Source organism: Aquarana catesbeiana, linkage group LG02 (assembly GCF_042186555.1).
Source record: "Aquarana catesbeiana isolate 2022-GZ linkage group LG02, ASM4218655v1, whole genome shotgun sequence".
Lineage (NCBI taxonomy): Eukaryota > Metazoa > Chordata > Amphibia > Anura > Ranidae > Aquarana > Aquarana catesbeiana.
In genome coordinates this window covers 694,743,045-695,319,760 of record NC_133325.1, presented here as the reverse complement: position 1 = coordinate 695,319,760, position 576,716 = coordinate 694,743,045, and the positions used below count along the sequence as shown (strand labels likewise).

The 576,716-nt window shown below is 43.2% G+C and overlaps 3 protein-coding genes across 5 annotated transcripts; 2 read left to right on the top strand and 1 right to left on the bottom strand.

The window, feature by feature from the left end:
- The first annotated feature begins 71,614 nt into the window (after positions 1 to 71,614).
- On the top strand, positions 71,615 to 162,039 carry EFCAB5 (EF-hand calcium binding domain 5). The gene is made up of 22 exons (XM_073616850.1): positions 71,615 to 71,768; positions 81,401 to 81,941; positions 89,323 to 89,479; positions 90,340 to 90,403; positions 96,301 to 96,365; positions 98,955 to 99,110; positions 103,899 to 104,001; positions 104,751 to 104,927; positions 105,831 to 105,923; positions 107,781 to 107,873; positions 111,564 to 111,656; positions 133,828 to 134,039; positions 136,503 to 136,659; positions 137,509 to 137,795; positions 137,886 to 138,055; positions 140,723 to 140,951; positions 149,443 to 149,595; positions 151,155 to 151,261; positions 151,883 to 152,139; positions 155,550 to 155,779; positions 158,437 to 158,533; positions 161,858 to 162,039. The coding sequence occupies exons 2-22, from the start codon at positions 81,433 to 81,435 to the stop codon at positions 162,007 to 162,009; spliced, it is 3,561 nt and encodes a 1,186-aa protein (XP_073472951.1). The 5' UTR covers positions 71,615 to 71,768; positions 81,401 to 81,432; the 3' UTR covers positions 162,010 to 162,039.
- A 50,828-nt stretch (positions 162,040 to 212,867) lies between these two features.
- On the top strand, positions 212,868 to 354,765 carry NSRP1 (nuclear speckle splicing regulatory protein 1). 3 transcript variants are annotated; one of them, XM_073616848.1, is made up of 8 exons: positions 212,868 to 212,987; positions 216,498 to 216,542; positions 227,060 to 227,147; positions 305,939 to 305,995; positions 311,077 to 311,205; positions 346,895 to 347,102; positions 350,694 to 350,802; positions 353,450 to 354,765. In XM_073616848.1, the coding sequence occupies exons 2-8, from the start codon at positions 216,523 to 216,525 to the stop codon at positions 354,537 to 354,539; spliced, it is 1,701 nt and encodes a 566-aa protein (XP_073472949.1). In that variant the 5' UTR covers positions 212,868 to 212,987; positions 216,498 to 216,522; the 3' UTR covers positions 354,540 to 354,765. The 3 variants fall into 3 exon arrangements, with proteins under 3 accessions (XP_073472949.1, XP_073472948.1, XP_073472950.1); XM_073616847.1 differs by having other exon boundaries at positions 212,872 to 212,987; positions 216,495 to 216,542; XM_073616849.1 differs by lacking the exons at positions 212,868 to 212,987; positions 216,498 to 216,542; positions 227,060 to 227,147 and adding an exon at positions 272,442 to 272,492.
- A 1,113-nt stretch (positions 354,766 to 355,878) lies between these two features.
- On the bottom strand, positions 355,879 to 535,558 carry SLC6A4 (solute carrier family 6 member 4). The gene is made up of 14 exons (XM_073616846.1): positions 535,276 to 535,558; positions 478,639 to 479,188; positions 449,940 to 450,074; positions 446,256 to 446,475; positions 442,216 to 442,354; positions 439,931 to 440,065; positions 433,240 to 433,343; positions 429,521 to 429,648; positions 413,688 to 413,800; positions 410,592 to 410,723; positions 397,766 to 397,865; positions 390,607 to 390,707; positions 371,880 to 372,047; positions 355,879 to 366,706 (listed from the first exon to the last, which is right to left on the bottom strand). The coding sequence occupies exons 2-14, from the start codon at positions 479,081 to 479,083 to the stop codon at positions 366,632 to 366,634; spliced, it is 1,995 nt and encodes a 664-aa protein (XP_073472947.1). The 5' UTR covers positions 479,084 to 479,188; positions 535,276 to 535,558; the 3' UTR covers positions 355,879 to 366,631.
- Between the last annotated feature and the right edge of the window lie 41,158 nt (positions 535,559 to 576,716).

The following is a 576,716-nucleotide window of genomic DNA, read 5'->3' as shown; positions in this document are numbered from 1 at the left end:
CATTTGCCTAGGCCTGGAGACCAGGAAGTAACTGAAGAAATGTAATCAAAACTTTAAAACAAATAAATATGATATACTTTCCTATATTTACTGATGGCTAGCAGCATGAAGATTGCAAATAATCAATGTTGATTGAGAGAGTGCAGTTCCACTTTAAGGATACATTGCAGAGTTCAGTGGCTTTGATAAACGCATTAAATCTATGGTCTTCCTATCATTTACAGCAGGAAATAACCATCCTATATTATAAATGCACTTGTACTGTACTATACTCGTGTATTTATAAAAAGCAGAAAATACCAAACACAGCCCTGAATGTACTGATGGTTCATCATTTGCTTACAGTCACACTTTTCCTCATGTGTGTACAATTTTATATCTATACCATACTTGTACAGAGACACGCTGGAGAACCAAAACAGGGTAATCTACAGGGAACAGGGAGGAAACCCACACAAAGACAGAAAATACCAATCCCGTGCAAACCTCATCCTGATGGGAAGCAATGCAAAGCAATAACAATAACCACTAAGCCATGCAAACTACCTGCTATGATAGTCTCACAAGAGTCAGACACTATTCATGTCAGCACCATCTTCATAAGACCTCCACAAACAAAAGCTGACATATCGTACATATTGCCCCATATCAAATGTTATCCTACCAATTCTACCCAACTCCACTCCTCAGTGGCTGTTATAGGACAAGTTAGACTCATAATCACTGGGCTGGACAGATTCAGAAGGTCAGGTAGTCAATGTCACCAAGAAATGACTGCTGCTCCATTTGGAGCCTCCACTATGATCAGTGAGGACACAATGGTGTCCCCCCCCCCCCCAACATTATGCTGTGCCCCACTATGTGTCCCCCCCCCCCAATTAAATTTTTTTTTTTTACAAAAAATCAATGTCTAAGAGGGAGAGAGTCCCCAGTCAGCTCCTGCGGGTGATTCCTCCCCCCTCCCTCTGCTTGCTGACACTGCGTAATGCGAGCGATCGCACAACCACGGCCGCCCGATCTTCCCCTGCATCCTCATTAGCAGGGAGAAGAACAAGTTGCAGGAAGGACTCCACCAGGACTCTTAGTTACTGAAAAAACAGACTGATTTCTCCCATCCTTAGGACAGGAGAACCAGCCTGTAAATTCCTAGAGATGCCAGACCAGAGCTGTCAATAGCAGGGGCAGGACAGCAAGAGGAGGCTGGGGAACCCCACAGTGGCAGAACACCAGGGCCCGGAGGCAAGACAACCTTTGCAACCCTGATAGTTCTCCCACTGCTTTGGATCCTTATATTTTCTTGGTATGCTGGTGACATATATATCTTGTTTTCTGCCACCCTGGGGGACCCCAATACAGTAGGAAGGGAGCTCACTGCAGAACATGTGACAGGGCCGTTGTGGGGTCGATGTAAAGGGCCCCAGTATATATTTATATATCTATAGATATATATCTATCTATATATAACCTGTTTCCCTGAAAATAAGACAGCGTGATTGTCAGTGATGGCTGCAATATAGGCCCTACCCCCCAAATAAGCCCTACCCTGAAAATAAGACCTACAAGGACTTTAACTAGGGCTTATTTGGGGGGTAGGGCTTATATTGCAGCCATCATCAACAATCACGCTAGGTCTTATTTTCAGGTAAACAGGGTATATATAGATATCTATATATATGCATTTTATAGTTGCCCCCTACTTTTGTCCCTGCCCCCCCTAAATATGAAAGCTGGAGACGCCACTGTGAGGACATGAGAACTTAAAGCCATTGCTTGCTGAAACTGAGCTGTTTCCCAACCTCACCACATTCTCTACATCCATTAGCCGAACAAACGTAGATTATTAATGAATGGCTGACTGCCTCTGAAAATTTCATGCATGCCACTTTCTATTTCACTTGTGACCAGAGAGATGCAGAAAACATACAAGAGAAGATGGTAAAGTGACACAAAAAAAACTCACATTTTTTATGAAATAAAACACAATATGTTTAAATATAAGTAGAATGTACATTCTCTTTCTTTGTGTCATCTCTCAAATGCAAGCTTTTTGTTCTACTATTCTCAGACTTCCTGTTCTAGGGTGGCTACATCTGTTCTCCATTCCCCACTCATGTAGCCACCCTCTCCTGCTCATCCCAGAGATTGGAAAAATGGGGAAAAGACTGCGCTACCAATTAAATAAGAGAGTATGTAGCGAAAAAAGAGCTGCTAACACTCGCACAAACAAAATTTAACGTGTGTGGTAAATCAAAAAGTGTAGCGCTAATGTGCACACTGAAACAGTATAGTGTATGTGCTATAAATGTGATACATAAAATTAAATGTGATAAGTGAAATCAAAAAGTAGCTGTGCTTAAATGCACAAGGTGTAAACATTAAAACAAAATGAAACAACAGTCCACATGAATAAAAAGAGAAAGGCTCTTCTTTTTGGGGTAACACACTTTTTATGATGTCATTGTTAACCCATGACATATCTAAATAAACCATCTGGTTTGACCTGCACCATCCGGAGTCTTCCCTCTTCTTTTTTCATATGTTTGGTCCCTGGAGCCAAAGATGAAACCATATCTGGGTAACATCTACTTGGACACCAGACCGTCCGTGGAGCTCGGAAACCAGGAGTTGAGGATAACGTGTTGGACCCGCCCAACTCTTTCCTGGGCACAACATCAAGACCGTACAGGAGTCTGAGCCTTTTTGACCCACTGTCGTACGACATGTGTGTCCATCTCAGTCGGTAAGAGTATTTAATTACTTACTGGTTGGGTGTCACCCCAACAAGAAGAGCCTTTCTCTTTTTAATTCATGTGGACTGTTTCATTTTGTTTTGATGTTTACACCTTGTGCATTTAAGCACAGCTACTTTTTGATTTCACTTATCACATTTAAATTTTATGTATTACATTTATAGCACATACACTATACTGTTTCAGTATGCACATTAGCGCTACACTTTTTGATTTACCCCATCCCAGAGATGGACTAAATATCTACCTGCAGACCCCATTTAGCTCTATGGGAATTGTAGTACACAGAGCGGCGCATGAAACCAGAAATACTGGCACTGCTCGCTCTATGCTAGTTGTAGCGTAGAGGTACATCAGTGGAGAATAAGGAGTGAGCATAGGACAAACTAAAAGAAGTATGGGAATGGCTTTTTTTTAATCAAACTTGACTAGCTGGATGCAGCATCTGTCCAATGCTGCATCTGTCACCCGCTGGCTTTAATGCCAAGAACTGAGCGATATAACACCACCAATCGCTCGGTTCTCTGAGCTCCATGAGCAGAGAGCTGGTGACTGTCATTCCCGCTCTATGCTCATGGCCTGCACACTGGGCTGGGTACACACTTAGTTTTTTTTTTCCCATTCAACCAGCGGGCTGAACAAAAAAATAAAAATAAAAAAAACAGATTCCCACACCTACACAATGGAGGTGGATGCAGGAATTCCCCCACCTACTGTGCTATTGTATTCTGACAACAGAGACTCCTCCGTTGTCAGATTGCACTGATCATAGCTGCAGCCAATGAGGTGCAGCCGCTGATCGATGAAGGTTTTCAAGCAGGACCGATAGGCTTCTGTAGAACAGGGAGGGCGCTACACAGATCAATATTTGGATGGTCCCTGCTGCTCCGGCTGACTTTCAATCCATGTGTATCCAGCTTTACGCTGAGGTGATTTGCATGCCCCAGGATAGCCCCTCCAACTTTAAAACTCAATATCTGTAAAAAGGTCAGACTGCCAGAGGCAATAGAAAGAGCAAAATTATGACTACAGAAGAGGCAAGAAAAGATTTTTGTTCTTTTTGCAAGAGTAGTTTTTCTCTTTTTTTTTTTTTTTTTTACAACTGTAACTGGCAATAGGCAATTGTAAAAGGCATTTACCTTTCCCCTGGCAGTATAACTGGCTGTTGAAGTATACTTATAGCTGTACTTTAAATTCCATTCAACAGGCACAAAATGTACTGAAAAATGTCAGTGGGCCATACACCCAGCTCGATTCTACAAATCTATAGTTTATAGAGATGCCTTAAAGATGAACTCCAGGATACAATTACATTTCCTTCAATACCTTACTTTCCTCATCGTAATAAAAACTGATTTATTTTTGTTTGAATCAATTACATTTATTTTGTGACATGTTTTATTGAAAAGTCCCCTGATATCAGCTTTAAAAAAAGAAAAAAAAAAAAAAGGCAAAGATGCCCTGCCACCAGCAGGAGAGAGGAGGCAGGCACCAACGCAACTTCCTATGCAAACGCATAATCTGCCAATTGTATGGATGAAGAAATAGACCTGGGACAGACCGGGAGTCTCTTCGCTGTCAATTAACGCTTACCGAAGGACAGATTGGGAACCTAAGCAGCCCTGGTCCTCCCATTATGTCGCTGCTCATAGAAGAAAATTACATGGATTGCTGGCCATGGACTAGAGAGGGCATTGAAGCAACCGTTCCTATGAAAAAAAGAATCAGGTGAGCCCTGGAAATGAGACTATGAGGAAGGAATCCGTTCATGGCTGCAACAACTGAAAATAGGTCTATAGAATCCTGCAAGCTAAGATATTTAATTTACATTTTTGCCTGGATTAAAGCTTTAGGTATAATGCCATCTATCAACATTACAAATTCTCATTCCACACAATGCACCATGCAGTCACTAAAAACGTAATAAATGATTCAGCTACAAATACAGACGTTTGCAGTAAATGGCTGGATTCAGTAGCCGTTCTCAGGAGATTGTAGGAATTTGTTTTCATGGAAGTGGAAGAAGAAACAGCCATCCTGATCTCCAACACGTCTTGCCGTTACAGGTTATCACTAGTCTGGTCACATGACACTACACAATAGGATGGGTGAATATATGACTGAAGGATAGGAAAGGTTTTTGCAGCAGTTGATTAATATAAAAAGAACTTTAGTGCCTAAATTGCCAATATATACACTGTATATTGCAGGTTTCACTTAGCCTTAACCGCAACTGGTAAACTATTTGCGGACGCGTTTGACTGCTAGAGGGAAACATTTCACAGAAGCCATATATTGCTGTGAAAAAAAAAATTAAAAAGGAAATTTTGCCTAAAGCTTTTATTTAGTGGGAGGGATAGTTGGCAGGGCCATAGGTGTATTAAAAAATAAAAATAAAAGCAGGCTTACTTGGGGCACCAAAAACTTCTCAGGCATCTAAAGGCAATGTTATGTGAAACACTACTGGCTCATCTAGAGAACACTGTGGATTGGCCAAAACCTATCCAGCATAACAGGTCAACTTCCTGAGGATTATGGTGCCAAGTGATTTATCTACTTTTACCAAAGTGTGATTGAGTAGAAAATATTGGGATACAGCACAGCCCAAAGAGCCCCGTGACAATCATGTAAGAAATAATAAACATGTAAGCAATAAAAGCCTGGGTAAAATAAAAAAAATGGATTTTCCATAGATAGAAGCAGTGCCATAGACAGTGGACATGTAGGTCTTTGTATAACGAGAGAAAGCTGGTAGGTGGAAATCAGTGTTGGGTGCATCTGAGAGGAAAATGCCAAAATATAATGACTACTGAGGGCAAGATCAGGTATGAAAACCTACATACGTGACTCATGATAAATTGAGCTTTGAACAATATTTTCGGGAGGATGAGAAGAAATTATTATAGTAGGCAAGAAGAGGCTAGGATGCGAAGATGACAAGTTAGAACCACCCCTAAAGCTTCATGCAGGTTAGCTGCACTTTTCCATAGACTTCAATGGAAATCTTGTGATTTTGGTGGGGTTAGAGAAAGTGCACCAAAGATGCAGCATGCAAGAGTTTTGGTGCACTTTCCAAAACCGGGGGATCTCAGTCTAAGGGAAAGCACAGCTAACCTGCACAAAAACCTCAAGGTAATGTGAAGCTGCCCTAAGAGATCCAAAGTCAATGGAGAAGATCAGGCCCCTTTTAGGATTATAGGCAGACTTGATGGAAGTTCCATGTTAGTTTGTGGGTGGGCAGATGTAAATGGACTTGTGATTACCTCCAAGTCTGTCAAGAACTGGGGGAAAAAAAAAAAAAAAAATGAAAGGCCTGTGTACCTTTCCACATATTCAAACCTAAATATAATAGCTCTAGGGTAGCCTGATGTAAACAGACACAAGTCTGTTTACATCCAGCTGCAATCCAGATCTAACTTGGGTTCAGAAAGCTTTGGTTTTTAAATGCAGCAGAAAAACAGCAGAAAGAGTAGCCCAAAGATCTAACATGGGTTCAGAAAGCTCAGATTTAAAAATGCAGAAGAAAAAAAAAAAAAAAAAAACACTGAATGGACACGTCATAAAATTGGCATCCATTCTGTTCCGCTCAGATATAAGCGGCGGATCTGTTTCTGGATCCCCTGCTGACTGGACGCAAAAGGGAAAAAAAAGACCAAAACAAGACGCATAGGAGAAATAAAAGTTATGTAACGAAGGGGTGGGAGTGATCGGATAAAAAGAAAGCAAAAGGGAGAAAGGAGAAGGTAAGGAGAGGTCCCCCCAGGGACTGCCAGGAAGGAGGAAAGTCAAAGGGTTGGAGGGTAAGGGCCCCGAAGACAAACTGCAGAATATGGAGTAGAGTAGCCACAAGGTGTGTGGAATGAGTAGGGAATAATTAGGCCATGGCTGCCAAATCAAAAAGGAATCTAATTATGAGTGGTATTCTGTATGGCAATGAATTTGTCATCGGGGAATACATCTTATAATTATTTTACCATATATACTGCCTGGCGGCTGTTAGTCAATCATTAATCATTCAAGTATATAAGAAACTTCTGTGTTTTATTATATACATTGATTTTGTATCCTACTAATCTCCTTGTCTATACAGGATTTTAGAAATCTACAAAATACCGAATATGCTGACCAATGACTATCATAAAATACAAGGCTACACGTTGAGTAGGGCATCAGTTGGAAAATGCATTAGCAAATCCCAGGGCTCTCATCTGAATTACAATCACCCAATGATACAAACAATATGGAGACCGCAGTCGTCAGTGTTACAAAAAGTACATAGCAATACTCTTCCAGATACACATACGGCCGCACACGTCATTGCACTTTGCATAGAAGCAAGCACAATCGCTTGAATATGTACACTTCAAAAAGGAAGCCTTATGTAAACTAGTTGGTGATTACATTATCTACAAAGCAAAGCACGAAAAAAGCTCATCAAGAGATATTATACAGCAAAGGGCAGAATACGAGAGCAGGAAGAAATCTTCACTTTTTGCCTCTTGACCAGCACTAAGCCATTTGGCAAAAACCATTTCCCTTCAAACTGCAAATATTTACAGTAAGCCAGTTTAATTAAGACACGCAACAACATAGATGAAGTAACAAAGCAGAAGTTTTTAATGAGAATACAAAAGGTCTTTATTTAATACAGAGCAAATACCCAAAGACAGCAACCAATCAGAAACCAGCATTTCACAGGCCACCTACAAAAAAATCTGTAGAAAACTGATACCCGACTTGTTGGTGTTGTGTGCCACACAACAGGATGCTTCGTACTATAATTAAACCCCAATAAAGAAGGGTGCGAAAAAATGCTTGCCATGCCCCTTTCCCACAGGCAGGGGCGTTGCTAGGGGGTGGCTATTGGGGCTATAGCCCCGAATCTGGGGCCCATAGCCCCGAGTCTCTTTCCGCAGGGTCCCTGCCTAACCAGCGGGTTGCGGCTGCTGCGGCAGGCGGGCTGACTGCATGGGAGAGGCGGAGTAGAGGAAAGAAGCAAGCTCTTCACAGCCGGGCCTCTTCAATTTTTGAGCGAGGTGCGGCGAGCAGCAGAGAGATGACATAATCTCTCACTGTTCGCCACAAATCGGCGCTCTTCCGCCCTCACAGCACGGTCATCGTGGAGCTCCACTTTGCAGCCAGACCCCCTTGCTTCAATGTCGGAGGTGCAGCGGGGAGCAGCGAGTTGACATCATCTCTCACTGCCAGCCCTGCATCACTGCTCTCCTGCCCTCACTAAAGTAAGTGACAATCTGCAAATGGAGGCAGGAGACGTGGCAAGTGACAATCCACATCTAGTGGCAGGTGATGGCGGCAAGTAATACGCTGCATCTGGTGACAGGAGATGTGGCAAGTGACACGCCCAGGGCTCCCACTGATTCTGCAGTATGGTGAGTTGAACCACTTCATTAGAATGTAACAATAGAAATAATGCACTTCAATCACCCTGACACCATATCAACCATTATGCCATGATGATTGAAGCGCCAACACCAGCCATCGCCCATGAAAAATTGCTTACCACTGGTGGTGTCGTTCCCCCCCCCCCCCCTGCGGGCATGCAAAAAGGTTGGTGACCGCTGCTATGGGCTCTAGCCCCAGATCTTTTGCAGACCTAGCAACTCCCCTGCCCACAGGTGATCCAATCAGATGACTTTGTCAGTTTTTCAGGCAGATCTGATAAGCTTAGGTTACCTTCAGCTAAAATTCTCAGCAAATTCACTGCGTGTGTGGTTTTCTGATTTGTTCTCTGTACAAACCAATAGTCAAAGCCACCACTGTTCACATGTAACTGCTCTACTGGAGAGCTACAGTGGCTAAAACCAAGGGTCTCAAACAGGCGGCCCTCCAGCTGTTGCGAAACTACAAGTCCCATGATGCATTGCAAGGCTGACAGTTACAAGCATGACTCACACAGGCAGAGGCATGATGGGACTTTTAGCTTTGCAACAGCTGGAGGGCCGCCAGTTTGAGACCCCTGGCCGCTAAACAATGTCTAGCATCTGATTCTGGGTGTGATGGACGCTTGGTTCCTCACTGTGGTTTCAGGTACCAGCCCCTATGTCACTACATGACTTTCCCCCCATGGATCATAGGAATGCAGTTAGTTCTGCACTCGTGATCCGTTTTCAGCCAATAGTGAGCTGATGCCCGTTGTTGGACGGATGATGTTACAGAGTCGGTCCAGGCTCTGGAAAGACCCCAATCATATCCCCACCCAGAATAAAATGGCGAGACCCGCCACTCCATGTGAGCAAGATCAGCCTAATGGACTCCATACATGGATGCTCGCCTCCATAATATATGTATTCCAAGAAGAAACGGCTGAACACCACAGCCAGTCTTTGTACCATTTATTGTAAAATCTTCAAACACAAGTGGGACGACCAGGACACAAAGAAGCTGTTCCTAGTTGACACGTTTCACACAAACTGAAGCACAAAGCTTGTGAGAAATGTGTGAACTAGCAACAGCTTGTGTCACTTGTGTTTGAAGAGGTGTGCAACCATTTCTTCTTGGATTACATATCCACCCAGAGGCCTGGATTGGCACCAGGCTCAGCCTCTTGGCAATCAGCAGAGAGCTTGTGCCAGCCCCTCTACAGCCCAGCACTAGAGTGAGCGCTGGAGGAGAGCAGAGAGCCGGAGACTGACAGTCATAGCTCTGCTCAGAGCGAAGGGGGAATACTGAGCGATTAGCAGTGTATGTTCACTCAGATCTCACTGCAGAGCCGGCAGGGGGACAGATGTCCACCTAGTATAAGTTTTTTTTGTTTGTTTCAGAAAGCCCTACTTCTCTTTTGAGCTTTGCCCTAAAAATTTTGGATGAACCCTTTGCACAAAAACGGGGATTTCTGTATGTATTGCAACCATTGCAATACATGCTTAAGCTGGCCAACTGCATCAAAGTAATCCCTTTCTGGCCAGTCCCTACTCTGCTCTACAAAAATAGGCCTTTAAAGAGGAACTGCAGTCTGCTCACATAATTTGTAATAAAAACATCTTTGCCATTGTGAAGCTTCCCTCCAACCACTTTGCATATTATTTTATATATACTGCAATTCTGTACTTGCCAAATATGCTGCAGAAATCTCCCTCCACCAAGTCTGGCTGCAGTCAATTTAACTGGGGGCAGCTGAAGCTTCTGCCTGTTCACTTTCTGGATTTACACAGAGGCACACCTTCAGCTCTGCAGCTCTCATTGGCCCTCTTATGACTCATCCCCCCTCCCTTCCTGGCAAACTCTCAGTGAGAGAGCTGTGCATGATGTCATTAGCCTAGGCGTATTACCAGACAAGAAACAGGAAGTGGGTTGTATAAGGTATTTACTGGCAGAACAAACAAAAATATGTTACTGTAAAAAGATTAAAAAAAAAAAAAAAAAAGAAGGGCAGAATATTTAATAGATGTAAAGTTAAAAAAAATTACTGAAGGTCAACTTTAATATAATGGCCTCATTAACCAATAGGGAGGGTTTCAAAGGGGGAGGTTGGGGCCAAGTTGGACGTTAAAAAGGAAAAAAAAAAAAAAACAATGTCAAAAGCGAATATTTCTAAATTAGCCTGGTGCATAACTTTAAAAAGGAAAAAAAAAAAAAAAAAAACCACGCACACAAACTGTTAACCTTGATACTCACAGGTTTATGAAAATATTCCCATCCATGCAGAAGCTGGCAGAACAATCCAGCATAAAAAAAAAAATGCTTGTTTATTCTAACCACTAGAATGAATTTATATGCATGCTTACGTAGGTTTTGTATGTGTAAATTATGGCAGCAGTAAATTCCTGTACAAATGCAGGTTTGCTGTTTTTTTTTTTTTAATGTCCCTGAACACTTCCCTAACATATGAATCTAAACACCACAATATGCATGGAAATAGAACATTGTTCATAGGCACTACAAGTGCCATGAGGCATTGCACGAGTGACATCCACAGGAATCAATCCCAGAGGCATGATGGGATTTGTAGTTTCACCACTGCTGGAGTGCAAAGGTTGCGCGGGGGGTGGGGGTGGGGGGGACTACTAGGGTATTATACTTATCACACAGTTAAGCTTTAAAAAGGCACCTAATAAGGTATGCATTTATTTACATTTGTTTAATGGGTATTTGATCAATATTATATATGACTGGAGATCAGCCAACCCTGCCTGCTAAGCTCTAATCTTATGCAGGATGTTAAAGAAGAGCTTGTCGATTACACTAAATAAAACCTTAAGACACTTTTGTGTCCTCTCCTTACAGTAAAATATTGGCTCATATGCAAGCCAGTGTGTGATACCCGGGACCATGTGTCAGTGCCCACCCATCCCAATATATAATGACTTACATTACAGAAGACATCGAGCAGGAAATGAGAAGCTCCTACAGGTCCAAAGGCTGCCTATAGAAGATTGTTAATAAAATAAAATAAAATAAAATAAAATAAAAATAAAAATCAACCAGAGAGCTAATCGACAAAAAACAAGCCGATTCCGCCAGCCACACAAGCAAGGTGGATGGAGGAATCCTCCCTGCTGTACTACTGTTTTCTGACAGTGGGGACTATTTTTTTTTTTTTTGCCAGAATACACCAATTGACTGCAGCTGATGTTTACATAAAACATTTTCCATCAGTCCTGTTTGACAGAAGTCGATCCTTAGATCGACCTCTTGAGGGGAAACGGCCATAGATGGTTTGAGATTTGCCTGCTTCCTGCTGAACTGGCTGGATTTCAGTGAAACTATGGCCAGCTTAAAAGGAGAAGTTCACCTGTTTAAAAAACACATAAATAAATGCACATCTTTTTGCAGGTAAAAAAAAAAAAAAAAAAAAAATGTATTTTTTATTTTTTTTTACTTGGAGCCTGGAAAGCAAATTCTTTCCAGATCGCCGGTGGCATGCAGGACTCCTGCAGACTTCTCAGTGCATCTGTGTTTATACTGCGTACTACCAGGAAAAATGAATGAACTACTAGAGCGATCAACAGCATTATGGTATTTTATAAAAACTACAAGCCGACAACCACAAAGGCAGTCAGGACCTGCAGTTTCCCATTTGCAGAGAAGTGTAAATGAATGATGTGGCCAGGCGGAATATTCGACATGTTCCAAAAGGTGAACTTATCCTTTAAGGCACCAGCCATGTAATCCCTACCAGAGGAACTTGATGTACAGGCAGAACCAGCCAGCCTTTAAACAAGCCCACAAGCCCATACCTTTTCTCAAAAAAAAGTGTAATACAACTGGGGTCCCAAATTGGAATCTGCACTATTGGCATGGAGTTGCATGGGGTTTCCTTGGGGTACTCAGGTTTTCTCCCACACTCCAAACGGCATGCTCCTGTCCAAAGACACTAGTATGCATGTGAGGTAGGGACCTTAAATTGTAAGCTCCTTGGGGGCACAGACTGATATGAATGTGCAAAAGAGAGGGGGTTATTTACTAAAGGCAAATCCACTTTGCACTACAAGTGCAAAGTGCACTTGAAATTACACTGAAAGTGCACTTGGAAGTTCAGTCGCTGTAGATCCGAGGGGGACATGCAAGGAAAATAAAAAAACAGCATTTTAGCTTGCACATGATTGGATAATAAAATCAGCAGAGCTTCCCCTCATTTCAGATCTACCCCTCAGATTTACAGCGACTGTACTTTCAAGTGCACTTTCAGTGCAATTTCAAGTGCACTTTGCACTTGTAGTGCAAAGTGGATTTGCCTTTCGTAAATAACCCCCAAAGTGTTGTATAAATGGCCGGCACTGTATAAATACCTGCAATATTTACCTAATCTGTAAAACAATGAACTACCAGTGAGGTGACGCCACCACACTTGTGCCCAATTGCCGCAGTGGAATGGAACTTGTAGTCTTTCCATTCACAGATCCATGTGAACAGATCCGTGAATGGATGATGCAGCTGGGTGGAGCCATGCTCATCCACACCAAATTCCAAAACAGACAGAAGCACCCTAATAGTAGGCAGTTAAAGCTTCAAAGTCATTTTTTTTCTTAAATGAAAATAACAAACATGTTATACTCGCCTGCTCTGTGCAATGGCATTGCACAGAGCGGCCCTGATCCTCCTCTTCTTGGGTCCCCCCGCTTGCAATCTTGGCTCTTCCTCTTCTTCGTGTCTCCCCCCATAGCAAGCCGTTTGCTATGGAGGCCAATGGTGTCTGTTCACTCCCGAGCGGTGTGTCTAAGGAGCCGCGCTCTATAGACACACACAGCAGGACTTAGCCCCTGTCCCCCACTTCCCATCACTGCATTTGATTGACAGCAGCAGGAGACATTATCTCCTGCTGCTCTTCAAGTACCTGTGTGAAGAGAAAGAATAGAGAGCAATAAAATGTTTAACCTTAATGCAAGGAATGCATTAAGGTAAAAATGTTTTTGGCTTTAGTATCACTTTAACCAAAGCCGCCAGCTGTCAGAATACAATAGCACAGCAGGGGAGATCCCTCCATTCACATCACTTATGGGAATTTGGGGATCTGGCAGGTCTTTTTTGTTGTTCAACCCGCTGGTTGAATGAAAAAAATAAATAAAAAAAATAAAAACAATGTTCATGTATGCTTAAGAGACAGTTCTTAGCCTTTCCAGGATAACTATACTGTGGGAAAGCCACACACATTTATCACGATACTTAAGAAGAAGACAGCGTGCAAAACGAACAAGTCACAAGACTGTTCCAATGATCCCTGAAATAAAATTTCTTGCACAGAAAATACAATGAAGGCATTCTGAGGAATCATCAGAAACTATTTTTATTCCCATAAAGCATTACAACTGAAAAATAAGACATGCAGAGAGTTGGTTCTATACCACCCATTGGCCAGAGCTTGGCAATTTTACTCATATGCAGGGCTTTTTTTCAGCAGGAGCGCGGGGGAACGCAGCTCTGAATGTATGTAATGGCAAGGGGTGCTGGGGTTTACTGGAAGGTCTATTGATGCTGGCTGCTGGGGGATCTATTGTTGCTGGAGGGAATATATTTTTTACAGGGGAGAGTCTATTATAGCTGGGGAGGTCAGTTGTCACTGGTGGGGGATCTATTGTTGCTGGGGGGGGGGCTCTTATGCTACTGGGAGACAATCGTTTCTGGAAGACATCTACTGTTAAGGGAGAGGTCTATTGTTGCTAGCTGTTCAGAGTCTATTGTTGCTGGGGGTGCTCCATTGTTGCTGGCTACAAGGGATCTATTTTATGTCCTATCATTAACAAATTACATACAAATTACTTTGCACCACAAATTGACACTTGGCTCTGTATCCATTACTGAGAGGTGGGTAGGGAGTGGAACCAAGGAATGGTGCTTGGAGGTGGGTAGGGAGTGGAACCAAGGAATGGTGCTTGGAGATGGGTAGGGAGTGGAACCAAGGAATGGTGCTCGGAGGTGGGTAGGGAATGGAACCAAGGAATGGTGCTCGGAGGTGGGTAGGGAGTGGAACCAAGGAATGGTGGTAGGCGGTGGAACCAAGGATTGGCGCTCAGAGGTGGACACAAAAAGGTGATTTGGAAGGAGGGAGTTCCTGCACCTATTCTCCGAGAAAAAAAGCCCTGCTCATATGAAATCTCACAATTTTATCTTAGAATGCCTACAAATGAAAAGGGTAAATACAAAGTCATAAGTCTACTTTGGTCATAATTTGAGAAAACGGAACACACACACACGATCATGTGACAATCTCACCCCATATATGCAGCAAACCATTGCATCAGGAGCCATCTACTCAGAGGTGATGGCTTTAGGAGTTTCATCCTACTTTTTTTTTTAATCAGAGTTTAAGTTTTTTTTATACTGCACAGCAGTCATAGTATACTATACACACTATATTGGAGGAAAGGGAAGCTTAGGTTTAAAACAAAAATAGTTACACAATTGCTGCAAAAACACAACGAGAAGCCTTCCACCGGATACTGAATAGCAAAAGTAAACAAAGAACGTATTGGCCTACCTGCTCTAATGATACATCAGAAAAGAATAAAAATAGATAAGCCAGTACTGGATGTCACTTTGCCACAGACATCAATGGGAAATTGCCTGACATGCGTGCATAGTCAGGGGAATAGGAGAGATCTGATAATTCGGGTATGAACACATACATATACAGCCGTGGCTAAAGTTTTGAGAAGGACACAAATATTAAAGTTTCACAAAGCTGCTGCCTCCGTTTTTATGATGGCAATTTGCATATACTCCAGAATGTTATGAAGAGTGATCAGATGAATTGCAATTAATTGCAAAGTCCCCCCATGGCAGATTTGCCATGAAAATTAACTTAATCCCATAAAAAAACATTTCCACTGCATTTGTGAAGAAGGCTTCAGGGCACCCAAGAAAATCCAGCAAGCGCCAGGACCGTCTCCTACAATTGATTCAGCTGAGGGATCGGGGCACCACCAGTGCAGATCTTGCTCAGGAATGGCAGCAGGCAGGTGGGAGAGCATCTGAACACACAGTGAGGTGAAGACTTTTGGAGGATTGCTGGGGTGTCAAGAAGGGCAGCAAAGAAGCCACTTCTCTCAGGAAAAAACATCAGGGACAGACTGGCATTCTGCAAATGGTACAGGAATTAGACTGCTGAGGACTGAGGTAGTCATTTTATCTGCAGAATTCCCTTTCCGATTGTTTGGGGCATCTGGAAAAAAAAGGTCATTGCTACCATCAGTCATGTGTAATGCCAACAGCAAAGCACCCTGAGACCATTCATGTGTGGGGTTCTTCTCAGCCAACGGAGTGGGCTCACTCACAATTTTGCCTAAAAACACAGCCATGGAGAATGGTACAAAAACATCCTTCAAGATCAACTTCTCCCAACCTACCAAGAACAGTAGAACAGTTTGGTGATGAACAATGTCTTTTCTATCATGATGGAGCACCTTGCCATAAAGGCAAAAGTGATAACTACGTGGCTTGGAGAACAAATCAACAACATGATGGGTCCCTAGCCAGGAAACTGTACAGACCTTAATCCCACTGAGAACTTGAGGTCAATCCTCAAGAGGCGGGTGAAAAAAAAAAAAAAAAACACAAATTCTGACAAACTCCAAGCATTGATTATGCAAGGATGGGCTGTCATCAGTCAGAATGTGGCCCAGAAGTTGGTTGCCAGCATGCCAGGGTGAATTTCAGGAGGTCTTCAAAATAAGGTTTAACAATGCAAATATTGACTCTTTGTATAAACTTAATGTATTTGTCAATAAAAGCCTTTGACATTTATGAAATGCTTGTAATTATACTTCAGTATGCCATAGTAACATCTGACAAAAAGGATCTAAAAACACTGAAGCAGCAGACTTTGTGTAAATTAAGATTTGTGTCACTCAAAACTTTTGGCCACGGCTGTAAATTATTATTATTACATCTGATTGTCGCAGATTGTGGAAGGTCCTATGACTAAAAGAAGGACTGTCTATCTCGGGCAGTTCAGAAACTAGAATAGAGACTGGATTAGCTGCTAGGGATGGCAATGACAGTTCCTCTTTTGGACACTCGCAGTGAAGAGGTCCTGAGCACACTTCACTCTGCAGGCCAACAGTGATATAATGTAATCTGATAAAAAACAAGGTCACCATGCACATTGTGTCAGCCTTAAAGTGATTGTAAAGCTTTAGTTAAAAAAATAAAACAACAAACACGTCATACTTACCTCCACTGTGCAGCTCATTTTGCACAGAGTGGCCCCCAAACCTCCTCTTCTGGAGTCCCTCAGTGGCTCTTCCCCACATCAGATAACCCCCTAGGAGAAGCTCTCTCCCGTGCGGGAGGGGGGTTACTTTGCGTGTGCGCTCCCGAGTCCATCATACGGCGTCCATAGCCGCCGAATGTATGACGCGGCCCCAGCGCCAACGTCATTGGATTTGATTGACAGCAGAGGGAGCCAATGGCTGCGCTGCTATCAATCCAATCAAGAGCCGAGAACCACGGGCAGAGGAAGAGTGCACCCCTGCCAGATGAAGTTCCAGGACTAAGTAAAACGGGGGGGGGCGGTCACATAACTGGGTGGGCTCGGGGCGCAGTGCTCACCATTTTTTAAGCCAATTCGAAGCCTCAGGCTCCAAAACAAAAAAAAAAAAAACACCCCATTGAAATCCATGCGTCTGGCACCCTGCATGTAGATTATGGGCCGGGCGCATGGATTTGGGGGGCGGCGCCCCTGCGCTCCGTATGAGCGGCCACCACTGCATTCTGCTAGGGAGCTTGTTCTGAAAAACAACAGATTTACCGGCCAGATTACTAGAAGACAGACAGACTAAAAAAAGTAAAACCAACTCAGCCATCACATCTAAATTTGGTAGGCCAAAATATAATAAAATGTTTGCTTTTGGGTTTAACACTTTCTTAAAGCACACCACCTCTCAAAAGTGAAAGTACCGCTCATCCTCCTCACTACCGACACTAAAGCTGGCCAAACATTATACAAATTTTCTTATTCAATCTCCTTTAAATTTACCTTCAACTATTTAGTATAAGGGACTGTCTGATTGCATGCAAATTGAAACTGTTTAGGTTTGACCTCATTATATGGTTTTGGTAAATCTAAAAAGGGAAATTGTATAATGTATGGCCAGCCTAATGCCGCGTACACATGGTCGGACTTTTCGACCGGACTTGTCCGACGGACAAAATCCGGCGGACAATCCGATCGTGTGTGGGCTTCACCGGACCTTCAGCGGACTTTTCCAGTGGCAAATCTGATGGACTTTAGATTTGGAACATGCTTCAAATCTTTACGTCGTAACTCCGCCGGACCCAGAAATCCGCTCGTCTGTATGCTAGTCCGACGGACAAAAACCGACGCTAGGGCAACTATTGGCTACTGGCTATCAACTTCCTTATTTTAGTCCGGTGTACGTCATCACATACGAATCCGCCGGACTTTGGTGTGATCGTGTGTAGGCAAGTCCGGTCGTTAGAAAGTCTGTTGAAAGTCCGCCAAAAGTCCGTCGAAAGTCTGTCGAAAGTCTGTTGAACGGGCTGTCGGACTTTTGTAGCTGAAAGGTCCGACCGTGTGTACGCGGCATAAAACTTTTAAGTTGTTTTATTTATTTTTTACGAGGCGCCAGTACCTTTATTGACAGGTACCCACTCCCTCTTCCTCACGATGCTGCAGGACCAATCTCACAGCACTGTGCAGCCTTGTGCATGCGTGGTAGGATGGCTGTGATTCAGCAGGAAGTCACATCTGGCTCCCAAATCAAAAATGGCAAAACTGGGTACCCCAGCAGTAAAAAGAACTAGCTATGTTAAAACAGCACTGGACTCCATGAACTAAGTACCTGATTTTTAAAAGTCAGCAGCTAAAGTATTTGTAGCTGCTGACTATTAATTATCGAATTAAAAAAAAAAAAGAAGTAAAGTTCCTCTTTTTGTAACTGGAGTTCTGGTTTAGGAATCCTCCCAGAACAGACATTGCTTTGTAAAGCAGACTTGGACAGAAGATCCTTCTTGTTGGTACCCAGCTGGACTATTTTCTTACAAGTAAAAAATTAGTCATATTCACCAGTTTTTTCTAAACGGCAACATGTCACGACAGGAAGCTGGTTTATGAATTTTATATTTGTATTATAAATGCTTTGGCTGTCAACCTTTTTGAATAATGCAGGTACTATAAAAACAGGTCAAATGCACAGAAACAGCTTTTTATTTTTTAAAAGGAGTTTATTTTCAGGTAAAGTTAGCCCAGATCTTAAACAAAAAGCATAAAGCTGGCCATAGACCAATCAAAATTTCCATTAGTGTGTAGACATCCATGCTCGACAGAAAGCGATTGTTTGAAGTCAATTCTCAATCGGGGGATGCAGCCGCTGATCGGTGTGGGGGAAGGGAATCCTCGATCTAACTTGTTTGTGTGGATGGGGGAACCTCTAAGTTTTTTTTTTTTTTTTTTTATTCTGTCCACCGGCTAAACAAAAAAATAATCAATAGTCTATGGCCAGCTTTATCCTTCAGCATCACTGTAAGCAAATATTACAGAAAATGAGCAATAAAGCCAGAGTAGAACACAAACAACTGACAGGCGACTCCCAAGAGGTTCTACAGCAGTTCAAGGTCCTTCAGCAGTCCTCACCGCTGACAAGTAACGTGTTCCCAAATGATTTCTTTGCATATCTGTCATCCCGATTCCATTCACAGTGGAAACAGAGCTTGCATTTGCTTTTCTCGCCTTCAACCCAACTGCAATGTCTTAGGTTGAATGTTATTTGAAGTCAAAGTGTTAGATCACCCGTACAGAAAACCTGTAAAGGTGACCTGAACCCAGACCCCCTCCACGGTCCCAGCTGAACTTACCTCCCGCAAGCCACTCCACTGGTCAGAGAATTTGAAATCCCTGCTGCATCCTTTCCTTTCTGCCCAGAGCTGCCAGGATGGACCAGATGAATTCTAATTGGTCAGCACCGTCACATGGATGCCTCTGACCAATTAGAATTCTTCTGGTCCATCCTTGCAACACTAGGCAGAAAGGAGCAAAAGCAGCAGGGATCTCAAATTCCTGGACTAGTGAAGCGTCTTGCGGGAGCACCGACAGCTCGGGATCGAGGGAGGTAAGTACAGTGGGAGGGGGTGGAGGATTTAGGTCACCGTTACAGATTTTCTGTAAAGGTGAACTAACCCTTTAAAGAAGAGCTCTGCCTCCAAAACATGAAAAAGAGAGCAGTAGGCAGATGATCAGTTATAGGCACTGTGCCAAGAGTACAGAGCAACTGAGCATGTACAGAGCAGTATGAGTGTGTCTTACTGGATTTTAAACAGTGAAGGCACTTTACATAGGTATACCTGCAAAAGGGGCCAGCCTGAAGTGATCTGGTAGAACTTTATTCTCTGAGAAAAGTTTCACTTTAAGGTAAAAAAAGACTTCTACTTTTACAACCATATTAAAGCCTCACAAACCATGGAGTTGTCCAGAGTATGTACATAGGCTGGGATCACCAATCTGTCTAATACACAAGCATTCCAGAGGGCCAATAATGGTGAAAACCAGTATACACAGACGGATTCCCAGATAAACCAGCATACACAGATGGATTGCCAGATAAACCAGTATACACAGATGGATTTGGTTGTGTTTGAGCACAGTCACTGGTACATTACAACGCTCTGTAGTGACCATGGCTCCATGACACATACCTTGTTTACTGTACAGGGGTCTCCCTGAATCCAGCTAGTTATAAGTCCTGTCACTAAAAGTTACCAATGGGAACTATAGAAATGTTCTCTGAAAATGAACAATTGAAATTCTCACATACAGATACTGCCATATAAGCGCATGGCAAAAGCTTGGAGCATGAAGAAAAAAAAAAGAAAACTTAGCCAGTAAAAACAGGACCACCAGCATTCAATCAGTCCAGGGTATTATTTAATCCAAAGTCACCCCAGCTGACCAGGGCCAGGCAATAAATTCCATTGCGTTACAACATATCGAAGCATAAAAGGCTCCCCCCCCCCCCCCCCCCGAGTACACAGACAGGCCATAATGCAAGTGGGTACACAGAGACAGAACCTGATTCATACAAAGCCGTACCCCAAGTACGCAGAGATGGGCCCCGACATACAAGGCTGTACCCCAAGTACGCAGAGACGGGCCCCAACATACAAAGCCATACCCCAAGTACGCAGGGACAGCCCCCGACATACAAAGCTGTACCCCAAGTACGCAGAGACGGGCCCCAACATACAAGGCCGTACCCCAAGTACGCAGGGACAGCCCCCGACATACAAAGCCGTACCCCAAGTACGCAGAGACGGGCCCCTACATACAAAGCCGTACCCCAAGTACGCAGAGACGGGCCCCCAACATACAAGGCCGTACCCCAAGTACGCAGAGACGGGCCCCCAACATACAAGGCCGTACCCCAAGTATGCAGAGACGGGCCCCTACATACAAAGCCGTACCCCAAGTACGCAGAGACAGGCCCCCGACATACAAGGCTGTACCCCAAGTACACAGAGACAGGCCCTGACATAAACAAGGTGCTACCCCAAAACTACACAGTGACAGGCCCTGACATAGAAGGCTGTACCCCAAATACATAGAAACAGGCCCTAACACATACAAGGTGTACCCCCTAAAATATACAGTGACAGGCCCTGGGACATAGAAGGCTGTACCCCCAGAGTACACAGTGACAGGCCCTGACATATAAGGCTGTACCGCTGGGGTACACAGAAGGGAGAAGCAGCCAAGGAAGGAAGGAAGGATGGATGGATGGCGAGCAGACAGCAGCGGCCGCGCATGCGCACAGAGGCGCCGGTGGCCAGGCAGGAAGAGCTGGCAGTAGCAGACAATGGGAAGGAACACAGGGGACCATCATCATCCTCATCACTCACCGACACACAGGGGCTGGAGGTGGTGCTGGGGGTGGGGGATCGCTGCACCGTAACAAGAGCCATCTAGTTGCCGGAGGAGCTCCACCACCGGGCTGTCATTCTTATCCCGGGAAAGAAGAATGGAGGGAGCCCGGGCTTCCCGATCCGCCACAGCCCAACGAGACGGCTGTGCTGTGCTAATTTGTCCCGGCCAAGTGACAGTCCGATCACCGTCCCCTCCTCCTCCTCCTCCTCCGCTGCCGCCGCTGAGATCCGCACTGAGAGGAGCGGCGGCAGCTGTACCAGGACTGTGTCTGTGTGTATGGGAGAAGTGAGCATGCGCAGATTGTCAGCCGTCACTTAGCCACACCTACTGCACCCTGTCACTGCCGAAGAGCAGATGTGTCATGACTGCCCCGATCATGTCATCGTTCACCTGTACGATCATCCCACACACCTCTCACCTGTACGATCATCCCACACACCTCTCACCTGTACGATCATCCCACACACAGCTCACCTGTACGATCATCCCACACACCTCTCACCTGTACGATCATCCCACACACCCTTCACCTGTACGATCATCCCACACACCTCTCACCTGTACGATCATCCCACACACCTCTCACCTGTACGATCATCCCCCACACACCTCTCACCTGTACGATCATCCTCCACACACCTCTCACCTGTACGATCATCCTCCACACACCGCTCACCTGTACGATCATCCCCCACACGCCTCTCACCTGTACGATCATCCCCCACACACCTCTCACCTGTACGATCATCCCACACACCTCTCACCTGTACGATCATCCCACACACCTCTCACCTGTACGATCATCCCACACACCTCTCACCTGTACGATCATCCTCCACACACCTCTCACCTGTACGATCATCCTCCACACACCTCTCACCTGTACGATCATCCCACACACCTCTCACCTGTACGATCATCCCACACACCTCTCACCTGTACGATCATCCTCCACACACCGCTCACCTGTACGATCATCCCCCACACACCTCTCACCTGTACGATCATCCCACACACCTCTCACCTGTACGATCATCCCACACACCTCTCACCTGTACGATCATCCCACACACCGCTCACCTGTACGATCATCCCACACACCTCTCACCTGTACGATCATCCCACACACCCCTCACCTGTACGATCATCCCACACACCGCTCACCTGTACGATCATCCCACACACCTCTCACCTGTACGATCATCCCCCACACACCTCTCACCTGTACGATCATCCCTCACACCTCTCACCTGTACGATCATCCCACACACCCTTCACCTGTACGATCATCCCACACACCTCTCACCTGTATGATCATCCCACACACCCTTCACCTGTACGATCATCCCCCACACCTCTCACCTGTACAATCATCCCCCACACACCTCTCACCTGTACGATCATCCCCCACACCTCTCACCTGTACGATCATCCCCCACACACCTCTCACCTGTACGATCATCCCGCACACCTCTCACCTATACGATCATCCCGCACACCTCTCACCTGTACGATCATCCCGCACACCTCTCACCTGTACGATTATCCCACACACACCTCTCACCTGTACGATCATCCCACACACACCTCTCACCTGTACGATCATCCCACACACCGCTCACCTGTACGATCATCCTCCACACACCGCTCACCTGTACGATCATCCCACACACCTCTCACCTGTACGATCATCCTCCACACACCGCTCACCTGTACGATCATCCCACACACCTCTCACCTGTACGATCATCCCACACACCTCTCCCCTGTACGATCATCCCACACACCGCTCACCTGTACGATCATCCTCCACACACCGCTCACCTGTACGATCATCCCACACACCTCTCACCTGTACGATCATCCTCCACACACCGCTCACCTGTACGATCATCCCACACACCTCTCACCTGTACGATCATCCCACACACCGCTCACCTGTACGATCATCCTCCACACACCGCTCACCTGTACGATCATCCCACACACCTCTCACCTGTACGATCATCCCACACACCTCTCACCTGTACGATCATCCCACACACCTCTCACCTGTACGATCATCCCACACACCGCTCACCTGTACGATCATCCTCCACACACCGCTCACCTGTACGATCATCCCACACACCTCTCACCTGTACGATCATCCCCCACACCTCTCACCTGTACGATCATCCCACACACCTCTCACCTGTATGATCATCCCACACACCTCTCACCTGTACGATCATCCCCCACACACCTCTCACCTGTACGATCATCCCACACACACCTCTCACCTGTACGATCATCCCCCACACCTCTCACCTGTACGATCATCCCACACACCTCTCACCTGTACGATCATCCCACACACCTCTCACCTGTACGATCATCCCCACACCTCTCACCTGTACGATCATCCCCACACCTCTCACCTGTACGATTATCCCGCGCACACATCTCACCTGTACGATCATCCCCCACACCTCTCACCTGTACGATCATCCCCACACCTCTCACCTGTACGATTATCCCGCATACACCTCTCACCTGTACGATCATCCCCCACACCTCTCACCTGTACGATCATCCCCCACACCTCTCACCTGTACGATCATCCCCACACACCTCTCACCTGTACGATCATCTCCCACACCTCTCACCTGTACGATCATCCCCCACACTTCTCACCTGTACGATCATCCCACACACCCTTCACCTGTACGATCATCCCACACACCTCTCACCTGTACGATCATCCCACACACCCTTCACCTGTACGATCATCCCACACACCTCTCACCTGTACGATCATCCCACACACCCTTCACCTGTACGATCATCCCACACACCCTTCACCTGTACGATCATCCCACACACCTCTCACCTGTACGATCATCCCCCACACACCTCTCACCTGTACGATCATCCCCCACACACCTCTCACCTGTATGATCATCCCCCACACCTCTCACCTGTACGATCATCCCCCACACACCTCTCACCTGTACGATCATCCCCCACACACCTCTCACCTGTACGATCATCCCCCACACACCTCTCACCTGTACGATCATCCCCCACACACCTCTCACCTGTACGATCATCCCCCACACCTCTCACCTGTACGATCATCCCGCACACCTCTCACCTGTACGATCATCCCGCACACCTCTCACCCGTACGATCATCCCACACACCTCTGATCTGTACGATCATCCCACACACCTCTCATCTGTACGATCATCCCCCACACACCTCTCACCTGTACGATCATCCCCCACACACCTCTCACCTGTACAATCATCCCACACACCTCTCACCTGTACGATCATCCCACACACCTCTCATTTGTACGATCATCCCCCACACACCTCTCACCCGTACGATCATCTCCCACACCTCTCACCTGTACGATCACCGCACACACCTCTCACCTGTATGATCATCCCCCACACACCTCTCACCTGTACGATCATCCCACACACCTCTCACCTGTATGATCATCCCCACACCTCTCACCTGTACGATCATCACCCACACACCTCTCACTGTACTATCATCCCCACACCTCTCACCTGTACAATCATCCCCCACACCTCTCACCTGTACAATCATCCCCCACACCTCTCACCTGTATGATCAACCCACACACCTCTCACCTGTACGATCATCCCCCACACCTCTCACCTATACGATCATCCCGCACACCTCTTACCTGTACGCAATCCACACAATCTAATTTCTATTCATCTTCAGCCTAGAACCAGCCTCCCCTTCTCCTTTGCCGTTTGGAATGCCCGCTCTGTTTGTACCAAACTCACCACCGTGCATGACCTATTTATCACAAACTCCCTGAACCTACTTGCAATTACTGAGACCTGGATTCAAGAATCTGACCTTCCTTCTCCTGCTTCTCTCTCCTATGGTTCCTATGGTGGCCTCCTGTGGACTCACTCTCCCAGGCCTAGTGGACGGAAAGGAGGTGGTGTTGGAATCCTCCTATCCCCTCAAAGCACTTTTCAAGTTCTTCATCCACCCCCCTCTCTGTCCCTCTCCTCATTTGAAGCTCACTGTATTTGTCTATTTTCTCCAGTTTCATTGAGAATTGCTGTGATCTAACCGCCCCTGGACCGGTATCAAACTTCCTTGACGGCTATTCTGCCTGGCTATCTTACTTTCTCTCTTCTGAAAGTCCAACAATAATTCTTGGTGACTTCAACATCCCTGTTAATCTTAACACTCCCGCTACTTCTAAGCTGCTGAGCCTAACCTCCTCTTTTGACCTAAAACAATGGACAAGCGCCTCTACTCACTCTGTTGGCAACTGCCTTGACCTCATATTCTCCTACCTATGCACTCCACACAACCTCTCCAATATTCCTTTTCCTCTCTCTGATCACCACCTTATTAGTTTCACCCTCTCCTTGTCTGCCTCCTCCTTGCCTTCCAACTACCAAACTATTACCAATAGAAACCTTCGCCATCTTAACCAATCTCTTCTTTTTTCTGCTACAGATTGTCTCTACCACAAAATCTCATCCTTGTCCTGCCCCAACTTGGCCACTTCTGTCTACAACAGTTCATTGTCATCCATCTGGATACCTTCGCCCCCCCCCCCCACCCCCACTACGCACAGAATCAGGCCCCGACCGCTACAACCCTGGCAGACAGACAATACCGGAAGCCTCAAAAAATGTAGCCGCGCTCTTGAGCGTCTGTGGCGTAAAACTAAGTCACAGCAAGATTTCAGCCAATATAAATCTGCCCTCCAAAAATACCATTCCGGCCTGCACACTGCCAAACAGACCTACTTCTCAACAACCTCTCACGCAGTCCCCGTCAACTCTTTTCTACCTTTACCACTCTACTTCGTCCTCCATTACCCCCAACCACTAACTTACTGCACAGGAGATTGCTAATCACTTCAAAAATAAGACTGAGACAATTCGTCTCGAGATCTCCGCTCCACAGATATCTACCTCACTTTACACTCCTTGTCTTCCTGCACAATCAATATTTCCCTCTTTTAACCCAGGTACTATAGAGGAAGTCACTAAACTTTTTTCTAATACCCACCTAACCTCTTGCCCCCTGGACCTTGTTCCTTCTCAAATACTACGGTCACCATCTGACTCAATCCTACACTCCTTAACTCATATCTTCAACCTCTCACTCTCTACTGGCATCTTCCCCAACCCTCTAAAACATGCGCTAGTCACTCCCATACCAAAAAAGGCCTCAGACCCCACCAATCTTAACAACCTAAGACCCATCTCTTTACTCCCTTTTACCTCCAAACTCCTTGATCATTTAGTCTACAACCGACTGAGCGACCACCTCATCGAGAATAACCTTCTTGATCCCTTTCAGTCTGGATTTCGCCCACAGCACTCCACAGAAACTGCCCTCCTAAAACTCACAAACAACTTACTAACAGCCAAAACCAACGGTCATAATTCCGTACTCTTACTCTTGGACCTTTCCTCTGCCTTTGATACAGTTGACCACCCCCTCCTCCTCAAAAAACTCAATTTGCTTGGTCTCCATGGCTGCACTCTCTGTTGGTTCGAAACTTACATATCTCATCGCACCTTCAGTGTCACTTACAAGTCCACTTCCTCTTTTCCAACTCCTCTTACCGTTGGGGTCCCCCAAGGTTCTGTCCTTGGACCTCTACTATTCTCGATCTACACGTCCTCCCTGGGTCAGCTGATAGCCTCCCATGGCTTTAACTACCATTTATATGCTGATGACACCCAAATCTATCTCTCTGCCCGTCAGCTCACCCCATCAATCTCCTCATGCATCACTGATTTACTAACAGACATATTAGCCTGGATGTCAAACCACTTCCTCAAACTGAATCTATCTAAAACTGAGCTCTTAATATTTCCTCCCCCACGTGCTCCCTCCCCTGACTTCTCTGTCAAGATCAATGGCACATCTATCAGTCCGTCCCCACATGCCAGGGTGCTAGGGGTAACCTTAGACTCTGAACTGTCCTTTCAGGCCCACATCCAATCCCTGTCCAAATAATGCCGCCTTAGCCTCCGCAACTTTTCCAGAATACGCCCCTTTTTAACTAATGACACCACCAAGCTTCTAATTCACTCCCTGGTTATCTCTTGCCTCGACTACTGCAACTCTCTGCTCATTGGATTACCTTTACATACACTGTCCATAATGAATGCCGCTGCAAGACTCATCCACCTTACCAACCATTCAGTGTCCTCCACCCCTCTCTGCCAATCCCTCCACTGGCTTCCACTCACCCAACGAATAAAATTCAAAGTACTAACAATAATTTACAAAGCCATCTATAACTCTGCCCCCAGGTACATCACTAACCTAGTCCCAAAATACCAACCAAGCCGCTCTCTTCGGTCATCCCAAGACCTCCTGTTCTCTACCTCCCTTGTCACTTCCTCCCATGCTCGCCTCCAGGATTTCTCCAGAGCTTCTCCCATCCTCTGGAACTCCCTACCCCAATCTGTCCGACTGTCCCCTAATCTATCAATCTTTAGGCGATCCCTGAAAACCCTTCTCTTCGAAGAAGCTTATCCTGCTTCTAACTAACACTGTTTTACTTCCTCCATCAGCTCATCCCCCCACAGCTATTACCTTTTGTATCAATTGACCCTTCCTTTTTAGATTGTAATAATAATAAACCAACACTAAGTGGCACATAATTGTGAAGTGGAAGGAAAATGATAAATGGTTTTCAACATTTTTTACAAATAAATACCCGTATTTATCGGCGTATAACACGCACAGGCGTATAACACGCACATTCATTTTAAGAGGGAAGTTTCAGGAAAAAAACATAAATTATAAATAAGAAACTTTGAAGCAAAATAAGGGTCAGTGCCCATCTGCAGCCTCACCATTGCCATCAATGCTGCCTGATCAGTGCCCATCTGTGACTTCACAAGTGCCATCAATGCAGCCTCATCAATCCACATCAATGCAGCCTCACTGTTGCCATCAATGCAGCAGCCTCACCACTGCCATCAATGCAGCAGCCTTTACCATTGCCATCAGTGCAGTCTGATCGATGCCCATCTGCAGCCTAGAGGGGACAGGGAGGGGGGCAGGACGAGCGCCGACAGATTACATACAGTGAGAATTTCCTATGATAGACAGAACAGTGGTCCAATGGCGGCCCAGGAGATGGGACTTCCTGTTAAAGAGGCCGCCAAGTAAACAGGAGATTCTCACTGTATGTAACCTGACGGCGCTCGTCCCACCCCCCTCCCTGTCCCCTCCGAGGCAGCTAAAATTGAAGTATTGGCGTATAACACGCACACTCTATTTGCAGCCGATTTTCATGGTGAAAAAGTGAGTGTTATACGCCAATAAATACTGTATGTGAAAATGTGGCGTGTATTTGTATTCAGCCACTTAGAAGAAAAAAAGACTGGACAGGCACACTCTTATGCAATTTCTTTATTCACACCCTCCACCTGGAATAGAGGCTTTTTTTGGAGCAGCAGGGTAAGAGAAACTACCTTAGAGAGATGTACATGTACATTTGTATTCAGCCCCCTTTACTCTAATACCCCTAACTAAAATCTAGTGAAACCAGTTGCCTTCAGAAGTCAGCTAATTAGTAAATAGAGTCCACCTGTGTGTAATTTAATCTCAGTATACATACAACTGTTCTGTGAAGCCCGCAGAGGTTTGTTAGAGAACCTTAGTGAACAAGCAGCATCATGAAGAGCAAGGAAGACACCAGACACGTTGGGGATAAAGTTGTGGAGAAGTTTAAAGCAGGGTTAGGTTATAAAAAATACCAAGCTTTGAACATCTCACGGAGCACTGTTCAATCCATCATCTGAAAATGGAAAGAGTATGGCACAACTGCAAACCTACCAAGACATGGCCGTCCACCTAAACTGACAGGCTAGGCAAGAAGAGCATTAATCAGAGAAGCAGCCAAGAGGCCCATGGCAACTCTGGAGGAGCTGCAGAGATCCACAGCTCAGGTGGGAGAATCTGTCCACAGGACAACTATTAGTCATGCAATCCACAAATCTGGCCTTTATGGAAAAGTGGCAAGAAGAAAGCCATTGTTGAAAGAAAGCCATAAGAAGTTACATGTAGCCATGTGGGGAGCACAGCAAACATGTGGAAGAAGGTGCTCTGGTCAGATGAGAACAAAATTGAACTTTTTGGCCTTAAAGCAAATGTTATGTGTGGCAGAAAAACTAACACTGCACATCACTCTGAACACACCATCCCCACCGTGAAACATGGTGGTGGCAGCATCATGTTCAGGGGATGCTTTTCTTCATCAGGGACAGGGAAGCTGGTCAGAGTTGATGGGAAGATGGATGGAGCCAAATACAGGGCAATCTTAGAAGAAAACCTTTTAGAGTCTGCAAAAGACTTAAGACTAGGGTGGAGGTTCACCTTCCAGTAGGACATCGACCCTAAACATACAGCCAGAGCTACAATGCAAGGATTTTTTAGATCAAAGAATATTCATGTGTTAGAATGGCCCAGTCAAAGTCCAGACCTAAATCCAATTGAGAATCTGTGGCAGGACTTGAAAATTGCTGTTCACAGACACTTTCCATCCAATCTGACAGAGCTTGAGCTATTTTGCTCATGATGTGCAAAGCTGGTAGAGTCATCCCCAAATGACTTGCAGTTGTAATTGCAGCGAAAGGTGCTTCTACAAAGTATTGACTCAGGGGGGCTGAATACAAATGCACGCCACACTTTTCACATATTTATTTGTAAAAAAATGTGAAAAACATTTATCATTTTCTTTCCACTTCACAATTATGTGCCACTTTGTGTTGGTCTATCACATAAAATCCCAATAAACTACATTTACATTTTTGGTTGTAACATGACAAAATGTGGAAAATTTTAAGGGGTATGAATACTTTTTCAAGGCACTGTATACAGTGTATGATGAGTCACATGTACACACATAGACGAGGCATGGCAGAAAGGGTCCAAGTGCCCCATGGAGTCTCACACTTTTCTTGGCTTGCTTTTCAGAGGGTGATTGACAGGCAGCCAGAGGACACTATGCAAAAGTTTTAGGCAGGTGTAAAAAATACCGGAAAAGTAAGAATGCTTTCAGAAGTGTTAATAGCTTAATTTTATAAATACAATGGAAAGTACCGTAAATGAACAGAGGAAAACATCAAATCAATATTTGGTGTGACCATCCTTTGTCTTTCAAAACACCATCAATTCTTCTAAGTACACTTGCACACAGTTTTTGAAGGAACTCGACAGGTAGGTTGTTCCAATCATCCTGGAGAATTAATCACAGAACTTCTGTGGATATAGACTGCCTCAAATCCTTCTGTCTCTTCATGTAATCACAGACAGACTCCATGATGATGAGATCAGGGCTCCGTGGGGGCCAAATCATCACTTCCAGGATTCGTTGTTCTTCTTTACACTGAACGTAGTTCTTAAAGTGGTAGTAAATGCTGTTTTACCACTTATACCTACAGGTAAGCCTATAACAATGCTTACCTGTAGATACTGTGAATATCTTCTAAACTTGCAGTGTTCAGGAGATATTCAGAGTGCATGCAGCCGGTGATGACACCAGTTGCAAACTGAAAGTTTTTTTGGCCGGGAGGGTTTTCGGCCTACAGGTATAAAATATAAAATAAAATGAAGATGTAACAAAGCTGCACAGTTTTTTAATATCTACTGGGGCCCTTTGATTGCTAAGGCTATTTTCTGCAAAAAGGGAACCTAGTCTTTAAGGCTGAACACACACACAGACTTCTACACTGGCAGCACTGCATTGTATGCCCACCAGGCTACCCGTCTGAATGATGTCAGCAGTTCCTCCCCCTCTGCACTGCCTATTTTTCTCAGTATCAGCACATAGACAATCAACATGCAGCACACAGGTACTCTTTGTAGAGTACAGGGCTCACTGTGGGCTGCCTGGCACAGAAAGTGGGCATTTAAGGGGAGCAGTGAGAGATGCCTCAGTAGACGATTGACTACGCCCAGCCAGGGGTCTGGCTGCCAATATTTTATTACTGATAGTCAATCTCTGCCTAACATATCCCCAATTAAAACCAAGATTACACCACACTCATTACACAATCTCCTGGACTGACTCTGATCATGACCTTTGACCCTAACACTGACCTAGATCAAACTCTGGTCTAGCTTTATTTATTTTTTGTACACACATCTTTATTTACTTTTTCCTCTTCTATTACAATGTATCATGTAGTATCATTAGGGCTCATGCACAATGCATCTCCAAGCTGCTCCTACAGGCTTTGGAGCTTTTTGAGCTCTCATTTTTTTCTGTCTGGAAACTCCCCTCTATGTAAAGCTACTTTCACACTGAGGCGCTTTAAAGGCGTTTTAGCACTTAAAATAGTGCCTGCAAAGCGCCTGCAAAGCGCCTGTAAAGCGCCACTCCTGTCACTCCAGTGTGAAAGCCTGAGTGCTGGACGTTAAAAAAAGTACTGCAAGCAGCATCTTTGGGGTTCTTTAAGAGCGGTGTATATACCGCTCCTAAAGCACCCCTGCCCATTAAAATCAATGGGCAGCAAGGCCGAAGCACCTGCAAAGCACTTCCTCAGCGGAGCTACAACAGGGGCGCTATTAACCTCTTCATCGGCTGCTAGCGGGGGTTAAAAGCGGTGCTAAATCGACAGTAAAGCACTGCTAAAAATAGTGGCGCTTTGCCGCGACGCCCCCACCGACTCAGTGTGAAAGTGCCCTTAGGGCAGTATTGTCCATAACCCCATCAGGTACAGTGTTTTAGGAATTTTATGTGGCATTTTAATTTTTTTAAAATAACATTTAATATTTTGTTATATTTAAATAGATATGTGGGCATGTGCTAGGAGTACGCATGTGTGGTTTTGTTGAGAAGTGTTTTATTGCAGCTGTAAAGAGTATCCAGATAAATTTTGTTGTATGTATACAATGACAATAAAGTATATATATCTATATCTATCTATCTATGTTAGCCAATGTGTCCATGCACACTATGGCTGTTTCAGACATTTACAGGCATATGCTTTTATAGGCAGAAAAAACCCCTCCAAACTTGCGTTTTTGAGAGGAGCTTCCGAGCAGAAAAGATGCAAAAAAAGATAAGATGAGCTGGGGGGGTTGTGAAAAAAAAGCGCCTATGCTCGAAAAAGCTCAAAGGAGCTTGAAGAAGCTAAAAAAAACACATAAAAGAGCACAAAAAAAACTCAAGCTTCTTCAAGCTTTCAGATAAATAAAAGCTCTTTTTTTGTTTGCAGTATGCATGAGCCCTTAGTGTGAGACGCAGGGCTCTTGGTGAACTCCCATGAAAAACACTGGTACAAATATATTCAGCCTCACAAATAAAGACCCACCACCATAAGATCACATACAGTATCTCACAAAAGTGAGTACACCCCTCACATTTTTGTAAATATTTTTTTCTATCTTTTCATGTGACAACACTGAAGAAATGACACTTTGCTACAATGTAAAATAGTGAGTGTACAGCTTGTATAACAGTGCTGTCCCCTCAAAATAACTCAACACACAGCCATTAATGTCTAAACCGCTGGCAACAAAAACAAGTACACCCCTAAGGGAAAATGTCCAAATTGGGCCCAATTAGCAAATTTTCCCTCCCCGATGTCATGTGACTCGTTAGTGTTACCAGGTCTCAGGTGTGAATGGGGAGCAGGTGTGTTAAATTTGGTGTTATCGCTCTCACTCTCTCATACTGGTCACTAGAAGTTCAACATGGCACTTCATGGCAAAGAACTCTCTGAGGATCTGAAAAAAAGAATTGTTGCTCTACATAAAGATGGCCTAGGCTATAAGAAGATTGCCAAGACCCTGAAACTGAGCTGCAGCACGGTGGCCAAGACCATACAGTGGTTTAACAGGACACGTTCCACTCAGAACAGGCCTCGTCATGGTGGACCAAAGCAGTTGAGTGCACTGCTCAGCATCATATCCAGCGGTTGTCTTTGGGAAATAGACGTATGAGTGCTGCCAGCATTGCTGCAGAGGTTGAAGGGGTGGGGGGGGGGGGTCAGCCTGTCAGTGCTCAGACCATATGCTACACACTGCATCAAATTGGTCTGCATGGCTGTCGTCCCAGAAGGAAAACTCTTTTAAAGATGATGCACAAGAAAGCCTGCAACAGTTTGCTGAAGACAAACTAAGGACATGGATTACTGGAACCATGTCCTGTGGTCTGATGAGACCAAGATAAACTTATTTGGTTCAGATGGTGTCAAGCGCATGTGGTGGCAACCAGGTGAGGAGTACAAAGACAAGTGTGTCTTACCTACAGTCAAGCATGGTGGTTGGAATGTCATGGTCTGGGGCTGCATGAGTGCTGCCGACACTGGGGAGCTACAGTTCATTGAGGGAACCATGAATGCCAACATGTACTGTGACATACTGAAACACAGCATGATCCCCTCCCTTTGGAGACTTGGCCACAGGGCAGTATTCCAATATGATAATGACACCAAACACACCACCAGGACGACCACTGCCTTGCTAAAGAAGCTGAGGGTAAAAGTGATGGACTGGCCAAGCATGTCTCCAGACCTAAACCCTATTGAGCATCTGTGGGGCATCCTCAAACGGAAGGTGAAGGAGCGCAAGGTCTCTAACATCCACCAGCTCCGTGATGTCGTCGAAGAGGAGAAGAAGAGGCCTCCAGTGGCAACCTGTGAAGCTCTGGTGAACTCCATGCCCAAGAGGGTTAAGGCAGTGCTGGAAAATAATGGTGGCCACACAAAATATTGACACTTTGGGCCCAATTTGGACATTTTCACTTAGGGGTGTACTCACTTTTGTTGCCAGCGGTTTAGACATTAATGGCTGTGTGTTGAGTTATTTTGAGGGGACAGCAAATTTACACTGTTTTACAAGCTGTACACTCCCATTACATTGTAGCAAAGTGTCATTTCTTCAGTGTTGTCACATGAAAAGATATAATAAAATATTTACAAAAATGTGAGGGGTGTACTCACTTTTTTGAGATACTGTATATGTGTACAAGCAGTGGGAAGGGGATAACCTCTGTTCCTGACCTGGTTTCTCTTGCAGGTTAAAAGTTTATCATATATTTGCCTTCAAATTATACAGTTTAGAAGGAACCTGTTAAAAAATAGAAATATGGAAGCTAGCGCTGACTTTTTTTTTTTTTAAGGTCCATGTCCTTATCATACCATTAGTGAAGTCACTTACGTGGAACAAACATATACATATAAAGTGTGCTAACTCTCTACTGGCTGCATGTTTATATTGGGTCATTGACCGACTGAGGACTTGAGTAAGGAAAAAATGATGACTCCGGAACATGCAACTTCAAAACCAAGTCACTTTTGTCAATAGCAAATTACATATTTCTGCCTTAACAGGTTTTTGCATGTGTATCAAACTTCAAGTTTTTATTTCTTGGGCTGGGCAAAGGGAGGAGACCAGTTCTATGGGAGGAGAGGAATGTTTCCGGCACAAAAATGCATGCAAAGAAAAAATATGCAAGAATGCGTATGTTGCTCCTTTACAGGTACACCCAGGACCCCGCATTCACTATATCTGGTCTCCAACAGTACACAGAACATGGAAATGCAATTATTTTAGTAAATATAATATATAAATACATTTCTCATCAGCAGTATATAGCAGTCTTGTGACTTCCTTCAGTGTCTGGCTGAGCACTGGTTAAAGCTTGTAGGAGGAGTTTTCATTCTTATCTGACTGGCTTCAGGAGTCCTGACCCTCTGTCTGGACAGTGCTGATTGGCCCTGTGCTGATCACATGCACCCCCCCTCCTCCCCAAAAAAAAAACTTTTTAGCAATACACAATAAACTCAGCATGTGCAAAATGCCCCCAAGACTCTGTTCGATTAGCAGATTCATTGAGGACTGTAAAAGAAGGGGGTAAATCAGAGAAGACAGGATCAAAGAGCCTTTTTATACAATGTGGAGGATTAACCCATTAGGTTCTACAGTGAGTATAACACGCATGCTTTACTGCATATACAGACTGATTTTACTGTTGTGGGTTTAGTAACACTTTAAGCCAGCATCACCCTATAGCAGGGGTAGGCAGCCTCGGCACTTCAGCTGCAGTGAAACTACAAATCCCATCATGCCTCTGCCTCTAAGAGTCATGCCTATGATTGTCAGTCAGGGTCTTGCAATGTTACATAGTTACATATAGTTACATAGTAGGTGAGGTTAAAAAAAGATCAAGTCCAACCTATGTGTGTGATTATATATCAGTATTACATTGTATATCCCTGTATGTTGTGGTCGTTCAGGTGCTTATCTAATAGTTTTTTGAAACTATTGATGCTCCCCTCTGAAACCACCGCCTGTGGAAGGGAATTCCACATCCTTGCCACTCTTACAGTAAAGAACCCTCTACGTAGTTTAAGGTTAAACCTCTTTTCTTCCAATTTTAATGAGTGGCCACGAGTATTGCTAAACTACCTTCCGCAAAAAAGTTTTATCCCTATTGTGGGATCACCAGTACGGTATATAGATTATAAATCAACTCCAGAGATATCCACTCTCAAGCATCTCTTCTCCAGAGAGAATAAGTTCAGTGCTCGCAACCTTTCTTCATAACTAAGATCCTCCAGACCCTTTATTAGCTTTGTTACCCTTCTTTGTACTTGCTCCATTTCCAGTACATCCTTCCTGAGGACTGGTGCCCAGAACTGGACACCATACTCCAGGTGCAGCCGGACCAGTGGGATAATTATCATTTTATCTCTGGAGTTGATCCCCTTTTTAATGCATGCCAATATTCTGTTTGCTTTGTTAGCAGCAGCTTGGCATTGCATGCCATTGCTGAGCCTATCATCTACTAGGACCCCCAGGTCCTTTTCCATCCTAGATGTCTCATGGAACTTGTAGTTTCACCACAGCTGGAGGGCCGAGGTTGCCTACTCCTGCCCTATAGCATGGGTAAGAACCTGTGTATAATTTGTTTACACTGAAAAAAACTCCATACTATAATGGGTCACAAAAGATTCCAACTGAGACAAACACAACTCTTGTATCCCCTCTTACTCCTGGTACCACAATATTTAAAAAGATTACCCAACAATGTTATTAGCCAACTGATATGCTTTTTTTTTATAGAGAACCAATCATAGCCCGTTCAAGAAATCTTGATGTAAAATAAAAAATAAAAATAAAATTTCTATAGTCATTGCAAACTCCGAAGACGTAGCACTCTTCCCTTCACCATATAGAAACATTGAAGTGCCACATCTTTGGAGACAGTAACCCCCATCAAACAGAAAATAATTTTTTGTCCACAAATAACTCACCCCCAGGATTAAATTGTATCAGTACACTCAAGATGATGCCCACAGCCCTAGACTACAGAGAATACAAAAGTATAAAAATGTACTGTCACAGGTTAACCGGCTACTGTTAACATTGCATCTCCTGTGTAATTTTTTAGTTTCCCAGAATTTAAGTTTAAATGAAGTCTCATCTAGGACTGTCAGACCCAATCACTGTAGTCCAATCCTTCCTGAAATTACCATGCAGTATTTAACTTAAAATAAGGGACTTTTTTTATTCTAACGCCCTGTACACACGGTCGGACATTGATCGGACATTCCGACAACAAAGTCCATGGATTTTTTCCAACAGATGTTGGCTCAAACTTGTCTTGCCTACACACGGTCACACAAAGTTGTCGGAAAATCCAATAGTTCTGAACGCGGTGACGTAAAACACGTACGTCGGGACTATAAACGGGGCAGTAGCCAATAGCTTTCGTCTATTAATTTATTCTGAGCATGCGTGGCACTTTGTGCGTCGGATTTGTGTACACACGATCGGAATTTCCGACAACGGATTTTGTTGTCGGAAAATTTTATAGCAAGCTCTCAAACTTTGTGTGTCGGAAATTCCGATGGAAAATGTGTGATGGAGCCTACACACGGTCGGAATTTCCGACAACAAGGTCCTATCACACATTTTCCATCGGAAAATCCGACCGTGTGTACAGGGCATGCGTTTCTGTTTCAATAATTTTTAATCGAGTTTAACCTTTTAGGTAGCCAATGTGCAATAGTTACACCCACATAGGGGCTAGCATTGACGGTTATCACACAAGTTAGCCAAAAAAAAAAAAAACATAACATGTAAACATAAAGGAAAAAATGAGAAAATAGGGACATTTTTTAATCATGAAGCCTCTGAGCATCCTCTTTTATTTTAAATATTCAGTAAATGAAGTTATATCCCACCATTAACACATCTCCTTACTATGTAAACGTTTCCAGAAAAAAAATCTGCAAATCTTCTTCTTATCCAAACATTTAGCTTCAAATTATTATTGGCTTTTGGAAATCCTATTATTGGCTCTGTCCACAGTTCTAAGTGATCTAATGGTCTGAGGCTGGGACTGTGCCATAATTTCAAAGTAAAATCGCTTTAGGACAAATTCATATAAAAGTGTACTTTCAAAAAAAAAACTTTTGCAAGTATCAGCACAGAATAAGTTTAGGAAGAGTGCAGCTCAGTGGGATTTCTCTATAAATTGTCTGACACTGCTGCTGATACTGAGCTACAACTGCATGGCATACAGTCAAAAAATGTGTACAAAGTCTAGCAACCAATCCTCTGTAGTGGTCATGCGGGGCTATTGCTATATACATAATTCTTGGAATTCATAAAGACTGGTGCAGACAGATTTTGTGAATGTGTCCCAAATGCGTTCTAAAAGTGGCGCATTTACGTGTTGCAGTCAGCTGATTGCAGCTGAGAAAACTTCATTGGTCTGTGTTTAGAGTGTGTTCGGGGAGCAAGCGATGCGCTCACACTCTACAATGATTTGCCCCTGAGGGCTCCTGTGCTTTTTTTCATTGGCGCAGTCCGGAGGACGGTGGGTGGTGCTTTTTGCGTCACTTCGGCGTCACTTCCGGTTTCCCACCACTCACTGTGCTGTGGACTGTGGTGGAATGAGCAAGGCCTGAGCGGCGTCCCTGCCCCCTCTGTGATTCCTCCTTCAGTAAGCTAGCTAAGCAGAAGTGTGGGTGCTGTGGGCCTAAGACAAATATATTTACTGACAGCCACTGTCACCTTTCCGTCCATCTCCTGTCTCAAAATATTGAGCACCAGCCGCCACTGTACCTGTCTAAAATTTGTACTTGAATTTAGCGCATCCTGCATTACTTTAAAAACGCATGGGATACACTTTTGCAAAATTTCTCTGTACGCCATAAGAAAGTTGGTCCTAATTAGTTCTACTTTTGTAAGATGCCAACTATCGGTATTTTGTTTTATTTTGAAATCGGATCAGGTATTGTGGCACAATGTACAAGTGGAGTAAATTAGATCCACTCGAATTAGGCGCACAAGACACTGTCAGAACCAAAACCGTTGCAGATGTTTTTTGAATATTTAACCGCTTGCCGACCAGCTGCCATCATTATATGGCTCTCCGGCGCTCGTGGCCGCTGCATGCTGCGGTAGCGTGCCTGCGTGGCGGGTGGACTCGATGTCCGCCAGCAACGCACGATCGCCTATTACAGAGGCAGGACAGGGGACTGCCTTTGTAAACAAGGCGATTCCCCGTTCTGACAGGTGACATGTGGTAATGTTGTTTGTGTTAAAGCAATGGAACTATGGAAGGCGGATGTAGGCTCTATGGTAGAGGACATATGTGAAACTTCTCTGGAAACAATGTGTTCCTACCCTTTGATGCCGGGTTCACACATACTGCAGGCGCGGCTCACAGCATGGGGTCTGGTGCGTCCCTTTTCACGGATTTTTCCCTGAATTCGCACCTGAATCGGAACCAAAGACGCACATCACTTTTTGAAAGGGGAACCGGGCTGCCCCGGAGCTGTGTGAATCGGCCCCATTAAGAGCTGGTCACACTCTGCTGTCATGCGAATTGGATGCAGTGAAATCTGCATCCTATTCACATATATGTGAACCCAGCCTAAATTTCTCTCAGAGACTCTATCAATTATATATATATGTATAGTGTTACGCATCCACTACACTCTCATTAAACTCCATAAAATGGGCATATTGCGAGGCAGGATATGCAGGAAATGCCGCAGAGACCATGGTCACCTCATTCATATGCTGTGGCACTGCCCTAAGCTCCACAGATATTGGGCCACGGTTGTAGATACCATTAACAGAGCTTTTCAGACTGCAGTTAAATTGGAACTGAAACAATGTCTATTAGGTATATTGGATGATACTCAGATGCAAATCCAATACCAGAGAACCAGTGTCTAGAGAGCCATTCCAGGCCTGTAAGTTAATCATACTGAGCTGGAAATCCGAGACTCCTCCAACTTCTCAGGATTGGGTTAGACATGTGGGGACCACCCTTCACTAACAGTGACTTATCTATTAACATAATGAATGCCCAGATCCTTTTTTTCTTTTTGTAGCACCCTGGAGTTAAGGCAGGGTTGCTCCTCACAAATTTACCTGCCAGGAATAACTATCCTGGTCAATTGTTAGAGATCTATTGATTTCTCCTTAAGTTTGGCCTCGTTGCACTTTTCTCTTCTACCACTAGGTGGCTGGGTACTTGGTGGTACTAGATATGAGAAGGGCAACACAAGGTCAGGTTATGGGTATATAGGGTATCTCAGCCAATGGGCAGAGGTTTTCTTGAATTCCTTGGCCTGCTGGGAGAGCCTATATATTCGGGTGGAGTCAGGTGATCTAGGTTCTGTGCCACCTGGACGGCTGTCTGGGTGGACGTGTGTTGTATTGCCCTGGCTGCTAGGCTGGAGATTGGGCCTATCCCAGGCACATCTGGCTACTAGGCTGTCTGAGGGCCTATACAGAAGCAAGAGAGCAGTGCAGGGTTGGGACTGCGGCTTGCAGTCCAACCAAAAGTGACGGTTCTGCTGGCCGGAGAACCTGTCGTGGTCAGAGGTAGAGGAGAAGCTGCTGCCAGTAAGGGACTATCCGCCTAATTACCAGGGACCACAGTGAGTAACTGAAGCAAGTACTGGAGCAGCATTCTCACCAACCGGGGACGGTGAAGAATCAGGAAACTTCAGTGGGTATCAAGCCAGGGACCCAGCAAGCAGAGGTGATGCTTGCAGAGCAGCCTTGTGTGTCAAGCCAGGGACCGAGCAGACCAGCGGGGGTGAAGCTTGAGAAGTATCTTGAGTGCCAAGTTAGGGACAGAGAAGAGGGGATGACACTTGAAGAAGATACTACCGTGAAGATTGGAGGAGCTCAAGGGATTCAGTGGCAGTGAATAAGTGGGTCTAGTGAAAGATAGGGAGCTCAGTGGGCTGAAGAACTACAAGGTGTGATTGTAATGCAATAGAAAGGAACTGTTAAAGTGGTTGTAAACCCACTTTTTGGACTTCTACCTATAGGTAAGCCTAGAATAATAAACTAAGTGCCGTTTCTTCCCTAGCCTGTGCCGTTAAACGCGGCTCCCATGCGCATGCGCGGGAGTGACATCACGAGCCAATGGAGAATCACAGAGCCGGAGTCCGTGGCCGGGAAGGAAGAGGGGTCAGAAGATGGATGCTGCCTACACAGGGGACATTGCTGGATTCTTTTGCAGGTAAGTGACACATAATAGGCTAGTATGCAATGCATACTAGCCCATTATGCTTTTCATTTGCAGGCTTTGCAGCGAGCAAAAGAGCAAGTAAAACCCATCAGGGTTTACTTTCTCTTTAAGCTTTGTGTTAGGAACTCATAAGACTGTTGCCATAGGAGACAGCATTCCTGCACATGCAGATGTGGTGTCTTGCTGGATGCCTTTCCATGCATGGTTGTCCTCCTATTGAAGTCTCGGAGTCTGCCAATTGAACTTGCAACTACCTAAGGATGTCCTGGCCCTAACCCTCTCTCCCCCTAAAGTTTGTTAAGAGAAATAAACTCTCTTTTGCATTCAAGAAGTGTCTGGCACCCAATGACTTTAATCATCTTGCACCCACCATGCCTCACAACCCACTACATACAGAAGGATGTCAGCTATCTCTGGCCCTGGAGGTTCTCATTAGACCGAAGGAGGCCTGGGACCTTGCTACATAAACTAACTTCTCCTGTCACTGTTTCTTTAATTGCAGTATCATACTAAATCAACATTAGCGACAGCATTGCTGTAACACTACTTCGATACCTGTATCTGCATTCTTGAATTGTACTTAATTCTGTCTATGACTTTTGTAGCGCTGGTAGATTTTTCAATCTACTGCTTATAGGTAAATTTAGTGGGTTACTTGTTCATACATAGTCAGATTTAGCCTCTGTTCCAGTTTGGCTGAGTTGCATGTAGTTTCACACTGTGCCTGTGGGTGTCATTGTCACTATGGGTCGGTGTTGGAAAGGCAACACGTTGAAGTGTATGAGTGCTCCTCTGTCCCGGAGATAACTCGGTGGAGGTGGTCCTCCGAGTTGCATTCTGGGAGAGGGTATTTATGGGACAGACGCCATGTTCTAGGGGTTCTTTCATTCCACCTGCTGGCCCTCCTGGCCGACAGGTATGTGTTAGGAGTACTACCACGTGGTCCTCCGTCCGGGAGGCCCACGTTGCTGCAGCGTGTGGGTGGGCCCAGAAGCCTGTCTGGGGCCTACCACAGCGGCAGAGGAATGGTCCTGGCCTGTCTGTCCTATGGGAAGAAGCTGGTCAACTGAGAAGATCCCAGGGGAGGACCCGTCGTGGAAGGATCATGCTGGTCTGGAGAGGGGCCTGGTGACTCAGTTGGAAGACGTATCCTAAAGTTATCCTACCGCATAGTACTGCCGGGTCGGCTTAAAGGTTCTAGTGCTGTGTTTGCTATTCATCGTAAACCATTACATCCTGTGGCAAACGATCGTACAGGTTTCTATTCCATTCAAGTCTGTGGCAGAGACATTTTGTTCGTGCTGCATACTGGCTGCTAGGTTAGTGAGAGAAACCTATCCAGGTGGGCAAAGATTCAGCTCTAAGAGGAAAGTACATTCCTCTACAAGATTCCAATTTCTAATACTACACTAAGAAAAGGTATTTGAACTTCCCTGCAACTCTCCTTCTACCTATTTCCTGCTACTTCCTTCAGTTACGTTTATTAAAGCATTGGAAAAGATACTCAAGTGTCCGGTGCCTACATTGTCTGGTATTAAACTCAACGGGACCTTAGACCTGGTTCTGGTGAAATTGAGGTAACGAAGGTGACGGTAACAGCCCGCTATAAACCAGCGGCTGCACCGAGAGTTATTGCTACACTTTTTTTTAGGATAATGTTATATGTTGTGGTATATATGACTGTCCTTGGCTATTTGTCTTTACTGAAACGATTTAAATACGTTTATGAAAATTTTTTTCTGACAAAGAAAAAAAAATGCTGTTTGCCTTTAGGCACTTTACATTAACAAGAGCAATTAATACCAGAAAAGTGCAGCTTTATTGAATTCCCTCCAATATATGCACAATGTGCTCACACCTTCCAGAGGTAATATGTCCTTTCAAAGAGTCTTTTTCCAATGTCAGTAGGCTACTCAATGGGAGATCCCTTCAAAAATTTCCTGGGACTGCTGCTGCTTTAGATGATAGTGAGCAGCAAAAGCATAACATGCAATAGAAATATTCAAATGGTGTGTATAGGCTGGCAAACCAACCCCCTCTAGTGATCATTTAGCGTTAGTGCTGTTTAAACAATACAAATGCAAGACATGTGCTGACAACTCGCAGAAGTATCGGGGAATATTTACTAAAACTGGTGCACACAGAATCTGGTGCAGCTGTGCATAGTAATCAATAGCAGCTCAACTTTAATTTAACCATGTCCCATTAAGCTCCTCCCGCTCATAGCACAATTTAGCCACACCCACAACTCTTTCTTTTTTACATCAATTTATTTTTGTGTCTATGTTGGGGGGGGGGGGGGGGGGTATGTATTAAAAAAACGATCGGCCTTGGGTAAAAGATATACAAGGTATGCCACTGGTTACACCATGTCTGGATGTTGATGGCCCTGATGAAGGAAGTGATTTCCTTTAGCTTCTGTCCTGCAGGGGTGTGCAGATCCTGATATTCAATATTCATGGCAAGCAATGCTTTATACACTTCTACCAATAGTCCTGTCAGCATGCTTACATAGTACAGTTAAGGTTACTCAGTGGGGTTGATTGACTAAAACTGAAGAGAGCCAAATCTGGTGCAGATCTACATAGAAACCAATCAACTTCCAGTTTTTTTAGTCAAAACCTAATTGTACCAGCTGAAGTTAGAAGCTGATTGGTTACCATGCACAGCTGCCCCAGATTTTGCACTCTCCAGTTTTATCAAATCAACCCCAGTGTGTTTATGCGCATGTAAATCACATATAAAATGCATGTTCAAAATTCATTTTCCAGTCTCCCACAAAAAAATTAATGAAACATGAAAACGCATCAAAAGCATGTGTAAAAATTTGCACAAAAAAATCTGAATGAATTATCGGCACACTGCTATACACCCTTTCTAACAAGCTTTGCACAAAAACAGGGATTTTTTGTTCACATACATTGCAATATATCTTTAAGCCAACCAACTACATCAAAGTAATCCCTCTCTGGCCCGTCCCTACTCTGCTCTGCAAAATGCAAATGCGCCAGTGGATATAGTGCCAATATGGGGCATATAGACACAACTTGTAGGACGGATACAAGGTTCAGGTCTGGTCACTGAACTGCACTACCATTGAAATATGATATACTTGTGCTCAAATCCCAATAGCTTATACATATATTTAAACCATTAGGTGCTAAAGGGATGTAACCACATGTTAACACTAAAAATTCTAGATGACCCCTCTGCACACTGCTATACACCCTTTCTAACAAACTTTGCACAAAAACAGGGATTTTTTGTTCGCATACATTGCAATATATGTTTAAGCTGGCCAACTGCGTCAAAGTAATCCCTCTCTGGCCAGTTCCCACTCTGCTCTGCAAAATGTAAATGCTCCAGTGGATATAGGGCGTGCTACAAAGCACGCTACAAAAACACACTGAAAAAAAGCATGATTATGCAGCAGAATTAATGTGAACCTAGGCTTAGTGCAGCCCAGTCCTGTGGTGATCATGGGCAATATTAAGAAGCATAGGAAAAAGCAGGCAAAAGTAGGAGGCTGGAGTTAGTAGGATCATAAAACCGTAATCTTGGACAAAGTGGGAAGGGTCTCCTGAAACGCGTAGCGGCCTGCCCATTCCCTGCATTACAGCCAGAATCTGACAGGCCAAAATCTTCTTCAAGCTCCCACCTCTATGTCTAAGCCCTGGTGGGTGGGCTGAAACACGTCAGGGACATGGTTTGTAGAGAAGCATAGGCTGAGGCTGCTCTTTATCTTCATCTCACATGGGCTGGCTGGGAGTGTGGCGTCCATCTTACTCTATCGCGTGAGCTGTCTTGGATAAATACTGCACCCTATCTCCTAGGATTAAAAGGAAGAATCCTCCCTCTGGCTTGAGCGGCGCTCCAAGTTTAGTATCTAGGTCACAGATGGCTCTCTTTACTGTGCAGCTGTAGACGCCGTTGGCTTTACCTGCTTTGTCCCATTCATTTTGCCGTAATCCACCATTAGGCTGCTGCATGATCGGCTCCTACACCTACTGCCAATGTGGGTAATGTTGCCTGCTGTCCTTTCTTGGATATTAAGTTGAACACCACAAATCTGATATGTAACTGTGCTGTTTTTAATAAAATTATGATCCTACTTACTCCAGCGTCCTACTTAGGCTTTTTCCTATACGTTGTGTGGAGATTCATCCCAGGTCTGTCCTCAAAAGCAGCAGGAATTTTTTCTGGATCAGCCTTTCCCGTCTCCCTTTGGACTTTTGATATAAGGACTTAGGGACATTTGAGGAGCGCTGAGTAAGCAGTGCATACTACGGGTCCACATTTTTTGCGTACTGCTTCCCAATGTTAAGAAACAGCTAGCCTAAAGTGTGCAATCTCTACTCAGACTGGCTGCAAAATGTTATTGTGGAGATCATGTATAGAGATAGTCTCTGTGATGTTACCAAGGCGAAGGCAGAGATCATCTGGGCTGGACAGCTTAAGTAGGCAGGACTGATGAGCAGGATATCAACAGGTCAGTCAGTGTGGAGAGATAGGAGCTGGAAATTAGCCGACAGTTGAGTGGCCAGCTCAGAGAAGGCAGGGCTGAGCCCAGCCCTGTCAGTACCCCCCTCCTTAATGACCCCTCCCCCTTCAGAGGCTTGAGGGGAAAACATCTATGGGAATCACAGAGGAGGAAAAGGGCATGTACGTTCAAGGACAAAACCCAAGAGCGTTCCTCCGGACTGTACCCTTTCCAATGCACCAGGTACTGTATGCGCCCATGAAACCACGGGAGTCAACAATGGATTGAACTTCACACTCCTCATGGTTCTCAACCTGTACAGGGTGAGGACGTGGCACCGAGGTGGTAAAGTGGTTGAAGACCAAAAGTTTTAATAAGGAGACATAAAATACATTTGAGATACGCATATTAGAATTAAGGTCTAAAGCGTACTGGGTTAATCCACTGGGTTAATCCTGCGAAGAATACGGAAAGGCCCAATAAACCGAGGTGCGAGCTTCAAAGCGGGAACATGAAGTCGGAGGTTGTGAGATAACAGCCAGACCCTGTCCCCAACCTGGTAGGAATGCACAGGCAGGCGTCTGCGGTCAGCATGGAGTCTGTACCTATCATTAGCATGTGGCAAAGCCTCCTGGACTTGTGCCCAAGTGGAACGAAGACCACGGAGATGCTCCTCTAAAGCAGGAATACTCTGCGGAACAAATGAGTCAGGCAACATGGAAGGTTGGAAATCATAGTTCGCCATAAACGGGGACAATTGAGAAACAGAATTCAAGGCACTATTTTGAGCAAACTCCGCCCACGGTAAGAGATCTGACCAGTTATTATGATGGTCAAAAATATAGCAACGTAGGAATTGCCAGTTACTAATTAGCTCGTTCTGCAGCCCCATTAGACTGCGGGTGATACGCAGAGGAGAAAACAAGAGTTCCTAACTGTGCACAAAAGGCTCGCCAGAACCGGGACACAAACTGACTACCCCTGCCCGAGACAATCCCCTTGGGTAGCCCATGTAAGCGAAAGATCTCCCAAGCAAAAATGGAAGCCAGTTCCTTAGAAGTGGGCAACTTCTTAAGTGGAATACAATGAGATATTTTCGAGAACTGGTCAGCCACCATAAGGATAACTGTGTTGCCCTGGGAGTTGGGCAACTCCACAATGAAATCCATAGACAGGTGGGTCCAGGGCCTCTCTCCATTCGGTATGGGTTGTAGGAGGCCCAGTGGAAGGTGTCAAGGAGTCTTATTCTGAGCACACACAGAACAGGCAGCTACAAAGGCGATTACATCAGCAGGTAGACTAGGCCACCAGAATTGTTGTGAAATGGCCCAAAAGAGTTGATTCTTTCCAGGGTGGCCAGCAGCCTTGGGAAAATGGTAAGTCTGGAGCACGGCAGTACGGAGACTCTCTGGGACAAAGCAGCGGTCACAAGGTTTCTCAGGAGGAGCATGGACCTGAGCAGCAAGAATTTTGTCACCCAAAGTGAGACTGATGCGAACCGTAGCCAGAATACGATCAGTAGGAATGACAGGAAACGGAACTGACTCCATCTTGTAAGTGGAGGAAAATTGTTGTGACAAAGCGTCAACGTTTACTTTCTTAGTACCGGATAAGAATGAGACAAAGTATTTGAAACTTAAGAAAAGAGCCAATCGCGCCCTTCTGGGAGAGAGGCGTCTAGCCTCGGACAGATGATCTGTCTCTACTCCCCTGACAGAACCGGGATTTGTGTGTTTACACACACACATCCTCGTTCTCGTTCTGTAACGAGCAATCGCGGGTGCCCGGCAGTCATCGCGCCCTCCAGGCACTCGCAACCGGCTCCGGGGACATGCTTTGGGTGCGCGTGCCACCAGAGGCGTCTTAAAGAACCGACGTGCAGCTACGACGGCTCACACAGGGGAGCCAACCTGCTGCAGTATAAATGCAGCGGCTGGTCCAGAAGCGGTTAAAAGAGAGACTTTCTCTGAGTCTGGAGTCAATGAGGATGGCAAACGTGATCAATTTCTCCAGCTCGTGGGTATATCTAGGGCTGCTATCTCATCCTTGATGGTATCCGAGAGACCATGAGAAAAAGCAGCCACGAGGGCCTCATTATTCCAATCAACCTCTGCTGCCAGAGTACGGAATTCAGTGGCGTAGTCGGCAACAGCTCTTGTACTCTGTTTGATGGACATGAGGCACTTCGCAGCAGAGGCGGAGTGTGCGGAAACGTCAAATACCCTTTTAGAAGAAGCCACAAACTCTGGGTAACTCAAGACAACAGGTTTTTGCATCTCCCATAGAGGGTTTGCTCAGGAAGTGCCTGGGGCAGCATCTCAAAGTATATCTCAACTTGGGTGAGAAACCCTCTGCATTGGACTGGATCGCCCCCGAATCGCTGGGGAAGCGGAGCGAAACCAGACATACCTCTTATAGAGGTAATACTCGAGGTGTGTGCCTGCACAAAGACTGGAGCAGCAGCAGGGACGGCCTGCAACACAGGTTGTACCGGAGCAGCCACAGTGGGAGATTCCAGGTGAGCCGTGCGACTCAGGAGCCTTTGTAATGCCATGGCAAACTGATCAGTGAAAAATATTACCAACAAGTGGATTGACTGCATCTTCTGAATTCGTGGTCTTCGTCTACTGTCAAAAACCATGAATCAGATCGAGACAGAAGTACGGTTAAATCACACTTGTTTAATAATAAAAGTAAATAGAACAAACATAGTCAAAACATAGCCAAGGTTCGGTAACCGAAACGGATAGTCAGACAAACCAGAAAGTTAGGGATCAGTGTAGTGGAACAGCAAGCAGGATCTGAAGCCAGAAGGAATATCAGCCAAGCAAGTCTTTAACAGGAACGCAGGAGATAGTCTCTCTGATGTTGACCAAGGTGAAGGCAGAGATCATCTGGGCTGGACGGCTTAAGTAGTCAGGACTGACGAGCAGGAAATCAACAACAGGTGAGTCACTGTGGAGAGATAGGTGCTGGCAATTAGCCGACAGCTGAGCGGCCAGCTCAGAGAAGGAAGGGCTGACCCCGGCCCTGACACTGATGGGATGAGGTTTTCCCCTGTAGAAATTCCCTCCATCTGTGCTGCCCTGGGCCCCTACCTTGGCTGCTACACTGCACACAAATGGCTGGGGAGCTGCCCCCTGCCCTGCCTCTACATGCTGCTCACTGACTGACCTGCCACTACATACTGCTCACTGACTGTCTTGTCACTACATACTGCTCACAAACTTCCCTGACACAACATACTGCTCACCGACTGCCCTGACACTACATACTGCTCACTGACTGCCCTATCACTACATACTGCTCACCAACTGCCCTGCCAGTACATAATGCTCACTGACTGCCCTATCACTACATACTGATCACTAACTGCCCTACCGCTACATAATGCTCATTGACTGCTGTGCAGCTACATACTGCTCACCAACTGTCCTGCCACTATATACTGCTCACTGACTGCCCTTTCACTACATGCTGCTCACTGACTGCCCTGCCACTACATACTGCTCAGTCAGTGCTCAGTCATACTGCTCACTAGGGCAGTCAGTGGGCAGTATGTAGTGGCAGGGAAGTTAGTAAGTCGGTTCTCCTTCACTCTGTTCCTATGTCTCTATTCCCCTTTCTCCTTCCATTCACCCTTTACCCTACCCATTCCACTTCTTCCCTCATCCTCCCTTTTTCTTCCTCCCTCTGTCCCAATGCATCAGTGATAGATCAGTGTATCAGTGTTTTCAGCCGGCATTGCTGAACAAAGTGAAAGCAATCCAAGGGGCTAAATAGCCGATTGATTGCTTTTATGTGCAGCGGAAAGGAGACCCCCCTTCTGCCGCCTTCCCAGGTTCTCCCAACGAGGAGACTGGAACTGAAGCTGGCAGTTCAGATGGCTTACTAGAGGGATGACCAAGGACTGTAACTTCCCTGATCATCTCTATGATCTAAGAAACTGGAAGTGATGAGTCACTTCCCGTTTTGGTCTAATGTAAACAGGCAGTTACGGGCCTGTGAAAGCACCTTATCAAACTGATCTGATCTGGTCTCAGAAGAGAGAAACTGTCAATGCCCATGCTATCACCAGGGATATTGTTCAAGGGACTGCAATGCAGTGACATGCAGTAACATTCAGTGAGCTCTGAAAAAAGGCAGCATTTTTCCACACTGCACTGCAAAGCACATGAGTGTCCCATCAGTGCGGCATTAGGATCCTAAAGGGAAATAATTGACATTTTTTTAAAATGTTAATTAAAAAAAAATGAGCTTATCCAAAACAGTAATTTAAAAATCCTTTCACCATAAACAACATCCTTTATTCAGCAATAGTAACAGAAAGCTGTTTTGGGGGAAAAGGCTGACAGACTTTTGATACCTACCCTCTCAGGCTGAGGGATCGTTGCTTGGCATAAGGACAAACCCTTCTTTCCTGCATTTACATTGTGATGCAAGCAGAGTGTAAGAGGTGGGAGCAGGGTAATCTGGTAGTTCCTACTCCCTCTTCCAAATCCTCTAGGCCAGGGGTAGGCAACCTTTCAAAGGTTGAGATCTACCTAGACAACATGGAGGAAAGCCAAGGTCCTTGGGAGAAAGGGGAAGGGGGTACTAGGTGGCGCCCTTTAATTGTTTATGTGCAGTGGCCGGGTGGGAGCTTCCCCGTTCTGACTGGACGTACCTGTCCAAAAAAAGAAGTATAGTGTTCCAAAAAAACAAGAGATGTTTTTTGACAAGTACTTTAATAAATATGAAGAATGTCCTCCGTCATAACTCCGGTTCCGCCACCGATGTCTTCTTCCTCCGTTCTTCTCCCTGATGTTTTCTCCCTCTTCTGATGTCTTCCTTCCTCCGGTCTTCTCACTCCGCTGATGTCTTCTCCCTCCGGTGATGTCTTCTGCCACAATAAAATGGTCCTCCTCCAACTCTGGCTCCCGACCTTGTGTTTGCTCTGTTGTCTTCCACTTATTATATAGCTATGGGGCATGGCCATCTGGTGACATCACCTGGAGACCCCACCCCCTTGTGATGTCACTGACCCATGGCCCCTTTTCTTGGCGTGGGGTTCCCCCCAAAATCAACATTTAAAAAAAAAAAAATTGACATGCGGTTGCCCTTTAAGAACCATACTAGACTCAAAGGGCCTGGTATGTATCTAAGGGGGACCCCATTTTCATTAATAAATCTGGCATGAGATTTCCTCCATACCAAAAGCTAAGGAATTGTTTTTATTGGTCAAAGGACAAGTCTGTATGTATCCCGTTCATTAAAGTCGCATGGAAGTCAGACATGAAGTGGCAGGGCAAAGTTGGATCGTAAGTCCTGCGACTTCCCTGACGGTAGCAATGTGAACATAGCCTGTAGACTCTATAACTTTCACACAGACTAAATAATATCTATTAATTTGGGTTATTTTTACCAAAATAAATGTAGCAGTATAAATTTTGGTCAAAATATATGAAGAAAAGTTACCTATTTGCGAAATTTAAAACAAATTTAAAAAAATTAAAAAAAAAACCCAAGTGGTGATTAAATACCACCAAAAGAAAGCTCTATTTGTCTCAAAAAAATGATAAAAATGTCATAAGGGTACAGTGTTGCATGACAGAGTAATTATCATTCAAAGTGCGGCAGTAGGGATGAGCACCCCCCGGTTCGGTTTGCGGCAGAACATGCGAACATGCGAACGTGAAAAATCTAAAGTGCTAATTTTAAAGGCTAATATGCAAGTTATTGTGATAAAAAGTGTTTGGGGACCTGGGTCCTGCCCCAGGGGACATGTATAAATGCAAAAAAAAGTTTTAAAAAACGGACGTTTTTTCGGGAGCAGTGATTTTAATAATGCCTAAAGTGAAACAATAAAAGTGAAATATTCCTTTAAATATCATGCCTGGGGGGTGACTCTAGTATGCCTGTAAAGTGGCGCATTTTTCCCGTGTTTAGAACAGTCCCTGCACAAACTGACATTTCTAAAGAATAAAAGACATTTAAAACTGCTTGCGGCTGTAATGTAATGTTGCCCCCCCCCCAGCCCATTACCAGGCCCCTTGGGTCTGGTATGGATATTAAGGGGGAACCCTGAACCCAAATTTTAAAAAAATAGGCGTGGGGCCTCCAGGCCCTATATACTCTGAACAGCAGCAGTATACAGGCGGCCCCCGGATTACAAACAAGATAGGGACTGTAGGTTTGTATATAAGTTGAATCTGTTTGTAATTTGGAAAAGGTACATTTTGTAAGTGTAGCTTCAGCCAAAAAATCTATTTTTAAGCTTTTTGGATAACATAGGGAAGGCTTATCATCACCCCTGTAACATTTGTTTTGCTGTCTGTACCCCTCTTCAGAAGATTTCACCTCACTTTCTGTCCCAATGACAACTGGATTTAGAAAATTTTGGGTTATTAGGGAAACAAGGATTGGTGATAAAGCATCTGTGGAGACACCTTTTCCCCATATGAACTCTTACAGGAGAGAATTTTGCTTCCTAGGGGTAGATTTCCTCTCACTTCCTGTTGTCTCCCTCCGTTTCTAAGTAGGAGTCGTTTGTAAGTCGGATGTTTGAAAATAGAGGACCGCCTGTATATACTATACGGCCTGCCCTATGCACTCTGCGGAAAATTGAGCCTTAGGTGTTGGTGGTACCAGAACACTGTAAGCCCTCACAGTTACTCTTGGTGGGCGCTGGAATGGGCCCTGCTGTGAAATATTATATCAAGAATTGTAATTACGCGCCCCTGTTAAACAGGGGCATAAAAATTGGGCCTTAGGCGGTGGTGGTGGTGGCACAACACTGTAAAGCCTCACAGATACTTTTGTTGAGCGCAGGAACAGGCCCTGCTGTGAAATATTAGATCAAAAATTGTAATTACACGCCCCTGTTAAACAGGGGCAGAAAAATTGGGCCTTAGGCAGTGGTGGTGGTGCCCTGAACCGAAAATATTCCTAGATGCTATCATCATGAAGATTGAGGAGGAATAGGATGGTCACTCAGCATAATAGGATAGTCACTCAGCATATGCAGTCCTCAAGGGATCCCACATACATAGAAAAATCAATCGGTTACATCAGCATCAGGTGCTTGGTAGCTGGTGATCCAAGACTGATTCATTTTTATGAATGTGAGCCGATCAACAGAGTCTGTGAACAGGCGTACTCTGGGATTGGTTACAAAGCCTCCAGCAGCACTGAATGTGCATTCAGAAAGAACGCTGGATGCAGGACAGGCCAGTAGCTCAATTGCATATTGAGCAAGCTCTGGCCAGTGGTCCATCCTCAAGACCCAGTAACCCAGTGGATGTTCTGGTGGAAAGGTCTCCAAGTCTGATCTTGCCCCTAGATATTCCTGCACCATGTAATTTAGACTCTGGCAATGGTTGCTGGAACCGAGCAGACTTGGGCACTGAGGACTGAAGAATTGTCTGAAGGCATCGGTCAGCCGGCCACCTTCTCCACTGCTCTTTCTGTGACTGAACGAAGCCTCAGCAACACGTTGTCCAGCAGCAGGAAATTGTAACCTCCCAGGCTCTGGAACGCATTGCACAAACCTTTCTGCAAGGCCTCCCGAAGATGTTTCATCCTCTGCTCCCTCTTTGCGAATGCTGGATAAGTTCTGCAACCTTACCCTTGTATAACATAGATCAAGAAGGGTTGCCAGCCAGTAATGATCCCTCTCCTTGATACCATGAATCCTAGGGTCCTTTCGCAGGCTTAGGGAGGCCATGCAGCATAAGTTTGCAGAGGCATTCGATCCTGAGGCCTCTGGGTCACCAAGGATCACATGATCCTCAACCAACTCCTCCTAGCCAATTACAACTCCATGGGTTTCTGGGGACTGCAAACAATCACTTGAAGACTGCTGCTGATGCTGAGTGTTATCCTCCACCTCCATGCTGACACAATCCTCCTCCTCCTCTTCTTCTTCTTCCTGTGTGATCAGCGGGCCTGCAGGAATTCTAGTATCTGGATAAAGGGGGCCTTGAGAGGCAAGGAAATCCTCCTCTTCCTCCCACTGTTCTGCCTCAAGTGCCCTGCCCATTATTCCACCAAGCGTGTGCCCCAACAGGAAGACAAGAGGGACAGTATCACTGATGCATGCACTGTCACTGCTCACCATCCTTGTGGCCTCCTCAAATGGTGACACAGTGCATGCATCCTTGATCAGTAGCCACTGGCGTGATGAAAAAAAAAGCCAAGCTCCCCTGACCCTGTCCTGGTGCCATACTCACACATGTACTCATTGATGGCCCTCTGCTGCATGTGCAGCCGCTGCAGCATTGCCAACGTTGAGTTCCACCTGGTGGGAATGTCACAAATGAGGTGGTTCTTGGGCAGGTTGCATTCTCTTTGAATGTCAGCCAGCCGAGCACTGGAATTATATGACCGGCGGAAATGACCACAGACTTTCCTGGCCTTTCCAGGGTACCTGCTCAAGAACTGCTGTACCACCAAATTCAGGACGTGAGCCAAACAGGGAACATGGGTCAAGTGTCCCTGTCGGAGGGCGGAGAGGAGGTAGGTGCCATTGACGCATACAACCATTCCTGACTGAAGCTGGTGTGGCGTCAACCACTTCTGAGCCTGCCCCTGCAGAGCTGACAGAATCTCTGCCCCAGTGTGGCTCCTGTCCCCTAAGCAGACCAACTCAAGCGCCACATGGCATCTTTTAGTCTGAGTGCTTGCGTAGCCCCTTGAACGCCTACGGAACACCGCTGGTTCAGAGGAGAAATCTGCAGAAGAAGAGGCCATAGAGGAAGAAGAAGAGGAGGGGGTGGAGGAGAGAGCTGTGGCAGAATAACCACTAGCATTTTGGAGGCGTGGTGGTGGAACAAGCTCCAACAATACTGAACCCTGTCCTGCATCCTTCCCAGCTGCCAGCAGAGTTACCCAGTGCGCCGTGAAAGAAAGGTAACATCCCTGTCCATGCCTGCTGGACCATGAGTCAGCAGTAATTTGCACTTTACTGTTGATCGCCCTGTCCAATAAGGCCAAGACATTGCCTTCCACATGCTGGTAGAGAGCCAGAATGGCCTTCCGTGAACAGAAATGGTGTTTGGGAACCTGCCACTGAGGTACTGCACATCCCACAAATTCACGAAAGGGGGCAAAGTCTACCAGCTGAAAAGGCAGCAGTTGCAGTGCTAGCAATTTGACCAAGCTAGCATTCAGACGCTGAGCATGTGGATGGCTGGGACCGAATTTCTTTCAAGGGGGTTAGCAACTGGGGTAGGGAAATTTGCCTGCTAAAATCCGATGTTGGTGTACCGCTAGCAGATTGGCCGCAAGTACTTGGGACACTTATTTCTATACCTTCATTTCTCTCAGTGCAGGTTTCTGAGAGGACGTCATATGTCGTCATATGTCTGGTCAAGCATGTGGTGCCCAAGAGGCTGCTGTTTTGGCCATGCTTGTTACGCTTCAGATATATGTTGCAAACAGCAACAGTGCAATCTGCTGCACACATGTCAAAAAAGGCCCACACCAAAGAACTTTTCAGAATATGTGGGGAGTCAGCAGCACCCTGCACCTGCTTAGCTCTGCGGTGTGATGCAATAGGGTGGCTGCCCTTTAGCTGCCCCCTGGAGGGCATCCTGCCTCGTTGGAGATGTGCCTCCTCTTCCTCCTCTCTTCTATCAGGCACCCAAGTAGAGTCAGTGACCTCATCATCCCCTCCCTCCTCGTCACTGGAGCAAACTTGGCAGTATGCTGCAGCTCAGGGAACATGACTGTCAGTTTCTTGACCTTCTTGGGCACCCCCTCTCTCTAGGCTCATGTTACTCCTTTCCTCAACCCGGGTACCATCATCGGAGCCTTCAAACTGTTTGTGCATCCTCCTGCAGCATGTACCCGACACTGTGGTCGAATAGTTCGGGGGACTCCTCCATGCATGATGGTGGGGCTAGGGAAGGAGTGACTGTTGACATGGAGCCGATGGAATAGGCCGCTTTGGCAGCTGCCTTGGCAGGCAAACTACTCTGAACCTGGGTGACAGAGGATGAGGAGGGCTTTGTTATCCATTCCACCAACTCTTCTGCATGTTGTGGCTCAATAACACGGCCAGCTGCAGAAAAAAAGGACAAGCGTGCCCCACGGCCACGTGCTGAGGATGCACCGTGTCCACGACCAGCACTGTCGACTGTAGACACAGAGCCTGCTTCTGCTCTTTTAGTGGCCTGTGAGCGTCTGCCTCTCCTTGGTGGCCTTCCGGACATGCTGTAAATTTTGTTTAGCAAAACCACACTACACTGTATTGTGTACTGTGTACACCACCAGAAAAGTAGTAGCAACTGCACTAGGGGTGCACGGTACTGTGTACACCAAGAGAAGTTTAATAACAACTATGGGTGCACTGTATGTATTGTGTACTGTGTACACCACCAGAAAAGTAGTAGCACTAGCAACTGTACTACGGGTGCTTGGTACTGTGTATATCAACAGAAGTGTAATAACAACTATGGGTGTACTGTATGTATTGTGTACTGTGTACACCACCAGAAAAGTAGTAGCAACTGCACTAGGGGTGCACGGTACTGTGTACACTAACAGAAGTTTAATAACAACTATGGGTGCACTGTATGTATTGTGTACTGTGTACACCACCAGAAAAGTAGTAGCACTAGCAACTGTACTACGGGTGCACGGTACTGTGTACACCAACAGAAGTGTAATAACAACTATGGGTGTACTGTATGTATTGTGTACTGTGTACACCACCAGAAAAGTAGTAGCAACTGCACTAGGGGTGCACGGTACTGTGTACAGAAACAGAAGTTTAATAACAACTATGGGTGCACTGTATGTATTGTGTACACCACCAGGAAAGTAGTAGTAACTGCACTACGGTTGCTTGGTACTGTGTACACCAACAGAAGTGTAATAACAACTATGGGTGTACTGTATGTATTGTGTACTGTGTACACCACCAGAAAAGTAGTAGCAACTGCACTAGGGGTGCACGGTACTGTGTACACCAACAGAAGTGGGGTCCATTGTTGCTGGGGGAGTCTATTGTTGTGTGAGGGATCTATTGTTGCTGGGGTGGGGTCTATTATTGCTGAGAGGGAAATTTTTGTTGCTTGGGAGGACCTATTGTTGTTGGGGTGGGGTCTATTATTGGTGGGAGGGGAATCTTTTGTTGCTTGGGAGGATCTATTATTACTGGGGTGGGGTCTATTGTTGCTGGCTCCAGTGCATCTATTTTTACTGCTTTTCTTGTTATTAGACAAGAACAAATTCCATACAAATTATTTAGCAAATGATACTTGGGGCAGTACTGGGAGGTGGGTAGGGGGTGGAATCAAGGGACGGTGCTTGGAGGTGGGTAGGGGGCGGAGACAAGAGGGGGGACTCCGTAGGGGGGGGTCCTGCACCTATTCTCTGAGAAAAAAAGCCCTGGGTGTACTGTATGTATTGTGTACTGTGTACACCACCAGAAATATAGTAGAAACTGCACTAGGGGTGCACGGTACTGTGTACACCAACAGAAGTGTAATAACAACTATGGGTGTACTGTGTGTATTGTGTACTGTGTACACCACCAGAAAAGTAGTAGCAACTGCACTAGGGGTGCACGGTACTGTGTACACCAACAGACGTATAAAAACAACTATGGGTGCACTGTATGTATTGTGTACACCACCAGGAAAGTAGTAGCAACTGCCCTGGGGGTGCACGGTACTGTGTACACCAACAGAAGTGTAATAGCAACTATGGTTGTACTGTATTGTGTACACCACCAGAAAAGTAGTAGCAACTGCACTATGGGTGCACGGTAGTGTGTACACCAACAGAAGTGTAATTACAACTATGGGTGTACAGTATTGTGTACACCACCAGAAAAGTAGTAGCAACTTCACTATGGGTGCACAGTACTGTGTACTGTGTACACCGCCTGAAGTATATTAGAAAAAGTACACCAGGAACGGCCTGCAGTCAGATATAGCTAAACTGGATACAGTGGATATATATGCAGCTAACTGAATAACCTGCCTGCCTGCTCAATCTAAATGACACTCTCTCTTTGTCCACGTCAACAACATACTACACAGGGCCGACGTGCAAGCAGCCTTATATAGTGTGGGGCATGGACTTAGTCCCCCTGAGCCATGATTGGCCAAAGGCACCCTGCCTTTGACTAATTATGGCTCTCTTAGCTGAGGGTGCTGGGATTGGCCAAAGCATGCAGGTCATGGTGCATGCTTTGGCCGATCATCATACAGCAATGCACTGCGCTGCCGCAGTGTATTATGGGTCGTTACGCGCCGCTCAAGTTTGGTGCGAATGGCCCATAATGTTCGGTCGACGAACGGGCGAACAGCCACTGTTTGAGTCAAACTCATGTTCGACCCGAACAGAAAGCTCACCCCTATGGGGCAGCAGTAAAAGCTGAAAATTGGCCTGGGCAGGAAGGGGGTAAAAGTGCCCTGTATTGAGGTGGTTAAAAAAAAAAACAAAAAAAAACAAATCAAGCTTCCAATAAAAAGATGGCATTAAGAACACATAGTTTGTCACAGCAGTGTCCTCTGCCATCCTTCACATCATCTCCCACTGTAATATCCTCTGCCCCCCCCATAGCTGTGCCCTCTTTCCCCATCACATCACCCCCCCACCCCCCCACTGTAGTGCCTTCTGTCCCCCTTCCCCACAACATAGCTCCCAACTGTCCCTGATTTGGAACAATGTCCCTCTGTCCCTCATACCTCCTCATTTGTCCCTCATTTTGGTCTGATCTATATAGATGTATATAAAATGCACTTTTTATCTATCAAAAAGTGTTTTCCAGCGCCAAACCTTTCATCTGATTTTTAAATTGCTGCATTTGTAATCTCCAAAAGCCAATATAACGGGAATAGTAGTGGTAAAAAAAAAGCCCTTGTGGGTTTAACCAATCTTGTTTTTTTTTTTTTTTTTAAATTCTCCTTTAAGGGGGCGTGACAAGGGGTGTGTACTAAGCCTGCATACTTTTGCTGATAGGTGTCCCTCATTCCCATCTCAAAAAGTTGGAAGGTATGCCACAGTAGTGTCCTGTAACTCCCAATGCTGTGTCCTCTGCCCCCTTCACAGCACCCCCCCCCCCACTGTAGTATCCTCTGCACCCCATAGCAGATTCCTCTGAACCCCCCCCCCCACTCCCACAGTAGTGTCCTCTGCCCTCCTTCACATCATCTCCCACTGTAATATCCTCTGACCCCCCCCCCCCATAGCTGTACCCTCTGTCCCATTTGCATCACCCCCCCCCCCCGTTCACTGTAGTGTCCTCTGCCCCCTTCCCCACCAGTGGTGTCCTGTACCCCCCCCCCCCAACCAAAACAGCGTCCTCCGTAGTCACGATCCACCTGTCCCCCCGGTCGACCAGTTGATCGCAATCCATGACTCTCAACATGGTTGCCCCTAATCGGGGAACAATTTCTCTCTCTCTGGTTGGAATAGGCTTGAGAAGCAAGTGGTTAACTTTTTTGAAACGTCACACAGTGACACATCATTCACTATCTGCACAGCAGTGGGGTGCATTGCGCTGTCATGCAGTGATGTGCAGTAACGTTCAGTGCGTTGTGATAATAGGCAGAGCACATCATACTAGCACTGTGGTGTTGAATAAGGTACATAGAAAACAATTGTTTTTTATGTGTCCTAGTATTGGCCTGCGTTTATCCAGTGTAAAAAAATGCAGGTTACCGCAGCAGTTTTGTGATACAGCGGTAGGGGGCTGCGTGATGTGCGTTTCACTGCTCCCTTTTTTTTCTTTTTTGTGTGCATTTTATGTGAAGTGCATAAAGTGACACTTCATTCATGTCACCATACAGGAGTATGGTGCGTTGTCCTGCTGTACAGTGACATGCGGTGGCTTCTTGTGTGCTGCGATAAAATGCCGCATGTTTGAACTTATCACAGCTTACTGCACCTCAGCTGCGATTGTTTTCTGTGTGTTCTGGAAGCGACTTTTTTGTTTAGTGTCTTCCTTTCCTCTTTTCCTCTCTCCTTCCCCATTAGCGCTTTTCAGGGCTGTGGGGGGAAAATAACGCTTAAATGCGGCTCTCCATTTGTCAAGGTGTAGGTAAATGTGTACTATACCAGTATGCCTGCATACTTTTGCTAATAGGTGTCCCTCATTCCCATCTCAAAAAGTTTGGAGGTATGCCACAGTAGTGTCCTGTAACTCCCAATGCTGTGTCCTTTGCCCCTTCACAGCACCTACCCCCCCCCCCCCCCACTGTAGTATCCTCTGCACCACATAGCAGAGTCCTCTGAACCCCCCTCCCCCCCACAGTAGTGTCCTCTGCCCCCCTTCACATCATCTCCCACTGTAATATCCTCTACCCCCCCATAGCTGTATCCTCTGTCCCATTCACATCACCCCCCCCATTCACTCTAGTGTCCTCTGCCCCCCTTCCCACCAGTGGTGTCCTGTACCCCCAAAACAGTGTCCTCCGTAGTCACGATCCACCTGTCAAGGTGTAGGTAAATGTGAATTATGCCTGCATACTTTTGCTGATAGGTGTCCCTCATTCCCATCTCAAAAAGTTGAGAGGTATGCCACAGTAGTGTACTGTATCTCCCAATGCTGTTTCCTCTGCCCCTTCACAGCACCCCCCCCCACTGTAGTATCCTCTGCACCCCATAGCAGAGTCCTCTGAAACCCCCCCCCCCACTGTAGTATCCTCTGCACCCCATAGCAGAGTCCTCTGAAACCCCCCCCCCACTGTAGTATCCTCTGCACCCCATAGCAGAGTCCTCTGAAACCCCCCCCCCACTGTAGTATCCCGTGTACCCTATAGCAGAGTCCTCTGAAACCCCCCCCCCCACTGTAGTATCCTCTGCACCCCATAGCAGAGTCCTCTGAAACCCCCCCCCCCACTGTAGTATCCTCTGCACCCCATAGCAGAGTCCTCTGAAACCCCCCCCCCCCACTGTAGTATCCCGTGTACCCTATAGCAGAGTCCTCTGAACCCCCCCCCCCCACTGTAGTATCCTCTGCACCCCATAGCAGAGTCCTCTGAAACCCCCCCCCACTGTAGTATCCTCTGCACCCCATAGCAGAGTCCTCTGAAACCCCCCCCCCCCACTGTAGTATCCTCTGCACCCCATAGCAGAGTCCTCTGAAACCCCCCCCCACTGTAGTATCCTGTGTACCCTATAGCAGAGTCCTCTGAAACCCCCCCCCCCCCCCACTGTAGTATCCTCTGCACCCCATAGCAGAGTCCTCTGAAACCCCCCCCCCACTGTAGTATCCTCTGCACCCCATAGCAGAGTCCTCTGAAACCCCCCCCCCACTGTAGTATCCCGTGTACCCTATAGCAGAGTCCTCTGAAACCCCCCCCCCCCACTGTAGTATCCTCTGCACCCCATAGCAGAGTCCTCTGAAACCCCCCCCCCACTGTAGTATCCTCTGCACCCCATAGCAGAGTCCTCTGAACCCCCCCCCCACTGTAGTATCCTCTGCACCCCATAGCAGAGTCCTCTGAACCCCCCCCCCACTGTAGTATCCTCTGCACCCCATAGCAGAGTCCTCTGAAACCCCCCCCCCACTGTAGTATCCTCTGCACCCCATAGCAGAGTCCTCTGAAACCCCCCCCCCCACTGTAGTATCCCGTGTACCCTATAGCAGAGTCCTCTGAAACCCCCCCCCCCCCCACTGTAGTATCCTCTGCACCCCATAGCAGAGTCCTCTGAAACCCCCCCCCCACTGTAGTATCCTCTGCACCCCATAGCAGAGTCCTCTGAAACCCCCCCCCCCACTGTAGTATCCCGTGTACCCTATAGCAGAGTCCTCTGAAACCCCCCCCCCCCACTGTAGTATCCTCTGCACCCCATAGCAGAGTCCTCTGAAACCCCCCCCCCACTGTAGTATCCTCTGCACCCCATAATAGAGTCCTCTGAACCCCCCCCCCCCCCACATTAGTATCCTCTGCCCTCCTTCACATCATCTCCCACTGTAATATCCTCTGCCCCCCCATAGCTGTACCCTCTGTCCCATTCACATCACCCCCCATTCACTATATGCGTGCGTTGTGCTGCTGTACAGTGAAATGCGGTGCCTTCTTGTGTGCTGCGATAAAATGCCGCATGTTTGATCTTATCACAGCTTACTGCACCTCAGCGGCGATTGTTTTCTGTGTGTCCTGGAAGCGACTGGCATCCTTCACTTCCTTTTCTTCATCCTTTCCTCCTATCTCCTTTTTTATTTAGTGTCTTCCTTTCCTCTTTTCCTCTCTTCTTCCCCATCAGCGCTTTTTAGGGCTGTGGGGGGAAAACAACGCTTAAATGCGGCTCTCCATTTGTCAAGTTGAAGGTTAATGATGGATTTCGTGCGAAGAAACTGGCATGACCACGGATGGTCAACACTCCGTATCCTGGCACCATGGCTTCGTAGTGAATCATCGGTCCAACATTAGGATCCTAAGGGGAAATAATTGACATTTTTTAATAATTTGCTAAGGAAAATTAGCTTATCCAAAACAGTGATTTCTAAAACCTTTCACCAAAAACAACCTCCTTTACTCAGTAATAGTAACAGGAAGCTGTTTTGGGGCAAAAGGCTGACAGACATATGATACTTACCCTTCCAGGCTGAGGGATCGTTGCTCGGCATAAGGGACAAACTCTATTTGTCTGCATCCACGTTGTGATGCAGTTAGAGTGAAAGAGGTGGGAGCAGGGTAATCTGGTAGTCCCTACTCCCTCTTCAAAATGCTCTAGGCATATACAGCAGATAGGAGGCTCCTCCTGCTGTTGGTTACCCACTGGGGGTCCCTGGGGATTCTCCGGTTCTGGGCGGTTCTCAGCACGGTTGTCTCTAATTGGGGAACGACTTCTCTCCCTTTGGCCGGCGTCAGAGTTCTGTCGTCTCCGTCTTCTAAAAATCTGCGGCACCTGTTGTCTCCTTCTTCCAGATCTCAGCGGAAGTTGCTGGTCAGGTGCGTTGCCTGCATTCCCTGCAATAACAACGACATATTAAAAAACATGTTTTCTCATAGAGTTTTCAACCATAGCAGTCCTATGGCTATGTTAAAAAAATAAATAAATAAATTCAGCCTCAATAAGAAGAATCAATGTCCCCTATAATTGCTTCCACAGATGGGCAGACCTGTGAACACCAGTGCAGAGAGAGATCTCCTCCTGGAGTCCGTAAGGGCTTGTTTACACTAGCCTGCCCTCACCACTGTGCCCAATTGTGGTGCGGCCCCATTCACTTGAGTTGGTCAAGTTTACTGGGCGGTACTGTCCACTGAACACAACAGGGAGTAGCAAGTATACAACACCATCAGCAAGTATAAACGTAGGCCTGGTTGACACCTATGCATGTTGCGGTTGACGCGTTTTCCCAGTGCATTTTGCGTTTTTTTTCACATGCATTTTTAATGCATTTTGACTTATTTTTGGGAGGTGTCTGTTGTTATGCAGGAGAAACCAGCAAAAATGCAGCAGAAACACATAAAAAACACAAGCACTGCGTTTTTTATGCATTTCCGCTGCGTTTCTATTGATGTCTATAGAACCAAAACCGCAACCTGATGCAAGAAAAAAAAAGTCCTTGCCTCTTTCCATAAAATGCAATGGTGGAAAACGCAGAGATGTGAACATGACCCATAGAAAACCATGTTAAATGGACTGTAGTGCGTTTCTGAAAAATCGAAAACACTCTGAAAAAATGCATAGGTGTGAACCAGATCATAGTGCAGTCCAGTTTATTTTTACAGTCATTTGCTGCTTTAACCAGCTTTCATCTCCAATACTATCAGCCCTGGTTCACATATATGCGGTGTGAGAAACGTAGCGAATCCTGAGCGTTTCCCACACCACATTGAAATCGCACTCTGTTCATTCGATCTGCCAACAGTGTCAATGTTAAATTTAAGCGGTGCGATTCCTATCTGAATCACATGCGGTGTCCTGCACCACACAGGCTGATACAGATCAAGATCAGAACCATTAGGAATGAGCAAATCTGTTAAGGGTCAGTTTGTTGACAGTTTCACGAAACGTCCTCATAATTTTTTACAATTATGATTAATTTCATTAATTTTTAATTATTAATAAATTAATCATTAATTTATAAATTAATGAATAATTTAATTAGGATTCTTTTATTTGAACTTTCCCCTGAACTCTATTGAATGTCTTTGTCTATTGGGGGCAAATCTTGATATTTAGTTGGTTCCTTTTGTGGGGCTAATAAACTATTATTATTGGAAGTCAGGGACTGCTATAGGGGAAATAAACAATTGCTTTTAATGTTGCTTCCAGGGCTACATTGAAGGTATACACATCCCTTACAAATGGAAATAAAATTGAAAAAGAAAAAATGTGAACAGACGGCTCTTTATTGCAGAAAAGACATCCAATGTCTCTTCTTCAATAAAATACACTTATCTGCGTTTTCGCAATCTTCTGTAGAATGTACACTGAGCTGCGCATGCAGCCGCAAAGCAAAGTATCTCGTGGAAAAAGCAAACTTTTTCCATTAGCTTTAGAAATATAAACTCATATTTCCTAATTATTAGAAATGATCTGGAGCTCTTTGACGGTAATAATGTTAAGGTGACCATACAGTTACAATCTGATGGTGCAATCTTTATACCTGCCAAAACTATGTAAAATTCAGACCTACTTAAACTAGCCAATCAATATGTATCTACTTAGGCAAGCCCTTGAATGTCTAGTTGCTGGTAGATCTACAGTATGTACAGATAGATTGTAATGGGTGTGATGAGTCTAAAATAATCCTTTTATTAAAACTTTTGCTTACTTGTTAATGGGCTTTCCTCATCATTGGAACGACGATTACGTCGTTGTAAACGACCACCTTCATATACTGACATCTTGGTAGTAATGAACGTCTCCTCTATGAATAATCTCACTAAAAACAATAGTAATCTATAGATCGCAGGGAAAAACGCTTCAGAGATGTGCACACTATCACTGCTCCTCAGCTAATGATAAACAACTGTAGCACTGCCCTTTATAATCGCCTCACACACTATGACATCATCAATGACTTTTTTTTTTTGAACAACAAAAACTTTACAAATCTGTAAACATCAGTCTTTTTCTTTTAAATTTAAATACTCAAGGCTCAAATCACACATCAGAAAAAGAAATCCTATTTTTAAACATGTGACTGTCCAATGAAATATGAAAATAGCTTGTCACATGGCTTAAAATTTTTATTTTGCATTGTTTGTGTTCTCAACCAAACTGTCAAGCCATCAAATGACTGGTGCCATAACCGGTCACCATGGCAACAGCAAACCAAACAGAGGCTGAGATGGCAGCTTCCTGGGCTGTAAAGCAGAGGAGGGTTTAGTTCCAGTTTAAAGGTAAGTTCTTCTATTGAAGAAAAGAACCTATGCAGTCAGGTTACCCTAGTAGATAAAAAAAAAAAAAAAAAAATTTTTGTGAAATATTGATCAGTACTGCTGTGCCTCCCCCTATAGATGCATATACAAAATAAAATCTTCCAGTGAAAAAATAAATATGAATGTGAATTCATATTGCTATTTCCATACAGTGGTGAATTAATATTTAACTGGTGCCATAACCGGTCAACATGGCAACAGCAAACCAAACAGAGGCTGAGATGGCAGCTTCCTTGGCTGTAAAGCAGAGGAGGGTTTAGTTCCATCTTAAAGGTAAGTTCTCCTATTGAAGAAAAGAACCTATGCAGTCAGGTTACCCTAGTAGATAATAAAAAAAGCATTTTTTGTAAAATATTGATCAGTACTGCTGTGCCTCCCCCTATAGATGCATATACAAAATAAAATCTTCCAGTGAAAAAATACATATGAATGTGAATTTATATTGCTATTTCCATACAGTGGTGAATTCATACATAAAGTGCTTTAAGTGCAGTTTACCTCTACTTTTCTTTTGTGACATATAAAGTTATATAAAAAACTTTTCTAATGTCCCTTTTGAAGATACAGTGTCACAGTTGATTTATCGATCCACTCCATGTGCCACGGTAAACGTGATCAGTGTCTCTCACCACCATTCAAGGGTACGGTCACCTCCAAGTTAGACCTGTATCTCCCAGGTCAAACTGCACTTTCCCCACTCTGGGGGGTACAAATCAGACTCCACTTTACTCCTCCACTTTACTCCTCCTCCACCATTGGCATCCGTCACCTGGTTTGATCTCGTTCTCCACATCTGAATAACAAAAAAAAAAAAGATAAAACACACAAGCCCAAATACTAAAACAGACCATTTAAGTGTGCAACTGTTGTGAATGAAGCCTAAAGTTTGGCTTCTGTCAATTTATTACAGTCTATGTTTACACATGCGACAAGAAATGCTGCACCACTGAAAAGCGATCCACAATTTGATCACATTTCAGAGGCATTTGGCAGGCAGTGAATAGGCAATGTATCACGTTCTCATTGTGTGTTTTACCCTTGCAAATGCTGTACCACCACACTGCAACTGCGTGCATTGCACACAATTGCACCCCTGGCCTTATTCATTAGAAAAGGTCATGTTCAGCTGGTAATAGTGCCTGCTGAACGTGGCAGGGGGCTTAATTCTTGCCGCAAAGCATTATGGCGGCGGCATGTGTGCAAAACCTCTGTCCATTGCCTTTGCAGCTTTAAGGGATATTAACCACTTCAATACAGGGCACTTATACATCTTCCTGCCCAGACCAATTTTCAGCTTTCAGCGCTGTCGCACTTTGAATGACAATTGCGCGGTCATCCAACACTGTACCCATACTAAATTTTTATCATTTTGTTCCCACAAATAGAGCTTTCTTTTGGTGGTATTTGATCACCTCTGCGGTTTTTTTTTTTGCAAAACAAATAAAAAAAGACTTTTGAAAAAAATAAAAGTTTTGCTTTTGTTTCTGTTAAAAAATGTTGTAACCTTTGTGTTGAGACTCTTTACCTAGATCGGTGTTGTGGGGTGTCTGACTGGCGGTGCGCAGTGGCTCAATAGCCTGAGGACATCATATGATGCCTAGTCATGATATTGAAACCACTTTGCCACCGTCATTCTGCTATATGGTGGGCGGCAAGTGGTTAAAGGTTTTTTTTTTAAAAAATAACAAATGTTATATTTGCTTGCTCTGTGTAGTGGTTTTGCACAGAGCAGCCCTGATCCTCCTCTTCTTGGCCCCTCCCTCCTGCCCCCAGAGCAAGCAGCTTGCAATGGGGGCACCCAAGCAGGTTCATTCATGAGCCGCGGCTCTGCGTGTCCATTCTTTCTCCTCATTGGCTCACTGGCTTGTGATTGATATTTTTTTCTTACAGGATTTAGCCATTTCCTCCTGTTTCTAAGGCAGTCCATAGACTACTTTAGTCCGACTTTAATGCAACTTGAGGATAATAGACTTCAATGTAAAACCTCAAATGTCCCATAAAAGTTGCACCTGCATGATATATCATATATGGATCTCAAAAAGGTTTAGACTCTTTTCTTACAGGATTTAGCCGTTTCCTCCTGTTTCTAAGGCAGGACATAGGCAGTGAAAATTCCAAAACCACGCTTTGCAGGAAAGAAACTTTAACTATTCCCCCATCAACACGGAGAGTGCTGACAGGAGAAGACACTGATTATTGCTAGCATCTATAGCAGCTGCTAGCAATAATCGCAAGTGAATCTAACAGGCTGGTTGTACCAAAAGTGATCTTCGCACACACTGTTCAAATCTCAGCCTGTTCATTAGAACCATCTATGGCTGGCCTAGGCTTTAGTAGCACTGATAATATGTTTGGCCTGCTTTTGTTTGTTGCTAAATACTTCTCTATCAGCTACACTTTCTGGAGGAGAGTGGGTACCTGGTTTTGACAGGTACCTGGTCCCACTTCCGGATGGAATGCCACGGTGATTCACCAGAAGTTCTCCCCTTCCGCAAGCTTCTGGGACATGTCATAGGTCCCAGAAGATTGCGGGACCATTCACGAAGCTCAGCATGTCTTGCGCATGTGCAGTGGGCAACTGGCTTGGGAGCCGCAAGGAGACACAGTAAACAGCGGTTCGTTTGAGCATGGTGTTGGATCCCTGGACAGGTAAGAGCCAGTATTTGTAGCTGCTTTTACATTTTTTTTTCTTCTGTTTACCCCTTCTAATTTGTCTGACATACAGTATAATCTAGTTGTCTCTAGTATGGTAGATTTTAACAGTGTCCATTGGTTACTGACTTCTGCCATTTTACTCAGAACTCTCAATTAATTTTTTTAGAAATTCGCCCGTTTTATATTTTTTTTAATCTAAAACTTTGGTTTGTAAATATGATTTTTTAAATTTATGTTCTCCTATAATAAGCACAGATGTTGGTGATCACTAGAACCTACCTCAACCTTAGACAATTGATCAGTGGCGGCCTGTCTTTACGGGGCGCCGCCCCCCTAATCAATGCATCCGGCCTCTAATCTACATGCAGGGCACCAGATGCATGGATTCCAATGCGCCCTGAGCCCACCCGGTTGTGTGTCCATAGCGAATATTCGCTATTGTCTTTCTGATTCTCCTCCCAGCCAAGCAGGAAGCAGCTCCTGAGACCCGATTGGCTGGGAGGAGAAACAATCCTATTGGCCGCCGAGGAGGAGTAGCAGAAGAAATCGCCATGAAGCAGAGGAGGAGAAGACACTGCCTGCTGCCCAGAGGAAGCGCTGCCCGCGACCTAGATGGGGTAAGTGTGGGGCTTGTGACGGTCCAACCGACCGGGGGGTGTTTGGTGCAGGTGAACAGACGGACCAGGGGGCGGCAAACAATCCACCTGCCAACTCGACCCCCACCCCCCCAAAAAAATATACCACCAGCTGCCACTTCAATTGATCCCCATTTGTCAGTATCAGACAGCTCTGTTTCTATGTACTGTGTGGAATGGAGGAAGTGGGTGTTCCTTCCCTCAAATCAGCTTTTAGAGCTCTCATCGCTGAGCTCTGCAGTGTTTAATTTCAGCTTTCTGCCCCCTGTTTTTTAAAAAAGCTCAGACAATCTATATACATTCTGGACTTTGAGTGGCTGTAGAAAAGAGAAGACTGCAGATAAATGGGTATAACTTGTGTAGGAGGATTTGATTAATCTCTGTGTTTCCACTGAGGTCAATCACTTTACTGCTTATATGTAAGGCCCCATTCACCAAATGTTTCCGAATGAGTACTGTTCATATCTGTGTGATTTAAAGTTGCAGCGACCTTAAAGTAGTTTCTGCACTACTTTATTCTGACTTTAATGCAACTTGAGGATCATAGACTTCAATGTAAACCCTCAAAATCCCCATGAAAGTTGCACCTGCATGATATATGGATCTCAAAAAGGTTTTGTCTTCTTTCTTACAGGATTTAGCCACTTCTTCCTGTTTCTAAGGCAGCATAGACAGTGCAAATTTCTTTTCTGCAACCACGGGTTGCAGGAAAGAAATTTGAACTATTCCCCCATCAACAAAGACAGTGCTGACAGGATTATTGCTAGTGGCTTGCTAGTAGCTTCTCATATAATAAGCAAAGATGTTGGTGATCTGTAGAACCCACCAAAACTTGACAATTGGTCCTCATTTGCCAATACCAGACAGCTCTGTTCCTGTATTGTGTGGAGGGGGGTGTGTTCCTTCCCTCCAATCCGATATACACGCGACTTGTGCGACTTTGTAGAGCAAAAACAATCACTTTGGTCAAAGCCAGATTGGTAACAGTCAAGCTGATCCAAAGTCGCATCAAAGCCACACTGTAAAGTTGCAATGAAAATCGCACAACGCACTCTAAAGGTTTGCAACCACTTTAACCACTTGCCGACCAGCCGCCGTCATTATACTGTGGCAGGTCGGCACGTTCCCACTTGCCGTCGTAGCTATACGTCGGCTCCTTTAAGCGGGATAGTCAGTTAAAGTGAGGCAGTGCCGTATCGCAAAAAATGCTCTGGTCATCGAGCAGCCAAATCTTCCGGGGCTGAAGTGGTTAAGCAACCATCATGTCCTCCTACATGCATCCAGTTAGCCACATTCACCAGATTCCAGCGGCAAGAATCAATGGATTCTTGCCGCTGGAATGATAGGTGCATGTGAATAGCAGCTGACGCTCAGCTTATACAAAGTATTGACAGGCTGACGGCAGGCATCGCTGTTCGCATATAGCCGCACACCAAGCGGTTACCTGTGGTTAGGGACAAGCGTCCAAGCCTGGATGCAGTTAGAGGATATGGGATTTGTAATGAGTGTAGACATGACCACGACTAATGTGCACTGATCATGCCAAACAAATGGGAGTAAGGGGAAAAGGAGAGTGTCAGGAGCTCATGGAAAATGTTACAAGGAGTCAGAAAAACACAAACTGAAAATATTTTATGAAAGATTACAGGTCATTACATAGAGGATGTGCATGGATTATTTTTAAGGATATGGTTTAGTGTCACTTGGAAGTTATTTGATGTAACTTTAATATGAAAAGCTTTATTGTATATTACATTTTTTATTTTACATTTTTTTACCAAAACATTACAAACACAAGTAAAGCCAAACTAATTCATGATAAGAAATTTACATTTTTATAATTGTGTTAAAGTATAACTAAAAGGCAAGTTTTTTAGTTTTAGATAAAGTGTACAGGGATTGGAACACCTGTCAGGTTTTTATTGACGTCTGTTTCCCCGTTGGGGAGATCCATGTCCTGTTTACCATTATCATTGAAAGTAAAAGAAAATCCCAAATTTTGGGTTGTCCCCAGAAAGGTAATAGGGGACATTAGTTCTGGTAAAATTCCCTCAATTTGCTGGGATTTTCTCTCACTTCCTGTTTGGCTATGGGACAGGAAGTGTAGGGAAATCTCCGTAATGGAACATAGCTGGAGAAAAAAAAAATCTGACAGGGGTTCTAACCCTCCCTTGCTCTATTCAAAATTAAAAAAAAGTTTTGCCTATAGTTTTACTTTAACTTTACTGAAAGTTATTTTTGACTGTCGCTGTGGTGCTTCTGTGACTATGTCTGTTTTTTTGACTGTGTTGCTTATAGTAATAGGCTATAGTGGGGGTTATTTAAATTAACCACTTGCCGCAAACCGCCGTAGCTGTACTTTGATGCTAAATGCCATTGTTATGGCAGCAGCTAGCCATAACCCCAGTATTTTCAGAAATGACAGGTGGTCCTCTTTAAGATAAAAGTGGTATCTGCGGTGGATTCGCCCCAAGATGACTTTTATGGGGGGTGGGAAAAGAACCCCCCCTCCCGCTGCGCTCCGGTCGTCTCCACCGCTTACCGGAGCCGTCGGTAGCGGCGGAGACGATTGCGTCCTCTCCCCTGACAGGCTGGATGCCGAGTGAGGGAAAACTGGCCCCCTCTCGGCTCCATAATATTGGATCATGGAAGCAACGTGAAACGTCACTTCCGCCCAATGGTCTTTTTTTTATTGCAATTAAGTGTAAATCTCACATTTAAGAGGTCCTGTCATGCTTTTTTTTCTATTAGGGCCGGTTCACACTGGTGTGATGTCAGAGATCAGATGAGATTCGCACCGCACTGCAGTGAAAATCACATGCAATCTCTGTGCAATGCGATTTCAGCCATAAAGATTGTATGGCTGAATTTGCATCAAACTCACACAGGACCCTTTTTTCTTGTCCAAAGCAGAATTGGATCGCATGGGTGTTCACACCTATATGATCCGATTCCTGTCTGAGTTTGCAGATCACACTGCGATATGCAAACTGATTTGAGGGTGTCATTAACTTTTACCTGACGCTCCCAGCAGTAACATGCGATGCGGGAACCGGCAGTGGATTCGCACGGCAGCAGTGTGAACCGGCCCTCACAAGGGATGTTTACATTTCTTGTAATAGGAATAAAAGTGACCCAATTTTTTTTTTTAAAAGGACAGTGTAAAAAAAAAAAATAAAAAAAAAAAGCACCCCGTCCCGCTGAGTTCACGCGCAGAAGCAAACACATATTTAAGCCTCGCCCGCATATTAAAACGGTGTTCAAACCACACATGTGAGGTATCACCACGATTGTTAGAGTATGAGCAATAATTCTAATTCTAGATCATCTCTGTAACTCAAAATTGGTAACCTGTAGAAATTTTTAAACATCGCTTATGGAGATTTTTAAGGGTCACAGTTTGTCGCCATTCCACGAGCGGGCAAAATTTTGAAGCATGACATGTTGGGTGTCAATTTACTCGGTGTAATGTTATCTATTACAATATAAAAAAATTGGGCTAATTTTACTATTGTTATACTATTATACTCTTGTTTAATTAAAAAAAAAAGTGTATTTTTTCCCAAAAAAGTGTATTTTTTCCCAAAAAATTGTGCTTATAAGATCGCTGAGCAAATACAGTATGACATAAAGTATTGCAATGACCGCCATTTTATTCTTTAGGGTGCCTGAAAATATATATATATGTTTGGGGGTTCTAAGTAATTTTCTAGCAAAAAAAAAGCTAATTGTAAACAACAAGTGTCAAAAAGAGGCTCGGTCCTTAAGTGGTTAATATGGATTTATGTGGCCATTCATCATGAATAGCCAATGAAAACATAGCGTGCTTGCTTCCAATCCTGATGAAGCAGGAACTTGGACACAGCTCAGACAGACTACATGCTGAATGGTCTCTTAGCAACTAGACCAAGCTAAACACAGTGGACACACACACAGAGCCCACACTACAGATAGGGGAAAGGTCTTCTATTAGATCAGCCAATCTACACGTGATTTGACCTGAATAGGCAACCTGCATGGAGTGATTAATAAAGGTAAGATATGACATTTTCATTAAACTGTATTTAGACAAAAATGTTTCACCACCACCCAGTTCTGTGCTTTTTTTCATTTCTATTTTACTTTCATACATGGTTATCAGCTGGACAATTCAGCATTTTCAGGCCTCATTCACACAGGCGAACCTATCCATACCTCTGTGTGAAGGGCTGTCTTTGCCCACATAGGATGCACAGGTGCCCCATGCATCCGCATGCAGTCAGTCCCATTCATGCCTATTGGGTCTCTGTCCCAATGTGAAAATCAGGAGGGTGCGTGTCCCCAAAAGCAGACAGTGTGCGTTCAAAGACACACACCAGTACACACCAGTACACACCAGTACCCGCAAATTAGTGTGACTGTGTGAATGAAGCATAAAGGATTGGCTCTAGGACTTTTCTTCAGGGAAATATTCTGGGTTTTTGGTAACAAACTGCACCACCAAATCCCCCATCGTCTGCAGATTAAAGCAGTATGAAACCCAAAAGCAAACACCTATTATATTGCAGTTTACTAATTCTTAGATGTGATGGCTGCATTTGTTTTCTTTTTTAGGATTTCCTCTGTTTTCATCCGGTGATCTGCACAGCAAGTCTGTTTTTCAAAAACACAAGCTGTCCAACAGAATGCATAGCTCCCAACTGTCCCTGATTTCGAGGGATTGTCCCTGATTTGGAGCAATGTCCCTCTGTCCCTCTTTCCTCCTCATTTGTCCCTCATTTTGGTCTGATCTGTATAGATGTATATCAAATGCACTTTCAAAAAGTGTTTTTCAGTGCTAAACCTTTCATCTGATTTCTAAATTGCTGCATTTGTAAATTCCAAAAGCCAATATAAAGGAATAGTAGTGGTAAAAAAGCACTTGTGGGTTTAATCTTGTTTTTTTTTGTTCAATTCTCCTTTAAGGGGGCGTGGCAAGGGGTGTGTCCTATGCCTGCATACTTTTGCTGGTAGGTGTCCCACATTCCCATCTCAAAAAATTGGGAGGTATGAGAATGTATCAGTTTACATCAGGGGTCCGCGGGCTGTTGATGACCGGGCCGTATGGCAGGAGATGAGCGGCAACCACGGTCCGCACAGGGCCATCACAGACCTCGGCTGCCACTCACCTCCTGCCGTGTGGCCATGCCTGTGTGTCCTCTCCTGGCTCCTCTGCGGTTTACTATCGCTTTAAGGTATTAACTATGGCAGTGGCAAATATTAAATTTATGGCCACAGCATACATTTTCATTTCATAACATCAGCATTATAATAAAAATACAAACAATATTTTATCTTTGACAATCCAAAACAAGCCTACTTGAAACTCTCCTTTCATCTACAACTTCCTGGATTCCCTTCATGCTTTGCAGCTTTTCTTCCGCTGTTTGCTTTCAATCTCTAAGGACTACATAAGGTACCCATGGTACCTTGCTACTTGCAATCAGAAATTCCTGTACTGACTCCGCCTCCTGAAACTCCTACTCTTAGCACCTCTGTAGTTCAGAAGGCAGATGTGCCGTCAGATTAGGCGACCCGTCAGATTTCGTAATGGAAGTGATGTTCCGTCGCAGCCATCTTGGTACACCCTGCATTCGGCCACACTAATGCTCCGTACACACGGTCGGATTTTCCGATGGAAAATGTCCGATCGGAGCGTGTTGTGGGAAATTCCGACCGTGTGTGGGCTCCATCGGACATTTTCCAATCGGATTTTCCGACACACAAAGTTGGAGAGCAGGAGATAAAATTTTCCGACAACAAAATCCGTTGTCGGAAATTCCGATCGTGTGTACACAAATCCGACGGACAAAGTGCCAGGCATGCTCAGAATAAATAAAGAGATTAAAGCTATTGGCCACTGCCCCATTTATAGTCCCGACGTACGTGTTTTACGTCACCGCGTTCAGAACGATCGGATTTTCCGACAACTTTGTGTGACCGTGTGTATGCAAGACAAGTTTGAGCCAACATCCGTCGGAAAAAATCCTAGGATTTTGTTTTCGGAATGTCCGAACAAAGTCCGGCCGTGTGTACTGGGCATAAGCCTACAGTCCGAAGTCGCCAAGCGAACATCTAGTTACACCCACCGAAGTCTTGCATTTCACACTTATTTTTACCACTAAACTGAGCTTATATCGTGAAATACAATATTTAGAACTCAGTGACGCTGTTTTGATGTTGAATTTTAGAAGCAGCGGGAGCCTACTTATCTCACACTTTTGCTAATCTGACGGAACACCACTGCTTTTAAAAATCAACATCAAAACAGTGTCACGGACTTCTAAATCCTGTATGTGATGATATAAGCTCAGTTTAGTGGTAAAAATAAGTGTGAAATGCAAGACATCTGTGGGTGTAACAAGATGTCTGCTTGGCGACTTCAGACTGTTGGCTTAGTGCGGCTGGGTGCGGGGTGTACCTAAATAGCCGCAACGGAACGTCACTTCCGTTACAAGTTTTGACGGTCGCCTAATCTGATGGAACACAGGTTCTGTGAAATGTGTGACACAGCAGTGCTGATTAAAAGGACACAGTGAATGTGTGTCACAGAAACTGAATTTAAATATGTGAGGATCATCACAATGTAAGTTTACACATTTTAAGATCATTCTGATTAATAGTGGGCTAAAAATAATTGAAATACAATGTGGAAATAAATTTTATGTTTTGACCATAGATACACTCTAATGTACTCATTTGATAAATATGAAAAATTATTTGTTATTTCTCTTTAAGGCGCCTTTCACACGGATGGCTATTCTGCCGCAGTTAAAAGCTTGTTTTTTTTCTGTGAAATTCAAGACACCAGGCACTGCGATCAGTTGCATTTGTACAGTGCGATTAGCTGCGGTTGCGTTTAGCTGCAGTTTGCCATTTCCATAGCAACCCGACAGGGTACCGACTCATATTGAACGGGGATCCGACTTGGATCCCCGCCAATACCAGGCACTGTGTTTGGTATGAATCTTGAGGGGGAACTCCACGCCAAATTTTAAATAAAAAACCGGCATGGGTTCCCCTCCAAGAGCATACCAGGCCCTTCGGTCTGGTATGGATTCCAAGGGGCACCCCCTACGCCGAAAAAACTCCTCCCCAAATCGATACCAGACCTTTATCCGAGCACGCAGCCTGGTCAGTCAGGAAAGGGGGTGGGGACGAGTGAGCGCCCCCCCCTCCTGAACTGTACCAGGCCGCATGCCTTCAACGTGGGGGGGTTGGTGCTTTGGGGCAAGGGGGGGCGCCCTGTCCCCATGTTGATGAGGACAAGGGCCTCTTCCCGACAACCCTGGCCTTGGTTGTCGGGGTCTGCGGGCGGGGGGCTTATCGGAATCCGGGAGCCCCCTTTAACAAGGGGGCCCCCAGATCCCGGCCCCTCACCCTATGTGAATGAGTATGGGGTACATGGTACCCCTACCCATTCATTTGGGGAAAAAAAGTGTCAATAAAAAAGACAGACTGGACAGGTTTTAAAAGTAATTTATTAGGCAGCTCTGGGGGTCTTCTTCCGACTTCTCTCAGGCCTCTTCTCCCTCTCTTTCCGGTGTCGTCTCTGCGCTCTCTGGTTCTTCTCTAGTGCCTTCTTCCTTCTGCCGGGCTCCTCCCCTATCTTTTGCTCTTTTGCCACTCTTTTGCTAGCAGAGGAGCCCGGTCTTTTGAGACGTCTTCTTCCCTCTTCTCTTCCAGAGATGTTGACACGACGCTCCCTCTCGCTGTAATGCCGTGAGCGAGGTCCGCAACCAATTATATAGGCATGGGGCGTGGCCACCGGGTGTTGTCACCCGGTGACCCCGCCCCCTTATGACGTCACAGTCCCATCATGCCCCGGGGCTGTGACGTCATAAGAGGGCGGGGTCACCGGGTGACATCACCCGGTGGCCACGCCCCATGCCTATATAATTGGTTGCGGACCTCGCTCACGGCATTACAGCGAGAGGGAGCGTCGTGTCAACATCTCTGGAAGAGAAGAGGGAAGAAGACGTCTCAAAAGACCGGGCTCCTCTGCTAGCAAAAGAGTGGCAAAAGAGCAGAAGATAGCGGAGGAGCCCTGTAGAAGATAAGCCCCCCCGCCTGCAGACCCCGACAACCAACGGCCAGGGTTGTCGGGAAGAGGCCCTTATCCTCATTGACATGGGGACAAGGTGCTTTGGGGTGGGGGACCCCTCAAAATTCATACCAAACACAGTGCCTGGTATTGGCGGGGATCCAAGTCGGATCCCCATGCTGCTTGTCGCTCATTGGGAAAGGAAAAAACATTTTTCCTTTCCCGAAGAGCGAGCCAGCTCGGTGCTGATATCCGCAGCTGACACAGTGCACTGCGATTACCTGCGGTTATGTGCGGATAGCTGCGCTCCTGGACGCAGTCAATTCTATTTTTTCTATTCGCACGGAACCGCATGTAACTAAATCGCAGCTAAACACAGTGTGTGTGAATGGGGTCATAGGAAAGCATTGTGTGCTTTTAGCTGCGGTAGAAAACTAGAAAATCCGCAGCTAAAAGCACCATTCTATCCATCCATGTGAAAGGGGCCTTAGGTAGAGTAGTCCTTTAACAACAAAATATGATAACTGAAAGCAGGGAGATTGGATTTTTCACTGAAATGGCTACAGTAAAATGAACTTTGATTGCTATGGGATGTTACATTAGGTACTGTAAATCATCATTGTGCTTGCACCTAATAAATAATACTGTGGGAGGCCTTAAAGTGTTACTAAACCCACAACAGTAAAATCAGTCTGTATATGCAGTAATGCATGCTTGTTATACTCTCTGTGGAACCTAAGGGGTTAATCCTCCACATTGTGTAAAAAGGGTGTTTGATCCTGTCTTCTCTGATCCTCCCTTTCTTCCACAGTCCTAAATCTATCTGCTGATAGAACAGAGCCTTGGAGACAAGCCGCACATGCTCAGTTTGCTAGAGAGTTTTTTTTTTCTTGGGAGAGTGCATGTGATCAGCACAGGGCCAATCAGCACTGTCCAGACAGAGGGTCAGGGGTCCTGCAGCCTCATATGACAATCAGGGGCGAATGAAATCTCCTCCTACAAGCTTTAACCAGACACTGAGAAGTCACAAGACTGCTCTAACTGCTGATGAGAAAAGATATTTAGCATTTTATATTTACTAAAATAATTGCATTCTTCATGTTCAGTGTACTGTGGGAGACCAGATATAGTGAATGGAGGGTCCTGGGTTTAGTAACACTTTAACCCCTTCCCAACCAGCCGCGGCAGTTATACTGCAGCAGGTTGGCTCCCCTGGGTGAACGGACGTAGCTGTACCACTAGGGGGCGGCTCGACACCAGAGCTGATGCGCGTGCCCGCCGGTCGCGATGACCCCTTGATCGCCCCCTATTGTTAACCCCTTCCCTGCCAATGACATTTACACAGTAATCAGTGCATTTTTATAGCACTGATCGCTGTATAAATGCCAATGGTCCCAAAAATGTGTCATAAGTGTCTCATCTGTCCGCCATAATGTTGCAGTCCCGATAAAAAAAAAAAAAAAAAAAAAAAAATCGCTGATCACCGCCATTGCTAGTAAAAAAATAATAATAATAAAAATGCCATAAATCTTTCCCCTATTTTGTAGACACTATAAGTTTTGCGCAAACCAATCAATATACGCTTATTGCGATTTTTATTACAATAAATATGTAGAAGAATACATATTGTCCTAAACTGAGGAAAAAAAAATAGCTTTTTCTAAAAAAAATTGGGGATATTTATTATAGCAAAAAGTACAAAATATTTTGTTTTGTTTTTTTCAAAATGGTCGGTCTTTTTTTGTTTATAGTGCAAAAAATAAAAAACGCAGACATGATCAAATGCCATTGGCTGGTCATTGAGCAGCCAAATCTTCTGGGGCTGAACTGATTAAAGAACATCTGTACTTTATATGGGCCCACTCTTTCCACCCAGCTGCTCCATTCATAGAAACCATACTACAGCTACTATGAATGAAAGATCTATGAATGGACAGGGCAGAGCTATCAATCATCCACCCATCCTCTATTCATAGATCCTGCTGCAGTACGGCTTCCATGAATGGAGGAGCTGGGCAGAAAAGGCAGGCATAGTCAGGCTTTCTTGATGAGAGCCTGTGACAGCCTGTTAGTTGTAATAACCATAGGCGTTCGCACAGGGTGTGCCAGGTGTGCCTGGGCACACCCTAATCGCCTTGTGTGGTGCATATTCCCCCGTTTAGACCACTGATATTTCATCCACAAAACAAAATGTTACAAAATACATTAATTGATTTAAAAAAAAAATAGAACTAATGACACTGTCCACTGCCCTACTGACACCATCAGTACATATACACATGCATATGTATTTGAGCTTTGGGGTGCACACCCTAATGCAAGAGACTGCACACACCTATGGTAATAACCACCGCCGCACAGGCAGATTACGGCAAATCTCGGAGGTAGGTGGAAGGATGGAGGAGCATTTTCACTGACTAAAGAGATTGAATCAGCACAAGGGACACATCCTAATGACTGTGTGGTTTGTCCTTTGTGCCGCATTTTCTGTTTCCAATTTTGGCTGCACTTAGGCTTTAATTTCTGTGGCTGAATGGAGCAGAAGGGGGAGAAAAGGAAAGAACCAATTAAAGCAAATCATGCTTTGCTTTGAATGGGAAAAGAAAATGTGTGCTTTACTTTGAAAACATTACCAAAAATATTTCACACAGTGGTATAATTATGCCTGTGTAACTAAATAAAATGTGCACCCATATATTATTCCAGTGCTTGCATACATTTCAGAGAAGCTAACAGTGCAGACTCCAAATAAGCATTATCGAGAAGAAGCTGGAAGCTGGCTCCTTTGAATTGTAGCTCTGCCTCTGCAAGCAGGTTAGAATAAAATAGAAGGTGAAGTGTATGTGTGGTCAAATCAAAACTCTATATATAGTAGTCTGCCCACGCATGCACATTGTCCTGTTATTTATCTACAGAACACCATTAAAAGTAAAAGATATCTTGTGATCCTGCTAGAAATACTAGCAGTACCTAACTTCTCTTTGTGGACTATTAACACTGGCCCTGCTGAAAAGGTAAGTAGTGTGGTGAGCACTCAGCATGGTTTGCGAAGCTCATGGCTTGACTACTAGACAGGTGGTGACATTACCCAAGTTGGTATGGTACCCTCTGCTCATCTATACAACTCCAATGCTCATTCAAGTGTGAGGCTGGGTTCACACTGCAGTACGGAGCGGCTCACAGCAGGGGACCAGTTAGGGTTGCCACCTTTTCTTCAAACCCGAACACTTTTTTTTGTTGTATAAACGATACATATGTTTTGCTATTGAATAATATTTCTAATCATAAGAAGTTAATAACAAGAGTCCCCCTTTACATCAGAGTCCACAGAGTTCCCGTTTTACATCTGAATCCACAGAGTTTCCTTTCACTGTAAGGGGGACTCTGCAGACTCTGATGTAAGGGAGAACTCTGGGAACCCTGATTTCAGGGGGAACCCTGAGAACTCTGATGTATGGAGAGGACTCGGGGATTGGAGTGTGGGAAGACACAGAGGGGTAGGGGTGGGGGGAAGAGGTGCAGATCGAGCCCTCTCTCCTCTACCATCTGTGTTTGGATGGAGGAACTGTTAGTGCTGGCTTTGTGCAGTGTGAAAGAGTGGAACAGACACTCTCAGCTTAGACAACTGCGGCCAGCAACCCTGCTGGGAAGCCATAGTCCAGTCTAAATAATGTGTCCGGGTTTCCAAACCCAAACTGTCCAGGTGAATCCTGAACAGGTGGCAACCCTAGGTCCAGTGCATCCCTGTTCACCATTTCAGGTCCGATTTCAGTCTGAATTTTTGGCTGAATTCGGACCTGAAATGGACCAGAAGACACACAGGACTCCGGTGCAATTCGCACTGGAGCCGCTCTGGAGATGTGTGAACCAGCTCCATTGAGAGCCGGTCACAATCTCCTGACATGCGAATTGAATGCAGGTTTCCCTGCATCCGATTCTCGATAGTGTGAACCCAAAAGTGTAGCTGCCAACTGAAAAGGTGGCACCGAAAAGTCCTATAAAACTGTTGATACGCTTTAGGTAGGGGCAATTATTTAAAGTGGTTGTAAACTCTGGAAAAAAAACAACCTGCAAGACAAAGGCATAATGAGCTAGTATGCATTTTATACTAGCTCATTATGAAATACTCACCATAGAACGATGCTGTTGCGGTGTTCCCCGTACACCACTGACGGGTGACATGTCTCCGCAGTGTTACTTCCGGGTTCGCGGGCTCTGGCGCTGTGATTGGCCAGAGCCGCAATGACGTCACATGCGTGCGGGAGCCACCGGTCACGGCACAGCAGCTGAAGAAACAGCACATACGAGCTGTTTCTTCAGTGCAAGTGCAAGCTTAGGAGAAATTCATGGTACCTACAGGTAAGCCTTGTTATAGAAGATTTACAACCACTTTAAAGACACTTTGAATGCAAATGAGGAACACTGGAGGAAAGCAGATATGGCATTTGTATTTGTATGCAAGGTAACATGCTGCATGTGAAAACTGTTAAAAAGAATTTGTATCTACTTTAAAGCTATATACACATGTGGTTGGGTGCAGTGTGGAGTGGTGGCAATAAATACTTAGAGCCAAGTTGCAAAAATCAGAACTGTATTTGAACTGAAGTTCAGTAATGCATAACAAGCGCGGCGGGAGGATAACCCAACCGGGTGCACTCACAGGATGTTATGCGATGAGTAATAGCATTAGGTCTCAGGTGTGCCAGCAGTGTCTGTCTCGAAGGGCGGAGTGCAGCTTGGCTGGTTCATACCCAAGTGGGGAGGCTTCCAGGAAGGATGGGGTGTCCCTGCATTTTCCCTACTCGCCTGGAACCTCTCCTTGACGCTAAGCACTGTCCCTGACAGGCGGGTGACCTATCCCTACTCTATCAACACGTAGAATGCGCACCAATCCCAGGAGCCAGGGTCTTAAATAGACTCAGCGTAGCCCAAGATGGCCGCCAAAGTCACACGAGATGCCAGCATCCCTTTGAATGCTGCCTCCCTTTGACTGAGGAGATTATACTAGAGCGAGGCTCCTCTTGACATCCTCCTTCACTTGCATTGCCACTATGGATGAGCGCCACCTACAGTGGAGAAAATAACGAACCTGCCTATATACATGCTAGGGTTATATAGCTAATCAAACCTCAATCTTACACAGTAATGTAAAGGGTAATGCATAAAGTGCACTAACCAATAGAAACCTATCATGTGTACCATTTTTATAGATCAGCTGTATCTGTGTAGCTGTAAAACTGTATTGCAACTGATATCTATTTGGTTGCAGTGGGTTACTACTATTTGTAGTACTTAACGGACAATCCATCTGTGTTGGGAGGTCATCTCATCCCTCTTAAAAAGCCCCATACACACTATCAGATTTTCTGCTGATTTTTGTCTTCAGATTTACCAAAACCATGTAGTGCAAGGGCCTGCCTGATTGCATACAAATTGAAACTCCTAAGGTTTGACCTCATATTATATGGTTTTGGTAAATCTGAAGGAAAAAATCTGCAGAAAATCTGATAGTGTGTATGGGGCTTAACAGTCACTTTTTGTTTAATAGGCAAGTGTCATATATTTTAATCTAATTATAGATTCTTTGTTTTTCTAATAATTTAGTTACAGAATTAGGAGTTTTTCAGTCATCAGTCATGGAAACTCCTACAACAAACGCTACATTCACCTATAACAGCATGGACAATACACAGTTACCCCATTCCACAGAAACTGATAAAGACTATAGAGGAATATTCTCTAACAAAATGCATGAAAGAGGCTTAAAACTGCAACAAAAAACATTAGCGAATATAAAAAAACAAAGTGAACAAGAGAAGAAAATTGAAGAAATTGTTCCTGCTGATGAATTGGCAAAGGAATGGTACAGCCAAGACAAATTAACTGTGGGTACGCGAGCTTATCTGCTTGAGAGTATAATGCCCTCTGTTGTTCACGGGGTTGAGGCCATGCTCCAAGAGGTCGACAAAAAAAAAGTTCTTGAAGAGGACTCAGTAAAATTTGATCCAGTTAATTATCTTGGAGAATACCTTATGAGACATAATCCTGGGTTCTTTCCCGGCTCTGAAAAATCTGCTTATGTTCGAGGCCTAAAACAAGTAGTTGCTGATCTGAAAAATAACGTTTTTGACTTAGAATTCAACAGGTAAGCTAAAATGTAGTAAATAGCGTTGACTGTTCAAGGTCCTTGTAGAAGAAGCTGATTAAGTATTCCTTTGAGGTTCATTGTTGTTCTTTTATTGTATGTACATTCTTTCTTATCATGGTGGTACCTTGTGGTTTGCCATGGTGGTTTGTCACAAACACGTGAGGCACCTAAAATCTGTTATGTATGGAAATTGGTGTCCCAACTGATTGGTGTCCTCAGCACCGCTGCAATTACTCGCTATAATATTACCACCAACAATTGACTGAGTTTAATACTATTTTTATACATTCGCAGTGGAAGACAATACCCTTCTCCATGCTAACCATCTGGCCCTCACGTAGTTCCACTTGTTTGTGTTTGATGGGTCTCTTTCTCCTTTTAATACTGATACAAAAGGAATAGGCATGAGACACCAAGAGATAACATACATATATACAGAGGAAGAATATACTGCGCTACCCTAAAGAAAAAACAGCAGCTAACACGGCCAACAAGATATATGCCAAGTAAAAAGAAAACAAAATAAGTGTAGCGCTAAAAGGGTTTTAAAATGTCCAATGTCAAAAATAAAAACAGTAAACCAACAGTTCAAAATGTGGAATATGGGAGGAAATCATCTATATATTATATATATATATATATATAAACACACATTAATCCCAATGATAGGAAGTCCTCAGGAACTGTATGACTTCAAACACAGAGTACATCAATAGGTGTATGACATCTGAAGTGGAGACAGACACACCACCACCAACAATGAAGAGGCTTACCAGATCAAATGGACCCAAAGGGGCATACGCCGAGTTGGGTCAGACAAGGCTTAGGTGGTCAGTGGCTGTAGGTGGCCCGGAGGGGTGATGTTTATGGGATGAACCATAGGTTGCATAATGCAGAATCAGTGGGAGCCCTGAGCGTGTCACTAGCCACGTCGCCTGCCACCAGATGCCATCAGGTGTCCCCAGCGGAGTCCATCCTTACATCAGGTGCCCCCAGCGGAGTCCGTCCTTACATCAGGTGCCCTTAGCGGAGTCCGTCCTTACATCAGGTGCCCCCAGCGGAGTCCGTCCTTACATGCAGCCTTTTTGCTCTCCTTTTTGCTCTTTTTGCCAAGAGCCTGGGATACTCAGACAACTTCTGTGTAGGAGAGCAAAAAGGCTGCACTGATTGACTGCACAGGGCTCCCACTGATTCTGCATTATGCAACCTATGGTTCATCCCATAAACATCACCCCTCCGGGCCACCTACAGCCACTGACCACCTAAGCGTTGTCTGACCCAACTCGGCGTATGCCCCTTTGGGTCCATTTGATCTGGTAAGCCTCTTCATTGTTGGTGGTGGTGTGTCTGTCTCCACTTCAGATGTCATACACCTATTGATGTACTCTGTGTTTGAAGTCATACAGTTTCTGAGGACTTCCTATCATTGGGATTAATGTATATATATATATATATATATATATATATATATATATAATTTCCTCCCATATTCCACATTTTGAACTGTTGGTTTACTTTTTTTATTTTTGACATTGGACATTTTAAAACCCTTTTAGCGCTACACTTATTTTGTTTTCAACATACATATATACAAATTACTCAGTTAACATATTATTCATAAAATTGCCTAATGATGAAGCCACACGTAATATAGCTTATTCAGCCAGCACTTCCCACCTACACCTCACTCCAATGTGTTTCACCTATACAAGGTGAATCATATGGGTGAAACGTGTTAGATGGGGCAGTTTGTAGATAGGGCCCCTCTGTGTGTTTGTGCTGCTGATTAAATTGTATCACATGCAGCATAATCAGTGTACAACTCAGTATCTGGTTGTGATGGTGGGACAGAGCAGAGACAGGCTCTCTTGATCACCTATTTTGCTCAAGACTGCAAAGGATTGATGGGTATGGAGCAGTACTTCTTTTTGGGAGACTAGAAAAATTGCATAGGTGCACATTTACTAAAAAATCTCCAATAGAGATGTGCACAATGGAAAAATTTGTTTCATTTCTAATTCGTTCATTAAGCTAATAATTTATTCTCGTCATATTCGTTATGTTAGAATGATTTGTTTTGGAAGTTAGTTTTGTATATTCAGATTCAATTAGTATAATTGTTTTGTTTTGCAAATCGATTCAAATTTGAGAAGACACCTATTTTCGTTCTATTTTATTCTATTCTATGCTATTCTTTTCCATTCTATTCTTTTACTTTCTATTCTATTAATTTTCTATTCTATTCTGTTTTAATTTTTTATTTTATATTCTTTTCTGTTTTATTCTATTGTGTTCTTTTATTTTCTATTATATTGTATGCTGTTCTATTTTATTCTATTCTATTTTTTCTATGCTATTATATTCTGTTTATTTCAATTCTATTCTATTCTATTACATTCTATTTCTTTTATATATTTCTATTCTATATTTTTCTATTCTATTCTATTCTATTCTATAAAGCAGCCTAAATAGGATTCATCATCTTATTTCACTTTTATACATTAGTGGGGATTATTTACGAAAGGCAAATCCACTTTGCACTACAAGTGCAAACTACAAGTACAAGTGCACTTCAAATTGCACTGAAAGTGCACTTGGAAGTAAAGTCGCTGTAGATCCGAGGGGGACATGCAAGGATAATAAAAAACAGCATTTTAGCTCAAAAATGATTGGATAATAAAATTAGCAGAGCTTCCCCTCATTTCAGATCTACCCCTTAGATTTACAGCGACTGCACTTCCAAGTGCACTTTCAGTGCAATTTCAAGTGCACTTTGCACTTGTAGTTTGCACTTGTAGTGCAAAGTAGATTTGCCTTTCGTAAATAACCCCCAATGCATCTATTGCAATATGTTTCCATTTCGAGTTTGAATTCTGATAATTTGTTATTTCACTATGTCATTTCGTTTCGTTATAATTTATTTGGGATTCAATGAAATTCATTACTTTTGTGATACTTTGACCGAATTTTGATTCGTAACGCAACAAATCGCACATGTCTAATCTCTAAGCCACCTACCCCCAGCCCTCCTTTTCTGAACTGTGCCAACCCCTCACCCCAGCTGCTTATTAGTTGTAAGTGCAGTTTAGTTTAGGGGGCTGTAGGGTGCAGGTTAGCAAATGAGTACTGAAAGGCACAACTGTACTTTTAAGTAAGACTTTAGAAAAAAATATGCTGCCATCTTTGCTGACCTCCTTTAAAAAAATTCTATACATACATGGATGTTTATTTCTAGTAACAGATTAACTTGATTATTAAACTGATGACTTTTCAGTTTACTGAGAATGCTTGGTTAATCAGAATATATCATATCCAGTGGCTATCATGGTTATACATTGCTTCCCAGGAATCCATATAGTATCTTATGTATCTACGGTTCATCAGAAAGACTGTTGCACTGAGAATCGGGTATCTTAAAATTGTAAAATTTGGATATAACTTCGCTCCCATTACCAGTCACATTGGCGATCAGGAAAATTGAAAAAAGTGAATCTCCCTAGAGGGGACACAGACAGAAATAAAGAACAGATGGATTATCTGTTAAAAAAAAAAACAGACAGGGGTTCTATCTTCTCACTACTCCATCCAATAATAATAATAATAATAATAATAATAATAAAAAAAAGTTTTGCCTTTAGTTATAGTTTAAGTCAAGATCTGATATTTTACCATTATCATCTATTTGTAGATTACAGTGAATGTTTAGAGAACTTTCCTTTTTAAACTTGTGCACTTCACTTGCAGTGCTTTTCAGGCTGGCTTCAGTAACATGCAATAAAAAGGTGAGATTTACCATGTGTTACGGCAGTGCATGGTAATGAATAAAGTACAGTGCAATGCCTTTCAATGTGAATTCGTTTTTTAGCACACCACAACGCACAAATGGGAATCATCCTTGTGTTGTGCAGTGCCCTAAGTCTGGGTTCACACATATGTGGCCGTGGTTTCAGTGTGGGTGTCTGGTGCGGTTCTGATCACCGGTCCAGGTGCGATTCAGGTGCAAATTTTTACCTGAAATCGCAGGTGAACTGGACCCAAAAATCGCATAGGACACTTTTTAAAACTGCACCACGGCCGACAGGTATGAACCGGCTCCATTGAAAGCAGGTCCGATTCACATGTTATGCAAGTTGGATGTGGTTAAAAACGCATCCAATTCACATATATGTGAACCGAGCCTTAAAGTGGAATTAAACCTCCGCCAATTTTTTCTTTTTATTGGGCCCCAGGAGCTGTTCGCCCATAAATGTGCTAGTATGCACAGAATCTAAGCATATTATGGAAGACTTACCTGTCAAGCAAACCCCTCCAGCAATGCTCTGGCAGCACTCCTGCTGGACACAGGTGCTGTAATCTTCTCCCTGTCATCCTTCTGGATTCAAAAACCTTAGCCGTTTGGTTTGCCAGGCCCCGCTGCCATTGCAAATTGAGGTCTGGTTCACACCACAAAAACGCACTCCAGAGCCGTTCCGGATGCTTTTCTGCATACACATTTTTAACATGTTTTTGATGCATTCCAGATTCTTTTTTTATTCTTTTTTTCCTGTTTTTTTACACTATACTGGGGTATGGTGCATTTTGATGCGTTCCAGTGCGTTTTTTTAATGTGTTTTACCATGTTCCAGTGCAGAAAAAATGCATGCAGCATGTTCTACTTTTTTTTTTTTTTTCTGGAACTGGACTGCCCTTTGGGTTGCCACCTCATCCCTTTAAACCTGAACACATGTTAATTACACAGGTTCTGTGATTGATTAAGGTGGTAATTATACTCACTTGGTGCCTTATCTGCAATAAATTAGCCTCAGAACCTGTGTAATTCATATGTGTTCGGGTTTAAACTATGGTGTGAACTATGATATTGGAAACCATATAACCTACTTTCCATGCATTTTTGATGCAGAAAAGAACAGACTGGACTGCATGTGGTGTGAACTGTCCCTAAATGACCATGTGTGACAGTTACATATTATGCCTCACAAATATTGCACATAATGTAAAGATCACCCCAGGTAGAATATGCAGTTAATCCCAGTAGGCCAAAGGGGTGTGATTAGCTTCATTGTTTATAATGTAGCTCAGATATGCAGGCAGATGGTGGTGGCACCCACTAATAACCCTTTTGCCTCAATATGGTGATTCAAAAAGTATGGTACAAAAGTAAAGCTGATTTATTCTTAACGGAATGAACCTAACACAACTGTATTAACATGAAAAGACACATTAACTGTCCAACTTTTATCTCTGCCTTACAATTCTTCGATGTGAGCCCCATTGGTGACACAACAGATGATTTCCGTTTACCATTGTTGTCACTTTCGCTACAAGTTTGTCCTTTTGCATTTTGCACAATGGTAAAAAGCCAATTGTTGAAAATTATGCAGGCGAAAAATCTCAAGTTATTTTCTGTTTATTTGCTTGTTCATGTCACCACCACCAGAGCTGTAGCATAGCTCAGTTGTCCCTGATTTCGAGGGACTGTCCCTGATTTGGAGCAATGTCCCTCTGTCCCTCTTTCCTCCTCATTTGTCCTTCATTTTGGTCTGATCTATATAGATGTATATAAAATGCACTTTTTATACATCAAAAAGTGTTTCCCAGTACTAAACCTTTCATCTGATTTATAAGCTGCATTTGTAAATTCCAAAAGCCAATATAAGGGAATAGTAGTGGTAAAAAAATCACTTGTAGGTTTAACCAATCTTGTTTTTTTGTACAATTCTCCTTTAAGGGGGCGTGACAAGGGGTGTGTCCTATGCCTGCATACTTTTGCTGATAGGTGTCCCTCATTCCCATCTCAAACAGTTGAGAGATGGCGACTTTGAAGTAAGAGAAGGCTTTTTGTGTGTTGGAATTTGCACAAACGAGGGCTGTTGCTATGCAGGAAAGAACGATTCACTGATGTCGCTCTGGTCTCTGCGATTGCCAGGCCCTGCACCCTGTAACTTCTTTCTGTGGGGGTACACCAAGGACTTGGTGTATGTCCTCTCCCCCCATGCCACAGGACCTGAACGTCCTGAGACGAGGCATCACAGAAACAGTGAAGTCAATATCCGAGGACATGCTGGCATGGGTCGGACGGAACTGGAGTACTGTCTCGAAATGGGGCTCACATCGAACATTTGTAGTGCAGAGGTAAAACTTGGATAGCTAACGTGTCTTTTCATGTTAATTTAGTTGTGTTGCTTCCATTATGAATAAATTGGCTTTAATTTTGCGCCATAATTTTTGAATCACACTGTATATTGCACTAAGGACCTGGAACATATATTCAGAAAAGAATTGTCTTTGCTCTGACTTTTCTGACCTGCTTATCTGTTTCAGGTCAGAAAGTCAGAAAGTACCGCTCTATAGCAGTTTTACTGCTACAGGGTGGCCGTTGCGCATCAGATCGATTCTGCACTTCTGGGCAGCGGCACGAGTGGTCGCCGCCGGCAGCTCGCTCCCGCTGTGATTATGTACAGCAGGAGCCGATCAGTGGGTACCCTGGAGTCGGTGTCCGCTGGCACCCACTGATTGTTCATGACAGAGTCAAAATGACAGTCTACCTATGTAAACAAGGCAGATTGCCTTTCTGTCAGTAGTAAAGGCATGGATCCTGTGTTCCTAGAAAGCAGGGACAGGGATCCATGTCTTCCCTTAGTAAAAGCACCTCCCACACAGTACACAAACACTGGCTAAGTACAGAGTTAACCCTTTTATCGCCCCGTCCCAGCCAGTGTCATTAGTACAGTGACAGTACATATTGTTATCACTGTTAACTGTATTAGTGTCACTGGTTCCCAAAAAAGTGTAATTTAGTGTCTGATTTGTCCACCGCAACATCACAGTCTCGCTGTAAGTCGCTGATCGCTGCCATTACTAGTAAAAATAAATAAAAATTTCATAAATATATGCCATAGTTTGTAGATGCTATAACTTTTGCACAAACCAATCAATATACGCTTACTGGGATTTTTTTTTTACCAAAAATATGTAGCAGAATAGATATTGGCCTAAATTGATGAAGAAATGTGATTTTTACATATTTTTAATTGGATATGTTTTATAGCAGAAAGTAAAAAAAAAAAATATTTTTATTTCAAAATTGTCTTTTTCCCTTTATAGCACAAAAAATGAAAAATGCAGAGATGATCAAATACCATGAAAAGAAATCTCTGTTTGCGGGAAAAAGGGACATACATTTTAATTGGGTACAGTGCCAGTTAAAGTGACTCAGTACCGTATCTGAAAAAATGGCCTGGTCATGAAGGGGGGTAAACCTTCCAGAGCTGAAGTGGCTAATACTCAGTAAAAAGTAATGTAGTACTGAGATACGTGATTATGTGGTAGATATATTATACACAATATACGTTATGCATGACACACTTTTTGACGGCAGACTAGGACAGCTGAAAGAAGAGCTGAAGGAAAACCAAGAGAACCGGGGACAGGTGGAAAGTATCAACAGCCAGGTAATGCAGAAGAGAAAGGAAGCTTTGTCCTTGCAGTTCCAAGAATGGACACTAGATGTCACCGGGAGGATCCCTCTTGCACTGGTAAGTTCAAGGACTGTCATCAGTTCTACTAAATTTCTAAAGGGGTCTATCTACAGAGTGTTAGATCAAATTCACCATAATGTCACAGAAATTAGCCAACACTAATTAGATCTGTTTTTTGTTTTCATGCTTAATACTGTATGTAGCCTAACTAAAGCTGAAGTTAGAAGATAATGGGTTGCCATGCACTGCTGCTCCAGATTCTGTCGTTTTCAGTTTTGATTAACTCCCCCCATAGTAGCATGCTCCTAGTTGCATATTGGACCTGATTTACTAAATGCACGTGCCGGTGCATCAGTAATTTTCATGGAACAAACTACTGTATATCCTCACATTATTTACTAGGCAGCCACAATGCATATAGCCACAATACATATAAATGTACATATAAATGAGGTTTGCTACGGAGTATATGCTACAGTGTCGTAGCCGGAGCAGTTCCCACATCAGTGTTTGATTTTTATACAGGTTCAGAGATTGGGGTTGATTTACTAAAGGCAAATCCACTCTGCACTACAAGTGCACTTGTAAGTGCAGTCGCTGTAGATCTGAGGGGAAGCTCTGAAATGAGGGGAAGCTCTGCTGATTTTATCATCCAATCATGTGCAAGCAAAAATGCTGATTTTTAAATTTCCTTGCATGTCCCCCTCAGATCTACAGCGACTGCACTTTCAAGTGCACTTGTAGTGCAAAGTGGATTTGTCTTTAGTAAATAACCCCCCCATTGTGTTCACTATTCATGCCTACATCAGTGCCAATGCAAGCTCAAGGTGCAAGCATACCATACCATTGTGATTTATCCCTGCTCTTGTCCAAATATTTTAGTAAATCAATCCCACTGTCATTTTGTGTCATTGTAGGTACAAAGTGCTTTAAAATCATTCTTTGAGCTTGTCTCTGAAAATACAGCAGGGCCCAAACCAGGTAGGAACCACTAATGTTAGTATGCCCTCCTGTATGACTATATTAATGAGTAGAGATTAGCTATTTTCTAAAATGTATTTCACCTTCATTTTAAAGTATATCTAAAAGCAAAGCTTCTTCCTGGTGCCTCAATGGCAGCATACATGTGATAGTAGCCCCACCTACTTCCGCCTAAAGGGCCAGTGCATAGCTATAAGCCCCCTTTCACACTGGGGCGGTGGGTGCGTCGGTGGTAGAGCGCCGCTATTTTTAGCGGCGCTTTACCATCAATTTCGTGGCGCTATTCGGCCACTAACTTTTACCCCCCGCTAGCAGCCGAGAAAGGGTTAAAGCCACCCGCAAAGCACTGCTGCAGCAAGCTTTGCCTGTGGTACAGCCACGCTGCCCATTGATATCAATGGGCAGGAGCGGTGGAGGAGCGGTATACACACCGCTCCTTCACCGCTCCAAAGATGCTGCTAGCAGGACTTTTTTTAGCGTCCTGCCAGCGCACTCCAGTGTGAAAGCCCTCGGGCTTTCACATTGGAGACACAGGAGAGGCTCTTTCAGGGCGCTTTGCAGGCGTTATTTTTAGTGCTGTAGCGCCTGCAAAGCGCCCCAGTGTGAAAGGGGTCTAAAGTGTTAACGCGCACACGACAGCCCATTCCGAAAGTTAATTCGAAGGTCCCACTATATGGCTGGGCTGCAACCACTGAAAGCAATTGCTGTACGTTCCTCCAGCAGCATCTGGACATCGTGGGCACCATGTGCAGAGATGTCAGCCAACACGACAGGCAGGAGAGCCAATCAGATTCTGTTATGGCGAATTCTTTCATCACTACTGATGGTCTTAGCATAGTTGCCAACATTGAAAAAAATGTATAGGGACACTTTTGTCTGTAGGCGGAGTCTTGCGATAATTAGGGGGCGGGGCATCCGTTTGAAGGCGGTGCGTTGAGAAAAAAAAGTGGTGCGCAGCGGCGAGAAATGGGTGTGGTTTAAGTGGGGGAATGGGTGTGACTTAAATGGGGCATGGCTCAAAGGGTGTGGTTAGAGTCTGAGATGAACGAGGGATGGAGAAAGACAGAAAAAAAGAAAAGAACTAACAGCAGGCCCAAATCCTATACTACAATAGCAATATGTGTATTCCAGAAAGTTTTACAATCAGCAGATAAAGATACTCCAAACACTGGTGTTAACGCTTCAATCATCACAGCACCATGGTTGTTATGGTGTCAGGATGATTGAAGTGCATTATTTCTATTACTACATTGTAATATAAAATGAAATAGTTCAACTTACCATAATGCAGAATCAGTGGGAGCCCTGAGCATTTCACTTGTCACATCGCCTGCCACCAGATGCCATCAGGTGTCCCCAGCAGAGTCCCTTCTTACACCAAGTGTCTCCAACAGAGTCCCTCCTTACACCAGGCATCCCCAGCAGAGTCCCTCCTTACACCAGACGTCCCCAGCAGAGTCCCTCCTTACACCAGACGTCCCCAGCAGAGTCCCTCCTTACACCAGGTGTCCCCAGCAGGGACCCTCCTTACACCAGGTGTCCCCAGCAGAGTCCCTCCTTACACCAGGTTTCCCCAGCAGGGTCCCTCCTTACACCAGGTGTCCCCAGTAGAGTCCCTCATTACACCAGGTGTCCCCAGTTACCAGTGGCGTCACTAGGGTTGATGTCACCCGGTGCATAAAAACATGGTGACACACCCCCCACCCACTATAGTCCTCCCTCAGTATAGACCCCCCTCCTGCAGTACAGACCCCCTCCAGCAGTATAGATCCCCCTCACTAAGTGCAGACCCTCCTCCCATAGTGCAGACCTCCCTCAGTACAGACCCCCCCGGACAAACCATCCCCCCTCCATCTGTTCCGACCCCCCCCCATTAGAACAGACCCCCAGGACAACCCACCCCCCCATATGTACAGACCCCACCAGGACAGACCACCCCCACATATGTACAGACCCCCCAGGACAACCCATCCCCCCATAGGTACAGACTTCCAGGACAACCCACCCCCCATATGTACAGACCCCCAGAACAACCCACCCCCCCATATGTACAGACCTCCCCAGGACAAACCATCCCCCATATGTACAGACCCCCCAGAACAACCCACCCCTCATATGTACAGACCACTCCTTGGACAAACCACCCCCCATATGTACAGACCCCCCGGGACAACCCACCCCCTCCCCTCATGCACTGGGCGATGAGTGGAGGATTCAATGTGCAGCCGCCCGGAGAGTTGCTTGCTCAGACTGTCACTCTCCGGGTGGCACGCTTGTGACAGTCTCACTCAGCGCGGCGCTGGGAACCAGGGCTCCCCATCACAGGAGAAAAGCTTGTGGATGCCGAAGGGGAAGAACCAAGAGGCGAAGCCCGGGTGGCAATGAAAGCGGCTGCCAATAGAAATGGAGCTCCATTTCTATTGGCAGCCGCATTCATTGCCACCTGGGCTTTGCCTCTTGTTTCTTCATCACGAGCTGGACTTTGGTAAAATGGCCACGACGGAGAAAGCATTACCCAGTGCCGGCCGCAGACCTCTAGCGGAGGCAACGGCAGGGAAAAATCGGGAAAACTGAGATTTTCCAGGAAACGATAAGACCGGGACGAAGGTCTAAATCCCGGGAATGTCCCTGAAAATTCGGGACAGTTGGCAAATATGGCTTAGTAGTCCTCACTACAGCCGTCTTTGGCATGAAGCCAGTAGCTTACTCACTTTCTTATATGATAGGATTTGCTGAAGATTCCCACTCTGTTAGCTGGTTATTAATCTATCACATGTATGCTGCCATGGAGGCACCAGGAAAATAGAAAATTATGGTAAGTATGTTCTGTTTTTTTATTCATTTTGGACAGAGAAGGGGAGTGGTGACACGTCTGTCAGATTTTTGCCATCTCTGTCTCATTAGTGAGATTTCTCTTCACTTCCTGTCCTGTAGGCTCAACATGAAGTTAAGGGATATCTTTCCAATGTGAGAAAATTCTCTTCTTAGACACTTGTCATAGGAACAAGTGTCCCATCAGACAATTTTCCCTCTATTTAGGTTCTGGTGGCGATTTAAAATTTTGGATATAACCTCACTCTCATTCCTGGTGACATTGGTGATCAGGACATTTAGAAAAAGTGAATCTCCCTAAAGGGGAGATATAAAGAAGAAATAAGATCAGACAGGGGTTGTCTGTTTTAAAAAAAAAAAAGGACAGGGGTTCTTTTCACTACGCCATCCAAAGTTAAAAAAAAAAGCTTTGCCTTTAGTTAAATCTTAAGTCAAGATCTGATTATAGGTATTTTGCCATTATCATCTATTGGTAGATTAGAGCGAATGTCTAGAAATCGTTTAATTTGCGCAGTTCACTTGCAGTGCTTTGGAAGTACATTCGATCATGCATGCTCGATCAGCTGGATAAAGAGGGAGTGGGTAATTAGAACTCTTTCACATCGAGTTCATGTGGAGGGGTACATTTATGGTACAAGGACAGTTGGAGTGTTCTTAGATAAGCTGACTGTAGATGGCTGCCAGCTCGTGACAGTCTAGAAGTAACTCTGTAGAAGGCAAAGACAGAAGGATAGCAGCACCATCTAAGTGCAGCATTGAGACATTTTATTCCATAAAAGACAATTGGTAACTCACAAGAAGTATGAGATGTCAGCGCATGTGGGATTAATAATGTGGTTCATTCGCTTGTGGGAAAGACGATCTTCCCACTGGTGAAGAGGCAGCTGATGGGTCCAGGGATGCCGGTGGTTCCCAGCTCTTCCAAACACTCAGGACAGAGTGAGACACTTCAGGATGAAGGAGGGCGCATGCTCTGAATGCACTCTCCTCCCCGCTCTCTCTCCAACCGGAAGTAATGTACACCGCTGTCTGTGAGCCGTCCTGAGTGTCTGGTAGACATCTACTTGATCTGCATGCGCAATTGGACCCCCTCTTTCTTGCCAAATGGGAAAGGGACTTGGAGGTCACTTTTACAGTACAACAAAAAGACAGGATTCTCTTTTTTGCTTATTAAAAACAAAAATCCAGGCACACAGACCAGAGGCCAAGTGAAAAGTCAAAAAGAAAAATTAAAAATAGCTGTGGCCGCTGCTGTGCAACTCATAGACAACTGAGGACAGAAAATATAATCAAAGGGGTGAACAGCTCTGATCAGCAGACATAAATAGGACCCTCATAGGCAAAGTAAAAACTTTTTATTATTGTAAAAAAATAATAAAATATTCACCAAGGCATACAGCAGTCAATTGATGGTCATGCAGAGACTTGGATTAAAAAACTAACAGTACCTGGAGGCTGGAGCCGCATGGATGACACTGGGGCTTAGGGAAACCCAGCACAATGCCGTTGGACAATGGACAAAGAACACAGGAGCACCGCTGATAAAAAATAAATAAATAAAAAATAAAAACAACAATAATAATAATCCTAATAATACACATGCATAAAAAAATCTTTCAAATATATATGTGCATTTTCTATAATATACACACAATCCTGGGCACCGCTGTGCTGCCTGGGGTTGTGTGTATATTATACAAAATACACATATATATTTGAAAGATTTTTTTATGCTTGTGTATTATTAGGATTATTATTATTGTTGTTTTTATTTTATTTTATTTTTTTTTCTTATTTTTCTTATTATTAATATTATTACTTTTCAACAGTATATTTTTAAGATATGCAATTGTTGATAAAGTATTGTGCACTGGGTATTGTTACCATCCACTCGGGATTTTTTACTTTGCCTCTGAGGGTCATATTTATGTCTGCTGATCAGCACTGTTCACCCATTTGATTATATCTTTTTTGCTTATAAAGCTTCATTATGCATAAAGTAGCAGGACATAGCCTACCAAATTGTGACGAGGTGGTACAGGACACCATCTGTGCTAGCCAAACTATTCCTACAATTGGATAACTGCTGCTGGAGATGCTGCTCTCACACGGGCACACTTTTGCACATTTTTTGGGAGTGTCCTGCCATCTGTCCATTCTGGCAGCAAGTCCTTTAATTCATTACAAATTCACAGATATCTCACTGTTCGATGACCCCAAAGCGGTCCTTCTCAATCTGACCCCCCCTTTCAGGAAAAAGTACCCTAAATCTTTGCTTAAATATTTACTTAACTCAGCTAGAGCTTGTATTTCTGCCATGTGGAAACAACATTCTCCTTCTACGCTTGCCCAATTGTTCGCCAGAGTGAATGATATAGAAAAGCATGAAGCGTCTGACCGCTGCTCAGCAAATCGGAAGAACATAAGACCAGATGGTTTTACTGTGACCAGTTTAGTTTCTCTGATAAATATCCTCAGTATCTACAGTATGAATCATCTTACGTCTATCTCTGATCACGTGGTTGTGGCCGCCTTGGCACTACTCGCAACCTCTGTAGTTACCCTTTTCTACCCTTTCCTTCACTCCTCCATGTCATCCCCTCCGCACTTTTTTTGTTCTTTCTTTCCCTTACTACTTTTTTCTTTCATTCTCCCCTTTCCTCTCTTTTACAACTCTTTTAAGATCAAAAAGGTTGATGCACATTGATCCAGCTTGTTGCCGATTGTTAGATTCAGTCATTGTAAGATCCTATTTTGTCAGATATCTTGACTGAGGTTCGACACAAAAAGCAGGCACAATGGTCTTTTGATTGCGTAAATAGTCATTGTAGACATCACATGTCAGCCTTCTGCCAGTCCTATTTGCATGCACTGTATTGTCGGTATTTAGGATGACTGTTATTATCCTGTTGACTGTATTGTTTTCTGGTACACAATCTGCTTGACATTTACTCTTAATTGTCATCTTTTGTGCATCTTTAAATAATAATAAAAAAAAAGAATAATGTTTAGCAAGAATTACTGAATTAGCAATATTTTGTAATAGAACATATCTTGTTTGTCAGGAATCAAAGAACTTGAGACAGTGGACACACTGGAACAGAAGCTTAGTAAAGAAGAGTTTGTAGAGGTTAGAATTCATTTTTTTTCCTGTCTAACAATTATCTTTTCATAATATGTGCATTCTTTTTATGTAAACCATATGGTTTTGTTCCCATACATGAACTGGTGACCCACCAAATTTGACCTTATTTCATTGTCTCGTGTACCAATGTTACAGCTGGAAAAAAAACTGAGCATGAAAGTGGGGATGTTGCCCAAAGTAACCTATAAAAGTTACTGATCATTTTTTCCATGAAACAAACGGTGATACCTGGTTAGTTGCTATTGGTAATATCTTTTGGTTCATTTTCCTTTGTCCAGTTTAACATTCAAACTTCTTTTAACTACCTTATATATATATATTTTATAGTTTCTGATTACAATATGCGTCTCTGTTCTTAAATAAAGCCCAAGTTTAATAAAAAAAATTTAATTAATCAACACAAGGGACATTACTTACATTAGTTTGAGGTGTCCCTTGTACTGCTGGCTCCTGCTTTACTTGAAATGTTTCTTCTCCGACCTCCCCCTGAATGGATGTTGCAGGCGGAAATGGCAGGGATAGGCATTCTTGATGAGTGTGTAGGGAAGGTGCAGCGTGGTAAACACTCTGAGTCCAGTTGCAGATCTGTATTGAAGTTAAGGACAGTAAAGTACAACTACCCTGCAGAAAGACAACCCGACCAGTCGCACTCCCAGAATGTTGGAGCAAAGAGTATAACAGTAGGTCTTGGGTGCACCGACGGTGTCTCTCTTGAGGGGCGAAATGCAGCCTGGTCGGTCAGTACCCAAACGGAAGGCATCCAGAAAGGATGGCATGTCCCTGCTCTTTCCCTATTAATCTGGAGCCTCTCTCTACGGCTATTACTGTCCCTGACAGACCTGTCCCTACACTACCCACACACTAAGCCTGGGAGCCGGGGTCTTAAAAAGACTCTGCCAGACCCAAGATGGCTGCCAGGGTCACATGGAGTGTCAGCATCCAATAAGATAGCTCCCACAATGACCCAGGAAACCATAGAGAAACCATGTTCCTATTGACTTCCTCTGCCTCTGCAATGCCACTGCGGTTGAGCACCACCTTCAGTGGAGAAAGTAGACTGCACCTGCCTACAAGTGTATATGGCAGATCCTTTGGCTGTATTAACCGCCAGAGCACCAGGAGGTTATGATAGCTGGGGTTAATAGAGCTGAGAGTGAGAGAATGCTGACTATGCCTGCCCTATCTGCCTACCTCCTCCATTCATAGAAGACATGCTATAGCTCCTATAACTGAAAAACTATCTATAAATAGAGGACAGGCAGATGAATGAAGGGTCCACCTCTTCCATTCACTGACCATTTTTCATTAATGGTAGCTATAATACAGCTTCTATGAATAGAGGAGAGGAGCAGAAAGGGTTGGCATAGTTGGCATTTTTGGTGAGTGCATATGACAGGTCTCTTTCTTGGCTCTATTAACCCCTTTCGCACTGGAGGATTGAGGCCGCGAGAGTAGGGGGTTTGGAGGTGGAAGATTTCAACTAAAGCAGGAGTCAGCAGAGACACTTCACATTGATAGTAGGTAATGTCCCTTATGCTGATTTTTTTTCTATTTTTGACTAATACATGATCATGATGAGTAACCCATAGCAAGATTTTGCTTACTGTGACCAAAATTCTTTAGACAGCACAGGTGTCATTGTATAGCATTGCACAAGCTGTGATCACTACATAAATCCTGTATAAAAATAATATAATTGTAGGTTACTATAGGTTACTACACTTTGTAGTACTTTGTAGTACACTTTAATCTACTCATAACCTAAGATTAAAGTATTGTATTCTGTACACCCTGTCACTTTTTTTTTGCTATCGGTGTCCCATTTGGGATTTTTTTTTTCTTTACCCCTTATAGCAGAAAAAGATTCCTCCAAACTTTTAGACAGTTGTAAAAGGAACAGGTATCCCCTTACCTCTTGTTCTGATGACAACTGTAATATTTTGAATTTCCCTTCACTTTCTGCTTAACTTAACTCACCAGGACAAATAGAGATGGTGAATGTCCCCTGCAGGGACATCGGCAGCAATTAAAGCCTAATGGGGGCTCTAACCCTTCCTTATTCTATTAAAACTAAAAAAACACTTTAAGGTTTTGTCTTTCTCTAGGACCTTTAGAAATATCAGTGTCAGTAGAAATGAAAGACTGATATAGGGCTTAACCTTAAAAATGTCTGCCTTTGCTGCTAAGTCCCTATTTACACCTGTGCCATTTATCATGCTTTGGCTGTCATGTGACAACGTAGAAGTGGAATCCAATTATTTTCTATGGGGTCTGTTCACACCTATGTTTTGTGCTTTTTGTGTGACTTGGACAAAGGTGCTTCTTTTGGTTCAAATTTTTGTCTTGTTTTTGGCCCAATGAAAAATGAAAAAATTATGAAAGCTCATCAAAAATGCATACAAAAACGCATGAAAATTCAGCACACAACTGTGTTTAGTTTCAGAGCTGTAGTAAGCACGGTTTGTCACTAAAATGACCAAACCTAGTATATAGGTTGTTTTATTAGGTTGCTTTGTAAAACATACTCATCATTGATAAAATCTGCTAATAATAATTTTTTATATCCCCTTTCAGTATGTATATCCATTCATCAGTCACATCAACACAGACTTCTTTCAGGAATTTCTGCATCACATGGCACAATGTGCGGACATGTTCCGTGAGACAATCCGCCACGATATTTGGAGACAGAGGTTTTCTGAACTCTTTTTTGCATGTGATGCCGGAAAGGTTGGTCCATTCTCAGATGTTTTTTTTTTTATTTTTACAAAATTGAATAAAATGAATTAAATCACAAACCCTAGTGCCTTGAAGAACAATTTTATTATATAAATTTGGTAGATGTTATCACAGACTAGGTTTGCTTATGTCTGTTGTAGTGTGTACGTTTCTAAATTCGGTTCCTGCTTTTCTCCCTTAAAGCTGAGCCAAAGGCAGAAAGAAAAGACACAGATTAATGCAGCTCAGTTTTAATTAATACATGGACATTTTTTTTTTTAATACAAGCATTGTAAGTACCCAAATTTGACTCAGTATCAGATTCTTGCATCACCCTATGCAGAGCTCAGACTGGGAGAGGAAAAAGCAGCCAAAGGAGCCTATCTGTTTATGTGGTAAAAAAACAACATGCTGTTGGAAAGAGACAGCAGAGTGATGGGGAATTGAGCACATCAGCCTACTGCTTCTTATTAGTGAGAGAATCAAGCTTTATAATCCCATAGGGGGTTATTTACAAAAGGCAAATCCACTTTGCACTACATATGCAAAGTGCATTTGGAAGTGCAGTTGCTGTAAATCTGAGAGGTAGATCTGAAAAGAGGGGAAGCTCTGCTGATTTTATTATCCAATCATGTGCAAGCTAAAATGCATTTTTGTTATTTTCCTTGCATGTCCCCCTCGGATCTACAGCGACTGCACTTCCAAGTGCAGTTTCAGTGCATTTTCAAGTGGACTTTGCACTTGTAGTGCAAAGTGGAGTTGCCTTTAGTAAATAACCCCCATAGAGTAGATAGAGAAAGGTCTGCTTAGGGTCTCAACCATCACTGCCATGTTTGCAATTACACAGAAAAGAGCATATCAGCCATAACAAATCTATTATATAAAATTTTTATTTTTAGCACCATTTATATCTATATGGATGTCACTTTTTTTTTTTTTTGCCAAAGTAGTAAGCAGGGGACTGCAGTCAGCCTATCAGTACCTCAGCAGGAGAAGTAAATAAGGTAGTAGCGCACTGCCTCCTACGGATAGAAATAAATAGTGTACAGCTACTGCAATCACTAAATGCGTTCCCACATCCACATATGAAAAAGCGTGATCGCGCTGCCTCAATAACAAGATAAGGTATTCACTGAAATGTGACAATAAATACAGTAACTATAAATATAGACATTTCATATATGAAAAGTGCCAGTGCAAAATATATCCGTGAACATACATAAAAATAAATGAAAAAGTCCACTTAAATTGAATATAAATAACAAATCTTCTTCACAGAAAAAACACCAGTGTTTCAACAATTTCCAACTCGTGCTCCTTTCACCAGGTGAAGTGCAAGCTCACTGTCATTATAGACCACAAAAGGGTCAACTAAGCATGTAGGCAAATCAATCTGATGGACCAAACACTGGTTTTCAGGTTCCATTAAGAGCGATAGGGTTCCCTCTTCATAATGGCCCCACACAGCTCACAAGCAGGTCATAGGCAACAAACAGAAAAGAACAGCCTCCAATAGTGCAGTACCTGGGTTAATACGTTCAACAAACCGCACAGACCCTGCTTCATAAAATACACTCACATTTATTTGGTACAAACAGGCATGTAATAATCACCTAGGAAAGTTTTCCTCCAGAGGAAGCCACATGCGTTGGTGGCGTGACGCATAGCAGTTGAGCCTGGCGGCAGGAGTATTCACTGGATTACATGAGATGCTGGATGTTTATTACGTGCTTGTTTTTACCAAATAAATGTGAGCGTATTTTATGAAGCGTAGTTTGTGCGGTTTGATGAACGTATTAACTCAGGTACAGCACTATTGGAGGCTGTTCTTTTCTGTTTGTTGCCTATGACCTGCTTGTGAGCTGTGTGGAGCTATTTTGGAGAGGGAACCCTATCGCTCTTAAAATAACCTGAACACCAGTGTTTGGTCCATCAGATTGATTTGTCTACATGCTTAGTTGACCCTTTTGGGGTCTAAAATTAAGGTGAGCTTGCACTTCATCTGGTGAAAGGAGCACAAGTTGGAAATTGTTGAAACACCGTGGTGTTTTTTCTGTGAAGCATTTTTTTTGCATTGACTTTCTCAATTGCACAATTCATAAGAAGATTTATTATTTATTTTCAATTCAAGTGGACTTTTTTGCACTATTTATTTTTATGTATTTTTTTTACAGATATATTTTGCACTGGCACTTTATATGTATATAATGTCTATCTTTTTAGTTATTTATTGTCACGTTTTAGTCAATACCTTACCTTGTTATTGAGGCAGTGCGATCACACATTTTCATATTGACCTCAGCAACAGAGATCTCTATACATAGAGTGTGCTTTCTCAGAGACTTGTTGTTTGAGCTTGCACCAGAAGGGTGTGCTGGAGAGGTATTATTCTGTGTTATGGATGCTTGATGGCCTAATAAGCAGGCTTGGGGGAGCTTGGTGATGTATGGAGGGAGAACTGTTAAATGTGTGGTCCTGCTCTTTTTCTTTCCTTAAGGGCTTTTGCCCTGGGAGGATTTTACCATAAGATTTGTCTCTTTTCCGAGGCCTTGGGCCTGAGGATGAAAGAATACAGGAATCTTGCCCTTTCGGGGAAGGGGGGCTAAAAAATAATGTAAGGAGATGTTGTGAGTAACTGGTTGAATAGGAAGTATACACAGAAATCGTTTTATGTTGCCCTACCTTGGAATGTAAAGACCCAGATACCCCTTAAATCTCAAATGCTATGGTGCCAGAGCTCTGCAAGAGTCCAGAGAGAGCCTTTGAAAGAGATTATACCCATCTCCAGGGAAAAGAAAAGTCTTTCATTGCAGTTGGGTTGCCCCTGCAAAGTTTAAATGCCTGGTTAGTTCTAGGGGCTGCTCTCCTCTACTCCCCTATGCTCTGTCAGTGGATTGTCCCTCAGTGTCCTCATGTCCAATGCAGGGATCTGTATCGGGCTTAAGGATGTCACAGGACCTGCAACCAACAGAGCATAGAGAAGAAGAGGATGAGAGGCAGGGTTGCCAACCATCAGTAAATTTATTGACAGTTTGTAAAAATCAGTGATTTTTTACAGCTGTCAGTAAATGTCCATTAGAGAATTTTTATTTCAGAAAATGATTGTGAAATGAAATAACAAACATAGAATTCAACCTAGTACATAGACCGTTTCAATTTTATACTAAACTTCTATTTATGTGAAGTAGCACTATTGGTGCTCACTTTCAATAATTATAACTAAATATTGATCTTCGGCTGACCAACAGCTGCATTGCGAATGTCCTAAGCACTCTTAAGCCTCGTTCACATAGGGAGATTTGATCTGTGCCCCATGCGGAGCGTGTTATACTGGCACGGGGATGCCCAGGTGTCACATGCATCCTCAAATCCCATCCGCAGTCCCATAGCTGTCTATTGGGATACAGTGGCTGCACAGACTCAGTCGTTGATCCCAATGTGGCTCCCGTGAAGGTGTGGGTGCATGGCTCCAAATGCAGTCAAAGTGAGTTCAGGGACATACCCCTGCACCCACATAGATGTCATATTGGGAGTAATGGCTGTGTCTATCAATGGGACTGCCTGCACAGGAATGCACAGAACACCTGCGTATTCACGTGCGGGTAAACAGGGCCCTGCACAAGGCACAGATCAAATCGCCCTCTGTAAATAAAGCCTTACTACAAAAAGATGTCATACACATTGAATTTCAGGCGTGGTTATTTTCTTAGGGTGTAAAAAGAATAGGTGCCAGTCACTTTGAAAAGTTTAAAATAGAATCTGGTTTATTGTATAGGGCAATATGGGAGGAGGGTGTGGAGTAAATCAGGATATCCTCAGACGTAGTTTATCACATACTTCAAACTAGGCCTTAAAGCTGAACTCATGGGAAAGGAAAACTGCTCCCTTGATTACAGTAGAATCTCTCTCCTCCAGACTACAGTTCCCACAGTGCAGTGTTGCCTGACTCAGTCTATTGAACTCTTCCTACTCAGAAGCTTCCTCCTCTTGCTGATAAAGCTGGTAACCAGTTCAGCACTGCAGGCCAGAAGCTACAGAGCAGCTGCTGCAGCCAGTGTCTTTCCCTCTCCAATAGCCAAGCACCTGGCTACAGAACATTTCCTCTCACTCTATTATCTGGTGACAACTGCAAAGGTTTGGGTTTTCTATAATTTGCTGACCACAAAAAAAATAGTGTCTAGGGCAGATAAAGAGGGTAAATCTCCCCAGCAGGCATACAGACAGCAAAAAAAAAAAAAAAAACACCTGGTGGCGTTCTAACCTTCACCACTCCACCTGAAACTACAAAAAATGTTTTGGGTTTAGATACATTATACCATTCTGGGCAGAGGGGGGAGGAGCTTGCTTACAACTCATGGTAGATAGTGAAAAGGATCAATGGTGTCAGTGGGAACTTATCTGACAGGCAGAAATTACTCATTGCTCAAGGAACCCCTAGCAACATCTGGAGGAACCCTTGGGTTCCAAGAAACCCAGGTTGGGAAACCCTGCCCTAAACCAATGTATGTAACAGTTATGTGAAATTAAAGTAACACAATCAAGGCAGGCTGACTCAAAGTATGTACCTACATGAGACAATGGTGCTCAGCCCCTAAAACACCCAGATTTGGAAACACACATTTTGTGACTCCATATGCCTCTGTGCACTGTCACACTATATATACATACTCATACTTTCACATCTCAGCTTGGATTTTAGGGCTGCGTTTTTTTTACTGCTGCGTAACGTGTTCAGCAATAACAATGTTTTTTGAAAGCAATGAAACAGATTCCAGTTATTAATTTTATCTTTTGTTCCAGGTTGGTTTCCTGGATAGACAGCGGGTTTTGGCCCTTTTGGAAATATTCTTTGACATAATAAGCACTGAAGGAGAAGAGTGGCAGCCACGAAACCCTCGTCAATGTGAGTACCCTTCTACATTCCACGTATTAACATTTGTCAGGATCATCAAGACAATGGACTTATTCAGTAATCCAGTCCGATCTTTAGAATACCAATTTTGTGCAAAATGTATTTTTTATAATGGGGGGGGGGGGGGGGGTGGTTGTTAAAACTCAACTCTAGCCAAAAATGTTTTTTTTTGGATAAAAGAAGAAAGCATTAGAGCCTCTGTCAGATTTTCCCTGTTGTGTTTCCTTATTCTCCTTACTCTCTGTCAGAACATGATGTTATGGAAAATTTCTCCAATGGGGAAAAAACATCACACACATTAAGGCCTCATTGGCCTTAGTACACATGCACTTACACCCATAGTCCGTGATTGGGCCATGTCTTTAAGCGGCTGAGGCTGCCAGGTGTGTGCATGTAGGTAGCCCATTTATGTGTTCGGGAATGTAGCAGCTGCATGAACACAGCAGCTTGTCCCAATTTGACAGCTGTGTGGATGCCGGTGTGTAGCCTTAAATGTAGCAACTTGAAGACCACCTCCCATTCATGGACTATGGGTGTAAGCTTCTGTGTCAATGAGGCCTTAAATAGTGCCAAATACATATAGACGATAAAAGGCCAACTGATAATTACACAAGCTGAGCACTAATACATATCAAACACACCAATCATCAGACTTTTACAAATACATTTTTTTCTGATCTCAGTTTTGTTTGTTTGTCTGCAAGTGTTCATTTGCTTAAATGGATATACTTCTATTTCAGGGCCAGTAATTGAAATAGGAGAAATGGATCCAACAGATTTCTGGGTTGATTTCCAGGAAATGGTTAACCCAATAGAAGAGAAAGAAGAAGAGCAAACTACTGCAACCTCCATTATAACAACTGAGTCTGTACCTGCAGTGGAAGACCTGAAGAACAGTGTGGATGGTAGAGGAGAAGGTAGGCTGGAAATACTAAGAGCTGGAAACATGTTTGGTTGATAGCAGATGGTTGACCATTCGCTTAGTACTTCTCCCATTAAGAAAATTCTGATGTGAAAAAGGAACAGCGCTAACATATTCCACATTGATTAATAAGGCAGTGCAACAAGCACTGAGGACATGTGCATGGCAGTAATCCACAGCAACCAATCAGAATCATGTCTTAAAGTTGAGCTTCAGGCAAACAGCTAAATACAAAGATTAAATACATATGGGAGAGCTGTTTTTCCTACCAAAGGGTTTCTTATTTCTGCCCATCCAATCCTGATTTTTACACAGCCCAGGCACACACACAGACCCTTCTGGCAGAGAAGAAGACCTGTTTTTTCTCTGCTGCAGTTTGTTCAAAACTTACAGGTCTCCTCATCACCCCAAACCATGACTGGACTGTGAAAGGTAGACTATTTGCAATCCCAGAGGGAGTAATGAGATCATTGCAGGTTGCTTGCTCGGCATACAAGAATTGCTTTTCAATTAATGTAAGGCACACTGTGATTGGAGGAGGTGTGGATGAATGTCACTATAGTCTCTTCTTCAATCACAGAATGCCTTGCCATTTATTGAAAAGAATCATTGATGCTGAGCGAGTGACCCACAATAATCTCAGTACTCCCAGGAGCGCTGTACGTTTCAGTGCCAGACTTACAGCTAGGTGTGGGGTTAAGGGAAGTAAAGGTTTTAAACAACAAAGCAGCAGCCAGACAAATGTATTATACAAAGTACCTTTCCTTGGCATGGTTTTGGATATTATGCTTTGCGCACATGTTGATGTGTTGAAGTTCTAATTGTTTTACTCACAATGTGTATGAAAGCCCAATTACTACTGTAATCGATTTTTGTTTAATGTTATTGATTTTTATAGGTACAACAGATACAACAGAGAATGGACAAGCCCCACAAGCTGAAGATAATGGCAGCATAGACTCACACTTTATTGAGGGAAAACCTTGGTCAGGTATCTATTTGCTACCCTCACACCTTAAAATCGAACTAATTGACTAGCTTGAGCTCACTAACTTGTTAGGGGCTAGAGATCAGTTATTGTCAGTTTATGCTTTGTTTTTATACTTCCTTGCAAGTTAGGCATGGGAAAATACAATGTATAAGAGAAGCATCTGAAGGTACTGTGTGCACTATTTGTAGTCCACTAGTCCACTATAAACAACCAGCGTTCATCTATATCTGATGGATACTGGTAGACATTACATAATTAAGACTTGCAATTGTGTATGGGAGATTGAAAGGGCTTCTATACAAGCCATGCTTTTCAATAAACAAATTCAAGGCGCACTGTGATTGGAGGAGGTGTGGATGAACCTCACCATCTCCTCTTTTCCAATCACAGAGCACCTTGCTATTCTGTGAAGAGAATCAGGGATGCCGAGCGAGTGTCCCACAATAATCTCAGTATTTCCATCAGCACCACTGTAAATTTCACCGTCAGAAGACCAGTACTTACAGCTCTGTGTGGGGTTAAGGGAAGTAAAGGTTTTAAACAACAAAGCAACAGACAGACAAGTGTATTATACAAATGTAGCACCCCCTAGCTGTGTTGCTAGAGTGCTAGAGTTTTGTGCAGTGTAGGTCAATTTATGCAGGCTTGGCTGGTGGCTAAGCCTGTCTCTTTTTTTCCTGGTTGGGCAGAGATCCAGGGAGAGCTGGATGACTCACAGGCAGCATCACTGAGACCCCCACCCCCTTATTTCTAGAATGTGCTGGAACCTTCTAGAAAGATAGGAAGGGAAGTGAGGTGGAGCTGCCTGGAGTATTCTGGGGAGGAGCTGTTTGGGTGGAAGCTGGAGATGAAGTGTTAGGCTGTCGTGGCTTTTTGAGGGAACTCACCATTCTGGGGGGGGGGGTGACCTTGGGCCTGGGCTTGTGTGTGGGCAGGACCCTCTCAAGACACATAGAGGTGTCCTGGACAGGAGGCACTGGGAGCAAGAAGGACAGTGGGAGAACACTGAAGGGCAAGTCTCCAGGAGCATCAGGAACAGCAAAGAGGGCTGGTGAGTGACACACAGTCAGGAGGACTGGGAGGCACGTCTGAGAGGACTGGGATGGAGTAGTCTGGGATGAGTGCAGAGCCAGTCAGGAGAACTGTGGTGGCACGGGCAGTGTAAAGGGGTAGCTGAAGCCAGGAGGGCTGGCAGTGCCTGAAGAGGTGGTACTGGGAGCAGTAGCCACATGTGGGACAGCCAGCACAAAGGACTACCATTTTTGCTACACTATAGGGGCCCGCGGTCCAAGAATGCAAAGGGCATTTGCTTTGGGCCTGACAGAGTCAATGTTAGGTCCCCACAACAGTTCTAGCTAGTCCTGGGAGTGATAGTCTGCAAGCAAGTGTTTGTGCTGAAGGTTGAGGAGAAGAGATTGTATATACCAGAGTGTATATAGTTCAATCCCAATGTATATTTCTTCAATCAAGTGGGCATCCCATATGTACCCCACCCCCATCCAAGTTTAATTCTTCTAATAAAACAAAAAAAACAAAGTGCAAGGCCTTCTTTTTGACTTGGTGTGTTTGGAAATTCGTGTGACTGGCTGTACAGGGTGGGAGACGAACCACAACCACCAGCGGCTGCTACGGGGGTAGCACTGCACAAAGTACCTTTCCTTGGCATGTTTTTGGATATTATGCTTTGCACGCATGTTGATGTGTAGAAGTTCTAATTGTTTTAGTCCCAATGTGTATGAAAACTCTAATACTACTGTATCCATAAGACCAATTGGATGTGGTTCTGTTAGCTATAATCCCAGATGTCCCGTGAACATTGCAATGGATTTTTGTTTAATATTAATGATTTTTATATAGGTACAGCAGATACAACAGAGAATGGACAAGCCCCACAAGCCGAAGACAATGGCAGCAGAGACTCACACTTTATTGAGGGAAAACCTTGGTCAGGTAACTCTATGATCCCCTCACAACTTAAAGTCCAACTAATTGACTAGAATAAAGCTCATTAACTTAGGGGCAAGTGTGCATGGCCTTTTGAGATTTGATATTATCAGTTTATGCTTTTATACTTCCCTACAAATTAGACATGGGAAAACGTATGATTTATACACTGACAGATGTGGTAATCCTCATATATGTCATGCTGCTGAGTCTTGCATTTACTAATAACAGGTTCATGTGTAGAATTGTTTCCTTTCGTAATTTTGTTTCATAGTTACATAGTTGGTAAGGTTGAAAAAAGACACGAGTCCATCAAGTCCAACCTGTGTGTGTACACTTTTATGTCAATATTACATTGTATATCCCTGTATGTTGTGGTCGTTTATGTGACTATCTAATAGTTTTGTAAATTATCCATGCTCCCTGCTGAAACCACTGATTGTGGCAGAAACCACTCTTACCATAAAGAACCTTCTACCCAGTTTCCGGTTAAATCGTTTTTCCTCTAATTTTAGTGAATACCCGCGGGTCTTTTTAAATGCCCTTTCGCAAAAAAGTTTCATCCCTATTGTAGGGTCACCAGTACGGTATTTGTACACTGAAATCATATTCCCTCTCAAGCGTCTCTTCTCCAGAGAGAATAAGTTCAGTGCTCATAATCTTTCCTCATAACTAATGTCCTCCAGCCCCTTTATTAGCTTTGTTGCCCTTCTCTGTACTCTCTCCATTTCCAGCACATCCTTCCTGAGGACTGGTGCCAATGTCTTGTAGAGTGGGAGAATTATTGTTTTATCTCTGGAGTTAATTCCTTTTTTAATGCATGCCAATATTCTATTGGCTTTGCTTGCAGCAGCTTGGCATTGCATGCCGTTGCTGAGCCTGTCATCTACTAGGACCCCCAGGTCCTTTTCCATCCTAGATTCCCCCAGAGGTTCTCCCCTCAGTAGATCGCATTCATGTTTTTGCAACCTAAATGCATTATTTTACATTATTCTACATTAAACCTCATTTGTCATGGAGTTGCCCACCCCATTAATTTGTTCAGATCTTCTTGCAAGGTTTCCACATCCTGCAGAGAAGCTATTGCCCTGCTTAGCTTAGTATCGTCCGCAAATACTGAGATTGAGCTGTTTATCCCATCCTAAAGATCATTTCTGAATAAATTAAATAGGATTGGTCCCAGGACAGAACCCTGAGGTACCCCACTTTCCACATTAGAACATTCCGAGTACTCCCCATTTATCACTACCCTCTGAACTCGCCCTTGTAGCCAGTTTTCAATCCAGGTACTCACCCTTTGGTCCATGCTGACAGACCTTAGCTTGTACAGTAGATGTTTATGGGGAACTGTGTCAAATGCCTTTGCAAAATCCAGATAAATTACGTCTATGGGCCTTCCATCATCTAGATGGCAGCTCACCTCTTCATAGAAGGTAAATAGATTTGTTTGGCAAGAATGATTTTTCATGAATCCATACTGATTACTGCTAATGATACCGTTTTCATTACTAAAATCTTGTATATAGTCCCTTATCATCCCTTCCAAGAGCTTGCCATACTATTGATGTTAGGCTAACTGGTCTGTAGTTCCCAGGGATATATCTTAGTCCTTTTTTAAAGATTAGTGCTACATTGGCTTTTCTCCAATCAGCTGGTACCATACCAGTCAGTAGACTGTTCGTAAAAATTAGGAACAATGGTCTGGCAATTACTTGACTGAGTTCCCTAAAGTATTTGTTAAGTCTAATGTTTTATTCACTGCTAGCCCCTCTATTAGAGGCTGGCATACCACACTATGCAAGTCCTTTGTAAAAATGAGCGTTCTAAATATCTCTAATATCTTCTAATACCTTTAATAGAGGGCTGGCAGTGACCAATGTAGGGTTTTTATTTTTAATAGTATCGGCGGGGGGGACAGACACCGCGAGAGCGCTGACAGGCAGAAAGGAGGGGGGAGGGGGAGAGAGGAGAGCAGAGAGGACAGCTACATATGACGGAGGGCCACGGTGGTCAGGGCTGAGCAGCCCTTGTTATCGTGGTCAGTATAGAGAGGGCATACAGAAAGTGGCAGGTTCAGGGAGTTTTTTTACAGTTTAAAGGGGGGAAGATTACACAGCACAAGCACCACACTGTGTAATTGTTTTAAGGGACCAGAATCTGAATTTTTTTTTTTTAGGTTAACAAACACTTTAAGGACCCTCGGGTGCAAGCCATCTGGTCCCGGTGACTTCTTTATGATAAGTTTTTCAAGTCTGTTTCTAATTTTATCCTCTGTTAACCATGAGAGTACTTCCTGTGACGTGTCATGAGGATAAACATTGCAGTTTTGGTTACTGAAGCCCCCCCCGATTCCCTTGTGAAGACTTAGGAGAAGAATACAGTCAAAACCTTCGCCATCTCACCATCCTTAGTGACCAGATTCCCTTCATCATTCTTTATGGGGCCAAAATGATCTGTCCTCCCTCTCTTACTATTTATTTATGAATTTCTTGGGATTTTTTTTATTCTCCTCCGCTATGTGTCTTTCGTGTTCTATCTTAGCCACCCTGATTATATATGCTTAAAACAGTCTCTATTGTCAAACAAGCTGAACACTGTTATTGTTAAATTAAGCAACACCTATCTCCATTCCACACTCTACCAGCCATTAACTGACATTTTGTGTGAAAGTAGATAGCATTTTATTGGCACATGCTTACAATCATAAAGGATATTTATTTATTTATTTATCATTTTATCATATTCTTATCGCCATCAATTTACGCAGCGCTTTACATATACATTGTACATTCACATCAGTCCCTACTCTCAAGGAGCTTACAATCTAAGGTCCCTAACTCACATTCATACATACTAGGGACAATTTAGACAGGATCCAATTAACCTATCAGCATGTCTTTGGATATTGGTCCCTTACCATTGATGTCTGTCCATCTGTGATTTTATAGCTGTCTGTAAGTCTGTATTAGCAAAGTCTGTGGCTGTCCATCAATGTCTGTGGATCCGTTCATCTACTGTCCTCTTTGTTCCTTTTGGTGGACAAATCTATCCATGCACAAATGCAAATTCTGTAAAATGTCATGCAATGGTAGACTTTTGGGCTAATTTACTAAAGGAATTGAGAATTTTTACACAATAAATTGTATGAATAGTATTTTTAATTGTTTAGTCATATGCAGATGAAATAAGTAAACAGGAATTTGCTTTTCACATGATTGAATAATTGAAAATTAATGTTCACACAATACCTCCTTTAGTAAACTAGCCTCAGTGCGCATGTGTATGTCAACAGTAATATAGTAAATATTTGTTATTTTTGTAAAATAGAAAACTATTGTGTGTGAGTGTTTGTATATACCATCTCTCTCTCTCTCTCTCTCTCTCTCTCTCTCTCTCTCTCTCTCTCTCTCTCTCTCTCTCTCTCTCTCTCTCTAGATATAGATATATAGATATATAGATAGATATATCTATCTATCTATATATCTATATCTATCTATCTATATATCTCTATCTATCTATTTATCTATCTATCTATCTATCTATCTATCTATCTATCTATCTATCTATCTATCTATCTATCTATCTATCTATCTATCTATCTATCTAGAGAGAGATCTGTCTATCTATCTTTATATATATATATATATATATATATATACACACACATACACGATTATTCCTTGTTTATTTTTATAGGTGATCTGCTGACTTCAGATCTGGCTATCCAGTACAGTTCATATGGTGACAGAAGTCAAGATGAGTGTCATGACACAGTCTCCAAATTCACAGGTAATTATAGTGAGCTAGAAAATAAGGCCAGGGAGATGGTGTGACTAGGGAGGTCAAATAGAAGGGAGACGCTGTAATGTGGGGGTGAAGTAGGTGGGGTGAACGTGCTGTGACCAGGGGGGTTGGTGATAAGGATGGGAGCAGACACTGTAAGCAAAGGGGGGGGGGTATTATGGGTGGAAGAGAGCTGTTGTGACCAGAGGAGCAGGAGAGGTAAGGTGGATAGGAGAAAGGCTACCTAAGGAAGTCAAGTGGGAGGAAGGTACTGTGATTGGTAGGAAGGTAAGCTGGGTGGGAGCAGGGTTACTGGGGTGATTGGGAGGTGTTGCAAGTGTATGGAGCTTGGGTGCAAGCAGCACTGATCTGAAGTCTGCATGCGGGTAATTAGTACATTTTAACGTGGAGGTGTGGGTGAGAGGTTGTTCTGTTGGATCGGTATAGTGTGTGTGTGGGGGGGGATATGACATGCAGGCCTGGCATAGCAGATTTGGGGGTCCAGGGGGGACAAGGGGTATTTTTATTATTGTCTGTGCCCTTTTGTTCTAGTGACACCCTCTATTTCTTGTACAGGTGTAAGGGACAGATAGTGAGTGACAATCTCCCTAATGGGGGTCACAAACAGAAATAAAATCCTGACAGGAAGTGTACATTTTCCCCATTCTATCCCCCCCAAAAAAGTGCTGTTATTGACTTTAGTAAAAGCAGAAGAGTGACACTTGTCCAAATGTCAAGGTCAGAAACTATAGTTAGCAAGTGTTGCTTCACCTTTAGCTGCCCCCATTCCCTTAAGGCAGGGCCTCCAAACTTTTTAAACAAAGGGCCAGTTTACTCTCCTTCAGATTTTAGGGGGGCCGGACTATGACCGGTAGGAGTAGAAATTGTCCTGGCGACAGTGGGAGAAAACAATGCATCTTTGGTATCAGTGGGAGGATTAGTGACCCACCTATGATCAGTGGGAGGATTAGTGACCAGTCATTGACCAGCCATTGGTATTAGTGGGAGAAATAGTGACCCACCATTGGTATCAGTGGGAGGAATACCTCCCCATTATTGGTATCAGTTTGAGGAATAGTGCCCCATCATTAGTGCCAGTGGGACAAACAGTGCCCCATTGTTGATGTTAGTAAAGAGAATTATGCCCCATTGTTGGTGTTAGTGGGAGAAATAGTATCTTTTATCAGTGGGATGAAAAGTGCTCCAAGGGGCCGGATAAAGGCAAGCCAAGGGCCACATCTGGCCCGCGGCCGTAGTTTGGAAACCACCACCTTAGGGAAGCAGGCCTAACGGTATTTGGTTGCCCCAGGTCTTGGTACACAGCGCTATAGTTTCTAGCCTATTGGTACAAAAGACAGAGCATAGGTAACAAAAAAAAGTACCTGTGATATTTAGGAGGATGTTTACTGAGTTAAAGCACAGCACAATATTATTGTTGTAAATATTAATATTAGTAAATATTATTAATCAGAAAAATTATGCACAGTTGTCATAACTTACAACAAGTATCTGTACGAAAGTCCAAAGACTGTTGGCGGTCAGGTCAGGTGGTAGACAGTTATGGTTATCCAGAGACTACCAAAGGTCAGGGCAGGCAGCAGCATAGTGTAAAATAGGCAGAGAAGTGTAATCAGTCCAAGATCAAAAGGTTGGCAGCAATCTGAAAGAGTAAGCCATATTCCAGGCAAAGGGTCAGATGAATCCAAATGGCAGGGCAAAACAGACAGGAACTAACTAGGCAATGGTTAGGAGATTGTTATCCAAATGCTATCACAAGTTCAGAGCCTTAACAGGGATATGGACTTCCCACAACACACTTGGAGTCCTTACTGTTAGCTGTACCACCAGACATCTCTTCTCCCTATATCCAGAAGTGGGAATCAGCACTGAGATGCTCCTTTTTCTAGACCAAAATAGAAAAAAATAATTTATTTTGTGCGCTTATAGGCATTAATAATCTGTAAAACTGAAGAATTGGGCTTTAAAGTGGAACTTCACTCTTTCATTCAACATTGACTATTTTTAATCCTTATGCTGCTAGCATTAGAAAATAGATAGTAAAGTATATCATATTTACTTGTTTGAAACTTTTTTTTTACATCTCTTCAGTTACCTCCTGGTTTCCAGGCCTAGGTAAATGATGTCTTACATCCCAGGAGTCTTCAGAAGGGGAGGAAGGGTTTCCTCAGCTAAGCACACCTCCTGCCTGCGTGCCTGAGTTAAGGGCAGATGCATTCCAGGAAGTAAATGCTACATTAATCAACTGCCCTTACTCAAGATGGCCACAGCCAGAAATGCTAGGGGGTGTTTTTCAAAGTGTATTCTCAGTAAAATAAAAAAGGAGACATGGATGGAGGGGTGGGCTTGCTTTGAATATTAAAAATAAATTTAATAGTGTTTTTGGTTTGTGGTGCTCAAATGCAGTGTAGTTCCACTTTAACCACTTATGGACAGAGCCTCTTTTTTACATTTGTTGTTTACAAGTTAAAACCATTTTTTTCTCTAGAAAATTACTTAGAACCCCTAAGCATTATATATTATTTTTTCAGACACCCTAAAGAATAAAATGATGGTCGTTGTAATACTTTATGTTACACCGTATTTGATGCAGCGGTCTTACAAATACATTTTTTTTTTGAAAAAATACACTTTTTTGACTTAAAAAGTAAGACAAAAGTAAAGTTATGCCGCGTACACACGAGTGGACGTTTCGACCGGACTGGTCTGACGGACCAAGTCCGTCAGACAATTCGACGGTGTGTGGGCTTCATCAGACCTGCAGTGGACGTTTTCTGTCGAAAATCTGACGGACTTTAGATTTGGAACATGTTTCAAATCTTTCAGATGGACTCAAGTCCAGTCGAAAAATCCGCTCTTCTGTATGCTAGTCCGACGGACGAAAACCGACGCTAGGGCAGCTATTGGCTACTGGCTATAAACTTCCTTATTTTAGTCCGGTCGTACGTCATCACGGTCAGATCCGTTGGACTTTGGTATGATTGTATGTAGACAAGTCCGGTTGGACGGAAGTCCGTCGAAACTCCGCCGGAAGTCCGTCGAAAAGTCAGGCGTGAATCAGTCCGTCAAAAGTCCGGCCGTGTGTACACGGCATTAGACCAATTTCTGTGAAGGATAATGTTACACCGAGTAAATTGATACCCAACATGTCATGCTTCAAAATTGCTCCCGCTTGTTGAATGGCGACAAACTTTAACCTTCAAAAGTTCCATAGGCGATGTTTGAAAATGGCTGCAGGTTACCAGTTTTAAGCTTGGCAGGACATTTAAAATATTTTTTTCTTATTTATTTTACTTTTTATTTTTTATTTTTACACTGTCTTTTTAAGAAAAAAAAATGGGTCACTTTTATTCCTATTACAAGGAATGTAAACATCCCTTGTAATAGAAAAAAAGCATGACAGGACCTCTTAAATGTGAGATCTGGGGTCAAAAAGACCTCAGAGCTCACATTTACACTTAAATGCAAAAAAAAAAAAAAAATTTCCCCTTTAAGTCCATTGGGCGGAAGTGACGTTTGACGTTTGACATCGCTTCCGCCATCTAATGTTATGATGCCGAGTGGGGGCTATCTTTCCCTCACTCGGCTCCAGGCCTGTCAGGGGAGAGGACGCCATCATCTCCGCTGCTACCGACGTCTCCGGTAAGCAGCGGAGACGACCGGAGCACGGTGGGCCCTCTCCTGCCCCCGACCCCCCGAAAGTGATCTTGCGGTGAACCCACCACAGAAACCACTTTTATCTAAAAAAAAATGTTTGCCGTTTCTGAAAATACTGGGGTTATGGCAGCTACAGCGATTTGCGGTAAGTGGTTACATAACTTTTTATGGAGTACAACGTTACCACCTACTGTAAAGCATTTCTGGTCCAAGGTAAAATCGGTTATCATGGACCTCACAATAATAGAGCTGGGGGATGATCCAGCAGCATTCCTACTACACTTCAATCAGTTATCACAATGTTCATATGAACAACCTGTACTCATTCACCTTGTAAATACAGCTCCCTCCTGCATCCCTTTGTGCTGGAAACAGATGAATCCCCAGCCAGTTTTTCCTTGGTTGTATAAAGTATCAGAAACTTAAAGGATGGAGGACCTGACATCCTCCCTGCACCACCGTGTGGAACTCCGCAAGTATTCTTGGTTTTATTGGCACCAGTATACTTCCGTTTGCTTATCATGGAGTGAGGGGAATCACATCTATCCCACTAGAATTCCCAACTTGCTCTCTCTGCTGACAACCTTGTCCTGACAGAGTTCCCGCTACTACAGATGTCTCTGTGTAATCAGGACATACAGTGCCTTGAAAAAGTATTCATACCCCTTGAAATTTTCCACATTTTGTCATGTTGCAACCAAAAACGTAAATGGATTTTATTGGGATTTTATGTGATAAACCAACACAATGTGGCACATAATTGTGAAATAGAAGGAAAATGATAAATGGTTTTCAAATTTTTTTACAAATAAATATGTGAAGTGTGGTGTGCATTTGTATTCAGCCCCCCTGCGTCAATACTCTGTAGAACCAACTTTTGCTGCAATTACAGCTCCAAGTCTTTTTGGGTATGTCTCTACCAGCTTTGCACATCTAGAGAGTGACATTTTTTGCCCATTCTTCTTTGCAAAATAGCTCAAGCTCTGTCAGATTGGAGAGCATCTGTGAACAGCATTTTTTTTTCTTAATTGGATTTAGGTCTGTACTTTGACTGGGCCATTCTAACACATGAATATGCTTTGATCTAAACCAATCTATTGTAGCTCTGGCAGTATGTTTAGGGTATTTGTCCTGCTGGAAGGTGAACCTCCGACCCAGTCTCAAGTCTTTTGCAGACCTTTGAAGACTTTAGCAGGTTTTCGTCTAAGATTGCCCTGTATTTGGCTCCATCCATCTTCCCATCAACTCTGACCAGCTTCCCTGTCCCTGTTGAAGAAAAGCATCCGCACAACATGATGCTGCAGCCACCATGTTTCACGGTGGGGATGGTGTGTTCAGGGTGATGTGCAATGTTAATTTTTAGCCACATAGCATTTTGCTTTTAGGCCAAAAAGTTCAGTTTTGGTCTCATTTGACCAGAGCACCTTCTTACACATGTTGTTATTATTATTATTATACAGGATTTATATAGCGCCAACAGTTTACGTAGCGCTTTACAACTTGAGGGTAGACAGTACAAATACAATACACTTTAATACAGTAGAAATCAGAGGGCCCTGCTCCTTAGAGCTTACAATCTAAGAGGGAAGGTCAAGAGATACAAGAGGTAATAACTGTGGGTGATGTGCTGATTGAGAAGATAAATGTTAGGTGGGGGCCAGATAGGCTTCTCTGAAGAGATGAGTTTTCGGGGATCGTCTGAAAGTGGATAAAGTAGGAGAAGATCGGATGGATTGGGGTAGAGCATTCCAGAGGATGGGAGAGGCTCTGGAGAAGTCCTGAAGGCGAGCATGGGATGAGGTGACAAGGGAGTTTGAGAGCAGGAGGTCTTGGGAGGAGCGAAAAAAATGATTAGGTTGGTATTTTTAGACTAGGTTAGAGATGTAGCTGGGGGCCAGGTTGTGGATGGCTTTGTAAGTTATAGTTAGTATCTTGAATTTAATTCGGTGACTGAGTGGCAGCCAATGGAGGGATTGGCAGAGGGGTGTAGCAGACGCTGAGTGGTTTGTGAGGTGGATGAGCCTGGCAGCAGCGTTCATGATGGACTGAAGTGGGGATAGCCTATTTAGAGGTAAGCCAATGAGGAGGGAGTTGCAGTAGTCGAGGTGGGAGATGACCAGGGAGTGGATTAGAAGCTTTGTGGTGACATTGTTTAGGAAGGGGCGTATCTTGGAGATGTTACGGAGATTGAGGAGGCAAATTTTGTATAGTGATAGAATGTGGGGTCGAAAGGTTAGTTCAGAGTCCAGGATTACACCTAGGACCTTGGCGTGGGGAGATGGGTTGATATTCGAGCCGTTGATATTGACAGAGAAATCAGGGGAAGTGGCACCTGAGGGAGGAAATATCATGAGCTCGGCTTTGGATAGGTTGAGTTTGAGGAAGTGATGTGACGTCCAGGCTGATATGTCTGCCAGTAAGTTGGTAATGCGTGAGGAGACAGATGGAGAGAGCTGGGGGGTGGAGAGATAGATTTGGGTGTCATCAGCATAGAGATTATATTTAAAGCTGTGAGAGGCAATCAACTGACCCAGGGAGGTGGTGTAGATTGAGAAAAGGAGAGGTCCAAGAACAGAACCTTGGGGGACCCCAACGGAGAAGGGAAGAGGAGAGGAGGAAGTAGAGTTGTAAGTGACACTGAAGGAGTGGTGGGAAAGGTAGGATGAGAACCAGCGAAGAGTACAGTCATGGAGACCAAAGGAGTGGAGTTTATTGAGGAGGAGGGGGTGGTCCATTGTGTCAAAGGCAGCAGAGAGATCCAGGAGAAGTAGTACAGAATTGTGTCCATTGGTTTTAGCCGTTAGTAGGTCATTTGAGAGTTTAAGGAGAGCAATTTCCCTGGAGTGTTTAGGGCGAAATCCGGACTGAAGGGGATCAAGAAGTTTATTCATGGTCAGATGGTCGCTTAGTCGGTTGTAGACCAGTCTTTCAATAAGTTTGGAGGAGAAGGCGAGTAAGGAGATGGGACGTAGGTTGTTGAGACTGGTGGGGTCCAGTGAGGGCTTTTTAAGTATGGGTGTGACTAAAGCATGTTTTAGAGAGTTTGGGAAGATGCCACAAGAGAGGGGAGGTTGAAAATGTGAGTTAGAGAGTGTAGAATCAAAGGTGAGCGTAGCATTTGCGAGGGAGCAGGATCCAGGGGGCAGGTGGTTAGATGAGTGTTAGATAAAAGTTTAGCAACCTCAGTAATAGTAGCAGGGTTGAATGAGGGAAGTAATGATTGTATCTGTGGACATGGGGTGTTGCATGGGGGAGGTTTTTGCGCAGTGGCGATCTCCTCATGAATTGTATCAATCTTAGTTTTGAAGTGATTGGCGATCTCCTGGGCAGTGAGTGAGTTGGTGGGTGGAGGCAGTGGAGGACAGATTAGAGTGTTGAAGGTAGAAAAGAGTTGACGTGGACTGGATGAAAAGGTGTTAATGAGTGTGATAAAGTAGGTCTGTTTGGCAGTGTGAAGGCAAGAATAGTATTTGAGGAGGGCAGATTTATATTGTGTGAAGTCTTCCTGGATCTTAGTCTTATGCCACAGGCGCTCAAGAGTGCAGCTACGTTTTCTGAGACTTCTGGTGTCATCTGTTTGCCAGGGTTGTAGCAGTCAGGGCCTAATTCTGCGTGTAGTGAGGGGGACAAGCTTGTCTAGGGAGGAAGACAGTGAGCTGTTGTAGATGAAAGTGGCTAGGTTGGGGCAGGACAGAGGTGAGATTTTGTCATAGAGGTGATCAGTAGCAGAGTAGAGAAGAGAAGGGTTGAGGTGGCGAAGGTTTCTACATGTAACTGTTAGGCGGTTAGAGGGAGAGGAGGTGGAAGACAGGGAGAGAGCAAAACTAATAAGGTGGTGATCAGAGAGTGGGAGAGAATTGTTGGAAAGGTTGCACGGAGTGCACAGATAGGAGTAGACAAAGTCAAGGGTGTTGCCGTTGGAGTGAGTAGGAGCCTGTATCCATTGCTTCAGGTCAATTTATGAGGTTAGACTGAGAAGTTTAGAAGTAATAGTAGTGTTAGTGTTAACAGGGATGTTAAAGTCGCCGAGAATAATTGCGGGGATTTCAGAAGAGAGAAAGTAGGGTAGCCAGGCAGAGAAGTTATCAAGGAGGGCTGATACTGGTCCAGGGGGCCGGCAGATGATGTCCCTCAAAAGATGAGAGTATCAGAGAGGGAGGTGGGTGAAGTACCTGATAGGTACTGCATGGGGCTAGAAGGATTCCCACTCCGTCCACTTGGTCTGGGGTAGTGAGTCCAGAGAAGGCCCCCATGGGAGAGGGAAGCAGGAGAAGTAGTATCTGATTCATGAAGCCAGGTTTCAGTAATGGCAAGTAGGTTAAAGGAATTTGTGATAAAGAGGTCGTGAAGGGCGGTGAGTTTGTTACAGACAGAGCGTGCATTCCAAAGGGCACAGGAAAAGAGGGTGCTGGTTTTGGAAAGAGGAATAGAGACCAAGTTCTGTGGGTTGCGGCTCCTGCCAGAGGGTGTAGGGGGATGGGAGTGTTGGGCAAAGACAGATGATGGTGGCCCAGGGTTTGGGGATATGTCACCAGAGGTTAGGAGAAGCAGGAGGGTGAGGGAGGTAATGTGGGAATGTGATTTATGTGAAGGGGCAGTATTGGAGGTTTTATCAGTATATGGATGTAGAATGAGCAAGTAGGAGCAGTAGTAGGGAGAGGACAGAAGGCAGGGTGATATGTATAAGCAGGCAGGTGGAGAGCGCATGTTACAGAGTGTTACACATGTTTGCTGTGTCCCCCACATGGCGTCTCGCAAACTGCAAACAGGACTTCTTATGGCTTTTTTTCAACAATGGCTTTCTTCTTGCCAGTCTTCCATAAAGGCCAGATTTGTGGAGTGCATGACTAATAGTTGTCCTGTGGGCAGATTCTCCCACCTGAGCTGTGGATCTCTGCACTTCCTCCTGAGTTATCACAGGCTTCTTGGCTGCTTCTCTGATTAATGCTCTACTTGCCTGGCCTGTCAGTTTAGGTGGACGGCCATGTCTTGGTAGGTTTGCAGTTGTGCCATACTCTTTCCATTTTCGGATGATGGATTGAACAGTGCTCTGTGAGATGTTCAAAGCTTGGGATATTTTTTTATAACCTAACCCTGCTTTAAACTTCTCAACAACTTTATCCCTTGGCCTTCATGATGCTGTTTGTTCACTAAGGTTCTCTAACAAACCTCTGAGGGCTTCGCAGAACAGCTGTATTTATACTGAGATTAACCTCCCTGGCGGTATGATTATTTTGGATTTTAGGTGCTGAAAGCGGTACAATTATTTTGCATGGAAATTTGGCGTTTTATATTGTAGGCCTGTAATTCTTAGCAATAACGCACTTAAATCTGTCCAAACCAGAGTTTAGTAGATATCCCGGGTATGATGAAGTTTGAAACACAAAAACATAAATTATAATATAATAAATAAATATAAATAATTAAAAAAAATAATAATATAATAATAATAAAATACATTTCCCCACGATTCACTATCGCTCAATTCTGCAAGTGTTCTAATTTACTATCGCTGTTTTCTAGCTGATCTAAAGCCACTTTTGATGTAAAGGGACACTTTTTGGTTGCTATGGACAATCTCCAGTTTCCAGGCAGAAAGAACAGTATATATCATATAAAACTGCATGCAGGTCATGGGCACTTGGGACAAAAGGGATGTGAAATAATTTCATACAGTACTGTAATCTGTAAGATTACAGTACTGTATGTGTTATGATTTTTACATTTTTTTGAATTTGCCACCAGGCTCCGCCCCCCGTGCGTCGCGCCGCTCGCAGGGAACGGAGCCTGGCAAGGAGAGGCTTCGGAGGAGACAGAGCCCACGGACATTGCAGGGGACATCGCAGGATCCCGGGGACAAGGTAAGTAACGCCGCACCAGGATCCTGCAATGTAATCCCGAGTGTGGCTCGAGGTTACCGCTAATGGGACTGAAATTTAACCCCGAGCCACACTCGGGATTACCGTCAGGGAGGTTAAATTACACAAAGGTGGACTCTATTTACTAATTAGGTGACTTCTGAAGGCAGTTGGTTACACTAGATTTTTAGGTAGGGGTATCAAAGTAAAGGGGGCTGAATACAAATGCACGCCACACTTTTCCGATATTTATTTGTAAAAAATTTTGAAAAACATTTATCATTTTGCCTCCACTTCACAATTATGTGCCACTTTGTGTTGGTCTATCACATAAAATCCCAATAAAATACATTTACGTTTTTGGCTGTAACATGACAAAATGTGGAAAATTTCAAGGGGTGTGAATACTTTTTCAGGGCACTGTAGGTACCCTTTACCCATCCCTAGTCTTATTCCTTTTTTCCTATCTAGACTTACCTAATTGTCTACCCTTTCTTCACTCTTTTTAATTTCAAACCCATCCACTCATAGTTCCTTCTTCTCCTCTGCCTTCCCTTTTATCCCATTCAAATTTAAAAACATTACTGCACTTCCACTGTATTCTATAAGATACATCCTGCACTACCATAACTAGGATTTGCCGCAGGAAGGGTGCATTCATACTGCAGGTCTTTCTAGGGGTTTGGGATATGAGTCCTTGAGGACTGCTTCACTTTTTTAAAGATTCTGCACAACATGTACACCTCATGGTATACTTATTTGAAATTAGTTTGAAATGTGTAGCATATGACTGTATTTGCCTGCACTGTTACTGCTTAAATGTATTATTGGAATTGCTAAATAAAGAATGATTCAAAAAGCAATATAACCCCCAAAAAAACAAAAAAGAGAAAGTTTTGGATGGGACATCAAATCTGACCTTAAAACAACCGCAGAACTAAATTAGAGCAAAAAAAGCCCCAATAATAGGTAGGAACAAAAAAGGCAGCACAGGGTTTGATTGCCCAAAGAGCTAGCAATCAGAACTGACTGAACTTAAAGTCTTCCTGTGCAGTTTGTCAGCTCTCCATATGCTTTTCCTACAGCGGCTTCCAATACACTGACACTGTGACTGCTCGGTTTCGACATTCTTTTATAGAGAGGGGGCTTGTTTATACAAAAGCCCTCCTATTGGCCCCTCTAAGCCTAATGACCATAGTTCAAAGGTCATACAGTGCATTATGATTATAAAATTTTTTTTTTAGGTGAAATAAATTTGCCAGGACCATGCATCTCTAATACCTGCAGGATTAACCTCAAACCCATGATAGTGGCAATTCTGAACCTTATCCCTAGGACTAAGCATGTGATCATGCAATTAACACTAAACCTTTATTTGCTGTGCCATGTGAAAATAGCTTTTTATAGGGCAGCCAAAGTTCACTTTGATGTGGTTCTTTGCACGTACTCTTGTATTTTATTTGTAAGATCAAAAGGAATGTCTGGCAGCCAGAACACACATATCATATGTTCTCCTTGGAACAAAATGGATTGATTGAAATACTCTAACTCAGTACTTGTTTTCTTTTCTCTATAATATGATACGATAGACTACAAGGACAACTAACGCCTGGTGCCCTGTCAGTGGAAAACAAAACAAATACTATTCTGTTTCCCAGCATGAGAATAGTTATAATAATATGCATACTTTTAATGGTATGACCTCTGCTGACTGATGACCAAAGTGTGGCAATAAAACCCTTGAAATATTTTTTTAGCCAGTTGTGGGCACTGTGGGGTAGATTTACTAAAATTGGTGCACTCATAATCTGATGTAGGTGTGCATAGTAACCAATCAGCTTCCGGGTTTTATTATCAAAGCTTAATTGAACAAGCTGAAGTTAGAAGCTGATTGGTTACTATGCACAGCTGCGCCAGATTCTGAGTGCTCCAGTTTTAGTAAATCTCCCCTGTATGTTTTATTAAAGTTACTTTATATATCATTGCCAAAAATTTAAAAACAAGGAATACATCACCTATTTCTTCTGATATTAATATTTTTCGTATAAATTTCTAACCGAAGGAATATAAAACATTTGTTCCCTGTGTCATACCTTACACGTAGCTGAGTGAGAAACAGTGCTACTGAAGGGGCAGTGGAGATTCTTACTTGATTTCTACATAGTCCCCTAGCCTCATATTACCCAGTGTCCTGAATATAACTTGCCAAAAAATAATAGCTAGGGACTGTGTAAGGAGAACTGCTTCTTTGAAGAGATCCTATTGTTATGTGTTACATGGTTGTAAAGTTGATATATTAATAAGATAAAATGCAACCCCAATTCCAAAAAAATTGGGACACTGTGTACGCAATGAATGCAATGATTTGCAAATCTCATGAACTCATATTTTATTCACAAATCACAATAGAAATAGAAAACATATCAAATGTTTAAACTGAGAAAATATACCATTTTAGCAAAAAAAAAAAAAATAAGGTAATTTTTAAATTGATGGCAACAACACATCTCAAAAAAAATATGGGACAGGGCTATGTTTACCACAGTGTAGCATCCCCTCTTCTTTTAACAACACTCTGTAAACATCTGGGAACTGAGGAGACCAGTTGCTGGAATTTTGAGAGAGGAATGTTGTCCCATTCTTGCCTGCTATAGGATTATAATGCCCTGTACACACGATAGGATTTTCCGATAGAAAATGTGTGATAGGACCTTGTTGTTGGAAATTCCGACCGTGTGTAGGCTCCATCACACATTTTCCATAGGAATTTCCGACACACAAAGTTTGAGAGCTTGCTATAAAATTTTCCGACAACAAAATCCGTTGTCGGAAATTCCGATCGTGTGTACACAAATCCGACACACAAAGTGCCACGCATGCTCACAATAAATAAAGAGATGAAAGCTATTGACTACTGCCCCGTTTATAGTCCCGACGTACGTGTTTTACGTCACTGCGTTCAGAATGATCGGATTTTCCGACAACTTTGTGTGACCGTGTGTATGCAGGACAAGTTTGAGCCAACATCTGTCGGAAAAAATCCATGGATTTTGTTGTCGAAATGTCCGATCAATGTCCGACCGTGTGTACAGGGCATTACTGTTCAGCAGTCCTTGGTCTTTTTGTTGTATTTTTTGTTTCGAGATGTGGCAAATATTTTTAATTGGTGAAAGGTCTGGACTGCAGGCAGGCCAGTTAAGACTCTTCTACTACAAAGCAATGCATGTTGTCATAGATGCAGTTTGACGTTTAGCATAGTCCTGCTGAAATATGCAAGGCCTTCCCTGAAAAAGGGCATTATCTGGATGCTTCTCTAAAACCTGGATATATCCTTCAGCATTGATGGTCCCTTTCCAGATGTGCATATTTCCTATTCCATATGCACTAATGCCACCCCATGCCATTAGAGATGCAGGCTAATAACAAGCCGGAAGGTCCCTCTCCACTTTAATCCGGAGGACACGGCACCCATGGTTGCAAAAAAGAATGTAAAATTTTAATTTGTCTGAGCACAAAACAGTTTCCCACTTTACAGCAGACCATTTTAAATGTGCTTTGGACCAGAGAAGATGACAACGTTTCTGGACTATGTCCAGATATGGCTTCTTCTGTGCATTTTTGGATGGCATGGAGAACTGTGTTCAAAGTGTGATTTTTGTAAGTATTTCTGAGCTCATGCAATGATGTCCATTAAACAATCATGCCTATTTTTAATGCAGTGCAGTCTGAGGGCCCAAGGATAAAGGCATTCAAAATTGCATTTTGACCTTGTCCCTTGCACACAGAGGTTTCCCAGATTCTCAGAATCTTTTGATAATATTATCTACTGTAAATTATGATATATTAATAATCTTTGCAATTTTACATTAAGAAACATTCTATAATTGTTATATAAAATATATATATATATATATATATATATATATATATATATATATATATAGTACATCGATATTATGTAATAACAATGTTTAGCTATTCTTCTGAGCCCGGGTTCACACCTATGCGAATTAGATGCGGCTTACACCGCATCTAATTCGCAGGACATTTTAAAATACATTCATATGAATGCATCTGGTTCACATATGTGCGTTGCATTCGCACTGCGCATTGCACAAAAAACGTGTGCGTTTTTTGGGCATTGCGGTGCGAACTACAAGCCTATTATCTCCTATGGGAACGCATCTGATTCGCAGATGCATTGCGTTCTGAACAAGGATTTTCTCTTTCTCCTCACTACACCTCCCCCTCCCCCCCCCCCTCCCTCCCCCTCTCCCTGAGCAAAAACGCAATGAATCCGTTGAACAGGAGATTGTTATCTCCCCAGTGAAACCTGAGCTTCAATTCGCACCGCACAAGTGTGAAACCAGGCTGAGACACCCTGACTCCCTGACAGCCTGACAGTTTTGACGGCGGACCTGAACAGGTGCTTCAAGTTAGCCTATGGAGCGACGGATGTCAGCGGAGACATGTCCGCTGACATCCGACCCCGTCCGATCCGCTAAAAGCAGACGATCAAAAATAATAAACAAGCCTTGCGAGCCACATACGGGTTAATGCCTGATAAAATAATAAAATATAATGTATATAAATATAATATAAAACCAATCCTGAGTAGAAACCAGCTGCAAACACTTAATCACGTTCCATAATCGTGTAAGTGGCGTATAGAAAAAAATGTGTCTGCGCTAGATAAAAATTAACATTCCAATAATACCATAAGTGCTAAGTGCAAAAATAAACAAATACACAAACAAAAGTGTTATAACTGACCAATAATAAATCAGAAATAACCATTAGTGCATGAATCTCCAAAGTGCACAGTGCTATATCCAACACACAATATAAGTGTCCAATCAAGAATGAAAAAAACGTATAAATTGAAATAAAATTTAAAAAAATATAAAAAATATATATAAAAAAATATAAAAATCTTCCTGTGAATCTTTAAAGTTCAAAACAGTGTATATCCAAAGATATAAAAGTGCCCAAAATCAGTGTCCATAATCAGTGAAGCTCATACATCTTGTCCTTCCAAAGGTGCAACACCATAAAACGTGCCTTAGTGTCTTCCAGTGACCCCCACAAGCATATACGCTCACCTTCCTGCGTGTGACACAGTATTTAAACTCTGTCAAACACGCTTTGGAGACACTCCTGTGCTCTAATGGAATCAGCTGTGTAGACCTTCAATGCTCCCAGTCATGATTTTATATGCCGCGAGATCGGCCTGTTTTAGTTTAAGCTTGTTTAGGATGGTGCACTTACGCACCCGCAGCATGTGAGTACCCCTGCAAGGGGAGTAAGTTTTTTTTCATAATAAAATACTTTATATTATCATGCAATGTTGCGCTATGGAGTTTCTTTTCTTTTGCATATAAAATCATGACTGGGAGCATTGAAGGTCTACACAGCTGATTCCATTAGAGCACAGGAGTGTCTCCAAAGCGTGTTTGACAGAGTTTAAATACTGTGTCACACGCAGGAAGGTGAGCGTATATGCTTGTGGGGGTCACTGGAAGACACTAAGGCACGTTTTATGGTGTTGCACCTTTGGAAGGACAAGATGTATGAGCTTCACTGATTATGGACACTGATTTTGGGCACTTTTATATCTTTGGATATACACTGTTTTGAACTTTAAAGATTCACAGGAAGATTTTTATATTTTTTTATATATATTTTTTATATTTTTTTAAATTTTATTTCAATTTATACGTTTTTTTCATTCTTGATTGGACACTTATATTGTGTGTTTGATATAGCACTGTGCACTTTGGAGATTCATGCACTAATGGTTATTTCTGATTTATTATTGGTCAGTTATAACACTTTTGTTTGTGTATTTGTTTATTTTTGCACTTAGCACTTATGGTATTATTGGAATGTTAATTTTTATCTAGCGCAGACACATTTTTTTCTATACGCTAAAAGCAGACGGATGGCCCTACGTCCGGATCCGTCGCTGGCGCATTAGATCGGGTGGTGCTGTCCGTTTTCATCCGATCTCTCCATAGGCAGCAGCGGCGCTTGACAAGCCCCTCAGTGAGCAGAGAGCAGAGAGGGACCTGTCATCCGCCGGCTCAGCGGAGATCAATGGAGAGATCGAGGCGGGCTCCGTGGAATGAAGCCTACGAAGCTCTTTTTTACGCACTCATGTTACTGACCTGTTGCCAATTAAACTAATTAGTTACAAAATGTTCTTCCAGCTCTTCCTTGCTAGTACCACGTCCTTTTTTTTCCCCCCTCTTTCAACTTATTTGAGATGTGTTGCTGCCATCAATTTTAAACTTACCTTATTTTTTCCCTAAAATACTATGTTTTCTCAGTTTAGGCATTTGATATGTTTTCTATTTTCTATTGTGAATAAAATATGGGTTTATGAGATTTGCAAATCATTGCATTCGGTTTTCATGTAGATTTTACGCAGTGTCACAACTTTTTTTTGGAATTCGGATTGTAATATAAATAGATAATAACTGTCTTGAGCAACTGTTATCTTACACAACAAAATGAAACAATGCAATTTTTTAAATTGTATATACAGTAAAGCTAAAACTTTTTTTTGAAGGAATAAGGCAGGATTAGCAACCTGTCATGTTTTTATTTCTGTCTTCACATGGGGGATTCATCCTCTCTTTTTGCCCTAGTAACCATTTTCACCCAGATTGAAAGTTAGGGAATAGCTAAAATTTTGAATTTCCAATGGGGACATTCCTTGTGATAGCTGTCTAAAGCCTCATGCACACGATAGGACTTTCCCGTGGATTTTTGTACAAAGGGCGTTGGCCATAAGTTTGTATTGCATACACACAGCAGAACTTTTTCAGCCAACTTTCACCAAATCACGTGGTTTTTCAGCTCTTTACCACCACCCTTTGATCAACTTCTGTATTGTCTGATATTGTGTCAATCTAGCTGCTTTTATCGGCGAGATTGACACCTCGCGAGCCAGATTCACACTGGTGCGGGGATCCGACTTGGATCCCTGCCAATGCCAGGCACTGTTTGGTATGAATCATGAGGGGGAACTCCACGTCAAATTTTAACCACCTCAATACAGGGCACTTTCACCCCCTTCCTGCCCAAGCCATTTTTCAGTTTTCAGCGCTGTCGCACTTTGAATGACAATTGCGCGGTCATGTTACACTATACCCTAATGAAATTTTTATCATTTTTTCCCCACAAATAGAGCTTTCTTTTGGTGGTATTTGATCACCTCTGCGGTTTTTACTTTTTGCGCTATAAACAAAAGAAGAGGGACAATTTTGAAAAAACACAATATTTTTTACTTTTTGCTATAATAAATATCCAATTTTTTTTTTTTTTTTAACAAATTTTTTCCTCAGTTTAGGCCGATACGTATTCTTCTACATATTTTTGGTAAAAAAAAATTGCGCTAAGCGTATATTGATTGGTTTGCGCAAAAGTTATAGCGTCTACAAAATAGGGGATAGATTTATAGCATTTTTATTATTTATTTATTTTTTACTAGTAATGGCGGCGATCTGCAATTTTTATTGTGACTGCGATATTGCGGCGGACATATCGGACACTTTTGACACATTTTTGGGACCATTCACATTTATACAGCGATCAATGCTATAAAATTGCATTGATTACTGTGTAAATGTGACTGGCAGGGAAGGGGTTAACACTAGGGGGCGCTCGAGGGGTTAATGTATTACCTAAGGAGGTGATTCTAACTGTGGGGGGAGGGGACTGACTGGGGGAGGTGACCGATCGCTGTCCCTATGTACAAGGGACATGCCATCGGTCTCCTCTCCTCTCTGACAGGACGTGGATCTGTGTTTACATGCACAGATCCACGCTCCTGCTCTGTTACCCGGCAATCGCGGGTGCCCGGCGGACATCGCGGCCGCCGGGCACGCGCACCGGGTCCCGAGCGACGCAGCGGGCACGCGCGCGCGCCGCCGGCGGCGCTGCGCGCGCCCCCTAGTGGCTCGGAAGGCGAGGACGTCATATGACGTCCTCCCAGAACAATAGAAGCCTCGTCCAGCCGTCATATGACGGTGGGCGGTGGCTTAGCGGTTAAATAAAAAAAACCAAATGGGTTCCCCTCCAGGGGCATACCAGGCCCTTAGGTCTGGTATGGATTTTAAGGGGAACCCCTACGCCGAAAAAACAGCGTGGAGGCCCCCCCAAAATCCATACCAGACCCTTATCCAAGCACGCAGCCCGGCCGGTCAGGAAAGGGGGTGGGGACGAGCGAGCGCCCCCCCCCCCCTCCTGAACCGTACCAGGCCGCATGCCCTCAATATGGGTGGTGGGTGCTTCAGGGGAGGGGGCGCTCTGCGCCCCCCACCCCAAAGCACCCTGTCCCCATGTTGATGAGGACAAGGGCTTCTTCCCGACAACCCTGGCCGTTGGTTGTCAGGTTCTGCGGGCGGGGGGCTTATCGGAATCCGGGAGCGCCTTTAATAAGGGGGGCCCCCAGATCCCGGCCCCCCCACCCTATGTGAATGAGTATGGGGTACATCGTACCCCTACCCATTCACCCAGGGAAAAAAGTGTCAATAAAAAAACACACTACACAGGTTTTTAAAGTAATTTATTAGGCAGCTCCGGGGGTCTTCTTCCGACTTCGGGGGTCTTCTTCTGACTTTGCCGCTTCTCCCGGTCTCCGGCCGCTTCTCCGGGTGTTCGGCCTCTTCTCCCGGTGTTCGGCCTCTTCTCCTGGTGTTCGGCCTCTTTTCCCGGTGTCCGGTTCTTCTGCCGGCTCCTCCGCTATCTTCTGCTGCTCTTTTGCTAGCGGTGGCCCGGTCTTCTCTGCCGTCTTGTTCCGTCTTCTCTTCTTCCGATGTTGACATGATGCTCTCTCCCGTTGTAATGCTGTGTGAGCGGTGCGCGATGACTTATATAGGCATGGGGCGTGGTCACACGGTGACCCCGCCCCCTTATGACATCACAGTCCCATCATGCCCTGGGACTGTGACGTCATAAGGGGGCGGGGTCAGTGCCTATATAAGTCATTGCGGAGCGGTCAGCATTACAGCATTATAGCGGGAGAGAGCATCGTGTCAACATTGGAAGAAGAGAAGAGGGAAGAAGACGATGCAGAAGTCCGGGCCACCACTAGCAATAGAGTGGCTGAAGATAGCGGAGGAGCCGGCAGAAGAACCAGACACCGGGAGAAGAGGCCGAACACCGGGAGAAGAGGCCGAACACCGGGAGAAGAGGCCGAAAACCGGGAGAAGTGGCCGGACACCGGGAGAAGAGGCAGGAGAGAGCGGCGAAGTTGGAAGAAGACCCCCGAAGTCGGAAGAAGACCCCCGGAGCTGCCTAATAAATTACTTAAAAAACCTGTGTAGTGTGTTTTTTTATTGACACGTTTTTCCCTAGGTGAATGGGTAGGGGTACGATGTACCCCATACTCATTCACATAGGGTGGGGGGCCAGGATCTGGGGGCCCCCTTGTTAAAGGGGGCTGCCGGATTCCGATAAGCCCCCCACCCGCAGACCCCGACAACCAACGGCCAGGGTTGTCGGGAAGAAGCCCTTGTCCTCATCAACGTGGGGACAAGGTGCTTTGGGGTGGGGGGGTGCAGGGCGCCCCCCTCCCCCAAAGCACCCACCCCCCATGTTGAGGGCATGGGGCCTGGTATGTCTCAGGAGGGGGGGTGCTCGCTCATCCCCACCCCCTTTCCTGACTGGCCGGGCTGCGTGCTCGGATAAGGGTCTGGTATGGCTTTTGGGAGGACCCCATGCCGTTTTTTCGGCGTGGGGGGTTCCCCTTAAGATCCATACCAGACCTAAGGGCCTGTATGCTCCCAGAGGGGAATCCCCTCCCCTCTCGCGCTCGCTGCAATAGGAAAATGTGTTTTTCTCCTATTGCAGCCAGCGCGAGATATACAGTACCCTGCCGCCGAGAACCAGCGCGATGGGATCGTGCTGGAAACATTCTCACGGCTGCGTACTGTAGTTTGTACAAAAGGCCGATGGTTTTGTGTACACACGATCGGACTTTGTACCATCGGACTTTTGGTGCCGGAAAGTTTGTGCGTTCGCACAGCCAACAAAAGTCCGATGGAAATAGAAAAAGTTTGTCCAATGGAGCGTACGCACGGTCGGATGTTGCTCCAAAACAGCTAATTTGCATGTTTGTTGTCAAAAAGTCTGATCGTGTGTACGGGCCTTAAGAAAGTGTTTTCCTCACTTTGTAGTGATTTCCACTTGCTTCCTGTTATGTCTATGGAACACAAAGTGAAGGGAAATCTCTTCAATGGAATATAGAAGGTAAAAAAATTACAGGGGTTTAACCCTACCCTACTCTATCCAAAACTTAAAAAGAAAAAAGTTTTGCCATTAATTATAATCTAAGAAATTGAGACATCTGTACTGATATAAAGTACACTGCATAGTTCTATAAATAAGAGGCGACTTAAGGCGATTCCTGGCGACCTAAGGGATACTCTGTGATTGACACGTTCTTCTTGGTCAGATGATTGTTGGATCTCTGCTCCTAGAAAGTAATATGGAGTCTTCCATCTTGCCATTAGTCAATCCTTTTTGGGTATATTGACTTGCTAGCCTGTCACCCTTATATATCCTTCTGGTATTTTAGACCTAGACCTTGGGTAGACAATGGTCTGGTTGTGCGAACAGCAACCAATGCAAAGGCCACATGCCCAAAGTCTTCCTTCTTGGCTGATACCCATTGGGGAGTAGTCTAAAAACTCAACCCACAGCCAAATATAGAATACTCTATTCCCTGGTGGCCAAAGCTCCATGGACCGCACACTCTAGGTAAAAATGAGCTGCATCAAGAGATTGTTGTAGCACTCAGAAATCAGCTAAAACAGTCTCTTATTGCAGCTCATTTCAGTCTAATTTTGGTGACACATTATTCTGGCTGTCAGAATCATAATAGCAAGAAGTTGAAAACAGAAGGCCATGTCCAATATTAAAAAATATTAAACCCAAATGGAATTGGATCATGATCAACGGCAAGCTAACCTGATCGCTTAATACCGTACAAACCAAACTTGATAAAACTTGGGACCCATGGATACGATATATACCCTGTCTGCTTTCTTTTCCTGTTTTTCAACAGAATTTTACCATGTACTAATGCAAGCCACCACTGGAATGGAGCCACCCCTCTTTGCTTCTCGTTTTACACAGGATTACAACCAGATAGAATGCAGACTCTATAGCTAAAGCACAAACTTACAAAATACTATATATAGAATTTAAATATGGGTTATTTGTTTTCCTTTGATCATTTTAAAATTTGCTTTGCAAGCTATATAGCTTGCTTTGTTTCATTTTGAAACAGCATCTACAAATAAATCTCCTACTTAATTCACAACTCCCTTTATATTGTATATACCATATTTATGGCAGTCATTAGGGCGCTATTGGGACGTCAAAATGTCTGCTCTAGTCATTATTGGATCTAGTGCTTTAGGAGGGGTAACTCGTTTTTGGGGCCCCCTGGCAAAGCACCTCATAAGTTGAAGAGCTTTCATACTAGTTTTAAGCATGTCAGGAAACCAAGTGCCTGCTGACTCGTTGCCATGGGTATACCCGTTCACATGCCTGGTGTCCTGGGGTGGAGCAGGGAAGGCATGCATTTTGGGTATAAACACTGTTTCAGCACTGTGGAGAGCTCCTGAGAGCACTTCTGCTTGCCGAAATCAGCAATATAAACACTCTTTGCTTTTAAACACTCTTCTTTTTAAAAGGAAACACCCTCAAGTATTGAGTTACCATTTTAAAGAATGTTTTTCTATGTTCCTAAGTATTTTTTTAATGTAAAGTGGAACTTAACCCATCGATAAATGCTTCCAAAAATAGTTATGATTAAGGCATGCCGTCAATGATAATGGTCACAGTTGTTTGAACTCTCAACTGCACTATCAACCTATGAAATAGCTGGTGTCATAACTGATCAAATGTACCGCACCATTACAACTAGCACATATCAAACAGAGGTTGGGATGGCAGCTTCCTTGGCTGTAAAGGATAGGAGGGTTTCGTTCTACTTTAACAAAGCTGGTTCTCTGGCAGTTTGGCTTGTACAGCGTAAAAACAATGGTTTTCAAAAAAAGCTTTTCAAAATCAATTACAGGCTGAAATACGTGGCAGCTGTATGCAACTGGGAGCTGTTTCCACTGGTACTCACGTTTAGAGTTGTATGCTTCAGTCATGTATGCCCTGAATGCAGTAATTCCATTTTTGGGCATATGGCCCCTGATAACATACTACCTTGTATGTCAGTACTGCTCAGAACAGCATCTAACACATATGGTTGTCACATATTTAAGCCTATCATAGACTTTGACATGCTCCTGGCAGTAGGTTGTACACTGCGCCTTTGCTTCCCTTGAGTCCAAAGGTTTCTAGGTTTATATATTTGTGCATGGGAATCATCTAATGGCTTTGAAAGGATTGACATGCAAAATATTGGTTAAGCATATTAAAATAAATCTGTTTTACTAAAGTATTCCTGCCCATTTTCCATTAACAGTGTTCATAAATGTATTACAAAAATGACAGGCTCAGCAAGCCATCATACAGTACAATGTGTGCTAATAATTGCATAAACTTTCTTCTCAAATGCTTAATAGTGACAAAATAAAAGTATGTGCACACTTTAATATCTTTACTGTGTGTTCCAGATCTATACAACATCATATCGGACATTAATACTCGTGCTCCGTCACGCATTCCCAGTGCTTTCAATGGCAAGGCCCTCAACTTACCCCAGTTTGTCCAATTAATGGAGACTTTTGTGGGAGATGCCCCACTTGCAGCTGTGGAGAAAGTCACTTCCTTTATGCAGAAGGAATACGTGGAAACCGAAGAGGAGAGAATTGCACTGCTGGCTAAAGTAATAGTTACATACTGTATATTATCTAGAACAGTTATAATTGTGCTGAAACAGAATATAATGTATTCATTTGCATGATTCCAACTTGAAATTCAGGTTTGGTGACATTTTAAGGATTTTCGCCAGAAGTAAAATGTGATAAATATTTGGAAATACTTTTGGGGAAAAAAGCAACAAAAAATGAAAATATGAAGTTATGTGGTTTACCTATCCACTGGTTGTTACAAAACTAGAATATCCAGCAATGAAACAAATAAAAAAATTTATTCTGCAGTACATTCTTTCTAAAAATAAAAAAAAAGAAAAGAAAAAAGACTATATTAAACTGCAAATTTAAATAACATAAGAATGTTTTTAAACAATTGGCAGTCATATAGAGAACATTTTAAGAAAATTGCAGTTTTACAGGCTTTTAACAGACCATTAACACTTTATGAGTGCCTAAACACTGCTGCACATGGTAAGGTTCGTCTACAGTTTGCCATAGCAGACCAGATACAGTACCATCAGATTAAAGATTGTATAAGATCTGCTAACCTAAACTAAAGGGTACTGGTGATCTCCACTTCCTCTAGGTTTTTCTTTAATATCTACTAGGCAGCCAGCGCACCTGCCTACCCTTCCACCCGAGGGTGTGCCATGGTTTACATCATTTTGAAATAGTAATCCCATCAACATTTCAATTGGTTGGCTGCATGGATTTTAATGACTGAGCAGTACTGAAAATCACAGGATCTGTTTACGTAAACTTGAACTCCAGGAAAACCGCTTAATACACAAATTACAAAAAGCATATAGGGGAGGTGTTTTTCATCTGCAGATAATTAACACTTACAGGCAGGGTCAGTGCTACCACTTGGAAAAGCAGCCGCCTAGGGTGCCCGGCCACTGGTGTTCATATTGTCTTCTCGCTGCAGCAAGCAACTAATTCTCAGCATCAGCAGGCTACCGCCGCTCCGTTTGCACATATTTTCAGAGGCGCAGCAACGGCGGAGGACTGTATCTGTGTCCTGACTCCTGAATGAATGGAAGCAAGCATACATTCATTGATAGGCACTGATAGGCTGCATTTGATGGGTGCTGGTGAGGCTGCATTGATGGGCGCTGGTGAGGCCGCATTTGATGGGCGCTGGTGAGGCCGAATTTGATGGGCGTTGGTGAGGCTGAATTTGATGGGCACTGGTGAGGCTGCATTTGATGGGCGCTGGTGAGGCTGGATTTGATGAGAGCTGGTGAGGCCAAATTTGATGGGCGCTGGTGAGGCTGCATTTGATGGGCGCTGGTGAGGCTGGATTTGATGGGAGCTGGTGGGCTGCATTTGATGGGCGCTTCATTAAAAAGGTGAGGTTTACATGGGCAGGGAAAAGGGGGTGGAGCCAAGGGGTGGCAAAATGAGGTTTCGCCTAGGGTGTCAAAAATCCTTGCACCAGCCCTGCTTACAGGTCTTCTCCCCAGGCCCACAATGTGAATGGATAGTAAAAGGAGAAGCAGCAGACAGGTTTTGCTCACCTTTGCTCAGTCTGCTTTCTCCTCTTGTCAGCATGCTTCTTGTCCTGCAGCACAACAGATTAGCTACTTGTGCCTCCTCTCCCCCAATTTGAACTCTGGTGTACAGGGATTGCAAGAGACTGATAACAAGTCCAATTCAGGTATATACGCTGCCTGCATAAAAAAACAACAAATTTAAAGATGTATTAATGCATACAGAGCTGGAGTTTAGCTTTAAAGCAGTTGCAAATCACGATGTTGAAAAAAAAAAAAAAAAAGAAACCTGCAAGGCAATGGCATATTGTGCATCGCATACAAATACTCACCTTGGAACAAAGCCCTCCAGAGCTGTAATGTCACCACTGAGAGGGCTGACATGTTCCCCTGTCTTTCTTCCAGATTCGCGCACTCGGGCTATGTAATTGGCTGAAACCAAGATGACGTCTTTCCCGCGCATGTGCCCAGGAGCCCTCGCTTCCGGCACAAAGCTCTGAAGTTCTGGCAAGGGATGCCGGACCTTTAGAGAGCATGCGCCAGTGATGTCACTGGCTGCATGCAGGGTGAATATCTGCTCAACAGTGCACGTTTAGGAGATGTTAATTTTACCTACAGGTAAGCCTTATTTTAGGCTTACCTGTAGGTAAAAATGACCAAGCGGGGTTTACAACCGCTTTAAGTATTCCAAGTGTAGCAAACACATCTTGTTAGGTGAACTTGGCATTGAGTAAGCACATGCAGATTTATTATATTACTTAATAAATATACAGTATTATTCACTTCTGTTTTTTCTTCTTTATCAGCAGACAAAATGTTTTGTTGTAGTTCCCAAGGAATGCAAAATTCCATAAAACTGTTAGAAATATCAGACAAAGTCTTTGTCATAAAAAACTTGCATTTTTTATTTTTTTGTATGTATAACTTTTGTTATTTCTAGCAATACAGTGGTATTTTTTCATCTGTTTCCTTTTTTTACAGGTTCATCAAGATGCACTCCTAGCACGGCAGAAGCTTGTCCTGCAGGCTCTCTTTGAGAAATGGGACAACGATGGGTCCGGATTCCTGGAGTTGGAGGAGGTAGATGGAGTTCTGACCAAATACAAGGAGGGGATGGAATCGGAAGCGATGGCTAAAGGTAAGATGTCTCTATAAAAAGCAAAGATTAAAGTGTTTGTAAAGTCACATTGTGACTTTGCTGATGCCCCCTCTGGTTTATACAGATTTTAACTACAGTGGATGTGTTTTTTTTTAAATGACAAGGCTATGAATGTTGCATGGGTTTTCACAGATGTTGCTGTGAAGACATATCTTTTTGTTTCATCAGATGAATCGGTTCTGATTCATTAGTAATCAGCACATCCACTTTCTGTGTTCTAATAAAGAAATCTGCCTTGTCTGCATCCCGCTAGAAGTGATTAACCCTTGGGGAGTATCTCATCAAAAATGACATTTCTATTGCAGGGGATGCCTGAATTCTGACTTTTATCTTAGTGTAGACTAAGAAAAATCAGCGAGCCAATTACACAATCAAAAAGTAACATTTTTGGAGGTGTTCTGTACAGATGCCAGAGTAATTGTTGGCAAAGGAATCAGATGGGGTGGAATCATGCCAGTAAAATGGCTGAAATGTTTTCCTGACATAATTCTGCCCCCTCTGATTCCTTTGTGAGCAATGTCTCTTGCATCTTCTTCCCTGAGTCCATTAAACACTTGCAAACTGAGCCCTGATGAAGAGAAAGTGTGTTTTGTCCCTAAAATGCATTTTGTGAATCATTAAAGCTGTTTTTGCACTCATTTTGTCCTCCTGAATTTGGGCTGGCACTCTATTGGTTTAAACCTTTGAATATTTGGACAGATATATGCAAACTACTGTTTGCATTGTTCTTGTGGGTATGCTAGAAAGAACACAACCAAAGATACCCTGTCTCTGTCCACTGTTTCTTAAATTATATTTAAATACATACTGTATATTTCCCTTTTGCAGGAAGAGAGAACCTGAACTCCTCAAAATCTCAGGAAGGGTCAAGGAAGTTGTCAGCGAGTGAGTTCACTAGGTACATCTTGGGTGTCATCCATGAGCTACCAGGACCAGAAGAAGAGGTGTTTGAGAATGTGATTGAGTTTCTAACCTCCAGCGTTGAGCGTACACAGGCAGATAAACTGCGAGGAGCCAGCCGGAGAAAGTGGCTGCAACACATTCAGACTGTTGCTGAAACTAGTGGTGGCCGACTAGATTCAGTATATAAAGCTGTATTTCAGGCCCTTTACAAGGTTAGTGTTGAAAACATCAGAATGCACTAAGTAGAAATACTCTATATGAACTTGATTTCTGAATAAATCATGCTTCTGTTTTACTAAAAGGATGCAGAGGCCCATGGAAATAACAAAAAGATCAGTGCAAATATTGGCCTACTGGAGCAAAGCTCACCTGGAGAAAGATGGAATGAGGTTCTACGTTATGTTGCTTGTACCTCTGAGGATGCTTTATATGTATTAAATAAGACACTCAACCGAGACATGAAAGGTGTAAGGTAAAACAATAACCACATGTGTGACTTACTTTGATACTTTTCACTGTGAGACTTATTTTAAACCAATGATATTTCAGCTTTCAGCAATTTACTGTAACTCTACTAAAACTTTGGGATTATGGGTTGTTGCGCAATGTCAGTGATATGTCTGTTGTAAATTTTACTTGGCACCTTCTATCTAACATATGCAGTGCTGAGACAAGGTGCCCAGGATGAAGATGCCAAACCGCACTCACCTGAGTAGGTAGCTACGTAGGTCAGGATTAGATATGCAGGAAAGTCTCTTGTAGACGAGAGGTGCTGGGATCCCAGGTTGGTGGGAAATGCAGACCAGACAGGGGTGCACAGAATCACACAGAGCAGAAAGTTGGCCTGGAGTGCATTGGGTATCACTGAAGCAGGCTATAGACTTAGATTACCTAGCTACTGGTAAAAAATAGGTGCACAGGAGCTGGTAGCAAACACATAGGAAATCACAGAGTTGCTGGAACACTGGATGCTGGACTCAGTGATGAGGTACTCGAGGAAGTCACAGGTATGCTGGAGTGGATAGAGGATACACAGGTCTTGGGATTTGACTTGCAAACAGGAACATACATAGAGTGACAGGGTTGCTTGCTGAGAGAGGAACACTTGAGATCACAGGAGCAGGATGAATACTGGAAGGAGTGGGGGCACAGAGGAACACAGGGAATCATTGGGAATGCTTTGAGGCACAGGGTTGGGGGGTCTGTTATTAACTACAAGCTGTCGCCCCCAGGCAGCAAGAAAGAGCCAGCACCGGAGGATGATACAGACAATGGGGAGTGTGACAGTTATACAGTCAGGTCCATAAATATTGGGACATCGACACAATTCTAATCTTTTTGGCTCTATACACCACCCCAATGGATTTGAAATGAAATGAACAAGATGTGCTTTAACTTTCAGCTTTAATTTGAGGGTATTTGAGGGTATTTACATCCAAATCAGGTGAACGGTGTAGGAATTACAACAGTTTGTATATGTGCCTCCCACTTTTTTAAGGGACCAAAAGTAATGGGACAATTGGCTGCTCAGCTGTTCAATGGCCTGGTGTGTGTTATTCCCTCATTATCCCATCTACAAGGAGCAGGTAAAAGGTCCAGAGTTAATTTCAAGTGTGCTATTTGCATTTTGAATCTGTTGCTGTTAACTCTCAATATGAGATCCAAAGAGCTGTCACTATCAGTGAAGCAAGCCATCATTAGGCTGAAAAAATAAAACAAATCCATCAGAGAGATAGCAAAAACATTAGGTGTGGCCAAATCAACTGTTTGGAACAACCTTAAAAAGAAAGAACGCACCGGTGAGTTTAGCATCACCAATAGACCCGGAAGACCACGGAAAATAACTGTGGTGGATGACCAAAGAATTCTTTCCCTGGTGAAGAAAACACCCTTCATAACAGTTGGCCAGATCAAGAACACTCTCCAGGAGGTAGGTGTATGTGTGTCAAAGTCAACAATCAAGAGAAGACTTCACCAGAGTGAATACAGAGGGTTCACCACAAGATGTAAACCATTGGTGAGCCTCAAAAACAGGAAGGCCAGATTAGATTTTGCCAAACAACATCTAAAAAAGCCTTCACAGTTCTGGAACAACACCCTATGGACAGATGAGACCAAGATCAACTTGTACCAGAGTGATGGGAAGAGAAGAGTATGGAAAAGGAACTGCTCATGATCCAAAGCATACCACCTCATCAGTGAAGAATGGTGGTGGTAGTGTCATGGCGTGGGCATGTATGGCTGCCAATGGGTTCGCTTGTATTTATTGATGATGTAACTGCTGACAAAAGCAGCAGGAGGAAATCTAAAGTGTTTCGGGCAATATTATCTGCTCATATTCAGAAAAATGCTTCAGAACTCATTGGACGGCGCTTCACAGTGCAGATGGACAATGACCCGAAGCATACTGCAAAAGCAACCAAAGACTTTTTTAAGGGAAAGAAGTGGAATGTTATGCAATGGTCAAGTCAAATACCTAAACTGAATTCGATTGAGCATGCATTTCACTTGCTGAAGACAAAACTGAAGGGAAAATGCCCCAAGAACAAGCAGGAACTGAAGACAGTTGCAGTAGAGTCCTGGCAGAGCATCACCAGGGATGAAACCCAGCATCTGGTGATGTCTATGCGTTCCAAACTTCAGGCTGTAATTGACTGCAAAGGATTTGCAACCAAGTATTAAAAAGTGAAAGTTTGATGGATGATTGTTAATCTGTCCCATTACTTATGGTCCCTTAAAAAGTGGGAGGCACATATACAAACTGTTGTAATTCCTACACCGTTCACCTGATTTGGATGTAAATACCTTCAAATTAAAGATGAAAGTCTGCAGTTAAAGCACATCTTGTTCATTTCATTTCAAATCCATTGTGGTGGTGTATACAGCCAAAAAGATTAGAATTGTGTCGATGTCCCAATATTTATGGACCTGACTGTATACTGAAGATGTAAATGCATTATACTGTAGTACACATTGCCTGCATTGATCCAAGATTTTAGTCCCCAAACATTCTGTGGTTGCTGTAAAATAACAAAGGGCCACCCTGATGTATTGGAATGTTGCACATAATATTACTGCTGAAAAATGAACTTGATATAAAAACGATCAACATCTACTGTTATCATTGTTTATGTGTCAGTTTTGCAGCAGTGGACAGCGGGATACCGCAGCATGTTCCTCGAGTCCAGTATCATGGTAACATACAGTTCTGGAACAAAGATCGCCTTGAAGAAGATAGGAAGGGATCTCTCATTGTACTGCCACTTATAGATGCACAACAGCGGGTTTTTGGGACCCTCAGCATTGACACCCTAAGAGAACCTCGTGATAGAAATATCTTCCTTTCACATGAAATAAGCTTTTACCAGGTGTGTAGGAATGACATCTACTAAACCAATTAAGTTAATGTGCATAATGTATCTTCTACACCTTTCTATTCCAAATCAAGACATATTCTTTCTTCTTAATATGTCGCGTACACACGAGCGGACTTTACGGCAGACTTACTGCATTTCGTCGGACAATTCGATCGTGTGTGGGCTCCAGCGGACTTTGTTTGCTCAAAAGTTGGGCGGACTTAGATTTGAAACATGTTTTAAATCAATCCGTCGAAATCGAGTCCGGTCGAAAAGTCCGCTCGTCTGTATGCTAGTTCGATAGACAAAAAGCCACGCTAGGGCAGCTATTGGCTACTGGCTATGAACTTCCTTATTTTAGTCCGGTCGTACGTCATCACATACGGATTCGACGGACTTTGGTGGATTGTGTGTAGGCAAGTCCGTTCATTCAGAAAGTCCGTCGTAATGTACGTCGAAAAGTCCGCTGAGCAAAGTCTGCCGTAAAGTCGGCTCGTGTGTACGCGGCATTAGTCTTTGAACTAAATTGATTATGCAGGACAAATAGATTACAGGTAAGGTAGGTTTCAGGTTATAGAATTCCCCAGCCCAACCCCCTATATACTTAAAAACACCTCCCAGGGAACACATTTAACCCCCTTGATCACCACTAGTGTTAACCCCTTCCCAGCCAGCAGTGTATTTATACAGTAATCAGTGTATTTTTATAGCACTGATCGCTGTACAAATGTCACTGGTCCCAAAAAAAGTGTCAAATGTGTCTGATCTGGTGTCTGCCCCAATGTTGCAGTCCCACTAAAAATTGCAGATCACCGCCATTACTAGTAAAAAAAAATAAATAAATGCCATAAATCTATCCCCTATTTTGTAGATGTGATAACTTTTGTGCAAACCAATCAATATACGCTAATTGGGATTTTATTTACCAAAAATATGTAGCAGAATACATATTGGCCTAAACTAAGGAAGAATTTATTTGTTTTTTTATTTTTTGGGGGGATATTTATTAAAGCAAAAAGTAAAAAATATTGTTTTTCTTTCAAAATTGTCACTCTTTTTTTGTTTATAGCGCAAAAAATAAAAACCGCAGATCAAATACCACCAAAAGAAAGCTCTACATGTGGGAAAAAAAGGACATTAATTTTGTTTGGGTACAACGTCGCACGACGGCACAATTATTAGTTAAAGTGATGCAGTGCCGTATCGCAAAAAATGGCCTGGTCAGGAAGTGGGTAAATCCTTCCAGGACTGAAGTGGTTAATATGTTAGTTACAGTATATATACAATATAAGTAATGTAATAGTATAATATAATAGTTTGGGGGTTTTAAGTGATTTTCTAGCAAATAAAGCAGATTTTATGTGTGTGAAAAATTACAAAATTGCCCAGGATGCAAAGTAGTCAGAAGTAGATCACAAAGAGTTCTGAATTTCATTTGACTTCACTAAGTACATGCTTGTTCTAGATCAATGGAATATTTCTTTAACCACTTCGGCCCTGGAAGATTTTACCCCCTTAATGCCCGGAGCATTTTTTGCAATACGGCACTGCGTTGTTTTAAGCGACAATTGGGTGGTCGTGTGACGCTGTACCCAAACAAAATTGACGTCCTTTTTTTCCCACAAATAGAGCTTTCTTTTGGTGGTATTTGATCACCTCTGCAGTTTTCATTTTTTGCGCTATAAACAAAAATATACTGACAATTTTGAAAAAAAAGCAATATTTTTACTTTTTGCTATAATAAATATCCCCAAAAAATATATAAAAAAACTAATTTCTTCCTCAGTTTAGGCCGATATGTATTCTTCTACATATTTTTGGTAAAAAAAAAAAAGTGTATATTGATTGGTTTGCGCAAAAGTTATAGCGTCTACAAAACGGGATAGATTTTTGGCATTTTTATTATTCATTTTTTTTATTAGTAATGGTGGTGATCTGACATTTTTATCAGGACTGCGGCAGACAGATCAGACACTTTTGATACTATTTTGGGACCATTGACATTTATACAGCAATCATAGCTAAAAATAGCCACTGATTACTGTTTAAATGTCACTGGCAGGGAAGGGATTAAACACTAGGGGGCGATCAAGGGGTAAGTGTGTTCCCTCCGCATGTTCTAACTGTAGGGGGGATGGGCTACCACTGACATGACAGAGATCACTGTTCCCGATGACAGGGAATAGAAGATCCCTGTCATGTCACTAGGCAGAACAGGGAAATTACTTGTTTACATTTCCTCGTTCTGCCTCTCCTCGCCAAGATCGCGGGCCGCCGGCGGACATCGAGTTTTTTTGTGGGTACAGGTAAGTTAGTTTGCGCAGGAGTGCTATTCTACTGACGTATATCGGTGTGAGCTGGTCGGCAAGTGGTTAAGAAGAACTTCACCCCAATCTTGAAATGCCTTGTTTACATAGGCATTTCCTTGTTCTGCCTCTACTCGCCGAGATCGCGGGCCGCCGGCGGACATCGAGTTCGCGGCTCGCTCCCGCGGCGTGCGCCCGCTATCCTGCTTTTGCAGACTGATGTACAGGTACGTCAGTTTGCGCAGGAGTGCCATTCTGCCGACGTATATCGGCATGAGCCGGTTGGCAAGTGGTTAAGAAGAACTGCACCCCAATCTTGAAAATGTTAAAAAGACACAATTAAAATTGTTAACACATGTTAATTGTACAAGTCATACTTATGTTTGCAAGTAGGCTGACATTAACATAGTTGCCAACAGTCCCAATTTCCTGGGACAATCCCGATTTTGGGACCCTCGTCCCGATTTAATTTTGCCCCGAGTGTTTTCCTGAATTTTTGGGTTTGTCCCGAGAAAATTGTGAGTGTTTTACTCAAAAAACGGTAACGGTTCCACAAAAATGGCGCCATCACCTCCACGAGTCAGTCAATCAGTTGTTTCCCCTTGTGTTCAGTGCAGGGGAGAGGGGCAGCCAATCAGCTTCTCTCTTCAGTGTACAAATAGAAAATTCTATTGTACACTGAAGCCTATTGGCTACAGGGATTGGCGACCCCTCCTCCCTCTCCACTGAACACAAGGAAATGTTCAGTCGCCGCCGCCAACCCTCCGCTCTGCCCTGTGTGTGACTCGTCATCTGGGATAGACGAGAGGAGGGGCCGCTGGGGAGCCGGGGAGAGAGAGAACTTACTACACACACTTCCTGCGCTACTCTGCATACTGGCTAGTAAGATGTTGGTGTCCCTGATGTGCCCTATAATGTGCCCCCTGAGGTGCCCCATGCCCTAATGTGCCCTGTGCCTTAATGTGCCCTGTGCCCTAATGTGCCATGTGCCCTAATGTGCTATGTGCCCTGATGTGCCCTGTGCCCTAATGTGCCATGTGCTATGTGCCCTGATGTGCTATGTGCCCCGATGAGCCCCATAATGTGCCATGTGACATAATGTGCCCTGTGCCCTGACGTGCCATGTGCCCTGATGTGCCCCGTGCCCTGATGTGCTATATGCCCTGATGTGCCCCGTGCCCTGACGTGCCATGTGCCCTGACGTGCCCCGTGCCCTGACGTGCCCCGTGCCCTGATGTGCTATATGCCCTAATGTGCCCCGTGCCCTGATGTGCCATGTGCCCTGATGTGCCATAATGTGCCCTGATGTGCCCCATAATGTACCATGTGCCCTGATGTGCCCCGTGCCCTCATGTGCTATATGCCCTGATGTGCCCCGTGCCCTGATGTGCTATGTGCCCTGATGTGCCCCATGCCCTGATGTGCCATGTGCCCCATAATGTGCCATGTGCCCTGATGTGCCATAATGTGCCCTGATGTGCCATAATGTGCCCTGATGTGCCCCATAATGTGCCATGTGCCCCGTGCCCTGATGTGCTATATGCCCTGATGTGCCCCGTGCCCTGATGTGCTATATGCCCTGATGTGCTATGTGCCCTGATGTGCCATGTGCCCTGATGTGCCCCATAATGTGCCATGTGCCCTGATGTGCCATAATGTGCCCTGATGTGCCCCATGCCCTAATGTGCCATGTGCCCTGATGTGCTATGTGCCCCGACGTGCCCCGTGCCCTGATGTGCTATATGCCCTGATGTGTGCCATAATGTGCCCTGATGTGCCCCGTGCCCTGATGTGCTATATGCCCTGATGTGCCCCGTGCCCTGATGTGTCCCATGCCCTGATGTGCCATGTGCCCTGATGTGCCCCGTGCCCTGATGTCCCATGTGCCCTGATGTGCCCCATAATGTGCCATGTGCCTTGATGTGCCATAATGTGCCCTCATGTGCCCCGTGCCCTGATGTGCTATATGCCCTGATGTGCCCTGTGCCCTGATGTGCCCCATGCCCTGATGTGCCCCATAATGTGCCATGTGCCCTGATGTGCCATAATGTGCCCTGATGTGCCCTATTGTGCTATGTGCCCTGATGTGCCTCTTGCCCTGATGTGCTATATGCCCTGATGTGCTGTGCCCCAATCTCCTATGCCCTGATGTGCCTTGTGGCCCGGTGCCCCGTGCCCTGATGTGCCCCAATGTCCTGTGCCTCAATGTCGTGTGTCCTGATGTACTGTGACCTGTGCCCTGATGTGCTGTGCCCTGATGTGCTGTGTCCTGATGTGCTGTGCCCTGATGTGCTGTGCCCTGTATGCTGATGTGCTGGGCTCTGTACCCTGATGTGTTGTGCCCTGTACCCTGATGTGGCCTAGTGTGCTGTACCCTGATATGCTGTGCACTGATGTGCCTTGTATCCTGATGTGCCATGTGCCCTGATGTGCCCCATAATGTGCCATGTGCCCTGATGTGCCATAATGTGCCCTGATGTGCCCCGTGCCCTGATGTGCTATGTGCCCCATAATGTGCTATGTGCCCTGATGTGCCCCGTGCCCTGATGTGCTATATGCCCTGATGTGCCCCGTGCCCTGATGTGCTATGTGCCCTGATGTGCTATGTGCCTTAATGTGCCCCATGCCCTGATGTGCCATGTGCCCTGATGTGCCCCATAATGTGCCATAATGTGCCCTGATGTGCTATATGCCCTGATGTGCCCTATTGTGCTATGTGCCCTGATGTGCCCCTTGTCCTGATGTGCTATATGCCCTGATGTGCTGTGCCCCGATCTCCTATTCCCTGATGTGCCCCGTGACCTGATGTGCCCTGTGGCCCGGTGCCCCGTGCCCTGATGTGCCCCAATGTCCTGTGCCTCAATGTCGTGTGCCCTGATGTACTGTGAAATGTGCCCTGATGTCCTGTGCCCTGATGTGCTGTACCCTGATGTGCTGTGCCCTGTACGCTGATGTGTTGTGCCCTGTACCCTGATGTGGCCTGGTGTGCTGTACCCTGATATGCTGTGCACTGATGTGCCTTGCATCCTGATGTGCCATGTGCTCTGATGTGCCCCATAATGTGCCATGTGCCCTGATGTGCCATAATGTGCCCTGATGTGCCCCGTGCCCTGATGTGCTATGTGCCCCATAATGTGCCATGTGCCCTGATGTGCCCCGTGCCCTGATGTGCCCCATAATGTGCCATGTGCCCTGATGTGCCATAATGTGCCCTGATGTGCTATATGCCCTGATGTGCCCTATTGTGCTATGTGCCCTGATGTGCCCCTTCCCCTGATGTGCTATATGCCCTGATGTGCTGTGCCCCGATCTCCTATGCCCTGATGTACCCCGTGACCTGATGTGCCTTGTGGCCTGGTGCCCCTTGCCCTGATGTGCCCCAATGTCCTGTGCCTCAATGTCGTGTGCCCTGATGTACTGTGACCTGTGCCCTGATGTCCTGTGCCCTGATGTGCTGTGTCCTGATGTGCTGTGCCCTGCACGCTGATGTGCTGGGCTCTGTACCCTGATGTGTTGTGCCCTGTACCCTGATGTGGCCTGGTGTGCTGTACCCTGATATGCTGTGCACTGATGTGCCTTGTATCCTGATGTGCCATGTGCCCTGATGTGCCCCATAATGTGCCATGTGCCCTGATGTGCCATAATGTGCCCTGATGTGCCCCGTGCCCTGTTGTGCTATCTGCCCCATAATGTGCCATGTGCCCTGATGTGCCCCGTGCCCTGGTGTGCTATATGCCCTGATTTGCCCCGTGCCCTGATGTGCCATGTGCCCTGATGTGCCCCATAATGTGCCATAATGTGCCCTGATGTACTATATGCCCTGATGTGCCCTATTGTGCTATGTGCCCTGATGTGCCCCTGCCCTGATGTGCTATATGCCCTGATGTGCTGTGCCCCGATCTCCTATGCCTTGATGTGCCCCGTGACCTGATGTGCCTTGTGGCCCGGTGCCCCGTGCCCTGATGTGCCCCAATGTCCTGTGCCTCAATGTCCTGTGCCCTGATGTACTGTGACCTGTGCCCTGATGTCCTGATGTGCTGTGCCCTGATGTGCTGTGCCCTGATGTGCTGTACCCTGATGTGCTGTGTCCTGATGTGCTGTGCCCTGTATGCTGATGTGCTGGGCTCTGTACCCTGATGTGTTGTGCCCTGTACCCTGATGTGGCCTGGTGTGCTGTACCCTGATATGCTGTGCACTGATGTGCCTTGTATCCTGATGTGCCTTGTGCCCTGATGTGGCCTGGTGTGCTGTGCCCTGATGTACCGTACCCTGATGTGTTGTGCCCTGGGCCGGTCTGGATGAAGTCCAGGTCCACATTTTTGTCCCAGTCCAGCCCTGGCCCTCTCCCCCCATATCACCACCATACCTGCCCCCCCTCCCCCATGTCATCACCATACCTGTTCCCCCCATGTCGCCACTATACCTGCACCCCCTCCCCCCATATCACCACCATATCTGCAGCCCCCTCCCCCCATGTCACCATTATACCTGCCTCCCTCCCCCATGTCATCACCATACCTGTTTCCCCTCATGTCACCACCATACCTGCACCCCCTCCCCCATGTCAACACCATGCCTGCACCCACCTCCCCCCATGGCAACACCATGCCTGCACCCACCTCCCCCCATGGCAACACCATGCCTGCACCCACCTCCCCCCATGACAACACCATGCCTGCATCCCCCTCCCCCTATGCCTGAACCCCCTCCGGCCTAGTCACCACCATGCCTGCACCCCCTCCGGCCTAGTCACCACCATGCCTGCACCCCCCAGGTCACCATCATGCCTGCACCCCCAAATCACCACCCTGTCTCCACCCTTCCCCAAGTCAGCCTGTAACACCCCAAGTCACCATGCCTCCACCCACACACCTCTCTTCCCTTGTCACCACTCTTGAGGAGATGTAGCTAGACTGTAGCCAACACTCCATCTGCAGCCAACACTCCGCTGGGGACACCTGATGTAAGAGGCACTCCGCTGGGGACACCTGATGTAAGAGGTACTGTACTGGGAATGCCTGATGGAAGGAGGGACTCTGCTGGGGCACCTGATGCAAGGACAGACTCTGCTGGGGGCACCTGATGTAAGGATGAACTTTGCTGGGGGCACCTGATGTAAGGAAAGACTCTGCTGGGGGAACCTGATGGCATCTGGTGGCAGGCGACGTAGCAGGTGACATGCTCAGTGGTCCCACTGATTCTGCATTATGGTGAGTTGAATGATTTCATTTTATATTACAATGTAATAATAGAAATAATGCGCTTCAATCATCCTGACACCATAACAACCATGGTGCCGGGATGATTGAAGCGCCAACACCAGGTGTTTGGAGTATCTTTATCTGCTGATGGTTAAACTCTGGAATACACATTGCTATTGTGGTGTAGGATCTGGGTCTGCTGTCCCTCCATCCCTCTCCCTCTACCCCCCTTTCCCCCTTTCCCTCTGCATCCCTCATTCATCTCAGACTCTAACCACACCCCATTTTAGCCATGCCCATTTTAGCCACGCCCACTATTTAACGTAAACCACGGAAGCGCACCGCATTTTTCCATGCCACTCCTACTAACGCATGCCCCGCCCCCTAATTATAGGCTGACTCCGCCTACAGCCAAAAAAGTATCCCAAAACTGTTTTTCCCAATGTTGGCAACTATGCATTAAATGCATTCTGGCCAAGTTTCCGCGTAACCCCAGCTGCCTTCTTAACTAAGGGAAACGTCCCTGATTTCTGACTTCTTCCCTGTGTCCTTGTTTTCTGAGCACATGCGCCCCCAGTGCTCTAACTGGGGAATCATATTGTTTAAACATTGCAATAGTATAAGCAACATGTAAATAATACAGTTAAGCGGGTAGGGTGCTGGATACACATTTGTGGATTTGGCAGAGCACCCAGCAGTCTTGGAGTTGACTGAAAACTCTTGGAATATATGAAGTTTATGAGGAATCTGTGGGCAGTGCAGCTGCATCATTCTAAACTCGGGCAGAAATGAAGAAACGAGGGGGGGGGGGGCAAAAAGAAAGGTGTTTACTAAATTACATACTGGGTATTTTCTCAGAACACTTTTTTGTAATTAGTTTTCCATTTGTCAAGCTATGCAAGTTAGTTTTTTCCAATTGCAGGAAATCAAAATGAATGTGGTTTCTCTACTCTATATCTGCTTTCCACATTTTATAATGGTGTGTTTCTTCTCCAGGGTGTGACCAATGCATTCAGTTCAGCATACCACCATATACAGAGGAAGAGGGATATTCTACAACTAGTGAGCAGTGCATTTGCCTGGATTTATAGCAGAGCTCCCAACATCCGAGTTATCGACACATACCTAATGGAGCCCTGTGCAGACAAGGTACCATTATTCTGTCTAAAAGAAAGCCATATGTGTTGTTGAACTTAATCTTGATTACCACCCAGTTAAATGAAGATTAACAATGTGATATATCGGGGGTGTAGGGGTCAGTGCCCACCAGGGACTTTATCTGCATGTCCCCATGTTTTTGTTGGTTCTTCCATGTACTGAAATTGCTTCTACCAACATTGGCCTTTGCATTTCAGTGTATATGTGACGTGGAAACAAAATTAGACCATGAGTTCTTTCAAAGCATGGGCTGTTATGAATACTTTTGTATCAGCAGTAAACTGGAGATCACACACTGTGGGCCCCTTGCTGTCTTTCATCTGTAGGACAAATGTAAGAAAAAAAAAGTAAATACTATGAAGTAGCTCACTGACGCCACTCAGTAGGTACACAGTATAGATGAAGGTACAGAGCATGGGCTCCAGGAAGTACACTTCCAGTGACTCTGTTACATGTTCTTTAGATCCTAACTTCAGTGGTTTACAGAGATTATTCACGTTAAATCAAACTATGTAAACTCTTTGACTTTAGCACAGTTCTAGGGTTTGCTATATAACATTAGCATCTTACTTGCTTTCCTATGTTACCTGGAATAGCTCTTTAATGGGAACCTTTAGGTTCTATTCACATCTTTGCAGTGCACTAACACATAGTCAGTGATTGCAATGTGTTGTGCATTAACATGTGTTGCGTTAGAACAGCGCCCTAATGCGGTCAAAATTCCACACGACCCTTTGCTTCTTTGGGGTCACAGGCTATATTAAACCTCTATCAAAGAAAGGTAGAAAAAGTTTTGGCTTTAAATATACTGGAAAGTAAGCATTTCCTAAAGAGGCTGCAGCTGCTGAAAATGCTAATGTCGCGTACACACGACCAGACTTTACGGCAGACTTTGTCCAGCGGACTTTGCGACGGACTTTACAACGGACTTTCCGAATGAACGGACTTGCCTACACACGATCAACCAAAGTCCGACGAATTCGTACGTGATGACGTACGACCGGACTAAAACAAGGAAGTTCATAGCCAGTAGCCAATAGCTGCCCTAGCGTTGGTTTTTGTCTGTCGGACTAGCATACAGATGAGTGGACTTTTCGAACGGACTCGAGTCCGTAGAAAAGATTTGAAACACGTTTCATTTCTAGGTCCGTCGAACTTTTGGGGAAAAAAAGTCTGCTGGAGCCCACACACGATCTAATTGTCCGACGAACTCTGGTCCACCGGACCAAGTATGCCGTAAAGTCCGGTCGTGTGTACGCAGCATTAGTCACTGCCCCAGGACAAGTATACAGATCAGGATGGTCAGAAGTCCTTATGTACATGCTTGTTCTGGGTCAGTGACTGAAAGCATTTGGGGGATCATCAGTTGCAGAGTAAGGCAGGAATGTTTTTCTGTGGAAAGGTGTCCTTTTAAAAGTTGCATAAAATGTATGGTTGTGCAGATCTTTTTTTTTAATTCTGTTGCTAAATCTAGATACCTCCATGGTTTTCATTTCATTTTATTACTCTTACAACAAACCGCTGTTAGACTAGATCTCTTTGTGTTCTAGGTACAGGGTTATGCATTTCGAAATATGATGCACACAGACAATAACACAGGCGTATCTGAAATTTACTCTAGTCCTGCCACACTGCGAAGACGGGACAACCTGTTCAGGTCAGCATATTTTTTTAATATATGCTATGTATGTACTGTTTTGGGAGCAATAACTGTAAGTGGTAGCACAAGCTAATATTCAGTTAGTGCTGGGGACTGGTAAAAGGCCTGTAAGCAATAAGCCTTGTATTTGTAAGTTATTGTTTTATTAGTAAATCCTCTGTACTTGCCACACAAGCTCTAATTGGCGTTTAACTATTTCAACAATGCTGAGAACCATTACTGTACGTTTACTAGCTTTAACTTACTCACTTGTATACTATTGACATTAGGTACTGTTGACATCTAGGGACCCTGTAACATGACATACATCTAGGGCCCCTAAAACAACTTTCAGCAGCAAGAAGTAGCAATCACTAACAAGTGTTAGCAAACGAACAACCACTCTTCAAATTTCTGTTATTGTACTCTGTATATGATTATTAGTTGGCAAATATAAGGCAGTGCAAGGAGTGTAAATATGCTAATATATTTTCACTTGCATCTGTTGTATACGTAGATGGATTTGTTATGAATATAGCAACAGATAGGTAAAATAAACCATAGGATTTCAATATAATCTTAGCTTTCAGATACAAATATGATAAAAGAATATATTATAATCTAAACTTGTTTTAACAGGGATTACCTATTCAAGTGTGCAGATAGCTCTGAGGTTATCACCACTGATGCCTATGGAGAACGTCATATAGCTGTACCCATCCGTGACCATACAGGAAGAGCTCTCGGTGTATTGGATCTAAACACTGGCCACTGTAGAGAACTGCCCCCTCATGAGTATCAGGATCTGCAGAAAATGCTACAGATGTTGCAGGAAGCATGCAATGAACTTCTGGATGATCAGCGATTTAAGGATACAGCAAAAGAGGCTGTCTTAGGTAAGTCTGTTACTGGGGATTGGGGAAAAGACACCAATAGAAACCAATTCAGCAAGAATGAGTACTGCTTTAGTGCTAGCCTTTGGTGCAGTTATACTTATTTTGAGCCGCCTCTACCCAACCCCTCTGCCTATCCTATACTCACCTTTCTCTAAGCCAGAAAGATATTGCTGACAAAACTGCAGAACCATCTGTCACAATTATCTAAGCTGTGTGCATGTGCAAGCATGTGCCACATATTCTTCTTTTAGTCATATTGAAATTTAATACTCCAGCTTATTTCACTAAATATAGCACTTATTACCATTATGCTACCAAGCAACATAATAGGAACTTGCCTAACAATTTCATACCACAAGATGGCAGTATCCTCCTTGCATTAAGACACTAATGGAATCGCCTTTGTGGCATTTTAATTATTTCCAACAGACACAACATTTGATTTTTGTATGAGTCAGACTGTTATACTGTTAGTTACATAAGTGCACTGAATTCCAAAACATTATTTTCAATCAACCATAAAGGTTTATTATAAAAAATATCCTCCAGACATATCTCTATATATGCAAAGTTATTGTAAGTGGACAGCTCCTGCAGAAGAGGGTGATAAATCTCTATGTACATAACCAGGTGTGTCCCCAGGAACCACCAAAATAAACAAAAGGCTGTAAGGTTGATGCATTAAAGTGTAGTTTATTGCTCATACATTTCTAAATTATAATTGTGTCAGCCACTGTTGGTAATTCACACAATTCTCAATTTTGCCACAATGCACAGCCAGGGTAGTCACTCCATTATTTTAGAATATAAGTACTCAAACACAAGATCATTTCTTCAATCTCCATATCTACGGATGACATCAGATTTCATCAGGAACATCTTACTGACCAAACTTTTTGGAAACACCAGTGTCAAATATTTATGACTAATCTCTATTGTCATTAACAAAATAAGCTGGTGTCAGAATTACATTGATGTACACTGTCCTCCAAATACACATGCTCAATAATTCAAATCAAGCAGGCTTTCCTAATGGAAGCTCAATGCTTGATTGAATGCTCCTACTTATGAAGGTATGCACAAGCAATGACCAGGGCCATCTTAAGAGCATTATAGGCCCCGGGCAATACAGTGCACTGGGGCCCTGTCTACACAATCACGCATGAGAATAAAAATGCAAATTATCAATAAGGCTATATTTCTTGGTACTTCCAACAAAATCAGTGTTTAAACATTAACACAACGTTTGGACAATATAACACGAGTTTGATGGGCACAGTGGCAGCGTGTGATGGGCACAGTGGCTGCATTTGATGGGCACAGTGGCTGCATTTGATGGGCACAGTGGCAGCATTTAATGGGCACAGTGGCAGCATTTAATGGGCACAGTGGCAGCTTTGATGGGCACAATGGCTGTGTTTGATGGGCACAGTGACTGCGTTTGATGGGCACAGTAGCAGCTTGGATGAGCACAGTGGCAGCTTGGATGGGCACAGTGGCTGTGTTTGATAGGCACAGTGGCACTTTAATGGGCACAGTGTCTGTTTGATGGGCACATTGGCAGGTTTGATGGGCACAGTGGCTGTGTTTGATGGGCACAGTGGCAGCTTTTGAGGGGCACAGACAGTGGCTGTGTTTGATGCACAACTTGAACTTACTTAAGTAGACAGTGTTAGACTTACTTGAGGCCGCCGGCCTGGTGCAGTACAGTGTGTCACTCACAGCAGCAAGGCAGCGCCAGCTATCAAGGGCCGTCTTTCCGCTCCGCTCCCTCTCCACACTGTCTGAAGAACATGGCAGAGGTGGGCGGAGCTTGTTCGCTAGCAGCTGGGTCGGCCGCGGCGCGCTATTAATGCTGGGGCGGCCGCGGCCTCTGACTGACGTCACTGGTTGCTAGCTAGACGCTGGCGATTCTAGCAAGTGAGCAACCAGTGCAGTCAGTCAACTAAAGCAGCAGATTGCAGCGCTGAGGATCGGCCCTGGATGGGGCCCTCCAGACAAGTGGGGCCCCCGGGCAACTGCCCAGCGTGCCCAGTGGAAAAAATGACCCTGGCAATGACAGAGGACATCTAGGAGAGTTGCAATTATATATTTAGTATTTTTGTATTTTGTAGACCTTTACAAACGTTGCCTGCACAAGCACCGAAACAAATTCCAGGAATTAGGATTAAAACCTTTCAAACCATATGATCATGGCAGAACTCAATTTTTATGTTAAGGATCCTCTGGCTTTATATACCTTTCACTTGGGATAGGTTAGAGAGTCAGGACTATACAGCCAGGGGAGCTGCTACATATAAATCAAGCTTTAGCCGTGATCATATGTCAGTTTACATTAATAAAATTAACTAGAATCAACAGCAGATGTCCTATATCTCCTCTCCATTGCATACACACACCTTCACATGTAATCAACCTCTGATCAAACTACCACAACATTATCAACTGAGACGCACCCTGCCATAAACTGTAGGCAGCCATAGCTGAGGAAGGAAAGAGGAGCAAGTCCTGGCAATAATTAATATATTCATGCAAAAAAAAAAAATAGAAGAAGGCAAAGATGCAAAATAGAGATTGAAATAAAGAATTCAAGCACTTTTGGTTGGTAAGGAATGAAATTGAATAAAATGGTAAAAAGTACACTTGCACTAATAAAGGGTATGCAAATGCTAAGAATTTACTTCTTTTTTGGGTTTTATTTCTATTTTTGGTCTGTTACATATACCTGTTTTGTTATACCTGTTTGAAATGTAAGTAAGAAAAACTGTTTATCCTGTTATCTGTCGATCTGAGGATTACAGAATGTCACCCTCTGTGTTATGGAGAAGAGAAGAGGGGGAGATGTTTGTTGTCCTAATCAGGAAGTTGGCCCTAGGGGGAAAATGCTTTTCTTCCATAGATACATTACAGTGAATGAGCGTTGTCCCTCTAGGACAGGGGACTCCAAACTATGGCCCTGCAGTTGTTCATGAACTACATTTCCCATCATGCCTAGTCATGTTTCTGAATGTCAGAGTTTTACAATGCCTCATGAGACGTGTAGTTCCGCAACAGTTGGAGGGCCGTAGTTTGGAGATCCCTGCTCTAGGACAGGAAGTGTTACTGGCAGGTGAAAAAGAAATAAAAAAAACCCCCTAAAAAATAAAAATAATGCAAACACCTCATCTAAGGACTAGTAAGCTGCAATTTATTGCATTTTGTTTTTGGATTTGGAGATTTTTGCATGATTGAACAATGCCAAGAAGCCGAGTCTACATTCTACAGAGGCGACCTTTTTTACTACATTGTGCCCTACATCAGTGACTCAAGTTTTCTACAATGTAAAGGAATTGGCTATATATCCAGTGCATTTGCAAATGACTGACTTTCGTAACGTATATTTGAAACTTTCTTTTCTATTGTGACCACAGAGGCAGAACAAGTATCTGGACAGAGAAAAGTAGGAGTCCTATTCCATCGCTTCATGCTGCAGGATCTGAGGCACTGTGTCAGCAAACTAGACCACCAGTCATTTGCTGAATTGAAGAGCTACAAGGAGCCACCGGTCATGGTGCACAGCATCCTAAAAGCTGTGCTGCTGCTATTTTTCCCTGAGTGGGATGAATCCGAGGAGATTCACAGCTGGAATCAGTGTAAATTGGTGGGTTAATACCATTAAATCAGTATTTCAGGAATACAGTAGTTTTTGCATCCATCCTATTCTAGTGATCTTCCTAAAGCTGCTCAAAGGCATAAGATTTTCCAAAGCCCTAGCTGCTGAAAGATCAGTTACAGAGTGTATGCAGAGGTCTATAGATATTATTATTATTATTATACAGGATTTACTGTATATAGCGTCAATAGTTTACGCAGCGCTTTACAATATAAAAAGGGGACAATACAGTTATAATACAATAAAATACAAGAGGATGACAAGGGCCCTGCTCAGAAGAGCTTACAATTTAATAGGGTGGGGCAGGTTGTACAAAAGGTTGTAACTGTGGGGAATGAGCTGATAGAAGTGGTAAAAGAGATTAGTTAGAGACGTGATAGGCTTCCCTGAAGAGATGAGTTTTCAGGGATTGCCTGAAGGTAGCAAGAGTAGGGGATAGCCGGACTGGTGGAGGTAGCGAGTTCCAGAGGATGGGAGAGGCTCTGGAGAAATCCTGGAGATAAGCATGAGAGGAGGAGACGAGAGAGCTTGAGAGCAGGAGGTCTTGAGAAGAGCGGAGAGGACGATTTGGGTGATATTTGGAGACAAGATTGGTGATGTAGCTCGGGGCAGAGTTGTGTATGGCTTTGTATGTTGTGGTTAGTATTTTGAATTTAATTTGCTGGGTGATTGGGAGCCAGTGTAGGGATTGGAGGAGAGGGTTGGCAGACACTGAGCGGTTGGTAAGGTGGATAAGTCTGGCAGCAGCGTTCATGATAGACTGAAGAGGGGATAGCCTATGGAAAGGTAGGCCAATGAGAAGGGAGTAGACCTGCACATTTGTTTCCTAATCTGATTAGTCAAGTGAAGCTGATCTCATATCTCTGCCCAGAATACCTTGACATTATTTACTGTGTATTTTTTTGACTGAACATTTTACAATAAATTAAGGAGCAGGACTATACACATCACAGCTCATTCATAAAATACAGGCCACAGTGTGGAGCCATCAAAACCCTCTGAGTTCTTCTTTCTGATTAACTTAGCAGAGTAAGTTCCATGACTGGAGGAGAGAAGCTCATGTGACTTTGACAAGTCACATGCACAGGCTCTCCTTCCCTCTTTTTTACCTACAATTTGCATTTATTTTTTTTCTGCATTCTCACTTTGGACTCGTGTAAGCAGCAGATTACAGTACATACAGTATTTGTAAGGCACAATTTTTTAACCAATTTTGCCACAATAGGGAGGTGGAGTTGCATTTTAGGACAAATTCTTGCAAACATAAGTCTTAGGGGGCAGTTTAAAAAGCTTTTATTTGGCTCTTAGAGGTATGGTTGCAAGAATTTGTCTTAATGTGTAACTCCACTTCCCCAATGTAGAAAATGAATTAGTGTATGGCAGGACTCCAATACAATAAATGCTGTAAATAGGATTCAATACGTATGTTCTATTTTTTTCTGTGCAAGATGCTGCAATAACCACTGTGTCTAATAGGATATAGTGCATGGATATGCAAATGTGCATGAGACATATAAACACACATTTACGCATTTTTCTCAATGCAGTGTCAAGCTTGCCAAAAAGCAAAAGAAAATCCGGGTCCCTAACAATCAGCCTCAGCGGGAAGCTGTCTCATTTAGCAGTGGCACTTATTACTGAAACTATTTGCCAAACCTCTGACCATGCAAAGTGTGATCAATACATGGCTCCGGACTGAACAACAACTCATTCCGACTTTTAATATTATTAACATTACTAACATATCCTTAACCTTAAAGGGTAACTCCACTTTCGTGGGGGAAAAAAATAGCAAATAAAGAAAAAATAATATAGCGTGTACAATTGCGATACAAGTCTTATTGTAATTGAATATTACTAAAAATTACCTTTCCTTTTTAATCTGCAGCCACTGTAATTTTCTATAAATGCATTGCAATATGGCTACATAGAGTTGTTGTGTACACAGAGTGTGTACTGACCACTCCCCAGAAACATAATTTCCTGCTTGTATGATTGGCTCACCAATTTTCACAGAAGTCTGCCTAAGATACAAGTCAGATTTCAGGCATCCTCTGCAACAAATATGTCATTTTTGGTGAGATACTTTCAATAGGAACCTGTCTAAAGGGATGCAGGCCCAGCAGATTTCCTCATTAGTGCCTTGCAGGTGCACAGCTGACTGATAATTATGAAACCACTCCCATTACACTCATTTAGCACAGAGGCACAGACAAACACACATGGATTTCTTCAGAATAACAAAAGGTAGGAATCTACAACATACCGTAGTTTGTTATAATCCTTGCAATGTACATAGATCACCCAGAGGGTAATGTTTTTCTCTCAACAAAAATGGAGTTATGCTTTAACAACTTTAGAATGGGTTTACACTTCCAACAAAGAGAGCGAGTAACCTCCGTACATATTTGTATGAGATCTTCCTTCATGTAATCTAAAATACCTTCTGTTTTTAAACTTCACCTTATGTTTTACGGTTTCTTTAAAAAATGTGTTTTTGTGTTTCTCATTGCTACCAATAAGATAAGATAATCTACCCTGCACTACAAACTAAAATTCAAATTAATTCTACATGCACGTCTTCTCTTTTTTATATAACTTATTTAGAGAAATGCAAAGTAAGTTAATTTATTTATATCTTTTAGAAAGTAAATACTGATTTGATTCGAAAAATCTTATCCTTTGACCCAACGGCTCAATATGTCAGAAGCAATCCAGAGATCCTTACTAAGTACATTAAAGGTAAATTTAAACATTACTAAACTGCATTGAAATAGATTGTCATTAGACATGTGCAATTCGTCTTTTAACAAATTTAGACAAATTATTCGTAATTCAAAAATTCGGAAATTCAAAAATTCGGAAATTCTAAAATCCGAAGATTCAAAATTTCAGAACTTCGGAATTAGAAAATTCAAAATTTCAGAAATTCTGAGATTTCGGATATTTGAAAATCTGGAAATTAAAAAATTCTGAAATCCAAAAATAAGAATGAAAATCCGAAGATTCAAAAGAACGAGAATCTGAAATAATAACTAACTAATAATAACTTGACTATTACTAACTATTAAAGTATAGGTATAGGATTTTCCTTTCAAATTTGGCTGTTAGTGAAGGTAACGAATAAGAATTTATCCAAAGATACGAATTATCCCTAATAACGAATGCCATATCTAAACGAATGGAACTTAACAAGTTAATAATAATAAATAACAATAATAATAACTTATTATTTCATTTCATTCCATTTCTTTAGATGCGGCATTCTTTATTTCGGAAAATTCGTAACTTCAGATAAATTTGTATTCGTTACATTCACTAAAAGCCAAATTTGAAAGGAAATTCCAATACCTATAATTTAATAGTTATTATTAGTTAGTTAGTTAGTTAATTATAATTTTGAATTTTTGGATTTTCGTTCTTTCTAATTTTTGGAATTTTCAAAAACAAAACAAAAACAAAAGACAAATGAAACGAAAACAAACACATTTTTTGGCAGTGCACATGTCTAATTGTCATACACATACCACACCTTTGTTTTAAATTTTGCTTTCAAGGCTAAGTTCACCTTTGGTATCATGGTACATTACACTCGTATTTAGGGTCTAACGTAACATGTTACTGTGCATCTCTCCCTACACCCCCTGATAACCCCTTCACCTATGATCCTCCTCCCCGCACCCACTATCACACCCGCACAGCTGTGTCATTCATTCACACAGATCTGTGAATGAACTACAAGCCCCATCTTCCACTGTGGCAGATGGCTTGTAGTTCTCAATGAACTGCAGGGGCGCTCATGAGCTCCCTAGTAGTTTCTTACTTTTCTTACACTGCTATATTCCTTAGCAGTAAGAGGTGGCAGAGGTGTTTGTTGGCAGATCAGATTGTTGCCATATCTGTGTCACATCTCTGTATTTCACTGCTTTCCTGAAGTTCAGATGTAAGAGATAGTAAAAACAGCAGGGTTGTCACATTAGGGTTGATTTACTATAGGTGAATAGGGTGTTCATTTTGAAAAGGAATTTGCATTTTGAAAGAGATGTTTCCCTTATCTTAGTAAATTAAGTGAAACTCTGCTGACCTGTATCATCCAGCCATGTGTAAGCAAAACTACTTTTTTTAAAATTTTCCTCGCACATGACTGGATATTCTTTGCAAAGTGAATTTTCACCACATTCACTAAGCTAAGGGAAACTTCCCTTGCAAAGTGCTAATTCCAAATACACAAGCCTGTTAGTAAAACAACCCCATTGCCTCTAGACCTTTAAAATGCCGGCTAATGCAACTGCACATTGTGTAAAGATAGCATGGGATAGATGGAAAGCCATAGTAGGCTGAAATAGACTAAGGGAACAGGGTAGGGTTGCAAGTTGTATTCCCTTTAGTCATGTTAATCTAGTTACACCTGCCTCAATGAGGTGCAGGCTTAAAGTGGAGGGCCACCCTGAAAAAAAAAAAAAAATCACCAAAAATCCTAAAAAAAATTTGAAAAAAAAATTTGAAAAAAAAAAAAAAATTAAACTTACCTAAACCCTTGTTGCTAGGCAGTCTTCCTAATCTGCCTCTTCCTATTCCGCGGTGAGTTCTTCTCCTCGGTGAGCGGCCCCGTTGTCTTCTGGGAACTGTGTGTGTTCCTAGAACACCACGGGGCCATTCACAGAACGGAGCGCCGCTCGCGCATGCGCAGTAGGAAACTGGCAGTGAAGCCGCAAGGCTCCACTGCCTGTTTCCCTTTCCTAGGATGGCGGTGCCGGGACCCGAGAGCCGAGGGACGGGTCAGCCTCGGGCGGCCGACATCGCGGGCACCCAGGACAGGTGAGTACTTATTTAAAGTCAGCAGCTACAGTGTTAGTAGCTGCTGACTTTACATTTTTTTTTTTTTTAGGACGGAATCCCGCTTTAACAACGATGCAAGCATTAAAGTGGTTGTAAACCACATTCATAAATTTTGAACTAAGCACATATATCTGTAGTGTTTACTTTTCTCTCTCCAAAGCTCTAATGCCCTGTACACACGGTCGGACATTGTTCGGACATTCCGACAACAAAATCCATGGATTTTTTCCGACGGATGTTTGCTCAAACTTGTCTTGCATACACATGGTCGGACAAAGTTGTCAGAAATTCCGATCGTTCTGAACGTGGTGACATAAAACACGTACGTCGGGACTATAAACGGGGCAGTAGCCAATAGCTTTCGTCTCTTAATTTATTCTGAGCATGCGTGGCACTTTGTGTACACACGATCGGAATTTCCAACAACGGATTTTGTTGTCGGAAAATTTTATAGTCTGCTCTCAAACTTTGTGTGTCAGAAATTCCGATGGAAAATGTGTGATGGAGCCTACACATGGTCGGAATGTCCGACAACAAGGTCCTATCACACATTTTCCGTTGGAAAATCCTATCGTGTGTACAGGGCATAAGTGTGGTTTCTCTCTTGTGCTTTGTTCCCCTGTTATCAGCATGAGTTACTTCTGACAAGTTCTTTGACACATGAGATAACAGTAGCTGAAAATTTGTGTCAGGGAGGGAGCTTAGTGGTAGATAAGCAGAGAGCTTGTCTATTCAGAAAACAGCTCTGCAGGTTCCTTAATTCCTCTGCTTATGTGGTGGTGGTGGTGGGGGGGTGTCCCTTTTCTCCAATCAGCTCTAAACCCAGTGAAAGTCAAGTCTCCCCACCCACCACTATGTACTGCTGAAAGATAAAAAAAGATTTTTAACATGATCTGCACTTCTCAAAGGGTGTAGAAAGGGAAAGACAGCAGATATACATGTAAAACTTTTGTAGGAGGATTGGTTTCATCCCTGTGTATCATCTGAGGCTATTCACTTCACTGGGTATATGTGGGGGTTTACATCCACTTTAAGTAATACTTCAGATAATACCAGCCTAGAGAAGAAGTAGACTATGGCTGGACCATTATCCTATTCAGAAAACTTAAACAAAACTTGTGAGTTTATATGAAGTGACAGATATTTTGGTCAAAATTTCCCTTATGTGAGCAATAAACAATATGAATAATTTTCAGCACAGTGTTTAATAATTTGTACTTGTTGCAGGTATTCCCAGAGGAGCAGTCTGGAAACAGGGCTCCATCCCTGCGGAGCATCTCTTTAACTGGGCTTTCACCTGTCTATCCCTTATGGAACTCAGCCAAAAAATGCAAAACGCACAGGCACCATCCCAGGTCTTCCTGCGAATGCCAAACTAAAACCTGAATAAAAATAATGTTTTGATTGAACTGATTGTGCAGTTTTCTTATTTGTTCAACTATTGTCAGAGGTTGTTGCTATAAACTATAAGTACATACTCATGTATAAATGACCTATTGAAGTGCAAGTTCACCTTTACCAAAAAACACCCTATGCTGTCCCATACAGGTATAGCAGAATATTAGGCTAAACCTGCCTTCTAGCCAGGGCTCCCTTTCAATTTAAAGAATGTAGGCCAAAGGACGATAAAAATATGCTTTCTTTAAATCATCTGCAGCCTGTGATGGCTCCGTTCTGAGTTGCCAGGGTGGGGCAGCCACTGAGACCAGTGATCCATAGTGCCACAGGAGGGAGTGCGGTCCTGTTTTTTTTTTTTTTTAATACAGGATGGTCCTGTTCTTTCTGGCTGCACATGCACAGTGTATACTCTCTCCTGTCGCAGCCACTAAGCTTATCATAGACAACAGTATAGTGTACACACTGTGCACGTGTGGCCCGAAAGAACACAGTGGCGCTTCCTCCCATGCCACTAGGGTGCGCTAGTCCCAACAGTTAATCATTCCTGCAGTAACTTGGGTTAAAACCACAGGCTGTAAAATACTTTTAGAAGTTTTTTATTTTTTAAAGTAGTTTTGGCCTACATTCTTTAACCACTAGCCGACCAGCCGCCGTCATTATACTGCGGCAGGTTGGCACTCTCCCGCAAATTGCCGTAGCTGTACGTCGGCCCTTTAAACAGCTAGAGCAGATGCACGCACGCCTGCTGCGCAGCGGGGGAGCCGCTGCGAGTGGCCGGCGGGTTGCGATGACCACCAGCCATGCGCAATCGCAGGCATGAGAGACAGAACGAGCATTTTGTGTGTGTAAACACACAAATCCCGGTTCTGTCATGAGAGGAGAGTCAGATCGTCTGTTCCTACTAGCTAGGAACAATGATCTGGCTTCTCCTCTAGTCAGTCACATCGCCCCACAGTAAGAAACACACTGAGGGAACAGATTTAACCCCTTGATCACCCCCTAGTGTTAACCCCTTCACTACCAGTGACATTTACATAGCAGTCAGTGCATTTTTATAGCTCTGATCGCTGTATAAATGTCAGTGGTCCCAAAATTGACGCTCTTTTTCTGTTTATAGCGCAAAAAATAAAAACCGCAGGAGGTGATCAAATACCACCAAAAGAAAGCTCTATTTGTGGGGAAAAAAGGAGGTCAATTTTGTTTGGGTACCACGTCGCACAACCACGCAATTGTCATTTAAAGTTACGCAGTGCCGTATCGCAAAAAATGGCTTGGTCATTAAGGGGGCAAATCCTTCCGGGGCTGAAGTGGTTTAAACAGAAAGGGAGCCCTGAGTGGAAGGTAGGTTTCGCTGGTATACTCCTATGAAGGGCAGCCAATAAGGGAGTAGCACTGTGCAGGAGACCCAGGCCCCATCAGTTCAACAGGAGGGCCTGGGCAGCTGACAAGCAGGGGGAAGGGGATCGGACAGGATGGGGGTTGTCGGAGCAGCAGGGGGCAATCTGTGAAACCGGTCCCCCTGTGGTTCCCCCTGCAATGCAGTGTTTCCTCCACTCTGATCCCTTCTGTTCACAATCCCCTTTCCCGCAGCTCTGATCCTCCTGCGAACTTCTCCTCCTGTCAGCAGGCACACAGGAGGGTTGGAGGGAGAGCGGGGGGCTAAATATGCCACATTTACTCCATAAAACAGCTAAGATGATAAATATGCATCGGTTTGTCAGTTGGATTGTGTTGATAATCAAAATTTCCTTTTTAATGTAATGAACAAAAAATATTTGACAGTTGTCCAGCAATGTCTTGGGTCCATTGTTTCAGTGTTCACTTGACCAAGGATCACTTGTGGACCCGATATTTATCCGATATGTCTTCTCATACTAGTTTGAAATGCCCCTCTGTCATCCTCCTCCTCCACCTTTTCTGCACTGAAGTGGTTAAGATTCTCTATACTGAGATTGACAGAAAGATCCCATCTATGTAATAACACATTCCAAGTCAGAACATCTTTTAATAACAGTGAAATTTGGGAAATTACATCTGTGAGTTATTTTATTTTGCTGATAATACACTGCCAATACCAGGTCACAGCAGTCACGCTGATCCCTCTCTGATAAGATATTCTTGTTATTGTGCTACCTGATCCAAGCAATAATCTGCTCATGGCTATATATTCCTGTAAAGGGACAATTAGGGAGAACCAGTCATGTTTCCAGGAATAATCTTCTAAAAGATATTAAAGATATTAATCTGCCAGTACAAAACATTATTTTTCCAAAATACCCAAATACGTTGCAACAGCCTATCCATCGGGGTTCTCTCTGAAAAATGAGCATTAATATGAAAGATCTTTCTTTAAATATAAAAAAGGTGATTATATATGTAAATTACTATCTGCTTTTGTCTAAATATGTATTGTACAGTAACAAAATGTGTTACAATGACATTAGAGCAGTGGTTCTCAACTCCTGTCCTCGGGACCCACTAACAGGCCAGGTTTGCAAGATAACTGAAATACATCACAGGTGATATCATTTTCTGCTTAGTGATTGCAGTATTCTAGTCTGCATCTCCCCAAGGTAATACTTAAATTCTGGCCTGTTAGTGGGTCCTGAGGGCCGGAGTTGAGAACCACTGCATTAAAGAAATACACTGAATTATAGTGCTCCTGTCTTTTAACATTTGCATAGCGCTGTTGGAATGAGGTAGACAGCAAAGCTAAAGTTTAGTTGTGCATATTTTTGCAGCTTGTACCAATTTATGTATGCGTTATGATTGGACGAGGTGGAGATCGTGATGTCACCGCTCCAGCTTGTCCAATCAGGGAATGCTTTGCATGGTGTCACATCTCGCGGCTGTCAACTGACCTGGGTGTGGAGCGCACCACCATAGCACCGCCACTGACACCCCACATCTTTTGGCACCCGGGGCAGACCACATCCCCCCGCTCCTACTTGGTATGCCCCTGTAAGGATCTGCCTCACATCCTGTCCTCTCTCCTCCACAGAGAAGCCAAGCGCTGATATTCTGATGTGGCGGCGGCGACGGGGGGGGGGGGTTTGGGCGGTGCCTGGTCAGTATTCACTCCATAAGACGCAGGGACATTTTCCCCCATTTTTTGGGGGGAAAAAGTGCATCTTATGGTGCGAAAAATACAGTAGCTAGCAAAAAAAAAACTGTTGAAATCACAATGCCACGTCAAGACATCTCTGTAATGCATGGTCCCTAACTCAAAACTATCTGAGTCTCCAACTATGGATCATATACAGAATAACATTGCAGAAACCAAATCGCACAATATAAAAATATATCGGATTCACTCAGATTTACAGTAAATTAAAAATAAAAATAAAATCATTACTTAGAAAGAAACAATTGTCATCCAGTCACATACTGTATATTTTCACTACATATATTAATTAATGAGATGTGCTGGAATGTGCCTGACATTCTGTCTATACAATAATGCAGAAACAGGACTTTAATGTAAATGGAACAGTGCAAGTAAGTGTTACATGACAGTTCCTATGGGACTTGCTTTAACAATAAATCATTTCTTAACATATTAAATGTACAAAGGTCCTATTAACTTCCAAATATACACACATTAATCAACATACTGGTACAAAAACAAACTGTAGAACAAACTAGATGTCTACAGTTTACAGGCAATGTAATTATTTATCCCCGATTCAGAGTATGTCTGTTTTATACTTGTACTCCAAGATGCCTCTATGGAAATAACATCAACATAAAGACCAGCTTTCAGAGGCAGGAAAGATTAATACTACATTCCCACACAAATTTCTGGTACAACCTTGGTTATTTTATAGAATTAACCTTTTCATTTTAATTAACTTTTATTTCAAATGTAAAGGGAAACCATATACAGTAAAGTCATTTTTTAATTTAAGTTGATATTTAGGGTTATTTATTTATTATTTATATAAAATCTTTACTTTTAATATAAAGATATTACAAGGTTTAGACATGACAATAGTGTGATAAAGTATTGTGGATTTTTAATAATTGAACACAGCAGAGGCTGTTTGTTTTCATACTGTCTATTACTAGCTGAATCAACATACAGCCCCATATGAACACAAGAGGCAAGTAGAGGGAGGAAAACTGTATGAATAAACCCTCCATCTAATTGAACTGCAAGTATAAATCTCAGCCTGAGTAACTGCATTCTGTAAAAAGGTCTATAGCAGGCACCACTAAATGGTGGACCGTGGTCCGGTTCTGACCCCAGTAGCCATACTACACAGACCGCAGCCTCCCCAAATAGTTGCCTGTGTGTCCCACTCCCCTCCCCGCCACTGGCTCGCCTGCCTGCTGTTATGTTCACAGTAAGGCAGGCGGGCCCTCTGCTTGTCTTATTTACACAAGATGAGAAGCGCGGCCGCTCTGGATAAAGGACGGGACTTTTTAAGTTAAGAAGTGGGGGATTGGTTGCTACGCAGCGGGGCGGTCCCAGCAATCAATCACTCACCTTTAACTTGAAAAGTCCAGCCCATTGTCCAGAGCGGCCACGTTGCACGTCTTGTGTGATTAAGGTAGGGCTCTGTGGGGAGGGGAAAGTGCTGTGCTGTTATGAGGACAGGAGTCTGCTATCTAGGGGGGTCTGTGATGGGGGACCAGTCTGTGATGGGGGGACCAATCTGTGATGGGGGACCAGTCTGTGATGGGGGGACCAGCCTGTGATGAGGGGGGACAGTCTGTGATGGGGGAGCCAGTCTGTGATGATGGGGGACCAGTCTGTGAGGGGGGGCAGTCTGTGATGAGGGGGGACCAGTCTGTGATGGGGGACCAGTCTGTGATGAGGGGGGACCAGTCTGTGATGGGGGACCAGTCTGTGATGAGGGGGGACCAGTCTGTGATGGGGGAACATTCTGTGATGGGGGGACAAGTCTGTGATGGGGGGGACCAGTCTGTGATGAGAGGGGGCAGTCTGTGATGGGGGACCAGTCTTTGATGGGCGGGCAGTCTGTGATGAGGGGGGCAGTCTGTGATGAGGGGGGCAGTCTGTGATGGGGGGACAAGTCTGTGATGGGGGGGCCAGTCTGTGAGGGGGGACCAGTCTGTGGTGTGAGGGACCAGTCTGTAAAGGGGGGACCAGTCTGTGATCGGGGATAAGTCTGTGATGAGGGGGGACCTTTCCGTGATGGGGTCTGAGATGAGGGGCCTGGGACGTGCACAGGAGGCTGCGATGTGGAGGGTATCATGTGGAGCCATAGCATCAACATGACACTGGGGCCTCCGCTAGAAGAACATTTTTCTGACCGGACCCCCCGTGAATTTTAATTCACTACCCCTGGTCTATAGCAAAGCAGCTAAAATTAGCTTGGTAAACATGTGAGAAGAAACCTAGAGCTTCATCTACTGACTGGAAATGTTATATTCAAATGTGATATTTTATAAATAAAAGTGAAAAAAAATATGTATAGAATACCGTATTTACAGTATTATACAAAGGGATACTGCCATCTTCAGGCCGGTGTCACATTTGGCACCTTTCAGGGGGGAGGGGGGAACAGATACCTGTATAATCCAGATATTTGCTCCCACTTCTGGGGATAGATTGCCGCAGTATCCGCGGCTATCTACGCCACGTCCGGCCCCTCCTCCGTCCCCTCGATGTCTTCTGGGAGACACACAGGTCCCAGAAGACAGCAGGCACCAGTAAGATCGCGCAGCACGACTCGCGCATGCGCAGTAGGGAACCAGGCTGTGAAGCCGCAAGGCTTCACTTCCTGATTCCCTTAACGAAGATGGCGGCGCCTCCACCCGGGAGCCGAGGGACAGATCGGCTTCGGGTGAGGACATCGCGGGCACTCTGGGTAGGTAAGTGTCCATATATTAAAAGTCAGCAGCTGCAGTATTAGTAGCTGCTGACTTTTAATTATTTTTTTGGGGGGAACTCCGTTTTAACCGACTGTGACATCTTTATATAATCCTCTGTGTCTCGGTGTGCTATGTGCTCCTGTCTCTGTGTTTTATAAAAAAAATGCTGTCTCTACCTGATATCAGAGCCCCGCTCAGTGCTCACGTGACCGGTCACTTCTCTCCCCTCTCGATCTGACAGCTAGAGCAGGAGGGCCGAGATTTCCCAGCTAACGTTAGTGGGGAGGAGAGGTGGAGAGAGCCGGCCGGTCACATGAGCATCGATCGGCCAAGGCCAAGCTTAGGGAAAAATCAGTAGATCCCTATCAATCGACTAAGATAACTACTCTTGGCAAGTAAATTTGTCAGGAGCTCCCTGACTAAACTCCAGGTTGCTACATCCTCCCCCTGCCAAACCATGTCTCGGAGTTTGCATATAAAAATAATAATTTGGGCTCCGAAGCCTGAGAGCGAATGTCCTGGCAAAAACTGGGATAGGTGGGGAAACAGGGAAAGGGTTAACAGTATAACAGTAGAATAACATATATGTGGCGTACCACATGAATAAACATTAGTATCACAAGAAATAGTCACGTATGACATTCAAGTATCAAAAATAGTTATGTAAATTTTAAGGCAAGTAAGCAATAATGCTATCACCTATCTATCTAATATATACAGTCATAGCAAATATGTAAGGGTTAGGGTTGTTGCCCGGCTAGATCCCTGTCTCTCCTTAGCCAAGGACATACTGACACAGCAACACCTGAAAGAGAGAAATCAGAACAGTGCAAAATGCATCCTACCCTATAAGAACTTGGTGCAATATGTACACAGTGATTTGAACTGCTCCTCAGCCGAAGGCAGCATGAAAATTTAAAACCACCCTATATATGTCTACATTAGTTATATTTTTGAAAGCAGGTCCCATTCTCTATAAGAATGCCACCTTCCATAATAAGTATAAAACTACAAACTTTCAGCAATACTTTGATCAGTGACAGTCCTTATATAGGTGTGTGAGTCCATTATTTGAAGAAATAGGCAATCATTTTCCTATCACAGCCTATTCTAACTACAGTATTTATCGGCGTATAACACGCACTTTTTTCCCCTTAAAATCAGGGGAAAATCGTGGGTGCATGTTATACGCCGATCCCCGCTAATTGTGAGCTATCGGCGGCGATCGCCGCCGACATTCACATAGCGAGTAGTTTTAAATATGGCGCCACGGCGTTCGGAGGGACTCGGCAGAGATGAACGAGCTCCGCAGAAATCACAGAGCCGAGATACACATAGTCAAGTGTATTCGGCTCTTTCCGGCGCCGCTCACAGTCACGCCCAGTCCCGCCATTGGACCTGTGTTATGTCCATCATAGGGCGGGACTGGGCGGCACTGTGAGCGGCGCCGGAAAGAGCCGAATACACTCGACTATGTGTATCTCGGCGGCGTTCGTTCAGTTCCGCCGGCGCCGAGTCCCTCCGAACTCCGTGGCGCCATATTTAAAACTACATGCAGCTATGTGTATGGCGGTGGCGGTAGGCATGGACACTGGGGGCAAGGCTGCAAGGCTGCACTGACCACTGGGGCAAAGCTGCACTGACAAGGCTGCACTGGGGCAAGGCTGCACCGACAAGGCTGCACTGGGGCAAGGCTGCACTGACAAGACTGCACTGACAAGGCTGCACTGGGGCAAGGCTGCACTGACAAGACAGCACTGGGGCAAAGCTGCACTGACAAGACTGCACCGGGGCAAAGCTGCACTGACAAGGCTGCACTGGGGCTGTTAGGTACCTGGTAGGAGAGCCTGACTGTAGGAGAAGACCTCTCATACAACGCTGGTTCAGGAGCCACTGGAGTGGGGACAGTGGTCTCCTGAGCGCAGTGGGGTAGGAATGCCTGTTGGAGTATAGGCTCTGATGAAGAGGCAGAGATCCCTCCTGGGATGGCAGGACTGCAGGTGAGTGGAGACTGGAACAGCAGCAGACTTGACACACTGGAGGTGAGGGATCACAGGAGCTGAAGCTGAAGGTGCAACAGCAAGTAGAGCGGCAGGCACAAGCAGAGTCAGACAGTCTGGGTCGGCAGGTAACTGGCACAGGTAATCACAGCAGGCAAAGGCAGAGTCGGTGAGCAGGCAGAGGTCGGCAACGGTAGCAGATACAGACAGCAGGATGGTCAGGCAAGCCGGGTCGGGATTGGAGCAGGTCGGATGGTCAAACAAGCCGGGTCAAATCAGGTAGCAGACAATCAGATACAGGTTCAAGCAGAATCACAGAGCTGAGACGAAGCAGCGATGTTCCCATGGAACAGGAGAACTTTTATGTGCTAAATGGCGCCAAACCGGCGCTAACGCCTACGCGCGCACGCACCCACGCCGCGCACCAGCGCGTGCCCGAGCGCCGCGCTGACGCACAGCAGCAGCAGCAGCTTGCTGCCGTGTCTGAACAGGGGCGCGCTGGCGCATAGGCGCATGCAAGCGCCCCGGTCTGGTGCTGGTAGATCCCTGACATTGCCCCCCCCCAAGGGGCAGCCTCCGGATGCCCAACAACCTCTTTTTCTCAGGGTGAGTGGAAAAATAGGCGCGTACTAAACGCCTAGCATGCACATTACTGTCCGGTTCCCACGAGTTACTTTCTGGGCCGTAGCCTTTCCACTTGATTAAGAATTGGTTTTGCCCTTGCCTTCTTCTACAATCAAGGATAGCCTCAACTTCAAATTCCTCGCTGCCATTAATTACAACAGGTTCAGGAGGTCTTGTCCCTCTAGCAGGAAAGGGATCAGGTACAACAGGTTTGAGCAGAGATACATGGAATACCGGATGAATTTTAAATGAATCAGGTAAAGACAGTTCATAAGATACTTCATTGATTTTCCTTCTAACTGGAAAGGGTCCCATGAATCTAGGTGCCAACTTCTTAGAAGGACATGCTAATTTGATATTAACGGTAGAAAGCCATACCTGGTCTCCAATTTGTAAGTTCAGTTCCCCCCTTCTTTTCCGGTCGAAGATTCTCTTACCATCTGCCTGAGCCTTGGACACTGTTTCCTGCAACAACCGGCTGTTGTGACTGAGGAACTCCACTGTACTTTGTACTGCTGGAACCGAAGACTCTGAAAGGAAATCAGGTAGAAAGGTTAGGTGAAAGCCGTAATTGGCGAAAAAAGGAGATTGACCGGTAGCAGAATGTTTGGCATTATTGTACGCAAATTCTGCTAAGGGTAGTAGAGATACCAAATCATCTTGCGTGAAAGATGTGAAACATCTGATATATTGTTCCAGGGTCTGATTAGTCCTTTCTGTCTGACCATTCGTTTGAGGATGATAGGCCGAGGACAAGGCCAATTCAATCTTTAGGGTTTCACACAGGGATCTCCAGAAACGAGAGGTGAATTGAACCCCTCTATCAGAAATTATGTTTACAGGTACTCGATGAAGTCTGATGATCTCCTTGATAAATATGCGAGCTGTTTCGGTGGCAGACGGGGTTCCCCTTAACGGTAGAAAATGAGCCATTTTGGTTAGACGGTCCACTACTACAAAGATGGCTGAGCAGCCTTCAGAACATGGAAGCTCCACAATAAAATCCATAGAAATCATTTTCCATGGTCTGTCGGGTACAGGTAACGGTTTCAATAGGCCCCAAGCTCGATTCCTCAATGACTTATTCTGACTGCAGATGGAACAGGAACTGACATATCTTTCACAAAAGTCTTTCAAATTGGGCCACCAGAATGTACGCTGTACTAGGTCCAGGGTCTTACGAACTCCAAAGTGGCCTGCCAATGGATGATCGTGGAGAAGTGTCAAAACCCTGACCCGAATATCTTCAGGAACGAAAATTTGGCTTCCCTTCCAGAACAGACCATCTCTTCTTACTAAAGAAATCCCAGTAGGCCTGGCTGACTCAGAGGATGCTTCCTTAATCAGGGAAAGTAAATCTGTTCGTAGCAGTAAAAAACTGTTTGCGGGTAAGATGGTGTCAGGAGTAGATAAGTCCTTAGGATTGTCATGCATACGTGATAATGCATCCGGTTTAATATTTTTTGAACCTGGGCGGTACGTGATATGGAAAGAGAAATGTGAGAAATACAGAGCCCAGCGGGCTTGACGAGGCTTCAACCGCTTGGCAGATCGTAAGTATTCCAGGTTTTTATGGTCAGTATAAATTAGCACTGGATGCATAGCCCCCTCCAACAGGTACCTCCACTCTTCCAGTGCAGTCTTAATGGCGAGAAGCTCTCGGTCACCAACGTCATAATTCTTCTCTGCAGGGGAGAGTTTACGGGAGAAGAACCCTACAGGATGCATTATCTCTTTGCTACCTTTACGTTGTGAAAGAATCGCACCTACCGAAATCTCGGAGGCATCAACCTCTAAGATAAACGGTAGAGATGGTTCAGGGTGACTGAGGATAGGTGCTGAAGTAAATAATCTTTTGAGATTTTCGAAGGCGTCTTGGGCAGATTGGTTCCAAGAAAAACGGGTATTTTGTTTGGTTAACTGCGTGATGGGTGCAATTATGGCTGAGAACCCCCTGATGAACTTTCTGTAGAAGTTCGCAAACCCCACAAACCGCTGAATTCCCTTCTTGTCCAAGGGTACCGGCCAGTCCAGAACAGCGGAAACTTTTTGTGGGTCCATCTTGATGCCCGTTGCAGAGATAATTAACCCCAGAAATTGAATGCTCTGTTGTTCGAACTCCCATTTCTCCGCTTTTGCGTACAGACTGTGTAAGCGGAGACGACCCAACACCCTGCGGACATGTTCTTGATGCAATTCACGGGATTCTGAAAAAATCTAAATATCGTCCAAGTATGCGATTACAAACACATCTAAGAAGTCCCTGAGGACATCGTTAATCAGGTGTTGAAAGGTTGCAGGGGCATTGCAGAGTCCAAAGGGCATGACCAGGTATTCATAATGCCCGAATCGGGTTCGGAATGCTGTCTTCTACTCATGCCCAGCCCGGATACGGATCAAATTATACGCCCCTCTCAGGTCAAGTTTAGTGAAAATGACGGCAGTCCTTAATTTTTGGAAGAGTTCAGGTATCAAGGGTAGAGGGTACCGATTTTTGACCGTGATTTTGTTTAGTTCACGATAGTCTATACACGGACGGAGAGACTTGTCCTTCTTGGTGACAAAAAATATTCCGGCACCAGCTGGAGAGGTAGAGTGGCGTATAAAACCCTTGGCCAGGTTCTCATCTATATATGTCTTTAGTACTTCCTGTTCTTTCTCTGACAATGGAAAAATGCGTCCGAATGGTATTTCGGATCCTGGCAGCAATTCAATGGGGCAATCGTAGGGGCGATGCGGTGGAAGAGAGTCTGCCCCCTTCTTGCTGAAGACATCAAGGAATTCATGATACTGTTTAGGTATGACCTGACAAAGTTTCTGGTCGGTGTCCAAACAAAGTAGGGTGGATGAGGAATCCGAGTCTTTCTTAAAACAGTGTTCATGACAGTAAGAAGATGAGAATTTCACTTCTCCAGATGTCCAATGAATGTATGGATTGTGGGCCTGCAGCCAAGGAATGCCCAGGATGATGGGAAACATAGGAGAGGAGATGGCATCAAGAACCAGCAGTTCCTTGTGTTGGGAGGGAGTAGAAGCAGGCAGAGGCAGGGTTTCCTGAGTTACTTGTCCTGATCTGATGCGGGATCCATCAGCTAGAAATACAGCAAGTCCATGGGTCTTGGTTCGTAATGGGATGTTATGCTGGCTGGCAAAGTTTGAATCAATAAAGCAACTGCATGCTCCGGAGTCAATGATGGCGTTGATCGTTATTGTCCCTTCTTGCAGCTGCAAAGACAGAGGAATGGCAATGTGGGTAGAATTTGAAGACAGAGCAGAGAGACTGGTATACACAGAAGACGGGCACTTACTTATTTTGACTGGACAGTTCAGGACATAGTGCCCAGTCCCACCGCAGTAGAGGCACAGATTGAGTTGCCGGCGTTGGGCCCGTTCTTCAGGGGATAAGGCAGGTCGCATCAGTCCTAATTGCATAGGTTCTGCAGAGTCAGGCGTGGCATTAGCTGGATTTGAACTGGATGGGGGTACGTAGCGTGTTGCTGGAAGTGGTGCTCTGGCTGTCATCCAAATCGGGCGGGATTGTAAAGTAGATCGTTCAGATCGACGTTCCCGGATACGTCGGTCGATTTGAAGAGTCAAGTTAATCAAAGCCTCAAGAGTATCTGGTACACCCACTCGGGCAAGTTCGTCCTTTAATCCTTCAGATAGACCCAAGCGGAACTGGTGACGCAGGGCCGCATCATTCCACTGAGTGTCTGCACTCCAACGTCTAAAGTCCATGATATAGTCCTCCGCAGGTCTGCGGCCTTGCTGAAGCATGAACAGAGCTGATTCAGCTGTAGCAGTCTGTTGAGGGTCTTCGTATATTTGCGCCATGGCTTCAAAGAATGAAGATAAGGACTGGGTTAGTGCTGAGTCCCCCTCAAGTAGACGATGGGCCCAGGTCTGAGGCTCTCCTTGTAGGAGGGAGATCACGAACCCCACCTTAGTGGCTTCCAGTGAGAAAGTCCGGGGCTGTAATGCGAAGAAAAGCTTACAAGCCTTGCGAAAGGCCCGGAACTTGGTCCGATCTCCAGAGAATCTATCAGGAGTGGGAACCTTTGGTTCAGGTGGAAGCATTACAACGGAAGGACCAGGAGTCGTCTGTGCCGGGGTTGCGGCTGAGGAGGAGGTCAGGGGGTTAGGCCCTGCAAGGTTCTGGACCTGTCCCTCCAATCTGTTGTAGTTATCCTGGAGGGATTGCACGGCTTGAGTGAGGGCCGCAAGGTGGGTGCAAATTTCTTTCAAGGGAGAGGTATCTCCTGCAGGCTCAGTCATACTGTTAGGTACCTGGTAGGAGAGCCTGACTGTAGGAGAAGACCTCTCATACAACGCTGGTTCAGGAGCCACTGGAGTGGGGACAGTGGTCTCCTGAGCGCAGTGGGGTAGGAGTGCCTGTTGGAGTATAGGCTCTGATGAAGAGGCAGAGATCCCTCCTGGGATGGCAGGACTGCAGGTGAGTGGAGACTGGAACAGCAGCAGACTTGACACACTGGAGGTGAGGGATCACAGGAGCTGAAGCTGAAGGTGCAACAGCAAGTAGAGCGGCAGGCACAAGCAGAGTCAGACAGTCCGGGTCGGCAGGTAACTGGCACAGGTAATCACAGCAGGCAAAGGCAGAGTCGGTGAGCAGGCAGAGGTCGGCAATGGTAGCAGATACAGACAGCAGCATGGTCAGGCAAGCCGGGTCGGGATTGGAGCAGGTCGGATGGTCAAACAAGCCGGGTCAAATCAGGTAGCAGACAATCAGATACAGGTTCAAGCAGAATCACAGAGCTGAGACGAAGCAGCGATGTTCCCATGGAACAGGAGAACTTTTATGTGCTAAATGGCGCCAAACCGGCGCTAACACAAACGCGCGCGCGCCCGTGCGCACGCACGCGCGAACGCGTGCACGCACCCGCGCCGCGCACCCGCGCGCGCCCGAGCGTCGCGCTGATGCACAGCAACAGCAGCAGCTTGCTGCCGTGTCTGAACAGGGGCGCGCCGGCGCATAGGCGCATGCAAGCGCCCCGGTCTGGTGCTGGTAGATCCCTGACAGGGGCAAAGCTGCATGACAAGGCTGCACTGGAGCAAAGCTGCACTGACAAGGCTGCAATGGACACTGGGTCAAGGCTGCACTGACACTGAAAAGGCTGCAATGACACTGACAAGGCTGCAGATGAACACTGATGAGGCTGCATTGATGGGCATTTTAATGTAAGTTTCTTTTCCTTAAACTTCCCTCCTAAAAGTTTTTTTGCTTAAAATTCTCTCCTAAACTTGGGGTGCGTGTTATACGCCGGCGCGTGTTATACGCCGATAAATATGGTAACTACATGTTCAATGTCCATGACTGGTTACCATCCATCTGACTTCACTTCAGATAGAATACACTTCCCAGCAATTCACTTTTCTTCTCCAAAGGGAACTCCGGGTACAGGGCATAACTGCATTTCAAATAACAAGCAGTCAGTCCAAATTGCAAGAGACCACACTTCAGGACACAGGTCCCCTTGCAAGAATATATTCAGTCTGCACACATGGCAGCCAAAAACAGAACTTTCTTCATTCTTTTGCAATCAAAAACCTGCTAAAGTTCAAAAGTTCACTGATCGCTCTTCAGGGTGAAACACACCAAACAACTTTGATCTTTTAGCCAATGTGGCTAAAATGATTGTTTCCTGTAACTGCCGGCAGCATTCAGTGCAGCACAGTCCTGGCGTTACAGCTTTCTGGGATTTTCCCATTAGTAACATTTTAAATGGGCATGCAAGGTAACTATCTGCAGAGCGTCCTTGACATCATGCAACCCATATTTTAATCCACTAGCTATCATATTGACAAGATTTCACCAGTAATGTCTGGGATCCGGCAGTGTCACACCTTCTTCTTTGGCATTCACAGTGACAACGTGGTATTTAACATCTCGCTTGTCTGGCCTACGAAGGATAACACGGTCTAGATTGATTTTGCAGCCGTAGGCCCAGGTATCCAGCATTGAAAGGTATCTCCCAGACAATTTAGGAGATAATTTTAGAAAGTCCACCTTGAGGGGTATTTGGAGGAATTCCCGGACAGCCTCATCCACCCACTGTATTTCCTTCTCCAAGATCTCCTCTTCTAAATGAGGAGGAATGTAGGGGTATAAATACCCGTGATTTTCTGCTACCTTCTTAATAACGATACGCAGGATCTTAGACAGCTGAGGCAGGGTTTTAGGGCCTCTGTACCCAGATAGAACCCGAGCATCTGGGGCACGCTGAACTGGATACCCAGCAGCCACCTCTGGCTTACAATCCGCTTTGGAGCATGGCATAGGCGTAATAGGTTGGGCTGTGGGAGCCTATGGATTCTTTTGATCCTCCTCGAAGGACCTGGCAATGCTGATCAGCGGAGCTGCACTGGCTGACAGTATAATCTGCACACTTGCGGTAGTAGCAGGTGCCTCATCTCCCTGCACATTGCTGATTAACTCCTCGTCACTCTCTCCCCATATCCCAGAGTAAGACAGGGTATCCGAAAAGATTGCAGATAAATTATCTGACAAATCGTCCGAATTCGAGATAGTCAAACACTCTTTGGCCAGGAGATAATTTCTCTTAGCTTTCACCTTAGCTGGCACCTCTATATCAACTCCCTTCACAGCCAATGGCATCGCTTCCCCCACAGGCACACCACGCTCACTGCTTGCTGACTTACCCACCCCAGGTACTTTTCTCTCGGGTAACCCAGTCATCAACGAGAGCAACCTGGCCCGACCTTGGCCCTTTGAAGCGGTCGGTGCGCTGGGTCCTGGGGTAATCGCTGTGGTAGAGGTAGCAGCTACCGGTACAACTTGGGTGACAACCGACAGGCTTTGGACATCACTCTCTGAAGGGTTCCTGTCCCTATCCACTTGTAGGATTCTTGGAGGTAGAGCTGGGGAGGCAACCTCGAACAGATGCTCCCTGCAGAGTCCACAGACAATCCACGGCCTCAACTGCGTGGTCAGGCCAGTACATTTTCCACAGATCACCCCCAGAGATTCAAAGCCTCCGGCTGTGTACAAAGCAAGCTGACTATTCAGTACATACTGCACCCCGGTATCGGTCACAAGTTTTCCGCTGCTCAGGTCAATGTAGACACCTAGAGTGTACTTTCTCCAATCTGCTATTTCACTCACGAGCTGCGCCATCTCCTTCAATAACCCACAATCAGACACACGTGGCACTACATTCTTATCCTCCTCTGCAGAGCGGGAGCTCCTCTCGCTGCCAACGGATTGGTGCAAATGTTTCAGGGGAACTGTGGCACCCGCCTCCTTGTTGCTGCGGCGTGCCAAAACTGTAATGGAGTCCATTTTGGGGCCTGTTTTAACCCTTACAGCACTGGCGGGAAGTGTCAAAAGACCAGGCTGATTCTTTCCCATGAGCAATGAGACTTGGTGGTTTTTCCCCACACTGATAGTACACAGGACAACACAGTCTATAAGAAGGGTAAATGTTACTTGCCACCTTACCATGAACTCAGGCGAAGTCCCGATGGAGCTGAAGCCGGCTGCTATAGGCGACTGCTGTAAAGACGACACCTCAAGCCCCACGTTGGGCACCAAATGTAGCAAGGTCTTTTACCTCTTTTGGTCTAATGAGAACCTCCAAGGCCAAAGATAGCTGACATCCTTCAATATATGGTGGGTTGTGAGGCATAGTGGGTGCAAAAATGGTAAAAGTCATTGGGCGCCAGACACTTCTTGGATGTAAAAAAAGGTTTTATTTCTTTTGACAGTCCTTATTATATATTTTGGGGGAAAAGGGGTTAGGGCCAGGACATCCTTAGATAGTTGCAAACTCAATTGGCAGACTCAGAGACTTCAATAGGAGAACAGCCGTGCAGGGAAAGCCCCCAGCAAGGCGCCACTTCCACACGTGCAGGATTGGTGTCTCCTATGTAACGGTCCTTTAACAGTGCCTAACTCAGACGTATCAGTTCTTTCAGCTCCACTACAACTGCTCCTTGAAGTTCTTCAATACTGAGCTCCTGGTCTCTCACTAGACCCTCAGATTCACTGACTATGAATCCCTTGAGCTCCTCTAAGGTTTGCAGGGCTATCCCCTCAAGCATCACTCCCCCCTTCTATGCTGGGTCCCTAGCTTGGCACTCCAGATACTCCTCAAGTTTCACCCCTGCTAACCGGCTCGGTCCCTGGTTTGACACACAAGGCTGCTTTGCGTGCGTGCCTGCTATCCCGCTTAAAGGAGCCGACTTACAGCTACGACGGCTCGCGGGATTTTTAGGGTAACACTTTAAAGCTGATTGTAATATGTTAACCCACGGTACAGCAACAACATTGTAGCGATGATTTATTTATTTTTTATTTATTTCAGGTACTTATATAGCGCTGTCAATTTACGCAGCGCTTTACATATACATTGTACATTCACATCAGTCCCTGCCCTCAAGGAGCTTACAATCTAAGGTCCCTAACTCACATTCATACATACTAGGGACAATTTAGACAGGATCCAATTAACCTATCAGCATGTCTTTGGAGTGTGGGAGGAAACCGGAGTACCCGGAGGAAACCCACGCAGGCACAGGGAGAACATGATTTGCATTAACATACACACATAGATTGAAGGTGAATTGATCATTCCCATTAAACATAGATAAGGCACAGAGACTCTGTGTGAGCGCCAGGAGCTAGTATCAATATAGAACACCTATATGAATTAAGATCAATTTGGTGGAGCGGAAGCAGTACATAAAAATAGAGTCTTGTCTGACTATAGGAATCCCCCTGATGAGTCACGTGACCTTGTGACTTAACGTGTAGGGGAGGGGCATATTTGCTTGTCAAGATGCTTTGTATCATCCAAGGATAGGCACGAATTTGCTGCAGCATCGTGGATTTTATTTGATATACGCTGTATTCAATTGGTGCACTGGAGCACTCATTGAATGTGAGTTTTATGCGCATATTTTAATAAATGATATTATGTTTAAACCAATATAAGCACTATATGGAGCTCTCTTTCCACATATATCGAATCATAATGGAGAAACATTGACAGAGCAGAAAGGGGGGAAAACATGACCTGTTAGTCCAGAGTGACTAAAAAGCTCATGTGAGGTCACACATCTTAAGGTGAGCGCATTTCTAATCGGGGAGCACTGTGGTGAATTAATATAAGGTACAGTTTTTGAGGATCTATGAAGATTCGGGTAGTCTCATCTTGTTTTTAGACACTTATTTGATAATTATTTATACAGCATTAAATTGCACTGGAACACTGGATATATTGTTTGGACTTTGACTATCAAAAGAAGATACATTGTTTTTAATATTGTATTTATTTATTCAACTTTGGCACATGGTAACAGTTTGACACAATTAGAGATTAGATATGGTTTCAGCACAGCATCAACTGGTTTAGTATTTTTGCACATTTATATTGGGTTATTTGCTGGTGTTATTGGTGTTATTTGCTGCTTGCTCAGGATATAAACATTTACATTCTAGTTGCTCTCAAGACTTCCATTTTAACAAATGCTTTAAGCTTTCAGTCTGCATGGGATCATTTTGTCAGCACTGACACTCTAATTGGTTGCAGATTGTTAGCAGGGAATGGAGCTGTCAGTGACAGCTGAAGGCTTATGTTGTGAATGAAGCATTGAGTCTGCATTTGATCACTAGGTGAGAACTGACACTCTGGTTCCTGATTGTTAGCAGCAGCTGTGTCTTTAGTGTCTTGCTGCTAGCTTTCAAAGGGAGTATTTAAAGAAATGTTTAAGAATGGGGCACCATTCAGGGTAAAGTTCATCTACAGATTGTGAGCAAAAAGAGGTAAAGTCATTGCTGAAATGTGCAGGAACTACCTGCAAATTAATAATTATATGTACTACCACTTCTGTTCTATATCAAAATGTGAATCGCTCCCAGGAAAAAAAAAGGACTGAACAGCTTTTATTATTTCATTAACCTCAGAGCTGTCCCTTTCAGCACTACACACAGATGCAGATTGGCAAAGACCATATGTCATTTCATATTCTCTTCTTGGTTGTTGTACAGATGTACTACTAAAACCATTCCAGGAATCCCAATGTTGCAGTTTAGAAGAATGTGGAGAAAATTGCCTTTATAGGTAGCAGAATGCACAGAAAAATGCTGATCACAGCATCTTAAGGAATCTGAAAATTACAATAACTACTAGGGATAAAAATAAATAATTACTATATCCCTTTAGGGTCCTTCCAATTTCTATCTCCAGTCATGTTTTTCAGATGCCTCAGTGTAAGATCCCTCAATTTATTTGGAGCTCCTCTAAGCCTTTAACAAACAAATGTATGTTTGCTATAAAATTGGTTGGAGGTCTGGCGGTGCCTAATATTTACCATTACTATCTGGCAACCAACATTGCCCCTCTATCCCATCTCCATGCTTCTCACAATCTTCCTCTCTGGGCTGTGATCAACCTTGTTGACTTCCAGGAAACAGCGATCATAGGTCAATTGGCTTCAGTATAAATCACACAAATAGGAAACATAAGGGAAATACAAAGACACTGAATTTCAAAAGAGCCAACTTCCCTAAACTACAAACCTTGCTAGAAGATATAAATTGGGATAAAATCTTAGGAACAAAGAACACGGAGGAGAGATGGGTTCGCTTTAAGAGCATATTAAATAAGGGCATTAGCCAGTGCATCCCATTGTGGAATAAATTTAAAAGAGCACACAAAAGTTCTGGATTGCTTAACACCAATGTAAAAATGGATATAAAAGCAAAAGAGAAAGCCTTCAAAAAATACAAGGTTGAGGGATCATCATCAGCATTCAAACTTTATAAAGAATGCAACAAGAAATGTAAGGGTGCAATTAGGGTGGCTAAGATAGAACACGAAAAAGACATAGCGGAGGAGGACAAAAAAAATCCCAAGAAATTCTTAAGTATGTAAACAGTAAAAAAGGGAGGACAGACCATATTGGCCCCATAAAGAATGAGGAAGGACATCTGGTTACAAAGGGAGGGGAGATGGCGAAGGTATTGAATTTATTCTTCTCCTCAGTCTTCACGAGGGAATCGGGGGTCTTCAGTAACCAAAACTGCAGTATTTATCTGTGTGACACATCACAGGAAGCACCCTCATGACTAACCGAGGACAGAATTAGAATTAGACTTGGGAAACTTAACATTAATAAAATAACTGGGACCGGATGGCTTGCTCCCGAGGGTACTCAGGGAACTCAGCCAAGTAATTGCCAGACCATTGTTCCTAATTTTTACTGACAGTCTACTGACTGGAATGGTACCAGCGGATTGGAGAAATGCCAATATAGCACCAATATTTAAAAAGGGCCCAAAATACATCCCTGGGAATTACAGACCAGTTAGCCTAACATCAATAGTATGCAAGCTCTTGGAGGGGATGATAAGGGACTATATACAAGATTTTAGTAATGAAAACGGTATCATTAGCAGTAATCAGCATGGATTCATGAAGAATCGTTATTGCCAAACCAATCTATTAACCTTCTATGAGGAGGTGAGTTGCCATCTAGATAAAGGAAGGCCCTTGGATGTGGTGTATCTGGATTTTGCAAAAGCATTTGACACAGTTCCCCATAAACATTTACTGTACAAATTAAGGTCCATTGGCATGGACCATAGGGTGAGTACATGGATTGAAAACTGGCTACAAGGGCAAGTTCAGAGGGTGGTGATAAATGGGGAATACTCTGAATGTTCAGGGGTGAGTAGTGGGGTCCCACAGGGTTCTGTGCTGGGACGAATCCTATTTAATTTGTTCATAAACGACCTGGAGGATAGGATAAACAGTTTAATCTCTGTATTTACGGACCATACTAAGCTAAGCAGGGCGATAACTTCTCTGCAGGATGTGGAAACCTTGCAAGAAAATCTGAACAAATTAATGGGGTGGGCAACTACATGGCAAATGAGGTTTAATGCAGAAAAAATGTAAAATAATGCATTTGGGTGGCAAAAATATGAATGCAATCTATACACTAGGGGGAGAACCTCTGGGGGGAATCTAGGATGGAAAAGGACCTAGGGGTCCTAGTAGATGATAGGCTCAGCAATGGCATGCAATGCCAAGCTGCTGCTAACAAAGCAAACAGAATATTGGCATGCATTAAAAAGGGGATTAACTCCAGGGATAAAGTGATAATTCTCCCACTCTACAAGACTCTGGCCGCACCTGGAATATGCTGTCCAGTTCTGGGCACCAGTCCTCAGGAAGGATGTACTGGAAATGCAGAGAGTACAAAGAAGGGCAACAAAGCTAATAAATGGTCTGGAGGACATTAGTTATGAAGAAAGGTTGCAAGCACTGAACTTATTTTCTCTGGAGAAGAAATGCTTGAGAGGGGATATGATTTAAATTTACAAATACCATACTGGTGACCGCACAATAGGGATAATACTTTTTCGCAGAAGGGAGTTTAACAAGACACGTGGCCACTCATTAAGATTAGAAGAAAAGAGGTTTAACCTTAAACCACATAGAGGGTTCTTTACTGTAAGAGCAGCAAGGATGTTGAATTCCCTTCCACAGGCGGTGGTCTCAACGGGGGAGCTTAAAAAAACTATTAGATAAGCACCTGAACGACTGCAATATACAAGGATATACAATGTAATACTGATATATAATCACACACATAGGTTGGACTTGATGGACTTGTGTCTTTTTTCAACCTTACCTACTATGTAACTTTTGTTATTGGGGTTTAGTTCCAGGGGCGTAACTAGAAATAGCAGGGCCCCATAGCAAAATGTTGTATGGGGCCCCCCTGCAAACAGCCCCCCCCCCACAGCTGCCCTAGTGTCAATGCAGCGTGACCTGTGCCACATACAGTGTGACCTGTGCCCAATGCAGCGTGACCTGTGTCCAATACAGCGTGACCTGTGCCATATACAGCGTGACCTGTGCCCAATGCAGCGTGACCTGTGCCCAATGCAGCGTGACCTGTGCCCAATACAGCGTGACCTGTGCCCCATACAGCGTGACCTGTGCCCAATACAGCCTGGTCTGCCTGTGCCCCATACAGCCCCACCTATGCGGAGGAAGAGGCAAGCCACCCGGATGAGCAGAGAGCGGGATTGCCCGCTGTAATAGCTTTCATTTGAATTTCCCGTCTTCCCGGGGCTCATCGTCACATAGCCCCACCTCTTGGCCCGACGTCTTTGATGACGTCACATGTCCCGCATTGGATCAGCGTTCTGTCTATCAAAGGCACCGGGTCAAAAGGTCGAGCTACTTAACGTGAGCCCCGGGAACACTGGAAGTTCTAATGAAAGCTCGGGCAATTCAGCTCTCTGCTGATACAGACAGCTCGCCTCTTCCTTTCCTCTCTCTTCCCCTGGCTGGGAGACTGTGACGGCGGTGCTCTATGCCTCACTGGGCCCCACTTGGCTGCGGGCCCCATAGCGCCCGCATGGGTCGCTATGGTGGTAGTTACGCCCCTGTTTAGTTCTGCTTTAATCACTTCAGCCCCTGAAGGTCTTACCCCCTTAATGACCAGGCCATTTTTTGCGATACGGCACTGTGTTGCTTTAACCACTTCAGCGTGGAGGATTTGGCTGCTCAATGACCGGAGCACGTTTTACAATTTGGCACTGCACTGCTTTAACTGGTAATTGTGCAGTCATGCAATGCTGTACCCAAATGAAATTTGCGTCCTTTTTTTCCCACAAATAGAGCTTTCTTTTGATGGTATTTGATTGCCTCTGCGATTTTTATTTTTTGCGATAAAAATGGAATAAGCCTGAAAATTTTGAAAAAAAAAAGATATTTTCTACATTTTGTTATAAAAATAATTGAATAAACTCAATTTTAGTCATACATTTAGGCCAAAATGTTTTCAACCACATGTCTTCGGTAAAAAAAATGTCAATAAGCTTATATTTATTGGTTTGCGCAAAAGTTATAGCATCTAGAAACTAGGGTACACTTTCTGGCATTTACGCAGCTTTTAGTTTATGACTACCTATTTCATTTCTTGAGGTGCTAAAATGGCAGGGCAGTACAAAACCCCCCAAATGACCCCATTTTGGAAAGTAGACACCACAAGGAAATTGCTGAGAGGCATGTTGAGCCCATTGAATATTTTATTTTTTTGTCACAAGTGATTGAAAAATTACAAAAAAAAAAAATTACACAAAGTTGTCACTAAATGATATATTGCTCACAAATGCCATGGTTATATGTGGAATTCCCCCCTAAAATACATTCTGCTGCTTCTCCTGAGTATAGGAATACCTCATGTGTGAGACTTTTTGGGAGCCTAGCTGCGTACAGGACCCTGAAAACCAAGCACCGCCTTCAGGATTTCTAAGGGTGTAAATTTTTGATTTCACTCCTCACTACCTATTACAGTTTTGAAAGCCATAAAATGACAAAATAGCATAAACCTCCCCAAATGACCCCATTTTGGAAAGTAGACACCCCAAGATATTTGATGAGAGGCATGTTGAGTCCATGGAATATTTTATATTTTGCCACAAGTTGCAGGAAAATTAATTTTTTTTTTTTTTTGCTTTTTTATTATATTTTTAAATGGTTCCTTTAATTTTTTTATCATTTTTATTGTTATCTCAGGGAATGTAAATATCCTCTATGATAGCAATAGGTAGTGGCAGGTACTCTTATTTGAAAAAAATGGGGTCTATTAGACCCTAGATCTCTCCTCTACCCTCAAAGCATCTAACCACAAAAAGATCGGTGTGATAAAATGTTTTGCCAATTTCCCAATGGCGCTGTTTATATCCGGCGAAACCTAAGTCATGAAATGCTCATAGCTTTTGGTTTCTTAGGCCATAGAGATGATTGGAGCCGTTCTGGTCTCTGATCAGCTCTATGGTCAGCTGGTGGAACCACCGGCTGCATTCTCAAGTTCCCTGTAGGGAGGGGGGGACGTTCCCTCCCACTGCTAATAAAAGCAGTCTAGAAGCTAATTAGGATTGCTTTTACATGAAAGCCGACCGCTGGCTGAAAAGAATGATACCAAGATGATACCTAAACCTGCAGGCATCATTCTGGTATAACCACTCAAATTACAGCAACATACCAGTACGTTGCTGGTCCTTGTTGGGCATACATTGTAATGTTCTTTTTTTCATGCAGCCTGTGGGCTGAACAAAAAAAAGAGATTGATCAGTGGGTATGCCCACCATTAGAATACCGCCCTTCATCCACCCACTTCTAGTGATGGGCATACATTTTTTTTTAACTGTGGTGGTGAAATCACCTCCGACAGTGCTGGAGTCGCTGATTTACATATTGTGGGAGCAAACACTGTTGCTGTCAAGATAAATAAATCAATGCTGCAGCTGAATGGCGTACCTGCTAAGCAAATGATGGTTAACAATAAAACAAAGTAAAATTACAGTATAACACTAAGACTTACCATACCTGCAAAGCAAATACAATTAAACATAGTAAAAATAAATCATTTTTTAACTCAATCTGTGCCTAAAAAATATATGCCGAAGCATTGGGGCAATCCGCCCCTAATGTTAGGTGCAAATCACTCCTCCACCCCTGCCCCCATGCTTCGGCATATATGCTCTTTTTTTTAACTGTGGTGGTGAAATTACCTCCGACAGCGCTGGAGTCACGGCTTTACATATCGTGGGAGCAAGATAAATAAACACAGTAATAATATTAAAGTGCTTTCGCGCTACTATGGACTAGTGAGTGCAATAAGTGTGTAATAAATGAAAAATTTAAAATAAAATAAAAGTGCAGCAAAATATATAAGTGTAACACATAACACTAGGCAGTGAATATTGATAAAGTGATTTTGCGCAAATAGTGACAAATAATTCTAAATGTATTGACCTATACAATTCAGAAAAACATTTATAATTATAAATATAAATTTTGCTTTTACCGTGTAAAATCTCACATAGTACTTAATATAATGTGCATGAATGTAACTGACCTGGTGCAAATAAAGTAATTTAAGTGTATATACCCCGGTGTGGGTGGAAACACAATAGAAAAGTATATATAAAAAATCTAAAAATAATCTAAAATACAAATCTGAAATACAAATCATTTTGAATTCCAAATCAAAAAAGTGATACAAAGTCCAGTAATAATGTAGTCAAACGAGAGGTAATAGGGTTCTGTTGTTATTAAAAATTAGTGCAGGTGATTGTTCACAATAGTCCTATTGTGGCTCCCTTTTCAGTGTGGTCTCCCGGGACTCTTACCTCGATATTGACAATAGTATGCAGTCACCACTAGGGGGAATCCCTTGGTTTCCCTGGATGGTAAATTAGGTATCTCTAGGTGGTATAATGGGCAGTATTCCTGCAGCGGTGTGTGGTCCAATCACATCATGCAGGGAGGTACCTCCGCATAAGAGAGGAAGCAAGGGGGAGAAAAGAACCTCCAATAGTGTAATATGTCAGGTCTAAAACATATTTATTAAAATCTAATAGCATAGACCCTTACACAATATAAGGTAAAATCACACAGGGAACAAATTAGGCGTTGTTCCTCGCCTTCTCACGTTACCTCCTGGCCGCGGCTCTTCCCGGCCAATCCCTACGCGTTACGTTGTTTCACACAACTTCATCTGGGGAACTGTAATGGTTCGGTTCCAGGTTCAGGTCTCCCAAAATGCGATGGCATCGTTGGAGACCCTCTGAATGTGTGTCCTAGTCTGTGCAGTGCTGTACCCTACGCTTATACTCCACTAGTGTGTGGTAGTGTTCAAAACATTCACCAATGCAAAGACCAGAATGGTCAGGACAGGAGGGACAATAATAGCGGGTGTCACGTCTATATCCATGCTTTCTACAGACACAAAATTTTCTTTGGGGGGGGGGGGGCTCGTTGGGTAGGGGTACCAGGGAGAACATAAGGAAAATGCCTCTCATGCAGCCGGCTTACTGCATTTGGATTGGGAAGTTGGGTTACAGCACGGTCTGGAAACAGAGCTGTGATGATCTCTTCCTGGAATTTAAGAAAGGATCCAGTTCGTCCTGATCCTGAAGCTTTGTATAGCACATAAGCATTCAGTAGAGCCAATTGAAATAAGTATACAGACACTTTTTTGTAACAGCATCTGGCCTTATGGGCAATTAGGTACGGCGCCAACAACTGGTCGTTGAGGTCTACCCCTCCCATATTAAGGTTATATTCGTGGACACAGAGGGGTTTCTCCACAACACCAGTCGCCGTAGGAATTTGGACCATCGTGTTTGCGTGAAGGGACGACAGAACGAAAACAGCGAGCAGCGAGCAAATTATTACACTTCAAGCAGGCTCTCTCCCCCAGCCTAAGAGTTAACAAGCTGCTGGGGTAAGTCCCAGCGATTAGATCGCACGGTGCCACATGCGCCAATTCCGTGATCAAACAAGTGACTAAAAAGTGTCACGCTCGTGTAATAATTGTCCACATATAAGTGGTACCCGTTTCCGAATAAGGGTGACACCAAGTCCCACACAATCTTATCAGTGTCCCTATGCAATCTGGGCAGTTCTTCGGCTCTATGTGACTATCTCTTCCCTCGTAAACCATAAAACTATATGTATAGCCTGTGGCCCTGTCACAAAGCTTATACATCTTGACCCCATATCTGGCATGCTTGCTGGGAAGATACTGTTTGAAAGACAAGCGGCCAGCAGACTTAATCAGGGACTCATTATGCAGACAACTTGATGGGGAGTAAACAAGGCTGCAAACCTTTGGTTGAACCGGTTTACGAGGGGCCGAATTTTGTAGAGCCAATCATATCCAGGGTCACCCCGAGGACAACAGAGTTCATTGTCGTTGAAGTGCATGAACCGCAAGATCTGCTCGTATTATGCCCTGGCCATGGAGGCAGAGAACACGGGCATATGGTGAATTGGATAAGTGGACCAATATGACCACAACTCACTCTTTTTAGTTATGCCCATGAGGAGGGATAGGCCCAGAAAGGTCTTAAATTTGGAAACCGTAATTGGTTTCCAATCTCTGGCAAGGGTCTAATGAGGATTAGTGGCGATGAATTAACCAGCATTCAAATTGCTTTGGTCCACAATAGATCTATAGAGATCTTCCATGAAAAACAGTGAATAAAAATCAAGTGACGTAAAATCAACTGTTTCCACCTGAATTCCGGGTTGGCCAGTGAATGGGGGAAGTATGGGTGCTGCAGAAGTGGTGGGTTCCCAATTAGGATTGGCAAATGCAGCAGGAAGGGCACTATGGGCTCGACAGGCCTATGTTTGTCTTCTTCTTTTGTTGCTGCGGGACACTAGTTGCACTTATGGGACTCGCCACATCACCATGTGTTACTGCAGTGCTGGTTTGACTACGACCAGGGTGTATTAGGCCGCTGGTGCTTGCCAGTTCACCAGAAGGATGAGCGGCACTAGTACTGGCTCTCTGCTCCATACGAGAGCCCTGCAGTTCTTGCACCTCAACAACAGCAGAAGAACGGGGTCTGGTATGCCTGACCTTAGCAGGGACCACAACTCCGTCATCAGAGCTATCTGTCAGGGTGCCGCTGCTGTCTACAGGATCGTATTCTGAGCCTGATTCTGACAGATGACTGACTGCCTCTTCACTATCTGTCATGCTCAGAAACGTGTAGGCCTCTTCACTAGTATACCTTCAATTTGACTTTTTGGTCTCTAAATTTACTGGTACACTAGTCCGAATCACAGGTAAAAAAGCTCCTGACTGCCAGCAACTGATTCAAAAAAACTGTTAGAGTTTGCAGGGATCAGGCCTGACTCTGCAGTTATGTGTGTTGTGTTTTGCAAGTGACAGTGATTGAGTGATACTGCACTTGGGTGGGCTGGGATGGGTTGGGCAGAGGGGCTAAACGCAGGTGCTAGCAGTTATCTGGGGACGCTAGTATAGATCTGATCAGATCAGATATTGATCCGTTCAGACACTATACTACTAAGGGAGGTGTATGGTGCGTGTGTGGGTGTTAGCACTACTGGCACTAATCTGACACTGCCTGGGGCGACGCAGACCCTGACTGATGCTAAAACCTAACTTATATCACCCCCTGGGCGGTCAGGGGGTTAAACCTTTATTGGGTAATATACGGCGGGTGCCCTGATGCTATAAAAAACAAATCAACTAACCAGTGTCACCCGTAACACTAATACTAGGGGGCAATCAGGGAGTTAAAACCTTTATTAGGTAATATATGGGGGTACCTGAGGCTATAAAAATCTGATGGTGAAACAAACTGGCTAACTAGTGTCACCAGTGACACAAATACGGCGATCGATTAGTCACACTGACGACAGGGGGTGAAAGGGTTAACCAGGGGGTTAAAACCTTTATTAGGTAGTATATATGGGGGTACCTGACGCTATAAAAACCTTACGGTGAAACTAATCACCAAACTGGCTAACTAGCGTCACCAGTGACACAAATACTGCGATCGATTAGTAACACTGGTGACAGGGGGTGAAAGGGTTAACTGGGGGCGATCAAGGGGTTAAACCTTTATTAGGGGTGTTTAGGGGGGTAACCTAGACCTAACGGGGGCTACAACTAACTGCCCTAACACTTATTTCAGTCACAAATTACACCAATGCAGTGATCAGTGAAAAATCTGAAAACTGCAATTGGTGACACAGTGACAGGGAGTGAAAGGGTTAACTGGGGGGGGGGTGATCAGGGGGTGGTCGAGGGGGGGCAAGTGTACCTATGTGTACTGGTGTTAGTGTACTGTTGGTGCAACTCACGGTTAGATTTCCTCACTCTCTCACTGGAATCGAAAAGACCCTACGAGGAGAGATGACATCACTTCCTCCTGTCTGTGTTTACACTTACACAGACAGGAGAAGGTTTTCATTTGTTAGGAGCGATCACCAGGTCCAGACCATAAATCATTGGTCTGGCCCTGGGGACTGATGGCTCCCCTAACGAATCCAACCGCCATGGGCATGGGGAGGGCGGGACGTATAGGTATGTCCATTTGCCCACCCGTACCATTCTGCCAACGTACATCGGCGTGCGGCGGTCGGGAACCGGTTAACTGACAATTGCGCGGTCTTGCGACGTTGTACCCAATCAAAAATGATGTCCTTTTTTCCCCCAAAACAGAGCTTTCTTTTGGTGGTATTTGATCACCTCTGCGGTTTTTATTTTTTGTGCTATAAACAAAAAAGGCTGACAATTTTGAAAAAAAAAAAACTCAATATTTTTTACTTTCTGCTATAATACATATCCAAAAAAATATATAAAAAAAATGCATTCATCAGTTTAAGTCATTTATGGACTTTTATTTTTTTTTATATGTTTTTACTGGTGATTGTCGGCGATCTGCGACACTTTCTGTGGACCAGTGACATTATTACATTGATCAGTGCTAAAATAATGCACTGATCAGTGTATAAATGACACCGGCAGGGAAGGGGTTAACACTAGGGGCCGATCAAGGGGTTGACTGTGTTCTCTGGGTGCGTTCTGTGTGGGGGCTGGGCTCACTGGAACACCACAGAGATCGCTGTTCCTGATCACTGGGAACAGCAGATCTCCATGATGTCTCCGGTCAGACTGGAGATCCGCCTTATTTACATAGGCAGATCCCGTTCCTCCTCTGTGTACCACAATCGCAGGTTGCCGGCGGACATCGAGTCCGCGGGACCGGCAGCCACTCTCCCTAGGCGTGCGCTACTGAGCCGACCTGCCGCTGTATATATACACTGGCTGGTCGGAAAGTGGTTAAATGAATGAGCCCCTCCTGTCCAGTGAGGTGCTTTAGTCCATTACAGTGCCCTGCATTTTGAATGGAACCCTAATGCACTAAGGCATTTGAGCTCTAATGCACATACATTGCAGTGTTGTGGTGCACTGTGTTGTGGAAAATTGAGTACGTCTATTTTTTAGACATCTGGTGCATTTCCAGGCATTTTATTTGAATAGGATGCCTCAAAACAGACCTTCACTCCCAAAACAGTGTTTTTCTCCCTGCAACCCCCATCCTCGGCTAAATGAAAAGGCCATTTTAAAATTTTTTGCTTGTGCCACATATCCCAGGGCTGGGATGTACTCAGGTGTGTTCAGAAACGTTACTAAAAAAAGCAAAATGGATGAATACTCACAAACGAATGAGTGTCACAAGCTCATCAAAAAGAACCAGACTTTGTATCCAGATCCACTGCACACGCTACTTATCTCAGGAAGATGCCGTCTGGTTCCAATTGGCTTATGCGTTTCAAGGGGTTCTCTTCATCAGAGCCCGCCTGATGAAGACAGGAACCCCCTCGTAACATATAAGCCAATTAGATCCAGCCTGCATCTTCCCGAGATAACGAGCGTGTACAGTGGATCGGTATACATATTTTTGGTTGTTTTTGATGAGCTTGTGACACTCAGTCGTTTGTGAGTATTCATTAATTTGCTTTTAATTAATAAAGAATGAATAAAGATAATGTGTTAGACTGGTGCACCCCCTTTCTTGCTTTTCTACTGCTATGGTATTGGGGTATCCCCAGTTCTCTGAGGGTAGCCAAGCGTGGCAAACGTATTGAATTGGAGAAGTGGATGAATGAGAGACGTAAAGTGGATATAAAACCTCACATATACCCAGTGAAGTGAACAGCCTCAGATGATACACAGAGATTAAAAAATCTTCATACATAAGTTTTACATGTATATCTGTTGTCTTCAACTTGCTTTATTCTTTAGAAAGTGCAGATCCTGTTCGAGATGTTCTCTTCTTGTTCAGCACTGGGAGTGGATTCTTGGCATAAAGCCAAGACAACTGACTGGAGGAAAGGCACACACCCCCACTCCACATAGGCAAAAAAAGGAAGGAATGTGCAAAGCTGTGCTGGGACAAGACCAGCTCTATTTATAGCAACCTCCCATGACACAAATTTCTGGCTGGTTTTATCTCCTGTGTCAGAGAACTGAATTTATCATGCTGATAACAGAAGAAGGGAACAGCAGAAACACATGGGACTTAGTGCTGTGGAGAGAGATAAGAAAACACTAGAGATAGATGTGCCCAGGTCAAATTTCATGAATCAGGTTTACATCCACTTTAAAGTCTGAGCATCACACTTGTGCACAGGAGGTTGTTGATGTGTTCAGACACGTGTCCAGCCAGCTGATACTGGCTGGAACGAGCCTGCCCTAAAATACCAGTACCGCCAAGGCCTGTCTGAGGTCCTTAAGGATGAATTAGCCAGGATGGAAACCTCAGCTTCTCTGGAAGAGTTGATCCAATCAGCCACCAAGCTGGATAGGCGCTTGCGTGAGCAACTCTCAGAGCGCTTCTAGGGGCCGCGTGCGGCTTGGACGTCATCCAGGCCAATCCCAACCCACGTATTATTTCCGGCTGCGGTCAGCTCCTCAGCTTCTGAAGTCGAGCCTATGCAACTCGGCTTGGTCCGTGCTCCTCTGACCCCTGAAGAAAGGCAGCGCAGACGCCAATCTAACCTTTGCTTATACTGCGGGGGTACTGGACAGTTCCTTCGCAGCTGTCCAGTAAGGCCTAGTAAGTCCTACCCGCAAAATTCTGTGAACTATCAAGCCATTGATGTGCCTAAGACTTACGTTATTCTGTTTATCTCCTTATAGTTAACGGGAAAGGAAACTCGCCTATCCGCTATAATTGAATCTGGAGCTTGCAGCTGTTTCCTAGATGTCACTCTGGCCCACAGTCTACATATTCCTCTTCAAACCAAAGCATATAGTCTCCAAATACATTTGGCCGATGGGTCTCTTCCCCGCACCCGGGAGACCCAACCCATTCTTGCCACCACGGACTCTGGCCATCAAGAATTTCTGCGATTCGACCTCATCCATTCTCCAATTTTTCCCATTATACTAGGTCTGCCCTGGTTCCAGGCGCATGACCCTCAGATAAACTGGAGTACCAAGGAAGTATCTTTTTCTTCTCAATACTGCTCCCAGCACTGCCTCTCCCCAGCTCCTAGTGTCTGCTCAACTATCACAACCACGCCTGACAACCTTCAACATATCCCATCTGTATACCTTGGGTTCCAGGATGTGCTTGATAAACAAAAGGCCGACTGCTTACCACCACACATATGATTGTCCTATCGACCTCCTGCCCGGCTCATTCGGCCGCATCTTTCCACTATCAGAAACTGAGCTAAAAGCCCTTAAGCTCTACATTGATGAAAATCTTGAAAAGGGCTTCATTCATCCCTCTTCTTCACCAGCAGGAGCTGGTATCTTTTTTGTGGGAAAAAAAGATGGGTCCCCAAGGCCGTGTGTGGACTACAGACAACTTAATAACATAACTATCAAGAACCGATACCCGCTGCCACTCATTCCAAAATTATTCCGATTTTGATCGGCCCGAATCTTCTCTAAGCTGGATCTCCGGGGCGCTTACAATCTCATCAGGATTCAGGCTGGGGATGAGTGGAAAACTACCTTTAGGTCCAGGTTCGGACATTATGAATACCTGGTGATGCCGTTTGGGCTCTGCAATGCCCCGGCCAACCTTCAACATCTGGTGAATTACATTTTTCGGGAATACCTTGACGACTTCCTAGTCGTCTACCTAGATGACATTCTCATTTTCTCCGACACCACTGAACTGCACCGAGGGCATGTTAAAAAGGTTCTCACCATACTCAGGCTTCATAAGTTATATCTCAAAGCCGAGAAATGTGAATTCGAGAAGTCTGTTGTGCAATTCCTGACATTCATTATTTCTAACAACGGGGTCGCGATGGACCCACAAAAGGTCAAAGCAATTCAGGAATGGCCAGCTCCATCAGACAAGAAGGGGGTGCAACGATTTACAGAGTTTGCCAACTTCTATAGAAGATTTATTGTTGGATTTTCTTCCATCATGGCACCCATTACTCAGTTGACACGTCAACAGTTATTTTTAATGGTCACAGGAAGCACAGGAAGCCTTTACCAAGTTAAAAGCTTTATTCACCTCCGCACCAATTTTATGACACCCTAATCAGACCCTACCATTTGTATTGGAAGTGGACACTTCAGAAACCGCTACAGGGGCCATTCTTTCCCAGAGACATGGACCCAAGGCCATTCTACATCCTGTAGCCTTCGCATCCCGGAAGCCCAGCCCGCCAGAATATAACTAGGATGTAGGTGATAGGGAGCTGCTGGCCAGTGCATGAACCGCAAGATCTGCTCGTATTATGCCCTGGCCATGGAGGCAGAGAACACGGGCATATGGTGAATTGGATAAGTGGACCAATATGACCACAACTCACTCTTTTTAGTTATGCCCATGAGGAGGGATAGGCCCAGAAAGGTCTTAAATTTGGAAACCGTAATTGGTTTCCAATCTCTGGCAAGGGTCTAATGAGGATTAGTGGCGATGAATTAACCAGCATTCAAATTGCTTTGGTCCACAATAGATCTATAGAGATCTTCCATGAAAAACAGTGAATAAAAATCAAGTGACGTAAAATCAACTGTTTCCACCTGAATTCCGGGTTGGCCAGTGAATGGGGGAAGTATGGGTGCTGCAGAAGTGGTGGGTTCCCAATTAGGATTGGCAAATGCAGCAGGAAGGGCACTATGGGCTCGACAGGCCTATGTTTGTCTTCTTCTTTTGTTGCTGCGGGACACTAGTTGCACTTATGGGACTCGCCACATCACCATGTGTTACTGCAGTGCTGGTTTGACTACGACCAGGGTGTATTAGGCCGCTGGTGCTTGCCAGTTCACCAGAAGGATGAGCGGCACTAGTACTGGCTCTCTGCTCCATACGAGAGCCCTGCAGTTCTTGCACCTCAACAACAGCAGAAGAACGGGGTCTGGTATGCCTGACCTTAGCAGGGACCACAACTCCGTCATCAGAGCTATCTGTCAGGGTGCCGCTGCTGTCTACAGGATCGTATTCTGAGCCTGATTCTGACAGATGACTGACTGCCTCTTCACTATCTGTCATGCTCAGAAACGTGTAGGCCTCTTCACTAGTATACCTTCAATTTGACTTTTTGGTCTCTAAATTTACTGGTACACTAGTCCGAATCACAGGTAAAAAAGCTCCTGACTGCCAGCAACTGATTCAAAAAAACTGTTATGCCGCGTACACACGGTCGGACTTTTCGTCTACAAAAGTCCAACGGACGCCGACGGACTAAAGCTGGCTGGTAATCCGATCGTGTGTGGGCTTCTCCGGACTTTCAGCAGACTTTTTCAGCCTCAAATCCGACGGACTTTAGATTTGAAACATGCTTCAAATCTTTACGTCGTAACTACGACGGACCCCGAAATCCGCTCGTCTGTGTGCTAGTCCGACGGACAAAAACCCATGCTAGGGCAGCTATTGGCTACTGGCTATGAACTTCCTTATTTTAGTCCGGTGTACGTCATCACGTACGAATCCGTCGGACTTTTGTGTGGTCGTGTGTAGGCAAGTCCGTTCGTTAGAAAGTCTGCTGCAAGTCCGCCGAAAGTCCGCCGGAAGTCTGTCGGACAGGCTGTCGGACTTTTGTAGACGAAAAGTCCGACCGTGTGTACGCGGCATTAGAGTTTGCAGGGATCAGGCCTGACTCTGCAGTTATGTGTGTTGTGTTTTGCAAGTGACAGTGATTGAGTGATACTGCACTTGGGTGGGCTGGGATGGGTTGGGCAGAGGGGCTAAACGCAGGTGCTAGCAGTTATCTGGGGACGCTAGTATAGATCTGATCAGATCAGATATTGATCCGTTCAGACACTATACTACTAAGGGAGGTGTATGGTGCGTGTGTGGGTGTTAGCACTACTGGCACTAATCTGACACTGCCTGGGGCGACGCAGACCCTGACTGATGCTAAAACCTAACTTATATCACCCCCTGGGCGGTCAGGGGGTTAAACCTTTATTGGGTAATATACGGCGGGTGCCCTGATGCTATAAAAAACAAATCAACTAACCAGTGTCACCCGTAACATTAATACTAGGGGGCAATCAGGGAGTTAAAACCTTTATTAGGTAATATATGGGGGTACCTGAGGCTATAAAAATCTGATGGTGAAACAAACTGGCTAACTAGTGTCACCAGTGACACAAATACGGCGATCGATTAGTCACACTGACGACAGGGGGTGAAAGGGTTAACCAGGGGGTTAAAACCTTTATTAGGTAGTATATATGGGGGTACCTGACGCTATAAAAACCTTACGGTGAAACTAATCACCAAACTGGCTAACTAGCGTCACCAGTGACACAAATACTGCGATCGATTAGTAACACTGGTGACAGGGGGTGAAAGGGTTAACTGGGGGCGATCAAGGGGTTAAACCTTTATTAGGGGTGTTTAGGGGGGTAACCTAGACCTAACGGGGGCTACTACTAACTGCCCTAACACTTATTTCAGTCACAAATTACACCAATGCAGTGATCAGTGAAAAATCTGAAAACTGCAATTGGTGACACAGTGACAGGGAGTGAAAGGGTTAACTGGGGGGGGGGTGATCAGGGGGTGGTCGAGGGGGGGCAAGTGTACCTATGTGTACTGGTGTTAGTGTACTGTTGGTGCAACTCACGGTTAGATTTCCTCACTCTCTCACTGGAATCGAAAAGACCCTACGAGGAGAGATGACATCACTTCCTCCTGTCTGTGTTTACACTTACACAGACAGGAGAAGGTTTTCATTTGTTAGGAGCGATCACCAGGTCCAGACCATAAATCATTGGTCTGGCCCTGGGGACTGATGGCTCCCCTAACGAATCCAACCGCCATGGGCATGGGGAGGGCGGGACGTATAGGTATGCCCATTTGCCCACCCGTACCATTCTGCCAACGTACATCGGCGTGCGGCGGTCGGGAACCGGTTAACTGACAATTGCGCGGTCTTGCGACGTTGTACCCAATCAAAAATGATGTCCTTTTTTCCCCCAAAACAGAGCTTTCTTTTGGTGGTATTTGATCACCTCTGCGGTTTTTATTTTTTGTGCTATAAACAAAAAAGGCTGACAATTTTGAAAAAAAAAAAACTCAATATTTTTTACTTTCTGCTATAATACATATCCAAAAAAATATATAAAAAAAAATGCATTCATCAGTTTAAGTCATTTATGGACTTTTATTTTTTTTTATATGTTTTTACTGGTGATTGTCGGCGATCTGCGACACTTTCTGTGGACCAGTGACATTATTACATTGATCAGTGCTAAAATAATGCACTGATCAGTGTATAAATGACACCGGCAGGGAAGGGGTTAACACTAGGGGCAGATCAAGGGGTTGACTGTGTTCTCTGGGTGCGTTCTGTGTGGGGGCTGGGCTCACTGGAACACCACAGAGATCGCTGTTCCTGATCACTGGGAACAGCAGATCTCCATGATGTCTCCGGTCAGACTGGAGATCCGCCTTATTTACATAGGCAGATCCCGTTCCTCCTCTGTGTACCACAATCGCAGGTTGCCGGCGGACATCGAGTCCGCGGGACCGGCAGCCACTCTCCCTAGGCGTGCGCTACTGAGCCGACCTGCCGCTGTATATATACACTGGCTGGTCGGAAAGTGGTTAAATGAATGAGCCCCTCCTGTCCAGTGAGGTGCTTTAGTCCATTACAGTGCCCTGCATTTTGAATGGAACCCTAATGCACTAAGGCATTTGAGCTCTAATGCACATACATTGCAGTGTTGTGGTGCACTGTGTTGTGGAAAATTGAGTACGTCTATTTTTTAGACATCTGGTGCATTTCCAGGCATTTTATTTGAATAGGATGCCTCAAAACAGACCTTCACTCCCAAAACAGTGTTTTTCTCCCTGCAACCCCCATCCTCGGCTAAATGAAAAGGCCATTTTAAAATTTTTTGCTTGTGCCACATATCCCAGGGCTGGGATGTACTCAGGTGTGTTCAGAAACGTTACTAAAAAAAGCAAAATGGATGAATACTCACAAACGAATGAGTGTCACAAGCTCATCAAAAAGAACCAGACTTTGTATCCAGATCCACTGCACACGCTACTTATCTCAGGAAGATGCCGTCTGGTTCCAATTGGCTTATGCGTTTCAAGGGGTTCTCTTCATCAGAGCCCGCCTGATGAAGACAGGAACCCCCTCGTAACATATAAGCCAATTAGATCCAGCCTGCATCTTCCCGAGATAACGAGCGTGTACAGTGGATCGGTATACATATTTTTGGTTGTTTTTGATGAGCTTGTGACACTCAGTCGTTTGTGAGTATTCATTAATTTGCTTTTAATTAATAAAGAATGAATAAAGATAATGTGTTAGACTGGTGCACCCCCTTTCTTGCTTTTCTACTGCTATGGTATTGGGGTATCCCCGGTTCTCTGAGGGTAGCCAAGCGTGGCAAACGTATTGAATTGGAGAAGTGGATGAATGAGAGACGTAAAGTGGATATAAAACCTCACATATACCCAGTGAAGTGAACAGCCTCAGATGATACACAGAGATTAAAAAATCTTCATACATAAGTTTTACATGTATATCTGTTGTCTTCAACTTGCTTTATTCTTTAGAAAGTGCAGATCCTGTTCGAGATGTTCTCTTCTTGTTCAGCACTGGGAGTGGATTCTTGGCATAAAGCCAAGACAACTGACTGGAGGAAAGGCACACACCCCCACTCCACATAGGCAAAAAAAGGAAGGAATGTCAAAGCTGTGCTGGGACAAGACCAGCTCTATTTATAGCAACCTCCCATGACACAAATTTCTGGCTGGTTTTATCTCCTGTGTCAGAGAACTGAATTTATCATGCTGATAACAGAAGAAGGGAACAGCAGAAACACATGGGACTTAGTGCTGTGGAGAGAGATAAGAAAACACTAGAGATAGATGTGCCCAGGTCAAATTTCATGAATCAGGTTTACATCCACTTTAAAGTCTGAGCATCACACTTGTGCACAGGAGGTTGTTGATGTGTTCAGACACGTGTCCAAACCTCTAAAGAATGGTTGATGTGCATGGGCATATGTCAGAGAAGGACCTTTTCCACCCTTGCTCGCCACGCTCCTGCACGCATGCACAGCGGATTGGCGCTCCGGCGCACACACCTGTGCAGCCCGATGGTGCAGCGGATGCGTGTACACAGCAGCTCGCGTGTGCACGCTGTGGCTCCCGAGTGTGCACGATAGAGCACGGTGTACGTGATGGCGCATGCTATGGTGGGGCTATTTCAGACGGCTCTGGCGTCCAGACGGGTTGCTGGTTTGTCGTCAGCTTCCCGTTTGTGCCTGTTTCCAGTTTGCTATATCTGATTACCCGCTGTGCCCCGGACTGTTCCTGACAACGCTGCTGTTCTCCTTGATCTGACCCTCGGCTTGCTTTAATGGACTTTGCCTGATCTGCCTACTAGTGTTTGACCCTCGGCCTGCCTAACGGACTTGCTTACCCGGATTTGACCCCTGGCCTGTTTCACTTGTTTACTTCCCTTGGTACCTGATTCATCTATCCTACACCAGACCCTCAGCCAGTTCCTGAACCCCAGCTAATTCTCCATTCAGCTATTCAGCCTTCCATTGGAACTCTCTCCTGCTGGTAGTCCGTGCCTCCGCGTGCCACCTGTTTCCTGTATCACCTCCGGGGGATGGGGTGCGTGTGGTCGCAAGGGCGAGCCGCTCTCGGCATCTTGGCCTCAGTAAGTACTATCCGTGACAGTACTAACCAGCCAGAGGCCGACAGAGTGCGCTCCCCTCTGGAGATCTTGTGCCAGCAGGTCTCAGCTCTTACTGATAACGTCCAAAAGCTTCAAGAAGGATATACTCAGATTGATAGCCACCTTCAGCAACTAACTGGGCCACCTTTACCTGCAGCCACAGCTCCTGCACCTACCAGTGGGGTCTCCTCCTCTCAGGCTACCACTAATCCTACTGTAGTTATGGCGTTCCCGGAGCCTAGGGTCCCCACACCTGAGCGCTTTGCAGGAGACTGCTACTCCCTCTACTTAGCCCTACAGCCCAGGACTTTTTCTTCAGAAATAGTAAAAGTGGACTTTGTAATCTCCCTCCTGGCCGAGGAACCCCAAGCTTGGGCCCACAGCCTGATGGAACAAAGAAGCCCTGTGCTGAACTCAATTGATTCTTTCTTCGAGAGTATGTCTCAACTTTATGATGACCCGCAGCGCAAGGCCACAGCTGAAGCGACCTTGCATAGCTTGTCGCAAGGGAGAAGACCAATTGAGGATTACACGGTGGAATTCCGTAAGTGGGCGGCTGATACTGGCTGGAACGAGCCTGCCCTAAAATACCAGTACCGCCAAGGCCTGTCTGAGGTCCTTAAGGATGAATTAGCCAGGATGGAAACCTCAGCTTCTCTGGAAGAGTTGATCCAATCAGCCACCAAGCTGGATAGGCGCTTGCGTGAGCAACTCTCAGAGCGCTTCTAGGGGCCGCGTGCGGCTTGGACGTCATCCAGGCCAATCCCAACCCACGTATTATTTCCGGCTGCGGTCAGCTCCTCAGCTTCTGAAGTCGAGCCTATGCAACTCGGCTTGGTCCGTGCTCCTCTGACCCCTGAAGAAAGGCAGCGCAGACGCCAATCTAACCTTTGCTTATACTGCGGGGGTACTGGACAGTTCCTTCGCAGCTGTCCAGTAAGGCCTAGTAAGTCCTACCCGCAAAATTCTGTGAACTATCAAGCCATTGATGTGCCTAAGACTTACGTTATTCTGTTTATCTCCTTATAGTTAACGGGAAAGGAAACTCGCCTATCCGCTATAATTGAATCTGGAGCTTGCAGCTGTTTCCTAGATGTCACTCTGGCCCACAGTCTACATATTCCTCTTCAAACCAAAGCATGTAGTCTCCAAATACATTTGGCCGATGGGTCTCTTCCCCGCACCCGGGAGACCCAACCCATTCTTGCCACCACGGACTCTGGCCATCAAGAATTTCTGCGATTCGACCTCATCCATTCTCCAATTTTTCCCATTATACTAGGTCTGCCCTGGTTCCAGGCGCATGACCCTCAGATAAACTGGAGTACCAAGGAAGTATCTTTTTCTTCTCAATACTGCTCCCAGCACTGCCTCTCCCCAGCTCCTAGTGTCTGCTCAACTATCACAACCACGCCTGACAACCTTCAACATAATCCCATCTGTATACCTTGGGTTCCAGGATGTGCTTGATAAACAAAAGGCCGACTGCTTACCACCACACATGATTGTCCTATCGACCTCCTGCCCGGCTCATTCGGCCGCATCTTTCCACTATCAGAAACTGAGCTAAAAGCCCTTAAGCTCTACATTGATGAAAATCTTGAAAAGGGCTTCATTCATCCCTCTTCTTCATCAGCAGGAGCTGGTATCTTTTTTGTGGGAAAAAAGGATGGGTCCCTAAGGCCGTGTGTGGACTACAGACAACTTAATAACATAACTATCAAGAACCGATACCCGCTGCCACTCATTCCAAAATTATTCCGATTTTGATCGGCCCGAATCTTCTCTAAGCTGGATCTCCGGGGCGCTTACAATCTCATCAGGATTCAGGCTGGGGATGAGTGGAAAACTACCTTTAGGTCCAGGTTCGGACATTATGAATACCTGGTGATGCCGTTTGGGCTCTGCAATGCCCCGGCCAACCTTCAACATCTGGTGAATTACATTTTTCGGGAATACCTTGACGACTTCCTAGTCGTCTACCTAGATGACATTCTCATTTTCTCCGCCACCACTGAACTGCACCGAGGGCATGTTAAAAAGGTTCTCACCATACTCAGGCTTCATAAGTTATATCTCAAAGCCGAGAAATGTGAATTCGAGAAGTCTGTTGTGCAATTCCTGGCATTCATTATTTCTAACAACGGGGTCGCGATGGACCCACAAAAGGTCAAAGCAATTCAGGAATGGCCAGCTCCATCAGACAAGAAGGGGGTGCAATGATTTACAGAGTTTGCCAACTTCTATAGAAGATTTATTGTTGGATTTTCTTCCATCATGGCACCCATTACTCAGTTGACACGTCAACAGTTATTTTTAATGGTCACAGGAAGCACAGGAAGCCTTTACCAAGTTAAAAGCTTTATTCACCTCCGCACCAATTTTATGACACCCTAATCAGACCCTACCATTTGTATTGGAAGTGGACACTTCAGAAACCGCTACAGGGGCCATTCTTTCCCAGAGACATGGACCCAAGGCCATTCTACATCCTGTAGCCTTCGCATCCCGGAAGCCCAGCCCGCCAGAATATAACTAGGATGTAGGTGATAGGGAGCTGCTGGCCATCAAGTTCGCCCTAGAAGAATGGAGGTGCTTATTGGAAGGTGCATCTCACCCGATTAGGATCTTTACCGATCATAAAAATCTAGAGTACCTCAGGACAGCGAAACGGTTGAAGCCCAGACAGGCCCGCTGGGCTCTCTTCTTCTCTAGATTTAATTTTCACATATCCTATAGACCAGGCTCAAAAAATGGAAAGGCAGATGCACTCTCTCGGATGTTCTCTGTAGACCCTCAAATGGAGAACCCAGTACTATCCTCTCTTCACAAAACTTCCTTGGAATCACCCAAGCTGACCCAATAACTTCCATCAAATCCTCATCTAGTCGCTGCTCCGACTGAGAAACACAAACTGGAATGTCACTTCAGAACAAGAAAGACTGCTGAGCTGATCTCCCGTTCTTTCTGGTGGCCAGAGTGGAACCGGGTCTACTCAAACCCTTGTCCATCCCAGAACAACCATGGGCAGAAGTGTCCATGGACTTCATTGTGGACTTACCTGCCTCAAAAGGGTTCACCACCATCTTGGTCGTTGTTGACCGCCTCTCCAAAATGGCTCACTTTCTGCCCATGGTGGGCACTCCTTCTGCCTCTGATATGGCCAATATTTTTCTCAAGGAAATAATTAGACTCTATGGTGTGCCTAAAAGTATTGTGTCAGATAGGGGTGTTCAATTTACCTCCAAGTTTTGGAAAGAGCTCTGCAAAACCTTGGAAATTAAGATTTGCCTCTCCTCAGCGTATCATCCCAGAGTAAAGGCCAGACGAAGAGGACGAATCAAGCCTTGCAGCAGTACCTACGTTGCTTCTGTTCTGGATCTGAAGATGATTGGGCGACTCTCTTCTCATATGCCGAGTTCGCTTACAATAACTCCATCTACTCCACCACTAATCAAACACCCTTCTGGGCAAACTTTGGGTTCCATCCCCCCTTCCTCCCTAACATCATCCCTGAAAATGTCTTCCATACAGTCTAACTTTCAAAAGATTCAGGATACTTTACAGAAGGCTCAGGATAGCTATAAGAGACAGTATGACCGAGGGAGGAAGGAGAACCCAATCTTCAATGTTGGCGAGTAGGTCTGGTTGTCAACTGCAAATCTTAAACTACCTCTGCCCTCACGGAAACTTGGGCCAAGGTTCATTGGGCCCTTTCAAATTAAGAGGATGATCAATCCTGTGGCATTTGAGCTCGCATTACCAAACTCTTATAGGATACACCCAGTTTTTCACGCATCCTTGTTAAAGCCTGTTGTGTCCGGCTCTTTTCCCGGGAGAAGGGAACTTCCTCCCCCACCAGTTAAAGTAGACGGGGAAAACGAGTTCGAAGTGGAGTCCATTTTGAATTGCAGAAAGAGGGGCAGGCAACTCCAGTACCTAATCCAATGGAAAGGATATCCTCCTGAAAACAATTCCTGGGAGCCCGCTAGGAATCTGCACGCCCAACGGTTAATTCAAGCCTTTCACTGGGAACATCCAGAACTGATGTCCAGTTTGGGCGTCCAGTGTCCGCCCCTGGGGGGGGGGCACTGTCAGAGAAGGACTTTTTCCACCCTTGCTCGCCACACTCCGGCACACACACGTGCGCAGCCCGATGGTGCGACGTGCGCATGTACACAACAGCTCGCGTGTGCACGCTGTGGCTCGCGGGTGTGCACGATAGCGCACGGTGTGCGTGATGGTACACGCTATGGTGGGACTATTTCAGACGGCTCTGGCGTCCAGATGGGTTGCTGGTTTGTCGTCAGCTTCCCGTTTGTGCCTGTTTCCAGTTTGATATATCTGATTACCTGCTGTGACCCTGACTGTTCCTGACAATGCTGCTGTTCTCCTTGATCTGACCCTCGGGTTGCTTTAATGGACTTTACCTGATCTGCCTACTAGTGTTTGACCCTCGGCCTGCCTAACGGACTTGCTTACCTGCCTATAGTGTTTGACCCTCGGCCTTCCTAACGGACTTGCTTACCTGCTTACCCGGATTTGACCCCTGGCCTGTTTCACGGACTTGTTTATTTCCCTTGGTACATGATTCATCTATCTTACACCAGACCCTCAGCCAGTACCTGAACCCCAGCTAATTCTCCATTCAGCTATTCAGCCTTCCATTGGAACTCTCTCCTGCTGGTAGTCCATGTCTCCGCGTGCCACCTGTTTCCTGTATCACCTCCGGGGGACGGGTGCGCGTGGTCGCAAGGGTGAGCCGCTCTCGGCATCTCGGCCTCGATAAGTACTATCTGTGACAGCATAACGTGTTTCAGCCCCATTGGTGATGCATCGAAACAAAAACAACCAAATTGCCCAAGGGACTTTGTGATACATGTTGTGAGTATAAAAATCTTCACATTTTATTAAGAAAACATTCTAAAAGCTTACAATGAAGTAAAAAGTAATTCATCAATAGACATACATGTACATATAAACCATTCTATAGATTTGTCATATCACAATTGGTTGATAACATACAGGTTCTTTCATGGTTCTCTCAATTATCTCAACGCATCTCATGAGTCAGTACTCCCTCCATCAGGATAGTGAGAACCAGTGGTGGCCGGTGTTTTTTTTTTTGGAGGAGGCGGCAAACAACCCCCACCCCCTTCTATGGACGGTGGGCAGGCTCCTGTGTCCTCTGTGAGGCTTCTACCTTCTTCTCCTAGGCGTCCAATAGGATTGCCTGTCCTTTCAGCAGATCAGGTATTCATTCGCTGTTGCAACACACCTGGGTGGGCTCGGGACGCAATACTATACGCCCCGAGCCCACCCTGTTTTGAAGCCTATTAGAGCCTCTGGCTCTAATCAGAATGCTTCAAAAACACACTCCGTCCAACCCCCGCCATAGGAATTCATGCACCTGTCCTGAAAGGGGCCATGCGCATTGATGGGGCAATGGCATGGATAGCGGGGGCCAGACTCACAATGGACAGCTGCCCCTGGTGAGAGCTCATAAGTGTCTGCAAGGAAGAGACCAAGCCATTATTAATTAAAAAAAAAAAATACCACACATGGTATACTTACTAATCAACTATTATAACGCAAAACAAAAAACTTGGCATAGGTCCTGATATCTGGTAAGTGTGGTAAAAATGTGCCAACTGGTCCACACCGTCCTGGCTGGGAGTTGTGAGAGGGGACAGACCGATCAAAGTGGATAAAAAAAAGGAGAAGGGAGGGGAGGTGTCAACACCACCAGAACTAGGGGACCAAAAAACATACAGCCCATGTTTGAAAGAAAAACACAGAAGGAAAAGGGGGAAAAAAAGAAGAAAAACTACGTTGGAAAAAACAGGAAAAAATTATAACCAATGCAGTAGATGATGAGTGAGTTGGTGAAAAGTAGAAGTGTATCAGGATAACAATATAAAGCAAGTGTACAGAAACAACCATGGAATTCCATAGTTGTGAAAAAGTGCTTTGAAAAAATAATGAAATGATTAGATTATAGCGTTTGTTTACCTACAAAAAAAAATTATCCTGTCCCTTTAAAACAGCACAGTGCTTGTGCTGTGTCATTTGGCCCCCTGTAACACCAATAGTACCAATAGTACCTGGCTGATCCTGCCAGTTTCTACCCTCCAGTTTGTACACTGACCACGGTTCATCATGGCTGCTGAGCCCTGACACTGTGGTCAGTTTACGTGCCTACGTCAGCCGTTGCTATCTGCAGCTCTTCTGTTCTTCTCTGTCCTCCTTCCCCCATCCCTGTCTGCTCCCGTGTCAGTGCCCGCCCCCTCCCGCTGCTGTAATACCAATAATAATCATATATAATCCTGCATGTTTCATAAAAACAGGCGCTCCTGTGTCTTTTTTTTATTAAAAACAAATGCCTTATTTACCGTGATTCAGAGGGTTCCCCAAGATCATGTGACTGGCCGGCTCTCCCCTCCTTTTGTCCTGGCTGATGTCAGTGGGGGAATCTCGGCCCTGCCTGCTAGAGCTGTCAGCCGGGCAGAGGAGAGAGCCGGCCGGTCACATGATTGCTGGGAGCCGCTCTGAAATACGGTAAATAAGCCATTTTTTTTATAAAACACAGAGACAGGAGCTCCTGTTATTAAGAAACAAGCAGGATTACATAAGCTTATATGAGTGGGTTAACAACCACTTTAAGGTTCCTTAATCAAATCATTTTTTCAGGTGTCTAACCTGCCTGATCTATATCGCCAGGAAGCTTTCGACGCGGACAACCAATCATAGATGGCAGAAGCATTCCCCACCCTGCTGTACACATATACACGTGGGGAATGCCTGTGAGTTTCAATAGCTTCCTGGTGTGACAGCTCAGTCGGGTTTGGACAAACACACCTTAAGAGCTGGTTCACACTGGTCCGACATGCGCTCCAACTTAACCGCTTCAGCTCCGGAAGATTTTACCCCCTTCCTGACCAGAGCACTTTTTGCTATTCGGCACTGCGTCGCTTTAACTGACAATTGCGCGGTCGTGCGACGTCGCTCTCAACCAAAATTGACGTCCTTTTTTTCCCACAAATAGAGCTTTCTTTTGGTGATATTTCATCACCTCTACGATTTTTATTTTTTGCGCTATAAACAAAATAAGAGCGACAATTTTGAAAAAACAACGCATTATTTTTTACATTTTGCTATAAAAAATATCGGAATCTGAAAACACCCCATAGCTGTATAGTGGCACTACTCCCCTGATCATAGGGGAAAATTGAACAAAACCCTAACGTGAATAAGTAAGTTGCATGTGCTCAAGCTAACCATAAAGGATCCAAAACACACATGAAAAAAAATTATATAAATATATATATGTAAAGATACAATATAAATAAGAGTATCAATTGATGATACAATGAACCATCCCTACAAAATAAATGTGAGATCAATCCTCTGGTGCGATATGACACCGTACCAGGGTGACTGGGTAAACATCCACTCTAATGCCGCGTACACACGAGCGGACTTTACGGCAGACTTTGCCCGGCGGACTGGATTTCGTCAGACAATTCGATCGTGTGTGGGCTCCAGCGGACTTTGTTTTCTCAAAAGTTGGATGGACTTAGATTTGAAACATGTTTTAAATCAATCCGTCAAAATCGAGTCCGGGCGAAAAGTCCGCTCGTCTGTATGCTAGTTCGAAGGACAAAAAGCCACGCTAGGGCAGCTATTGGCTACTGGCTATGAACTTCCTTGTTTTAGTCCGGTCGTACGTCATCACGTACGAATTCGATGGACTTTGGTGGATTGTGTGTAGGCAAGTCCGTTCATTCAGAAAGTCCGTCGTAAAGTCTGTCGAAAAGTCCGCCGAGCAAAGTCTGCCGTAAAGTCCGCTTGTGTGTACGCGGCATTAATCTTAGTGTACAAAGTGACAATGTATAAAATGACACACTTCGTGATAATTAAATTAAATTAAAATAATGATCATAGTTCAAACTGCCTAAATAACTGGGCTGCAAAAAATAGTGATGATATTAAAAATTCTTAAAGTGAAAAGCCAAATAAAGTGAGTAGCAGTGAATAGTCCACATAAAATGTGCAATTGTGCCAAAGAGAGGAAGACGTTCCAGAAAACAGATGTCTCCAATTCAAAATGCTGTGCCGAACTGTCCACCACACCTTAGTGACGTGAATCCACTCCCTTACGAATGGCAAACTCACCAGCTGTTGAGGCCGTACACTCTTGTGTTTGGCCGGACAAGGCTTTAACCCACTACCATGGGGGTTACCATGCGAGCATAGATATCCACTGCTCAGTGCACCGGACACTGTTCTTGGAGTAATGGTTCCACATACAGAATGAAACAAAAATGCTCCAGATAGTGTATTACCGTTTAAAATTTTAATAACAAATTGAAACCAAAACCAATGCATGCACATGATCCATAAAAACAATGGGCATGACACTTCACAGCACTTCACAGCAATCAGTATATAATGCAGCAAACGCATGCAGCAACAAAGGTTAAACATCAGACGGTCACGGCGGACCCAGGGAGTGTGGATGCCTGACGATCACCTCACCGGTTCGCCTCTGGCGTTTCCTCACTGTTCCCCGCTGCACCCCGCTCAGTCAGCCGTCTCTCCTAACTCTAGCACTAGTATGGGATTGCCGCGTAGCCACGCCCCGACATGTTTCGTCATACGGACTTAGTCATGGGGTTGGCTACACGGCAGGGCAATCACTCATTTATGCAAATACTTGGATTCTGTGGGCGGGCGCCAATCTCTTAGCATCTCCACACTTCCTGTGTCCCCGTCTCCGTGAAACAGCAGTAAGACTCCTCATAAAATTATATACCTGTGAATCCCAATGCATTTATTGCACCTAAATGAACTAGAAATCCTAATAACCATTCAGAAATAGCTAACACCAATGCACCAATTAATGCTATTACATAATAAATAATAATAAAAACTATGTGAAAAATAAAAATACTATAGGAAATATGAAAAAATACATATAATACAAGAAATCCCTTCAGGATACAGTGTTAATGTCCCTGCGTGCAAATGATTACAAAGCATGCGTGAAACCATATGAAATTACATAAGCCTCACTACATGAAATGTATACCCCCAACCACTCCATAAATAATGACATTATATCCAAAAACTCATAATATGTAAAGAGCTCAGTGACTCTCCTTGAAAAAACTGCTGAAAAAATAAAATGATAAAATAATAAAATAAAATGAGATAAGAATCACTAGGAGTTACTGATGAAACAGTTCAAATCCAGCTCAATGTTCATTCCTCTAGGGAACAGACTCTTGAGCTGGAAGGTCCATCGGGTTTCGGTCTGAGAGAGGTCTCTCACCCGATTGGAGCCCCTCCAAGATTGGTGTACCACATCTATACCACAGAATTGCAGTAAACTTGGATCCTGGTTGTGCTTCTCCTTGAAGTGGAGAGACACACTGTGATATTGGAAGCCTTTTTTAATATTGGCCAAATGCTCAGCGATTCGCACCCTCAATAATCTCTTGGTGCGCCCCACATAGTACAACCCACAGGGGCACCACAAGAGGTAGACTACAAAAGAGGTGTTGCACGTGATGAACTCCCTAATACTAAAGGTATCATCATCAACATTAGTAATTTGGGTCATACCTCTATGTCTAATCTGGACCGTTTTACAATGATCATACCTTTAGTCCGGCCAAAATGCACTGATTACTGTGTAAATGACACTGGCAGTGAAGGGGTTAACCACTAGGGGGCGGGGAGGGGTTAAGGGGGTAAGTACTCCTAGGGGAGTAATTCTAACTGTAGGGGGGATGGGCTGTGTGTGTCACTACGCTGATCACTGCTCCCGATGACAGGGAGCTGTGATCAGTGACACTTGTCACTAGCCAGAACGGGGAGAGGCTGTTTACATCAGCCTCTCCCCGTTCGTTCTCTCCGTGAGGCGATGGCAGGTATCCCCACGGTGATCGAGTCCAGGGGACCCGCGACCCGACTCACGGAGCTCCCGGCCGGCGCGTGCGCACCACCGGCGACACGCACGCAATGGCAAGGCGGGGAATTCCAGTGGACGTACCTGTAAGTCCATTTGCCCAGCCGTGCCATTCTGCCGACAGACATCAGTCGGGAACCAGTTAAAGAGCACAAGTCGCATGACATGTCAAAATCAATGGTTCCTGTAATCTAGATGAGGAAGAGCTCAGATCATCCCAAAACTCTCTACTTAGACCCCTCGTTTGGGGGCCTGGATCGAGTTGGTCAATAAAACCCTGCCAATGTAAAAACTGACTTACCTAGCAAGGGGTTGTCCTAAGAAATTTGATAAACTGTGGTCAGGTTGGGTGAATACTGTGTCCAGTGATATTGAAACTTGAGTGGCATTACTGTTACATGAGCCTTGGGATTGATTGTGGCACTCTAACAAGTGATCAATTTAATGGGCCTTGTTTATTCCTGTATGCACCTCGCTCCTTGTGGAAGTCCCCTTACTTGTGCAAACAGATCAATTATGTATTTCTGAGTAAGGAAGTCAAGTCACCAATGGGTTAATGTTTGACTTTTGGTTTATTCACTGCATGTGCACACCTGAGGATTCCTGAGTGAATTTATGAGTATACCAATGTATTGTAACATATGTGGTATCGATATGCCTTCCATATGTACCTTAAAACTACATTTGCACTGTTTTTTTTTTTCTTTTCTACTTTCTGTTTCCTTTTTAAAAAACATTAATAAAATTACTTAAAAAAAAAAAAAATAAAAAAAATCAATGGTTCCCTATGAGAGCCATCTTAACTGGTCCCACTTGTGTCAGTCCAAATTTGAAAAAGGTTTGCGTGCTACTTTGGTCCGAATTGGGTACGATTTCAGCCCATGTCAGTCGTATCCAAGTCGGATCATCATCTTAACTGATCTGACTTGTGGCATGCGACTTGTGCCCTGAGATCAAGTGTATGCAATGTTAGCATGATGGGTCTGTGATGTCACAAGGGGCGGAGTCTCAGGGTGACATTACCTGATGACAACGCCTATATAAGAACCGCCAGACACCGGAACTCAGAAAAAAGTGGGAGCCAGCGTCAGAGGAGTGTTTTCTTTTTCAGCGGGCCGGTCGGCGGCGGCAGAGGAAGAAGACATCAGTGGAAGAACCAGAGAAAGAAGACATTGGTGGAGGAACCAGAGAAAGAAAAGATCACGCTTGATGTTGAAGCTATGACGGGAGACATTCTTCCTTTTGAATAAAGGAGAAAGTCAAAAACCATCTCTTGTTTTTTACAACGCTACACTGCTTTTTTTTTGTTGAATGGATAAGGGTACAATGTACCCCATACTCATTCACATAGGGACATGGGGGAGGGCTGGGATCAGGGGGCCCCCTTTCTTAAAGGGGCTTCCAGATTCGGATAAGCCCCCTGCCCGCAGACATTCTCAACCACTGGCCAGGGTTATGGGGAAGAGGCCCACGTCCCCATCAACATGGGGACAAGGTGCTTTGGGGTGGGGAGGGCAGAGCCCCCCCAATGTTGAGGGCATGTGGTCTGGTATGGTTTAGGAGGGGGGGGGCGCTCGCTTGTCCCCCCTTTCCTGACCTGCAATGTTGGATAAGGGTCTGGTATAGATTTTGGGGGGACCCCACATTGTTTTTTTTTTTTTTTTATCATTTTGGCATGAGGTTCCCTCAAGATCCATACCAGGGCCTGTCATAGATTGGGGGGGAGTATGCCGGGTTTATTTTTTTTATAAGTTTGGCGGGTTCATCCATTCCAGAGCCAAAGGAATTGTTTTAATTGGTCAAATGACAAGTTGCAATCATCGCAAAGTCTGATCCTGTTTATTGAAGTCGCATAAAAGTCAGACATGAAATTGCAGGGCAAAGTCAGATTGGAAGTTGTGTGACTTCCGTGTAGTGTGAACATAGTCTAACTCATCCCTACCAAGGAAGCTACATGAGCAGGTGTTTTGTCAGATTAGGCGGCCTGTCAGGTTTTGCAATGGAAGTGACAGTCTGTCGCCGCCATCTTGCTACACCCGCACTCGTCCACAGTAAGGATACAATGAGAAGGAGGCAAGCGGACATCTTGTTACACCCACCGGAGTTTTGCATTTCACACTTATTTTTAACAGTAAATTGAGCTTATATAGTGAAATACAGTATTTAACAATCCGTCTGACTGTTTAGATCTTGAATTTTAATACCAGCAGCAAGCCTGCTGATGTCACAGGTTTACTAATCTGACAGAACACTGCTGCTTTGAAAAACCAACATCAAAACAGTCACACGGATTTCAAAACACTGTATTACACTACATAAGCCCACTGTTAAAAATAAGTGTGAAATGCAAGACTCCGGTATCCACTTGCCGCCTTCTCACTGTATCCTTACTGTGGACGAGTGCGGGGTGTAGCAAGATGGCGGCGACAGAACGTCACTTCCATAACAAAATCTGACGGGTCGCCTAATCTAATGACACAGGTACTCACAGGGGCCAGTGGGTGGGCTAGGCCTATGTCACTGGGGGCTGGCTGGAACAACCTGGAGAAAAAAGAATGGGGGTTGTAATATTTCTTTGTAACGCAGGAAAATGTACCACGTGTCAATTTAAAACACCAAGTTCTAACATTCTTTACACATAGCTATTCACACATAATTTTAAAGTAATAACTTGCCCTGCGTTGCCTGTCTGCAGTGGCACCATATGCAATACATTTAGCAGGCACTGTACAGAGCCTACCTAACATACATTAACAATACTGCCGCGCACGCGCAGACAATCCACTTTTTCCTTTACTAGAGTCGACGTTTTCAATACGTCGGCGACAGAAGGGAGAAGAGGATCTGCGCATGCGCGCGCCTTTTTCCTGTAGCCTTTCAGCCGGTTGTGGTGGAGAACTGAGCGTGCGCCGGTTCCATTTTATCGGAGATTTACATGGCGGCGCCGCTCTGAGGCTTGCTAGGATTGTATAGAGCAAGCAGAGAAAGAGATACAGGTATTCTCCAATTCATCCCTTTCTTTCCCTCCTAGGCTTGCCTTTTTCAGCAGGTTCCTTATTTCCAGGTCCAGTACTGTACACCTCGTCAGCTACTAATGAAACCTCCCCCTGGTCCTAATACTACTACCCCCTGGCATAGCCACCAGCCTTTCAATGGACGCTTCTAACAAGCTTGTTGTGTCCTCCTCACACTATACAGGTGTGGTGTGCTGCATGTCCCTGGACCGCACAATGTGTTGCTGGGTATGACCCAGGGGGCATTTGGTGACCCTTTCGTATTTTGTAATCTCTTGCCCACCACGTAATGTGTGTATGCTGAGAAAGGGGAGGTTTAAAGTGACACTAAAGGTTCATTTTTTAAAAAAAATAACAAACATACCTCCACTGTGCAGCTCGAGTGGCCCCGAACCTGCTCTTCTGGGGTCCCCCTGGCGGCTCTCGCAGCTCCTCCCCATATCTGATAACCCCCTCAGAGAAGCGCTCTCCCGAGGGGGTTACCTTGCGGGCGAGCTCCCGAGTCCAGCATTTAGCGTCCATAGATGCCAAATGCGGGACTCGGCCCTGCCCACCTTGCGCTCGTGTCATTGGATTTGATTGACAGCAGCGGGAGCCAATGGCTGTGCTGCTATCAATCTGTCCAATCAACAGCCGAGAACCCCCTAGCAGATAGACGGCGTGTCCCCGTGGTACAAGTTTGAGGGTTCAGGTCAGTAAAATGGGGGTTAGGGGGCCGGTCACTGACAGGTGTTTTTTCACCTTAATGCATAGGAAACACAAACCTTTACAACCCCTTTAATGCCTGTTTGCACATATGTGTCCCCAGCAGCATGCAGTTGTGTACTGACTGAACTGTCACAGAGATATGGGGCCCAAAGTCGGGTCGCAAAATGTCAAGCACTTCTGCAGCAGAGAATGACATTTTATGGCCCGACTTTGGGGCCCCATATCTTGGGGCCACTTGGTGCTAGGAACCCCAAATTTGGATATGTTGTAGAGTTAGTCCAACTGTCTTAGCACACCAAATTTGGGGTTCACTAAGTGGCCCTGAGATATGGGACCCCAAAGTCGGTTTGTAAAAAACACTTATAAACATAAACGCGGTACCGGCGCTTGGTGTCTGAAACGTGGAAAACGTTTGCGTCTGGAAAAACGAGGTTAAACGCAACTGCCTAAAAACACCAAAAAATGAGACTGTGTACATGGACACATAGGATAACATTGAATGAGTTCAGGGGCAGTTGAAAAAAGTGTCCAACTGCCTCTGAACACGAGTTTAACAGCGTCTCCTGTGTATGAGACCTAACCTCTTCGCCCCCTGTCAAACGCATCTCAATGGGGAACTATTGTGTAAGTTTAGCTATAAGCTGGCCATACATGGATTGAAATTCATCTGGTACAGTAGGGACAGGCAGAATTTCAATCCATGTATGGGCACTGTGGCTGTACAGAACTCGCTCGACTAATGTACAACCGTCCTGTCAGGATTTCCCTATCTCAATCAGTGCTGCCAGCTATAGCCTGCAACACTGATCAGTGTATTTTGAATATTGAACCCCCTGGTTGATTGGAGGAAAAAAAACGGACTAATCTATAAACTACCTTACTACAGTATCTTCTTCACTAATCCACTAGTGGAATGTGATATGTCTAATGTGATGACTTATCTTCTCAATGCAGTGTTTATCGTATCATGATGTACCTATCACCTTTGTATAACAGCTACTTCCAGATACGTTTGATGCTTCCTGTAATCCTTAAAGTGTAAACCCAAAAACAAAACTGTAATATATATATATATATATATATATATATATATATATATATATATATATATATATAGCAAAAAATTAAAACCGCAGAGATGATCAAATACCACTAAAAGAGAGCTCTATTTGTGGGGAAAAAAGGACAGTTTTGGGTACAGCGTTGCACGACTGCGCAATTGTCAGTTAAAGCGACGCAGTGCCGTATCGCAAAAAATGGGCTGGTCATTTGAGCAGCTAAATCTTCCTGGGCTGAAGTGGTTAAAGGATAGGTTCACCTTTCTAAAAAAAAATTTAAATGCACATTTTTTGCAAGTAAAAAAAAGTGCTTTTATTTTAGAAGCCCGCAGAGCATTGCACCCGTGATCAGCAGATAACGGGTGCAATCTCCAGCTACTGCAGACTGTCTGTGTAGGTGTTTGTCATTACCACTTATACAGGCAGGCAGTTAGTTACAGAATGACAGGCAAAATAAACTACTAGATCGCTCACCAGCGCCGTCAGCTGCAATGGCTGCAAGTAATTGTAGTTCATTCATTCACAAAACTCTATGAATGAATGATGTGGGTGGAGCCCCGCACGGCCGCGTTCTTTTCAAAATGTGACAGCGGGTGCAGGGAGAAGATCCCTGGCCTGCTGTCACAATGAGAAGGGAGATCGGGAAGAGGCCGTGAGAACGGGAATGTGTTGCATGTTCTACCCTAAAAACGTGTGGAATGTAACCTGTTCCCAAATGTGAACTTATACTTTAAAATACTGCACTTTAAAGTAAGGCTTAACCTGATCACTAAAGCCTTTTGTAAGCATTTAAAGTGGGATTCCGGCCGTGAAAAAAAAAAATTTAAAAGTCAGCAGCTACAAAAACTGTAGCTGCTGACTTTAAATAAGTACTTACCTGTCCTGGGTGCCCACGATGTCGGGCGCCCGAGGCCGACCCGTCCCTCGGGACCGCCATCCTAAGTAAGGGAAACAGGCAGTTTCCTACTGCGCACGTGCGAGTGGCGCGGCGCTCTGTGAATGGCCCCGTGGTGTTCTGGGAACACACACAGTTCCCAGAAGGCAATGGGGCCACTCACCGAGGAGCAGAACACGCCACGGAATAGGAAGAGGCAGATTAGGAAGACTGCCTAGCAGCAAGGGTTTAGGTAAGGTTACATTTTTTTTTTTTTCAAATTTTTTTTTTCAAATTTTTTTAGGATTTTTCATGCAATTTTTTTTTCTTTAAGGTGGCCCTCCACTTTAACGTTTTTTTTTTTTTAGTCTCTTAAAAATCTACAGCTTTCAGTAAAATAATAGTCAGTGATCCTGCCATGAAGGTCCTCGTTTAAGCACTTGGCACACACTCTGTCCCAGTTTCCAAGTTGTACTCACCCCGTCACATTCTTTCCTGCTAAAGTCTATAACTGGCTGCACTGACACATTGGCGGCTAATTACTTAAACTGGAGAGTGCAATATCTGGTGCAGCTCTGCATAGAAACCAATCAGTTTCCAGGTTTTATTGTCAACGCTTAATTGAGCAAGCTGAGGTTAGAAGCTGACCTACCATGCACAGTTGCAGCAGATTCTGTGTTCGTCTTTGACCCATCCCTCTGCTTCCAGCCTACTAACATATATTTCCCCTTCTTCTTTTTATCATTCCATTCAGAGATAGGTGTATCCACAGCATTTAACTCCTATATCTGTAGCCTGTGAACATATAAAAAATGCAAATCATGGTTCACATGAGATTTTTTTTCCCAGCAGGATACATGCCTAAGAAGTGATCAAGATGGCTGCTCCTGGGAAACAGTAAGTAGTGACAAAGTACAGCTCATACTACACTACACAGTTTCTTGAAACTATAGTATTATGGAAAGTATACTGATTTCTATACTTGATGTATTTTCCCTTAAAGTAAACCTATAGTAAGATACACATGGAAGTTGCTATTGCTGACATCCTCCTCAAAATTCTAACTCTGTGGCTTGTTGACTTTAATACAGTACTTTGGAATAAACTTGGGGATTATTTTTTTCTTTTAGGGAAAATGCGGTAAACAGACTGCAGTCTGGGTTCCTGCTGGTCCTTAGGATAGAAAGTAAGAAGAGGTCTTTCCAGTGGGCACACCCACAGTACTACTCTTCTCACACACTGCAAATTTATTTTTTTTCCAGCTGTACTAGTTATCCTAGATTGATTCTAAAGATAAATACAATCAGAATACTTTTTTTTTTTTTCACATTTTTATTTATCAAGAAGCAGTTTCCAGTACATCCAAACAAAAGGAATTGAATGCGGTACAGCCGTAGATATAAAATACAACCATAAACTTCTGATAGTCATGACTGCCGAACAGTATAGTAAATCAGGATCAATAACCTGTATAGACCAAATGAAATGGAGCTCTCACTATTATAGCCCAAGGTAGGTCCAGCCCGTGAAAGGGTGTGAACAAGGTTTAAACATGAAGGTCCAGAGACTGGAAGTGGACCCCATTCAATAGGAACAATACTAATTACAGTGGGGGCAGATAAAATATCTATCCATGGCAAAAAGAGTACTGCTAGAGTTTTATCAACCACTTTGCGTCTGCGCTATAGCCGAGAGACAGCCAGCGCAGGCTTAAAATGCCGGGAGGGCCTACGTGGACGTCCACCCGTTCCCGCGCTGTCGGTGCACTCTGTGATCACTGATACGCTGTTGGTGTGAAGAAAAGAAGAAAGCCGTTAACCGGCTTCTGTTAGAGAGACATCGGTCCCCTTAGTGGCCACCAGTGCCATCTATCGGTGCTGTCAATCGGTGTCCATCACTGCCTCATCATCAGTGTCTCCTACCACTGCCCATCAGTGAAAGAGAAAAATTACCTGTTTGCAAAAATGTATAACAAATTATTAAAATTTTTTTTTTTTTTTCTTTTAACTTTCAGTCTTTTTTTTTTGTTTCTCAAAAAACCCAATGGTGATTAAATACCACCAAAAAAAGCTCTACTTGTGTGGAAAAAAATGATAAAAATTTAATTTGGGTACAGTGTTGCATGACCATGCAATTGTCATTCAAAGTGTGACAGCGTTGAAAGCTGAAAATTGACCTGGGCAGGAAGAGGGTACAAGTACCCAGTAAGCAAGTGGTTAACACAAGGAGAAAGGGAGGAAAAAAGGGGGGAGGGGGGTTTACAATCAAAATACATTTTATGTTCACTGCATAAATATGCATGAAAGAGCCTCTGTGGCTCTGGCTGGCTACACAAACAAGCTCATGGCTGCTGCCAAAATGTTAGTTTTTTGGTCTGATACCGCCTTAACAACTTTAGTCAGTAATCCTTGATGAGAGCGATGCTTTAGGGCTCATTGAAACCTTGACGTCTTTGGGCGTTGCATTAATTAACAAATTATTTTTGGGTTTTGTTATGGAAGCCCATTCAAATATATGGAATGATGACACCAAAATATCCAAATAAACCAGACCTGCACCATTTTAGGTGTTGCCTTACTACGTTGGGGTGCATTTCAAAATAAATGGATCTGTAGCTTGCATTGCTGTAATGCCACGTTATTGCAACACACCACACCACCATAGGTAAGAATGGGCCCTTAGTGAAACACCCTAGCGATTTCAAAGCATCTTTTTGGGGGGTCAAAACCTGCTTAGTAGGGGTACAAGAAACATGTCTCTGGCCAGTCCTAGATGCTTTAGAGCCCACTCACCTTTCCAGTTTGATGTGTTGCAATAACGTGCACGTTACCACACCACATGTTAACTACTGTTGCTTGTTAATTTTGTTTGGCACCCCAAAGCACTAAGGCAATACAGCTCCAACACACTTGCGTTGCAGCACATCACAATGAACCCTCGTTCACATTGGAGCGACTTGTCATGTGATTTGACAGGTCAAATTGCATTACAAGTCACAACCTATTGCTTCCAATCACTCTGTTCAAATCAGTGCGACCCGGCGGTGCCGCACCGATTTACAAAAGTAGTTCTTGCACTACTGTTGCCGAATTCAGGTGCAACGTGAATAGACATCTGTGCATGAGGCCGCATAGATGTCTTCCAAGTCGCACCTGAAGTTGCACTGACCTGCAGCTTTGAAATCATGCGATTGCACGATTTCATAGCCGCAGTCAACGTGAACGAGGGCTTACACACTACTATGCACTGTGCTGCACTGCGTTATTAGAAATAGCTTGTGTCAATTTTTTTCGGATGTCTTGGTGTGTTGCCAGCCTTTTCATTTGAATTGGCTGCCTTAACACAATGCACATTAACACAATGCACCAGGGTCTGCATGGGCCTTTAGCAATTGGGGGGGATTTTTCCAATTTTGCAGCTGAAGGTGGAAAACAATTCAGTACGATAAGGCAAGTGCTTTAGTGTGGGTGTGTGTACGGTTGTTTATAATAGAATTGCATTATTAGTGTTTTTTTTTTTTTTTTTTTTTTTTTCCTTTCTTACGAATTAAGGGGTCCTCACATGAGTTCACATTCCCGTGGGCAGCTGTTGCTGAGGCATGGTGTGGTACCAAGAGAGTTACAGACCTTACCACATACACTTGATTGTAAAAGCCCTCAGTGTACAGAGGAACCTGCTTATTGATGTTGCTTATTTGCTAACATAGTTGGCAGTGCTGTTGGTTCAGGTCTGTTCAGAGCTTGGAATTGCAGGGAAGAGGAGATTGGCAACTATTAAGTAGTATGTGAAGGGGAGAGGAAGAGGGAGAAAAGCTGCTTCCATATTGTCTGCTCTTAAAAGAGAAGTATGGTCATACTTCTCTTCTGGGTCACAGGAGTGCACTTGGTTCTGCACTTCTGTGTCCCAGATTCAGTCGACAAAGGGCTATTGCCCTGATGTTACAGAACATTTTCAGTCCCTCAATGTATCCCAACAATGTCAGGATCCATCTAGATGCCTTACCGGCAGCTGGCTCAGCCTCGCAGTGCGCCACTGAGAGCCTGAGTCAGCCGCTTCTGCCCCCTTCACAGCCTGGCTGCTAAAGTGGGCTTTGGAGTAGCAGAGCAAAGAGCCTGTGACCGAGAACTGAGCGATCAGTGGTCATGTGATCACTAAGTTGTCGGTCTTATTGCCAGCAGGGGACAACTACAATATGTGTTTTTTTTTTTTACATTCTATACTTCTTCCTTAATGGAACATCAATGAAGTGTGGCAAAAAGTTATGAAATATTGAAAGAAATTGTATGGGCTGGGTTAATGGACAGTGGAGTGAAGGTCAGTATAGCCATGCAGCAAGCGCTTGTTGTACAAGTAAACAGGAGAGGCTGGTTCTGTCATAGTAACTATTCTTTCTTGCTTGTTAGTTTATTTTAATATTGTTATAAATTTTAGTAGTTTAACGCTGAACTCTTGGCAAACTGCAGAGGAACACACAGGAAATACATACATGGAGCTGTTTTACCTCTCAAGGAATTTATATTTTTGTTCATCCATTCTGGAGATTTCCACAGATTTGCCCCACAGTGTAGCCATTCTGACTGGGCAGGAGACCTGATTTTTCTTGGTTGCAGTTAATACATGTGCAGGTCTTGTCCCCCCCCCCCCCCCCCAGCCTGTGATTAGACAGTGAAAGGAGAAGCAGCAGACTGATGATCCCTGGCCGCATATACAGTGGTGGTGTGGAAGGCCTCGGCTTCTCTGTCCCTTTGCCTCTCCTGGCGCCCTGGTTGCATTCTGGTGGCGTCCTGGTTGCATTCTGGTGGCGTCCTGGTTGCATTCTGGTGGCGTCCTGGTTGGTGGGACGCATGCGCGAACCGGGACTTTTGGTTCAGCGGCAGCCTAGGTTTCCATGGAACGGCTCGGTGGGTAGGGGAATGGAGAGGCTCTTTCAGCTTCTCCGACCACCACAGAGCATATGTGGTACATCCGACCGCAGCTGGCCCTACATGTCACAGCCAGCTTTCTTAGGACATGCGCCTGACGGCTCCCAGCAGCACATTGAGACCCGGCACACAGTTTCAGAAATATTGGTTTAACCGCTTGCTGGCCGTCATATGATGGCCAGGCGGCGTGGCTCTTGTTCTGGGCGGGCGTCATATGACGTCCATCCATTTAAACAGGGAATGCGCGCATCCCTGTTCCTTAGGTGGCGGTGTGTCATGGAGACACCACTCGCCACCAAGGGGGGTGAACAGCCATTGGGCATGGCTGTTTACCACGTGATCGGCCATGATGAAGTCACGGCCGATCACAGATGGTACCGCCCCACTTTGCACGGCGCATGTGCGCGCAATCGGTGGCAGCGTGTTCCCGGGAACACTGCTCATCACCGATGCTGATAAACAGCCGTTGGCCGGGGGTTGTTTACCACGTGATCGGCTGTGACCCTTTCACAGCCGATCACTAAATGTAAATACAGAGTGTTAACGAGATGTTACCGGGTTCTCCTCCTCACACACTGATCATGTGTGAGAAGGAGATTACGGTAACATCTCGTTACCGCTTACAGTGTACACCAATCACACTGATTGCCCCCCCCCCCCAATAAAGAGGACCTGTCACAGTCCATCTGAGTACCTGTCACCAGGGTACCCAAGTACCTATCTGCAACTCATGCCTCATAGAGTATACGTTGGGGTATTTGCTTTCCAAAATAGGGTAATTTTGTGGGTAATTCTAATAACAATAAGAGACAGGTTTTGAGATCGGGATGGGTCTAAGGGTTATAACCACCCCAACAAGGGCAGATCCCGGTTCCATTCACCCCTAAAGGGACCTTCGCTGTTAATGGGCCGGGATATAGGAAGAATTAGAGAGTGGGGTCAAAATTGGTGGTATGGCTAGAGGTAAGTTATATTCCTGATAGGCACTCAGGTTATCGGGGTGATAATGTTAGTTGGGAGAATATGACGTCGGGAGTATAAAACTCTTGCCAGTAATGTGGAATAAGTGAGAGTATGTGTAAGGGGATAGGTGTGTAGAGTGTCTAAAAAAGAGCCAGTGTTGGGGAGACACTGACGGGGAAAAGTAAGGTGCAGGATGGGAACGGGGAATGGCGGTATTGTGGCTTAGGGGACTCCAGAACGAGAGATAGCTAGCCACCTCATAGCGGGTGTGTAGGAGTTGGAGACGGAGTGGTCTGTGTGTGGGATTGTCTGTAATGTAACCAACTTGCCCATGTGATATTGAATTTGGTAGGGTTGTTGTTGGCTTGGCATATGAGTTTTTCCATGTCTGCTATTTTGTGTACCCGACGGATCCAGTCCTGGACTGTGGGGGGAGCAGGATTCCTCCAAAAGGCAGGGATGCATAAGTTAGCAGCGTTGATGAGGTGTATGGTAAGCGATTTTTTTTTTTGTAGGAACCAGTGGAATCGGGGGTGTGGTGAAGTAAGTATCGTTCAGGGGAGAGAACCGGTGTGTACGTGGTGATTTGTGAGATCAGCTGGTGAATTTCCGCCCAAAATGGCTGTATAAGATTGCAATTCCACCAAATGTGTAATAGGGTGCCCCTGTTTGTGCCACACCTCCAGCAAGTTGGGGGAATGGTGAATCTTGTTGGGTGTCCTGTACCATTTAGAGAACAATTTGTACCTGTTTTCCTGTGTTGAGACGTTGATGGAGCCTTTGTGCATGAGGGTGAATATATGATCCCATTCAGTGGGTGAGAGGTCTAGGGATAGGTCAGTTTCCCATTGTTGCACCAGTTTATCATTTTTGACCCTGTGTTGTGAAAACAGGAGGGAGTAAGTCGCATTAAGTTTTTAGATTAAGATTAAGTGACTCTGGGGTTCTGTACTAGAGCAGAGGAGTTCAAGTGGAGTGTGTTCTCTGTGCCAAAGGGAGGTGTGCTGAGGTGCTTGAAAGAGATGTCTCAGTTGTAGGTATTTGTAGAAGGGTATGTTGTAATTAGGTAATGTTGCGTAGAGCTCCAGGTGGGGAAGGAGCGTGCCGTTTCGAAAGAAACTATGTGCCCTAGCTTGAGTGTTAGGTGTCCCAAGAGTGGGGTCTTTTAATGCCAGGCCTGGAGGGAAGTCCGGGTTGTTATCAAGTGGTGTCATAGGGCCCGGTGAGGGTATGATGGTGAGCGATTTGCACGCCATTTTGAAAATAGCCAGGGTGGCGCCAATGAGGGGGTGAGATGAGAAGTCTTTGGGTAAGTGTCTGCTATTAATCCATGGAGAGTTTGCAATAGGGAGATTCGCAAAGGAGTCTTCCAAATTGATCCAATCCTTGGAAGGGCGGTGTATATGCCAGTCCACCAGTCTGGTTAAGTGACAGGCCCAATGGTACTTTTGAAGGTCCGGGAGACCCAAGCCCCCTAATCGTTTGGAAAGAACTAGCCTGTCCCAGCTAAGTCGTGGGTGTTTGGATGCCCATGTGAAGGTCCTGCATATATGTTTATAAGATGAGAAGAAGGATTTCGGTAGTTTAATTGGTATAGCTTGGAGGAGATAGAGGAGTCTGGGCAAAATATTCATTTTCAATATGGCGATCCTGCCCAGCCAAGAGAAGGAGCCCAGATGCCATTTCTGGAGGTCCCCTTGGATGGACAGGATCAGCGGTAGAACATTTTTACATAGAGGTCAGTTAAATTGGTGGTAATTTTAATTCCAAGGTAGGAGATTGCTGATTTCTCCCAGCCAAACGGAAAGTTGTGTTTACAAAGATTCACAGTGTCATTCGTCAAGGTAATATTGAGGGCCTTGGATTTCTCGAAATTAATTTGTAGATTGGAGAGGTTTTTGAAGAGTTTAAAATCTGCTAAGAGGTTGGGGATGGTTGTAATGGGATCCGTCAGGAAGAGTAGGATGTCAGCGTAAGCTGCTATTTTGTACTGTTTGTGATGGACATCAATATCTCTGATGGCGGGGTTATCTTTCAGTCTGCGGAGTATGGGTTCCATGGTCAGTATGAATATAAGCGGCGACAGAGGGCACCCCTGACGGGTTCCGTTGGATACAGTGAAGGTGTCTGACAGCCCCCCGTTAATCCTTAGTCTAGCCTTCGGGAAAGAGTACAAGGCTAAGATCATTTGTAGCAGACGAGGTGGCAGTCCCACAGCTTGTAGGGTGGCCGCCATGTAGTCCCAGGCTACTCTGTCGAACGCCTTCTCTGCATCCAAGGAAAGAAAGAAACCTTGTGTAGACGTTCTGGTGAGCCAGTGGTGAATGTTCAGGGCTTTGGTGGTGCTGTCTCTGGCCTCGCGGCCCGGGACAAAACCAACCTGGTCAAGCGAAACTAGAGAAGGAATGAAAGGTAAAATACGATTGGCTAATGCTTTCGCATAGAGTTTAAGGTCCACTTCAATAGGGAAATGGGGCGGTAATTTGTCACCAGCGTGGGATCCTTGCCTTGTTTGGGAAGAAGTGTGATGTGGGCTTCGAGCATATCGTTATTTGCAGCCAAGTCGGGTGTCATATTGAGGGCTTTGACTAGGTGTGGTAGGAGAATGGTCGAAAAGGATTTATAATAGCTGACCGATAGGCCATCCGGCCGGGGCTTTTGCCCGTCTTCATTTGTTTTAAGGCTGTGAGGAGTTCGTCCATTGAAAGAGGAAGGTCTAGTGATTGTGCGTCTTCTAAAGAGAGAGGGGTTGGACCATATTGCGCTAGAAAGTCTGTGATGGCAGTCATTCGGTCTACTGTAGTGTCGTTGGTGTGGGTCGATGGCAGGTTATATAGTTTAGAGAAATATTCCATAAATTGTGCCGATATATCTTCATTGGTAACTAAGGTCTCCCCCGCAGGGTTGCTGATTTTGTGGATGGTATGTGAGGCCTTCCTGGATTGGAGAGCCCTTGCTAGGAGTTTACCGGCTTTGTTGCCAAATTCGTAATATAGTTTTTGTGTCAATGCAAATTTGCCTTTCAGCGTCTTATTAAGCGTTTCTAAAAGTTCCTCTCTTGCCTGTGTCAGTTCGTTCAGTGAAGTAGTAGGGAGAGAAGCTTTGTGTGTCTGTTCGAGCGTGCGTATACGTGTGGTTAGTTCGGCAATACGAGCATATTTAAGTTTGTTACGGTGTGCTGCTATGGACAACAGTTCACCTTGAATGACACATTTGTGTGCAGCCCACGTAGTCATGGGTGTGGTTTCGTGAGAAGAGTTGTTTGTGAAATAGTCTGAAAGGCATGTGGTCAACCTGCATACAGTAATCTCATCAGTCAGCAATGAGCTGTCAAGGCGCCAGATACGCGTCTTTGTGTGTAATGTGGGTAATTGTAGAGTCATGGAGACAGGGTTGTGATCAGATAGGAGGGACGGGTCTATGGTGGCTTTGGTGAGATATGTCAGATCATTCTGGGAGAGGAAGAAGTGGTCCAATCTGGAGTACTTGTTGTGTGGCGGTGTGAAGAAAGTGAAGTCCTTCTCCTTGGGGTGCAACGTACGCCAGGTTTCATGGAGTAATAGGTTGCTTAGTTGCAGTTTTATGGCCCTTAAGGCCCGGTATGTGAGGGAGGATGCCCCGTTTAGATGTATCAATAGATGGGGTTAGAGGGACATTAAAATCTCCACCGACAATAAGGGTTCCAGAGTGGAAGCTGGAGAGCAATTGCATAGTTGTGCGGAAAAAGGTGACTTGGCCAGAATTGGGGGCATAAATATTGGCGATAGTAAAGGGGTAAATGGTGTAGAGTGCCTTTTATAAAAAGATATCTACATAGAGGGTCCCTTTGTATGTCGGTTACCTGGAAAGGACAGTGTTTAGAAATGAGGATGGTTACACCTTTTAGATTTTGCCTCTGAGTTAGAGGCGTGGATTACTGTGGGGAAGTAGTGATTTTGTAGTTTGGGGATGGAATCCGTCCGGAAATGCGTTTCCTGTATAAGTGCAATTTGTGCTTTAGATTGTTGGAGGGAAAGTAGGAGTTTAGACCGTTTTTCTGGAGTGTTAAGACCCCTAATGTTGATAGAGTATAATTTAAGTGATTGAGGTAAGGACTGTGATGTACCCGGGGTGGGATGGATGTCTGATGTGGCCGCCATCATAGGGGAGTGGGAAGGTAGATGAGGGGCGAGGGAGGAAGGGTGAGGTCTGTTGTGTGAGATGTGTGTGTAGATTGAGCGTGGGGATAGCAAGGGGGTAACCGAAGAGGTGTGGATCTACGTGTCCACTAGCCTCACGAACGTGAGATCGGTGTGGTACAGAGCGTGAACGGTGCGCATATCCTTATAAGGGATATAGCGCCCCGACACAAACCTGTGTGGGGGTTGGCCAGAATCAAGGCAATGGAGAGAGCGCTGGAGTAAGTGTCAGAAGAGAGGACAAGATCTGCCGCCACAGGATAGTGTTTAAGCAATGGTGGCGGTGTCAAGCTTATGGGACGCCCTTCCAGGTCGTGTGGTGGAGACTATGGTGGGTGTGCGGTAGGGCCCAATGAGCCCCGGAGAGCAAACAATGAACTAGAATACAATAAAACATTTGGGGTGGATATTGATACATGCTGAGCCATTGGATCAACCACTCGCCTTGGACTGTAGGAGAGGGCAGACTACCGTCTATGCCTTCTCCTCAAGTGCAGTGACGTCCACTAACCAAAATGGGGGGTAGTGGCGTCGGCAGGGGGTATGAGCCAGTGCCAGATATATAGTTGTCCTAAGAGCAATTACCATAAAGCCAGCGGCAAGAGAATCTGCATCTTTATGCTTCAGGGTGAATCTTCCAGTGTGTAGGGATGTAATGGCAAACCGAGGATATTGAGAGTTCAACAAGCTACAAACAGTGTAACAGGTAAGTGATGAATGGCATGGGAGCCTAGAAACTGTAGTAACATTACGGGAGTAGTCCAAACAAGTGGAGGGGGAGAGACGAACAACACAAGGGCGACATCTCTGGCAGCTCACGAGCTTTCATCCGGAGCATTGTATCTTCTGCATAAAGTCTCACCCAGTATGGATGGGTTTTGGTCAAAGGTGGGCTGTCTTTGGCTACTCCGGATCAGTTAAAGAACCATATGGAGGTGAGTGGTGTGATGGATGCGGACCGCCGGAGCATGCGGCTCATCGCGGTGAGTTGATTGAACTGGCTCAAATCGCATTCGCATCAAAAAAGGTGAATGCAGCTTTTTTTTAAATTTTTTTTATTCACACTGGAACTGGATTGCATAGGTGTTTATACCCATGCGATATGGTTCAAGCAAGCGAACTGTGTTTGCGACCTGCTTTTGGGGTGTCATTAACGTTCCATTGACACCAGATCGCAGAACACAGTGCGATTGCTAAGCGGTGTGGGAAATGCACGGGAACCACTGCATTTCCTGCACCGCATCAGTATGAACTGGGGCTGAAAGTGGAAACATCGATTGTAAAATGTGGTTCATTTATGTTCGTCTAAAACTATTGCCAAATTTTTACATCTGTATCATCTATATCACAGGTATGGACTTTTTTTCCCCAAGAAGCTGCAACAGAAAAATACTTTTGCGCCTAAGCACTCAGCATTTGCAGATGACTCTGATGATGAGGTGAGTGTTATTTTTTTTTAGCAGCTTGCCTATTTGTCTCATCTGTGTAAATCACAGTATTTCATAATTTCCCCTATTACCGCTTATCATTACACAAAACAGCAGCCAAACAAACATTTGTTAATTTGGAGCTAAACTATTAGAAAATGACTAAATACACAAATGAAATAAGTTCTGTTTTGGTGCGATTGTAATCATAATTTGCCAGTTTTGTGATCAAGACTGGAAGACCGCAAATGCAGGTCCTGGATCTTTATGTAGACAATGATGGGACTGGACAAAGTAGCAGCACACTGAGGTCCCTTCCACTCTCAGCATTGTCTCGCATAGCACTGTGCAAAGCAATAGAGATAATTTGCTCAGAATGCTGACCTTCCCTTTTTCAGCCTGGATGCTTTTGTCCATGGATTACAGTTAGCTGATATCAGGAAAGATCTAGGCCCTGGTCATTTCTAAAAATACATTTAATGTTCTATTGAATACATAGCTGGATTATTAGTTCACACAAAACTATTCGAATTTGGGCAGGACCTGCTGGGTCTAAGTTACAAGCTAGCATTTTGTAGTGCCTGTAAAGCACCTGAAAACTTCCCATGCTGCCCGAATGTGAAAACCCAAGTGCTTTCACACTGGGGCGGTGCGCTTACGGGATGTTAGAAAAAGTCCTTCAAGCAGCATCTATGGGGCGGTTTGGGAGCGCTGCTTTACCGCTAATGCACGGGTGGCCCTAGTGTGAAAGGGGTCTTAAGGAGTCTGTCGGCATCGTCTCAGCACTTGAGTTCTAAGGCTATCCACCCTCTGAGGTCACACGCTGCGTGTAGGGATTTATTTTTTGTTCAATAACGGAGGATGTAGCAAGATGAGTGAGACTTCCCCTGCAGCGCTGCAACACCAGTAGTGAAACAGCAGAGAGCTGAGTGCCAATGACCATTGACTAAACACTTTTAAGAGTTCTTTTTAAAACTGTTTTTGAAAGCAAAATAAAGGCACAGAAGAAATAGATATACACAGTATAGATCTCGATACATACATAACACGACCAATGTCTCGTTTGTTACTATTTACATGATAAAGTCTCCAAGTGTGTGGAGACAAACATTTTTTTTGCTAGAGTTAAGGCTGAGGTTCTTCAGTAGTCCCATACTATAATTTATCTGGGCAACTTTCATTAACATATAATATATTTCATATGGAATTATTTGGTGATCCATAAGTGTGAAGTAGTCGATTGCATTTACCTCAAAGTAATCACCTTATGTGCCATAAATAGTTTCTGCCAAAAATATCCATTGATAGTGGGGTCATAACTCATCATCCAGAATACCAAACAGGCAAATGTCTGGGGTGCAAGGTATGGGCAGTGGTGATAAAATGTTACCTGAGACCAAAAGTTACAGATAATAGGACGTGACCATAGCAAGTGTGCAAGATCTGCTTGCGGTTGGTGATAACGCAGACAGTTGATATGAAATATCTGACCAATTTTGTGCAGAGGAGTTGGTGTTAGGTAGGTTTGGTGAATAATGTACAGTTGTATGGGTTTATTGTTAACTTCCAGAGATACTGACAAGTTAGAGCTCCAGATATCGTCCCAATATTAGGCTGTCAGAGATGGCATTGGTGTTTGCCATTTCCCTTTATTCACCAGTGGAGAGTTGATATTCGAATGCCTAAGGCCAGAAATCGAGTAAATTTCCCCAGCTTTTCCTCCCCAAAACAACAAATGCATTGTGCATGTAAATGAATCTCAACCCCACTATCAGTTTGTGTGTAATAAACCTCCTTTAGCTGTATACAGCAGGTTTCTGTGTCTCTCACTCCTCCTCCTGGCTGAATTTCAAAGTTCTCTGACTTCCTGTTTCCAGTCCTGATACTACATGTCCCATGATCCTTTGGACTCTCTGTCGCTTCAGGGCGGGCTATGGTTGTCACTTGTACCAGTTCTGGGAGTTGATATGGGTGTTTCTGGGCATTCTTGTGGTTGGTGAAAGGTATAAATGTGTCGTACCTCCCTGCGTCATTCCTGTCTTGCAGCAAGACAGCATACCAAAGAATATTGGCTTGCTGCAAGATTACAGAAGTAAGGCTATGGGAGGTTATTACGAAGGGGTTTCCTTCGTCTCTAAATGAATCGCTTCATAGAGAGCAGGATCTGAGTGGTGGGACTCTCCCTGTTCACACCCCTGTTCCTGTTTAACTTGGCCGGATTCAATTCTTATTGTGATCCATTCAATCCTGCCCTGCAGCAGCACAGCTAGCTTTCAGAACAGACTGTGTATGAAGGATTTCCTATTTCCTTCTTGAATGATGCTGTGATCTATGAGGCGGGACTTGGGAGGTTTGGACTTTTCCTGTAGGTGTGACTGAATGCCAATTGAGATATATTCAATCCCACCCACCATCACAGCTGTGAAGGAAGTTGCATCATTTGCAGTCTGAAAGACTACAAAAAGGTGTGTTATAGGCTGTAGCTACTGCAGGAAGTGGTTGTGGAAGGGACAGTCTATAAGCAGGATATACAGAGTGTCACATAATACAAAGCCACAACTAAACCCAGAATATCAGGGGATCTGCAGACAACAGAGCAACATTGTACAGAGGATTGATCATTCCATTCTGTTCTAGTGAAAAGAAATTTGGGATTCAGCTTTAAGGCATGCCTTACTTGTCAATGGCAATAGTAAAAACCCTCCAAAAGAGTGGATTTCCCCTCCTCTGGCCCTCCCAGCTGCAGTGTCTGTTAGCTGGGAAAGCATTGGGTTATTCCAAAGCAAAAGATTAACAGGAGAGTCCCCAGAAGCTGCAGTTTTTTTTAACTTCCGGTCAAATTAACTTGGCTAGTCCATTAACAAAGTTTGTGTTAGACCAACTTATTCATACATTTTTGTAAGCTAAAATAATGCAGAGGTAATAAATTAATTTGAAAGTGAATGTCAGGGTAAAAAAAAGTACATCTCTGCAATACGTGCACATTTCCCTGTCTTTTATCACTTTAACCGCTTCCTGTCTGCCTATAGCAGAATGACGGCCGGGCGGTGGTTCAGTTATCCTGACTGGGTGTAATATGACGTCCTGCAGGATAACAGCCGCCGCGCGCCCGTGGAGGCGCGCATCGCAGCGCTCGGTGGTGGGGTGTGTCAGTCTGATTGTTTATCAGCGCAGCCCCCCCTCCAGGTCCCGCCCAGGACCACCATCATGCCGCCCAGGACCACCAGGATGGCCATCCACACTGGACCACCAGGTATGCCCCCCCTAGACCACCAGGGTAATGCAAATCTGTGCCAAGGCAGCTGCCAATCAATGCACAGGCAGCTTCCAATCAGTACCCACTCACAATGCCTACCACTGCTAGTGCCACCAAGGATGGCTATCAGTGCCCATCAGTGCCCAGCAGTGCTGCCTATCAGTGCCACCCATAAATACCCATCTTTGCAGCCTTTCAGTGCCTATCAGTTCCCACCAGTGCCACCCATGAGTGCCCATCAGTGCCGCCTGTCAGTGCCCGCTCATTGGTGCCGCCTTATCAGTGAAGGAGAAAACGTACTTATTTACAAAATTTTATAACAGAAACAAAAGCAAAACTTTAATTCTTTTTCAAAATTTTCCGTCTTTTTTTTTATTTGTTTAGCAAGAAATAAAAACCGCAGAGGTGATCAAATACCACCAAAAGAAAGCTCTATTTGTGGGAACAGTGAAGCATGACCGCGCAATTGTCATTTAAACAGCAACAGCGCAGAAAGCTGAAAATTGGCTTGGGCTGGAAGGTGTACAAGTGCCTGGTATTGAAGTGGTTAAAGACCTGCAAGTACAGAAATGCACTCAGCCTCTAAGTCCTGTTGAGGACAGACAAAATACAGCATTTTCCTGGACTGGTGTCAACCCTGCCCAGTTGTCTTTTGCTAAACTACTAAACTACTCAGAACCTCCCACCTGTTCTCCACAACATAGAGACTAACCATTCTGCTGCACATACTGTAGATAAGAACTAGTGGGACTGTTTAGACTTTGGGCAGGATACACTAATGCATTGGCAACACATTTCTGTTGTTATTGACATATTAGAAAGTCTTGTGCCAAATTTGAGAAAGCCATGTGACTGTTTTCTTGCTATTTCTGGTTCATGTTACAAATTCAGGTACAGTAATACCTCGGATTGCGAGTAACACGGTTTACGAGTGTTTCGCAGTACGAGCTATTATTTTTTAAAATTTCTGACTCGGTTTGTGAGCGTTGTCTTGCAAGATTAGCAGGATTCAAGCCAATGGGGTGTACAGTACCGCATTTGGCCAGAGGTGCGGGGGCGCCGGTGAGACTCGGAGATGCTCCATTCCCGAGCCTCTCCGAATGCACCTGAGCGGTCTCTGTGTGTCTCCAGCGCCCCCCCCACCTCTGGCCACATGTGGTATTGTGTACAATAGCGGTCACTGTGGAATGAATTATCTGAGTTTCCATTGACTGCTATGGGGAAACTCGCTTTGATATACAAGTGGGCCCCCAGATCCCGGCCCCCCACCCTATGTGAGTATGGGGTACATTGTACCCCTACCCATTCACCTAAAGGAAAAAAAAAAAAAAGTGTCCAAAATAAAACACAGTACACATGTTTTTTAAGTACAGTAGTTTATTAAACAGCTCCGGCGTCTCTTCCCACGTCTTCTCCGCTGATGTCTTCTAGCCCTCTCCGGGTCTTCTCTGCTCTCTCTCCGGTTCTTCTCCCTCTGTCCGCTGTCTTCTGCCGGGTGTCCTCCTGCTGTCTTCACACTCTTTTGCTCGCACCTTTGCCCGATCTTCTCCACTGTCTTTTCCCTCTGTTCTTCTTCCAATGTTGACTCGACGCTCTCTCCCGCTCTAATGCTGGGTGCGCGGTGTGCCACTGCTTATATTGGCATGGGGCAGGGTCACCGGAGGCCCCGCCCCTTATGACATCACAGCCCATGCTGCCCCGGGCTTTGATGTCATAAGGGGCAGGGCCTCGGGATGACATCACACTGTGACCCCGCCCAAAGCACCCACCCCCCATGTTGAGGGCAAGCGGCCTGGTACGGTTTGGGGGGGGGGCACTCGTTCGTCCCCATCCCCTTTTCTGACCTGCCAGGCTGTGTGCTTGGATAAGGGTCTAGTATGGATTTTGGGGGGGACCCCCAGGCTGTTTTTTGGTGTGGGGTTCCCCTTAACACCCATACCAGACTGAAGGGCCTGGTATGCTCTTGGAGAGGAAACCCATGCCGGTTTAAAAAAAAAAAAAAATTGGCGTGGAGTTCCCCTTCAAGATCATCAGATCACAAGTCGCATGCCAAAGTCGGATCGGTCAAGACGGTGATCCAACTTTGATCCGACTTCAGTGATATTCAGTGGGCTGAAGTAGGATCAAAGTCAGACCAAAGTAGTGCAGGGAGCATTTTCAAAGTCTGACCAACTTGTGTCGGACCAGTTAAGACGGCTCCCATAGGGAAACTGACGTGTGATTTTCACACGTCATGCGACATGAGCTCCTAATGTTGGAGCGTTTGTTGTAACAGTGTGAACCCGGCCTGATGGAGGAAAAAAAATGTAACCCATAGTTCTCTTTTTTTTAAGTCAGTAATTTACAAAATTCTAAAGCCATTGAATCCGCATAAAAACCAGGGAACTAGTATTTGCAAAGCTATTGCAGCCTCTGAGCCTCCTCAGGTTTCCTTTAATGGTTTGGATGTCAGTTATGACACATTTAGCATGCTGTAGTCTTTGAGCTGTAATATTCTATATCAGAGGGAATCTGGAGACTGATGTGTGTTGAATCAGAGGATTAGTCCCATATGTCTTTTACACTCTAAGTTTTCTGGCAGTATGAGAAATTATTGTAATCTGACATTTGCAGTACCGTTTATTCTTCACTTTTAAAAGAAGAAGGTTTATGGAGGAGAGAAAAGGGCAATTTTAAAGCCCCTGAGCTGTGAAAAATACAGCATTGTCATAACAAAGGTGATAAATGATTTGGCCTTTTGGAGGCACTTGGAAATTTCTTAAAACCACAGAGCCAAGAGGTAATGTTTGTATCAAGCAAAAACCCAACATATGGCGTTCTCAGCACACATTGCTTAGGAACTTTATGTTATTGCTGTAAGCTTAAGTGTTTTCTATCTCTGACAGCATGCGTAGAGACTGCATTTTCAAGAATGCCTATTCTGAACACAGATGATGCCTGAGTGTAGTTATCACAAGAAATGAAAGAGTTGGTCAAGAAGGACCCAAGCTTCCCATTTTACAAGCTTGAAACTGAGCTTTGAGCAGAATAAAACAAGCCATTTTGATGGCTTGATACATTATGTGGATGAAAAATACACGTCCATCATTATTCATTCCCATCTTCTTTCCTAAAGACGGCCATAGATTATTTGAATCTTGGCTGGTTCAGCAGCGAACGGCTGAGATTTGAACAGTGTATGGACAGGCTGAATATACCCAAGTGGATCCATTGATCGTCCAGCGTGTCGGATTTTTCATGCGACTGTTGCATGATAGTGGGGGCAGGGCTGAGCCGCTCGGCTTGGGTGGGGACACCCCTTGACAGGCTTTTCTGACAGCTAGAGATGGCTGTCGAAATACCTTAACAGTGGCTGCATCTGATTGGATACAGCCACAGTTAGACTGAACATTTTCCAGCAGACTCCTTCGACAAAAATCAGACAGTCCAATATTTTTTAATGAAACTGGGATGGCAGGGCCACCCACTGAGCAAATGTGCATGGCCAGCTTAAAGTGAATCTTTATTGTGTATAAAACATAAAAAATGAAAAACTGTGGCACGGTAAAACCTTATTATTGCTAAGCTGGCTCTTGCTCAAGGATAAGAACAGAAAAATCTCGACTTTCAAACAAAACACGGCATCAAGCCGGGGGGGTCCCCCCCATCAGGAGGTAGACTATTTTTACTGAGGCTATTCAATCAGATGTTGCGGTGGAGGGTTCAGCCAACCATTTGGTCCATACTCTAGTAGCCTCTATTTTGATAGGTGTCTTTTTATAGAGAGATAGTACTTTATTGACATGTGTTTTTCACAGAAGGGAAGGCGGGCCCGTTTCTTCCAACAAAGGGTAATCCATTTTCCTGGCATAGAAGAGTAGAAGTCCGATCACAGTTTTCTCCGCTACCTTGGGGGCTAATTCTTCCACAAGTCCCAGTAAACATATCTGCGGTGTTGGGGCTATATCTTTACCCACTATGTCTTGTACTACAGAGACTGTTTGCGACCAGTAGACACTAATTGTAGGACATGACCAGAAAATGTGTATAAAATCACCAGGGACCTGGGTACATCTCCAGCACTCCAAGAACAGGGAGGTTTTCATTTTATGCAATCTGTATGGAGTGATGTATGCCCGATTGGACTATTTTGTATTGTATGAGACAGTCACGCAGCGAGACAAGAATTTTGAATGGGAAGTCTCACATGTCTTCCCAGTCCTCAGAGTCCAGCCCCGGAATATGATGCGTCCAACGCTGACCAAGCAATGTAAGTTCCGAGGAGGAAACCCGGAGGAGATGTGTGTATAGGACAGAGGTCGGTTTCTTCGTGCACTCGCAGCATACGACCCTCTCTATATCAGGTTGTACCACTTGTGTGTCATTGGAGCATATTTGGCTCCTGAAAGCATGGGACAGCTGCAAATACTGGAATAGGTATGAGGGCGGGACATTATTATGAGACAGTAGTGGTTAAATGTGTATTTGGAGGTATCGGTTGTAAGATCGGAAATTAATTTGATGCTGCGTTTGGCCCATATTTTGGGGTTAGGCAATACGTAGAAGTGAGGTAGGGTGGGGTTGTTCCATAGGGGAGGATTTGGAGAGACCGCAGACCGTGGGTATTTTTCAAGACCTAGTCCTGCTTTCCAGGCCTGTAGGGTTGTGAGCATGGAGGGGGTTAAATCGTATGGAGCTTGGGGTAGGTGCGATGGCCTCCACTAAGCGGACCACCGCAGCCTCCGGTACAGTACCAGCCACCAAACCGCTGTGACTAGCTGAGCTGCCAGAAAATATTTCTGACAGTCTGGAAACGCCAACCCCCCCCCCCGTGACAGGGTGGCTAGTTTCAATCAAGGCAGACTTGGGCCCCAAAGGAAAGATGTTAAAGTGGATCTTTACTGCATCTGAACACCACAAACCAAAAACATTGTTTAGTTAATTTTTTATATTCAAAGCAAAGTCACCCATCGGTCCATTTCTCCATGCTTTTTGTTGAGAAATCACTTTGGAAAACACCCCCCAGTATTTCTGGCCGTGGCCATCTGGAGTAAGGGCAAATGATTCATGTAGCATTTACTTCCTGGAATACATCTGCCCTTAGCTCAACCATGCATGCAGTTGAGTGTTTGTTTTTAGTTGAGAAAAGTCTCCTCCCCTCCTGAAGACTCCTGGGATGTATGACATCATTTGTCTAGGGCTAGGCCATCAACCAGGAAGTAACTGAAGAAATGTAAAATCAAATAAGATATTTTCCTTTTACAGTAGAGATACAAAAAAAGTCACTTCTAAAAGGCCTTCTGAAGTAAAGGGCAACAGGTATAGTGGTGGTAAAATGGTATCCCGAAACTGGGTGCATGCTGCCTTCCTCAGATTGGGTAATTCGAAGGAAAGAAAAACAAAAATGTAAGGAGCGCACACTTAGTGCATTACCAAAGATAATTTATTAATAAAAAAAATGTATAAAAGTGTGTACTCACTAAATGCAACTACCAGAAAGCCATAAAATTACAAGGTGTATGGACATGCACAGGACACGGGGTAGAGTTGACGCATTTCAGGGGTGTACCCCCTTCCACAGAGCTAGCTCTTTGGTAATGCACTAGGTATGCGCACCTTCCATTTTTGTTTTTCTTGTAGATACTTTCCTATCTATATACTAATGCTAGCAGCATGAGGATTAAAAATAATCAATGTTGATTGGGAGAGCGAAGCTCCACTTTAAGACATTGCATACCATTTTTTTGTTTTGATGTGCCTGGAATGTATTTTGCTGATTTAAACTGAAAGCGTATTTAAGCTTACTTACTATTTAGTAAAGATTGATGAAAAGGGTGATTAAGATGTCATTCACACTATCTGCAGTTGCCTTCCTTTTTCTGCGTGAAAAAATGCATGCAACTGCATTGACACATGGACAACAGTGTGTCATCTTCACACCAGAACGCTGTGTTTCTTTGTGTTGCAAAGCTGTGTAATTTTATGTAACACGTTTGCATAAAATCGCAGCGCAATGCACAGAAACGTGTGTAAATCTGCACAAACACACTACACCTCTCACCCACAGCAATTAGGTCAGAGGAAATGTGCTTTTGGGGGAAAAAAAACTTTACATACAAACGTGTGAAAAACGTGCATAAAGACATGTAAAAACACACAGCAGTACAATTGACAGCTGACATGTTCATGTGCGTTGCAGTGTACATGGTCCCTTAGATACATTATGCTTCTAACACCTGGGGGAAAATATGCAGTTCAGGATGCACATATAATATTTAAATATATATTGCTTCTGACTTTGCTATTTAACTGCTCATATTTGCCAATAAGGCTGTCAGTTTACCAACCTTAAGACCCTGTTCACGCTTCATGTAGCGGGAATCTGCATTCCTGTTTGTTTTTATGTTGGCAATTTTCATGCTATTCCACATGTCACGCTTAGGGCAACCCATTGCGATACTTGAATAGGTTGGCATATGCGTGTTCGTCGCAGCAAAGAAGCTTAGGGGTCAAATTTTATCCCTGAGCTAGGTGCGATTTTACATGTGCGTTCTGTCGCATGACAGTCATGCCAAAATCGCACTTTGGGGTGCCCAAATGCCACCCATACGCGAATCGTGCATTTTGCCATGACTTGGAATTGTGTCAGGTGTTTGCATGGATTAGATAAAATTCCAGCTGACAGACGATGGAGAAAATGCTATAAAACTTTCATACAGCAGAGGGCACTGTGACTTTTTTTCACCACTGATGATCAGAAATAAACCTTTTCCTTTTTTTTTTTTTTTCTTTCCATAATGATAGTAATAATCGGGGTAAATAATAAATGACAGGGAAATATACACTGTTTCATGGCAATGCATTTAGCAGGAACAAATTGCAAAAGGAATGACAGCTGTGTCTATGGATTTACCATTTTACTCTTCTCAAGTCATTAATATTCAGCCATACATTCCTTCCATTTTGTTCAGTATTCTTACAGGTTCTAAGAACAGTTTTACTTGACATCTGGTCAACTACAAAAACGGTCAGTTATTTTATTTTGAAAATGACCTATCGGGTCCCCTAATAATCACTGTCACTTAGGAGTAGAGGCATATAAAAAGGGTCTCATATGCACCCTAAATATGTTGAAGCATCTGTACTTTTACTTATGATGGTGCCTGTGTGTATTTCTATGGAAATATGAGGAAAGCTATCTTCATAAGACATTGAAGACTTTTTTGTTTTGATGCACCAAAAATAAATGGAGCTGCGATATTTTTATATAAAATTAACTACAACCCCAATTCCAAAAAAGTTGGGGCACTGTGTAAAAAAACAATGATTTGCAAATCTCATAAACCAATATTTTTTTCACAATAGAAAACGTGTCAAATGTTTAAACTGAGACAATGTATAATTTTAAGGGAAAAAAAAGGGTCATTTTGAAATTGATGGCAGCAACACGTCTCAAAAAAAGTTAAGACAAGGCAGAAAAAACCTTGCAAAGTAAGTCTAGGTTCACATCTACGTGGCTGCGCTTGATGCATTTTTTTCAGGCACATTTTTCAGTGCATTTTTAAGCCAGCATTTTTGCATGCAGTTTTCATGCATTTTGCGTCTTTACGTTTTTTTTTCTCTTTAAATGCACTGTAAAACACACTGTATATAGCTGGTTGCTAAGGAGGAGGCTGGGAAGTCCCAGCCGCTGCATCCTTAGCAACCGATGAGTCATCAGCTGTCAACAGGGTACCCCGCTGAAAGCTGAATGTAAAAAAATAAAAACAATTACCGGCAAAAAAATTTGGCGTGTGGTCCCCCCCAGTTCCATGCCAGAGCCCTTAAGGTCTAGTATGGATTCGCAGGGGACCCCCACGCCAAAAATGTAAAAAAAAAAAATTGCTTGGGCTCCCCCCCCAAAATCCATACCAGCCCCTTATCCGAGCATGCCGGCAGGTCAGGAAAGGGAGGGGACGAGCAAGTGCCCCCCCCCGCCTCCTGAACCATACCAAGCTGCATGCCCTCAACATAGGGAGGTGGGTCCTTTGGGGCACGGGGGCCTCTGCAACCCCCCACCCCAAAACACCTTGCCCCCATGTTGATGAGGACAAGGGCCTCTTCCCAACAACATCAGCCGGTGGTTGTCGGGGTCTGCGAGCGGGGGGCTTATCGGAATCTGGAAGCCCCCCCTTTATAAAGGGGGGCCCCTAGTTCCCGGCCCCCCCCATGTGAATACATAATCTGATACAACGTACCCCTACCCATTCACCAAAAAAGCTGTTTAATGCAATAAAAACACAAGAGCCGTTTTTTAACAATTCCTTGATGAATAGCTATGTCTTCTCTAGCCGTCGCTTCCCGCCGTCTTCTCCCCCCTGCCCCAAAGCACAAACCACCCCCCCTAATGTTGAGGGCATGCTGCCTGGTATGGTTCAGGAGGTGATCGCTCGCTCATCCACTCCCTTTCTTGACCTGCTGGGTGGCATGCTCGGATAAGGGTCTGGTATGACCTGGGGGGACCCCACTATATAAATCTATATATTTATTTATTATTCAGCGGATAACTCATCGATTGCTAAGGACGCAGTGGCTGGCCCCCTGCTTAGCAACCAGCTATATACAGTGGTAAAATAAGAACCGCAAATCACATAAATGCACCACTTGTGTTTCTGGTGTAGCTCCACTGAAGTCTATTAGCCGTAAATCGCGGGAAAAAAGTCCCCGACCCTGTCCAAAAACGCACCGGCCGCAGAACGCAGTGAACTAGTACCATAGGAAACCATGTTAAATGGACTGTAGTGCATTTCTGCAAACTGCAAAACGCACTAAAAAATGCATAGGTGTGAACATAGGGTCAGTGGTACTAACCAGGAAGAGCTGGAAGAACATTTTGGAACCAATTAGGTTAATTGACAACAGGTCAGTAACATGATTGAGTATAAAAAGAGCAGGGGGTCAGGGTGTCTCAGAAGTAAAAGATTGGCAGCGTTCAATGTAAAATTCCAAAGACTTTAAATACATCATCTACAGTACATAATATCAAAATATTCTGAGAATCTGGAGAAATCTTTGTGTGCATGGGAAAAGGCCAAAACACAATATTGGACATGCACAAGATCTTCGGGCTCACAGAAGGCACTACAGTAAAAACAGGCATGATTCTGTGATGGACATCATTGCATGGGCTTAGGAATACCTCCAAAAATTGCTGTCTGCAGACATAGTTTGCCGTGCTATCCAAAAAGCTTGTTTTAAATGGTCTGTTGCAAAGTGGAAAACTGTTCTGTGTTCAGACAAATTTAGATTTTGACATTCTTTTTGGCAACCATGGGCGCCGTGTCCTCCGGACTAAAGAGGAGAGGGACCTCCCAACGTATTTGCGCTCCATTCAGAAACCTGCATTTCTGATGGTATGAGGGTGCATTAGTGCATAGTACACATTTGGAAAGGCACCATCAATACTGAAAGATATATGTCCAGGTTTTAGAGCAGCATATGCTCCCATCCAGATGACATCTTTTTCAAAGACGGCCTGTGTTTTTTCTGCGTTGGTTGAACTGGATGGGCTTGTGTCTTTTTTTTTTTTTTTTTCAACCAGATTAACTATGTTTGTAACTGTATATTTCTGCAGGACCATACTAAACCACATACTGCATCTATGACAACAGTTTGGCTTCATAGTAGAAGGGTCCGGGTGCTTAACTGGCCTGGCTGCAGTCCAGACCTTTCACCAATTAAAAATATGTAGTGCATTTTGAAACAAAAAATACAAGACGCAGGACTGTTGACTAATTAAAATCCTATATCTGGAAAGAATGGGACAAAATTCCTCTACCAAAACTCCCGAAAGTGTTGTTAAAAGAAGAGGGGATACTACATCATGGTAAACAGGGTACTGTCCTAACTTTTTTTGGGACGTGTAGCTGCCATCAATTTTAAAATTACCTTATTTTGCCCCCCATTATTTAAAAGACTCGAGAAGGATCTTCGTTGTTGGGCGGATTATTCCCTTTCATGGTTTGGCAGAGTCAATTCAATAAAAATGACGTTCTTACCTAGACTCCTTTTTATTACTTTAGAACTTACCAGTGGCAGTCCCGAGGCGAGACATACAACATCTGCAAGCTGAAGTCCTGCGTTTCTTGTGGGGTAACAAGAGACCTCTGATACAAAAGCGAATACTTTATACACCTAAACATATGGGGGGACTTGATCTTCCCAATATACAGGCATATTTCCAAGCAGCCCAGATTGCCCAGCTAGCCTACACCACAGCTAAAGGTTCAGTTCCCCTTTGGATGTCCATTGAGGGCACTTTCCTGCCATCCGTTTGCTATAGGATCCTTAATGTGGCTTCCTAGTCATTTACGCCTGCCTATGCCCCACTTTATCACATTCTTTAGCAATATGGGACAGGACATGCCACCGCAGTCCTTTATCATCCCCTCATACACCACTAGCTCCCATTCTCCATAACCCGGAGTTTCCACCTGGTTTGACTCCGCAATTGTTCCAATCGTGGCATAATAAAGGGCTACCGAGAATCGGCGATTTCCTTAATGGGGATCAGTTATATACTATACAACGTTTTAAAGACATGTTTCTAATGCCTCCTAATGAAATATTTTAATACAATCAAATCGCATTGTTTGCCAGATCCAAACTTAACCAAGTAGTGGGCTCCCTTACGCTTACATTTGAATTGACATGCCAGGCCAGAGGCTTCCAGAGGGGTCGGATATCTGCGATATACACTTCTCTTACTGTATATAGAAGGGATAACACAATGTGGGAGCCCCCAAAGCTGCATAACCAAAATGTATACAAAAATAGGAAGTTTCCCAGGGGTTTTTTAGCAGCAGAGAATTTGTATAAAAGTAGTTGATGTAAAAAATCACTTCTCTTACTGAGTCAGATTCAAAACTTGCCTAAATGGACCAGTGGGAAAGGTACTTGAACCTTACCTTTGATCTGACTGAATGGCAAAATATTGCTTATCAGCTATCCAAAGTTGGGGCCGATGCACCATATCTGGTGACAATGCCCCCTCATAACTAGGTTTTGGATTAGGATTTTCAATTTTATCAACTCAGTAACGGGGGTAAACATTCGCAGATCTCCAGAAGCCATTCTTTCACAAACTACCTGAGGAAACACCCAAAAAAATCGATCTGAAAAATTGACTCCATTCTGTCAATGTGTCTGGTCATTCTAGACTTTGTTCTTTTTTTCAATAAAAAAAAAATAAAAAAAAAAAAAAAAAATATATATATATATATGGGGCGGCACAGTGGTGCAGTGGGTAGCACTCTCACCTAGCAGTAAGAAGGGTCGCTGATTCAAATCCCGACCACGACACTACCTGCCTGGAGTTTGCATGTTCTCCCTGTGTCTGCGTGGGTTTCCTCCGGGTACTCCGGTTTCCTCCCACACTCCAAAGACATGCTGGTAGGTTAATTGGATCCTGTCTAAATTGGCCCTAGTATAGGTATGAATGTGAGTTAGGGACCTTAGATTGTAAGCTCCTTGAGGGTATAGGGACTGATGTGAATGTATAATATATATATGTAAAAGCGCTGCGTAAATTAATTAACTATATATATAGTAATTTTATATTTCAATATTTTTTATATTTGCTCTGACATTTGCGGCGATACCTCACGTGTGATTTGGACACCGTTTACATATGCGGGGGTGTGCTTTTTTTCTTTGCTGTGCGAGCTCGCGGGGACGGGGGGACTTTAAAAAAAAAAGTATTTTTTATTTTTATTTTTTTTACATTGTCACTTTTAGAAAAAAAAAACTTGATCACTTTTATTGCCTTCACAAGGAATGTAAACATCCCTTGTGACCGTAAAAGGTGGTGACAGGTACTTTTTATGGAGGGACCGGGGGTCTAAAAGACCCAAATCCCTCCTTTACACTTCAAAGTATTCAGATCGCCAAAAACGGCGATTCTGAATACTGTCATTTTTTTCAAAACCGGCGCCGTTAGCAGCCGAGTAAACCGGAAGTGACGTTGTGACATTGCTTCTGTGTTTACAGTGAGAAGAATGGAACCAAGGGGTTTCCAGCTTCGTTCCAGTCTCTCTCTAGCCAGCGTAAGTGACGGATCATATCTCGGGTCTACCGATGGGACGGGAGGAGCGGTGGAAGGCGGCAGGATGGGGGGGACGTCCCCTCTCGCTCCTCCGGTATAACAGCCGAACGGCTTTTAGTCTAATCCGTTGTTATCCCTGAAGAGCCGACTGCCTGCTCTAAAAAATGCTAACGGGATGACCCCCTAAAGCCGAGGCCGCATATATGCGTACACTCAGCAGGAAAGGGATAACAAGGGTATGAAATCTGCAAGAACGTTCTCTGCAATGCCAATGTACATAAGACTGTTCCCAAAAAGGGGAGTTAGGTGCTGCTGTGCTTACTTTTTTTATGAATTTCAGGATGAGTTGTCCGCAAATGACGCTTCAAGTTTGTTGTATTTTTACCAGCGAGTGTCGCTCCACATGGTTTCCAAAGAGTCTTGTCCTTAACATCAAATGTAAAATACATCCATAGATCTTCTCTTCTCTTTCTACCAGTGACAGTCACAGAAGCCGACATTTCCGTTATAATTTGGAGTCATGGACGGACAGTGGGGAGGAACTTGAAACCTGTATGCTGAGTAGAGTAGACCTGTAAAATTTGGAAATAAATGGCATGTAGTGAGTACTACATAAGGTGCTGGAGCCAGGATGGTGGTCTGAGGGATGGATGGCCTATAATCGACAGTGCATTTGCAAAGAGGCCTGGATGCCAGTGCCACTGCCTGTCAGAGGAGGCCTGCACAGTTGCACTTGCACTGTTACACAGTGTGCTCTGGACGGACGATGGTAGTCCTGAGGGGAGGCGGGAGGCATCGGGCCTGTTATATGTACCACAATTATTGTACTAAACTAGTCTGTTCACACAGTCTGCTCTGCCTAAGGGCGGCAGGCGCCTGGCGCTGCGTGAGGAGGAGTCGGGACTCAGGACGGGAGGCTGAGGCCTGTAATGCACAAAGGGTTCTTATTGCCTTGTCTCTCTCACACTATCTGGCACCCTCTGAGTCGTCATGGTGGCACGGTGCGTGCTGAGCGCAGATTGTGGAAGTAGACAGAGCTCCATAAAAAACTGAAGTTGGTAATAAAATTGTATAGCAGGCTGATGGCTCAGTAGTAGGGAGACGCCGAGTCGGGCCGGCAAGCAGTATAGGTGTGAATCAGGCCTTCGATAATTTGCATTTGTTCATGTTTGATACAAATCAAGTATGCTTGAAAGTAAGGCAGATGCACTAGTTAGAATACTAAGTGAATTCTATCCAATCAGGTAGGAGCACAATTTTCTAATTGCAGAGCTATAGGCCTGGTAGGTAGGAGGTGTGCTGGACCTATGCACTTTAAAGCGGAGTTCCACCTGCAAAAGAAAAAAAAAATTAAAAGTCGGCAGCTACAAATACTGCAGCTGCTGACTTTTAAAATATGGACATCTACCTGTCCAGGGCACCCGCAATGTCCTCACCTGAAGCCGACCTGTCCCTCTGCTCTGGGTGGAGGCGCCGGCATCTTAAGTAAGGGAATCAGGAAGTGAAGCCTTGCGACTTCACAGCCTGTTTCCCTACTGCGCATGTGCAAGTCACGCTGCGCGTTCTGACTGGCCTGCTGTCTTCTTGAACCTGTGTGTCTCCCAGAAGACAGCGTGGGGACTGAGGCGGGGTCGGACATGGCTTAGATCTCCACGGATACCGCAGCGAAGTGGGAGCAAATGCCTGTATTAGGTCCTATGGGTCACAGGAGTGCAACCCATTTTGCACTCCTGTGACCCGTTTTCAGCAGAGAGCGGTCTGAAGTCCGCTTTTCGCTGACATCACCAAGATCAGTCCAGGCAGCGCATCATCCCATCTTAGGAAGTCTGGATCCACCAGCTGCCTGGACTGATGGCAGCCTCGGCCTCTCAGCGAGCCGCTGGGATGGCCGCTCCCCACTCCTTCACAGCTTAGAGCTCCAATGAGGGTGGAGGAGCAGAGCAGGAGAGATGCTGACTGACAGGCAGCAGGTCTCCGCTCGGGGAGGTGAGAGAACCTTGCCATCGGTAGTGTTCGGTGGCTCGGTTCTCAGTGAAGAGGCGGCGGGGGACTGATGCAGCATCGGACTGATGCTGCATCCACCTACATAAGTATGAAACTAAAAAGAAAACAAAAAAAAAAACCATACTTCTCTTTTAAATAAAAACCGTCAGCGGCTTATTTTTAGATAAACCAGGATTATGGACTTTTGATCTCTTAATTTGGGCTCTGTTTCCATATGGGGTTGTATGGGATACTCTTAAGGCCTACCTTCGTGGACTGTTGATCCAAAAAATTTGTATCGTTAAAACTGCTTCCCGTAGAGAGCTTGAACTTGCAAAGGCCGATACCTCTGCAGCGGAAGCCCTATATGTCCAGGATCCCTCTCCTGATGCCCAACAGGAATGGCTTTCATCTCAAAAAAGGCTGAATGAACTGTTGGAATCCAGGGTGAGGAATAAGATCTTCTTTCAGAAGAGACTTGGCTGGGCAGAGGGAGAGGCAAATGGTAGATTGTTGGCTCAGATAGTAAGGTCTCAATCCAACCCCACACATGTCTCATGTTTTAATGAATAGAGAAGGAGAGGTCATTAACCAGACTAGCCCTATTGTTTCCACTACCAGTAGGTTCTACTACCAGGAACTATATACTTCTAGGGCACACTATACAGTACGTTAGCCAAGTTACCTATTTATCTGGCTACTATTAATCTCCCGGGCCTTTCAATGGAAGAGACCCTTAACGCCCCACTTACTCTATTGGAATTGGAGAGTGCGGTGGCTAGTTTTTCTAATTCCAAAACTCCAGGGACTGATGGTCTCCCTATAGAGATCTATAAAAAATATAATGAGATGCTTCCTGCCCTTCTTAAAACATTAAATGAGGCTTTCCATTTAGGTCTGCTTCCAGATAGTATGGGCCAATCTGTTATAATAGTTATATCTAAAAAAAAGATAAAAACCCGTTGCACCCTGAATCCAATTTCCTTCTTGTCTATAGATGTTAAAATTCTTGCCAAAGTACTCTCTACCAGATTAAACAAAGTTTTTAAACATATTATTCACACAGATCAGGTAGGATTTATGCCCAATATGTCAACTGCAGTTAATATTAGACGTGCATATTTAAATATGCAGGTCCCGGTCCCGGATCATCCAAATCGTGCCTTTTTGGCCTTCAATAGTGTTGAATGGCCTTATCTATGGGAAATCTATCTATTCTGGAAAAATTTGAGTTTGGTTCTAATTTTTGCCAATGGGTTCTGTTGTATGCAGCTCCTGTGGCATCAATTAGGGTTAATGGCCTCCAATCTTCTAGTTTCAGTCTTTGCTGGGGCACTAGGCAGGGGTGCCCATTGTCCCCCCTGCTCTTTGCCCTAGCTATAGAGCCCTTGGCTTGTCTTATGCGGGCTTCATGTGATGTTACCGGTCTGATTAGTGGAAATATGGAGGAAAAGGTATCATTATATGCTATGCAGACTATCTTCTTTTTTTGACCAATATCCACTCATCTTTACCGGCAATAATGAAATATCTTAAGGAGTTTGGTAGGTTTTGCGGGCTAGGTATACATTAAGAGAAGTCCACGTTGATGCTTTTAGATCTCCCCCAGGACCCACTACCATCCTCACTTTCTAAGCTCAAGGTTGTGTCTTCTGTAAAATATTTGGGTATAGTTATTTCTGATTCCCCTCAGTCAGATATTGTAGACAACATACTTCCACTACTCGCTGGATTCCAAGACCAAAATAAAATCTGGAATAAACTCCCTCTCTCGTTAATAGGCCATATTAATCTAAGATGATAGGTATGCATTCGCTTCTGTATTTCTTACATAATGCTCCAATCTGGATACCTTAAGGCCCCTTTCACACTGGGGCAGTGGGGGCGTCGGCGGTACAACAGCGCTATTTTTAGCGCTGCTGTACCGTCGTTCTTGCAGCGGTATTTGGCCGCTAGCGGTGTGGTTTTAACCCCCGCTGGCGGCCCGAAAAAGGGTTAAAATCCCTCGTACAGCGCGGCTATAGCCGCGGTATAGCCACGCTGTCCCATTGATTTCAATGGGTAGGAGCGGTGAATACAGCGCTCCTTCACCGCTCCAAAGAAGCGGTTTGCAGGGCTTTTTTCACCGTCCTGCCAGCGCACCGCTTCAGTGTGAAAGCCCTTGGGCTTTCACACTGAACAAACAGCGGAGGCTGTTTAGGGGCGGTTTGCAGGCGGTATTTTTAGCGCAATACCGCCTGCAAACCGCCCCAGTGTGAAAGGGGTCTTACAGATTTTTACTAAGATTCATAGTATATTTAGGCCTTTAATATGGCAGATTAAAACCCCCATATTAAATTGGAGACTCTTCAACATCCCAAAAATGCAGGTGGATTGGCAGTTCCTAACCCCAGGATATGTTTCTTTGCATCACAACTACAGCATTTTGCTGAATGGGAGCTTGAACAGCTACCTCTTCCTGCTTGACGATTATTTTCCTATGTATTTAAGGGTCGGCCACCACTATATGTTCTAGATGGGGTAAGAGGGGGTGTTTCGTGTACAGATATGCCCACTTGTAAATTAAAGTGGAGTTCCACCCAAAAGTGGAACTTCCACTCATCAGATTCCTCCCCCCCTCCGGTGACACAGTTGGCACCTTTCAGGGGGGTACAGATACCTGTATATTACAGGTATCTGTACCCACTTCCGGCATAGATAGCCGCAGAATCTGCGGTTATTTACGCCACTTCCTGCTCCCTCCCCGCTGCCTGCTGGGAAACACACGGGTCCCAGAGGCAGCAGGGACCATCCGTATTGCGCTGCGCGACTCGCGCATGCGCAGTAGGGAACCGGGAAGTGAAGCCGCAGGGCTTCACTTCCTGATTCCCTTACCGAAGATGGAGGCGGAAGCACCCGAGGACGGAGAGACAGTTTGGCCTCGGGTGCCGACATCGCGGGCGCCCTGGACAGTTAAGTGTCCATGTTTTAAAAGTCAGCAGCTGCAGTATTTGTAGCTGCTGACTTTTAAAAAAAAAAAAATTTTCGGCGGCGCTCCGCTTTAATGTGTAAAACAGTCAAAAAATTATGGTTATTTCATACCCCACTAGATTTACTCCGATATGGGAAAATGATAGATTCCCCCAACTTTCAGTTCTTAGAGGCTTTCAGAGGTGGGAAAAATCAGGAATAACAACGTTAGTTCAGCTGTATGATAACGGTTTACTTACTGTAAGTCCTTTGAAGAGTTCAGGGGAGAGTTCCCTTTACAATTAAATTGGTTTTATCAATTCCTTCAATTGAGACATGCTCTGCATACTCAGTTTTCACCGCTGAAATACTCTTTCCCCCTACCCCTGTTTTCGACAAGATCGTACAAGCAAGGTTAACAAAAGGTCTTACCTCTGTTACATATAGAGTGCTGTTAGATATATTTCTGTTGAGCTTTCCCATTCGCTCTAGGGCCGGATGGGAACAGGATCTTGGTCCCATTCCAGAAGAAGTCTGGGAAGATGCTCTCTGATCTCTGCCTCGAGTATCCCTCTCTCCATCACACAGACTGACCCAGATCTTTATCCTTCACAGGGCTTATAGAACTCTTAGATCTGAGCCAGCATGTGCTAGATGTGGTAACACGGGTATGTTAATACATCTTCTCTGGCAGTGTCCTAAACTCCAGAGCTACTGGGCGGCCATGATGGGCACATTAAATCGGCTATTGGATATCAATATCTCGGCTGAACCACTTATGTGCCTATTGGGCTACTGTGGGAAAAAAATAAATAAATTTTATATATATATATATATATATATATATATATATATATATATATATATATATATATATATATATATATATATATATATATATATATATATATATATATTTTCTATACTCATTTGTTGCCCACAGACAGATTGCCCTTAAGTGGATCTCTCCCCATCCGCTGACTGCATCTGACTGGATTTCAGACCTTAATAGGATTAATACATATTTTTTTAAGGAACGCCATGAATACGTTTGACACTATCTGGTCAAAGTGGCTCGAGTCTATGTCCCTGGCATCTGTATGACCAATCTGTATTATGTATATTGTGATATCAGATATTGGGCTGTAGGCGACCGTCTTAATATAGGTATTTATGGGTAAATATATAGGTTTTTGGATTTCCCTTTTTTCTGTGAAAGCTGTACTTTGTGGTCACCCTCAGTGCTTCTAAGCATTAAAGGTTTTTTTTTCTTATACTCCAAGGAATAGGGTAGGGGAGGGTTGTTTTTATTTTATTTTTTATTTTTTTGTTGTAGTGTTTGGTCTATGTGATTTTTTTTGTTTGTATTGTTTTAAAGTTTGCTTATATAAAAAAAATCTGATTTAAAAAAACAAAACAAAAACAGGATTCATTTGAGAGAAATTTTTTTAAACTGGAGCAGCTGTACATGGCAACCAATCGGCTTCTATCTTTCATTTCAAATCTTAAAGGGTAACTCCACTTAAATATAGCAAATAAAAGAAATATATATAGCTTAAGCATTTACTTCACAAGCTATGTTGTAATTTAGCGTTACAAATTACAAATTAACTTTCCCTTTCAATCTGCAGCTGTTGTAATTTTCTGTAAAATTCAATACAGTATGGCAACCTGGAGGCATTCTGTACAGCACAAATGGAAATCTAATTCACTGCTTGTGTTATTGGCTCATATTCCCAGAAGTCTGCTAACTAAAATACAAGTCAACTTTTAGGCACTGCATAATCCCCCCCCCCCCTCCCCTCCCCGCAATAGGTATTTGAGTTTTGATGAGATACTCCCCAAAGGGTATAGCCTACACTTGTGCTTATTTTTTTTTCCATTGGTAGAAGCCTAAGAGACATTGTCCCTTATCCTGCTGGCTCCTCAAATAGCTGAATTTCTCCTCCATTGATTCCCGCTCTACTGCTGCTGTAATCTTCTGGTTCTGTGGGAGTTAATACAGCTAATGGAGCTGTGATAGGCACTCATCAAGAGTGATTAAGGAAAAAAGGGGGTTTGGGACTTTATATGAGGCCAAGACATGAGCCATCAAGTGCCTCCATCCCTATTAAATTGACATAAGGAGAGAGTTTGGGACTTTGTATAAAGCAGGAGGCCTACATTGAACAACATGAACAAAGAGTGACTGGTGGGTATAAAATAACTAGCCTAATCGCATAGTGTTATGGCATGTACATAGTAACATAACAGGAACCAATTGCATGATTATATGATTTAATGACATATGAATCACAAAGTAAGAAGGTAACATGAAAGTACATTAAATTTCAAAACATGATAAAAAGAAACTGTCAAACTCTAACATCTATGTTCACATAATGTAACAGGTCCATGACAACTTGGTATAGGCCAAAAAACCAACATGATAATGTACATAGTGTTATCACTCTTGGATTAAAAACGTAATGAAGGCATCTATATAGCTTGACGCGTTTCATGGGTAACCTCCAATCTTCAGGAGAAGATGCAACAATCTATAAACTTAACCACCTCAATACAGGGCATTTTCGCCCCCTTCCTGCCCAAGCCATTTTTCAGCTTTCAGCGCTGTCGCACTTTGAATGACAATTGCGCGGTCATACAACACTGTACCCAAATGAAATTGTTATTGTTTTTTCCCCACAAATAGAGCTTTCTTTTAGTAGTATTTGATCACCTCTGCGTTTTTTATTTTTTGCGCTATAAACAAAAGAAGAGTGACAAGTTTAGAAAAAAAACACAATAATTTTGACCTTTTGCGATAATAAATATCCAATTTTTTTTTCTTTAAAACAAATTTTTTCTCAGTTTAGGCCGATATGTATTCTTGTACATATTTTTGGTAAAAAAAAATCGCAATAAGCATATATAGATTGGTTTGCGCAAAAGTTATAGCGTCTACAAAATAGGGGATAGTTTTATAACATTTTTATTTTTTTTTAATTTTTTTACTGGTAATGGCGGCGATCTGCGATTTTTATCGTGACTGCGATATTGCGGCGGACACATCGGACACTTTTGACACATACTTGGGACCATTCACATTTATACAGCGATCCGTGCTATAAAAATGCATTGATTACTGTATAAATGTGACAGGCAGTGAAGGGGTTAACACTAGGTGGTGATCGAGGGGTTAACTGTGTTGCTAGGGGAGTGATTCTAACTGTAGGGGGCGGGGACTCACTAGGGGAGGAGACCGATCGGTGTTCCGCTGTACTGGGAACACATCATCGGTCTCCTCTCCTCTGACAGGACCGTGGATCTGTGTGTTTACACACACAGATCCATGGTCCTGCTGTGTTACCGGTAATCGCGGGTGCCCGGCGGACATCGCGGCCGCCGGGCACGCGCACTGGGTGCCTAGTGACACGGCGGGCGCGCGCGCCCCCTGGTGGCCTAGGAAAGCGAGGACGTCATATGACGTCCGCCCGCAACGAGAGCTGCGCCGCCTGGCCGTCAATTGACGGCCGGCGGTCGGGAAGCAGTTAATGTAAAATTAATTGATGTGACTGCCCCCCCTTTATTTGGCCAGTCATATCAGCTTGTTTCCAGTTGACAGCGGACCAAGGACCACTGTTGGCTGATGTGAATTGGCTGGTCCAGGCTCTGAAAAGATCTTAACTTTACAGTCAGGATCCACCCAGATGCCTGGGCCGGCAGCTTGCTCAGCCTCTCAGCGTGCCTCTGGCACACTGAGCCAGCCATTCCTGCCCCCTGCACAGCCTGGCGCTCCAGTGAGCTCTGAAGGGACAGAGCTAGAGCTAGTGACTGACAGTCACTGTTTCTCTGCAAAACTGAATACTGAGAACCAAACAGTCGGCAGTTTTTGATCGCTCAGTTCTTGGTGTAGAGCTAACGAGGGACAGCTGCAGTTCAGATCAGTGCTACAGCCATCTGGGTGAATATGATTGATTGTTTTCCCAAACTTCTTTTAAATGATGATAAATGCTCTTTTAGTGGCTTTCACCTGTAAATTAAAAATAGGTTATAGAGGTTATGAAAGTAGCTGTGGGTTAGAGGGAGACAGTTAAGATGATGTACTTATCTTACCAGGCTACCTAGTTCAGTGGCTAGGTGAGTGCTGGCCAGATCTTGAAGAATGTTGACTGGCCCATAATCTCATGAGAAGACTATCTTGCACCAATGCTCCAGAATCTTTTCATGAGATTCGGGCTATTCAGCATTTCCAAGGATGACGTCACCCCCTGCACTATGGAAGTTGGCGAAATATATATATTCTCTATATTTTCCCTTTCCAGAGGAACTCAGCCCTTTTTACCCATTGTCACCCTAAAATAGAAAGTGTATTGGAGCAGCAGAACACCTCCCCATCTCCTTAATGCCATAACATAGGTGTGGAGATGATCTGTAGTTCATGGGTCAACTGGGCTGAGCTGATAACACTACTTGGAGTTTCAGCGCAGCATTGTCAGCTCATTAAAGGAAGTTATGAGCTTGCTGTATTTCGGGAAAGATCATTCAAAGTTCAGGGTTATTTTTTTCAGACCGATATAACAAAATGCTTCCGGTGGTATATTTAGCAGAATAAAATGAAGCAAATAAGCATTCATTGTTAAGATGTACATACATTTTAACTCCAGTTGCAGAAATGGTATGGACCCACAGCGCCTGCTCACCAGCAAATGGCATGATTTTTTTGTGGAAATTCCTTATTAAAATGGGTAAAGCGTAGGAATAAAATTGAAGGTAATAAGACCTTCTGCTCCCATTGCCTTTAACTGATTAAATGTTTGATGCTATCATATTTTTTTTTTTTTTTATGTTTGCTTACTTAATATCAAATTTTTTTATTAGGTGAGTTTTAATTCCAGGGATTTTGATAAGGGACAGCATACAGAGAGACATTCATTTCCTGAGGCTTATCAGCAAGAAGAGCATCTCTGTTTCAGGCCGTGTTTTTATAACAAAGCTCTAATAAAGTCCAGCCAGGGGACTGCTCACACTGTACAGTGATCACCCCACTGATATATTGCCATGTTTTTCCCAGGAACAAGTGCTTTTATTCTGCTTTGCAGCCAATTATTGTTCACGTCTTGTTAGGGTGCTTCTGTGATACTGTTTGCCTAATGTTTTTTAAAGTCAAAACTTTGGTTGATAAAAAAAGAAAGTCATGGCACAACTTAAATGGCGATGAATCTCTAATGTAAAGGTCTTAATATTTTTTTAAACATTATAGAGCTAACTTCACTTTCAGTCCTGGAACACAACAGGGAATTAGAACAATTCTCTCCAAAGTGACTTGAGTAGACAGTTGTCAAGGAAACAAGGGTCCCCAGTGGAAGATTTATACTTTCTCTGTTCTAGGGGCATTTTAAAGCTTTGCATTTTTCCCTAATTCTTAATCCCATTGACATCAGTCAACAGGTCAGATAAAGAGGGTGAGCCTCCCTATTGGGGGCACAGAAAGCAATAAAAACTCGGCAGAGGCATTAACCTTTACTACTTTATTAACAAAAAAACTTTGCCTTTTAGATTTCTTTTAGGTCCACCTGAAGCTGTCCTAAAACAAATTATGCACACACATCACTTCCATCAGAAATACCCCAAAATAACGGTATTTTTCTTAATTTCAGCATAGTGGGCAGGGCCTTGCAAATCCTCTATTCATGCCCCTGGGCCGATGGTGTACTTAGACTTGTTACCCATCATCAGTACAAGGATTGAAAACCATGACTTTTGTGAAGTAGGGCATGAGGAGCAATGAGAAAGTATAAAAAGGACAGCAAATAATTTCTTTAGATTGCCTCACTATAACCTGTCTGGTCACGGTTTTATTCCTTTTTGACACCTGTTCGAGAAATGAAGTGTGAGGTTGTTATAGGGTCAGAATATCACCGTCAGCAATTCTCTGGATCACAATATATGCAGATGATTCTCTGCGCAACCTAGGTTTAACTGTATGGGCTTCCCACCTAGCAACACTAAGGTTGGCTATTAGCATCTCAACCACAACACTACCTGACTGGAGTTTGTATGTTCTCCCTGTGACTGCGTGGGTTTGCTCCGGTACTCCGGTCTCCTCCCACACTCCAAAGACATGCTGGTAAGTTCACTGGCTCCTGTCTAAAGTGGCCCTAGTAGGTGTATGCATGTATGTGAGTTAGGGACCTTAGATTATAAGCTCCTTGAGGGCAGGCAAGGATGTGAATGTAATGTGTGTGTGTGTATGTGTATGTATATGTGTGTGTGTGCGTATGTGTGTATGTATGTATGTGTGTGTGTATATATATATATATATATATATATATATATATATATATATATATATATATATATATATATATATATATATATATATATATATATATATATATATATGCGCTGCGTAAATTGACAGCGCTATATAATAAAAAAATGAATTCCAAACTATGTGCTAACCAAATATGCATATATAATAGAGTGAAGAAAATGCCAACTAGTGTACTAGTTACTGCACTGTGTTTCCACACTGAACAAAGATACATGTACTATAAAGCAGTGGTCATCAACCCTGTCCTCAGGGCCCACTAACAGGCCAGGTTTGCAAGAAAACTGAATTACATCACAGGTGATATCATTTGCTGCTCAGTGATTACAGTATTCTAGTCTGCATCTCCCCAAGGTAGGACATAAAACCTGGCCTATTAGTGGGCCCTGAGGATAGGGTTGATGATCACTGCTATAAAGTGTAGTGCAACCAGGTTAAATCAAGAAAAACGTTTACATGATTGTCTATTTTTATCAGTATCCTATCTATATTTATAATTTTTACACACTTTTATTTGTGACTAAACAAACCTGGGCAAATTACCTAAATAAATTATTAGTGACTGTAAATAAATTGTTGCATAGTAAACAGTGATAACATATCAGAAGTATTTTAATCCATGTTACAGTGTTCGCTACACTATAAAGTCCCTAAATACAGGTGCATCTAAAAAAAATTGGAATATCATCAAAAAAAATTTATTTTTTTCTGTAATTAAATTCAAAAAGTGAAACTCATATTATATAAATTCATTACACACATAGTGATATATCTCAAGTATTTATTTCTTTTAATTTTGATAATTATGGCTTACAGCTAGTGAAATCCCAGCATTCAGTATTTCAGAAAATTAGAATATCGTGAAAAAATTCAATATTGTAGACTCATGGTGTCGCACTCTAATCAGCTAATTAACTCAAAACACCTCTAAAGGTTTCCTGAGCCTTTAAATGGTCTCTGTTTCAGTAGATTACACAATCATGGGGAAGACTGCTGACTTGACAGTTGTCCAGAAGACAGTCATTGATGCCCTTCACAAGGAGGGTAAGTCATGAAAGGTCATTGCTAAAGAAGCTGGCTATTCAGAGGATGGAAAGTTGATTGGAAAGAAAAGGTGTGGTAGAAAAAGGTGCACAAGCAACAGGGATAACTGCAGCCTTGAGAGGATTGTGAAGCAAAGGCCAATCTAGAATTTAGGGAGATTCACAAGGAGTGGACTACGGCTGATGTCAGTTCTTCAAGAGCCACCACCACACAAACGCATCCAGAACATGGGCTACAACTGTCACATTCCACATTGTGTCAAGCCACTCCAGAACCAGAGACAACGTCAGGAGTGTCTTACCTGGGCTAAGGAGAAAAGACTGGACTGTTGCTCAGTGGTCCAAAGTCCTCTTCGGATGAAAGTAAATTTTGCATTTCATTTGGAAATTAAGGTCCCAGAGTCTGGAGGAAAAGTAAAGAGGCACAGAATCCAAGTTGCATGAGGTCCAGTGTGGAGTTTCCACAGTTAGTGATGATTTGGGGAGCCATGTCATCTGCTGGTGTTGGTCCACTGTGTTTTATCAAGTCCAAAGTCATTGCAGCCCTAAACCCTAATACCCCATAGAGAATCTGTGGGGTATTGTCTAGAGGAAAATGAGACACCAGATCCAACAATGCAGACAAGCTGAAGGCCGCTATCAAAGCAACCTGGGCTTTCATAACACCTCAGTAGTGCCACAGGCTGGTCGCCTCCATGCCACGCCACATTGATGCAGTAATTCATGTAAAAGGAGCCCCGTCCAAGTATTGAGTGCATACTATACTGTACATGAACATGCTTTTCACTAAGCCAACATTTCTGTATTAAAAATCCTTTTTTTTTTAATAATCGGTCTTATGTAATATTCTAATCTTCTTCTGAGATACTAAATTTTTGGTTTTCACTAGCTGTAAGCCATAATCCTCAAAATTAAAAGAAAGAAATGCTTGAAATATATCAGTCCGTGTAATAAATCTATATAATATGAGTTTCACTTTTTGAATTGAATTACTGAAATACATTAACTTGATGATATTCTATTTTTTTTTTTTTTTAGATACACCTGTTTATCAGTGCAATGTGATAATTGCCTTATTGCTTGCCACAATCCTAGTGTGATATTGCCCACGTGAAATCCATCATAGTTCACTCTGTGCTCTCACTGAAACATCTTAACCTATACAGACAATATCACAATGTGCTTTCCCCTTTTTAGGGGTCTCGATCATCCGTTTGGGGTATCTCCAGATTAAAGGTCATATCTCCTCTCTCCAGATCTTGCTGTTAGGCTCAGCTTTAGCAGCTCCGATGCTCAAAGAGACAAAAAAAAAAAAATAATTCTTATACCTTTTTAATAATCAGCTATTTATTAAAATAATTCACACTCATAAGCTTAGTGAACATTTAGACTAGTGTATGAAAGGAGGATTGCTTTAAAAAAACACCATGAATTGCCCCTTAAGACCTGAGCTTCAGCATCACCTCTAAACCACTGTATCCATCACTTTCGATGTCACGTAGCTCTGCCCTGAATGACTGTGTATATATTATAATCACGTAAATGTTTTTCTTCATTTAACATGGTTGTGTTGCACTTTATAGTATATGAATCCTCTGGATGAACTGTAGGTAAACGCTTCTGTTGATTTTCTATTATTTAGTGAACTTTATAGACCTGTTCCGTTGTTCCAATCGATGTCCGTGTGGATGGTTATGGACGTGGTTCGCGATCTGCTGAATAAACCTTCTCCCTGCAGACAGCTTGGTTAGCCTCAGGATCTCATGGTTCCATTATGGATGTTCAATATTTGCCATTAAAAGTAATAAAAGAAAACAGGCCTCCTATGGTGTAATATATAAAGATAATACAGTTTATTAGAAATGCCAAGTTGCCTCTTACATTTAAAAAGATAAAAACAAGCTTATCTGTGTGTATCCATGTGTCAAACACACTCCTTGCATCACTTCCTGTCTCTCAGACTTTTGGCCAATCCCTACGCACGTTTGATCACAACACGTGACTTCATCAGATAAAAACAAGCTTATCTTTTTAAATGTAAGAGGCAACTTGGGATTTCTGATGGGGCGGACTTTTGACAGACTTCCGACTTTTTTTTACGAACGGACTTGCCTACACACGACCAGACTACGGACGGACTTGCCTACACACGACCGGTCTTCCCAATGGAGTTACAACGCACTTTCCGAATGAATGGACTTGCCCACACACGAACAAGTCCGTTCATTTTGAATGTAACTCGGGTACGACGGGACTAGAAAAGGAAGTCCATCTCTCCGCTTTTATCGGCGAGATTGACACCTTGCGAGCCCCATTGCGGGGCATACCCTAGGCCCTTAGGTCTGGTATGGATTTTAAGGGGAACGCCCTACGCCGAAAAAACGGCGTGGGGTCCCCCCAAAATCCATACCAGACCCTTATGCGAGCACGCAGCCCGGCCAGTCAGAAAAGGGAGTGGGGACGAGCGAGCGCCCCTCCCTCCTGAATCATACCAGGCCGCATGCCCTAAACATGGGGGGGCCCCCTCCCCCAAAGCACCTTGTCGCCATGTTGATGAGGACAAGGGCCTCTTCCCGACAACCCTGGACGTTGGTTGTCAGGGTCTGTGGGCGGGGGGCTTATCGGAATCTGGGAGACCCCTTTAATAAGGGGGCCCCCAGATCCCGCCCCCCCACCCTATGTGAATGAGTATGGAGTACATCGTACCCCTACCCATTCACCTAGGGGAAAAGTGTCAATAAAAAAACACTACACAGGTTTTTAAAGTAATTTATTAGACAGCTCCAGGGGTCTTCTTCTGACTTCGGGGGTCTTCTTCTGACTTCGCCGCTCTCTCCGGCCTCTTCTCCCGGTGTCCGGTTCTTCTCCCGCTCTCTGGCCTCTTCTCCCGGGGTTCGACCTCTTCTCCCGGTGTCCGGTTCTTCTGCCGGCTCCTCCGCTATCTTCTGCCGCTCTTTTACTAGTGGTGGCCTGGACTTCTGCGTCGTGTTTTTTTCCCTCTTCTCTTCTTGCGATGTTGACACGACGCTCTCTCCCGCTGTAATGCTGTGAGGCATGTTGGGACTGTGACGTCATGAGGGGGCATGGCCAACCTCACCCGATGACCACGCCCCCTTATGACATCAGTCCCAACATGCCCCGGGACTGTGACGTCATAAGGGGCGGGGGCACCGCCTATATAAGTCATTGCGGATCGCTGTCACAGCATTACAGTGGGAGAGAGCGTCGTGTCAACATCGGAAGAAGAGAAGAGGGAAGACGACGACACAGAAGTCCGGGCCACCGCTAGCAAAAGAGCGGCAGAAGATGGCGGAGGAGCTGGCAGAAGAACCGGACACTGGGAGAAGAGGCCGGAGAGCAGGAGAAGAACCGGACACCGGGAGAAGAGGCCGGAGAGATCGGCGAAGTTGGAAGAAAACCCCTGGAGCTGTCTAATAAATTACTTTAAAAACCTGTGTAGTGTATTTTTTTTTATTGACCCTTTTTCCCTAGGTGAATGGGTAGGAGTACGATGTACCCCATACTCATTCACATGGGGGGGGGGCCGGGATCTGGGGGCTCCCGGATTCCGATAAGCCCCCGCCCGCAGACCCCAACAACCAACGGCCAGGGTTGTCGGGAAGAGGCCCTTGTTCTCATCAACATGGGGACAAGGTGCTTTGGGGTGGGGGGGCCGTACCAGACCTAAGGGACATCGTCGTGCTTGCTGCAATAGGAAAATTTGTTTTTCCTATTGCAGCGATCACGAAATGTAGTACCCTGCCCTTGCATCGTATCTGGTCCGTCAGACCAGCATACAGACGAACGGGCTTTCCGTTAGGAACTGAGTCCGGCGGAGTTACGACGTAAAGATTTGAAGCAGGTTTCAAATCTAAAGTCCGTCGGATTTCCGACCTAAACGGTCCGTCGGAAGTCTGATGCAGCCCACACACTGTCAGATTGTCCGCCGGATTCGGTCCGTCGGACCAGTCCGGTCGGAAAGTCTGCCCGTGTGTACACGGCGTAATAAACTGTATTATCTTTATATATTACACTATGGGAGGCCTGTTTTCTTTTATTTCTTTTAATGGTGAATATTGAACGTCCATAACAGAACCACGAGATCCTGAGGCTAACCAAGCTGTCAGCAGGGAGAAGGTTTATTCAGCAGATTGTGAACCACGTCCATAACCATCCACAAGGACATCGATTGGAAACACGGACGATATACAGGCGATCCCATCTCAGGATACCGATCTAAGGCTTATTCTCCATCTGGAGGTAAGAGCTCTGGGAGCATTATGTGACTATCTAGTCACGAAGATTAACATCAATTTCACAACATAATTGTTTATTTAGCAGATTCACCAGGATTATGGACACTCATGATTAGTATCACTATTTTATCACTTTGATTTGGACTTTTTTTTGATGTATACACACTCATTTTGGATTTCAATTACTACTTTTTTACCAATGATTCAGATTATTTCACCTCAATATTAATAAACTAGGGGTTCTAACACTTCCCCAGGCAGATAAAAGTGTATTTTAATTTTTTTTGTGTCCCTAGAGCAGAGTTGTTTGTTTTTTTGTTTTTTTTTTTAACTTTTTGCCCTGCTGAAAAATGAGGGCAAACCTTCGTATTAGGGACACAGAGACTGTAATTCTTCCCCGCTTTCATGTTATTAAACCCAAAATCAGTCTCTATATGCAGTAAAGCATGATTGTTATACTCACCGTGGAACCTAAGGAGTTAAGCCTCTGCATTGTGTTAAAAGGCTGTTTGATCCTGTCTTCTCTGATCCGCCACTTCTTCCCCAATCCATCTGCTGATAGAACAGAGCCCTAGTAGGCATTCTGCATATGCTCAGTTTGGTGTGTATTGCTAGAGAGTTGTTTTTTTGGGGAGGGCGCATGTGATCAGCACAGGGCCAGTCTGCACTGTCCAGACAAAGTCAGGGGTCATGCATCCTCATAGGACAATCAGAGGAGAATGAAAACTCCTCCATCCTCAAGCTTTAACCAGTGGACACGGATAGAAGTCACAAGACTGCTGTATACTGCTGAAGAGAAAAATATATTTATTTTATGGTTGCTAAAATAATTGCATTTCTATGTTCTGTGTACTGTGGGAGACCAGATATAGTGAATGCAGGGTCCTGGGCTTAGTTACACTTTAAGACTATTCAGTTGCTTTTCTAAAACTGGAGAGTGCAAAATCTGTAGCAAGTTTTGCAAAAAGACAATCAGCTTCCAGTTTATTTTTTTGGTCAAAGATTAATTGAACAAGCTGAAGTTAGATACTGATTGGCTAACATGCACAGCTGCACCAGATTTTGCACTCTCCAGATTTAGTAAATAAACCCCATTATGTTCTGGGATGCTTCTTTATGTGCTAGAACATGTTTCCTGTAAGCTGTAGCTTGTGCTCTACATTTCACTCATGTTGTAGGCACACAAAAGAAATGCTTATTTTATTTGTTTTGCTTTTATTTAAATACTTTTAACTGGGAGTCTAATCATAAAACATTTTGCATTGATAGATTGCTTTTTTATTTGGATTTTGAGCAGTGATACACTGCCTTTATCTGCAATAATAAGCATATTTATATTTTATATTTTTTATATGTCTAGATATTGACTTTGTTGTAACATCTCTGAATGTTCTGTGGTAACTGGACTCCTTTACTGAAAGTAATATTAAAATTTGAATTTAAAAAAAAATTAAAATAATAAATATGTCATACCTGCTCTGAAATCTTTTTGCACAGAGCAGCCCCGATCCTTCCCTTCTTGGGTCCCCTGCTGGCATACCTGGCTCAGAGGCCCCCTGCCCAGTGCCCCCATAGAAAGCCGCTTTCTATGGGGCACTCGTGCGGGTGTCTGTCGTGTCAACAATAGGCTTGTCATATAAATTGATTGACAGGAGCGAGAACCAATGGCTTCATCTGCTAGCAATCTGCCCAGCGATGAGGATAAGAACCAGGAGAGCTGCTGCTCTTGTGCACCACGCTCCATAGAGGCCCTTAAATGCCTGCCATGCCGAGGTCCCAGAGTTCCTTATGTTTTAACGCCCTCTATGCTTGCCACGCTTAGGACTTGGAAGGCAGGACTTGCCTGTGAGTGGTATCTGTGAACCACAGTTTCCCCTAATATCCCTCTTTGGAATAACCCCACACTATGGAAAAAGCCCACATCTTTAAATTCCCAGAGTCTGTAGCATGGACCAAATATAATGTCAAGCAAGTGAAAGATGTCACCTCAGACCACTCCATTTGCTCTTTTGATTATTTTGTTTCTAAACACAGTGTCCCCTCATACCTTTTTCGCTACCTTCAGTTGTCTCATGCTTTCAGAAGCCATTTCCCCTGGGGGGGGGGCTCAGATGGTGTCTTCGGATCTGGAAAGAATCCTATGCCATTACTGCTCGGAGAAACCCATTTCCATCCTCTATGTGCACCTCCTCAGGGTATCCTCTCTGGAGCGATTGGCGCTTCATCAGCAATGGTCTATTGATGCTCTTGAGTTGGATCCCGAAGACTGGGATGACATATGGGATAGGGCTGAAACAACTAATCGATTAATCGACAACTAATCGATTATGAAATTAATCGATTACTATTTTCATAATCGATTAATCGGCCAGTAACATAATGGGGTTAAACAAAACCTAAAATTAGCCCTTTATAGTACAAAAAGAGCAAATAATCGCTACTGCAAATATTACTTTCATGGTTCTACACTAAAAAAAAATTAAACCCTTACAGTAGTGATTATCTGCTTTTTTTTTTTTTTTTTCTCTATAAAGGGCTCATTTTGTTTTTTTCACCCCATTATGTTACTAAACGTCTTAGACCTGGTTCACATCTATGTGTTTTTTGGTGCTTTTTGCAGAAACGCACTACAGTTCATTCACATGGTTTCCTATGGGACACGTTCACGCAAAACGGTGCTTTTTTGGTTCAATATACTTCAATAGAGAAGCTGCAGAAAAGCATGTAATGCGTTTTTGCAGCAATATGTGTTTTTTAATCTGCCCAACAGCAAATTGGCTAAAAAAATGCAAAAACGCAAATCGCACGCACAAAAATCAAAACGCACAGCAAAAAGCACTGCAGAAACAGATGAAAAGCAAACTGTATAGGTGTGTACTGAGCCTTATGCTGGCCACACCGATCAATTTTCAGGCGAGAATATTCAGAAGAAAAATCTTTGTACATTCGCTGAATGAAAGAACAAACGTTCTTAAAATTACATTTTTTTTTTTTTTGAAGGAAGACATGGTTTTTGTTTTTAATAAAAAAAAATTTGATCACTGAGTCTGATGATATTTACCAGATTAACCCTTTAATAGTATATACAGTATATCTCCTCTAATAGTATCTACAGTATATCTCCTCTAATAGTATATATCTCCTCCTCTAATAGTATATACAATATATCTCTTCTGTCTGTTATGCTCAGAGTGGATTCGATATTTTGCTCCCTAACCATATAGTTGGTTATTTATATTTACCACTGCATAGAGATTTTTAAGAATAAATTACCCTTTTTTTTAAAAAACTATACAAATTAACTAAATTATACACCACACTTTTTTTTTTTCTTAAGGTTATTAACCGAATAATCGATTAATCGAAGCAATAATCGACCAACTAATCGATTTATGAAAATAATCGTTAGTTGCAGCCCTAATATGGGATTATCCATTCAAGATTCTTGTTGTACTATGAGATCGTCTTATTCAGTTTAGGCTGGTACATGGGGTCTATCTCACCCACCATCATTTGCTTAAAATGGGACCTGCCCATTCTTCAGTATGCTGGCGCTGTGGCTGTCTTCAGGGAGACCTTATCCACACATTCTGGGCTTGTTGTCTGGGGATAACATTATGTTGGACACGGGTGCTCTCTGTTATTCAGTTGGTGTCCAACATCACCATCTCCCCCTCCCGAGGGGTGTGCCTGCTAGGTTTAGTGGAGGATCTGGCTCTCAAAGTGGCAGAGAGAACCCCAATTAGTCTCCTCCTATTTTATGCCAGGAAAGCAATTACGCTATGCTGGAAAAAATAGACCCCTCCCCGTCTCTTTCTGGAAACGGCTGGGTAATAATGCATTCCCCTATTACAAAGATGCATATGCTCAGAGGTTGCCCCAGGAAGTATGACAGAGTTTGGGCCAAATGGCTAGCGGAGCTATCCATGGCTGTGGATAGTTAATATGGGCACATGTCATTTACAGTTTAATCTTTCTAGCTCATATCGTGCATTAGGATCTCCTGGGTTTCAGTAACTGATGTGGTTAGGGTGGTTATGTGTACACAGGTTTTCTAGTTTAATTGTAATCCCCCCCCCCCCTTTTTTTTGTGTTAGTACAGTCCTCAAGGCCTCTGTATTATATATTCTAATTTTTCTGCTTTTGTGCCCCTGCGTGGGCTCAGTGCCTGAGACTGGAAGGTTTTTTATGATATGTATGTTGAACTACACTAAAATGTAATCAAAAGAATTCTTAAAAAAAAAAAAAGTAAAAAACCTTAGTGGATGTAAACCCTCACATATACCCAGTGATGTGAACGCCCTCAGATGATACACAGAGATTAAACAAATCCCCCTACATAAGTTTTATATGTATATCTGCAGTCTTCAACATTATTCTTTAGAAAGTGCACATGCTGTTAGAGATTTTCTCTTCCTGTTCAGCACTGGGGGTGGATTCTTATCATTCAGCCAAGACAGCTGATTGGAGTAAAGGCACACCCCCCAATCAACATAGGCAGAGACTTGCAGAGCTGTGCTGTGACAAGGCAAGCTCTCTGCTAATCTATATTTAACAACCTCCCCTAGCACAAAATTCAGACTGGTTTTATCACAGTTGACTGAGAACTTGTCAGAAGTTATCATGCTGATAACAGAACAGAGCAGGAGAAAGCCATGGGACTTAGGGCTTCGAAGAGAGATAAGAAAACACTGCAGAGATATGTGCCCAGCTCAAATTTCATGAAGTGGGTTTACATCCACTTTAAGGCTTTCAAACCATTTGAACCATAAGCACCGATCACTTTGTATAGAGAATTTTTAAACTGAATAGCAATCGCAGGCCTGTTCACTAGAGCTGCACGATTCTGGCCAAGATTAGAATCGCAATTTTTTTTTTTTTTTTTTGCTTAGAAGATCACGCTTCTCTCACGCTTCTCAAGGTTTCACATTATACAAAAAAAATTGGGCTAACTTTACTGTTTAGTTTTTTTTTTTTTTTTTTTTTTTTATTCATTAAAGTGTATTTTTGTTCCAAGAAAATTGCAATTGAAAGACTGCTGTGCAAATACAGTGTGACACAAAATATTGCAACAACCACCATTTTATTCTCTAGGGTCTCTCCGAAAAAAAAATTATATGTTTGGGGGTTCTAGGTAATTTTCTAGCAAAATAAATTTTTTTACTTGAAACCAGCAGATGTAAGAAAAGGGTTTAGTGTTTAACCACTTAACCACTTCAGCCCCGGAAGGATTTACCCCCTTAATGACCAGAGCACTTTTTACAATTTGGCACTGCGTCGCTTTAACTGCTAAGTGCACGGTCATGCAATGCTGTACCCAAACGAAATTTGCGTCCTTTTCTTCCCACAAATAGAGCTTTCTTTTGATGGTATTTGATCACCTATGCCGTTTTAATTTTTTGCGCTATGAACGGAAAAAGACCGAAAATTTTGAAAAAAAATGATATTTTCTACTTTTTGTTATAAAAAAAAATCCAATCCAACTCAATTTTAGTCATACATTTAGGCCAAAATGTATTCGGCCATATGTCCTTGGTAGAAAAAATGTCGATAAGTGTATATTTATTGGTTTGCGCAAAAGTTATAGTGCCTACAAACTAGGGTACATTTTCTGGAATTTACACAGCCTTTAATTTATGACTGCCTATGTCATTTCTTGAGGTGCTAAAATGGCAGGGCAGTACAAAACCCCCACAAATGACCCCATTTTGAAAAGTAGACACCCCAAGGAAATTGCTGAGAGGCATGTTGAGCCCATTGAATATTCATTTTTTTTTTGTCCCAAGTGATTGAATAATGACAAAAAAAAAAATTACAATAAGTTGTCACTAAATTATATATTGCTCACACAGGCCATGGGCATATGTGGAATTGCATATAAATTATTGCGGCGCTGAAAAGTTCAAAAATAAAATTGAAGAGTGGGAGGAATCCAATCACCAAATATATTGTGCAGATGTAGAAAGAGTCACTCGTCACCATGTGGTAATGTAGTCTGCTTACCAGAAGGTATTAAGGATTAGGCATAGATGATAAATACTCAAAAGCATCCAGCAAATCCAGCCCACTGGAGACCCTCGTCAGACCACAACATCTGTGGGATTTCCTTCACATATAAACTTCTCCCAATGGTCACTTCAGAATTAGGCATTCAGGCATGTAGTCATCATATATCCGAGAAAAGAAAATGAAGGACCCATAGTGAAGCCCGTAATGATAGATAAAAAACGTTTATTGTAGTAACTTACAGTTGAAGCTTAAAACAGCATGCATCAAGGATAGGCACAAACGGCTGCAGCAATCAGCGTACGGATGTCAGCCTGCCTGACATGTTTCATCATAACAGATGTTATGATGAAACATGAGTTGGATTGGATTTTTTTTATACATCTACATCTGCACAATATATTTGGTGATTGGATTCCTCCCACTCTTCAATTTCAGTTTTGAACTTTTCAGCGCCGCAATAATTTATATGCATGTGACTTTTTGTTTGTTATCTACAAACTTTGCTGGCCGCTTGCTTTTTCAGTTCAGCGCAAATTTTTACTTGTTTTTTGCCATATGTGGAATTGCACCCCAAAATATATTCAGCTGCTTCTCCTGAGTATGGGAATACCACATGTGTGGTACTTTTTGGGAGCCAGGCCGCGTACGGGGCCCCGAAAACCAATCACTGCCTTCAGGATTTCTAAGGGCGTAAATTTTTGATTTTACTCCTCACTACCTATCACAGTTTTGAAGGCCATAAAATGCCCAGATGGCATAAAACCCCCCCAAATGACCCCATTTTGGAAAGTAGACACCCCAAGCTATTTGCTGAGAGGCATGTTGAGTCCATGGAATATTTTATATTTTGACACAAAATGCGGGAAAGTGACAAATTTTTTTTTTTTGCACAAAGTTGTCACTAAATGATATATTTCTCACACAGGCCATGGGCATATGTGGAATTGCACCCCAAAATACATTTAGCTGCTTCTCCTGAGTACGGGGATACCACATGTGTGGGACTTTTTAGGAGCCTAGCCGCGTACGGGGCCCCGAAAACCAATCACCGCCTTCAGGGTTTCTAAGGGTGTAAATTAAGGGTGTAAATTTTTGATTTCACTCTTCACTGCCTATCACAATTTTGGAGGCCATGGAATGCCCAGGTGGCACAACCCCCCCCCCCCCCCCCAAATGACCCCATTTTGGAAAGTAGACACCCCAAGCTATTTGCTGAGAGGCATGGTGAGTATTTTGCAGCTCTCATTTGTTTTTGAAAATGAAGAAAGATAAGAAAAAAAATGTTTTTTTTCTCTTTTCAATTTTCAAAACGTTGTGACAAAAAGTGAGGTCTGCAAAATACTCACTATACCTCTCAGCAAATATCTTGGAGTGTCTACTTTCCAAAATGGGGTCATTTGGGGGGGGTTTGTGCCACCTGGGCATTTCATGGCCCCTGAAACTGTGATAGGCAGTGAAGAGTGAAATAAAAAATTTACGCCTTTGTCTCTTTCCCGCAACTTGTGTCACAATATAAAATATTCCATGGACTCGACATGCCTCTCAGCAAATAGCTTGGGGTGTCTACTTTCCAAAATGGGGTCATTTGGGGGGGGTTTGAACTGTCCTGGCATTTTATGCACAACATTTAGAAGCTTATGTCACACATCACCCATTCTTCTAACCACTTGAAGACAAAGCCCTTTCTGACACTTTTTGTTTACATGAAAAAATATTTTTTTTTTGAAAGAAAATTACTTTGAACCCCCAAACATTATATATTTTTTTAAAGCAAATGCCCTACAGATTAAAATGGTGGGTGTTTCAATTTTTTTTTTTTCACACAGTATTTGCGCAGCGATTTTTCAAATGCATTTTTTGGGGAAAAAACACACTTTTTTAAACATTTTAATGCAATAAAACACACTATATTGCCCAAATGTTTGATGAAATAAAAAAAGATGATCTTAGGCCGAGTACATGGATACCAAACAAGACATGCTTTAAAATTGCGCACAAACGTGCAGTGGCAACAAAATAAATACATTTTTAAAAGCCTTTACAGGTTACCACTTTAGATTTACATAGGAGGTCTACTGCTAAAATTACTGCCCTCGATCTGACCTTCGCGGTGATTCCTCACATGCATGGTGCAATTTCTGTTTACATTTGACGCCAGACCGACGCTTGCGTTCGCCTTAGCGCGAGAGCAGGGGGGGACAGGGGTGCTTTTTTTTTTTCTATATATTTTTTTTTTGCTTTTTTAGCTTTTTTTTAAACTGTTCCATTCATTTTTTTTTTTTAAATCATTTTTATTGTTATCTCAGGGAATGTAAATATCCCCTATGATAGCAATAGGTAGTGACAGGTACTCTTTTTTTGAAAAAATTGGGGTCTATTAGACCCTAGATTTCGCGCTCAAAGCATCTGACCACACCAAGATCGGTGTGATAAAATGCTTCCCCAATTTCCCAATGGCGCTGTTTACATCCGGCGAAATCTAAGTAATAAAATGCTCGTAGCTTCCGGTGTCTTAGGCCATAGAGATGTTTGGAGCCACTCTGGTCTCTGATCAGCTCTATGGTCAGCTGGCTGAATCACCGGCTGCATTCTCAGGTTCCCTGTTGAGACAGGAGAGCCAGAGAAAAACACGGAAGACGGTGGGGGAGGGGGGGCATTCCCTCCCACTGCTTGTAAAAGCAGTCTAGAGGCTAATTAGCCGCTAGGATTGCTTTTACATGAAAGCCGACCGCTGGCTGAAAAGAATGATACCAAGATGATACCTAAACCTGCAGGCATCATTCTGGTATAACCACTCAAAGTCGTGAATGGCGTACCTGAAGACAAAAAAATGGTTAACAATAAAGCACAGTAAACGGTAAAGTATAAAAAATTGCATACCTGAAAAGCAAACATGATAAAACATAATAACAATAAAACATTGCAGAATAGAATAGAATAAAAAAGAGCAGAACAATAGAGAGAGAGAGAGAACAATAAAACGACAACTATTATTTTTTTTTTTTTTTTTTTTACAATTTTTTTTTTACAATTTTTTTGTAACTGTAACTTTTATAACTGTAACCGGTTCCAGGTTCGGGTCTCTCAAAATGCGATGGCATCTTGGGAGACCCTGTGAAAGTGTGCCTAGACTGTACAATGCAGGACAGGAGGGACAATAATAGTGGGTGTCACGCCTATATCCGCGCTTGCTGCAGACACATCTTTTTTGGGGGGGGGTTAGTTAGGTAGGGGTACTCGGGAGGACATAAAGAAAATGCCTCTCATGCAGCCGACTGCATTTGGTTGGGCATGTGGATGTGGGAAGTACGGGCGCTGTAGAAGTGGTGGGTTCCCAATTAGGATTGGCGAATGCAGCAGGAAGGGCATTATGGGCACGACGGGCCTGTGTTCGACTTCTTGGTAGCAGCGGGACACTACTTGTGCTTGCCACCTCACCAGCTTGAACTGCACTTATGGGACTTGCCACGTCTCCAAGTGTTACTGCAGTGCTGGTTTGACTACGACCGGGGTGTACTAGGCCGCTGGTGCTTGCCAGTTCACCAAAACGCTACCAAAAAAACTGTTAGTGATCGCAGGGATCAGGCCTGACTCTGCGAACGCTGCAGTTATGCGTTTAGTGTTTTGTAAGTGACAGTGATCGATCGATACTGCACTTGGGTGGGCTGGGCTGGGCCGGGCGGAGGGGCAAAACGCAGGTGCTAGCAGGTATCTTGGCTGATCCTGCTAACGCTGCGTTTTTGGGAACCCTAAACTGCTGGGGATGCTAGTATAGATCTGATCGGTTCAGATATTGATCCGTTCAGATACTATACCACTAAGGGAGGTGTATGGTGCGTGCGTGGGTGTTAGCGGTACTGGTGCTAACTTGACACTGCTTGGGGCTAGTGTTTGCCAGTTCACCAAAACGCTACCAAAAAAACTGTTAGCAATCGCAGGGATCAGGCCTGACTGTGCGAACGCTGCAGTTATGCGTTTAGTGTTTTGTAAGTGACAGTGATCGATCGATACTGCACTTGGCTGGGCTGGGCCGGGCGGAGGGGCAAAACGCAGGTGCTAGCAGGTATCTGTTCTGATCCCACTAACACTGCGTTTTTGGGAACCCTAAACTGCTGGGGACGCTAGTATAGATCTGACCAGATCAGATATTGATCCGTTCAGATACTATACCACTAAGGGAGGCGTATGCTGTGTGCGTGGGTGTTAGCAGTACTGGCGCTAATCTGACGCTGCCTGGGGCGACGCATATCACCGCCAGGCGATCAGGGGGCTAAACCTTTATTCGGTAATAAACGACGGGTGCCCTGACACTATAAAGAATAAACTAACTAACCAGCGTCACCCGTAACAGTTATACGGTGATCAGTGGTGAAAGGGTTAACTAGGGGGCAATCAAAGGGTTAAAACATTTATTAGATAGTATATGGGTGTCCCTGTCGCTATAAAACGCTGACGGCGAACCTAAATATTTAGCTCAGTAACTAGCGTCACCAGCGACACTAATACAGCGATCAGAAAAATGATCGCTTAGCGACACTGGCGACGGGGGGTGATCAAGGGGTTAAAACTTTATTAGGGGGGGTTAGGGGGGTATCCTAGACCTAAAGGGGGCGAACACTAACTGCCCTACCACACTAACTGTCACAAACTGACACCATGCAGTAATTAAAAAAAAAAAAAAAAAAAACTGCTTGGTGTCAGTGTGACGGGGGGGGGGGGGGGGGGTGATTGGGGGGAGATCGGGGGTGTAATGTGTGCCTGGCATGTTCTACTGACTGTGTGTGTGTTTTACACTCACAGTGATGTCTTTTCTCCTCGGCACCGGAACGGAAAATACCAAGCCGAGGAGAGATTACATAATTTCCTTTTTGGAACCCCCCACCCTCTGGAGGCAGATCACCTATATGTACGTGATTCTGCCTGCATGTGCCATTCTGCCGATGTATATCGTTGTTAGGCGGTCGGCAAGTGGTTAAGGACCAGGCTCGTTTTGGAATTTAGGTGTTTAAAACAGGTTTTTTTTGCTAGAAAATTACTTGGAACCCCCAAACATTATACATTGTTTTTTTTCTAACACCCTAGAGAATAAAATGGCGGTCATTGCAATACTTTTTTTCACACCGTATTTGCGCATCGGTCTTACAAGCGCGCTTTTTTTTGGAAAAAAATTCACTTTTTTGAATAAAAAAATAAGACAACAGTAAAGTTAGCCCAATTTTTTTTATATTGTGAAAGATATTGTTACGCCGAGTAAATTGATACCCAACATGTCATGCTTCAAAATTGCACCCGCTCGTGGAATGGCGTCAAACTTTTACCCTCAAAAATCTCCATAGGCGACGTTTAAGAAAATCTACAGTTTGCATGTTTTGCGAATTATTGCTCTCGCTCTAACGATTGACCACCATTTTTATATGCTGGCGCTACTCACACATGCGTTCACTTCTGCGCGCGAGCTCGTCGGGACAGGGGGTTTTAAAAACATTTTTTTTTAATTATTTTACATGATTTTATTTATTTTTACACTGAAAAAAATTGTCACTCTTGTTCCTATTACAAGTAATGTAAACATCCCTTGTAATAGAAAAAAAGCATGACAGGACCTCTTAAATATGAGATCTGGGGTCAAAAAGACCCCAGATCTCATATTTACACTAAAATGTAATAAAAAAAAAAAAGTCATTTAAAAAAATGACATTGGAAAAAATGTGCCTTTTAAGACGTATGGGCAGAAGTGACGTTTTGATGAAGTGGGCACCATCTTAGCCTCACTCGTCTCCATGCACAGCAAGGAGACAGACGCGATCGTCTCCGCCGCTACCGATGGCTCCAGTAAGCGGCGGAGGGCACCAGATTGCGGCAGGAGGGGGAGGCCTCTCCCGTCACTGATAAATGATCTCGCGGCAAATCCGCTGCAGAGACCACTTTTATCTGAAAGCCGACCACCACACGAAAACGGGGATACCAAGGTTATGGCAGCTAGCTGCTGCCATAATAACGATATCCGCTGCCAAACTTAGGACGTACATCGGCGTACACCGAAGTGTATTCCTTGGCTGAAGAATGTTGTGATACTTGGCAGACTGCCCCGTTTTGTTTTTTTTTTTTTGTTTGTTTTTTTGACGGCGGGAAAATACTTTGTCAAGATCGCAAGGGGGAAAAAATCGTGATAACGATTCTTAACGATAAATCGTGCAGCTCTACTGTTCGCCTTTTCCAGAATGAGCTCCTGTGTTTTGTATAAAACACAGAAGGTAATTAAACTGAACTAAAGAAAGGAAAGCAGTAACGACTTGGTATTGCAGGCTGGAAGTTCTTTTAAAAGAACACAATTTTTATGCCAAACCAAAAATCCTGAGGGTTCTGTATTCTCTTCTCAGCAGGAGACCTCCTTGGAGTACCTCTCCTTTACTGTCTCTCTTTCAAACTTGAAATGTCCTCCTTTCTAAAACTGCATACTAATTGTTTTGATTCTCCCCATGTTGACAGAAGCATGAAAGTATAACTAACAACAAAACTGAAAGTAAAAGAAATCCCAAATTTTGTGTTGTCCCCAGAAAAGTAATAGAGGGGAAATTTTCCAATGAGGACCCTAGTTCTGGTGACCTTGGGGGTTCCCAAGGAATTTCCTTAATTTGTAAGGATTTCCTCTCACTTCCTGTGTTGGCTATGGGACAGGAAGTGACCCCTGACCCCCTGTTTGGACAGTGCTGATTGGCCCTGTAACAATTACATGCACCCTCCCAAAATAAAACTCGCAATACACACCAAACTGAGCATTTGCAGAGTGCCCCCAAGGCTCTATTCTATCAGGAGATGAATTGGGTCTTAGGAAGAAGGGGAGGATCAGAGAAGACGGTACCAAACAGACTTGCGCGGGATTAACCCCTTAGGTTCCACAGTGAGTATAACAATCGTGCTTTACTGCATATACAGACTGATTTTACTGTTGTGGGTTTAGTAACACTTTAACTGCAGTAAATAACAATGAGGTCACTAACCTCTCTATGCTGCAGGGGTTCCGTGGTCACAGGTCATGCAGAACAGAATTACAAATGTTTTAAAGCATAGTAAACTCAGATAATGTTACCTCAAATCAGCAATATGCAATTTCATGTTACCATTTAGTAGCTATGCTTCACATACATTATGCAAATAGAACGTTCTTACTTGAAAAAATTTACTTTTTATGATCGCCTCTGCTTGTACTCAGCCGCTGCCATTATAACTCCTGTCTTCCACATCTCAGTTGTATTTTATTTCTGCCCCCACTCTTCTTCTGTGGCCATAATCCCGCACGTGCGCATTTGTTCCTAGAAGCCAAGCCTCATTTTAGTTTCAGACAGACAGGCTCTGTCCTCGGCTCTGCGCTCCAACCCCTGTGACGTAGCGAGTCACATGGGGTTAGGATCAGCTTCTCAGCAGGAGAGTGTCGCAGGATCTTGGGGCTGATGTCTGCGTTTTACACAGAGCAACTCGTTCATGAGGTAGGAAAGCTTGATATGGTGGAAATAGCACAGGATGGGTTTACTACCGCTTTAAGTCCTGCTTTAAAGCAGTCATTTGCTTCTCTATAAGGTAACCCCTTTTCTAGACCTTAAAACCATTTCTTCTATTAATATTGTTCTGTTACTAGGTAATGGCAGATGCAGATACATCCTGGTACGGGTGTGATATAATATTTATTTAACCTTTAGAAATATCTTTATGGCCTTATTGCATAAACAAAGGACCATTCTTAGGCAACCAATAACTATAAGCCTACAAAGTTAATAGCCAATAGAATGCTATTAGGGAGACAAATAGCCTTTGTACTATATATATTGTGTATCTTCAAATGTGCCATATGTTTGTTCTGCTCCGAAAATTAATGTTTAAAGTGGAGATCTAATGCCCAGTTCTTTTATAATAAGGGTAAAGTTTGAAAGCATTAAACGTCTGCCAGGTTTTTATTGTTCCTGCTGGAGGGATTGGCCCTTATTTCCTTTACTAGTCGCCATTGCAACAAAGGAAGAAGGTGTGTGGGAGTAGTAGAGTAAGGGTTTCAAAACTTTTATAGCTGTCTGTGTAGCAGGTATAGAGAGGAAATTCTCTACTGGGAATACCTGTCGCAAGGCCTGAAAGTAAGAGATTTGTCTCCAGAACTGGAATGTAGATGAAGTATTCTGATGGGCACAATTGTTCTGGTGACAGCGGTCTAAGAGGGAATTTCCTTCACCTTGGAGAGATTTTCTATTGCATCTCCAGGAAAAGCAGTCATGTGAAATTTTCCTTTGTTATTTTAATTATTAATAAAAATGTATTGTTATGTAAGTTATTAATAGACAGTCAGGGGTCACTGACTCTCCACTCAGAAAAGGCTTCATCCTGACAGTTTCCCCCCCACAGCAGCTGGTAGGAGAGGGGAAAACCCCGTAGAGGGGAGGGGGGGCAGGAAAAAGCACGGGGGGCTGGAGAGCACACCAGGCAGCATAAGAGCTGCATAGGAGCAGCTGTGGGGGCAGCTGCATATAAAGGAACTAATCTCTCCATTTTCCCCCGCTTCTCCTCTCCCGCGGGCATTCCTTGGCTGCAGGAGGAAAATGGAGAGATCCGTTTCCTCTATGCCAGTGTTTCTCAATCTTTTTCCAGTCAGGGCACCCTTTAAGTATACCCCTAGATGAATGGGGCTGCACTGCAACCACCCCGCAACTGTGTGCATTGCACGCAGTTGCAGCATAGTGATGATGCATTTAGGGGGTTAAAACAGGCAATGAGGAGGCAACATATTGCCTCTTTACTGCCTGTCAAATGCCTCTTAAAAGCAATCCGAGCATGGATCGCTTTTCAGAGAAGCAAATTTTTTGCTGGTACTATGAACAAGCGGTAAAACAAAATCAGTTCCGATTGTACAAATATAGGGTCTCAGGATTAAAAGTAACGTGCATACATTCACACACGTAAAAACACACACACGCACACGCATAGTATCCCACAAAAGTGAATACACCCCTCACATTTTTGTAAATATTTTATTATACCTTTTCATGTGACAAAACTACAATGTAAAGTAATGAGTGTACAGCTTGTATAACAGTGCCCTCATATCTTTTACTCGCCCATGTATCAGTAAAGCTTTATCTTCTAAATTAATGCTAACTGTATACAGGTATACGCTCTGCTTGCACAAATTTGTGCATGGACCTAAATCTCCGATGGCAGCTTTTGCACATCCAGGGATTTTACCCCCCTTGCATGAGTTTATGCATGTATGGCATATACCAGCATCAACCGTTCTATTACTGAGGATAGCTGTATGCTGTATCAGTGTCTCCTGGGAGCAGGAATATGACCACATTTACATTGGATTCCTGAAAACATCCATATGCATAAGGTTGTTATCTTTATTCTTAGACCTAATTTGAGCATTGCAAACAGAGAATTGTAGAGTAATCTTTGTCTTTGTTTTTTCATTTTTTTTCATATTTATTTTTCTAATCTGTAATACTCTTCACCAAAGCAAAATGTTTATTTGCTGATCTGGTATATCCACGTAGTAAAAAAATTAATTTCCTTTCCTGTACAGAAGCTACACAAACAAACAAGACTAAGGTCATACCATTAAACAATTTTAAATAAAATCGCCTCCACAACTGACTGTTTCACAGTCTTGTACCTCCCAACTTTGTGAGATGAGAAAGAGGCACACATAACAAGAAATAAATAGGTTCAAACTAAATGCCCCTACAGTAACATGGCCAATGGGAATGAATGCACTTTCTCAAAAGACTTTTGATGTGTGACTATGGTAATTCTTTTGGGTGCAAAAATTTGCAGGCGGTTGTCTGCGCTTCCTTGTGGCCCCTTTTAGGGGTTGTTTGGGTGGTTGGCATATTTGCCTGGTTGCTCCAATTATTTTTTTGGTTTCCCCACCCCTCATTGAGGCACTGCTCTGGGACATCCCAATGGTCAAGAATAAAGAAAAAACACTGTCCGTCAACGAACAAAAGAGTAAATTGGATTTTGTTACCGTAAAATCCCTTTCTCTGAGTTCATTGAAGGACACAGCACCCACCCCTCTGGTTTTTGTCTACTTGTACTACAAGCTGTTTATGGCAGAGGAGGTTGACTAACAGCTAGGACTGCCCATAAGGGGTGCTGAGTTTTTTTTTTCTTCCTAGTGTCCTACTCCTGTAGGTGGCACTATAACCCAGTGGTCAAATATAAAACAGAAGCTGTGTCCGCCAATGCACTCAGAGAAAGGGATTTTACAGTGAGTAAGAAAAAAATGTTTTTTTAAGGCTATGTATTGGTTTTGTCTGTCACATCTCCCATATAGAGACATTGAGGCTTGGAGAGAATTCCAGGATTATGGAAAGGCAGTTCAAGTAGACCTTACTAATGTTTCAGTTGTAATTTAGTAGTGATATGAAACCAAAGGTGGGATTCTTGGCAGTAAATGGTGAAAGGTCCAAGACAGAGGGATTTCCAATGCTTTTGGTGTACCATCATGTGATAGTAGAGAGGGATGAAATGAACTAGACCAGGGGTGTCAAACTGAATTTTATTGCGGGCCGCATTAGCGTTACAGTTGCCTTTTTAAAGGGCCGGTTGTATCTAAGACTAGATGTCCAGAGCACTCCACCCTCCCCTTACATCAGATGTGAAGAGCCCCCCACCATCAGAACTCCCCCACCCTCCCTTACATCGTGTACCCCCCCTTACCTAGTGCTGCTGCCAGGAAGAAGCTGGTGGCGGAGCTGGGATGCAGAACGTGCAGGGTCTGGAGGAGGACCAGAAGAGGGCTGGAGTCAGCTGCCAGAGTCTGCTGAATACTGAGACCAGGGGAAATGTAGAGGTGGGGGTGCTGCGGCTTTACAAAGAGGTGCAGGATCTGGCGGATGAGTTCTGTCTTCTTTGCTGCCAACTGCTGAGGCGGGGGGGGGGGGGGACAGGGATGAGGGGTTTGCTGAAGCTGCAGGAGAGGTGTGAGGGCCACATGAAAGAGCCTGGTGGCCCATTGGCCTTGTGTTTGACACATGTGAACTAGACACTCCTCCAGTTCGACCCATCTGACAGAATAAATTTATCTTTGTAGCTGGTGAAAAGACAGGCTACGAGATTTCAGTGACATATCAATTTTGAAATCTCCATGTATATGTAATACAGTAAAGGGAAAGTGCTTCATAAAGCTTATCGTTTCCAAGTGGCAACCCCCCCCCCCCCCCCCCCAAAAAAAAAAACTGTACTCCGTATAGCCTGTTGTATCACCCCAGTAGTGGAAAGGATGCAGAGAACAAGGAACTCACATCTGGTGACAATGGTACATTCCAAGATCCACAGGAAAACTACTGCAAGATGCATTAAAGTGATCAATAATCTACACTATTATTGAATCTCTGGTATATACATTTTCATTGCACAGGCTTTTCACCAAACGGATATAAGCTCACAATTGCACTTTGCCTAGTGAACCCTGCTTAAACACTCATTCCATTAAACTGGAAGAAAACTTCCGTTCTAAAAATGTGGTTCCAAAAGATAAAAAGAATAAGATTAATGATTATTGGAGGAACACATGCACAGTATTGCAATATTCAAGATAAATTATCCCACCTTCAATCTAGCTTGATTGTCAGCAGTTTGAGACTGTGCTGTCCCTTGTGCTAGGCCCCATGTGATGTAGTCAATGCCATCACTCCCTGACCGGGGGAAGCTCAGAGAAGCAATGCTAAGACAGTAGGACCCAGAAGCTTTGTTATAAACTGAGTGCTGGCGCACAAATATGAATACATTTTTATTGGTGCATGTTAATTGAGTTCATCAGAATGTTTTAATGTCAAAATTGGTGATAGTTTAACGCAATAATGTAATGTGGGCTCCCTGAAAATACACCATAATACTGCTTCATAGAGAAGACACTCTTTTTGAAGCCTTGCATTTGCTTCTTTTGTCAGTATTAAATGACTGGAGATGTAATATCAGTGTTTACAGTAGAAGACGATGATTGATGGGTAGGGCCGTATGTAAATACACATAGTACCTATATTATCAGTCTCATTGACAGTCTGGATATCAGCTGCTAGCGAGTGACATTCTTATGTTTTATGTTATGCTCATTGAGTGTTGGGAACAATAAATAATGACAAGTCTGACATGCACAGTTACTGGAATAAGTAATTTATTTAAAGCAGCCTGCAATATGACTACAAAGAGAACCGGTCTTGAGACAAACATTAAGGATGAAAATATTGTTACCTTGGAAAAAAGCGTGAAATACACGCTTTGTACCCAGAAAGAAAAGCTTTTGTGAGGACTGACAAAGAAGGCTTACTTGTTGCTGGGCTATTGGACCTTTAATAAAAGACCTGATGATAAGTGAGAATAATATAAAAGGTGCAGGAAATTGTAATCCATCAGTGCCTGCAAGACAACAGGAAATTGTCACTATAAACCATTGACATTGTGGTGTTTGCATTGCCAACACTTTCTTTAAATGTACTGATACTCAAGCCAAAAAGAAGGCAGGTGGATTATTTTAACATGTTATGATATAGAATAAACAAAGGCACTACTCGGCTACAGAAATTTGTTTTATGTGAAAAGCAAGTATACAGGTAAAGAAATATTAAAGCTAAAATGTAAGTTGGCAATTTGGGGTACTGTACCGGGTACAAAAATTCTGTTTAGTTATTATTGGTTTATTTGTAAATTAGAAGGTTTTTAGAAAGTTCATTAAATTCTCCTTGTTGGATTGCAGCTAAATGTGTTCTAGAGAAATACATTAGTAGTAGGGATTGAACGATATTGTTTTTTTCAGGACCGTTATGATACCGATGTTCTGGACGCTTTTCAGGCCGATATTCTGTAGCTTTCTACTTTATTTTTACACTGTCCTTTTTTAAATATATATATTTTTTTTTATCACTTTTAGTGCTGTCACAAAGAATGTAAACATCCCTTGTGACAGTAATAGGCAGGGGAAGGTGTTCTTTATTGAGGGATCGCGGGTCTATAAGACCCCAGACCCCTCCTCTGCAGTTGAAAGTATTCAAAACGTCATGATCTGCATTTTTGGATTCTTTCTATTTTTTAAAACTGGCGCCTTTAGGATGGCAGTAATCCGGAAGTGATGTCATGACATTGCTTCTGGGTTCAGAGATGCAAACCAAGCAGAAAAAGGGTCCCACCGCTCAGGTAGGCACAAACCAGTGGAGATAAAGCCAGTGTAGTTTTGGCCTTCAAAGGGGAAGAGTCCCAGGTGCTGGCTGATGCAAGATGAAGCAGGAAAATCGAGGAAAGCTGGAAGCTGCACACCGGTGTAATGATGAATGCTTTTATTGGTAAAAAGCTAAATCATAAAGGAACACAAAAAACTACAGCAGAAGCGTACAGAAACAGCTGACGCGTTTCACACTCACAATGAGTGCTTACTCATAGCTGATGAGTAAGCACTCATTGTGAGTGTGAAACGTGTCAGCTGTTTCTGTACGCTTCTGCTGTAGTGTTTTGTGTTCCTTTATGATTTTAGCTTTTTACCAATAAAAGCATTCATCATTACATCGGTGTGCGGCTTCCAGCTTTCCTCGATTTTATTGCTTCTGGGTTACTAGATCTGAGACCCAAACAAAGCCGATTTGGCTTTGTTCGGGTCTTTGGCCATCCGGCGGACGTGCCGGCTGGTTGCTTGGGCCTCCCGGTGGCACTGGAGACATGGGTGGAGCGGCGGAAGGAGGGGGGGGTTTTAACGTCCCCTCCCACTGCTTCTAAGAACAGCTGAGCGGCTGCTGAGCCACATCGGTGGTTGTTACAAGAAAGCTGACCGTCCACTTTTAATGGTACCAGGGTGATGCTTGCAGCTGCATTCATCACCTTGGTAGAACCCATTAAAGCAATATCGGTAAGTTTGTGACCAATACAGATACTTCAAAAAAAGTGAATATTGGCAGACCCCTAATTAGGACACCAAATGTCCCCCCCACTGATGGGACACTTCTTGTGCAGGGTGGTCTCATAGTTTCATCAGTGACAGAATAACAATAGTTTTGAATTCTTAATTTGGTGTTAGGCATAGAGGTTAAGGTGAGGTTTAGGGTTAATAGAATTAAGCAACTCTTAACATTTACATTTTGATTAAATCTACTGGCAAGTATGACATGTACAACTTATAATGAGCCTACCTCTACATAGCAATGCTTTTAAAATATTCTCCCAATCCAGTTTACAAGAACTTGAACTAATTGCTTAACAAGAATAGGTTTAACCACTTGCTTACTAGGCACTTAAACCCCCCCTCCTATCCAGACCAATTTTCAGCTTTCAGCACTGACGCACTTTGAATGACAATTGTGCGGTCATACAACACTGTACCCAAATGAAATTTTTATCATTTTTTTCCCACAAATAGAACTTTCTTTTGATGGTATTTGATCTTTGAAATATTTGAAACCTTTGCGGTTTTTATTTTTTGTTAAAAAAATGTAAAAAGACAGACTTTAAAAAAAAAAAAAAAATTATTTTATATTTGTTATAAAATTTTAAAAAAGGTAATTTTTCTCCTTCATTGATGTACGCTGATGAGGCAGCACTGATGGGCAGTGATGGGCACTGATGGGTGGCAATAATGGGCACTGATCTGTTACACTGATAGGCAGCACTTCTAGGTGGCACTGATTGGCACCACTGGTGGGCATTGATAGGTGGCACTTGTGGGCAATGATAGGTGGCACTCATGGGCATTGATAGGTGGCACTGGTGGGCACTGGCAGGGCGTACTGGTGGCACATATGAGGCATTATTGCCTCTCCCTGTTCGGGACCGACGTCCCTTGCTGATGAGCCGGTGATCGGCTGTTTTTTTCTCCTCACGCTGTCAACGAGAGGAGAAAAAAAAAACGATCACAGAATTTTTGTTTTGATCATGTGATCAGCTGTCATTGGCTGACAGCTGATCGCATTGTAAAGGGCCCGGGACCGGCCCCTTACTTGGATCGGTGATCACCCGAGTCTCAGTGACTCGGTGATCACTGCCCGCAGGGCGCGTGCACAGGGCAGACCGTCATATGACAGCCTCCTGGGAATTCAGGTCCGCTCTGTAGCTGTCATTCGGCTATAGTGCGGATGTCAACTGGTTAATTAAAATTTGTATCTTAATAGTACATCACAGGATGCAGGCTGGATATTCATAGAACCTGGGTTATGGGCTGCTACCTTTAGGTGATTGGACACTGGCAAAAATTTTGCTGGGCCATCCCCCTAAAGTACGTCTATAACCCCACCCCATTAGGGAGTCCTCCAGTTTTTTTGCTGGTGTCCTCAGGTGATGGACCTCTTCTCCCCTATGGAGAAGCTTTTCTATGCTTGATGTTACTAAATCCACATAAGTAAAATCAGTCTATATGCAGTAAAGCATGCATGGTATAGTCACTGTGGAACCTAAGGGGTTAATACTCTGCATTGTGTAAAAAGGCTGTTTGATCCAGTATGCACAGATCCTCCCCCTTCTTGCATTGCCCCAAAACATGTCCGAATAAGACAGAGTTACTGGTGTCAGGCTGCACATGCTCAGTTTGGTGTGTTGCTAGAGAGTTTTTTTTTTCTTTGGCCCTGTGCTGATCACATGCACTCTCCCATCAGCACTGTACTGACAGAGGGTCAGGGGTCCTGCATCCTCATAGGACAGCTAGTGCAGTGTGAAAACTCCTCCTACAACTCCAACAAGTTTTAACCAGGCACTGGTAGAAGTCACAAGACTGCTATATGCTGCTGATGAGAAAAGGTATTTAGCAGTTTATATTTACTAAAATGATTGCATTTCCATGTTCTGTGTACTGTGGGACACCAGATATAGTGAATGCAGGGTCCTGGATTTAGCAACATTTAAACTAGTTTTCTTTCTTTTCTTTTGTTTTTTTTAATCTACTATAACCATAGAGGTAGTGTATCTGGATCAGTGTAACCTTGGTAATAACTTGGGAACTGTACCTGGACCACATGCTATTGGGGCAGCATAACCTGTTTGGGGCACTGGATCCTGCTTTGGCGCTCACCTTGGCATTGAGTGCAACAAGTATAGTTAGCCACAGGGTGCAATACAGGTCTAGATTTCTGGTCCATTCTTATGGTTCACGACTCTAAAGACCCTTTTGGGGGTCTGTCCACCATGATGTAGCTTTACAGCAAATATTAGAATCAGTATCTCCACTACTTGCAGGCAGGGTGGCTTTGATTTTTTTAAATTGTCAAATCATGATTTAAATCCCTAGTAAAAAGGCTTGATTTAAATCAACTCTTTTTAACCACTTAAGGACCGGGCCTGTTTTTTCAGACTCTGTGTTTACAAGTTAAAATCGTTTTTCTTTTTTGCTAGAAAATCACTTAGAACCCCCAAACATTATGTATATTTTTTTTCTAACACCCTAGGGAATAAAATGGCGGTCATTGCAATACTTTGTCACACCGTATTTGCGCAGCGGTCTTACAAGTGCACTTTCTGTTGGGAAAAAAATACACTTTTTTGACTTACAAAAATAAGATAACAGTAAAGTTAGCCCAATTTTTTTTTATATTGTGAAAGATAATGTTACGCCGAGTAAATTGATACCCAACATGTCACACTTCGAAATTGCGCCCGCTTGTGGAATGGGACCAACTTTTACCCTTAATCTCCTTAGGCAACGTTTAAAATTTTCTACAGGTTACATGTTTAGAGTTAGAAGAGGTCTAGTGCTAGATTTATTGCTCTCGCTCTAACGATCACGGCGATGCCGCACGCGTGTGGTTTGAACACTGTTTTCATATGCGGGAGTGACTTACGTATGCGTTCGCTTCTGCTGCAAGCTTTTTTTAACTTATTTTTTTCTGTCCTTCTTTTAAAAAGAAATTCCTTGTAATAGAAAAAAAGCATGACAGGGCCTCCTTGAGGTCTTTCTGACCCCACATCTCATATTTACACTAAAATGCAATAAAAAAAAAAAAAAAATTCCTGGCTCCGGTAAGCGGGGGAGACGACTGGAGCGAGGTGGGAGGAGGGCCTCTCCTGCCCCCGATAAGTGATCTTGCAGGGAATCCGCCACTGAGACCACTTTTACCTGAGGGAGGACCCCTGGCCGTTTAAAAAAAAAAAAAATACTAGGGTTATGGCAGCTAGCTATGGCAGGCTTAGGCTCAAGTGGAACACTAGGTGTTACATCACACCACAGGTAATACTATTACCTCCACTTCCACTCATAGCTCTTATAAGGTACTCAAGCACTTCCTCCCACCCTTTTGCCACGAGAACTTCATTACAGCACAGTCGACACCTGGGTGGGTGTGTATTCTTTTATGGGTAGCTTTTTCCCATTTCTGCACTCAGGGAACAACCTCATTTGATAGAGTGGAAACCAGGTGCAATGAAACCATGGCAAATGCTGTCTGCCAAAGGGTTGCAAAACACTCAAACTGCTAAGTGATGTTTCCCTTGCACTGGAGCAGGGCTGGTCTTTGCATTCGATTCTAGTTCTTGGGCACACAGCAAAAGGCCTGTCTGACCAATGCAAATTTCTCTGCAACTCTGAAAAGACTTTGACAGATGGAAGTGGATCTACCTGTTCTATAAATAATAGAAACAGAGGTGAAGAGAACCCTTAGACAGTACTAAAGGAGGCCACGGTAGATTTCGCAATCTCAGGCTCCTCTACACTTGATACTGTGGCTTCATGCCAAATGCTTGCCAATATTGACATGCTCACTTCTGTAGGTAAAAGCCGCAACATAGTTGCACTTAAAGAGGTTGTAAACCCTCGTGTAAACCCTTCTGGCATTGATTGGCCCCCTAGGCCCCTCTTTTTACTCACCTGACCCCCCTCAGCGGAGACGCACTGGACCTCTCTGCCCGGGGTTCTCGGCTCTTGATTGGATAGATTGAGCCATTGGCTCCCGCTGCTGTCAATCAAATCCAGTGATGCAGGGGCGGGGGGCCGAGTCCTACATTCTGCGTATGGACGCAAATGCTGGGCTCGGGAGCGTGCCCGCAAGGTAAGAGCGCTCTTCTCCAAGGGGGTTATACGATGTGGGGAGGAGCTGATGGCGCCGCCGGGGGACCCCAGAAGAGGATGATCGGGGCCACACTGTGCAAAACGAACTGCACAGTGAAGGTAAGTATGACGTGTGTTTTTGTTTTGTTTTTTTTCAAATAACAAAGCTTTACAATCACCTTGTAAACAACCCATTTAGTTTAAAATAGAAATTAAAGGCAAAACATTTGTGTATAGCTATAAAAATACTTTATAAATGGCTTTTTTCCCTGTGATCACATTCCCTCTGTTCTCAGTTGCACAGGAGCTGGGGGAGGAGAAGCAGCAGCACACTGAGCCTGCCAGTGAATGGCTGTGCAGCGGGGGGGTGTCAGGACAAGTCTGATCATTGGAGGAGAGCAGACTGAGTTTCCAACATGGCTAGAGAACTGACCATGGTGTGCTCTCCTGCTTAGTGTGGTCAGTTTTTAATAGGAAAGAGGAGGGACTGGTAGGAACACCAGGGATTTTACATAAAGGAAGCAATACAAGGAGAACAGGAGTCTTTCTCATACCAGTACATAGTACAGCAGGCATATATCAGGAATATGAAGTGTTTGGGTAACACACTTTAAATCTCCTCTGTCTCACCATGCCCTTCTAGGAACTAAGAGACCTGAAAAGTCTAAAAACAGATTTGACGATTGGGGTACTCCTGAAAATATTTTCGCTCCTTCAATAATCATTGCCAAGCTATAAATCACCAAAAAGGTGGGCTGTTCCAGTATTAGACCTTGTCATCTCAGTCTTAAAAAAAAAATAAAAAATATTAAAACAAATTATCCTACAAAGTGTGTGACCTCACACATGTGGGAGCTCCTCAAGATGGAAAAGGGGTGACCACAACAGTCCATGCTCCCTGGCAAGGGGCATGGGTTAGGACAAGAGCGGTATCCTGAAGGCTGTTCCCAGACAAGCTGTAATTGGCACAGGGGAGGATGTGATTAAACTGTACATGTCCAAAGATCTGGCTCCCTGTATATGATGTCTCGATCAGTGCGCGTAATCCCTATGGTGACGTCACACGGGGTTGGATCTTAGGACAGACATGGCACCATCATGTCCTCCCCAGCGCTGATCACAGCCTCCAGGATACTGTCCTTGTTGTCCTAACCGAGGCCAGGGCATGTGAAACGTTTCGTGGTCACCCCTTTTCCGTCTTGGACTTCCGCATGTGCCATGTAACACGCTTTGTAAGTAGAATCCTTTGTTTTAAAGCGGAGTTCCACACAAAAATGGAACTTCCGCTTTTCGGAACCCTCCCCCCCTCCGGTGTCACATTTGGCACCTTTCAGGGGGGAGGGGGGTGCAGATACCTGTCTAAGACAGGTATTTGCACCCACTTCTGGCATAGACTCCCATGGGAGTCTACGCCTCTTCCCGTCCCCACCGCGCTGTCTGCTGGGAACACACAGCTCCCAGGAGAGAGCGGGGACCACTTGGGACGCGCAGCGCAACTCGCGCATGCGCAGTAGGGAACCGGGAAGTGAAGCCGCAACGCTTCACTTCCTGATTCCCTCACCTAGGATGGCGGCGGCAGCTGCCGAGAACCGAGTGGGTTCTCGGCGTCGCCTGCCGACATCGCTGGACCCTGGGACAGGTAAGTGGCCATGTATTAAAAGTCAGCAGCTGCAGTATTTGTAGCTGCTGGCTTTTAATTTTTTTTTTTTTTTTGGCGGTGTGGGTGGACCCCCGCTTTAAGTTAGAAGCTACACATACTGTAGCTGCTGACTTTTAATACTAGGACACTTGCCTGTCCTGGAATCCAGTGATGTCGGCACCCCAGCCAATGTTTCCATCGGCTGTTGGGTGCTACCGCCACTCTACATGAATAAAAAGGAAAACCTTCGATAGGGATAGTAAGATTTTGCTTTAAAAAGAAAACAAAAACCTGAGTGTCAAATAGCATGCAGCACTCAAATCCAGTCCGATAAATTTGTAAATAGTGTGTAAGAAAAAGATGGGTGACAAACGAACAATCGAATGCAAATAAACACAAACAGAATAGGCTAATTTGTCATTTGAATCAGTACATGTGGATATCCCAAAAACTAGAAATACATAAAACCGGTAAGGGAACCTGGCAGTGAAGCCTTGAGGGTACCTGCTAAAAACCGATACTGGCTCCCCCCCTGAAACGTGCAGGGCAAACTCCATGGTTTAGTACCATGTCTCTCCCTCCCCTTGTTTTCATTTATGCAGAGGGAGTTCCCTCTCCACAGTATACAGCAGCAGACCTGGTTTTAGAGCTGGTTTTATGTATGTCTAGTTTTTTGGGATATCCACATGTACTGATTCAAATGACAACTTGGCCTATTCTGTTTGTGTTTATTTGCATTCGATTGTTCGTTTGTCACCCATTTTTTTCTTGCACACTACACATTTATCGGACTGGATTTGAGTGCTGCGTGCTATTTGACACTCAGGTTTTTTTTTTCTTTTTAAATCAAAATCTTACTGTCCCTATCGAAGGTTTTCCTTTTTATTCATGTAGACATAAAATTTGAGACACTCCTTAAAGCTCTCTTGGCTCTTGCAGGTCCAGCCCTTCAACTGGCTAGTGCTGCAAATTTCTGTCTCTCAAACCAAAGGTAATTGGAGTCGGGAAATTAACAATCAACAGGATCTTGTATTCCAGGTCTGAAATCTGACAGAACACTTATGAACATTGCCTTCTGCCCTACTTTTTTATGTTGATGCCTTTGAAAATCTGAGACAAATTTCCAGAAATCCCTAATTTCTGTCCACATGAGCAGCATATTATGGCTAAAAGCATGGACAGCTGAAGCTGCTTGTAAAAGACACCTCACTTATATGCCTTTTGAAGGAGGACATCTCTTTGGTGATGCACTTAAGTTCATAAAAGAAGTCACAGGAGGTAAAATCCACAATGGAAGACAATAAAACCCACCTCCCTGAGGGCTTCTACTTCCTCTAAATAAACAGTGTTCCATTCCTTTCTCTAGGCTTCATCTTCAACGCCAAAAGTTAGTCCTTCCATTTGGTGCAAGACTTGGAACACAAATTCGGCCGAGTCTACCCCAAAGCCTTCTTCACAATGAAGGGGTTGCAGTTTTCATTACTTTGGGTCACAGATGTACCAGACCTAATGCATTCAATTGGTGGTTTCAATTAGTACAAAATAGAGTTTCATACTCTACCTCCTGTTTGCCTCTCTCAAACCAGCCAAAATCTGCTCAAGGTCAGATTTGCAAACTACACTATACCTTTTTTTCTTTTTCCCTTGAGTTGATATTCTGATCCCTCTGGAGGACCAATTCAAAGGATTCCATTTAAACTTGTTCATGTCCTCATGTTCTAAAGTTTTGCATCAAAGCTGCAAAGTCAGTAATTGCTTCTCTGGGACAAGGGGAACTGGCATCAGACATTCAAAATGCCTAATTATATATTCCCATTTACCCTCCTCATTTGAGTTGTACTGCCATCTGGCCTATCCTCTGCCCCCAGAGTATTCACAAAGGTGTTTGCACCCCTAATGGCCCTTCTAAGAACCCAGGGCATCCAGGTCAATGGGTACCTACACAACCTTCTTTTGATGGACTTGTCTCAATCAAAACCATCTGCAAACCTCAAAAAATTTCTGGCATTGCTGAGTAATCAAGTTTCAAAAGTCTGCCCTCTAGCGTTCTCTTAATCTAGAGCAGTGTTTTTCAACCTTTCTTCAGTCACGGCACCCTTGAAAAGTGTTTTCATTCTTAGGGGCCCCCTTCTAGGGCTTGGTTTACATTACTGTGTGTTGAGAATGGGTGCAAAATACTGACACACAGAAAAACACACTACTGTTAAGCACTTTCAGTGAGCTGCTGAGAGCCTAAGCCAGCAGCTCCCACCCCCTGCACAGCCCAGCACTCCAGTGAGCACTGGAATGGCAGAGTAGACAGCCGGTGATTGACAGCCACCTCCTCTCTGCAAGCTGAAGACTGAGGGCTGAGCGACCAGCGGTGTTTGATCACTCAGTTCTTGGTCTTAGAGGCGGCGGTTGACAGCTGCAGCTGGAATCGGTGCGGCAGGCATATAGGTAAATATGATAATTTTCTTTTCTTTTTTTCTAATCCCACTCTCTTTATTATTTGCCTTTCCTCCTGTGCAGATCCTTCCACAACCGCTCTGCAAAATAGAGATAGAGAAAAATCATAGATTCTTATTACACTTAACTGTTCTAGAAGAATCTGGTACACATATATACTCAAACCTCCTCCTCAGTCATTTGTCTTTACCAGCTTGGCTTTTGAAACCCAGGTCTTGAACAATGTTATTTTCTTCTTATTCAGTACCAGGAAAGGCACTTTGAGAAATATTCACTACCATACCCGTCCTTCCTTTATTTTGGCTTGACCAGAATTTGGTCTTAAGTACTCTTAAAGGACAGGTTTCGGCCTTATCCATTCTATTCCAGAAAAATTGTCATCTCCTAGATCAAACAGCAATTGCAGCAACCTGTGCTTCCCTGGGATCTCAATTTTGTTAACTCAGCAGAAACCACCATTTGAAATCAGTAGGGAGCTCCCCTTGGGTGATCTCACCTGCATATCACATATGTTAGATGTGTATCTAGGTTAGCAGCTTTCACTTATAAAGAGCCATTCCTGATTCTTCTCACAGCATGCAAGACCCTCCTTTCCTCCTAGGGTTATATAAGCCTTGTCAATGAGGATTTTGTGCTTCCTTTTTTGTGCCCTGCTCCAGAGCACCCCAAAGAAACTGTTCTCCATTGTCTATACACGGTCAGAGCTACCAGGGTCTATCCATTGGCAAGTGTCTGTATCCAAAAAACAGACTTGAATTGTCTAGTAACAGAAACCCTGCTTCTAAATCTACTATTGCTAGGTCGACAAGACCGCTCATTGCGTGAGCTTAGGCTCTCAAAGATAAGGTACCTCCAGTTCCTTTACCTGGTCACTCCACCAGATCATTTGTGGTTTCCTGGGCTTTATGACATCAAGCATCTGTTGCCCAACTTTGTAAGCGTAATGCCTGGTCTTCGGTTTATACTTTTTTCCAAGTTTTGCCAGGTATGTGTCCACGAATTTGCAGATGCGATCTTCATCAACGAGGTTATTTCGACTGTACTTGGAGTATTTTTTGTTTTGTTGGCACTGTTCTGTTTTCCTTGTTGTTGTCTTCCCCTCTGTTTCATTGCTTGGGTATATCCCAGAATCTGTGAATATCCAGCCTTTGTTCTGTACTTTATGGTTAAAGGAGAAGTATGGCCAATGCTTTTTTTGGCTCTAATTCTCCTGTAGATCACAGGAGTACAGTTCCTTCTGCATGCTTGTGACCCGTTTTCAGCCAACATGTTGGCTGACGTCACTCAGCTGGTCCAGGTTCTGGATCGATCTCAACTTTACAGTAGGGATCCACCCAAATGCCTGTATCGGCAGCTGGCTCAGCTTTTCAGCGAGCGGCTTGGAGACTGAGCCAGCTGCTCCAGCCCCCTCCACAGCCCAGCACTCCCCAGGGAGGGGCAGAGCAGAGTGCGGTGACTGACAGTCACCGTCTCTCTGCTCAGAGCAGAGGGGAGTATTGAGTAATCAGCGGTGTTTGCTCAGTTCTCAGTGCAGAGCCAGTGGGGGACAGGTGCAGCATCAGACCGATGCTGCATCCACCTAGGTGAGTATAAAAGGTGTTTTTTTTTTTTTTTTTTTTTTTTTTAATAAACCCAAACTTCTCTTTTAAGATAAAAAGAATTTTGACTTGCCTATAAATAACATATCTTGGCTTACAGTACAGGATTCTGGCCACCCTCCCATCTGTTCCTGTGCTAGGCCTCATTCACACAAGCATAACTATGTATACACCTGTATGAAGGTATGTCTTTGCCCACACAGGATGCACAGGTTTTCTGTGTATCCATGTGCAGTTAGTCCTAGTCATGCTTTTTGGGACATAGCCCCTGCACGGATATAGCCACTGGTCCCAATTTGACAGCTGTGCGGGTGCGTGACCCTATATGCATACAATGTCCATTTGGACACACATGCATTGGGACCAGCAGCTGTGTTTTTGCAGCTGCTACATCTCAATAGATATGAATGGGACTGTATGGAACTCCGGTGCAGGAAAAGACGACCTACACATGCGTTTGTGAACGATGCCTTGCTCTGCATTGCAACACTAAAGATTCATGGAGTGTGGTGGGATTATAAGAGAAGGCCCAGGGGATGTGCCCAGAAAAGCCTATAACCCAGAGTCTATGAATTTCCATCCTGTTTCCTGTACTGCACTCCAAGATATGGAATGTACAGGTAATTCAAAATTACTTTTTTCAACTGTCTAAAAACTGGTGTTGGTAATAAACATTCTTTATCAGTTGGTCACTGTGAAAATATGGACAGCATGCTGGAAAAATCAATAGCTTTGTTGTCATGCTGCAGTGGATCCTGAAACTCCCCTCAAGTCCTCCCTTTGAGCACAACCCCCCCCCCCCCCCAATTCCTCCTCCTAGCACAGACTCTCTGCTCCCAAATTTCCACTGCTAGCAGAAACCCCACTCCCAAACCTCTCCTCCTCTCCTAGCACAAACCTCCCCTCCTCCTGCCTGTACATGAGCATTATGGGGAGAATATAGGGTGCAGTAATCAAACCGTGCACACTGACATATTGTAAACTCCCCTGCACAGAGAGGGCGAGCAAACCTCGCTCCACCTCCTAACTCACCTTCTCCTCCCTGCTGCTATGTGTGCTATTGCCATCAAAACAGAAAGCTGTGTTTGCCACCCGACATGTCCTTAGCAACTGATGACATCATTGTTTGGTAGGACTGTTTTGCCGGCAATAGTACACTTAGGAGCAGGGAGGAGGTGCTGGTGTGCTTTCTCTCTCTCCTCGCCCTGCACAGGAGTTTACAAAGGGTCACATTCAGAGCATGATGTTGCTGCAGCACCCCGGTTAAAAAACACTGTTATAATCTTTCCCCACTCTACTGCCACAATGATATAAAATTAGGGGAAATCATTCCAACAGCAACACAGCACAGAAAAAAACACTGATCAAGGCTCTACCAATTTAATTAAAGTCTGAAGTTCGGTTTTTGATCAAAAGGGCTCCTTGGGATAGGAAGGCAAAAAAACGCAATAAGGACTTCACAGGTCTAGAATATCCTGTCAGACACACACACACACAGAAAACATAGATATGTTTAATAATAATATTTTTATTATACAGGTTTTATATAGTGCCAACAGTTTGCACAATGCTTAACAAAATAAAGGCAGACATTATAGTTACATTATATATTTGGGAAATGCTGCGCCAACTCTTAATGAAAAAGGGGGGAAAAGTGAAGCAGCCAACACAACAATCTGACTATTGTGAATATATAAGGAGCAACAAAGTGTGGCGCTGGAAAGGTATTGGTGAAAAAGCCAAAAAACACAGTAACTAGTAATAATAAGTGTAAAAATAAGGGGAGTGTGTGTTACCCTAACAGAGTGTAGAACCCAAGGTATTCCCAAGGGGAATATACCCAGAGGTATCTTCCACAAACCCAAAGACAAATAAATAAATACCTAATGAAAAAGTAAATATGAGAAGTGATGGAAAATAGAACTACATATAACTAGTAGTATTCATTCGTAATACAGCGAGTGTATTGTGATGGGAAAAGCCTGAATAATTGGATGAATTGTAAAACAAATCCAAATATGTATAATAGAAAACACCTCAATATACTATAAGTAAGCTCAACAGTATGTGTCTATCAGATTAATTGCATAATCACATATCACAAGTATATCAGACAAATAGGTATATAGAATATCAATGTCCGTCACTACAAAATGGGTTGGTCACGGTGTCTAGGTGACACTAAAGGTGCTCCTGGTCATCACATGTATTAAAAAGGGACTATCAGGAACATCTCTGCATGTGGAGTAGGCTCTTCTCTTAGCGTGACAATATCATCTCAGGCAAATAAACATAAAATGCCCTTACCAGAACGGGTGGACTCACAGGCCATTGGCGGTGAGTCAGAAAGGCTTGTACCGTCAAACGGTGTAGTAGGTCAAACAGTAGAGTTGTTCAGATTTGGATCCTGCCGGTAGACTTGGCTTGAAGAAGCAGAGAGTATCGCCAAATGGTGTATCCCTGAGTGGGTTGGACTGGACCCTGGTGTCCTTTCGAACCAGCTTGGAACAACCGCCAGACACCACCTTTTATCAAAAGCATCCCAGCTTCAGGCAAGGGGCTGTGCTTAGGCTGAGAGGTGCATTCTCTGAGATTTGTTTTACAATTCATCCAATTATTCAGCCTTTTCCCATCACAATACACTCACTGTATTACGAATGAATACTACTAGTTATATGTAGTTCTATTCTCCATCACTTCTCATATTTACTTTTTCATTAAGGTATTTATTTATTTGTCTTTGGGTTTGTTGAAGATACCTCTGGGTATATACCCCTTGGGTATACCTTGGGTTCTACACTCTGTTAGGGTAACACACCCCCCCCCCCCCCATTATTTTTTACACTTATTTTTACACTTATTACTAGTTACTGTGTTTTTTTGGCTTTTTCACCAATACCTTTCCAGCGCCACACTTTGTTGCTCCCTATTATAGTTACATTACAATTTGGTAAGAGGAATCGGAGGGCCCTGCTCGTTAGAGCTTACAATCTAAAAAAAATATACAGTATATACATATAAGTAATGTCCCCATTACTTCCTGTCCCTTTAACGAGAAGTGAGGAGAGATCTCAGTGAGAACACAGACAACAATAAACACGTGACGTATTAACCCTATAACATGAAAAGAAACAAAGGAACCACGCTCTTGTATCATAAATTGCATACAATAAATCACCACAGTGAATAAACAGGGTGGTTTTAACGCAGGTGGATCGCTAACCGGCGATTCATATACAATACATGCTGATCCCTGTTGTCTTTGATGTAAGTGCAATACAACCTTCTTTTTTAAATGATTTGAATTACTGCACCAAGAGAGTATCCTTTCCTCTCCCTCTCTATATGGCAAAACAGAAGCTTTGAATATATATATATATATATATATATATATATATATATATATATATATATATATATATATAATATATATACACACACACACTCGTATGCAAAAGTTTAGGAACCCCTGACCATTTCCATGATTGTCATTTTTAAATATTTGGGTGTTTGGATCAGCAATTTCATTTTGATCTATCAAATAACTGAAGGACACAGTAATATTTCAGTAGTATTTCAGTTATTGGATTAACAGAAAATGCGCAATATGCATCAAAACGAAATTAGACAGGTGCATAAATTTGGGCACACTTGCCATTTTGTTGATTTGAATACCTGTAACTACTTGGCACTAATTAATTGGAACACACAATTGGTTTGGTGAGCTCATTAAGCCTTGAACTTCATAGACAGGTGCATCCAATCATGAGAAAAGGTATTTAAGGTGGCCAGTTGCAAGTTGTTCTCTTTGACTCTCCTCTGAAGAGTGGCAACATGGGGGCCTCAAAACAACTCTAAAATGACCTGAAAACAAAGATTGTTCTACATTATGGTTTGGGGAAGGCTACAAAAAGTTATCGCAGAGATATAAGCTGTCAGTGTCCAACGTGAGGAAATGAAAGACCGCAGACACAGTTTTTGTTAAGGCCAGAAGTGGCAGGCTACATAAAATATTGGAGAGGCAAAGGTGAAGGATGGTGAGAACGGTCAAACGCAGCCCACGGACCACCTCCAAAGACCTACATCAACTTGCTGCAGATGGTGTCACTGTGCACCCTTCAACAATTCAGCGCACTTTGCACAGGGAGAAGCTGTATGGGAGAGTGATGCGAAAGAAGCCTTTTTTGCACACACGCCACAAACTGAGTCGCTTGAGGTATGCAAACGCACATTTAGACAAGCCAGCTTCATTTTGGAATAAGGTGCTGTGGACTGATGAAACAAAGATTGAGTTATTTGGTCATAACTAGGGGCGTTATGCATGGCGGCAAAAGAGCATGGCATTCTAAGAAAAACATTTGCTACCCACAGTAAAATTTGGAGGTTCCATCATGCTGTGGGGCTGTGTGGCCGGTGCCGGTACTGGGAATCTGGTTAAAGTTGAGGGTCGCATGGATTCCATTCAATATCAGCAGATTCTTGAGAATAATGTTGAGGAATCAGTCACAAAGTTGAAGTTACGTCGGGGCTGGATATTTCAACAAGACAACGACCCAAAACACTGCTCAAAATCTACTTGGGTATTTATGCAGAGGAACAAGTACAATGTTCTGGAATGGCCATCCCAGTCACCAGACCTGAATATCATTGAACATCTGTGGGGTGATTTGAAGCGGGCTGTCCATGCTCGGCAACCATCAAACCTAACTGAACTGGAGATGTTTTGTAAGGAGGAATGTTCCAAAATACATTCATCCAGAATCTAGACACTCATTACAGGCTATAGGAAGTGTCTAGAGGCTGTTATTTCTGCTAAAGGAGGCTCTACTAAATATTGATGTGATTTTTCTGTTGGGGTGCCCAAATTTATGCACCTGTCTAATTTTGTTTTGATGCATATTGCACATTTTCTGTTAATCCAATAAACCTCATTTCACTACTGAAATATTACTGTGTCCTTCAGTTATTTGATTGGATCAGCAATTTCATTTTGATAATGACAATCATGGAAATTGTCAGGGGTTCCTAAACTTTTGCATACGACTGTGTGTGTGTGTGTGTGTGTGTGTGTATGTGTATATATATATATATATATATATATATATATATATATATATATATATATGTGTGTGTGTGTGTGTGCTAGATATATATATATATATATATATATATATGTGTGTGTGTGTGCTAGATATATATATAATGGCAGCGGTTTGATTAAGTCCTCTGACCTCATGTATGACATCTTGGATTTTCCCATGTTTAATTTGACTCCCCTTAAAGGGGTCAATTAAGTCTGGTGAGTGCATAGTATGTCTGCATGCTGGTGGAGAGGAACCTTTCCTATACTCACTGAGGACGTTAATCACGTGTGGGATTTATACATGGACTTCACATTTTTTTTAATGTTTTTTTTATAATCCAAATTACGTTGTATTTGTTCACAATGGTGATTTATACTAGAAGAGTGCAGTTCCTTTGTTTTCATGTTATAGGTTTTTTTTTACACTTTACAACATGCAGCTCTTTATTGTAGTTTTTGTTTTTTGGTCGTGGGTTTGGAACCTATTGGTTCATATATTTTCTTTTTTTGTAAGTATTAACCCTTCTCAACTCCATCCCAAACAAACACTTTTTGCTGAATATGATCTTTAAACGAGCAAGGACCACAAACAAGAACAGAGACCCTTGATATATATCTGGATATACATGTTCATCATCATGTAATCATGCAGACGATTGTGCAAACCTTCTTTGCAGTGCAGGTGTGATTAATGACGTCTGAGTCAGTTAAAAAATATACAAATACACAAGTGGGGAAAATATTGAACAAGATAGGCCTCCCAACCCTCTCCGTGTGACGGGACTGTGCTAAGCTTGACGTACATATTGGTAAATTCTCGACATTTTTGGCAACATTGCCCTTTGTTTAGCTTCATCTACAGTTGTTTTATTTATAAATGAGTCGTGCCTGGTACTTCGAGCCTTATCAGACCAGTTACGCTGAGATTTATTCATTTTTGAAGTGTCTTACACCTAAAGTTTTTTGGGGGTTTTTTTTTATGGTTTTCATTCTGCTTAGTCACTGATCTCCATGACAAAGCATAGAATCAAAATGTTGTTTCAGTGGTAAGAGTTAAAACTTCTGTCAGGTTTTGTGCTTTGCTTTAATTTCTTCAAGCAAGTCCATGTGAGTACTTGGTAAACTCATGCCAAAAGCAGACTAGTACACTATCCTTCATTACTACTTTGTGAGAGCATCACAGTTTTGTGTTTATTTTCTCATTGGCAGCTGCTCAGGTTCTTACAACAAGGCAAGGTGTATGTGGGTGAGGTGATTTCGCAGTTCTGCTAAGGCTTCATGTACACGGGACGTTTTTACAACCTCTCCTGAACGATGTAACTTACAGATAGTAACCCACGTTTAAAACGTCAGTTTTGCCTCGTTTACATGCTGCATTTAGCCGCGTTTGCATTTTAGAAGTGTTTCTAAAAAAAAAAAAAAAAAAGTTTTTTTTTTCTTTTAAGATGGCCAAAAACGAAAAAAGCCTATAAACGAAATGCGGCTAAACACCTAAGGCCCCATGTACACTGCTGCTGCTTAACGGACGTTCAGAGGCAGTTGGACACTTTTTTCAACTGCCCCTGAACTCATTCAATGTTATCTTATTTGTACATGTACACAGGTTCGTTTACTGTCGTTTTTAGGCAGTTGCGTTTTTATAGGCTTTTTTTTTTAAGGCAAAAAATGAGTTCAGACGCTAAAGTTTCCCACTTTTCAGATGCCAAGCGCTTCTAAACGCGGTAACCCGCGTTTAGCAGCATTTCATTTATAGGCGTTTTTCGTTTGTTTCTGGCCATTTAAAAAAAAAAAAAAAAAAAAAAAACGCGGCAAAACAGACGTTACTATCTGTCAAGTTAAATTGTTCAGGAGAGGTTGTAAAAACGTCCCATATACATGAAGCCCTACTGTCAGGTATTCGCTACCCTCCAACCAGCAATATAAACAAATAGTTGTGATCAATACATGGTAAATGTCTGTTTGCATACAATACCATATAAACACAAAAGGTGCAGCACTAAAAAAGGGTGTTTTAAAGGAGAATACAAAGTACTGTATAAAGTTCATAATGATAAGAGTCCAGATAATGTGATTCCGAATGGTGAACAAGAAATCTTGTGAGAAATCCTCCATCAGCGGGTATGCACACACTGCCTCTTAACGTAAACTGTGGACCACCCTATAAAGTAGTCACTGGTACTCTTTACAAATCGGATCACTTCATGTCACTCCGATATCAAACGCCAAAAGTATTCCTTCCACATCAGACTCCATATGACAGAAACTCCACCAAATATATAAAGTCAACAAAGCAGATAGACATCTCATGGTGCAATAAGTTAAAAAAGGGGGGTTTATTAAAACAGTTTCCAAAATACACAAAAAACGTCATTGGGCATTTTTTTTATAACAAAACAATCTGGCGGAGTTTCTGTCATATGGAAGGAATTCTTTTGGCGTTGGCGATATCAGCGTGACCTGGAGTGATCTGGTTTGTATAGAGCGCCAGTGACCACTTTATAGGGTGGTCCAAAGTTTATGGTAAGAGGCAGTGTGTGCATACCCGCTGGTGGAGGATTCCTCTCAAGATTTCTTGTTCACCATTCAGAATAACAATATCTGGACTCTTATCATTAACTTTATACTTTGGATTCTCCTTAAAACACCCTTTTCTTTCTCGAACATCATGGGACACAGAGCCTCAGTAATAACTGATGGGTTATATAGGTATCACTAGGTGATTGGACACTGGTACAGTTCAACCCCCTATATAATCCCTCCCCCTTGCAGGGATACCTCAGTTTTTACGCGAGTGTCTTAGGTGATGGACGTGTAAAGATGTCCTGTGCTGAGCTCCAAAGGGATTATCCTATATCCTATACTGGGGCAAGCCAGGCGAACCGGATCCATTTCAAAGTGTCTTTTCTGGGCCGAATTGGATGGTACCCGGGGCTCGTGTCCGAAAAAACGAGGTTTTTCCTGTAACGCTTCTCTCTTTTTAGAGAGCTGGACCCCGCATATCAGAAAATGGTTTTCTATCCTTATTTCTGGCCGGGTGCTTTACAGGCCAGAACTGTGGATCCCCCTATTCGTAGGGGGCCCCAGTCTCTGAAGGTTTTTTCAAACGGAGCCCACCGTGAGAGGCGAAGATTGGGTCTGTACAACAGAACCCTGCGGCTGGATAAGGTAAGGGAGATTCCACAGAATTTTCTAATTCTAGTAGGTTTCTCCTTTAAGGTAAATGCATGCTATGCCTATTGTCGCCACCGGGGGCTCCCAAGAGCACATACCTTCTCATGCTGATGTCAGTCTCAGTGTTTCCATGCTGCACAAGCTCCTCCGGCCGGCTCAGGTAGGATGGGATGGGGGGCTCTCCTTAGGGATATCTCTCCCTAGACTAGGGGGAGGCCGCAGGTGGTCTGTGAGGCGGTTATACACCGCATTTTCACCGCCGCCGCCATTTTGCCACGTGCAGGCCCCATCACTACCGGCCTCTCTCCTTCCTCCCCCTCCCCCAGCCTTCCCTCCATGCTGATTCCGGAGGGTCGGCTCGCGCTGGAAGTGCGCGGTTTTCGAAAAACGGAGGGGGGGGGGCGGGGCGTCAGCACAGCATTCCGGCTGCAGGCTATTAAAGGCACTGATTACAGGTGCACTAAGCCTTCTGGAGGGACACAGAGCTGATGGTTGCATGTAAGGTGGGACACAGGCATTCTCCTAGGCAGCATTTACTAAGGTAACGCCAGACTGGGCATTTGGTAGCAGGGCTTTTAGCCGGACTACATCGCTCAGCATTCAGTGTTCATTTTGTAATACCTCCACCTTGTTGCTTTGCACTATGAGTAGAAGAGGTTCAAATACCCCAAGAACCAGAGACTCTAGGGGATCTCGTTCAAGTTCTGAGGACCCTCTTTCTGCAGCATTCCCCCCCCCCCCCGAGGGGCCAGGGACGGCTAGCCAGGGGGAGCCATTGGGGTCAGGGGCTAAACCTGCTTCAGCTCCTGTATACATTACACATTAATGGTTTAGAGGAAAGATTATTGGCTGTGATCACATCTTCACTCAGTGGAAGAAAATGCACTAGGCCTTCCTCTGTTCCCCAAGACCCTCAGGCAGAGGAGCTCTAGGATAAGGGAGAGGAATCCTCTTCGGAGGAATCGGGTGGGGGGAGGGCCCTCTTCGGCTTCCCAGGAGGAGAAAGTCTTAGTGCAAATCCTTACTGGATTGACCGCTCCACATTTAAGTTGTCCATATCTGAATCTGTTAAAGAACCCTCTTCTTCTTTAGGGTCACTGAAACCTCCTCAAACTGCACATGCTTTTCCGGTTCATAATTTACTTGAAAAGCTCATGTATTCTCAGTGGGATCACCCAGATGAGCGTTTTTTTCCGCCGAAGAAGTTTTCAACACTTTATCCTATGGAAGAAAAGTTTATCAAAATGTGGGGAATTCCGGCCATTGATGCCGCCATTTCCTCCGTAAATAATAGTCTGACTTGTCCTGTAGACAATGCTCAGATGCTCAGGGATCCTGTGGATAAAAAGATGGAATCCCTATTGAAGGATGTTTTCTCCTTGGCAGGTTCAGTGGCTCAACCTGCAGTAGCAGCGATTGGAGTCTGTCAATATTTAAGAGACCATGTTAAGCAGGTCATCAAGGTTTTACCTGAACAGCAGGCCCAGGGGTTGGCTAACCTTCCAGCGGCCTTATGTTATGTTGTTGACGCCATCAGAGATTCTATCATGCAAACCTCGCGTCTTTCACTGGGGTTGGTGCATATACGTAGAATCCTATGTTTGAAAAATTGGTCAGCCGAAGCACCATGTAAGAAGACTTGGATAACTATATCAGGAGAATCTCTTGTGGGAAAAGCACTCTCTTACCTGTTAAAAAGAAGAGTAAGTGTCCCTCTTTCAAACAGACTCTTTCCCCAGCGCCAGGGGCTTCAGCCTCCAGGCAGTCTCGACGGCCTCCTCCGTCTGGGTCCAGAAACAAGAGTCAACCCCAGGGACAAAAGAAGTCCTGGGGGAAGAAGCCTACTAGGCAAAACACTAAGACCTCTTCATGAAGGGGCGCCCCCGCTCGCTCGAGTGGGGGGGAAGACTGAGACAGTTTTCAGGGCTCTGGCAGGAGGATTTCCAGGACAGATGGGTAATCTCCACGGTAAGCTTAGGGTACAAGCTGGAGTTTCAGGAATTTCCCTCTCCTCGTTTCCTCAGGTCAAGTGTCACCAGAGATCCAGAGAAAAAGCAGTCGCTCCTTCTAGCGTTAGAGCGACTTTTGTCGCAGGAGGTCATTATGGTGGTTCCTGCGAAGGATCAGGGATTGGGCTTCTATTCCAACCTTTTTACGGTCCACAAACCAAATGGGGATATCAGACCCATTCTGGATTTAAGGGATCTGAACCGATTCCTAAGGATTCAGTCCTTCTGCATGGAATCAATTCGGACAGTAGTCTCCACCCTGCAGGGAGGAGAATTTCTGGCATTGATAGACGTCAGAGATGCATATCTGCATGTATCCATTTTTCCTGCTCATCAGAAGTTTCTGCGCTTCGAGATAGGAGGGCGCCATTTCCAGTTTGTGGCTCTGCCTTTTGGGACACTGCACCTCGAGTGTTCACAAAGGTCTTGGCTCCTCCTCTGGCCAGATTAAGGGCTCAGGGTATAGCTGTCATAGCATACCTAGACGACCTGCTCCTGATAGACCGGTCGGTAGCCTCCTTGAACGGGAACTTGAGGACCACAGTCAAGTATCTGGAACACCTAGGTTGTATCCTCAACCTAGAAAAATCTTTCCTAAAACCAGTAAGAAGACTGGAGTATTTGGGTCTGATCATAGATACAAGCCAGGAGAAAGTATTTCTACCTCAGGCAAAGATCACTGCTTTAAGGGAGCTGATTCTGACAGTCAGGACCAAGAAGGGTCCTTCTGTCCGCCTTTGTATGAGGCTGCTAGGAAAGATGGTGTCTTCATTCGAAGCAGTTCCCTATGCTCAGTTTCATTCAAGACTGCTGCAACACAGTATTCTGTCGGCCTGGAACAAGAAGGTTCAGGCATTAGACTTTCCGATGCACCTGTCTCAGGCGGTGCGTCAGAGCCTCAATTGGTGGCTCATACCCGAAAACCTGCAGAAGGGGAAATCCTTTCTACCGGTTACCTGGACGGTGGTAACAACAGATGCCAGTCTGTCAGGTTGGGGAGCTGTTCTGGAACAGTCTGTGGTGCAGGGGGTATGGTCCAAAACCGAGAGGACTTTACCCATCAACATTCTGGAGATCCGTGCGGTATATCTAGCCCTAAAGGCCTGGACTTTCAGGCTACAGGGTTGCCCGGTCAGGATCCAGTCCGACAATGCCACAGCAGTGGCTTATGTCAATCATCAGGGGGGCACCAGGAGCCGAGCGGCTCAAAAGGAGGTGAACCAGATCTTAGTCTGGTCAGAGAAGCATGTGCCGTGCATTTCGGCAGTTTTCATTGCGGGGATAGAGAACTGGCAGGCGGACTATTTAAGTCGCCAGCGGTTACTTCCAGGGCAATGGTCTCTGCATCCCGACGTCTTTTGGGCCATATGCCAAAGATGGGGGGTTCCAGATGTAGATCTCTTTGCATCCGGATTCAACAAAAAGATAGACAGATTTGTGGCAAGGACAAAAGATCCTCTTGCATGCGGGACGGATGCCTTGGTAATTGCGTGGCATCGGTTCTCCCTGATTTATGCATTCCCACCTATTCTGCTACTGCCACGACTCCTTCGCAGGATCAGGCAGGAAAGGAATTCAGTGTTTCTAGTGGCCCCCGCTTGGCCCAGAAGGACGTGGTATGTGGAAATAGTAAGGATGACAGTGGGTTCCCCATGGACACTACCGGTACGCCCAGACCTGCTATCTCAAGGTCCAGTATTCCATCCTGCCTTACAAACGCTAAATTTGACGGTTTGGCTATTGAGACATACGTTTTGAAGAGTCGTGGGCTTTCGGGTCCTGTGATATCTACCTTGAGCAATGCAAGGAAGCCAGCTTCTAGAATGATTTATCATAGAGTTTGGAAAGCTTATGTATCCTGGTGTGAATCCAGGGGTTGGCATCCCAGAAAATATCTGATAGGTAGAATTCTTGATTTTCTACAATTGGGATTAGAGATGAAGCTGGCTGAGTACCATCAAGGGCCAGGTCTCGGCCTTATCAGTATTATTTCAGCGGCCACTTGCTTCGCATTCTTTGGTTCGAAACTTCATGCAGGGGGTGACGCGTCTTAATCCTCCAGTTAAGGCGCCCCTCAAACCCTGGGACTTGAACTTGGTTCTGTTTGTGTTACAGAAACAGCCGTTTGAACCAATACGTCAGATTCCTTTGGTCTTGTTGACAAGGAAGTTAATTTTTCTGGTAGCCATTTCTTCTGCTAGAAGAGTATCAGAATTAGCAGCTCTTTCCTGTAAAGAGCCTTATTTGATTGTAGACAAGGATAGAGTGGTACTGCGCCCTCATCCTAGTTTCTTACCGAAGGGGGTTTCAGATTTTCAGCTAAACTAAGACATTGTTCTGCCTTCCTTTTTTCCAGACCCCTGTTCTCCGGAAGAAAGATCACTACATTCTTTGGATGTAGTAAGAGCAGTCAAGGCCTATCTGGAAGCAACTGCTCAGATTCACAAAACAGATGTTTTGTTTGTGCTGCCAGAGGGTCCCAGTAGAGGACAGGCAGCGTCAAAAGCTACCATTTCTAAATGGATTAGACAATTGATTATTCAAGCTTACAGTTTGAAACAGAAGATTCCTCCATTTCAGATCAGGGCACATTCCACAAGGGCTATTGGTGCTTCTTGGGCGGTGCATCACCGGGCCTCTATGGCTCAAATTTGCAAGGCCGTAACCTGGTCTTCAGTCAATATATTCACCAGATTCTATCAGGTGGATGTGAGAAGGCATGAGGATATCGCCTTTGGGCGTAGTGTGCTGCAGGCAGCGGTACAGGGTCCTCAGGTCTGATTGCACCCTACTTGGTTATGGTTCCCCTCCCCCCCCTCAGATAGCATTGCTCTGGGACATCCCATCAGTTATTACTGAGGTTCTGTGTCCCATGATGGTCGAAAATAGGATTTTTTATAACCGCTTACCTGTAAAATCCTTTTCTTTCGATGGACATCACGGGACACAGAGGTCCCGCCCCTCTTCTAATACACTATATTGCTTGGCTACAAAACTGAGGTATCCCTGCAAGGGGGAGGGATTATATAGGGGGTTGAACTTCCTGGTAGGGTGTGCCAGTGTCCAATCACCAGTGATACCTATATAACCCATCAGTTATTACTGAGGCTCTGTGTCCCGTAAAGTCCATCAAAAGAAAAGGATTTTACAGGTAAGCTGTTATAAAAAATCCTATTTTTTAGCGCTGTACATATTTGTGTTTATATGTAACCTTTTTGCTGCCAGTATATTGTGCAAGCATCAGCACAATATCTGAAGATACTATCTTCAGGTCCATCTAAGGCCTTGCTAAAGCCACATTTTTTTGAATGACTGTACAACGATTTTCTCCTTCACTGAGTTCCATGATGTTTTCATGCACAAACTTAAGTGATAGTGGGCCATTTGTACAGTAGGTGTCAGATCATGATTACCAGCAGCCCTACATTTGTTGCACTCTTCTCGCATAAAGACTTTAAATGGTAAGACCCCAGGAATTACAGCTAGATGAGTCTTCACTTCTTTAACCGGTTCCCGACCGGCGCATGCCGATGTACGTCGGCAGAATGGCACGGCTGGGCAAATGGGCGTACCTGTACGTCCATTTGAATTCCCCGCCGTGCCATTGCGTGCGCGCCCCGGCCGGGAACTCCGTGAGTCGGGTCGCGGGTCCCGCGGACTCGATCGCAGCGGGGATACCCGCGATCGCCTCACGGAGAGGACGAACGGGGAGATGCCGTTGTAAACAGCATCTCCCTGTTCTGCCTAGTGACAAGTGTCACTCGATCTCTGCTCCCTGTCATCGGAGCAGAGATCAGTGACGTCACACACAGAGCCCATCCCCCTACAGTTAGTAATCACTCCCCTAGGACGTACTTAACCCCTCCCCCTAGTGGTTAACCCCTTCACTGCCAGTGTCATTTACACAGTAATCAGTGCATTTTTAATCGCACTGATCGCTGTATAAATGACAATGGTCCCAAAAATGTCCGACATGTCCACCATAACTTCGCAGTCACAATAAAAATCACTGATCGCCGCCATTACTAATAAAAAAAAATTATTAATAAAAATGCCATAAAACTATCCCCTATTTAGTAAACGCTATAACGTTTACGCAAACCAATTAATAAACGCTTATTGCGATTTTTTTTTTACCAAAAATATGTAGAAGAATACGATCGGCCTAAACTGAGGGAAAAAAAACATTTTTTATATATTTTTGGGGGATATTTATTATAGCAAAATGTAAAAAAAATGCGTTTTTTTCAAAATTGTCGCTCTTATTTTGTTTATAGCGCAAAAAATAAAAATCGCAGAGGCGATCAAATACCACCAAAAGAAAGCTCTATTTGTGGGAAAAAAAGGACGTCAATTTTGTTTGGGAACCACGTCGCACGACCGCGCAATTGTCAGTTAAACCGACGCAGTGCTGAATCGCAAAAAACGCTCTGGTCAGGAAGGGGGTAAAATCTTCCGGGGCTGAAGCGGTTAAAGCACTTTTTTGTAGTTGCGCTAATATGTGCTCTAAACTGGTCAAGCACTAATGAGGCAGGTTTTTTCAGAAGCCCTCCAAGACGTTTGGACCACACTTTTTCAACCCATACTCTCATTCCATTTCCATCCATCCTTTCTCATGAACATGTATAGTGGGATAATTCAGGGAGCCGTCAGACTGTAACAGCCATCCGAGTGACCGCCTGCCCCCTTTTTCCCCATTTGTCTACACTACAGTGTTAACTTAAAGTGGTGTTCCGGACGAAATTATACTTTTTAAATAAAAATACCCCTATAATACACAAGCTTAATGTATTCTAGTAAAGTTAGTCTGTAGACTAAGGTCTGTTTTGTTAGTTTATAGCAGTAGTTTGTTATTTTATAAACTTACAGCAGGCCGTGGCCATCTGAAGCCAGTGTGTATTTCTTCCTGGATCTCATCCTTGCAGATCTCGCACATGCTCAGTGCAGCACAAGCAGTGTAATAGGTTTCAGGTCAGGTTTTCATAGCAACGGCAGTTTCAGAGGAAGTTGCCGCCCCTTCCCAGAAGGCATTGCAAACAGGAAATGATGCGGTGAGCCGTGGCCAGGGAGGAGGAAGTGAAAAATGAATACAGCAGATATACAGTAGGTGCTGAGAAAAAAAATTAAAAAATATCCAATTTGTTTACAATGCACAGTTTAGTGAGAGTTGCTGAAGAGTTGTAAAAGTGGGTGGAACTCCACTTTAAGTTTAAGAGTCTGCTTCAACACTTGGACTGACAGCCCAGGTGGATTTGCCCCCCCCCCCCCCCCCCCATGAAAAAAATAGATTTCAGCAATTAACTGCCACACGTCCATCATCCATTGGCACAGTGCATTTTTCTCCACTTTTATTTGCTCTAATAATAGTCTAAGACAGTTTGTTCATTATGGAGAAATACTTAACCACTTTCATACCGGGCCTATTCTGGCACTCCTTTCCCAATGTATAAATCATTTTTTTGCTAGAAAAAAATACTCAGAACCTCCAAATATTATGTATGTTTTGTTTTTTTTAGCAGACACGGTGAGGAATAAAATGGCAGTTGTTGCAACTTTTTTGCGCAACAATTTTTCAAACGTGTTTTTTTTGGGAAAAAATAAGTTTAATGAATTTAAAAAATCACACAAAATCACCCAATTTTTTTGTGTAATGTGAAAGATGATGTTACGCCAAGTAAATGGATACCTAACATGTCACACTTTAAAATTCCGCACACTTGTGGAATGGCGCCAAATTTTGGTACTTAAAACTCTCCATAGAGGTTTCAATTTTTTTTACAGGTTACCAGTTTAGAGTTACAGAGGAGGTCTAGTGCTAGAATTGTTGCTCTCGCTCTAACGCACGTGACAATAACTCACATGTGTGATTTGAACGGTGCTTACATGTGCGGGCGCGACGTTCGTGTGCATTCGCTTCTGTGCACGAGCACACGGGGATTCTTAAAAAAAAAATTTTTTTTTTTATATTGTTTATTTTACTTACGTTTTATTTTTACACCTTCTCTTTAATTTTTTTTTTTTTTTGATCAATTTTATTCCTATTACAAGAAATGTAAACATCCCATGTAATGGGAATGTGCGTGACAGGTCCTCTTTATGGAGAGATGTGGGGTCTCACTCACCTGTCCCGGGGTCCAGCGATGTCGGCACCCGAGACCGAACCGTCCCTCGATCCTCGGGTGCTGCCGCCGCCATTCTCAGTGAGGGAATCAGGAAGTGAAGCGTTGCGGCTTCACTTCCCGATTCCCTACTGCGCATGCGCGAGTCGCGCTGCGCTTTCTCAATGGTCCCCGCTATCTCCTGGGACCTGTGTCTTTCCCAGGAGACAGCGGGGGAGTGCGGGAGGGGGCGTGACTCCCGCGGGAGTCTATTCCCGGAAGTGGGTGCAGATACCTGTCTTAGACAGGTATCTGCACCCCCCTCCCCCCTGAAAGGTGCCAACTGTGACACTGGAGGGGGGGGAGGAATCCGATAAGTGGAAGTTCCACTTTTGGGTGGAACTCCGCTTTAATCTGCTTTTATATTTTTCAGAAATGTTTTTTTGTGTGTGTGTTTTCGGTCCTTTTTTTGGTTTTTACATATTTAAGTCTTTCTAGTTCGTTGTTTGTCAAAAAAGGCTGATTAAACGATGTCATTATTTGCCTTGCTCTTGTGAGGTTTGCATGTACAGTCCAGCTGTGTGTATGTTAGAGAACAGTGATGACAGGACACAGTGTAGTAAATAAGTTCATCACTTGTTATTGGTGTAAAGTAACTGGTGTTGAATGAGGGAAAAACAATGTCTTTCTATTTCTGCATTCTACAGGGCCTCTCTGATAGCAAATGGAGCATGACAGCCAGACTCTTCTCTGGAAAAGCACACTCTTGGAATCTCACAGATCACATATTGCCACTAACCTAATACATTTTATGGATCAGTATGATGTATCTTGTTATGTATACAACCAATGTGTAAATCAGCAAATAGATTAATGGTATATTATTTTTCAGACTTCAGTTGGAGAGAGTCTAAAGAAGGAGGCCCTGAAGAAGAGAGTAATGATGCAGGTACTGTGTAATATGCAGTCTGTTGTGCTGAGAGATTGTACTCCACGAATATTTTATATATCATTATATTTTAGCAATGGGTTGATAATACCTGATGGATGAATTACTCTTATAAGAGAACACTAGCGGCACCTCAAGACTACAAGGGCATCGCAAAGTTAACAGTGTAATAAGTGCTAAATTTATACTGGCAATCGGGCTTAAGCCAGGCCATAGATGGATCAAAATTCGGCCAGTTCAGCAGACACTGGCTAAATTTAATTCCGTCTATGGGCAGGCTGGTTGTACAGAAGTCGATCTCCGGCAGGCAGCCTGACTGTGGATCAGTTCTGCAGTGATGTACACTTGTATATACACTTGATGATCTGCGAAGCCATCCACCTGTCATTGATTTTAACAGGCTACAAGCAGAGGGTTGCACAGAACATCTGAGCCTCCCATGCAGATGAGGATGATCCTTTTGTACGGGTGTATACACTTGTGAATGAGGCTTAAATATTGAGTGCGCCTGCTTTGATTTCACAATTATTTTTTTTGGGTATTGATAGCAAAGTAGTGTGGGTATAGTATATATCTACCCTAGTGTTATAGACAACAGTTGACACCTTCTGCCATGCAACTTTAATGATTAGCACTTCAAGGCACCATGCACCAACATTTGTCTTAACACATTCCATGGTGATTAGATTAAGGCTACTGAGTTACCTGTGTGTCTATAAATGCTGGGGTATGTTTCTGACACTTGTTAGAACTGAAGAAGCTTCTTGAATGAGTAGTGAAACACATTCACCGATAAGCCATAACATTATGCGCACCCACCTCATATATTGAGTTTGTCCCCCTTTGCTGTCAAAACAGCCCTGACCTGTTGAGGAATGGCCTCAACTAGACCTCTGAAGGTATGTTGTGGTATCTGCCACCAGGCCATCCGTAGCAGACCCTTTAGGTCCTGTAAGTTGTGAGGTGGGGCCTCCATGGATCAGACCTGTTTATCCACCACATCTCACAGATGCTTGATTGGATCGAGATCTGGAGAATTTGGAGGCCATGTCAACTTCTCAAACTCATTGCATTCCTCAAACCATTCTTGAAACCGTTTTGCAGTGTAGCAGGGCTCATTGTTCTGCTGAAAGAGGCCATCAGGGAATACCGTTTCCATGAATCGGTGTACTTGATCAGAAATAAACTATAGGTAGTTGGTACGTATTAAAGTACCAACCACATGAATGGTAGGACTGAGGTTTCTGAGCAGAACATTACCAAAAGCATCACTCTGCCTTCACCAGCTTGCCTGCTTCCCATACTACATCCATCCTGATGCCATCTCTTCCCCAGGTAACATATCCACACATCCGACCATCCACATGATGTAAAAGTAAACATGATTCATCAGACTAGGCCACCTTCTCCCATTGCTCCTTGCTCCAGTTCTTATGCTCATGTGCCCTTGGTCGGTGCGTGTACAATTTGGTCCTTGTCAGTCACTCATATCCTTATTCATTCCCATTTTTTTCTGCTTTCAACACATCAACATCAGGGATAATGTGTTCGCTTGCTGCCTAATGTATCCTACCCACTTTCATGTGTCATTGTAACAAGGTATTTAATATTATTCAATTTGCCTGTCAGTGGTCATAATATTATAGCTGATCAGTGTAAGTAGTTGCAGTGGCTGTCATTAAAGTGATTGTAAAGTCCCGTTTTGTTATAAAAAAAAAAAAATGTTATACTTACCTGCTCTGTGAAGTGGTTTTGCACAAAGCAGCCCAGATCCTCCTCTTCTCAGGTCCCTCTATGCTGCTTTTGGCCCCTCCCTCCTGTCTAATGCCCCCACAGCCAGAAGATTGCTATGGGGGCACCCGAGCTGAGCTGCAGCTCCATGTGTCCATTCAGACAATTCTTGGGCCCACCCCCTCTCTCCTGATGGGCTAACTGACTTTGACAGCAGTGGGAGCCAATGACGCCGCTGCTGTGTCTCAGCCAATCAGAAAGTTGAGTCTCAGATGGCCAAGGGACTTGTGAACATTGCTGAATAGAGATGGGGCTCAGGTAAGTATTACGGGATTCTGGGGCAGCTGTTACACACAAAAGGCTTTTTTATCTTAATGCATAGAAATGCATTAAGATAAAAAAACCTTCTGCCTTTACAACTTCTTTAAAAAGAAGAGTCAAAGCAAAGGTGCACTTTAAGTGCTAGAGTTAATCCTATGGCTGGCAGCTAGGTAGGTATTAGTATGTAAAGAAAAGTGTGGCAGTTTTTCTTTATGTGAAACTGTACTACTAGAAAATACCATAGTTTCCCCTTTTGATGTTTAGCTGGAATGCAAAATTCACGTAGCATGATTTCATATTTATGTTTGACTGAAATCTTGGATGCCTAAGCCCAGGTTTACACTGATGCGGGTTAGAAAACGTGCAAGTTAAGCTGAACTCGCATGATTTCAAACCGGCAATGCAGTCCGACTTGGGGGGGCGATTTCATGCACAGATGTCTATTCAAATCACCCCCGAAGTGGCCAAAAGTAGTACAGGAACTACTTTTGGGAATCGGGGCAGCCCCGCAAAGTTGGCGTTGCACCGATACGGACGGTGCCATTGCCAGAAATAGCTGCTGATTTGGCATGCGATTTGACATGTCAAAATGCATGCCAAAGTGGCCCAATGTAAACGCAGGCTAATTCAGCGTTATTTCCAATGCCACGCACTAGGGCTGCAACTAACGATTATTTTCATAATCGATTAGTTGGCCGATTGTTTCGGTTAATAACCTTAAAGTGTGGTGTATAATTTAGTTAATATGTAAAGTTTAAAAAAAAAAAGGCAATTTATTCTTAAATGTCAATAACCAACTATATGGTTAGGGAGCAAAATCTAATCCACTCTGAGACTTAGGGCTCTTTCACACTGACGATCCGTATGTCCGTTTTTCATCCTTCCATTTTCGGATGAAAAACTGACATACATGTATTCCTATGGAGCGTCAGATGTCAGCGGTGACATATCCGCTGACATCCGACCCGCTCCGATCTGAAAAGTGTAACGGAGGAAAACCCTACTTTTCCATCCGTTATCGGATCGGGTGACGACGGACTCTACGGTCCGTCATCATCCGATCCCCCATAGGGGAGAGCGGCGCTCTGACAGGTCCGTCGCTGCACAGTGTGCAGCGATGGTCCTGTCATCTTTCTGCTCAGTGGGGATCGGCGGAGCGATCCCCGCTGAGCAAGCGGGTGTTCACGGGGCGGATCATCACTGATCCGCCCCGTGTGAAAGAGCCCTAACAGACAAAAGAGATATATTGTATATACTATTAGAGGTTGAAGCTGGTAAATATCACCAGACTCGGATCAAAATATTTTATTTAAAGAAAAACAAAGTTGACTGTTTTGCAGATTTTCAAACAGAACTGTAATTTATTATATGCTGGCCATACAAAAATAATATCTTCCTTCAAAAAAAAAAATGTAACTTTAAGAACGTTCATTTGATTTTCTAATCGTTAGTGGGGTCAAATTGACGTTTGTTTTCAACCACAGTGACGTGAAAATGTGGAAATAAAAGAAAACTTCTTGGTCAAGGGAATGTGGTTTTCATTCAGAAATGACATTCATTTTAAAACAGAATGTTGAAAGTGAAATTTTCAAACAACATTCTTTCATTCAGCGAATGTACAAAGATTTTTCGTATGAATATTCTCATCTGAAAATTGATCCGTGTGGCCAGCATAAGGCATGGTGCACACCTATGCAGTTTGCTTTTGATCAGTTTCAGCAGTGCTTTTTGCTGTGTGTTTTGATTTTTGCAAACGTGATTTTGCTGCGATTTGCGTTTTTGCCTTTCTTTTATGCTTTTTTTTTTTTTTGGCCAATTTGTTGTTGGGCAGATAAAAAAAAAAAAAAAAAAACACAAATTGCTGCAAAAACACACTACATGCTTTTCTGCAGCTTCTCCATTAAATTATATTGAACCAAAAAAGCAAAAGCGTTGAAAAAAGTCCTTGACCCTTTCCAAATACGCAGCGGCTGAAAAAAAAAGCATAAATGTGAATGTGTCCCATAGGAAACCATGTTAAATGAACTGTAGTGCGTTTTGGCAAAAAGCACCAAAAAAAAAAAAAAACATGTATGAACCAGGCCTAAGACATTTAGTAAAATAATGGGGTTAAAAAAACTAAAATTAACCCTTTATAGTACAAAAAGAGCAAATCGCTAATGTAAGGGGTTAATTTTTTTACTGTGGAACAGTGAAAGTAATATTTACAGTAGCGATTTTTTGCTACTTTTTTTTACTATTAGCCCGGTTCACACAGGGGTGGCACGACTTGCAGGTCGCCTCACCGAGGCGACCTGCACACGACTGCCACGGCGACTTGCAAAACGACTATATGTCGTATATGTATAGAAGTCTATGCAAGTCGCCCCAAGTCGCCCCCAAAGTAGTACAGGAACCTTTTATCTAAGTCGGAGCGACTTGCGTCGCTCCTATTAGAACGGTTCCATTGTACAGAACGGGAGGCGACTTGTCAGGCGGCTAGGTCGCCTGACAAGTCGCCCCTGTGTGAACCGGCACTAAAGGGCTAATTTTTGTTTTTTTAACCCCATTATGTTACTGGCTGATTAAGCAATTATGAAAATCACAATCGATTAATTTCATAATCGATTAGTTGTCGATTAATCGTTTAGTTATTTCGGCCCTACCACTGACTAATATCCATTGCAATAATGATACCTAGAAGTCATATATGTTGCCTAATAGGGGCTGGAGACTATCAGGAGTTGAATGTTTTGTTGGTATTTGATGTATATACATTATCTTTATTGTACAGAAGCTCATAAAATGATCACTTAAAATTCTCTCTGGATTCATGTGCAATGTTGTAAATATATCTCTTGTTAAACCAGTAGATTACTTTTCTGGATAACATTCCAGTAAATATCCTTTATATTGCTGACAGGTGTGATACCCCACCTGGCTTTTTACAGTGAGGGGGGCCTGGTAGAGTTTGCCATAATCACCCTGAGGTCATTGTAATAAAATGTGATAAATTACAGAAATGTTCTTGTTTATATATCTCTTCCAAGACCAAGCTGGGGATGCAGAGAGCCCTGGAGGAGGATCCCTCTGTGTACGAGTATGACAGTATATATGATGACCTACAGAAGAAAAAAGAGGAAGATACAGCTAAGCTGCTTTCTGGGCAAGATAAAAAAGTATGTATACACTGTCCAATTGTATAGTGCCCAATTTTATAGTTTAAGTTTTTTCTGAAGCTATGTGAAAATATAGTATTCTGAATAGAATTTGTATGGGCCAGTTTATGCTGGAAATAGTTTCAGTTATGGCTGTAATTTTAAAAAGAACCTGTCAGCCCGATTTTGGGGCGGCGCGGGCCTTGGGTATCAGGTGCATAGCTATCTACTATTGCTATCATGCTTGATGTGAAATGTATTACGTGGAATGTGCGGGGCCTCAGGGCAAAGCCTAAACGAAATGCAGTTTTGTCATATCTTAAGGCACAACGTGCAGACCTTATAGTGCTAGTTGCAACTTATCTCACAGGCCAGCTCCAGATGGCTCTTAAAAAGCCGTGGGTGGGATGGCTATATCAAGCCCCCCACTCTGCAAACACCAGGGGTGTTGCCATACTGGTGGCCAAAACAGTGCAATTTGTACTAATAATGCTCAGGTCTGACCCCCAGGGCAGAGTTTTATTTTTACATGCTAAATTAAATGGCCTAGAGATCTTGATCTTAGCAATTTACATACCTCCTCCCTTCCAATTCAATGTCTTAAATGAAGGTTTGGAATTTATGTCACAATTCCCTACTGTTCCTGCAATTTGGTTGGGAGATTTTAACAATGTTGTGAACAGAAACTTAGACCGACTGTCATTAACACCCCATGTTAATCCCCCCCAATCACACACCAGGTTTGGTAAACTCCTCACTGATCTCGCCCTAATAGACACATAGAGACATCGCTACCCTCTAGACAGGGCATTCTCATGCTTTTCAACGAAACATAATTCTATGTTACTAATAGACCTTATACTGCTATCCCACACCCTTCTTCCTATGTTGGGAGAGGTGGGATTTAACCCATGCGTTCTACCTGATCATGCCACATATTGGATTATACTTCAAGTCGATTCCCCCCCAGACATACAACTGGAAACTTAACCCCTTTTGGCTGACGGCTGTCCCCGACTTGGGGAAGGCTGGCATTGAGTGGGATTTCTTCTTCCAGACGAATAGAGACACGGCGCCATTCGGTGTGATATGGGATTCTTTTAAATCCCATGCCCGTATGGTCCTGTCTCAGCGTATATCCAGATACCGGAAGACCTCATCTCAGGTGATCAGACAAGCAGAACAGTCGATTGCAGATGCAGAGAAAAACTTTACTGACGTCCCTTCACCATCTACAGAAGACCATATGAAACTACAGGCCAGAATAGTAAATAATCTTCATTTTGAGAAGGCTGAAAGAAAAATATATTATAGTAAGCAGAGGCAGTACAAATGTGGAGAACGGGCGGGTCGTCTCCTGGCCTACCTGGCCCATCCAGACCACAGGCCTCCTATGGTGGTTTCCCTCCATACTACTGACAGTGCATTATTGACCGACCTTGACGAGGTGGCCGGAGAGTTTCGCTCCTTCTTCGCGTCCCTATACTCCTCTGCTACTAACAATCCAAGGGATGAGATAGTGTCACTTTTGTCGGACATAGAATTACCCAGTCTTACACAATCCCAATTTGAGTTGTTGGAGGCTCCTATCACTGAAGACGAAGTAGCGAAGGCAATGTCCCTGCTTAACCTATCCAAAGCGCCAGGTTCCGATAGCCTGCCCCTTGAATTTTACACAACCTATAGTGAGACCCTAATCCCTAGACTCCATGAGCTATTTTTTTTTTTAACAGTAAAGTTTTTTATTTTATTAAACATTTAAGACAGTACAAACAATGTCAGCATTTGTTGAGGATCCGACATGAATCAACAGACTACAAACTTATAGCAGTACATGTGTAAAACATAAACTCCTCCATTCCATCTGCTAATATAATAAGCATAAGCTTGATCAAAGAAGCAACCGGGGGGCCCAAGCCTGTACAGGATGAGAGATGTGTTATCGTCATATAACTTTTCCTTGATGGGATAATTTGAGAAAATCTTTACATACACCATTAGTGTGCTATTGATCACTCATCCTCACCACCTCCCGGACTAGGGAGGAGGGGGGGAGGGGAAAAGAAACATAGGCGCCCGTGGTCCCCCCCAACCCCTGGGGTCAACCACCTGCACCCATCCAGCTCGACCACACCTTGTCGAATTTCTGAGGACAGTTCCTGCTCTCGTAGGTTAAGCGGTATAGCGGCAGTGCATTGTTTACCGCCGCCTCCCATGCCCCTTTAGTAGGGGCCTCTTTGTTCTTCCAATTAAGGAGAATTTCTCTCCTGGCGTAGAATATGGAGTATGTTAGGCATTGTTTAATATATCGGTCACCCTCTATGTCCTCCAAATGACTGAGTAATAGGACCGATGGGTCCTCTGGTACCTCGGCTCCACACACCACCCCCAGCTTGTTTGCCACCGCGCTCCAATATGGGCGGAGCTTGGGACAGGACCAGACCATGTGAAAGAACGTTCCCACTTCTAGTTCGCATCTAGTACAGGTGGGGGGCTTTTCAGGATATATTTGTGCTAGTCGCTGAGGCGTATAGTAGGCTCTATGGATAAATTTTAGTTGAATAAATCTATCTTTGGCTGCAATCATGGAGGGGATAAACGTGGACAGGCACTCTTCCCATTCCTCCTCCCCCAGCGAGGGAATATCTGTCTGCCATTTGATTCTGGTTCTGTCGGTTTTAACATCGTGGGCCACTGTTAAATACAAGTAAAGAGAAGACAGGGGTTTCTCCAGCATCCCGGAGATCAAGAGACGTTCGATTGAATCTGGCTCTAGCGTCACCTGATCAGGAAACTGGGCCCTGAGGGCGTGCTGCAACTGTATATATCTGAAAAGGAAGGAGCTTGGTAGATTATGGGCCTGTTGCATCTCTCTAAATGACAGAACTCTCCCCCGTGACATCACCTGTTTTAATTTGGTGATGCCTCGCCTTGCCCATATTGCCGGGTCTGGGACAGTGAAGAGGTGCGGGAGCATAGGATTGGCCCACAGTGGGGTATGTGGGGACACAGTGGCTGGTTGTAATAGAGCTGCCCTAGCGGACCTCCATACCTGAATGGTGGTCTTCATGGGGCCTGTAACTGCAGGGGTGGCCTTCATTCCTCTGTACGGGAGGTTGGAGAGTGCCGCGTAAGAGCCCATAACCGCCGCCTCCAATGTGACAGCCGGATTTTGGCGGGGCTGCGAGAACCACCACCTCACCGTTACTAGGACAGCCGCCCAGTAATAAATTAGAAAATTCGGCAGAGCTAATCCACCCCCCGAAAGAGGAAGATACAATATAGCCTTAGCAACCCTTGGCGCTCTCCCAGCCCAGATGAAAGCAGTCACAGCACTCTCTAGCTTGCGGAAAAAGGATTTGGGTATTAAAACTGGGGTTTGCCTAAAGTAATATAGAAATTTTGGTAAATAGATCATTTTCAATAGGTTCCCCCTACCCACCGGGGACAGAGGGAGAGATCTCCAAGTGGAGCATTTTTGTTGCAGTTGAGGCAGTAATGGGTAAACATTCCTGTCCAGGTACTCCTTTAACTCACCCCCCACACGTACTCCCAGGTATGTGAATTCTCTCACCCACTTCAGTGGAGTATTTGTGTCTATAGGTGGTAGGGAACTGCTAAGAGGAAAAAGCACCGATTTGTTCCAATTAATGCGGATGCCCGAAAACCGACCGAATGTGTCGAAGAGGGCCAGATCTGCCCTCAGGGAGTTCGAGGCATCCGCTAGATACAGGAGGGAGTCATCCGCATACAGCGAGATTTTCTCGGTGACAGCTCCTACCTGTATCCCCTTGACCATTTCATCTGCTCTAAGTAGGATGACTAGCGGTTCGAGTGCCATAGCAAAGAGGGCTGGGGAGAGCGGGCACCCCTGCCTCGTGCCCCTCTCCAGGGAGAATCCCTCCGAGAGGGTGCCATTTGTGCGGATACGGGCCGTGGGCCTGGCGTACAGCAGTCGGAGCCATGTCAGGAATTTAGGCCCAAAGCCAAACCTAGAGAGCACCACCCATAGGTAGCCCCACTCGACGGAGTCAAACGCTTTCTCCGCGTCGAGTGAGGCCACCACTCCCGAACCCCTCGACTCAGCCAGAGCTATATGCGTGTGCAGTCTACGAATGTTTATGTCTGTTCCCCTGCCCGGCATAAAGCCTGTCTGGTCTGGATGAATTAGGGCCGTAATCACCATATTTAGTCTGTTGGCAAGGACCTTTGAAAGGATCTTAGTATCTACATTAAGTAGAGAGATGGGGCGGTAGGATGAGCATAAGGTCGGGTCCTTTCCTGCCTTGGGAATGACGACAATCACCGCCTCATACATAGAGTCAGGAATAGATTCCGCGGTCAAGGATTTTGACAGTAGGGATTGGATTTTGGGGGCCAACTGTTCTGCATACATTTTATAAAGTTCGACTGGAATGCCGTCCGGGCCAGGGGTTTTGCCCGTCTGCATCATTTTTAATGCTTTTAGAATTTCCTCGACACTAATGGGAGCGTCTAGTTTATTAGCATAGGTAGAGGTAAGAGTTGGTTTATCAATATTGTCCAAGTAAGCGGTCAGCTCCGCAGGGTGGTAATCCACCCTGGAGCGGTATAAGTTCTTATAGTAGGAGGCAAATTCCTTGTTGATGTCATCTGGGGAGGTGAGCATAGATCCCCCATCATCACATATTTGTCCTATTGACATCCCCCCCGAGTGTTCTCTAGAGAGCCACGCCAGGAGGCGACCCGTCCTCTCCCCCTGCTCAAATATCCTCTGTTTTTGGTGCAAAAGTCTCTTTTGGGTTAGAGACGTTCGCACCATGAGGGTCTCTCTCAGAAGCTCCTGCAGTCTCCCGTATGTCTGGGGGTCAGGGGAGCTAACGTAGAGAGCCTCCTGCCTTCCTGCCTCCTCTTCCAGGCGTGTAAGTTCCTTTCTCCTGTCCCTGCGAACCCCTGAGATGATGGTCTGGAACTGTCCCCTGGTGAACGCCTTAAAAGCATCCCAGACCGAGGCCGCCGAAGCAGACTCCTCGTTCTCCACCCAGTATGTCTCCAACTGCTGTCTATACAGCGGCTCCACCTCCACATCCGAGATCCAATACCTCGACAGGCGCCAGAGTCTGTCAGATGGGGCCACCGAGGCATCTAGATCCAGGAGAAGCGGGGCATGGTCCGAGATTCCCCGGGGAAGAATTTTAATTTCACGAACTCTAGGTAGGACAGAACCCCCCGCGTAAACTAAATCAATTCTCGAGAAGGTTCTGTGCGACGCAGAGTGACAGGTATACGCCTTTTCATGTGGGTGCTTCCATCTCCATAAGTCAAACATACCATAGGTGGCCGCCCACTCTGCGAGCCCCTGCGAGGTCGCACCAGTGGGGGTCAGTCTGTCCAGACCTGCATCCGGCACCAGATTAAAGTCTCCCAAGATTACTACGTTTTCTGTGGCAAATTCCGCTATTTTCGCAGTTATTTGATTCAGTATTTGAAGGGAGGCCGGGGGCGGGAGATATAGGCCCACAATAACCCATGGAACATTGTAAAGCAGGGCATGCAACACCACATATCTACCCCCCGGGTCCAGAGCCAGGTCAAGGAGCTTGAAAGGGAGTGTCTTGAGAATTAATATGCTTACTCCTCTTGAAAAGGAGGAGTATGTCGCATGATAATGATACCCCACCCACGGTTTTTTAAGACTAAAGGTCCTTTTCCCCACCAAATGTGTCTCCTGGAACACACACACATGGGGTTGGTAGGTCTTAACAAACTGAAAGACCAATGAGCGCTTCACCGGAGAGTTCAGGCCCCGTGTGTTCCAGGAGAGCAGTCTAAGGGAGGTCATCTATGTTGTAGAGAAGTATATTAGGATCAATGGGAGGTATCAGCTCCTTGGCCAAAGGTCTGGGTTCAGGTGGGCTAAACCAGGACTTTAAGCAGCTTGGAATGATTTGTAGGTAATCTGCCTGTAGCACTGTCAAAAGCAAAAAACTTATAAAAACAAAAAAAGCAAAACAACACAAGTGGGTCTGCAACTGCAGGCCATTTAAACCAAACATCCCCCCCCCACCCCGCCCCTCCCCCCAACATGGCAAGAGGGGCCTCATTCCCATCCAACAAAAAAGGGGAAGGCTTAAAGCCATCATGAGGGCAGTGTGCAAACGGCGCTCAGCCTGTCACCGGCAAATCAGCTTCTTGTTATCCGGCACGGATAGTTTAGTGTGAATCACCCGGGTCCCCGGGGGCGCTTACTTAAACTTTCAAAAGTTGCGTATCATATGCCTGCCCCAGTCAGTATCGAATTACAACTTGGGTCCACACCATGCCCCCCCATTCTTAACAGGAGGTGCCATGCATAGGAAGTCTCGGGCCGGCAAGTCCAAAGACAGGGTCCGTAACCCCTCCGCCCCCACCCCTCCTAAGGCATCAATGAAGGAGAGTCCCCTCCGTAGAAGAGGAAAGACAAGAGAGGGGAGGGGGGCACGCCCTGGGAGCCATCCCCGGCAAGGGAGATCACATGGGCAAACCAAGACCGGATCAGTTAACAAGTTCCAGGATCACCATTACATGGCCTCTCCCGAGTGGTACGATGAGACAAGGTGAACCCTGGGAGGCCAAGTTAACCTCCCTGGGGAGTTGCTGCATTAAGTTTGGTCCTCTCAGACTTTATATGGTGCACATGCACCTGTATGAAAAGGTCTCAAAAAGGGATCAGTCACGCATTTCATCAGGCACGTGTGGGGGGGCCCAACCCAGGATTCAATCAGAGGGGCAGCACATGAATAGAGCAGAGTGAGCGGGATTTAGGGGCGAAGAGTCTCAGCCCACGCTGCAGCATCCCTGGGCGATGTGAAAAATTGTACCCTCTCACCATCCTGTACCCGTAGCTTAGCAGGGAAGAGCATGCTGTACTTCACGCCCTTTTGTCTCAGCATGGCTCTGACTTGGTCAAAGGATTTGCGGCGGCGTTGGGTCTCCACTGAGTAGTCCGGGAATATAAGCAGGGTTGCATCACCCACCTTTAGGTCTCCTTGCACCCTGGCTGCGCGGAGGATCGTGTCCCGATCTCTGTAATGCAGGAGCTTGAATATAAAGGTGCGCGGTGGGGCTCCCGGAGGTCCCCTAGACGCTGGCATCCTATGGGCTCTCTCTATAGAGAAGTGGGGAGAAAAGGCGGCCCTGGGGAGCAGCTTAGGCAAGAGGTCCTCCATGAATGCGACCGGATCAGCCCCTTCAGCCCCCTCAGGAAGGCCAAGGATCCTCAGGTTGCTCCTCCGATTGCGGTTCTCCGCGTCTTCAGCTCTATTTTCGAGGTATTTGACTTTCAGTTTCAGGGCCTGAATGTCCGCATGATGCTCCCTCTGAGTATCTTCCACATCTGATACCCGTCTTTCCGCCTCGGTCACCCGGTCCCTGAATTTATCCATGTCCCTGCGGATGAGGGCAGTCTCCGTCTGTACATGGTCAATTTTGGTGGTTAAGGTTGCCTGGCAAGTAGTTATGGCCAGCATTAGGGCATCAAAAGCCGCAGAGCCCGCCTGTATAGCTCCGTCAGGAGAGGAGGCCGACGGCGACGCCATCTTGGACGCCTCGTGTGCGGCGGATCTCGGGGCAGAGCGGGTCTTCGCCGGGGTGTTAGTGTACCTGTGCTGGCTCGATTTCCTCCCCGCGGGCATCGCCCAGTCCACACACCAGAGCCTCCGGGAGCGATAAGGTCCAATTCTGCGATCCTTCACACTAGGATAGCTGTAGGATTGATGGCCGGAGACGGGAGCTCAGCTAACACACGTCTGCTCCCAGCGCCATCTTGGACACGCCCCCTCCATGAGCTATTTTACTCTATATTTGAGTCCAGCTCTTTACCCTCCTCCGTGAGCGAGGCTATATTGTACTGCTACCCAAACCTGGCAAAAATCTAGAACTCCCTCAATCGTATCAACCAATATCTCTCCTTCAACTAGATATTAAAATCCTGGCTAAGATCCTGGCGCTACGCTTGAACAAAGTGATCCTTACATTAATTCATCCGGACCAGACTGGGTTTTTGCCAGCTAAAAATATGGCATACAACTTACGTAGGCTCCATATGAATATACAGGCTGGACATGATGAGCTGGGCTCTAGAGTTTTGGTGTCTCTCGACGCCGCAAAGGTGTTCAACTCAGTTGAGTGGGAATACCTCTGGGAGTGCCTTGCAAGATTTGGATTTGGACCCAATTTTATTAAATGGATTTGACTTCTATATCAGTGCCCACGTGCCATGGTCTTCGTCAGTGGAAAAGTCTCTGACCTCTTCCCTCTTTCAAGGGGCACACGACAAGGATGTCCCTTATCCCCCCTATTATATGCCCTTGCAGTAGAACCCCTTGCCTCCTCCCTTAGAATGCATCCAGGCATCTGTGACGTGGAGACTTGATGGAAAAGATCAGTCTATACGCATACGATATGTTGCTATATTTAGAAGATGCAGGCCCATCCCTACAATTAGCCCTTGAGGTTATTCAAAAATTTGGTAGATATTCGAGCCTGAAGATTAACTGGGACAAATCCCAGATTGTCCCGATAGATGTAAGTGTCCCTCCAGAACTACAGACCTCCTCCCCACTCCTTAGAGTTAGCTCCATGACATACCTTTGAATTGTGATCACCCACTCGCCAGAGGACTATGTCTGACTCAACATAGAACCCCTGATAGCAACGTTAAAATTTAAAATGCAGACATGGACCAAATTACCCCTTGGGGTGATGGGCTGGGTGAACCTAATCAAGATGGTTCTCCTCCCCAAATTTTTATATGTTTTATGGCATGCCCCGGTCTACTTGGCTCTAAGGATCTTCAAATCTATTGAAGCCCTCCTCAACTCTTTTGTCTGGGGGTCGAGTCGGCATAAGCTGTCCTGGCAAACACTGAAAAAGCCTACTGAATTGGGTGGTGTGCCACTACCTGACTTTAATCTTTACTACCTGGTGGTTCAACTATCCCACTTTTTTCATCTAGACAAACCTGATATAGACCGTTACTTGACTTTGATATGCTCCTCTTACAATAGCGGGCTTACCCACCCTTTCCAAATTCTGTTTAGAGGTATTGCAGGTACATGTGGGTTGGGTAACCATAAAGGATTATTATACTATCACTGCAGAATATGGGAGGTGGTGAGGCGTAGATTGAAGATGCCACTCACACATTACCACACATCCCTATGGGACAATCCCAATCTAGGAGAATTATTAACTGTGCCAAACCATGGCCTGTGGCTTAACCAGGGGGTAAGGTATTTGTTGGATGTTTTAATGTGATAGGGCTCTTTCACACGGGGCGGATCAGTGATGATCCGCCCCGTGAACACCCGCTTGCTCAGCGGGGATCGCTCCGCCGATCCCCGCTGAGCAGGAAGATGACAGGTCCATCGCTGCACACTGTGCAGCGACGGACCTGTCAGAGCGCCGCTCTCCCCTATGGGGGATCGGGTGATGACGGACCGTAGTGTCCGTCGTCACCCGATCCGATCCGAAAACGGACAGAAAAGTAGGGTTTTCCTCCGTTACACTTTTCGGATCGGAGTGGGTCGGATGTCAGCGGACATGTCACCTCTGACATCCGACGCTCCATAGGGATACATGTATGTCCGTTTTTCATCCGAAAACGGAAGGATGAAAAACGGACATACGGATCCCTCGTGTGAAAGAGGCCATACTGTTTTAAAATCATTTCAACAACTTAAAGTGGAATTCTGTCTTCGTAACACCATTCACTTCCGTTACCTCCAGCTCCGTCATGCCCTCAGGGCTCAATTCGATGAAACTTTCCCCAACATAGAACAGACGGGGCAAGACTCTCGCAAACTTATTTCGGGGTTATACAATTCACTGCTCTGTCCCACAGCGACAACCCTTGCATATAAATTGAAAGATAAATTGAAAGATTGTTGGTCTGGGGATGTGGGGGGCTGGAGGATGATGAGTGGGAGGACACCTGCAAAAAGGACTCCACTAAGTTATCGGACTGTCTTACACAACTCTACTCTACATTATACATAGATCATATTTGACCCCTCTCCGTCTAGCCAAATACAAATACAGTTATGGCTACATAACTGGGGATGTAGCCATGTTCAGAATTAAGCAATCACATTCAAACTCATGTTAAATAGGAGTCAGTACACACCTGCCATCATTTAAAGTGCCTCTGATTAACCCAAAATAAAAAGTTCAGCTGTTCTAATAGTTCTTTCCTGACATTTTCTTAGTCACAACCTACAGCAAAAGCCATGGTACGCAGAGAGCTTCCAATGCATCAGAGGGATCTCTTTGTTAAAAGGTATCAGTCAGGAGAAGGGTACAAAAGAATTTCCAAAACATTAGATATACCATGGGACACAGTGAAGACAGGCGGTCGGCTTTTATCTGGGAGCGATTAGAGGTGAGGGGGAGACCATCCATTCGTGGACCCCCCCCGCTCCCAGCCAATGAGATTCTTCCTCTGCTGCTGTATAGTAAACAGCAGCAGAGGAAATGATGTCATCTCTCCTCGGCTCGGTATTTTCCGTTCCGGCACGAAGGAGAGAAGACATCTGAGTGAGTTGCACAACACAACACACACAGTAGAACACGCCAGGCATACTTTACACCAGCGATCACCCCCCAATCATTCAACGACCGCCTGCCGCCCCCCCCCCCCCCCCCACGTCACACTGACACCAAGCAGTTTTTTTTTTTGTTTTTTTTTTTCTGATTACTGCATTGGTGTCAGTTTGTGACAGTGTGGTAGGGCAGTTAGTGTTAGCCCCCTTTAGGTCTAGGGTACCCCCCTAACCCCCCTAATAAAGTTTTAACCCCTTGATCACCCCCCCGTCGCCAGTGTCACTAATCGATCGTTTTTCTGATCGCTGTATTAGTGTCACTGGTGACGCTAGTTAGGGAGGTAAATATATAGGTTCGCCGTCAGCATTTTATAGCGCCAGGGACCCCCATATACTACCTAATAAAAGGTTTTAACCCCTTGATTGCCCCCTAGTTAACCCTTTCACCAGTGATAACCGTATAACTGTTACGGGTGACGCTGGTTAGTTTATTTTTTTATAGTGTCAGGGCACCCGCCGTTTATTACCGAATAAAGGTTTAGCCCCCTTATCGCCCGGCAGTGATATAAGTTAGGTTTTAGGGTCAGATAGGGTCTGCGTCGCCCCAGGCAGCGTCAGGTTAGTGCCAGTAGCGTTAACACCCACGCACGCAGCATACACCTCCCTTAGTGGTATAGTATCTGAACGGATCAATATCTGATCCAATCAGATCTATACTAGTGTCCCCAGCAGTTTAGGGTTCCCAAAAACGCAGTGTTAGCGGGATCAGCCCAGATACCAGCTAGCACCTGCGTTTTGCCTCTCCGCCCAGCCCAGCCCACCCAAGTGCAGTATCGATCGATCACTGTCACTTACAAAACACTAAACACACATAACTGCAGCGTTCGCAGAGTCAGGCCTGATCCCTGCGATTGCTAACAGTTTTTTTTGGTAGCGTTTTGGTGAACTGGCGAGCACCAGCCCCAGGCAGCGTCAGGTTAGTGCCAGTAGCGCTAACACCCACGCACGCACCATACACCTCCCTTAGTGGCATAGTATCTGAACGGATCAATATCTGATCCGATCAGATCTATACTAGCGTCCCCAGCAGTTTAGGGTTCCCAAAAACGCAGTGTTAGCGGGATCAGCCCAGATACCTGCTAGCACCTGCGTTTTGCCCCTCCGCCCGGCCCAGCCCAGCCCACCCAAGTGCAGGATCGATCAATCACTGTCGCTTACAAAACACATATAACTGCAGCGTTCGCAGAGTCAGGCGTGATCCCTGCGATCGCTAACATTTTTTTTGGTAGCATTTTGGTGAACTGGCAAGCACCAGCGGCCTAGTACACCCCGGTCGTAGTCAAACCAGCACTGCAGTAACACTTGGTGACGTGGCGAGTCCCATAAGTGCAGTTCAAGCTGGTGAGGTGGCCAGCACAAGTAGTGTCCCGCTGCCACCAAGAAGAAGACAAACACAGGCCCGTCATTCCCATAATGCCCTTCCTGCTGCATTCACAGTCCTAATAATTGGGAACCCACCACTTCTGCAGCACAAGTACTTCCCCCATTCACATCCCCAACCAAATGCAGTCGGCTGCATGAGAGGCATTTACTTTATGTCCTCCCGAGTACCTCTACCCAATGACCCCCCCCAAAAAGGATGTCGTGTCTGCAGCAAGCGCGGATATAGGCGTGACACCCGCTATTATTGTCTCTCCTGTCCTGACAATCCTGGTCTTTGCATTGGTGAATGTTTTGAACGCTACCATTTACTAGTTGAGTATTAGCGTAGGGTACAGCATTGCACATACTAGGCACACTTTCACAGGGTCTCCCAAGATGCCATCGCATTTTGAGAGACCCGAACCTGGAACCGGTTACAGTTATTAAAGTTACAGTTACAAAAAAAAAGTGCAAAAAGGAAAAAAAAAAACAAAAAAATACATATAAAAAAAAAAAGTTGTCGTTTTATTGTTCTCTCTTATTCTCTCTCTATTGTTCTGCTCTTTTTTTATTGTATTGTTATTATGTTTTATCATGTTTGCTTTTCAGGTATGCAATTTATACTTTACGGTTTACTGTGTTTTATTGTTAACCATTTTTTTTGTCTTCAGGTACGCCATTCACGACTTTGAGTGGTTATACCAGAATGATGCCTGCAGGTTTAGGTATCATCTTGGTATCATTCTCTTCAGCCAGCGGTCGACTTTCATGTAAAAGCAATCCTAGCGGCTAATTAGCCTCTAGACTGCTTTTACAAGCAGTGGGAGGGAATGCCCACCCCCCCCCCACCGTCTTCCATGTTTTTCTCTGGCTCTCCCGTCTCAACAGGGAACCTGAGAATGCAGCCAGTGATTCAGCCAGCTGACCATAGAGCTGATCAGAGACCAGAGTGGCTCCAAACATCTCTATGGCCTAAGAAACCGGAAGCTACGAGCATTTCATGACTTAGATTTCGCCGGATGTAAACCGCGCCATTGGGAAATTGGGAGAGCATTTTATCACACCGATCTTGGTGTGGTCAGATGCTTTGAGGGCAGAGGAGAGATCTAGGGTCTAATAGACCCCAATTTTTTCAAAATGGAGTACCTGTCACTACCTATTGCTATCATAGGGGACATTTACATTCCCTGAGATAACAATAAAAATGATTAAAAAAAAAAAAAATGAAAGGAACAGTTTAAAAATAAGATAAAAAAGCAAAAAAAAATAAAGAAAAAAAAAAAGCACCCCTGCCCCCCCCCCCCCCCCCTGCTCTCGCGCTAAGGCGAACACAAGCGTCAGTCTGGCGTCAAATGTAAACAGCAATTGCACAATGCATGTGAGGTATCACCGCGAAGGTCAGATCGAGGGCAGTAATTTTAGCAGTAGACCTCCTCTGTAAATCTAAAGTGGTAACCTGTAAAGGCTTTTAAAAATGTATTTCGTTTGTCGCCACTGCACGTTTGTGCGCAATTTTAAAGCATGTCATGTTTGGTATCCATGTACTTGGCCTAAGATCATCTTTTTTATTTCATCAAACATTTGGGAAATATAGTGTGTTTTAGTGCATTAAAATGTAAAAAAGTGTGTTTTTTCCCAAAAAATGCGTTTGAAAAATCGCTGCGCAAATACGGTGTGAAAAAAAAAATGAAACACCCACCATTTTAATCTGTAGGGCATTTGCTTTAAAAAAAATATATAATGTTTGGGGGTTCAGTAATTTTCTTGCAAAAAAAAAAAATTTTTTCATGTAAACAAAAAGTGTCAGAAAGGGCTTTGTCTTCAAGTGGTTAGAAGAGTGGGTGATGTGTGACATACGCTTCTAAATGTTGTGCATAAAATGCCAGGACAGTTCAAAACCCCATTTTGGAAAGTAGACACCCCAAGCTATTTGCTGAGAGGCATGTCAAGTCTATGGAATATTTTATATTGTGACACAAGTTGCGGGAAAAAGACAGACAAATATTTTTATTGTTGTCACTTAATGATATATTGCTCAAACATGCCATGGGAATATGTGAAATTACACCCCAAAATACATTCTGTTGCTTCTCCTGAGTACGGGAATACCACATGTGTGAGACTTTTTGGGAGCCTAGCCGCGTACGGGACCCTGAAAACCAAGCACCGCCTTCAGGCTTTCTAAGGGTGTAAATTTTTGATTTCACTCTTCACTGCCTATCACAGTTTCGGAGGCCATGGAATGCCCAGGTGGCACAAACCCCCTCCCAAATGACCCTATTTTGGAAAGTAGACACCCCAAGCTATTTGATGAGAGGTATAGTGAGTATTTTACAGACCTCACTTTTTGTCACAAAGTTTTGAAAATTGAAAAAAACAAATGAGAGCTGCAAAATACTCACCATGCCTCTCAGCAAAAAGCGACCCAGTGCCAAATTGTAAAAAGTGCTCTGGTCAGGAAGGGGGTAAATCCTTCCGGGGCTGAAGTGGTTAAAGGAGCTGCAGGAATATCTTGCAAGTACTGGCTGTGTGGTGCATGTGACAACAATCTCCCGTATTCTTCATATGTTTTGGCTAGAAAGTTTTGGGGTAGATTGGCAAGACGGAAGCCTTTTCTTATGAAGAAAAACATCCAAGCACTGCTAAATTTCGCAAAAACACATCTGAAGTCTCCGAAAAGCATGTGGGAAAATGTGTTATGGTCTGATGAAACCAAGGTTGAACTTTTTGGGCATAATTCCAAAAGATATGTTTGGTGCAAAAACAACACTGCAACCACTTATGCAACCACGTTTTAGTTTTCTATTTTTACTCCCCCCCCCCCCCCCCACCGTACAGTTTATTTAAAGTGGTCCTAATGGCTCAAGGTTTTTTTTGCCTTCATGTATTTTATGCATGCAGGTAAAAAAAACCTCTATGCAACAGCCACCAGCCCCACTAATACTTGAGCCTCATCGTGATCCAGAGATGCGAATGAAAGCCTTGGCTCTCTAGGGACTCTCCCTCCTCACTGGCTGCGCCAATGAGGGGAGAGAGAGGAGGCAGGGCTGAGCCACAGCTCTGTGTGTGAATGGATACACAGAGCAGCAGCTCTGGAGCGAGCCTGATTGGGTGCCTAAATTGCAATCTGCTTGCTCTGGGGGCATTCGGCACGAGGGAGGGGCCAGGAGCGCCGACGGGGGATCCGAGAACAGGAGGATCAGGGCTGCTCTGTCCAATACTGCTGCACAGAGCAGGTAAGTATCACATGTTTGTTTATAAAAATAAAATTAACCTATTCAGTCCCGGGAGGATTTACCCCCTTCCTGACCAGATCATTTTTTGCGATACGGCACTGCGTCGCTTTAACTGACAATTGCGTGGTCGTGCGACATTGCACCCAAACTAAATTGATGTCCTTTTTTTGCCACAAATAGAGCTTTCTTTTGGTGGTATTTGATCACCTCTGCGTTTTTTACTTTTTGCGCTATAAACAGCGACACTTTAAAAAAACAAAAAACAATATTCTTTTTGCTATAATAAATATCCCCCAAAAACATAAAAAAAAATAATTTCTTCCTCAGTTTAGGCCGATATGTAATCTTCTACATATTTTTGGTAAAAAAAAATTTGCAATAAGCGTATATTGATTGGTTTGCACAAAAGTTGTAGCGTCTACAAAATAGGGGATAGATTTATGGGATTTTTATTTATTTTGTTTTAGTAGTAATGGCGACAATCTGCGATTTTTATCGTGACTGTGACTTTGCGGCTGACACTTTTGACACTATTTTGGAACCAGTGACATTTATACAGCGATCAGTGCTCTAAAAATGCACTGATTACTGTGTAAATGACACTGGCAGGCAAGGGGTTAAACACTAGGGGGCGATCAAGGGGTTAATGTGTTCCTTCTGTGGGGGGGGGGCTCACTAGAACGTGATAGAGATCACTGCACCTGATGACGGGGAGGAGTAGATCCCTGTCATGTTAGGCAGAACAGGGAAATACCTTGTTTATATGGGCATCTCCCCGTTCTGCCTCTCGTGTCAAGATCGCGGGCCCCACGCGGTGCACGCCCACTAGCCCATGGTTTAAAGGGGACGTACAGGTATGCCCATTTGCGCAGCCGTGCCATTGTGCCGACTTATATCATTGTGCGCTGGATGGCAAGCGATTAATATACTTTAAGTGTAATTTGGTATGGGCCATAGTAGAGGTTTTAGACCGCAATTTCCTTGGCAACAGGGTGTTGGGTTTATCTTCTAATGTATAAAATTTGTCTCGCCTATCTAAGAGTCTTCTCTGCTTTTGTGGGGCAACTCAAATTTAGAGTGATGTGATCAGTTTCTATCAGTGTTCTAAGATCTTTGGGTGGTTCCCTCTTCTGCTCCCTCATTAGTTTTTCTTTTGATATTGGAGTCTCACTGATATGTAAAGTGATACTAAAGTCTCGCTTTTTTTGGGGGGGTTAAAAATAACAAACGTGTTATACCTGCCTACTTGCCTACAAGAGTGGTGTGTATTATTTACAGTCTAACATACATTTAGATTAATCCAAAACAAAACAAAGAATAAATTAAAGTCCAAATAGTGATAATAATAAAGTGCTCAATCCGAATATGGATGGATAACATCCGGTATGTAAAGTCCCTTCAGCATGCCGTATTGTGTCTGCAGCAAATGGCAATCACTCTGTGTGAACCCAATCACCACGTGTAAAGTGAAGTGATGATCCCCACTCACCAGATCATTTTGACCCATTTGGACTTTTTCTTATTATTTTGTTTTGTATTAATCTAAATGTATGTTTCACTGTAAAATATTCACACAGGCAAGCGCTGTTTACACACAGAGCCACACCACTCTTGTGGGTTGTATTTTGACTATTGCATAACCAAACGGTTTGGGACAGCAGCTGCACACATTCACATACCGTTTCCCCAAAAATAAGACCTCTCGTGATTGTCAGTGATGGCTGCAATATAAGCCCTACCCCCAAATAAGCCCTACCCTGTTTCCCTGAAAATGAGCCCTACCCTGAAAATAAGAACCACAAGGACTTTAACTAGGGCTTATTTGGGGGGTAGGGCTTATATTGCAGCCATCACCGACAATCACGCTAGGTCTTATTTATGGGGAAACAGGGTAGGTGGCGCAAATAGAATGCAATATGTAAAAAAATGTTCTGCCTCTAGAACCACTTTAACTCTAGAAGCCAATTGTATTTGCCTCTAATGGTAGCTTTGTGGGCTACGCATTTAGTGGTGGGGGATGTTTCTTCAAGTAAAATAACCTGAAAATTTGTCACATTTCTGTCTCTACTTAGTTGTAAATTATAGGATCATTTAATAGAAATACATTTAGACACCAAGTGACTGCAAGAGGTTTAGACCAAGGATCAGATATTGACATTTGTACCGGTGACTGATCAAACCATGGGGCCGACAAAACCTTGGCTGATGTAATGGGGAGAGAGTGAGTTGATGGCCTATATGCAAATATGTCCCATGTACATGAGAATAAAAGGTCTCTAGTATTGGGGTTACAATCCCCCTAAACATCTATTAATTCCTATTGATGTATTAGTTTGACAATTTTATTGCTTTGTTTTGGAGGATTTTCCTTTGTTAGGGCTTAACTTGTTTAGTATTTTAGGCATTAGGTTGTTTAACATTTTGCAGAAAAAAATCAAACTGGCTAGTACTTGGGGCTTGGTAAGATATCAAAGTAACTACGTGGTCATTCGTTTTCTCCGCCACTAGCAAATGTCTACACTCGTCGTCGTGATTATAATGTGCAATGGGCACCCCAAAAAGCTGTGTGAGAGGGCCCAGAGCAGCCATGTTGTTCAGAATTCCTCAGGCAGCCATGACACTTTTGAAGAATAGGGACACATAGCAGCAGTGTTTTCCTTTCCATAATCCCAGGAAATGCAACTCCTATAATCACAACCCCTTAGCTGCATTCCAAACAGCTATTCTGCATGTTGATTGACTCAGTAGAACCTCTTAACTAAATGAACCAATATCATAACAAAGCAAATGGCAAACAGATAATCCTTTGATTTAGTCCTCGTAAACCTGTGACTTGTGAAGTATGTCAAAGTGGTAAACCCATTTGATTTGGGTTCTCACAGTTAAAGTGACTCCATCGTGAAAAAAATATGGGAGCTGCCATCATTCATCTGCTTTGCAAATTCTAGTTGCCTGGCTTTTAAAATACTTGTTAAGTTATAGAACTGGAACTAGCATGCTATAAATGCCAGACAAGTGTCCATATTCTTTATTTCTATACTTCTGGGTGAGACATTGAAAAGCCATTGAAGCAACATCATCAGCATGATTGCCAGGGAACAGATATTATCAAAGTAGAGGTCAGCAATGGCAGCCCCATAATTTGTGTCACTTTAAAGAGACCCTGTTACCAGACCATTCATTTTAACAACAAATATTATTATATGTGCATTAATTGTCTTTTATGCATGTGGTTTCCTTGAAAATGCCTCCTATTTGTAGACATTCTGAGACTGTTGCTGTGCTCTGCCATCTTTGATCTGATGTCAGCAGCCCCAGCAGATTCAGAGCTGTCACACAAGTGGCAGAGGGCTATGATGTGCAAGGAGAGAGGTGGCTGCACTAAAGAATAGACTGTTCCTGAAGAGGTCAAATTTGCAAGAGAATAAACAGTAATTTTGGGCAGAAACAAGCAACCATTAAAATACTTGTTTTTATGTGCTTTTACCTTCATTTTTTTTTAAGTTGTCGAAGGGGTCTTTTTAAATACATCAGACCTATTTTTACCACAGAGTTGGCTTTAGAATTGATTACCAGTTAAATGTACAGAAATTAGAGTGGTTGGAGCACATAAGCACACTGGGTTCAACATATATTAGTGTCTCTTTTTGCCAAATAAATGGATTCATTGTACTTGCATAGTTTCATAGTTGGTAAGGTTGAATAAAGACAACAGTCCATCCAGTTCAACCTGTGTAGGTGTGTGTGTTTAGAAAAACAATTTCCCATATCCCCTTATATTGTTTTCGCTAAGATGCACGTCCAAGAGTCTTTTTTAAAACTATGCATACTTCCTGCCGACAACACCGATTGTGGAAGAGAGTTCCACATCCTTACTGCCCTGCCAGTAAAAAAACCCCTTCGCAGCTTAAGGTTAAACTGCTTCTCTCCCAGGCTAATCGTGTGGCCCTGTGTCCTCTTACACTCCCTGGGACTGAAAAGTTTCATACTTACGCTGGCATTCCCATTGAGATATTTGTATATTGCTATCATATCTCCTCTCAGGCATCTCTTCTCCAGGGAGAATAAATTTAGCACTTGTCGTTTCTCATAATTTAGGTCCTCCAGTCCCCATATAAATTTAGTTGCCCTTCTCTGGACACTCTCCAGCTCCAGCACATCCTTTCTGAGGATTGATGACCAGAACTGGCCGGGAATACTCCAAATGCGGCCGAACCAGAGTTTTATAAAGTGGCAGAATGATCCTTTTATCTCTGGAGTAAATTCCCTTTTTATTGCATCCTAATATTCTGCTGGCTTTAGTAGCCACAGCTTGACACTGCATGTTATTGCTCAGTCTGTCTTCTACTAGGACCCCTAGATCCTTCTCCATTCTGGACGCCCCTATGGGTTCTCCCCCTAAAGAGTAATTTGTGTTTATATTTTTACCCCCCAAGTGTGTTACCTTATATTTACATCCTAGATCATTAGATAGGTAAGACCTATTGCTACTACCCAATTTATGGCAAGGGGAGAGTAGTTGGGTCTGACAGACTAGGCCTTCTTATTTTAATAAATGTAACACTGAATATTGACATCCCAGGTGGGAGGGGGGGTTCTATTCGTTTTTTGTAATTTTTTAAAAAAGCACAATTTTTTTGTGAAAAAAAAAAAAAGCACATATATACCCAGATGTAGGCTTGGTGACCTGAATGGCACACTTAGGCTACAGAGATATTTGCAATACTAATGCTGTGGTTCTGGAGATGTAAGTATTGATGTAACCCCTATCTAATGTACTGTATGATTATTCCTTATGTGCACAATAAAAATAAAAAAAAACAAAAAAAAAAACAGAATTGGTCCCAGGATAGAGCCTTGGGGTACCCCACTAACCGTCTCTAGACCATTCTGAGTATACAATATTTATCACAACCCTTTGGACAGGCCCCAGTAGCCAGTTTTTTATCCATACATACCCTATGGTCCATGTCTACAGACCTCCGCTTGTAGATTAAGCGTTTGTGGGGGACTGTGTCAAATTCTTTTGCAAAATCCAGATACACCACATCCAACAGCCTACCTTTTGTCCAGATGGCAACTCGCTTCCTCGTAGAATATTAATAGGTTGGTTTGGCAAGAGCAAACTTTTGTAAACCTGTGCTGATTACTGCTAATGATACTGTTTTCATCAGCAAATTCTTGAATATGGTCCCTTATCCCCTCAAATAGTTTATAAACTACCAACGTTAGACTGACAGACCTATAGTTTCCAGGAATAGATCTCTGCCCTTTTTTGAATATTGGTACCACGTGGGCTTTTTTTTTTCAATCAGCTGGTACCAATCCTGTCAGTATGCTGTCCATGAAGATGAAGAATAGCGGTCTGGCTATAACTTAAAGAACTGAGTTCTTTAAGGACTCTCAGGTGTAAGCCATCTGGTTCTGGTGATTTATTTATGTTAAAGTGTAACTCCACTTTCGTGGGGGAAAAAAAAATCAAATAAAAAAATAATAAAGCGTGTACAATGCGATACAAGTCATATTGTAATTGAATGATAAAGATTACCATTCCTTTTCAATCTGCAGCCGCTGTAAATTTCTATGAATGCAATATGGCTACATGGAGTTCTGTACACAATGTGTACTGACCAGTCCCCAGAAACATAATTTCCTGCTTGTGTGATTGGCTCACCTATTTTCCCAGAAGTCTGCCTAAGATGTGAGTCAGATTTCAGGCATCCCCTGCAAAAAAAATGTAATTTTTGGTAAGATATTTCCAATAGGAACACGTCTAAAGGGATACAGGACAGCAGCTTTCCTTACTATTGCCCTGCAGCTGCCACAGCTGACTGATAGTTATGAAACCACTCCCATTAGACCCACTTAGCCCAGAGGCACAGACAAACACACATGGATTTCTTCAGAATAACAAAAGGTAGGAATCTGCAACAAAGGTTGTTATAATCCTTGCAATGTACATAGATCACCCGGGGGGGGAATGTTTTTTCTCCAAAAAAGTGGAGTTGCGTATTAAGCTTCTCTAATTCTTTCCGGACTCTGGCCTTTGTTAGCCATAAGGGTAGGTCCTGTGGCGTGTACAATACTGTTGTGGTCGGTATACACATCCTTTACTTACCTTTACTGTGTGAAGACTGAGGAGAAGAAAGCATTTAGCAAAGCTGCCTTCTCCTTGTCATCAATAACCACCTTCCCTTCCCCGTCCTTTATGGGACCTATGTGTTCCGTCCTCGCCTTTTTACTGTTGGTATATTTAAAAATCATCTTGGGATTATTTTTACTCTCCTTTGTGTCTGTCTTTTTTTAGCTGCCCCTCACATTGCATTCCTTGTTTTGTTGGAATACTGACACTGACCCCTCCGCTTTGTACTTATTAAAGGCCTTTTTTTTGTCCTTCATATGACCTTTTACGTTTTGGTTCAGCCACCTAGGTTTAACCTTTTGTTCTATATTTATTAACCCTTGGAATGCACTTGGTGATGCATTTATTTAATATATTCCTAAAGCATTGCCATTTTTCCTCAGTGTTCAGTAATTCAAAGATTTGGTCCCACTTAATGTCCTGCAGTATTGAGCTAAGTTTAGAAAAGTTGGCGCTTTTGAAATTTATTGCTCCTGTACTCCCCTCGTGCCTCCCTTTCCTATGATTTATGTAGAATGTAATAATTCTGTGGTCACTAGTTCCCAAGTTGTCCCATATTTCCACAACTGCAATCTGTATCATTTGTAATTAAAAGAGCTAGCAATGCGTTACTCCTAGTCGGGGAATCCACCAATTGGGACATGACATTGTCCTGTAGAACATTTTAAGAAATGGCGGCAAGTCAATGTCGGGATAGTTGAAGTCCCCCATTATGATGACCTTTCCCTGTCTTGCTGCCATTTCTAACTGTGAAAGGAGATCCAACTCCACCTCTTCCCTCAGGTTCGAGGGCCTGTAACATACCTCCACTAATAATTTCCCGCTTACTTCCACCCTTTGGAGTTCCACCCATATGGACTCCACCTCTCTCCTTGTCCCATCACTGATGTCATTCTGCTCTTCTACCGTAAATCATTCCTGCTATATAGACACACCCCTCCCCCTCCTACCCTCCCTGTCCCTTCGATCCAAGGAAAACCCCTGGATGTTTGCCAGCCAGTCATGTAAGCGGTCAAACCAAGTTTCTTCTGTTCCCATGAAGTTCACATTCTCCTCGTGTAATAGCAGCTCCAGTTCCTCCATTTAATTTACTAGGCTTTTTTTTCCCATATGATTTCTCAGGCTTCGTTTTTGATTTGATAACTCATTAACCCCGGGATTAGATGTTATGGGTATAATATCATTAGTGTCTCCGCTATCCCCCTCTGTTCTATGCTCACTGCTGGTTATCGCTACCTCTAAAACCCCCCCCCCCCACACATAGTTTAAAAGCCCATCCAACTTTGTAACCATCTTTCTTCCCAATAGAGCTGTACTATCCCAATTAAGGTGCAGCCCGTCCTTACTAAAGAGCTGGTAACCAACTAAGAAGTCAGCCCAATTCTCCAGGAACCCGAGCCCCTCTTTCCTACACCAGTTCCTCAGCCACATGTTCAGTTCCCTAATCTCCTGCTGCCTCCCTGGTGTGGCTCGAGGCACAGGTAGTATTTCAGAGGAAACCACCTTGGAGGTCCTTAATCTATTCCCTAAGTCAATGAAATCCTTTTTTTAGGATTCTCCACCTTCCTCTCACTTTGTACCATGACAGCTGGTTCCTCCCCAGCCCCACCCAATAGTCTGTCCATGCGATCCACGATGTGCCAAACCCGAGCACCGGGTACTCAACATACTGTTCGGCGACCACAGTCTTTATTACAGATTGCCCTCTCTGTCCTAATAGAGTCCCCTACTACTTGTACCTGTCTAACCTTTCCTGCAATTCTGACCCCCTCCTTACCGGAGCCATCACTCCCCCGGGGAGAGCGCCTGCTCCAGCACTGCCACCCCTAAGCTTATATCCCCAGCTTCATGCAACTTAGCATATTTGTTGGGGTGTACCAGCTCAGGACTAGCCTCCCTAGTGCTCTCCCCTCTACCCCTCTTTCTACTTCTCTAGTTTGGACATTGATCTTGCTACACACACCCAAAAATATGTAATTTAAGTACAAAGGGCATGAGTAGCATGTCCAGTCCTTTTTCCCCTGATGTCGCTTTCACTACTGCTTTGGCTGATAACTCCTGGCTGTCAAAATGACAGCTCGGAGATTAATAAGCCTCCAGACATATTGTTTATAAACACTGTTCAGATGTCATAAACGCTTGCTGCCTGCCCACAGTGCATTTACAGCGGGCGGGTATCATGGGCAGGCTGGATCATGTACATCATTTAGCCTATTCAGGGTTGGGGGCACGACGGTTTAGGCAGCTGGGGGATTTTGTTATCACTTTGCGATCACATGATAACAATGTCAACAAAGCTGTTATGAATGAATTTGAGTGAATAAATGAGTGATGCTGTGATTGGCCCACAGGTACAGCGCCTCGAAAAAGTATTCATGCCCCTTGAAATTTTCCACATTTTGTCATGTTGCAACCAAAAACGTAAATGTATTTTATTGGGATTTTATGTGCTAGAACAACACAAAGTGGCACATATTTGTGAAGTGGAGGGAAAATGATAAATGGTTTTCAAAATTTTTTCCAAATATCTGAAAAGTGTGGCGTGCATTTGTATTCAGCCCCCCTGAGTTAATACTTTGTAGAACCACCTTTTGCTGCAATTACAGCTGCAAGTCTTTTTGGTGATGTCTCTCCCAGCTTTGCACATCTAGAGTGACATTTTTGCCCATTCTTCTTTGCAAAATAGCTCAAGCTCTGTCCGATTGGATGGAGAGCATCTGTGAACAGCAAATTTCAATTCTCGCCACATATTCTCAATTGGATTTAGGTCTGGACTTTGACTGGGCCATTCTAATACGTGAATATGCTTGATCTAAACCATTCCATTGTAGCTCTGGCTGTATGTTTAGGGTCATTGTCCTGCTGCAAGTTGAACCTCCACCCCAGTCTCAAGTCTTTTTAAGGTTTTCTTCTAAGATTGCCCTGTATTTGGCTCCATCCATATTCCCATCAACTCTGACCAGCTTCCCTGTCCGTGCTGAAGAAAAGCATCCCCACATGATGCTGCCACCACCATGTTTCACGGTTGGGATGGCGTGTTCAGGGTGATGTGCAGTGTTACTCTTCCGGAACACAGCGTTTTTGCTTTTAGGCCAGAAAGTTCAATTTTGGTCTCCTTTTGACCAGAGCACCTTCCACATGTTTGCTGTGTCCCCCATGGCTTCAAGCGCACTGATCCCAACGCACACATTCCTGTTAAAATGGCTGTGCAACTGAGTGGGTGCTGTAGTGACCAGCGGCTGGAACCGTTTAAAGTGATACTAAAGGTTCCTTTTTTTAAAAAAAAAAAAAAATAACAAACATATCATACTTACCTCCACTGTGCAGCTTGTTTTGCACAGAATGGCCCTGGTCTTCTGGGGTCCCTCGGCGGCTCTCTCGGCTCCTCTCCGCATTAAATAACCCCCGGTAGAATCCCTCTCCGGGGAGGGTTACCTTGCGGGCGCGCTCCCGAGTCGAGTATTCGGCATCCATAGATGCCGAATGCAGGACTCGTCCCCCCCGCCCCCCGGCGGCTGCGTCACTGGATTTGAGTGACAGCAGCAAGAGCCAATGGCTGCGCTGCTATCAATCTATTTAATAAACAGCCGAGAACCCCCCTAGCCAAGAGACGGCAGTTTGAGGGTTCAGGTAAGTAAAAAGGGGGGGGGTGCTGGGGGCCGGTCACTGCCAGGTGTTTTTTCACCTTAATGCATAGGATGCATTAGCGACCACATCGTTACAGCAGTGAGCAACGTTTTGGAGCCTCAGAGGACCCCTTCATCATGTGACAAAGTGTGATAAACAACAATATTTAAAGAACCATCCACCAATCGGTGAACAAGACATTACCTCACATTCCTGATATCCAAGTTAATTTTATGACAAAATAAACCTTACTCTGTCACAGAATATAAAAAAAGCAATCAGGAAATCCATGTAACATCTCACCATCAAAATACATTAGGAGGTCACATATTTATAAAAAAACTAACATATGTCATGTAAACAGAAAGGGTACATAAGTCTAAACAACATAAGATGTTTGGTAAGCCGCTTGCGGCATGTTGAGTCCGGGTTGCGAAGTAACAGCGGGGGCTTGTCGCTAGCCTCCAATGTCCAGTCCCGCTGTGCACTTCCGCTCTGGCATTTGTGGGTGTCAGCCGCCGGTGTTATGACAACATATGTTGCCAGTTTCGGCTGCGGCATCTCAGCGCCAGTGTTATACCTAATGTTGATGCGGTCGCCGGGGTCAAATCAACGTCCGACACCGGCGCCAGCTGGAGCGTGGGGAGGGCTGATCAGAGAAAAAAGGGTGAGATTTGAAAGTGTGTGTGTTACATAAGTCGGCTGACTGCAAGAAAATGGGTGCAGAGAAACTGATGCACCCATTCGAAGATGCGGGAAAAAGAAATGAACATAAATGACAAAAGAGAGGAAAATTAGATGAGATTGAAAATAAAGGGGGAAGAAAGAGCGAGTAGGGGAACAAAAGGATAAGAAAAAGAAATGAATCAAAATGAAAACTGAAAATAAATTTAAAAGAAACAAGAAAAATATTGATGAAAATAATCTAAATTAAAATAAAATGTAAAATTTTTCCCTAAATATAAATATAGGGAAGAGTCAGGAACATAAGGTAAAATAATAGGAATAGCAATCTTCTTCCTGCTTCATGCCTCCAACACCTCAACCAAAAATTTAAAAAAATCTATAATCCGCCATCTTGTCGACACAGCCAAGACCTGCATCCCTTTATGGAAATCCACACAACCTCCATCCATAGGCCTGTGGCTTAAAAAAGTGGAGGAAATTGACAAATGGAGGATCTCATCCTCACAGCCTGCCATCAGTGTGAACGATACACTAAGATATGGACTCTGTGGAATTTGTTTTGCCTTCTCTGACGAGGGACATGCCCTCTTTGATAGCGTCACGACAGACCAATCCATTTAATATAGCCACGCAGCCGCTTGCTGCGGCTATCCGCCGACTCTTACGGCAGGCACTGCAACCTGAGACATGCACATTCATCACAAGGTACCCCCACTTCTCTGGGGGTACCTCAACTGTCTCTACTACTCCCCTCCTTCCCCCTTCCCTTGTATACCCATCTTGTATTTCCCCTACAGACATATGTCTTACTACAGCTTTAATATATTTGGAAAGTATGGGATGGGGAACACGAGGACACCCACTATATCACGCTACCATCCGATGAAGTAGTCATTTCATGGTCTAGAGGTAGAGGCTTACAATTATATTTTCACAGACCCTGTAAAGGGTCAAATTTACATACGGTAAATGTTCTCCACGTCACATCTAATTGTACCTTGACACCATATTTCTATTATGCTGTGTTGCTATGCCTCAATTTATGCTATTGTTCCTCTTCCATGTACTTGAGGATGTTGTGTTACGTGTTTCATGTCTCTTGAAATAAATAAAAGATTTAAAAAAAAATAGGAATAGCGATTAATGGAGCAGCCGCAACGCATGAAGAAAGAACCATTAACAAAGATGAGAAACACAGTGCAGGTAGAAACGCATGTAACTGTACAAAATTCACTCATGAGCCATCCGGATAACCGGAGTTGTCCATCAAGAAAGCACAGGAAAGATGAGGATACTCTCTCGGTTTCCCCCTCTCGCTGGTCGAGCAACATGCTTGATAACCATGCCTCTTATGCCCCATACACACGATCAGAAATTCCGTCAGAAAAAACTTGGATGGTTTTTCTGACGGAATTCTGCTCAAGCTTGCCTTGCATACACACGGTCACACAAAAGTTCTCTGAACTTTCGTCTGTCAAGAACGCGGTGACGTACAACACTACGACAAGCCGAGAAAATTAAGTTCAGTGCTTCCAAGTATGCGTCGAATTGTTTCCGAGCATGCGTGATTTTTTTTTTTTTGCGCGTCCAAATTGCATACAGATGAATAAATTTTCGGATAGGAACTTTTTCCGACCGAAAAATAGGGAACCTGCTCTCAATCTCTTGCTGGCTGGAATTCTGCCAGCAAAAGTCCGATGGAGCATACACACGGTCGGAATTTCTGACCAATAGCGCACATCCGACTTTTGCTGGCGGAATTTCTGATCGTGTGTATGGGGCATTAGTTCATGTATCTTATGTTTTTGTACTAAAAAATGTGATGCCACGGGTTTATTTTGATCTTCTGGTTCACCTTCTAAGGTCTTGGCAAAGGCTGATCTTGTGTTGAGTCTGTTTCTGGAACCTGTGCTTAAAGGGACCTATTGTTTTACCGACATATACCAGGAAACATGGGCATTTCAGGATATAGACAGTCTGTATTGCAGTTCACATTCTCATGTATAGGGTAACGCTTGCCATTATGGGGGTGTAAAAAACATTCCCCACATATCAAGGAGTTGCATATGTTACAATTGTGACACTTGTAGCAGCCACGTCTGTGTGAGATTTTGACTGCTGTTTTGGTGTATTTTGGTCGGGGGTGTGCTTGCACTAGTAGATCACGAAAGTATCTACCCTGTGTGTGAACCAGTAATGGAGGATTCTTAATGTCGGATGCCAATGCACCATCTGCTTTAAGAATGTTAATGTGTGGCTGCATGTTTTATACGCTCCGATTTATTGTTGAAACTGTGTATAAACAGTGGTCTGTTTGTGGTTTTAGAGATTTTTTTAGAGTTTGAAATCGCTCTGATTAATGCCCTGTCGGGTATGGTGGTGGGATATCCATGTTCAAGAAATTTGTTATAAATGGCCTTAAGCTGCAGATCCTTATCATTCTGATTTGAACAAATACTTATTACTCTTTTGAACTCTGAGATTAACCAGCATCTAACATGTTCAGAAAAGAGAGCTGTGGGGTAGATATTATGTCCTCCATATATTCCACAAATAGGTTGGCAAATGAGGGGCCAGAAGAGCTGCCCATGGCTGTGCCCCGTATTTGGGCATATTTGATTCCTTCAAATGCAAAAAAGTTATTCTCCAACACAAATTATAGACACTCAGTTAAATATGCGCATGGAATATTCTGGGTTGGTGATTGGGATAAAAAATGTCATCCTGCCATCAGACCGCCTTTGTTTGGTATACTCGTACAGTGGGGACAGAAAGTATTCAGACCCCCTTAAATTTTTTACTCTTTGTTATATTGCAGCCATTTGCTAAAATCATTTAGGTTCATTTTTTTTCCTCATTAATGTACACACAGCACCCCATATTGACAGAAAAACACAGAATTGTTGACATTTTTGCAGATTTATTAAAAAAGAAAAACTGAAATATCACATGGTCCTAAGCATTCAGACCCTTTGCTCAGTATTTAGTAGAAGTACCCTTTTGATCTAATACAGCCATGAGTCTTTTTGGGAAAAATGCAACAAGTTTTTCACACCTGGATTTGGGGATCCTCTACCATTCCTCCTTGCAGATCCTCTCCAGTTCTGTCAGGTTGGATGGTAAACGTTGGTGGACAGCCATTTTTAGGTCTCTCCAGAGATGCTCAATTGGGTTTAAGTCAGGACTCTGGCTGGGCCATTCAAGAACAGTCACGGAGTTGTTGTGAAGCCACTCCTTCGTTATTTTAGCTGTGTGGTTAGGGTCATTGTCTTGTTGGAAGGTAAACCTTCGGCCCAGTCTGAGGTCCTGAGCACTCTGGAGAAGGTTTTCGTCCAGGATATCCATGTACTTGGCCGCATTCATCTTTCCCTCGATTGCAACCAGTCTTCCTGTCCCTGCAGCTGAAAAACACCCCCACAGCATGATGCTGCCACCACCATGCTTCACTGTTGGGACTGTATTGGACAGGTGATGTGCAGTGCCTGGTTTTCTCCACACATACCGCTTAGAATTAAGGCCAAAAAAAGTTCTATTTTGGTCTCATCAGACCAAAGAATCTTATTTCTCACCGTCTTGGAGTCCTTCAGGTGTTTTTTAGCGAACTCCATGTGGGATTTCATGTGTCTTGCACTGAGGAGAGGCTTCCGTTGGGCCACTCTGCCATAAAGCCCTGACTGGTGGAGGGCTGCAGTGATGGTTGACTTTCTACAACTTACTCCCATCTCCCGACTGCATCACTGGAGCTCAGCCACAGTGATCTTTGGGTTCTTTTTTACCTCTCTAACCAAGGCTCTTCTCCCCCCGATAGCTCAGTTTGGCCAGGAACCTTAAGTGGAGCAGAAATTTTTTTGTAACCTTGGCCAGATCTGTGCCTTGCCACAATTCTGTCTCTGAGCTCTTCAGTCAGTTCCTTTGACCTCACGATTCTCATTTGCTCTGACATGCACTGTGAGCTGTAAGGTCTTATATTGACAGGTGTGTGGCTTTCCTAATCAAGTCCAATCAGTATAATCAAACACAGCTGGACTCAAATGAAGGTGTAGAACCATCTCAAGGATCATCAGAAAAAATGGACAGCACCTGAGTTAAATATGAGTGTCACAGCAAAGTGTCTGAATACTTGGGACCATGTGATATTTCAGTTTTTCTTTTTTAATAAATCTGCAAAAATGTCAACAATTCTGTGTTTTTCTGTCAATATGGGGTGCTGTGTGTACACTAATGAGGGAAAAAAAATTAACTGAAATGATTTTAGCAAATGGCTGCAATATAACAGAGTGAAAAATTTAAGGGGGTCTGAATACATTCCGTCCCCACTGTATATAAGGATAAGATGTCCATGGTCGTGAACCACCTCAATTTTTCCAAAGTCAGACCTCCGGTAAGTCTGGGGGGGGTTGCCTCCCCAGCAGACGCCCCCCTGTGCTGTTTTTTACTTCAGGGAAGGAGCGCTTCAAAAAAAAAAAGGAGCGCGAACGGCACGCCGCTCGGCAGCTTCCAGGCCCCCCTCCGCCATTTCTCTCTGATCCCATAGGATCGGAGCTCGCGCGGGGCAGGGCTTAGCGCAGCGTTGGCATCTTCCTACGCCCAGCGCGGGGAATGTGTGTTTTAAAGGCACCATTGTTGCTGGCAAGCTGCAGAGGGACACCAGAGCAAAGGTATTTATGAGGTTTGGTGACACAGACCTTCCTTTTGACACATTTACTACTGCATCAGGCTGAGCATTAAAAAAAGCAGCAGCAGAACTGGACTATTGCTCAAGCAATGCATGCATTCCTTCTGGTAATACCTCTGCTTTGTGTATCAGGCTATGGTCGGAAGGGAGGTTAAAATCACCTCAAAAAAGGCTCTAGAAAGACTATAGTCACTAGGGAGCCTAGACCCATCTCAGAAAAGATGGCATCCTCCCCTGAGAGTAATATGAGCCATCAGGAGGGTTAAGTGTTACAGCTGCTTTTAGCATTTGCAGCCCCTGTACATATGACTAAGGGGGTTTTTTCTCCAACCATTCTAAGTTTGGAGCAAAAAATTGATGCTTTAATCGCATCCCAGAGTGGGACTAAGCATAACAGGTCCCTGGCCATTGATCAGGACCCTCATGCTGAGGAACAAGGGGCGAGAGATGACGAATTTTTCTCAAGGGACCAGGAAGAGGCTGATGTCTGAAGGGCCTGATACGAAAGGATCAGGTTCGCAGGAAAGGTTGTTGCTGCAATCTCTCACTGAATTGGTCTGCTCCACATTTTTACTGCCAATAAGTGCAGTCAATCGATGAGCCCACCTCTAGTTTGGGTTCACTAAAGCCTCCTCAATCTGTTCATGTTTTTCCTATTCATTCATGGCTAAGAAAGCTTATGTATTCTGATTGGGAGCTCCCAGATAAAGTTTTTTTTCTTCAAAAAAGTTTTCAATACTTTATCCTATGGAGCAGTGGTTCTCAACTCCAGTCCTTGGGACCCACCAACAGGTCAGATTTTAAGTATTACCTTGGGGAGTTGCAGACTAGAATACTGCAATCACTGAGCAGCAAGTGATATCACCTTGTGATGTATTTCAGCTATCTTGCAAACCTGGCCTGTTGGTGGGTCCTGAGGACTGGAGTTGAGAACCACTGCTATGGAGGAAGAGTTCTATAAGAAATGGGGATTTCCAGCAGTTGATGCTGCTATATCCTCTGTACCTGACTTGTCCAGTAGACAGTGCTCATATGCTAAAGGATCCAACAGTTAAGAAGTTGGAATTCCGCTATATTTCACTCCCAGGTTCAGCCTGCACTGGCAGCGATTAGAGTATCTCAGATGGAGGTACTCAAGATTATTCCTGATCAGCAGGCCCAAGATTTGGCCGGGATATTCGAAGCGTTGCGTTTTACAGTAGACGCTATGAAATATTCTATTCTCCAGGCCTCATGGCTCATGCTAGGGCTGGTGCATGTGCATAGAATCCTGTGGTTGAAAAATTGGTCAGCCAAAGCGCCATGCAAAAGCTCTTGGCCAGTTTCCCATTTCATGGTGAACGGTTATTTGGAGGCGATCTGGATAAGTATATCCAAAGAATTTCTAATGGGAAAAGTTCCCTTTTACCAGTTAAAAATAAGTTTTAAGCATTTTTTCTTTTAAAACATTTCTCTTCTCCGGTGCCAGGGGCATTAGCCTCCAGGCAGTCATGACGGCCTCCACTGTCAGGTCCATGAGGTAAACCTCCGGGTCAGTCCCAGGGCCAAAAGAGGACCTGGGGGAGGAAACCCACAAAACAAAATACTAAAGCTTCTTTATGAAGGGGCACCTCCGCTCGCTCGAATGGGGGGAAGGCTTCTACAGTTTTCAAGGGTCTGGCAGGAACAATGTCAAGACAGATGGGTGGCTTCCTCAATTTCTCTAGGTTAGAAACTAGAATGCCGAGGGTTCCCGTCTCCTCGTTTTCTCAGATCAAACGTTCCCAGAGATCCAGTGAAAAAAGAAGTCTCTCTTTCTAGCTTTGGATCATCTCTTGTCTCAAAAAGTGATATTGGTGGTCCCCTTGGAAGAGCAAGGATTAGGGTTTTTATTCAAACCTTTTCACAGGGATGTCAGACCCATTTTAGATCTCAGAGATCTAAACCGGTCTTTGAATATCCCTTATTTTCGCATGGAGTCAATCCGATCAGTAGTCTCCATCCTACAAGGGGGAGAACTTCTGGCATCAATCGACATCAAGGATGCTTTTCTCCATGTGCCGATTTTCCCCACTCACCAGAAATTTCTACGCTTCGAGGTAGAAAATCTTCATTCCAGTTTGTAGCTCTGCCTTCGTTCTAGCTACTGCACCTCGAGTGTTTACAAAGGTCCTGGCTCCTCCTTTAGCCAGGTTAGGGGTCAAGATATAACAATACTAGCCTACTTAGACGATCTACTCTTGATAGATAAATCGGTAGCCCGCTTAAAACCAAAGTTTGGTCACCACAGTCAGCTACCTGGAATACCTAGGTTGGATTCTCAACCTAGAAAAATCCTCCTTAAAACCATCAAGGAGATTGCAGTACTTGGGGCTGATCATAGATACAGCTCAGAAGAGGGTGTTTTTGCCCCAGGAAAAGATCAGTTCCATAAGGGAACTGATTCAGTTGATCAAAACAAAGAAGAATCCTTCCATTCGACTTTGCATGAAATTGTTGGGAAGGATGGTGACGACTTTCAAAGCCATTCCTTATGCACAGTTTAATTCAAGACTGCTGCAAAACAGTATCCTGTCAACTTAGAACAAGAAAGTCCAAGCTCTGGAATTCCCAATGTGTTTATCCCCCAAGGTGCATCAGAGCCTCAATTGGTTAATATCCAAGTATCTTCCAAAAGGAAAATCCTTTCTACCAGTTACCTGGAAGGTGGTAACAGCTGCCAGCCTTCTGGGCTGGGGAGCAGTCCTGGAAGAATCGTCTGTCCAAGGGAAATGGTTCAAATCAGAGATGGTCTTGCCCATCCATATTCCAGAGATTTGGGCAGTACGCTTGGCCCTGGAGGCCTGGATGCTCAGACTACGGAATTGTCCTGTCAGGATCCAATCCAACAATGCCACAGCTGTGGCCCATATCAATCACCAAGGGGGGCACGAGAAATCTGCAGCCCAGAGAGAGGTGAATAATATTCTATCTTGGGAAAACAACATTCCTTGCCTATCAGCAATTTTCGTTCCAGAAAGAGAGAATTGGCAGGCGGACTAATTGAGTCGCCAACAATTGTTCCCGGGAGAATGGTCCCTTCACCTCGACATCTTTCTGTCAATATGCCAAAAATGGGGAGTTCCGGACGTGGATCTGTTTGCGTCAAGGTTCAACAAGATCGACAACTTGAGGACAAGGGATCCGATGGCATATGGAACAGATACCTTGGTTTTTTCCATGGGATCAGCTTTTCACTGATCTATGCATTCCCTCCTGTTCTACTGCTTCCGCGCCTTCTCGCAGGATCAAGCAAGAAGGGAAGGAGGTGATTTTTGTGGCCACAAAAGATGCCATGGCCCAGGAGATCTTGTTTGCCGAGATCGTAAAAATGGTGGTAGGAGACCCTTGGACTCTACTGCTATGGCCAGACCTTCTCTCGCAAGGTCCGGTATTCCATCCTACCTTACAATCACTAAATTTAGCGGTTTTGCTATTGAGCCCCACATTCTAAAAGATCGTGGGCTGTTAGCTTCAGTAGTTTCTACTTGGTTAATGCTAGGAAGCCGGCCTCCAGAGTCCTATACCATAGAGTCTGGAAGGCATATGTCTCCTTTGGAAATCCAGGGGTTGGCATCCCAGGAAATATATCATAGGTAGGATCCTTGAATTCCTACAGATAGGATTAGAAATTAAGCTGGCCTTGAGTAATATCAAGGCCAGATGTTGGCTTTATTGGTGTTTTTTTAACAACCACTTACTTCACACTCTCTGGTTCATAACTTTATTCAGGGGGTAACGTCAGGTCACCCCTGAACCCTTGGGACTTAAATTTAGTCCTGTCGGCTTTACAGAAGCAGCCTTTTGAGTCAATATGAGATATTCCCTTGGTCCTCTTGATGAGGAAAAATAATTTTCTTGGTTGCCATATCTTCTGAAGGAAGAGTATCGGAGTTGGCTGATCTTTCTTGTAAAGAGCCATATTTGTTTATTCATAAGGATGAGGTTGTATTGCGGCCTCATCCTGAATTCCTACCGAAGGTAGTATCGGTTTTTCATTTAAATCAGGATATTGTTCTGCCTTTAATTTTTTTCCAGAAACTCGTTCTGTGGAAGAAAGATCACTACATTCTCTTGATGTGGTGAGAGCTGTCAGTCTATTAAAAGTGTCTGCTCAGATTCATAAAACAGATGTTTTGTTTGTGTTGCCAGATGGTCCTAAAAGAGGACAGGGAGCGTCGACATTTACTATTTCTAAATATTCAAGTAGTTGTTTATATTAAAGCGCACTTCTCCAGGGCTGTTAGTGCTTATTGGGCAGTGCATCACCAAGCCTCCATGGATCAGATCTGCAAGGCCGCAACTTGGTCTTCAGTCCATACATTTACCAGATTCTGTAAAGTAGATGTAAAAGATCATGAGGATATCACCTTTGGGCACAGTGTACTGCAGGCTGCAGTATGAGTCCTCTAGTCTCTTGGTGCCCTACTTGTCTCCCTCCCTTCAGTTGGCATTGCTATGGGACATCCCACATAGTAACTGCTATGGCTCTGTATCTCGTGATGTACGATAAGAAAATAGGATTTTTATAATGGCTTCTGTAACTGTCCATCACCTGAAGGTGTCCTATAATCCACATAGTAACTACTATGGCTTTGTGTCCCGTGATGTACTTCAAAGAAAAGGATTTTACAGGTAAGCTGTTTTAAAATCCTATTATCATTTTGCTTCCACTTCACAATTATGTGCCACTTTGTGTTGGTCTATCACATAAAATTCCAATAAAATAAATTTATGTTTTTGGTTGTAATATGACAAAATGTGGAAAATGTCAAGGGGTATGAATGCTCTTTCAAGGCACTGTATATCGCATGGCACTTGGGCCAGTCATAGCACCCTGTACTATGCGATTAGCTGTAGCCAATCACAGATCACTAGTAATTACAGCTGTTATAAAGGCAACACATTCATGACAGTAAAAAAAAGTTGAGAGAAAATAAAATATGGAAAGTTAAAAAAAAATTAAATGAAATTTTTTTTTTCATATAACATACTGTCACCAGTTAGTATCCCTGATAACCGCCACACCAGTCATAATATTATGCTGTACTGCACTAGTAACAGCATGTAAAAAAATTCATTCATTTTTTTTTTTTTTTTTTAAATGAAAAATAGTGGAATAGTTCACTTTTTTTTTTTTTTTTTTTTTTTATGTTTTGCTATATTTTTATATGTGGATTGCATTAAAAATTAAATTTGCAGAATAAACCGGCCCAGAAACCTAAAAATTGCTCTGGTTCATAGAGGGTGTACAGGTGTGAGAGCTGAAGTAGTTAAAGCTGAGCCAGTGACTAACTTTTAAGTATTTATTTTAAGTTTACTTTTATATTTTCTTTCCTCTTAGCCAAAGTATATCCAGAATATCTTAAAAGCTGTTGAAGTGAGGAAGAAGGAACAGGAAAAGCGGATGGAGAAAAAGATTCAGAAAGAACGTGAGATGGAAGGAGACGAATTTAAGGATAAGGAGGCTTTTGTGACGACTGCCTACAAGAAAAAGTTGCAAGAGAAGTCTGAAGAAGAAGAACGGGAGAGAAAGGAAGCTGAATTAGAAAGTAACAACTTGTCATTCCCTTTTCTGTGATATGTTTTTCTGATTTAGTACAAAAAATGTAAAAAAAAAAAAAAAAGGTAAAGCTCTTAATTCCTTATCAAGTTGTGTATGGAAAAAATGTCGTCAGCATGATATGCCTACTTAGCTACAAGTTCCTTACATGTCTTGAGCTCCAGCAGAGTGCTTCACTTAGTTCATTATTAAACGATTAGTCCCCTGAAGCCACTCCTCCTCCAGTTGTGTGGCTGCCCCCTTGCCAACATCATCACGTACAGTGTAGGATTAGCAGTATCTATTGTTTTTTCTGAAAAAGAGAGTCCTTAAAAGGCTGGGAAAGGACAAGACCACACAGTTCTTAACTGAGTTGTAAGGTTGGTATTCTCCCTTACAACCCAATAGCCACAAATGTCATCATTTTTTATATTGAGGGTGGGGTAGGGGAGGGTGCTTCTTAAGACATTTAAATCTAGTCCTCTGTTTTCATCTTTAATCTCTGTTGGGCATATGTTAAAAAAAAACAAAAAAAAAACATTAGAACACATTGAACTTTTGTACATAGCATATTCAAAGAATGATCATTCTCTCTTCATTCTTATGAGTAAATACAAAAGAAAAAAGATGAGTATACCTTGTCATGCACTATCCATATTTTGGCCCATCCCTGTTGCAGTGGGCTATGCATAATAACCATGCCAGACACTCAGGCAGCTTTAAAACTCTATGCCCCAGGTTGGAAATCCCCACTCGAGTGTTGGAGCACCAATCGCTGGATTAAAAAAAAAGAGAGAAGTGTTTGAAGACCCAAAGCTCCTTTTTGGATCACAGAAATGCACTTCGTTCTGAGCCAGTCCAGGCTCTGGAGAGATCCCGGATTTAATGTCAGGATTACCCCAGATGTCTGGGCTGGCAGCTGGCTCAGTCTCTTAGCACGCTTCTGAGGGCCTGAGCCAGCTGCTCCCGCCTCCCTCCACAGCCTGGAGCTCCAGTGAGCGCTGAAGGGGCAGAGCAGAGAGCTGGTCACGGACAGCCACTGTCTGCTCAGTGAAGACTAAGAACTGAGCAATCAGTGGTCTTTGATCACTCCGTTCTTGGTCTTAGAGGCGGATTGATGCTGCATCCACCTGGGTGATTATGACTGTTTTTTTACATTCCTATACTTCTTTTAACTATGGTTTACAGAGATCAATGGACACCAGTTATGATTATAAAGTGGCTTCAGAGGAAGATCAGATTTTGAATAATGCTTTTATTGGTGAATGTATCCTTTTTAAGTAGGTAAATGCTACTAATCTTTTAAGTGATTCCACTATTTGTACCATCTTTAATACTTAGATTCACATAACTAGGCATACAAACTCTGTTTAACACAGTAGACATGTATAGAACATCAGTTTTGAAATATATATAATTTTTTTTTTTTTTTTTAAATATATTTCCAAATTTTTGTAGTTTTCAATTACCAACATTAAAATAATGATCTTCACCAGCACACCTTGGTTTAATGATAATCTTGTTCTTTATTTACACAAAGCAACAGGCATCACAGGCTGACATTTCGGGGCCATTGCATGATCCCTTTTTAAAGGCAGAGTGAGGATCAAAAGGGAAAGGGAGATCCTGCAATGTTGGGCTGTAATGCCTGTTGCCTTATGTGAATAAAAGACAAGTTGGGATTCTGTGTAAAATCTACATAAAACAGAATGAAATGGTTTACAAATGTCATAAACCCATACTTTAGTCACAATAGAAAACATATAAAATATTTAAACTGAGAAAATGGCTAATTTTAAGAAAAAAAATAAGGTAAGATTATAGCAATATGTCTCAAAAACTTTGGAACAGGGCCATGTTTACCATGGTGTTGGTGTAGCATCCCCTTTTCTTTTTAACAACACTCTGTAAACGTCTGGAAACTTAGGAGACCAGTATCTGGAGTTTTGAGAGAGGAATGTTCCATTCTTGCCTGATATAGGATTATAACTGCTCAACACTCTTGAGTCTTTTTTGTATTTTTTGTTTCAAGATGTGCCAAATCTTTTTTAATTGGTGAAAGGTCTGCACTGCAGGCAGGCCATTTAAGCACCCGGACTCTTTTACTGTGAAGTTGAAAATGCTGTTGTCATAGATGCAGTATGCAGTTTAGCATTGTCCTGCAGAAATTTGCAAGGCCTTTACCGAAAAAGACGTTGTCTGGATGGGGCATATGCTGCTCTAATACCTGGATGTATTTTTCAGTATAAATGGTGTCTTTCTAGATGTGCAAACTGCCCATTCCCAATGCATCAAGGCACCCCCATACCATGAATTGAACCCAATACCATTAGAGATGCAGGCTTTTGAACTGATGAGCTGGAAAGGTCTCTCTCCTCTTTAGTCTGGGGGACAATGGAGCCTATGGTTGCAAAAAAGAATGTCAAATTTCGATTTATTTTACCACAGAACAGTCTTCCACTTTGCAACAGATCATTTTAAACGAGCTTGAGCCCAGAGGAGACAGTGGCATTTCTGGATCATGTTCAGATATGGCTTCTTTGCATAATAAAGCTTGCATTTGTGGATGGCACGGCAAACTGTGTTCACAGAGTGATTTTTGGAAGTATTCCTGAGCCCATGCAGGGATGTCCATCACAGAATCATGCCTGTTTTAATGCAGTGCCCTCTGAGGGCCAGAAGATCATGGGCATCCAATATTGTGTTTCAGCTTTGTCCCTTGCACACACAGATTTCTCCATATTCTAGGAATCTGTTGATGATTTGTACTTATCTTTGCAATTTTATGTTAAAGCACATTATTCTAAAATTGTTGGATAATTTTTAGATGCAGTTTTTCACAAATTGGTTAACCTTTTCCCTTCTTTACTTCTGAGACACTGACTTTCTAAGATGCTCTTTTCATACCCAGCCATGTTACTGACATCTTCCTTGTTAGTACCACTTACTTTGCCAGCTTTTTGTTGCCCTGTCCCAACTTTTTTTGAGACCTATTGCTCTCATCAATTTCAAAATTACCTTTTTTTTATTTTTTCTTAAAATGGTACATTTTCTCAGTTTAAACATTTGATATGTTTTCTATTTTCTGTTGTGAATAAAATATGGCTTTGAGATTTACAAATCATTGCATTCTATTTTCATCTAGATTTGACACAGCGTCTCAACTTTTTGGGAATTGGAGTGTAGGTAAAAAGCTACAATAATTTTGGAGTTTGGCATTTTATTTTTTTAAACCAGTACATTTATAAACCTAATAGTTTCAAATATCTTTATTTTCTTATGATTACATGGTGGTGCCATCCACCAGTTCACTAGAGCACCCTTACACAAACTGTTGGCAAGCCTGTAAGGAGTACAATACAACCTTTCCTTCTACCTACAGACATTTTAGTCAAGTGGGCAATCTTTTAATGTGACAGCACCAGTAGTCTGTTGTTCTGAAAGGGCTGCTTCTGAAAGGGCTGCTGTGGATCACTTTACCATGGTGCAAGTGCAGTCAACTTTTAAAATGTTTGCTAGCAGAGTGCTGGTAGTTCTTGCGTATATGGTTTGTGTAGGTGATAACTAATAATGTGTTTCTTCTCATTTGTCATCACTTTAGCTTCTCTTGATGTTACCAAACAAAAAGACCTGAGTGGATTTTATAGGCATCTTTTAAATCAGACTGTGGGGGAAGAAAAGGCTCCAGAATGCAGCTTGAGAGATACAGGGTAAGAATTGCTGTATGTTACTTTTTCTAAAAGAATTCCGCCATAAATGTTTTGGAGACACAAAGCTGCTTCTTTTCCATTTTGGAACCTGTGTAGCTGCAGGTTAATTCTGGTACAGGGGCTTATCAGTTCCAATGTAAACAGATGTGAGATTGAGACTGATTTTATTAAAGGAATTGAGACTTTTCACATTTCTCTACAGTTATCCATTTACGTGAAAAGAATCTGGTTTATTTACTTCATTAATTGAAGTGAATATTCAAACTAATCTAATAATTGTTTAAAGGGGTTGTAAACCCTCGTGTTTTTTACCTTAATGTATACTATGCATTAAGGTGAAAAAAATTCTGACGCTGACCAGCCCCCCAGCCTCCCCGTTTTACTCACCTGAGCCCTTTCTTTCCCTCAGTGGAGACGCGCTCTACCTCTCTTCCTGTTGTCTCGGCTCTTGATTGAGAGCAGCACAGCGGCTCCCGCTGCTGTCAATTAAATCCAATGACGCAGGGGCGGGGCCAAGTCCGGCATCCTGTGTCTATGGATGCAAATGCTGGACTCGGGAGTGCGCCCGCACTCTAACCCATAGGGAGATCGCTTCTACTAGGGGGTTTACTGATGTGGGGAGGAACTGATAGCCCCGCTGGGGGACCTTAGAACAGGTGGATTGGGGCCACTCTGTGCAAAATGAACTGCACAGTGGAGGTATGACGTGTTTTTTGTTTAAAAAAAAAAAAGAGGGTTTACAATCACTTTAAATTTGGAATAAAAATATAAATAGGTTTATATTAAAAAAAAATCAGGGCAGCGTCTTCACAGATGCTTGGAGAAGAAGCTAAGTAACCAGTTCCTCTTCCAGGGTTGCTGGGTTCTCCAAGTGAAACAAAGCACCTCAGTGGCTAGCTGTGGTCAGAATGTTGATTACAGTATTCACATCAGCAGGAAGAGATACAGTTCTCAACAAACATGGACTTTTATACCTCTCTGGGACCAAACGGTAGAGGGGCATTCAGCATTTGTATAGGCATTCAGCTTATACAAATGTATAATATAAAAGATAGAGATAGAATATATTAATTTGCTATAAGCCATTTGAGGTTTGAAGGCTTGTCGGAAATTACATTTAGTGTCCTGTAATTGAATTACTAAAAAGCTGCAAATACAAAGACTTGTCTTTATTGGACTGTAGTTTAAATCTCTATTATCTTCAGTTCTGGTAAGCTGTAGAAGCTTTTTCTGAATAAAGAATTTTAATTATACTGTTTATATGAGATGCGACAATTTAATTCCTCGAATGGACTGTAAAAAAAAACAAAACACCTGCATTCTTCAAAAGATGAAATTTGAAGACAGTCTTTCTGATCTTCTGTCGAGATTTGAGGCACCATCTTTGCGGAAATCTTTCTCGCTCTCAATTCCTCCATTAGAATGTGCCGCACTGTTTCCCCTGTTTGTTTTAATTCTTCCGCCATCAGTTGCATCGATCTGAGAGTACGAGGACTCGCACTCTGTCCACGTTTGCATCTGTCTTTTGCTTTTTTTGTTGCTTCAATGTGGGCATCTTCCGGCCCCTCCTTAAACCACCTATGCCATTCAAAAACACTTGATTTCTTCATGGAATGTTTACCATAAACCTTTTGTACCTGAGATAAAGCTTCACTAGCAATTTTGCCAATTTTCATGCAAAATTTGATGTTAATCCACTGTTTCAGATTCCGGTCACTCATTTTCCACCAACAGCACAACACACACGTTATTTCTTCTTCTATTTAGTAAAACCTGAGTCAACTGGTCTGCGACCCAAGCGAATGCAAGTTAGAGCATGTCAGCAAATGCTTGATTGTGAAAGGCTGTGTAACACACTACCATAGTGCTATGCCGCAAGAATTCCTGGAAAAAAAATTGTCACACCTTGTGTATATATATATATCTTTAGTGACCTAACTTGCCTATCATGAAGTATGTTTCACGATGTGCAGGTTGCTGTGTTCTGTAGAAACCTTCTGTTCAGGGGAAACCCAGTCCTGTTCCTGCTGCTGAACTTCTGGCACTGGGGAAGTTGATGGATCCAAGTTTTCTAGGAAGCTGCAGTGAACAAGCTTGCAAGGAGGACCCACCCCTCCACCACCATGTGGAAAGGTTGTTTCATGGTGTACACGTCATGTAACATCATCTCTAAATGGGGGAAGAGTCTGATGAGACACGGGATTCTCTCTTCCATTCACAGATCATGTTACATGCAACACGATGAAACAGCTTTTCTCAGTAGAGGAGGAGGGGGCAGGTCCCGGTCGGAAAGTTGTTTACTGCAGCTTTACAGAAGAAGACTTGGAGCTATTAACTCCCTTAGCGCAAAAAGTTCAACAGAAAGAAGTGGACTGGGCATCCTCTGCACACATTTTCTTACAGCATCCAGCAGCCTGCACAACATGGGATATCCATTACAGCCAAGTTTGGTCACTAAAACTAGAGCTTTTTTATTTTTATTTTTTTAGGAAAACTTCAGCTTTAAATACCAGCATTTCATCTTCCCTATAATTCCATATTTATCAAACATTTAATGTGGATATACATTGCATACTAATATTGTAGGTACTGACTTTACTGGAAAATCCCCAATTAATCTGGCTGTTATGTTACCTTCCATGTTTAGAGTAAAAGAGGAGAAGCCAAGGGGCTATCCAGATGAAGTGAACAATACTAGTCAGCAGGAAAACATTGATGCTGATAGTGATTTGGGTACAGAGTCCAGTGAGGAAGAGGACATCGCCGACAAAAAGCCTTCATGCAAGTCTGGTCCAAGTCAAGTCAAAATAAGTGAAAAGACCTATTACAGACCGAGACATTCTAGTTCATCCAGCGAAGAACAAGATAACCATAAGGGAAAAGAGAGAAAAAAGAGTGAAGAAAGTCGGCTTGACAAAGATAGATCCCATCGGGATTATAGCAGAGAAAGGAGGGAAGAGTTTGATGAAAAACCAAGGCATGGGGAACCTACTGACAAAGACCGACAAAGGAAGAGGGAGGAATCAGATTCTGAGCTAGGAGCTAGAGAAAGGAGAGAACACAAAAGTAACAAGGATGGAAAAAGAGATGATGGTAGGCATAAAAAAGATGAGGCTAAACATGACAAGGACCGAGAACGAGGCAAGAAACACAAAGATAGGATGGATGATGGAAAGGGACGAGACAGGAATGTTAAAGATTATAGGCACAAAGAATATGGAGAAAGGTCAGATAAAGACTACAAAGATCGGTCAGAGCGACCGTATGAACACAAGCTAGAGCGAGGAGAAAAAATAGAGAGAGATTGTGAAAGAAGGTCAGAGAGAGATAACAAAGATAGGTTTCATAGTGAGCGTGGGGAGAGGTCAGAGAGGGAGCGTGGAGGGAGGTCAGAGAGGGAGCGTGGAGGGAGATCAGAGAGGGAGCGTGGAGAGAAATCAGACAGGGAATGTATGGAGAAGTTGAATTCCGAGGACACAGAAGTGAAAGATAAGCAATATAAAGATAAGAAACACAGTGAAAGTAATAAAAAGAGAAGCACATCACCATTTGAAATGCCACCTAAAAATGAATCCAAGAGCGATGATGGAGGAACCCAAAATGTGGATAACTCCTCAACCAATAAGTTTGCAAAGCGAAGTAATGAAGGGGATGTGGTATCAGCCAGGGACCGGTACCTTGCTCGACAAATGGCTCGGGTAAAAACTAAAGCATATGTTGAGATAGAGGAGGATTAGCAAAACCAGTTATTCAGAAACATCAGATGGCCTTACCTTTTGGAGGTGGGTCTGTCATTAAGTTTTCATATCAATGCATTTCTCTGGCAGGGGTGCTAATAAAAGGATTTTGATTTGATGATATGATATACCGAGATTTCCTTAATATATCCTGCAGTTTTGGGCATTTTTATTGTTTTGAAAGTTTGTATACAGAATTACTCAAGTAAACATCAGTTGTAACTGGCGTGTGTGTTGTCTTTTTGTCACGTGAAATAGATATTCCATATGACAGTATGGAAGTAGACAGGGCATATATGTTTTCTGTCCAAATTACTAACAATGTAAAGGATTTATGAATGAAAGTAATGTACTAAAACTGCAAATGATAATTTGGATGCAGCTACTTTGTGTTTTTGGACACCTATAACCTCTAAATGTATGCTATTTAGAAGTTTCTTTCTATCTGGAAACTGACAACCTAGTATCCATGTTCACAAACTGGTGTAGAGCGCATTTATAGTTTTGCAATAAAGCATATCTAAACCCAAAAATAAAAAATGTATTATAGCACAGCTTACCAATTCTTAGATGTGGCTGCATTCGTTTTCGTTTTCTTTTGTAGGCTTTTTTCTTTTAATTTCACCGGGTGGTCAGGCCAGTAACACACTTCTATCTTATAGTGGCTACACTCACTCTTCCACTGCATCTATGGAGAAGCAAAGTAGCCAGGCAAACTGCAAAATATACAGATTAAATACATGTATGTGATCTGTGCTACCTGCCAATGATTTTTTTCTGTCTATGTGACCCTTAAATTAACTACAGCACAGAAATGTCCGGTCTCCTATCCTGCCTCAGCTGTGTAAAGTAACGCTTTTAGACCTTGTAAGGGCCCTTTCACACGGGTGTTCCTTCATCTGTTTTTCATCTGTTTCGGGGAAGAAAAAAAAATAATTACACAGAGCACTCTGGCTTCATTGAGAGGTAGGCCTCATTCAGATGGGCGCTGGAAACCTTGGGGCGTTTGGGGCTGTGGTGCACCTGCTCCTGCATGCCTGTAAAAATTTGACATTCACCCATGTCTGTGCAGCCAGCTTCTGCATCCACTCCCTAAGGCTCCCTGCATGTAGTTCAGGGGTGGATACAGATGCGAAAAGAAAACAAACCTAATGCACGCAATATGGGTCTGAATGTGGCCCACCTCTAAATGAGATCAGAGTGCCCCCTGTCAATATCTGCAAGCGTTATACTTGCACATTACATACCTAGGCTATGCATGTGATTAACATGAGTGCACATATCTGACGCTAGGTCAATTTTAAATTATTTAGAAAAAAAAGTATTCAGAAAATTTGAGAACTATTGAGATATATTTATTATGGCATTATTTTTACAGTAACAGTTACAATACAAGGCACATACTGATGATTTACAATCTATCTTAGAACATTCATAAGTGGAATGGCTGCATAATTTATTACAGATACATAATATACAAGTGAATATATAGATATGTACAGATATGACTCGTGTTACATGCTTTACTCAAGACATAACAATTTCTGATGTATGTATGCTTGTGTGTGTGTGTATGTATGTGTGTGTGTATATATATATATATATATATATATATATATATATATATATATATATATATATATATATATATATATATATATATATATATATATATATTATACCCATGGTACATGACACCAAACATACACATGCTGATACCTGGTATCTCTGTGAAAAGATGGCTTAGGATATTTTAATTTATATATAGAACCAGCTGAAAATAATATTGCAGTATGCTAACAGATATTGTAGCACACTCCTTTTCGTGCTATTAAGTAATATTGATATGTAATAACAGTCTTCGAACGCGTATATTTTTTAAAATATGAACTATCATATCATTAATTGTTAAGTTGATCTGCTGTGACGCAGATATGATTTGGCTTTGTATCAATGTAAAATAGAGCTACAAAGGAACTTTGTCAATTTAATTCTAGAACTCCTCAGGAACCCGAAAGCACTCTAATGCAAATAACTTCCACTAAGAAGTAATTGCTTGGCTTCTCCTCTTGTACCTCTTAATTGGTTGGTGAGACCTCCCATCGCATTGATGGGTTAGCTAGGTAGGAGTGGGTGAAGGAAGAGGCCCCAGGGTAAGCAATGAATTCCTAGCTGGATCTATATGTTAAATACTCAAGCACCATAGGTTTGCTCTTAATAAAAAAAAAAACTAGCACAAGGTGGAAGCATGGCAGAGTACAGACAAAATACAGGTTTGCTTTAAGAGGTCCCAGTCCCCACTGATGCGATGTGGGGAACCGCGTGTGATTTGGACAGGAATTGCATCACATTCCTGTTCAAATCACATGCGATTCTTTGCAGTGTACATTGAGCCCATTAATTTTGTATGGCTCAAATCACACAAAAAAAGGTGCATGCACTTTGCCGCACTGGAATCGGATCATATGGGTGCTCGCACCCATGCGATCCGATTTAGCCAATCGCACTGCGTTTTGTGAACTGTTTTTGGGGTGTGGTTAATTTAACAATGACGCCTGCAGGTATTGCTGTGAATCCTGCACCAAATCGGTGTGAAATTAGGCTGAACAGATAAATCAGTAGTCCTACATTCAGCCAATTTATACAATAGGCTGTTTTACATTTTACATACAATTTCTATGCCTTTTCATTTTAAATAGTGTAATATCCATTTTTTACACATGGATCCACTGCTTTATAGGCATCATTATGTGTTTGCGTAATATGGGCCATCTCATCAGTAATAATCAAGAAATGACTGATTTAAGCTGGCCATACACCTATAGATTATCTGCAGATTTTCTATGGTTAGATGGAATAAGTTCAACAGATTTCTCCATGTACGCTAAACTGTGTGGATGTAGGAATCTCCCACTGGGCCAAGCTTCAGGTTCTTGCTAGTCGGCCCCGCTGGCTCTCAACCTAAACAATGCCTGCACCCAAAAAGAATGTTCCGGTATTGTGAGCCAGCGGGGCTGACTAGCAAGATATGGAAGCTTGGGCCAGTGGGCGATTCTTCCATCCACACAGTTCAGCGTTGATGGAGGGCTTTTTCCATCTAACCATAGAAAATCTGTAGATGATCTATAGGTGTATGGCGTGTCTTAGTTTAAGTAGTGAAGGCAGCAGTTGCACATTTAGATATAAACAATATTTTTTTTTTCTCCTCTGAAAAGCTACCCAGAGCAAAGATGGCAAAAGACCTTAATGGATGGTTGGATATAGATGCACAGCACAAAGTTTGACCAGGAACATGTGCACATAGACTGCATGCATGTATGTTTCTGACTCTGGGATGGAGAAATGAAGGCAGGACAGAAGATGTCTATAACCATCATATCTTGGGGGGTACTGTAGTGGTTGGAAAACCTTTGTAACTTTTCCAGTCTTTTCTCTGATGATTAGATGGTGCAGTGTTGGTGTTTATAGACATGAGATTTTCACCTGGTCCAGTATCAGGAGATTAATTCTCTACGACCAGCTTAAGAAACATTAAAGCCTTTTTTTTTAACAAGTAATTATAAATTAAATGGCACTGTTGTAGTTGAAAAGGTGTAGTTAATAGAGGTGATAAAGGTATGTGAGGGGTTTGTGTTCCTTTTCTATTGGAGTGATTGTGTGTGTATATATTTCACACATGTATGTGTGTGTGTAATTCTGCAGTCTAAATGCATAACTATGACTGCATTTTACATAGTTGTTTCTCCCTGCATGGTTGATGGAATTCTAGCTGATGGCACCAAAATTGTTGTGCACAGACCTAACATTAAAGCTGATGGCACCAAAATTGTTGCACACAGACCTAACATTATTAAAGCTAACGTTCTGTCTCTATACTTGCCTTGTCCTTGAAATATTAGGACCGCTCTAACATTATCATTCCAAAGTAAATGCTTCCTTAAAGCCCAACTCTGGGCAAATTAGAAATTATCTCATGCTGTGCCTCCACTGCAAGGGTTAATTGTTTTGTCTAGGGGAGAGGAGAAACTATTTTACTTATCTGATTCTCTGTTCCCCTAGCTTTAGGCACTCCCCTACAATCTGGTAGTGTAATGGCCCTTGGTGTACTCATGTACAGAGCAGGGCTATGAATCCTGTTCTGGTCTTAATGTCATCAGGACACCAGACCGGTGGAGCATGGGGGAGTAGACTCTGCAGGGACTTTGCTAGCTGTGGGTTAGTAAATATATTATTTTTTTTGCCCTAGAAAAAAAAAAAAAAAAAAGCAATTAACCCTTGCAGTTTGGGCCTAGCCCCAATGCAGGGGATAATTTATTTACCTAGATTTGCCCTTTGCTGCGGGCAGGACGCTGTCGGTGTGAGCTGCTGTAATACAAATTATCCGTGATTTATTCAGTTTACACCTACTATCTTCTGTAGTTCCCTCTGAATCCTCTACAGTAGTTTCACCAGGACCCGCATTCGGCCTCAGTGGAACTTCAGATCCAAAACATCTGTATGCCCTAAATTGATGGGCCTCTCTTCCTATTATAAGGAAGTAAAACTATCTTATATATCCATACCCAGTTACCTTCATTTGTTATACTATGAAGTACCAACACTCTGGGCATGCCAAATAACCCTTATATATCACGATTGGGAAACACGCTGGATGGGCAGACAGTGTCAGCGCCTCTGTTTTTAAACTTCTCTGGAATGCGTAGCTAGCCTACATATATGCCAATAAACCCTTGCTAAAGCTTACAACCACCCCTGAAGAAGGAGGATAAAACAACTCCGAAACGCGTTGAGTGCAAGCACATTGATATCAATAGCTATGTGTACATATGCATGAATCGCATTCCTTTCATTTTGTGTTATAATGTTTTTGATGTTTTTATGATGTTTTTGCAATGAATAAATTATTGTCTACTTACTACACACTCTCCTATACGTCCTTTCATATGTGCCTTTAAAGTCCACTAGGGGAATTGTCTTTGTTTAAAGCTAACGTTCTGTCTCTATACTTGCCTTGTCCTTGAAATATTAGGACTGCTCTAACATTATCATTCCAAAGTAAATGCTTCCTTAAAGCCCAACTCTGGGCAAATTAGAAATTATCTCATGCTGTGCCTCCACTGCAAGGGTTAATTGTTTTGTCTAGGGGAGAGGAGAAACTATTTTACTTATCTGATTCTCTGTTCCCCTAGCTTTAGGCACTCCCCTACAATCTGGTAGCGTAATGGCCCTTGGTGTACTCATGTACAGAGCAGGGCTATGAATCCTGTTTTGGTCTTAATGTCATCAGGACACCAGACCGGTGGCGCATGGGGGAGTAGACTCTGCAGGGACTTTGCTAGCTGTGGGTTAGTAAATATATTATTTTTTTTGCCCTAGAAAAAAAAAAAAAAAAAAAAAAAGCAATTAACCCTTGCAGTTTGGGCCTAGCCCCAATGCAGGGGATAATTTATTTACCCAGAGTTGGGCTTTCATTCAGGAATGCTATGGTATTTTAATGTCATGATAAATAGATAGTAAGGCTAGGTTGAAAAAAAAGCATATTGCTCAAACAGCATGTTTAATATAAGCCAAGACAGGGCAGACGAGCAGTCTTTCATTAGGAACACTTCGTTCTCACCTGTAGTATGGCCTACAGTAGCCCCATTCCCCATAAAGAATTTCCATTGCTGGGTTTTAAGGCAGAACCCTCTCACTTTTAGTATATTAAACATGATGCACGCTATTACACACAAATATTATAAGCACTTACTATAGCTCAATATACTCGTAAAGAACACTTAAATTGATTACCTTTATTTACAGAATAACTGGGAAATATATACATGACAAGTATTTATATATAAACACACCAGTACACCAATGACAGCTAAGGTCAGACATGGGAATCACTATTTGAGCTGGAGTATTACCATACCTTTTTCACTTTAGTTTGAGATCATTTATACTGACTAGAATAAAAACCAAGTGCTCTCAACTTCAAGAATAACTAAACCTAGCAATGAGCATAAATCACTTTACTATATTAAGAGAATGTGAATTCCTTGTTTTTTTTTTTTATTTCTTTAAAACAAACTTTATTTGTCAAGGCTCTTCAGTTCTGTGCTCGACCCTCTGCTTTGAGTGCGTACATCATAGCAATGGGCAGTACAGTACCTGGTGGCTTTGCAATAGGCTGGTTGCACATCTGAACCAGCAGTTTAAGTGTCATAGATCCCTTAACAATTGGGAGGAGGGTCGAGGGTTAAGCGACCAGGTTTATTTTGGGGGAATTTACTGCATTTTTAGAGCAAAAACAGCTGAATTGTCATAGCTGGCCATCCTAGGCTTCAAGTTCTCATTTTATTTAATATATTTAACTTTAACATATTTAGCAGCATGTAAAACTATTAAATTCCAAAACTCACTTTTTTGGGCCACATTTGCGTACTTAACCTACCAGCGAGCACTGAAGGAAAACCCCCACAGGAAGATAACATGCAAACTCCATGTAAACAGGGACCCTACTTTAGATGCTGGACTCAGAACTCTAGCACTGCAAATTAACAAGGCTAACCCTGTGCCGCCCAGCGCAAACAACGTATGCCTCTGGTTTCCTGAGCATGACTTTTGGATACCATCACAACTGTGTAAACTGGAGTAAGGTTAGATGATAATCTCCTCTTGAAAAAAAATAGATGCAGATGTATCACTTGGCAACCGCTGAAACACAAACCATGAAGCAGTGATAAACCTCTGACTGTTTATATAGGTATGCTAATATCCAGCAGCTGTCTATCGTCACAGCTGAGTCTGCAGGGGTTATTTGGAAAATTGAATTATGTAAATGGAACATTTGATCTTAAATTATGATCTGCCAAAACTATGCACTCTGTACTTTACTTTTTGTTCTGCAGAGCTGGAGTAATAGTATTGTATGCTTAGAACTACTTACTGTGTATATATAAATAATATGTAAAAATCTATGCTGCTCCATAATCTATTTCTGTAGTGAAGTAAGAAGGATATTTGTGCATTCAGAAAGTCTGCTGTTAACATTAGGCCTCATGCACACTGGGCATTTGCCTATTTCTCTTGTACGCCTTACTCCTGACAGGAGAAAATCGGCATTAAAAAAATGCACCTAAAGCTGCATTTGTTAGAAAAAAGAAGCGCTTGGGCGTTAATTTCATTGACCAGAATAAAAATGTATTCTGGCCAGTGAAATTAATTAATGCTCAAGCGCTAAATGCACCTAGTGCTAACGTGTATTAAGACAAGTTTAAACACCCCAAGCTGCTCCTAAACATGCTGGCAGTGAGGTTTTTTTTTTTTTCTTCCTGTAAGTGCCCCTGCCTGTATAAATGCCTATGTTTGCATGGACACATGTAATGCTAGAAATGCTATTAAAAACTTAATGGAGGAGATTTTGGCATAAGACGGGGTACCGATTGCCACAGGGTAAGGTGAGTATTGGCTCAGGACACAAGTGCTATTTTAAAGTGGACCTTTCCCTGCCTCTCACTAAAATTCAAATCGGCATGCGTCACTGTAACACTTTTTGCATCAACTTGGAACAAGCATCATGAAAATAAGGCGAAAAGGCTAGCACTCTGTCTGCACACCTTCTCTGGGTCGGTGCTATGGCCCTGCAACCACAGATTCAAAACAGTCTGCCAACAAGTATTTTTAGAGGTAGAGGTCAGTAATGGCAAAATCCATTGTTTAAAGGGAAAACGTCTTAATATATCATTACTTAACTTTTCAACTTAAAAATACTGAGGTATTTTAAATCCTTTATCTTCCCAAACTTCTATTTGGACTCAGAAGGTCTACCTTTACCAAGCCTACCCTTCTTATGAGACCTATATATTAGGATAAACCAGCTAAAATGTGGTAGTTTGGAGGTATACCCCCAAGGCACTGCTCTCATCTGCTATGGGGCTAGTCTGCGGTCCAGGCCTATTGGAACAACTTCTAGGGTCTTGCTGACCTGGGAAGATCTTATCCCAAGCACAAATCTGGGCCTGTTCATTGTGGTCTAAATTTGCTTTATTTTAAAGAAAAATGTAAAGCAGGTTAGCCCACTCCCTCTTCTACCATTACTTTCTCAAACTTCCCCTCAATCCTATTGAGCAGAGTGCATTTGTGCAGCCATCAAGTGCTATCACACAGGCTTGGGAGGAGGATCTTAGTCCTGTGTAAGCTCCTAATTCAACCAACCTGAAACCTACACATGGGGTTTTCTTAGGTCTCTTGCAGCTGAAGCAAGGGAAGGAGTCAGCAGCAGAGGGATAACATTTTCTATGGCCTAAGTGGGTAAAGTATTTGCTTTAAATTTTTACCTTGCAACCCTAAATTGAACCTTGGGAAATGTAAGTTCCATCATAGCTATGAGTCCCTTTCTACTGTCCCAAACCCCCCTGTAAAATGCTGCTGTATGGAATTATATTGTGTTCAGGAAATGCTGTAGCCCTTCCACCTAATTTTCCTTCATGTAACAGACAAGTAAACAGTGCAGTTACATCATGGCTTACAGAAATTTTTACATTTAGAAATATAGACATTTAATATATAATAGAATTTATAATAGTTTTAATTATCTGAATATTCTATACTTAAAAGATAATGTTTAGTCTCTGACACTTTAAAGTATTCCATACAAAAATAAAATGTAACAAAAAATAACTAGGAGCTTGAATACCCCCATTTTTTACACTTACAGAAAAAGTAGATTCAGCTACTTTAACATATTGCAACAACTGCTAAAAAGAGGTAAAGCTGTGCCTGTGATAACCTGACAGGACCCCAACCAAAACTTTCCTTGTCACTTTGGATAGAGCTGGGAAGTGGTGGGAGATTTTCCCTCACTTCCTGTCACTGGAACACACGTTAAACAAAAACAACTCAACATCTTATACAGGCTTAATCCTGTGACATAATTGTAGGTCAAGACTAAAATATTAGAGTAATAAATGATAATATGGAGTGTAAAAACTACATTTGCATTAATGTGTCCAAACTGCCCTCCCAACCTATAGACACCTTTTTCTACTTATTTCAGATCAGCAAGCAACCTCCTCCAACACCACAGTCTACGCCAGCCCAAGCGCGTCCTTATCATTGAGCCAGCAGGCCATGGCATACTGGTTTCTCCCTTAGGACCTAATAGAAAAGCATATATTTGCAAGCAAGCAGGGAAACAACTTTTCTATTAGGTACCTTGAAGAACCAGCTCAGTATAAGGACTAAAGCAATTTTTAGTTGGCATAGGCTATGGACAGTGGAGGGGGTTGTTGGATGATTAGAGGTAAGTAGAAGGGGGTGCCTAAAGGATTGGGAGGGTATGGTTGGGCAAGTAGGACTCTCCAATAGGAGTGTTTTCCCATGGCTTTCTGACCCTTTGGCCCCGAGAAAAGAAGTGAAATCCTCTTAATGGGCCTACAAACAGCAAAAAAAAAAACACTGACCGGGCGATAAGCTTTTTTAAACGTTTTTACTGGAGTTGATACTGTTAAGAGACACAGTTCATCAACTGTATGATCCTAAATATTAGAATTATTTGTTTTGTGTAGTGTTGTACACACAGATATATATCGATAAAAGGATCAGAAATCTGTTCAGAGTTGGCCTTTCACCGTTGGAGGCTTTAAACAGTATTTTGTTAAATTGTGTATGTACTGTATATCTTATGTTTTATTAGATATACAAAGACGGTATAATTCTGTTTTATAATCATGCTGCCAGGGTCTTTTTGAATCTGAACATTTTTGACCACGTAGGCAAATGGCTTTTTGTGACATACATCTTGTGAGTGTGGATACTTTGGTGTTTACAACAATATAATATCATGTGCAAATGACAAAGAAATACAATTTTTAAAATGTAAAAATGAGACATACATAATTGAAAAAATATTCCAGTGTTCTATGACTCATGAATAATGAAAAGCCAAAGCATTTATTAAAGTGGTTGTAAAGCTTATATTTTTTATTAAAATAATAAACGTGTTATACTTCCCTGCTCTGTGCAGTAGTATTGCACAGAGCGGCCCCAAACCTCTTGTTCTCGAGTCCCCCACTGGCACTCTGTGCTCCTCCTCCTCCTCCTCTTCTCAGTCCACCACCATAGGACGCTGCCTCCTAGGGGGACGCACATGAGGGCTCGCTCCCGAGCTGGGCTGTGTGCGCCTATTGCTAACAGGATTTGATTGACAGCAGCAGGAGTCAATGGCTCCTGCTGCTGCTTCTATGAGAAGAGAGAGATGAGAGAGCTACTGCAGACGAGCACAGTGCTGGATCAAGATCAGGCTCCGGTAAGTACACAGAGGGGTGAGGGGGCAAATACAGTGACATTTTTTTGCCTTAATGCAGGGAATGCATTATGGTAAAAATGTCCAGCCTTTAGAACCACCTTAAGTTTAAGGCTGGGTTCACATATATGCGAATTGGATGCATTTTACATCGGCTCTCAATAGTCAGTTCACACATGTCCGGGGCGGCTGTGGTTTCAAAAAGGGTCCTGTGCTTTTTGGGTCCAGTTCAGGTGCAAATTCAGGCAAAAATTTGCACCTGAACAGGAATGCACCAGACCCCAAACCGCAGCCGCACATATGTGAACTCGCCTTAGTTAGAATAGAGAAGGGTTGAAACCCCTGTCAAGTTATTTCTTGCTGTCTGTGTCCTGCTGGGTAGATTTTACTTTGCGTTGTGTCCTGGAGTCATAACAGGAAACTGAATTCCTACTGTAGAGAGTTGTCCATTGCCTGATTTCCCCGTCTTCTTATGGTGACAACAGCATTTTTGGGTTTTCCTTCACTTTCTGTTCAGTGACAATGGTCACCAGAACTAATGGAAGGGTGAAAGTGGAGACCCAGAAAGAAATAATTCATCAAATGGTCTAACTCTTCCCTACTCTGTCCTAACCTAGGCAGAAATTGCATTTTCATAAACTTTAAAGCATGAATTTGTCACAAATACAAATATTCTTTTAGTTAAAGACAGAAAAACATAAAGACGAGGTCCTACCTGTGCTACATATGAAAGGTTGGGTGTAAGCTGGAACAGGCTTACTAACCTACATGGTTCCAGTGACAAACTATTCCAGATACACTTCCCAAATACACAGCAGCAAACGCCCCAATACTGAATTCTCCATACACTCCTACACAGAGTTCAACAGTGGGACTTTCAGATATAAAGGGAATCTCTTATACCTCATTCACACTTGTGCAACTTGTCATATGACTTTGGACATCAAAGTCACATGACAAGTATGCTATGACTTAAAGTCATAGCGACCTTTGTCTATGCGCGACCTTTGTACAACTTTCATTGCAACTTGAGGGCCATAGACTTAAATGTTAACCCTCAAAAGTTGTATGAAAGTCGTACCTGAATGTTTTACATGCAACAGCGGATACAACTTTGCAGGGAGACAACAAGTCACAGCCAGGTCGTACCTATCCAAAGTTGCATCAAATTTGTATGTCTTTGGAGTCGTACAAGTGTGAATGGAGCCTTAATGCAAAACACAACTTTCAGAAGCTTCTGATGGAAATAGCAAATTTCCAAATCCCACATGACAGATTTGTTCAGACACCATTAAGTTTACCCTAGTTGAGTGAATTCATTGTGCCAAAACTAGCAAGGGACCAGGAAAATGGAGAGTGGCTTTTTCCACCTGAGAATTCTCACACAGGTATTTTGCCTTGTGAAAGTTTACCAGTAAAGCTCAATTTGATAATAATGACTAATAAGGTCATTAAGCAGCTGTTATATATTCAAACACTCTGGATTTCACACTGCACATCTAGATATTTTACATGGAATAAATAATCCAAATATTTCTTTGTGTTTAGCATCCTCAGATAATTATCCATAAGACAAGCATGCACACCACCTTTCCATCATGGATCAATGACAAATTTTGAGATTTGGACCTTGTAGTTGTCTTGGGCTTTCATGCTATAGACTGAGAAGGAGCCCAATCTTCAGAGTTGATCCAGCGCATTGAGGGTGGATGAACCATACACAGTATGAGGTTTGGAATAGTTCTCTTTAGGCACAGAATGGGGTGCGTAAAGTTTGCAGACAGGACAAGGTTCTGCTTCTAGGTTACACAGCATTCATATGAATACCACCCATTGGCATTTCTGTGGCAGTCTCTGGGGTTATGCTCTTGATGAAGCGCTATAAGGGAGGCAAAGTAGAATCAATAATGGGGACAACCTTCAGAAATGTAAAGTAGAACTAAAGGCAAAACTGTTTTGTTTTTTTAAATTTGGATAGTGTAATGGAGGAGTATTTTGAGCCCTGTCAGTATTTTGTCATCTGTGTGCCATTGTGGAGATTTCCCTTCACTTCCTGTCCCATGGCCAAAACAGGAAGTGAGGGAATCCTGGGGTGTCATCAGGGTAACAGAACTAGTGCCCCTATTGGAAGATTTCCCCTCTATTCCTGTTCTGGTATCAACAAAAAATTTGGAATTTTCTTTTACTTTCCCTGTCGATGATAACAGTAAACGGGACAATTAAAGAGAGTGGATCTCCCTAACGGGAGCACAGACAGCAATAAAGGCCTAACAGGTGTTCTAATCCCTCTCCAAAAACAATATGTTTGGCCCTATGGAGAACCACACTGTCCACCAAGCAAAGGTCAATCCAGTGCAGCTATCAGGAGTAGTACACACAGTAACCATAAGAAAAAACTGAGACGATGACAGTGCTATCTGGATGGTAGTGGGTGACTATAGATCCTCAACATGTATAAGATCCAAGCCAATGGTAAAGGCTAAAAGGTAAAAGTTTATTGTCCGCAGTACAAAATTGTACACAAAGTAAAATTAAACCCATGATGGGTTATACGATACCATGCTGGTGATTGCGCATACAGATGGGCTAATGTCCATAGGGTCCGTTGAGCTGAAGGGCAGGAGGGTGCAGTGTGGCATGTGGTGATAAGCCACTGACAGCGAGTCCCAAACAGGCGGGAGTCCGTCGGCCCTACCAGGTGAAGTCACCGCAACCACGGAGCGAAAGTCCAGGAACAAATTGTTGGCGATCTGACCAGCATGAAACGCAACACACTTTATTTGTGTTCCATGCTGGTCAGATCGGCCACACTGCACCCTCCCGCCTTTCAGTTCAACGGACCCTATGGACATTAGCCCATCTGTATGCACAATCACCATCATGGGTTTAACTTTACTTTGTGTACAGTTTGTACTGTGAACGATAAACTTTTACCTTTAGCCTTTACCATTGGCTTGGATTTTATACATGTTGAGGATCTATAGTCATCCACTTCCATCCAAATAGCGCTGTCATCCTTTCCGTTTTTGCTAATCCCTCTCCACTCTATCCAAAACATAAAAAAAAGGTTTGCCTTTAGTTATACTTTAAAAAATATGTAAAAAAAAAAACAAAACACATACAGTACATCTCTGACATACATGTTTTATACCTTAAAGGTTCTTGCAAGTACAGAAGATTACCTGTTGATCTGCTATAAATGCACTCCTCTCTTAACCACTTGCTTACTGGGCACTTAAACCCCCCTCCTGCCCAGACCAATTTTCAGCTTTCAGCACTGACGCGTGTTGAATGACAATTGCACGGTCATACAACACTGTACCCAAATGAAATTTTTATAATTTTTTTTCACACAAATAGAGCTTTCTTTTGGTGGTATTTAATCACAGCTGGGATTTTTATTTTTTGCTAAACAAACAAAAAAAAGTTGGAAAATTTTGAAAAAAAAAATCATGTTTCATAGTTTGTTATAAAATTTTGCAAACGGGTAATTTTTCTCCTTCATTGATATGCGCTGATGAGGTGGCACTGGTGGGCACTGACAGGCACAGATAAGGTGGCACTGATGGGGACAGATAAGGCGGCACTGGTGGCCACTGATAAGATGGCACTGATGGGCACTAATAGGTGTTACTGATAGGTACCACTGATAGATCGCACTGATAGGTGGCACTGATGGACACTGGTAGGTGACACCGATGGACAGCACTATTTATGAGGCACTGATTGGTGACACTGATAGGTGGCACTGGTAGGTGGCGCTGGTGGGCACTGGTAGGCGGCACTGGCAGGTGGCACAGGTGGGCACATATGCGCTGGTGGCAGCTATCCTTGATCGGGACCCATGTACCTCTGACAGCAGCTGGTGATCGGCTTTTTTTTTTTTCTCGCGAGGAGAAAAAATAGCCGATTACCGGCTCTGTTTACATCACATAATCAGCTGTCATTGGCTTACTCCAATCTGTGATTCAGCCGAGTCTCATAGACTCGCTGATCACAGAGCGCGCCCTGCAGGGGACGCGCAGGCCGCTCGAGCATGGGAGGACATCTATTGACGCCCTCCCGGCAAAGTAGGTCCGCGCTATAGCCGTCATTCAGCTACAGCGTGGATCTGGAGAAGTTAAAGTGTTATTAAACCCAAAGGCAAACATTTATTATATTGCAGATTATCATTTCTTAGATGTGATGGCTTCATTTCCTTTTTTAAGGCTTTCTTTCTTCTATTATCATCCGGTGATCCTGTCAGTAAGTCTTGTTTTTCAAAAGAATAAGCTCTCCAGCAGAATGCATTGGTTACAGATGAGACAAACCATTTAACACTGGCAGGGGTGTTTACAAAAGATCAGCTTTTTATTTATTTAAAACCTTTATCCCAAATGGAAAAAAACATAACTGTTTGCTGTAACAGCTTATGCCCTGTACATACGGTTTTGCCGTCGGAATAAACTCCGAAGGTTTCTCCGACGGAATTCCATTCAAGCGTTCTTGCCTACATACGGTCAAACCAAAGTCCGACCGTCCAGAACGCGGTGACGTACAGCACGTACGACGGGACTAGAAAAAGTAAGTTCAATAGCCAGTAGCCAATAGCTTCCGTCTCGTACTTGCTTCAGAGCATGCGTAGTTTTTGGTCCGTTGGAACAGCATATAGACGATCGGTTTTACCGGAAATATTTAGAACATGTTCCATTTCTAGGTCCGTCAGAATTTTCGAAAACACGTGATTGGAATAGACGAAAAGCTCCCGTCGGACTTTTACAGTCGGACATTCCGCTCGTGGGTACGCGGCAATACTATATAAATTGTGAGCTGGAATTTGGCTTCAATCTGTTAGTGTATTTAAATGTAAATCTTTTTTGTAGACTAATGTACAGGAATTTTGTGGACTGAAGTGGTGTCAGGCCTATTCCTTGTCTTCTACTAAACTACTTACCACTTCCACTCTTAGATCTCTACAATAAAAAGGATAATCATTTTTTAGTCCAAAATAAAAACTAGAAGGGCTACATAGACTACATACCTGACTTTCTGACAAGATCAACAGTTTTTTTTTTTTTTTGCACTTAATAAACAGATATAATAAACTGCCTCCAAACAAACCTAATAGGAGAAGTTAATTGATAGGATTTACATACACTTTAAAGTACAACCATGCTTTGTCCATGCAGGCCAAATGTAACTTCAGGAACTGAAATCTATTAGCAAAGATTGTTTTCAGGCCTCCTAGCAAGCTCTGCAAGATACAGATCGTATTTGGCAACGCATATGCCTGCTAAAAATTTCTGTCTAGGGCACCTGTTCACTTTAGGGTACCTACAGCCATAACATTTGCCATATTTTCCCCTAGAATATGGTTTAGGCACTATATGTCTCTCATATAAACAGATCTACACTTATATTTTTTATTTTAACAAATTTCATTTATTATAGTACTATAGTGATCCGAGGCACCCCAGTAATCTTGTAATTACAGGGTAGTCTATATTTCCTGTAAAAAAAAAAAAAAAAACATGGTATCAAGGGCATCGCTAGCACTGAGCCCCGGGGCATTTCACTGCAACCATCCGCAACTTCGTTAGCTGGCATGTCTCAATGCTTTGCTGCCTGTCAGGGAAATAAAATTAAGTGCCTAAGGAAGCTTCCCTAGGCTCATACTTGACTCTAACATGACACAAGTTGAGGGGAAGCCTAGAAGCAATCCCTTGCTTGCTGCACTGCATTTGAGATCTTAGTAGCTCGAGGAGGGAGGGAGATCATGCTGACAAAGATTTGTGCTGAGGGGAGAGACTTGGGGAGAAGAGATTTTGTTGGGGATGAAGACTTGTGCTGAGAGGAGAGATCTGAAAAGGTTTGTGGTGGAGAAGGGAAATATTTTAGTAGAAGCTGAGATTTGTAAGGCAGTTTGTGGGGGAGAATTGTGTCTTGCAGAGGAATTTGTGCTGGGGGTTGTGTGAGCATGCAGATAAGTGCTGGATTTTTTTTTGAGAGGGAAATTGGGGGTGAGTATTTTTTGCAGAGGAAATTTTGCACTACTCTGTTTTTCACACCCCTGACCCTTATACTATGTGTGTTATCTAGTCTTGACCCCTACATACTGTGTGTTACACAACTCTGACACCTGTACTGAGTATGTTACACACCCCTGCGCTATGTGCATTATGTACTTCTGACCCCTGAACTTTTGTGTGTTACACACATCCCGCACCCTCCATGCTCTTTGTGCTTACACACTCCTGATATCTGCACTCCGTTACAAACCCCTTCACTCTGTGTGTTACATATCCCTTACCAATGCAGTTTGTGCATTACATACTCCTGACCCCTGCATTTGTGATTTCTGCACTTTGTATTTTATACCACAGACCCCTGCATGTGTGTTACATACCCTTGAGCTCCACACTCTTATGTTATACATTTCTGACTCCCTTCACTCTGTGTGTGACAAACCTCTGAGTGTGCTACAACACTCCCAGTATCTGCATTCTGTGCATTATACACTCCTGCCCCCTGCACGTGCACCCCTGCCCCCTGCTGGCTATGGATTACACAACCCTGACACCTGCATTTTGTGTCTTAAGTAGTCCTGACCCCTACCACCTGTGCTTTACATAGCTTGACCCCTGCACTCTGTGCATTACGTCCTTCTTATCCCTGCACTCCGTGCGATATGTGCTCCTAAACCTAGTTATGTACTCCTGACGTTTGTATTACATGCCTCTGACCCCTGCACTTTGTGCTTTGCAGACTCCTACACTATATTGTGCATTACATACTTCTGACCAAAGTGTTTATTGTCTCAACAGTTGCTGGTCACTATAAAGTTTATTTTTTTGGGTACAAGGACTGTGACTGTGCTAAGCATAGGGAGATTAGGCTCAGGCTTTTTTTTTACTATGCCCCTTTAAGCACCTCCCACTGTTTGCTATGCACTGCTTGTTACTCTTCTTGGGGTGTCCCAAGTTTTTAAAATGCTAGCAACACCCCTGCATGGTATAATTATTTTTGGTATATTCCTGCATGCTCCTATTGATCTTTAATAACAGCCCCCTTACCTCTTTTAACGATCCAGGAGTACTAGCTAATCGGTACACCATGTACACTGGAACGCAGATGAAAGAGGAAGTTCCAATGCAGTAGCCAAGCACAACAGACCATCCAGGGTATGTGTAATTAAAAAGACGAAGTTCTGGGGGACTGGACATAAAGCTGCAAATAATAAACTGAAAAAAGGTAAAACATGTAATTGTAAAATGCAACATAGTGAAGTTGATACAGCCTACATAATTGGTCTAATCCTTCAATCTGTGATACCATGTAAGGAATGCTAAAGTGATATTTCAATCAATATTACATGGGATAATGTTCTATAAGAGGCCATTTTTACCATACTTTAAACTTTTAATCAGCGAAATAAATTTTAGATGCATCAAAATAACAGTTGTGCAAAGTTGTACAGTTTGTTTTCTTTAGAAATCAGCCACAGTCTAAGTAGATAAGCCTGTCCCCTGACAGCATGCTGTAAAGAAGGACCCTTGCTCTTTGATTGAAGCAGTGACCATTTTGCAAGGTCTGACACACCCCCTGCTTAATCACGCTTGGGCTCTCCAATCAGCAAAGCTCATGCTTACTGCTGTTAGGGGTGCTCTAGCTGTTTTAACATGAGGGACCTCTAAATATAACTGAATAATACATTTTTGGATTACCTGATTCAGTCAACTGCTTGTTGTTGGATTGCATGGTTACAAAGTTCAAAATAACCATCTCATTCAAATTTGGTCATGGGATGGTTTAGTCTGACTGGCAATGTATCTATGTTAAAGAAGGCTTTTGCTGAGAGAAAATGGAAGTTGCATTGCTAATCTCTACTTCTGAAAATGCTAGCTGCATGTTTTCATGCTGAGCTAGTAAATTTAAAGCTGAACTCCAGATTTTGCTGCAGAGTTGCGATGGCCCAGCTTGGACCAATGTAAGTATGATAATACCATACCTGAGAAACCATTGTGAAAGAGGACAATCACTGTAGTAGTCACCGCTACTACAGTGATCACCGCTGAATTCTGGGTCCAGAATGCCTTGGGGATGGTGGGGATGGTTGGGGATGGTGGCATCACTGCACCACCTCATCCAATCACAGAACAATTTGCATTCATTGAGAAAAATGCAAGGCGTTCTGTGAATGGCACCCACGCTAAGCTAGAGATTATTTGGAAGTGGTGCTAATTGTCACAAAATAACCTGCTACTGGCCCACATCCCTAAATTACATAGATAAAGACAATTTTTCCTCTGGATGGGACTTTACAAAGGGGACAGAAAGCAGCTAGAGTCCCTCCGGCCCTCCAGCGTTTTTTATCCGGCCCGCGGACTGCCCCTTTAACATCGCGGCACTCCCCCTGCCCTCTGCTACTTTTATAACACAGGACGGGAAACATGACAGGTCTGGACAAAGGACCTTTTGTGTTAAGAAGCAGGTGATTGGTTACTAGGCATCAGGGCGGTCCCAGGAATCAATCACCTGCCTTTCACTTGCAAAGTACCGCTCTTTGTCCGGACCTACCATGCTTCGTGTCTTGTGTGATACAGGTAACAGAGGGGAGTGGGAGTGCTGTGATATTATACAAGGGGCGGCAGTGTAATATCGATGAGGGGAGTCTGTGATGGGGGATCTGTGATATGGGGGATCTGTGATGGGGGATCTGTGATATGGGGGAGTCTGTGATATGGGTGGGGATCTGTGATGGGGGATTCTGTGATATGGGGGAGTCTGTGATATGGGGGGAGTCTGTGATATGGGGGAGTCTGCTATGGGGGAGTCTGTTATGGGGGAGTCTGTGATATGGGGAGTCTGTTATGGGGGGGGGGATCTGTTATAGGGGAGTCTGTGTTATGGGGGATCTGTGATGGGGAGTCTGTTATGGGGGGATCTGTGATGGTGGAGTCTGTTATGGGGGATATGTGATATGGGGGATCTGTGATGGGGGAGTCTGTTATGGGGGAGTCTGTGTTATGGGGGAGTCTGTGATATGGGGGATCTGTGATGGGGGAGTCTGTTATGGGGGGATCTGTGATGGTGGAGTCTGTTATGGGGGATCTGTGATGGGGGAGTCTGTTATGGGGGGATCTGTGATGGCGGAGTCTGTTATGGGGGGATCTGTCATGGCGGAGTCTGTTATGGGGGGATCTGTGATGGCGGAGTCTGTTATGGGGGGATCTGTGATATGGGGGGATCTGTGATGGGGGAGTCTGTTATGGGGGGATCTGTGATGGCGGAGTCTGTTATGGGGGGATCTGTGATGGGGTAGTCTGTTATGGGGGGGTCTGTGCTATGGGGGGGACTGATATGGGGGGATCTGTGATGGGGGAGTCTGTTATGGGGGGATCTGTGATGGGGGAGTCTGTTATGGGGGGTCTGTGCTATGGGGGGGACTGATATGGGGGGATCTGTGATGGGGGAGTCTGTTATGGGGGGGATCTGTGATATGGGGGGACTGTGATATGGGGAGATCTGTGATGGGGGAGTCTGTGATGGGGCGTCTGTTATGGGGGTATCTGTGATGGGGGAAGTATGTGATATGGGGGAGTCTGTTATGGGAGGAATCTGTTATATGGGGCTTTGTGATGGAGAGGAGTTTGTGTTGGGGGGCTTTGTGATGGGGGGATCTGTCATGGGGGGGCTTTGTTATGGGGTGAGTCTGTGATGGGGAGGGGGGTCTGTGATTAGGAGTGGTTCTGTAATGAGGGGAGTCTGTGAAATACTGATAAGTTCATATTGATTACAATTGTTCTTTATTTTTAATATTGTACTGTTTTTTCCTGTTTTTTTTTTTTTTTTTGCACTACAAAAAAGATGTGTGCATAGGAATTAGTTCATATTTTTTTAAACTATAGTGCGGCCCCCCAACAGTCTGAGGGACCGTGAACTGGCCCCCTGTCTAAAAAGTTTGAGGACTCCTGAGCTAGAGTATCGCTCAGGTAGAAAAATATATAAATATTTTAATAGTTTAAAGATCAAAGAATAATCATATACAGTGAGGACAATAGAAGTACCCAACGTGTTTCAAGACTGTAAATATACTTTCTTTTCTTCTGCATACCCTGAAGAGAAAGTATATTTACAGTCTTGAAATGCGTTGGGTACTTCTGTTGTCCTCACTTGTACCTCAACAGATTCAACTGTGGTTATTTGTGATATTAACTGTGTTTTTTCTGTATCAGCATCCTACCCAATTTTCATGTATTGTATATGTATATGATTATTTTTTTAACTTTAAATTATTAAAAGATTTATATATTTTTCTAAATACCTATGTGATACTCTAGCTGCTTTCTGTCCCCTTTAAAAAAGTCCCACCGAGAGGAAAAATTGTCTTTATCTCTGTGCTAAGCTAGTGACCACCTGTGGTTACTATGCAGCAGGCAGCCACTTAGCATGAGACTCAGATAACAACGGTGATCCTGTAGTGATGACGACTATTACAATTATTGTCAGCTTACACAGCAGTCCTACAAGTATGACATATGCATAATTACATTGGTCCAAGCTGGAGCAATGTAACTTTCCAGTATAATACATAGTGAACCTAGTGCCTGAGAAACACCTTAAAAAAAAGTTTCTTGAAAGAGTTTCTTGCTGACTGGTTGCTATCTTTGCCCATACTTATATAACCGCAAAAGCAAGTTAATGGGCTCTCAAATATTTCCATCCTTTCTGTCTTCAGCTGAGCCGCTCCTCTGTGGCATTGATCTATGAGTGCGGTTTGAGTGTCACCACAGACACCATCTTGCGTTATAAATATGTTGTTTTTCTATATATGTATATATATGTATTTCTGCTGTTCAATTGAGATACTTACCTCCCATTGTCTCCTGAGGAAGCAGGCCCAGTGCCAGAGAAATGTGTTGAGCAAAATATCCTTATGTAACAAGATGACACAGCTGGAATGATTTTGCCTGTGGTTATATATGAAAAATGATGTACTGGGGACCTTGGGGAGAGATGTATGGTATCTATTGTATGCAAATATCTTGAACAGCACAATTAGACTTTTAAAGTACTGTTTAAATGTTTTCTTTTTTTTTTAAGAATTGTTTTTCAGTAAACTTATGAGAATTTTTATTTAATTTACAATTTGTATGGTACCTTTAAAGTCCTATAGTTGTTTTGTGATTAGCGTCATTCCTAGATCTACTTAAAGTAGAAATGCTGGTACCAATCCTAACTAAGGATTATAACTATCTGTCTTTATTTTTCTAAAAACTACACTTTGTCAGACCATTGGTGTATGGTCAGCTTGCCCATACATTTGCAACGGATCTGCAATCCGTTGACCGCGATCTAGATAGGAATAGGGTATATTGCGAACATGTTCCTGCTTTGCCGACCCTCTAGTCCAGGGATCACTAAATAGCAGACCATGGTCCAGGTCACTGTCCTGTCTGGACCACCGCAGTCATGCCACTTAGGTGCCAGTCCTTCCCCCCAGCCTCCAGAGCTCTCATCCCCACTATGTGTTTGTCATGCCGTCCAGGTAAATCTCCACCCCTCAAAGGTTGCCAACCCCTGCATTATACCTTATTGTTCTGCTTATTTATAGCTCCCAACCTTGCCTTTTTTGGAAGGACTGTCCCTCTTTTGAAACCAAATACCTCTGTCATTTTTTTAAGTTATTCCTTAATTTGGCATGACATATAAACATCTATAAAACTGTATTTTTTAACTGTTTACTTTTTAACTCTGCCTGCCTTTATAGGCACAACTTCCAAGAGTCACCAGTATTGCCTGTGTTCCCTTGCTTTGGTCTGCACTGTGTCTCTGTGTGGCAGTGGCCATCTTGGTAGAGGCAGGGTTTTGCTTCCTTATGTCAGAGCGTACAGCAGGAAGAACAGTGACCAGCACAGTAGTGACATCACTAAATCTTATTTCAAGTCTTCAGTCAGAGGCAGAAATACCTTAGACCATGAGTCCTCAACCTGTGGCCCTCCAGCTGTTGCAGAACTACAAGCCCCATGAGGCATTGCATGGCTGACAATTACAAGCATGACCCTCAAAGGCAGAGACATGATGGGACTTGTAGTTCCACAGCAGCTGAAGGGCCACAGGTTGAACACCCATGCCTTAGACTATTCTCATACTGCACATATACAGTTATGATGATCTAGACACAGGTATCTCCTGAGACTAGCAGTGAGAGGCAGCAATGCTCAAGATTCACAGTTCAAATATACAGCTATGAGGCTGTAAGCAGGATTGCCTGGGCACCTTCACATTCCAGCAAGTGCACTGTTGGGTTTTTTTTTTGGAGAAATTTACAACAAAATATAATTTTTCAGAGCACCACTTAAGCACAACTTACATTTCTAAATAACATAATGTTCCCTTTTTTTGAGTTCGGGTCCACTATAACAACAAAAGCGTTATACTGCACTATACTTTTCACCCATCCTTGAAGCTTTCGTATTTGTTACTTTCAAGCAAGTATAAAGGAACAAAGTGGTAAAAAAAAGTACTTCTGGGCTTAATCAGTTATTTTTGGCGTAAATTCCTTCATGGTCTGTTTAATGGGGACATACTTTGTGCCTAAGTATCATCTTAGAAAGTATCTTTTTATTTCTTTATGGGCAAAAAAATAAATAAATCATAATTTCCATAATTTTGCATTATGGTCTGATGACTGCATAATGTATGGGTTGTGTTGCTCGGTATATATATATATATATATATATATATATATATATATATATATATATATATACACACACAGATGTACACAGTACTGTGCAAATGTTTTAGGCAGGTGTGGAAAAATGCTGTAAAGTAAGAATGCATTTTCGGAAATAGAAGTGTTAATAGTTCATTTTTATCAATTAACAAAATAAAAAGTAAATGAACAGAAGATCAAGCCAAATCAAATCAATATCTGGTCTGACTACCCATTGGCTTCAAAACAGAATCAGTCCAGAGCAACTCCTGCCATTTTTAGCACCCCAGTCCATATGTTTTTGTGCATCCTTGTGTTTCTTAGCCTTGTTTCCATGTTGGAAGTATGGCTTTTTGGTAAAAATTCTTCTGTGAAGACCACTTCTGGCCAGACTTCTCCAGACAGTAAATTAGTGTATCTGTGTCCTACTGGTTGCCAGTTCTGTGCTGCTGGCAATGCTGGGTATCTTCCAATGTCAAAGGGAAGAAAGCATGATGTGTCTTCCATCTGCTTTCCTTGGCCGACAATTGCGTCTACAGTCCTTAACGTTGCCTAATCAATGGTATATATACAGTATCTCACAAAAGTGAGAACACTCCTCACATTTTTGTAAATATTTTATTATATCTTTTCATGTGACAACACTGAAAAAATGACACTTTGCTACAATGTAAAGTAGTGAATGTACAGCTTGTATAACAGTGTAAATTTTCTGTCCCCTCAAAATAACTCAACACACAGCCATTAATGTCTAAACTGCTGACAACACAACAAAAGTGAGTACACCCCTAAGTGAAAATGTCCAATTAGCCACCCCCCCCCCCCCCCGGTGTCATATGACTCGTTAGTGTTACAGGGTCTCAGGTGTGAATGGGGAGCAGGTGTGTTAAATTTGGTGTTATCGCTCTCACTCTCTCATACTGGTCACTGGAAGTTCAACATGACACCTCATGGCAAAAAACTCTGATGAACTGAAAAAAAAAATTATTGCTCTACATAAAGATTGCCTAGGCTATAAGAAGATTGCCAAGACCCTAAAACTGAGCTTCAGCACAGTGGCCAAGACCATACAGTGGTTTAACAGGACAGGTTCCACTTAGAACAGGCCTCGCCATGGTCGACCAAAGAAGTTGAGTGCACGTGCTCAGCATCAAATCCAGAGGTTGTCTTTGGGAAATAGACGTATGAGTGCTGCCAGCACTGCTGCAGAGGTTGAAGGGATGGGGGTTCAGCCTGTCAGTGCTCAGACCATACGCCGTACACTGCATCAAATTGGTCTGCATGGCTGTCGTCCCAGAAGGAAGCCTCTTCTAAAGATGAAGCACAGGAAAGCCCACAAACAGTTTGATGAAGACAAGCAGACTAAGGACATGGATTACTGGAACCATGTCCTGTGGTCTGATGAGACCAAGATAAACTTATTTGGTTCAGATGGTGTCAAGCGTGTGTGGCGGCAACAAGGTGAGGAGTACAAAGACAAGTGCCTACAGTCAAGCATGGTGGTGGGAGTGTCATGGTCTAGGGATGCATGAGTGCTGCCGGCACTGGGGAGCTACAGTTCATTGAGGGAACCATGAATGCCACCATGTACTGTGACATACTGAAGCAGAGCATGGTCCCCTCCTTTCAGAGACTGGGCCGCAGGGCAGTATTCCAAAAAGATAACGACCCCAAACACACCTCCAAGACGACCACTGCTTTGCTAAAGAAGCTGAGGGTAAAGGTGACGGACTGGCCAAGCATGTCTCCAGACCTAAACCCTATTGAGCATCTGTGGGGCATCCCCCAATGGAAGGCGGAGGAGCGAAAGGTCTCTAACATCCACCAGCTCCGTGATGTCGTCATGGAGGAGTGGAAGAGGACTCCAGTGGTAACCTGTGAAACTCTGGTGAAATCCATGCCCAATATAGTTAAGGCAGTACTGGAAAAAAATGGTGGCCACACAAAATATTGACATTTTGGGCCCAATTTGGACATTTTCACTTAGGGGTGTACTCATTTTTGTTGCCAGTGGTTTAGACATTAACCACTTCAATACCAGGCACTTAGACACCTTCCCGCCCAGACCAATTTTCAGCTTTCAGCGCTGTCGCAATTTGAATGACAATTGCGCGGTCATGCTACACTGTACCCAAACAAATTTTTTATCATTTTGTTCCTACAAATAGAGCTTTCTTTTGGTGGTATTTGATCACCTCTGCGGTTTTTATTTTTTGCGCAACAAATAAAAAAAGACCGAAAATTTTGAAAAAAAACAAGTTTTTCTTTGTTTCTGTTAAAACTTTTTTGTAAATAAGTACGTTTTCTTCTTCAATGACGGGCACTGATATGGCTGCACTGACGGGCACTGACGGGCACTGATATGGTGGCACTGATGGGCACCGATGAGGTGGCACCAATGAGGTGGCACTGATGAGGTGGCACTGACGGGCACTGATGATGGGCACTGATAGGCGGCACTGATGGGCACTGATAGGCGGCACTGATGGGCACTGATAGGTGGCACTGGTATGCGGCACTGATGGGCACTCATAGGTGGCACAGATGGGCACTTATAGGCGGCACTGATGGGCACTCATAGGTGGCATTGATGGGCACTCATAGGTGGCATTGATGGTTACTTATGGGTGGCACTGATAGTTGGCACAGATGGGCATGGATGGGCACTGATAGATGGGCACGGATGGGCACTGACAGGTGGCATGAATGGACACTGATGGGTGGCACTGATGGCACTGCTTGTTTGCAGTGATGCCCCTAAGGGTGGCATTGCTGGGCATCACTGCAACATAATGGTGCCAATCAGTGCCCATTTGTGGGCACTGATTGGCACAGATTTGGCACACTGGGCACATACCTGGCCATCCACATGTTGCCCCTTCCCTGGTGGTCCTAGTGGCGATCCCTGGTGGTCCAGTGTGGTGATCTGCGGGGGGGGCTGCGCTGATAAACAATCAGCGCAGACCCCCCCTGCCAGGAGAGCCGCCGATCGGCTCTCCTCTAATCGCGTCTGTCAGACGCGAGTGAGGAAGAGCCGATCAACGGCTCTTCCTATTGACAGCGTGATCAGCCGTGATTGGACACGGCTGATCACGTGGTAAAGAGCCTCCGCCGGAGGCTTTTTACCAAGATCAGTGTAGCGGTGTGTCAGACTGACACACCGCTCCACCGATCGCCGCGATGCGCGCCCCCGGGGGCGCGCTGCGGCATGTTATCCTGCTGGACGTCATATGACGTCCAGTCAGGATAACAGAACCACTTCCCGGACGTCAATCCGCTATAGGGCGGGCGGGAAGTGGTTAATAGCTATGTGTTGAGTTATTTTGAGGGGACAGCAAGTTTACACTGTTACACAAGCTGTACACTCACTACTTTACATTGTAGAAAAGTGTCATTTCTTCAGTGTTGTCACATGAAAAGATATAATAAAATATTTACAAAAATGTGAGGGGTGTACTCACTTTTGTGAGATATGGGATATGGTATATATGTATTTTTTTTATACATATAATTAGTTTGGTAACACCATTTAAGCTACAATCTCCTAAGCAGATTTCTATTTTCCATCTGATGCAAAATAAATATCCATGGTTAATTTATGGATTGGAATAACAGATATAAGCCTGCAGTAATAACATTTTATTTTTATAACTTATAAACATAACATAAAATGTGTTTCTCCTTTTTTTACTCCTACTCATTACCAATGTTTTACTACAGTGCCTGCGTAGTGATCACAACACAGCCCTATTCATCATCCATAGTGTATGGAGCCACAGCAATCTCTGGGAATGGTATCTATTATTACACAGCTAATAAAAGGGAAGAGATTAACCAGGAGCTTCTGCAACATTTCACCCTCATGTAAACCTGTTCTTTTCATTAACTGCTCCTGAGCTGGACTACTCACAGTCCTCCATACATAGAGCAGTGCTCTGTGTACTCGGGGGTGCAGACAACAGTTAATACACAGATAATAAAACTCACTTAAGAAGGTGAAGCCACTAGTTCACAGGCTGATGCCAGCTCCATGTCAGCTTGTAGGATGATATTGTTCAGGCCTCAGTATTCTGGCCTGTTTGCTGAAACTTTATATATTACAAATGGATCCCATGCCAAATGTACTTTGTGACCTTGGTGTTGTTTCAAAACTGATGTGTATAGTGAAAATAAACCACAAGAACAAAAGTTTAGTAGACCATTCTCTACTGTGTACTATGGAGACAGCATCACACAAGCCACTTGCCATTGTATCTAGAAATGTGGACTAGAACTTCTGCCTTCAGCTGATCCTCCCGGTCTCTCCCAAACTGGTGTTACCGGGTATTCAGGATGATGAACAGAGGCCTAGATGCACTAAATTGCAACTCTCATATATGTTGTATTGTGCTAAAAGAGAAATTAAACTCAAGTGGAATACCCATTCCCTTCCCTCCTTAGGTTCTTGGGAAAAATCTATTAATGCTGCTCTTCCTACGTATAAGTTGACTTATATTGGCAGGAACTGCCCTAGAAAGTTTAATAGGGTATGGCAGCCATGGACAGCTTAGGCAGGTAGGTTTTCCCCTTATACCTATTGAGTAACTGCTGGTGTGGCTGGGGCACCCTCTTTATATGTTCTTGGATGTTTAGAAGGATGAGCACTGCTAACCTTGTGAGTTTCCTATGTGGTGTAAGTGTTTGTTTACTGCTCTGGAGACTTTGCTTCTCTTATCATTGTCAGTGTGTAATGTACTACTTTGACTACTTCCATTCTATTACCTTTGTACCATGCCTTTGTTCAAAAAAGGAAAGGAAAGGATTCTGTTTGTTAAAAAAAATGTGAACTAGTACTAATGTAATGACTTTCCTTTTACATCAGGCTGTGTTTGCTGTTTTAGCTGGACATCTATATTTGCTTAAATCTCAAAAGGGTGCACCAAATGGCTTAAAATCCAAACTGCACTATATGTCACATTGAGAAAAGCTGTGTGCCAACATTATATTGCCCTGTAGTGTACCTAGACTCCATACTGCTCCTTTCCTCTGGTGGTACCCTGTACTGTACTTCACCTCCAAATTCAGCAAAACCAATCTTCTTATCTACCACCAGTGTCCTGCCTGTACTACAGTGCATCTCCTCTTCGTGTCCCACATCCTGAGAGGGTATGCAATATGCTAACCACAAACCAGTGAGTTGGGGAGGTTTACTTTGCAACCACTGGAGGCATACACAGGTAACATCTAATTTATGTCTTAATACCAGGACCCACAAGACAAAACAAATTGACATCATCACCTTCATCTGCAGAATGTGACACCTTAAACTGTATCTGAACCCAAAACTTAGTTTTGGATAGAATGGAGAAGGATTACAACCCTTGTGAGTTTCTTTTTCAGCTATACGGGGCTCCTTTTAGAGAAATTTCCCCACACTTCCTGTCCTGCGGACAACCTTTTTACCAGTCGAGAAGTGAAGGAAACTCTGATCCTTCTCCATTCCATCCAGAAAAAACAAGAACAAAACATTGGTTAAATATATTTTAAGGCAAATTAGGGAAGCTTACACAGTGCCACGTGATCTCATGAAATTTGATTTTGATGTTATATGTTTTTATTATATTATAAGTGAACTATGTTGCTGAGTAGAGCACCCTTGCTCAATACGTTTGTCAAGCTGCTATCTGAGCATTTTCTGAGCATTTTCGAAACAGGTATCTGTGTCAGTCAAAATCTGAATGTAGTTTATTACATTTGAAGTCATTTATGGCCACAGAACGTTTATTGATTCTTACAGTGTAGCATCATAATAACTCTGGGATCATTTTCCACAAACCTTTTTCACCCTCTGGTAGACCAAAGCACAGAGCGATTTACAAATATCTATGACTATATAATCATAGAAAAGATGTTCAATATAGCAATGTTTGCATTGCTTAGCAAACACTGCAGATTAGGCCCCAATCACAAAGCTAACACACCAGAATAAGAATGCTTATTTAAAAGATGTCAGTTATTTCAGCTGAAAAGAGCTTGAACATTGCAGTCAAATTGCTTAAGATTTATGAAAGCTCATTATCCCTGTGTTAAAGCTTTGTGAATTGAGGCCAATGTATCATATAACTTAAATTGTTCTTTATAATGTAGTATCCTGGAAGACATTTTGTCTAATACTTTTAATTGAGTACTTAATTTTTGATCAAACACAACTCTTTAGGTTTCCCATTTGATGGTATTGGATTGTGTTTCATAGGATTTTGCATCACTTTGTTTTGCCCAATTTGAATTCTGATATACAGAGCCTTGCAAAAGTATTCAACCCCCTATTTTTGTTGCCTCACAACCTGCAATTATCATGGATTGTTTGAGGATTTGCATCATTTAATTTACAGAACATACCCAAAAAGATGTTTTTTTTTTTAGTAGTGAAGCAAACAACAAATAGGACAAAACAACAGAAAACGGAAAATTGAATACTCACCTTTCTGTAATTTTCCTTTCCTGGTGCCTGCCCATGGCAGCATACCAATGGTTGGTGGCTCCACCCTTGTCCAACCCACAGGACCACGTAACTCTATAAAAAAAGTTACTCCCCCCCTCAGGTATTCTTGTAACTAGTCTTCAGAACTTAAGGATTATTGAAGGGAGGGTGTATGCTGCCATGGGCAGGCACCAGGAAAGGAAAATTATGGAAAGGTGAGTATTCAATTTTCCGTTTTCCTGGTGCCTCCCATGGCAGCATACCAATGGTAAATAACTCGCTTACAGGGAGGGTACTGCAATACTATTTTTTTTTCAATGATTTACAGAACAGACAGTTCTAAGGTCCTTTTCCCAAAGTCTCGGGAGGTGAGGACCGCCGGATCTAGGCTATAGTGCGACATGAAGGTGTTGAAGTATGACCAACTAGCCACCCTGCAAATTGTCTCAGGGGAGACCTGAGCCAAAACTGCCCAAGAAGAAGACATTCTTGATTTGAGTGAGCATTCCCCGCAATTGGGACTGAGAGACCACTAGCCCGATATGCCTTTTGGATTAGTTTCACGATCCAGCTGGCCCAGGTCGTTTTGGAAGCCGCTATTCCTTTCCTTGCGCCCTTGGGAATAACAAATAGCCGCTGATCCTTGCGTAATTGTTGTGTCAGCTCTAAAAAACGCCTCAGGGACCTGGCCCCATCCAAATCAGTCTTGAAGAGATTGGATCTTCTCCGAAGGCCGGGAGTACCCATTCTTGATTGAGATGGTAAACTGAGGGTACCTTCGGGACAAACTGGTGAATAGGCTGCAGCACTATTCTATCCGGAAAAAAAAGTGACGTAAGGTTCCTGTGCCCCTAGAGCTTGAATTTCTGACACCCTGCACCCTGATGTGATGGCGATCAGAAAGGTTGTTCCAGGTAATATCCTCCAATGAACATTCTTCAGTGGGAGCAAAGGGTGGATTGGCCAAGGCATTGAGGACCACTGTCAAATCCCATTTGGGGAAAACAGTTTTCCTGGGAGGGCGTAATCTTAGGACTGCCTTCAGGAAACGGTCTACGAGGGGATTTAGTGACCAGCGTGTGTCCGTTAAGGCTGATAAGGCCGAAACCTGAACCTTCAGCGTGTTGAAGCCTAAGTCCAGGCCCGACTATAGAAAGAGTAGAATATTTTGGACTCCAGGCCCCAGTGGATTGAAATTGCTAGATTCTGCCAGCTGAGTGACTTTTTTCCATACCCTGTAGTAGATGGCATTGGTAGATGACTTCCTGGCTTGTAGTAATGTTTGGATTACCCTATGTGAGCACCCTAAGTCACCCAGCCTCTTCCGCTCAATTTCCAGACCTTCAAGTCCAAGATCTCCGGATGTGGGTGAAAGAAATTGCCCTGAGATAGGAGGTTGTCCGAGTGGGGAAGTGGAAGTGGGTCGCACAAAGCCAATTTGACTAACAGCGGAAACCACGGTCTCCTCGGCCAGTATGGGATGACCGCCAGGATAGTGACTTTCTCCGATGTAAGGCGCTGGAGGAACCTCAGAATCAGAGGAACCGGAGGGAATACATACCCCTTCTGGAAGTTCCAGGGCTGAATTAGGGCATCCACCCCTGCTGACCTTGGAGATAGGAATCTCGAGAAGAACAGAGGAGTCTTCCCGTTTACCGGGGAAGCAAAAGACCTATCTGGGGAGTACCCCACTGTTGGCATATCCAGCGGAATACTTGAGGGTCCAGTGACCATTCGATGTTGTTGCGGAAGGATCTTGAAAGGTGATCGGCTAGCTGATTCTCGGGGGCTGGGATGTAAACAGCCCGCAGATCGACCAAATTGTTGGCTCAAGATATAATTGGGGCTAACTCGCTGGTTAGGGACCTGGCGTCCCCCCTTGGTTTTGAACATAGGCCGCTGCTGGTCGCAGTAGAGCAGTATGGACTTGCCTTTGAGAAGTGGAGCTAGATGTAAAATTGCCATCCATGCTGCCCTTAGCTCTAGGATGTTGGAAATCATCCCTTCCGCCTTGAACCGCCATCTCCCTTGTACTAGCTGGCTCTGGTAGTGTGCCCCCCATCCTAGTTGACTTGCATCCGATGTCAACTAGACCATGAGATGGGTCCCAGGGAATGATGGATTAGAAGGTTGGGTGGTCTTGTCCCCCACCAGAGGCTGGCTTTCATAGGAAAGGTGATGACTTTTAATTGTCCCAAGTGTTTCCTTCTCTACTGCACCAGAAACCCTGACTGGAAATCTCGTAGATGCCACCTGGCCCATTTCACCATTGGTATGCAAGATGAAAGGGACCCTAGGAGGCTTAGGCAGTCTGATGCTGGCATGGAGCGGCTCCTTAACGCCTGCTTGACCTTCTGTGTCAACTACGGGATCTTCTCTGGAGGGAGTGACAGCTTTCTCTGGGGTGTTGAATAAGTCTCCCAGGTATGTCTTTTTTTTGCATAGGCGTCAGCTGACTTTTTGAGTAGTTGATAAGCCACCCGAAGCTGGACAAAGTATTCAGGACTAGCTGCACCTGTGCCTCCAGGGTCCCTCTGTGTTGTGACAGGATTAGAATGTCATCTAAGTAGTGCAGGACTCTGACCCCTTTTTCCCAGAGGGGAGCCAGGATGGCTACTAAAACTTTGGTAAAAGTTCTGGGGGCTGATGAAATTCCTGATGGGAGGCATTGGAACTGGAGGTGCAGATCGCCCACTTTAAACCTGAGAAAAGGTTGGAAATGGTGGTGGATGGGGATGTGAAGGTACGCATCTTGGAGATCTATAGAGACCATCCAATCCCGTGGCTGCACTGACAGGATGACCGTGTTCAGGGATTCCATTTTGAAATGCTCTACCTGAATGTAATTGTTTAGCCTCTTTAGATCCAGTACGGGTCTCCAACCTCTTGATTTCTTTGGTACTAAGAAGATTGGGGAATAGAATCCTGTTGGTGAAGAAGTATTTGGATATATTGAAAGAGAACCTGCTTCTTTTCCTTGGAGGTTGGAATCTTGGTGGGTGGAAGAAAAAGGGTGGAGGACGGCTTTTGAATTTCCAGAAATGCCCTCGCACAACCGTGGAGATTGCCCATGGATCCGTGCAATTTTCCACCCAAACCTGGGCAAAAGACTTGAGTCTTGCTCCTACTGGACCGGTTTGGGTGAGTAGGGAGTCAAAAGGACCTCTGGCTCTCAACCGCTGAGGTTGAAGCTTTTGGTTTTCCCAACTTAAGAAAAGTGGCTTGTGAGCCCTTCCAGCCTCTTCTGTATTCCTTACCAGGACAGTATGTTCTGGCATCTCTAGATCTTTACTGGGTGATTGGACGTGAAGCTAATCTCCTTTTCCTATTTCTATCCTGGGGAATTAGGCCACTTTTGCCACCTGTGACTCTGGTAATGGCAGTATCCATTTTCTCCCCGAACAGGGCCTTACCATTGAATGGGATGCGGCATCAAGACTGTTTTGAAGATAGGTCTGCTGACCATGGCTTTAACCCCAATGCCCTTCTGGCTGTGATGGAGTATAGCGTGGCTCTGGGGGAACATCTCAGGATATCGATGGCTGCTTCTGCCATAAAATCAGAGGCTAGCTTCCACTCATCCAGTGCTTTGATGATTTCATCTGCACCCAAACCTCATCTGAGGGCTGTCTTGACATTATCCGACCATACTCTGGTGGCTCTGGAGATTGAAGATAGCGCCACTGCTGGTTTGCAGGCTCCCCCTGATGCCTGATAAACTTTCTTAAGATCTGAGTCGATCCTGCGATTTAGGGGGTCCCTGAAGGAGATTGCATCCTCTCAGGGCAATGCATCCACAGTGGGCACATAACCAAAGAGCTGAGCATCTGCCTCTGCCAGTGGATAAAGTTTTATAAAACAATTGTAGGCGACGGGCCTCTTGTCCACTTTCCGCCATTCGTCCACTTCCATAACCGCTGTAGCTTCCAGGAGGCTCTGACCACATACCAATTTTCCCAGGAGGGCTTGCTTTCCACAGACCCAGCAGGCCTTCTTCCCTGGATGTGATGACCTGCCCTGGGAGTCATGCCTGCATGAGGTGTGCTGGGGTGACTTCCGACTGCTGCGGGAAGTATGTGTAGAAAATGAGTGTGAATGGCCAGAGTTTCTGTGACATCCTGATCTATCGGCAGAATCTTTGTGGGAAGATCTGCGTGACGATTCTCGGTGCGGGCTGTGGAAATAAAATAATAAAGGATATTTCCATATGCCCCATAATGCTCTTTTAAAAGAAGAAACTTACCTGCTTGTTGCAGCCCTTACCTAGTGGTATGTTGAGGATCTTTCTTTGAATGCGGCATTATGACGTCAGAGACAGCTAATGTATAAGTGATGAAATCAAATATATATATATGTATATATATATATAAATATATACATAAATATACATATATATATATATATATATATATATATATATATATATATATATATATACATACATGCCCAAACACATACACCCAAAAACCCCACCTTGGCCAGGCTCCATCATAAGGTCAGTAGGGAGTGGAGAAGACACCAGGAGATGTCTTCCCTTTGACAGCCTGGTTTAAATGCTATCCCAGGCTGTTTAAATAGAAGAACTTGATAGGGTGTACCAAGATGGCCGCCGTTAAGCTTCAAAAGGCTACTGCACATGCGCCATGCGTTCCGCCGTGGCCCCGCCCCTCGAGGTGACCGAATTGTGCTCAGAGACGCGCGCGAAGTGTCCACATCCACCGAAGGGGGGTGGGAAGCGGAGGCTGGAACAGGAAGAGGCTGAGAGGAGCTGCTGACAGGTCCAGGAAGCACGCTACGGCAGAGGAGAGCGGTATACCGACCTGTATGGAGGTAGAAACAGGCATTCAAAACTGGAGAGCCATTACAGGTACCTCAGGGATAATCAGCCCAGGAGACAGAGGAGAGATAAATGCTCCTGGATCTCTGCATATGCCCCAAAAAGATCCACAGAAAAACGGGCTCCCATTCTTATATGGTGCATTTAGCAACCCAAGACATGGGACTCCATACTGCAGGAGAGCATGAACCTGCAATGGTCGCACCATATGTCGGTGAGGTAGGGCTGGCTGTGATCCTGCAAGGATGAGGACAGGAAAAAGAATACCTGAGGGGGGGAGTAATTATTATTTTATAGAGTTACGTGGTCCTGTGGGTTAGACGAGGGCGGAGCCACCAACCATTGGTATGCTGCCATGGGAGGCACCAGGAAAAAGTCAATGTGCATAACTATTCACCCCCCTAAAGCCAATACTTTGTAGAGCCACCTTTTGCGGCTATCACAGCTCCAAGTCACTTTGGATAAGTCTTTATGAGCTTGCCACATCTTACCATTGGGATTTTTGCCCATTCCTCCTTGCAAACTGCTCCAGCTCCTTCAAGTTCGATGGTTTGCTCTTGTGAACAGCAATCTTTAAGTCTGACCACACTATTGAATTGAAGTCTGGCCTTTGACTAGGCCATTCCAACACATTTACATGTTTCCCCTTAAACCACTCAAGTGTTTCTTTAGCAGTGTGTTTGGGGTCATTGTCCTGTTGGAAGGTGAACCTCCGTCCTAGCCTCAAATCACACACAGAGTGGAACAGGCTTTGCTCAACAATATGCCTGTATTTAGCACCATCCATCTTTCCCTCAACTCTGTGGGGATTCACTTGGGGATGGTGTTCTTTGGGTGATGTGATGTGTCGGGTTTGCCCCAGACATAGGGTTTTCTTTGATGGCCAAAAAGTTCAATTTTAGTCTCATCATACCAGAGCACCTTCCTCCATACATTTTTGGAGTCTCCCACATGCCTTTTCACAAACACAAAACGTGCCATTTTGTTTTTTTGCTGAAAGTAATGGCTTTCTTCTGGCCACTCTGCCATAAAGCCCAACTCTATGGAACGTATGGCTTATTATTATGGTCCTATGTACAGATACTCCAGTCTCTGCTGCGGAAATCTGCAGCTCCTACAGGGTTACCTTAGGTCTCTGTGCTGCCTCTCTGATTAATGCCCTCCTTGCCCGGTCCATGAGTTTTGGTGTGCGGCCGTCCCTTGGCAAGTTTGCTGTTGTGCCATGTTCTTTCCATTTGTTTATGATAGATTTGATGGTGCTCCTAGGGATCATCAAAGATTTGGATATTTTTTTATAACCTAACCCTGACTTGTACTTCTCAACAACATTGTCCCTTACTTGTATGGAGAGTTCCTTGGTCTTCATGGCAGTGTTTGGTTAGTGGTGCCTCTTGCTTAGGTGTTGCAGCCTCTGGGGCCTTTCAAAAAGGTGTGTATATGTAATGACAGATCATGTGACACTTCGATCGCACACAGGTGGACATCATTTCACTAATTATGTGACTTCTGAAGGTAATTGGTTGCACCAGAGTTTTTTATGGGCTTCATAACAAAGGGGGTGAATACAAACGCACATGCCAATTATCAGGTTTTTATTTCTAAATAAAATAGTTTTATGTATATATTTTTTCTAATTTTACTTCACCAACTTAGACTATTGTGTTCTGATCCATCACATTTAATTCAGATTAAAAGAAGGACTAAAGGCTGTAATGTAACAAAATAGGTAAAAAGCCAAGGGGATGAATACTTTTGCAAGGCACTGTACAGACATTGACTACTCACCAAGAGAAATAGTGGACAGATTGCCACCCAGCAAATCTTCCAGTACCAGCCAGGAGAAAAGCCTAGCATTTCCTTGATATCCTTGCAGAATTGATTGATACCTGCAACACAACAGAAGCAAAAAATGTCAGTTTACTGCCAGTAACATCTTACTTTATAAATGGCGTCATGAAGAAACAAAGAATCGCATCAATTCCATGGGCATAACAGATTACATTATTTATTACAAAGTGGTTACACAGCAAGAGGTGGGATAACGCATGTAACCCTGTTCAGACATATTTGCTGGCAATCTTCTATACAGGGTTATATTATATATACTGTAGATTTATTGATAAGTTGCACATATTATATACATTGGGGTGAAGAGGGGCCCTATTTTAATGTAATATTTGTCTTCCTTTAAACTTGACAACTCATTGGTGACATGATTGTGTATAATAGTTGCATGTATATCTGGACACAAGGTGTTGGTTTTATATACTGTCATGAATATTGGAATAGTGACTGATTCATAATGCTGGGACAGATACTGTTAGGAGATGCTGATGTAAATTCCAACACCTGTCTGTCTATTGTCTGCTAAAATGTGTATTGTAAATAAGTCTATAGTATGGGATCTAAGAGTCATTAGATTCCCATTGTTGTTTGTGTTAATTAACTCTGCTATTGTGTGAAGAGTCTATGTTGATTGTGATAATGTTGATTGGATTTTCTGAACTACAAGACGGCCAGTCTGGCCTAAAAGTCATGTCTGAGTCATCTAGGCTGTCTAAAGGGATTAGTTAATTAGCTCATGTTAATTAGGTTAATTAGGTTACAGCTGTATTGTTAGAGTAATATGAGCAGGAGGTCTGCACCTCCACTTTTAGGGTATAAAAGCCTGTATTGTGCAATAAAGTGAGATTCCTGGTTGGACTTACATACAGCCTGCCTGGTGTTTGTTCTGAGCTATCACAACTGGGTTAGAACGGCACATAGCTGTAATTCTAATCCCGGAGCATTGGATGACCGAACCATCAGATGTTGTGATCTGCAGTCCGATTCTATAGCTGCAGAGGAGTATCGGGAGAGTGGAACTGAGCGAGCAAGGGGCTCGTTACATATACATTTTTAATGATGTCACTCCCGCGCATGTACAGGAAAGCTGCCATTTACAGCACAGGATTTTGAAGGAACGGCCCAGGTGGTCGTTTCTTCAGAGCGCATGTGCCGATCATGTCATCGGTTGCATGTATAGTAAATATCTCCTAAACGGTGCATGTTTAGGGGATGTTTACAGTACCTGTAGGTAAGCCTTATTATAGCCTAACCTATACAGTGCCTTGAAAAAGTATTCATACCCCCTAACATTTTCCACATTTTGTCATGTTACAACCAAAAACGTGATTGTATTTTATTGGGATCCTATGTGATAGACCAGGGGTAGTGAATTAAAATTCACGGTCCGGTCAGAAAATGTTTCTTCTAGCGGAGGTCCGAGTGTCATATTGGTGCTATGACTCCACATGATATGCTTCACATCGCAGCCTCCTGTGCACGTCACAGGCCCCTCATCTCAGACCCCCCCTCACAGACTGGCCCCCCCATCACAGACTGGCCCCCCCATCACAGACTGGCCCCCCATCACAGACTGACCCCCCATCACAGACTGGCCCCCCCATCACAGACTGACCCCCCAGCACAGACTGACCCCCCATCACAGACTGACCCCCCCCCATCAGACTGGCCCCCATCACAGACTGACCCCCCCATTACAGACCCCCCTTGATAGTAGAATCCTGTTCTGCACAGCACTCCCCCCTCCCCACAAAGCCCTACCTTATTCACACAAGACGGAAACCACGGCAGCCCTGGACAACAGATGGGACATTAAAGGTAAGTGATTGATTGCTGGGACCGCCCCGCTGCGTAGCAACCAATCACCCGCTACTTAACCTAAAAAGTCCCACCCTTTGTCCTTCTCATCTTGTGTGAATAAGACAGGCAATGGGAGGAGGGGGCAGTGTAGCAATTCTATCGAAGAGACAGACCTGTGCGCGGCGCGCCTGCCATGCTGTGAACATAGCAGCACAAGGCAGGCGAGCCGGCGGCGGGGAAAGGACACACAGGCAACTATTTGCTGGGTAGTATGGCTGCTGGGGCCGGACCTGGACCTCAGTCCGCCATTTAGTGATGCCTGTGATAGACCAACACAAAGTGGCACATAATTGTGAAGAGTCAATACTTTGTAGAACCACCTTTCGCTGTTTGGGTATGTCTCTACCAGCTTTGCACATCTAGAGAGTGACATTTTTGCCCATTCTTCTTTGCAAAATAGCTCAAGCTCTGTCAGATTGGATGGAGAACATCTGTGAACAGCAATTTTAAAGTCTTGCCACAGATTCTCAATTGGTTTTAGGTCTGGATTTTGACTGGGCCAATCTAACACATGAATATGCTTTGATCTAAACCATTGCATTGTAGCTCTGGCTGTATGTTTAGGGTCATTGTCTTGCTGGAAGGTGAACCTCCTCCCTATTCTCACATCTTTTGCAGACTCTAATGCCGCGTACACACGACCTTTTTTTCCGTCAGAATAAACTCTGACAGTTTGTCTGAGGGAGTTCCGATGGAGTTCCACTGAAACGGACTTGCGTACACACGATCACACCAAAGTCCGATCATTTAGAACGCGGTGACGTACAACACGTACAACAGGACTAGAAAAAGGAAGTTAAATAGCCAGTAGCCAATAGCTGCCCTTTGCGTCGTTTTTGGTCCATCGGAAAAGCATACAGACGAACGGTTTTCCCTATAGGAATTGATTCCGTTGGAAAGATTTAAAACATGTTCTATTTCTAGGTCCGTCAGAATTTTCAAAAGGGAAAGTCTGATGAAGCCCACACACGATCGGAATATCAGATGGAATGATTCCATCGGACCTTTTCTGCCGGAAAGTCCGGTCGTGTGTACGCGACATAACAGGTTTTTTTCTAAGTTTGCCCTGTATTTGGCTTCATCCATCTTCCCATAAACTCTGACCAGCTTCCCTGTCCCTGCTGAAGAAAAGCATCCTAACAACATGATGCTGCCACCACCATGTTTCATGGTGGGGATGATGTGTTCAGGGAGATGTGCAGTGTTAGTTTTCCACCACACATAGCATTTTGCTTTTAGGCCAAAAAGTTCAATTTTGGTCTCATCTGACCAGAGCACCTTCTTCCAGATGTTTGCTGTGCCCCCCACATGGCTTCTCGCAAACTGCAAACAGGACTTCTTATGGCTTTCTTTCAACAATGGCTTTCTTCTTGCCATTCTTCCAAAAAGACCAGGTTTGTGGAGTGCACTGCTAATAGTTGTCCTGTCGACAGATTATCCCACCTGAGTTGTGGATCTCTGCAGCTCTTCCAGAGTTACCATGGGCCTCTTGGCTGCTTCTCTGATTAATGCTCTCCTTGCCCGGCCTGTCAGTTTAGGTGGATGGCCATGTCTTGGTAGGTTTGCAGTTGTGCCATACGCTTTCCATTTTCGGTTGATGAATTGAACAGTGCTCCGTGAGATGTTCGAAGCTTGGGATATTTTTTTATAACCTAACCCTGCTTTAAACTTCTCCAAAACTTTGTCCCTAACCTGTCTGGTGTGTTCCTTGGCCTTGATGATGCTGTTTGTTCACTAAGGTTCTCTAACGAACCTCTGGGGGCTACACAGAACAGCTGTATTTATACTGAGAATTAATTACACACAGGTGGACACTATTTACTAATTAGGTGACTTCAGAAGGCAATTGGTTCCACTAGACCTTAGTTAGGGGTATCAGAGTAAAGAGGGCTGAATACAAATGCATTCCACACTTTTCAGATATTTATTTGTAAAACAATTTGAAAACCATTTATCATTTTCTTGTCACTTCACAATTATATGCCACTTTGTGTTGGCCTATCACATAAAATCCCAATAAAACACATTTATGTTTTTGGTTGTAACATGACAAAATGTGGAAAATGTCAAGGGGTATGAATACTTTAGGTACAAGTAAAAGATTGAAGTTTACAACCACTTTAAAGTAGTATTAAACCCAAATGCAAACATTTATTATATTATAGCTTACCAATTCTTAGATGTGATGTCTGTGTTAGTTTTCTTTTTTAGGCTTTCTTCCATTTTCATATGGTGATCCAGCCAGTAAGTCTGTTGTTTTCCAAAAGAACAAGCTCTTTTCCAGATGTATCAGTTTACATGAATTGGACAAACCATTTAACACTGCCAGGGGTGCTTAAAATGATCAGCTTTCATTTAATTATTTATGTAAAACCTTTATCCCAAAAGTAAAAAAATGTTTGCTGTAACTGATTATAAAGTTTGAGCTGGAAATTGGCTTCAATATGTTAGTGTATTTAAATCTGCTAGTACATCTAACACTCCCTTCCCCCCCAGAATGACAATGCTGCTGTCCAAAGGTAACCCCTGTCCTCATTCATCCAGAATGGGGGCACCCTAATACAGGATGCGTGTTAGTGGCCAGATCACTAGATAAAAACAGAGGAAAAAAAGCCTAAAAAAAGAAAACAAATGCAGCCACCACATCTAATAATTGATATATTACATTTCGGGGTTTCGGTTTAATACTGCTTTAACACTATGGAAATTACCCAAATATTCGACCTTGTGTTTTCATTTATAGAGATCCACTGCTACAGCTGCAGATTTTCCACACCATTATTCCATCATACATACTATCATATGGCTGCACAGGAAAGCAGGCTCTGTTAAATACATCTATGCCAGTGTTTCTCAATTGCAGTCCTCAAGGCGCACCAACAGGTCATGTTTTTAGGATTTCCCTCAGAAACGGCTGTGGTCTAAGGCCCCTTTCACACTGTCGGACCGTTCAGGTCCGCCTGTCAGTTTTGTCGGCAGACCTGAACGGGCGGTCCATGTTAGTTTATGGAGCGACGGATGTCAGCAGTGACATGTCCGCTGACATCCGACCCAGTCCAATCCTCTCAAATCAGACGGATGGCCCTACGTTTGCATCCGTCCCTGGCGGATCAGATCGGGTGAGATCTGATGAAAACGGACATGCAGTCTGTTTTCGTCCGATCTCTCCATAGCAACCAGCGGTGATCGACAAGCCCCTCCCCGCTCAGTGAGCAGAGAGGGACCTGTCATCCGCCGGCTCAGTGGAGATCAACGGAGAGATCTCCCGGTGAGCTGGCGGACAGGCAGTGAAACTGATCAAATCATCTGTGCAAACTAATGGAAAGCCTGAAAACATGACCTGTTGGTGTGCCTTGAGGACTGGAATTGAGAAACACTGATCTATGCCCACCAAATGAAAATCGTCTCTCAATCATTGCTCTCACTCAACTAAACAGATGAATGGTTTCTGATATTTACTGCACTTTGTATATCATCAAGTTCTTTGCATATACAGTGGGGACGGAAAGTATTCAGACCACCCTTAAATTTTTCACTCTTTGTTATATTGCAGCCATTTGCTAAAATCATTTAAGTTCATTTTTTTCCTCATTAATGTACACACAGCACCCCATATTGACAGAAAAACACAGAATTGTTGACATTTTTGCAGATTTATTAAAAAAGAAAAACTGAAATATAACATGGTCCTAAGTATTCAGACCCTTTGCTCAGTATTTAGTAGAAGCACCCTTTTGATCTAATACAGCCATGAGCCTTTTTGGAAAGATACAACAAGTTTTTCACACCTGGATTTGGGGATCCTCTGTCATTCCTCCTTGCAGATCCTCTCCAGTTCTGTCAGGTTGGATGGTAAACGTTGGTGGACAGCCATTTTAAGGTCTCTCCAGAGATGCTCAATTGGATTTAAGTCAGGGCTCTGGCTGGGCCATTCAAGAACAGTCACGGAGTTGTTGTGAAGCCACTCCTTCGTTATTTTAGCTGTGTGCTTAGGGTCATTGTCTTGTTGGGAGGTAAACCTTCAGCCCAGTCTGAGGTCCTGAGCACTCTGGAGAAGGTTTTCGTCCAGGATATCCCTGTACTTGGCCGCATTCATCTTTCCCTCGATTGCAACCAGTCGTCCTGTCCCTGCAGCTGAAAAACACCCCCACAGTATGATGCTACCACCACCATGCTTCACTGTTAGGACTGTATTGGAGGAGGTGATGAGCAGTGCCTGGTTTTCTCCACACATACCGCTTAGAATTAAGGCCAAAAAGTTCTATCTTGGTCTCATCAGACCAAAGAATCTTATTTCTCATCATCTTGGAGTCCTTCAGGTGTTTTTTAGCAAACTGAATGCGGGCTTTCATGTGTCTTGCACTGAGGAGAGGCTTCCGTCGGGCCACTCTGCCATAAAGCCCTGACTGGTGGAGGGCTGCAGTGATGGTTGCCTTTCTAAAACTTTCTCCCATCTCCCGACTGCATCTCTGGAGCTCAGACACAGTGATTTTTGGGTTCTTCTTTACCTCTCACACCAAGGTTCTTCTCCCCCGATAGCTCAGTTTGGCCGGACGGGAAGCTCTAGGAAGGGTTCTGGTCGTCCCAAACGTCTTCCATTTAAGGATTATGGAGGCCACTGTGTTCTTAGGAACCCTAAGTGCAGCAGAAAATTTTTTGTAACCTTGGCAAGATCTGTGCCTTTTACCACAATTCTGTCTCTGAGCTCTTCAGGCATTTCCTTTGACCTCATGATTCTCATTTGCTCTGACATGCACTGTGAGCTGTAAGGTCTTATATAGACAAGTGTATGGCTTTCCTAATCAAGTCCAATCAGTATAATCAAACACAGCTGGACTCAAATGAAGGTGTAGAACCATCTCAAGGATGATCAGAAGAAATGGACAACACCTGAGTTAAATATATGAGTGTCACAGCAAAGAGTCTGAATACTTAGGACCATGTGATATTTCAGTTTTTCTTTTTTAATAAATCTGCAAAAATATCAACAATTCTGTGTTTTTTCTGTCAATATGGGGTGCTGTTAGTACATTAATGAGGAAAAAAATGAACTTAAATGATTTTAGCAAATGGCTGCAATATAGCAAAGAGTGAAAAATTTAAGGGGATCTGAATACTTTCCGTCCCCACTGTATAAATGAATAATGCTGCAAATGTAAAAAACTGATATATCTTAAACACACAAACAGTTGCAAAACAAAATAAGCAGTATACATGGAAAAAAGAATATGTTACTTACCATAAAACCAGGACACAGCTATGGCTTCCAGAAATACTACAGTTAGCACAGCTGGGCCAGTGGCGTACTCCTCAAACAGCTTCACCATATAAGCACCACCCTGAAAGCAAGACATGTGGGCCTTATATATCACAAAGTTTTTGCAATGGCTATTATTTTTAACAGCAACCAATTAGAATGAAGTCCAACATGGAAAATCTCTCTTGGAACATGGAAGTTGAACCTAATTGTTGGTTGTTGAGAAATATCAGTTCTTAAGCTGTAATGATTTTTTGCCATAACAACTTTCCTTTTTAACAATAATCCTAAATCTGTGACATTACTGAAAGTAACAGCAGTTTTTGCTAGTATTATATGCTTTACAGTTTATGAAATTTCGCCTTTTCTTACTGATGCTTTTGTATATGAAGCTGCTCTTCTTTGAATCGGTTCATGAATTCACATTGTATTATATTTCTCTACTAATGTAAAAAGGGGAAGGGTGGGGACCTGGAAAATGACCTTTTGGAAAATTGAAGAAATGTTCTACAACTGAGATTTCTTGCCTGGATAACTACCCTACTGTTACATACAGACCGACTGCAAATATACATTGAATTTATAGATTTTGACATAAACAATGCTACACTATGGCAAATTCACAATTTGAATCCCAAAATACTGCACTTACCTTTCTCCCACCATTCATTGATAGAATTTGCCTTAGCCAAAAGCTGAGAAGTCCTTGATTTTTAAGGACATGTTGCTATGTTCTTGGTAAATATTGGCTTTCCTGCAGCTATTTAGCGCATGGTTCAATTTTCCCCTTTATATTTTTTCTTCAAGTAAATAGAATTGGAGGGAAGACCTGATTAGTATGCTGCTGCTCTTTTACTGTCATGTCAGAAGGTTGGGAGTGTGTTTTTGACCAAGCTGGGCCTCTGCTGTAATGGAGGTCAAGGATTTATCTGCAAGGGTGTCTGAACCACAAAACTAGCTGTATAGACTAACAAATCCTTTGGTAGATAAAATAGCCATATACAGTGGATATAACAAGTCTACACACTCCTGTAATAATGTCTGTTTTTTGTGATGTAAAAAAATTATACAAAGATAAATCATTTCAGAACCTTTTCCACCTTTAATGTGACCTATAACTGTACAACTAAGTTGAACAACAAACTGAAATATTTTCGGTGGAACGATGTAAAAATAAAAAAATAAAATAATATTGTTGCATAAGTGTGCACACCCTTAAACTAATACTTTGTTGAAGCACCTTTTGATTTTATTACAGCACTCAGTCTTTTTGGGTATTAGTCTATCAGCATGGCACATTCTGACTTGGCAATATTTGAAGACTCTTTGCAAAAACACTCCAAATCTGTCAGATTGTGAGGACATCTCCTGTGCACAGCTCTCTTCAGATCACCCCACAGATTTTCTATTGGATTCAGGTCTGAGCTCTGGCTGGGCCATTCCGAACCTTTACTCTTCTTCTGATGAAGCCATTCCTTTGTTGATTAGGATGTATGCTTTGGGTTGTTGTTATGCTGAAAGATGAAGTTTCATATTCAGCTTTCTAGCAGAAGCCTGAAAGTTTTGTGCCAATATTGACTGGTATTTGGAACTGTTCATAATTCCCTCTACCTTGACCAGCTGAAGAAAAATAGACCCAAAGCATGATGCTGCCACCACCATGCTTCACTGTGGGTATGGTGTTCTTTTGGTGATGTGCAGTGTTGTTTTTTGCGCCAAACATAGCTTTTGGAATTATGGCCAAAAAGTTCATCAGATCAGAACACATTTCCCCTCATGCTTTTGGGAGACTTCAGATGTGTTTTTGCAAAATTTAGCAGGGCTTGGAGGTTTATCTCCATAAATAAAGGCTTCCGACTTGCCACTCTACCCAATAGTCCAGACATATGAAGAATACTGGAGATTGTTGTCACATATACCACACAGCCAGTACATTGCAGATATACCTGCAGCTCCTTTAATGTTGCTGTAGGCTTCTTGGCAGCCTCCCTGACCCGTTTACTTCTTGTATTTTTATCAATTTTGGAGCGTTGTCCAGTTCTTGGTAATGTCACTGTTGTGCCATATTTTCTCCACTTGATGATGACTGTCTTCTCTGTATTTGTTCCGTGGTATATCTAATGCCTTGGAAATTATTTTGTACCCTTCTCCCGACTGATACCTTTTAACAATGAGATCCCTCTGATGCTTTGGAAGCTCTCTGTGGACCATGGCTTTTGCTCTAGGATGCAAGTAGGAAAATGTCAAGAAAGACCTACTAGAACAGCTGAACTTTATTTGGGGTAATCAGAGGCACTTTAAATGATGGCAGGTGTGTACTGACTCCTATATAACATGAGTTTGAATGTGATCGCTTAATTCTGAACACAGCTACATCCCCAGTTATAAGAGGGTGTGTACAATTCTGCAACAACATTATTTTAGTTTTTTAGTTTTAATCCCCCCCAAAAAAGATTTCAGTTTGTTTTTCAATTGAGTTGTACAGTTTATAGGTCACGTTAAAGGTGGGAAAAGTTCTGAAATTATTTATCTTTGTTTCATTTGTTTACATCACAGAAACCTGACGTTTTAACAGGTGTGTGTAGACTTTTTATATCCACTGTATGTATTCAAAATGACTGTTTAGTTGCATGCCTGACGTTCAGCTTTAAGCAATGATCTTTGAGACCAATTAATAGAAAAATGCAAATTTCAGTAAAAGTAGATATCCCAGTTGGTGTTATATAATAATTCATGTATCATCCAAAGAAGACTATAACATTAACAATAAATCACTATTGCTTGAGTAGCAGCTGTTGACAACACTCTTTCTGTCTAAACCCAACATTTATTTTGTTCTTATACTCTAGAATCTTTGGTTAGTAAACATTTATCATGCATCCCTCCGCCGCATTAAAAAAGGATTTGGCAGAATGATAAAAAGAATGCCATAAACACTCAAAATATGCCATACTGTATATCTCAAATAAAAGAAGTTATTTACTGTATAAAATAATATTGAGTTGTTTGTTATTGTGCTCACTGTTTCTTTCATAAATCGCTCTCCCTGTTGTTTTTAATCTTAACTTTTGATACCTAAGCTTTGGCAGAACATATCCAGTTATATTTGTATAAGGTAAACCCAATTCAAAAATCCAGCTCAGAAAATTACAGAATATGTGCTTATGGCTGCCTGATTTATGTTCAACACTCCAAACATTTCAGCGTTCTTAGATTGTTTGACTGTATAGTGTACTATTAATAGCTCAACTTTGTAATTCCAGTCAGTATGATATATTTTGACATACTGTATCTCCCAGTTTGGGGAATTTCGCTTAATATTTACAGTATATGCTCAGTCATATCTAAAAGGCACAAAGTTCTTTCTTTCTTTAAACGTTTCTGTTCTTACTTTCACATTTTCCTTTTTAAGTTATTTGTTAAACCCCATTATTACGAGAAGACTATTCATTAAAATCATAAAAAAATCATACATTTATGGAACTCTCTGCCCAAGATTTGGTACATGGCGTGGCCTTAGACCACCAGAGGACATGAGCCTGTGGGCTCCAGTTACATCATTTTTCTTCTTCCTTTATACATGAGACATGATATATGACTGTGACATGTCTTACTGGCAAAGAGAGAGAGTATAATGTTTGTCATTTCCTCTTACTAAAATAGCTCAAAGGAGACCTGTCAGGATAGAAATATTGGGACTGATTTGTTGTTAAACATGAAAACCTTGGGGCTATTAATTGTATCTCTGCTTCACTACTTAGTGAGCTACTGACCTGGAACAAGCATGCAGTCATGAGGCAAACCTGATATGCACATATTTATTCTAGTTCAGTGATTTACTAAGCTATTTTCTCACCTTTAAAGTTACTATGTTGCTAATTTAAAATAGCTTTTAATTTTGCTTTTTGATTTGGACAAATTAAAAAAATGCTTACTTGCACAGTAAGCAATTAATACTTTTCTGTTCCACTGATAGACTGAAGATAAAAGCTTGCTCAAATATCATCTGCATTCCTGGGGCAGTGGCTATCATAAACTGCCAAGATTAACCTTGAAAAACCAAACATCTTTAGGAGGTGCAGCTCTGCCTGACTTTGATTTGTACTATATCGCTGCTCAGCTGGCTTACCAAGCCAAGACTAGGTGGGAACCTGATTTGGGAGCGGTTGAGGAGGATGAATGGGAATAAATACAAGATAATTATAAAATGGTCTTTCCCAGGGTCTCTGATCATTTGACTCATATGTATATTTTACACAGGGCTTATTTGACTCCAATTTGTGTCTCTCGCCGTAAACCCTATTATAGCCCCCCATGTCTTCTTTGTGGGCAACACACGGCACCTTTTTTCACCTTATATGGTCCTGTCCAATAGTTCAGACGTTTTGGACTCAGGTGGTACGGTTTCTCCATGACCATATTGGCACTCCATAATATATTTTGCATGAAACACTCTTCGCTGCTCGAAAAGTGATTGCACGCAACTGGATGCAGACAACACCACAAAAGTTTGAGACCTGGGTACCAGAGATGAACTCCATTCTTCTCTATAAAAAAACTGATTTATGTACATAGAAGTTGCCCTACCAAATACAATAAAGTATGGGATAGATGGTTAGCGCAACCCGATACATGTTTGGGTGATGACTCTTGTGTTCCATGTTATATACATGGTCTCCAAACTGTGGCCCAGGGGCCAGAAGTGGCCCTTTGCTTGCTTTTATCCAGCCCTTGGGGCACTATTTTCATCCACTGATACCAACAATGGGACATAATTCCCCCACTGACACCAATGTAGGAGGAAAATCCCTCCCAATGACACCAATGATGGGGCACAATTCGTTCCAATGACACCAACAATGGGGCCCAATGAAATCAATGATAGGGCACAATTCCTTCCAATGACGCCAATTATGGCAATTCCTCTCACTGACACCAATGATGGGGTGCTATTCCTCCCACTGACACCAAAGATGGCACATTGTTTATTCCCCATGACGTTGGGACCTTTTCCATTCTCAGTGGTTACAGTCCGCCCCCCCATATGTCTGAAGGACAGTAAACTGTCCCTTTGTTTAGACAGTATGATAGGAAAAAGGGGTAAACGGTTTCAATAACCCCTTTTTCCTCATGGGAGAGCGGCAAGATGGGCAGTTTCAAGTCTCCCCCTTTGGGAGCCAGCTAAGGCTCTCAGGTGGACACCTGGTGCTCACATGGCCTGGGGGAGTAGTACATGTGACTTTCCCGGGCTTTTGGGGGTACTAGGGATGAAAGCTGGATAAATCTGGTCAGATCCAGTGAAATATAGGGCTATATAAACGGGGTTCCTTCTAGTCAGGCTCATTCGCCTCAGAAGACAGGAGCTGTGGTGTTCTAGGAGTTATCTCCATTGAACAAACAGGGTCTTCTGAGGCCAGAAGATGAGCCTGATGCAGCGGCTGATCGAACAGGCAGGCGAAGAGGGAGGCGACGAATGGATCCGCCAATGCCTAGACCTACCTCGGGCTTCGTGTCAAGAGGCTCCTGTGGGAGCCACAACAGCCGCAGGAGGTTCAGTGAGCTCGGCGGCCGAAGTCGGGATGTCAGCGGTGGAATCCATCGTCAGTGAGTCTGCATCGTGTCCGGATGCGGAAGACGCCGAACAGAGAAGGGAAGTTCCGATTCACAGGGTTCGTGACCCCTCGGCATCAAGGAGTGGATCGGCGAAGAGAAGGCGCATCCCTCGCCAAAGACACTCCCCTTCACCACCAGCAGCCAGAAGAACGGAGCGGTCATCTTCGGGAGGAGGCAGTGCATCGGGAGGCGTGGCTAGAGGCGCGGCTAGATCGTCGAATAATCCCAGAGTAAGTAGAATCTCAGCGGAGGGTTCGGCCGGAGGTGTGTCCAGCGGCGTGTCAAGAGGCAGGGCTAGAGGCGGGGCTTCAGCACGGCAGTCATTCGTTCCTCAGCAAGATGAATCATCGTCATGGCAACAAGTAGCACAGCCTGAGGTCAGTACGAGAGCTGCATTTGAATTGCCTAGCAGTCCAGCTCCAATTATTCAAGCATACAGAGGAATTGAGGAGGCTAGCTTAATGGTTTCTCAGGATGGTCAGCACACACAGCTGCAAGGGAATGGTGAGTCAGCTACTGTTCCTAATCTAGGTAATATAGCTGAGCTGTTGGCTAAATTAGCTAAAGATATTAACTCAGCTGCTAGCCAGGCTCGAGCTTTGCCAACTCAAGAAAATACAGTTATGGGAATCTGGGCGCCATCTAGTGGTTTGTTAGTTAATGATCAGTCCTCAGATTCCAATACCGCATATCAATTAGCCAGATCATAGAATTTACCTGAAACATGTCTAAAAGAATCCATTGCTTGTGTATCATTTATCTACTGCGGTGAAAGAGAAAATTTGGAGAGGAGAATTTTTAGATATGTTATCTTTACTTCCTTCTGCTAAAGAGTTTATCGGTAAAGAAAAGAAAGAAGAGGAGGATAGAAGGAGAACAGTTTCTAGGTCATTTAATAACTGGTTACAGGCTTTTTGCATTTTTTTGGGAATTATGTGTGAAAAATTTCCGGAAAAAAGCGTGGGCCTTTTTCAACATCTAGACATTGTTCTCAGGCTTTTAAGAATTTTGGTGTCACTGCATGGTTTAATTATGATGAGGCTTTCGCCAAAAATTGTCGGTACATCCAACATTGCATTGGGGAGTGAAGGATGTGGGTCTTTGGCTCAATCTTTTTCTTCCCCAAAGAACGAGTTTTGTTAAGCAGAGCCAAAATTCTCAGCCATCAAACAATTCCATCTATAGAAAAGGAATCTGTTTCAACTTCAATGATGGTCAGTGCAAATGGCCAAACTCGTGCAAATATCGACATGAGTGTGCCTTCTGCACAGGAACACATCCAATTTCAAAGTGTTTCAAAAAGATGTCAGCAAATAACCAACAATCAGAGAATGTTCAAAAAAGCAATTACACCGGTGAGATGGCAAGATATGCTCCCATGGCTCAGAATATTTCCAGACAAGTTGAAGGCCCAGCTGCTAATTGAAGGCTTTAGAGATGGATTTTCGTTACCAGTTTTTTCCGGTAAAGGGTGTACTTTGGTTAATAATCTTAAATCTGTAGATCAATTTTCAGATGAGGTATATGCAAAGATTTTAAAGGAAATTATTAAAGGTAGGGTAGCAGGTCCTTTTAGTTCTCCTCCTTTCAGTCATTTCAGAATTTCCCCTTTGGGAATTGTACCGAAAAAAGAAAAAAATTCCTTTAGATTGATCCATCATTTGTCATTCCCTATGGGTCAATCTATTAACGATCAAATTGATAATAGTCTTTCGTCGGTTACTTATGCCTCTTTTGAGGACGCTTTGTCAAAACTGAGATATTTAGGGAAAGGGGCCCTCATGGCCAAAGCTGATATTAAATCGGCATTTCGCCTTCTTCCTATTAACCCAGCATGTTTTAACTCTTTAGGTTTTTTCTTTAATAATCAATTTTATTTTGACAAGTGTTTACCAATGGGTTGTTCTTTATCTTGTTTTTATTTTGAGTCTTTTTCATCTTTTTTAGAGTGGGTGGTTAGTGTAGAATCTGGTTCGAAATTTTTAATTCATTATTTAGATGATTTTTTATTTTTATGTTCGGCTAATTCTTTTGAATGTTCGTTGTTATTAGAGACATTTTTTAAGATTTGTAACGTTTTTGGTATTCCGCTAGCTTTTGAAAAGACGGCCTGGCCTTCAACTTGTCTTGAGTTTTTAGGCATTACTTTTGATTCAGAGTTAATGGAATTTAGGTTACCTGCAGAGAAAATAAATAAACGTACATCCTTACTGTTGGTTATAATAAGAAAAAAGAAGGTATGCTTAAAAGATATGCAGTCACTATTAGGCCTGTTAGCCTTCGCTTCTAGAGTTATGCAAATCGGCAAAGTTTTTTCTAGAAAATTATATATGGCCATTTCAGGATTAAAATCCCCCTTTTCTCATATTAGAATAACTCACGACATGAGAGAAGATTTATTAGTGTGGTTACAATTTCTTACATATTTTAATGGAAAATCCGTATGGCAAGAGGAATTTATTTTGGATAAAGACTTTTTTCTGTTCACTGACGCTGCTGGATCTTGCGGTTTTGCTGCGATTTGGCAAGCTCAGTGGTGCGCAGATAGTTGGAATCACAAGTGGCAACAGAAGGGTCTTTTAAAAAACATAGTTCTTTTAGAGTTGTTTCCGATAATTGTAGCTCTAGAAATTTGGGGTCCTTACTTTAAAAATAAGCGAATATTAGTTAGGACAGATAATAAAGGAGTCATGTATGCAATTAACTGGTCATTGTCCTGTTGTGTTATATGATTTTTAAATGTCTAAATTTGAACATTTGGTTAAAAGCAATTCATGTGGCAGGTAAGGACAATGACATGGCGGACTCCTTGTCTCGCTTTCAGATGGATTGATTTTTTCAGCTGTTTCCAGATGCGGACAGAGTAGGAATACAGTGTCCTCCCAAATTATGGGATCTGGTTTGAAACCAATATCGGAATATATTAGAAATTCGGTTGCACCTTCGACATTGGCTGGATATCAATCAGCCTGGTTGCTTTGGCTTTCTTTTTTAAATTCGATCCGGGAACCTGCAGGTTCTTTTTCTGAGAATTTAGTGCTGCTCTCTTTGAATTTTTTATTCGATAAAGGATATTCAAGGTCTTATGTGCAAAGGACCCTTTCCGGAGTTTCATTTTTTCTTAAGCTTAAGAATTTACCTTCTTGCTTGCATTATCTCTCAGTTCGTCAAGCGTTGAAGGGTTATAAGAAATTTTTTTTTACATGGGACCAGCGTAAACCTATTACTCCAGATATCTTAGATAAACTTTGTTTAATCACTGAACAGGTTTGTTTTTCCGTATTTGAGTCAATACTCTTTAAAGCAGTTTTTTCTATTACGTTTTTTGGTGCGCTTAGAGTGTCAGAATTGTTTTTTATACAGGTCAATGACATTATTATCTCTGACTCAATGTTAAGAATTTTTATTAGAAGGTCAAAAACTGACCAACTAGGTAAAGGTATTGGATTAATTTATATGCTTGTAGTAGCTCTCCTATTTGCCCTGTTCATTTATTGAGCAAATATTATTCTATTAGACCTTTCATGTATGATAAATTTTTCATACATGAGTCCGATTCCCCGCTAACAAAGTATCAATTCAATTGTGTGTTTAAAAGATGTTTAGAGCAGTTAAATTTACAGAATTCTCACCTTACATCGCACTCTTTTAGAATTGGAGTGGCTACGGAAGCAGCTAGGTTAGGGTTAGACACTAATATGATAAAGAAAGTTGGTAGATGGAAATCTGACAGTTATCTATTATATATTCGACCTAATCAATCTTTCTGATTCATTTCAGGTAAATGCCGGATAATATGGATTGTTGGACATTCCTATGTGTTTTGGGCACATCTGAGAGCTAAGAATAGAGTGTATTCTAACAATTTAGGTTTGGACCCTTTGCAGTTTAGCATTTTTTGGTATGGTAAAAGAGGTATGGTTTGGGAGAATTTAATGTCTGTAATAGGTAGGCTTCTTCAGCGTTTTCCACCTCCAGATGTATTAATTATACATCTGGGGGAGAACGATATAGGAAAACAAAAAACGTTAGACATCATTTTCAGACTTAGAGATGACCTACACAGGATACAATTGTCTTTTCCTCACACTGTTATTGTCTTTTCGGAGATAGTGCAAAGGTTGAGGTGGCTTTCTCCACCTTCCATGTGCCATGGGGAAAAGATTAGAAAAAGAGTGAATAGGGCAGTTTCAAAATTTTTACAGGCATTGGGTATAATCTCATTTAGGCATGTGGAATTGGAAGGAAATATAAAAGGTCTATATAGAGAGGATGGAATTCATTTATCCGACATTGGTTTGGATATTTTTAATACAAATTTGAGTACTTGTGTTGAAATGGCCGCGGTGTGGGGTGTTGGTGACAGGTGGTGTTGAATCCACCTGTCCTTTGGATAATTTTGGTTTCTGATAATATTTATGCAGCCTGAGCCGTAGTGGCTAGGTTGTTTTAAGTCTATTGAGTTGGTGTTATTATAATAAATATAATATTGTCTTTAAACCAATAATAAAGCAGCCGCGGCCTTATTTATCCAACACTTGTCTGAGTTTATTATTATAAGTTATTATAGTTATTTAGTTATTAAGGATTCCTGCCTGCTGTTCCATGATAGGAAAAAGGGGTAACGGTTTCAATAACCCCTTTTTCCTCATGGGAGAGCGGCAGGATGGGCAGTTTCAAGTCTCCCCCTTTGGGAGCCAGCTAAGGCTCTCAGGTGGACACCTGGTGCTCACATGGCCTTGGGGAGTAGTACATGTGACTTTCCCGGGCTTTTAGGGGTACTAGGGATTAAAGCTGGATAAATCTGGTCAGATCCAGTGAAATATAGGGCTATATAAATGGGGTTCCGTCTAGTCAGGCTCATTCGCCTCAGAAGACAGGAGCTGTGGTGTTCCCCTCCCCCCCCCCAAAATTTTTTGTTTTCTGTCGCGGCTGTAATTATGTGGTGGTGTCACCTTTGTAAAAAAAAAAAAAAAATTTTAAATACAAAGGGGGACAAATCTGTTTTTGAAGTCATCTAATATTAATTTATGATGTGGATAATTTTGGTTTCTGATAATATTTATGCAGCCTGAGTCGTAGTGGCTAGGTTGTTTTAAGTCTATTGAGTTGGCGTTATTATAATGAATAATGAATTGTCTTTAAACCAATAATAAAGCAGCCGTGGCCTTATTTATCCAACACTTGTCTGAGTTTATTATTATAAGTTATTATAGTTATTTAGTTATTAAGGATTCCTGCCTGCTGTCCCATGGAGACCCTGTTTTATAACACTGACTATAAAAAACATGAAAAAAAGTACTAAAAATAATTCTAAATAAAAATGTGAGCAGCAACACCTTCTGCGAGACATATACACAGTGATTAAATATAAAAATAAATAAGGTTACGCTAATCAGTTATATTGATACAAATGAGCATTCAAAATAAAATATACAATAAATTAGAAACAGTCCACAATTGATGTAGAAATCCTGGTGTCTGTTTCCACTATCCACCATCGTAGTGATCTTTCATAATCAATGACTCCACCAACAGCTGAAAGACTCGCTTACCAGCTCCTGTTGATCTCTCATTACAAGGGATCATTAGCGCTTGTGGCTTTAGCCTAGCCAAAGCCTAGTTGTCCTGTCCCCTGGACAACGTCATCTTATGACGAAACGAGTAGGGCAGAGCGATGCGCTGGCATCACCAATCCCACAGAAGGACAGGTTTGTTTTGTGTGTCGGCCGACACACTCAAATTAAAGGCGTATGTTATCAGTGGCAGCTATAAGTGCAATATTTTATATTTCGAAATACATTTTATAAGGATTTTACACTATGTGGAGCACTTTGTTTTTATGGAGAAATCCTCATACCCAGCACGGTGCCAAGGGGTGATCTTGTATAGGAAACCTGGTTGTCAAAAACAATGTAAAATTTTGATTCGTCTGACCACAGAACAGTTCTCCAGTTTGCAACAGACCATTTTTATTGAGCTTTGGCTCAGAGAAGACAGCAGCGTTTCTGGATCACATTCATGACTTCTTCCTTGCATGATAGAGCTTTTGCTTGCATTTTTGGATGGCACAGTGAACTGTGTTCACATAGAGTGATTTTTTGGAAGTATTCCTGAGCTCATGCAGTGATGTCCATCATAGAATCATGCCTGTTTTTTATGCAGTACCATGTGAGAGCCGAACATCACAGGCTTCCAATATTGCATTTTGGCATTGCTCATTGTGAATTCTCTAGATTCTTAGAATCTTCTGATGATGATTCTGAAACTGTTCAACAATTTTTAGATGTAGCTTTTCACAGATTGGTGAACCTCAGCCCATCTTTACTTCTGAGACACTCCAACTCTCTAGGATGCTCTTTTTATACACAGTCATGTTACTGTTGCCAATTAACCTAATTAGTTGCAGAATGTTCTTCCAGCTTTTTCTTGTTAGTACCCGGGAACTTTGCTAGCTTTTTTGTTGCCCTGCTTCAACTTTTTTAAATGTGTTTATGCCATCAATTTCAAAATTACCCTATTTTTTTCTTAAAATTGTACATTTTCTCGGTTTAAACATTCGATATTTTTTCTATTTTCTATTGTGAATAAAATATGGGTTTATGTGAATTGCAGATCATTGCAATATAGATTTTACACAGCATCCAGGCTTTTTGGAATTGGGGGTTGTATGTTTTTTTATTAACTGTCAAACATTTGCATAAAACATCTTAACACAATTATCAGTATATTTTGAAGAAGAAACAGGTGCAAAGCAGTGCAATTTGGAGAGTATGGCTACTCACAGCAATCAATAAGATCTGTGTTTACAGAAAACGTATCAATGAAAGCTGAAAAACGGTCGCTATTGGTAAATGAACTTCGTATACTGACCTTTGCCTGAAAATCACAAAGAGTTAAAACCTATTTCCAGGGTGTTATGAATAGCTCTGCTTGGTACTGGGTACATTTGGCCAAGAAGGGAAACTTGGCAGTCTTAAGTCAAATTAATTGACTCAAATTGAATTTCAAGTGTTTTCCTGTAGACAGTTTTCCAGGGTTAATAACAGAAACATCAAGTTCATGAAGTTTATTTTCATTCATCTGCTTACCATTGTTCCTCTCAATACACAGGTTGACCTAGCTTAAGAAAATGCTACTAAATAATACAACCAGATATAATATATCTCAGTGATTCACAGAATTTTATACTTACAAATGTCAAGGTGGAAAGAGCCCCGAGATAACAGACCACAATCAAAAGAAGGACAAAAAGTTCTCGACGTTTGCCCCATACATGTGGGAACTCATCTAGAACAGCAGTTATAACCCCTTCCAGACCTGCAAACTGTACACAGAAAAAGAATATGCGTATTAATCGAATCTGTGAAATTTAATTAGGGACAACCACCCCAAAAAAGTGATATTTCAATCACAAGGCGGGTCTGGAATTGGAACACCAGTGGGAGTTTCTAGGCTTCCCTATTTCTTTGTGGCATTATTTGTAATTTAAAACCTAGCAGGGAGACTAGGAACCTTTCGTAAAAGGGTGTGGCAAGCGTTGTCCCTAGGAAAGTGTTGCAAGCCATTTACCTTATAGCAGGAATAAAACTAACCCTAACAATCTTAATCCGAAAAAATATTATGCCTTATGTTCAGTTGTGTTTAAGTGAAACTCTGTAATTGTAATTATTTAAAACATAAGAAAACAAGAAGAAAATAAGAACGAATGGATCTGGCGCAACATCGCACAAAACTGTTTATTCACTTTGAAAGAAATGGAATGCATATAAATTTACATAGGTCATAAGCAGCACTGTATCACTGTCTGAAGATACCATGCAAGAGAAAGCAGTCACTGGGGCTAGTGATTTTGCAGATGGTCCCCTAATTTGTCACCTCTAAATAAGACAAGCCGGGGAAGGAATAGCACACACCTGTGTCTTCTGTACACTCAACACTGGCGCTCCAGTATACCAGCAGCCAGAGCACAGCAATTCTGTGTCCCTGCCTACCTCTGTTGAGGTGCATAACAATGGCAACGTGTTTCTGGCTGGTCCCCTTAGTGAAACCTTAACAAAGGTTTTAGAAGAGGAAATGGCCTAAAATGCATTGCTGTGTGTCACAATGCTGTTAGAATGACCTACGTAAATGTGACTGCTTTGCACTTCTTTTAAAGTGAATAAAGAGCTACAGTATATCACAAAAGTGAGTACACCTCTCACATTTTTGTAAATATTTTATTATATCTTTTCATGTGACAACACTGAAGAAATTACACTTTGCTACAATGTAAATTAGTGAGTGTACAGCTTGTATAACAGTGTATATTTGCTGCCCCATCAAAATAACTCAACACACAGCCATTAATGTCTAAACCGCTAGCAACAAAAGTGAGTACACACCTAAGTAAAAATGTCCAAATTGGGTCCAAAGTGTCAATATTTTGTATGGCCACCATTATTTTTCAGCACTGCCCTATCCCTCTTGGGCATGGAGTTCACCAGAGCTTCACAGGTTGCCACTGGAGTCCTCTTCCACTCCTCCATGACAACATCACAGAGCTGGTGGATATTAGAGACCTTGCGCTCCTCCACCTTCCATTTGAGGATGCCCCACAGATGTTCAATAGGCTTTAGGTCTGGAGACATGCTTGGCCAGTCCATCACCTTTACTCTCAGCAAGGCAGTGGTCCTCTTGGAGGTGTGTTTGGGGTCCTTACCATGTTGGAATACTGCCCTGCGGCCCAGTCTCCGAAGGGAGGGGATCATGCTCTGATTCAGTATGTCACAGTACATGTCGGCATTCATGGTTCCCTCAATGAACTGTAGCTCCCCAGTGCCATCAGCACTCCTGCAGCCCCGGACCATGACAATTCCACCACCATGCCTGACTGTAGGCAAGACACAATTGTCTTTGTACTCCTTACCTAGTGGCCGCCACACACGCTTGACACCATCTGAACCAAATAAGTTTATCTTGGTCTCATCAGACCACAGGACATGGTTCCAGTAATCCATGTCCTTAGTCTGCTTGTTTTCAGCAAACTGTTTGTGGGCTTTCTTGTGCATCATCTTTAGAAGAGGCTTCCTTCTGGGACGACAGCCATGCAGACCAATTTGATGCATTGTGCGGCGTATGGTCTAAGCACTGACAGGCTGACCCCCCACCCCTTCAACCTCTGCAGCAATGCTGGCAGCACACATATGTCTATTTCCCAAAGACAACCTCTGCATATGACGCTGAGCACGTGCACTCAACTTCTTTGGTCGACCATGGCGAGGCTTGTTCTGAGTGGAACCTGTCCTGTTAAACCGCTGTATGGTCTTGGCAAGCGTGCTGCAGCTCAGTTTCAGGGTCTTGGCAATCTTCTTATACCGTAGGCCATCCTTATGTAGAGCAACAATTCTTTTTTTCAGATCCTCAGAGAGTTCTTTGCCATGAGGTGCTATGTTGAACTTCCAGTGAGCAGTATTACAGCGTGAGACTGATAACACCAAATTTAACACACCTGCTCCCCATTCACACCTGAGACCTTGTAACACTAACGAGTCACATGACACGGGGGAGGGAAAATAGCTAATTGGGCCCAATTTTGACATTTTCACCTAGGAGTGTACTCACTTTTGTTGCCAGCGGTTTAGACATTAATGGCTGTGTGTTGAGTTATTTTAGGGGACAGCAAATTTACACTGTTATACAAGCTGCACACTCACTACTTTACATTGTAGCAAAATGTAATTTCTTCAGTGTTGTCACATGAAAAGATATAATAAAATATTTACAAAAATGTGAGGGGTATACTCACTTTTGTGAGATACTGTATATACTATATATGATATTGCACCAGATCTGTGTTCTTTTTGTTTATTTTTGTTTTATGTTTTAAGGAATACACTGAGCATCACCTGTTTTGACAAAGAGAGCTGCTTCTGCATTACAATTTGTTGTAATAAATTATTAGAATTATATTTAGACTAACATTTGAATGAATATGTGTTGATTCTGCAGTCCAGTGATCCTGTTTGATTTAATAAGAAAGAAAGGAGTAGAAAGAAATAAAAGAAGAAAAAAAAGCTCCATAAAAGTGTTTTGCTTTTCATGATAGTGTGACACCTCTGTGCTTAAGATGCATGCCATGTATTGAAGGTCACTCATTTGAACCGCTGCCATTTACTGAGGATCCGAAGGTAGGGCATCTGCAGTTGATGAAACTGGAAAACTCCTTTAAGGCAGAAAACCTATGGTTGAACTGATAAACCTAGGCAGTGTATTGGTCTTGAAATGAAAGTAAAGTATTTTGTTTACTCACCGTACTGTCCAGCCCCAGTGTAATCAACATCAGGAAGAATATAATGGCGAAGAAGGTGGATGCTGGCATGTTGGCAATAGCCTCTGCATAGGTGATGAATAGTAGACTGGGGCCTGGAATAAGAATTGAAATCTCATTCTGTATGCATCAATATATTTACAACAGCAAATCTCTGATATAACATATATCATGGGGTCGTTTATGAAAAAAGAAATTATAAATTAAACTAGTTTCTTGTTAGGGGGGAAAAAAACGTGTTCCCCCCTAACAAGAAACGAGATGCATGCTTTAATTGTCCACCCACACAGATAGAGCAAGAGTATGATTAAGTAAATGGACCAGATCACATATTTAGTTATAGCAGTTCTTATAAATATATATTTTTTTTTTTTTTAATGTAGCAAAATTGTTAAACCTGCTTTCACTCACCAGATGCATGTATAGTCCACCTATTCCTTTGTGAAATTGACATGACTTGCATTTTGTGATCAGATTATCAGTCTACATGGGAAATCAACAACCAGGCCATACTCTGCAGAGTCTCAGTCTTGAGTTTCCTCTCAATCATGCTACAGGAAAACCAAGCAATCCATGAGGCTCTTTGACATTATGTTTCATCCCAAGTCAAACTTACTCAAAGGCGCCAACAAATGATAATGTTGTCTCTTCTGTAGAGGACATTTGGCAGGAGTTCAGTGCAGAGTTAATAGAAATCTGTATGAGGAGCTGAAAGAATGATTTCTGCAACCCCAGCTCTGGCTAACTCCAGCACATTTCCAATTACTAACAGAAGAATATGACACCGTCGGTCTCCTTTTAAAGTTTTTGTATATATATATATATATATATATATATATATATATATATATATATATATATATATATATATATATATATATGTATGTATGTGACTGTGGTCAGGTTAAAGAAATCCTGTCGGTAGTAAAAAAACACGTGTTCCTTATGAAAACACTATATGTCTACCTGTAATGCTGGTACTCTAGCATTAATACTTTTTATACTTTTTAAGTAACTGAGTTTAATTTACTAAAGTAGAAGGAATGTTCACCTATTGCTGTGAATAAAGTAAAGCAGTGTTCACTTCAGTAAAGAGATTGGAAAGTCTGGAAAAAATATGGAAAAAATTGGGAACAAAATTGTTTTTATTTTTCAATTTTTCTCAAAGTCGTTTTTGTTTTTTTCTAGCAAAATTTGGAAAAAAAGAAAAGTGTGGAATATATAATATCTATGACATGGTATTCAAATTATATAACATGAAGACCCTTAATGAAAAATTTCTCAGACTTTATGTAAAGTCTTAAATTATTTCAAGTTCTCTCAGCTGAAGACAAGCAAATCCTGGAATACAATTCAAGTAACACTGTATCGCTCAATGCAGTTCTCAAACAAGAAAATTATGTATTTCTGCCACTAGGGCGGCACTGCAAGGGAAAGGATCCAGTTTAGTTTGCTTGTGGGCTCCATCTTGTACCTCCTACAGTTGGGTGATTGGGATACAGTAGATGATAGTTTCTGTCCTATCAGGCCTTAATTGACAGGTAAGAGGGTAAATTTGCCTGACAAGCTAGTTTATCCTTATAACCTTTAAATGATTCCAATAATGCTCTCTACCATCACAGTATATTGTTTACCTATAGTCTGCTAAGTAGATTGTTTCTTCTTTTTCTCCTCGCAGTAAAAGGTAAGACCAACATTTATAGTTTGGAAACATTTCCACAGTGCAATGTCTGCTGAGAGCAAAGCTTCAATTTGCAATTAGCAAGAAATATTCTTTTCCAAATGCTACAAGGATGACAAAACACACCCTTGCATGCCAGAGGTGCCCTAAAGACATTAAAAAATACTTTATGGAATTAAATGATGAGGACCATACTGGGAGCGCAAGTAGCTTTTCACTTCAGAGTTATCATTCCAGAAACACTCTTTCTGCTGCTTCTGGATCATCACAAAGTGTTTCTTCACCAGCAGCATCTTCAAGTAAAGAAGTGTCACAAACCACGGGCTCTTAAAAATACACAATACCTTTATTTATAGATAAAATTACACCTGGAAATCAGGAGAAAATTGATCAAGCCCTTGCAAGAGCAGTCTATGCTTCTGGATCAGCATTGTCAATAACTGAAAATGCATATTGGCAGGAAGCTTATGCATTTTTATGAGGGAGAAAGGAGTTGTTACCTATCCTCATGTATAGGTGAAATGTTCTTATCATATACAGTCCTTGTTGTACCGTTTGTAATAAAAAAATAACATTTAAAAAAGCAAGTTTAGTTTATATACTGAATAAACTGTACTTTTATTTCAAACATAATATTTTTAAATACCCTCCCTATTAGATTGTAAACTTGCAGGAGCAGGGTCCTCCTAACCCTCTTTTATTGAACTGTATTGTTTCTGCATTGTCTCCCTTTATATTGTAAAGTGCTGCGCAAACTGTTAGTGCTTTATAAATTCTGTATAATAATAATAATAATAATAATATACACTGCATTTCACCTTCCCAGTGTAACAAAATTACTTTTAATTTGTAAAACGACTCCACAATTAATTTTCTTTCATGTTTCTGAAAATTTCAATTTTTTCCCAGAAAAAAAAACAGGGACATTTTTTTTTCCCCATGGCTTCAAAGTTTCCAGAAATGTTACATCTCTACTTCAGTCATCCAGTTATGTGCATGCTATGTGCTATTGATTTCTTACATTATTGGATACTAAAGCTGATCCCAGCTGCACTTTAGTTAATACATTTGATGTGAAAGTAGACTTAAACTCTAAAAAGTAAAGATTTGATATCTTGAACCCCGAATTTTGCCTAAATTATGACTTGAAAAATCGTTTTGTCTTGAAACTCTCTTAAAAAAAATAGTGCCCTTCCTGTGTCAGAGCCTCAGAGTAATATATCTGAAGTGTAATATTATCTAAGGCACTGCTGCTTGTCTTATCAGACTGGGAGAGAGATTTGGTGATGTCACCACTGTGTTGCTCACTGTTCTCCTTGCTGGAGAGGAAGCTGTACTTGAGGGCCTCCAGTGAATCATCTCCCAGTCATTCTGTGGATTTATGCTTCCTAACCTTTGTATGCTGTTTCTTGAATATTCCTCTAATAGGCATTAGACCACCAGTCATCAGTGGAGCAGCTCTGACATAAGGAAGCAAAGCCTTGCTCCTCTACCATGATGACCCCCTCCATACAGAGCAGAAAAAAGCTTGGAAATTAAAAAAACGAAGAAAAGTTCAGCTGGGGGACCACAGGAGAAACTGTCAACTAGTCTTCAGCTCTATGCATGCCTTTGGCTATTACACCATTTTTTTTTAAGAAAAAGAAGATGTTAGTTGCCTGGCTGTGTTTGGCTCCAAAACATGCAGGCTATAAAAGACAGCCAGAGAAGAGGATACACCTTTAGAACCATAACAATGTTGTTATAAAATATTTTCTGGTAAATCCAGTGGACAGCTTTGCAGCAACACTGGGGATTAAAGTACACCTTCACTTATCAGATGAACTTCCTCTCAACTGCACCCTACCTTCTCCCTCTTACAAAATCACCAATAGTTGAATTTTGAAGCAAGTACATAGTACACAGTTGTACCCACCACTACATGGTTCTCTACCAAGGTGAAGACGACATAAGCTTGCCCACAACGCATGTTCTTTGCTGTTTTACTGAGTGGCCCACGTGTGCCACAAAATGCCAAAATTCCCCACATGGGCAGACATGATGTGGGCCTCTTCAATGTAGCTGACTAAGACCTGTGGCTTGTCTACGCATAAGCATAATTCTCTATTTATTCCCATGTGTGCGCAGACATACCGCAGGTCTTGGCCAGGTCCAAAATACTTGGAGACCTGCAGCATGTGTGGAATCTCACAGCTTGCACATTCTGTGAAGTCTCGACTGAATGAAGTTCTAAAATGGCGACGTGGGAGCAAAGTAAGCTTTGGCTGCAAGACAAACAATGCTGAATTCCATAGACTAGTAAGTATGCTTTTTTTGTAGTCATACAGGGAAAGTTACTAGATGGAGGGAATTTCATTTTAGGTAGAGAGGTTGAAGTTCCTCTTTAAGGTGGAATTTCACTCTCCCAATCAACATTGCTTATTTTTAATCCTCATGCTGCTAGCATTAGTAAATAGATAGCAAAGTATATCATATTTACTTGTTTTAAACTTTTTTTAGTGAGCAAGGTAAGCTTTGGCTGCAAAGCTTTTGGGAGCAAAGTAAGCTTTGGCTGCAAGACAAACAATGCTGAATTCCATAGACTAGTAAGTATGCTTTTTTTGTTGTCATACAGGGAAAGTTACTAGATGGAGGGAATTTTATTTTAGGTAGAGAGGTTAAAGTTTCTCTTTAAGGTGGAACTTCACTCTCCCAACCAACATTGCTTATTTTTAATCCTCATGCTGCTAGCATTAATAAATAGATAGGAAAGTATATCATATTTACTTGTTTTAAACTTATTTTAATTTCTTCAGTTACCTCCTGGTCTCTTGCCTAGGCAAATTATATCATACTTCAGCCCCGGAAGATTTGGCTGTTTAGTGACCAGTCCATTTTTTGCGGCACTGCGTTGCTTTAACTGACAATTGCGTGGTCGTGCGACGCTGTACCCAATCAAAATTGACATCCTTTTTTTTCCACAAATAGAGCTTTCTTTTGGTGGTATTTGATCATCTCTGCGGTTTTTATTTTTTGCGCTATAAACAAAAGAAAACCGACAATTTTGAAAAAAACATAATTTCCTGACAGGCTCCATGGCAGCATACGTGTGGGTTGGCCCCGCCTCCATAACTACCCAATAGGACCCCTCTCCCATAATTTTCAGCTCTGGACTCCTAGCCGTGTTCATTTTTTGTCCTCCTCCGTAGGACCATATGTTTGGTTCTCCTACCTGAAGACGATTCTCCTAAGATCAAGATCGGCTGCACGATATGGTGTCACATCCCTCCGATAAGCCTTGACTGTTAAGCAGAGTATGGAGTGTATTGCAGAGTAGCTCTGAAGAGCTGGAAGCATGTCTGCTATTGAAAGACAAGTGCGCACAGGCCTGATTGCCTAGCAGTTGGCAGGTGGCCATTATCTGCCTTTGAAGTCCGGCGTGTGGGGTCCTCGGCTTAATTGATCGAAGGTGGTGGTAAGAAAAGTATCGCCTTCATGACAGCAGTGTTTGTATATGTATTTGTCTTACTTTCATGTGTTTCCTGCTTTTCCTGATGTCCTGTACATGGTGGCTAGTTCCCTGTGCGTTCCAGCCGCAGCTCTCTCTCACTTCCGGGTTCCGTCGTTGCTCTGCATGTGCGTGGTCCCGGAACGAAAGCGAAGCCTGGTTCGCGCATGCGCGTGAGTCTCTCGGGCCGGGCACTGCCGTGACGTCACGCGGTGCCACCTTTAAATCTGGGGGAGCCTGCAGAGGCTCGGGAATGATCGTGGGCTCATGCGGCGACTTCCCTGGGCATCTGCAGAGTCTACCCCAGGTAGGTACTGGTGCTAAAGGGGTTTATGCTTTCCCTTACTGGTATCTGATCTTTCCTTTCCACCTGCAGTGACTAACTTGAATAGTTATGGATCCTTCACTGCCTTCTGGTGGCCAGCCCTCTTGCAGCAGGTAAGAATGTGGAACATTGTGTACTGTTTCCTATATTCTGCCTGCTGGGGGGGGGAGTGGAGTATAGGGCATTGTTGTGACATTGTGCCTTTCTCTCTTCTCTATCCTTCTTTCTCTCTTTTTATTCTCCTCAGCCCCTCTAGGTCTGATCCACCGCACAGTTCTTGCAGAAGGAGCGGGTCTTCCAATTCTCACCACCGACACTCCTCTTCTGGTTCTAGACACCATGGATCCTCCTCTAAGTCCAGACATCACACCAGAGGCTCTCCTCATCCCCCCTCATCTCACAGTAAGGGGCCGGAGAGATCATGTTGGGGATGCAGGGCCCCGGTTCCTGCCAGCAAGTCTCTCTGTGACCGCTGTTTCTCTAAAGCAGCTAACGAGAGGGAAGGTGCAGACCAACACCTGGAAACATTACTGAAGCAGGTCGCAAAAGAGTCGCTACAGGAAAAAGATGCTAGAAAGCCTAGTGATTCCCCTCCAGATCCGCTGATCTCTCTGTCAGGAGAGGGACAAGTGCATGAGACATGGGAGTCTTCCCAACCTAACCACCCTTCAGCAACTCCTTCGGATAGCAGGTAGGAAGTAGATGATCCTGGGATGGGCTTTGAATATGCCTTGGTCCCTTCTCTGGTGAAAGCTGTTAAAGAAGCTCTGAATTGGGAAGACCCAGTAATTTCTCCTCCTAAACAGAGAAAATTTTTCAAACAGCTCAGTAAGGAGCGTCAATATTTTCCTTTTCTTACTGAAGTAGGTGCTATAATTACTGAGGAATGGCGCAAAATAGACAGAAAAGGCTCTATGCATTCAAAAATTTCAAGGCTATATCCTTTCAAGGAAGAAGAGGTTAAACACTTTGAGTCAGCTCCCTTGGTGGATGCAGCGCTAATGAGACTTGTTAGGTATGTGACTCTTCCTTTGGAGACCGTCTCATTTAAAGATCCTTTGGAGAGACGGATTGATTTCGACCTGAAACGGATTTATTTGACAGCAGGGACAGTTTGCAAACCAGTCCTGGCCTTAGCAGCAGTCTCAAAAGCCTTGGAGGCATGGTCAGACAATGTGGAGGAGTCTCTTAGAGGTATCTCTGAAGAGATGTCCAAGAGCTCCCCTATTCAGGAGATAAGGCTGGCATCCGCCTTTCTGTGGGAGGCCTCTATTGATGTTATCCGCCTAGTAGCCCGGGTGATGTTGTCAGCGGTCACCGCCCGTCGTGCCTTGTGACTCCATACCTGGTTGGCGAAACCAGCTTCTAAGCATGTTTGGTGCCGTATTCCCTTTGAGGGCTCATCTCTCTTTGGCAACAAGCTTGATAGCGCCATAACCCGGGCCATGGGTGGTAAGTCGGGGGTTCCTTCCTCAGGATAGGCGTTTACAGAACCAGAAACGCACCTTTCCGAGAGCACAGAATACCGATCGTGCAAGGGAAGCAAGCAGCTACAGGCCTGGTCTTGAGTTTACAAGGTCCTGGAAATCCAGGTGGTTCCTCTGGTAACCGAGATACCACTAAGTCCTTTTGAAATTGGGCACGCTCAAACATGTCAGGTGGGGGCTCGTCTTCTCCACTTCCAGCAGGTTTGGGGGGCCTCAACTTCTGGACTGTCAAGGCATTTTCCTCAGGCCATACCTGGGTCTTCAACAGCACCCCCAGGCTCAAATTTATACCTACAAGTCTTCCATGTTCAGAAGAGAAAAAACAAGTCCTTTTAGCTTACGTAAACTCTTTATTGGATCAAGGTGCAGCCATTACTGTTCCAGATGGCGAACGAGGCGAAGGCATGTATTCTCCTCTATTCATGGTGTAGAAAAAGAACTGCACATGGAGACCAGTTATAGACTTGACTCATCTCAACCGGTTTTTCCGAAAGGAAAAATTAAATATGGAGTCACTATTAACGATCCAGCAGTCGGTCCATCCAGGGGACTGGCTGGTGTCAATAGACCTGAAAGATGCCTACTTCCACATTCCAGTGGCAGCAGACTTCCAACAGTTCCTTCGCTTTGCAGTAGGCAATCAACACTTACAGTTTACCTGCCTTCCCTTTGGTCTCACGACATCACCCCGTGTGTTCTCCAAGGTTCTGTTAGCTGTTGTTGCTCTGCTCCGATTCAAAGGAGTTTGTCTCCATCACTACCTAGACGACCTCCTCCTTCTAGCTCAGGACAAAGGTCAGCTTCTAGAGCACAGGAGCCTAGTCATTTCCACTCTCCAAGAGTTTGGATGGCACCTGAATCTGGAGAAGAGCCACCTGAATCCAACGCAATCTCTTGTATTCCTCGGTGCCTACTTCAACATGTTGGAAGGCACCATCTCACTACCTGAGGAGAAGATTGTGGTGATCCGGGACAGGATCCGCTCAACCCTCGCTTCATCTCACCTGTCCGCTCTTCAATGTCTGAAGGTGATTGGCACCATGGCAGCCACCATTCCCATGGTGAAGTGGGCGCAGTGGCACACTCCAACAATGGGATTCCCCCAGCAAGAGTCAGCGCATCCTCCACACTCCACCCATGAGAGTGTCTCTCCTTTGGTGGCTTCAAGGGAAAAATCTTCGCAACTGTCACTCGATCCTCGAATCGGGGCTGGGGGCGCTCATTGCCTTTTGGAAATGGCTCAGGGCAGATGGAGCTCACCCTCTCAAGGGATTGTTTCCAATATACTGGAACTGCGGGCTGCCTTCCAGGTGCTCATATCATTTCGCCATCTAATAGTAAACGCCTCAGTGATGCTCAGGTTGGACAATACAACCGTGGTGGCTTACATAAGGAAGCAGTGTGAAACTCGCAGCTGGTCCCTACTACGGGAGGTGGAGCCAATTATGAACTGGGCTCAGAGGAATTTGTCCAACATTTCGGCAGTTTACATTCTGGGGGTTCAGAATGTACAGATGGACTTTTTGTCTAGTGTTCCAATGAACAACAACGAGTGGTCTCTACACAAGGAGGTGTTCAATTGGCTCCTAACACTGGGTGTGTCTCCAGAAGTGGATCTCTTTGCGTCCCCATCCAATTACAAGCTGACCAAGTACTACTCGAGGTTCCGGGATCCCCAAGCCTATGGGATAGATGCCCTCACGGACCGGTGGAGGTTCAGCCAGGTGTATGCCTTCCCTCCGGTACCTATGATACTCCAGGTTCTCCGCAGGCTCAGAACAGAGGAAGTGGAAGTCATAGCAGTAATTCCGTTCTGGCCCAACAGGCCATGATTTCCCCTGTTAACTCTCCTCAGTTATTGAGACTCAGTTCCTCTGCCTCTCAGGCCAGATCTTCTTTCCCAAGGCACAACCCTGAATCCATGTCCTGCTCATCTACATCTCAGGGTTTGGTTTTTGAGAGGGGAAGTCTCGAAGCCTTAGGTTGTCCAGAGGAAGCCATTCCGACTCTTAATGCCAGAAGGAAAAGCACCAATAGAGTTTATGAACGTATCTGGTCTAAGTTCACAGAGCACATGTCCTCTAGACCTAATCTTATGGTTCTCCAGAAGTCCAGGATATCCCTAGCTTTCTGCAAACAGGTTTGGATTTGTCTCTAGCAGTAAGTTCACTTTGTGTACAAATATCGGCCATCTCGGTATTTACAGGAGTCTCATGGGCCAATCACTCCCTGGTTCGTCAGTTTTTCAAGGGTTCTATCAGACTTAGACCTCAAAGAAAACCGAGGTTTCCCAAGTGGGATCTTTCTCTTGTCCTGGATTTCCTTTCCACGCATGGAACAGATCCTGACAAACCTCTAGCAGTCAAAGACCTTACACTAAAAACCGTATTCCTGGTGGCAGTCACTTCAGCTAAAAGAGTGTCTGAAATCAGAAACTTAGGTTCAAAAGAGCCTTTCTTGACCTTTTTTTCCAGATAGAGCAGTGTTAATTCCCATGCTGGGCTCAAATCCTAAAGTTACATCTATTTTTCACAAAAATCAAGAAATTGTGCTGCCCCCCTTTGGGACGTCAGAGGGTCAAGATGTCCATCCCCTCGATGTGGGACACACTTTAAGTCAATATTTGGAAGTTACGGAATCTTTTAGACTAATAGACTTTATTTTCATTCTTCTACATGGAAAAAACAAAGGAAAACGGGCCTCAATTAGATCCATTTCTGCTTGGATAGTACAGACCATTCAAAGGGCTTATAAAGCAAAGGGCCTGGCTCCTCCAGAGGCAGTGACTGCACACTCAACTTGGAGTATCTCAACCTCTTGGGCGGCCTCTCGTCATGTCGCACCTGAAGTTATATGGAGAGCGGCCTCCTGGTCATCTATTAATACTTTTGTGTCTCACTATTGTGTAGAACCAGCCGCCTTGTCATCCGTTAATTTTGGTTTGCAAGTGCTGTCAGTTGACGGTGTTAAAAAAAATGTATTTTCTTTGCTTAGCATTGTGTCCCACCCGGGTGTGTTTGGCAAGTTAATTCCCACACGTATGCTGCCATGGAGCCTGTCAGGAAAACAGAAAATTTCCTATCAAATACTTACCGTAATATTCCTTTCCTGATAGACTCCATGGCAGCAGGAGTCCCTCCCAATGCTTGGAGTAGGCTAGTTACGGAACACGGCTAGGAGTCCAGAGCTGAAATTTATGGGAGAGGGGTCCTATTGGGTAGTTATGGAGGCGGGGCCAACCCACACGTATGCTGCCATGGAGCCTATCAGGAAAGAAAAATTACGGTAAGTATTTGATAGGAAATTTTCCGTTGTCTTTTACATTTTGCTATAATAAATATCCCAAATTTAAAAAATAAATAATCTTTTTTTTCCTCGGGTTAGGCCGATATGTAGTCATCTACATATTTTTGGTAAAAAAAATTGCTATAAGTGTATATTGATTGGTTTGCGCAAAATATTGATATTGCGATATTGCAGCAGACACATCGGACACTTTTGACACATTTTGGGACCAGTGACAATTATACAGCAATCAGTACTATAAAAATGCACTAATTACTGTATGAATGTCACTGGAAGGGAAGGGGTTAACACTATGGGGCGACCAAGGGGTTGTGTTCCCAAGTGTGTGTTCTAGCTGTGGGGGGAGTGGGACTGACTAGGAAGAGACAGAGATCGGTGTTCATACATAGTATGAACACACGAACTGTCTCCTCTCCCCTGAGAGAACTGGGATCTGTGTGTCTACACACACAGATCCCGGTTCTCACTCTGTCACGAGCGATTGCAGGTGCCTGGTGGTTGTCGCGCCTGCCGGGCACTCGCATCGGCTCTGGCGGTGAGCTGCGGGCAAGCGCCAGCGAAGCAATGTAAGGTAACGTTGTTTTTCCCCAGGGGAGCCAACCTGCCATAGTACAACTGCGGCAGCTGGTCAGGAAGGGTTTAAAGTGAAAGTAAACCCCCCTATTGTTTTCAGCCATGGAAGCTGCCATCTTTGCCTCTGTTTAATCTATAACTGCCATGGTACTGCACAGTTATGACTTCAGCCATTGGATGGTTTGACAGTATGGTTGAGAGCACAACCAATAGGAGTGTTACATTTCCGGCACGTGCCGTAAATGAAACTGGTTTTATGGATAGGTTTACTTCCGCTTTAAGTAACCCAGGAGTCTTCAGTAGAGGAGGAGGGGTTTTATCAGCTAAGCACACACTCCTGCATGCATGTGTGGGCTAAGGGCAGATGGATTCCAGGAAGTAAATGCTACATGAATCATTTGCCCTTACTCAAGATGGCCACGGCCAGAAATGATAGCGGGTTGTTTTTCAAAGTGATTTCTCAGCAAATTAAAGCATAGAGACATGGATCCTCTTTAAGAACCCATCAAGTGAACCTTGGACTGAGCAAGTCAGTTCCAGACACTGAAAGCAGATAAAGTGGGAAGGGGGGAAGTGCTGCCCAGAACCCCAACCCAGGATCCCAGCACTAAAGGGGAAGAGTAATAAGCATAGGAATTCAGGTCATTTGTGCCCTTTTATGAACCATACATAAATATTCATTAGTGTTAGGACACATACTGTGTACTAGCATGCCTATGCTCCTTCCACATGCTCATAGCATTCCATGCCCACACTACTCTTTAATTAACTACACTACTATTTAATTAACACTAAAAACACATAAAAATTGGAGAAATGGAACAGTGTTATATTTTTTCATAAATATTTTATGTATATAAATACAATTTGTATTTTTTACTCTGCGAGGCATTCCTGGATATACTTCCTGGCCAGGAAACTAATTTAGCTGTTGAATGAAAGGATGTTGTTTATCTCATTAAGGACAGGGCTGGAGGTTTCTTTTCCTGGCGTTGGCAAGTTATGAGAAATAGTTTGCAGTTCACTGAGTGATGTGATGCTCAGCCATCATGACAAGAAAATGTGCAGAGTAAGCCATTACAAGAGCCTGGGACCCTCCGAAGGACTGCAGTCTGCCGTTCACCGTCAGCCACCATTCCCCTTTCAGTACTCGGGAAAGAGAGTGGCACATGATTATATTGTGGACATAGAGAGGAAGCTGCTCTGTCTCCTTGTTGTCTCTGTACCCTCATACCACTGCTCCATTTTACTGCTGTTGGCCTGGCACAGCTTTTCAGCCTGAAGCACCACATCTGCCGTTCTATCTTCCTACCGTCATACTAGTTACACATACTGTGGATATGGAAGGCTCAGAAAACCATTACCTTCTCCTGGACTGGCATTGCTGTAAACTCTGAGATTGAATTCCTTAAATAGTTTTACATTTGCAATCAATGCTAAAGCTGGCCATGCTTAGTTTTTGTTCAATCAGCCGGCAAGCTGAACAAGGAAAAAAAAACAAAAAGATCCATCCACAGTAGATGGAGGAATCCCCCCGCCGGAACATTGTACTTTGACGGCTGCACCCGCCACTCTCACAGTACACAGATAACCAGAATCAGCTGATCCATGGACATTTTTCCAACATGTACTTTTAAAAGAAGTGGATTATCCACTTGGCCTCTGGAAGATTTACCCCCTTCATGAGGCCATTTTTTTGAGCTACAGCACTGCGTGACTTTAACTGACAATTGCGCGGTCATGCAACGCTGTACCAAAATAAAAATGATGTCATTTTTTTCCCCAGAAATAAAGCTTTCTTTTGGTGATATTTGATCACCACTGCGTTTTTTATTTTTTGTGCTATAACATGACAATTTAAAAAAAAAACAATCTTTTTTACTTTCTGCTTTAAAACCTATCCAATAATTAAAAAAAAAAATTAAGAAATTAAAATTAGGCCAATATGTATTCTACTACCTATTTTTGGGGAAAAAAATCCCAATAAGCAAGCGCATATTGATTGGTTTGTGCAAAAGTTATAGCATCTACAAATGGGATATACAGTGGGGACGGAAAGTATTCAGACCCCCTTAAATTTTTCACTCTTTGTTATATTGCAGCCATTTGCTAAAATCATTTAAGTTCATTTTTTTCCTCATTAATGTACACACAGCACCCCACATTGACAGAAAAACACAGAATTGTTGACATTTTTGCAGATTTATTAAAAAAGAAAAACTGAAATATCACATGGTCCTAAGTATTCAGACCCTTTGCTGTGACACTCATATATTTAACTCAGGTGCTGTCCATTTCATCTGATCATCCTTGAGATGGTTCTACACCTTCAATTGAGTCCAGCTGTGTTTGATTATACTGATTGGACTTGATTAGGAAAGCCACACACCTGTCTATATAAGACCTTACAGCTCACAGTGCATGTCAGAGCAAATGAGAATCATGAGGTCAAAGGAACTGCCTGAAGAGCTCAGAGACAGAATTGTGGCAAGGCACAGATCTGGCCAAGGTTACAAAAAATTTCTGCTGCACTTAAGGTTCCTAAGAGCACAATGGCCTCCATAATCCTTAAATGGAAGACGTTTGGGACGACCAGAACCCTTCCTAGAGCTGGCCATCCGGCCAAACTGAGCTATCGGGGGAGAAGAGCCTTGGTGAGAGAGGTAAAGAAGAACCCAAAGATCACTGTGGCTGAGCTCCAGAGATGCAGTCAGGAGATGAAAGAAAGCCAGGCACTGCTCATCACCTCTCCAATACAGTACCAACAGTGAAGCATGGTGGTGGCAGCATCATGCTGTAGGGGTGTTTTTCAGCTGCAGGGACAGGACGACTGGTTGCAATCGAGGGAAAGATGAATGCGGCCAAGTACAGGGACATCCTGGACGAAAACCTTCTCCAGAGTGCTCAGGACCTCAGACTGGGCCGAAGGTTTACCTTCCAACAAGACAATGACCCTAAGCACACAGCTAAAATAACGAAGGAGTGGCTTCACAACAACTCCATGACTGTTCTTGAATGGCCCAGCCAGAGCCCTGACTTAAACCCAATTGAGCATCTCTGGAGAGACCTAAAAATGGCTGTCCACCAACGTTTACCATCCAACCTGACAGATCTGGAGAGGATCTGCAAGGAGGAATGGCAGAGGATCCCCAAATCCAGGTGTGAAAAACGTGTTGCATCTTTCCCAAAAAGACTCATGGCTGTATTAGATCAAAAGGGTGCTTCTACTAAATACTAAGCAAATGGTCTGAATACTTAGGACCATGTGATATTTCAGTTTTTCTTTTTTAATAAATCTGCAAAAATGTCAACAATTATGTGTTTTTCTGTCAATATGGGGTGCTGTGTGTACATTAATGAGGAAAAAAATGAACTTAATAGATTTTAGCAAATGGCTGCTATATAACAAAGAGTGAAAAATTTAAGGGGGTCTGAATACTTTCCGTCCCCGCTGTATACTGGAACTTTTATTTATTTTATACTAGTAATGGCGGCGATCAGCAACTTATAGCGGGACTGGGATATTGCGGCAGACAGTCTGACACTAACTGACACTTTGTGGGAACCAGTAACACTAATACGGCGATCAGTGCTCAAAATATGCACTGTCACTGTACTAATAATGCTGGAAAGGGGTTAAACATCTTGGGCGATCAATGGGTTAATCGTGTGCCTAACCAGTGTTTGTGTTTACCATATGTGCTGCTTTTATAAAGGGATCTGATGGATTTTATTCCATTGCAGGTACACAAAATCTATTACTTCCCCGCCGTCAGAATGGAGCTCTGCCTTGTTTACATAGGCAAAAATAGGAAATATTTGTGTCTTGTGTCAACATATTTTTTGTACAATAAAACATTATCTTTTTGATACAACATTGGTCTAATATTTTAAACCCCGCTGCCTAAAAACCCCACCTGGGGAAATCCTTTTCCTATTTTTGCTTTCATATCAGGGGTGAGCAGCATCCTTTTTTCCCCTCCCTCAAGTGTGTCTCTCCTTTGTCTTGTTTACATAGGCAGAGCTCTGTTCTGTGTCTCTCATCACCAATCAGCAGGTGCTGGTGGACATCTATTGGCTGGCACCCGCTGATCGGCTTGTGTTGTGTCAAATCACATCACAGTGGTGCCTGCGAGCATCCCCTACCCAGAAGTGCAGGATCATGTACTAGGTACATGATCTGCCGCAGGAGAGCCGCTCTGCCGCCATATAACTAAGTTATGTAGTCGGGAAGAGGTTATAGAGTTGGCTTCGGAACAAATAGAGGAGCCCATACATTGATTGATATTTGGTGGGTCTCTGCTATATGGGCAGCCTAAAGAGCAATTTCAGTGCCACTCTGTACTGGCTCTGCCTCCTCCAGCACCGCCAATATGAAGCATACACAGATGCACCAAAAGGCTCTGGGTTTCAGGTACTGGCAGAGCCATTCAGCACATCTGTGCATTCACAGGGAATTATCCAGAGTGTGTGCAGGTGTGCTGCAGGACTTGCTCAAGACAGGAAAGTGACAGGGAGCCACTGCGCTGTGCTCTGCCCTTCCAGTGCTCACTGGAGTGTCAGGCTGTGGAGGGAGCAGTGCACTGAGAGGCTGAGCCAGCTGCTGGTCAGGAATCTGGGGGATCCCAACATTAGTGTCGGTATCCCTGCAGAGCATGGACCGGCTCTGTGATGCCAGCCGACAGCAAACTTTAGCGCACTGTTGGTTGAATCTGGGTCACAATAGTGCAGAACCAAGTGCACCCATGTGACTCACACAAGTATGGCCGAAAGAGTTTTGGCCATACTTCTTCTTTAGCTAGAACACAAAAACTTACCCAACCTTGATTTGTACAAACCTATTAAGATTCCCCGATGTCTCAGCACTATAAATACACCACTTTATTAAGTGCCATTATTGATATGTATTTAATTTATTATTCTCATGGATGCCAACCAGTGGATCACTCAGCATACCTGCATCTTTGGCAACTTCAGAGACATCTAGGTTCCTCATTTCAGCCATATATCCCAAGACAGTGAATATGACAAAACCTGACAAAAAACTGGTCATGCAGTTCACAGTGCTCGTCACCAGTGCATCCCTGTGAAGAACAGAAGATATATGTATTAGATATATTTATAAGTAAACTTAATAGGGATCATGTAGAAAAGCTGGCAGAAAGAATGAAGGCCTCTTGAGCCCCCTAGGGAAAGAGAGCCTTGACTGATGGGGGCATGGCTAGGTGTGTGACAAGGGGAACGATTGGTTAGGACATGGGGATGGGCCTGAGCTCAGGAAATCGTGTGCCCTAGGGAATTCTGGGTCTTACGGAAGAGTCGTTGGAAGAGCTGCCCACCCTCCCACCCCATTTTTCCTATGTTTGGTATGTCACAGCTTGCTGCGGTTTTCTTGACCTTGCCAGCAGTTAAAGTTGCTGTAATGGGCTATGCCCTTGATAGAAAATTGGAAATAGGCTGTCTGTCCAGCACTTATGGTAAGGACAGGCCCCACTTCCCTCTTTTGGTTAAGTGCTCACAGTACGACTGTGACTGGTACTGGTTAAATATGTTCACCACTTCCCTCTTTTGGTTAAGTGCTCACAGTACGACTGTGACTGGTACTGGTTAAATATGTTCACATGTTATGTGTTGGAATTTAATAAAGCTGTGGCCTTGCCCTTTCCAACCTAATGGTTGTAAGTGTCGTGTTTAATGGCGTGAAGGGCAAGGGTGGTGGGGGATTTTATCCCTTGGTGTTACGTTAAGTGGTACCTAAGCCCATTGCGCCTCAGCAGTCAAGCATACAGGTGTTGCTCTTTGTTACCAATCAGATTCAGTTTGACACTTTTCTAATGTGGAATATAAAAAGTAAGGCAGAACATTGATTTGTTGCTACAAGGAACAACCTTCCTTTCAGCCATGATTTTTTTCATAAAGAATACTTTATGTTGTCAGTAAAGCAGAACAAAACCCATCAATTTAAAGCGGAACTAAACCCAATGATTCTAAATCCTCTTATCCTTTACAGCCAAGGAAACTGCCATTCTAGCTTCTGTTTAATCACCATGGTGCTGCCTATGGGACCGTGTATGACACCAGCCATTTGAAGGTCTGACAGTTCGGTTAAGATCACAAGCAACTGTGACAGTTATTATTCATGGCATGCACTGAATGTAACTGTTTTGGGAAATGAGGAAACAGTTAAATCGATGGATTTAGTTCCTCTTTAACCACTTCAGCCCCGGAAGATTTTACCCCCTTCCTGACCAGAGCACTTTTTGCGATACCGCACTGTGTCGCTTTAACTGACAATTGCGAGGTCGTGCAATATTGCACCCAAAGAGAATTGACATCCTTTTTTTTCCCCCACAAATAGAGTTTCTTTTGGTGGTATTTGATCACCTCTGCGGTTTTTATTTTTTGCGCTATAAAGAAAAAAGAGTGACAATTTTGAAAAAAGCGCAATATTTTTTACTTTTTGCTTTAATAAATATCCTCCAAAAATATATAATTTTTTTTTTTCCTCAGTTTAGGCTAATATCTATTCTTCTACATATTTTTGGTAAAAAAATATTGCAATAAGCATATATTGACTGGTTTGCCCAAAAGTTATAGCGTCTGCAAAATAGGGGATAGTTTTATGGCATTTATTCATTTTTTTTTTACTAGTAATGGCGGTGATCTGCAATTTTTATCAGGACTGTGACATTATGGCAGACACATCGGACACTTTTGACACATTTTTGGGACCATTGGCGCTTATACAGCGACCAGTGCTATAAAAATGCACAGATTACTGTAAAAATGTCACTGGCAGGGAAGGGGTTAACACTAGGGGGCGATCAAGGGGTCAATTTGTTCGCTAGAACGTGTTCTAACTGAAGGGGGGAGGGGACTGTGTAGGGGAGATGACAGATCGCTGTCCATACTCTGTATGAACAGACGATCTGTCTGTTCTCCCCTCAGAGAACCGGAAACTGTGTGATACAGATCCCAGTTCTCCGTGTCTAACCAGCGATCAAGGGAGCCTGTCGGTGATCGTGACCGCCGGGCACTCGCATCGGCTCCGGGGGCGTGTGCCCCCTAGTTGCCACAGGGCGAAGTGACGTTACATAACGTCGTTTCGCCCAGTTGTGCCATTCTGCCGCAGTAAAACTGCGGCGGCTGGTTGGCAAGTGGTTAATTTCTCAAAACAGTTATATTCCTGGCATGCCATGAATGATAACTCTCACAGTTTCTCAGATCACACCGAGGCTAAGATGGCAGCTTTCTTCGCTGTAAAGGATAGGAGTGTTTAGTTCTGCTCCAAGTGCCTGATGTATGTGGAGTGTTCCAATTGTAAATATTTTGCTGCCCAATCAATTTTCAACTGTCATCTTTACTGCTCAGATAACAAATTAATCAATGTTATTACCGGTTGCTATGGATAACAAGACATTCAGTACATTTCAGGCTAACCCACAGTATTTAAATCTATTTATAAATAAAATATTGGTGTCACAGCATTTGCATAGCTACCATGAAAAGGTCAAAGTACAGGTTAAACATACTAAAAAGTAGACAATGGCAGACTAATGCAAACAGTAACATAAAATAAAAATTCCACGATTAGGAGGATTTCTTTCCTATTTTACCTTCTTTCAAAAATGTGGTAATATGGTCATAAGTAATCCTTATAATGTGCCTAATATGTTTATTTTCAATGATTGTCAGCTCCATCTAGTGGCCATCATGTGGTATTTTCCTGAAATACCTCAATCAGGAAAATACTGCATTATGGCCACTAGATGGAGCTGACAAAGATAAGAAATAAACATATTAGACAAATTATCAGGATTATTTGCGACAGCTGTGTAAATGCTGTGACATTTGTACAATGATTATTTATAAATAGACCCTATGGTATAATCAATTTTTTGAAAGAAGGTAAAATAGGAAAGAAACCTTCCTAATTGTGGCATTTCATTTTTAATTGTATTTTCCTGTTTGCATTATTTTGCCAGTCTCTCTACTTTTTTCTATGTTTAACCTGTACTTTTCTTTATTTGTTTTTTGTTTTTGTTTTTTTAATATTGTAATTCTCTTTATTGATATTTCATTTCAATTCCTACAAATATATTACAATTACTATTAAATATATTACAGTTAAATAGCCTCACTTCAAATTAACCATAGCTAACAACACCCCAATACCCCCCCCCCCAAAAAAAAACCCCACTCACGATTGGCTGTCACAGCAGTCACATGATCGGAAAGCTCACGATCGCAAGTAGCCCACTGGTAACTGTGCCGTCAGCGCGTAGGGTGCGTGCTCTCGGAACAGCTTTGTGGACATTTTGGTACACCTATATGCAACCTCTTACCGTTAAGTCCCACCCACCAAAAGGCCGCGTATGGCCAGCGCAAAGGTGTTGATACATTTTCTGCCTAAAATGGCTGACAGAACACATTGCACAAAAAAAGGTGTCCCTGAAATTTTTGTTGGAAAAGTTGGCAACTATGCAGGAAGGGGGTCCACTGCAGAACACGTGAAAGGGTCCTGCTGCGGGACCATAATAAAGGGCCCGTGATGGGAGTAAAGGGCCCTGGAATCAGTGGAAAGGGCATCGGGGCCCTGAAGGTTTTAGTTATTCCTCTGCACTTACTACAACAGTTTTCAGGCAGACAGATGAATACGTATATATGATACTAACTGGTAGCAGTTGTTGTGAAATTTATTGTAGCTAGCGAAGGCCAGCAACACGCCGAATCCTGGGCCCAGCGAGAAGAATATCTGTGCAGCTGCATCCACCCAAACCTAAACAGACATGAGAAACAAAGGACACTTTGTGTATATCGCTTTTCAGATCAGATTGTATTAAACATAAAAAGTTAGATAGTAGAACTATAGTCAAAACTTTTTTTCATTTTGGATAGCGTAAGGGTGTTTTTTTGCCATCTGTGTCCCATTGTGGAGATTTCCCATCACTTCCTGTCACATAGCCAAACAGGAAGTGAGAGGAAATCCCTTCAAAGTAAGGGAATTCCTTGGGGACCAAAACTAGTGTCCCCATTGGAAGATTTTCCCTCTATTACTTTTCTGGGGGCAATACAAAATTTGTGATTTTCTTTCACCTTCACTTGCAATAACAATTGGTAAACAGGACAGATAGAGGGGGTGAATCTCCTTAACAGGGGAACAGACAGCAATAAAAACTGACAAGCATTCTAAGCCTTCTCCACTCTATCCAGAACCAGTTAAAGTTAAACCTTAAAGCAAACCTCTTCAAAAATCGCACTGCACCAGTATGCATTGATGTCAGCAGGCACCATAGAGAATACTGTGTTTTTTATTGCCACGCATTGTAGTGTGACGGCAGACATAGGAGAAATCGCACTAGTGTGAAATGCGCCTAAGTTGAATGTAACTGCATATACAGTGAGAGCAAAAATTATTTGATCCCCTGGTGATTTTGTACGTTTGCCCACTGACAAAGAAATGATTAGTCTATAATTTTAATGGTCTGTTTATTTTAACAGTGAGAGACAGAATAATAACAAAAATATCTGGAAAAATGCATTTAAAAAAGTTATAAATTGATTTGCATTTTAATGAGTGAAATAAGTATTTGATCCCCTATCAATCAGCAAGATTTTTGCCTCCCAGGTGTCTTCTATACAGGTAATGAGCAGAGATTAGGAGCACTCCCTTAAAGGGAGTGCTCCTAATCTCAGCTTGTTACCTGTATAAAAAAACACCTGTCCACAGAATCAATCAGATTCCAATCTCCCCACCATGGCCAAGACCAAAGAGCTGTCCAAGGATGTCAGGGACAAAACTGTAGACCTACACAAGGCTGGAATGGGCTACAAAACCATTGCCAAGCAGCTTGGTTAGAGGGTGACAACAACTGGTGCAATTATTCGCAAATGGAAGAAACACAAAATAATGTCAATCTCCCTTGGTCTGGGGCTCCATGCAAGATCTCACCTCGTGGAGTTTCAATGATCATGAGAACGGTGAGCAATCAGCCCAGAACTACACGGGAGAATCTTGTCAATGATCTCAAAGTAGCTGGGACAATAGTCACCAAGAAAACAATTGGTAACACATTACTCCGCGAAGGACTGAAATCCTGCAGTGCCCACAAGGTCCCCCTGCTTAAGAAAGCACATGTACAGGCCCATCTAAAGTTTGCTAATGAACATCTGAATGATTCAGAGGAGAACTGAGTGAAAGTTTTGTGGTCAGATGAGACCAAAATCGAGCTCTTTGACATCAACTCAGCTCACCGTGTTTAGAGGAGGAGGAATGCTGCCTATGACCCCAAGAACACCATCCCCACTGTCAAACATGGAGGTGGAAACATTTTTCTGCTAAGACAACTTCATCGCATCAAATGGACGATGGACAGTCAAATTTTGGGTGAGAACCTCCTTCTCTCAGCCAGTGCATTGAAAATGGGTCATGGATGTGTATTCCAGCATGACAATGACCCAAAATACATGTCCAAGGCAACAAAGGAGTGGCTCAAGAAGAAGCACATTAGGGTCCTGGAGTGGCCTAGCCAGTCTCTAGACCTTAATTTCATAGAAAATATGTGGAGGGAGCTGAAGGTTTGAATTACCAAATGTCAACCTCGAAAACCCTAATGACTTGGAGAGGATCTGCAAAGAGGAGTGGAACAAAATCCCTCCTGAAATGTGTGCAAACCTGATGGCCAACTACAAGAAACGTCTGACCTCTGATTGCCAACAAGGGTTTTGCCACCAAGTACTAAATCATGTTTTGCAAAGGGGTCAAATACTTATTTCACTCAATAAAATGCAAATCAATTTATAACTTTTTTGGAAATGTGTTTAAATTATTTACTGATCATTTCCTTGTCAGTGGGCAAACGTACAAAATCAGCAGGTGATCAAATACTTTTTTCCCTCACTTTAAACAAAATAAAACACTAGGCAACATAGCCTTTCTAAACTCAAAAATAAAGTAGAATTAAAGGAAAAACATTTTGTTTTCATTATGGATGGAGTAAGGGAGGGTTATAACCTCAGTCAGTTTTTTTTTTTTTTTGCCATCTGTGCCCCATTAGGGAAATTTTCCCTCACTTTCTGTCCCATAACCAAAACAGGAAGTAAGAGGAAATTCTTCCAAAGTGAGGAAAGTCCTGGTTGTCACCAGGGTCACCAGAACTAGTGTCCCCATTGGAAGATTTCCCCTCTCTTGTGTTCTGGACATAACACAAAATTGGGATTTTTTTTTACTTGCACTTTTGGTGATAACAGTCACCAGGACAGTAAACAGAATAAATAGAGAGGGTGCATCTTCCTGACAAGAATAAAAACTTGACAGGTGTAATCGCTCTCCACTGACAAAAGCTAAAAAGTCTTTAGTTATATTTTAATGTACTTAATGTTCTACTTTAACCACCCTGCCATTCCACCTGTTTTTCATTTCCTGAAAGTTTAGAGTGTGAAGTCATCCAGGAACTAACTATGATTTTTCTGGTTGTAGTAAAAATGAAAGAGATGAATTTGCTTGTGACCTTTATAGTCTTGTTGAAGGGTCTTTAGTGGGAATTACACTAAAGAATAATGCTAATAAAGGTATAGTGCCTTAAAAAAGTATTCATACCCCTTGAAATTCTCCACATTTTGTCATGTTACAACCAAAAATGTAAATGCATTTTATTGGGATTTTATGTGATAGACCAATACAAAGTGGCACATAATTGTGATGTGGCTCCTGGTATAAGAAGCAGCGTACAATGTATAGAAATGTTTTTCAAATATCAAATTTACAAATAAATAACAGGAAAGGTGTGGTGTGCATGTGTATTCAGTCCCCCGAGTCAATACTTTGTAGAACCACCTTTTGCTGCAATTACAGCTGCACTTTTTTTTTGGGGATGTCTCTACCAGCTTTGCACATCTTGACAGTGACATTTTTTCCCATCCTTATTTGCAAAATAGCTCAAGCTCTGTCAGATTGAATAGAGAGTGTCTGTGAACAGCAGTTTTCAAGTATTGCCACAGATTCTTAATTGGATTTAGGTCTGGACTTTGACTGGGTCATTCTAGCACATGAATATGCTTTGATCTAAACCATTTCATTGTAGCTCTGGCTGTATGTTTAGGGTCTGGCTGTATGTTTAGGGAGGTGAACCTCTGCCCCAGTCCCAAGTCTTTTGCAGACTCTTAACAGGTTTTCTTCTAAGATTGCCCTTTATTTGGCTTCATCCATCTGCCCATCAACCCTGACCAGCTTCCCTGTCCCTGCTGAAGAAAAGTATCCCCACAACATGATGCTGCTAACACCATGTTTCCCGGTGGGGATGATGTGTTCAGGGTGATGTGCAGTGTTAGTTTTCCGCCACACATAGCATTTTGCTTTTAGGCCAAAAAGTTCAATTTTGGTCTCATCTGACCAGAGCACCTTCTTCCACATGTTTGCTGTGTCCCCCACATGGCTTCTCGCAAACTGCAAACAGGACTTCTTATGGCTTTCTTTCAACAATGGCTTTCTTCTTACCACTCTTCCATAAAGGCCAGATTTGTGGAGGGCACGACTAATAGTTGTCCTGTGGACAGATTCTCCCACCTGAGCTGTGGATCTCTGCAGCTCCTCCAGAGTTACCATGGGCCTCTTGGCTGCTTCTCTGAATAATGCTCTCCTTGCCCGGCCTGTCAATTTAGGTGGACGGCCATGTCTTGGTAGGTTTGGAGTTGTGCCATACCCTTTCCATTTTTGGGTGATGGATTGAACAGTGCTCCCTGAGATGTTCAAAGCTAGGGATATTTTTTTATAACCTAACCCTGCTTTAAACTTTTCCACAACTTTATCCCTGATCTGTCTGGTGTGTTCCTTGGCCTTCATAATGCTGTTTGTTCACTAAGGTTCTCTAACAAACCTCTGAGGGCTTCACAGAACAGCTGTGTTTATACTGAGATTAAATTACACACAGGTGGCCTCTATTTACTAATTACGCGACTTCTGAAGGCAATTGGTTCCACTAGATTTTAGTTAGGGATATCAGAGTAAAGGGGGCTAAATACAAATGTACACCACACTTTTCAGATATTTATTTGTAAAAAAGTTTGAAAACCATTTATCACTTTCCTTCCACTTCACAATTATGTGCCACTTTGTGCTGGTCTATTACATACAATCCCAATAAAATACATTTACATTTTTGGTTGTAACATGAGAAAATTTGGAAAATTTCAAGGGGTATGAATACTTTTTCAAAGCACTGTATATACTTTATAATTTCTGTCAAGAGTAGGTTAAAGGCTATAGGTATCTTACTGGAATCAATATAAAAGGGGGAGGCACTATAGGGCAGCCCTCAAAAATTCCACTCGCCTGCTTGCATTTTGCAAATGGATTTTGAGAGCTGGCGAGCTATTCCTGCCTGGGAAGTGGGGGGGGAGGGGGGGCGAGCACCGCCAGCATGCTGGTTGTATGGGAGTCCTTCTCCCAGCGCTCACAGAGGGGAAGAGAGGAGAGCAGGTGGCCGGAGCTTTTGACAGAACACCTGATCATCAGAGCACTGGGAACATCACTAGGAGGATCACTTGAAATTTCATTTCAATTGCCGTGTGTTCCCTGCACTCGCTGTTACACACAACCCCGCCCCCTGGTCCCAGGACTTTGATAGACAGATCACCCGTCCAATCACGAGTGACGTGTATCAAAGTTCCCTGGCCAGGGGGCGTGGCTGTATGTGACGCCGACCGGCAGGAACATACAGCAATTAAAATGAAAGCTGTGATATTCCTCGGCGCGCTCACCATCCACCCAGTAATCCACTTCCTCTCTGTTCCCCTGCATGAAGGGCACAGATCGGCAGCATGAAGGGCACAGGCAGGCAGCCTTGATGGGCACAGATAGGCACGGATAGGCAACATGATGGGCACAGAACGGCAGCATGATGGGGACAGATAGGCAGCATGATGGGCACGGATAGGCAGCATGATGGGCACCGATAGGCAGCATGATGGGCACCGATAGGCAGCATGATGGGCACGGATAGGCAGCATGATGGACACGGATAGGCAGCATGATGGACATGGGCAAGCTGTATTGGTGGACACGGGCAGGCTGCATTGGTGGACATGGCAGGCTGCATTGGTGGACACGGGCAGGCTGCACTGGTGAACACGAACAGGCTGGATTGGTGGACCAAGGTGAGGTTGCATTGATGGGCACAGGTAGGCTGCACTGATGGGCACGGATAAAGTTGGTGTTAATATTTATTTTTAGAACTTAATACTGCATAAAACATTTAAGTGTCATATCATGAGATAATTTATGAGGGCGTGTTAAGGGCATTGTAGGGGTTGGGTGGGGCAACTGGTGGCAAGTAACCCTTGAGGCTTTGCTAGTAGCTCAGGACTTTTAGCTCAGCTTAGCTCAGCTAGATTTGCTAGTAGCTCAGAAATTTTGAGCCCTGCTATAGGGTATCAATCCACTACATGAAGGAGGGCTTATGAAAGTATAATTTTAAACCCTTCTGTAGTACTGATATAGTGTCCTGTTAACTCCAGGTCTCAAGGTTTCCCCACATAAAGCACAGAATTTATCTTGCACTATACTGAGAATATGGCTATATGATTTTAACCAAATCATTATTTTCAGTAAAGAATATATTCTACTGCATATATTTGGACATAACTTTTATTTTTATAATAATAACACTTCTCATTTGTTACTATGGGGTATTGCAATCTAATTTTGTTGGGCATGAATTGTTTAAATATCATAGCTCTGGTGAGAAAAACTAAAATGCATTCACTTTGTACTTTAAACTGAATGGTCAATGTGTAACTAATATCAGTTTATGATTCCAATGAAATACTGCCCCCTGTGGTCAAATTGTCTTACTGCTGGCTTACCAAGACACCTGTACAGTTCCCTAATTTTGCTTCTTACACCATTCCTTGGTTGTTAACTATATCTGAATTATCACAAGCAAGCTGTTATAATAATAATATATATATATTATGAAATGTGTTCATGCAAGATGAAAAAGGGCTCATAAAATTGGGGCACACAGTGGTCTTGAGCTATGGTTATTAGAATATGTTTAAATGAAATGCTGTCATTTTCTTATATGATACAGAGCACCTGTCCCCATTTACAACACACAAATAATTTCCTTACAGGCGGTGCTTTCTATCTGTGTCAGACAAAGCAGTGCCTATCTTCTGAAAGCTTGCCTCATAATAGTTAAAACATTCCCATGAGGAAGCTGTGGCAGTACTCACTCAAGGCCAGATTTCAATGACATGCCCCCACAGACCACTTCTCCTGCACTGCCCCCATTGTGGTCAAATGGCTCCATGCAGTAGCTTATATTCTAGGACTGCAATTTATAGTTATGTATATAGTAGTCTTACCTCAGTAGTAAGCAGCTTCTCCCAGTTTGGCTTCAGGTAGAAGATAACTCCCCTCCAGGCACCTGGCAGCGTGGCCCCTCGTATAAGAAGCAGCGTAAGTACAATGTATGGAAATGTTGCAGTAACCCAGACAACCTACAAAGAAGGCATATACTTTCATACATAAATGATGTGATTCCTTCCCTTTGTTATGAATTGTAGCCAACATTTAGGCCATAGTCTAGCCCACATTCCTACTTCAAAATAGGTAAAAAGAGGATGGGGTTGGTATGTGATGGGTCAGACAATTAAATTAAAATGAACAGTGAACTTTTCTTATTTGCTACCTTATTGTCTACTAAACATACAATTGAATGTGTATTGTAATATCCAATAAGTGACAAAAATTCTCATAAATTCTGCCAGAAATCTTAAGAGCTGAGAACTTCCTGTGCACAGCAAAAGGTTATGGAGTTCAGGAAGAGGGTTTGGGGGACGGGGAAATGGCTGTATTCTTTGTAATGCAATAGAAATTAAGTAGGCAGGGCTGACATCACATGATAAGAGTTGGGAGAATTCAATATAGCCTCAACAACAGATTTCTGGTGGTAGTTCCCTTTAGAATTACTTGCACCTAATTCAGACAAGCATTTGTGAAAGTGTCGGTAACATTACCGACATGCGCAGCAAATTTAGGTAGTTCTGACTACCGCCACTTAAGGAACTGTCGCTATGGCTGTGACAACTTCTTAAATAATTACCACAAGTTCTCAGTTAAGAACACTGGTGGTAATTAGGAACAACTCTTAGCTGTTGTACAGAGATACACCAGTACCTAGAGCAGGCCCTGCAAAAAAGGGAGAAAAGCTGGTGCCATGGAAGTTAGCTAAAACATTGTTTTAATAATGCAGGTAAACAGACAAAAAAGCCAACGTATTTCAGCAATCAGGCCTTAATCATGGCTGATGATCGATTAAACGCATTGGATTTTTTGACTGTTGTTCACCTGCAATAATAAAACAATGTTTTTGCCGACTTCCATGGCACCAGCCTTCCTCCCTTTTTTGCATAGATTACATGGAGGTTTACAGAGACTTCCCAGTCTCTGTAAACAGTCAGTGCTGTGTTCTTAATGCTCACCAGGTATTACACAGGAGGTAGTAGCTTGGGTGCACCTGTTTTAGAACAGGCCCAGCCTGTGATAAGAAGCTGTCATATATGTGACAGTTTCCCGCACAGGGCTACATGCCCTGCCTCATTTAGCTCTATGTAATATATAAGGACTGGGGATACAGTTGATGTCATCGCCTAAATATGGGCAATGCCAATATTTGTGAAAAAACTCAACACTGAGTGGGCAGGGCCTGAGGGGGAACTAAGAGACTAGTTTTCTATTAGAACAAAATATTACAGCGCACACATGCAAAAAAGACATTTACCTCCAGCAAGGCTTATTTAAAACACCTAGACATTTTCAAAAAATATGGGGATTTGGTCACACCATATTGCTATATGGTGCTTAAGTGGGTTTAAGCACCATATAGCAATATGGTAATATCTTGTTCTGTTGTATGGTCTTATGGCTGCACCATCTTTAATGCATCTTTTAGGGTGTGCCCCCCAAATATCTTGTTTGTTAGTTCTCTATTAGGTCTGCTTAAATTTGGATTGGATTGACAGCGCATAGCAGTGGGTTTATTTGAAAAGCCACTTTTGGACTGGGGGAGCTGGAGAGTGATTCAGTCCACTAAATTTCTAATCAAAACTGATTTCATTCTGTTAGATGGAGTATTTTTGTAAGGAGGAGTTCTCTAGTTAGACATGAGAGAATGATTGTAAGTTTCCAGATTCATGTTTCAATGTAATGTTTGATTCAAAGCTGGGTATGGCCATTCTCAGTAATTATCAGCGAGGTCCAGACAAAAATAAATGTCCTGAGCTAACATCACCATGGAACTTTTTGCTGCATGGTCAGAAGGGTAAATTTGCCCAAACCTGACTCTCTTCTGTGGATTACTCTTCAATAGAAGCAAGAATGCAAAAAATGTTCTACAAACTCTTTTAAGCTTCACACGTGATGACATTATGCAAATGTATATTGAAATAAATAGAGTTTTCAGGCAATAACTGCTCAAGAATTATCCAATGAGAAGCTGAGAAACGAATGACTTGCCAGTGATTTGTATGTATTCAATAGAAAGAGAGTCTGCAAAGGCAAGTAGGTAATATTTGTATTACCAAAATTCTACCAGTGGTAGAATAAAATGTATATGTTCATAAGTAAGATCCCAGATTGTTAAACTAACCTTTCCAGATGTCTTGACTCCCTTCCATATGCTAAAATATACTACAGTGAAGATAAGAAGAAGACAGAGTGAGAGCTGCCAACTGATCCCTCCAAGCTCCTGTAGACCTTTTGATTTATGTATCTGAAGCACCAGTCGGCTGAAAAACAGAATGATACCATAAATACCTAAAGCCATTCACCCTGGACAATGTGCCAAGGTAGCAAACCATAATATACATAAGAAAAAACAGAACTGCTTCAAAAAACACAAGAAGGTCCAGTGCAAAGATTTCAGGGGTGGCTTCTTAAGAAAAGTGCCCAGCAGCTCAGCAGGTAAAGTGGTTGTAAGCCCATTTTTTTTTTATTTGCTGACAGGTAGGGATTTTTTGACAGCAGGCATGCTATGAGTTAAAGCATTTGTTAACCCCCCCAAAAATTGGATCCTGCTCCTTTAAAGCATGTTATATGACACAGTGCTTGTCCTGTGTCATTTGGCCCCATGTAACAACCAAAAAACCTGGCTGATCCTGCCAGTTTCTCTCCACCCCGCTGTAAACTGACCACGGCGTATCATGGCTGCTGAGCCCTGACACCGTGGTCAGTTTACGTGCCTCTGTCATCAGCAGCCTGCTATCTGCTCTCCTCTCTGCTCCTGTGTCCTCCTCCCCCTCCCATCTCTGTCTGTGTGTGAGCTGCCCCTCCCCCTCCTGCTGCTCTTATAACACTAACCTGTATACACCATCAGCACTGCCTCCTATTGCAGTGTCCCCCTCTGTGAACGATTTATAAATATAAATGCTGTAAATACCTCATTCCAGAGCCAAGATTGTGATCACATGACCAGCCAGCTCTCTCCCCCTCCCCTCCAAACTGACATCAGCAGAGGAATCTCAGCCCCGCCTGCTGCATCTCTCAGAGGAGGAAAGGAAAAAGCTGTCATGTGATCGCAGTCTTGGCAGTGAAATGAGGTATTTGCAGGATTTATTTTTATAATCACACACAGAGGGGGATACTACAGTAGGAGGCAGTGATGTAGTGTATACAGGTAAGAGTGGCTTAACAACCACTTTAAATCTAAGGGGGTGCACGAAATCTCCCAAACTTATGTCCATTATTTATAACTCACAGGTTTATGGCTCTGCTGGAGCATACACTGACACTCGGGGCTGTGAGAGAGAAGAGAGAGGCACACAGAGCTGCTATGCCCACCCCTGCCCTCTGCTGCCCATTCAGTGAGTTCGCATAATACAAAGACTTCTGTGATTGGGCAGGAGCAGGGGAGGTGCGGACATAGCAGCTGTACTGATTCTAATGTTGAAGATGCTTGGACCTGAAGCATCAGCATTGGACTCCCAGATATTCCAGGAGCACAATAAAATTGGCAGATGTAAGTAATGATAATGATGTGACTCCCATGCACATGCGCAGGGGTGACATCATCGAGGCCCAGCGATTCTAGCAGCCGACGAGATTGATCCCGGAAAGAAGACTGGGCAAGGATGGAAGCGCCCGGGACCTGAAAGTTGCAAGCAGTACCTTGTGGATCAATGGCACCTTGAAGTGCACATTATTACAGGTAAGTCTGTCATTATGTGCCAGTATGTGGTGCATGCTAGTACAATATGACCTAAACCTGCAGGGGGGGACATTTCTTTATTTTTGTTTTTTTTTAACAGACTTTTCTACTGCTTTAATTCCAATAAAAAAAGTAAATGATATATACATAACTATATACTGTAAGTGCCTGTAATTAATAAATAATAGTAAAAAATAATTAATAAATAAAGGTAGAAGGAGCCATTAAATATAAGACAATACAGGTCTTTAGTTGCCCTGAGTGAGCACTCAATTTAGTAATTTCTCCATATATTACAGTTAGTGTTTCCATGGGTTGGTATAAGTATACACTTGCATACATTCATTACATTTTTTAAATTTTGGATAGAGAAAGGGAGGGTTATAAATAATGTCAGTTTTCTATTTTGCTATCTTTGTCTTTGTGGAGATTTCCCTGCAATTTCTGTCCCATAGAAAAACAGCTAGTATCGTCATCAGAACTAATGTCCCAATTGAAAGGCTTCTCCTCTATTTCTGTTCTAGTGACAACCCAAAATTTGGGATATTCTTTTGCTTTCACTCTCAGTGCTAACAGTAAATAGAACATATAGAAAGGGTGAATTTCCCTGACAATAAAACCCTGAGATGTGTTCTAATCCCTCTCTACTTTGTCCAAAACCAAAAAAAAAAAAGTTTGGATTATACTTTAAAAGAGAAGTATGGGGTTCATTAAAAAAAAAAAAAATCACCTAGGTGGATGCAGTATCGATCCGAAGCTGCATCTGTCCTCCACTGCTCCGCCCCTCCAGCACTCACTGGAGCGTTGGGCTGGGGAGGGGGCAGGAGTGGCTGCCTCAGACTTTCAGCGGGTTGTGACTATAAAGTTGGGATCTTTCCAGAGGCTGGACTGGCTGAGTGACGTCAGCTGACAGCAGGCTTTAGCCCACTGTTGGCTGAAAATGAGTCACAGGGGTGCAGAACAAACTGCACTCTTGTGATCAATAGGAGCAGTAGGGCCAAAAAAGCTTTTGCCATACTTCTTTAATGGTGGTTGGAAGATTCGTGCAGCTAATACTATTTTTCTTTTTTCTTTTATTAATGTATTATCTTTTATTGTCTGTTTGCTTTAAGAACTATATTCTGGTGAACATGTTTATCCACTTTAAATAAAATGAGCCCTAATTTGAAATTAGTTCATATTACACTTCTTTAGGTTTTTTTTGCTTTTTAGGACACAAAATCTACAGCCTGTGGATTTCTAACATTTTAGCATTTGAGAAGGAAATGTAAGGGGATATTTGGGATTTCCTCTTATATTATGGCCACCTGAGGAAAAAGCCATACCCATGATTACAGGAACATACAGTTGTGTATGAGTGCCCTGGAGAGTTCAATGGGTTTTTTTTTTTTTTTTTATTATAATTTTTTTTTTTTAATTTAATTTTATAATGCAGAAAAAATACAAAACAGAGCAAATATGTAAATTTGTAGAGACGAATGGCTGAGTTGACCAAGTGCTTCCAATAGTCAAGTGTAGGAGCCACTGGAGATTTCCATTTTAAAATGATGGCTTTCCTAGCATAAAAAAGGAGACGTACCAACAGGATTCTCAAGGCCCTCGTAGGAGCTGTCGGTTGAACCAAACCCAAGGTACAAATATCTATGCCCAGGGGAACTAAAATAATTGTCAGCATAAAAATAAATTGTGTGAGTTTAGCCCAAAACGATTGAATCAAGGGACAGTGCCAGAAAATATGGGCAAAGTCTCCTGGGTCTGTCACGCATATCCAACACCTGCAGGATAAATCTTATGTAACCATTGGGGGGTGAGGTATATCTTGTGAAGGATTTTAAACTGTATTAAATGGTCTCTAGCGGAGACCAGGTGGGATGTGGGATAATCCCATAGGTCTTCCCAGTCCTCCCCATCCATGTCTGGGACCTCAGTGCTCCATCTGGAGTGAAGACCTCTCAAGTCCCTTATGGATAGAAGGGCAACAGAGCTTTATAAATAGTGGAGGTATGTTTGTTCAGAGCATCGTCCCTTAGCAAAGTTCCATGGAGGTGAAGGTTTGTAAATATATTTTATTTCAATGCGTTACCACCTGAACATAAAAAAGGAGCACAAAATATTCCAAAATATTTATCTGAAATATTTATGCTCTTGTAAAATTTACTGGGTTTTTCTGAATTGAAAGCAATATTCATATCAAACATTGAATCTTGAATGCCTCTCAATTTACAGTCAGTGATGTAGTCTAGGTTCCCAGTTGTTCAGAAAGCAAAAGTTATGTTTGCTCCACTTATTCTACTTATCATAACCCAAGAGAAATAAAAATCCTTGATCTTGTTATATTAATACTGCTTCAGGGCCCCCACATTGATCATATCTTGTTACTTCTGACTGAAATGCTTGTTTATGTCTTATGTCTACACAGAAGCATTGTAAAACCTGTCTAGCCTAAGAGTGTGTTACCCTCCACCACACTTACATGCACTTACGTGTAAAACTCCTCTGCTGGTGAGATAGAGCTGTTGATCCACGTTACACTGCTGTTTTGGAAATAATTGGTGCAGTTGTCTGTGTTCCACTCATTGTGGCAGCTGGTCCAAGGCAGCTCAGATCGGAATGAGAATATGAGGTAGTAGAGAGCCCAGGCCATAATGGTGTTGTAATAAGATGCTACATAAAGTGCTATTATACAGATAGCATAACCAATTCCTAAGGAAAAAAAATGATCATTATCAAATCAACACAATATCAATAATCAAGAATAACATTAAAACGCACCCTATGCGTGTTTCTTAAAGCTAATCTGCAAGTTTAATGACTGATGAGTTGTAGAGGTCCTTCTGCATTTTTTGGAAAATTACATACAATTATGTCTTTGATGGCTCTTAGTCATGCAGATCATGGTATAGTTAGTAGTGGTTAGTTAAGTCGTATCCAGCTGGACTTTTTCTGTAATGTTGAAGGCTTTTTACAGACTGTCCAAGCAAATGTTTCAGTTCTAGAGGTCTAAAAACTCAATTTGAGTGTGACTAACCTTGTTTAACTAAACATCTGGAGAGAGCATGCTACAAGGCTACCTGTGGGCTACACTAAACGGTACGAGCAGTGTGTCTACATTGTAAGCAGTTTGAGAATATGTTACATAGGGATGACCTATGGTTCAGCTTGAACCCCTTAGAAACTGTCTCATCATAGCTGGCCACCGGTCCTATCTGGTGAATTTGTGGAATTCTTGGCCCACAGCTGCACCTAACAAAGAGGTGGGGATGCTGGTGACATCATTGATCTAAAATGGTCACATGACCATATTTGGACAATGTAATTGACCAAATATGGCCATCTATTTGATCCATGAGAAAGGATTCCAAGAGCACCGTGGGTTTTCTAAAGTGAGTGCCCAACAATACTTGTCTCATTTCAAGCACTTTTTCTCTTTTAAAAAAAAAAATTACACTAGCAATTAGACTTTGATTCAGTTTATATGTGAAATTTTCAGCTTCAGTTTCAACTCTTGGAATAACGGGATTTTGTTTAGCCAAAGGAATTGAGAAACTGATAAAATGTGAAAAAGAGCCTAGAGTTCCACCAGCTGGAAGAAAATGGTAATAAATAACATGGTTATGCAGTAAAAAAAATCACCCGAAAAAGGAAATGTATTTAGTTTCTTTGTGTTAGTTATAATATTAATACAGTATACATAGCTCCCAACTGTCCCTGATTTCGAGGGGCTGTCCCTGATTTAGAAAAAAGTCTCTCTGTCCCTCTTTCCTCCTCATTTTGTCCCTCATTCTGGTCTGATCTAAATAGTTGTATATACAATTTCCTTTTTTATCTTTAAAAAAGTGTTTTCCTAAATTGCTGCATTTCTAAATTTCAAAAGCCAGTATAAAGGAACAGTATGGGCTTAACTAATCATTTTTTTGTAGAATTCTTCTTTAAGGGCGCGTGGCAGGGGGTGTCCCTAATTCCTACATACTTTTGCTAATAGGCGTCCCTAGTTCCCATCTCAAAAAGTTGGGAGGTATGCAGTAACGATAATATTAGAGATGAAGTTTAATCTGCTACTTCCCTGCTTTCTCCTTTTTCCGAATCACCATGCTAACGGAATTAGACAATACATTTCTGCTTTTTATTACAAAATGTGTTTTAGTCACAGTAACATCATCACCAGGCCTTTATGCTTCTCTATGCAATGCAGCCAAATCCTGCTGAATATCTTCCAGTGAAGAAATAAAGTGGGCTCTATTTGACTTCTAATGGAAACTGTGAGACGCTTACAGTATTTAGTGAAATCAGAGTAGGCAGTAGGACAGGAGCCTGTACAGCTGTTGGCTCATTGGTAAGGCTACAGTTTAACTTTAAATAAAAAAAATATATATATAGTTATATCTACTATTATAATTTACATTATTGCACCTTCCACACACAGGAGGTATGATACTGGTATAAGTGAGCACACTTTCTAACATTTTTCCATTAAAGCAGCAAATCTCTCTATTTGTGCATCAACTGCAGCACTTCCACTACAAAAATGCAACTGCAGGACTGCTAAAACACTTAAGCCGTGTACACACGGGTGGACTTTTCGGCATCAAAGGTCCGACGGTCTTTCCGACGGACTTTCGACGGACTTTTGGCAGACTTTCGAGCGAACAGACTTGCCTACACATGATCACACCAAAGTCCGACGGATTTATACGGGATGACGTACGACCGGACTAAAATAAGGAAGTTGATAGCCAGTAGCCAATAGCTGCCCTAGCCTCAGTTTTCATCCGTCGGACTAGCATACACACGAGCGGATTTTTCGACCGGACTCGAGTCCTTCGGAAAGATTTGAAACATGTTTCAAATCTAAAGTTCGTCTGATTTTCTCCCAAAAAAGTCCACTGCAGGTCTGATGAAGACCACACATGGACGGATTCGTCCCGTCGGACCAGTCCGGTCAAAAAGTCCACCCGTGTGTACACGGCATTAGAACTCACAATGTTTCTGTGCAATGCAGCTTCAACCTTGTGGAAAATGTGCCTTTCTGGGGCAAGATTTGATCTCCAGGTAGGTATTTACTGTGCTCTAGAACCTAAAGGACATAGGATGTAGGACTTTGAAATGTTATGTTACTTTTCTGCTAGTGGATCTTTAAGAACTACTAGAGAAAGATTACCATAAATGCCTCCATAAGCCTCCCAGGACTGTGGTTAGGAGCCAAGCTGCCAGAGAACTCTAAAGCACAAGAAGGCCTTTTAATATCTGTAAATTATTTTAATAATTTTATGGATTTTGGTGTTTGGTTCTGGTTTTGGATTTCTTTTATTTTAGAAAAAAATATTGTGATTTGTAATATATAACTGGTGCTGACTCTATAAAGTGTCTTTTTTGGAAGTTATATGTAAAACTCTACTTTTCTTCAACGCCCAAGCATGCCCAGCCCCTTCCAATTCTTGAATCAACATATTGGCCCTTTATTCTGATGGAAGATCTCAATGACTAATAAATAAGCACAGGAGGTAGGAATGGTTGTGGTCAAACTTACAATGTTGTAGTTTGCTTTTATTGAAAATATCAAGACTTATGCCCTGTACACACGGTCGGACTTTGTTCGGACATTCCGACAACAAAATCCTAGGATTTTTTCCGACGGATGTTGGCTCAAACTTGTCTTGCATACACGCGGTCACACAAAGTTGTCAGAAAATCCGATCGTTCTAAACGCAGTGACGTAAAACACGTACGTCGGGACTATAAACGGGGCAGTGGCCAATAGCTTTCATCCCTTTATTTATTCTGAGCATGTGTGGCACTTTGTCCGTCGGATTTGTGTACACACGATCGGAATTTCCGACAACGGATTTTGTTGTCGGAAAATTTTATATCCTGCGCTTAAACTTTGTGTGTCGGAAAATCCGATGGAAAATGTGTGATGGAGCCTACACACGGTCGGAATTTCCGACAACAAGGTCCTATCACACATTTTCCGTCGGAACATCCGAACATGTGTATGGGGCATTACATATCATTCCAGCTTCCTATCTGTAGATCTATATAAAAACTTGATTCCCTCTGAAAGTAGCCTCATCACATGTTTATTTAGGTTGACAAAAAAAGAAAATTGAATTTCCATTTTCAGCTGTTGATTACAGAACCACACATTATGTTTTTACTTAAAGACTTACCCTTAAATAATGGACAAATTTTCCTCCATACAGAAATACAGCCATTTCTGTGATACTGACCCAGAGCCAGCTCCATATAAAACAGCGGAATTCCACCAAACACAGCCATAATCACATAAGGAATGAGAAAAGCTCCTGAAAAACACAAAGTTGCAGATTGAATTAGCTCCAGCTCAGTCTTTCACACCTAAAAATCAAGCAAATAATTGAACAGTTTTCTTTATTAAGAAGTAACAGGATGATTTAGAATCTCTCGAAATCTTGAAGGGTTCTTTCAAACAGGCGGTAAGCTTTCCGCTTTCTGAAAAGTGACACGCCATAGATTGCTTTTTGGGGGGTATAGCAGTGGCTGAGTGGCATTCAGGAGGCATTACTGCTGCCCCGGCCACCCATGTGAAAGAGCACTAATTGAGATTTTAAATAGTATTCCAGCGTGTATGTGCAAATACTTCAGACCCCTGGTGCTCAACCTCCAGCTTGTGGGCCACATGCGGCTCTTTGGCACTTAATTTGTGGCCATTTAGGCCCCTGCTGACAGTAGTATGTGTTTTGGTACTAACTCAAGTCAGTGAAAGAAAAATATGCTTTCTGCTGGTTTACTTTTTCTTTCAAATGATATTTCTTTTTTTTCTGTGCTGTCCATCCCAGTTTTGTGTTATTTCCCCTTGATCTTTTATAATGAATTTTGCTGAGAAAATTATCAAATGTTGCACAAGTTATAGCGGCTATAGTATAACGTTCTCTCTAGCAGTCTCATGTAATCTATTTCCAGTCTATGAAGCATGTCCCCAGTTTCCAACACCTCTTACAGCAGTTTGCAGTCTCTGACTGTCTCCTGCAGCATGTCTGAAGTCTCTGCCTATCCCATAGTCTCCGACCATCTCCTGTTGCATACAGTTGTGGTCATAAGTTTACATACCCTGGCAGAATTTATGATTGCTTGGCCATTTTTCAGAGAATATGAATGATAACACAAAAACATTTCTTTCACCCATGGTTAGTGTTTGGCTATAGCCATTTATTATCAATCAACTGTGTTTTCTCTTTTTAAATTATAACGGCAACAGAAACTACCCAAATGACCCTGATCAAAAGTTTACATAGCCCAGTTCTTAATACCGTGTATTGCCGTCTTTAACATCAGTGACAGCTTGAAGTCTTTTGTGGTATTTGTGGATGATTGGTGTTTTAAGGCTAGTTCACACCAGAACGCGGTTCCACGTGCGTTTCCCACACCACGTTTAAAACGCACTGTAGTTGTGATCTGCAGCGGGTTTCAATGTTAACTTGCAGACTGTCTGCCCACAATGTGCTGGAGGTAGGCGGCCCACACAGGCAAAGCGGTGTACCTGTGCGTCGCTGCCTGCTTGCGGGTTTTGGGTGCGCGCACGAGCAACCCCCCCGCACACGCTGTGATCTGACACAGCGGGAGCCTGTCAGCAAGTCTCAGCCAATGATTCATGGCCAGGACCTCCTGATTGGTTGTTGACAATAAACACAGAGCTCTATACAGAGAGAAAATATCTCTGTTTCTCATCCCTGCAAAAGATGCAGGGATGAGAAACTTAGAGATCTATTAGTAAAAGCAGCACAGTTTACACATATTACACATAGTTAGGCACACATTTAACCTCTTGATTGCCCTAGATGTTAACCCCTTCCAAGCCAGTGTCATTAGTACAGTGAAAGTGTACAATATTATCACTGATCAGTGGACTAATGTCACTGGTGATGTCATTAGAAGTTAGTCAGTTTCCAGTATATACAGTACCCTTCAAAAGTATTCACCCCCTTGGCTTTTTACCTATTTTGTTACATTACAGCCTTTAGGTCAATGTTTTTTTTAATCTGTATTATTTGTGATGGATCAGAACACAATAGTCTAAGTTGGTGAAGTAAAATTAGAAAAATATATACATGAAACTATTTTTCAGAAATAAAAAACTGATAATTGGCATGTGCGTATGTATTCACCCTCTTTGTTAGGAAGCCCGTAAAAAGCTCTGGTGCAACCAATTACCTTCAGAAGTCACATAATTAGTGAAATGATGTCCACCTGTGTGCAATCTAAGTGTTACATGATCTGTCATTACATATACACACCTTTTTGAAAGGCCCCAGAGGCTGCAACACCTAAGCAAAATGCACCTCTAACCAAACACTGCCATGAAGACCAAGGAACTCTCCAAACAAGTAATGGACAATGTTGTTGAGAAGTAAAAGTCAGGGTTAGGTTATAAAAATATATCCAAATCTTTGATGATCCCTAGGAGCACCATCAAATCTATCATAACCAAATGGAAAGAACATGGCACAACAGCAAACTGACCACCAAAACTCACGGAACGGGCAAGGAGGGCATTAATCAGAGAGGCAGCACAGAGACCTAAGGTAACCCTGGAGGAGCTGCAGAGTTCTACAGCAGACACTGGAGTATCTGTACATAGGACGACAATAAGCCGTATGCTCCATAGAGTGGGGCTTTATGGCAGAGTGGCCAGAAGAAAGCCATTACTTTCAGCAAAAAAGAAACTGGCACATCTTGAGTTTGCGAAAAGGAATGTGGGAGACGAATGGAGGAAGGTGCTCTGGTCTGATGACACTAAAATTTAACTTTTTGGCCATCAAAGAAAACGCTATGTCTGGTGCAAACCCAACACATCACATCACCCAAAGAACACCATCCCCACAGTGAAACATTGTGGTGGCAGCATCATGCTGTGGGGATGTTTTTCAGCAGCCGGGACTGGGAAACTGTTCAAAGTTGAGGGAACCACTCTGTGTGTGAATTGAGGCTAGGGCCGAGGTTCACCTTCCAGCACAACAATGACCTCAAACACACTGCTAAAGCAACACTTGAGTGGTTTAGGGGAAACATGTAAATGTGTTGTAATGGCCTAGTCAAAGCCCAGACCTCAATCCAATAGAAAATCTGTGGTCAGACTTAAAGATTGCTGTTCACAAGCGCAAACCATCCAATTTGAAGGAGCTGGAGCAGTTTTGCAAGGAGGAATGGGCAAAATACCCAGTGGTAAGATGTGGCAAGCTCATAGAGACTTATCCAAAGCGATTTGGAGCTGTGATAGCAAAAGGTGGCTCTTCAAAGTATTGACTTTAGGGGTAAATAGTTATGCACATTGATTTTTTTCTGTTATTTTGTCCTATTTGTTGTTTGCTTCACAATAATAATAAAAAAAAAACATCTTCAAAGTTGTGAGCATGTTCTGTAAATTAAATGATGCAAATCCTCAAACAATCCATGTTAATTCCAGGTTGTGAGGCAACAAAACACGAAAAATGCCAAGAGGGGTGAATACTTTTGCAAGGCACTGTATACACCACAGTTTGTAAGCACTATAATTTTCATGCAAACCAATCAAATTTACACTTATTGGGATTATTGGGATTTGTATTTTTCAAAGACATGTAGCAGAATACATTTTGGCCAAAATTAATGAAGAAATTAAGTTTTTACATTTTTTTATTGGATATGTTTTGTAGCAGGAAGTAAAAAATATTGGTTTGTTTCCAAAACTTTTGGTAATTTTTCATTTTTATCACAAAAAAAACAAAACAGCGGTGATCAAATACCACCAAAAAAAAGCTCTCTTTGTGTGAAAAAAAATTTGAAATAAATTTTGTTTATGTACAGCATTGCATGACCGCGCAATTACCAGTTAAAGTAGCACAGTGCTAAATAGCAAAAATGGCTTGGTCATGAAGGAGATAAAATCTTCCGGAAGTCAAGTGGTTAATGACACCCCAAACACAGGTCGCAAATGTAGTGTGTTTGCCTTCACCGGTTTGCACTGTTCCTGTGCATTTTATAAAGCAGTGCATACACTACTTTTGGTCAGTCCACCGCATTTTCAGCCCATTCATATGAATAGGTTGAAATCACACTGCACCTGGATCGCAAGTGAATTGCAGAGGAACGCACAGAGTGTTCCAGTGCGATTCATGGTGTGAACTGGCTCTTGTACCCGTTTTAATACAGTCACACTATCTTTTTCTTTCTTAACAAATAGACATTTAATGCATAACAACAAATTCCCAAAGCACAATGGGTTAACAATAATATAGCACATTGGACATAGAAATAAGAGTTGCGCTAATCCAAATGGACTAAAAGCTCAGTGCAAAAACACTTTAAGAACAATTATGTATCACACACACATATAAAAGTGTGAACAACAAGTGAAATGAATTGTGTCAGTCAAATGAAAACAATCCATGGATAAATCCCAAAAAGTTCTTCTCTAATGTATTATAAGAACAAGGACAGGTACTCTTCATTTATGTTCATTCCACAAATTCCACTCCACCACATGTCATACATGGAGACTTACCATAGAAGCATGACTCCCTTTACACAGAGTGGTTATATTGCACCTAATGGTTATGAACACCATAGTCAAACGATGTTATATGAATCCACCACTTCTTGTTAGGGATCACCTCCAAGCATCACATGCATAAAAAAGAAAAGAGCCAAGTGCTCCCAACAGTGTAAATCCAGTATTACTTTTGTTTAGAAAAAACAATTAAAAACAATCACCTGTAATAGAAAATACAAGTGTTGTATGCAAACATAGCCAGCCCCGGAATCGATCTGTGCACTTCCGCGTGCGTTGTGGCATCACAACGTCTGACTTTGCCCACACGGAAATGCACAGATTGAGTAACATTTGTGAGAAAGAGAGCCCTCACGCACTAAGATGTTACCACCTGCATCTACCATCAGAGAATGCTGCACTTGCAAACAGGTTCACTGAGGAACACAGACATTCCCAAAACATGTACACATAAAGTGTCTACAAAATGTAGAAATAAGAAATAACTATATTATATAATGATTGTACACACCATGCTCCTTAAGCTGGCCATACATGGATCTAAATGTGGGTGAACAAAAAAGAATGAACCATGCATGGCCAGCTTTAGGTTCTTGTAAATGCAGGGCATTATTGTAGGTAGGTTTTTAGTTTCTTGAGTATTGCATTTGCAAGGTTCTTTTTTATGTCTTTAATTGTATTATGTAAACTACTGAAAAATAAAGTACAGGCAATTCTGTCTGAATTATGTCACTCCGTGACTCCAGACATACAAACTGGGTGGCTGCAAGTGACTGGCTCTCTGTCATGCTAACAGCGGGTTCTATGACCTTCAGCATGAGCAAGGTGCATCAAGAAGGTAACCAAAAAAGGGGCAACCTCTTACACCACCAGTGCCTGATTGGTAGAAATACTGCCAGGGAATGGGGGTCAATGAGATTAAAATGGGTGTATTGTGCACATGCAATGAACTGCAGATGGAGAAATGTTGAGCCTGGTACATACAGAACTTTTCACAGAATCACAAAACCATCACAGGATGTAAACGGTGCATTGCTCTGGGGTTAGACAAAGGGGAAGGGGAAGATAGAGAGAACTTAGTGATACCTGCTTAAAATGAATCTAAATCCCAAAACATAAATGTATTATATTGCAGCTTATCACTCCAAAGATGTGATGTCTGCTGTTTTCTTTTTTTAGGTTTTATTTTATCTGACAATCCTGTCAGTAACACATTTCCTGTCCAAAAGTGACAGCTGGTATTTTTCTGTTCTTGCAGAAAATATAATTAGTCTGACAAAAGAAAACAAATGCAGCTACCACATCTAAAGTATGGTAAGCTTTACATTCAACTGTCTTCTTTAGATAAATCTAACCTAATCATCTTAAAGTGTCATTAAACCCAGACAGTGAAAAACTCTCATTGCATGCTATACTGTATAACAGAGTGTTCATACTCACAGAGCCACTAAAGCATTTGTTTTGTGTAGAGTGAAATATACCTGGTTGAGCCTGCCTGCAGCTGTTCCTCCCATCTTTTTCTGTGTCCACAGCTTGAGATTGTGTAGACCAGCTGGTGGCCTCTACCGAGCATGCTCAATTTCAGTTCCCTTCCAAGCTCTTAATTTCCTCCTTTTTCTTATCTGTTCAGCCCACATGACTATAGAGTCACACATGTGGTAGTATACACTCTGATTTGATGTTTATTAAAGATTTATAGGGAGCTGTAAAACAGTTATTTAATATTTACTGTATATTCTCATTTGAATTGCTCTTCTGAAACTGTTTTTTATTTTGTTCACGTGACTGGCACAGCACCAATCAGACATAGACTCACACTGTAGAGAGCATACATCAGCAGAGTAATAGAAGCCTTTCCGAAGGCTCTAACCCTGCAGATGCCAAAGAACAGGGAAAGGTCATGTGATCACACAATAGCGCTGCAGGAAAAAGGTACTTAGAGGAATTTAAAAAAAAAACAAATACAATGTCATGATATTTGTGACTTATATGAATGAATTATGGCATCACTGGTGCGTGGAGGTATAAGGAAAAAAAGAAGAATGGGATGGCGGCTAACCATGCCTTCATTTATGCTATTCACTGGTCCTGAGGGAGTGGTCAAGAGGCGGAGCTCTATCACTAGTATGCTGCCATGTTGGCGTCAGGAAACAGGATTTTTGTCTTACCTGTAAAATCCCTTTTTGGAGTATATTACAAGACACAGGATAGTATTCTGAAACACTGGGTTATACTGCCATCTTCCGAAAAAATGGACAATGACAAAGAAAAGCTGTAAAGACAGCCCAGTATAACCCCTCCTGATACTAGCATGCCTCAGTTTAGTAGCAAGAAATGATAGGAGTGGGTCATAAGAACAGAGGGAAGGGGCCTGTGTTTCCTCATGTAGCCTCAGAAAATAATTTTACAGGTTAGACAACATCTCTCCTTTCTTATTCTTACATTATAATAGGACATAGGATAGATATCTGCAACACTGGGACAAACACAGTCAAACTGAGGAGTGGGCAACAGTAAATGAAAGGCTAAAGGGCCTACCAGGAAAAAAACTAGGTTTACAAAGATGGCACAAGGGAGACCTAATATGCTGTTTCTGAAATACCTTATAACCTAAGCCAGCATGGGCTGAGACCTGGTAAAACTTAACAAACATGTGAACTGAAGACCAGGCCTTGCAACTCTGAGCAACAGATGCCTGATACTCAAAAGCCCTTGAAGCACTATAACTGATCAAGTGGAGTTTGGTTTAATCAGAAAGGGGGAACCTTGCCCCTAAGGTTATAAGCCTGAATAGTGAGCTGAAAAAGTCACCTAGCCACAGTGGGGCAAGAAGCAAGCTGTCTCCTTCAGGGACCTTCAGAGGCAACAAACCATGCATCAAACTGTTGAAAAGGAGCTTGCACTGAGAGATAAACTTGAACAGCATACCACATCCGGGCAAAGAAGGAATATCGCCTTAAGATGCTTAGGAGCAAGACAGAGAGATGGTCAAGCAATCTTAACCATCTCTCTGTCCTGTTTAGGAACAGGACAGAGAGATGGTTGGGGTGAAAGGAAAAAACTACCTTAAAAAGAAGAGGCCTTGGCTCTCAAAACAACCGTTTCCTTCTGTAGCACAAGAAAGGTTAAGGACACTAACTTGGAAACTCACCTCATAGAAGTATTGGCGATGAGAAAGGCAATCAACAGTTTTGATGGACTTTTTTTCAGAGCTGACAGAACCAGATTACGATCCCACAGAGTCAATGGGAGTGAGACGAAAGCAGTGTCTGAAAGAGAATCCCTGGGGCTGAGATCTGACCGATTGATGGTATTCAAGGGCAACTGTTTCTCCAGACCAGACTAGAGAAAATACAGAATTTTCCCCAGGGAGAACTTCCTGGAATGGTAATAACTGGAACTTGGAAGCCAGTCTGCCCCTGGCCTTCCACACATTTGAAAGGTTTCTAGAAACACTTCAGGGTGAAGAGACCTCTCTGACAAGTCCAGACATTGACAAACAAGGAAGTCCATCTACCCACTTTCTATGCCAAGGATGTGCACAGGGGACAGGGCCGGAACATGAATTTCTGCCAATCAGTTCTGGTATCTCGCTGATGGTTGATGACAATGGTGTTATACTACTGAATCCTGGTTGGCTGACCTTGCAGATATGAGATCCAGCATTGAAGGGATAACTGAACTGAGCCCTGGGCTCCAGAATGGGAGCTTCCTCTAGGCAACGACATCTCTTGCACTAAGAGGGCTCCTCCCCAGTCCGACAAGCTTCCTCCAGACAACCAAATCCCTTGCATTAAGAGGGCTCCCCCCCAGCCCAACAGCCTGGCATCTATTGTAAGAACTTTCCAGACCAGTGGAAGGAAGGTTTTTCCCATTTCCAGTATCAGACTCATGACTCACCAGGCCACAGAAAGTCTGGTTTAGGGGGTTAGGTGGATGTGCCGGTCCAGAGACTGAGCCCACCTGTCCCTCACTCCCAGAATGTTGAGTTATAACAGTCTGAAATGATTGGGAATAAAAACCGTCACCTCAAACCCACCATCAAGCCGAAGGAGGCCACCAAAAAGTCCAGAACCCTCATTTAAAAGCAAGGGCTTGGTTGGCTCCTAGACTGTAAAGTCCAAGCATGGGAATGGACATTCTGGAGTTTCTCCCATTGAAGGAAAACCTTGGACAGGATCAAGCCCAGATACTCCAAGTGATAAGAGAGTTCCAGCACAGACTTCTAAAGATCCACCAACCCTTTGTATTATCTGCACAGTCCATTAAACATTGGCTGACAGAGCCTGCGCCGTTTGTTCCCTCAGAAAAAGATTGTTCAAATATCCCATAATGGTAATGTCCTGAGATCGCAGCAGAGTGAGATTCAGTGCTAGCACCTTGGTAAAGGCCTAAGTGCAGTGGACAGGCTAAGCAGAGGGATCACAAACTTGTAAAGTTGTGTGCTCAAAGAAAAATGCAAGTAGTGTTGATGCAGTGTTGCCAACTGTCAGTATCTTTACTGGCAGCCAGTAAAAACCGGGCATTTTTCTCCTGCCAGTAAATGCCAGTGACAGGAAAAGTTTGCCATTAAAAATATGGCTGTGACCTTCGGCTCGGAGCTGTGCATGCGCAGTTCCAGTCCAGAGCCTGCTGAGACCATCCACGTGTGTTCGGGTGACGCCAGCAGGGGGCAGGTCTGGCGGAGGTGGTGCTTGAGTGTATCATGTGATGTCAAGGTGCAAAGGGAGCCGAGCGAGCAGCCAGAGCCTCGTGTGCAGGTCTGCAGGATGGGAGCAAGCCAAGCTGGGAGCGGGACTCCTCCACTGTATGCATTGTTTCTTCTATAGATCTGAGCCAGTCAACCTTTGCTACCCATTCCTTCATAGTCAGGGCTTTTGAGGTTCTCCATAGTCTTGGGATCAGGCTTTTAGCTGCATTTAATAAGTGTGGAACTAGGGTGTTGTTACACTGAGCCACCATTTTTTCTGTGCCATGGAACAGACATTTCCATGGCTCCACCTGGGTATATTCTCCTGTGCTTTGATAAATTGCCCTAGTAATTTCCTCCTTGTAAGGCTGTATCTTTATACATTCCCACCACAAGTGCACAAAGGTCCCCTGGGCATCGCACCCCCTCCAACATATTGGGGGAACATCCGCTCCGAACCTCCGTGCCTCTGTGGGGTCACATACCATCTTGCTAATAATTTATAGCACATCTCTATTGTCTTAGCATAACTTGATGAGAAACAGGCTAATCTTAAAATCTTTCTCCTATATTCCTCATCTCAGATAGCTCCTATTTCCTCTTCCTATTTCCCTAAATATGGTGGGTATTTAGGTTCTGCTTCCTTATGCTTACCAGTATTTTTATATATTTTAGATATACTTAGCTTTAGACACAGTGGGTCCTGTAATGTTTTTAATGTTCTCCCAGGAATAAAAGAGTGGAACCCAGGTGGAAGCTGAGCAGGAATTGTTTGATATCATGCGATTAAGTGTTATGTTATATATGTACCCAGATTTACAGACTTCTATTAAACTGGACATGCAAGTAGAATCTGGTATGGTAAGTTTCTGTTTTATATTGTGTCGACACTGGAGAGCTACAGTTCATTGAGGGAACCATGAATGCCAAAATGTACAGTGACATACTGAAGCAGAGGTTTAAGTGGTGGGGGGTCAGCCTGTCAGTGCTCAGACTATAAGCTGCACACTGCATCAAATTGGTCTGCATGGCTGTCGTCCCAGAAGGAAGCCTCTTCTAAAGATGATGCACAAGAAAGCCTGCAAACAGTTTGCTAAAGACAAGTAGACTGAGGACATGGATTACTGGAACCATGTCCTGTGGTCTGATGAGACCAAGATAAACTTATTTGGTTCTGATGGTGTCAAGTGTGTGTGGCGGCAACCAGGCGAGGAATACAAAGACAAGTGTATCTTGCCTACAGTCAAGCATGGTGGTGGGAGTGTCATGGTCTGGGGCTGCATGAGTGCTGCCGGCACTGGGGAGCTACAGTTCTTTCAGGGAACCATGAATGCCAACATGTACTGTGACATACTGAAGCATAAAATGATCCACTCCCTTTGGAGACTGGGCCGCAGGGTAGTATTCCAACATGATAACGACCCCAAACACACCTCCAAGAGGACCACTGCCTTGCTAAAGAAGCTGAGGGTAAAGGTGATGGACTGGCCAAGCATGTCTTCAGACCTAAACCCTTTTGAGCATCTGTGGGGCATCCTCAAATGGAAGATGAAGGAGCGCAAGGTCTCTAACATCCACCAGCTCTGTGATGTCGTCATGGAGGAGTGAAAGAGGACTCCAGTGGCAACCTGTGAAGCTCTGGTGAACTCCATGCCCAAGAGGGTTAAGGCAGTGCTGGAAAATAATGGTGGTCACACAAAATATTGACACTTTGGGCCCAATTTGGACATTTTCACTTAGGGGTGTACTCACTTTTGTTGCCAGCGGTTTAGACATTAATGGATGTGTGTTGAGTTATTTTGAGGGGACAGCAAATTTACACTGTTATACAAGCTGTACACTCACTACTTTACATTGTAGCAAAGTGTCATTTCTTCAGTGTTGTCACATGAAAAGATATAAGAAAATATTTACAAAAATGTGAGGGGTGTACTCACTTTTGTCAGATACTGTATATATATATATATATATATATATTTACAGAACAGTACAAATATGTTGAAGCATTTAGAAATCCCCGTGAGCATTGTGAACCGAAGAAAACATAGGTAAAAGGTTACAACACAAGAGAAATTACTGACAAGCATAACGCAATTTACTGAAATCAATAGCAGAGGAAATAAGGTATAGCATGACAACTTTGTTACATGCCATAAAGGTTGCCAATTATATTATGTAAAGCTCACCAACAATGTACTTTGTGTAACTGTATGAAGTACAGTTTGCTCAATGCACTGTCCATTTACTTTACTGTAATCCTCTTATTATTTATATAATCGCTATTAATGTTAAAAATAGATTTATAAATACACTGCCTAAGAGTATGAGGCAAACCCATCTCCAAAATTCAACCGTCTGTATTTACCTAGTTACCCAACCAAACTAAGTGGCATCTGGCCCATAAGCTCTGTAAACAGGGAGCCTCCAGTCTCGCCATGTTGCATATTATTATTATTTAACAGAAAGATAGTAGCTGTATATTATTTGCTACCCGCTATTAATTTAAGCTTATTGTATTTAGCCTTGAAAAAGCTAACCTGACCATTTTACAGATTTTTTTTTTTGTACAGCTTTATACATTCTACTCAACTGAAGATAGGAATGAAGGAGAAATTGAACATGTCCACACGCTGCCCTCTGGGTGACATCATCCATCCATGAATTGCAAATTTTCTCCAACGCTCCCTGCTGCTCTCCTCCAGATTGTGTTATAACACATTCTGAGATAGCAGCAAGGCTAACAGGGCAGCCCAATCACCAATGGTGTAAACAGTTCCTGTTCTTCACCTGTAGAGAACTCCCCAGATATGTTTTGCCCTTTTCAGGGCCTAATTTGTAGAGACCTTCGATTAAGCCCTGAAAAGGGTGAAAAGCATCTGAGGAGTTCTCTACAAGTGGAGAACGGGAACTGAAGTCATCTTCTACCCATCTCATTTGTATACATGCAACAAGGAGGGAGTCAGTGTGTGTGCGTGTGTGTGTGTGTGTGCAGACCACCACCATTTTGTTAAAAATCTTTTGATAGTGTTTTTATATTTTTCCTATACAGTTAGTTCATTAAATAGACAAGAAGCACTTTCCTGCTGGATGGCTGACAAGGTCAACAAGTCTATTTTTTGCTTTGTGCCCATTTACCCTTGCTTGAAGTTTCCACTTGTAGAATTTATGGCCTTAGGTGAACTGAGGAGGGGAAAATACATTTAATCTGACACAAATGTTGTAATGGTTTGACTACAACTACTCTTTTATACACTTAGTATTGTATCCATCCAGTTGGTTTGACCATCTTGCCTAACTTTGACGCACTTTCACCTGCCCCATAACACTATTTATTCTTCTCTAGTTTCACCCTAACTAGACTGCTTTTGTCTAAATCTTTGTAGGTACAACCTTGTTGTTCAGATTCAATGAAGTGGTGCGTAAGTAATCACAATGATGTAGAACTGGTCCTCCAAACTGAACAGTGGTCAACGCTCAAAGTGGAACAATACTCCCACAATCAACATTAACTATTTTCTATCCTTATGCAGCTAGCATTAGTAAATAGACAGTGAGGTATATTATACGTGTTTTAAACTTTTGTTTTACATCTGTTCAGTTGCTTTCTAGTTCCTGGCCTAGGCCAAAATGATACCATACATCACAGGAGTCTTTATGGGCATTTCTTTTTTCTTTCATCTCAAGGTGGGAAAAAGGGGCTTTCTCAGCTAAGTACACCCTCCTATCTGCATGCCTCGGCTAAGGGCAGCCAATAGTCAAGATGGCCGCAGCTAGAAATGCTAAGGGGGTGTTTTCAAAGTGTTTTCTCAACAAAATAAAGCATGGAGACATCGATGGGTGGGTGAGTTTACTTTGAATGTTAAAAATGAATTAGATAGCATTTTCAGTTTGTGATGTTCAGATACAGTTAAAGTGGAACTTCACTCTCTCAATCAACAATGATTATTTTTAATCCTCATGCTGCTAGCATTAGTAAATAGATAGGAAAGTATATCATAATTACATATTTTAAACTTTTTCTTTTTACATTTCTTCAGTCACTTCCTGGTTTCTTGCCTAGGGAAATGATGTCATACATCCCAGGAGTCTTCAGGAGGGTAGGAGAGGAGGAGGAGTTTTCTCAGCTAAACACACTCTCCTGTGTGCATGCTTGAGCTAAGGGCAGGGGATTCCAGGAAGTAAATGCTACATGAATCATTTGCCCTTACTCAAGATGGCCACGGCCAGAAATGCTAGGGGGCTGTTTTTCAAAGTGTTTTCTTAAAAAAAATAAAGCAAGGAGACATAGATGAATGGAGGAGTTTGCTTTGAATATAAAAAATGAATGAAATAGTGTTTTTGGTTTGTGGTGCTCAGATGCACTGAAGATCCACTTTAAGTTCTAAAATGGTCAGAGGTTCTATAGGTCCACCATCCACAAAAATCTTTAGGTCCCCCCATCCACACTAAGCAGCATTGAAGAACAAATTTCCAGCTTCCAACTATCGTATTCTGACTGCCTGCATCTATGGCTTCTTCGATTTCTCAATAAAAGTTTGTCAAGTTGTGTAATGTTGGCAAGGCCACACATGGCTTGAATTTCAGCCGACTGGCAGAAATCGGTTGAACTTTGTATGGCCAATTTTACACCTAGCATGTACCAGAGATTGACAATTTGTTTCTATGAACCTTTAACGAATTTTTACAAAACCTTCCTTAAAGTGGTTGTAAAGGCACAAGTTTTTTTATCTGGATGCATTCTATACATGAGCTATGGACGGGGAGGGGGGGGGATACAGAGGTGAGCTGTGGATGGGGGGAATACAGAGGTGAGCCGTGAACGGGGGGGGAATACAGAGGTGAGCTGTGGACTGAGGGGGATACAGAGGTGAGCTATGAACGGGGGGGAATACAGAGGTGAGCTGTGGATGGGGGGAATACAGAGGTGAGCCGTGAACGGGGGGGAATACAGAGGTGAGCTGTGGACAGGGGGGGATACAGAGGTGAGCTGTGGATGGGGGGAATACAGAGGTGAGCTGTGAACGGGGGGGAATACAGAGGTGAGCTGTGGACAGGGGGGGATACAGAGGTGAGCTGTGGACGGGGGGGATACAGAGGTGTACTGTGAACGGGGGGGAATACAGAGGTGAGCTATGAATGGGGGGAATACAGAGGTGAGCTATGAACGGGGGGAATACAGAGGTGAGCTATGAACGGGGGGAATACAGAGGTGAGCTGTGAACGGGGGGGATATAGAGGTGAGCAGTGGATGGGGGGAATACAGAGGTGTGCTAAGAACGGGGGGAATACAGAGGTGAGCTATGAACGGGGGGAATACAGAGGTGAGCTATGAACGGGGGGATTAAAGAGGTGAGCTGTGAACGGGGGGGATACAGAGGTGAACAGTGGATGGAGGGAATACAGAGGTGAGCTACGGACAGGGGGGGATACAGAGGTGAGCTGGGGATGGGGGGAATACAGAGGTGAGCTGTGAACGAGGAGAATACAGAGGTGAGCTATGAACGGGGGGAATACAGAGGTGAGCTATGAACGGGGGGAATACAGAGGTGAGCTATGAACGGGGGGAATACAGAGGTGAGCTGTGAACGGGGGGGATACAGAGGTGAGCAGTGGATGGAGGGAATACAGAGGTGAGCTACGGACAGGGGGGGATACAGAGGTGAGCTGGGGATGGGGGGAATACAGAGGTGAGCTGTGAACGAGGGGAATACAGAGGTGAGCAGTGGATGGGGGGAATACAGAGGTGAGCAGTGGATGGGGGGAATACAGAGGCGAGCTACGGACAGGTGGGGGATACAGAGGTGAGCAGTGGATGGGGGGGAATACAGAGGTGAGCTATGGACAGGTGGGGGATACACAGGTGAGCAGTGGATGGGGGGAATACAGAGGTGAGCTACGGACAGGGGGGATACACAGGTGAGCTGTGAATGGGGGGAATATAATCAATATTAAAGACAGCCCTGTAATAGTCCTTATAGCTCTTATAACTGGTACCATAGCTAACTCTAAGTGCCCATTCCCACCTGCCCATTTTGTAGGGCACTTAGGGGTGGGGCAGTGGGCTTATTCAGCGCATCACACTCTTTACTATTTTTGAGGGGTTTTTTACATTACTGTACAAAGTTAGACTCCATTCAATTCTCTGTACTGCAGCTCATTGTAACCTGAGATGCTGTCTGATGCATGGTGGAAAAATACAGCATGTCTAAGGCTGGGTTCACACTAGAGATCACAGCGGCTCACAGCAGGAGTTTGGTGCACCTCCATTCACCGTTTTAGGTCCGATTTCAGCCCGCATTTCGGAGCCACTGCGGAGATGTGTGAACCGGTCACATTGAGAGCTGGTCACAATCTTCTGCTATGCGAGTTCCGCATCCAATTCGTGTGAACCCAACCTTTATGTTTATGCACCACACATCACTGCAGAATTGCAGTGTGAACAGGACACATGGAAAACAATTGTTTTCTAAATGCCCCAGTGGTGATCTGCATTGTTCTTTTGCAGAAAAACAAAGTTGACCACAACTATGGTGTGGACAGACTCTAAAGTCTAAGTGCATAATCTGCATGTCAGTACACCAAATGAGGCTCTATATAAAATATTTGTGATCTCCAGCTTGTTAGAATTATTTATTAAATAGGATACTATTGGAAAACACATTCTTGATGTCTCAAAGCAATATTAATTAGCTGTTAAGGTCCCATTAAACAATATGGTGGCAATGCAGCCAAGGCCAACCTGTGTATAACAATAATACCACCACTGATACAAGTCCCAAAGTCTGGAAACATCTCAACTGTATAGAACTGATATTACCATAGACCATTTCTTGTGGCCCTCGCACCTCTCCTGCAGCTGCGGCACCCCCCTTGTCTATGCCCCCACTTTGTTTCAGCAGTCAGCAGCAGAGAGGAGGACAGAGCTCCTCCACCAGATCCTGGGCCTCTCTATGCAGCCGCAGCACCCCCACGTCCCTGCTTCCCCTGGTCTCTGCATTCAGCAACATCCAACTCTCTTCTGGTCCTGCTCCAGACCCTGCACTTTCTGCTTCCCAGCTACGCCTACAGCTTTTTCCCATCAGCTACACAAGGTAAGAGGGGTGCACTGTGATGTAAGGGAAGGTGGGGGGGCTCTTGACTTCTGATTGTGAGGGGCTTTTGACATCTGTTGTAAGGGGGAGTGCATCTAGTCTTACAGATACAACCGGCCCTTTAAAGGCAACCATAATGCTGATGTGGCCCACAATAAATTTGAGTTTGACACCCCCGCCATAGCCAGTTTTAAGCCAGCAGACAAGGTGAGTGCCAATGGACAAGGACCCTAGAAGCAGTTGGACAAGGTGAGTGCCAAAGTAGTCCAGAAGCAGTTAGAGAAGGGTACTAAACACTCTTACAATCCCAATATTATTATTATTAATATACAGGATTTATATAGCGCCAACAGTTTGCTCAGCGCTTTACAAAATGAGGCAGACATTACAGTTACAATACAATTCGGTACAAGAGGAATCAGAGGGCTCTGCTCGTTAAAGCTTACAATCTAAGCCACCAGACAGTATCTTGTATCTAATGCTGTGTACACACGACTGGACTTTTCGTCGCACTGAACTCCAAAGGACTTTTCAACGGAGTTCCGACAGAAGAAGAAGAGGTCCTAGTTCTAAAGTACCTAAAATACAGGGTGACTCTGTAAGTACTTAGTAAAAAATTGTGCCAGCGTCCCTAAAATTGTAATTGTGACCATATAAAGACTATAAAAATGGGACTTTGAGGGCACAACGGTATTTAAACTACAAAAGAGTAAATATGGTTTTTTGAAATTTTATTAACAAAGTACAAAAAAGACAGAAAACAGACATAAAAGTTTAAAACCGAGTCTAACTAGACATAGAACTTAATTGTATAACACCATAAGGATCCATTCTGCATGCTTTCATGGTAACTTGGGTATCTAATTGTATATAATCCAAATTGATGGACGAGGCGCTGGTCTATTGAGCGGTGTACCCCCGAACCTTTTCCCATCTGCTCCTGGAACTGTAGCTTACACCAGCTACCTCTTCTACCCACGGCTACTTGATGCTTAATTACTTGGGACGCCCCTGGCTCTGACCGTTGCGTCTTTGATACAACAAAGATATATTTACTCCTGGTCGTTTTGCGATCAACTGGCTGCTCGTTCCACTGACAGCATTCATAAGTACTATACATAATTGAACCTCTAGCTCCTGAAGAAGCGTTTTGTTAACATGAAACATGTTGAGCAGTTAGAGAGCATTTCACCTTGCATCACCAGACCTGCAGCTCCTTTCAATTACAGCTCCACATTCTCCCACTACTATTTGTTCGGGGAAGTTTTCCTTTTCCTTTGGAATGAATGTTTGGATTATATACAATTAGATACCCAAGTTACCATGAAAGCATGCAGGATAGGAGTTCCAACAGAGTTCCAACGAAACGGACTTGCCTACACACGATCACACCAAAGTCCGATCATTTTGAACGTGATGACGCACGACCGGACTAGAATAAGGAAGTTCATAGCCAGTAGCCAATAGCTGCCCTTGCGTCCTTTTTGTTTGTCGGACTAGCATACAGACAAACTGATTTTTCGATCGGACTTGAGTCCGTCGGAAATATTTGAAACATGTTCTATATCTAAAGTCTGACAGATTTTTCGACAGAAAAGTTCCGATGAAGCCCGCACACGATCGAATTGTCCGACAGATTTGTTCAGTCGGACCGGTTCGGTCAAAAAGTCCGGTCGTGTGTACACGGCTAAAGGGTACTCTTTATGTCATGTTTTCTCGATCTTGAATCCTCCTCAGATGAGATTCTTGTATCATAGTAGGAACACTTTCTGCCTCTATGCTCCCCTTTACAACCACAGACAATTGAGGTGAAACTGAATTTATAAAGTAGATTTTCCCGTGTAATTTTTTTTTCTTTTAATGTAAACAGTAAATGTTAAAAAAATAGTGCAAATGTCATAATATTCTCATTTAAAGGGTAAGGTTATGTTTAAATAACAATTCTCCTTATGCTCTTCAGTAGCTTCAGACTGGGGAGAAGTTCCCATTTCATTTCTATAGTCATACAGTGTATGTAATGGCATAATAAAAATCTTGCAAGTACAGAAAAATACCTGTTGAACGTCCAGAAATGCACTGTGCTCCTAAGTCCTGTTGTGGGTTGTGGACTAAAGCTGGCCATACATTGAGTGTTCACAAAACTCAACACACTAATGCCCCGTACACACGACAGGATTTTCCGACGACAAAATCCATGTTTTTTTCCAACAGATTTTGGCTCAAACTTGTCTTGCATACACACGGTCACACAAATCTTGTCGGAAATTCCGAACGTCAGGAACGCGGTGATGTACAACACGTACGAGCCGAGAAAAATGAAGTTCAATAGCCAGTGCAGCTCTTCTGCATGATTCCGAGCATGCGTGGAATTTTGTGCGTCGGAATTGTGTACACATATAATTACATAGTAGGTGAGGTTGAAAAAAGACACAAGTCCATCAAGTCCAACCTATGTGTGATTAAAACCTATGTGTGTACACACAATCGGAATTTCCGACAACGGATTTTGTTGTCGGAAAATTTGAGATCCAGATCTCAAATTTTGTTTGTCAGAAATTCCGACAGAAAATGTCCGATGGAGCCTACACACGGTTGGAATTTCCGACAACACGCTCCCATTGAACATTTGTTGTCGGAAAATCCTATCGTGTGTACGCGGCATTAAGCTGGGTTCTCACGGAGCGGCTCACAGCAGGGGTCTGGTGCGTTCTTGTTTGCCGTTTCAGATACAATTTCAGCTGAAATTTTTGGCTGAATTCAGACCTGAAATGGACCAGAAGATGCACAGGACCCCTGTGCAATTAGCTCCGGAGCCGTTCCGGAGATGTGTGAACCCACATCCAAATCCCAATAGTCTGAACCCAGCCTTAGTGTTGATGAAGAAATCCCTTCTGCTGTCAGAATACAATAGCACAGCAGGAGGGATTTCTCCATCAACAGATTCATGTTTCCCTGCTGCCAGAATACAATGATTACTGCTGCCGCTGGCAGTAGTTGCACAAAAAAACAAACAGGCTGGTCGACTTCATTTTAACCAGCATGCCTATAGATGGATCGAAGTTCAGCTAATTCTTGCTAAACCAGCTGAATTTCGATTGGTCTATGGCCAGCTTTAGTAGACATATGCAGAACAAGAAAATTTGATTTGTTTTGTTTCGATTCGGTATTTACACAAATTTGTTTAGTTAAATTAGTTTTAATTTGTTTAATTTGTTTTCAGCAATTTAGTTTATTCGAATTGATTAGAATTTTCCGAATGTGGACGAATTCAGACAATTCAAATCATTTCGAATTCCACTCAAATTGCATTCAAATCCAAATCGAATTCTATTTCGAAATTCAAATTTTGGAAGATGGTTATATTCTTTCTATTCCAGTCTATTCTATTGTTTTTTTTCTATTATGTTCTATTCTTTTACTTTCTGTTCTATTATTTTCTATTATACTCTATTCTTTTATATTATATTCAAATTCAAGCTTATTCTATTCAAAATTCAAACTTATTCTATTCAAAATTTGAATTTCGGAAAACAGTTATATTGTTATATTCTTTCTATTCCTTTATATTGTTTATTCCATTCTATTCTTTTCTATTCTATTCTTATAGAATGTATTCTATTCAAAATTTGAATTTCGGAAGATAATTATATTATTTCTATTCTATTATATTCTTTTATATTCTATTCTGTGCATTTATTTTCTATTCTATTCTAATCTATTCTATTCAAATTCAAATCTATTCTATTCAAATTTTAGAAAATTGTTATATTCTTTCTATTATTATTATTATTATAATACAGGATTTATATAGCCAACAGTTTACACAGCGCTTTACAATATAAAAGGGAGACAATACAGTTATAATACAATAAAATACAAGAGGATTAAGAGGGCCCTGCTCAGAAGAGCTTACAATCTAATAGGGTGGGATTATTATATTCTATTTTATTCTATTCTATTTTTTTTTCTATTCCATTCTTTTCTATTCTATTCTATTAGATTCTTTCTATTTCAAATTTATTCTGTTTGAAATTCAAATTTAAGAATATGGTTATATTCTTTCTCTTTTATTCTATTCTATTTGTATTCTATTCTATTCTATTCCTTTATTTTCTATCCTATTTTATTCGGTTCTTTTATTGTGTAGTCTATTTTATTTAGTTTTATTATATTCTGTTCTTTTATTTTGTATTCTCATTCCTTTTTTTTTCTATTCTGCTCTTTTATTTTATATTCTATTTTGTTCTGTTTTACTATATTCTTTTCTATTCTTTAATTTTATATACCGTACTATTTGTTTCTATTTTTTTTCTATTTTGTTCTCTTTTACTCTATTATATTATTTTATTCTATTTTATATTCTATTCTTTTCTATTCCTTTATCTATTCTATTTAATTCTCTCCGAAAAATTATTCAAATTTGAAAACCATTTGAATTTGAAAACTATTCGAATTCGAATTTCGTCCGAAATTTTGTTTCCTTATTTCAGATTCGCTTAAATTTGTTACTATTGTAATTTGGAAACCTGGATACATCCGCATTTCCAAATAACAAAGAATTTGTCCGAATTTAAATTCAGAATGAAATTAACCGCACATGTATAGGCTTTAGTATTGTCAGTCCTCCCATTGTTTTTAGCTAAAGAATTCAAACAGTCCCACTCTTCAGATCTTTACAATGTGAAAGCTAATTTATTATTTAGTCAATGATAAGAACTAGAAGGGCTAAATAGACTACATGAGATAACAAGGAAAGTGAGGACAGGACAGCTCTGAATTTCTGACATGATCAACTGTTTTTACGTATCAAAAAATATATAACAACATGCTTACAATGAAATTTTTACAAACCAAAATTGAGCAAATAACAGATGTTAAAGTGACACTAAACTTGTCAGATGTAAATAATAGAGATAAGTCCATAAGGTGTCATGCACCTTGTTGGACTTAACTTATAGCCTTAACTTTTTATGGAGGAGCTGAATTCCTGGAGTTCAGCTTTAACCCCTGAGCCTGTCAGCTACTTCACTGCCTTTTTCCAGCCTGCTCTATTCCAAGATTTTGACCAATAGATCAGCAGAGGACATTTCAGAACTACTGCATCTAATAATTTTTCCCACTATTTCATGAACAGAAATTTGTTTGTTGGATATGTATAGGGGAGGTTCAGACTGAAAACATGTGCCAGTGGAGGGTATCATCTTTTTTAGAAGTATATAGCACAAGAGAGTAAATAGAAGGAGTTTACCCCTCCAGTGATCATGTGAATACATTCATATATAAAAAATATACAAAACGTTTTATTCTGACAATAACATGTCTAAAAACTCATATGTCAAATTAATACCAACAAACATTATCCAGTGCAAATATGCATTGCTGTTGGTCGAACAAGAGAGATTAGATTGACGCGTTTTGCGGAAATCACTGCTTCCTCAGGACTTCCTGTCTCTCACATAAATGCACATGACCAAAGAAATATATACTAAAGGCAAAGGAAACCATAAAAAAAAATCAAAGGGAACCTATGTATAAGTTACAAGTCATCAAGAAACATAGTTAAACAGTTTGTAATATTCATTAGGTTAGAAAGGTACATAATACTTATCCCCAAAGACAAGCTTGGGGTGGAGAGGGAAGAAGAACAATATATACAGTGGGGCAAAAAAGTATTTAGTCAGCCACCAATTGTGCAAGTTCTCCCACTTAAAAAGATGAGAGAGGCCTGTAATTGTCATCATAGGTATACCTCAACTATGAGAGACAAAATGTGGAAACAAATCCAGACAATCACATTGTCTGATTTTTGAAAGAATGTATTTGCAAATTATGGTGGAAAATAAGTATTTTGTCAATATCAAAAGTTCATCTCAATACTTTGTTATATATCTTTGTTGACAATGATAGAGGCCAAACGTTTTCTGTAAGTCTTCACAAGGTTGTCACACACTGTTGCTGGTATGTTGGTCCATTCTTCCATGCAGATCTCCTCTAGAGCAGTGATGTTTTGGGGCTGTCCCTGGGCAACACAGACTTTCAACTCCCTCCAAAGGTTTTCTATGGGGTTGAGATCTGGAGACTGGCTAGGCCACTCCAGGACCTTGAAATGCTTCTTACGAAGCCACTCCTTCGTTGCCCGGGCGATGTGATTGGAATCATTGTCATGCTGAAAGACCCAGCCATGTTTCATCTTCAATGCCCTTGCTGATGGGAGGAGGTTTGCACTCAAAATCTCACAATACATGGCCCCATTCATTCTTTCATATACACGGATCAGTCGTTCTGTTCCCTTTACAGAGGAACAGCCCCAAAGCATGATGTTGCCACCCCCACGCTTCACAGTAGGTATGGTGTTCTTTAGTTGCAACTCAGCATTCTCTCTCCTCCAAACACGACGAGTTGTGTTTCTACCAAACAGTTCTACTTTGATTTCATCTGACCATATGACATTCTCCCAATCCTCTTCTTGATCATGCAAATGCTCTCTAGCAAACCTCATACGGGCCCGGACATGTACTGGCTTAAGCAGGGGGACACATCTGGCACTGCAGGATCTGAGTCCCTGGCGGCGTAGTGTGTTACTGATTGTGGCCTTTGTTACGTTGGTCCTAGCTCTCTGCAGGTCATTCACTAGGTCCCCCCGTGTGGTTCTGGGATATTTGCTCACCGTTCTTGTGATCATTTTGACCCCACAAGGTGAGATCTTGCGTGGAGCCCCAGATCGAGGGAGATTATCAGTGGTCTTGTATGTCTTCCATTTTCTAATTATTGCTCCCACAGTTGATTTCTTCACACCAAGCTGCTTGCCTATTGTAGATTCAGTCTTCCCAGCCTGGTGCAGGTCTACAATTTTGTTTTTGGTGTCCTTCGACAGCTATTGGGCTACACCATAGTGGAGTTTGGAGTGTGACTGAGGTTGTGGACTCAATACTAAATACTAAATACTTTTTTGACCCACTGTATAAATATTGTACCTTTTTCAGGAAAGATTTCATCCATGTATATGTATATGTTACAACTGCAAGACTATATATGGAGATATACTGGTGAGAACCCATGTTGTATATGGTGAAGGTCTCGCCTACTATTTACTCTCTTGTGCTATATATTTCATGAACAGGTGTATCTATTACTCCTAGCACCAGGTGCTTGTTTTCTATATGTTTACATACTTGCAGACCTTCCCTGTGCAGTGTTGTAAATATTTTTTACTACACACTAAAATTCAGGTTCAACCTGCCACAAAACTCCTAGTTTCTCATATGTATGGCACCTTGGGGAAATTAATTGCCCACCCCTGGGTTAGAGCTTCTGTTCGTTTTTTTTAGTTTTTTTTTTTGCTGTATCCCTGTTTTAGAGACGCACTCTTACATTTTGTCCTAGTGACCACTGTCACTAGGAAGTGAAACAAAATTAAAGAACAACTCTGGGCAGAAATGTTATGGCATATGTGTACAGGTGTTTCCATTACCTTTAAATAATTTGTTTGTCTTATAGAGCATAGTCCACCTGTCTGCAAGAAATCCAGCTTTATTTGCTCAGTTCCCCTTTTCCCTTTTATATCCTGTTCACAAGACCATTGTCTGCTTTGCCATCTATCCCCTTAGACACCGGTTTTGTACAATCCCCACTGTAGTTCTTAGTAAAGGACGGGAAGATGTAATCAGGCTGCTGCTCAGACTATCCGCTCTGATCCACCCATTGTGCTGTGTAATTGGATTGTCTGGCCACTACACTCCTGGTCTGTCCCGCCTCCTATGACCAGACACTTCACAGACAGACCAGAATGGGCACAGCTCAGAGAAAGCAAACCTTATCACATCCACTTCCCACATTGCATTGTGGAAAAACAATGTACTGGTATAAAATGATAAGGGAGAGCAAAGCCAGCACAGCGATGTGGGTGGGCAGAGTCTGAAGCCTCTGTGTAGACTTCAGATCCGTCGCACACATGCCCACACGAACACGAATAGGAAGTGACATCACAGCTTCTGAGAAACCTCCTCCTGGACCCCGGGGATTGAGAAAGTTTCAGAGCAGAATGGTGACATCATAGCTTTTAAAGTGAGTTTTGAACAAAGTACGCAGTTTTGATCAATACAATGTCAGCAGTTTTGCTTAGCTGACTATACTGAGCTACTTGCTACCAAAACAGAAGAAAATTGTAAAATAAACATGTTTTAGCAGCAAAATGTAAAGGTGAGGTTTCCTGCCCATTCCTGTTGTGTCATGGAATAGGAAGTCAGGGGAAAGGTTTCTCAGTGGGAACACAGATAAGCAGGAAAAATCTCAGAGAGGTTCTCAACCTTCTACTACACTCTTTTCAAAAATAAGAGTTTCAGATGAGTTTCACATTTTTTTCTTTCAGCAGTGTTTACTGAACAAATGAAAGATTGTAGATGCACATACAGTGGGGACGGAAAGTATTCAGACCCCCTTTAATTTTTCACTCTTTGTTATATTGCAGCCATTTGCTAAAATCATTTAAGTTCATTTTTTTCCTCATTAATGTACACACAGCACCCCATATTGACAGAAAAACACAGAATTGTTGACATTTTTGCAGATTTATTAAAAAGAAAAACTGAAATATCACATGGTACTAAGTAATCAGACCCTTTGCCCAGTATTTAGTAGAAGCACCCTTTTGATCTAATACAGCCATGAGTCTTTTTGGGAAAGATGCAACAAGTTTTTCACACCTGGATTTGGGGATCCTCTGCCATTCCTCCTTGCAGATCCTCTCCAATTCTGTCAGGTTGGATGGTAAACATTGGTGGACAGCCATTTTTAGGTCTCTTCAGAGATGCTCAATTGGGTTTAAGTCAGGGCTCTGGCTGGGCCATTCAAGAACAGTCACGGAGTTGTTGTGAAGCCACTCCTTCGTTATTTTAGCTGTGTGCTTAGGCTCATTGTCTTGTTGGAATGTAAACCTTCGGCCCAGTCTGAGGTCCTGAGCACTCTGGAGAAGGTTTTCATCCAGGATAGCCCTGTACTTGGCCGCATTCATCTTTCCCTCAATTGCAACCAGTCGGCCTGTCCCTAAAGCTGAAAAACACCCCCACAGCATGATGCTGCCACCACCATGCTTCACTGTTTGAACTCTATTGGACAGGTGATGAGCAGTGCCTGGTTTCTCCACACATACCGCTTAGAATTAAGGCCAAAAAGTTCTATCTTGGTCTCATCAGACCAGAGAATCTTATTTCTCACCATCTTAGAGTCCTTCAGGTGTATTTTAGCAAACTCCATGCAGGCTTTCATGTGTCTTGCACTGAGGAGAGGCTTCCGTCGGGCCACTCTGCCATAAAGCCCCGACTGGTGGAGGGCTGCAGTGATGGTTGACGTTCTACAACTTTCTCCCATCTCCTGACTGCATCTCTGGAGCTCAGCCACAGTGATCTTTGGGTTCTTCTTTACCTCTCTCACCAAGGCTCTTCTGCCCCCAATATCTCAGTTTGGCCGGACAGCCAGCTCTAGGAAGGGTTCTGGTCATCCCAAACATCTTCCATTTAAGGCCAGATCTGTGCCTTGCCACAATTCTGTCTTCAGGCAGTTCCTTTGACCTCATGATTCTCATTTGCTCTGCCATGCACTGTGAGCTGTAAGGTCTTATATAGACAGGTGTGTGGCTTTCCTAATCAAGTCCAATCAGTTTAATCAAACACAGCTGGACTCAAATGAAGGTGTAGAACCATCTCAAGGATGATCACAAGAAATGGACAGCACCTGAGTTAAATATATGCAGGGCCGGTGCAAGGATTTTTGACACCCTAGGCACCGCCCCTAACTCCACCCCCTTTGCCAGTGTTAAATGGTTTGATTCAACCCTCTAACTGCTACATCTGCAAGAAAGATCCTTTTTTTGAAAAACAACAGACTTATGAGCAGGATCACCCGGTGAATATAAAAGAGAAAACCTAAAAACAAAACACAAAACTAATGCAGCCACCCATCTAAGAATTGATAAGCTGTAGTATAATATTTGCTTTGCTTTAATACCACTTTAAGTGGATAAAGTTAATCAAGTAATTCTGTTATACATCAATGTATAGGCAGATGATGGGAAGGAAGGAGTTAAAACAGGAGATAAACAGACTGGAGTAAAGCACAATTCTGTGTTTTTCTGTCAATATTGGGTGCTGTGTGTACATTAATGAGGAAAAAAAATGAACTTAAATGATTTTAGCAAATGGCTGCAATATAACAAAGAGTAAAAAATTTAAGGGGGTCTGAATACTTTCCATCCCCACTGTATATAACACGCTGGTGCTTGGTACATCAAGATACAGTGATACTATCAGACATAAAGTCAGTGGGTTTGTCACATCAATATATATATATAAAAGGCCTCTATGTGCCCCTCAACAAAGACCCATCAACATCAACAAGGCAGAGTAATACAGTGAAAGAATTCTTCAATCGGGAGTCAATAATTTTTAAGGTTTGGGAGCAAGTACAGGGAAAGATAAGAAAGGAAGAACAGAGAGGAGGGAGTGTGGAAGGGAGCCTGAGGATCCTTTGGATTGTCCAGGACATATATTGACCTAGACCACAAGAACAATGTTATCTCAGAGATCAGTCAAGCGTTGGTCTAAGTCCATATGAAAAAAACAGCACAGCCAAGGGTCCCACATTTTCTTAAATTCGAGCATCGAGTCTGTACGTTTTACTGACAACTTCTCATTTTTAACTGTGGTTAGTGAGAGGCCATGCTTTTGCAATCATTTGTTTAGTAGATGTTAGGAGATATTTCATCAATTTAAATTGGTATTTTAGAAGTCTGTCTGGTTTCAAGTTAAGTAGCTCTTTCACTGGGTTAATGGGGATTGAGTGACCTAATAATAGCATCAACATGTCATATACACACTGTAATAAGATTTGAGCTACCAGGCATGTCCACCAGATATGTAAAAAAAGTGCCTTGCTCAGGGCTACCTCAAAAGCAGTGTCCTGAACCTCCTAAGATAAAATGGGCTGGGAAAAACAGCAACTTTCTTTTCCCAGTTGTTCTCCTGTCCTTCAGATAAAATGGGCTAACCAAGTTGGTACCAAGTATCAGCAGTACCAAACTTTGTAGGAGGTTTCCAACGCTATCTTGCAAAAGATGAGTTCCACTTTAACAAGACAATAGAATACCTTTTAAGGACAGATCTGTATCAGTCATCTTCTTAAGCCAGTTGTAGACAGATGAAATTGTGGCCAGCTCAGCAGGAGCTCAGTTCAGCAGGAACTGGATGAATTTCAGTCCATCTATGAGCAAGCTGGTTGTACTGATCCATCGATCGTCTTCAGTACAACCAGGCCATCTATTTATTTTTTTTTTGGTCCGATCACTGTCCACAGCTATAGCAGCCAGCAGTAATCATTGTATTCTGCCAGTAGGGGAGGCTCCTCGCGCTCCTTGCTGGCATAACACAATATCGCTGCGGGCGTTATTCCCTCTTTCAATACTGACTGTGTTGATGGGGGAATCAAGCAATTGTTTGCATAATGTATGGCCTACCTTAGCCACCAGACTTTAAGTAATACCACCAACTGGCTAGAGATGCTGGGTTCCTTACCCAACAGGCTTGTTCCCTTTTTTGATCAAAGATTTCCATAAATTCCAAAAAAGTCTGCCATCATTAGCTCACACCAATCTAAAGTGATACTGAAAAGAATATCAATACTTTTATATCACCAATGTGTCGACTTCACTTTGATGCTCTTGATAGTTGACCATAAATGTTTCATAAATGCCTGAATGATATTATTTGCTATCCACTAATGTTTTGTGTATACATGCATGATTGTCAGGGACAGTATTATATCATGCCTGATGGAAAAATCCAAAGCTTACAATTTAAAGCTCATTTGGTTGTACTTCACTTGTGGATCACAGGAGTGCAGTTTGTTCTGTAATCCTGTGACCGGTTTTCAACAGACAGCGGGATAAAGCCTGCTATTGGCTGAAGTCACAGAGCCAGTCCAGGCTGGGGAAAGATCACAACAATGAAGTCAGGATTCAGCCCAAATGCCTGGACTGGCACCTGGTTTAGGCTTTCAGTGAGCCGCTGAGAGCCTGAGCCGGACGCTCCCTGCACAGCCCTACGCTTCAGTGAGGGGAGGGGGGCAGAGCAGAGAGCGGTGACTGACAGTCACCAGCTCTCTGCTCAGGGAGCCCTAAGAACAGAGCGATCGGCGGTGTTTGATCGCTCGGTTCTCAATCTTAGAGCCGGCTGCATATCTGGCAAGATTAACAAGCATTTTTCTGTACTTGCAGAAAATGTACTTAGCTTAAAAAAGAAAACTAAAGCAGCACCACATCTAAGAACTGGTAATTGGCAACATATACAGTATAATTTTTGGTTTTGGAATCTGCCACCATCTCCCCTGAAAGTACACTGAGTAAGTCAACCAGTTGTAGCAGCACCTAATCAGTCGGGTCCCCACTGAACAAGATTTACAGTTTTTACTGAAAGCTGAAAACCATTTCACCTAGGGGTCTCTCTGCAGTAAAATATACAGCAAGCTTCATAAATATTCATTGTTACGTAAGTAAAACTATTTGGCATACTGACCTCCTCCATTTTGGTAACAGATATAAGGAAACCTCCATACATTGCCCAGATCTACTGCATACCCAATAACAGATAGGAGAAAGTCTATTTTTTTGCTCCAAGTCTCTCTTTCCACTATCTCTGTTTGCAAGTGATGCACCTCAGCCCTGCAGGAGGGAATGACAGTAAGTGCTGGGGTTGAGGTTTCGTCTATTCCATTTCTGGTGCCATTGCAAGGGGCATCAGGATTCTGTACTGCTAAATATTTATTAGACATGTGCCCAAGGTCTGCCCTCTCTCCCGGGCAGGGGTGCACCTTGTTGTGCTCGTCAGCCAGTCGTAGAGATGGCTTGCAGTTTCTCAGCAACTGACCATCCTTTTTGCATTCTGACCTGGTCTTGCATGTCAAGGGCTCTTTCTCAGAACCCGAAGATGGGCTCTCAGTGCAGGCTGGTTTTCTCTCCATCCTGTTGATTGTGTAGAGATTTAGCCGGAGCCCATTTGGTACTATGTAGAAGCTGTGTATCCCTTTATACGATGTTCTCAAAAATAAAGTCTTCCAGCCTCGACCCTGTGGAAATATGAAATAAACATTACTAGAGGACCCAAAAAAAATGGAGATCACTGATACAATGCTTTTTTTTTGTTTTACAAGAAAACACTGTTTTAAAATAAGGATCTATTTAAATTACCATATACAACTAATAACACTTATTTGCTTATTTTGAAATGGGAAACTTTTTGTGTCCAACTCTCAAATTCATAGGGTAAAGCACAGTTTCCACACAGCAAAATTCTAAAGCCGCAATCTCCAAACTACAGCCTGTGGGCTGGATGAGCCTGAGGCCCTTTGTCTGCTTTTATAAAGCATCTAGGACACCATACCATCCACTGACTAAATATTGGGGCATCATTGCCCCCACTGACACCAATGATGGGGCACCATTCCTCCCACAGACTCCAACGATAGGGCACCATTCCCCCCACTGACACCAATTATGGGACACCATTCCCCCCCACTGACATCAAAGTTGGGACACCATTCCTCCCACTGACGCCAATGATAGATAGGACACCATTCCTCCCACTGACTCCCACTGACACCAATGATGGGGCACCATTCCTCCCACTGACACCAATGATGGGGCACCATTCCTCCCACTGACACCAATGATGGGGCACCATTCCTCCCACTGACACCAATGATGGGACACCATTCCTCCCACTGACACCAATGATGGGGCATGGGATATATGTTTAAATTCTGAAGAAGCTACTTGTGGACATCCTGCATATTTCATATTGCAGCTACAGCAAATATTACCTGTGGCTTGTTTTATTGCAACCTGGGAAAGTCAGAACACATAAATCTACTAGCTAAACAAAGATAGACGAATATTATGTATTTATACAGGTCCTATCATTTTCAAACCATTACTAGATTCTGCCATGTCTAAATATACAGTGCCTTGCAAAAGTATTCACCCCCCCCCCTTGGCTTTTTACCTATTTTGTCACATTACAGCCTTTAGTTCAATGTTTTTTTAATCTGAATTATATGTGATGGATCAGAACACAATAGTCTAAGTTGGTGAAGTAAAATTAGAAAAATCTATACATAATACAATTTTTCATAAATAAAAAACTGATAATTGGCATGTGCGTATGTATTCACCCCCTTTGTTATGAAGCCCATAAAAAGCTCTGGTGCAACCAATTACCTTCAGAAGTCACATAATTAGTGAAATGATGTCCACCTGTGTGCAATCTAAAGCCGCGTACACAAGGGCGGACTTTCCGACCGGACTGGTCTGACGGAAAGAATCCGTCGGACAATCCGACTGTGTGTGGGCTTCATCGGACCTTTAGCTGACTTTTTCTGTCGAAAATCAGATGGACTTTAGATTTGGAACATGTTTCAAATCTTTCCAACGGACTCGAGTCTGGTAGAAAAATCAGTTCGTCTGTATGCTAGTCCGATGGACGCAAGGGCAGCTATTGGCTACTGGCTATGAACTTCCTTATTCTAGTCCCTTCGTACATCATCACGTTCAAACCAACGGACTTTGTCCCTTGAATCGTTCAACTCTCTGCTAATCTATTTATAGCATCCTCCCCAACAAAAAACTCTCAAGGCTGCTTTTATCATATGTGAGAACTTGTCAGGAGTTATCAGACTGATAACAGAAGAACGAAGCAGGAGAAAGCTATGGGACATAGTGCTTTTAAGAGAGATAAGAAAACACTGCAGATATATGTGCCCAGCTCAAATTTCATGAACCGGGTTTACATCCACTTTAAGTTAAAAATGTTAGAAAACAGAATTAGTAAGTACTAAAATTATAATATATATATATATATATATATATATATATATATATATATATATATATATATACACACACATTAGTTGCTGTATATTTTTTTATTATGATTATTTTTCATTTAAAATAATTTTTCTTATGAGTTTAAATTCTTTTGGACAGTGCTATTATGTCTGCTTCTCTACCACTGACTGCAAACAGAATGTCCTTTTTCTGCAGGTTCTTACTATCAGTCTACATTGTAGTCTGCGGGAAATTAGACATTAATGCCTAGTACACACGATGAGAAAATCGGATGAAAAATACTGCTTTTTGAAGCGATTGTATGATAATCTGATCGTCAGTATACAGCTTTCGAAAGCCGATTACGACAGTTCATGCAAAATTGTCCGAAGGGACAAACACAAACATTTTTCTTGTACCGTACAATTTTCATATAATCAGTACAGTATTCGTCTGAAAAAAATTGAGTGACCAAGACCGCACATGCTCAGAAATGAAAGAATACATTACAATACAATACAATACGTTGCATCATTTCTGAAGTTGTATGCTGATGTACGAGAATTTTTGTAATTTAGCATTAGTATTCTTATTGTCTGTAAGATGCAAATGAAATAAACTGAGTTGTCTAGCCTTTTTAAACAATCTGCATACTGAAACTGTAAATCCATAAGAATCTGTGTCAACAGGGTTGTGTTGAATGGCAAATGCAATGCAATTTCTTGTTCAATTGTTTTTCTCAAAGTTACAAAAGTTGCATGAAAGCAATTTTACAAAGCTGGTATTTCAAATTACAACATATAAAGTATGTGAATTTAGCGTACATGTATACAATTAGAAATATTTTCCACATTGTGTTATCGCAACTGTGGTAAGAAAGACAGTGGAAAACAGAAGAGGATGGGGAAGTGGAGGTAGATAAGAGGGGGACAGAGAAGTGGGAGTGAGGAGTTCTGCAGGCAAGAAACGTGAGACCCAAGGTTCCCATAATGTTTTAAATTTGGGCATGATGCCACAGAATTTTTCTGTTATTTTTTTATTAATCAGGGTCCAATGTAACCTGGTTTAGGTGGTGGACACATGAAGAGTTCCAGACATCCATGCTTGGTTTCAGTTTGTTTTGTGGATGAAGCACATTTTCAGGTGCATTTGACATCAGTTTGAGACACTTCTGGGGTTGTTCACAGTTCATTGACAGGTTGCATTTGACCAGCAGTTTATTTTGTTTTGATCTACAATTAATCTCCTAAACTGCATCAATTGGCTCTCATATACTTATTGACTTGTAAGTAAAGAAAAGCAATTCTAGATGATCTCAGATGATCTTAGACCCTATATAGATTATGCTTTGCACAGCATCATGCTGATAGCATTGACCACTGACACTGGGGGACAGAGGACATGCAGGTACATTGACTCTTTAGGAATCTTTGGCAGCCAATATATCACAAAATAAAATTGTTGTTAATAACCTGTCCAGTTGACAGCAGTCTCCGCAGGTAGCTCCTAGACATAAGATCATAGATCTAAGATCAGATGATCTAGCTGAATCAGGAGGCTATCATCTAATGTCTATGGGCATCTCCAGTCTTTCTTTTGTATGTGTGGCACATTATTACTCCATTATTCAGAAAGTAGAAAGAAAAAAGCAACTACATAATGCAAATTTTCAGGTCTGTACCTTTTGTAGTGGGGTTTTAAGGACGTCACACTACTAAAATTACATCCAATCAATCAAAGGTTAGTAGCAATGGATCCCTAACTGATAGAACAGTGATCGTCCTATTTTGTAAGCCATGGCACTCCAAACCTTACAGTGGAAGAGCCACAATGTATATTTTAAAATTATTTATGAGCCAAAAAGCATCATTTTTGTAAATGATAGAACAAAATTTAAATTACTGAATAAATACACTTCAAAGAAATAACTTCACATTAGAAGTCCTCTATCACACCAGAAGTCTCCCCTCACCTCAGAGTCAACACTTCATATCAGAATCCCTCATCACCTTACAGCCCCCTTCACATCAGGCCCCTGTTTCACGTTAGAGTCCCCTTTCACATCAGAAGTCCCCCATCTCATCAGAGTCCCCCTTTCACATCTGATTTCCCCCTTCACATCAAGGTCCCCCCTTGCACATCAGAGCTCCCCTAACATCAGAGCCCCTCTCACATGAGAGCCCCTACTTACATCAGAGCCCCCCTTACATCTGAGACCTTCCTTCAGATCACAGCATCCATTTCCCATCAGAGTTGCCCTTTTATAGCAAATCCTCTCTTTCATATTAGAAGCCCCCCATCTCATCAGAGCCTCCCTTTTACATCCGAGTTCCCCCTTCACCTCAGAGTCCCCACTTGCACATCAGATTTCCCCCTTTACATCAGAGCTTCACCTTTACCTCAGAGTCCCCCTTCACATCAGAGCCCTATATTGCACATCGGATTCCCCCTTCATTTTAGAACCCCCTCTCACATCAGAGCTTCTACTTACGTCTGAGACCCTCTTCACATCACAGCCCCTATTTTCCATCAGAGACGCCCCTTCACATCATAGCCCCTATTTTCCATCAGAGACGCCCCTTCACATCAGAGCCCTCCTTGTACATGAGATTCCCCCTTTCACATCACAGCCCCCTCTCAGTCAGAGTCCTCAGTCCCCCATGCTCCCTTATAACCTTCACCGCCGCAGCGGCTTGGCACAGGGTGAGAGGTGAAGCAGGCCTTCTTCTGATTGCTGGGATGGCCCTGGATGCCGCTCTCCTGGATCAGTTTTTATGTGTTTCCAGGGCATGTGTCCTGGCCACTAAACATCACTGATTTTTATGGTGCTGGCGTCGATCTGCCTGTACCATGGAAACGCATGATGCACATATAGGACTGTATTGGGCCAGATTTGACCTGCATGCCATAGTTTGGAGTCCTAAACTGCACAGTAGCATTAAAAAGACATTATTCACATAAAACTGTAATGGATTAATCAATACTACGTGCCACTGTACACATTACATCAATAAATTCCAATTGTTGCTATTATGAGATTATTTTCTGATGATTTTGAGGCATATGAGCCACAAGAAATCACTCATATAGCCTAGGCCAGGGGTCAGCAACCTGTAGATCGCGATCTACAAGTAGATTGTGGACAGGTGACTGGTAGATCGCGGTCTGGACTTGCTAACCCACCATTCCAGAGCATCAAACAGAGTGCGCTGTAAAGAGACTACTTGCAAAGTTGGAGTTGTAGTAGGGAGCAAGAGCCACATAAGCCAATGCCTCCTCTGTAGTGTTGGCTCCTGTCCCATGCAGAGTGATACCAACTGCGCTTCACATCTTATCCCAGCTAGTGGTCTCCAGAGTGGTGCCAGCAGCAGGAAAGAAGAGATCTTCAGGTCAGTGTGAAGTAATACACTGTGCATAATAGGGCTGCTTTCACACTGAAGTACTGCGGTTTACCCACACCGCGGGAGCAGTGCAGTACACCTGCTGCTTTCCTGCGGGTTTGCTGCGTTTGTTCTATTCTATCCTGTGGTTTAGACATTTATGGCTGTGTGTTGAGTTATTTTGAGGGGACAGCAAATTTACACTGTTATACAAGCTGTACACTCACTACATTACATTGTAGCAAAGTGTCATTTCTTCAGTGTTGTCACATGAAAAGATATAATAAAATATTTACAAAAATGTGAGGGGTGTACTCACTTTTGTGAGATACTGTATGTGATTCATGGGAAAACTAACCTACGGACTCTCCAAACTTTTCAAAAACAGTTCTGAGATCTGTCCTGGTGTATATCAATAACTTCATTCTTTAATAAATGATTATAAAAAAAATTGACAGGCGTATGGTACATAATCTAAAACATCCAAAATTATTCACCAAGATTTATTGCTATTATTGTTGCAGGAATGACTCCCTATGCTGCTAGGCCCATAGTAGTTGTAGCTTTTTCTAAGGCCATTGTTATATCTTTGTTTTGCAGCTCATTTACTCTTCAAAACAGTATTTTATATTAGAGATAGAGGAGGTACAGGTGTACAGCTTGTGTTTTCGGTTGCTACTTGACAGAACACACTGTTCCCTTTCTAATGAAAAACATACATCTTTTAATAGGACATAAAAGGGGCAGTTACATAAATGAATGTGTTTCTTCCGGGTGCTGTAGCCGAAGACTTGTTTACACAGGATGCTGCTATTAAATGAACTAAGAATTTGCTTTAGGGCGCAACTACATGTAATATTTTTTTCAATCGTTAGCAAGAAATTAACTGCTTGTTGACGATTGCATAAACTGTAAAATAATAGGGTTTTTTTCATGGCGCTGTCAACAAATTGTTTAATCATCATGTTTGCAATCCGCCAATATCTTACATATACGATCTTTTACCTTTTACAATAAAATCAGACACATCAACTAATATCTACAGACTGGAAGAGGGATAAAGCAGCATAACAAGCCAGTCAGTTGTGCTGTAGCATTCTGATAGGATTAGAGAGCAGAGTGACAGAGAGATAATTACATCCTCTGATTCCGCCTTGAATTGTATTGTAACTGTACTGTCTGCCCTCATGTTGTAAAGCACTGCACAAACAGTTGGCGCTATATAAATCATGTATAATAATAATCAGTCTGCTGCTTCTACAGTCACAGGCTGGGGAGGGATAAGAGCTAAAAGTGTCACACAAAGTGGAACCTACCTGCCTGCTCGCTATATTCTCCGGCAGTGTTAACTGAGCTGTGCATGCGCAGCTCAGTTTACAGTGCTGGTATTCTATCAGATTACTGATATCCGTCAGATCATGTAACGGAAGTGGCATTCCGACCAAAAAATACTTATACCCTGTATACACAATAGGATTTTCCGATGGAAAATGTATGATAGGACCTTGTTGTCGTAAATTCCAACCGTGTGTAGGCTCCATCACACATTTTCCATAGGAATTTCCGACACACAAAGTTTAAGAGCTTGCTATAAAATTTTCCGACAACAAAATCCATTGTCGGAAATTCCGATCGTGTGTACACAAATTCGACGCACAAAGTGCCACGCATGCTCAGAATAAATTAAGAAACGAAAGCTATTGGCTACTGCCCCATTTATAGTCCTGACGTACGTGTTTTACGTCACCGCGTTCAGAACGATCGGATTTTCCGACAACTTTGTGTGACCGTGTGTATGCAAGACAAGTTTGAGCCAACATCCATCGGAAAAAATCCATGGATTTTGTTGTCGGAATGTCCGATCAATGTCCGACCGTGTGTACAGGGCATAAGTGCGCATTCGCTATGTGTTCAAACATGCGTTCCACGGCGCTATGCGTTCCAAACACTTCATTATCTAACAGGTAGCGGTAATCTGATAGAACACCAATGCGAACATCTTACTACACCCAGCTACATCTTAAATTTCAGAGTAATTTTAACAATAAAGTGAGAGTATATATAAATCAATATAGTATATTGACATCTGTGATTCTGTTTTGATGTCAAATTTTGTAGTAAGCTGGACGCCAGCAGTAGGAAGGCGGCGGAGGCCATGTTGGTACACCCCGCACTGCTCAGCGCTAAAACTTTAGGCTTTCAAAATGAAACATCCAAACAGCATCACAGATGTCAGTATACTGTATTTGTTATATACGCTCACTTTATTGCTAAAATTACTTTTAAATTCAAGACGTAGCTGGGTGTAGTAAGATGTCCGCATGGGTGTTCTATCAGACTACCGCTACCTGTCAGATCATGAAGTGTTTGGAACGCATAGTGCCGCAAACGCATGTTGGAACACATAGCGCGTGCACAGTAAGTATTTTTTGGTCGGAACGTCACTTCCGTTACACAATCTGATGGGTAGTTGTAATCTGATAGAACACTGGCACTGTCCCTGTGTGCCAGAATGACAGCCTCCTGGTGCCAGTGAGGGACAGGAATCATTGAGGGAAAGGTAAGTACTGATCACTTTAGTTCCGCCTTAAAGTGTCACTATACCCACATCATAAAAAAACTATCGATAAATGATGTATCACATGCTGTTCATACTCAGTCACTATGAGATTTGTTTTCTGTATTCTACAAGAAACCTGGTTGTTCCTGGTTCTCTCTATCTACACCTTCTGTCCATGTCCCCAATTCAGCTAGGGATTTTGCAACTGTAGTGGCAGCTCTGCACATGCTCAGTTTTCAGCAAGTTTCTATGCTGAGCATTTCCTCCCTATTACATCTGAGCAGCCTATGTGACTATAGAGCGACACATATGGGTGTATACACAGTGGTAAACGACAGCCTACTTCCACCCTCCTCCTCCTCCATATCCACTAACCAGCTAAACACAATGAGGGGGGAGTGGATATCACATGTAGATTAATGGAGGCTTCACCTCCCTCTTATTTTAAGACATAGGCTGGAGGGGTATGACACAGCCTGTGACTGGCAGAAATCCGCCAACACCATGGTATTGCCAAAAAATAATAATTTGATTTCAAATATATATTTGTATGACAAATTAAAAGTTTATTGATATTAATTATTTATTTTTTACTCTGTATCCCAAAGACAATTTTTTTTTTCATTTTGAACATGTGACCAGCAACAGAGGACTAGAGGCTCCTCCTGGTTATATTTCCCTGCAGACAGGCTGGGAAAGATCTAGGACATGTGACAGCTGTATATCGATTACGAAAAAGGTACTTCGATTTTTTTTTTAATTAAAATAGTTACAGTGCTATCATCCACATCCAGAAATAAAAGGGACAATGTAAATTAAACAGCGTGTGTTTAGTATCACTTGAACTTCAGCAGAGAAAAATCAGGTATCCTGTCCTGCCAGACAAAGCTAGGCTGTGTGTCAGAGCTGTGTACATTTCAGGATTGGATGAACAGAAATACAAATCCTTTGTTGGGTAAAAACAGTTCCCATATACTATATGTATTTCATCTTTGTATTTATTTGTTATACTCACTATGAAACCTAAGGGGTTAATCCTCTGCATTGTGTAAAAAGGCTGTATGATCCTGTCTTCTTTGATCCTTCCCTTTCTTTCTGTGTTCTGTGTACTGTGGGACACCAGATATAGTGAATGCAGGGTCCTGGTTTTAGTAACACTTTAAGTACCCTGTGTAGGGTTGCCACCTGTCCGGGATTCACCCGGACAGTCCAGGTTTTGAATCATGTGTCCGGGTTTCAGGCAGTCTGAAACCCGGACACATTATACAGACCGGGCTGTGGCTCTCCAAGTAACCAAGATAGTCACACCCAAAGCTGCGGGTGGCTGTCTGGGGACAGGTTTGGCATCACTGGAGGGGCAGGGTGATGATGTCAGCAACAGTCATTTGGCCAAACCCACTGTTCGCTACGGCACACTATGTGCACCACATTATTACACCCCTTGGGGCACCCAGAGGTGTCCCAGGCTGCTAGAGTGTTCGGGTTTGGCTTGAAGAAAAGGTGGCAACCCTAACCCTGTGATAGTTTAAACTTAAAGGGAAGTTCCACACAGAAGTGGAATTTCCACTCATTTGTCTCCTTCCCCTCTCCAGTGCCACATTTGGCACCTTTCGGGGGGAGCAGATAAAGGTATCCAGTCCCCACTTCTGGGAGTCCGGGCCACGGCGCATTACATCAGCAGCTCGGCTCCCTCCTCCTTCCCCCGTTGTGAGGCCAGTAGGAGAGCACAGTGGTGCCTTGCGAATGCGCAGTAGGGACCCCGTGTTAAGCCGCTATGCTACACTGCTGCATGGCGGCGGAAACATCAGCTGCGGTGCCGACATCGCTGGACTCAGGACAAGTAAGTGTCCTATTATTTAAAGTCAACGGCTGCAGTATGCGAAGCTGCTGGCTTTTAACTTTTTCATTAAAGCGGACCTCTGCTTTAATGAATGTGTCTTTTTTTTTACCTTAGTACTCTGTATTATATACACATAATAAGGGATACACAATGAATTACATATTTGTTCAGTTATCTTCAGTCTTAGAATTTTCCCTGGCTGCCGCATCGCCCCGGCATGTTCCAAATCTATACATTTTACTTCCACCCATTTATATTTGGTCTTGGAGAGTTAACCCAGGAACCAGCAGGCCAATATAAAAATATATGTTGCTGCTAGGTATGACCCTAATTAGGCTTAAAGTGTTACTAAACCCACAGTAAAATCAGTCTGTATATGCAGCATAGCATGCTTGTTATACTCACTGTGAAACTTCAGGGGTTAATTCTCTTGTGTACAAAGGCTGTTTTATCCTGTATGCACAGATCCTCCCCTCCTGCACTGTCTATCTGGGGAAGGCCAGCTAACACAGGCAGAGTAGCCAACCTGCACATGCTCAGTTGTGTCTTTTATGCTGGAGAGACTAACGTATTACTTGTTCTCAGAGCTAGCCAGGTCACATGATATTGGCATCACACATGTGGGCGTGCATTCAGGCTGAAGTAAAAATCGCCTCCTACCTGAACTCTCAGCACTGGATAAACTGTGCAGTTTATCACTGACTGTGGTATACAGATCATCCAAAAAGGTATATAGTGACAATATTTTAGACCCCTTTCACACTGGAGGCATTTTTCAGGTGCTTTAGCGATAAAAATAGTGCCTGTAAAGCGCCTGAAAAATGCTTCATCTGCAGTCCCAGTGTGAAAGCTGTCAGGACGCTAAAAAAAGTCCCGCAAGCAGCATCTTTGGGGCGCTTTAGGAGTGGTGTATACACCGCCCCTGAAGCACCCCAGCCAATTGAAATCAATGGGCAGCCCAGCCAAAGCGCCTGCAAAGCACCTTGGCAGCGGCACTTTGTGGGTGCTACTAACCCCTTCATCGACCACTAGCAGGGGGGAAAAGCACCCCGCTAGCGTGCGGAAAACGTCTCAAAAACAACAGTAAAGCGCCGCTAAAAATATTGGTGCTTTACCGCTGACGCAGCCGCGCTCTAGGAGTGAAAGGGCTCTTAATGTAAAAAGAAGAGTTATAAGCTGTGGGCACTCCGGGGGGGGGGGGGGGGGGCGGATGAACTATTTTCATATTACCGAGTTTAGTAACACTTTAAGTTGCTCACGTTGCATACAAAAGAACCTTAAAGAAAAGAAGTAGGTGGTAGCATGAACGCTGGCTAGAATTTTTTTTGAGACGTTTTCCGCACGCTAGCGGGGTGCTTTTCCCCCCTGCTGTGTTTTTATTATAACCTGGATGATCAGATGAAGATAAAGTAAAATAGAAAATCTCATTCTATTTTAACATGATTTAAACTTGTGTTTATTGTACTGTAGCCAATAAATGTCACGTTTTATGACCGTTCTCCTTATTTAGACTTTTTATTGATTTTTGTTGGTGAAAAATCAAATATAAGACGTATTCGTCATCGAATTAGAACTAATGCAATGTGGCTGTGTTACTCAGTATTGGAATCTCCCTGTGTCTTTCTGAATTACTGTATTAATCACTTACTGTGATTCATACTGCTCTATAACATAACGAGTCACAGAGCAATCGCCAGTAGGTCTTGTCAGTTCTTCCTTCTACTCTAGTGTGGTGCTTAGTCTTAATACCCTCCAACCAAATGGAATGCACTGCTCCATCCATACTCAGCATCAGCAGTTCAAGCAGAAATAGTAAACATCGCTTAGTAAACCAAGAAGGTGTCATCGCCTGCGCCTCCTCTCTCTCCGGAGTGATTCTGCCCGGGCCCACATGTCCATCAACACCAGCATATCTTCTGGAAAGAATCATATATTATGTTTCCAGCTGCTTTGTCATCTGTCTGTAATAGCTCTTGTAAGGCTTACCACTCTTTGAAAAGCGATCCATCGCAGATGCATAGCAGCATTTGACAGGCATTCAGGAGGCAATCCTGAAGCCTCCTAAACATCTGCTTTTTTTTCAAACCAAGAGGGATTTTGTAGTAAAAAAAATCGCATCACAACCATCAGCAGAGCATTTGGCTTGTGGTGGCGGTGCGTTCTAACTGAACTCTGCCCAAGTTAAAAATGTGGCTACAAAGCAAAACATTGTGGCCGCACCATGTGTACAGCCTTGTTAGGCTGTAATGTTAGGATTTGGGTGGGTGGCCAAGGGGCGGAAAACCTGGAATTATAGAAACAGTGCAATGTTTACAATATTTATTATATTATTTATTTTTCTAACATTTTAGGATTATTTAAATTATTACTGTGCTGTAAAACTGGAACCAAAGGCAAAACTTTTGGTTTTCATTTTGGATAGAGTAAGGAAAGGTTATAACCCTTGTCATTTTTTTTTTTGCCATTTGTGTCTTTCACTTAGGACCGTTACCTAGGGCGGTCTTCATGCAAATGCAGCCTGACTAGGAATGCCCGCTCCTCCAAACTGACACCCACTCATTAGGGATTTTTTTTTATTTGAATAACTCCTCCCAAGAGCCAGTGCTTGCATCAGGGCTAATGGATCTTCAGAGAAGTACTGAGGGAGGGTGCTGTGTTGATTCAAGAAGCTATGCACCGCACCCTGCTGGCTCCTCCCACCAGCCATGATGTGTCTGCATTGCATAGAGAAACAAACAAACAAGATATTGGGGGGGGCACACCCTAAGACCCCTTTCACACTGGGGCGCATTGCAGGTGCTACAGCGCTAAAAATAGCGCCTGCAAAGCTCCCTGAACGAGTCGCTGCTGTCTCTCCAATGTGAAAGCCCCGAGGGCTTTCACACTGGAGCGGTGTGCTGGTAGGACGCTAAAAAAGGTCCTGCTAGCAGCATCTTTGGAGCGATGAAGGAGTGGTGTATACACCGCTCCTGCCCATCGAAATCAATGGGGCAGTGCGGCTATACCACCGGCATAGAGCTGCTGCAGCAGCGCTTTGTGGTGGTTTTAACCCTTTCTTGGCCGCTAGCGGGGGGATAAAAGCGTCCCGCTAGTGGCCGAATAGCGCCGCAAAATTGACGGTAAAGCGCCGCTAAAAATAGCAGCGTTTTACCGCAGACGCACCCACTGCCCCAGTGTTAAAGGGGCCTTAAGGATGCATTAAAGATGGTGCAGTGTTGCATAGAGTATTACAGAAATGCAGTAGTAACATAATTGGGTAGAAAATAAAATATGTAATAAAGAAGGAAAGGTTTGTTCAAAAATGCATTTGACATGTTGATGTTGGGGTAGAACCAGGGAATCTAAAATATACAAAGATCATGTATGAACAGCATGCAATACAGCATTTATTAATAGGTTTCTATGATTTGGGTTTAAGTAGTGTATTTAGGAATTTTTGTAAGTAATTAACAAAAAATGTGTTGTGGCAGAATATCATGGGTCAGTAATCAGGACAGGAGAGGATGTTTTCCCCATAAACCCTCTCTACACTGCAACTTCCTCGTAACCTTGTAATATTTATCTGGACACTCTTTTGAGCTTTTCACTCAGCAATCATGAGATCAGGACACATGAAGAAGCTATAATATTTGTGCCTGGAAAAGAATCTGATCAAGGCCATTATTTATGAACCCCTAAAGGCATTATTTGAATGAAAGAAGTGGATGGAACCAGGGAAGTCCACAATGCCACAAAGAAAAGTAATGATTTGTTTTCAGAATTGTGAGGGTAAAACACAATAAATCAATGAAGTCTGGTGCAGCGTTGAATTTACCACAAGAGAATTTCTGTTGTCAACTAATGTAAAAGTTAAGGCTTAAGATACCGTGGTCAGACTAGTTTCAAGAATGATGGACCACTCCACATTGCCCAAATCCCCAATATCTCACTATCCAAGGCTGGCTTTTTGCCACATGCACCCTTAGAGACTTTAGCAGCAAAATTTAGAACGGAGCTTAATTATTTCAAGGCAGAACAGAGATACTATTACTTGAAGTTAGAAAAGGAAATTTTTCAGAGAACTGTGCTTGAATGTGTGACGTAATTGAAGGTATCTAAACAGATAAGAACTAGGAAAATTAAATTCCTGGAAAGTCTTAATGTGATCATCATATATAATATAAGATAAGAAAAGTATGCCCTTTTTTATTATCTGGAAATGTGCAAAATTTAGGACATTTACAAATTTTCCAAGGGGGAGTTAAGGCTAACAATATATTACTGTAAACTAGCGTTTTTGTACAGAAGATCATGCACTGGATTGTACTTAAAGCTATTTTTTAGTGTACAATTAAAAAAAACGCTAAACGAGCATATGTAAAGAAAGTAAAAAACGTATTCCTTACAAAATGGTAATTTTCCATTCCTCTAGTTTTGGGTCACGTTCTGACTCAACACTTACGCCATTTACCCAAACCTTCTGTATTCAAGTACTTTGTAAATGGTGGGAGACATCTAGCACTCTCAAGGTGCCAATGTATTAGGATGGGTTCACTTATAGGTGGCCGCGAGTTCGTGCCTGGGGTCTGGTGCGTGTCTGTTCACCGGTTCAGGTACGTTTCTGGTCCAGATTTTATGCCTGAATTTGCACCTGAACCGGACTCAAACATGCAGAGGACCCTTTTGCAATCCGCTCCGCAGCTGCCTGGACCTGTGTGAACCGGCTCAGTTGAGAGCCGGTCACACTCGCATGTCACGCGAACTGGATGTGTAGCCGTCCGCATCCAATTCGCATATAGGTGAACCCAGCCTTAGAGGTCTCTCGTTGTAGAATCCAATCCAATTAAAACGATTTCTACCTGTGACCATCTTGGCGAATATTTCTCACTTCCTGTCAGGTGACACAATGTCACCTGTCCACTATCCAAAACTAAAGGAAAAAGAAAACGTTTTGGCTCTAGATACACTTTTTTAAACTGTCCCTACATAAATCACACCATGGTTACAGTTAACTCTCTCCATTACAATGTTTTACAAGGAGGGAGGTGGTGAAGAAGAGTCGCCTAGGCAGACCGAGTGGAAGTGGGAGCAGGTACCTGTCAAAACTAGGTACCCGCTCCCCCCAAAAATGACATGCCAAATGTGGCATATTTGGGGGGGGGGGGGGAGTGCTTAAAACTGAACTTCCCTTTTGGGTGGAACTCCACTTTAAAGTGGCATAGCAGATTTTGTTTCTGTTTTCAGATATGAATGATTGAAAATATAAATAAAATACATTAAATGGAAACACAAGTGAATACAAATTTAAATGATAGATGCTGATAATTGTTTATTTTTAATTTATCCTACTGACACATTTCTAAGCCTAACTAATTTACAATAATTATGATAATTACAGTAATTGCAATATAAATAATATAAATAATTATAATAATTAATTTTAATTATTTTAATATTTTATGGTGATTATGACAATGATAATAATATTTATTATTATTACTAATAATAATAGAACTATTTAATTCTAAAATCCCAGGTTTACATGTGTATAATCAGGATTACAAAGTCCCATGTTCATTTTACATACACACCATTTGATCTCATGAGTGCAAATTGTACTTTTTGTTATGTAAGAGCTGATTATCCCTGCGTTACTTGAGACCAGTGAGCTTGCGATCTTAAGATACTTTTTTATGGGTTGATGCTAAAAAACAAAAAAAAAACAAAAAAAAAAACCAGAAAAACCAAAAGTTACAAATATGTTTACCTATTTCAGAAAACAGTTTTTGAAACGTATTGTTTGCTAAGGCAAAGTCTCTCTGCTTAAAGGAAAAACACATCATGTCAATACTATTATTACTCCGATCCTCAGTGAACTGCTACATATTTGTTTCCTCGAAGCATTGCTTTCAGATCTCCCAGGCCGCACAGGAGTTTGGGTCTAAACAAATTACCGAGCAGTAATTGAGTCTGCCATGTTCCGATCTAAAGCAGAGATCACATTAGGAGATTGTTTAAAAATATCTTGTATATGTCATATCGCATAACTGTAAATGTAAAATAGAGATATTACCAGAGATAAAATCTTACAGGAAAAAAAAAAGAAGTATACATTGTACTGTACACTTTATGACCATCTACAGTTGACCGTGGGTTTATATTTTCAGGTATTAAGATTTCCTAGAAAGCGTACCATTCCTTTGCTGTCCAACTGTGTCCACATCTGTCCACTCTACAGAATTTTCTATTTCCCATAATCCTCCTCTTATAAGCACCAAAGTAACTTTACAGTTAATCTGCAGCAATGAGTCTACATTTTTTCTAAAACTGCCTTGCTATGGTCAACACCAGTATTTAAAGCAGAACTCCAACCAAAAACAGATAAAATGAACAGCCCATTAAATGTAAAAAAAAAAGGTTTTATTGCAATATTCACTTTCAATCTGCTCCCAAATACTGAAACCCAGTTCAAAGAAAGTGTATGTATCCTGTTTGTTACTTTAAAATGATGTAAAACAATCCACCCACTCCCTTTCCAGAGATTCATACTTACCTCAATCTGATTACCATGGCCTTCAGGGATTGTTTACATTCCATCCCGTAATGCCCCGTACACACGAGCGGAATTTCTGTCGGAAAAATCTTGGATGGTTTTTCTGACGGAATTCCGCTCAAGCTTGGCTTGCATACACACGGTCACACAAAAGTTTGCTGAACTTTCAACGGTCAAGAACACGGTGACGTACAACACTACGACGAGCCGAGAAAATGAAGTTAAATGCTTCCGAGCATGCGTCGAATTGTTTCTGAGCATGCGTGTTTTTTTGCGCGTCGGAATTGCATACAGACGAATGGAATTTCCGTCAAGAACTTTTTCCGTCGGAAAAATAGAGAACCAGCTCTCAATCTTTTGCTGGCGGAAATTCAGACAGAAAAAGTTGGATGGAGCATACACATGGTCAGAATATCCGACCAAAAGCTCCCATCACACTTTTTCCGACGGAAATTCCGCTCGTGTGTACGGGGCATAAGTCCTCAGTCTCCTGGCGCCTCCAAGCTACAGACCCATAGAAGTCCTGGCTGAAGACAGAGGTAGACAGAACCCACGAAGATCTATGTTGTTCTACTGTGCAGTAAGGATGAACTCCGGCGTGTTCGCACAGCCCACATGCAGAGCCCACCAGGAAGTCGGCACTGCGCTGTGCTAATCACAGGCAGTGAGACATTGTCCCAATGCGCGGCTGCAGAGATCGGGAAATGTCTCACTGCCTGTGATTAGCGCAGCACAGTGCCGACTTCCTGGCAGTCTCTGCACGTGGGCTGTGCGAACACGCCTGAGCTCATCTTTACTGTGCAGACATGGCCAGGAGACTGAAGACTTGTGGCATGATATTAAAAAAGTCCCACAGCCAACAGATCAAGGTACGTATGCATCTCCGGAGGGAATGAGATCTGATAAGTCAACTTAAAGGAGCTTTTTGTGCATTGGCAGCCCCTGGAAGTAGATCCTTACAAAGTCTACAATGATGATGTCTTTGCAAGAAATCAATCCCCATTGGCCAAAAACGTATGACGCATGAAAACGCATATTAATGCATCAAAAACGCATTGCACCACAACACTTAATGAAAACAAGTGTCAATGCTCTACAATAAATGTTAAAAAACACATTAAAAACAGACAAAAGTGGCTAGACATCGATGTGGACCTGGCCTTCAGGAACAAAACTTTCACTAAAGAATATTTAGTTTTGTAGAACATTGTACAGTGGATCCAGAAAGTATTCACAGCGCTTCACTATTTCCACATTTTGTTATGTTACAGCCTTATTCCAAAATTGATTAAATTCATTATTTTCCTCAAAACTTTACAAACAATACCCCATAATGACAATGTGAAAGAAGTTTGTTTAAAATCTTTGCAAATTTATTAAAAACTAAAAACTAAAAAAATCACATGTACGTAAGTATTCACTGCCTTTGCTTAATATTTTGTTGAAGTACCTTTGGCACCAATTACAGCCTCAAGACTTTTTCAGAATGATGCTACAAGCTTGGCACACCTATTTTTTGGGCAGTTCCACCCATTTTTCTTTGCAGGACCTTTCAAGCTCCACCAGGTTAGATGGGGAGCGTCGGTGCACAGCCATTTTCAGATCTCTCCAGAGATGTTCAATCAGGTTCAAGACTGGGCTCTGGCTGGGCCACTCAAGGACATTCACAAAGTTGTCCCTTAGCCACTCCTTTGTTATCTTGGCTGTGTACTTAGGGTTGTTGTCCTGTTGGAAGATGAACCTTCACCCCAGGTCCAGAGCGCTCTGGAATAGGTTTTCATCAAGGATGTCTCTGTACATTGCTGCATTAATTTTTCCCTCGATCCTGACTAGTCTCCCAATTCCTGTCACTGAAAAACATCCCCACAGCATGATGCTGCCACCACCATGCTTCACTGTAGGGATGGTATCGGCCAGGTGATGAGCGGTGCCTGGTTTCCTCCAGACATGAGGCTTACATTTCAATCTAGGTTTCATCAGACCAGAACATTTTGTTTTCGTGGTCTGAGAGTCCTTCAGGTGCCTTTTCGCAAACTTCAGGTGGGCTGTCATGTGCCTTCTACTGTGGAGTGGCTTCCGTCTGGTCACTCTACCATACAGGCCTGATTGGTAGCATGCTGTACAGATGGTTGTTCTTCTGGAATGTTCTCCTCTCTCCACAGAGAAACCCTGGAGCTCTGTCAGAGTGACTATCGGGTTCTTGGTCACCTCCCTGACTAAGGCCCTTCTCCCCCGAATCAGTTCAGTTTAGCCAGGCGGCCCGCTCTAGGAAAAGTTCCAAATTTCTTCCATTTACGGGTGATGGAGGCCACTGTGCTCATTGGGGCCTTCAATGCTGCAGAAATTTTTCTGTACACTTCCCCAGACCTGTGCCTTGATACAACCCTGTCTCAGAGGACTTTGTGGCTTGGTTTGTGCTCTGACATGCACTGTTAACTGTGGGACATTATATAGACATGTGTGTGTCTTTCCAAATCATGTCCAATCAACTGAATTTATCACAGGTGGACTCCAATCAAGTTTTAGAAACATCTCAAAGATGATCAGTGGAAACAGGATGCACCTGAACTCAATTTTGAGTGTCATGGTAAAGGCTGTGAATACATACTGTATGTACATGTAATTTTTTTAATTTTTTAATAAATTTGCAAAGATTTTAAACAACATCTTTCATGTTGTCATTATGGGGTATTGTTTGTACAATTTTGAGGAAAATAATTATTTTAATCCATTTTAGAATGAGGCTGTAACATAACAAAATGTGGAAAAAGTGAATCGCTGTAAATACTTTTCAGATGCATTGTAAGTAGACAGGAACATAGATCGTTTATTACAAAAAATTAATTATCTTCTAACTTAGTACATGTTTTATTTTTTTGTGCTAATCCTGTAGACTTTTTTATGATCTTCCTGTGGCTGTGTTCCTTTCCCCAGCAGCAGCTGAACTTTGCAGTGTTACGTGATTTCTACAATGGAACATGCCAGCACATTGCGCATTGGCATGGTTATTTGTTGTCCTAATCAAATTTTCTTAAGAAAGGGTGACAACACCACAACTAAACTAAAAACCCTAGGACAGGAAGGGTTTATTTGCTGGTATTATTTAACTGAAAGTAGGGCAATAACATTTTTGCGATGCCAGGACCATGTTCAACAACATATTTGGTTTGAGGGCCTTTTCACACGGGTGTTTTGTCTAGTTTTTCAGACAGATCCAGACTGAACTACAATGTAAGTCTATGGTGGGCAGATATAAATGGACTTTTAGATACACTTTAAATTAAAAAGAGACATAATACATAAAATCTCAGTTGGAAATGCATGGAAAATAGAGAAATGCTGCAAAATATACATCGGACACAAGAAACTCCATTCCAGAAGAAATGTAAACAATTATCTTGGATTATAGTGTGCTTTTACTGCACTGATCAATTTAAGTTTAATGAAAGGAAAAGCCCCCAAAGCAAAATATCAAGCTGGTGCTTCTTTACTATCTTCTAGGATTACAGCCTTTATGGCTGCACCATTCCACGCATCTCATGAGATAGACATATATTGATAACACTTTAATTTCCTGTGTTTTTTTTTCATTTGAACACTTTCATAAGTGAGAAATTTTGCTGAGATAAGGAAACAAAAGGTGACCTCCCTTCCTTCCTCCAGACCTAAGCTTATGAGCTTTCCACAAGTCCAGGCCTTTGAATTACACTTTAACTTGCCTTGGTAATTTCATGTAAAATGACATGTATTTCTATTCTGGCTTGACTAATTTCTGCAATGATGTCACTCTGTAAACTATTATAAGCTTTCATTAAGGGGACCAAAAACACCTCACTCCCTCACCCTTTCTATGCGCACCACTATGCGGGCGTGGAAGGTGGGAGAGGTGCTGAGGGCACCCCAGCCGAACTCCTTTTCTCCTCACACCCCCCCTGTTGCTGAACCCTAACCTATCACAGTTTAATACTATCCCGGATCCACAGGCCTGGGCCAAATCTAAAATATTGACCCTTGAACATGTAATCACCAATAGGGTGCTCATTCCCTTTCACGTATTGCGTACCAAATTTAATGTACCTGCAAAGGCCCACTTTCGGTTTCTTCAAGTCGCTCATGCCTATAGGTGTCAGTTCTTAGGCCAAACGATTGTATTGGAATATTCAAAAGTCAAATCCACCCTTCGGGTGAAGGATCTCGAGAAATCCACGTCTCAGATCTATGGGTTCCTGCTGGTCGCTGCTGTTCCCGAGCTGTCCTCCCTCCGCAGGAAATGGGTGGGGGACATACCGGAGATGGATGAAGATGACTGGAGGGAGATTTGGGATTTTCCATTCTCTCCTCTGGTCTCAGCCAGGGACAAACTGGTCCAATACAAAATCGTACACAGAGTTCATTACACGCCCCACAGGCTGCACCAGATGTCGCCGGCATATTCTCCGGCGTGCTGGCGCTGCTCCTACCGGCCGGGGGACTTATTTCACATTTTCTGGGCTTGCCCAGCAATTGTACAGTATTGGAAAGAAGTACTCCAAGTGATCACTAGGATCACTAAGATTAGTATCCCGTATGATCCTAAACATTGTCTACTGGGACTAGTGGACCAAATGCCAATACTCAGAGCTAGGAAAATACTAATATCTCTGTTACTTTACTATGCACGTAAAGCCATCACGATGACCTGGAAACAGTCATCTCCCCCCTCTGTTAGATTTTGGAAGAGCCTAGTGAATGCCAGTCTGCCCCTCTATAAAGCCACCTACTCTGGCAGGGGTTGTCCCCAAAAATTTGAAAAGGTATGGACCTGTTGATTAGATGATAATACCATGGCAACTGATACAGTAACCAATTACTAAATTAACATTATGGTTACAATATGTTAGCAAATTGACCCAATATCTCTCGTTCAAATATTCTGTCAGTTCAATGCAGAGCATAGATTTTCCTGAATTAAACGTCTCCCCCCATTGGGGTATAATTAAGTAAGTTTGTTGAACGATGTGCTCTGGTGTGGTCTATAGCCGCATCAGAGGATATGCCCCTGCGTGGGCAATGTTTGGCCCCTGTGTGGGTACTTTTTGTATGACAATATAAAACTTAATAAAAACATTTTCCAGAAAAAAAAAAAAAAAACTATTATAAGCTTTCAATAAACATGGCTGTGAAAAAAAATGAATTACACTTTAATGGTCCAGCACTCAGGATTTCTATCATGTCTGTCAAAAAGAGTTTAGGCTGCATGCACAGCCTCCAGCTGAGCTGTGGTGTGTTCTGTTTTGGTTGAATGGAACTCAGCACAAGATATACCTGAAACACAGACTATGCATAAAGCTGGAGGGGCAAAGGTAAGGCAAAATCTTGAGAAATCATAGACACTGCTTGCAACATTCATGCTCTGCTGAGTTTTCTTCCCAAATTGTCCTGAATGGCTATCTGGCCATGTATTGATTCATCATGGGGATGGATGACCTCTTGCTTAGGGCTACCAGAGTTATATGGACTTCCATGGAGCAGATAAAGAACACCCTGACACTAAGTTGGGTCGGACAAGCAAGGAATATATCAGTGTGTACAGCCCCAAACACTCCATAGTTTGGAGGAGTCCAGCACATGCCAACTTCTGCTTACGTTCTTGTACAGTCCAATAGCTGTCAAAAAGGGATCTAATTCTTTTTTTTTTTTTACCAAAGTTGGGCTTTAAGGGAATGAACAATGGATATTTGAACTGTGTATATGTTAGTCTTCTTGGTCTATATGTACACATGTCTGCAAACTGGCAATAAGGAGTTGGTGGAATTTTTTGATTACATGATCACTGACTTGTTGCAGGAGGATGATCATATGCAAGCATTCCTACTTTCAGATGTTGATGGGGAGAGCTCCATGAGCTGTGCACCTTAGAGGATGGTTCAGCCACACTGAAGTCAGATGATATCATGCAGGAAGCAGCAAGAGGCAGTGATGTTCCAACAGCTGAAGCTAACTGTGAAATGGGCTCCAGCAATAAATAGGTGGATGACAAGGTAGCAGACCATCCATAGGTGGCACCATCTGTAGAGTGGAAAAGTTCTGAGGGAGAGGCAGAACAACAGCAAGGGAGGATTTTGTACAGTGCAGCTTGCAGGGTACAAGAATCCTTCTTTTCTGTAATTCCAAATACAGCTTAAAGCTGAACTCCAGAAATGTGACAAACACAACTCTTGCATTAAGGTCCCCACCACACTGCACGGCTAAATGCTTATTATTTCTAGGAGTGCGCAGACATAGAGTAATACTTATCTTACTCCTGGCTCTGGTGGGCTCCCTCAATCCTTGTGTACAGTCCCCTGCAGCCACCTCTATAAGGTGCTTTGAGCTCTGTTACATGCTCGCCCCCGCCACATACACTGCAGGGTTAAAAACCCTGCATTGCACATGATGATGCTGAGGTCCCACCCACAGACTGGAGTTTCAAGGATAAGAGAAGAGTGTCAGAGAAGCCTGGAGAAGGGAGCCACATACCCAGATAGCAAGCATAACTTGCCACAAATTCGTGGTAGTGTTGAATTGTAAGTCTTGTTAAAGAGGAACTGCAGTCTGCTCACATAATTTGTAATAAAAACATCTTTTCTGAAGCTTCACTCCAACCACTTTGCATATTATTTTATATATACTGTGATTCTGTACTTGCCAAATATGCTGCAGAAATCTCCCTCCACTAAGTCTGGCTGCAACCATTATAACTGTGGGCAGCTTCAGCTGAAGCTACTGCCTGTCCACTTCCTGAATTTACAAAGACACACAGGTGGCACACCAGCAGCTCTGCAGCCCTGCAGCTCTCATTGGCTCTCTTATGACTCATCCCCCCCTCCCTTCCTGGCAAACTCTCACAAGATTGAGAGAGAGAGAGCTGTACATAATGTCATATGTTTAGGCTTTTCACCAGACAAGAAACAGGGAGTGGGCTGTATAAGGTATTTACTGGCAGAAAAAAAATGTTTTACTATCCAAAGTTAAAATAACAAGGGCAGAGAATTTAATATATGCAAAGTTGAAAAAATGACCAAAGGTCTGCTTTAATTTTGCTGCACATTTTCATCGGCAAGTTGTACACTTTCAGAGCACTTGAAGCACAAGTTCTAGTTGACACGTTTCCAATTTGTTGCAAATTTGCGTGGAAAGTCTCTAGCATGAGCAAAGGTGGAGTGGTGAGTCTACAGCAAGAGCTCTTCAAGTGTACAACATGAAAATTCAGCCACAGTGACCCCTGTGGTGGGATGACTATTTCACAACATAACTGAACCAGAACTTACAGCAGACTTGTAGAATGTTTATTTATTTATTTATTCATTTCAGGTACTTATATAGCGCCATCATTTTACGCAGCGCTTTACATATACATTGTACATTCGCATCAATCCTACCCTCAAGGAGCTTACAATCTAATCCAATTTAACCTACCAGCATGTCTTTGGAGTATGTTTGCAAAGAAAGTTGATCTGCAGTCATGCAATGCTGACTTGCTGCAATTATGCAACAAACTTGTGAAGCCTGGCAAGTCTAGCAATAGCTTAGCAAGTCATTTTCAAACTTGCAGCACAATTGCTTGCTATCTGGATAAGTAATATAGCTTGTTCAGCACTCCAAAGTATTTTTGTCCTTTTTCCAGGGTTCAGCTTTAAAGGGTAAGTTCACCATTATACGTTTCACAAAAAGGTCCACATTTACCACAGTGTCTCCAATTTATTGAAATGTTGTACAACAGATGGCAGGAAACACTCAACACGTGGATCGGTGGCCCTAGAAATTAATGAATAAACACTTCTGACCTCCCTTCCCATCCACACATATGCATTCCGCTTTTTCGCAGCTCAGCATTTTAGCATGGGTAAAGGAGAGCAGACTGCGCAGGCCAGGAGCACTTGTGTGGAATTCTAGGCCACACATCTGGCATCGGGGGTGTCCTGCCATCTGCAGGATGCTTTGGGAAGGACAATGGTGTCAGCAGCTGTAGAGGTGGGCATATGTTTGGGGAAGAGAGTATAGCATTTTAATAGACTGTGGGCTCAGTCTAATGCATGAGCATTTTTTTGGGAAATGTGTATAACGCTAAACGTATCCTTTAAAGCATCTCCAAAGCATTTACTTTAAAGGATCGGTGTTATTCCCATGTCACCTCTCAAAGTCACAATAAAAGGACCCTTTCATTCTCTGGTATTTTTTTTTGCTTTGTTAAAAATTTATTTTAGGTATGGTATATTTTACACATAGTTACATTGGCCCAATTTGGGCCAATACCCTGGAATTCGGAAATCACTGAAGTAGACATTGCTACTGGGTCCCATGCTGGGCGGCCGCCCTGCTGCATTCTGAACACTGTGTTTCTGAATCAATATGTATTCTCTGTACTTGTTTAAAATGTTCTTAACCTAAAAAATTCAAACTAATGTAACCACCACAAGCAAGCAGCAACATATTACATTTTTTGCCCTTGGGTTTGGATATTATAAATTGTTTTAAGGCACACACAACATTTACTGTGAATGGCCCCTCTCAGAGGGGGTGTCCCCTCACTTTGTAGGGATTTTGTCTCACTTGAATTAAAGGGAAATCTCCTTAATGGGTTACAGACCACCCAAGAAAAACTGACAAGGGGTTTTAAACTTTCCCTTCTCTGTCCAGATGACTTTAGATATATAGTGCCTTCAAAAAGTATTCATAACCCTTAAAATGTTCCACATTTTGTCATGTTACAACCAAAAAAAATATATAGTGCCTTCAAAAAGTATTCATAACCCTTAAAATGTTCCACATTTTGTCATGTTACAACCAAAAAAGTAAATGTATTTTATTGGGATTTTATGTGATAGATCAACACAAAGTGGCACATAATTGTGAAGTGGAAGGAAAATGATAAATGGTTTTCAATTTTTTTGTGAAAAGTGTGGCATGCATTTGTATTCAGTCCCCTTTACTCTAATACCCCTAACAAAATCTAGTGGAATAAATTGCCTTTAGAAGTCACCTAATTAGTAAATAGAATCCACCTGTGTGTAATTTAATCTCAGTATAAATACAGCTGTTCTGTGAAGTCCCATTTGCAGTTTGCGAGAAGCCATGTGGGGGACACAACAAACCTGTGGAAGAAGGTGCTCTGGTCAGATGAGACCAAAATTGAACTTTTTGTCCTAAAAGCAAAATCCTATGTGTGGCATAAAACTAACACTGCACATCACCCTGAGCAAACCATCCCCACTGTGAAACATGGTGGTGGCAGCATCATGTTGTGGGGATGCTTTTCTTCAGCAGGAACAGGGAAGCTGGTCAAAGTTGATGGGAAGATGGATGGAACCAAATACAGGGCAATCTTGGAAGAAAACCTGAGTCCAGCAGGACAATGACTCTAAATATACAGCCAGATCTACAATGGAATGGTTTAGATCAAAGCATAATTATGTGTTAGAATGGCCCAGTCAAAGTCCAGACCCAAATCCAAATGAAGAATCTGTGACAAAACTTGAAAATTGCTGTTCACAGATGCTCTCCATCTAATCTGACAGAGCTTGAGCTATATTGCAAAGAAGAATGGGCAAAAATGTCACTCTCTAGATGTGCAAAGCTGGTAGAGACATCCCCAAAAAGACTTGCAGCTGTAATTGCAGTGAAAGGTAGTTCTACAAAGTATTGACTCGGGGGAGCTGAATACAAATGCACACCACACTTTTCAGATATTTATTTGTAAAAAATGTTGAAAACCATTTATCATTTTCCTTCAACTTCACAATTATGTGCCACTTTGTGTTGATCTATCACATAAAATCCCAATAAAATACATTTACTTTTTTGGTTGTAACATGACAAAATGTGGAAAATTTCAAGGGGGATGAATACTTTTTCAAGGTACTGTACTTAAAATTACCTCTTGCTTCATTCTTTGGCGCAGGGTTTACATACTATTTTGAAGGAGCAAATTAGTTATGGTTACTGACTATGTGGGTTCTTCTTAGGTTACTGCTACTGTAACTTAGTAGATAAGGGAGGTGGTGCTTATTATCACATGACTAATTACATAATAGAAACCACATGCTCCACTGTGACAGCAAGTTAGGTTTGGATAACAGGTACTGAGGCCATTTGTGTCCTTGCACATCAAATTAATGTTTGCTTATTGGATTATCCTAAAGGACAGTTGAATGTAGCTGGTCCTAAATAGTACATCTATTAAATAGCTAAAAAGAAAAGAGAGAACGCGGATTAGGATGCCAATTACAAGCTACATTAAAGCACCATTAACTGGTGTCTGCTGCAACTTTATAAGACTAATTTGAGGTCTGGCAATATTCCATATACTGTACAAAGTGAAACTTCTGCGTTTTTCATCGACTAATAATAATTATGCTAAGTGTATAGTACTTATGATGCATTTCTATTGTTTGAGAGATTTAATCTTAAGAACCACTGGTTGAAGATTTTTAAACTACCACTTGTCACACTCATAGGAAACAAATGACAGGCCAGTATTAAAGGATGACAGGCCAGTAGTATGCTTGCACTGACAAATGTTTCAGACTTTTCTATCTGCTGGCAATGAATTCGCTCCATCATCTTGTAATCTGATAAAAATGTTTTACCTTTGTTTAAAAAGCATGAAAATATAAACTATGGAACCCAGCAAAACCCTTACGCTGGAGGAATGGGGTGAGATCTGGTTGGCTCTATTGAAGTGTGCCCAAAATGTACAAACAGTAAAAAACTTTTACAAAGTGATGTCTCATTAGTAAATCACCCCAGTAAGAACAGCCAAGTGAATTTCATCCTAACCCACTTCTTGCTTCAGAGGGTGTCTAGAAACAGGTGATACATTCCATAAATGGTGGTCTTGCCTGACGGTCAACCGCCTTTGGATGAGGGTTTACATTATTATCAGTTTATTTTACTGATTATTACTTCAAATGACCCTTGGGAAGCAGTGGGAATGTGGAAATCCCCATCCCCTGGTATATGGTACATTCAGGGATGCTGTTAGAAATCACAGGGCCCCGTACAGCCTACCTGACAGGGTCCCCCTCCTTTTTTTTTTTACTTTTTTTTAGCAGCCCTGTTGGGAGGACCTTTGGTGAAATATCCAGAGTCTAAACAGACCCTGATGTCTCACACTTGAGACAGAGAAAGGATTGAGCAAAGAGATTCCCCAGTTTCTTTCTCTGCAGCCACAGCTACACTGGACAGTGACTATTGGGCACTCTAAAGGTCTTTTATTCTCCATAGTGGTGAGCTAAAGATTGTATTTTTACAGGACCCTGTTCAGCTGCATTCTCTGCACTGCTCCCCAGTATCTTATATTTACACTGGAGCACATCAAAAAGTTCAGTAAGCTGGCACAGTCCCAGTGGATGCCAAGAAATGCAGTCCTAGAGCTTGTAATGACGTCACTTTATTCATCCATTATTTCAGGTAATGTGAAGTCAGATAATTTCATCTCAGTTAATACGCTTTTAAGAAATGGAGAAAAATGAGCCCTACATGCTCCTCTACTAACCATTTCCAAGTACCACAGTCCTAGAAAACTGATTACAGAACAAAGCTCCCCGTGACACCACTCTCCTTTGTCTCATCTGGTCCTCACAGCACAGAGTATAGAAACTAGAATCAAGTTATGTCTGGACAGGGAGGATATTTCCTCTTCTGCGTTCTTATCGTGTTCATTGCCTGTGTAACATGTATGTCAAAGATTTTCCCTTTAAAATTAATATACTTATTTTATCGTTTCCTTCTTCCTTCCAATGTTCTTGGGTGGAATTTTTCTTTAAATAGTAATACATAGAAAGATAATGAAAACCTAAAGCATGTTTGTGCGATGACTGAGATCCTTCACTTCACAGCCCCCTCTTCTCCTATATCACAATACCGTTTTACATCCGTGTCCTCAGTCCCTCTCAAATCACAATCCCCCACTTCACATGACAGTTTACCCTTCACAGTAGTGTTCTCAGGTCCCCTTCACATCACTCCCCACCCCTTCACAGCAGTGTTCTCAGGTCCCCTTCTTATTACAACCCCACCCCTTTCACAGTAGTGTTCTCAGATCCCCTGCACATCACTCCCCCAACCCCTTCACAGTAGTGTTCTCAGGTCCCATTTATATATATCCCCCACCCCCTTCACAGTAGTGTTCTCAGGTCCCCTTCATATCACTCCCCAACCCCTTCACAGTAGTGTTCTAAGGTCCCCTTTATATCACTCCCCCACCCTCTTCACAGTAGTGTTCTCAGGTCCCCTTTATATCACTCCCCCCATCCCTTCACAGTAGTGTTCTCAGGTCCCCTTTATATCACTCCCCCACCCTCTTCACAGTAGTGTTCTCAGATCCCCTTTATATCACTCCCCCACCCTCTTCACAGTAGTGTTCTCAGGTCCCCTTTATATCACTCCCCCACCCTCTTCACAGTAGTGTTCTCAGGTCCCCTTTATATCACTCCCCCACCCTCTTCACAGTAGTGTTCTCAGATCCCCTGCACATCATTCCCCCACCCCCTTCACAGTAGTGTTCTCAGGTCCCCTTCTTATTACTCCCCCACCCTCTTCACAGTAGTGTTCTCAGGTCCCCTTTATATCACTCCCCCACCCTCTTCACAGTAGTGTTCTAAGGTCCCCTTTATATCACTCCCCCATCCCTTCACAGTAGTGTTCTCAGGTCCCCTTTATATCACTCCCCCACCCTCTTCACAGTAGTGTTCTCAGGTCCCCTTTATATCACTCCCCCCATCCCTTCACAGTAGTGTTCTCAGGTCCCCTTTATATCACTCCCCCACCCTCTTCACAGTAGTGTTCTCAGATCCCCTTTATATCACTCCCCCACCCTCTTCACAGTAGTGTTCTCAGGTCCCCTTTATATCACTCCCCCACCCTCTTCACAGTAGTGTTCTCAGATCCCCTGCACATCATTCCCCCACCCCCTTCACAGTAGTGTTCTCAGGTCCCCTTCTTATTACTCCCCCACCCTCTTCACAGTAGTGTTCTCAGGTCCCCTTTATATCACTCCCCCACCCTCTTCACAGTAGTGTTCTCAGGTCCCCTGCACATCATTTCCCCCACCCCCTTCACAGTAGTGTTCTCAGGTCCCCTTTATATCTATCCCCCACCCCCTTCACAGTAGTGTTCTCAGATCCCCTGCACATCATTTCCCCCACCCCCTTCACAGTAGTGTTCTCAGGTCCCCTTTATATCTATCCCCCACCCCCTTCACAGTAGTGTTCTCAGGTCCCCTTCTTATTACTCCCCCACCCTCTTCACAGTAGTGTTCTCAGATCCCCTGCAAATCATTTCCCCCACCCCCTTCACAGTAGTGTTCTCAGGTCCCCTTTATATCTATCCCCCACCCCCTTCACAGTAGTGTTCTTAGGTCCTCTTCACATCACTCCCCCACCCCCTTTCCAGTAGTGTTCTCAGGTCCCCTTCTTATTACACCCCCATCCCCTTCACAGTAGTGTTCTTAGGTCCCCTTCATATTACTCACCCACCCTTTTTACAGTAGTGTTCTGAACCCCCTTCACGTCCCCTTTATTCACAGCAGTGTCTTCAACCCCCCTTTCAAACCAGTATTCCCCCTAGAGTACTGTCTTCTGCTCCCCTTTACATCATCCACCTCACTGTACTGTCCTCTGTCCCCTTCACATCTGCCCCCCACAGCACTGCCCCTTACACATATTTCTCCACAGCATCGCCCCCCCTTCACATCACCCCCCAACAGCACAGCCCCCCTTTCACATCACACCCCAACAGTACTGCCCCCTTCACATCTCCCCTCCACAGCACTGCGCCCCCATATCTCCCCCCCAACAACACTGCCTCCCCTTCACAATACCCACCCCACAAACACATAGCACTGCCCCCCCTTTACATTCTCCCAAAACACACAGCACTGCTCCCCTTCACACCAACCCTGTCTAACCACAGAGCACTGTCCCACTTTACATACACCCCCACAGCACTGTCCTTCTTTCACATCTCCCCCCCACAGTAGTGTGCACTGCCCCTTCACATCTCCCTCCCACACATACACAGCACCCCCCCCCCCCACACACACACACACACAGCACTGTCCCCCCTTCACATCACCCCCCACACACACACACAGCACTGTCTCCCCTTCACATCACCCCCACACACACACACAGCACTGTCCCCCCTTCACATCACCCCCCCTCCACACACACACAGCACTGCCCCCTTCACATCACCCCCCCACACACACACAGCACTGTCCCCCTTCACATCAATCCCCCCCCCCACACACACAGCACTGTCCCCCCTTCACATCACCCCCCCCTCCACACACACACAGCACTGCCCCCTTCACATCACCCCCACACACACACACACAGCACTGTCCCCCCTTCACATCACCCCCCCACACACACACAGCACTGTCCCCCCTTCACATCACCCCCCCCACACACACACAGCACTGCCCCCCTTCACATCAATCCCCCCCCACACACACACACAGCACTGCCCCCTTCACATCAACCCCCCCCCCACACACACACAGCACTGTCCCCCTTCACATCAATCCCCCCCACACACACACAGCACTGCCCCCTTCACATCACCCCCCCCACACACACACACAGCACTGTCCCCCTTCACATCACCCCCCCACACACACACAGCACTGTCCCCCTTCACATCAATCCCCCCCCACACACACACACACAGCACTGCCCCCCCCCCTTCACATCACCCCCCACACACACACACACAGCACTGTCCCCCTTCACATCAATCCCCCCCCACACACACACACACAGCACTGCCCCCCCCTTCACATCACCCCCCACACACACACACACAGCACTGTCCCCCTTCACATCAATCCCCCCCCCCACACACACAGCACTGCCCCCTTCACATCACCCCCCCCCCCACACACACACACAGCACTGTCCCCCTTCACATCAATCCCCCCCCACACACACACAGCACTGCCCCCTTCACATCACTCCCCCCCCCCACACACACACACACAGCACTGTCCCCCTTCACATCAATCCCCCCCCACACACACACAGCACTGTCCCCCTTCACATCAATCCCCCCCTTCACATCACCCCCCACACACACACACACAGCACTGTCCCCCCTTCACATCACCCCCTCCACACACACAGCACTGTCCCCCCTTCACATCACCCCCTCCACACACACAGCACTGCCTCCCCTTTGAATCTCCCTCCCCCCCACACACAAAGCACTGTCCTCCCTTCACATCACCCTCCCCCCCACACACAGCACTGTCCCCCCTTCACATCACCCCCTCCACACACACAGCACTGCCCCCCCCCTTCACTTCACCTCCTCCCCAACAGTAGTGTCCTTTGTCCTACTTTACTCTCCTACCTTACACAGCGCAGGGAGTGGAAAGCAAGACAATTCTTGACTGAGAATGGGAGGCACAGGTGCACTGGACATAGGGTGGGAGAGGATGAACTGTTCAGGAAAACAAACTGGAGATTGGTTGCTAGGTCCACCCTGCATCCTAGCAACCAATCACCTGCTGGTTAACTTGAACAATCAACTTAGGCAGCTCCCATCCTCTGTCCAGTGCTGTTGTGCCTCCCACCCTCAGTCCAGAATTGTTCTGCCTCTGCTTTCTGTTTTGCTATGATAATAACAGCAGCAGTGGCTGGAGGAAAGCAGCAGCTCCTAAATGGCATGAGTGCAACAGTGCGCCATTTGCTGATGCCTGATCTAAAATAAACTGAAATGTTATTGCTTCTAAATTCTAATAACCATGTTTCTATGTCCACTCTGTACCACAGCCAACAAATTTACTTAGTATTCTAAGGCAGGCCATACATGATTCATTTTCTTTTGTTTAACCAGGGAGTTGTACAAAAGAAAATAAATGGGTGCGCATGCGCGCGGCGCCGAGGTCGGACATGAACTGACTCCGCTCCGCACACCTCCGGCCAGAACAGCAAAAACCAGCGAGAGGGGAACGAGCGAAGCTCCACCAAACGGACATCCCGGAGCCTGGAAGCGGATGATGCAGCGGAGAGGGTCGGGAAACAACCGAAACCCCCCACAGCACCTCAGGAACACCCGCGCTTCTAAGGCCCAGCAGTCTCCCTCTCCCAAGATGGCGCCGGGGAAGGGAGACTCCACACGCGGCGGAGCCTCAGCACAGCGACGGACCCCGCAGCCCTCCACACAACAGGGAGGGGATCCCACTGAGGGCCGCACAGCTCAAGACCAGCACCAGAACTGGGTGACCCAGCAGCCACTACAATCAAAGCCTACAGCACCTGAGAAGGTTAGTCCCCAGACACAGCTGCGGCCCCCCCAGCCTAAGATGGCGCCTGTCAGGGGAGATCACCCACATGAGAGTAACCAGATGCAGACACAGCAGAATGAACCGCTCCACCCAATTACTTTCCTTGCTGAGGTGCACAGAGACCCCTTCTCCTCCCAGTCCCAGGAGGGACCTTGCTCCCCACAGAGCGACCACCCACAGATGTCCCCGTTATCGGGCTCCTCGGACAGACCATTATTATTCACTGACTCCCCAACCTCCTCCACAGACAGGCAAATGGCTGAAATTGCTGAATTAGCCATGAGTCAAAACAGTGGGCCTTCCTCACAACCACCGGCCCTTGCTGCAGGGTACTCAGGCGACACAGTTCTCCTAGCTAGATTTTCAACACTCCTGCAGCAGGAACTGTCTAAAGCTTGCAACATTATTACCACGGGTATGAAGGATGACTTCCAAAATATAGGGGAGAGATTAGACACGATCGAGTCTAAAATGGATGGGACAGTTAAAAGGGTGAACCAAAACTCCAAAATGATCACATCCCTGCAGGACCAACTAGACCAAGCAAACGCAAAAATTGAAGATTTGGAAAACAGGTCTAGGAGGTATAACTTTCGCGTACGTGGCCTCCCAGAATCCGAACTAGACCTGGAAGATTCGATCCACGATCTAATGAAACAATTGATACCGGACATTTCCCCTCACCAAATGGAACTGGACAGGGTGCATCGAGCCCTGACAGCCCCAAGACAAGACGGACTGCCACGCGACGTGATAGTTAAGCCTCATTTTTACCGCATTAAAGAAAGGATCATGCTGGAAGCAAGAAACCATGGAGACATAACCATCTCAGGTCACCCAATCCAGATTTTTGCGGATATAGCCCAAGTAACAATCCAAAAAAGGAGAGCTTTGAAGCCGTTGCTCAACCAACTCATCAACCGACAGATTAAATACAGATGGTCGTTCCCATTCCGATTGTCATTCTTCTACAAAGGTAAGTCCCACTCATTTACTACCTTCCAGTCGGGCGAGGCCCTTCTCCAAGATCTGGGCCTTCTGTCTACGGAACCACAGGGACCCAACGCCCTACTCGACGAAAGTCGACCGATTTCCCCCCTGTGGTCTCAGCCAAAAGGTCCTAGAGCCAGAAAATCTCCGTCAGTTACCTGAACCCTATCACAGAAGCAGATCACAACCTCGGTATTTGCGACCGAGTATTCTGGTATTGGTCCAAGACCTGCTCTTGAAGACCCTGCTGCAGGCGTCTGACTGTTCCTGAAGACGCCGTATCCGCTGATGCCGTTCCGGTTTGATACAGACTTAAAAGTTGACTTTATATCAGGTTATAAGTTATGTTGTCTTAGGTATCCCGAGAGGGAAATCTGCTGTATCAGCAGAATTGCCTCTACACTTTTTCGCCTCTCCCCACCCCTCCACTATTATGTTTGAATTTAGTAGTGAAACTTCCCAATCAATTTGCGAGTGGACCCAGCTCACCCTCATTTGACGCTAGTAAATAGTGCCGGAGGTGAACCGCATGCCACCACAAGTGAACCTGTCTCCACCGCAAGCGGAGAGACAACTTCACGACAAAAACTCAGGGGCCAGTTACCCCTGCAACCACACTGCAATGCAGTGTGCAGGTGCCTTTTTAGCACCTCCCCTTTTTTTTTATTTTTTTTTATTATTGTTTCCCCTTTTTATCTCTTCTGAAAATCTTCTTGTAGTTCTGGCCATAATCAACAGGTTTTGCTTAATACTACAACAAAAAACTGCACTACACTATCTGTGTTTCTACTTCTCTAATTCTACCTTTTTCCCTCCCTTACCCCTCTTCTACCCCCTGAACGCGCTTCTGCTCCACGCAAGAACTCGAGAGGAGGATCCAAGAGACTTCCGAATAATTCCACTGAAACGCCTAAAATGTGAGTACAGCCTTCCAAACAACCATGTCCTGTAGAAACCAACCTACCTACACGATATTGACGCACAACACTCAGGGTCTTAACTCCCCTACTAAACGGACCAAGGCTTTTCAGCAATATCATAAATTAGGGGCGGACATCCTCTTTTTACAGGAGACGCATTTCTCACGTACGTCAGCCCCAAAATATCTGAACGCAAAATACCCAACGGTTTATCTGTCCAATGGTCCAGATAAAAAGAGAGGAGTAGCTATATGCATTGCTAAAAGGGTCCCCTTTACCCCCACTAATGTGATAAGGGATAGGGAGGGCCGCTATATTATGGTCGCTGGTAGAATCAATGACAGTGCGGTCACCTTTCTGTCTTATTACGCTCCTAACGTTGGACAGATAAACTTTTTTAATACAATGCTGGAGGTCATAACACCCCATTTAGTGGGTCATGTGATGCTAGGAGGAGACAGTAACACCTCACTTGATCAAATTCTAGATAAGTCGGACCCCCGAAAGACGACCCTAAAGCATACCCCTAAACAAAGCAGCACCCTAGCACGTCTGCTCCACAATCACGACCTGATAGACCTCTGGAGAGACACCCACCCCACAGAACGGGACTACACATTCTACTCATACGTACACAAAACATACTCGCGCATTGATCATTTGTTCACACTATCCCCATTACTCCCATATATCTCATCGACTAAAATAGTGCCAACAGCATGGTCAGACCACTCTGCGGTCCTGGTGGTTCTATCAGATCTCTGGTCGAAATCCAGACAGCCTTCTTGGCGATTGAACGAATCCTTACTGAGCGACCCCATAATCGCCAAGGAAGTTGAGAAAGCCATACAACAATATTTTCAAGAAAATACCCTTCCGTCCTCCTCTCCAGAGATAGTATGGGCAGCCCATAAGGCCACCCTAAGGGGTATACTAATACAACTAGCTACCAAGGTCAAGAGAGAACGAACTCAAATAATTCAACAACAAGAAAGGGAGTTATATAGACTAACACATGAACAAAAATCCAACCCGCAAACGGACCTTAGAAGCCAGATTGACACAGCAAGAACAGCATTAAATTTGAGTCTCACTACTAAAGCAGAAAAATATGTCAGATGGGCTAAACACAGCTATTACACAATGGGGGACAAATCAAATAGATTACTAGCTAGAAAACTAAACCCAAGACCATATAACCCGGCGCTCCCCAAATTGAGACTGCAGACTGGACAAGTGACACAAAATCCCCAACTCATACTCCAGGAATTCTATACATTTTACTCTAAACTATATGACTCCCCAAAGGACTTCAACGTAAACAAAGCTGAAGAATTCCTGAGGGATATACCACTCCCAACTTTATCTAGTGACCATACTGAGATAATAGAGGCAGAGTTTACGACGAATGAAGTAGCGGCGGCTATCAAATCCCTGAACCCGTCAAAGTCTCCAGGTCCAGATGGATTCTCAGGCCACTATTACTGCAAATACACGGAAATTCTGTCTCCTCGTCTTTGCGCCTTTTATAATTCAATAATAAAGGGGCATCCGATTCCTCTTCATGAAAATAAGGCCTTCATACATGTTATACCCAAACCGAATAAAGACCACGGGGACTGTGCGAACTACCACCCCATATCGTTGATCAACGTAGACCTCAAAATACTGACAAAGATATTAACCACCCGCATGAACGCGTTCATTTCAAAATATATCCATCCAGACCAGACGGGATTTGTCCCCAACAGACAAGCACCCGACCAAACTAGACGCATAATAGACATAATCTCTGCTTTAAACTCGGGTTGGGATGGTGGGGGCCGGAGAGAAGCACTATTGGTTTCATTGGACCTACATAAAGCGTTCGATTCCCTATCCTGGGACTACCTTCTATTTATTTTAGGAAAATACGGGTTTGGACCTCACTTTCTAACCACACTTAAAACAATTTACAGTCACCCCACAGCTAATCTAGTAGTCAAGGGATATAAATCCCAAAACATAAAGATACTAAGAGGTACTAGACAGGGATGTCCCTTGTCCCCCCTATTATTTATTTTAGCCCTAGAGCCCCTGGCCATTAAAATCTGAGAACATCAGGATATACTGGGGGTGCGATGCGGCGACCGGGAGCACAAATGTGCAATGTTTGCGGATGACATCTTACTGCTTCTCTCCTCTCCGGTCGCCTCCTTACCCAACCTACAGCTGGTGTTGGGACACTTCACGGAATTTTCGGGACTTAAAGTGAACCACTCTAAAACTCAAGCGCTTAACGTTTCCTTGCAAACACACATAGTCCAAGCATTACAACAATCCTACCCTTTTAAATGGCAAAAAGAGACAATGTCATATTTAGGCATCTTCCTCACTCCTACCCTCACTACACTGTATAAACATAATTATCCCCCACTATTTAGGAAAATACTAGACGATCTCAAAAAATGGTCAAATAACCCTCCATCATGGTTTGGAAGGCTGTGCTCAATTAAAATGACGGTCTTGCCAAAGGTGTTATATCTGTTCAAGACCCTCCCAATAGCAGTTGTACGGAACGATTTACAGAAATTCCAGAGAAAATTGTTAGACTATGTATGGGGACACAGGAGACCTAGAGTGAACAGGAGAACACTTTATACACCAAAGCTGAGAGGGGGCCTGGGAATGCCAGATTTACTCAAATATTTCCAAGCAGCACAAATGTCCCAATTGATCAAATTCCACACTAGGCAGCCTAGACCGCTCTGGATGTCAATCGAATCCTCTCTGTACCCTGACAGAGAGATTAGTCAACTAATGTGGTTAAAGGCGAAGGACAGGCCGGCCATGATATGCCCGAGCTTGTCTTTCTCCCTAAATTTGTGGGACAGACTATCGACACCCTACGGGTTTAGGTCCCAACACACCCCATTGGCCCCTCTATTCGGGAATACACTGTTCACTCCGGGTCTTCAACCCTGGAATTTCTTGTGGTGGACCAACAAAGGATTAATACGCATTGCAGATTATTGTGACCACAGAGGTGCTTTATCGAAATCAACCTTACAGGAGAAATATGAATTCCCAAATTCAGAACTTTTCCGCTTTACCCAGATAAGACATTTTTTAGCGACATTGAATCGCACCTCTGATATTACTACATTCACCCCAATGGAAAACCTCTGTAAGAATTTTGATAGGCACACTGGTCATATATCACAGATATATAATATTTTGACTTCAACTATCTCAAAACTGCATTATATGCAAAAATGGGAACAAGATATGGAAATGGAATTAGATATGGAAGTTTGGAACAAGATAATACTGAATGCATCTAAGTCGCTTGTTAATACCTCCCTGATAGAGGCAAACTATAAAGTAATGATGCGATGGTACATGGTCCCGGAGAGGATAGCAACTTTCGTTCCAGGGGCGTCCCCCCGGTGCTTTAGAGGATGTAATGTAAATGGCACTTTTTTCCACACTTGGTGGACGTGCCCCAAAGTGAGGAGATTTTGGATACGCACGTACAACCTAATATACTCCCTCACACAAACGAACCTAGTTAAATCACCTCTGCACGCGCTGTTGGGACGCCCAGTGGAGGGGGCATCAAAGTCAATGCACAGACTAATTACATTTATATTTTTGGCGGCCAGGATTTCAATAGCTAAGTCCTGGAAGTCTCCCACAGTTCCCTTTTACTTATTAAAAGCCAAACTATCATGGATAATGGTAAATGAACGCCTTACGGCGATATTGAAGGATAAGATGACCGGATTTGACAAAACTTGGGATCCCTGGATAAAATACCTCACCAACACGTAGGTTGCCCAATGACTGAGGCAACTACGGTGCGGCAGGAGCGCACCCTTACCATCTCCCCCCTCCCTCCCCCCTCCTAATCCCTCTCTTACCTGCTCTTTTTCTTTCTGCTTCTCTTTTCTTTCTCTCTTTCCAGGTTCTCGATAACACTGTTATGTTTAATGGGTTGATGACTCGTTTTGTGTTCATCATATATAGTAGTGTAACATGTTTATATGTCGGGTAGCACACAGGCTACAATAGCACAATAAGTTAACAATTGAGTCCATTGCAGTGATAAAAATCCTTGCTCTGGTGATGTACACGGACCCTCTTGTTCCTCCGGTCTGGTTCGGGAGTTTAGCGGATGAATGAATAAAAGATAGAAGCCAATAAATAAATATTGTGTTGAGGGGGCTGTATCCTCGCCTAGCCACAGCAGGCTCCCAAGGGGGTGGCGGGTGGGGGAGTGCGGTGCCATCTGCACAAGGTACGAACTCAATGAGCCAGGCCGGGACGAGGTAACTGTAAGTTAAAATACTAACCCGAAAGCGGTTACTCTCCCCTATAATTTTGTTCCCCCCCCTCCTTTTTTCTTCCCTGTCTCTTTTTGTTCACGATCCTTACCTCTCACCACAGTCAATGATGTCTATAACAGTATGCTAAATAATGTTCCTGGCTGTTTATTTTACTTTCTGTAAACCTAAAAATTGAATAAACACTATTGTTTAAAACAAAAGAAAATAAATGGATTCCCCCATCCACACATGCAATGTGGTTGGGGGAATCCCTCCTGTGGAGCTATTGTATTCTGACAGCGGTAAGGCTTCCCTGCTGTCAGAATACACTCATCAGCACCACTGGCTATACCTAGCGGCACTGATTGAGTGGACATTTTCCAAGAGGCTGGAGAGATCAACTTCTGCTTAATCAGCCATAAGCTGTTCATAATTGTATAGTACAACCTAACATTTAACTCTTCCCTACCTAAAACCTTAAAGTGTATGTAATGCCAAACCTTTTTTTTTTTTTTTTTTTTTTTAATCTTACAGTAGAGAAGGACTAAAGCCTCTTTTGGGTTATTGTTTATCCTGCCTGTGTTCTGCCAGATAGATTCCTCTTTACTCCCTGTTCTAAAGATGCAACAAAGCGATAGAAGAAATGTCTTCAAAGTGAATGGAATTGCCATTATACAGAGCTGTCATAGGAACAAGTCTTCCCATTGGATGATTTTTTCCTCCCTTACCCCTTGTTCTGGCGACAACCCAAATTTTGAAATTCACATACCGTCACAGTATCAATAGTCACCAGGAAAAATAGTGAGGCAAATCGACTTGAAGGGTCTTGGTATGGATTTGGGGGGGGGGAGCCCTACGCCATTTTTTTTTTTAATTTGGCACAGGGTTCCCCTTAATATCCATACCAGACCTGAAGGGCCTGTGAAGGGCCTGTGTTCTGCCAGATAGATTCCTCTTTACTCCCTGTTCTAAAGATGCAACAAAGCGATAAAAGAAATGTCTTCAAAGTGAATGGAATTGCCATCATAGAGAGCTGTCATAGGAACAAGTCTTCCCATTGGATGATTTTTTCCTCCCTTACCCCTTGTTCTGGCGACAACCCAAATTTTGAAATTCACATACTGTCACAGTATCAATAGTCACCAGGAAAAATAGTGAGGCAAATCGACTTGAAGGGTCTTGGTATGGATTTGGGGGGGGGGGGAGCCCTACGCCATTTTTAAAAAAAAATTGGCACAGGGTTCCCCTTAATATTCATACCAGACCTGAAGGGCCTGGTATGGATTTTGGGGGGACCCCCACGCATTTTTTTTTTTAATTTTTGGTTCGGGGTTCCCCTTAATAATTATACCAGACCTGATGAGCCTGGTAATGGACTGGGGGGGAACCCATGCCGTTTTTTTCAATGAGTTTTATCTATATTGCCGAGACCCGACAATTCATTACAGCCGCAAGCAGTTTTAAATGACTTTTTTCCTTTAGAAATGTCATTTTGCTGTGGTACTGTTCTAAACATGGGAAAAATGCACCACTTTACAGGCATACTATAGACACCCCCCAGGCATGATATTTAAAGGAATATTTCATTTTTATTGTTTCACTTTATGCATTATTAAAATCACTGCTCCCGAAAAAACGTCTGATTTTAAAACTTTTTTTGCATTAATACATGTCCCCTGGGGCAGGACCCGGGTCCCCAAACACTTTTTATGACAATAACTTGCATATAAGTCTTTATAATGAGCACTTTTGATTTTTCATGTTCGTGTCCCATAGACTTTAATGGTGTTTGTGTGTTCTTCTGAATTTTTTGCCTGTTCGCAAGTTCTGGTGCGAACCGAACTGGGGGGGTGTTCAGCTCATCCCTAGTGGTAACTAACTTGTGGGTGTGGTAATTAATGACAAATTCTTCAGTGTCTCTATGCTAATCAGCACGATAAAAGCCCCACAATCAGCAGTATAACAGCTCCCCAAATGGTACATGTCTCCAATTTGTTCTCGTGCGTTGTCACCCTGTCACATGCTCTCCCAATGGAGACTACAATGGGGCATACCAAGGCGCATTGTACAGGCATAGTCACCTTCTGAAAACCCGTTCTGAGAAATTATATGTAGCAGCTGCTGGAGAGCAGGTATGACAAGAAGACAGGTAGACGCTTAAAAGCACTCAAAAATGCACATAAACGCGATTTTAAAAAAGCTGTAAAAAGCACATTTTTAAAACAGCAGTTTCCTGCCAGCATTCCAACATCCAGAAAACTTTTTTGAGCGTCCTGTGTGCATGGAGCTTAAAAAATAGTGCTTTATCAACCTCAATTTCATTCAGTCAGGGTGTAATTTAAGGTGACGCCAGAGTGGCAGGCCCGCCAGGGTTCTTGCATTCTAGGTTTATTGATGTGTGTAACACTCAGGGCCGATTTCTGCCTAGCTAACATAGGCCTTAGGCCAAGGCCTAGGGAGGCAGAATGCCAGGACACAGTTATGTACACATCATGTGGCTGACATATGAATAATAAAGGGTTACTCTAGCATAGTAGAGTGACAGTTTGCCCTACTATTTAATTAGTCACTTCTAGTTATACTGACATAAAGTGGGAAAACTGTTTCTTTTATCCTCACTATCCCAGCTTCAGCATGCCTTGTGTGGCAGCAAGGCTCACCAGATGATCGGTTGCAGGAGTGGGCTTCACGAAACCATGGGCACCAGGTCTAGGGGCAGGAAATATAAATATAGTGCTGATAACATGGTGCCATGGGTCTGACAGTCTGTGCTTACCCGTTCTGCCCCATCAAGTGGGAATACATTCTTCTGGAGTCTTCTACAATACTAGTGTTCTCCAGCAATGCACCATCAGATGCTACATGGTGGGGTTATTGCAGTGCTGACTATTCCTGTGTGTTGTGTTTTCTAGCTCTGCCCCATGAGTGATGTCATGCCATTGTCATACATTTTCAGAGCTGAGTGTTAGTATCTAAAATGCCAACACTATAGCCCACGTCTACTCCAATAAGGCACAGGCTGCATGCAGGCATGTGCTGGGCCATTTGGCTCAATATACTTACAGTACTAAGCCCCCACATATCCGGGATCACTCAAAGGTACCTGGAGCATGCACCAAACAATTTTTGTTGAGGCAAATTGACATGGACAATCCCTTAAAGAGAAGTGAAGGATGTGTGGCTATAGCAGCTCTTATAAACGGCCAGAGGATGGCAGAATGGCTTGACAGGTTCATACTTTATATATTATAACCAACCAAATAGATCTAATAGTAATGTTCATTATTGCGTCACATGTATATGTTTTGTCAAATATAGTTTAAATTACACATGCCAAGTGTTTATTAAAAATAAGTAAGCTTATGGTTATAATGGAGGCACTTTCTAGTCCCAAAGTCTAGGTTTTTTTTTTGGTAATTCCCTGATCCACTATGCAAGTATTGACTTTCTGAAAGTCAGTATTTGCACATTAATAGGCAGGTGACAGTGCCAATGCCTAATGATAGGTTCCCACATACAATCAAAATCGGCTGAGCCGGGTGGAAAATCATCAACCAAACAGTGACTGCATCCTTTTAGATATAGTTTCTGTTCAGCAGTGCTGCTGCGTTGAAAACGTGAGCAGGGGCTGCTGAATACAATAGCTTTGAGATTCCTTCATTTACACCGCTTAGTGATTTTATCAGATTTTTTCTGGTTCAGCACATGTATGGCTAGCTTAAGGGATAAGTTCACCTATTGTAACATGTTAGGGTGTAACATGTAACATGTTAAAAAATCTACCGGCCCCCCGCACCCCAGCTGGAAAGCATTGCACCAGTGATCAGCTGGTGCAATGCTTTCCAGGCTCCTTAAAAAAAATGGTAGCTGCACATTTTTTTACCTGCAAGGTGAACTTATCCTTTAAAGTAGAATTAAACCATAAAAGTAAAAATTGCTGACAGGTAGGATTTTTATGACAGAAGAGACCCTATTGGGCACTGCTGTCATAAACCCTTCTACCCGCTAGTCACCATTTGTGTAAACTGAGCTGAGCATGTGCAGCTCAGCCCATGTTTATATTGTGATGATGTGACTTACGAGCGTGTACACAGGAGTGACAGCATCGTGGCCCGCCCAATCAAGTGGACAAAAAGGCTGAACCTGCAATGAAAGAGAAAGCTCCTGTAACAGACTGGAGTGCTGACACTGCAGTATATCTGTCATAATGTGCTAACATACTGTGCACACTAGGCCTCCTTCACATGGCCAGGTAGTTCCAGCTTGCTGGATTCCTGCAGCAAGAATAGTTGGATTCTTGCTGTTGGAATGATTGGGTTATGCGATCAGCCAATTTAAACAAATGGCGGGCTGACAGCAGCTGTTTGCATGTGGCCGCATAAAGAGCGGTTAGCTGTGGTTAGGAACAGATATCTGAGCCTGTATGCAGTCCGGTCATTCCTGAAATGCAGCTACCCAGATGTGTGAAAGAGGCCTTATGGCTAAAAGCTCCTGGGGCCCATTTTGTCCATTTTTATTGGCAGAGGTTTAATTCTGTCTTGGGACTGCCACTTATGGTCTTTACTATAAGGGTGACAACAATGGAGAGAAATTAGGAGACAGGGACAGAGTGCTGTCACTCTATAACAAGAAGTGCCAGAATAAGGACCTCTATAGCCAGATTACTCTGTATTATAATTAAAGAAAGCTGTGAATTGAAAATCTAAACTATAATTACCGTATATACTCGAGTATAAGCCAACCCGAATATAAGCCGAGGCACCTAATTTTACCACAAAAAACTGGAAAAACGTATTGACTCGAGTATAAGCCTAGGGTGAGAAATGCGCAGCTACTGTAAGTGGAAAAGAGGGACAATAATGCCCATTTGCAGCCTCACTGTGCCCATTTGCATGCCTCACTGTGCCCATTTGCATGCCTCACTGTGCCCATTTGCAGCCATAGGTCTCCCAAACTTCAAACTCGGTAGCTAAGGGTTCCTAGATGCCCCCTAGCTGCAGCCAAAATTAAATTTGGGGTCTCTGGACCCAAAGGGTCCCGAAATGACATTGCTGCAGATGGACACAGTTGACCGATTTGGGGCCCCGTATCTCGTGCTAAGAACCCCGAATTCGGTGTGCAAACCCAGTGGAATTAGCACTATAACATATCCAAAGCTGGGGTTCCTATCACCAAGTGGCCCGAGATAAGGGGCCCCAAAATCAGTTCAGAAAATGTCAAGCACTTTTCTGCAGCAGAGAATAAAATTTTCCGAACCAATTTTGGGGCCCCATATATCAGGGCCACTTGGTGTTAGGAACCCCAGCTTTGGATATGTTATAGTGCTAGTTCCACTAGGTTTGGGGTTCCTAGCACCAAGTAGTCCTGAGATACGGGAAAATGGGAAAATGTGCTGAAAAACTCGGCTTATATTCGAGTATATACGGTACATCAATATGTAAAAAATCATGGGATTTTTGGGACTGGGTTTACATCTTCTTTAATAGCTGGCTCTTCTTCAACAGACCAACATACAGAGGAACCAGGGGCATACGAGGGAGCGAGAGGAGACAAGCAGACAGAGATGAAGAAAGCTATTTTTTTTTACAGACATTATTTTTACTGACTTCGCAGACAGCCTTAGTTTCCTTCTACTTTACAGGCTGTCTGTGAAAATTACAAACAGTTGGCATCCCTGGTTAAAGCTCAATGCCCTGGGCTATTTACGTAGTTTGTGCATTGCATCAGTTTACATCCTAACATCTTTCTTACTCTTCATGATATCCAAGTAAATTGTTGCATTTTTATAAGTACATGTACTGTAAAAACTATGTTATTGGAGCACCTGTTCATAGTTTTTACAATGTACAAATAACATTTTTTCACCAACATTACATTTATTTTATATTATTGTCAATTCTATGTAGTGCATGACAATAATACCTTTAGGGCCCATTTAGATGTATGAGTGTGGGTAGAGATAGTTTTTTGTAGAGTTACGCATCAATGTGCGTTTCCTTTGTGTGTTCACATGTATTCTGATGTGCGTTGAAGGGTGTTTTTTAGATAAGTTTTTAAATTTAGAATTTTGAGTAGATAGGGTTAACAGTCATTGGCCAAGGCTTTTTATTACCCCTTGCCGACATATGGAACACACATTTTGCATTGCTATTTGATGCACTGCCTTTGATCTATAGCAGCCTACATACTATATTCCCCCCACTACAGGCTTCCTTTATGTAGGACTGATCTACATGAGACATGAGTTGTTTGTACAGACAGGGCACACAACTTGTGACAGTTCAGCCCATCAAAAGTAATAAATGTTTGTCAATTTAATGATCACTATGAAGATTATAAACAATGTAGGACTTAAAGGTCAATGCCACATGGATCTGCTGATTTGCTTTTGCATTCCTGAAAGCATGGCAGAGCACTGACTGGCTTCTCATACAGGTTGGGGATTCCAGAGATAAGATATCCCCGCCAGAACTCCCAAATGGATGATTCATTCTCTGTCATGTAGAATCAATTAACAATTAGGAACTTCAACTATGACTACGCTTTTGTAAAAAGGGATGTTAGTACAGGGCGAAGTAGAAAACTCCTGCTGCTGAAGTACCTGAGAAGTTTCTCCAAATGTTACCGCAATATACAGTGCATTGCAAGGCAAATCAATCAGAATGGACCCCAAAATCTCTTTGGTCCTTCATTCTTGATTTGTTCTTTTACAATGCTGACTAAAATAAAGATTATTAAAAAAAAAAAAAAAAAAAGAATGGACCCCAAAACACACATACACTAGACTGCAGCCCACTTCTGCTGCAATGCACTACAATGCAGGCTCTGTTTTCCTTCCATTGCTGTGTGTTGGCAGCCCACTATAAATTAATGGGCTGTCCTAAAGCAATAGACACTTATGCAAAAAATATCACACCTTAGAGTGCATGTGGTAACGCAAGCAACTATTATTATTATACAGGATTTATATAGCGCCAACAGTTTGCGCAGCACATGTATCGTAAAGCTTAATGGGGCCCTAAGTGTTGTAAAATCTAACCAGCTAGATTCTGCAAACTCTGACATGTTCTTTTAGGACAGCACTCCAGCCTCCTCTTGTATGATCCTGTTCGGACCATCTATGTTCTCCCTCCTTGTCAGGGAGACAGCAAGAACCCTTCAATAAGGAAAGCTGGGAATACCTGACCTCAGCATTGACATTCTCTCTTACTGGCTACAAGAGAGCTATAATAAGTGTGGTAGACTGATCAGATCCAAGTAAAATTGACCTTTAAAGGAGAAGTATAGCCAAAGCTTGTTTGGCTGTACTTCTCCTATGGGTCGCAGGACTGCATACCATTTTGCACTCCTGTGACTCGTTTTCCACAGAGAGGTGCTGAAGTCAGCTCTCTGCTGATGTCAGGGGTTTCAGTCCAGGCACCGCGTCATCGCAACAATGGAAGTCAGGATCCGCCAGGTGCCTGGACTGACGCCCTGCTCAGCCTCTCAGCGGGCCGCTGAGAGCCTGAGACGGCCGCTCCCCGCCCCTCCACACCACAGCACTCCAGTAAACGAGGAGGAGTCAGAGCAGAGAACTGCTGATTGACAGTCAGCAGCTCTCTGCTCGGGGAGCTGTGAGAGGCGCCGGGGGACAGATGCAGCATCCACCTAGGTAAGTATGAATATCGAAAAATCTCCAAACCCATTCTTCTCTTTTAACTCCTCCATTTATAGTGATCATTAAAATCATCATCATCAATATCAGTCTACAACACCTCCTACAGCTGTCTTGATGCCAATAACAGAGAACGTCAGTGATCAGATCAGGCATTTCCAGCTTTCACTATTGTAGAGTCAGTTATGCTTGGAGTGGGGAACTAAAAACTCAGGCAGCCGGGCTGTATTTCTCCCATATGTATGTATATAACCCAAATTCCCATTTTGACTGAATCAAACTTTTAATACCCAATTCAATCTGAGAAACAATCAACTTTACAATACTGTTGTGTTAGTATCGCTCTTGGAAAAAATGGAGATTGGAAAAAATAATGAAGACAGGAAGAGTCACGGAAGAGTCACGGAAGAGTCCTACATAGTGTAGTTCCTTTATTTATTCATAACCTCAAATAGAAAAGGAAAATATATTGATATTATTTAGAATCCCAATTCCCAAAAAGTTGGGACACTTTGTAAAACCTACATAAAAACAGAATGCAATGAATTGCAAAATCAACAAATCCATATTTTGTTCACAATGGAAAACAGAAAACATATCAAATATTTAAACTAGGAAAATGTACCATTTTAAGAAAAAAGTAAGGTAATTTTGAAAGTGATGGTAGCAACACAACTCAAAAAAGTTGGGACAGGGCCTTATTTACCAGGGTGTAGCATCCCTTTTACTTTTAACAATACTCTGTAAAGGTTTAGGAACTGAAGGGACCAGTTACTGGAGTTTTGGGAGAGGAATGTTGCCCCATTCTTCCCTGATATAGGGTTCTAACTGCTCAACAGTCCTAGGTCTTCTTTGTCGTACTTCTTGTTTCAAGATGGGAAAAATATTTTCAACTGGTGAAATGTAGGAACTGCAGACAGACCAGTATAAAAAAAAAATGATTCTGTTCCCTGCATGTTATACAGCACAGTGCTTGTGCTGTGTAACTTGGCCTCTTCTATTACCTAAAAAACCTGGCTGATCCTGCCTAGCTATACCCTCCCCCCTGTAAACGGACCACAGTTTATCATGGCTGCTGTGCCCTGACGCCATGGTCAGTTTACGGGCCTCTGTCATCCGCAGCCCTGCTCTGTCTTACTCTCCCGCCCCCTCCATGCCTGTCTGCTCGTGTCAGTACCTGCCCCTCCCCTCCTGCTGCTCTCATAACTACTATACAATCCTCCCATTCCCTCTGTAACATAACGATATGTGTCCCTGTGCCTGTGTTATAGAAAAAATAAGCTGAACTGTACCTATATCAGAGCAGCTCCTGGTGCTGACGTGACTCTTTGGCTCTCTCCTCTCTTCCCCTCCTCCCTGGCTGACGTCAGCAGGAGTGCTCGGCCCGCCCGCTGGAGCTGTCAGTCAGGCAGAGGAGAGAGCCGAGGGGTCATGTGAGCGACGGGAGCCGCTCAGATATGGGTACAGATTGGCATATTTTTTATATAACACAGGCATAGGGACACACATTGTTATGTTACAGAGGGGATGGGAGGTTTTTATAGTAGTGGCTTAACAACCACTTTAAGCACTTGGATTCTTCTACTATGAAGCCATGTTGTTGTCATAGATGCAATATGCAGTTTAGCATTGTTCTGCTGTAGTATGCAAGGCCTTTTCTGAAAAAGATGTTGTCTGGATGGGACCCTATATGTCTCTAAAACCTGGATATATCTTTCAGCATTGATGGTGCTTTTCCAGATGTGCAAACTGCCCATTCCATTAAGCACTAATGGACCCCCATACCATCAGTGATGTAGGCTTTTGAACTGAGCCAAATAGTCCCTCTCCTCTTTAGTCCGGAGGATGCGGCGCCCATGTTGGCAAAAAAGATTGTCAAATTTCAATTCATATACCACAGAACAGTTTTCCAATTTGCAACAGACCATTTTAAATGAGCTTTGGCCCAGAGAAGACAACCGCGTTTCTGGATCATGTTCAGATGTGGCTTCTTCTTTGCATGATAGAGCTTTAACTTGCATTTCTGGATGGCAAGGTGAACTGTGTTCACAGACAGTGATTTTTGGAAGCTTTTCTGAGCCTATGCAGTCATGTCCATCAGAGAATCATGCCTGTTTTTAATGCAGTACCGTCTAAGGGCTCGAAGATCACGCAAATCCGATATTGCGTTTCAGCCTTGTCCTTTGCGCACAGAGATTTCTCCAGATTTTAAGAATCTTTTGATGATATTATGTACTGTAGATGATGATATATTTAAAGTCTTTGCAATATTATATTGAGGAACATTTTTCTGAAATTGTTCGACAAATTTTAAATGCTGCTTTTCACAGATTAGTGAACCTCTACCAACCTTTACTTCTGAAACACTCTGACACTCTAAAATGCTCTTTTTATACCCAGTCATGTTACTGATGTGTTGCCAATAAACCTAATTAGTTGCAAAATATTCTTCCAGCTCCTCCTTGTTAGTACCACTTACTTTGCCAGCGTTTTGTTGCCCTGTCCCAACTTTTTTGAGACGTGTTTTTTATTAAAATTGTACATTTTATAATTTTAAACATTTGATATGTTTTATATTTTCAATTGTTAATAAAATATGGGTTTATGAAATGTGAAAATCATTGCATTTTGTTTTTATATAGATTTTACACAGCATCCCAACTTTTTGGGAATTTGGGTTGTATATCTGAGTAAGTTGCACTAATCAACCAAAATGGTACACAACCTGTCATTATGAATTTGGAGAATATCTCTATCTCCATGTAGAGATATCTTTCAGTGGATGGTTGCACTCAGTGCATAGAAAGGACCAGACCTTGGGAAGTCAGGAATAGTTGGTAGGATAAGAGATGTGCTCGAATAGATCTTGAAATGCCTGTGTTGCAGAGCTGCCTGGCATGTGGGGATTATGCATATGGAATAGACAATAGTGTCAACAACTATATTAGGGTTATAGTTACATTAAACACCATATAACACGTCTCAACTTCTCCAGAACAGGTGTGTCATACACAGTTCAGGGCTTAGAATAAACTCTTATTTAACTTTACAGTATAATTTATTATCTGTCTTCATCCCTTGCTGGTAGAGGCTGATAAAACATCAGTTGTGCTCCTGTGGAGTGTTTAAATTGTGCTCAGTGCCAGGAGGAATCTAAACGTACATCACACATACTGTGTATAGGGAAAGCCCTCTATGACTATTGGAATCATAGCTCTCACTGTAATCTATGGAAGTCTCAGTGAGGCCATTCAGTGAACTCAAAGCTGATATTTCAGGTTATGATTTATGCCAGTTGACTGAATCACCCCTCCAGCTTCTTACATATCCTAGGAATGCCAGCAGCTATGTCCCCAGGTCTGCCCACCTGACATTGCTAGGGGAGGGGGTCCTCACCCTCTCTTTTCTACGTAGGGTCCTCCCAACCCTCTTGAACCTCTCTTTTTTATGTAGGGTCCTCACAACCCTCTTGTTTTGAACTTTATTGTTGCTGTTTTGCCTCCATTTATGTTGTAAAGCGCTGGGCAAACTGTTGGCGCTAAGTAAATCCTGTATAATAATAACAATGTGACAGCACAAAGAATGATGACCTCCCACCGCTGCAGCAGTGGGAAGATATGTGATATCAGTTTGTGATTTGGTTCATTAATTTACAACTACTACTGAATTCTGGATGAACTCAAATTTTAAAATCTCACGCAATCAATACCAAGCCAATCAAGTCAAGCCAACCAGAGCAATCTGGATGGGCTCAATCTTTAAATTTTAGTCAATTATGTTGACAAGTAATTTCATAAGAAAAAGTGCATTAATCAGTATCAACCAATTAGAGTTCATTAATTGGTAAAATAAATTGTTTTATGGCTTTGGATTACTCCATATTACACTGCCTTACTCAATAAACTCTTTGATGATAAACAGGGGTTAAAACATAACTCAATCAGAGTTTTTTTCTGAAACAAACATAAAACATGCACAGAAATATAATATTTTGCTTCATTTGTATTGAAAAAAAAAGAACAACATATTCATATATTGTATATGCTTTAAGCTGAGCAATTTATGCCATTCCTTTCTTCCCAATTAACTATTTTTAGTTTAGTTTGAAAAGTGTTTGCTAGCGATCATTAAAGTAGAGAAAGCTATTTGATAGAGCATTTTTACAAAATTAGGAAACTGCCATTTCTTTGTTTGGCAATTGTATACCTAGTTACAAATACAGCCCATTAAGTCATGCCAGATTCTTCCTCTCAATATACTATAAAATTACTATTTTTTTCAGAATATATCCTAAGAATAAAACTTTCAAGACACTTCCCTATGTTTATTTGCTAATGCAGAGATCATTCACCGTGTTCATATTTTGAAACACATTCATTTATACCTGGTACTGGTAAGCCCTGCTATGTATGAAATACAACACAGAATATCCCTAAAAAGTCAGTTATATCTGTTAGGTAACTGCACCACTGGATTTATGCTCATCAGACATGTACTTCAAGGCCATGCAACATCCAAAGGTAGCTTAAAGGACCATCAAAAGACTCTGCAACCCTAATAAAGCTCGAAGGTAGTTGGGGATCACTTATGTATCCAATTTTAAACATAAATTAAAATGTCCATAGTATCATAGCAAATCCTATATTAAATCATCTTCAAAAGCTAGGTCTACCTGATACATATTTAGGTTTTAAATTTTTCTTGGCAAGGTCTAACCAAATGTTAGAGATTATGACCACCATAAATCCATGTTCAAGCTAAATGCCCCTACCCATGCAAAATGAAATAACGGTGTCATGCCCCTTTAATGGATTCTGCATAATGTAGACTAAACAAATTACTGGGGAAGTTGAATGTGAGAGTATGACATCCTCATTATGGGCCTTGTTGGAAAGGAAAAGACACAATCAATATGATAGAATCTAATTACTGGGGTCTATAAGGGTTAATAATACTGGGGTCTATACTGGGGATATAAGAAGTAAGTAATTCAACCCAACTGGTATCCACCAAATCTGAAACAATATTGAGGTGGAATTGGGCTTATACAATTTCCAATATCAGCAAGATAGTTTTCCACTAGTAAAGGGATACCTCCCGCCATCAAAGAGACAACAAATCAATCAATTCCCTTAGGTTCTATTTACTCACTTGTCTGTGTGTGTGTGCACATAACTCAACTATTCTTGGTACCGTACTGTCTTCAGTAAAGTGGAGCATTATCAGGGGAATATGGTTGCGTTCTAAATATGACCCCCTGATCTCTCATTTACAAGATCTGAAAGATACATACATCTGTTCCATCGTCTCTAGTAGAGACACCACAGTCTGAACTCTTTCAGCGGCAGTGTCTAATGCTATCCATACATTATACAATTTTCCTTTAGATTTACCAAAACCATATATGAGGTCAAACCTAAACACTTTCAAGTTGTATGCAATCAGACGGGCCCTTGCTCTACATAGTTGAAGGTAAATTTAAAGGAAATTAAATAAAAAAATTGTACAATGTATAGCCAACTTTAGGTAAAGGGTTTTATGAACACTATAAAACAGCCTTTTTTCAGCAAGGGTTCCTCCAGAGTTTATTAGGAATTCCTTGAGCAATGATCAATTTTTGTCTTTCAGAGAAGCTACCATGCACACCAATGATCTTTTCAAATATCTTTATGGGGCCATTTTCCCCCTGGCCACCAACATAGGGAGCATTCTCCCCATAGACCTCCACTGTACTAGGACCTTTTATTGACCACAAGTGTCAATGTTCTTGTTTATTTTTCCACTGACAAAGTTAGGGTGCTCTACAATTTTCACTTTCTGAAATTCTTTGTTGGCCATCAGTATTATTTGTTTCATATCATTATTATTACTAATGAGAATATTGTTGTATAGAGCAGACTTGTGTATCAAATAAGTTAAGTACACCACATTCCTTATTCTTTTATTCATTCTTAGATCTACAACTTACTGTTCACACTAATGTACTGTGAGCTGTAGATGTCTTATTTAGAAGCAGGGGTACCCTGATACCTGAAAGTTATTTCAAGGGTTCTTTCATATTACAACAGTTGAAAAAGACTGCTATAAAGTGTCATGTATTATGTATAATGGAAAACAGCTGCTCCACCCTTATGGTAAACAAGGGCAATTACACAAGTACATATTTCTTTGGTTTTCAGGGACAATCTGTTGCACCAAGCTAATCAACGAAGGATAATGTACTTGGGGAGCACATTCTTTTGTCCAATTATACCATGTTACTGAAGTGGATTATAATACAAATGTTAGCAATTTAAATACTGCTTTTTGAAAATACCAATTTTAAAATCCAAAGTAGCATATACAATTGAAGGATTGCAACATGCCAAACAACAAAGACTTTATATTTTTTTTCTTTAATTTTAAGTTGACCAAAGTTAATACAACTCTGGATTTTTGGAATAAATTGAAAAATCTTGTAAATCCGAGACCATTAGAATCTGTTTTCCACATAACAAAATGAGAGAAGTTTAATAAAAAGTAGAAAAATTAATCTGGGAGTGCACTAATAAAGTATTAAAAATGAGTTTTGTGAGTTAAATGGAAAATATTTTATTTTCGTTGCAGATAATACTCAGCTTTAAAAGTGTTTCCTTCTCTTTGTTGAAGAGATTAAACATTTTAATCAGAGTGAAATACCAAGAGCACTGTAATAAATGAATTACATAAAAATATGCCCGACATCCTGGAATATGGCACATTGCATCTGTTCTTCGAACATTTAGGCAGATGTGATGTGCTCTGGACTCGCTGCCTAATTCTCATGTGATGACATAACATTAGTGATAAAGCCCCAGTCTTCCCTTCATTACATGGTTCACACCTGAAGATCATAGCAAGGGAAGACAGTGCAAGCAGATAAATTCCAATTACTGGTAATTATAAGCAGACCCATGTGAAATTTTAGAGAAAAAACACTCTCCACATGTTTAACTACTAACTCAAGACAAAGTTTTGGGGATTTTGCTCTATTTTCCTTATTTTTTTTATCCAGCTGTGGTGAAATTCTAATGAGCGTAAGGAACGTATCAGAATGGAAATCTAGGAGCTGCCACTGCTGAATTGTTTATGAAGGTGCATGTCCCTGGACCACCATCCTTGTCTTTGATTCACTACTCAGTTACAGACACAAAATGAGCAAGTAAAATTTCAGGTTCTGTCACCTTATACAGTATGCACGTGATTGGTTCAGGTCAGTGATTCGCCAGGTAAGGAAAGAAGGAAAAAATCTGGCAGTCTGGGAACTTGAACCCTCAAAAACAAGTCAGCTCTCACATTTTTTGCCTGACAAGTTCCTTTTAGCTGGCATGCAAGGGGAAATAGCTTACAGGGTAAAAGGAACTGGTGATGGAAATTTTTTTTATATATATTTAAATCTCAGATAGCACTAAGGTATTAGAAAGTGTCCAAAATAAGAACTGTCAATAGTCCCTCTCTGCAGAGCAAGTCTGAATTTAATTGGCTCCTGAACTCTAAACATCACAAACAGTTCTACTTCTATAAAAGACAAAATTAGTGCAATAACACTACTACTATTACTACTACTACTACCAATAATGTACGTAAATATCCATTCGGTCGTATCCAACTCTCTGCACTTCTATTAGCCAGTTTTCCCGACACCATATCTGATGCGCTTGAAATTTGTTTTACATAGAATTTTCTTGGCAATTTTTTATTAGGTAGGACACCAGGTCTTTCCTCAACCCTTCCCAATTGCTTGACTTGAGATCTGCATGCAGAAAGTGACAACACATGTGCATAGCCAAGGGGTGAACACTTTTTCTTACCGGATTCTGGAGTCAGTCTATCCAATCCAGGAGCCAGGAGAATTTTGTTTGGAGCCAGCTCCATTAACAACAACTAGAGAAAACCTTAAAAGTTGAGCTCCAGCTGTAATTTTTAAGAAGCATTGGTTACCTGGCTCCTGGGATTTGTCCAGCCCTGCCAATATATACAATTACAAATGAACCTGCCAGCATGTGTTTGGAATGTGGGAGGAAACAGCAGTACCTGAAGGAAACCCATGCAAACTCCACGCAGGTAATGTCCTGGATGAGATTGAAACCAAGGACCCCAGAGTTGAAAGGTATAAGTGCTAACCACTAAGCCCCTGTGCTGCCTAATGTACTGTATCAGAGTGCTCATCTCAGTTGACATTAGGAAATTAGCTAATAAAAGTGTAATGCTCACAGATACCAGGAAAGTTCTGAGAAAAAGAGTAGAAATAAATATAGAAAGCAGAACAGAGATTAGAAGGTGAAAGTGAAATCTGCCAGAAAGAGGCGAAAAAAGAGACAGCAACTGAGAGAGAGAAGAGTTGGAGTAATGCTCACCATACACATACCATAAACTACAGATCAATCATAGAGGCGATTGTTAATAAAATGATAATTTCAGTGGAAATCCAAATGTGATTGGATACGACTCTTTAACAAAGGTGAAATTGATTTGGCAAAATTTAGTGGAATTTGTCTACCATGGCTGATCATGTGTTCACTGAATTTAAGGCTATGGATTACTTCAAGATTACTTTAACTAAAACAACTGTTTCCCATAGGCTTAATCTACACGGGACGTTTTAGCACCTCTCCTGAACGATTTAACTTGACAGATAGTAACCAACGTTTATAAACGTCTGTTTTTACTTCCGCTACCATCAATTGCATCTCTGTATGCTACTTATCAATTGCACCTATATTGTTAATTATTGAAATTCAATAAACAAAATTGACAAGAAAAACGTCTGTTTACCAGCAGCAGTGTACACGAAGCCTAACAGAAATAAAAAAAAAGAAATGATCTATTTATAAAGTGATGAATGTGACTTTCACCAAACATTCTCTGGTGAGCAATTGATCACTGTAATTTAAAACATATGGATCTGGAAGATTCTCCACCAGAGTATGTTTGGTGAAAGTCACACATACTACTTTATCAATAGAGCCACAATGAATTGTTACTGAGATGCAAGAATAAGGATACAGTGATCCCTCATAATGATGTTCTAATCACATTCTTGATTTTACTATCACAAGCACAGGGCTACAGTATCACATTTGAATAACACAGATAATAAGAATAATATTATAATATTATAGCTAATAATATTAATAAATAGTATAACCAATAATAATAGTCCCTTGAGTTCTCTCTTTTCCACAAACAGCAGAGAGAGAGATTGATGATATATTTATAAAAAATACAATGAATGTGACTTTCACCAAACATTCTCTAGTGAAGGATCAATCACTGTCACACATGGATCTGAAATATTCTCCGGCAGAGAATGTTTGGTGAAAGTCACATTCACAGCTTTATAAATTGACCCCTAAGAAACACAGGAATGAATTGTTAAGGATATAGAGATCCCTCTATGTTTATGTTCTGATCACACTTTCTATTTACTAACAAATACACAACTAGAATTACACTTTATAATAACAGAGCCAATAAAAATATATCTAATAATATTATAGCTAATAATAATAATAACGATACATATTGTAGCCAAATAATAGTCCCTGGAGTTGCAGTTTGTTATGTTATAAAACACAAAAGTCATGTTCCTTACACAATGCTCCAGCTGCAGGACATGATAAAGTTGGGAAATAATTGATAAAGTCCATTGAGCTCAGATGATCAGAGAGTTCCCTGACATAGCAGAGCTAATAGCTGCTCCCAGACACTGTGGAGAGTTACACATTAATACATCTATTTATGTATATAGTACAATAAAAGAAGACAGAGGAGATCAGAGCACAGAGATGTCAGGGGTGACAGAGGAGATCACTTACCTGTGTTGTCTGACAGCATGCAATGACTGCAGGTAGAAAAGTCTTTCTTCTTCAATGGGATTCCCTCCTCACACCTGTCTGCTGAGCTCTCAGAGGCTCAGTGCACGACTCAGCATCCTACACAGCTTTTGTACACCGAACCCCCCTCACATGGTCTGATCTGTAGATAAATCTACTGCCAAGGGGCTCTTTAAGACATCTTTGCGTCACTTTCAGCCAAGTAAACTTGTGTGTGCTTCGGAGTTACAGCACTCAGCCTGCGCCCTCTAGAGGCGGCCGAGCGCATCACACAGGACAGATGCACAGAAGTAATGAGCACATAGGAAGACCTCCAGAAGGGAGCCTGACACCAGGGACAGGAAATTGTCTTCTACCCCATCCCATCCCCAACCCCATCCCATCCATCCCTATCCCTACCCCATCCCATCCCCAACCCCATCCCATCTATCCCTACCCCATCCCATCCCCAAACCCATCCCTATCCCATCTATTCTTATCTCCATCCCCACCCCATCCATCCTTATCCCATCCATCCCCATCCGTATCCCCATCCCTATCCCATCCTATCCATCCCCATCCATCAGCCAGTATCCCTTCTACGTGACATATTACTAGTGTGAGATAAGGGAGGAGATACTGACGTTGTGGATGCTTACTATATATTCTTTTACACTAATGTATACATGTGTATATACAGAGATTATACTATCCATACAGAGTATAGTAGGGGGCACCTTCTGAATCACATTTAGTTTAAACAAATCTATATATTTATCAATACATCTATCTATCCATTCAGTATCTATTTATCTATCTATTTATTTTCTATCTTTTATTTATTATCTATCTTTTTATTTTTCTATCTATCATCGAATGCTCTATAATTCTGTTATCTTTCTTTCTTTCTTTCTTTCTTTCTTTCTTTCTTTCTTTCTTTCTTTCTTTCTTTCTTTCTTTCTTTCTTTCTTTCTTTCATCTATCTATCTATCTATCTATCTATCTATCTATCTATCTATCTATCTATCTATCTATCTTTTCATTTTCTGTCTTTCTGCTATCTATCTATCTATCTATCTATCTATCTATCTATCTATCTATCTATCTATCTATCTATCTTTTCATTTTCTATCTTTCTGCTATCTATCTATCTATCTATCTATCTATCTATCTATCTATCTATCTATCTATCTATCTATCTATCTATCTTTTCATTTTATATTTATCTGCTATCTATCTATCTATCTATCTATCTATCTATCTATCTATCTATCTATCTATCTATCTATCTATCTATCTATCTATCTATCTATCTATCTATCTATCTATCTATCTATCTCTGTTCTTTCTTTCTTTCTTTCTTTCTTTCTTTCTTTCTTTCTTTCTTTCTTTCTTTCTTTCTTTCTTTCTTTTTCTCTTTCTTTCTTTCTTTCTTTCTTTCTTTCTTTCTTTCTTTCTTTCTTTCTTTCTTTCTTTCTTTCTTTCTTTCTTTCTTTCCTTCTTTCTTTTTCTATCGTTCTTCTATCTAACTATCTATCTATCTATCTATCTATCTATCTATCTATCTATCTATCTATCTATCTATCTATCTATCTATCTATCTATCTATCCATTTTATATTTATCTGCTATCTATCTATCTATCTATCTATCTATCTATCTATCTATCTATCTATCTATCTATCTATCTATTTTTTCATTTTATATTTATCTGCTATCTATCTATCTATCTATCTATCTATCTATCTATCTATCTATCTATCTATCTATCTATCTATCTATCTATCTATCTATCTAACACTGTTCTTTCTTTCTTTTTCTTTCTTTCTTTCTTTCTTTCTTTCTTTCTTTCTTTCTTTCTTTCTTTCTTTCTTTCTTTCTTTCTTTCTTTCTTTCTTTTTCTATTGTTCTTCTATCTATCTATCTATCTATCTATCTATCTATCTATCTATCTATCTATCTATCTATCTATCTATCTATCTATCTATCTATCTATCTATCTATTTATTTATCTATCTTTTCATTTTATATTTATCTGCTATCTATCTATCTATCTATCTATCTATCTATCTATCTATCTATCTATCTATCTATCTATCTATCTATCTATCTATCTATCTATCTATTTTTTCATGTTATATTTATCTGCTATCTATCTATCTATCTATCTATCTATCTATCTATCTATCTATCTATCTATCTATCTATCTATCTATCTATCTATCTATCTATCTATCTAACACTGTTCTTTCTTTCTTTCTTTCTTTCTTTCTTTCTTTCTTTCTTTCTTTCTTTCTTTCTTTCTTTCTTTCTTTCTTTCTTTTTCTATCGTTCTGCTATCTATCTATCTATCTATCTATCTATCTATCTATCTATCTATCTATCTATCTATCTATCTATCTATCTATCTATCTATTTTTTCATTTTATATTTATCTGCTATCTATCTATCTATCTATCTATCTATCTATCTATCTATCTATCTATCTATCTATCTATCTATCTATCTATCTATCTATCTATCTATCTATCTATTTTTTCATGTTATATTTATCTGCTATCTATCTATCTATCTATCTATCTATCTATCTATCTATCTATCTATCTATCTATCTATCTATTTTTTCATTTTCTATCTATCTATCTATCTATCTATCTATCTATCTATCTATCTATCTATCTATCTATTTTTTCATTTTCTATCTATCTATCTATCTATCTATCTATCTATCTATCTATCTATCTATCTATCTATCTATCTATCTATCTATCTATCTATCTATCTATCTATCTATCACTGTTCTTTCTTTCTTTCTTTCTTTCTTTCTTTCTTTCTTTCTTTCTTTCTTTCTTTCTTTCTTTCTTTCTTTCTTTCTTTTTCTATCGTTCTGCTATCTATCTATCTATCTATCTATCTATCTATCTATCTATCTATCTATCTATCTATCTATCTATCTATCTATCTATCTATCTATCTATCTCTGTTCGTTATTTCTTTCTTTCTTTCTTTCTTTCTTTCTTTCTTTCTTTCTTTCTTTCTTTCTTTCTTTCTTTCTTTCTTTCTTTCTTTCTTTCTTTCTTTCTTTCTATCTATCACTGTGAAGAGGCGGCACTGTCGTTTCAGTTGGTGACTGACATATATTGAGAAGAGTGGCATCCATGGTCCTGGTTGTTTGGTAATAGATATAAAAAAGAATATTAGAGAATAATATTTGGAGAAAAATAGGAATTTAACCTCTTCATGACCAGGGACAAAACAAACCTTAACACCCAGGCCCAATTTTGCAACTTTGACATTTGTTAGTATAACTGTATATAGCTCCTGATTTTTAAATTTTAATATTGATAGAAAGCTGGCCCAAAATAGTGTTTTGGTTTTTTTTTTGTTTGTTTGGTTTTTTTTGCAATTTAGCTGTATATTTATATGCCATTAACATGTGCCACCAATAAAATAAATTCTCCTACTCCAGACAATCATGGCGATAACCCATGTATGTGCGATTTGTTCTTTTTGCCCGTAGTAGGGCCAAGAAACAATATAATAATAAAAAAAGGGCGCACTAATCATAGTGTACCCTTCTCTACACTGACACCATCAGCCTTGTGTGTCCCGCAGTGAATACAGGCTTCCCTGCTGCCTCCTCGTTCCAACACGCATGAGAACGCTTTACAGCTGCTGGACGGCTCTACACTGCTCTCTACCACCGTGCTGAGGATGGACACATGCCACAGATGAGGACTCCTGATTTTATCATGTCTTTTAACACTCAACAATCTTGTAAGTGCTTTTAACCCTTTGTGCACTCTATTAAATTTTACATACTGCACTTAGAGGCGCCTTTCTTTTCCTTTTTTATATCTTCAGAGTTGCTTCTCCTCTAACCAAAGTGCTGCCAGAAGTGCCATCTCATCACTATCATCCCTCTGACCAGCTACCCACCTCCACCAGAGCGCCCTTATCACCTCTCTGTTTTATACCTAAACACTATGCACTTTATCATAACCAAAACCCAATGGGTACCACCTTTCAGATCATAGATACATTTGTACCTCATTGGAGGGGAGAATCCAATATAAGAGGGGTGTCCAGACTTGAAACGTTCTGGATACACCAAATAAAATGTTATACGCCTCATGGCCTAAATATCGAGTGGGACATCAATGCGTTCATAAACCAATCCTAGATGTTCGTTTTGAGTCCCCCTCATTAGATAGTTAGTTGATTCCATCTATATAGAGAGAGTATCCCATGGATATAGGATGGTAATCCAATTGAGGTACCTCGTTGGATATTATTGTATCAAGGTTCCCCCTTACATTGCATTTGTTAGATATTTGGTGATATCTTTGGACTTTTAGAGATGTTGCCATATTTCAACATTTGTCCCACTTCTGCTTTAGAGATATACAGCGAGCTGAGCTGCTGGTTGTATATTAACCGGTTCCCGACCGGCGCACGCCAATGTACGTTGGCAGAATGGCACAGCTGGGCAAATGGGCGTACCTTTACGTCCATTTGAATTCCCCGCCGTGCCATTGCGTGCGCGCGCCGGCCGGGAGCTCCTCAGGTCGGGTCGCGGGTCCCGCAGACTCGATCGCCGCAGGGATAACAGCGATCGCCTCACGGAGAGGACGAATGGGGAGATGCTGATGTAAACAGCATCTCCCCGTTCTGCCTAGTGACAAGTGACACTCGATCTCTGCTCCCTGTCATTGGGAGCAGAGATCAGTGACGTCACACACCAGCCCATCCCCCTGACAGTTAGAAATCACTCCCCTAGGACACACTTAACCCCTCCCCGCCCCCTAGTGGTTAACCCCTTCACTGCCAGTGTCATTTACACAGTAATCAATGCATTTTTAATCGCACTGATCGCTGTATAAATGACAATGGTCCCAAAAATGTGTGAAAAATGTCCGACATGTCCACCATAACGTCGCAGTCACAATAAAAATCTAGTAAAAAAAAAAAAAATTTAATAAAAATGCTATAAAACTATCCCCTATTAATAAACGCTATAACTTTTGCGCAAACCAATCAATCAACGCTTATTGTGATTTTTTTTTACCAAAAATATGTAGAAGAATACGATCAGCCTAAACTGAGGAGAAAAAATGTTTTTTTATATATTTTTGGGGGATATTTATTATAGCAAAATGTAAAAAATAATGCGTTTTTTTCAAAATTGTCGCTCTTATATTGTTTATAGTGCAAAAAATAAAAATCGCAGAGGCGATCAAATACCACCAAAAGAAAGCTCTATTTGTGGGAAAAAAAGGACGTCAATTTTGTTTGGGAGCCACGTCGCACGCCTGCGCAATTGTCAGTTAAAGCAACGCAGTGCCGAATCGCAAAAAACGCTCTGGTCAGAAAGGGGGTAAAATCTTCCGGGGCTGAAGCGGTCAATAGATATGTTTCTGTCTTCCATCATTTTTATTTTCATTTTATTTTATTTTATAATCTTTGTCAAACAGAGTTTGTGGTATGTACCGTCCTCTTCCAGAACACTACTGTTTTTTGACCTGGGGGGCTACGGTGTATATGTCCTATACTGTAGATTTTTCCTTGTTTTTTGCTCATTTATTTATTTATTTTTTCTGATTAATATATCGAGATATTCATATATCCAGTATCATAGATTCTACTTATATCTGCAAAGAGTCAGTTGGACAGATATATATATATATTTTTTTTTTAATCAATACTGTGTTCCCCACATTGTAATATATGTGGTTTGATCTATAAGATTTTTAACAATTCATAAGTTTTAGAATTTTTCACCTCTTCTATGAGGGATATGTATCTATATTATTGATATATGTAACCACTGGGGAATGAGTGTGATATGACAGCCAATTTTCTCTTACTATTATTATTAATTTTGGCCACATTCTTTCAGTAAATGATTGGGATTATACAATTTAAATTGTTTAACCATTCCACCGTTTCAGCCCCATTTTAATTATGTGGAACGCATTTGCATTCCAAATCAAGCCATAATCTCTTCCTGGTTTCGTACCCCAATGATTTGTTCCTTCTGTAGTGCCTGTCGCGACGTCACGCTGACGCAAGATGACGCGGGTGTCACATGATTTAGATCACGGACAAACACTGGGGAAGGATATGAGTGGAGAATGGGATAGAGGCTTGGTTTCCCAGTCTTTTAAATGTAGATCGCGTCATCGCGCCGACATGTGATGACGCGGTAGTCACGTGACTTTTACCTTTGATAAACATTGGGTAGATGGGAGAACCAAATAGAGGCTTGGTTCTCTAGTCTCTCCTCCTTGGGTGATTGGTCTAGAATCAGTCACATGACTCAATAGTCAGTCACATGATGCGGAAACCCGGAAGTCACGCCGCACAGGTGTCCCCAATGCAGTTTTAAGTATTTGTATATAAAAGCGCAGGGGATGGCAGGCTAGCTTTACCCCAGTTGAAGTCTTGGTAGACGAAACGGGTCAGGTGTGTGGCGCTACCACAGCCACCATATTTTACTGCGCTAGATTCTTGTTCATATGAACCGAACCTTTAAGCTTGAATTTTTTATTAGAATTTTTATCAATAAAATTTCCTTTTTTTACTTGGATTTACACCATGTGGAAGCTTTTTTCTTTTCTTCTTCCTTGTTCATATATGGAGGATGCCAAGTGAGCGATATCCGGTAGAAGATTCCAGCTGACAACCGAATACGTTCCCTCATCCAGGAGGAGCAGGTCCTATCTAGGAGTGTTTAAAGTCGTGAAGCTTTTCCCGGCTCTCCTTCCAGGATTGAAGACATCTTTAACTCTACCGTCCAGATGGTAAAAGCTTATATGACTCACCGCCAACGGCCAGTGAGTCCACCGCTTCTGGTAAGGGCACTTTATTTACATCCCCTTCAGTTGAATGTAAGAAGATTTATCCTTGATCTTAACATGCACGTAGCAGGGTGATATCCGAATATAAGTTCTGGGACCACTTCCACATTCGAAAGAACTGTTAAACCCCCAGAGACTTTTTTGAGTCCATTCATTTACATTTGTTACTTTCTCACTATAAAGTTTTTATGATACCTTTTGAGTAAGATTTAAGTTTATGCTTTTTTAGGACTGTCATGATGCAGTCATATTGTTTGTGTGAGACAACACTTCCTTATTGAGTATATTTCATAAATATTCACAGGTGCCTTCACATGACTCTTTTTTGATATCTATAGATCAATTGTGTTGGTCATAACCATATCTTTATATAGAGGTGATCCATATAGAGACCCCTCCAAGTCACTTTCACATTTTTAGATGTGTTTAAATATAGCGCTGCACTTTTTATTTCTCATCCCTACACACAATTTGTCTAATTGTTAGTGTTGGCCACTTTACACGATTGAGTTGGCGCAGCAGTTTCTTTTCTTTTATTTTCCTGCCTAAACACATTGACACTAACACTTGCACTGACACTTATGCCGCGTACACACGGGCGGACTTTTCGACCGGACTGGTCTGACAGACTTTCCGTCGGACTTTTGAACGAACGGACTTGCCTACACACAATCACACCAAAGTCCGACGGATTCGTACGTGATGACATACGACCAGACTAAAATAGGGAAGTTGATAGCCAGTAGCCAATAGCTTCCCTAGCGTGGGTTTTCGTTCGTCGGACTAGCATACAGACGAGCGGATTTTTCGACTGGACTCAAGTCCGTTGGACCCAGTGTTGTCAACCTACCAGATTGAAATTTACTAACAAGACACCCAAAATTTACTGGCACTGCCAAGTTCTTACTGGCATTTCCAAAAGTTACAAAATTACAGTGCAAATTTCAGTATTTAGGCTACAAATAAGTACAAAATGCAATTAGCAATATGATTTATGGTAGATACTGCAGCAAATTTCTTATTTTATTTTCAATATAGAAGGTGGCTCAGGGACAGGACTCAGGAGGGCAGGAATGGACAGGCACACACACATGAAATTGAGCAGTGTGCAGCAGCACAGATCACCAACACATCCTCTCCTGAGTCACAGTGACAGTCTATCTCCATACCAGGTGGTCTCTTCAGTCCAAACAGCACTAACATTCCCACTCCCGGTGTGCCTTGCTCCTGTCCCACAGACCTGCAAATGAGGCTCTGGCTGCTCTGCTCCCTTGCATCATGACATCACACGACATGCTCAAGCACCACCTCCACCAGATGCGCCCCCCACCGGTACCGCCCAAACACACTGTAGTAGACACTCGGATGGTCTCGGCCAGCTCTAGACCTGAGCTGCGCATGTGCAGTTCCGATCCAAGCGCCACAGCCATTTTTTTTTACTGGCAACCTTTTCCACTTACTGGCATTTACTGGCAGGAGAAAACTGCCTGTTTTTTACTGGCTGCCAGTAAAAATACTGACGGTTGGCAACACTGGTTGGACCAATTTGAAACATGTTCCACATCTAACGTCTGTCAGATTTTTGACCAAAAAAGTCCGCTGCAGGTCTGATGGGGCCCACACACGGTCAGATTGTCCTCCGGATTCGGCCCGTCGGACCAATCCGGTCGAAAAGTCCGCCCGTGTGTACACGGCATAAGGCTTACACTAGTTTGGGCCATACGTTCTGGTTGCGGGTATCACATCGTTTCCCACACCCGCAACCACCCGCAGCTGAATCTCACTGCTCTTGCGAGATGTGCAGGGCTGCCGTTAATTCTGAATGGCACCCCCCACGCATCTCAGCCCACAGCATGATCGCAGGTGCGGGTACTGCAGGGAGATTTCCCTGCGGCCACGCTTTAAAAAGATGCATGCACCTTTTTTCTGTGGTTCACGCAGCACAGCAGCCCATTCAAATGAAGGGACTGCCATGCCTGAGCAAACGCGGGTCACATGGACCACACCAGTGTAAACCGAGCCTAAATATAAAGCCATTTTTTTTCTTACCTAAAACAAACTGACACTAACACTGAGACTAACTGGCAGGGACACTGACGCTGACAATTATATTGCCACTAACTGACACTTAAGCCCTGTGCACACGATCAGAAAATCGTACAAAAAATACCGATTTCGGAGCGATTGTACGATAATCTTATCGTTAGTACAGAGCTTTCGAGAGCCAGTCAGGACAGTTTATCCGATATTGTTTGACGAACATGCACAAATTTTCTTTTCGTATGATGCCAAATTGTGCGATTTTCATTTAATCTGTACAGTTGTCACTCAAAAATGCAATACAAATACACTACAACACATGACATCACTTCCGAATTTTCATTCTGTCATACGAGAATTTTTGTGACTTTAGTAAACTCTTCAGGTTCAATTTGAGATTAGCATGCAAACAAAAACCAGACGATCATTCGTCCGATAATCTCATTGTGTGTACCAGGCATTACATTGCGACTAACTGGTATTTACACTGCCACTAACAGTAACTGACACACTGGGTTGATTTCCTAAAACTGGAGAATCTGATACAGCTCTGCATGGTAGCCAATCAGCTTCTAAATTCAGCTTGTTCAATCAAGCTTTGACAAAAAAAACTGGAATCTGATTGGTTTCTATGCACAGCTGCGCCTATACCAATATGACCTCCTACACAGAGACACAGAGCAGAACAAGGCATAGTAAGTCAACAATTTAAACAAGATTCACTACAATCTTTGACGGTTGCCCTTTAGTTCATGCTTTGGGACCCTTATTTCAGTATACATTCGCCACGGCTGTTACCATTGACAAATGTAATGCTCAGTATGTTCAGTAACATACAGTACATGTCAATGTTCCGCTGTATCACAATTTTTTTCTTTGCTTTTTCATGGTAAATCAACTGTTGAAACAGAAAGAAGATTCACTACAGGGAGACCACCGGTAATACTGATAACTAATTTGCCCCTTTTGCCCTTTTTTTTTTGGGTGGGCACAGACACTGAATGGTGCTGCCAATCCATTTTAACCAGTATTTCTCCCGTTCAGTTTACTTTTAAGCTCAGCATTCTTCATTGACTATATACAGTACTTTACAGGGAAATGTTGTTTCTCTGGCCTGGGTGTATAATGTCACATTTATTAACATTGAAGTTCACCAGACCCACCACCAGAAGTGAAGATTTGATATGTTATAGGGAAGATCTAGAATGTACAATTTGACTACCATAAATGTTACACACCTAGGTTCACACTTATGCAGGCTGGGAATGCTCGCAAAATCGCACTTGTTCCTGACCTGCAGACAAAGCCTGCTTCTCTTTAGCAAACACGGGGGTGCCATTAGCCAATGGCACCTCCATGCATGAATAAAATGCCTGCATTTTCATGCACATGAAACAGTATGGTGCCACAGCACCATGTGATTCCATAAGGCCCAATTAAAAGAAAAAACAAGTGCGAACTTAGGCTTAAAGTATAAAGGAAAAGTAAAGGCAAAAAAGCACTTTTGGGTTAATTCAATAATTGTTAGCCTTTTAATTCTTCATGGTCACTAGGGACATGGCAGGGTTGTGTCCTTTGGATACATATTTTGTATAAAACCTCTCTTCCCCATGTAAAGTGGAACTGGGGGGAGCCTTACTTACCTTTCCTCCAATGGTTCCCATCCCTTCCTGGCACTGGCACCTTTTTTTTTGTGCCGGTCTTCATTGGCTGCTCATTTCTGTCGGATAATGTGCGCATGCGCAGTTCAGTTTACATGCCATGAATCGCTGTGAGCAAGCAGGTAGGTGCATCATTGCATGTCTCTTCTGCGATAATAGTCTGCCTGCTTACCGTCTTGTTCACAGTTAGATTTCAGTTCCATTTTAACCACTTGCCTACAGGTTTTTTTTTTTAATTGTTTGCACAGGGGTCAAAATCGGCATTGTTTGCTAGAAATTACATAATCCCCCAAAATGTATATTTTCTGAAAGCAGAGTCCCTGTAGAATAAAATGGTGATAGTTGCAATTTTTTAATGTCACATGATATTTGCACAGTTATTTATGAAATACATATTTTCAGGAAAAATACACTAAAATTAATTTTATTGTGAACAGACACAATATTATACACCATTTATACACAATATAAAAAATGGGGTTGTGTCAAGTAAATAGATACCAAACATGTCAACGCACGCCCATGAAATCGCAAAAACCTATGGTACCCAAAATTCTCCATAGGCGACGCTTTAAAAGCATTTACATGTTTATCAGTTTAATAATGAATTATGACCCTGGAATGATAGGCCTCACTTCAACACTCATGAGGATACCTCACATGTGGGGTGCAATTGATGAGCATGCTCTATGCTGCAATTTTTATATAGGTGTGTACGAGCGTGAGGGGGGGAGCTTTTCATTTTTTCAATTATTTCTATTTATTTTATATAATTATTATTTTTTACACTTTTTAAAGCTTGTTTTTTTTTCTTTTTTACTCTATCGCTACACAAGGGGACTAACAAGCTTCCTATTTGATAGCATGGGTAGGTGACAGGTCCTTTATATGGAGACATTGGGGGTGTAATGTCTCCCCTGCCCTCCAATGCAGCTATTCTAGTGCAGATTGTGCTTAAATAGCTGCATCCCCGGCTACACTAGTGCAGGAATGACAGATATGACCCAGGAAGTGATGTAATACAAGTCAGTTCTGAGGTAAGTAGTCACAGGAGGGATCAGGGGATGGATGTTCCCCAAATTTCTTCTGCTGTCACTGTATGAACAGTTTCCCATGGTCCTGAGCTCCCTGGAGGAACGAGAGGGGCCAGGAACCACAGTAGGTGTTTGCCCTTTGAGAGAAAAAAAGTTATCAGATGGCTTTAGACCTGCCTGGATCACTTTTATTGGAAAGTCCTACGCTGGCTGTTAAATCCGGTACCAAGCTTACAGCTGCAACAGCAGCTATGGGCTTGATTTAACCATTTGTCTACAATGCCATTTAAATATATGTACCTTGGTAGAGAAGTGATAAGAAAGTTGGGCATATGCATGTCATGTGCCTAGGCACTTCCTATGCCTTAGGCCTTATAACTCTATATTTGCTGTGTGAGATCATCTAAGGCACTGCTGCCTATGACTGCTAGTTTTATGAGATTTAGATTGAGATTTGGGGATATCACCACTGTGCTGCTCACTGTTCTTCTTGCTAATGAAGGATCTGTACCTGAGAACCTTCAGCCAATCTTCTCCCTGCTTCTTCTTCATCCATTCTGTGCATCTGTGTTTTCTGCACCTATTTTACTTTTGCTTGATTATTCGTCTACAAGTAATGAAAAGATACTATATACTTGAATGATTGACTTGTCAAAGCACCGCGCCCGAATCAATTCCAGAAATTACCAATTTATTACAAATAACAGGGCTTCTAAGGTGCTGAATTGATATGCCCTCACAAAAGATATGTATTAAAAAAAAAAATGTATTTGTATGTCTAACCAAAATAAAAACAACACTTAATACAATATGTGAAACGTAAAAAATAAATCTAATAAAAACACCATAAATGAACTATAAATCCAAAAGGTCTGTATTAAGATCACACTTAAAGTACAGTGCCTTGAAAAAGAATTCATACCTTTTGAAATTTTCCACATTTTGTCATGTTACATGACCCTTACCTTACCATGAACCTTAGTGAACAAACAGCATCATGAAGGCCAAGGAACACACCAGACCGGTCAGCGATAAAGTTGTGGAGAAATTTAAAGCAGGGTTAGGTTATAAAAAAAAAATCTCAAGCTTTGAACATCTCACAGAGCACTGTTCATTCCATTATCCGAAAATGGAAAGAGTATGGCACAACCGCAAACCTACCAAGACATGGCCGTCCACCTAAACTGACAGGCTGGGCAAGGAGAGCATTAATCAGAGACGCAGCCAAGAGGCCCATGGTAACCCTGGAGGAGTTGCAGAGATCCACAGCTCAGGTGGGAGAATCCGTACACAGGACAACTATTAGTCGTGCACTGCACAAGTCTGGCCTTTAGGAAGAGTGGCAAGAAGAAAGCCATTGTTTAAAGAAAGCCATAAGAGGTTCCGATTGCAGCTTGCGAGAAGCCATGTGGGGGCCACAGCAAACATGTGGAAGAAGGTGTTCTGGTTAGATTAGACCAAAACTGAACTTTTTGGCCTACAACCATCCCCACTGTGAAACATGGCGGTGGCAACATCATGTTGTGGGGATGCTTTTCTTCAGCAGGGACAGGGAAGCTGGTCAGAGTTGATGTGAAAATGGATGGAGCCAAATACAGAGCAATCTTAGAGGAAAACCTGTTATAGGGCGTACACACGGTCGGACTTTTCGACCGGACTGGTCTGACGGACGCGGACGGACCAAATCCGGCGGACAATCCGATCGTGTGTGGGCTTCACCGGACCTTCAGCGGACTTTTCCTGTCGCAAATCTGATGGACTTTAGATTTGGAACATGCTTTAAATCTTTACGTCGTAACTCCGCCGGACCCAGAAATCCGCTTGTATGTATGCTAGTCTGACGGACAAAAACCGACGCTAGGGCAGCTATTGGCTACTGGCTATCAACTTCCTTATTTTAGTCCAGTGTACGTCATCACGTACAAATCCGGAGGACTTTGGTGTGATCGTGTGTAGGCAAGTCCGTTCGTTAGAAAGTCCATCGGAAGTCCGTCAAAAGTCCGTTGAAAGTCCGCTGGAAAGTTTGTCGGACCAGTCCGGTCACAAAGTCCGCCCGTGTGTACGCTGCATTAAAGTCTGCAAAAGACTTGAGACTGGGACGGAGGTTCACCTTCCAGCAGGACAAGGACCCTAAACATACAGCCAGAGCTACAATAGAATGGTCTAGATCAAAGCATATTCATCCCCAAAAAGACTTGCAGCTGTAATTGCAGTGAAAGGTGGTTCTACAAAGTATTGAAGGGTGGCTAAATGCAAATGCACACCACACTTTTCAGATATTTATTTGTAAAAAATGTTGAAAACCATTTATCGTTTTCCTTCCACTTCACTTTATGTTGGTCTATCACATAAAATCCCAATAAAATACACATTTTTGGTTGTAACATGACAAAATGTGGAAAATTTCAAGGGGTATGAATACTTTTTTAAGGCACTGTATAACTAAAGGCAAAACTTTTTTTTGAAGTTTGGATATAGTTGAGAGAGATTAGAACACCTGTCACTTTTTATTGCTGTATGTGCCCCCCTTTTGAGAGATTCACCCTCTCTATTTGTCCTGTTATCATTGAAAGTGAAAGCAAAAGAAAATCCTACATTTTGGGTTGTCCCCGAGAAAAGTAATAGACGGGAGATCTTGCAATGGCGTGTTTTGCTTGCGTCTATCTAGTAAGGTTACTTTGCGGTATAAGCAAGGAAGCTCAGACCTCTGCAGTGTATAAATGTGCTTTTACTATACAAAAGTGCTGTACATACAAAACTATTACAATATTAGGAATACAATTCAAGACTGACAGATATACCTATAACAAGCAAAATGCCTAGCAAATAAGCAGAAACTATGGTTTATACACAGTAAAGATATGCTTAAAATTTACTTAAAGCCAACCTTCAGTCATTTTTTTCAACTTTCCATCTATTAAATCTTCTGCCCTTGTTGTTTTAACTTTGGATAGTAAAACATTTTTTTTTCTGTCAGTAAATACAGCCCACTTCCTGTTTCTTGTCTGGTAAAAAGCCTAGGCTTATGACATCATGCACAGCTCTCTCTCTCACTCTTGTGAGAGTTCACCAGGAGGGGAAGGAGATGAGTCATAAGAGGGCCAATGAGAGCTGCAGTCTGATTGCAGGCAGACTTAGTGGAGGGAGATTTCTGCAGCATTTTTGGCAAGTACAGAATCACGGTATATATAAAACAATATGCAAAGTGGTTGGAGGGAAGTTTCAGAATAGCAAAGATGGTTTTATTATAAATTATGTGAGCAGACTGCAGTTTCTCTTTACTGTGTGTTCGTGATCTCCATTGACAATGAAGACTCAGGCTTCTTAAGCAGTTGCTGGAGATCAGGCAAAAGCATCTTTTTCTGGTTTGGACCTTGCTTGGTTTTAAGGCATGATGGAGTCCTTCTATGGTGTTATTGCATTATGGAGCTCTCATCCAGTTTATGACTGACAACCTTTTATATGTCAGATTGTTTACTGTATTTACAGACAACCGTAACAAACGTAATTACCTTAGTTACAAAACAGACTGCTAAAACTGTAGTTTTCAGTTAGAGAGGTTTTCTTAAATTCTACCTCAAGATGGCACTCTAGTATCATACATGCCATAGGTTATCTATATCAGGTCCTCAATCTATAGTTTACAACAATTACACAACAATAGTCAACTAAAATACGACAATGGTATTTAAGTTCCCATTGTTTGAGGACAGCCTGTGTACTTGATCCCAAGGCATTAGTTTGAGAAGCATCCACTCAAACACAGCCTGATTTTCTGTTTCTATCTAAATAGATTGTATTTAAACCAGGCTGATCCAAAAAAAAAATTAATAATATCAAACGCAACACATGGCATTACAAGGTATTCACTTAATTTGCAGGGATTTCTTCTCCATTCCTGTTAAGCTATGGGACAGGAAGTGAAGGGAAATCTCCTCAATGGGACACAGATGGCAAAAAAAAAAAAAATCTGACAGCGGTTATAATCCTCCCTTGCTCTATCCAAAAAATAGTTAGGCCACGTTATATTGAAATATGCAATATATCTTCTCCTCCAATATGACACTCGAATGTGTACACCTAGTGCATCCCCACCTGATAAAACCACACTCACCAAATGATTTTTACTAGTAACAAACTCACTATTATAAGCTATATAGAAACAAAGATGTATCAACTGCATCAATCTCAGACTAATTAGGATTTATTCAAAACATTTCCTCCACCTGTATGATCCACATTCACCTTCACCACTGCATAATATTGTATAGACTGCATGCATACCATGCTATTCAAAAATGTTTCAGTTTTGGTAGTACAGATTCGAGTGGTGATATGAGAACACCTAAGTTGTATAAAATGAATAGTGCTGCGGTGCTGAAATGAATGTACATTGTGCTGGTTCATATTGTGGAAATAAGCAAAGTGAATATGTCCTGTGCAATAATACTGTTGATAAAGTGAAAATTCAGGCCAATCAAATAATGTGCAAATCCGCAAATATATAAATATATACTATTGTGCCTATTATCACATATCAAAGCTTCAGTAACTGGAGCATATAAAAACACATAATACAAAATACCATAATAAAGGTGCTCGATAATTATAACATGAGTATTGAATGACTACTCCAGTTATGCAAATGTGCTCTGAAAGTCATTATAATCAATAGTATATCTCTTCACCATTGGATGTTTGTGTCCATAGGTGTTATGTCTTCACTTTTCACTGTTGTGACACCCCTGTGATCTCTAGCCTCTTACTTCAATACAGCTTTAATTGAGAATGTAGTGGTTATCTCGAGTCTGGCGGTCCTTTTTATCTCCGCTTGCCTCTAGGGGTCCTCTGTTGGTCCTCCCTAGCTAACAGATCTTTATGACAAGTAAGGTCTCCTCTATGGTCATCCTGAGTATCCTCTCTCGATAGCATTTGTGATTATGTGAATGTGAAAGAGACTTCCCATAGTGTAATATTGTTTTAAAAGAGTTTATTACAGTAAAGCAGCTCTTACTCACATTTAAAATAGTAACAATGCATAAAAATCCATGAGTACTGAACTCGTATGGACACTGACGTCACTTTCAGTATCCCTCCGCTCACGCCCTACATGTTACGTCACACCCACAACTTATACATTACAATAGCTACGGATAAGCTACTGAATGCTTACAGCAGCTGGATTCTTAATCCACCCCATCTAATACACAGTGATAGCGTGGGAGAAATCCCTATACACTGATCATCTATGTGCCCATGCTATCATCAAGAAAGTAGTGAATTAGAGTCTTACTAATTTCTTATACATCTTTCAAATAGAAACCTGCAGTCCACTTGTGAAGATATAAGAGATGCACCATGCAAGTTTCTCTACCAGTCACCAGGGTGACAGCTCTGACATGGGGAAGAAAAGCCCTGCCTCTGCCAAGATGGCCACCTCCACACCAAGACACAATGGAAAACAAGGCATTGTAAGTCAGTAATAGGGAATAAAGGGACCACGGGAAATACTTGTGACTTATCCTTGCCTTTTGTTTGCCCCATTTGGAGACAGCTTTCAGAGTTCAGGTCCACTCGAAAATGTAATTTATTTTTTAAAGTGGAACTTTACTTTCTCATACAACATTGACTATTTTTAATCCTTATGTAGCATTTATCTAGCAGCAAAATAAAGCATGGAAAATTAAAAATGAATGAAATAGCATTTTCAGTTTGTGGTGCTCATGTGCAGTAAGTTCCGCTTTAACTTCACATGTTGCCAATGTGTCAGGATCCTCTCTGGAATTTTACTCTCCTGCTGATTTGTAATAATTTTACATGATGTTGTGTCACCACAAAAAAGGCAACATTTTCTTAAAGGATTAAACCCTCTGGAGTTTTCTAATTAATTTAATAGTGTCAAGCAGTACAACATTCCTCATTACATTTTTTGGCTTGTGTGTAAAGTGGAACTAAGCCAACCAATTTAGATGTTTCCCAAAACAGTTACATTCAAGGCATGCCTCTGCTGATGACTGTCACCAAGCTAGAGGCATTTTACAAAAACATACAAGCAAGCAGGCTATTTATTGCAGAAGAGACATGCAACATCTGTTCTGCAATAAAATACACCTACCTGCCTGCTCGCAGTCTTCTGTGGCATGTAAACTAAGCTCGGCTTACATCGCAGGCATTGTCCCTTTATACCGGATGACTGACTCCTGTGCATGCAAAAATAAAACATATCTACTAAATTAAAGCTGAATTTCAGCTTGGACCAATGCAAATATACAATACAGTTTAGGACTAATGTAAGTAAACATTTTTCATACCTGTGCTGAGCGGCTGCCATTCTGCATAGTGATCATAGGGTGGTCACTTGTTTGGTACAGCTGCCATTCACAGAACACCTTGTATTATTTTCAGTAAATACAAGGCATTGTCTGATTGGACGAGGTATAGATTGTGACATCGCTACCCCACCTCTCCACCTCGTCCAGTCAGAGAATGCGTCATATTTATTTAAAAAATACAAGATGCTGTTTGAATGGAGGCTGTGCCATGAGAGTGACCCCCTGTGGTCACTATGCAGAAGGGCAGCTACTCAGCACAGGACCCGGAAGACAGCAGTGATCACTGTAGTAGCACTGACAAGTACAATGATTCTCTGCTTCCACAGCTGTCCCATCAAGTATAAAATATGTATACTTACTTTGAGCCAAACTGAACCAATGTAATTGGAGTTCAGCTTTAATACAGAAAGCTAAACTGAAGTGTCTCCTAATATGGAACTCTCTCAATCAACACTGATTATTTTCAAGCCTTATGCTGCTGGTGTTAGCAAATAGGAAAATATATCATATTTGCTTGTTTAACCACTTGACCTCTGGGAGGTTTCACCCCCTTCATGACCAGGACATTTTTTTGCTATTCTGGACTGCACTACTTTAACCGGCAATTGCGCAGTCATGCAACACTGTACCTAAATGAAATTTATGTCATTTTTTTCATACAAATAGAAATTTCTTTTGGACATATTTGATTACCATTGGGTATATAAACAAACAAATGTATTCTGCTACATATCTTTGGGAAAATCCCAATAAGTGTATATTATTTGTGTGAAAGTTATAGCGTCTACAAACTATGGTATATACAGTGGGGACGGAAAATATTCAGACCCCCTTAAATTTTTCACTCTGTTATATTGCAGCCATTTGCTAAAATCATTTAAGTTCATTTTTTTTCCTCATTAATGTACACACAGCACCCCATATTAAAAGGAAAACACAGAATTGTTGACATTTTTGCAGATTTATTAAAAAAGAAAAACTGAAATATCACATGGTCCTAAGTATTCAGACCCTTTGCTCAGTATTTAGTAGAAGCACTCTTTTGATGTAATACAGCCATGAGTCTTTTTGGGAAAGATGCAACAAGTTTTTCACACCTGGATTTGGGGATCCTCTGTCATTCCTCCTTGCAGATCCTCTCCAGTTCTGTCAGGTTGGATGGTAAACGTTGGTGGACAGCCATTTTTAGGTCTCTCCAGAGATGCTCAATTGGGTTTAGTCAGGGCTCTGGCTGGGCCATTCAAGAACAGTCACGGAGTTGTTGTGAAGCCACTCCTTCGTTATTTTAGCTGTGTGCTTAGGGTCTTCGTCTTGTTGGAAGGTAAACCTTCGGCCCAGTCTGAGGTCCTGAGCACTCTGGAGAAGGTTTTTGTCCAGGATATCCCTGTACTTGGCCGCATTCATCTTTCCCTCGATTGCAACCAGTCATCCTGTCCCTGCAGCTGAAAAACACCCTCACAGCATGATGCTGCCATCACCATGCTTCACTGTTGGGACTGTATTGGACAGGTGATGAGCAGTGTCTGGTTTTCCCCACACATACCGCTTAGAATTAAGGCCAAAAAGTTCTATCTTGGTCTCATCAGACCAAAGAATCTTATTTCTCACCATCTTAGAGTCCTTCAGATGTTTTTTAGCAAACTCCATGCGGGCTTTCATGTGTCTTGCACTGGGGAGAGGCTTCCATCGGGCCACTCTGCCATAAAGCCCCAACTGGCGGAGGGCTGCAGTGATGGTTGACTTTCTACAACTTTCTCCCATCTCCCGACTGCATCTCTGGAGCTCAGCCACAGTGATCTTTGGGTTCTTCTTTACCTCTCTCACCAAGGCTCTTCTCCCCCCCCCCGATAGCTCAGTTTGGCCGGACGGCCAGCTCTAGGAAGTGTTCTGGTTGTCCCAAACGCCTTCCATTTAAGGATTATGGAGGCCACTGTGCTCTTAGGAACCTTAAGTGCAGCAGAAATTTTTTTTGTAACCTTGGACAGATCTGTGCCTTGCCACAATTCTGTCTCTGAGCTCTTCAGGCAGTTCCTTTTGACCTAATGATTCTCATTTGCTCTGACATGCACTGTGAGCTGTAAGGTCTTATATAGACAGGTGTGTGGCTTTCCTAATCAAGTCCAATCAGTATAATCAAACACAGCTGGGCTCAAATGAAGGTGTAGAACCATCTCAAGGATGATCAGAAGAAATGGACAGCACCTGAGTTAAATATATGAGTGTCACAGCAAAGGGTCTAAATACTTAGGACCATGTGATATTTCAGTTTTTCTTTTTTAATAAATCTGCAAAAATGTCAACAATTCTGTGTTTTTCTGTCAATATGGGGTGCTGTGTGTACATTAATGAGGAAAAAAATGAACTTAAATGATTTTAGAAAATGGCTGCAATAAAACAAAGAGTGACAAATTTAAGGGGGTCTGAATACATTCTGTCCCCACTGTATACTGGAATTTATGCAGCTATAGACACCATACTGTAATGGTGGTGATCAGGGGACTTCAAGTGTGACTGGGATAGGGTAGCGGGCAATCTGGCATTAACAGACACTGGCTGGGAGGGTCACAAACTTGACACCGCTAGTGACACTAATACAGTGATCATTGATAATACTATACACTGACACTGCATACCTCCCAACATTTTGAGATGGGAACAAAGGACACCTAGTAGCAAAAGTATGTAGGCATAGGACACACCCCTTTATTTAACACTATTTTATTTATATTGGTTTTTATAATTTACAAATGCAACAATTTAGAATTTGGATGAAAGGTTTAGCACTGGGAAACACTTCCTAACAAGACCAATTTTCAGCTTTCGGTGCTCTCACACTTTGAATGACAATTACTCAGTCATGCAATACTGTACCTATATGAAATTTATGTCCTTTTTTTCACACATAGAGCTTTCTTTTGGTGGTATTTAATCACCGCTGGGTTTTTTATTTTTTGCGCTATAAATCAAAAAAGACTGAAAATTCGATAAAAAAAAAAAAAAAAATTCTTTGTTTCTGTTAAAATTTATTGCAGAGTATTGGCTAGTATTGGCAGATTATTGGCGAGTATTGGCAGAGTATTGGCAGAGCATTGGCGAGCATTGGCGAGTATTGGCGAGTATTGGTAGAGTATTGGCGAGTATTGGCAGAGTTTTGCAGTGTTGCAGAGTATTGCACAGTGTTGCAGAGTATAGCACAGTGATGCAGAGTATTGGCTAGTATTGTCGAGTATTGGCAGAGTATTGGCAGAGTATTGGCGAGTATTGGCAGAGTTTTGCAGTGTTGCAGAGTATTGCACAGTGTTGCAGAGTATAGCACAGTGATGCAGAGTATTGGCAGAGTATTGGCAGAGTATTGGCAGAGTATTGGCGAGTATAGCACAGTGTTGCAGAGTATTGCAGTGTTGCAGAGTATTGCAGTATTGCAGAGTATTGCAGTGTGTTGCACAGTGTTGCAGAGTATTGCAGAGTATTGCAGTGTGTTGCACAGTGTTGCAGAGTATTGCAGTATTGCAGATTATTGCCATTATTTATATTGAGCAGCGCTGTGGGCACTAAACATCCAGCCCACAGCGCTGCCATCTCTCCCCCTCTCCCCCGCACTGTACCGATCGGTACAGAGAGGGGAGGGAGGAACCGGCGTCATGACGTGACGCCGGTTTATTTACATGTGATCGCTTCGTCATTTGACGCGATCAGCGGCTATTTACCGTGATCCGTGTTGCGCCGGGTCCGGAGGACCCGACGGTCACAGATGTTCCCAAGTGCGCACCCCAGGGGGTGAGCGGGAGCAACATTCAGGAATGACGTCCATGGACGAATTAGCCGACCGCGCTGTTGCCGTCTTTCGGCAATGGCCCAGTCGGCAAGTGGTTAATGGTACATTTTTTATACAACTATATAGATCAGACCAAAATGAGGGACAAATGAGGAGGATAGAGGGACAGAGGGACTTTGTTCCAAATCAGGGACAGTCCCTCGAAATCAGGGACAGTTGGGAGCTATGGAGACTGTACTAATGATATTGGCTGGGAAGAGAAACACAGAACTCTGTGTGTGATTGGACACAGCTGGTCAGCAGGTGTCAGCCAAAATCATTGGCTGAAATCTGCTGCAAAACTCGTGCTGTGTCAAATTGGAAGCAAGCTGGCAATATACATGTACATGACGAGCCTGCACCTGCCACCAACTTGCAGTATATTTACTGTGAGCAGTTTACAGGAGGTTAATACCTTTTTTTTTTTTTACATTTCTTTATTTACTTCCTGGTTTCCAGGCCAAGGAATATGATGTCATACATCCAAGGAGTCTTCAGGAGAGGAGGAGGCATTTTCTCAGCTAAGCACACCCTCTTACCTGCATGCCTGCACTAAGGGCAGATGTATTCCAGGAAGTAAATGTTACCTGAATCATCTGCCCTTACTCAAGATGGCCACAGCCAATAATACTAGGGAGAGGTGTTTCAAATTAATTTCTCAGAAATAAAAGCATAGAGACCTCGAATGATGGGTTTGTTTGCTTTGAAAATTAAAAATGAATTAAATAGTGTGCTCAGATTGAGCATGGTTCTGCTTCAACTGAAGTTTTGTAGAAGTGTCTGTATTCCCCTAACCTGCCCTTTTTTTCCATATATTACAGTTCACAATAAAGATGTCATTTAAATGCACAGTGTATGCTAAAATCCCATTTTCAGGTGTCATAACCTCTGTGCTTTCATTGGCCTCCACTTGAAAGTGTTCTGGTTTATGTGTACAGTAAGCAAAGGATGGAGTGAATTAAGTACTGGATGTAACTGTTTGAAGGGTATCCTAAAAGCAGAGGAATAATGACTATAAAAATAAGCAGCATTTGGAAAATATTTATTATGCCAGATACTGAATGGTGCTATTTGCATTATCAGTTTATTATTTCACATGTCATGTGCACTCGGCATAGTGGAAATAGAAATCCTTCTGAGACCACACAGAGATGAAATCGATTTGCCATTGTTGATGTAGCACCAACACTTTTTTTGTAATAAATTTGCTTGACAAACTATTTACATTAAGCGCATACATGTGAGTTTTATTCCAAATGAAAAAAATAGTAAAACAGATGTTGGATGACAGAACATACTCTGGTGGCACAGCCACTGCATTCTGCCCCGTCGCTGTCAGAATACACTGATAATCAACTTCTGTTAAGCCGGGAAGCCCACACACTAATTAAAATTTGGCTGGCCAAATTTTAAACAGTGTATGGCCAGATTTGCACTGGTCAAGCTTGGCACAATGTAAGTATGTATAACTAAGACCTAAGGGTCCACTGGAGAAGCTGGAAATCACTGTAGTAGTCGGCACTACTACAAGGACAGCTGCAATATTCTGGGGGTACTGCTCGGGTTCTGCATGAGCAGTTTCCCCCCTGCACATTGACCACGGGAGATCTCCCTTGGCACTGCTGCCAGTCACAGAACGCCTTCCTTGCTTTTATTTCAATTGTTATAAGGTGTGCTCTGACTGGTGGAGAGGAGGGTCATGGACATAATGATCTCCATCATTTCCAGCTTTCTTTTTGGTCCATCAGCTATGAGATATGTGTAGCATCCTCTTAGGTAGGTGCTAGAATGAGTGTATAATAGTTTTTGGTTTCTCTGATTAACAGAGAGACAACTAGGTAAATCTAATTGCTGTCTGCTTAACAGAGAGTGGTGATTGGCTAGTGTAGCCTGCTCAGTGTGCTCAGGTGCTGCTCATGCTGTCTTGAAGTTTCACTGTATCCTAGCAACTAATGAAAGTGCTGAATAATAGGCAGAAAGCATGCAGATGGGAGCATGACTATTCATACAGCCCTGGCCAATTACAAGGCAAGGTGATCCTACTATGCATGCTGGGTGCCTGTATTTATATTCTAGGAGCACATGGGATCGGGGTCTTTCCTTGCAGAGGACCAGGCTGGGACAGAGGCGCTGCCTCCCTGACACTTGCTGCCATGTGGCCTCAGGTTGGCGACCTGAGTGCCTGAAGTCTGTGCGGCTGACTCTGGTCCTACTATAGCTGACAGAGGGAGAGTCAACAGTGCATCTTTTCTGGTATCACGGAGAGAGAAGGCTGCCGCGGTGCTTCAGGAGCCTTGTGAGTACAGACACCCTAAGGAGCCTTAGATAGTTAATCCCCCTCTTGTGATCTATGTCAGCTGAGGGTCCAGACAAAGAGAACATCGGCTAGTGTTCTTAGAGCTTTGTCCAGGGCTGTCCACTACTTTACTAAGGGACATTGCTCAGCTCTGCAATCAGTTTGCTGCTACTGTGGGGAATTCTGTATCTGTCTTCTGCAAGGACTTTAGTCAAGTTTCACTAGAGAAGGATATCAAAGTCCTCGTGTGAATAGTTTGATTTGGAAGTATACCACTATATCCCTTACCCTATCCAAGTTCTCTATTAAAACAAAAAAAACAAAACACCTAGACTGATCATTGCTAAAAAGGAGAAAAACAGGGCGCCGGTCAGTGTAAGTAAAATCAACAATACTTTATTCCAATATCCACTTACATCTAAGAAGCTTGCAAACTGCATTTAGATGTGCTTTGGTATCGTGTGTGATGATCCAGGATGGTAGACAGGGTGGACTGGAGGGCTGCTGTGAGTGTCCGGACTCACTAGTAAGGACAGCTGAGGCTGACAGCATCAGCAAACTCCAAAAGACTCCCACCGTCAAAAAGCCGAAGGTGGACATACCCGATGAAGGTACCACCACCCACACTATCCAGGACCCACTGCATAGGAGAGCAGAATCCTGGCGGCATCACTGTCTAGCAGAACCCTCAACAGAAGAACTCCGGAAAGCTGAGGATTGCCTAGTGAATCGGACGGAGCATGTGGGGGGGAGGGAAATCGCAAAGGCAATAATTTAAGATCGTTAAAAAATTATGGAAATTATATATGTAAAAAGAAACAAGAAACAGGTGACTTCCATAGTCCCCCAATCCACCCATGTCTCGTATGAAAAAAAAAAAAAAAAAGTTAAAGACATAGTATGTGGACACTAACAGATATTAGTTATCATATGACTAAATCGGTGTGTGAGTATACAAAAAAAACACACACACACCCATATATATATATAAAAAAGTGCAAATACAATAGTAATAATAAGTAAGAAAAAGCTGCTATAGCAAAATGTAGCTGACGATTTCAGAAATTGTGTCGCAGAGAGACTTTTTGGATTTTCAATCTCAATTCTTTGGCACCTAGAGGGTTAAATGAGGCAATAGAGATTAACACCATCTTGTAAAGTTCCTGGATTTTCGTCACTTTCCTTTTTGGGTATTTACTTTCAGAGTAATGTGCTACATGTATGTTAATTTTGCAATTATTTGCTACATTTTGCTAAAGCAGCTTTTTTTTACTTATTATTACTATTGTATTTGCACTTTTTTATATATACATATGGGTGCATGTGTGTGTTTTTTGTATACTCACACACCGATATAGTCATATGATAACTGATATCTGTTAGTGTCCACAACATGCTATGTCTTTTTTTTTTTTTTTTTACATACGAGACATGGGTGGAATGGGGGACTATAGAAAACCACTTGTTTCTTTTTACATATATAGTTTCCATAACTTTTCTCAATCTTAAATTATCCTGAGATTTCCAGAGTTCTTCTGTTGAGCGCTCTGCTATACAGTCTTTGCCTGCCCATTCTCTCCCTGATTAGCCCCATCGCCGTCTGTGTGAGAGTATATATTCTCCCCTCAGGAGGGGTGGGACAGTCTGAAGAAGGAGGCAGGTCCTTGGAAACGTGTTGCGAACTGCCCCCTCCACACCTTGAGTGTCCTGTGTTTGCTGCAGCTCCTAGAGGCGCTTGAGAGCCGGTGACGCCACCAGGCTTCTGCTTTCCTATACAGCGGGTCCTGGATAGTGTGGGTGGTAGTACCCTCATCGAGTGTGTCCACCTTCGGCTTTTCGGTGGTGGGAGTCTTTCACAGCCACTGTGCCATCAAAAGCAGCCGCTGTGCCCATCAATTGCCGCCACTGTACCATCAAATGCAGCCACTGTGCCATCAAACGCAGCCACTGTGCCCATCAATTGCTGCCTCTGTACCATTAGATGCAGCCACTGTGCCATTAAATGCAGCCACTGTGCCATCAAATGCAGCCACTGTGCCCATCAATTGCTGCCACTGTACCATCAAACACAGCCACTGTGCCATCAAATGCAGTCACTGTGCCCATCAATTACTGCCACTGTGCCCATCAAATGCAGCCACTGTGCCCATCAATTGCTGCCTCTGTACCATCAAACGCAGCCACTGTGCCATCAAACGCAGCCACTGTGCCCATCAAATGCAGCCACTGTGCCCATCAAATGCAGCCACTGTGCCCATCAAATGCAGCCACTGTGCCATATCAAATGCTCCCACTGTGCCATCAAATGCTGCCGGTGACACCACCAGGCTTCTGCTTTCCTATGCAGCGGGTCCTGAAAGTGTGGGTGGTAGTACCCTCATCGAGTGTGTCCACCTTCGGCTTTCTGGTGGTGGGAAACTTTTGGAGTTTGCTGACGCTGTCAGCAGTGGCGGCTGGTGCTCAACATTTTTCGGGGGGCGCAAACAAACTAAAAAATTCTGAAAAAAAAAACATCAATTGCAGCCTCACTATACCATCAATCGCAGCCACTGTGCCCCATTAAATGCAGCCTCACTGTGCCCCATCAAATGCTCCCACTGTGCCCCATCAAATGCAGCCACTGTGCCATATCAAATGCTGCCAGTGTGCCCCCCGCCCGCCGTCTGTACTTACCCTGTCTCGGTGGCGGTGGGACAGCTCCTACATGTCTTCTCCCGTCCTCTGCTATGATTGGATGCCTGATAGGCATCCAATCACAGCGCCTGTCGTTTCAGCCAATCAGATGACAGGTAACAGATTGGCGGAGAGGCGGTTTAGTGTTAGCAAAGCGAATATTCATTCATTCGCAGCGAGGAAACCGGATTTATTATCCGCAATGGGGAGTCTTTCATCCGACCAGGATTGCTGATACAGGACTCCGTAGGAACCCTGAGCTATCCCTCACAGTCCGGAACACTCTCCCTATCTTCTCCTAACTCTCCCTGACAAGCGGGTTCTCTCACCCTGTCTATGAACACACGTGAACTGAATTAAAACGTTGCTGGGCTTTCTTATATAAAGTATCCACCAAAAAATGGCCAACCAAATCTCCTGAGATTTGCTTGTCCTATCAGGACACCAGGCTTCTCTAAAATTGGGCTAGAGACAATTTTAGAGGCCAAACAGCTCTGAACATATGTACACAAACATATAAAAGAGGCATTGAAAGTGAGAATATACACTTGCTAACCCACTACCTCTTGCAGCCAACTAGGCTGCCCTGCACCACAGCTGCCTACAAACACCCAGCATGGCGCTCGCAGGTCACCTTTTTTTGACGCCTATTAGAGCCTATGGTGCTTAAAAAACCCCCTGCCACTGTAATTCAGGTGCCCGGTGCCCGAAAAGTGGCCTGGCGCCTGAATAGGGGATGGCAGTGGCGGCCATAGATAGATTCATGCAATGCATGAATCTATCTATTGGTGCTAGAGGGGTGGCTGGAGAGAGGGAGCGGCACCGGTGCACCCTTATGGACGCCTCACCACTGGATGTCAGCCTCAGCTGTCCTTACCAGCGAGTCCGGACACTCACAGCAACCCTCCAGTCCACCCTGTCTACCATCCTGGATCATCACAAACGATACCAAGGCACCTCTACATGCAATTTGCAAGCTTCTTAGATGTAAGTGGATATTGGAATAAAGTATTGTTGTTTTTACTTGCACTGACCTGGTGCCCTGTTTTTCTCTTTGTTTCCGAGGGAATCCCAAACCTCAACAAGGAGCTGCTGGCTTGTATGTATCCTGTCCAGTCACCACCTGCTGCTTTTTTTCCCCCATTGAGTCACATTGTCGTTCATAGCCATTCATGGACTAGTTGGAGTTGAATTATTGTCTGTTACTTTTAATTTTCTGTTTTTAATAGTCCGCATTATTTTTATTTATTTTATTGTTATTTCAGTATATATTATATACAGATGCCATCTTATGTCAGTGACTCACTTTTTAGTTGGTGAACTGTTTGCTAGACTTATCATTGAAGATAACGAGCGGAGGTGTGTGTGCACCTGGCTTTGTGAATCTACCTTGTGCCTGGGGAAGACCCGGCAAAATACCAGCAGCTCCTGTGGGGGTAGTGCTACATATGTATTCTTACACTGTGCCCAGCTGGACTAGTGTAAGTATGCAATATAAATAGTTCCTGGAGTTCAACTTTAAGTCTGTCTAATTACGCAGTAATTATCTTGATCAGCAAATATAGAGGTGATCCTCCAACCATCCCATTCACATGCCCTATATCTGCTTGTCATTGATCTGATGCTCCGTTCTCCTAAAGAGACTCAATCTTCTTGTTAGACATTTCTGGCTTCAGAAGTAGTATGTCTTCCCTCTTCAGTGATCTCTGTGATGGATATCCATCAGCAGCCAACAGATGATGTGCAAAAGTAGGTGTTCATGAGCTAATACACATTCTGCAATGCTAGGTCAAAGGTGGGAGGACACTGAAATCTGACATAGTAAAATCAGCAAACACAAAATTACAAAGCTAGTATAAAGGTTTTATATGGACTTTGCATAAATCTCAAGAACAAATCTCAAAAGCACTGTTGCTTGCTTCTTTAAATTAAGTCGGAAGAAGAGGGGGTGCGTTGAAAATGTAGTGAGATGTAAGGACCCTTCATATGATCAGATCACATCCTGAGCTGATTTTTATCTTCCTTTGACATAAAGGGAGCAGTGTACACAGTCCGTCTCACATGTGATTTAACAGGGACTGACATACAAACCTAATCATTCCGCCTGAATGTTGGGAAATCCCATAGATGTCAGGAAAGGTCCTGAAGCACAGCCAGTCTGGAGAATCAAATAACAAGACAGTCACATGATAATTCAAATGAAAAGAAATCCTTATAATATATATGTGTAAAATTCAGTAGTATACACCAGAAGGAAAGTTTAAGGAAAAACTACATGAAACAACGTATTAAAAACCTGTCTGTTAAAGATACAACAACCCTCTTTGTGTAAAAAGATCCCAAATTTTCTAACAGTCACAAAATGCAGAACATTTCACAAGTCCAGTATGTCTGTGTGGTTTCCACTTGTGCACAACACCAAGAGAGCCCTGAGCCGCAAAACCAGGAGAAACCCGGTGTCCCTTGTTTTCGTATAGACCTCTTCTCTTCCTTGCCACTAGATGGCGATGTGAATAAAGAAATATATGATCTGAAGCATTTATAGTACACTACCATATCCCTGAGCAGCAGGGATATACAGTATACAGGGCCCAAAATTTCAAGTCCTGAGCTACTAGCCAGGCCTCAAGGGTTACTCGCCACCAGTTTCCCCGCCCCAACCCCACCCATGCCCCGCCCCTAATCCCACCCCTAAACACACCCCTGTCCCACCCCTAAACACACCCTCATAAATTATCTCATGAAATGGCACTTAAATGTTTCATGCAGAATTAAGTTATAAAAATTAATATTAACAACAACTTTATCCATGCCTAACAATGCAGCCTACCTGTGTCCATCAATGCTGTGTCACCTGTGCCCAAACAATGCAACCTCACCTGTGTCCATCAATGCAACCTGCTCGTGCCCACCAATGCAGCCTGTGTCCCCCATGCAGCCTGTGTCCACCAATGCAGCCTTTGTCTAACAATGCAGTCTGTGCCCACCATGTAGCCTGTGCCCACCATGCAGCCTGTGCCCACCATGCCGCCTGTGTCCACCATGCAGTCTGTGTCCACCAATGCAGCCTGTGCCCACCATGCAGGCTGTGTCCATAAATGCAGCCTGTGCCCACCATGCAGCCTGTGTCCACCATGCAGCCTGTGTCCATCAATGGAGCCTGTGTCCACCATGTAGCCTGTGCCCACCATGCAGCCTGTGCCCACCATGCAGCCTGCCTGTGCAGGGGAAGAGAGGAGAGGAACAGGATTGCTGCCCGGATGATCAGAGCATGGGGAACACAGCGATAACAGCTTTAATTTCAATTGCTGTTGGTCCCTGCCACCATATACAGCCCCGCCTCCTGTCCGAGGAACTTTGATAGACAGATCCCATCCGGGGATTGGACGGGTGATCTGTCTATCAAAGTCCCGGGACCAGGAGGATGGGCTGTATGTGACAGCGAGTGGCAGGGAACACAGCAAGGTCCATAAAGTCATGGATGAGCAAGTTTGGGGTGGAGGAACTTGACTGGCCTGCACAGAGTCCTGACCTCAACCCAATAGAACACCTTTGGGATGAATAAGAGCGAGGACAGCGAGCTTGGCCCTCTCATCCACAACAGTGTCTGACTTCACAAATGTGCTTCTAGAAGAATCGTCAAACATTTCCATAGACGCACTTCTAAACCTGAAGGACAGCCTTCCCAGAAGAGTTGAAGCTGGTATAGCTGCAAAGGGTGGGCCAACTCAATATTGAACCCTACGGACTAAGACTAAATTTGCCATTAAAGTTCATATGCATGCAAAGGCAGGCGCCCCAATACCTTTGGTAATATAATATACAGCATATATACTGTATATATGGCAACCTTGTTCCATTGCTCTGTGGTCCAGTTCTTATGCTTATGTGCCCATTGTAGGGGCTTTTAGTTGTGGACATGGGTCAGCATGGGCACCCTTACTGGTCTGTGGCTACGCAGTCCCATATGCAATAAACTGCTATGCACTGTGTGTTCTGACACCTTTCTATCTAAACCATGATCAACTTTTATAGCAATTTGAGCTACAGTAGCTCTTCCGTTGGATCTGACCACCCATGACCCAGTCACTGGTTCTCCAGTTTTCCTTTCTTGGACCACTTTTGGTAGGTCCTGACCACTGCAGATTGGGAACATCCCACCAGATCTGCAGTTTTGGAGTTGCCCTGACCCAGTAGTTTAGCCATTACAATTTGGCCCTTATCAAAGTTGTTCAAATCCTTGCACTTGAACATTTTTTCTACTTTTAACACATCAACTTCAGGGAGAACATTTTCACTTTTTGCCTAATATATCCTACCCACTTTCAGATGCCATTGTAACAAAATAAACAATGTTATTCACTTAACCTGTGAGTGGCTATAATGTTATGGCTGATCGGTGTATATTCTGCATTGGGCAAGCTTTGAGGATGATATATAGCGTGGAAGGGATGAGACATATGATTTTGTGGCAAGTCACTTGGCTATTGGAATTTGTGATGTCAAATGCTCAAATTTAAAATAAAATCATAGTTTTCCATGAGATTGGAATTCCTCCATAGTTTATGTATCTTCCACCAGCTCAGCTGCCTGACACCTGGAAGAGATATGCTAAACGTCATTATAGGTCTGTTGCCATCTAGTGGAATTTTAATGTAAAGCAAATAGAAAATTATACCTTTCATTCCAAGGATTTTTTTAAATTCTCATTCCTAGTGTACTATGTAACTGTATTCTTATAGTTCTGCAATTTCAATTTATGACAATAGAAGTTTCTTGTTAAAGGGGAGAATGGGAATGGAAAAAAAAAAAACTATACTCACTTCCATTGCTGTAATGCTGCAGCTGTCCCCTACCGCCTTTAAGCCTGAGAATCTAAAAGTGCTGTATGACCCTTTTTTTCAAAACACTGCACACCACAATGCATGCGTGTGGTTTTGTGCTGCATTATGTTGTATTTTACAGTGCGTTGGGGGATCCATTCACATTGACGCACATAAAGCAATCTGGCATGTTGGCATACATTGTTGCAACAAGTATGTGTGAATGAGCCCTGAGAGTACCCTGCATGAGAAAGGGAGTGACTATCCTGTAAGAGTGCCCATGAGAGAGATAGAAGGAGAGCCTGTCCTGCTGATAGTGTGTGGGCGGGGCTTAAAGCACCCTAGCGGGGGGGCACTGTGGGGCTGCACTTGCTAAATCCTGCAATACAGGTCATGTGAAATCAGCATTAAAGCAGTACTCCAGACTTAAAAGTAAGCAGAGCACTTGCACAGTTAACACTTTGTAATCCATAGCCATACTTCTGACACTATTGACACTAATGCACTTCAAACACAACTACTGTTGGAAATCACCTCTACAGGTGTGGAGCATTTCTGAGCCGGTACTGCAGGCGTGTACTGGTCTCCACCAACCCAGTAGTCCCGTTACCTCACTCCCAGTGACAATGTCCATATGTTATTATTGGATACAGGAAACACACATCTCCATAACTCCATGTTTGTTCTCCTCCTGGGGCCCCTTCTACAGTTCTCTAAGTGATTCCAGACTAAGTCCCTAGGTGCTCTATGCCGCAAGACCAGTCCCAGTATGTGGGGAACCAGTCATCAGTGATGGGGCCAAGCATAACACCACTTTACTACTAGAGTATTTGCCACCTCAGCCATGTCACCTATTTTCTGGCTGGTTGGGTGCTTTAGTATGTGACACAAATACAAAAACAGAAAAAGAAGGAGGGCGCACTAACCTAGTGCATTACCACTATAAAACTTTATTGCAGCATAAAAACAGCAAAGATTATACTCACAAACGAGCTATTGAAGCCAGCTTTAAAAAGGGCGCAAATGCGCTGTTCTATGGATCGACACACCAGGACCTATTGCCAAGAGAATCAGACCGGTGCAAATGGCCAATGGCTAACGCGTTTCAGGGGAGCACCCCCTTCTTCAGAGCCTGAACGGGCAATGGCTAGTCTCTCGAAATTGCCTCTCTATAGATATATATATGTGTGTGTGCATAAGTACCTGTGTTTGCCACACTCAATTGGTAGCGACGCCCCCTCACAAAGGTATGTGTATGTGAAAGGTATGTGTGGTCGGCGCCCCCCCCCTCCCCCCCCCCCCACCACCACCCCCCCCTTTTTGGGTTTTTTTTTTTTTTTTTTTTTTTTGGTTTGTGGTCCATACTGATTTTGCTACAGTTTTTGCTAGCTCCAAATACAGCAAGCAACATAGAGGGAGACCTGTCGCTTGTTTTTTATCAGTACTATCTTTTGGCTGCAAATGGGGCTTGTACATAGAGGGAGGGGTGCAGGGAGAGTAAGCCCAAATGGGTAGGTGTTGCTGTTTGTGAGGGGGCGTCGCTACCAATTGAGTGTGGCAAACACAGGTACTTATGCACACACACATATATATATCTATAGAGAGGCAATTTCGAGAGACTAGCCATTGCCCGTTCAGGCTCTGAAGAAGGGGGTGCTCCCCTGAAACGCGTTAGCCATTGGCCATTTGCACCGGTCTGATTCTCTTGGCAATAGGTCCTGGTGTGTCGATCCATAGAACAGCGCATTTGCGCCCTTTTTAAAGCTGGCTTCAATAGCTCGTTTGTGAGTATAATCTTTGCTGTTTTTATGCTGCAATAAAGTTTTATAGTGGTAATGCACTAGGTTAGTGCGCCCTCCTTCTTTTTCTGTTTTTTCTAGCATGAATACCCATTGTTCAGAGGAGGGCTGCAAGACGCTAGGCAATACCTTGGTATAGGTGGTCGCACCACATGTTCAGTTCCTGGACACCTGAGCGCAGGAGAGATTTGTTTTGTGTGTGACACAAATACAAAAGTCATTAGCAACGGCAATATAGCCTCCTTAGGACAGCTTCTCTGCTCATTAGACCCATGTACTGTATCTTCTCTGGCTTCTCTTGTCCCCTTGAATAATCCCTGTTTTTTAATACTCATTGCATGCACCCCTTTGGAGACTTCAGACCAGGCAGATTAGATGAACAATAAACATCTTTTGCTGAAGTAGTTGAAAGTAGTACAGAAGCAGTTCTCCCAGACATGTCCACACACATTCCTGACAGAGTTCTTCAGTCCATTAAAGTCCTTAGTAAGACAAGAGTCCATAACTGACAGCAAATCCATAACAAGTAGCAAAAGTCCATGTAAGTCTATACCCCCTGGAACCCCGACTGAACTCCCACAAGAGGCGTTAAGAGTGGCAAAGTGGAGATTACATCCTCAGCAGCTCTAATCTTCCCTTTCCATGCAGAGAGTAGTAGTCACCTTTTACCTAGATTTAGTTCCCCTTTTTATATACTTTGTTTAGCAGAGGGCAGTACTCCTCAGAAAAGGCCTGGAAATCTGGACAGCAGTGTTAACCCCTACCTACCAAGCAGCACCACTTCTGCTGGGCAACATAAAATAAGCACTACAACTTACACAGCAGAAAATACACTTAACCAAGGAAATAAATAACACAACCAACACAGTAATACCTTGCATTGGGGGTTTCAATTACAATGAAGCACATAGGGCAGTTTTGCACGCTGGCATACATTGTTGCAACACGTATGTGTGAATGAGCCCTGAGAGTACCCCGCATGAGAAAGGAAGTGACTCTCTTGTGAGAGTGCCCATGAGAGAAATTTAAGAAGAGACTGTCCTGGGAGAGACATTTTTAGGAGTGCCTACTTTAGGACTTAGATGGGTATTGCATTCCTGCATTTGATGTTCCTTAAAACGCACATCAAACACAGGTCAGCAAATTCCTGTTGACTTCAATAAAGTAGTGAAGATGACAGTTTCAAGAGGCTTTAGACCTGCTTTGCATTTCTTTTCTTTGAACACAGCATAACCTAATGAGGTATGTTTGAACGGCAGACAAAGTGAAAAAGTCAATAGTCAAATTTGTCAATAGTCACCTATTGACAAAAATGCCCATCTACAGTATATGAGCCAATAAACTGCCATCAAACCTGCCATAGGGATGTTTCTCCTTCCTTGTAGGAGTTAGGAAACTTTTAGGACAGCTAGCAGAAGAGAGATGGAGCTTCCCTTTACAGCTCTGCATGGCAAATAATAACGGGCCCCAGGCAGGTGGTTATGTCACCTTATTTATAACAGATTTTATAAGAAGCCAAGGGATGACCACATTCAGAAGACTCTATGTATAACAAAAAAAAAAAAAACATTAGTTGGACTGGCTCTTGATTTTAAATAATATTGACAGGCGAGACTCCAGATCAGGTTCTTCACATGTCCTTGAGATGTCCTAAAGCTACTGTATGAACAGTTCACCTGGGTACTGTCTGCTCACAGTCCTTAGTGAAGCTTAAAAGGAGGATAGAGTTGTCACTTTTATGTTGAAATGTAATCTCAAGCATAACTAGTAGTAAGAAATGTAGCTGTTGACCAATTAAAACAATAATCTGGCATTGCTTGGATGACACATATTATGCATAACTACTATGCCATATGGATACTCAAAAGATTGCGTCATACATTGTATAAGAGAGGATAAAACCAACTTAGACCAGGTTAATATAAGATGACCTCAGGTAAAAAAAAAAAAAGGTATTAATTATTATCGAGAGTATAGTTTTTAAATAAAAAATTAAAAAAAAATTATTATAGAATCTGAAATCTTATACTACATATTGGAACGATGTACAATTGGTATAATGATAACCAAGGAAATAAAAGTTCTGCTACCAGAACTATAGAGAGAGTAAAGAGTAAATTGAAAGAGGAGAGAGAGAATAGGGGGAAAAAGTAGAAGAGAGAAAGAAGATAAAAGAAAAAGTAGTCTTAGGTAGGAGAAAAAATAGATAGGGAAGAAAGAAATGAGAGGTAATATGGGTCCCCGGGGTAGTACATGGTAATAAACACATACCATGAATGCAAAGAATGAAGAATGAAGTATAAATCGAGATTACCAAGGTCTTAGTTGGGAAGCATCAAAATTGTAAGGCAAAAAGCGAGTCACCCAGGGATTCCATATATTCTCAAAGTTGGATATTTTATCTTGAGTTATAGCCTCTGTTTTGGCATGGATCATTGCTTGATTGATTCTATTTTTAGTTTCAACAATTATTAAGGATGATGATTTCCAAGCTTTGGCAATTGATTGTTTCATGGCTGTAGTGATCTGTAATAGGAGTTTGAATTGGTTGTAGGAGAGTGAAGTAAACTATACAATATTATACAATCTAATATAGCCTATATAACTATTGCATGCATATATTAACTTGCCTATCCCTATAAATTAGCTAGTCTATAAGAGTCTGATAAGCACAATGATATAACAAACACATCTGCTTAGTAAAGAATATTACATTTATTTCCCAAGAAAATAGGAATATACTAGAAAAAATAGACTCGTTGGCTGGTCCCCAGATGTTAAAAAAAGAGCTCTGGGCCGCATGGCTTAGGCCCAAGCCACCATCCGGAGCAAGGTCTCAAGGTGTTTAAAGACAGAGAGAGAGCCAGAGCCAACAGGCTCAGGCAAACGCCCGAGTTAAAGAGACCGAACTCTTTGTGAGCTTTTTACTCGAACATACACACCCATTCATAACCACCCCACTTGCATCTTGTCCAATGAGATATCTGCCAAAGGTAGTCCTTGTAATATATTATATTGGCCTCTAGGTGGCAGTATTGCCCATATCATCTCCATGAGCCCTGGTCCGTCTTAACTAGCTCTTATTCTTTTTGAAGCTTGCTTGCAGAGTGGTAATCACTGATTCCTATCCAGACAGGAGCCAGCCCCCCTTGCTATGTAGATTCTGCTTGGAGCCATCTGTCTATCAATCAGGGAATGAAATACCTTTGAACTGCAAGTATCTGCCTGGCTGATCTTGGGAATAGGAAACAGATATGTAGAAATATTATATTGACTCATGTTGCCATCTAACATAGGCCGCTTTGTGCCTAAAGGGTGCATATCACCCTTCTTCAGACACAGCTCCTATTGAACAGTTCATAACTGTCTTAATGCGTGTCGCTCCCCAGTACCTAGTAACTGTCTTAACATGTTGCGTTTTCAACATGTGCTTCAGAAACAGCTCCTATGGAACAGTCTATAATGGTCTTAACATGCTTTGCTTCCCAACACGTGCCGTTTTGCTACTGGGTGACACACCAGCATCATTCTTTCGTGACAGCTTCCATGTTCATTCTGTGTCTTCTGTATATTCTCCTTTCCGATATCTTCAGGGCGGGGTACAGTACAGGCAAGGGGTGTCCATTCACTCACCATTCACCAGCACACACTCAGAGCAGCATATAAACCAGCTTTCAGATATAGAGACTCGAGGAGAGCCTTTCTTGCCCATATTACTAACCTAAAATACACATATATCACACTATACAATAACATAAATCAACCCATTACCATAATATATACACATATATATATGACCCATCCAATTACGCCTCCCGCTCCCAACCTCCTATAACTCTTTACTATAAATACGGGCCAGGATTAGACAGGCTTGCTCACAGTGGTCTTTCCTACCTCAACTTGGCATGTCTGCGGTACCCCAGGGCTCTGAATTGGCAGCAAAGTCTCTAACTTGTACGAAGAGACCTTACCGTCTATTTGTCCCTCAGCTTGCATAGATAAGTGGGAGACCCTTCTATATAAATTTTGAATATAGAGAGAAACTCCGCGCTCAGGATAGCAGCAATATTATAACAATATTAAACAGGTTGCAGCCTCCCCTAATCAGTCCCTAGAATGGGACTGAAGAAAGTAATGATGTGCAGGTGTGGTGTCGGTGGTGCTACCTACTGGCTAACATATAAGGATAAATATATTGGCAATGTGCATGCCAGTGGTGAGTGCATGCACAGGAGGGTTAGTTACCCTGATAATGCATCCATACCAATGTGCAAAAAAAGAAAAAAGAATTTATGCAATACACAAATAAAAATAAATATTAAGTGAATCCCAATAAACCTTACGTATATATGTGTGCATAAGAATAACCTTGAGAAATAAGCCTCATGGGATCCATGTACCATCAAAAAACTTAATATCCAAAAAATGAAAAATATATATACATTATGTGCAAAAATGTATAAAACCCAAAACCAGCAATAGTGACACATATGTGTAGTCATAAACCGTATTAAAAAATCAGCATAAAGATGAAAAATATAAAATATATATAAAAAAATTATTGTTTGTGAAGTTCCAAAATAACCAGCAAAAAACAAAAAAAACAAAAAACAAAACACAAGCAAAAAACAAAAAAAGTCCAAAGTGCTCAATTGACTCTTGTGTTCAGAGAATCAAGTGACTTCTGTGCTCCCCCTGATGGGTCCCTACTCACCAGCTCCCTGCACCCCTGCAGTGGTAATGGGCATGTAAAGATAGTCTGGGATGGTTCCTGGTAACTCTCCTCGTGGTCCGCATGTGGTATCTGTGGTCTGTAAGGCCTCAGCAGCTCATTCCACCCAGTAAGGATGTCCAAGGGAATCTTCCTGGTCACTTTTCCCAAAGTTGATTCATCAGCTATTTATAGTTAGATCCTCATAGAAAGAGATAGGGAATATGATAGAAGATGCATGCTCGTTAAAGTAAAGTAAAGTGCAGTCCTAGCATTCCACATGGCTGTCATAAACCAGATGTGACCAGAACCCAGGTGTGACTGCAACAGAGTGAACCAGACATACATAGGTGAAAGTAAGTTTATTTAAGGAAAATGCATATGTGAACACACCACAAATACAAGTGAACAACCAAACAATCAGTGATATAAAACCAACCAGCATATGTAGCAAGAGGGAGTACCAGAATCGTAGTCAAGCCAGGCCGGGGTCATAAACACAGAATCAGTAGCTGGGAAGGGAGATAAACAGGACAAGAGAGGATGGATGGATACAGGAGGGACGGGTCAGGTACAAGGCTCAGAGTCCAGAGTCCAGGGTTCAGGTAATGGACAGGAAACAGGATCAACAGGTTCCAGGTTCCAGGAATCAGGGTTCAGGTTCAGGTTACAGGATCAGGCTACAGGATCAGGGTAACAGGATGCAGATCAGGGCTCAAGGACAATACCAGGGCAACATAAGTGTGCAATTGCCGGGTATTTATACTGCAGCTCTGCTAATTAACGTCAGGTGACACCTGTCTGCAGAGGGGAATACCTGCTCCATACTGCCAGGATCCATCCGCTGGTGGACGCCAGTACTGCGGCCCAAAGATGACATAACATTAACAGGGAAAAGCTCTCCTGACAGTTTCAAACTGCCAGGAGACACCTGCTGGTGGACCTCAGTACTGCATGCCGAATAACAGATATTACCAGCGGATGGAACATTTCCTGACAGTACCCCCCCTCAAAGGAGCGGCCTCCGGACGCTCCAACTGGTTGTAATTGTCCATAGTCTATGGCATCAAGCAGAACAACAGATGGGGGTACTTCAGGCGGGGCATCAGGCACCTCAGGGCAGACAGCGGGCACATCAGGCCAGACAGCGGGCTCCGGGTCCTCGAGCTGGGCAGCAGGCTCATCGGACTGGACAGCGGGTACCGAGACAACAGACCAGGCAGCAGGTACTGGACCCTCAATCTGGACAGCGGGCACAGGCATTGGTACAACAGGCTGAGCAGCAGACGGTGGCACAACAGGCTGGGCAGCAGACGGTGGCACAACAGGCTGGGCAGCAGGCATGGGCACTTCAAGCTGGGCAGCAGGCATGGGCACTTCAAGCTGGGCAGCAGGCATGGGCACTTCAAGCTCGGCAGCGGGTTCATCAGGCTGGGCAGTGGGCTCATCAAGCTGGGCAGCGGGCTCATCAAGCTGGGCAGCGGGCTCATCAAGCTGGAGAGTGGGCACATCAGGCTGGAGAGCAGGCACTGGCACTTCCGGCTGAAACACTGGCACCGAGACATCAGGCTGGGAGGCAGGCACCGAGACGTTAGGCTGGGAGGCAGGCACCGAGACGTCAGGCTGGAAGGCAGGCACCGAGACGTCAGGCTGGGAGGCAGGCACCGAGACGTCAGGCTGGGAGGCAGGCACCGAGTTGTCAGCCTGGGAGGCAGGCACCGAGACGTCAGGCTGGGAGGCAGGCACCGAGACGTCAGGCTGGGAGGCAGGCACCGAGACGTCAGGCTGGGAGGCAGGCACCGACATGTCAGGCTGGGAGGCAGGCACCAGGACGTCAGGCTGGGAGGCAGGCACCGAGACGTCAGGCTGGAAGGCAGGCACCGAGACATCAGGCTGGGAGGCAGGCACCGAGACGTCAGGCTGGGAGGCAGGCACCGAGACGTCAGGCTGGGAGGCAGGCACCGAGTTGTCAGCCTGGGAGGCAGGCACCGAGACGTCAGGCTGGGAGGCAGGCACCGAGACGTCAGGCTGGGAGGCAGGCACCGAGTTGTCAGCCTGGGAGGCAGGCACCGAGACGTCAGGCTGGGAGGCAGGCACCGAGACGTCAGGCTGGGAGGCAGGCACCGAGACGTCAGGCTGGGAGGCAGGCACCGACATGTCAGGCTGGGAGGCAGGCACCAGGACGTCAGGCTTGGAGGCAGGCACCGAGACGTCAGGCTGGAAGGCAGGCACCGAGACATCAGGCTGGGAGGCAGGCACCGAGACGTCAGGCTGGGAGGCAGGCACCGAGACGTCAGGCTGGAAGGCAGGCACCGAGACGTCAGGCTGAAAGGCAGGCACCGAGATGTCTGGCTGGAAGGCAGGCACCGAGACGTCAGGCTGGAAGGCAGGCACCGAGACGTCAGGCTGGAAGGCAGGCACCGAGACGTCAGGCTGGAAGGCAGACACATCTGACTGGAAGGTAGGCACGTCAGGCTGGAAGGCAGGTACATCAGGCTGGAAGGCAGGCACCGAGACATCAGGCTGGAAGGCAGGCACAGAGACATCAGGCTGGAAGGCAGACACTGGGATGTCAGACTGGGTTGGATTAGCTGGTGCGGAGGCAGGTTGGGTTACTGGCAGGATTGTCTTGGTTGGAAAAAACTTTCGTTTTTTCTTTGGCTTGGCCACTGAAGCTCTGTAGGTGAGGGGTGCAGCAGACTGGAAAGGAGGATTGGGATATGGCAGAGAAGAGGTAACAGTAGCTGGAGGAAGTTCCTGTGGGTTTGTGGGCAGCTGAGAAGAGACAGGTGGGTTGAATGCAGGATAGGTACAGGGAGCAGAGACTGGATATGAATATTTGGTTGGCAGCAGCGTATACTGAGCTGCAACTGCGGTTGACACAGGTGATGGGGAAACATACATTTGGGTAGGCTGGTGTTTGGTGGCAGAGGTGGTTTGTTTGGCTGGAGCTGCTTGCATCATGTCAGACCATGCTGAAAGTATAGGTTGTACAAACTGTGCTTTTAAATCTCCCTGTCTAACAAAAGACTGAGCAGACACAAAAATCGGCTGGATCATCTTCAAAAAGCCACACTAGGGATACAACCTGATTCAAATCAAAAGAAGGAGTGAAATCATCACGGCCCTCTGGAATACAGGGCAGGGCCAGCTCAGTACAGATCTTGATCAAAGGCTGCACCTCCCCAAACAATATATAACCCTGATCGACCAGTGAGTGAGCCAAACGTATAGTGGCAAACAACTGGTCACTAGACCATCCTTTCAAAGCCTGGCGGCAATAATCACTACTTTCAGATGCCAGCAGAGAAAAATAAATAACCTCATCGGCATTAATGTTTGCAACCAACTGAATCAAAATGGTTCCCCAGTGCAGCCACTTCTGGTCAGGGATGGCCCTGG

What these genes read in the sequence shown, in the direction of transcription:
- NSRP1 (XM_073616848.1), top strand. Translation starts at nt 216,523, where the DNA reads ATGGCTGCTCCTGGGAAACA. An exon ending in ATGGCTGCTCCTGGGAAACA is followed by an intron (nt 216,543 to 227,059) that starts GTAAGTAGTGAC and finishes TCTATATCACAG; the next exon opens with GTATGGACTTTTTTTCCCCA. An exon ending in TGCAGCTTGAGAGATACAGG is followed by an intron (nt 350,803 to 353,449) that starts GTAAGAATTGCT and finishes TTCCATGTTTAG; the next exon opens with AGTAAAAGAGGAGAAGCCAA.
- EFCAB5 (XM_073616850.1), top strand. Translation starts at nt 81,433, where the DNA reads ATGGAAACTCCTACAACAAACGCTACATTCACCTATAACAGCATGGAC. An exon ending in ATCGGAAGCGATGGCTAAAG is followed by an intron (nt 136,660 to 137,508) that starts GTAAGATGTCTC and finishes TCCCTTTTGCAG; the next exon opens with GAAGAGAGAACCTGAACTCC. An exon ending in TGGAGCCCTGTGCAGACAAG is followed by an intron (nt 149,596 to 151,154) that starts GTACCATTATTC and finishes TTTGTGTTCTAG; the next exon opens with GTACAGGGTTATGCATTTCG.
- SLC6A4 (XM_073616846.1), bottom strand. Translation starts at nt 479,083, where the DNA reads ATGGAGAGAAAACCAGCCTGCACTGAGAGCCCATCTTCGGGTTCTGAG. An exon ending in AATTTGTCCATTATTTAAGG is followed by an intron (nt 446,476 to 449,939) that starts GTAAGTCTTTAA and finishes TTTTTTCCTTAG; the next exon opens with GAATTGGTTATGCTATCTGT. An exon ending in TCTGTCCACTATTTCTCTTG is followed by an intron (nt 372,048 to 390,606) that starts GTGAGTAGTCAA and finishes ACCTTTTTTCAG; the next exon opens with TTTATTATTTGCAGCTTTAT.